General features: G+C 47.5%; 11 protein-coding genes and 2 long non-coding RNA genes across 15 annotated transcripts in view; 5 read left to right on the forward strand and 8 right to left on the reverse strand.

The window, feature by feature from the left end:
* Positions 1 to 34,142: 34,142 nt before the first annotated feature.
* MAFA (MAF bZIP transcription factor A) lies at positions 34,143 to 38,188 on the reverse strand. The gene has a single exon (XM_081918978.1). The coding sequence runs from the start codon at positions 37,461 to 37,463 to the stop codon at positions 36,489 to 36,491; it is 975 nt and encodes a 324-aa protein (XP_081775104.1). The 5' UTR covers positions 37,464 to 38,188; the 3' UTR covers positions 34,143 to 36,488.
* Positions 38,189 to 74,721: 36,533 nt separating this feature from the next.
* ZC3H3 (zinc finger CCCH-type containing 3) lies at positions 74,722 to 336,797 on the reverse strand. The gene is made up of 12 exons (XM_081918720.1): positions 336,656 to 336,797; positions 334,088 to 335,486; positions 331,875 to 332,071; positions 247,297 to 247,453; positions 171,048 to 171,241; positions 143,034 to 143,124; positions 140,902 to 141,060; positions 140,226 to 140,295; positions 131,892 to 132,023; positions 109,448 to 109,617; positions 99,579 to 99,769; positions 74,722 to 75,029 (listed from the first exon to the last, which is right to left on the reverse strand). Exons 1-12 carry the CDS (start codon positions 336,699 to 336,701, stop codon positions 74,998 to 75,000), a joined length of 2,838 nt encoding a protein of 945 aa, XP_081774846.1. The 5' UTR covers positions 336,702 to 336,797; the 3' UTR covers positions 74,722 to 74,997.
* LOC309374252 lies at positions 116,443 to 117,805 on the forward strand. The gene is made up of 2 exons (XR_014170454.1): positions 116,443 to 116,509; positions 117,015 to 117,805. It is a non-coding gene; the product is annotated as an uncharacterized lncRNA (long non-coding RNA).
* A 10,594-nt stretch (positions 336,798 to 347,391) lies between the features above and the next one.
* On the forward strand, positions 347,392 to 433,404 carry LOC309373984 (1-phosphatidylinositol 4,5-bisphosphate phosphodiesterase gamma-1-like). The gene is made up of 31 exons (XM_081918654.1): positions 347,392 to 348,522; positions 376,424 to 376,573; positions 380,695 to 380,836; positions 389,222 to 389,306; positions 390,039 to 390,119; positions 392,593 to 392,627; positions 393,334 to 393,406; positions 394,282 to 394,383; positions 396,048 to 396,166; positions 397,364 to 397,449; positions 398,753 to 398,873; positions 399,738 to 399,906; positions 401,142 to 401,261; positions 401,359 to 401,466; positions 402,360 to 402,547; positions 403,947 to 404,147; positions 405,225 to 405,344; positions 409,643 to 409,826; positions 413,207 to 413,284; positions 415,494 to 415,597; positions 416,003 to 416,099; positions 417,844 to 417,910; positions 419,881 to 420,044; positions 420,943 to 421,039; positions 422,036 to 422,260; positions 424,100 to 424,248; positions 425,384 to 425,498; positions 426,443 to 426,604; positions 427,602 to 427,690; positions 429,222 to 429,409; positions 431,476 to 433,404. The coding sequence occupies exons 1-31, from the start codon at positions 348,288 to 348,290 to the stop codon at positions 431,525 to 431,527; spliced, it is 3,906 nt and encodes a 1,301-aa protein (XP_081774780.1). The 5' UTR covers positions 347,392 to 348,287; the 3' UTR covers positions 431,528 to 433,404.
* Positions 433,405 to 438,163: 4,759 nt separating this feature from the next.
* On the reverse strand, positions 438,164 to 454,868 carry LOC309374023 (ubiquitin carboxyl-terminal hydrolase CYLD-like). The gene is made up of 15 exons (XM_081918794.1): positions 454,719 to 454,868; positions 452,130 to 452,609; positions 450,567 to 450,848; positions 449,459 to 449,534; positions 448,406 to 448,614; positions 447,467 to 447,620; positions 446,455 to 446,590; positions 446,003 to 446,113; positions 445,423 to 445,514; positions 444,539 to 444,605; positions 443,161 to 443,293; positions 442,119 to 442,227; positions 440,932 to 441,050; positions 440,198 to 440,417; positions 438,164 to 438,752 (listed from the first exon to the last, which is right to left on the reverse strand). The coding sequence occupies exons 2-15, from the start codon at positions 452,589 to 452,591 to the stop codon at positions 438,568 to 438,570; spliced, it is 2,355 nt and encodes a 784-aa protein (XP_081774920.1). The 5' UTR covers positions 452,592 to 452,609; positions 454,719 to 454,868; the 3' UTR covers positions 438,164 to 438,567.
* An 11,098-nt stretch (positions 454,869 to 465,966) lies between these two features.
* On the forward strand, positions 465,967 to 467,370 carry LOC309374355 (uncharacterized protein). The gene has a single exon (XM_081919174.1). It carries the CDS (start codon positions 466,346 to 466,348, stop codon positions 467,054 to 467,056), a length of 711 nt encoding a protein of 236 aa, XP_081775300.1. The 5' UTR covers positions 465,967 to 466,345; the 3' UTR covers positions 467,057 to 467,370.
* Positions 467,371 to 470,981: 3,611 nt separating this feature from the next.
* NAPRT (nicotinate phosphoribosyltransferase) lies at positions 470,982 to 498,093 on the reverse strand. The gene is made up of 13 exons (XM_081918858.1): positions 497,787 to 498,093; positions 490,607 to 490,734; positions 488,087 to 488,169; positions 485,966 to 486,096; positions 483,583 to 483,698; positions 482,765 to 482,958; positions 481,527 to 481,667; positions 479,581 to 479,665; positions 476,870 to 476,950; positions 475,583 to 475,685; positions 473,778 to 473,935; positions 471,906 to 472,013; positions 470,982 to 471,132 (listed from the first exon to the last, which is right to left on the reverse strand). Exons 1-13 carry the CDS (start codon positions 498,028 to 498,030, stop codon positions 471,073 to 471,075), a joined length of 1,632 nt encoding a protein of 543 aa, XP_081774984.1. The 5' UTR covers positions 498,031 to 498,093; the 3' UTR covers positions 470,982 to 471,072.
* Positions 498,094 to 504,829: 6,736 nt separating this feature from the next.
* Positions 504,830 to 526,405, reverse strand: EEF1D (eukaryotic translation elongation factor 1 delta). Its single transcript, XM_081918798.1, has 10 exons — positions 526,265 to 526,405; positions 523,771 to 525,029; positions 522,014 to 522,137; positions 517,444 to 517,515; positions 511,285 to 511,356; positions 509,539 to 509,638; positions 509,223 to 509,326; positions 507,699 to 507,971; positions 505,919 to 506,113; positions 504,830 to 504,921 (listed from the first exon to the last, which is right to left on the reverse strand). The coding sequence occupies exons 2-10, from the start codon at positions 525,027 to 525,029 to the stop codon at positions 504,883 to 504,885; spliced, it is 2,238 nt and encodes a 745-aa protein (XP_081774924.1). The 5' UTR covers positions 526,265 to 526,405; the 3' UTR covers positions 504,830 to 504,882.
* Positions 511,716 to 514,835, reverse strand: LOC309374230. Its single transcript, XR_014170426.1, has 2 exons — positions 513,816 to 514,835; positions 511,716 to 513,009 (listed from the first exon to the last, which is right to left on the reverse strand). It is a non-coding gene; the product is annotated as an uncharacterized lncRNA (long non-coding RNA).
* Positions 526,406 to 526,494: 89 nt separating the features above from the next.
* TIGD5 (tigger transposable element derived 5) overlaps positions 526,495 to 574,968 on the forward strand; it is a 76,395-nt gene continuing 27,921 nt past the window's right edge. Inside the window, exons 1-3 of one of the 2 annotated variants that reach the window (XM_081918825.1) lie at positions 526,495 to 526,593; positions 533,256 to 536,301; positions 536,336 to 536,789. In XM_081918825.1, the coding sequence (XP_081774951.1) occupies positions 533,821 to 535,728 (1,908 nt within the window). In that variant the 5' untranslated portion in view covers positions 526,495 to 526,593; positions 533,256 to 533,820 and the 3' untranslated portion in view covers positions 535,729 to 536,301; positions 536,336 to 536,789. Of the gene's footprint in view, positions 526,594 to 533,083; positions 536,302 to 536,335; positions 536,790 to 574,968 lie in introns of those variants that run through there. The other variant, XM_081918826.1, reaches the window with a different exon arrangement.
* On the reverse strand, positions 539,203 to 549,575 carry PYCR3 (pyrroline-5-carboxylate reductase 3). Of its 2 annotated transcripts, XM_081918911.1 has the most exons (7): positions 549,381 to 549,575; positions 545,258 to 545,557; positions 544,443 to 544,507; positions 543,559 to 543,738; positions 541,450 to 541,662; positions 540,781 to 540,873; positions 539,203 to 539,665 (listed from the first exon to the last, which is right to left on the reverse strand). In XM_081918911.1, exons 1-7 carry the CDS (start codon positions 549,532 to 549,534, stop codon positions 539,483 to 539,485), a joined length of 1,188 nt encoding a protein of 395 aa, XP_081775037.1. In that variant the 5' UTR covers positions 549,535 to 549,575; the 3' UTR covers positions 539,203 to 539,482. The 2 variants fall into 2 exon arrangements, with proteins under 2 accessions (XP_081775037.1, XP_081775038.1); XM_081918912.1 differs by lacking the exon at positions 545,258 to 545,557 and having other exon boundaries at positions 549,381 to 549,566.
* On the forward strand, positions 549,793 to 574,022 carry LOC309374792 (protein brambleberry-like). Its single transcript, XM_081919972.1, has 13 exons — positions 549,793 to 549,858; positions 555,861 to 556,120; positions 557,191 to 557,319; positions 558,361 to 558,546; positions 562,245 to 562,467; positions 563,432 to 563,548; positions 563,660 to 563,839; positions 565,289 to 565,495; positions 567,008 to 567,161; positions 568,883 to 568,947; positions 569,930 to 570,335; positions 571,933 to 572,142; positions 573,330 to 574,022. The coding sequence occupies exons 2-13, from the start codon at positions 555,875 to 555,877 to the stop codon at positions 573,481 to 573,483; spliced, it is 2,277 nt and encodes a 758-aa protein (XP_081776098.1). The 5' UTR covers positions 549,793 to 549,858; positions 555,861 to 555,874; the 3' UTR covers positions 573,484 to 574,022.
* The window catches only part of GFUS (GDP-L-fucose synthase), a 15,498-nt gene continuing 15,170 nt past the window's right edge, over positions 574,641 to 574,968 (reverse strand). Inside the window, exon 10 of the mRNA XM_081918984.1 lies at positions 574,641 to 574,968. This exon is cut by the window's right edge and continues 799 nt beyond it. The gene's annotated coding sequence lies outside the window, so the exon portion shown is untranslated.

A 574,968-nucleotide genomic window follows, 5' to 3' on the forward strand; every position in this document is an offset into this window, starting at 1 on the left:
ATCATTTTCATGTTGATTTGCACTGAGCTTTGCGTCTTTGCATGCCGTGTTCATTAATGTATGCATTATTATTTTTTGCACACTTTCCCAGCACAGGCAGTCTTCTACATACTTTTTTTGTTACAGAGCTGCCTGGTGAGATTCTGAGAAGGGCACAGATTCTGGAAGGATAGGTGTGTTTTGGTTCACATCCTGTTTTGGGAAGCGCAGATTTGATAAGCTTGCATGAAAATGCGAAGAGACTTTCTTTCCCCATCCCTACACAAGAGTAACCCCCATAGATTTCTCTGGCGCCAGGAGCACTGTACATGTGTCTTTGCACATGTATGGCCCAGTGTGACTTCTGATGGGCCGTAAATAAGAGATTCTCCCTGTCCACCTGGCCTGTTTGTCTCTCTGAAATATTCATCAGCATCTGATTAAGTTTTCAGGAAGGGGCTCAGCCATCCAGGTGGGACTCTTCTGCTCCAACTGCCAGGGGAGAAGTGGGGGGGGGCTGTGAGCTTCTCCTCTCTCCCCTTCCAAGTCTTGCTGTGAATGAAAAGCATGCGAGTAAACAGAACAGGGAAGAGATACTATGCCTCCCCCTTGCAACAATTTCGTAACGAAGCTTTCAGCTCCATTGTTTTACATAGAAAATCTAGAGCTGCAAAAAACCCTTTGTTGTGCCTATGAGACATCAGGAGATCAGTATGTCGGGGGCTTACTAATAATTATTACTACTTAATAGCAAATTAATAGCAGGTGGCGCTGTGGGTTAAACCACAGAGCCTAGGACTTGCCAATCAGAAGGTCGGTGGTTCGAATCCCCGTGACGGGGTGAGCTCCCGTTGCTCGGTCCCTGCTCCTGCCAACCTAGCAATTCAAAATCACGTCAAAGTGCAAGTAGATCAAGAGGTACCACTCCAGCAGGAAGGTAAACGGCGTTTCCGTCCGCTGCTCTGGTTCGCCAGAAGCGGCTTAGTCATGCTGGCCACATGACCCGGAAGCTGTACGCCGGCTCCCTCGGCCAGTAAAGCGAGATGAGCGCCACAACCCCAGAGTCGGCCACGACCGGATCTAATGGTCAGGGGTCCCTTTACCCTTTACCCTTAATAGCAGATGGGGCTCATCAACCTGGGAAGGTAGCCTATCCAGAAGGAGGAAAACAGATCATAGACTTCCAATGCCTTGTGGGATATGTTCACAAGAAGACAAGGCTTAGGAGTAAACCCTACACCAGGGTGTCCAAACTTTTTTCAAAGAGGGCCAGATTTGATGAAGTGAACATGCGTGAGGGCCGACCAAGTTGTTGAGCTTTGAAGTTGAGCTTTTTTTATGATTTTACCCCAGGCTGAGAGGGGGAACTAGACATCTAAGCAGCACAGGACCTCCAAATACTCTTGCTCAGGCTTGTACCATGGGAAGGTCACTTCAGTGATGCTAACAAAGTGGTTTGACTTCACCTCCAGGGGTACACTCCATTGTCTCTTCACTTATATTGTTGTTGTTGTTGTAATTAATTTATTATTATTATTAGTTACTATTTCAGTTTGGTCATGTGTAGAGATATATTCTCTGAGCATCATTAGTCTGTACAGTTGTACCTTGGTTTTCGAACAAAATGCATCCCGGAAGTCCGTTCGACTTCCAAAACGTTCGGAAACCAAGGCGCGGCTTCCAATTGGCTGCAGGAACATCCTGCAGCCAATCAGAAGCCACGCCAAATGTTTGGCTTCCAAGGCAAAGTTTGCAAACCGGAACAGAGAGCCAGTGTGGTGTAGTGGTTAAGAGTGGCGGACTCGTAATCTGGGGAACCGGGTTCGCTTCCCCTCTCCCCCACATGCAGCTGCTGGGCCAGTCACACGTCTCTGAAGTCTCTCAGCCCCACTCACCTCACAGTTTGTTGTGGGGGAGGAAGGGAAAGGAGAATGTTAGCCACTTTGAGACTCCTTAGGGTAGTGATAAAGCGGGATATCAAATCCAAACACCTACTTCTGGGCTTGCAACCATTGGAGTTCCAAGTTGTTCGTTAACTAAGCTGTTCGAAAACCGAGGTACAACTGCATTTGGATGCTGTTTGAGCACCTGGGTGGGGTCTGGCATCTTTAAGATCTCCTGTATCTCTTTAAGACCCTTTAGGTGCCTTTCACCTCTAAGATTCCTTCCACAGTGTCTGCTCCAGCTGCTGGCACCGTCAGCCTGAGGTTCCCCTGCACAAACCCTGTCAAAACGAATCAGAGATGGCAGGAGAGCAGAACAGCAGAAAACAGTGAGAAGCAGGAGGGGAAACCAAGGCGAAGAGACCGGGGGGGACTTGTGCCTGGACAGATTCTCTCCCCTCCACAGGGCGAGCTGCTTCTGCAAAATGTGGCCTCCTACACAACTCTGCAAAGTGCAGGTGCCCTCTGCTTGTTTGCACACCTGGTCAACTTCAGCTCAAAATGTGTTACCTCTCAGCAGTAAATGTTCTGCATTTTTTATTTTAAAAAAATATCAGTTGTGTTAAAAAAGGGTTTAGACAAATTCATGGAGGTAGTGCTATCAGTGGCTCCTAGTCAACATTATATAATTTTAGGGTGCAGACACAGTTCAGACACATACACCACAGAAAATAAAATAAAATACAAAAACAAACATTTCTTTCTTTCTTTACACATCACCCATCTAGCTGGGTTTCCCCAGCCACTCTGGGCAGCTCCCAACAGAATATTAAAGGTAAAGGGACCCCTGACCATTAGGTCCAGTCATGGCCGACTCTGGGGTTGCGGCGCTCATCTCGTGTTATTGGCCGAGGGAGCCGGCGAACAGCTTCTGGGTCATGTGGCCAGCAGGACTAAGCCGCTTCTGGCAAACCAGAGCAGCGCAAGGAAATGCCGTTTACCTTCCCGCCAAAGCGGTACCTATTTATCTACTTGCACTTTGACGTGCTTTCGAACTGCTAGGTTGGCAGGAGCAGGGACCAAGCAACGGGAGCTCACCCCGTTGCGGGGATTCGAACCGCCGACCTTCTGATCAGCAAGTCCGAGGCTCTGTGGTTTAACCCACAGCGCCACCCGCGTCCTTAACAGAATATTAAAAACACGATAAAACAGCACACATTAAAAACTTCCCTAAAACAATCCTTCCACCCTTAAAATTCAGGAAATATTCCCCGAGAAAAATTGCACTTTATTTTAGCACACAGAACAATCTCAAAAGCCATCCTGGCTCTCCCAATTACTCTTAATACTTCCCCTACAAAAGGGAATATCTTGGAGACACCATTTCCAATAGTTCTTTCACTTACAAATCCTGTCTTAAGGGCATATTTTGTGCATAAATTGGGTGGGCCTGTAACCTGCATTCAAGAACTCTAGTAGTCTCCGTCTCAAAAGTATGGCCAGACTGCCCAGGTAATGCAATCAAGTAAAAACATCAGGTATCTTGGCAGACAGCAGACAAGCCACTCTCAAATTTCTGTGGTAGACCGCCTCTTTCTGTGATACAGAGGTACCTCGGGTTACATACGCTTCAGGTTACAGACTCCGCTAACCCAGCAATATTACCTTGGGTTAAGAACTTTGCTTCAGGATGAGAACAGAAATCGTGCGGCGGTGGCATGGCAGCAGCAGGAGGCCCCATTAGCTAAAGTGGTGCTTCAGGTTAAGAATAGTTTTAGGTTAAGAACAGACCTCCAGAACGAATTAAGTTCTTAACCCGAGGTACCACTGTATATGATTCTTTTAGGGTGGTCTTTGGCTAAGGGGTTGGGCATTTTCAAAAGCCTTTAAAGGGGCTTGTACAGCTTTGTTCTGGACCTCTCACTTCCTCGCAAGGAGGTGGGGCAACAAAAATAAAGACCTGGCTTGCTTTTTCATTGCATCCTGCCTCCATCCCTTCTTCTCTGACTAATCATGGACTTAGGGGACTCAAGAGTCCCTTGGAGAGTTGGGCAGCAAAAGCCAACCCCAATTTTTCTACCAACTGCTGAGACTCACAGATGGTGAGGGTTGCGGCTGTTGTGCCTAGGGCACAACTTGTGGGCTTCTCAAAAGAGATGTCCGGCTGGCCAAAGGATGCAGGATCCAGCAGCCAGCCTCTTCATATATTACCTTACGGCCACATAGATTTCTGTAGGCAAAAGGGCGACTCAAAACCCAAATTTTTCCCAGGATTGTTACAATGCCCTTTAACAAGCCTGCCATAGTCATAGTGGCTAAATCGTGGGCATATTCATTTAAGCACGATAAAAGCAGAGATCCTGAGCCAACTCAAAAATATACTTGGATCAGGAATGAGTGGGTGTGAAGCAGTTAAGTGCAGATCCAGTGTCTGGGGCGACTGAGCTTTTATCTATTCCTAGCAGGCTCCAAGATCCAACCTCTCCATTCTGAAGGAAATCAGCCCTGAGTGCTCACTGGAAGGACAGATCCTGAAGCTGAGGCTCCAAGACTTTGGCCACCCCATGAGAAGAGAAGACTCCCTGGAAAAGACCCTGATGTTGGGAAAGATGGAGGGCCCAAGGAGAAGGGGACGATGGAGGACGAGATGGCTGGACAGTGTTCTCGAAGCGACCAGCATGAGTTTGACCAAACTGCGGGAGGCAGTGGAAGACAGGAGTGCCTGGCGTGCTCTGGTCCAGGGGGTCACAAAGAGGCGGACACGACTAAACAACAACAACAAAGCAGGCTCCATGGATCACTGGGTACTCATTGTTTAATGACTTCTGGATGAGGGCATGAACCACCTCGTAGGCATAGCCAGGATTTTTGGTTTGGGAGGGGCAGTCAAAGCTGTTGAGCTTTTGGGGGGAGGGATCATTACGGTGGGCAGGCTTTTTGGGGGGCACCCAGACTTCTGCTGCGGGGGCCCAGAACCTCATTGAATGGAGTACCTGCTGCCCCTGAACCACCTCTGAATTTTTAAAGGAAGCTGTTTCCCCTTTTTCATTTTTCTTGTTAAAGCTGAGATGTGAGGGTGAGGACAGCCCTAATTTTTAAGAAACGTCACATAGTAAAGTATACCTCTCATCTTCTTTTTTATGATGCAGCCTGCAGGAACTAGCAGTGAGATGAATGTTGCAGCAGGAAGGTTGAAAAATTGAGTGGTTCTCAGCACTGTCCACTGCTAGGATATAAAAATAGACTCTTTGGACAGTAGCCATCAAAAGTGATATTTTTTTTTTAAAGAATGGGCCACCACAGCAGCTGTCTTAGCAAAAGGACCACATGGTGCCCAGGAAGAGGACACCCCAACTTTCTTACCTGTGAGTAAAAAAAAACCCAAAGTCAGCTTCTCTCTTGGTGAACGATCCACTCCAAAATTGATGAATTATGACATGGGGCTTGCCGGGTTTCGAAAACTGGTATCGCACCACCACTCAAATCTGAGCTCTGTTTACGTCAGATATAAATTTAGAAACCTGACTCAAAAAACTCCTGCTATTTCCTACATTTATCCAAAAGGAAATCCAACAAATGGGATAGCCTAACATAAGGCAAAGGGACGTGCGTGGCACCGTGGGTTAAACCACTGAGCCTCTTGGGCTTGCCAATCAGAAGGTCGGCGGTTCGAATCCCCGCGAGGGGGTGAGCTCCCGTTGCTCGGTCCCTGCTCCTGCCAACCTAGCAGTTTGAAAGCACGTCCAAGTGCAAGTAGATAAGTAGGTACCACTCCAGTGGGAAGGTAAACGGCGTTTCCGTGCGCTGCTCTGGTTTGCCAGAAGTGGCTTAGACCTGCTGGCCACATCACCCGGAAGCTGCCCGCTGGCTCCCTTGGCCAGTAAAGTGAGATGGGCACCGCAACCCCAGAGTCGGCCACAACTGGACCTAATGGTCAGGGGTCCCTTTACCTTTAACATAAGGAAAGGTTGCTGGATCAGGCCAATGGACCCATCTTGTCCAGCATCTGTTCTCACAGGGGCCAACTAGATGCTTGTGGGAAACCAGCAAGCAGGATTCAAACACAAGAGCCCTATCTCTCCTCCTGCAGCTTCCAGCAACTGGGGTTCAGAAAGCACTGCTGCCTCCGACTATGGAGGCAGGGCATAACCATCTTGGCTAATAAGTCAGCTCCCAACAAAATATTAAAAACGCAGTGAGACCTCCAACATTAAGTCCTGCTGGATAACTCAATTGGTTAGAGCATGGTGGTGATAACGCCAAGGTTGCAGGTTCGATCACCGTACGGGACAGCTGCATATTCGTGCATTGGCGGGCGGTGAGGTCCCTTCTATCTCCACAATTCTATGCTTAAAAACTTCCCTGCACAATAGTCCTCTCTCTGTAATGACACACACCGTTTATGATTGAACCGGTGCAGCTGTCTCGGTTCTGGACATCTTCAGTACCTCTGCAGCAGGTGGCTTGCTGTGCATTTTGGAAATAATAATAATAAATTTTATTTATACTCCGCCGTCCCCAGCCAGGCTCAGGGCGGCTAAAATCAATAAAAAACATAAGGAAAAAAACAATTTAAAATACAGGTTAAAATACAATTTAAAATGCAGCCTCATTTTAAAAGTCAAAACCATAAAGGGAGGGAAACATAAGGGTCAGACTGAGTCCAAACCAAAGGCCAGGCGGAACAGCTCTGTCTTGCAGGCCCTGCAGAAAGATGTCAAGTCTCCATGCCAAACTTTTAGCATCGGAATTTCCCCAGCGGACTCCTTAAAGATGAACCTACGCTCAGCCAAAAGCCTTATCAAGCAAAGATTAGCAGACATTGAAAATCAACACAACCTCTCCAGGGGTGGGGGTGTCTGCTCTCCCAGGTATCACGGAATAACCCCACCACTTGGCCTTCCATCATACATGTCATCTCTTTCATCTGCACCACACCGACTTGCATTTATTCGTGCAAGGTTCAATGTTTTTCCATCGAACCTGTTGAGCTACAGATTTTCCAAGGGCTTGGTGTCTCCGCTATGCGAGTGTGACGGGAAAACAGTTGAATCTCTTCCTCATATAATGTTCAACTGTCCCTTACATAGCATAGCTAGGACTAAATTCCTGGGTCCTGCTTTACTGCGCTTGGTTGGCAGACCTGTTGAGTCACATGCCGCACTGCTCTTGCAGGATACAGATCCTTCTGTAACTCTGCAGGTGGCGAGATTCCTGAATGCGGTTATCTCACACACAAAAACCACCAAAAAATTACAACAACAAAAACTAATCGGACAGTCATGATGAGAGTGCATGACGGATCTCGTCTCCAGTTCTCCTTTTTCTGTGAACCGTCCCTTGGATCTTTCCGGGCCCCAAGCCGTTATTGTCACTGTTCAATGACCACCCTTGCATCGTGGTGTTCCCTTTCTGTTGTTAGATGTACCGGTTTTTATGCTTCTGTGTTTTTATGTTTGTACATATTTTATGGGCTAATAGCCGTAAATAAATAAATAAATTGAAAGATGTCAAGTCCTGCAGAGCCCTAGTCTCTTGTGACAGAGCATTCCACCAAGTCGGGGCCAGTACTGAAAAGGCCCTGGCCCTAGTTGAGACCGATCTAACCACCTTGCGACTTGGGACCTCCAAGGTGTTGTCATTTGTGGACCTTAAGGTCCTCCGCGGGGCAGACCAGGAGAGGCGGTCCCATAGGTACGTGGGTCCTAGTCCGCATAGAGAAATAAAGTAGCAGCTTTGAGTAGCCCAATGGAACAGCATGGCATGTTGATTTTATTATCAGAAACTGCAACCACTGTTACAAAAGACCCGTCCCTGCAATGGGCTTAACAGTGGTGAGAGCTCAGGGAAGAGGCAGGAAATGTATTTTCTTCTTTTTTTAAAAAAAAACAACACACACCTTAAGAAAATGAAATTAAGAAGAGAAGCCATGCTAGAGCCAGCAAATCTGGTATTTGGTTTCAAATGGCACAATCACCACCATGGCTCTAGCAAAATATACAAAAATAAAGCTCCAGAGTTTGATTTTGTGTCTTTTAAACCTCAGACATGTTCTGTTAGCAGATTGTGCTGGAGAACGCATGGTTGTAGATCAGCCTGCCATCCCAAAACTGGCACCCTCTAGGTCAGGCATAGGCAAATTCCAGCCCTCCAGATGTTTGGGACTACAATTCCCATGATGCCTGACCACTGGTCCTGTTAGCTAGGGATGATGGGAAATGTAGTCCCAAACATCTGGAGGGCTGGAATTTGCCTATGCCTGCTCTAAATGCTTTGTACAACTCCCATCAGTCCCAGACCATACCCTCCAACATTTCTCTGATGAAAATAGGGATGTCAAAGAATGGCAAACTAAATTTTGTGAATATATAAATCTGGCAAGGCTCACAGCATTCATAAGGGGACAATCGGACCAAAAATTATTAAAAGAATGGGGATGTGATAAGAGCATATGAAACAACATTGTTCTTGAGTAAGCATAACGGTATGTAATGAATGATGCTTTGCAGGGTTAAAGAAAGAGAAAAATGGTATAAAAAGTATAAAGATAGAAGTAATCTACATTAGACACAACAACTTAGAAATAGTAAAAATTTTGAGGTCTTAGAACAAAGGAAGTCAATATGTGTATATGTATGTAATGACTAGATTAGAATAAGGCTTTATTTGTAGATATGTATTTTTTCGTTTTTTGTTCTTTTCTCTTTTGTGTTTTTCTTTTCTTTTCCTTGTTTGTACTGTTTTATTTTGGATTCAATGTTTGTAAATTTTGTTGTCCTTTTTGCACTGAAAATAAAAAAATAAAAAATAAAATAGGGGCGTCCTATTCCAATAATAATAATACCCCACTCATCTGACTGGCTTGCTCCAGCCACTCTGGGCAGCCTAAAACATAATCAAACATTTAAAAACTTCCCTATATGGGGCTGCCTTCAGGTGTCTTCTAAAGCTTGTATAGTTATTTATCACCTTAGCTAGAGGGTCGCAGACACCAGGAGCATTTTCAAAGGAGCTCCGACTATCTCCTGGGAGATGGGATCATAAAGATCCTAGCTCCAAATTTTCAGAAAGGTTTCACCTATCAAATGTGTGCACCTCAACCTTCTGCCAGAGAAAAATCCCTGGGCTTTGTGGCCAGTGTGTGCGCGCGCATTATTGCAAAAAAATTTGATACCGTGTTTTAAGGGTTGGGGTACTTCAGGCTGAAAATGTGGGAAGACGTAACATTTTTGATCTTTCACAGAAAAGCCTCAACGACAGAGATAAACAGCAGGAGTCATATCAAGAGTTTGCGTTCAGAAAGAAGAGAAAGGAAAACCGAAAGAGATTAAAAGCAGACAAAGGAAGCAATCTGGTTTACAAGTCTAGCTCAGTCTTGCAATGCTGGTGGGCCAAGGAGATGTTCTGGAGCTACAACTCCCATCAGGCATGGCCAGGGATGATGGGATTTGGGGTCCAAGACTATCTGGAGGAGGACTCTCAGACTGGGGAAGGCTGGTTTAGCAGCTCCACTGAGTTAGCTTTACAAAGATCTGCTCGTAGAAAATTAAAAATAATAAAAATTCTGAACGATGTTCTGATTTTATTTAGGGGGCAGGATCAGGATCGCTATCAACTGGAACAATTCTATTTTTGCTTTAAAAATACCATATTTTTTGCACTATAAGACACACTTTTTCCCTCCTAAAAAGTAAGGGGAAATGTGTGTGTGCGAATGTATGGAGCGAATGCAGGCTGTGCAGCTATCCCAGAAGCCAGAACAGCAAGAAGGATCGCTGCTTTTACTGTGCAGCGATCCCTCTTGCTGTTCTGGCTTCTGAGATTCAGAATATTTTTTTTCTTGTTTTCCTCCTCCAAAAACTAGGTGCGTCTTGTGGTCTGGTGCGTCTTATAGAGCGAAAAATACGGTATGTATTATCATTTTACAGTTTGAAAGTCAATAATTCAGAGTAAAATTATTTCAAGTGTGTGCTGTTGGGCAGAAATCAAGCTGCAAAGATGATCAAAAACTTGAAAGAAAAATTACAAGTTGACCTAAAATTTGTAAGCCAGTTCTGGTTTCGCTCTTGATTATTAAGGAGAACATTCTATGCACAATCTTTATCGATGAAGTTAAGATCTTCGGAGCTGCTTTTTCAATTACAGCGAGTTAAGCAGGTTCTTAAATTGTATCTTAAATAGTGGAGCGTGACCTTTGGGTTTTTAATATTCAGATACATGGTGGCAGGGGATAGCCCATGAAAGACAAAAACAGGTGTTTACGATGTACATTCCTTTATGAGCGGCACTGAATAATTGCAGCAGTTGCTCTATTTCTCTCGCGCAGAGAAGGATATAAGAACCATCAGAGCTACGGCTGATGTTTTTTAAAAATCCCCTCTTTGTGGGGGACAGAAATCGACAGTACAAATCATCTCTTTAAAATATTTGGGTATGGCTGTGGAATTCTAAATGTATTAATGCCTTTGCACTATTTTTAAAAAAATATGATAGTATTCCCCATGTCAAAGATGGAGGGACGTGGGTGGCGCTGTAGGTTAAACCACAGAGCCTAGGGCTTGCCGATCAGAAGGTTGGCAGTTTGAATCTCCGCAACGGGGTGAGCTCCCGTTGCTCGGTCCCTACTCCTGCCAACCTAGGAGTTCGAAAGCACATCAGAGTGCAAGTAGATAAATAGGTACCACTCTGGTGGGAAGGTAAATGGCATTTCCGTGCGCTGCTCTGATTCGCCAGAAGCAGCTTAGTCATGCTGGCCACATGACCTGGAAGCTGTATGCCGGCTCCCATGGCCAGTAAAGTGAGATGAGCACCGCAACCCCAGAGTCGGCCACGACTGGACCTAATTTTCAGGGGTCCCTTTACCTTTATGCCAAATCTGAAATCAGCCTGACCTGAAATCAGCTGGACCCAAGCAGGCTATTCTAGTGCAGTGAGATGCAGGTCCTGCGGAATTTAATGAAGTTTACTTCCAGGTCAGAGGTCATCACCATATTCTGCAATATCCATGTTGCATCCGCACAAGCACTTCACCTTGCCAAATGGAACAACCTGCCTCTGCTGTTCTTAGTTGGGGGCAATCACTGCTTCCTGTGGCACTGAGTTCCATAGTTTAAATATGTTGCAGGAACCGCCCCCCAGTCATTCAGTTTGTACAAACACGACACACACACACACGACATACGCGACGCTTCTGTTATAAATTCATAGAAAACCAGCCGTACATTGGATCTGTACCGTTCCACTTTTATTTTTCACGATGGAGGAAGGGCTATCAAATGGGGGAGGCTTGATACAGGGTAGCTATAATCCCCCAAGCGTACCAATACGTCCGCAGTGAGCCCTACCCAGTTGGAATGCCAACCTTGATGGTCCTAGACAGAAGATCATTACACTCACAAGGGACCTGCATACGAAAGTGGATTCAGTATGGACTGAAACAAAGGACAGCGACCAGTCCTTCCCTCTGGGGGCAGGAAACAGTGAGCTCCTCTTTGTCCTCAGGAATGTACTCATGGGGAGGGGGAAAGGAGGAACCGAACAGGTGACAAGACACTCAGGTTACCACCGCAACTCCTCCCTGAACCAATCCTCTTTGTGATGTGTCAATGATGTAGTTGTGATACAGTCTTAGGGATGTAGCATGGGGGATTAGGTAAAGGTAAAGGGACCCCTGACCATTAGGTCCAGTCGTGGCCGACTCTGGGGTTGCGGCGCTCATCTTGCTTTATTGGCCGAGGGAGCCGGCGTACAGCTTCTGGGTCATGTGGCCAGCATGACTAAGCCACTTCTGGCAAACCAGAGCAGTGCACAGAAATGCTGTTTACCTTCCCGCTGGAGTGGTGCCTATTTATCTACTTGCACTTTGACGTGCTTCTGAACTGCTAGGTGGGCAGGAGCAGGGACCGAGCAATGGGAGCTCACCCCGTCGCAGGGATTCGAACTGCCGACCTTCTGATTGGCAAGTCCTGGGCTCTGTGGTTTAACCCATAGCACCACCTGCAATTAGTAGCTAATAAAAGTTGGGGTCTTCTTTTGTCCAAGGCTTCAATCTTGTTCCACCTGGTGGCAGGTGGGAGGCTGCTCGCGGCTATCCCATAAGCCAGGACAGCCAGCGGGATCGCTGCGCAGCAATCCCGCTGGCTGTCCTAGCTTCTGGGATTCAGAATATTTTTTTCCCCATTTTCCTCTTCCAAAAACTAGGTGTGTCTTAGGGTCTGGTACGTCTCATAGAGCGGAAAATACGGTACATATATACCTCGGTACTACCAAAATGTATACCTACTGTTTCACAAAAGGACTTTCGACTTTGTGTGCTCATTTACCAAAGACACGCCGCGCCAGTGGCAGCGCTTGTCAGACTCAACGACGGCGCTTGTCATTAACTCTTGAAATTAACTCTTACATCAAAATATTATTTTACGTGTTGTATTGAGCTGCTACGCGGCAGCAGGGTCAGTGCCACCCTTTGACACGACTGATGTTTCTCCTATGTAGGTGCCTAAACAATATTTATATTTAAGTGTGGTAGTGTTGTATACTTAAGCGTAATGTAAATAAATGAGCAAATAAAAAGTTTGCTTCTTTTTCCTCCCTTCTTTCGTAAACACGAGATAAGGCATAAAGCGTGGTGTCTGACATAAGCATAATAAAAGTTAATTTTGGGGCTAAACTAAATTTGGGGGTGCTGGACGGATCTTTGCACCCCGGCGGCGCATATGATAAGACAGCGATGCACCTGACGCATCAAGCTGCCACATAACCAGCCCAGCGAGCAAAGAAATCAGGTCTCCTAGATTGGCAGCCAAGTGATGTAAAGAAGCTCCATGCTCTCACACCAAACCATGGTTTGCACTATTGATTTCAGAGGGTTGGACTAGATGACCCTTGGGTGCCTTCCAACTCTACAATCCTGTGGTTCAGCCAACACACAGTGAACAAGCACAGCACAACCGGGACTTAAGAAGCAGACCAGCCTTCGCTCCGTGGCGAATGCCAGGACACACAACCAGTTCTTCCTTGCTCCTTCCAGAAACCCCCAAAATCAGAAACACAAAGCAGCTGTCGTTCCAAGAGAGCTAGACCAATCCCAGGGTCACAAAATTCAGCCACGTCGCTAAACAGGTCTGTGGCTGGCATAGGCTTGGATAGAAGACCACCCGGGAATCACAAAGACATCACCTTGAATGCCAAGAAGGTGCTATATAAAACAGTTTTCTTTCTCAAGCTCTGGGAGGAAGACCTTTCATTGCCTACAGACAGCCACCCAATCTTATACACTCCTCACCCACAATAATACAACAACCAGACATGGACACTGGTACCTGAGCCTGCAATAAACCCAGATGCCAACTTTGCTGCCACATACACCTAGACAACACCATCACTGGACCAAACAATAACAAACATACCATCTCAGGACTATTCAATTGCTCATCTTCTAACATTCTGTATGCCATCAAATGCCAACAGTGCCCTTCAGCTCTCTATATTGGACAAACAGGCCAAATCCTACGCCAAAGGATGTTGTTGTTGTTTAGTCATGTCTGACTCTTTGTGACCCCCTGGACCAGAGCACACCAGGCCCTCCTGTCTTCCACTGCCTCCCGCAGTTTGGTCCAACTCATGCTGGGAGCTTCAAGAACACTGTCCCACCATCTCGTCCTCTGTCGTCCCCTTCTCCTTGTGCCCTCCATCTTTCCCAACATCAGGGTCTTTTCCAGGGAGTCTTCTCTTCTCATGAGGTGGCCAAAGTCTTGGAGCCTCAGCTTCAGGATCTGTCCTTCCAGTGAGCACTCAGGGCTGATTTCCAGTGAGCACTCAGGGCTGTGATGATACCTATTGCAGTCGTTAAGAGTCGTCAACAGGCTCATCACAGCTATCTGCCAATCACCCATTCCCACCACCCTTCTGAGTAATACCCCTCCCCACCTTCTCGCTATATAGAAGGGTCTGGAAACTTCTGTTTCAGTGTATCTGAAGAAGTGTGCATGCACACGAAAGCTCATACCAAGAACTAACTTAGTTGGTCTTTAAGGTGCTACTGGAAGGAATTTTTTTTGTTTTGACCAAGAACTAACTTAGTTGGTCTCTAAGGTGCTACTGGAAGGATGTTTTTGATTTTTTAATTTTATTTTGTTTTGTTTCGACACAATAAACAGTGAGGCAAGAGCCACCACTTAGAACAGTCATTCCCCAACTTTCGGCCACTGCCCTCTTGGTCCACTAAACTCACCCCCAGTTCTCCCTACCCTACAAAAAAGCATTATTCAGAATAGCAGTTAGCACGCCCCACTAAGGAAAATGATAATGCAATAAAATTCAAGGCAGTTAACACTCAATTGCACATTTATTCAAAAGCCAATTAAAATTATTCAGTCCAATTAATTCCACAAAATTGATGAACTTGCTCCAGCGATGGCAGCTTTTCAAAGTCCGAGAGCCATTTTGCACCTTTCACGCCCCCTTAGGCAACCCCCCTCCCAGGGGAAGGTATGGCTCATTTGGGAACAACTGGCTTAGCCAAACCATCCCGAAGAATGGTCTCCTCCACTCCCTCTAAATGCCAGGCGTTGGCCAAGGTCAAGGGGGCTGTAGCTCGTTGGTGGGGCAGCTACTTGGCTTGCAGGGGGTCCCAGGGTCCCATTCCCAGCATCTCCCATTAGGACTGGGAAAGGCGCCCTGGGCGAAACACACAGAGAGGTGCGGCTAGTCAGCATAGACACAATACTGAGCTTGATGGACCATTGCTCCAACTCTGTACAAACTTCCTGTGTTTCTAGGTAATGGGACCCCTGACCATTAGGTCCAGTCGCAGACGACTCTCATTTCGCTTTATTGGCCGAAGGAGCCGCCGTACAGCTTCTGGGTCATGTGGCCTGCATGAGCAGCGCACAGAAACGCCGCTTACCTTCCTGCCGGAGCGGTACCTATTTATCTACTTGCACTTTGATGTGCTTTCAAACTGCTAGGTTGGCAGGAGCAGGGACTGAGCAACGGGAGCTCACCCCCAGGTGGGGATTCGAACAGCCGACCTTCTGATCGGCAAGTCCTAGGCTCTGTGCTTTAACCCACAGCGCCACCCGCATCCCTTCCCTATGTTTCTAAGAGCTGGCAAAACTGGGAGGAGGGCAGAGAGAGGAGCTGGCAGGGCTCAAGTGGCCAAGAGTGCTTATAAAAGACGGCGGGTTTTTATTTCCAGGAGCAATTTCTCCAAGAAGGAAGAAGCCTCGCTTGAAAAGAAAATCAAGCATGCACAGATCCCCGAAGACCTGCATGTATGTGTGTTATTGTATCACGTTTCATGTTTTGCATTAAAGCAGCATGACAGATGATCAGTGTTCTTATTCATAAAAGCCTTCCATTCTCCTCTACTCCCCATTTAGCACAGATCAGACAGGCCTTTCCCCTGTAGGACACAAGGAACACCCCTCAAAGGGAGGGTAAGAGACAAAACAATTGGGGAGGGGGGAGCCAGTTAAATCATCACCAGTCACTAGACATTAGTGAAGGGAAGGGGGGGGGGAGAGAGAGAGAGAGAGAGAGAGACCACTTTAAAAATACTAACCCATATTTAGTGTTGCCTCAGACAGAAACCACGGCTTTAGATTAGTATATAATAAATAATGAAGATTATAACTTACATAGCACTTCAGAGCAGTATCTGTCATTTCAAGAAAAGCACCGTGCGCATTAACAAATATCTAGGATGCCGCAGATCTGCTACAGGGAGACATTGTGCTGAAATTATGCAGCACCAGATTTTACAGAGAGAGGGAACGCAATCAATCGCTTTCGCCAAGTTTGCCAACTTGTACCGACAGGGCCAAGTCAATCAAAAATATTAGAAAGCAGAATTATTTCATTTTGGAACAGAGAGCTGAAGCGACGCAAGACCAGTGACATTTCTCTTCAGTTGATGGCCCAAAATTTATGCTTTGTGAAATTTAGTTTCTACCCATTTAGGGGAGGATGGAAATGAGGACAAAATGCCAAGATGATATAATAAAATATTATTAATTACTATTATTATTAATACAATGCCCATCTGGCCAGGTTTTCCCAGCCACTCTGGGCAGCTTCCAACAGAACACTCAAAACAGAATAAAACTTCAAAAAATGAAAAACTTCCCTAAACAGGGCTACCTTCAAGTGCCTTCTAAAAGTCAGATATAGTTGGACCATAAAGAAGGCTGATTGCCGAAGAATGGATGCTTTTGAATTCTGGTGCTGGAGGAGACTCTTGATCAAACCTACCCATTCTGAAGGAAACCAGCCCTGAGTGCTCACTGGAGGGACAGATCCTGAAGCTGAGACTCCAAGACTTTGGCCACCTCAGGAGAAGAGAAGACTCCCTGGAAAAGACCCTGATGTTGGGAAAGATGGAGGGCGCAAGGAGAAGGGGACGACAGAGGACGAGATGGTGGGACAGTGTTCTTGAAGCTACGAACATGAGTTTGACCTCAGTGTCAAACTAAACTGTGACTAAACTAAAGTGACTAAAGTGACTAAACTGCAGCAGGCAGTGGAAGACAGGAGTGCCTGGCGTGCTCTGGTCCAGGGGGTCGGACACGACTAAACAACAACAACAACAACAACGTTTGCTGTGTGTCCCTCTTTCCACAGAAGAGTTCCAAACAGCCTTGTGGAAAAGAAATGGGCTTAAACTGAGCAGTTTCCAGCAATGCATCTGGATTGTCCTAATAGGCCAAATTAGAAGCACCAGATTTTTTTCAAAAAGCAATAATACAGCACCTTTCACAAATGTATCTAAACTGTTTTGGTCAGCTTGCCAAGAAATGTAACTGCAACTCCAGGCATCAGAAAGCCAGTGGAGAAATTGCTGGACGAGAAGGGGGGGGGGATATTTTTGTTCTTCTGATTTCTTTCACTGAAAGAGATAGAAAGGAAAACGAAGAAGCATCTGGGCAGATTTGATGGTCTCACCCATGTAAAACCACAGCAGCCTTTGAGAGAAACAGGCATTTTCTGAACCTCAAGGAATAGGGCTGCATTAAACCTGCATTAAACTGTCCTCAACAAATCAACACACTGGAGGAGGGGGCGATTATTTTTGCAAATCAGATCACTCTGCCAGGAAGTGCAAAGTTAACCAGTGTTACGATGCTATCCGACATCACATGATCTCACAGTTTCTTTAAGGCTAAAATTGCAAGACTCCACAATAAAACAGCTAATATCACCGACTACTATTTTTTTTTTAATAAAAAAGGAACACTATTTCTGGAGCTCAGCCTGCTACTGAAAAGAGCTTGAGAACACAGATGGTGGGTGTCCCCTTAAAATAATAAATCTGAGGATATAAAGCAAGCAAAATCCCCTTTATATTATTTTTCAAAACACCCGGGAACGTAAAATTAGAGTCCTAGGTAATGAGGCTTCACGACTCTTTAGATGCCTTACTGCTAAAAAATAGTATTGCTCAGGGGCGGGGGGGGAATGAAATGAAAGGAATATAATGTCCGTTGCAGGGACGGGGGGCAACAAGGAGAAAAGTCACATGATCTTAAGTTAAAAAAAATAAATAGACAGGATCTAGCAAGTGTTCCTCATCACTGTTATTATTTATGAAGACCTGATTCCATGATTCATCGTACCTGGCCATCATATGCTCAATACACAGGAGAAAATAAAAGCTGGGCACCATCCTGTCTTAGCTCCATAACAGAAAATCGTAGCAAAGTTCTGGCCGGCTGGCAGATGTCAGGTGAACAATGCCAATTTTCTTGCCTGGGTCTGTCTTGTTTAATAATTCTCCTTTCCTCAAATCAAGATATTTACTAAATATGGGTTTTTATTTCATTTATTTACAACCTTGCTGCCATGGAAATTCAAGCATTTATTTGCCTTCATTGTATTAATGGCTTTAGAGCACCTCTAAGCAAACCACCTATTATGCACACACATATATATTTTTAAAAGCTTGAGATTTTAACATCTGGTCATTGGGCTCCTCCCTGAAATTGCAGGATGACTTCGGATGCGCAACACAGAAAACTCTCGTCTCAAATCTATGGAATGGAAAATTACAGCGAACTATTGCATAGGGTTGTTGGGAAGAAATATGCTATACAGGTATGAATAAAAAGGTTTATACCTATAGTAAGGGTTTATATATCAAAAGCTTATTTGCATTTCAAATACAAAGGTGAAATAATCTTGCTGCAAACATTCATAACCCAAAATTAATCCTTTTGCAAATTTTGATGTTGAATATTTACCAAACGCGAACTGAGGATTTAAGTTGCCTTCACATTGGGTCTCAATCTTTAACATGATCAGATTTTAAGTACTGGCATGCAATAGTATACAGTATTTAATAGGATCTGATGACTGACATGCAGCAGTAGTTTTACTGAGTGTACGTGAAGCAGCATTTCTGTTCCACTCACTGTGTACACTTTCTGGAAAACTGAATATTTATATTTTTTTCCCCCCAACAAGATTTCCCAGGCGAAAAAACTGCGTTTTGGCAGAGGTGTTCCATTTTGTGTTGTTGTGATAACCAGGGGTGCCAACTATAGAAGGAAGAAGGGGCTTCAACCCCCTCAATATTTTGGGGGTGGGTGGGCAAGGGGACGAGGCCCCCCCATATTGAGAGGACTGCCACACACGCACCCCCGCCAGGCAAGCGTTCAGCAAGTTGGTGGGGATAACTCATGCTATTTCTGTGCTGGTTTGTAACAGATTTTGGTGTTACTATATAATAGATGGTTGACATGTTTTGAGACAACCTTTCGTCGATTGCATCCAAACAGAAACCTCCTGCATATCTGAAAGCCTGCGAGCCAACGACACACAAACAGCAGTCCAATTTGAAATCCTGCATTCAAAACGTAAATAGCAAAAACGTTGACAGGTTTAAAACATCTGCAAACCTCCACCCCAGCTGTAATTCCTTCTTCGGAAATGTCTGGAATTGCAACCCAAAGCGATTCGCGTCCACCCTCTGCAGGAAAACTGAGCATTTCCCCTTAAAAACAGGTATGCTGCAGGCAGGATATAATCCAAAGATTATATCGCGGAGAGCGATTCTTTTTTTAAACAGTGATCCTCTCAACAGAGCCATTCTGTAACAAGACATATGATCCCAACAGACCTTGCACACACAGGAGAGCCACACGGCTCTCTCGCCTGCGACCGAAGAAATCAGACGGCATTCGAAACACCAAGTCTTTGCAAGGAAAAGAAAAAATTAAAACCTGTCTCCGACCACCTTTAGGCTAGAGGGTTTTTCTGGGACACCCCCAGCCCAGCACCCTCCTCTGGGATTGCAGCAAAGGCCAGGAAGCGAGCACATTGCACTCGGCGCATGTCATGTTTCACACCCTCCTTTCAGAACACATGTTTTCAGAGACACGTACAGGAAGAAAATAGCCCAGGAAGATGCGCAGCTGCTACTGGTGGGGAGAGTAGTTTGGCCTCCCTCGCTTGGACCTTTGAACTCTGCAGGAATGCCAAGGAATACGAGGGACTGAGCCTCTCTCTCGCCTGGTGGGACGGCCGGCCACATCCCCAAGAGAAGATTTAGCGGGTCGGGAACAGGCAAGAGGTGAAGATAAAAGGAATCGGGCAATACTGAAAGGGATCTCCTCCTAAGTGGGCAGGAGACTTGATACCTCTTGTCGACACCCTCCGCGCAGACACCAGAATACATTCAACTGTCAATGCAGTCGGCTTCTGAAGTGGCAGAATTTTACCAAGGAGGGAATGGGGGCCAAAATACAGATCGCTTAAGGTTTTAATTGAAATGTACGAGTGCCTGGCGTGCTCTGGTCCATGGGGTCACGAAGAGTCAGACACGACTACACGACTAATAATAATAATAATAATAATTTTTTATTTATACCCCGCCCATCTGGCTGGGTTTCCCCAGCCACTCTGGGCGGCTTCCAACCAAATATTAAAATACAGTAATACATCAAACATTAAAGCTTCCCTAAACAGGGCTGCCTTCAGATGTCTTCTAAAAGTTTGGTAGTTGTTCTCTTTGACATCTGGTGGGAGGGCATTCCACAGGGCAGGTGCCACCACCGAGAAGGCCCTCTGCCTGGTTCCCTGTGATTTGGCTTCTCGCAGTGAAGGAACCCCCAGAAGGCCCTCGGCGCTGGACCTCAGTGTCCGGGCTGAACAATGGGGGTGGAGACGCTCCTTCAGGTATACTGAACCGAGGCCTTTTAGGGCTTTCAAGGTCTGCACAAGCACTTTGAACTGTGCTCGGAAACGTACTGCGAGCCAATGTAGGTCTTTCAAGACCGGTGTTATGTGGTCTCGGCAGCCACTCCCAGTCGCCAGTCTAGCTGCTGCATTCTGGATTAGTTGTAGTTTCCGGGTCACCTTCAAAGGTAGCCCCACGTAGAGCGCATTGCAGTAGTCCAAGCGGGAGACAAGCAGAGCATGCACCACTCTGGCGAGGCAGACTAAACAACAACAAAACCCAAATTGCACTTTCTGAAACAATATGCACAGTGCAACACAGCAATCCCTCAACATGCACACTTATCCGATTTTGCGATGCAGCTCTCTGACCAAAAATAAAAGCAGCTTTTAGGGGGAAGGGTTCAGAAAGATGCATAGATTGGGATGCTTACGCACTGTGCCTCTGAAGCACATTCTCTCCCTTAAGGACTTCCGAGCATGGTATTTTGCCCTTCCAGATTTCCAGCAAACCTTCATGAATGACGGTGCCTAGAATTCTTTAAGGTGGGGAAATGTGCTCTCGAAGGAGCATGAAGGCACCTTAGTGAAAATAAGACAAAAAATGCATTGGATCAGAGGAAATTGCTTGCAAAAAAAAAAGTGCTCGTTTGGAGAAATTCACAAGCTGATGAGGAACACTGGACTTAAGCCTAAATGCAAAATAAATAACTGTATTTGATTCTACTCCTCTGCAATGCTACTCCACCTGCCTTCTCCCTTACATAACGCCAACATTCAGACTGCAGGCTCCTTCGAGCAAAGATCTCTCAATACGTAAAGGGTATGGCACTCTCTAAAGAGGCTTTGCAGATCCACTCCACTCCATTATACATAATGGGAATCCTTCACATCGATAGTCCGCAAAATTCCTTGCAAATAAGTACACAGTAGCAGTTATCAAACCACCACACAGAAGCGCTTGTGTTAAAGGTTGTAAGAAATCAAGTCTCAACCCCATTTTTATAAAAATGGCGCAGGTCAAACAGCCATTACAAGCAGCTCAGGGCTCACCAAAACGGTTCAACATGAGCAATCACTTCAGTCACTTGTGGTGGAAATATTTTTAGCGCTACCAGTGTGACGTTGTGTGTAATATTATCCAAGACATGTTCAACCTCTACACACCCAGGGGCCAAGGCCTTAGGGGAGCAAGTCTTGGGTCACACACTGCGGTCGGAAAAACACGATGGGGCAGCCTTTCCAAACATCACTCCTTATAGAGAGAACACGTGGCAAGGGGGGGGGGTGGAGCCCCTCTCCAGCTGCCAATACAGAAGGGAAGGCACAGAATTTTTTCCCCCGTGCATGTGCAGAGGTCCATGTACCTAGGAAGGCAGGTTGCAGAATTAAAGCACAATATTAAAAAGAATTTAAACCAACATGCACATCAAGCAAGTGTTGGAAATTAGCCAGGCATATTTTGCGATTAGAGCGGGTCCAATTCTGAGCACGTGGAGATCTCTAAAGAAAGCACAAAATGTCGCTTACAGAAGTTCTGAAATATTTTCCTTAAAACTTCAATTTGCTTAATTCTGGATTGTTTTATTTGATGTTTAAATGTGTTGTCAATCGCTGTGAGGATTTGTTCTAAATATAGAGCAGTATAGAAATGAAAAGGATAATAAATTTCACAGCAAAATAAAAAAGCACTTAGACGTTCTATTGTGGCTACTGTAACCTAGGTTTAAGGTGCCATTTGGCGATTAGATTTTATTTCTGAGTTTCCAACCCTGCTCCCAGGGTGGGCCAGATTTATGCAGATTATAAAGGGACTCTGGATACAAGTATTATGTATCATTAAGTTTCACATAACTTTTTTTTTTAAAAAAAATGGATTATTGCAATGCATATGCTTTAGTTGGATTGTTAGGTTTTTAAGCTGCATTCTTACCCGTGTAGCGGTATATACACCAATATAAAACTTTACTATTTCCACTGTCCTTTCTGATAGAATAATGCACATTTTTGGGTAATGCTTTTATAGGGCCTCTTAAACTTGACCCACCTTGAGGCCCTTCAAAGCGGGTTGTAATCCTGTCCCAATTTCACACTCTTCCCATAGAAGATTGTATTAATTGCTCAGATGAAGTCATTGCTGCTGTTTACTTGCTATCCTGTTTGATGTTATAGTGACTGGAATGCTTGCTGGTTTGTGTTAAATTGCTACTGCAATTACGGTGAGCTGCTTTGAGCTCAATATCTGCTGCTGGAAAAGGGGAATAAAAATATTAAAACAACTCAGGTGTGGATGGCTTTGCCACAGCACTGATCCAGAAAGTATTTACTCAGCTAATAGTGTCACAAATGCTTTGGCTGGAGAATCAAAATAAATGCCTTCCATTATTCGTCATTGTTGTGCCGCCCTCTCAGCTCGGCTCCCAGTGCAGGTGAACTGTTTGCACTCCCCTAAATTTGCCTCGGGATGCGGGTGGCACCGTGATCTAAACCACTGAGCCTCTTGGGCTTGCCGATCAGAAGGTCGGCAGTTTGAATCCCCGCGATGGGGTGAGCTCCCGTTGCTCTGTCCTGGCTCCTGCCAACCTAGCAGTTCGAAAGTACAGTACGTCAAAGTGCAAGTAGATAAATAGGTACCGTCCGGCGGGAAGGTAAACAGCGTTTCCGTGCACTGCTCTGGTTTGCCAGAAGCGGCTTAGTCATGCTGGCCACATGACCCGGAAGCTGTACGCTGGCTCCTTCGACCAATAAAGCGAGATGAACGCCACAACCGCAGAGCTGTCTGTGACTGGACTTAACTGTCAGGGGTCCTTTACCTTTACTTTTTCAAAATTTGCCTCAGGCAGACCTGCTGAAATTAATGGACTTAACTTAAGTCATAGTTGCCCATATCAATGGGTCTACTCTGAGTAGTGCTACCACGGAATACCGCCTTTTTAAATACGGCACTTTTAATCCTCCCATCCATGGGCAGCGCTCATCGTCCTTGCAATCATATCCACGATGGATTCGGCTGAGTGAGAAAGCCTGGCTGGTTCAAGGTCACCCCTGAGGGTTTGGGGTTTTTTTTTTTACGACCGGCAGAACATTTGAACCCAGGGTCTCCTGGGTCCTAGCCTGACACTTTAGCCCCTGCGCCAACTGCAAAGTGTGGTTTCCCGGGCCCTGCGAAAGCCAGAGGGGGACAGAAACAAACCCTTGAGCGCTGCTGCGCCAAACATCTGAGGAATGGTGTCTGCTCATAACACTGATATGTTCGGAACGAAAAGTTATCGCCTCCACCGCTTGGCACACCGTCTCCCCTTTGCTCCTCCATGTTCCCAACTAGTATATTGAGCTGCAGACAGACTTGTTGACTGGTTATGTGCACCTGCTTCCTTTTTAGAACACACACCTGTTTCTGCAGAACAGAAGCACCCAGAGCTGCTCTGTTGCAGAGATAAGATTAAGCACTGGAAATCAGAAAGCAGCTCCAAGGTTCTCACTAGGCAGACACATAATAAATAAAAATTAAGCACAATATGTTTATCCCCCAATAATATACAGTGGTACCTCAGGTTAAGTACTTAATTCATTCTGGAGGTCTGTTCTTAACCTGAAGCACCACTTTAGCTAATGGGGCCTCCTGCTGCTGCCGTGCCGCCAGAGCACGATTTCATCCTGAAGCAAAGTTCTTAACCTGAGGTACTATTTCTGGGTTAGCGGAGTCTGTAACCTGAAGCGTATGTAACCCGAGGTATCACTGTATGCCGTATTAACCGTGTATAAGATGCCCCCTTTTTGGGGGGACTCCAAATTAATAAAAAAACCCTCAGCACTACTGGTGTATAAGATGAGCCCCAATTTTAAACCTAATTTTTTTGTTAAAAAAAACACCCTGGTCTTATACACGGAAAAACACGGTATATTTTAAAAATGAGCAAGATTTAATTATTGCAACTCTAAGGCTGCCACTTTGTTTAGGATTAATTCTAAGCATACATAACCTGGAAGCAAATCCATTTGAAATCAATGGATCAATTTCCTAACACGGTTAGGCGTCAGATTAGCCATACTTTCCACCCCAGAGGATGAAAAGCCACTTTTTAGAACAACTCTGCAACGTAAAAGTTACAACTAGAAATCGTCACGTCCGTTCTGTGCCCAGCCCTCCGTGAACCTTTCACACGGCAAAATCCACAGGGTCGAGGGCTCAGAGAGGTGCCTTTTAGTCTCACGTGCGTAATAGCGCACCGTGGTTTTAAGAACCGAGGCGGCACAGAAAGAAATGTTCACGCTGCAAAGGCAACGTTGAAAAAATGAAAGGCTCCCTATGCGCTGCAACGTCTGCCAGAAATTAAAGATTGCAAATGGAGGCGTCACAGTGGGGTGACAGCAGGTCAGACATGCCAGAGTCCACAGCATATACTCCAAACATTAAGCAGGAAGGGTGTCCCATTCAGGTAGGTGAACTTACACCCATGAATGTTCCGCTGCGGAATTGGACACATTTATCGCGCTTGCAACCTAACCCTCTCCCCCAAGCTGCTCTGAGAGGCATTCAGCGTCTCAACTGCCATATAAGGGAGATTCGCCTGTTTATAAATGATCACATATTTCTATTTGGTCGGAATTCCCGGCAATGAGGATCCGTTGGAAAGGTGGTTTTTTCCTCCCAACTAAGGTTATTTTGGAAAGGTCTTCTTTCCACCACTTACTGTGGTGGTGAATTTGGAGATGAACCTTCAAACTTGCTCCTTAAATGATCTGCGGGGTTCTAATAATGAAGTTTTATTTTTGGCTTTTTATTTCGTTAAATACCGTATATGCTACCTACCCAGACAGGGACACGGGTAGCGCTGTGGGTTAAACCACAGAGCCTAGGGCTTGCCGATCAGAAGGTCGGCGGTTCGAATCCCCGCGATGGGGTGAGCTCCCATTGCCCGGTCCCTGCTCCTGCCAACCTAGCAGTTCGAAAGCACGTCAAAGTGCAAGTAGATAAAGAGGTATCACTCTGGCAGGAAAGTAAGCAGCATTTTCATGCGCTGCTCTGGTTTGCCAGAAGCGGCTTAGTCCTGCTGGCCACATGACCCGGAAGCTGTACGCTGGCTCCCTCGGCCAGATGAGCGCCGCAACCCCAGAGTCGGCCACGACTGAACCTTTACCCTTTACCTACCCAGACAAGTCTGTCCAGATGCTTAGAAAGCTAATCTTAATGTTTTAAGATTTTAACAATTTTTTGTTTTGAAGTACTGTTCTAACTTTCTTGATTTTATTGTTTTTTCTTTTCATAAACTGCTTTCAAGTCCCCTTGCCCAAACCATGCGGTGTATACATTTCATAAAATAAATAATGCAATTTTAACATGTAGGTTAATTTGACCATGGCAGCAAAAATGACAGGAAAAGCCGTGTTGGCGTCTGCTAAACTACCTCCCTCCCAGCCCATAAAATCATTTCCCCGTAGCGGCCGACCAGATACCTTTCGGAAGCCCACAATCAGCACTTAAGTACAGCAGCACTCTCCCTGACTGAGATTCCCAGCAACAGATATTTCACTGGTAGACTTCTTCTAAAGCTGGAGGTTCCACAGTCTTATCCTCCAGGAGGAAAAACTAGAAGCAAAGAGAAACCACCAAAAAGGATAAGCGACTGCAGAGACGTTTAGTGTACAACGCAACAAAACTAAACCACACATGCACAAACCACATTTTAAATGACTATGGGATGTTAGGAGTTAGAGAGATAAACTTAATTACAAGTGAAGGGCAACCCATTCATAAGTTATTAAAAGAGAATTAAGCCAATTCAGGAAGGTGTGTTATAGTTGCTTCAACGTTCTTTTTTTAAGTTGAGAATCATAATCACACGGCAAACATATAAGGCATTTAGATTTTCATGCCAGGCATCTAAGTGCAAAAACTATTTTATTTCATAGTGCCACACGAGTCAGTAACCCAAAGGCTGGTCAGCAAGAGAGATGCTGCTTTATGGCATGTTTGATACAATCACAGATTGCGTGTGTTCCCTACAGGAACACCAACATGTAAAAAGAGACAGATTTAAAAGGTGCTGGTCAGATAGCCAGAGTAGCCATTTCAAAATGGGCTTCCCAGCCCTCAAGTCTCTAGCCACTACACCACGCTGCCATCCCATAGGATCACCCCCAGGGACTGAACTGAAAGGACAGCCGCTCTTCCTGCGAATTATTCTGTGTGCCCATCAGACACACAGCACATCCATGCACCTCCATACAAACGCAACATTGCCCCAAGCTCTCATTTTGCTAGAACTGGTCCAGGTGCCTTAACTGCTGTCATCGGACATTCCCCCCAAACTGCTCTGCCACCATCACGTTGCAACGCTGATGCAAACATCTCCCTTTGCAGGGCAACACCGCAGCTTGCCTGCTCCACAGACAAGAGAAGTTGGGGGGGTGAGAAATGCAGCCAGGCGCTGGTAGGAATTCCTGCCCTTGGCTTCACGTACAGCACTCGGTGTCCACACATCACATTGTATTCTGTAGATCCAGACTCTTTGCAGTGCCAATTCCATTTGGCACACATCTGTACACACCCGTCCTGGCCACAGGACGTCAGGTCTTCAGTCTTGGAAATCCCAGAAAGCAGAGAGGGGGTAGGAATCGCTGGAGGGGTGTTTTGGGCACACCCACCCCACCCAATTTCTAGAATAAAGGAGAATAATTCGCTCTAGAAAATAGAAAACCAGAAGGGCTGAGGAATGGGAGGATATTGACCCCGGAGGAGTACGAAGGCCTGACTTCCTACATGGGTGGAAAAGCTAGGAGATGGAGAGAGAGAGACAGCAAGAAACATAGTTATATAACTGCCCCATTTATGGGACTCAAAAGAAGGTATCTTGGAACATCTTCCCACGAGAAAATGTCTGAAAATTAAGGCATCCCTTCTGACAATTCCTCATTGCTTTATCAGTACAAGTTGCTTGTATTATAAGCACCAGCTCATTCTGACTGTTGTTCAATATGGACAGTGAGCTTCTTGCGGTCTCATTCAAATCAATGTCTCCCCACAATCTTCTCCCCCCCCCCCCCCCCGGTCTGGGATTTTCTTATACCAGGGATACTTTGAAAAGGAGAGAATGTGAGGAAATCCAGATGGAGGGAGGGGGGAATTTAGAAGCAACTTGCAGTATGTTCCTAAAAGTTTATATAAATGTAAGTAAGCAAAGGCAAACACACCCACACACCCCAAGCTGCCTGGGGAATATTGCAAACAAAATGAATTTAGTTTTTCATCAAAATCAAAGCCCGGACAACAGATGATTTGAGAAAACACTGTGCCACCACTGGCCGGTACAGCAGACAAACATATTTCTGATGCTCATTCTATCTTTGGCTGAACCTAAAGTGTAAATTGGAGCGCTGCCCACTTCCACTGGGATTTTCCTCCTTTCCCCGAAGAAACAATTATGTATATTTCTCCATTCCATCTCTCTCTCAAAAAAAATTCTGGTTCAGTCTGCATCTTATTTTTTAAAGTATAAACCCTGGAAAGAAAGCTCAAATGACACACTCTCTTTAACAAGCCACCATACCACGAGATTTCTTCATTATGGCAGCAAAAGAGCATCATGTTCGTGGCAACAGACAATGCAGAGTTTGGGCTCAGTTTGCCAAATGGTCCTAACTCCATTTTTAAGATTCTGCCTGGAATTCTCTCCAGAACACTCTCATGTCAGCAGCGTTTCATAAATCAAACAATACTTTGCTTGGTTAACTTCATTAGGCAACAGCCACAGTCTCTCTTATAAACAAGCCTGAGAAATTGGCACAAATATGTATTGTTTGGGGTGCAACCTAACAAAATCTGGCCGTGAACAAGTCCCACTGAAATCAAGACAGCTAAACGCACTGAGTTAAAAATCGCTCACCGCAGCAACCTTAAGCAGAGTGATTTGGAAGCAAATTCTGTTCAAGTTAGCTGGCTTACTTGTGAGTCAGGAAGTGTGGTTAGCATCAGGCTGCATTGATTTCCATTTTCACCCCCAAAAGAGAAGAACAGTGTTTGTGTTTGGAGAACAAGCATCAAGAGCTCAGTTTAAAGAAAGACACAGGAAGGATGCAGCCTGAATGCGAGAGATGAGATCACTAGCGAGAGAGATCTGTGGACATTCAAAATCCGAACCACAAAGATTAATCCGAGAGCCAGCAGTTTTGGGAGAACCTGCGTAAAGGGAAATGGGGGTAAGGGGAGAAAAGCCTACACTGAGATCCAGCACCGAGGGCCTTCTGGCGGTTCCCTCATTGCCAGAAGTGAGGTTACAGGGAACCAGGCAGAGGGCCTTCTCGGTAGTGGCGCCCACCCTGTGGAACACCCTCCCACCAGATGTGAAGGAAATAAGCAGCTATCCTATCTCTAAAAGACATCTGAAGGCAGCCCTGCAGTGGCGTAGCGTGGGGGGTGCAGGGGGGGCCGGCCGCACCAGGCGCAACATCTGGGGGTTAGGGTTAGGGGGTGCAAATCCACGGGTTAGGGGGTGCAAATTACTTGCCTTGCCCCGGGTGCTGACAACCCACGCGACGCCACTGCAGCCCTGTTTAGGGAAGTTTTTAATATTTAACACTGTACTGTTTTTAATATTTGATTGGAAGCCGCCCATACTGGCTGGGGTATAAATAATAAATTATGGGTGGGGTATAAATAATACATTATTATTATTATTATTATTATTATTATTATTATTATTATTATACAAGTCTACTCAGAAGCAAGTCCACTGAGTTCAGCAGAGCTCACTTGCAGGCACAACGCTCAGTGGCAGCACATCTGCCTTGCATGTAGAAGGTCACAAGTTCAATCCCTGGCTTTGAAACTCCAGAGAGCAGCTGCCAGTTGGTGTAGACAATATGGAGTTCAATGGTCCGACTTAGTAAAAGGCAGCTTCCTCTGGAACCTACATCTGCATAAGGCCTGCTCTCTTCTTAGGAGGGGCTCCCCCAGGTGAAAAGGATGCAGCCGGCCTCTAACCACAAGGCGGAGCATCCAGGATGCCAGTTTTCCAATCTGGGGACGGCGCTTCCAAGGCAAGGAGATGCACAGCCACAGCTTGGAGGCAAACAGGCACTGCCTGAGAGTCAGAAGATGGCCACTTTAACGGGACAGGGGGTCGCTACAAAATGGGGGACTGGACACCCATGGCAAAGATGCAAGCGCTAAACCCAACTCAGTTGCTCAGTCTGCAGGTAGACCCTGAGCCCACCTTCCTGGCTCTTGCTAGGCTCTTACACGGTTACAGAGGGAGCCCACCTTTGCCACCCCTCCAAGCTCTTTGGAAGAAGCAGATTAAAGGGGGGAGGGCCATAGCCCAGTGGTGGAACGGATCCCTGCCTGCAGTCCTGCAGAGCTGCTGCCAGTCAGTGTGGGCAGTGCCAGGCAAGATGGCACAACGGTCTGACTCCATATATTAAGGCCGGCTTTCCTGCGTCCTTAAGAGTTAAACGCTATAATATTAACAGTTCTGGATCGATCTGTTAAACCACCGGCAAAGGGGACATCAAAGGAAAAGGCAGAGGCTCACTTTATAGATGCCACGGTGGGCTGGGACTTAAAAAAATAAAACAAAACAAACCAGGAAGGATTGGTGCTGCTAAATTTGGAAGGGCACACAGACCACAGGTTCAATCCTGGCATCTTCTAACAGAAAGAGCTGGGAGCAAAGACGCCTGAATGTTTCTGCTACTAAGAAACAGTGGCTGCAACCACACTGTGCATTTAAAGCACATCCATATGCCCCCCCCCCCCAAATAAACCTGGGAACTGTAGTTTAAGGCTTTTAAGGCTGCTGGGAATTGTAGCTCTCGGGGTGGGGGAACTATAGTTCCAATGATTCTCTGAAGAGGAAAGTGTGCTTTAAATGCACAGCGTTTGCAGCTAAGGGGGCAAAGAGCTTGCCCGATACAAAACAGCTTCCTCTGATCCTAATTGTTAAGCTTTAAAAGAAGCTGGAAAACAGGCACAAACGGTTCAATTTAATTAAAGAAACAGCAGTAAATCTTAGAAATGGAAAGCCACAAAAAGGACTGTTTAAAAAACAACACACACACTGAATGTTTATGCCCCTTATCCTCTTTCTGACTTCATATAGATGACATTTGAGGGGGGCGTACAAAACAAATTGGGGTGCCTGTTAGGATTTAAGGCACTGCCAAAGCGCCGTGCCGATTCCTGTAGACACAGGAGAAAGAGAGTCAAGACAAGGAGCACAAAGGTGATTTGTCCTTCCCCACCAGGGAAAAATCAAGGACATGGAAAGAAGCGACAGAAATGAAGGATTAAACCCTCAATGGGATTCCCAGTTGCTGATTTCAAAATTAGGAAGCAATCCCTCAATTTATACTGGAGAAAAGCTTAATTATCAGGGATTTTCAGCTTGGGAAAACAGAGGGGGATAGAGGGGATTGAACTATAAGATCTTGAATAGTGAGGATAGTATAGCAGAGAATGGTTTGCTCAGCAGGTTTTTTAAGACGGCGAAAAAGGCACCAAGAAATATACAAAAAATGCCATTGGCGCCAGATATTGCAATAGCCACTAGCATATTGGGTTTTTAAATAAAAATATTACTGAAGTAAGCTGTCAGTGGCAACAGAGCGCAACAGCAAAGATGCAAGTTTCATTTTCAAAGACAGCATCTCTCTAACTTTTAAGTGCCAGAGATGTACAAAACACAGGTGTCCCCCTTATGCCCAACTGACAACTGGCATGGAGGCAGGAACTGGATGGAATTCTAAACTAGCTGGACTAATGGGACAGAAATGCAAAGAACGGTTTTGGGACTGCAATGCCTGAAACGAGCAATGCCTTATGTTCTGTAAAGTGATTATCCTCCGTTTCAGATTGTTGCTGATTTTAACGGTCATATCATATATATGAGTTTCAGCAGCTGTAGCCCATCCTTCACCCCAATTTCAGGTTGGAAAACCCCAAAACAGAAGCACCAGCCACAACACTCTGCATGGTGGGAAAAGCTGGGTAGATTTAAAACTGCATTTGGACAGAGGAGACTTTTTTGCTCTTAGCTCACTGTCGCCTGACACCAATGTCTTTGGCTCTTGGAAATTATTGCCTGTGACTTGGCATTTCTCAAGTTGCTGTGGTCAGAAGCACCTTGCTCTATCCCAAAGCTCGCCTCTGTCCTTGTTTAGTCATTGCCTTGTCTGTTCTGGAGAATAACAAGCAGAGACTTTGCTACAGGAAAGGAAGGGATTCAAGAATGGCCTGCCTAGAGGTTTCGAAACCAAGACATGGAGAGACAGCACAAAATGAAAGAAGAGGTTCTAGGAAAGCACGAGAAATTACCAACGCACATGCACATAAAAGCCAGAATAGGTTGAGGATTCAGAAAGCGGAGAATAAGGGAAAGCGGGAAAGGGAGGGGGAGCGTTTTAATTCCTGCAGGCTAGATTCCCAATCCAAAAACCGCCACTGCTTTCCTCAGGCTGGCTAACGCTGCCCCACTTCAGACAGATGCTGTGCCAGTCTTGCAACCTCTGCTTCTCAAGTCCACATCTGGAACTGCAAACCATCATGTTAAATCACAAAAAGCAGGCGCCATTCTTATGCCGCTTTTGGGGATCAAGGTCCCGTCCCCCCCGAGACGTAGCTGCGACACATCAGGTCACATCAATATCCCAACTGAAACGCCAACAGATTTGGCATTGCAGGGAGTTGCGCACTGCGAAAACGTAAGCTTAGTGCGGAACGACCAGAGGGGAGCCTCAAATGTGGATTAAGACGCCAAGCTTGGTACTGTAACATTGTGGGGGGGAAAGATATCTATTTGTATATATATCTATGGATCTGTCAAATCACAGTTCCATGGAATTTGCCATTCAGAAAGGATAGAGGGACCACACGGAACGCCACAAATCTCTCTGGGTAACCCAGATATACTTCCAGCATAACATTTCAGCATCACAGGACAACTTCTCGTAACACTGTCCATCACGCCCTTCCTGCCAGAACGCACAGGACGAAAGCAAAATGGCGCCGAGGCCAATTGGACATGGATTTGGAAAAGCAAAGGAGCAGTAAAAGGGGGTGGGGTGAGGAGCCAAAATTTGACCAGCAAGCAATAAAACTAATGCAAGGAAGAGGAAGGACAAAGGCGAGGTGTGGCAGACACGGTTAGTACCACCTGCCAGGTGAAAACAGAGTCTAATTGCATGCCATACTCAACTAGACAAAGCTATTTTTAAAAAAAGGTGCCCAAATTCAAGTTTCCAACATTTTTCCCACTTCAAGAAAAATAATGAAAAAGCAGCGAAGAGGTTGCTGACTCTCTGCTTCTATACTCACCCTTGCTTGGTCTTCTTTGCCAACTAATGGGGGCATCAGTAAAACTGGAACACGTTCAGCCAAAGAGCGGAGGAGCTAAAATCAAACTTTTGCAGGAGTTTTGGGGAGCGGGACATTCTGCGGAGTTCAGGTCTTGGACCCCTTTTCATTGGGGCAGAGTGGGCACAACTGTCCTGGAAGAGGATGGCGGCAGTCCGGATGAATCCCGGGGCAAGCCCTCTAGGATCAGGCCCCACACTGGAAAAGATCTTTCTAGAAACCCCCATTTCAACCAAGTCACAAGAATGCTCTGATGCGGCCCCAATTGATTTCAACAAGGCTCACACAGGAGAACCTATTCCTGTTGGATTGTGGCTAAAAAAAGGCACAGGCAAGTCACCCCAAACAGAAAAAGATTTAGAGATTTAGTAAGCTTATATCATTCCCACCCCCCAAAAAATTAAATCCATCCAGGCATGCATTGTTTGAATTTGGGGGGGTTTCTTTGCTTGAAATATTTCATGCGAAAGTTTTAAATACAAATAATACATGCAGGTTAACCAGTGCAATTGCTATTTTTATTTTCTAAAAGCTTTTATTTCCAGGTTAAAATACCTACTCCCTTTTCTAACTTCCTAGGTTTAAGAAATTCACGCTGTTAAAATCAGCACATCCTCCCCACACTCCATTCTTCCAACACCCACAAGTATTTTAAAGAAGTTATATGGATTGATTTAAAAGAGAACATAAACCCCTAAGTAGCTGAAGTAGGAAATAAGCCAATTTATTACCATCTAAAATAAAAGTCAAGTGGATACACTCTGCATTTGGTTATAAAAACAGGCAGTGAGGAAAGCGGTTAAAAAGAGCCCTCCAACTGAAGCAAAATTTTCTTTTAACTGATTAACTGGGAACACAAATGAAACAATATACCCAATTTCTACTGCAATGAAACTCTTTCATTTAGAATCTTAAAAGGGGGAGGGGTGGCAGATGAGAATAATTGTTTTAAATCCAGCATGAAAAAGTCATTTCCCCAATCGGAGGGAGGAAATAACAATCTGTGGTACATTCCACAAATATACCCATTCTTATATCGTAAACCTAAAATAAGCCAAGAATTTAACACATTTTTTTAAAAGCCACATTTTGAATATACCTTCTATTATTTAAGGCTGCATGCAAATACATTTGCCAATAAGGAATTCAGAAGACAAGGTTCTTTCCTTTCTCAAAAAGCTGCTACCCAAATTGCAATAAATTTAAAAAATCAAAGATATGGGGGGAGCGGAATAATCTAGTTGTTTTAAATGGTAAGTGGTGTAATTGCAGCATAGCTCCAAGAAATCAGAATATCAAAATAAATAATGCAGGCTTTCCATTGTTGCATCTGGTCTGCCACTGTGAGAACAGAATGCTGGACTATATGGGCATTGGCCTCATTCAGCAATCTTTTCCAGCCTTCTTATTAATAGAGATTAATTTAATTTGACAGTGTGCTAACAGAACAGTTCTGGGCGGGAGGTCTTTGAATTTAGGTAAATTGAATATAATTTTTCAAATTCCTGAAGATCACAGGCTAAACGCGCACAGTCCCCACACATTCCCACTCTCTCTTGCTCACTCCGTCTCCGAACACACTTCTGATTTTCTTGCAAAGAAAATGCGAGGAAGAAAACAGGAGAGGCAATGGCCATTTCTTTTCCTACATCCAATAATCCCAAGACACAGCTCCCAGAATGTGCAAAATGCGTTCAAATAATAATTTTTTGGGGGGGGGGGACAAGACTAGAAAAGGCAGCAAGACGAAGAAATATGTCTAAAGAGATTTATTTTTGTTTCGTAGCAAATGAAAGCTAGAAGGAGGCTTTTTGCACTGATGCCTGAAACACAAAGAAGAAACAATTCATGACAAAAAAACAAAAATATATCTATATATATAAATATTCAGTTGGTTTGAGGTTGCAACAGCCTGCATGGCTCAAGAGCAGGATGTGGGGACAAAATTAAGAACCGTATCGAAGCTCTAGAGATGAAATTGGTTGTATCTGGATGCAACAGTGTTTTAAAAACCCACAGAAATTGAAATTTCATTTAAAATGCCTTGCACCTAAAAATGCACCAGGTTCCAAAATTTCACAAATTGTGCCGGGTTTTGAGAAATACCCATATGCTTTAAAGATACTTATTCCTAAGAGTCCTCTTTTTAAACAAACAACTTTTATCTTAAAAAAAATAGCCCAGCTGTGAATCAGTTAAGCCTTCACCCAAAAGCACAATTGCATTTTTATTTTTTTGTTTGTATTATTATTATCATCATTATTAGCAATAAATAAAGTGTGCATTTTATAAATCAAGGTTCAAACCGTTATTTCGTTTCCTTGGAATTTAATAAATAATTCTGGTGCATAGTATTAGTAATATTATTATTATATAGCAGCCAACAGATTGCAGTTCATATATTAACTCTATTGCCTTTCAAATTGTCTTTAAGAGTGTTTACTTTTCTTTCCCCCAATATTGTTTTAAACAGCATAGATAATTTTAAATCTCTATAAAACAAACAGCATTATTTAATCCAATTGATTACTGTATATAGTGCATTCGGCTTTGTCAACATCGTTAAATTAATTCTTATATTATTTGCATGCTATTACATACAAACTTTCATTAAGACTCGTGTTTGTTTTTTTAAAAGTTTTCTTTCTTTCTTTTTTTCCTTTTAAAGTCACCAAGCAAAGTAATGGGTCCAGAAGATAAGACTGGGCAGTGGGAGAGCAGGAGGACGAAGAAAAAGGAACTAAAGACCTACTAATATGTACAAGTGGACACCTTAAATAAGTTAAGTCTGGCTCAGTTCCCCGTTGGTTTGGTTTTTTTTTTTTAAATAAAAAACGCACACAGACAAAAATAATAATTAAGAAAAAAAGGAGGGGAATTAAAAAGGCAAGTAAACTCAACCCAGATTGCGGAGGCCGACTCCTCGCAAGGGGAAAAAAGGTCCAGCGTTATTTGAGCATCATTGTTCCATCAGGAGAGGAGGGAGGCAGAAAATATCACTTTGCAAAATCTTTTTTTTTTTTTTTAAGACTATCAGATTCTGTTTGTTTAAGATGCACCGAAAAGGAGGGGGGAGAGGGGGGAAATTCTGGACGTAAGAGGAGAAAATACAAAGTTTGGGGAGGGGCGGGGAGAACAACTGATTCATGCTTTCCCCTCATCTGTTCTCGTAAGGGACGGGGCGGGTTTGGGAGAGAGATTTTACTGAAATCCCATACATGTCCGGCATGCAGGAATGCGGAGAGAAGGGGGTCTCGAGGAGGCGGAGGAGAGCCGGTCGGGCGCCGCGGCAGGATGAGGCCCCCCTCGGGCTCTCCAAGGAAGGAAGGAAGGAAATTGGGGACCCTTCTCCAACGGCGCTGTCCTTGGTCGCCAGAATCCTATTGCTGCTTCTTCACGTCGAGGGCTATTTGGAGGGGGGGGGGCTTGGCTGCTCCGGCGCTTTCGTTTGGTTTACGTTGAGGTGGGGGAGACAGAAAAGTTGTCCTTCTTCCTCCTTGCCAAAAAAAAGGTGCCTGTCCCCCGGAGCGCGTGCGTCCGTCCGTCCGTCCCCGCGACGAAATGTACAAGTCCGCGCGCCTCCTTTGCCAGCCGACGGGGCGAACACGCCTGGGACTAACAGCGGAGGGAAGATGAGGCATCAAGAGGTGCGGGAGGGCAGGAAAAGTGGGGAGAGGGGGCTAGAGGAGGAAGGAGAGCCAGTCAGTACGAAGTCGGGGGGCGCGAGGAAAGAGAAGAATTCAAGTCGGCTTTCGTACATAGAAAAAGGTATGAACGCAGTCAGTGCAAGGAAGGTGGAGCGGGCGGGCTTGGTGGGGAGAGGGTCTTTCTCCCCACCCCACCTCCACTTCAGGTCTGGTTTCCCCTCTGTCCCGAGGTGGGGGGGTGGCGACCTGGGTCCCCCAAGAAAGAAACCGCGAGGCGGTGCGCCCCTTCGGGTATTTACAACTTCTCTCCGGAGGCGAGCGAGGAGGGCGCGGGAGAGGCGGCCAATCCACAGGGGTTCACACGCCCCCCACCCCACCGCTTTCTTCCTTGTCCTCGAGGGGTGGTGGGGCAGGGTCTCCCCCAGTCCCGTCCGCGCCGTCGCGCCCGCGGCTTCACATGAAGAAGTCGGCGGAGGGCGGCTTGCCCGGCGCGGGTCCCCCCTGGGCGGGCGACGGGTCCCTGGCGGCGGCGGCGGCGAAGGTGCGCCCGGCCAGCTTCTCGTACTTCTCCTTGTAGAGGTCCCGCTCCTTGGCGAGGCGGGAGACCTCCTGCTTGAGCTGCTCCACCTGGCCCTGCAACTGGCACTTCTCGTTCTCCAAGATGTGCCGCTGCTGGACGCGCTTGTAGCGGCACGACTGCGCGTAGCCGCGGTTCTTGAGGGTCCGCCGCTTCTGCTTGAGGCGGATCACCTCCTCCTTGCTGAAGCCGCGCAGCTGCCGGTTCAGCTCGCGCACCGACATGGACACCAGCTGGTCGTCGGAGAAGCGGTCTTCCAGGCGCAGGTGGTGGTGATGAGGGTGGTGTCCGGCCCCCGGGTGGTGGTGGTGGTGCCCCGGGTGGTGGTGGTGGTGAGGGTGGTGGTGGCCCGACGGGGCCAACTCCTCGCCGGGGAACGGCTGGCCCCCCCGGAAGCCCTCGTAGCCGCCCTGGTGGTGGTGGTGATGGTGGTGATGTCCGATGAGCGCCTCGACGGCGTCCTCGGGCGTCAGGTTCAGCGCCTCGGGGTTCAGGTGGTGCTGGTAGTTCGACATCCAGTAGAGATCTTCCAGCTGGGCCTTGCCCGACGCCCCTCCGGGGTTGCCTCCGCCGCCCCCGCCGCCGCCGCCTCCCGGGTGGGCGAGGCCCGTCGGCGGCTGCCCTCCGGGGCTGGGCGCGCAGAAGCTGGGCGACGACGGCACGGAGGAGCAGGGCGTGCTGATGGGCGTCGAGGAGAGCGAGCCCGGCGGCGGCAGGCGGTGGCAGAAGCGCTCCGCCTCGGCCGGCTCCTTCTTCACCTCGAACTTCATCAGGTCGAAGTCGTTGACGTACTCGATGGCCAGCGGGCTGGTGGGCAAGTCCGCCGCGCTCATGGCCAGCTCCGACGCCATCTCACCGCATAGAGGGCCGCCCAGGCCGCCGCCTGCCCCGGCCCCCGAGCTCCGCGCGGAGAGCTCCGCGCACCGAGGCCGCCTCGACGACGCCCGCCGCCCGGTCTCCGCTCAGGCCCCCTTCCGACGGCAGCCGGAGAGGAGAAGCAGGAAAAGTTGCTGCGTCCGATCTCAGTGGAGGAGAGTTTGCGAGGAAGGAGGGAGAGAGGGAAAGATTGGAGCGGGGTAGGCGGAGAGAGAAAGAGAAAATGGAAGAAGCAGCGGCTTTTGCTGGCGAGGGCGAAGGAGGCGTCGTCGGGGAAAGTTGCCCTCACTCCAAAAAGTCCATGGGGCCAGGAGGGGGGCGCGCCGCGGGGAGGAGGCGGTGCAGGGAGGGCGGTGGTCGTCCTGCGGGCTCCGGGCAGCCCCCCTCCAGCCTGGCCTCGGCGCTCAGCTGCAACGCCGGGCGCGCTTCCCTGCCTCGGCTCGGCTCCTTCTCCGCCGACGCTCCGGGGTCCCAGCAGCAAAGCAGCGGCAGGAGGAGGAGCAGCAGCAGCAGAGAGGCGGCTTTGTCAAGGCGCCCCCTCCCGGCACTTTTGCTTGCCCCCCCCCAGCAAGTGGGGGGCGTCCCGGAATTGCACGAGGCGCGCGTCCCCTCCTCCTGCCCGCTTTGCAGGGCGCGCGAGGGTCCCGAGCGCTGCCGCCGCCGCCGCTGCTCCTCCTGCTGCCGCCCCCTCGGCCGCCTCCCCCCCGTTGGCGAGTAACTGAAGTGCTGAATGGAGCATTCTTCCTTTTATAGGGAGCGGCGCCAGGCCCCGCCCGCCGAGGCGGGGGCAGCCACCTCCCCGCCTATAACGAGCCGGGGCTGGCGGGGCAATTTGCCTATCCCTATAGCAACCCCCGGGCCCAGCTGTCAGTCTCTGGCGGGAACAGCTGGAAGCCAAGGTGGAGAAGGGGGGAGGGAGAGGGGAGGGGGAGAGAGGGGGAAGCTCCCTCTTGTGGCCGCGCAGAGGAAAAGCAGCCCCGGGGTCCGTCTTGGGGGGACCAGCGCCCCGGGGAAGGTGGGGGGGGGAGGGAGGCGCGCCTCGGATGGCTCAGGGAGTCCGGGGACAGTTGCCAACTTCTGGCTCTGAAAGCGCAAGGGCGCCCGGGGGGAGGAGAACGGAAGCGCCTTTGCGCAGTGGAGATGGAGAAAGCGCGCATGCAAGCAACTCCGTCCGTCGGCGCTTTGTTATTGGCTTGCCCGGCTACCCCGGTAAATACGGCGCTGTGCACCCGGGCGAGCGAGTCCCTGCCCCGAGGAGCCTGCTGCACTCGTCTGCATTCGGCACGAGAGAGGATGGATGCATGGGAGCCGCGCCAGCAAATGCCATTAGGCACAAACTCATCCAAAGAGCTCGCGTCGCCCGGTCTCTTTGCCTCCTGCGAAGGAGCGCGGCAGGAAGGCGCTTCCCACAGGCCGGGTCTCTGAGCCCCGCGGTTTCGGCTCTCCAATGTCTCGCGTGGGGAAACATCCCCAGCTAGCGCCCAGGCCTTTTTAATTTGGAGCATTGAATCCATTGGAGAGGGTGGATTCAAACCAATCTTAGGGAGGGGATCTTTCTGAATTGGAGTATTTTAATTTTTATTATTTTTATCCCACCTTTCCCCCCCAAAACGGGACTCGGTGTGGCTTACAAAAAGTTAAACAGGACAGATAAAATACAAAAAGCTCAAAACATCTTGCAAAAAAGCTCGGGCGTGGACTTTCCTTCACTGAAGGTGAACAGAAAGTGGGTGGCCATCTGTCAGGAATTCTTTCACTGTGATTTCTGCATTGCAAGGGGTTGGACAAGATGGCCCTGGAGGGCCCTTCCAACTCCACAATTATATTCTTTTGCCTTGGAAGGTAGTGGACTCTCTGAAGGTTTTTAAACGCAGTTTGGATGGCTGTATGTCAGGAGTTCCTTAGCTGTGATTCCTCTGCATTGCAAGGGGTTGGACTAGAGGACCTTTGGGGAACCCTTCCAACTCTGGAATCCTATGAGTCTGTGTTGCAGCGGTGGGCGAGGGGTATGATTAGAACTGGAACCTTCCCCCTGCAAAGCAAGCCCTCTTGGCCACAGGTCTGTCCCTCTCTCTGGAAGGAGCAGAACGGCCTTGTTGGAGGAAATGAAGGCACAGCTGTTTGGGTCAGCCAAGCCTGGTCCTCTAAAGGGGCAAAGGAGGAGCCCTGGGGTTTAAATACCTCTGCCTATTTATTTTATTTTTTAAGAGATATTTATTAAGGTTTTACAAAAACAGGAATACAAAAATACATGAAAAAAGAAAAGAGAAATAAAAAAACCATACAAAAGACAAAAAGAAAATAAGAAAAAAATTAAAAACAAATCCGTTTTTCATAACTTTAAATTCATTTGCTTGTTTCTTTGACGACCTCACACCTCCCATTCTTGAATTCCCATTTACAAAATCAAATCACCAAATCCTTGCCCTCTTTCATTTATCTTAACTCTATATCTTAACATATTATTACTCTATATTTCCATCCATTATCAGTTCATTTTTGCATATTCTTAGTAGCTTTGTTGCTAATACCCCTTATTTTTAATCCAACATCATTTTAACATTCATTAATTTTACAGTGTCTCTGCAAATAGTCTTTAAATTTCTTCCAATCTTCTTCCACCAACTCTTCTCCCAGGTCTCTGCCTATTTAAATACCTCGCCCTTGGACTTTAAGGAGGCATAATACAAGCAGTCTTTAAAGTAAGTAGAGTGGTACCTCGGGTTAAGTACTTAATTCGTTCTGGAGGTCTGTACTTAACCTGAAACTGTTCTTAATCTGAAGCACCACTTTAGCTAATGGGGCCTCCCGCTTCCACCGGAGGACAATTTCTGTTCTCATCCTGAAGCAAAGTTCTTAACCCAAGGTTACTATTTCTGGGTTAGCGGAGTCTGTAACCTGAAGCGTATGTAACCCAAGGTACCACTGTATGTTTGAAACTGTTGTAAAGGTAAAGGGACCCCTGACCATTAGGTCCAGTCATGGCCGACTCTGGGGTTGCGGTGCCCATCTCGCTTTATTGGCCGAGGGAGCCGGCGTACAGCTTCTGGGTCATGTGGCCAGCATGACTAAGCTGCTTCTGGCAAACCAGAGCAGCACACGGAAACGCCGTTTACCTTCCCCACTGGAGCGGTACCTATTTATCTACTTGCACTTTGACGTGCTTTCGAACTGCTAGGTTGGCAGGAGCTGGGACCGAACAATGGGAGCTCACCCCGTCGTGGGGATTCGAACCGCCAACCTTCTTATCGGCAAGTCCTATGCTCTGTGGTTTAACCCACAGCGCCACCCGCGTCCCTGAAACTGTTGTAGACATACTGAAAATCGTTTCGCATTTTTGGAATTTAATGTTGGGCTGTTTATGACATTTGGGACTCCTTTGGGAGGAAACATGACATCCCTTCGGACTCCTTCGGGAGGAAAGCTGGGATAAGGGTCAAATCAAGCAGCAGCAGCAGCATCCGAAAACCAGGTAAGAAATAAAACCCCAGGACTGTTTTATTAAACCTGGCACCACGGCTAGCAAGCGAGAAATGCCTGGGATGTTAACTAAACCTAGGGGTGAGTCAGACGGACTTAGCCTCATGGCTAAATGATGGACAGTGAGGGGCTGAAGTGAGCCTTCCCAGGGAGGGGATTTCAAATGGGGAGTCCACCTTGGGGAAGGTCTTCTGGTCCCCAGCACCTGTTGGGAGAGTATCCAGTGAGTCTCTGTGCTGAGCTCAGATGCCTCAGCAAAGCCAAGCCACACTTTGCAAGAGTTTTAGGGCTCTCGGTTGCACAAATTGGTACCTTGATGCTCTTTCATTCCACTGCAATGTTGTGCTCGTATCATGTTTCCCCCCCCCAGCCAGCTGTTCAGCTACTGCATGTTTCCCCCCCACCCCAGGGCAAAGTAAATATTCCAAATATCATAACTAGGACTGGGTACACATTGCCAGCTTAAAACACAGCTAGAGCATGCCTTTTCTCTGGTTGGGTGGAAGCACATCCAAACACAGTACCTACGGGACCGCCTATCCTGGTATGCCCCGCAGTGGACCTTAAGGTCTACAAATAATAAGATTTTGGAGGTCCCAGGTTGCAAGGTGGTTAGATTGGTCTCAACTAGGGCCAGGGCCTTTTCAGCACTGGCCCCAACTTGGTGGAACGCTCTGTCCCAAGAGACTAGGGCCCTGTGGGACTTGACATCTTTCCGAGGGCCTGCAAGACAGAGCTGTTCCGCCTGGCCTTTGGTTTGGACTCAGTCTGACACTTATGTTTTCCCTCCCCTTATGGTTTTGATCTATGGGCTACTTTTAAAATGAGGCTGCATTTTAAATTGCATTTTAACCTGTATTTTAAATTGGGTTCCCCCCCCCCATCATGTTTTTTACTGTGATTTTATTGGTGTTCGCCGCCCTGAGCCCGGCTCTGGTCGGGGAGGGCGGGGTATGAATAAAATTTTTTATTATTATTATTATTATTATTATTATTATTATTATTATTTCATAAGTAGCGACAGGACATAGAGTTAAACTGTGGAACTCACTGCCACAGGAGGCAAGGATGGCCACCAACATGGATAGCTTTAAAAGAAAATGAGACAGATTCATGGAGGAGGTGATGGCTGTTGATGCCTACTGGCCAGGATGGGAAGAGGGCTCTCATGCTTGGATCCTGTCTGCGGGTTCCCCACAGACATTAGCTCCTATGAGAACAGGATACTGGACTAGATGGGCCACTGGCCTGATCCAGCAGGCCCTTCTTATGTTCATTTGACCGATTCAAGGTACCGTATTTTTCGCTCTATAAGACGCACCAGACCACAAGACGCACCTAGTTTTTGGAGGAGGAAAACAAGAAAGAAAATATTCTGAATCTCAGAAGCCAGAACAGCAAGAGGGATCGCTGTTCAGTGAAAGCAGCAATCCCTCTTGCTGTTCTGGCTTCTGGGATAGCTGCGCAGCCTGCATTCGCTCCATAACACGCACACACATTTCCCCTTACTTTTTAGGAGGGAAAAAGTGAGTCTTATAGAGCAAAATATACGGTAAATGTGGATTGTGGCTCACATCATGTTAGCACTGTTTCCCAAGCCAACAGTGTGCACGCCCAGCCTAGCACCTGGAAACAAGGCAACCTTTTTGGGAGACCTGATGACCATGAAGTAACAAGGCTTAGTTCAACCTGGCCCCTGAGAAATTTATATTTTGCACATTCTCCTCTGCTGATTCCCATCTGCACCCAAACATCTCGTCTGCTCACCCGTTGCCGACACCTTCAGACTTTCTCCCGCCTCCCATCACCCTGATTAATGGAATTGCATTCCTGCTACACTAAAGTCAGCCTCACAAGACACAGATGCTTCGTAAATATAAAATAAAACGGACTTCTCCGCAACCCTGGGCTTCTAGGTTATCACACAGTACTCTCTTTTTTTTTCTTTATTAAATTTTATTAGTATTTTCCACACAACAACACACAAAATATCAAAACATAACAATACACAAAAACCAACATACAAAAAAACAAATCCATATCTTACAAGTTAATAATATAAACACTAAAAAGAAAAACAAACATTGACTTCCACCAATCCCACAACACCTCCTTTACCTCTCACTGTGTCTTCCTGTTTTCCTTATCCTCTCTATCCTAGCATCCAGATATACCGTATTTTACGCTCTATAAGATGCACCAGACCACAAGACGCACCTAGTTTTTGGAGGAGGAAAACAAGAAAAAAAATATTCTGAATCTCAGAAGCCAGAACAGCAAGAGGGATCACTGCGCAGTGAAAGCAGCAATCCCTCTTGCTGTTCTGGCTTCTGGGATAGCTGCGCAGCCTGCATTTGCTCCATAAGACGCACACACATTTCCTCTTACTTTTTAGGAGGGAGAAAGTGAGTCTTATAGAGCAAAAAATACGGTAAATCCATCTTTCTTATCCCTTCACTTCACAAGGTAATTCCAGACTCGGCCAGATTTCTGTCCTCGAACCTTGACTTTTAAAGGTATTCATTTACACAGTACTCTCAATTTTCTCCCTCTCTCCAGCAAAATGGGTATAACACCACTTGGTTCATCTGCAAGGCTGGTGTAACTTTCTCTGGACACAGCCATGCCCCCTGAAAAATGGGTATAATAATGACAATGTTTATCTGCATTGAAACTGGCTTTTAAATCTCACATTCAGGGGGAAAGGACCTTTGTATGCCACAAATCTTGAGTGAGACAGATCACAGATCTGTCTTGGCTGGACCCCTGCATTTCAGACGCAGCGACACTAAAATCCTGGGAATTCAAGTCATTTTCTGTAGGGCAGCCATCGCCGTCTCCCCGCAGGAGATGGCCTAAATAAAAGGTTTGGAATGAACATTTCTTCTGCAGATGATGGGTGTGTCACTCTCACCTACTTTCTCTTTGTGTTGCTGTTATTGGCTAGAACTGCTTTCTTAAATGCCAGTCATGGCTGTGGCTTTATTCATTGGCTAGACACACAGGAAGGCGGCAGCTTTCTCGCAAAATAAATGAGGGGAACAGGGCTTGCAGATTTTGCCTCACATCGCAGGTTCCACAAGGGCTAGAAACTTGTTTTTAAATTTTAAAAAGAAAGCTGGGGAAACCCAGCCCGATGGGCAAGGTATAAATAACTAAACATATATTATTATTATAATTAAAAATATATTATTATAATTAAAATATATTATTATTAGTTATTATTATATTATTATTAAAATGTATTATTATTATTATTATTATTGTTATTGTTATTATTATTAAGGGGTAGGGTTATGGCTTATCTGAGAGGAGAAACTGCCCCCTTGAGCCCAGCATTCAAGGCCCACCCAGACTCCTGCTTGAGATTGATTCTGGCACAGGAACTTCGCTTCAGACCCCTCTCACTGAGCAGGAGGGCTGCAAACTTTGATCAGCTAATTGATTAAGTCATTTTAACACATTTTTAAACATTTGTTAATTGATCGGGAGGTGCCTTTTGAGTCAATTAGACCACACCATTTTTGTTCCTAAAGAAAAGTTAATTTGCTTTATAGAGGCTCTTGGGAGAAACTCCCAATGGGAAAAGGACCCTATAAAAAGGGGGTGTTTCCCCTTTGTCTTTCTCACAGGGGTGGGGTGTCTAAGCAAATACCTGAAGAGGGCTCTATTCTGACCCTCTACCCACCAGACCTGAGCTATAGGAGGCTGGATGTGGCTAAACATACAGTTCTGGCTGCCTCACCTCAAAAAGTAGCTGGAAAAGGTTCAGAAAAGAGTGGCCAAAATGTCCAAAGGGCCATACCCACACAGGTCAGGCAGGAGCTGAAAGAGGGTTGGGAGACAGTGTTGTGTAATGGTTAGAGCAGTGTTTCCCAACCTCTGGTCTCTAGCTGTTTTTGGACTACAATTCCCATCATCCCTGACCACTGGTCTTGCTAGCTAGGGATGATGGGAGTTGTAGTCTAAAAACAGCTGGAGACCAAAGGTTGGAAAACACTGGGTTAGAGTGTCAGACTAGGACCTGGGAGACCTGGGCTGAAGTCCTCAGCCATGAAGCTCTTACTGGGAGACCTTGGGCCAGTTGCTGTCTCTCAGCCTGGCCTACCTCACAGGGTTGTTGTTAGGAGAAAATGGAACGCGAGAACTATACACACTTTCCTTCCTAGAGGAAAGGTGGGATATAATTGTAAGAAATTATTAATAATTTTTTTGTTGTTGTTTAGTCGTGACTGACTCTTCATGACCCCATGGACCAGAGCACGCCAGGCACTCCTGTCTTCCACTGCCTCCCGCAGTTTGGTCAAACTCATGCTGGTCGCTTTGAGAACACTGTCCCACCATCTCGTCCTCTGTCGTCCCCTTTTCCTTGTGCCCTCCATCTTTCCCAACATCAGGGTCTTTTCCAGGGAGTCTTCTCTTCTCATGAGGTGGCCAAAGTCTTGGAGCCTCAGCTTCAGGATCTGTCCTTCCAGTGAGCACTCAGGGCTGATTTCCTTCAGAATGGAGAAGTTTGATCTTCTTGCAGTCCATGGGACTCTCAAGAGTCTCCTCCAGCACCAGAATTCAAAAGCATCCATTCTTTGGCGATCAGCCTTCTTTATGGCCCAGCTCTCACTACTGGGAAAACCATGGCTTTAACTATACGGACCTTTAACTATACGTGTTGGTGCTGATTTTTAAAGCCCTTAATAGCCTTGGTTCAGTAGACCTGAAGGAACGTCTCCACCCCCATTGTTCTACCCGTACACTGAGGTCCAGCTCTGAGGGCCTTCTGATGGTTCCCTCACTGCGAGAAGCAAAGTTACAGGGAACCAGGCAGAGGGCCTTCTCGGTGGTGATGCCCGCCCTGTGGAACACCCTCCCACCAGATGTCAAGGAGAAAAACAACTACCAGACTTTTAGAAGACGTCTGAAGGCAGCCCTGTTTAGAGAAGTTTTTAATATTAAGTGCTGTATTGTTTTTAACACTTGATTGGGAGCTGACCAGAGTGGTTGGGGAAACTCAGCCAGATGGGCGGGGTAATAATAATAATAATAATAATACCTACATTGGCTCCTAGTATGTTTCCGGCCACACTTCAAAGTGTTGGTATTGACCTTGAAAGCCCTAAATGGCCTCAGTCCAGTATACCTGAAGGAGCGTCTCCACCCCCATCGTTCAGACTGGACACTGAGTTCCAGCACCGAGGGCCTTCTGGCGGTTCCCTCACTGCAAAAAGTGAGGTTACAGGGAACCAGGCAGAGGGCCTTCTTGGTGGTGGCACCTGCCATGTGGAATGCTCTCCCTTCAAATGTCAAGGAAATAAACAACTATCTGACTTTTAGAAGACATCTGAAGGCAGCCCTGTTCTTTCTTTCTTTCTTTCTTTCTTTCTTTCTTTCTTTCTTTCTTTCTTTCTTTCTTTCTTTCTTTCTTTCTTTCTTTCTTTCTTTCTTTCTTCCTTCCTTCCTTCCTTCCTTCCTTCCTTCCTTCCTTCCTTCCTTCCTTCCTTCCTTCCTTCCTTCCTTCCTTCCTTCCTTCCTTTTCTTCCTTTTCTTCCTTTCTTTCTTTCCCGCCCATCTGACTGGGTTTCCCCAGCCACTCTGGGCAGCTTCCAACAAAATATAAAAATACAGTAGTCCATCAAACATTAAAAGTTTCTCTAAACAGGGCTGCCTTCAGATGTTTAGGGAAGTTTTTTATGTTTGTTGTTGTTGCCCCACCTATCTGGCTGGGCTGCCCCAGCCATTCTGGGCAGCCAGACAGGAATTAAGTAGAATAAATGTCTCACCACAGTGGGGCAGCCCACAAGCAATGACTGCTTCCAACGACTTTGAGGTTGTTGTTGTTTTATCACAGTCAGACTGTATATGGCTTTTAAATAAATGAATTGCTTAATAAATGTCTACAGCGTTCTGAAGTAGGAAGTGGATGCAAGTTAAGTTGGTTTAAGACAGCCACAGGAAAACACACCAAAAAGCCATATTTGTCCTGAAGCTACAGGATCGAGATGGATTGTGGCTGATGTTGTGTGAAGGCGGCATCAAAAACTAGCAGTGGGAGAGCAGGAATGTGAGGATAGCAGGAATATGAACATAAAGCCTCTGGCTTGACAGATTCCACATTCAGAGCTAGAAGATAGCACTTATGAAACTTATATTCCACCTTCCCCAAGGAGCCCAGCGCTGTTAACACAAGGCAATTAAACAAAAATAAAGACAGTATTTTAAACACCTAAAAATATCTAAAGGATCAGACACACCCTCATGGTTAATAATGCCATGGTTGTCTGGTGGGGTATTTTTCTGCCACCTGTGGCCTGAACGTTTTCAGATAGACCTCCTGAATGTTAATAAAGGGAGACAGATTCACCTTGGCAGGCAGGGAATTCCACAACTGGAGCCTGTCACACCTGAGCTGGGACTCCTCTGATAACATCGATTGACAGAGCAGAAGAATTTGCACTAATTTGCACAAGACACCGTTAACCTGCGGGATTCAGTGCTGCAGGACATTTTCTGGGCCACCATGTTGCATCACCCTGTTGCCTTTTGATGCAGGGGGGCATAATAGATTTTTTTTTAAAGTAAATAGATTACAGAACATTCTCAAGTTCAACAACAAGTTCAGGATCAAAAGGCACAATACAGAGGGCGCTTCTTTCGCCATTTTTGGTGCCCAAGACAAGCCGATAATTCAGTTTAAATATGGCTTGCTTCTTTTAGGGTCGCAGTGCGCCCACATGCTGATATCTGAGCACACATCTCTCTCTTTATCCTTCACTGTTGAAAAGCACAGTGGTGATTGTGATGCATCTTAATGTGTTGCAACTCCACAAATCTCCGATGTCATGTTTTTGAGCTATTCACAAATATAAAAACGCGAGCATTAAAACACAAGCATCCAAGAAGAGGAAAGTCTCGCAATGGGACGGCAAGGATAGAGGCAACCTCCAAGTTCAGGAACAGTCTACCTCCGATTCCCAGGCGCCATCCGCTCTGCCTGTTTGCTTCTGGGGGGAACATCTGTCCAGGCTCAGACATTCAGGTCTCATGTTCTTACCTTTCGATTGCCTCCATCCCCAAACCCCTGGATCCGAAAGCATCTAGCGAGTTGCAGCAGAGCCACCTTGGGGGAGAAGGCATCCCTGCTGCGGGAAGAGAGTGGCCTGCCTGCCTTTTCCTCTTTCACACTCTTCTCTCAACCCCCCCCACCCCCATCGAACAGGAGATCTGCAAAATCAAAGCACTCCCAGCTTGGATGAGCTCGGCACAGCACTTGCTGGCTCAGCAAAGGAAGAAACTCTAAGTTGGCTTCATTTAGCAGCTACAAATGGAAGACTGCAGCCAGCAGCGCTGGGGAGAAAAGCCCAAGAGGGTGTTGGGAGACGGAGGAGGGGTATTGGCTTGGCTTTGCAATGATTTCACACACACACACACACACACACACACACACACACACAAACACACATACACAGACTCCAAATAATAGCATTTGTGGCGGCACGGAAGCCCAAGGTAGTGCATAAGCTGTGTCTGTTTGGGTGTTAGTCCAGATCCTATACACTGAAGGCAACTGGCTCATTTTGCATAATTTATGCTTGGTTCAAGTAGATCTGGGGAAGACACAGATCTGCAGAGAGAGCCAAGACTCACAACTCCCTGACCGCTATAAAACTTGCTGAGACACACACACGCACAGACGCGCGCACATTCATTTCTGGCTTTCAAAAGTTCAGCTGCACTTCCTTGCCTTGTCTCCAAAGCCAGGTGGGGCTATGAACCAGCTTATTGTTTGACATGGAAGCTGAGGTTTAGGGGATCCGCTGGATTTGGCAACGGTGTGTCGCAAACTAGCTGGTCTGGCTAACAGACTGAGGATGAATCAGGGAGTCGGCCGCTCAAAGTGGTCAGGGCAACCCAGTCAGATGGGCAGCATCTTGTTGTTGTTGAGTCGTTTAGCCGTGTCCGACTCTTTGTGACCCCATGGACCAGAGCACGCCAGGCACTCCTGTCTTCCACTGCCTCCCGCAGTTTGGTCAAACTCAGGCTGGTAGCTTCGAGAACACTGTCCCACCATCTCATCCTCTGTCATCCCCTTCTCCTTGCGCCCTCCATCTTTCCTAACATCAGGGTCTTTTCCAGGGAGTCTTCTCTTCTCATGAGGCAGCCAAAGTCTTGGAGCCTCAGCTTCATGATCTGTCCTAGTGAGCACTCAGGGCTGATTTCCTTCAGAATGGAGAGGTTGGATCTTCTTGCAGTCCATGGGACTCTCAAGAGTCTCCTCCAGCACCAGAATTCCAAAGCATGTTTTTGTCCATGGGGTTTTCTTGGCAGGGATACTGGAGTGGCTTGCCGGTTCCTGCTCCAGGTGGATCACGTTTGGTCAAAACTCTCCACTATGACCTGTCCATCTTGGGTGGCCCTGCACGGCATAGTTCATAGCTTCTCTGAGTTATGCAAGCCCCTTTGCCACGGCAAGGCAGTGATCCATGAAGGGGCAGATGGGCAGCATATAAAGAACAAATGAAAATATTATTGCAATCGTAGAATTGTACAGTTGGCAGGGACCCTGAGAGGCATCTAGTCCAACCCCTTGCAACGCAGCTCTTATAGGGTCAGAAAGCTCTTCCTGATGTTGAGTCGGAATCTCCTTTCTCGTAACTTGAAGCCAAGGGTTCGGGTCCTACCCTTCGGAGCAGGAGAAACCCAGCTTGCTCCCTCTTCCATTTTGGCAGCCCTTGAGATATTTGAAGATGGCTATCATATTGCTTCTCAGCCTTCTGGGTTGCACAGCGGTGGCCCAGCTATGGAGCATGCCTCTTCTCCAGAATCGAAGGGCCGAGAAGCTTCCTCAGTCAATGAATCTCTGTTATTAGTCATGAATCAATACTCTGGCACTTTCTTGGCCGGGAGCGCAGGAGGGCCAAAGTGTAGCGAAAATGTCAGAGCCCTCAGGTTTCCACCAAGGAGAGGTAAGGCCTGAGGTGATAGGCTTGTTTTCCCCCCAGGCCCAATCCTTCCGTTCCTCGCTCCCCCTATCTTTTGGGGGTTGAGGGCCCTCTGTGGGGCCAAACACAAAATGTGTGTGTGTTTGTGTCTCTGTGTGTGTGTCTCCCTCCATGGGCTTCTCCTTTCTGTTGCTATTTTGATAAAAGCACGTCAGGGGCAGCCTCAGACCGCTTTGAGGAAATCTCTCCCTCCATTGTCACTGCGTGAGGGAGGGAGAGATTTCCTCAAAGCGGTCTGAGGCCTTTGAAATAAAACTATATGGAAATGATGTATATATGGTACAAAACACCAGTACAGATTGCAAGAATGTATAAAACTGGGTCAAATTGTTGTTGGAAATGCAAGGAAAAAGAAGGGAATTTTAACATAAGTGGTGGGATTGCAGAGAAATTTTTAAAAATTGGGAAATGATATATAATGAGTTGAAGAAAATGTTCAAATTAACATTTGTAAAAAAAGCCAGAAGCATTTTTGTTTGGGATTGTAGGAAAAGACCTGCCAAGGAAAATGAAGAATATATTTATGTGCGCAACAACGGCAGCACAAGGATGGAAGAATGAAGAAACCCGGCAAAAGAACAGTGGCAAGGGAAAATAATGGACTATGTGGAATTGGCGAAATTGATGTACAAACTGTGTGATAAGGACAACTATGACTTTAAAGAACAATGGCAACTTTTTACAAAGTACTTAAAGAAACAACAAAACACACTGGACTCCTTGGCAGGTTTTGAATAAACACACAAATTTATGGTTGTTTATAATAGATGGATAATTTAGTGATTTTTACAACATGCAGAGAATAATATGTGTTAAAAAATCAGAGAGAGGAACTGAGGGAAGTCGTAGGGGGGAGGGAGGGGGTATGTGGGGGAGATGGGAGGGGGAAATGGGGGGAAATAAAATGAAGATGATTTGTTGGAACAATTTGTTATGTGAAAATTGATAATAAAAAAACTTTTAGAAAAGAAAGAAAGAGAAAAACACAAAGCGGAAGAGTTTTAAAACCCACTTCATTCCTTGCAATACACCCCCAAAATTGTACCGAAGTGCCACCTGCTCCTCTCATATTTCACGGCACAAGTCTGGAGTGTCATGAAGTAGTGATCCTGTGAGCAAGTACCACGGGGGGGGGGGTGTACCCTCAGTGGTAACAATTAGTCCCCAAAGTGGGAGCATGCAATAGGGCTGGCTGCATCCCCCAGCATCCCCCAGCCCCTATAAATCTTCGAGTTAACCTGCGGGGGGGGGGGGAGAGAGAACATGCCGTGTTTTAGACTTACTGTTTGATGTTCTGTAGCTGGTGCCAGAGGAGAACCCCATCAAGCCCGATAACCTGTTCGGTGCCTGCGTGGGATGGATTTGTAGATTTGAAAGCGACCCCCTCCTTGACATGGAGAATGTTATAAGAATTCCAAGGTCCCAAATAAATGTTCATAAATGTACAAGGCAAACACATAAGTGCAGTGGACGCTCAGGTTGTGAATGTGAACCACGCGGGATGCACGTTCGTGACCCGCAGAGTCCACAACCTGCAGCGGTGCGTCTGCGCACACGCAGGTTGTGCTTTGGCGCTTCTGCGCATGCACGACTGCCGAAACCCGGAAGCAACCCGTTCCGGTACTTCTGAGTTTCGGCGGTCCGTAACCTGAAAAAACAGAACCTGAAGTGTATGTAACCCGAGGTATGACTGTATATCTAAATATCTTATGGACGACAAATCTAATGATATCACAGTGGCCGTGGCAAAGTTTCTTTCAGTAGTCATACGTATCAAAGATACTTAAGACCAAACAAATATCGTCTCGGTCTCCCTCTCCCAGGGGGTTGTCTGAATGAATCTGCATTTTATTCTGAATCTATGTTACAGGTTTTTGGACCGCAATCAAGATTATTATTATTATACATAAGTATATAAACCACCTGTTGAAAATAGTACGGCAGAGCGATCCTGAGGTCATTTTGACTCTCCCAAATTGACCTCAAAAATCTCTCCGCAAGGAGGGAGGAAAGGCGTATTTGTGTATTAATAGGGTGAGCCTGTGACCTGGTTCAGGAACTAAAACTATTTCCCATCACAAAAGAGTGGCCAGGCTGCCCAGGTAAAACAATCAGTGACCATTAACAAGTTTCCCGACAGGCAGGATTTCTGCTGTAGACCGTACTTTAGTTCCTGAATCCAGGAATTATTCATACACAAATACGCCCTTAAGGCAGGGTTTGTAAGTGAAAAGAAAAAGGGAAGGTTTTCCCCATTTGCCTCCCTTACTGCAGGGGAATATTTGAGGTCATTGGGAGAGTCAAAATGGCTTCAGGACTGCTCTGTGTTATGTACTGAGTTGAATAGGATCCAAAAGGCAGCAGTCTGATTGGTCCTAGAACAGTAGGGTCCAGAATGCAGCAGTCTGATTGGTCCTAGAACAATGCAGGAGTATGATTAGTCCGCAGGAGCCACCCAATCCAGCTCCAGGTGGAAGTGAATCTGCAACCTGATTGGCCTGCAGGAGAATCCCAGAATTAGCCAATCATGTGGGGCCCATTGTGTAAATAATGTATATAAAGCAGATATTTTGGGGGAACTTTCATTCCTCACTACTATGAGCTGAATAAAGAGCATGAAATCCACTCTCAACTCCGAGTATATTTCACTCTGCCAGACTATTTCAGACACATGGTTCATATATTTAGATATGTGTGCCTTTATGAATATTTATTCTATATTTGAGACCTTAAAATTCTTCTTACATGTTTTAATAACACCACCACGACTTCCCCTGCATGTGACGACAGGCTCTGGCGGATGGAGAGCACGAGACCAAGAGTGGTCTCCCAAAGCGAGAAAACAAAGTATATAGCCAAGACGCAGGGAGGACCTCCGCGCAAAAGGGCTAATTCCCTCTCCAACACACACGCCCCCAAAACCCAGTGAGGCAGCGCCGAACGCTCCGATAAGAGAGAGACTGTTAAAAATAAGACGTTTTACTCCCAAAAACAGCAGGAGAAAACTTTAACAACTCTCCACTAGCGAAGGTGGGCAGCAAGGGAGATATGAGATAAAAAGCTTTTTTAGACACAGAGTTTGGCTTGAAATAAAGAGGGGATCGCAACACAGCACAGACAATTCCTGTTATAATACCCCACAAAGAGTTTGTTAGGATCAAAGACCAAGAGTGGATCCAACGGTCAAGAAGGTGGTTTCTTCATGTGCTGTCAGGGGAGGCGAGTGATGGATGGGGCTCATCCACCTGGGCAGGTAGGTAACCCATCTAGGAGAAGGAAAACTTTGACTCTAAACCTTCTCTTTGGGAAAAGAAAAGGCTAAGGAGTAAACTCTACACAAATCCAGAATGGAGTCCCTAAGGCAGTTAACTAACACCCTAGCCTATTGCTTTCATGCACTGGAGTAATCAACTAAGCTGAGCCCATAATTCCCCCCAATTTCCAGTGTCTTTGAAGTTTCCCCGCACAGCACCCCATTTTCTGAATGGATCTACTTAGGGGGGGAATGGTTTGTTGGGTCCCCTCCCCCCATCTGCTTGCATCACGCCTCCCCTGGCAAATTGTCATCATGATTTGCACTAATTACAGGAAGCTGGAATAGCCAGTTTGCAGAGCAAGCAAGGAAGAGGAGAGGAATCTATGACACTCGGGCAGGAAGATGTACGGCCCAATGGCCTTCACGGCAATAATTATTCTGAAATCACAATACATTAATAAAAAGCTTTATGGCTCACAGTGATGGGGGTCTCCAGGAACCCAAATAGCTCATCCACATGCCATGAAGCAGAGGCGGCTTTAGGGCCGCGAGATGAGTGCTGTCACACTTTCCTCCTCGCTGCAGGGGGCGCCACCACAAGTTCATCTCGCTTTCAGGCCGAGGGAGCCAGCGTTTGTCCACAGACAGTTTTCCAGGTCATGTGGCCAGCAGGACTAAACCGCTTCTGGCACAAAGGAATGCCATGACAGAAACCAGAGCAGCACGTAAAATGCTGTTTACCTTCCCACCACAGCGGTACCTATTTATCTATTTGCACTGGTGTGCTTTTGAATTGCTAGGTTGGCAGGAGCTGGGACAGAGCAACGGGAGCTCACTCCATCACAGGGATTCAAACCGCCGACCTTCCGATCGGCAAACCCAAGAGGCTCAGTGGTCCAGACCACAGCATCACCTGTGTCAAAGGATAACTGCTTTTCATTTCACTTCTTGGTTCAGGGAAGGTGAACTGAACAGTTTTCTCCCCTGTCCTTACTGGCCATTAGATCTTCTAAGAAGGGAGCATATTATAAAATCCACAAGAAGAGACTCCTAGTGTGGGAATATTCAGGGAGGCAGGAAAGGCTATATTGTTTAATAATATCCTTCCTAATTTGTGTTAGCAAGTTCTGTGACTTAGCAGAGTTTAAACATTCCCCTTTAAACATACAGCGGTTAACTTGTTGCAAGCTCGTTTGAGCTTCTAAATATAGGATTCCTGGTAATTCCCTTTCGTCCCTCTTAAAAAGAATAGACACGGCAATCTTATTTAAAGTCAGTAAAAAGAAGTTGACTCACAGTAACATCAGTTCACAACTGGATCCCTGAAGGGAGACTTAGATTACAGGGCATCTCTAGCTGAAGAGATGTTGCTTCTGCGACAAATGGAGTCAGAGAGAGACAGTAAAAGAGGAAGTGTGCTCCCTGCCTTGCCCTTTTGTTACCTGGGCAGGTAAGGCCACGCCCACCTCTGGTCACATGCAGAGGAAGTTTGTCCCAGCCCAGAAGGAAACAGGAAGTTTTCTACTGGCTGGCACAAAGCATCCCCTTGCATGTCCACTCTAGGAATGTTTTTCACAGCCAAGATCCTCGTATGCCCCACGGAGGACCTTAAGGTCCATAGATAGCAACACCCTCGAGGTCCCGGGCCCTAAGGAAGTCAGATTAGCCTCAGCCAGAGACAGGGCCTTTTCAACACTGGCCCCGGCCTGGTGGAACGCTCTGTCTCATGAGACCAGGGACCTGTGGGATCTGATTTCTTTCTGCAGGGCCTGTAAGACAGAGTTCTTCCGCCTGGCCTTTGGCTTGGAATCAACTTGATCCCCTTCCCCTCTTTCCTTTTCCCTTTCTCCTTCTGTAATGGAACTCCTATTTAGGGACTTCCCTGGCTTTTTTCTGGCCCATGCAGGACCAGTCTGGATAGTTGGCCTTGGTGAAGACTTGACGTTTTCATCCCCCAAAAGTTTTTGATTGGAGTTTCCACTGAAAGGAGGCTGCATTTGAATGTTTTAATGTTGTATTTTAATCTTGTTTTTAAAGTTGTATTTCGATCAATTGTTTTATATTGGGTGTTAGCCACCCTGAGCCCGGTCTTGGCTGGGGAGGGCAGGGTATAAATAAAATTTATTATTATTATTATTATTAGACTGCTATGTGTTTCACGTGCCACACCTGGGACAGGTCAAGGTTCCATCGAGTCCAGCATCCTGTTCTCGCAGTGGCTGACCAGATGCAGGATCCGAGCACAAGAACCTTCTTTCCTTCTGTGGTTTCCAGTAACTGAGCTTCAGGAGCAGAGGCATCCTGGTTTCTAGCCACCAATTGCCTCTCCTTCACAAATTTGTTTAATCTTCTTTTAAAGCCACTCACATTGCTGGACCATCACTGTCTCCTGTGGGAGGGAGTTCCATAGTTTATTCACTATCTCCTCTTGGGCTGAACCCAGAGCAACCTCTGGTTGTTGGGGTATCTTTTGGGGGGCCAGATTGCAGTAAAGAGCACATTCAGACACAAGCCCCTGAGGCCCATCAGAAACATCTGGCCCCAAACACCTCCAAAAGATTTAGTTCCTCAAACCAATTTGTGCTGTTGTTGGTGTTATTTAGTCATTATTCGTTTAGTCGTGTCTGACTCTTTGTGACCCCCTGGACCAGAGCACGCCAGGCACTCCTGTCTTCCACTGCCTCCCGCAGTTTGGTCAAACTCATGCTGGTAGCTTTGATAACACTGTCCAACCATCTTGTCCTCTGTCGTCCCCTTCTCCCTGTGCCCTCCATCTTCCCCAACATCAGCTTCTTTTCCAGGGAGTCTTCTTTTGCATGAGGTAGCCAAAGTCATGGAGCCCCAGCTTCACGATCTGTCCTTCCAGTGAGCACTCAGGGTTGATTTTCTTCAGAATGGATCGGTTTGATCTTCTTGCAGTCCATGGGACTGTCAAGAGTCTCCTCCAGCACCAGAATTCAAAAGCATCAATTCATCGGCGATCAGCCTTCTTTACGGTCCAGCTCTCACTTCCATACATCACTACTGGGAAAACCATCGCTTTAACAATACGAACCTTTGTTGGCAAGGTGATGTCTCTGCTTTTTAAGATGTTGTCTAGGTTTGTCAGTGCTTTTACTTGTGCTGTACAGCAGCTTTAAGTTGGATAGAACGAAAGGCACCATAAAGACATTTTCAACAAACAAAAAAAATAGAACAGAATAAGGCAATACTTCGCAAAGCAAAACAGGGACTAGGAGATTAATCGCCCCAATAAAATAGGCAGAGATGTTTGGAAAGGCAAGAGTAGAAAAAACATCGCTCAGCTTAAACCTTAGTGTATGCGTCACATAATATCTACTTTCGAAGATCCAAAGTTCAGATTACGAGTGACATTCTCATTTGCTGCCATGAAGCCCCAGCTCCAAACCCTGGCGGAACAGTCCCAAGTCCTCCCTCCCGCTCTGGTGAAACTCCATTCAGTGTGTCAAAAAATTATGCAGCGCAAAAGGGCAGGTGGGGGGACGGACGGACGGACTCTGAGCCGTTCATCTAGGCCAGCTGTGCTGGCTGGGACTGGTGGCAGCTGCCTCCCGAAACATCTGGCGGGTGCCTTGGTTGGCCAGGGCAGAACTAGGCAGAGATTTTCCCCATACTCACGAGGTGTGAGCATCTCCTTAAAGCAATCCTTCCAGCATGTTGCTAAAAATGCAAAGGCCAATAGTTCTTTATACCGTATATATAAGGTAAAGGGACCCCTGACCATTTGGTCCAGTCGTGGCCGACTCTGAGGTTGCAGCGCTCATCACGCTTTATGGGCCGAGGGAGCCGGCATACAGCTTCCGGGTCATGTGGCCAGCATGACTAAGCCGCTTCTGGCGAACCAGAGCAGCGCACGGAAATGCCATTTACCTTCCCGCTGGAGTGGTACCTATTTATCTACTTGCACTTTGACGTGCTTTCAAACTGCTAGGTTGGCAGGAGCTGGGACCAAGCAACGGGAGCTCATCCCGTCGTGGGGATTTGAACCGCCGACCTTCTGATCAGCAAGTCCTAGGCTCTGTGGTTTAACCCACAGCGACACCCGCGTCCCTTACAGTATATATAGATAGATATATTTATGAATCTATATATTCATAACACTGAATATAACTCGGCTGGCAAAGCATAAGACTCAAGGTCGTGGGTCTGCGCCCTGTGTTGGGCAAAAGAGTCCTGCATTGCAGGGGAAGAGTATTATTATTATTATTATTATTATTATTATTATTATTTGAATTTATATACCGCCCTTGCAGTCCCTTCTCTCTCTCTCTCTCTCTCTCTCTCTCTCTCTCTCTCTCTCTCTCTCTCTCTCTCTCTCTCTCTCTCTCTCATTTGCAAATTGACTTATTACGCCATCTGACTTACAGTTTCCCCATCAGGTTTGGAAACATAGAAGGGGACGGTATACTTAATTGGGCAAGGGGTGGGGAACTCAAAAATCCCCAACCCCCAACACACACACACACACAGAGAGAGAGCTCCTGGGGATCCTCAGTCTGGAATGTCTTTTCTTGGTGCCACTGCCATGCCACAAGATTAGCAGCTCCCTTGCCCAGTACAGGAACACACGTCAGCCCCCTGCCCTCGCCCTCCCCCCCATCCATATTAACAGCTGTCTCCCTGCATGGAAATGGGACATTAAAGGATTACGGGTGGGCAGGGTTCCAGCGATCCCTCGTCACTCTTCTAGCAGGGCCAGAGAGCAAGAGGGGCTGGACCAGGGGGCAGTGGGGTGCGGTATTTTTAGACAGCATGCCTAAGATACAGTGGAGGGCTGGGAGGGGGGTGTTTCTGGGAACCAACTGCTGCTGCTGCTGGCATCTCGACACACACACACACACACACACACACACACACACACACCTCCCACTTCACCCTGAAGCCAAGGGCCAGTCATCTAAGCAGGTAGAGTGACAACCATTTGGAGCTCCCAGGACGGTACAGGGTCTTTGCGTCATGCTCTCATTTTTAGAGCCAGCGCGAAAGGAGATTCGGTTCCCCCAGGGATAACATCTTGCCAAGACAAGCGGCAAAGGAAGAGGTGGCAGAAGGGACACTTTTCCCGGAGAGGTGACTGCTGGCATTAAAATAATAATAATAAATGCATGGAAGTCAAAGTGTTTGAAACTCCCAGCGGAATCGGTCTTGGCAAGACAGAGACAGACAAAGAGAGATGATGCTTCAACTGGTAGATCACTGGTATGCTATGTCGCACAGATCCAGCCCAGAGTATGCCACACTGCAGGAGGTGCCACCAGATTGGCAATGTGCCCCCCGTGTCACAGGGAACCAGGCAGAGGGCCTTCTCGGTGGTGGCGCCCGCCCTGTGGAACACCCTCCCACCAGATGTCAAAGAGAACAACAACTACCAGACTTTTAGAAGACATCTGAAGGCAGCCCTGTTTAGGGAAGCTTTTAATATTTGATGCATTTCTTTATTTTAATATTGTGTTGGAAGCCGCCCAGAGTGGCTGGGAAAACCCAGCCAGATGGGCGGGGTAGAAATAATAAATTATTATTATATATTATTATGTGGCTGTCCTGTAAAAAAAACCTAAGGAGAGCCTTCTGGCCTGCCTAGTCCAGCAGCCTCGTCTCACGGTACCTAACCAGACGTTCCAACAGGAAACCAGCCAGCAGGATTCGAATACAAGAGCAATTCTCCCCTCCTGCAGCTTCCAGGAATCAGAAGAATTGCTGCTCCCAACCGTAAAGGCAGAGCATAGCCATTGTGGCTAGTAGCCATCGATAGCCCTCTCCCCCGTGAATTGGACCAATCCTCTTTTAACGCCATCTAGGTTGGCGGCCTGCAGCAGGGAGTTCCGTAGTTTAATTATACGGCACATGAAAGAAATGCTTCCTTTTACCTGATCTGAATCCTCTAACAATCAGCTTCGTTGGCTTTCCATGAGTTTTAAGAGAGAAGGAGAGGAAATGTTCTTTTCTTTTCTTTTCATTTTTTAAATTAATTTTCAAAAAATTATAAACAAACAAAACACACAAACAAACAAACATAAATCATAACCTTGTTAAAATTACACTTATTAACATTGTTAAGTGACTTCCTTGGTTGAATTTCCATGCATATCCTTTTAACAGCTTTCCAAATCCCAATTCTTATAAACTTAACTTAGCCCATTAACATCCTTATATCTTTTCAATTCAAAATGTTAAGCATCACTTAACTTATATAAATTAAACATGTTAAACATCACTTAACTTATATAAATTCCTAAGCCAATCTGTTACCTGCAAGCTATTTCCAATTAGTTTAGCTTAACAAATTTAGCTAAATAATCGTTACATTTTGTCCATTCTTCCTGATACTCCTCCTCCTTCTGGTTGTGGACTCTGGTTAGGTCGGCTAGCTCCGAAAAATCCATCATCTTCATCTGCCATTCTTCCACCGTTGGTAATTCTTGGGTTTTCCACTTTTTAGCTAGTAAAATTCGAGCAGTAGTTGTGGCATACAAAAATAATTTAGCATCTTTCTTGGTCAATTCCAAACCTGTTATTCCAGGAAGAAAGGCCTCTGGTTTCTTTATAAATGTATATTTCAACATTTTTTTCCAGTTAACTTTCTCCCTGCCATGCATAATTTCACAAACTTTTATCAGGTTGCCTCTTACTTACATTTTCTCTAAACTAAAAAGTCCCAAACACTGAAACCAATCTCTCTCTCTCTCTCTCTCTCTCTCTCTCTCTCTCTCTCTCTCTCTCTCTCTCTCTCTCTCTCTCTGTGTGTGTGTGTGTCTTATATAGATTTTTCAATTTCATTGTTCTGTATGGGACAATGACAATAAAGATATCGTATCGTATCGTGTGTGTCAGTGTTTCAGGAGATCACCACCATTGTTAACCAGATGCCTTTATCTTGACCCTGGTTTAGCCCTTCTCTTTATATTTCTGGAAAACATGAGTGGCTTATTGTAACAGAATTGTAATGGAAGGGATCCAAGGGTCATCTAGTCCAACCCGCTGCCATGCAAATACCTGACCTTGTATTTGATGCTCAGCAAGAGAGGCCCCATCACTGGAGACACACCACGCAGTTCTCAGGGCAAGGATGGTGTTGCAAAGTCCGGTCTCTTGCCCTAGCTTTAAAAATTACTCAATGCCATAAAGCAAGGAGCAGAAAAAGAAGGACAAACAATTCTGCAGATATGTGTGACCGCTCCTTAACATTACATGGCTGGTCAGGGAAGTGTGATACAACTGCAGCTTCTCCAGAAAACCTTTTTTGGTTTGATTTGTTGCGGAGACACTTCCCGGGCTAAGCAGCCCCTGACGGTTGCTGCTAAGTGGATGCATTTAGTCTGCTTGTGAATTTAAACTTCTCTGCGCTGTATCCGTATTGTTATGCTAAAGCTCCTTTGTGCGATGTTATGGATTCATAAAAATATGTTAAAATTTAAAAATCCAGTGTTGATCTCTAGTGGGGTTTTATATATATATATATACACACACACAAACACACACACAGTGGTACCTCGGGTTACGTACGCTTCAGGTTACATACGCTTCAGGTTACAGACTCCGCTAACCCAGAAATAGTGCTTCAGGTTAAGAACTTTGCTTCAGGATGAGAACAGAAATTGTGCTCTGGCGGTGCGGCAACAGCAGGAGGCCCCATTAGCTAAAGTGGTGCTTCAGGTTAAGAACAGTTTCAGGTTAAGAACGGACCTCCGGAACGAATTAAGTACTTAACCCGAGGTACCACTGTGTGTGTGTGTGTGTGTGTGTGTGTGTGTGTGTGTGTGTGTGTGTAAAACACACAGACACAAATCCTTGGAACCATTTGCTGTTCCAAGGCAGCAGCTTGCCTTTCGTGAACCTGAGGAGGGAACGGCAGGAGAACGGAGGCGGGTGAAAACTCCCGTTGACGGCAAGAGTGTGTTGTTGTTGTTGTTGTTGTTGTAGTTGTTGTTTGTTACCGCCTCTCTTTTCAGCCTTTACATGTGCAATTAGGCACCCTGGTATGCATTTCTAAAAAATAAAGGGATAGAGTTTCTAGTCTTCTAGTAGCTTTAGATTGAGTCAGACAGTCAGCAGAGGTTGGATGGCCATGAGATTGGATAGCTCAGTCAGTACAGCATGAGACTCTTAATCTCAAGGTCATGGGTTCGATTCTCATGTTGTGCAAAATATTCCTGCATTGGACTAGATGACCCCTGCGGTCGCTTTCAACTTTCCAATCCCATGACACTACGAGCTTGCTGGGAGCTCCATCACTTGACCTTCTCTTGGTCTCGCCACGCTGAGAGCCTTCTTGGTGGCGGCTCCTTCTGAACAACTTTGCAACCTCTTCCTAGAGAAATTAGACCTGCTCCCTCCTTGTTGTGCTTCCGCAGGCAGCTGAAGACTTCCTTGTTCCAGGAGGCCTGGTGCTGTGATCTTTTTATTGTACTGATCTGTATGTGAGCATATTGGTTATTGTCTTGTCCTTGTTTTTATTATGTATTTTGCGGTTTTATTCAGTGAACCGCACTGAGATCTTCAGATGAAAGAGAGTATGCAAATACTGTACAATCAATCAATCAATCAATCACAAGCTAAGTAAAGGTTTTTTTAATTATTGCTTTTAAAATACGTTGTTAGCCGTTTCTATTTTGCCTGAAAGCTGCCTTGAGAAGTCAGGATATTAGTAAATATAATAATAAAAAGGCAGGATATTCATAAATATAATAATGATTGACTCTGTTGGTACAGCGTGAGACTCAATCTCAGGGTTTTGGGTTCGAATCTCCTGCTTGACAAATGATGATGATGTCAAAAGATCTCAGCGCGGTTCACAAAAGGTTCCGTGAAGGGGGTTGGACTAGATGGCCCTTGTGGTCCCTTTCAACTCTACAATTCTATGACACCCCCCCCTTGCATCTCTCGGAAGGTCTCCCCCTCCCCTGAGGGTCTTCTGGGCGTCTTTCAGCCTGGGAATCTCAAGCCAAGAGGCCATCCTGCAGAACAGGGTGGAGAGAGTCGGACAGCTGAACGCAGTGACCTGACTTGGGCTGCCCGAACTTGTTTATACCCCTCCAGCACACACCCAGGACCCCCCCCCCCGGCAGCTCGAGTTTCATATCAAGAATCCTGGGGCAAGATGGGCTCCATCGGCCGCCGGCATTGCCCGCATGGTTGCTGGGGGTGGCTGGGAGGCCCAGGAAGCTTCCCAAATGTCATAGCGGCTTGTGTCTGACATTCAACACCCTCGCTGAAAAGGAAACCACCCTTAATCCTGGCCCAAGGACCCCCGGGGAATGGGGGGGATGCAGCACCCGAGTTGGGGGGCTGTGAAGCCTCGGGCCTGCGGGTGGGATCGTGTTTCAAGGGGGCAGCAGCTGGGGTGTTCCCTAAGGTGACTTCTCAGAGTCAGGAAGGTTGGGGTCAGAGGTTCCTGGCAGAGGAATTCCTTGTTTGTGTCGCTCTCCTCAGCACACACACACACACAGAGACACACCATGCACCCAAAAAGACAGAGTTGAACTTTGGCCGTAGGTACCTGACAGCCTTGAGGCTTCATCTTCCAGGACAGAAAGGTAAAGGTAAAGGACCCCTGGACGGTTAAGTCCAGGCAAAGGTGACTCTGGGGTTGCAGCGCTCATCTCGCTTTTCAGGCCGAGGGAGCCGGCGTTTGTCCGCAGACAGCTTTCTGGGTGATATGGCCAGCATGACTACATCGCTTCTGGCACAACAGGACACCGTGACGGAAACCAGCATGCACGGAAACGCCCAAGGGTCTGCTAGTCTAACCCGCTGCAATGCAAATACCTGGCCTTGTATTTGATGCTCAGCTAGAGAGGACTCCACCCACGTCCCTTGTCTTCCAGGGCAAGGAGATGCAGGCGAGGCATTTGGGTTGAGGGAATAATGCACATGGCACCAGGGTGCATTTCAGAAAGGAGTCTCTCTCTCTCTCTCTCTCTCTCTCTCTCACACACACACACACACACACCAGATAAAAGGAAAGACTTCTTCACATGGTCCTGTGGAACTCAATCCCACAGGAGGCCACCGACAAAAATGACTTCAAAGGAGGATTAGACAAAAGCTGGACATCAAGAAGGCTGATCGCCGAAGAATGGATGCTTTTGAATTATGGTGTTGGAGGAGACTCTTGAGAGTCCCATGGTCTGCAAGAAGATCAAACCTCTCCATTCTTAAGGAAATCAGCCCTGAGTGCTCACTGGAAGGACAGATCCTGAAGCGGAGGCTCCAAGACTTTGGCCACCTCATGAGAAGAGAAGACTCCCTGGAAAAGACCCTGATGTTGGGAAAGATGGAGGGCACAAGGAGAAGGGAACGACAGAGGACGAGATGGTGGGACAGTGTTCTCGAAGCTACGAACATGAGTCTGATCAAAGTGCGAGAGGCAGTGGAAGACAGGAGTGCCTGGCGTGCTCTGGTCCAGGGGGTCACGAAGAGTTGGACACAACTAAATGACTAAACAACAACAAATGATGAACTCAAGGGCATCCTGATCAAATTTGCAGATGACACCAAACTGGGAGGGGGGGCTAACACCCCAGAGGACAGGATCACACTTCAAAACAACCTTGCCAGATTAGAGAACTGGGCCAAAACAAACAAGATGAATTTCAACAGGGAGAAATGTAAAGTATTGCACTTGGGCAAAAAAAATGAGAGGCACAAATACAAGATGGGTGACACCTGGCTTGAGAGCAGTACATGTGAAAAGGATCTAGGAGTCTTGGTTGACCACAAACTTGACATGAGCCAACAGTGTGACGCGGCAGCTAAAAAAGCCAATGCAATTCTGGGCTGCATCAATAGGAGTATAGCATCTAGATCAAGGGAAGTAATAGTGCCACTGTATTCTGCTCTGGTCAGACCTCACCTGGAGTACTGTGTCCAGTTCTGGGCACCACAGTTCAAGAAGGACACTGACAAACTGGAACGTGTCCAGAGGAGGGCAACCAAAATGGTCAAAGGCCTGGAAACGATGCCTTATGAGGAACGGCTAAGGGAGCTGGGCATGTTTAGCCTGGAGAAGAGGAGGTTAAGGGGTGATATGATAGCCATGTTCAAATATATAAAAGGATGTCACATAGAGGAGGGAGAAAGGTTGTTTTCTGCTGCTCCAGAGAAGCGGACACGGAGCAATGGATCCAAACTACAAGAAAGAAGATTCCACCTAAACATTAGGAAGAACTTCCTGACAGTAAGAGCTGTTTGACAGTGGAATTTGCTGCCAGGGAGTGTGGTGGAGTCTCCTTCTTTGGAGGTCTTTAAGCAGAGGCTTGACAACCATGTGTCAGGAGTGCTCTGATGGTGTTTCCTGCTTGGCAGGGGGTTGGACTCGATGGCCCTTGTGGTCCCTTCCAACTCTATGATTCTATGAAACGCTTGCAGATTTACTAATTCAGAGGTTTTCAACCTTTTGGGGTCCTCGGCTCCCTTGACTAACTCCATTCTTTCTGCGGCACCCATGCGGGGCTCAGAAGGCCAGTTAGGCCACCCCTTGCTTGCAGAGCCGGCAGCCTGCGACCCTGAGATTAAGAGTCTCATACTCTACCGAATGAGGGTGGGTTTACTTATTTGATATGTGTTTGAAATCCACCACCTTGGCTAGGTTAAGCACACTTTTTCCTCTCTGCGCATACCGCCAGTGAATGAAGAAGGAAGTGATTGCAATTTTGGTATACTTTTTTCTTTATCATCATTTCCTTCTATGGGTTTTATGAAGCACAGCAAGTTTAAAAACCTAATAAATGAAGCAGCTCTCTCGGAGTGAAGGACTCACCTCTGCACATGGGAGATTTGGCTGCAGAGATGAAAAGGTGCGCGAAAAAGAAAAGGCTAGCACATGAATTCCCCCATTAACAGGGAGGTCTTAAGAAACCATGAAAGGGTTGCAGGGTACCTGGGATTCCGATCATCTCTTCCGGTCAAGACTTTTGTCTGGGGGGGGGGGGAAGGCCAGACTCAAAGGGGCGCATATTTCGCATACCACCAAACAGAATTGATAGCTGCAATTTCCCAAACAACGTGGGATTGCTCATCTCTATTACACCACCGAGACCAAACTTTAGTCCGGCTGTAAAACCATACAGAAATGTGAGGAATTGCCTGGCAACTGAGCTCAGCTCGCTACTTATTTAAGAGCCAGATCCCACGAGTTTTTGCGTCAGCGAGTAAGACTACAGGTGTTGGGTCTGCCAAGTCAGAACACGGAATCCATTTAGCTCAGCTCTGTTTGCATGGCGGGGGTGGGGTGTGTGCAGCGGATCTCCAAGTTTTCAGGTCAAGGTAGGGGACACAGGCTTACCTGGAGATGCTGAAGGTTGAATGAGGGACATTCTACATGCCAAGCAGGTGTTCTGCCATGGAGCTGTGCTCCTTCCCCCAAATGGCCGCAGCACAAAACTGCCACGTTCCAGACAGCCTTGCCAGTGGAGGGTCCTCTAGTGCCCCTGCCCCAGAAGCCATCCTCTGCCCCAGTTGCAGTGCCCATGCAGAAGAGACCTTGAGCAGAGTGACACCATCGGCAGAATCGAGTGATGCAGCCCTTCCTGGACCGTACCACCTCAAACAGAGCGGGAGGGGGAGTGCATGTTTCAATGCTCCTGCCAAGGACTGGTTGGGCGCAGAGGAATGGTGGAAGGAACCTGCTGGGGGGACCCTGATGGGAAGAAGGCTCAGGAGGCGGGGAGAAGAGGGAGAAGATTGAGAAGAGGAGGCAACAGGGCTTAGTGAGCAGGAAGAGCGTGTGGCAGAGAAGTCCAGGATCAGAAGCTGAGGCAGAAGGGAGGGAGAGATGAGTCCGGCTGGTGTCTCTCTCTCCTTCGGAGCCAGACAGTCGATAGCCCTGGTTTACTCCACATTGCAGCAGGCCACCAGGGAATCAGCTGAAAGGCCATCAACATGGGATAAAGCACCCCCTACCACTCTCTGGAAACCATTTGGATCCATTAAGTGGCGGGGGCGGACCATCCGAATCGGTCCCACCTCCCTGCAGAGGGTGTGCTGATCCCGTAGGTTACTGAGAGGCAAGGTCCAAGTCTGGTCCATGGTCAAAGGTGCAATGTGGAGGCAGTCTGTAGTAGCTGAAGCTGGGTGCAGGGCAGGGAGTCGGGTGAAGTCAGGAACAGGCTTGCAAGCAGGGAAACAGGGTGGGACAGGAGCTCAGACAGGAAAGCAGGACATGGTTCAGGCAAGAACTAGCAATCAACAGTGTTGCTCCCGCAACTTGGGACTGGGGCTGGCTGGCTTTTATCTGCCCCGAGGCATAGGGCGGCCCCAATCCTCAGGTGACTCGCCTCTCCTGGCCTGGAGGCGAGCACTCCTCCTGTGGGAACTTAGTTCCCTCCGCCTCTCTGCCCTGAGCCTCTGCAGCTCAGGAGAGGCTGGAGGGTTACCGGACCCAGAGGCAACCTCAGCTTCCACTGACGGGGCTGAGAGTGGAGCACCTGCAGGCAATGGGTCCTCCATCACCTCAGGAGCCAGAGCAGGCTCAGCTGGTGCCTGCACCTGAGGATCCAGCACAGGTGAGGACCCTTCAGGCTTAGGCCCCAGCCCCGGCTCAGCTGGTTCTGGAGGCAGGGAATCCTGTGCAGGCTGGGATCCCTCAGGCTCAGTATCCAAGTCCGAATCCCAGGCCATCACAGAGGGAAAGGTCACGGAGAAGTCCAGTTGCACCAGGAAGTGATCTGACCATGGCACTTCTTTAGATTTGCTTTTACTTAGCGTCAGATCACCAACATCCATAGAGGTGAACACCAGGTCCAAGGCATTACTCAAGACTTCCTCAAGGACAGCCCCATGGAGGCCATGCTTTCCACGAAGTCCCAAACGGCCCCTTGTAAGGTCGTGTCAGCGTGGATGTGATGGCCTGGGAATCCGATTCAGAGGCTGAACCGGAGGAATCCCAGCCTGCACAGGAGTCCCCGCCTCCAGGGCCAGCTGAGCCGGGGCAGGGCCTTGATTCTGAAGCAGCTGCACCTGTGCCGGATCCTCAGGAGCAGGCACCACGTGAATCCACTCTGGCTCCAGAGGTGCTTGAGGACTCAGTGCCTACAGGTGAGTCTCCCCCTGGGCCCAGTAACCCTTCAGCCTCTCCTGAACTGCAGAGACTCAGGGCAGAGAGGCGAAGGGAACTGGGTTCTCTCAGGAGGAGTGCTCACCTTAAGGCCAGGAGAGGCGGGTCTCCTGGGGGCCGGGACCGCCCCTGGCCTCAGAGAAGATAAAGGCCAGTCAGCCCGGTCCCAGGTTGCGGGAGCAACGTCGTTGTTGAGTACCTGTTCCTGCCCGGACCCAGACCTCACCCTCCAGTGTTCCTGTCCCTGCCTGGCTTCCTGCTTCAGACCTCGCCTCGCTCCTTGTGAACTGTTTCCAGGCTAGTGACCCAGGACTGGACTTTGACTACACCAACGGTAACCTTCCCCCCTGGGACCAGCACAGTGGATGTTAAAATCCCCCCAGGACAACCAAACTAGGTGTCTCCAGGAGAACATTCGCCACGACCTGAAGCAGCTCGGGCAGGGAATCCTTGGTGCAACGGGGAGGTCGGTACACCAAAAGGAACAAGCTTCCTTCCCACTGGTCTCCCTGAACCAGGAGAGGCATGAAAAGTGCGGAGAGGATGTCTTCAAGGAGCACAGTCTTTGATTTCTTAGGGAAAACCCTGGAGATGGGGAGACAGGGCCCTTAGCAACTGGTTCATGGGGGCAAGACAAGTTGCTATGCTCCTTAGGCCTGTGCAGATCGTGTTTTTGCTAATAAAGATTTAACTCCAACCAGGGTGGTAGGATTTACTGCTGGCTCGCTCCTGGCAGCTCCCTCGTACAAAAACCCAAGGCTGACACTGGAGTAGATCTTACTCCAGGGATGGGGGACTCGGGGCCTGGCAGATGTTCCTGGACTGCTAATCCCATCAGCCCCAGCCAGCTTGGGAGGTTGATGTCCAGCAAACATCGAGAGGGCTGCAGGATAAACCCCCCTGCCTTAGCCAATGAGTTTCACTTGTCCAAATCATGCTGAAGAACCATGCTTGAATTTCAGATGACTCACATGGATGTTGCAGGAAGCACATCTCAGAAGCACCTTAGCAGGACAACCTCCCCCAAAATGGTGCTATCTATTTGGTTCTGGTTGCCTCAACTCAGCAAGGATATTACAGAGCTGGGAAAGGTTCAGAAGATGCTTGCAGGTTTCTCTTTCGGGGCATCTGGATGGCCGCTGTGAGAAGAGGATGCTGGAGGGGGCCTTGGCCTCTTCTTACGTTCTTATGTCTGCCAGCTGTGGGTTTCGGAAGTCACTTCCCTTCTTAACGCGCGAGGGACCTCCGTGGGAAGCGACGTAATCTGACAGGGACCCAGCCACTCGGCCAGAGCGATTAAAGGCTCGCTCCTGATGGCCGCAAATACCAGTCCCCGGGGCTTTTGGCAGGTGCCGCATGGAAAGAATTTGAAATTCTCTCGGACTGCATGCGCCGGTGCATGGCTGGGTGGCTGAGGAATGAGGAGGACGCCTGGCGCAGAGTTATCAACAGCCCCACGGTTTGATTCTGTTCCGTCCAGTCAGGTAGCGCTTTGGGAAGCTTACTAAAAAAGACAGCGGGAGCCTGGAAAATCTTCCTTTGTGCTGTGTCCCAATCAGGGTTGTTTCCCCATAAGATCGTCCATGGTGTGTGTAATTAGGGAGGTGGGAGGAGAAGCAGGGATCTGGTAGCAGGATCTGGAAGAAGTTGTCGCCTTAGGTTCCCAGGTCAAAAGGGCAATCCGCTCTGGAAAAACTGCAAGCGATTTCTGCCGTCATGCAGGTTAAACCCCACGGGCATCTGGTCACGGGCAATTTGAAATGTGTTCTTTGAACTGCTGCGGATAAGACTTTGGGGAGGAATTCAACGTAGCGCTAAGAAGATCCCTCAGCAAAGGCATTTGTTGCCTGCCGTTTCCTATTATTATTATTATTATTATTATTATTATTATTATTAAATAATAGTGGGATTGTTGGAATGGGAGGTTATTGGTTTGTTTCTGTTCTTATTTTTATTACTTATCTTGTGTTTTTTACATTGCAAATGATAATAATAATAATAATAATAATAATAATAATAATAATAATAATAATAATAAATTTATTTATACCCTGCCTTTCCCCCTGAGGGAATTCAAGGCCGCTTACAGCTAAAACCAAGAACTGCCCAAAGCAAAGAAAAACAACTACTAAAAAACAAGTATGCATTGATAGGATTAAAATCAAACAAATGCCGTATTTTCGCTCTATAAGACGCACTTTTCCCCTCCTAAAAAGTATGGGGAAATGTGTGTGCGTCTTATGGAGAGAATGCAGGCGGAAGGCTCTGCTCAGCGCTCCCTTTAAAGAGCCGTGTGGAGCGTGTGTGCTGCTCTTTAAAGGGAGTGCAGCTCTTGGGGGAGCCTTCATCCTGCTGCCCAGGAGAGGCTGCACGCGGCTATCGCATAAGCCAGGACAGCAAGAGGCTATCCCAAAAGCCATTTCCCTCTTGCTGTTCTGGCTTCTGGGATTCAGAATTTTTTTTTTCTTGTTTTCCTCCTCCAAAAACTAGGTGCGTCCTATGGTTTCGTGCGTCTTATAGAGCGAAAAATATGCTAGTTGCGGTGAAAACAGCCCGGCACCAGTCCTTGCACTCCTACCTGCCATGCGCTTCTCTGGGAATGTAGGAGTCTCCCCACACAGCCAATCTGGGGCAAGAGAAAGAGCAGAAGGCTTTGCATGGGGTTCTAGTGGCCTAAAGTGGGAGCCCTGGGGGCTTGTTGGAATTTCCTAGGGCACAATTATTTCTTGCTGTTTCGAACTCCACCCTGCTGCCATTATCTTCCTGAGTGGGTTTTGCAAATCGGCTATTCTGAATATGGCTCCAGGAGGAGGAAGTTTCAGAGAACTGCAGAAATGATTGCCCCTGTTCTCCTCGCAGCAGAGCTGTCTGGCCAGTAATCCTGGGCTCTTGCGGGGAGCGCTAAATCACAGAGAAACAGAGAGGGGGTAATAAAAGCGGCCCAATCAAAGGGGGTGATGGTTAATGGCTCCCTCGCTGCTCCCCCCACCACCACCTGGATTGAAGTTGGGCCAGGAAGTGCCAAGCAAGGCAGATTGCAGCCCTTCTCCCTATCCATCTATTAGGTTGCTGCTTGGCAGAGATCATAGAATCATAGAGTTGGAAGAGACCACCAGGGCCATCGAGTCCAACCCCCTGCCAAGCAGGAAACACCATCCGAGCACTCCTGACATATGGCTGTCAAGCCTCTGCTTAAAGACCTCCAAAGAAGGAGACTCCACCACACTCCTTGGCAGCAAATTCCACTGTCAAACAGCTCTTACTGTCAGGAAGTTCTTCCTAATGTTTAGGTGGAATCTTCTTTCTTGTAGCTTGGATCCATTGCTCCGTGTCCGCTTCTCTGGAGCAGCAGAAAACAACCTTTCTCCCTCCTCCAGGCTGCTTCACCAGCCGGGGATGGGAGGGCGTTTCGACGCTTGCCAAAAGGGTGCCAGTTAAAGGAAGGGGTGGCCAATGTGTCCCATAGAGACAGGAGCCTCTTGGGATGGGTCCAGGCATGGCTTTTTAAAGGTACAGAGCAGGTTCACAGAATCATAGAATGAAGTTGGAAGGGACCCACAAGGGCCATCAAATCATAACTAAAGACTTTCTGACCGTCCAACCTCTGGAAGTTCTGAGGTCCTCACTTGTTTCTGAGTGTGTGTTTAGCGCATGATATCTCTCTCTCTCTCTCTCTCTCTGATATAATGAACATTACGGGACCGCCTCTCCTGGTCTGCCCCACAGAGGACCTTAAGCTCAATGAACAACCATAGTTTAGAGGTCCCGGGCCCTAAGGAAGTCAGATTATCCTCCCCCAAGGCCAGGGCCTTCTCAGTGATGGCTCCAACCTGGTGGAATGCTCTGTCCCATGAGACCAGGGCCCTTCAGGATTTAACTTCCTTCCGCAGGGCCTGTAAGACAGAGCTATTCCGCCTGGCTCCAACTTTAGCCTGATCTTTTATTCCCCTTCCTTCCCTCCCCCTCCCCTTTCTATGAAGATTCCCCGCTCTGGGATCCCACAGGTAATTATCCCCTGGTCTTCATGCTGGCCCAAGTGGGACTAATTTAGCCAGCTAGCCCTGGTGATCATCTAATGTTTATTGGATGGATTTCCCCCCTAAACTGATTTTTGATTTTATTGTTATTCATGTTTTATACCGTATTTTATGCTAGTGGTTTTTTTTTGTAGCATCAATTAAGTGTTTTAATTTTGTTGTTAGCCGCCCTGAGCCCGGTTTCCTGAACCAGGAAGGGTGGGGTATAAATAAATTATTATTATTATTATTATTATTATTATTATTATTATTATTATTATTATTTCTCCCCTCTGGTGGGTTCCAGCAAATGGTATTCAGAAGTGTTTTTGCCTCCAGCTGTGGAGCCAGAGAACAGCCACCCTGGCTACTGACCATCGATAGCCCTCTTCTCCACGAATTTCCCCTTTGAGGTTGTTGACCATCACTGCCTCTTGTGGCAGTGAGTTCCACAGGTGAACAATGTTCTACGTGAAGGGCAGACTTTCCAAAATTAAGCTTCCTTTCACGTCTATGAGTTATAGTGTTAGGAGAGAGGAAGAAAAACGTTTCTCTGTCCCCTTTCTCCGTGTGGTGTATAATTTTATAAACTTTTATCATGCTGCTCGCCTTTTCTCTAAACTAAAAAGTCACAAACGCTGCAATCTTTCTTCAGGTCAATGTTTCACGTGATCTCTCTCTCTTTGATAAAATGAACACAAGTGACTAAAAGTAGTTTTTAGTAGCAAGTGACTAAAAGGGTCAAGAAATGGTATCATTTCTGAGTTCTGTGGTTCCCACTTGCTTCTGAAGGTGCATTTAGAGCAGGGAGGGGGCAGGCGTGGCTGTCCAGATCCCGTTGGACTTCAGCCCCCAGCCAGCATGGCCAACCACCGGGCATTGTGGGAGTTGTAGTCTAGTGACACCAGGAGACCCACAGGTCCCCATTCCTGATTTAGAGACAGTGGCACAGAGCGAGGGAGCAGGGGCAGCTGCCCCAGGTGCAAAATTGTTAGGGGTGCAAAATTTCGACACCCGGTGCTGCCTCAATACAGCTGTGTGTTTTCATTGCTGGGCTCTGTTGAAAGCGGCTTCTCCATGCGAACCAGGAAGTGACCTTATCTCCGTGGCTGCAATCTCCTGGGTGACACAGACACTGTTGGGCAGCTCAATGTGTGTGTGTACTCTGTCTGTTTCCCTCCCACTCCACATCCACTCGGCCCCGGGAGCTGGTAATAATAATAATAATAATAATAATAATAATAATAATAATAATAATAATATTTATAACATGCCCATCTGGCTGGGCTTCCCCAGCTACTCTGGGCGGCTTCCAACAAAATATTACAATACCGTAATGCATCAAAAATTAAAAGCTTCCCTAAACAGGGCTGCCTTCAGATGTCTTCTAAAAGTCTGGTAGTTGTTCTCTTTGACATCTGATGGGAGGGCGTTCTACAGGGCAGGCGCCACTACCAAGAAGGCCCTCTGCCTGGTTCCCTGCAACCTCACTTCTCACAGCAAGGGAACCGCCAGAAGGCCCTCGGCGCTGGACCTCAGTGTCTGGGCTGGACGATGGGGGTGGAGACGCTCCTTCAGGTCTACTGGGCCGAGGCCATTTAGGGCTTTCAAGGTCAGCACCAACACTTTGAATTGTGCTTGGAAATGTACTGGGAGCCAATGTAGGTCTTTCAGGCCCGGTGTTATGTGGTCTCGGCGGCCGCCCCCAGTCACCAGTCTAGCTGCCGCATTCTGGATTAGTTGTAGTTTCTGGGTTACCTTCAAAGGTAGCCCCACATAGAGCGCATTGCAGCGGGACTACATACCAACCTGCGCTATGACACTGACGCAATCCAGTAGATCTCTGCTGCGACTGCAACCAACTCCAAACCATTGATGGATACAGCAATGCCACGTCACTTTTTCAGACTAAGAGGTCCTCGAAGTGCTCCATATCAGATGCGAAATCTTGTTATTTCAAGATCCGGAGACTGGAATCCTTGTGGACCAGACTTCTCTCTCTCTCTCTCTCTCTCTCTCTCTCTCTCTCTCTCTCTCTCTCTCACACACACACACACACACACACACACACACACACACACGTACACTTGTCCCAGCCAAAGATTAGCCCATCACGGCCCATTTGATAGGCAGTCTATTGCAGGTTCAAGCATGGTCTGCCCAGGCCATGAGGCGAGTCTCCTGTGCTCACCATGAGTAAAAGGTGTTTGGCCTTCCGTGAAAATCTCAGGTTGTGGTGACAGCCGGGGAGATTCCTTGCCAAGAAAAATCCCTTCCCAAGGGAAGCAAGACAGGCTTTATTGCATTGCACACTACCTGATGGAGGAGCAGACAGATTGCAGAAGAGCAGAAAGAAGCAGGAGGCATTTCAACCTAGAGGGTGCTCAAAATATTGAAGGTCCCCCCCCCCAAAAAATGGACAATGAGCCATTGCCCCGGATCTCATCAGGCACAGCACCCAGAATAGTCCAGGGAGAAGAAGGGTCATTGTGGAACCTTCGACCCCACTGTATGTTTCAGGCAAAGACCGGCTTGGTATCAGTTCATTCAAATGGCTTTATGATTCATTTGAAAAGGGAGTAGGGCCCCGATCCTCCGTCCAACTGGGTCACACATACAAAGCTGGGCTGGGAGAGGAAGGGAGGAATCTGTTTATGCACTGCAACTGCTCTCTTCCTGCACGAGATCTTTCCCCAGAATTTCCACCCAAAGAGGGAAATTGGTTGAGTATGTTGGTCTGGAGAAAGGACCCAAAAAACCCTGTGATTTCCCCCCACGCCCAGAGAAAACACAAGACTCTCTTTCACAACAAAGACCTGTATAGAACTTCACAACACACCTCTACAAATATAAATGTTTTGCTTGTGGTTGGTTTGTGGTTTTTTTTTTTTTTTGCATAATAAAAGCACCCAGGCAAGCTGGTTTTACAAATCGCTTTGAGACCCAAATCTGGCCTCCGACTATCAAATAAATGACTTTGCAAAGAATCTGGGTTCTTTCCCCTCAAAGAAAACTCTTCTCAGGAAAGAAAGAGAAACTGCCCTCTGCCCGCGTGTCTCCAAAGTCTGCAGGAACTTCGCCTCTCTCGGGACAAAGTCAGGCATGAGGTTTAAGCCCCTCAAGCAACAATCCCCAAATTGGCTTTGAAACGCCAGATCCATCTACCAGCAACCATCTCCCTTAGCTCTGCATTTTGGCACCCTTGGGAAAACCACACTGGCCACGTGGTCCAAGCTTGAGGTGGCAAAGTTTCATAGGGACTGGGGTGCAGATCTATATCTTAGGTTTCTACCTGGTCTCTCTCCCTGCTTCCAGGTGAAGCCACGCTGTGCCTGGGACCCAGGCAGACATTTCTGGATGACGCTCCCCCTGCAGTACAGGCCAGCGGAGCTGAATTAGGAGCTGGTGAAAGTCTGAAAGGGAAAAGCTCCTTTATTGGGAAAAAAATAAAATCAGAAAGCTGCGCTCCTGGGCTGTGTGGGAGACTGGGGTAGCCTTCATCTCGCAAACCCCACTTCTCACATAAAACAAGCGGGCAGTCCCTCTGGACAAATCCAGCCGAGCCTTTGCCTGTCTGTCTCGGTGCTGTGTCTTCCTGAGTTAGTCGCCAGGGTGGCTTCGAATCCCTGAGGCGTGTGTGGCCGAGGCATCATCTGCTGCGCAGGGCTCTCCTCGAAGGTGTTGCCGTCCTCACAACCTGGGCTTGATCTGCAAAGGCTTCCCTGGGAGAAAAACAAAGAAAGGAGAGAGTTGTTTGTTATCAAAAGGAAAAGAGGCCTGAACTCTTACAACCCGGCGTCAATCGTTGATATCATCCGCAGGAGCATCGCTGGCCATTTTTTTGAGTTGGGGAGTCTCGTTTGACAACAATGAGAAACTGAGCCTTCAGTGTCATCTGCCCTGTCCTGTGGAACTCTCTGCCACTGGAGATACAGCAGGCACCCTCTGTGCCAACTTTTAAACTGAAAACCTTTTGATTCCTCCAGGCCTATGCACGCAATTAAGAATGCACGCTACCACAATGAGTAAGTGATATTGGTTTTTAAACTTTTTAATTGTTTTATTGTATGTTTTAAAGTTTTTAGTGCCGCAAACCCCTTGGATATATATATATTTATGAAACAGTGGCACGGAAATATTTTCAGAAATAAACCAAAAGCGAGAAAGACACACCCCTCTTGGCATTTGGGAAATAGATCGGATCGCTTGATCTTTCTCATCCTGAAAATGCTGCCTAACCTGAGCAATGATTGCCCTGATGTTGCACCTTGCCTGTTTGCCATCCATTCCGTACGAGCCCAGTTCTCATTTGTCAAATCCTGACACACACACACACACACACACCTTTGCCACAGCTGCCAAGCCCACTGGGCTGCTAGTTCACAGTGAGGCAGGTGCGCTGATGCATCTGCAAAGCTCTTGAGAAAGCGAGGTTATCCCAGGTATCGTTCTGGCTGCCTAACCTCAAAAAAGGACACTGTACCACTGGAAAAGGTTGGGAGAAGGGCAACCAGAGGGATCAGGGAGGATGGGTGAACTGCCCTAGGAGGAAAGGGTGCAGTGTTTGGGAGAAAAGGAGAGGAAGGGTCTTAAAGGTAAAGGTAATGGGACCCCTGACCATTAGGTCCAGTCGTGGCCGACTCTGGGGTTGGGGCGCTCATCTCGCCGGCGTACAGCTTCCGGGTCATGTGGCCAGCATGACTAATCCGCTTCTGGTGAACCAGAGCAGCACACGGAAACGCCGTTTACCTTGCTGACGGAGCGGTACCTATTTATCTACTTGCCCTTTGACATGCTTTTGAACTGCTAGGTGGGCAGGAGCAGGGGACCGAGCAACGGGAGCTCACCCCGTCGCGGGGATTCGAACCACCGACCTTCTGATCGGCAAGTCCTAGGCTCTGTGGTTTAACCCACAGGTCTTAGGTTCTAATAAAAGGGGGCTTATTTTTTTAACTCAGGAAGGAAACCTGGTGCCCACTGTCATTGCCCAGAGCTATAGTGAACGGGGAACTCCATGCAGGGAACTCCATCCAGCTCAACGTTGTTTACACTGGCAGGAGAGCTCAGGGGGTAGAGCATGAGACTCTTACTCTCAGGGTCGTGGGTTCGCGTCCCATGTTGGGCAAAAGGTTCCTGCATGTAAGGGGGTTGGACTAGATGACCCTTGGGGTCCCAACTCTGCAATTCTGCGATTCTTCTCACCGGAAATCAGAGCACCTTAAGCCCTGCAGAGAAGGAGCTATTCACTTTCAAAGACTCCAGCGCTCCTGGCACATTAAACGGCAGGGTGAATTAGCAGGATGGATGCGGCGAAGGGCTCAGGTTTGCTGACAAGGTCAAGCTGCTCAGGATGACAAAATGCAAAACGCCAGAACTGGAAGAAGCAGCGTCCCGGGGAAGAGGATGGCTGGTCTTAACATGCCAGGAGAGGCAGGGAAACTTTCAGGCTGACGGAGGGGCTGCTGAGGGAAGCGACTTTGTGGGCTGAGGGCCAGACTTGGGTTCGAATCCCGGCTTAGTTATGAAACCCATTCAGCGGCCTGCAGCCTCTTTCTCTTTCTCCCTGTGCCTGACCTACCTCACTGGGCTCCTGGGAGGATAAAATGGGGGTGGAGGGAAACACATTGCCCTGAGTTCCTTGAGAAACAGCAGGATAAGAATGTAGGAACAGAAGTAAACAATACATTTAAGAATCCCGCTGAAAATACTGACTCCCGGCAAAAATTTCTCACACCTAGAATTTCAAAATGTGCTCTGTGCATTTGATGAACTGAAGGGGACAGGGAAAAACCTTCAGAATTTATTCAAAACCTTTTTAAAAAACTTTAATTTCTCAGTTGCCAGATATGTTGAGAAAACTCTTTGAGATTTGGTGGGAGGGTGTTCCACAGGGCAGGTGCCACCCCCGAGAAGGCCCTCTGCCTGGTTCCCTGTCACTTGGCTTCTTGCAGCGAGGGAACCGCCAGAAGGCCCTCAGAGCTAGACCTCAGCATCCGGGCTGAACGATGGGGGTGGAGACGCTCCTTCAGATATACTGAACTAAAAAGCCACATGCCTATCCTTTCAGACGTCAGTTGTCCAGAGCAAGTGACTAAGAGGGTTAGAAACAATATTTCTGTGGTTCTCACTTGCTTCTGAAGGTGCATTTAGAGCAGGGGGCAGCCGTGGCTGTGCAGATCCCGTTGGACTTCAGCCCACAGCCAGCATGGCCAACCGCCAGGCATTATGGAGATGTAGTCTAGTGACACCCGGAGACCCACAGGTCCCCATTCCTGGTTTAGAGACAGAATTCAGTGGCATGGGGGTGAGGGGTCCAGGGGTAGTTGCCCCAGGTGCAAAATTGTTAGGGGTAATAATAATAATAATAATAATAATAATAATAATAATAATATATTTCTACCCCGCCCATCTGGCTGAGTTTCCCCAGCACGAAAGCAACTCTTTCCTCCCCTGGTTTACAGCAAATGGTATTCAGAAGCGTTTTTGCCGCCAGCTGTGGAGCCAGAGCACAGCCATCCTGGCTAATGACCATTGAAAGCCCTTTTCTCCATAAATTTGTCCATCTAGATTGGTGGCCATCCCTGCTTCTTGTGGCAGGGAGTTCCACAGCTGAACAATGTGCTGCGTGAAAAAGGACTTTATTTCGTCTGTCCTGAACTTTCCAACATTCAGCTTCCTTCCATGTCCATGAGTTCTAGTATTAGGAGAGAGGAAGAAAAAATCTCCGTCCGGTTTTGCAAACTTCTATCATGTTGCCTTTTCTCTAAACAGAAAAGGCACAAACACTGTTTCACATGATCTCTCTCTCTCTCACATGATCTCTCTCTCTTTGACAGGCACCAGAAGCTGGGATGCACAGAGGGTGTGCAAATCATAAATGAGGAAGGGGCCCGATCTGAGGAAGGGGCGAGTGCCCAGCGTGGCCCCCTGTAGCGGCTCAGATCAGGGACTGGTGGATGTCTCTAAGGCCTGAGAAGCCGGGATGGGTGTTACATTACATTGCCTGCCAAGTTGCAAGGCTTCAGGTTTCCAAACCGGCCCCCCCTCCGCTGCCTGGAAAAGAACAAGGGACACCCATCTCCAGTGCCCCCCCCCAGCACCGAACTTAACCCAGGTGTCATGGCCCCTGATGGAATGGTGCTGCCTTTTGAGGGTCTGGGTCGGTTCCAAGAAGGATCTAGGCTTTATATTGGGAAAGGCCTTTCGTGCCGGAGATTCTTCACGTGGACCCCGCTGGGCTCCCCCGCTGAGAAACCACGGGTCCCTCCTGCAGCAGCGCCACTGAAGAAGCATGAGGAACGTGGCCAAGTCCCCTCCCCGCCTTTTAAAACTTGGTTAGACAAACTTTGGGCAGGGCTGTAAGTGGCGGTGGCATTGATGCATGGCTTTTTGAGCTAATTTATGTAAAATAAAGAGGGCTCATTTAGCACCTTTCCACCCTTAATATAACAACCATACATCAGAGGGAGGCCTGGCAGTCGCCCCCGACTTGGCCATTAGTCACCTGCGACGCCGGCTAATGCCGCAGAAAAGGAGTCAGCAGCAGGGGAGAGACCTCTGGGTGCCCACCCGTGTGGGGGCACGAGACGCACCGAGGAGGTGGCAGATCTGGCAAGGTCAAGAGGAAAGCAGGCATCCTTCTAGATCAGGCTTCCTCAACCTCAGCCCTCCAGATGTTTTGGGCCTACAACTCCCATGATCCCTAGCTAGCAGGACCAGTGGTCAGCGATGCTGGGAATTGTAGTCTCAAAACATCTGGAAGGCCAAGGTTGAGGAGACCTGTTCTAGATGGTCTTCAAGGGCTTTAAGCAAAGGCTGGACATCTCAGGGTTACTGTTGCACTGGACCCCCTCCAGCCACCCTTTCTACCGTGCATTCAGGATGATCTTTACTTCGGAGAAAAGGCAACGACAAGGTGTCATGGTATGGTATTTCTCAATCTTGGGGATAGCTGTCAACCATCCCTTATTTAACGGGAAACTCCCTTATCCCAGCGCTGTGTCCCGCTGCTGTCCCTTATTGATGATGTCCCTTAAATTTCCTGGGTTTCAAAGGAAGCAGCTCCTCTCCCTCCCTCCCTGCCGGCCAGGGAGGAGGGAGGCTCCAACTGTGTTGCTTGGCTGCGTTGCTCACCCAATAAGGAGTCTAAGAACGACTGGGGGGTGGAGCTTGCATGCCTTGTGCCAATAAAATCGGCCATGTTGCCTGGGGACTCGCCTTTGCTCAGCGCTTCCCAGCAGAGATGTGATGGTGGTTTCCCTTGCTGCATCCCCTTTGCTGGGTTGCTGCGCTGTGGGAACCACGGCTTGAGGCTTCCTTTGGCGGCTGGCTGGGCTTTCTGCCTTTGGCTCAGAGGGGCTCAGAAGTTGAACATACCTGTGCTTTAAAAAATCCCTTATTTTGGCTGCCGATCCCTTATTTTCGAGGCTGTCGGTCCCTTATTTTCAAATCTGTAAGTTGACAGCTATGATCTTGGGTCTCCGGCTGTTGTCGGACTACCACTCCCATCACCCCTAGCTAGACAGTACGAGTGGTCAGGGATGATGGGAGGTGTAGTCCAGCAACAGCCGGGAGCTAAGTCTGAGAAACTTGGTTATAAAATGATGCATAGCATGGAGGAAGAGGGGAGAAAAACTTTTGCTCCCTCTCTCGTAACATTAGGACTCATGGGCATCCAATGAAGCTGCATGTTGGAAGATTCAGGACAGATGAAAAAAGGACTTATTTGTGTAGTGCATAGTTAATCTTTGGAACTCCCTCCCACAGGGGGCAGCGATGGCCAACAACTCGGATGGCTATGAAAGGGGTTTAGACAAATTCATGGAGGATTGATGGCTATCAGCCATGATGGAGATGCTCTGCCTCTGCGGTCAGAGGTAGCAAAGCATCTGAATACAATTTGCTAGAAACTGCAGGAGAGGAGAGGGCTTGCAGGCTTCCGGTTGGCTAGTGTGAGAACAGGATGCTGGACTAGATGGGCCAATGGCCCTGATCCAGCAGGCAGATCTAAAAATATGTAGTATAAACACAGACAACTGGGAAACACTGGCCTGCGAGCGCTCCGCGCTCCAATTGGAGAACAGCCTTTACCGAAGATGTCATGGGCTTTGAAGAAACTCGAACTCAGGACGCGGGGAGAAATGTGCTAAGAGGAAGGCACGCTTGGCAAACCCACACCATGATCAACTCCCGCCCAGAAACCAATGTCCCCACTGTGGAAGGACGTGCAGATCCAGAATCGGCCTCCACAGTCACTTACGGACTCACTGTTAAAACCATGTTCATGGAAGACAATCTTATTCGGCTATGAGGGATCGCCAGAGAAGCAGCAGCAGCAGCAGCTCATGATGGTATCAGGGTGGCAAGACATGACTTTGATTTCAGTATAGTGAATCTGAGAATGCAGAGGATCCTACGGGCTGCAAAGTTCGTGTCTCCAGTGCCAGAGGAGAAAAGAAGCTAAGAAGCAGCGTTGACTGAGGGGGAAAGCTGCGTCCGTGACACTCGCCCGAGCATTGCTTGCTGGGGTGAAGAGTAAGTTTTCAGTGGGGAGAAGAGAAAGGGGTGCAGGGAGCAGGCAGGGACTGGCCAGAAAGGGGAAAGGATGGAGGTTGCCCCAGAAGTAGCACGCGGAGATGCCCTCTCCATTTTGGACCACCTCTATTAACAGTGTACCTCCAGAGGCTAACATTACAGATTAGACTTCAACAACATGATAAATATGCAACACGGTCGCTCCCGCAACTGCCCCCTGCATCGAGGAGGACCCTTAGATAAATAATAAAAAGAAGAGGGGGAGATTTACAGCTGCAAGACGAGACCGACGATATTTCCTGAGCCGTAATATTGGCAGCTTTTCGTTTATGCTCGAAGACGGTGCGGATAAAAGACGACAAGCTCGAGAGCGAGGGAGGGAACGTGCCCCCACAGGATGTGAGCGAAGGCGGCCGAGAGGGAGTTAGTTGCCATTCATGTCAGCCCCACTTTCCCCCCTGGGGGGCTGGTGGCAGAGGGCTGTTTAATCGCATTGTTTCTTCCCTCCCCTGAAGGACAGCGCTTCTCTTAAATCCAGGCGTGGAGTGGGGGGGGGGGGAGAGCGTGTGATGTTATTTATTTATTTATTTATTTACGAGGTGCTATGAAATTCTTACAGGCACACTGTAAAATCATCTGTCACTTCCCCGCCCCGGAGTCTCCCCCCCCCCCAACGACAAGAGGCCCTGATGGAACATTAAACAGCTAAAACTCTCATCTGTGTTCTGGCTGAACTTAATTATGAATTGCAAACAGAGAGGGGAGAATTTTAAAAATGTACTAAAAGGAGGCAATGCGTGCGCGAGACGAGGAGGGTGGACGCCCGGAATTTTAACCAGATTTAGATTAATTTGGTTCCGCTCCTGCCTTTGGATCACGGCTGCTTTCCCAACCCTTTGTCACACTTGCATGTTCGCACACAAAAGTACACGCACTCTTGCACGCTCGCAGGCACAAGTTGGTACAGGAGAGCGAGTGAGGATCTGTTAAATTTCTGAGGTCCCTAATAAGAACTTAAGGAAACAGAAAACCCAGGCCATTCCTGCCGTCAGCAGCACAGCACAATAACCCCAGCTCTGGACTTGCATCTTGAGACCGTAAAAGGAATGGAAGCCTCTTGAGCGGCTCTGATAAAATGTCCCCAAAGTGCCACATTTAAAGACACAGTGTGAAACAATGGTGTAAAAGTCAACAAAACTGGCTCCATATGAAAAAAAGATAGGATGTTACTCAGCCAAAGGCCTGGTGGTTAAAGAGGAACATTTTCGCCTGGTGCGTATGACATACCCTCCAACATTTCTCCAATGAAAATAGGGACATCCTATTACAAAACAGAAATCTCTATGTGGGACAAGAAGCTACAGTTAGAACTGGATATGGAACAACAGATTGGTTCAAAATTGGGAAAGGAGTACGGCAAGGCTGTATACTGTCTCCCTGCTTATTTAACTTATATGCAGAATTCATCATGCGAAAGGCTGGGCTGGATGAATCCCAAGCTGGAATTAAGATTGCTGGAAGAAATATCAACAACCTCAGATATGCAGATGACACAACCTTGATGGCAGAAAGTGAGGAGGAATTAAAGAACCTCTTAATGAGGGTGAAAGAGGAGAGCGGAAAATATGGTCTGAAGCTCAACATAAAAAAACCGAAGATCATGGCCACTGGGACCATCGCCTCCTGGCAAATAGAAGGGGAAGAAATGGAGGCAGTGAGAGATTTTACTTTCTTGGGCTCCATGATCACTGCAGATGGTGACAGCAATCACAAAATTAAAAGACACCTGCTTCTTGGGAGAAAAGCAGTGACAAACCTAGACAGCATCTTAAAAAGCAGAGACATCACCTTGCCAACAAAGGTCCGTATAGTTGAAGCCATGGTTTTCCCAGTAGTGATGTATGGAAGTGAGAGCAGAACCATCAAGAAGGCTGATCGCCGAAGAATTGATGCTTTTGAATTCTGGTGCTGGAGGAGACTCTTGAGAGTCCCATGGACTGCAAGAAGATAAAACCTCACCATTCTGAAGGAAATCAGCCCTGAGTGCTCACTGGAAGGACAGATCCTGAAGCTGAGGCTTCAAGACTTTGGCCGCCTCATGAGAAGAGAAGACTCCCTGGGAAAAACCCTGATGCTGGGAAAGATGGAGGGCCCAAGGAGAAGGGGGCAGCAGAGGACGAGATGGTGGGACAGTGTTCTCAAAGCTACAAATATGAGTCTGACCAAATTGCGGGAGGCAGTGGAAGACAGAAGTGCCTGGCGTGCTCTGGTCCAGGGGGTCATGAAGAGTCGGACACGACTAAATGACTAAACAACAACAATTACAAAACAATAATTTTACGATTCATATCCTGCCCATCTGACTGGGTTGCCCCAGCCACTCTGAGCAGCTTCCAACATATATAAAAACATCATAAAACATTAAAAACCTTCCCTATACAGGGCTGCTTTCAGATGGCTCGGGGCTTGGACGACTCCATACTCTCCATCATTTCTCGGGTGAAAATAGGGACGTCCGAATGAAAAATGGAACAATCCGATATCAAATCAGATACTGGGGCAGCTTCTGTAATTCCAGGACTGTCCCTGGAAAATAGGGGCACTTGGAAGGTCTGGTATAATGAAGGCAGCAGGTGAGCTTCCCTGGGGAGAGCATTCCACAGATGGGGAGCCACTGCAGAAAAGGCCCCGTTCTCGTGCTGCCACCCTCCGGACCTCTCGAGGAGGCGGCATATGAAGAAGGGCCTGGGATGGTGACCACAGAGTCTGGGTAGGTTCATATGGGGAGAAGAAGTCCCTGGCCTAGAGAGTCTGGCGTGGCTATTTTAGGTGTTCCCATACGTCTGGAATTTCCTGGACAGAGCTGGAATTCTGTACAGTGGACGCTCGGGTTGTGAACGTTATCTGTGCGGGATGCATGTTCGCAACCTGCAGCGGCACGTCTGCGCACGCACGGGTTGCGATTTGGCGCTTCTGTGCATGCGCGGCTGTCAAAATCCGGAAGTAACCTGTTCCGGGTTTCAGTGGTCCAGAACCCGAAAAAAACGCAACCTGAAGCAGCTGTAACCTGAGGTATGACTGTAGTTGGAAGCAGTGTCTAGGTAGAAATCGGAAGTGTTTATTTTTGTGAATTTCACGGAATCTGCATTAAAGATATGCAAAAAAATCTCAACAACTAAAAACAACAACAACTTTTGTGTCCAGATTTTTCACTTTTTGAAATATGGCAGCCCTAATTAAGATCGAGTCCCGCAAGGATGGCCAATTAGGTTGGCGAGCACAGGGACAGCACAGTCTTCTTGGTGATGGTCCCACCGTTCTGGACCTCCCTTCCTGCAGAATGGCAGATGGACCCTTTAAGCAGAGGCCTTTAAAGAGGTCGCCTTGCCTCAAAAAGGATACTGCAGAGTTGGAAAAGGTTCAGAAAAAGGCCACCGAAAAGATCAAGGGGATGGAGAGACGCCCCTAGGAGGAAAGGATACAGCATTGGGGAACCTTTTAGCTTAGAGAAAAGGCAAATAAGAGGCGACATGGTAGGAGTTTATAAAACTATTCGTGGCTTGGAGAAATGGACAGAGAAAGGTTCTTCTCCCTGTCTCAACACCAGGACTAAAGAAGCAGATGGGGTTGGAAGGACTTTGATGTAACTGTGGCATATTGAACCTGGTGCAGCGCTCTGTCCCCACAATAACCCTGCAAAGTGGACCAGCATCTTTCTGTTTGTTGCAGGTGAGGAACGGGGGCCAAGGCAGTGACTTGGTCAAGCCCCCAGTGGGGTTTTAAATGCAAGCCCCCCCCCCCAGCGTCTCTTTGGAGAACGGGAGGAGGGCCAGGAAAATCTCCCAATTTCAGCGAAGAGACCCACCGAGTATTAATGGTCTCAGAATCAATACAGGATATGCAAAAAGAGGAAGACTAATCTGAATGAGGAATCATTTTGAAATGCAACACCATCCATTATAAAACACGAGGACAGCAAATGAAGGAATATCCAGAAACCAGAAGCCTGGTGCCGCTTCAATGAACAGGCTTCGAGGTTTGCTGCCATTTATCAAAGAGTTTTGCAGATATGGGGGGGTGGGGTTCATTCTTGGGTGGCCCAATAAATATCCTGCATCGCGCTGAGCAAGAGGAAAGGACGATACCTCTGGCCTACCTCTTGGAAGGCAGCGTCCCTGCAGAAACTACAGCAAGCCCCCGCCTGCCCGCAAGCCCCTCGGTTAAAGTTCCTGGTAGATCGTTCAAATTGTGCGATCCATCTTGGTGGCAGACGACGCAGTCACTCACTTGTTCCTGCCACCCTCCGTATCTCGGGAGCGGCACAATCTATCTTCCGGGAACCAGGTATATAATTTCTAGTTAGTGAAAGCTCCGCTAAGAAGCCCCTTTTTCATTATGATGATTGAACAGCTTCGAGCAAAGGAGACTGCGAGGCTGGGAAGGAGAGCGGGAGCCACCCGAGTCGCTTCTGCTGAGCTTGTCACGCCAGCGAGAGAATTCGTGCTTCCAAGATGCTCTCGTGCTTTTCACGAAAACCAACAAACATTTTTCCTGGCCCTGAGCGGCAGGCGGACAAGCCGGGCTTAAGAATGAAAGCGCTGTCAGGTCCTAAAAGCGGAAACCAAGCTGCAGCGCTCTGCCGAAATGGTTGGCTTCTGTTCTTCAACAAACAGCTCTCCGTAAGATAGGCTTCCCCAGTGTGGCAACCCCTCAGAAGAAGAGAAGAGTTTGGATTTGATATCCTGCTTTATCACTACCCTAAGGAGTCTCAAAAGGGACGCGGGTGGCATTGTGGGTTAAACCACAGAGCCTAGGACTTGCCGATCAGAAAGTCAGTGGTTCGAATCCCTGCGACGGGGTAAGCTCCCATTGCTTGGTCCCTGCTCCTGCCAACCTAGCAGTTTGAAAGCACGTCAAAGTGCAAGTAGATAAATAGGTACCACTCCGGCGGGAAGGTAAACGGCGTTTCTGTGCGCTGCTCTGGTTTGCCAGAAGCGGCTTAGTCATGCTGGCCACATGACCTGGAAGCTGTATGCCGGCTCCCTCGGCCAATAAAGCGAGATGAGCACCCCAACCCCAGAGTCGTTCGCAACTGGACCTAATGCTCTGGGGTTCCTTTACCTTTAAGGAGTCTCAAAGCGACTCACAATCTCCTTTCCCTTCCTCCCCCACAACAAACACTCTATGAGGTGAGTGAGGCTGAGAGACTTCAGAGAAGTGTGACTGGCCCAATGTCATCCAGCAGCTGCATGTGGAGGAGCGGAGACATGAACCCGGTTCACCAGATTAGGAGTCCACCGCTCTGAACCACTACACCACACTGGCTCACAGTGTGAGCTGATGTTTACATCAACTCACAAAAACCCTGGGCAAGAGTTGCCTCACCTTGGCAAGGATATTGTAGAGTTGGAAAAGGTTTGGAAAAGAGCAACCAAAATTATTCAGGGGATTCTTCCCTATGAATAAAGGTTACTATTATTTATTAAATTTATATACCGATGGTACAGTCATACCTCGGGTTGAAGCAGTTTTGGGCTGAGCATTTTCAGGTTGCGCTCCGCGGTGACCCGGAAGTAACAGAGCGAGTTACTTCCGGGTTTTGTCGCTCGTACATGCGCTCAAAATGAAGTTACGTGCATGCGTGGAAGCAGCGAATCGCGACCTGCGCATGCGCAGACGCACGGATGTGGGTTGTGTTCGCTTTAGGATGCAAACGGGGCTCTGGAACGGATCCTGTTCGCATCCAGAGGTACCACTGTATAGAAACACGAAATACATGATGCAACAATAACAACAAAAATATCTGGGACTTTTTAGCTCAGAGACAAGGCGAGCAAGAGGAAACATGATAGAAGCTTAGAAAATTAGGCATCACATGGAGATAGTGGAAAGAGAAAAGTTATCCCGCCTCTCCCAGAACACTGGATCTTGCAGGCATCCTAGGAAGCTGAATTTTGGGGAGTCAGGACAGAAAGAAGGAAGGCCTTCTTCACACATCTCCTACAAACTTGGATGTCTTTTGTAAAAAAGTAATCTGCATGAAAAAAAATCATTACGGAACAAAAAATTATTTCAGAACACCAGTTGCTGGAAACCACAGGAGGATTTTGCTCGAATCCTGTTTGCAGGTTTCCCAAAAGAGGCATCTGTGAGGACCAGATGCTGTTTTTGTTTTCCAAAATGTCTGGAGGGTGCAAGGTGAGGGAAGCCTGATTTAGAGACATCAACTGGCGCTCTTCTTGTGGGGAATGCTTAACAGGACGCACCCAAGAGACACAGCAATCACCCAGGTCTGAGGGATATCTGAAAATGGAAAGAGAAGCTCCTCGCTGCAAGAGCTCAAATCCAGCCCCCGCTCCAAAGCAGACTGGAAGGTCAAATCCTGCCCTGCCCAAGTCTACAACCCAAACATCCCTCACAGTTCAGAAACCTAAACTGTACATTGCTCTCATTATATTTTCTCACGTTCTACACAGAATGAATCAGATACAGAAACCAACCTTCAAAAACAAAATGTGGCGTTCCTTTTTTGCTCCAGAGATTTTTTTTCTTTAAATCTTGCTTGTTTAGCTTGCCTCCAGGTGACTGAAAAATCCCTCATTTTGTCTGTTTAATTAGACAACGGTTCACCATTTGCACACAGGCTTGGGTGAAGGAGATGACTTTACGACGGTGAATTCAAAGCAAAAAAACGATTGCCCAAAGAGCTGATAAACGCACTTCTTAGAAATGCTACTAAAACGACTTATCCCTAGCTGGTAAATGCATGCCCAAATATTTCACGTTGCCTCTGGAAGATACTCACATTTAGGCCTTGATTAAACTCGGGGTGAAAGGGCGGGGGGAGAGTGCTAGCGTGTGTGAAAACAGTCACCAGGAATGTCTCCCCGCGTGGCGTTGTTGCCCAGAGATGATGCATCACTTAAAACACCTCAGAGGGCATTCTAGGTTATTCTTGGAGGTCATAGCAGGACACAGAGGAGGAGGAGGAGGAATGCAAGTTGCTGGAAACCACCGGAGGGGAGAGGGCTCTTGTGCTCAGAATTTTCTTGCAGGTTTCCCACAGTTATCTGGTTGGCCACTGTGAGAACAGGAAGCTGGACTAGATGGGCCCCTGGCCTGATCCAGTTGGGGAAGGAGAGTTTAACCTTTCCCCCTCCCATGCACAGTTTTATAATAATATAATAATAATTTATTATTTGTACCCCGCCCATCTGGCTGGGTTTCCCCAGCCACTCTGGGCGGCTTCCAACACAATATTAAAATATAGTAATGCCTCAAACATTAAAAGCTTCCCTGAACAGGGCTGCCTTCAGATGTCTTCTAAAAGTTTGGTAGTTGTTTTTCACTTTGACATCTGGTGGGAGGGCGTTCCACAGGGTGGGCGCCACCACGAAGAAGGCCCTGTGCCTGGTTCCCTGTAACTTGGCCTCTCGCAGTGAGGGAACTGCCAGAAGGCCCTTGGCGCTGGACCTCAGTGTCCGGGCAGAACGACGGGGGTGGAGACGCTCCTTCAGGTATACTGGGCCTTTGAGGCTGAGGCTGGGCTGAGGCCAAAGATGGCTATCATTTTTCCTCTCCATCTTTATCACCTCTCACGCGGGGCAAAAGGTGGTTGCTGATGAAACACAAGCCATGCTGCCTCTGTTTTGCCTCTTTGGCTTAGCCTGAAGGTGGAAAGGAAGCACCAGTTTCTCCCTGAGGCTGACGCTCCGGGGGTCCGCGCCTTGCCCCCCCTGAGTCAGGGCCTATTATTTAGGACCCAGCTCTCATAGTTGTGGCGGAGAAAGGGACCGCCAGAGGTAATCCAGCCGGTGGAATGAACGGAATCCCTCAAGCACTTTGCTGGCCACTCAGGCAGGGCGGCGGTTAGCACAAATCTCTGGTGACAGTGGGCTTGTATGCTTCACGGCCCCTCAATTCCACTTGTCAACTCGTTCACAAACACAATGGTTCCGTCTCGCGACTCACTGGCCATAAAATGCAGCAGATGAGCTCCCTGTTAGCTGACAGGATGCAGCCAAACCTGAAGCAGGCGGGGAGTGATCCATTACGGGCCACCAGGAGCGGAAACCGATAGCAGCCCCAGGAAAGGCAGCCGTGGACAGCAGCTCCAGAGAAAGGGGAAGAAGAAGAAGAAGAAGAAGAAGAAGAAGAAGAAGAAGAAGAAGAAGAAGAAGAAGAAGAAGAGGAGGAGGAGGAGGAGGAGGAGGAGGAGGAGTTTGGATTTGATATCCCGCATTATCACTACCCGAAGGAGTCTCAAAGCAGCTAACATTCTCCTTTCCCTTCCTCCCCCACAACAAACACTCTGTGAGGTAAGTGAGGCTGAGGGACTTCAGAGAAGTGTGAGTGGCCCACGGTCACCCAGCAGCTGCATGTGGAGGAGCGGAGACGCGAACCCGGTTCCCCAGATTACGAGACTACTGCTCTTAACCACTACACCATACTGGCTTGTCGGGGGTCTTCTCTGCCTCCTCTCATGCTGTTCCACCATTCTCCCTAGAGGCCAGGGGGCTCCAGCTCTGGCTGCCATGTGTCAGGAACTGTAGATCTCAGTTCTGGCCCCTCACTTCCATTTGTCTTTCTGCAAGCTCACGGCATCTTTCTGCATGCACCTGGAGGCGCAATTTGGGATCCTGGGAATCATCATGTTTGCTTGAAATCAAAAGTCAAGGTTCTAGCTCTCACACACATATTCCGCACTTGCGTGGTTTGAACACTTGGAACAGTGAACACTACTCAGAGCACTTTCTGTGAAGCCCTGCTGGATGAGATCAGTTTCCCTGGAACCCCTGCTTGAAACGGACTCCTTCTGCCTTTGGTCTTGCCCTGCCCTTCTGGCTTACAGGATTCCTGCTTAGCTACCTGACCAGAAGCCTGACAGAGCAAAGTTTCCAGAGTGAGTCCCAAACCTGCTGAGAGTGAGCGGGACGGAAGTGGGGGGGGGCACAGAGAGAGAGAGAGAGAGATGCAACTACATTGCAGCTCTGTAAATTCGCAGTTCGGGCACCAGAGACCTGCCCTCTGTTTCTGGGGGCACCTGGGCAGCCATCAGCAAATCACTCAGCCTCAGCTTCCAACCTGTAAAATGGGAATGGCATCCTCCCGCACAGGACAGCTGGTTGAGCTAATGCAAAACTCTCTTTGTAACTGAAAAGCAGCTTTTCAAATGAGAAACAGCAAGTAAGAGGACTGAGCGCCCCTCTCAACAGCAGAAAACTAAAATAATATAATATAATAAAATAAAATAAAGAAATGAAATGAAATGAAATGAAATAGTGACCAGGTCAATTCAAAAGTCACCTTCAGGGTGTTTTTTGCAGCTGGGGCCAGTACCACTTCTAATTTGCATCAGTCTTGCTGTCTGGGGATGGAGAAAGGGGCTGCTTCTATGAACCCTCTCCTCCTCCACTGCCTCCTGTGGGAGGGAGTTCCACAGTTAAACCATGTGCTACATGAAAAAGTCCTTTCTCTTCTCTGTCCTAAATCTTCCAGTCTTCCGCTTTATTTCATGCCCATGAGTTCAGGTGTTATGAGAGAGAGAGAGAGAGAGAGAGAGAGAGAGAGAGAGAGAGAGAGAGAGAGAGAGACTTTTCTCTATGCACTTTCTCCATGTCATTCGTCGGGATATAAACTTCTACAAGTTCTTGCCATGAGAGAGGAAGAACAACTTTCCTCTAACCACTTTCCCCATATCATATCCTTCTATTAGATTTCTTCTCCAAAGTGGCCTTTGCGTAGAGACAGCTCACTCAAAGGCTCAGCATCCATTCTGCTTCTCACCTTGAGACTTCTTTCGACCACCGTCCATTCTCTGTCCTCTCTGTTGTCCTGATACAACTTCACCCCACCTGCAGCCTGCCTGTGTTTTCGGTGGTGGGGAGCTGCCTTTGGGCTTAAGGGTTCCACTCCAGCCTCAAATCTCTCAGGGATTCTTTAGCTGCGATTCCTGCATTGCAGGGGGTGGACTAGATAGCTCTTGGGGTCCCTTCCAACTGCCCAGTTCTATGATTCTATGATGCATCTCAGTCCCAGCGACTCCGATGCCAAGTAAATAACTAGCCTGGGAGGGTGGTGAATTGCAGCCACTGGAACAGGAAATATTTCCAAGTCTCTCCAGTGAGATTTTAATGCCCTTTGCGTATAGGGTTGCAAAGGCTCTGCGTTGCAAGAGGAAAGAGCTTTCGAAGACCGTGCCATGATTAATCCAGAAAAAGTGAGGATCACAGGCCCGCCAAACGCGGAAGGCTTGGCAGATTTGAAAGTTGCCAACAAATCAATAAGGAGAGAGGAGATGACACAGTTAGAGGCACACAAATGAAGAGATCAGAAAGCACATTCTCAAAGAGCTCCCTGGGGAACGGGAAGGCACGGGTTGCATTCTGAACGGGAGCTGGCTAGGGAGCAAAGGGGGTGGGCAGAAAGTTTAAAAAAATTGACATGAGTCATGATAGAGCCTCCATGGGTCAGGGTAGTGTACCTTTTACTCCTGTGGGCTGACGGGACATGGATCTGGCACCAGGCCCAGCCTGCAAACTTCCCACACAGCTTCTTGCATGTCCCCCCCCCCATAAAATAATTCTGATTCTTCAGAATCGCAGCTATTTCTTCCTTTGCTGCCACATTTGTAGGCAGCAATGCTTCTGAGTACCAGTTGCTGGAAACCACAGGGAGGAAGAAGGCTCTTGTGCTCAGATCCTGTTTGCTGGCTTCCCATAATGAGCATCTGGTGAGAACCTTGTGAGAGCAGGATACTGGAATGGACGGTCCATTGGCCAGGTCCAGAAGGGCTCTTATGTTCTTTTGAAAACTAGTTCCAAGACCTACTAGTTCTGGAGGTAACCTGAATGTTTGCAAGCCATGTCTGCAAAAAGTAGCATTGCACCGGGGGTGGGGGGCGTTTTCATTGCTCTGGGTCCTTTCTTCTCCAGGAATCACAATTCCTCCTCCTGCCATGCACTTGTTGTTGTTTAGTCGTTTAGTTGTGTCCAACTCTTCATGACCCCCTGGACCAGAGCACACCAGGAACTTCTGTCTTCCACTGCCTCCCGCAGTTTGGTCAAACTCATGCTGGTAGCTTCGAGAACACTGTCCCACCATCTCGTCCTCTGTCGTCCCTTTCTCCTTGTGCCCTCCATCTTTCCCAACATCAGGGTCTTTTCCAGGGAGTCTTCTCTTCTCATGAGGTGGCCAAAGTTTTGGAGCCTCAGCTTCACGATCTGTCCTTCCAGGGAGCACTCAGGGCTGATTTCCTTCAGAATAGAGAAGTTTGATCTTCTTGCAGTCCATGGGACTCTCAAGAGTCTTCATGGATCCCCTTCATGGATCCCCTTCATGGATCATTGCCTTGCCGTGGCGAAGGGGCATGAATAACTCAAAGAAGCTATGAACTATGCCAAGCAGGGCACCCAAGATGAACAGGTCATAGTGGGGAGTTTTGACCAAACGCGATCCACCTGGAGTAGGAACCGGCAAGCCACTACAGTATCCCTGCCAAGAAAACTCCATGGACAAAGACAACAGGCATATAATACTTCATTAGGTACAAACAAAAATAATAAGTAATATGCCAGGTTTTTAAGTTCACCAGGATTCTTGTTAAGGCAAAACGTTAAATAGGAAAAGTAAGTAAGTGGCACAGCTTCTTCCACAACTGCCTGCGTCCACAGCAATTCATGTTCAGAGTTTTTAGAAAAGCCCATTAATTGCAGGGAGACCTGTGGCGTCAGGAGTCGGCTCTCGGAGGCCTCAGATGTGCCAATTCATTTCAGCGAGGCAGGAAAAGGCCCCAGTGGGCTGAGCTCTCTGCCTCCATCCTTCCGTGTGTGTTCCGACACACCCAGGCGCACCACGGCTTGCCTCCCTCCGTTTCCCAATTTCACACCACGGCCCAGTCCCCTCGTCGAGGCTCTGTCTCATCTGGCAAATCCACGCTGGCAAACCCATGCTCCATCAGGCATGCAGAAACGAGTTAATTAAAAAGCATCACAAACTACTTTCATAATTGAGTTAACAAACCTCTAATATAATTGCTTTCCTAATGCAGAGTCTATCAAGCTGCAGGTAGCGTGTGCACATTCGAGGAGCGGCGGATGTCTTGTCTGTCCGTTGTTGCCTGCCTGCCCGCCGGCCCCTCCCTGGGCAGAAACTCCCCTGTCAGAAAACGCAGATTCTGCACTTAAGCACAAATTATTTGAGGTAGCTTGTGTGGCTTTTCTCAGGGTTGCTCAGAGTAGACCAACTGAAATTAACAGACCTACTTTAGTGATTCCATTCATTTCAGACTCTTAGTTTGTGCGCTTCTTGAATCTTTCTCAAATGTAGAATCTTTTTGGCAAAGAGCAGTGCAAAAGCAGAGACGTCCCTTTGCCAACAAAGGTTCGTATAGTTAAAGCTATGGTTTTCCCAGTCGTGATGTATGGAAGTGAGAGCTGGACCATAAAGAAGGCAGATCGCCGAAGAATGGATGCTTTTGAATTATGGTGCTGGAGGAGACTCTTGAGAGTCCCATGGACTGCAAGAAGATCAAACCTCTCCATCCTTAAGGAAATCAGCCCTGAGTTTATGGGGCTGATTTATGTCCGTTTATTCTTTGGCGTAAGGTCTGGCCTGTTTGTCCAATATAGAGAGCTGAAGGACACTGTTGGCATTTGATAAATCGGACATCAGGAATCACAAGACAGAGAAACCAGTAGGAGAACACTTCAATCTCCCAGGACATTCTATACAAGATCTCAAAGTAGCTGTTTTACTACAAAGGAATTTCAGAAATAGACTGGAAAGAGAAGCTGCTGAATTGCAACTTATCACCAAACTTAAAACCATGGAGAAACCTGGTCTGAACAAAGACCTTGGATTCTTATCTCATTATACACGACAAAGCCATTTTTCACCTTTTCACCCCTTGCTTTTTCCTGTTAGACCTATTGCAGTCGTTAAGAGTCGTCAACAGGCTCATCACAGCTATCTGCCAATCACCCATTCCCACCACCCTTCTGAGTAATACCCCTCCCCACCTTCTCACTATATAGAAGGGTCTGGAAACTTCTGTTTCAGTGTATCTGAAGAAGTGTGCATGCACACGAAAGCTCATACCAAGAACTGACTTAGTTGGTCTTTAAGGTGCTACTGGAAGGAATTTTGTTTTGTTTTGACTATGGCAGACCAACACGGCTACCTATCTGTAAGCAGAGGTTGGTTGGCCATCTGTCATGGATGCTTTAGCTGAGATTCCTGCATTGCAGGGGGCTGGACTAGATTACCCTAAGGGTCCCTTCCAAGTCTACTCTTGATTCTATGATTATCGACCCAAGGAAACCCTGGGATACCCAAGAGAAGTGCTGCTCTTGCACGCTACAGGTATCCCAATGTGAAGTCGGGGATCTACAATGAGCTATTCCGAGAAGCAGGCTATTCACTGCTAGAGGCATTAAGTTTCTAGTCCTCACCGTCAATCAAAAGAGCTTGGGAGGCTCAGACCACTCCAAGTGGGGCAGAGCTTCTAAGGGGGCAAGTGGTTCAGGAATTTACCTTATTGGCCATGAAACTCTCTATTCTCCACACCGTGTTTTTCCTCCTTCATTTTTCTCTTTTTGCCTCAAAACACAATTTCAGGTGCCTGGGAAATTGCTTAGTTCTCTCTGCTGATACTTCAAATCACACTGCCTAATGCCCTTCTTCACACAGCACATGGTTAAACTATGGAACTCGCTTGCCTCCCACAGGAGGGTGTCCATTTCCCAGTCACTTTCCTTACTGCAAAACATCTGATTGGGGGGAGCAGGTATGATGTTCAGTGTACAGTGGACGCTCGGGTTGCGAACGTGATCCGTGCGGGATGCACGGCCGCAACCCTGTGTCTGCGCACACGCAGATTTCGATTCGGCACTTCTGCGCATGCGCAAAGCGCGATTTAGGGCTTCTGCGCATGCGCGACAGCCGAAACCTAGAAGTAACCCGTTCCAGTACTTCCGGGTTTCGGCGGTCCACAACCCGAAAAAACGTAACCTGAAGTGGCTGTAACCCGAGGTATGACTGTACAGTACAATTTAGCTCCACAACCAGAATCTGCTGGTATGCAATTTAATTCCACCAGCAAAATAGAGACTGCCTGGAAGTGTGTGCTGGCCAGAAACAGTTTTAGCCAAGTTTCTCTCTCCCCACAATGAAGCAACTCAGCCTCTTGATGCAAAGACCTACTCAGAACTGCTGCAGCTATTGTTTGGTTCAGGGAGCTGGCAGGTGGCAGAATAATAGATCCGCAGAATTGCAGAGTTGGAAGAGACCCCCAAGGGTCATCTAGTCCAACCCCCTGTAATGGAGGAACCACAGCTAAAGAATCCCTGACAAATGGGATTCTTATTCTGTGAACCACCCTGAGATCCTCTGCACTGGCTCCCAGTGGAGTATAGGGTCAGGTTTAAGGTGCTGGTTTTAACCCTTAAAGCCCTATAGCCTAGGACCCTCGTACCTACAGGACCGCCTCTCCTGGTATGTCCCACGGAGGACCTTACGGTCTTCAAACAAAAACATCTTGGAGGTCCCTGGCCACAGGGAGGTTAGATTGATCGCAACTAGGGCCAGGGCCTTTTCAGTACTGGCCCCTACTTGGTGGAACGCTCTGTCACAAGAGACCAGGGCCCTGCGGGACTTGACATCTTTCCGCAGTTCCTGCAAGACAGAGCTGTTCCACCAGGCCTTTAGCCAAGGCACAGCCTGACCCCCTCCTTTGGTAATCCGCACAGAACTCTAGCCCAATGGTTGCCATTAATTTGATTTTGAACGGATTTTAGAATGAATTGATTTTAGAATGCTGTGTTACTTATATTGTTGTTAGCCGCTCTGATCCCGGCTTCGGCTGGGGAGGGCGGGATATAAATAAAATTATTATTATTATTAGGCGGTATATAAATTCAATAAATAATATGGTCATCCAAAACCTCTTTCCCCATTTCCCAGGGAGTCTGTTCCACTGTCAAACAGCTCTCACTCTCAGAAAGTTGTTCCTAAGGTTTAATTGGAACCGGCTTTCTTGCAATGTGAATCCCCTGGTTCAGACTGTCCCATCTGGAGCAGCAGAAAACAAGCTTGCTCCATCTTCCATGTGACGGCCCTTGAGATATTTGAAGATGGCTGTCCTATCACCTCTCTGTCTTCCCTTCTCCAGGTTAAACATCTACAACTCCCTCAACCGTTCCTCATCAGTTTCCAGACTCTTTTATCATCTTGGCCACCCTTCTCGGAACCCTTCTTAACCCGTGTTGCCCAGACCTGTGAGTCCAGGGCGAGGCCCGCTGGCGTGATACAGGTGTGTGCATTGGCAGGGAGGGAAAAGAGGCTCTGGGCACAGTTATTCCTGCAGAAGCGGAAGCGGTAAACAAAAACTGAAGCGCTGTACCTCAATGAATTTTCCAAAGCGAAAGTGTTTTGAGCGTGCTCAGCGGAGCTGTTAAAAAAGACTGGAGCGAGCATCTTCCATTAACGTTACGACCGTGAAATATGACAATAAAATGATAGCCGTATGGCCGCAAATTTGCAGCCCGCCGAGTTGCCAGGGGTTTATCCTCACTCAAACGTGCAGAGAGCTGTAAAATGTTTACAGAAAGGGTCGTTTGCCACCATAAAATCCTCTTTTCTCTCCTAAACAAGGCTGAGCGGAGTCATTTACAAACCCCAGAATGTTCATCGGGGGAGAGGGGAACATCTGTTCTCTCCAGGAGCCTGCAGTGATCTTCTCGAACAAATTAACTAAAATGGGTGCTTTCTAATTAAATTAGCACTCGATTGGAAGGGCCGACATTGGTGCACTCGCTTACAATTAGCACGGGGAGGACCGACTGCTCCGGCGCAAACCATTTAAGTGGAAGGTGAAATATGGAAAGCCGCATTACCTGCGGACGATTAGCACCGCAGCAACGGGAGGCTTCGCTTCTGCCCTCGCCACGAGAACGCGAGAAGGCGGAGGGGTTTGCAGAGCCCCCCAGCGGGAAGGAACAGAGAGGATAAAGAAGGCTCTTGGAACGATTGCCTGTGGCCGGCCTTGCAAAGAGCTGGGAAGAGAAGGGACTCAGGGTGGCCTGCTACTAACGGAAGTGACCCAGCAAAACCAAGCACTCTCTGCAAAGGCTTAGCCATGAAGGGTCACTGGAATCGCCACCTGCAGAGGTAACCTCTCTTTCCAAATAATAATAATAATAATAATAATAATAATAATAATAATAATAATAATAATAATTTATTGTTTATACCCCACCCATCTGGCTGAGTTTCCCCAGCCACTCTGGGCGGCTCCCAATCAAGTGTTAAAAAGAGTACAGTGTTAAATATTAAAAACTTCCCTGAACAGGGCTGCCTTCAGATGTCTTTTAATGATAGGATTGCTACTTATTTCCTTCACATCTGAAGGGAGGGCGTTCCACAGGGCGGGCGCCACTACCGAGAAGGCCCTCTGCCTGCTTCCCTGTAACCTCACTTCTCGCAATGAGGGAACTGCCAGAAGGCCCTCGGTGCTGGATCTCAGTGTCCGGGCTGAACGATGGGGGTGGAGACACTCCTTCAGGTATACAGGATCATTTAAGGATTTAAAGGTCAGCACCAATACTTTGAATTGTGCTCGGAAACATACTGGGAGCCAATGCAGATCTCTCAGGACGGGTGTTGTGTGGTCCCGGAGGCCGCTCCCAGTCACCAGTCTAGCTGCTGCATTCTGGATTAATTGCAGTTTCCGGGTCACCTTCAAAGGTAGCACCACGTAGAGCGTATTGCAGTAGTCCAAGCAGGAGATAACTAGAAGCAAAAAAACCCCAAACCACTGGGGGGGGGGGGCACCTGCCTTCACGCTCAGCCTGTGAGCTCCCTAAGAACATTTAGCGGTCCCTGAAGAAAACAGAGCCCTGTTGCTGTACATCGGGGAGGGCTGTGTGGAGAGAGTCTCTTCCTTTAAATTCCTAGGAGTTTATCACAGTGAAGACCTTACTTGGAAAATCAATACAACCCAGGTGGTTAAGAAAGCCCAAGAGAGACTCCATCTCCTCAGAGTATTGCAAAAGAACGATGTCAATCAACATTTGATGATCTCCTTCTACTGGTCTGCAATAGAAAATGTCCTTTCCTACTGCATCACGGTGGACGCTGGTTTGACATCACCTGATTGGAAGTGCCTACAGAGGGTGGTGAATACAGCTCAAGATATTATGGGCTGTCCCGTGAATCCACTGGATGAAATAGCGTAAGAACGTTGCCTCAGGAGAGTGAGGAAAATTCTCAGGGATGACTCACACCCTGGCCGGCACTTTCTTGATCTCCTGCCCTTGGGCAGAAGATACGGAAGCATGATTAGTCGCACCAACAGGGTAAATAACAGCTTCTATCCGTGGGCTGTTAGGCTGCTGAGTGAAAAGACAACAACAGGGCAACGGACATTCGGGTTTGGTGTGTGCGTGCGTCAGTAAACGAGGGGAATTAAGACTAAGAGAGCTGAGTGGGGGGTGCTCCTGTAATCTCACTGCAGACAAGTTGTACAAGTGACAATAAAGTATTTCAATTTCAATTCAATTCCTACTTCAAAAACGGATTCTGGTGGCAAGGTAACCCACTTTCCCCCATCCAATTTTGCAACACACGTCACTTGCAAGAGCCTAACAAATTTTCAGAAATACATAGAGGGCTATCAATGGCTGCTAGCCAGGACGACTATGTTGTATCGCCACAGTTGGAGGCAGCGACGCTTCTGAATACCAGAAACTGCAGGAGAGGAGAGGGCTCTCGTGCTTGGATCCTGCTCGGCCACTGTGAGAACAGGACGCTGGACTAGAGGGGACGTTGGCCTGATCCAGCAGGCCATGGGAGCCAGTTGCTAGGGGCTGAGGTCCCTTCGCACCCCCCCAATAAAACATCTGAGGAGGCCGTTCCCTCCGCCCCAGTTGATGGGCGCTGCCACTCAACTGGTGTGTTTGCGCTGCGTCTTGTGATTATGTGGGGCTTGCCCAATATTTTTTTCAAGCTGGAAGCCCTGCATTTCAACGGAAACAGAATCCAGACACTCTGTGCTGGCCTGGGAGTCTGAATCAGAGGCTGAACTGGAGGAATCCCAGCCTGCACAGGAGTCCCCGCCTCCAGGGCCGGCTGAGCTGGGGCAGGGCCTTGATTCTGAAGCGCCTGCACCTGTGCCGGATCCTCAGGAGCAGGGACCAGGTGAATCCACTCTGGCTCCGGAGGTGATTGAGGACCCATTGCCTACAGGTTCGCCTCTCCCAGCCCTGTCAGGGGAAGGTGAGTCTCCCCCTGGGCCCAGTAACCCTCCAGCCTCTCCTGAGCTGCAGAGGCTCAGGGCAGAGAGGCGGAGGGAACTGGTTTCTCCCATGAGGAGTGCTCGCCTTAAGGCCAGGAGAGGCGGGTCTCCTGGGGGCCGGGACCGCCCCTGGCCTCAGAGAAGATAAAGGCCAGTCAGCCCGGTCCCAGGTTGCGGGAGCAACGTCGTTGAATCCCTGCTTTTGCCCGGATCCAGACCTGTCCTTCCAGAGTTCCCGACCACGCCCAGCTCCTCGCTTTGGACCCCGCTTGGCCCTTGGTGGACAGTCTCCAGACCCTCGACCCAGGACCAGACTCTGACCATGCCTCACGGTAACGCCCCCCCCGGGACCAGCACACACTCCTTGAACACATTTTGAACACTGACATATTGCCAGAAGACTGCTCAGACCATCAAAGTTGAGGACCAGAAGCCGCGCTTGTACCTGCGTCATCCCCACTCCGATCCCTCTCAGGCTTGCGGTCCTCCTCGCTGGGGGAGGTGGGGGGCGACTGGAGAGAGATGAAGGAGGGCAGCTTTGTTAGCCTGCTGGTCGAAGAGGGGGTCTCGGGGCTCCAGACGTCTCCCCGCTGCTCTGCACTCGAAGGCCCGGGCGTTTCTTCAGCTTCCTCTTCCCTAAAGGAGAAAAACCACGATCAATGCTCATGCAATGTGTAAAGCTGCCATGTATTTTAATATGCAATTTTATTATTTATGTGTACATATATATATATATACACACACACACACAGAGAGAGAGAGAGAGAGAGAGAGAGAGAGAGAGAGAGAAACGGGACGTGGGTGACGCTGTGGTCTAAACCATTGACCCTAGGACTTGCCGATCAGAAGGTCGGCGGTTCGAATCGCCACGACGGGGTGAGCTCCTGTAACCCGGTCCCTGCTCCTGCTAACCTAGCAGTGCAAAAGCACGTCAAAATGCAAGTAGATAAATAGGTACCGCTCCAGCGGGAAGGTAAACGGCGTTTCCGTGCCTTGCTCTGGTTCGTCAGAAGCGGCTTAGTCATGCTGGCCACATGACCCAGAAACTGTTCGCCGGCTCCCTCGGCCAGTAAAGCGAGATGAGCGCCACAACCCCAGAGTCATCCGCGACTGGACCTAATGGTCAGGAGTCCCTTTTACCTTTACCTATATGTACACACCTCTATCTATCTATCTATCTATCTATCTATCTATCTATCTATCTATCATCATCAGCTGTTGGTTTTGTTTACATTTTGAACTTTTTTTAAGGTCAACTTCTTCTTAACTTAAGAACATGAACAAGACCTGCTGGATCCCACCTAGTCCAGCCTCCTCTTCTCACGGGGCCAACCAGATGCCTCAATAGGAAACCAGCAAGCAGGATTCGAACACAAGAGCTCCCTCCCTCCCGTGGTTTCCGGCCACTGGTGTTCAGAAGCATTGCTGCCTCCATCTGTGGAGGCAGGACAGAGCCATAAAGGCAAGTAGCCATCCATAACCCTCTCCTCTATGAAACTGTCCACTCCTCTTTTAAAACCATCTAGGCTATCACTGCCTCCTGTGGCAGGGAGTTCCACAGGTTAACTATGTTCTGTATGAAGGACTTTCTTTTATCTCTCCCGAGTCTTCCAACATTCAGCTTCACTGGATGTCCCTGAGTTCTAGGGTTAGGAGAGAGACAAAAAACAAACCCCTTTTCTCTTTCCCCACTCTCCATGCTATGCACAGCATCTGAAAATACCCACCTTGGTCCCTGAGGTCTTTTTTTTGGGGGGGGGAGTCTCTCTTGGGCCCCCTCCTTGGCTCAGAAAAAAGTTTTTTATTTGAGTGTCTACTGAAATGAGGCTGCATTTTAGTGTTGTATTTTAATCTTGTTTTTAAGTTGTATTTCAATCAATTGTTTTTATAGCTGGTGCTAGCCACCCTGAGCGCCCGGTCTTGGCTGGGGAGGGCGGGGTATAAATAAATTTTATTATTATTATTAATTATTATTATTATTAGATGCAAGGTTCCTAACTACCTGAAGCAGGGCATTCAGGCTGCGGGACCAAGTCTATGGCATTCGCTCCTGATTGAGATTAGACAAGAACCCTCCTTGCTGAACTTCAGGATCATAACCAAAGAGTTTATTGTTTCAACAGGCATTTTAAGGAAGTGCTGCTTTTTGTTTGATAAACTGTTTTATTGCTTCTGTCCTGTATGGTGTATTTATCTGTGTGCCACTTACAGATGCTCGCGATTCAGCGGTACAGAAATGACTAAAGTAAATAAAAAACAGATCGTTTTTAATCTAGGCTTTATTGTCAAACATGTTATGGAAAATAAATAAAAAATGCTACTGGGAGAGACAGAATTCTGGCGCAAAGGCCGCCAGAATTAAGCAGGTAAATATTAAAATCACAGTAGGCAGAAGCTGGGAGAAATCTAGGAGCGCGTTGCCCTGGTAAAGACTACAGATCGCCCTAGACCTGGGTGAGGTTCAGAATGTCTCCCCTGCCCAGCCCATGAAAGACCACCCTTGTAGGAAGAGGACTTTCAATTTGCAAAGCACTTCAAAGCCCTATTGGTTTTTGCCTTCTCAACAACCCTGCAGGGTGGGTTTTCGTTTTAAAAGATAAAATAGGGAGACCCAGACACCAAATAGAACACACAGCATGTCCATAGTAAAGCATAGTGTGGGCTCCATATAAACTACGCCAGCCAGAATGGCTGGAGCAACCCAGTCAGATGGCCTGGATATTATTATTATTATTATTATTAATCAGCCCACGAAGGAACAGAGCACCCATCTTTGCAAATAAGCTGTGCCCCTTCCCCTGTAAAAAAAAAAAAAATCATTGCAAAACCCACTGAGGAAGATAACAACACAATAACACAATTCTAAACAGTAACAATTGTGCATTTATTGAAAATCCAGTTAAAACTGTTTAGTTTAATTCACTCCATGAAATTGACAGACGTGAACCAGGGATAGCCAGCTTTTCAAAGTCTGACAGATGGGATGGGGGTGGGGCTGCCCCCTTTGGGAACCGCTGCTCTAACCACTAAACCACGCTGCCGTGTGCTTTCACACCTCGTTTCGCAGGCTCCTCACCTAAGTGCTGGCACTTAACAGGTGCCCTCCCCTCTTCCTCCTACCCAGCCTCCCCCCCCCCCGCAAACATTGGCTCAAGGCCTGTCCCATCCCGCAGGCTCTGGTGCCTCTGAGCAAATCCGGCTAATGTGATGTTTTATCATGTTTGACGTCTCTGTTGGCAGGGTTTAATAAAGACAGAGGGAGCCTGCTATTTAAAAGCTCCTCTTGTCTGGCGGCCGCCCTCCCTCTCCCGGAAAAGGGGGGGGCTGGAACGCAGCGCCCCCCTCCTCTCTACCCTGATGAACACCCCACCCACCCCCTGGCATTCTCACCTAAAAATGAGCAAGGAGGTATTTTACACCTCATTGGCACATGGGGACGCAAGCCGGCTGGCATTCCAAGTTTATTCTGTCAGCCTGGATAAGTCTGCGACCCGATGGCATCCACTGCCCCGAGTGCTACCATACAAGGCAGGGCTGGGGGCTCTCAGAGGAGGATTCTCAAGGGACCAATATAGAGAGATGGCCCCCACTTCGCGGTCCACACCCAGCCAGGTTGCTCACTGGGGAGGGAGAGAGGATGGGGCGTCCAGAGGACCAGCTGAGCTGCCACAACCCTCTAAACTCGATGCACGTGCAGCCTGATCCTAGCTGGCTTTACTCAGGTGTAGGGGACGCGGGTGGCACTGTGGGTTAAACCACAGAGCCTAGATCAGAAGGTCAGTGGTTCGAATCCCCGCGACAGGGTGAGCTCCTGTTGCTCGGTCCCTGCTCCTGCCAACCTAGCAGTTCGAAAGCACGTCAAGATGCAAGTAGATAAATAGGTACCACTCCGGCAGGAAGGTAAACGGCGTTTCCGTGCACTGCTCTGGTTTGCCAGAAGTGGCTTAGTCATGCTGGCCACATGACCCAGAAGCTGTACGCCGGCTCCCTCGACCAATAAAGTGAGAAGAGCGCCACAACCCCAATAACAAATGAGCACCTGCTTCGTTATCACTGCACAACAAACAGGATGCTCATTATTCCCATTTTACAGTAACAGAGGCTTTTGAATTCTGGTGCTGGAGGAGACTCTTGAGAGTCCCATGGACTGCAAGAAGATCCAACCTCTCCATTCTGAAGGAAATCAGCCCTGAGTGCTCACTGGAAGGACAGATCCTGAAGCCGAGGCTCCAAGACTTTGGCCACCTCATGAGAAGAGAAGACTCCCTGGAAAAGACCCTGATGTTGGGAAAGATGGAGGGCACAAGATGGAGGGCATGAGATGGTGGGACAGTGTTCTTGAAGCTACCAGCATGAGCTTGACCAAACTGCAGGAGGCAGTGGGAGACAGGAGTGCCTGGCGTGCTCTGGTCCAGGGGGTCTTGGAGCCTCAGCTTCAGGATCTGTCCTTCCAGTGAGCACTCAGGGCTGATTTCCTTCAGAATGGATCGGTTTGATCTTCTCAAGAGTCTCCTCCAGTACCAGAATTCAAAAGCATCCATTCTTCTGCGATCAGCCTTCTTTATGGTCCAGCTATCACTTCCATACATCACTACTGGGAAAACCATGACTTTAACTATACGGGCCTTTGTCAGCAAGGTGATGTCTCTGCTTTTTAAGATGCTGTCTAGATTTGTCATTGCTTTTCTCCCAAGAAGCAGGCGTCTTTCATATATGTATTGCAACATTAATAATAAATATAATTACAGTGGTGCCCCGCAAGACGAATGCCTCGCAAGACGAAAAACCCGCAAGACGAAAGGGTTTTTCGGTTTTTGCGACGCTTCGCTAGACGATTTTCCCTATGGGCTTGCATCGCAAGACGAAAGCCCATAGGGAAATCTCGGGGACCTTTTTTTAAATGCTGGCGGTGGGGAGCAAAGCCTTCCCCCCCCTCCGGACTTCAGAAGAGGTCCAGGAAGGCCGGCGGGGGCGAAAGGCTTTGCTCCCCACCGCCAGCATTTTAAAAGCGGTCCGGGATAGCAGGGAAGCGCTTCCCGCTATCCCGGACGGCTTTTGAAGGCAGGCAGGGGGGGCAAAGACTTTTGCCCCCCCTGCCTGCCTAACCGGGGGCTTTTAAATCGCCCCGGGACTGTCCGGGGCGATTTAAAAGCCCCCGGACGGCTTTTGAAGCCTCCCCCCGCCGCCCGGCTTCGGGGCATCGTCCCGATGCCGGGCGGTGGGGCAGGAACGCCTCCCCCAGCCGCCCGGCTTCGGGGCATCGTCCCGATGCCGGGCGGTGGGGCAGGAACGCCTCCCCCCGCCGCCCGGCATCGGAGCATCGTCCCGATGCCGGGCGGTGGGGCAGGAACGCCTCCCCCAGCCGCCCGGCTTCGGGGCATCGTCCCGATGCCGGGCGGTGGGGCAGGAACGCCTCCCCCAGCCGCCCGGCTTCGGGGCATCGTCCCGATGCCGGGCGGTGGGGCAGGAACGCCTCCCCCAGCCGCCCGGCATCGGAACGATGTCCCGAAGCCGGGCGGCCGGGCGAGAAAGCCTCCCCCCGCCGCCCGGCATCGGAACGATGTCCCGAAGCCGGGCGGCCGGGCGAGAAAGCCTCCCCCCGCCGCCCGGCTTCAGAACGATGTCCCGAAGCCCGGCGGCGGGGCGGGAAAGCCTCCCCCCGAAGCCGAGCGGCGGGGCGAGAAAGCCTTTGTCCCCCCTGCCTGCCTTCCCAGGGGCTTTTAAATCGCCCCGGACAGCGGAGAAGTCCTCCGCTGTCCCGGGCGATTTTAAAATGCCGCCCGCCAGAAGAGGTCGGGGGAAGGCGTTTTCCATAGGAACGCATTAATTGATTTTCAATGCATTCCTATGGAAAACCGTGCATCGCAAGACGAAAAACTCGCAAGACGAAGAGACTTGCGGAACGAATTAATTTCGTCTTGCGAGGCACCACTGTAAGTGCAAAAAAAAGGAAGTGGGAATTACCTAGGGAGGAAGCAGGAGGAAGCGTTTAAGGACCAGCGGCAACTAGGGATGTCACTCTTGACTGCTTGGCACAGAGCTACAGAGGAGAAGCAAAAGCAGCTGCTTTCTGGACCTTTTACCTCTAAGGAGCGATGAGCCAAGCCTTTAGCAACCGCTGCATTGAGGTTTTGGGTGTGCGTAGCAGGGGGTGGAGCTGCAGATTGGGTTCTTGCATAAGTGCAAGTCTGAGGCGCAGAGACCCCTGCAAAAGGAAAATACCCAGATACGAGGCTGGAAGCGTTTGATGCGGAAGGAATGGCAGAGAGGCTCCTGCCAAACGGCTACGGACAGAATTAGCTACCTTTTCTATTCTGGGACTATATAAATATATCTGCTCTGTTCTGTGATGCGGAGGTGGGTCTCATTCGCAGCCCTGGGGTGGAGGAGGCGGCGGCACGACACAATGCGGTCATGAGGCACAGGACACCGGCTCAATGGGGCAGGCTTCAGGGACACAGGCAGGCGGCGTGACTTGCAAGCTGCAAAGCTTTTGCTGAGTTCGTTCCCTTGTTTCTGCAAGTTCTGAGCTGCCTCAAGTGCGGCTGCTGTAGAAAGATGAGCTATACACAATGAAATGAAATAAAAAACACAGGCCTTTAACCTGTTGATTATTCAGAACACTTATTTGTTGTCGTAAATTATATCAGCTGATGAAATAATTTTTGGATGATTAACTACCTGTTGTTTGACCAATTAAATTTTAACCAAATTTACTTATTGGGAAAACCTTGATATTGGTGCCTCCTAAGAGATACAAAAAGAAGTGTGTTTCAGTCAACTATATAATAAGAAGATGCCATTCCTCACTAGACGGAATTAAGATTAAGAATTCATATTTCAGAATTCATATTTCAGTCCCTGTTGCTGGTGCAGAATCAAAAGGAACTAAAAAAAATTAGTTCATGTACCCTTAGCACCATCAGTTGCCACTTATGCCCATAGATCAATCAACTACATATTTGGTTGATTAATCTGATTAACCAAATGAAAGCTTTAAGCCTTATTTCTAAACTTATTTTCTTAAGGCACCTATATACTGTAACTTTGCTGCTATTTTTATCAATTATAATTTAGCAATGATTTACTGTAATTGTTGAGAGTGATTTTTTGTATAATTATTATTCGCTAACAGATCATTGAATACTACTTTATTTTATGTAATCTGTTTAAGTCACGCCCCAGCTGCAACAAAACATGTCTCTCCCCTATCGGTCTCTACAGCCACAGCAGGTGCTGAAACTCTCCTACAGTTTGAATTCACCCCGAAAGGCTCCCTTCTCCATTGTCTCCTGAGACAGATGGATGCCGACTAAAAAATATTTTTTTATTGTGACTTATTTGCATTGGGTTGGACTGCTATAAGATGTGTGATCTCTGTTGCATACTTCGCTGCTTCCTCAGCTTGTAAACTTGCCTTGTGCAGTATACCAATTAAAAGTGAGGAGGATTCAAAATTGTTCACAATAACAGTCTTTAAGTGGAAGCTCTTTCTAACGTAGAACAAACTGTTAAGTATCTAGGAGACGAAGGTGCTGAGCCTGCCGGGCTTTCGCCTTTGTATAAAGTCCCACGACCGGCCTCGTGCACTGTGACAGCTTCTAGGGCAGCGTCATTTCCTTGGCCCAAACAATAAAGCAGCTGTTTGCTGCTTTTTCCTGCGATGGACTCACTTTGCTCAGGCTGCAGGAGCCCGGGAAAACCCTCGGGCAGATCAGGAAGGATGGAGAAAGCTCCCAGACACCTACCTGCCCAGGTGGCTAACAGCATGGTGCAGCGGTTAGAGTGTTGGGCTAAGAGCTGGGAGACCAAGTTTTGAATCCTCTCACTCAGTCCTGAAGCTCACTGCGTGGCTTGGAGCCTACCACTATCTCTCGGCCAAACCTACTTCCCAGGGTTAATGCTAAAACGAGGAGCGGGGAGCCATGCCTTGAGCTCCTTGGAGGAAAAGGTGAGGTCTAACTAGAATGTCAAGAGAAACACAAAGAAAAACGGCAGGCGAAATTAATGGACTATGCAGAATTGGACAAAATGACAGGAGGGATTTGAAACCTGCGGGACCAGAGATTTACAGAAGATTGGAAGAAGTATACAGTCATACCTCAGGTTGAAATAGCTTCAAGTTAAGTATTTTCGAGTTGCGCGTTACTTCCGAGTTTTGCCGCGCTCGCATGCTCAGACGCTCAAAATGACACGCGCATGCGCGGAAGCAGCGAAATGTGACCCACGCAGACGCGTGTTACGTTTACTTCAGGATGCGAACGGGGTCCGGAACGGATCCCATTCGTATCCAGAGGTACCACTTTATGAATTATTTGAAGAGCAACTGTAATCAACAAATCACGCTAGTAGGACCACAAGAAGTTTTGTAAGGAGAAATATACGAAGTGTTACAAAGTAGAAAAAGATAGAGATATTGGTTATGGGTTTGAAATGTAATAGGGAAAAGAAGAAATGTGTACTAAGAGATTAGACTGGAAAATTTTCAGATAGGGCAGCTGGAAGTCAAAAAAACTGAATAAGATGTAAAAGTATGTTTAATTACTGTTAAAAATGGTATGTTAAAAAACATTATCTATCATCTATCTATCTATCTATCATCTATCATCTATCTATCTATCTATCAATCATCTATCTATCCATCATCTATCTATCTATCTATCTATCTATCTATCTATCTATCTATCTATCTATCTATCTATCTATCTATCATCACTGGTGCCTACGATTCTGAGCAGAAACACATGCAGAGCTCCAGAATCAGCAAATGTGATCTCTGCTCTCAAAAACAGACTGGAAGTGCACATTAGGTAGGTTCGTCTTTGAATGCAACCTGAATTCCGTCTCCATCCCATCCCTCGCTGTGAGCAGGTGGAGGAACCAGGCTGCACGGCTAAGCCGGGGTTGCCTTGCCCACCCTGGCCAACGCAGAGTTAAAAGTGCCTCTGCTCCCAGAGTTAAGGGTGCACAGCTGGGAAGGAGGGAGCCTGCAGTGGCGATATGACAATGAGATGATCAATAGGCCCCCAAGGGCACCTGGGACAATGACCTCTAACAAGGCGCTCTCTGCGTTTATGCTGATGCCTGCTGACGCGTTCAAGTCTCCGGCACAGCCGTAAAGGTGCTGTGTCCTTCGGCGTCTGCCACTGTGCAAGGGCCTCGCTGTGCCAGGATGACACCCTCTCGTCTCCTTGTGCTGTTCCACAGACTCTACAATGGCGTTACCTACAGAGCGGCAGCTAGAGAAACAGGGAGCAGAGAAGGGGAGAGAAGGGGCAAAGCTAATTTCAGGGGGAGGAGAACTGTGTCCTACGTGATAGGTTCTGCAAGGAAAGAGAGAAAGAAGGAAGGAAGGAAGGAAGGAAGGAAGGAAGGAAGGAAGGAAGGAAGGAAGGAAGGAAGGAAGGAAGATGCATAATCTCCTTCCGAGGGTCTGAGCAAATACATCACTTGCATGCTATTGCACGCTACTGCATTGCAATCATATACCACCTTTCCCCCTCTCTAAAGTGATGTGCACGGTTTTCTACCCCTCCTCATTTAATCCTCAAAACAACCCAATAAGGTAGGCTAGGGTGAGAAGCAGTTTCATGGCTGGCTGAGGGGGATTTGAATTCCAGTCTCCCAGGTCAGAGTCTGACACTCTGCTGGCACTCCTAATAATAATAATAATAATAATAATAATAATAATAATAATAATAATTTATTTATACCCCGCCCTCCCCGGCCAGAGCCGGGCTCAGGGCGGCTAACACCAATAAAATCACAGTAAAAACATGATAGGGGGGGGAAGGGGGGCAATTTAAAATACAGGTTAAAATGAAATTTAAAATGCAGCCTCGTTTTAAAGTAGCCGATAGATCAAGACCGTAAGGGGAGGGAAACATAAGGGTCAGACTGAATCCAAACCAATGGTCAGGCAGAACAGCTCTGTCTTGCAGGCCCTGCGGAAAGACGTCAAGTCCCACAGGGCCCTAGTCTCTTGGGACAGAGCGTTCCACCAAGTCGGAGCCAGGGCTGAAAAGGGCCTGGCCCTAGTTGAGACCAATCTAACCTCCTTGAGGCTCAGGACCGCCAAAGTGTTGTCATTACCTTCAGGTCCTTCGCGGGGCATACCAGGAAAGGCGGTCTCGTAGGTACGTGGGTCCTAGGCCGCATATGAGATGAGCTGAACAGCCAGGAAATTGGGGTGTGTGTGAGAGAGAGAGGTGTCCCTTCAGCTGCTTCTTCAAGAACAGAAGGCATCCTGTAATAGGTAAGAGGCTTGTAACCAGGAGAGAGGATGGCTGTTCTCAGGCCGCTGGGCCTTCTTACCTTGAAGTCTGCTTGGGCGCTGAGCATGCACGCTGGAAGGAGGTGTCTGTGGCACTGGGCTGCCTGGCCAGGTGTTTTCTCTGTGGGTGCTGCAATTTGCACTGGGATCCCTTGGGGCAGACTCCGTGCTTGGAGAAGTCCGGACACACCAGGGTGTGCTTCTTCTTGCACTGAAAAGCAAAGCAAAGAGTTGGCGTCAACTGTGCAGGCTGGCAAAGGAGCGAGAGGCTCTGGCATCTGAAGACATGCTCAGCTATCTGGCTGGCTGGGTATACAAGCCGTCGACAGAGCACCTTTTTCATTAAATCTACTATACACTCTTGTTGGCAAGAGACATCACCTTGCCAACAAAGGTCCGTATAGTTAAAGCCATGGTTTTTCCCATACTGATGTGTGGAAGTGAGAGCTAGACCATAAAGAAGGCTGATCGCCAAAGAATGGATGCTTTTGAATTATGGTGCTGGAGGAGACTCTGGAGAGTCCCATGGACTGCAAGAAGATCAAACGTATCCATTCTTAAGGAAATCAGCCCTGAGTGCTCACTGGAAGGACAGATCGTGAAGCTGAGGCTCCAAGACTTTGGCCACCTCAGGAGAAGAGAAGACTCCCTGGAAAAGACCCTGATGTTGGGAAAGATGGAGGGCACAAGGAGAAGGGGACGACAGAGGACGAGATGGTGGGACAGTGTTCTCGATGTTACCAGCATGAGTCTGACCAAACTGCGGGAGGCAGTGGAAGACAGGAGTGCCTGGCGTGCTCTGGTCCAGGGGGTCACAAAGAGTCGGACACGACTAAACGACTAAACAACAGGAAATGAAGTCGCAAACATGTGCAATGTGTGCAGCGGACACACAATTGAGGCTGCTTTAGTGTAAAATATCATGAGGCGCTCAATTGCACACGTCAGAACAACCCACAAGGCAAGAACAGCTTAAGAAAACACGGTACGTCGCAAAAATCTCTCTACTTACAGAAACAGGAAAATTAAAGGACGGGAGACAAAGGGAGGAGCATTTTGAAAGTTCATGGTTCCCCTTCACTAGTTATATGAAAGAAAGATTTAATTTTTTTTCAGTCAGTGTGTATTCACTACCAAAACAGCAAGGAAAGTTGTGATACAATATTGATATTTCATAAATAGCTGCAAAAGGTAAAGGTAAAGGACCCCTAGATCATGAAGTCCAGTCAAATTCGACTATGGGGTGAGGCGCTCATCTTGCTTTCAGGCCGAGGGAGCCGGCGTTTGTCCACAGACAGCTTTCCGGGTCATGTGGTCAGCTTGACTAAACTGCTTCTGGTGCAACGGAACACAGTGACGGAAACGAGTGCATGAAAACGCCGTTTACCTTCCTACCATGACAGTACCTATTTATCTACTTGCACTGGTGTGCTTTCAAACTGCTAGGTTGGCAGGAGCTGGGACAGAGCAGCAGGAGCTCACTCCATCACAGGGATTCGAACCACCGACCTTCCGATCAGCAAGTCCAAGAGGCTCAGTGGTTTAGACCACAGTGCCACCACATCCCTATGCTCCACAGTTTCACTATGCTCTGCTTGTATAAACGCTTTCTTCTATCTGTCCTGCATCTTCCAACCTTTGGCATCACTGGATGTGCAATGCTGAGTTGAAATGCCCAAGCACATATACAGACCTGAGCATGAGAGTGTGCATGAATTCAGGCGTGGGGTGGGCGCACCACCTGCCTTTGCGAAGTCACCTTAACTGGACAGCCGCCCAGCTAAGCGTTGGTGTAAACTGTATATGCAATCCATGACGGCACTGCCTCCTTCTTTTTTCTTCTTTTTCAGGCTTGTATTTCATTCTGTGACCTGAGCTGACCGAACTGCTCCCACCCAAAATAGCTGCAGCCAGAACCTCTCTGAGCAGCTTCCCTCGACTGCTTGGCTCTGAGAAGGCTTGGCAAGTGGGTGCCAACGGCCCCCTGGTCGTCATCAGGCAAAGACAAACGCCTTGACATTTCATTGCGACTGCGGGGACATCTGCCGTCTGCTCTGGTCTCTGAAGTGGAAGAAGTCCGGATTAGGGGCCTAAGTCTGGACTACTGGAGTAAAAAAGGCAAAGAGCCCAGTGGCAGAAACACTTCAACAAGTCTAACACGCCGGTTGCGGTGCGAGGATCTTTTGTGGTCAAGATGAAAGATGCACAGAGTGAGAGATTCGCAGACGCTGTCGTAAGAGCCAAGCTTGTCTGCTGTGGTGCTTTTGTTCAGAGGCCAGTGGTTATTTACAGGGCCTCGCCGATTATTTATAGGGCAACCAATTGGTGCGGCGTTTTATAAAGAGAAGAAGACAGGTCCCTGCCTCAAGGAGCTTACAGTCTAGAATTGGACCTTGCCATTGACCCTTACCCAAACCCGTTAAATTCTGGGATTCGAGTCAGCTAGGCATACGCCGTTGACCTCTACCATTAGCTTAATCCTGCCCTCTTTACCTTCCAATCTGAATTATAAAAGCCTGCTGGCAAGATCTCGTTAGGGCTTTTAATTGGCAAGAGGGTTCATGAGATCGGTGGGAGCAGTTTCCTTCAACATTTGTATTCTGAGCGCCATTCTGAATAAAGATGACGGACCTCAGTGTGATATTGTCCGTTTTGGGGCAAACGTTTGGCTGCCTCTAAGGATACCGTTGCCAAACATTGAGGTTCCCATGGTGGGGATGCCAGTCTCTGGTGTTTGGGTCCCAGGCCCCATTCGGAATCAAAAGATGGACGACAAAGCATGACTTGGGCGTGACTTCACCCAGTTTTTGGCAAGATGCATTGGAAGTCACAATTTATACCATCAGTTGAAGAAATACAGTATTTTGGGTTCTACGCCACATTGCCTCAAATGCATCCCTTAAAAATAGGTGCATTGGATATTGTAGTCCATATTAATTACTACAACAAATGCAGTTTCATTGGGTGGTTAAAATGATTAAAATGAACTGCAAAGTCATAGTGTCTATGGCATGCCACATAAACGTCCCCCAAAGAATACTGGCAACTTAGAGAACTACCGTATTTTTCACTCTATAAGACGCACTTATAAGACACACTTTTTTCCTCCTAAAAAGTAAGGGGAAATGTCTGTGCGTCTTATGGAACGAATGTGTGGTCGATCGCTGGGTCCCTTTCCAGTCCCTTGCCCAGGCCTCCATTGTTGAATGTTCTGCAGACAGAGGTTGTTTGGTAGATAATCTGGAAACTGTAGAAACGGCTCCCTTTCCTTTCCTAAAGAAGCTGCAGAACTGTGAGTTGAACCCCATAAAAACAGGATTTTTCCCCTTTGCAAAGTAAGCTCAACAACTTTGAGCTGATCCTCAAAAGGGGGGGCTTTTACCCTTTGCAAAAGAAGCTGCACAACTGTGAGTTGAGCCCCCCCCCAAAACGGGGCTTTCCCCCTTTCCTCCTCTAAAAACTAGGTGCGTCTTATGGAGCGAAAAATACGGTACAGTTTCCTAGCACCATTAACAAACATTGGTTTCCGTGATTCTTTGGGGGAACTAATGCGCTTTAAACGGGCAGTTTCTGTACAAGCAGCCCTCGTACGAAAAAGTGCTCTTTCCATTGAGAGAAGTCCTACAGCTGTGGGCCATGCAACCTCTGCCCTTTTCAGTCACCCCCTCAGACACTGAAGTGTTAAGCCAAGCCCAAGCTCTGACCTTTACTGGATGGTTCAATTTAGCCAATATGCTTCAACAGGGACAGACAGACAGACAGACAGACAGAGAGAGAGGCTTTGGGTGCTCTCAGTCGGCTGCTATTTTGGAGTAAGATTCAGACGCACACTGGCGAATTCAGGTTACACAATTACAGCTGGTCTTGTGCAACAAACCCCCCCACCCCCCAAAAAAGATCAGACTTTTTGCTATAAGAAAAGAGACAGGAAAATGCATGGGAGGGATAACACTTTCTTTGATGCAACGTCGACTAACCTACCTGCAAATAAAATCAGAATAAATGCTGATTAAATAGAAGTTATTGGGTTCAATCGTCAGCAGGTAGGATTGAGAGACTCCTGTCCGACATCCTGGAGAGAGTTGTTGCAAGTCAGAGGAGACTGTACTGAGTTGGACAGAACAATGGTCGGATTCTGTGTAAGCCCAATCTCCCTTCAAACAAATCAGGGTGAAAATTCAATAAACAGGCTGACTGAAAGCATCCTTTGGGAATGGGGACAGAGAAGAGCTTTGAGTTGGAGCTCCCTCAGACGTTCCTCATAAGGCATCGTTTCCAGGCCTTTGACCATTTTGGTTGCTCTCCTCTGGACACGTTCCAGTTTGTCAGTGTCATTCTTGAACTGTGGTGCCCAGAACTGGACACAGTACTCCAGGTGAGGTCTGACCAGAGCAGAATACAGTGGCACTATTACTTCCCTTGATCTAGATGCTATACTCCTATGTCCCCCAGGGGTCCCGTCTGACTACAATTCACAGCCTAGGACCCTCGTACTTGCGGGACCACCTCTCCCGGTATGCCCCATGGAGGACCTTAAGGTCCATATATAGCAACACCCTAGAGGTCCTGGGCCCTAAGGAAGTTAGATTGGCTTCAATCAGAGCCGGGGCCTTTTCAACACCGGCTCCAGCCTGGTGGAACGCTCTGTCTCATGAGACCAGGGCCCTGCGGGATTTGATTTCTTTCTGCAGGGCCTGTAAGATAGAGTTGTTCCGCCTGGCTTTTGGCTTAGAATCAGTTTGATTCCCTCCCCCTCTTTCATTTTCCTTTCTCCTCCTGTGAAGAGGCTGCATCCTAATGTTTTAATGTATCTTAATCTTTTTAATTGTATTTTAATCAACTTGTTTTTATTATTGGTTGTTAGCCACCCTGAGCCCGGTCTTGGCTGGGGAGGGTGGGGAATGTATGTATGTATGTATGTATGTATGTATGTATGTATGTATGTATAAATAAATAAATACAAACAATTCTATGATTCTATGATTCCATGAAAGTCACACACACAGCCATGGAAGCCCCATCCATTTCCCTTCCTCTTCCATAGCCATCTCTTTCTCTCTCTCTTTCTCTGCCACGGAGCTTCCTTCTGACATTGCGCCCACCCTAACTCTCCCAATCACCTGCAGCAAGTGAGGCTGTGCAAGGGCTGGATGCGCCTGGGAGTTCTAGCGAAGAGCATCTGGAGGTCATGGGTCGAGGAAAGATGCTGCAAGCAGTATTGTGGTTAAGAACATAGAAAGAACTTGTCAACGGCCCATCGAGTCCAGCATCCTGTTCTCACAGTGGCCAACCAAATACCCGCAAGGAGAAACCCATGAGCAGGATTCGAGCACAAAAAGCATTTTCCCCTCCTGTGTTTTTCCATCAGCTGCTGCTCAGAACCATTGCTGCCTCCAGCTGTTCAAGCAGAACACAGCCATCACAGCTACTTTTGTTTTCTGTTTGTTTGCATCCAGTACGTTTCCGAGCACAATTCAAAGTGTTGGTGCTGACCTTTAAAGCCCTAAACGGCCTCAGTCCACTATATCAGAAGGAGCGTCTCCACCCCTATCATTCTGCCCGGACGCTGAGGTCCAGCTCTGAGGGCCTTCTGGCGGTTCCCTCGCTGCGAGAAGCCAAGTTACAGGGAACCAGGCAGAGGGCCTTCTCGGTGGTGGCGCCTGCCCTGTGGAACGCCCTCCCAGCAGATGTCAAGGCAATAAACAACTATTTTACTTTTAAAAGACACCTGATGGCAGCCCTGTTTAGGGAAGCTTTTAATGTCTGACGCTGTATTGTTTTTAATATTCGGTTGGAAGCCGCCCAGAGTGCTGGGAAACCCAGCCAGATGGGCGGGGTATATTATTATTATTATTATTATTATTATTATTATTATTATTATTATTATTATTATTGCATTGTGCACACATATAGAGATTTCAAATGCATTTCAAGGATCTAAATAATTCTATTGCAGCAAGATGTTTTTATAAAGGCAACACTCCCCACCCAAGAAGTGAGGGCTTTTTCCCCCAAGTGCTACACAGAGGACATCCAAGTGAGTACGTCAGACCAGAGCTAAAAATACTCCCATCCCCAAAGGACAGGGCCAAATCCTGCCGGGGCATCTCAACGGCGCTCATCCTCTTTTCCGGTCCCATTCTCTTCAAATCACAGAAAGTGCCTTTGTCCCGTTTGAGATATCTTTCTGCCTCCTCTAACACCTCAGATCTTCTCCTCTAAACACACAGACCCAGTCAAATCCTAGCACTCTCTGGCCCCCACCCCCTAAAAGATACTCCCCAGCCAATAATTGCATTAGGCTCTGTTTACCAGCTTCTTTTCAAGTCTCTACATCTATAAAGAAAACAAACCGTGTGTGTGTGTGTGTGTGTGTGTGTGTGTGTGTGTGTGTAATTAATTCCAAGGCTGTGTCCTATTCTCAAGTTTCTAATGACTTTTCCACACTGCTCTGAGCTTGGCTGAGCCTCCGCCTATGACGACATCTTTTTTGGCCTCCCTCCCCCCAGAGCAACAGCCTCCTTCTTCTGGGGAGAGGATGTCCATCACGATGGACCTGGGTCACGGGAAAGGCAAAGGGGATTGCAGCACAGCTCAGCATCCTCCGAGGCAAGGGGCGCTTCTTTGGCGTGGGAGCTGAGGGTTGCTGGTGCCCCGGAGAGGGGGTGCGCACAAAGATCTGCCCCTCCGCGCCCGGTTTTCTGTCCAGTTGCATGGTGGAAAGAGCCATGCGCTTATGTTCCGTCCCGGCTGGCTCCGTTAACACCCAACAAAACACGAGGATTCGGTTACTCCTGCACATGTCATCCGAGGTGAAGAGGAGGGCTTAGCATTGGAAGGGAGCGACCTCATTCCTTGGGTCACCCGATCCGGCCCACCTGTCGGTGCTGCTAATTTTACCGCCCCCAGCAGGACCGCAGCCAGCTAGCAGGTTGCACCATAAAAAGAAAAAAAATAGGGAATCAGGGAGGGTAGAGAGGAGAAGAAGATCCGTCAGGAAGTGCAGGTCAGAGGGCAGAAAGGAGGGTTGAGGCGTGGAGAGTTGAGCCGTCAGGACGGTGGCGGGTGAGAAGGATGGAAGATGAGCCCAGATGATTTTTGTTGTTTAGTCGTTTAGTCGTGTCCGACTCTTCGTGACCCCCTGGACCAGACCACGCCAGGCACTCCTGTCTTCCACTGCCTCCCACAGTTTGGTCAGGCTCATGTTTGTAGCTTTGAGAACACTATTCAACCATCTCGTCCTCTGTCGTCCCCTTCTCCTTGTGCCCTCCATCTTTCCCAACATCAGGGTTTTTACCCGGGAGTCCTCTCTTCTCATGAGGTGGCCAAAGTCTTGGAGCCTCAGCTTCAGGATCTGTCCTTCCAGTGAGCACTCAGGGCTGATTTCCTTAAGAATGGAGAGGTTTAATCTTTTTGCAGTCCATGGGACTCTCAAGAGGCTCCTCCAAAAGCATCCATTCTTCGGCGATCAGCCTTCTTTATGGTCCAGCTCTCACTTCCATACACCACTATTGGGAAAACCATAGCTTTAACTATACGGACCTTTGTTGGCAAGGTGATGTCAAGGAGACATCGCCTTGCCAACAGAGAGCCCAGATGCTAGGAAAGGCCAAAGGAGCTCATCCTGACCAGCATTCTGGCCTCATGGTGATGATCACAGAATTGCAGAGTTGGAAGGAACCACAAAGGTGATGCTGGCGATTTTTGTGTAAATCCCGCCTTCATCCCAGGCTGGGGCTCAAGCTGGCTTACGCACATCAAAACAGCATAGATAATAGGCCAGAAATATTTTTATTAAGCATTTTGCCAAAAGAAATAGGGAAATCGAAAAGAACATTGTTCATGTACGAAATAACGCCGGCCAGATTTTTAGTAGCAAGAAATTGGAAAAACACAACAGTACCCAACACAGAAGACTGGCAAATCCTAATGGTAGAATATCTGCAGCTAGCGAAAGCAAAAGGAAGAGTAAGAAGTCAACCAAAACAAAAAGTCTATAAGGATTGGGGACTCTTTAAAGAATATTTATAAAATTATGGAATAAAAGGAAACATCTTGGCAGAATTAGACTGATCCCTGTACTGTATAAATTTAAGTTCGTAGGGAGGTAAAAAGAAATTATATAAGAAATATGTAACTGTGCGGTATAAAGTAATGGATAGATAAAGTACAGTGAGATTAATTGGAAGTCAGTTTTAAATTTCTTCTCTATAAGTTTTACAATTTTGTTCAGTATCAGGAGTATATATGATGATAATTATATTAATCTTCTTGTATCTTATAGTGTGGTGGTTTGTTTGATTTTTCTGTTATTTGTGTGTTTGATTGTATGTTTGTTTACTTGTATGTACGTCTGTTTTCTCATAAATGTATTTATTTTAAATTAATAAAGATATATTTTTAAAAACCAGCATAGATAAAACGCAAAAGACAATTGTTAAAAAGTAATTATGCTTTACTAGAATTAAAATAATATAAACAAGCAAATCTATTAGAATGCAGGCAGCAAAAACAGAACAGCACTATTTAAATCTATTAAACAAACATGTCAGTTCCCAAAGGCCTGTTGGAACAAAAAAGAACTTCACCTGCCAGCGGAAGGACAACAAGGAAGGAGCCAGGCTGGCTTCTCTAGGGAGGGAGTTCCAACGTTTCCTGGGGGCAGCCACCAAGAAGGCCCTATGGGAGGCCTTCAATGCCGATGGTGTCATGATCTGGGAAGTGACTGCAGATTGCACAAGATCTTAAGAGGACTGATCTCTAGAGATCCTCCGAGGGCTGTTTCCTGCCCTACATGGATGTATAGCAATTCCAGGTGCGTTGCAAAGGTTGCTAACTTCAGAAACGGCCAGGAGCTTCGTTTAGTTGGGTTTGTAGCAAAATCAGAAAATGTCACCATGTTTATATGATCCGAAGCAAAACCAGAAGCCGTCTTTGGCGGCAATGCCCTCGGGTTTCACTGTCCTGGTTTCGGGCCTATCAAGAAATATCTAAAATAATTAAATCCCCTGTTCAGGCTTCCCCACAACGGTGATTCCTGAATATGTGGTTAGCATGAAAGGCTTTCACTGGCCTCCAGAGCACTTTTGTGTCACCTGCTGGGATTTTATTTCCTATGCTTTAGACATAGATGCTCAACGCCAGCTTGGGAAATATGGATGTCTTGATTTATATTGGTGTGTCACCGTTTCTCCCTCTTACCATTTGTTGTTTGCTTGCTTCGTATACGTTATGGTGTTAAGACCTGGCGACTGCACTTTGGGGTTGTTAGTCATGCTTAAAGAAAAGTTCCCTTCCCCCCTTTTCAATCACCCTGTGGCCTTGACCCCCCCACACTTTTCCATATCTAACGATGGATACTCATGCCATGCACAGAAACGTCCAGTTTTGCCAAAAGCCGTTTCACACCCAAAGCTCAATCTCTGCTGCAAACAGCTCCAGGTCTGAGAGATGTTTCTGCCAGGTGACCTCTGCAGAAGAGCCTTTGAGTCGCAGAATTAGCTCTCTGGATGGAGGTCAGGGTGTTTGAGTGGCACTTTTTTCCGGGAAGTCCCTAATGCCGGGCGCCTTTTGGGAAGCCATCAACAGGGCTGGAGGGAAGGCTTTCCCAAGGCAGTTTGGAACTGGCAGCTAGTAAACAGCCTCTCTGATGGCTTTCCCCCCTCTTGTTCCACAGATGGAAGAAGCTTTCGGAATTCCTGCTTCCTGCCATTAAAACCTGGAAGGCAACCCAGCCTAAGCATCTTTGACTCAGAGGAAGGAGAATGGGCAAATTTATCTGGTCCACGGAGCAATGGCACGGAAGGGTCCTTCCAAACTCCATTTACAAAGCAACGGTGGTATATGTGTCAAACTAGTTTTCCTGTTTTTCACATATATTCTAACATTGGAGAGCAATGCTAATGGCCAACGGCAGAGCCTATAATAGCAACTGCAAGCAGGGTTTGCTACTCGGTTTGTCTGGAGCAAGACAAAACGTGAATTCGGATTCAGACGTGGTTTAGCCTCAGGAAGCAGCAGCAGAGAGAGTCTGTTGCAGCTGCCGTCTCCAGTCCAGGAAGCCACACATTTCCTAGATCCTAGTTCAGGCAAAGTCTGAATGCACAGAAAAGCTCAAGATACACGCTGATCTACACACACGTAGTTGTTATCCCTGAGAAACGCAGAAAATAACAGGATATATTTATCCGAAAGTCTTCAAACTCACACAACCCTTTAAAAATTAGCTGATGAAGGTGAATACATTGAAACTGAGTCTCTATCTGCAAGCTGATAAATTATAAGGATCAACATTATTGTTGCGAGAAAAAGAGAAAATATTTATAACAAATTATTGTGTTATACATATCTTTATGAGTTTGAGTTTGTAATCTCTGTTAGAGTTTGTAATCTCTACTTGAGTTTGTAATTCTTGTCAGAATACATACTTTTGAATGGATTAGATTTTTGTTACTATTGACTTGTGAGTAGGGACCACTCCCACTGCTGAAATTTACGCTGGCCTGAGTTCTTGGTGTGCTTTTTTCTTGGTATATTTAATAACAAGAACGCCAACTTATTTAACGTTAAAGTCATGGTTTGGCCTGGCGCTATGTGCCCAGTGGCCTAGTGACTGAACGCGACTTCGCAGAGGGTGATTTCATGCATGTTTTAAAAACGCAGTTTTAAATATACATCAAATGGAGCTTTTAAACGCTGCCTCCAGCCGAGCCTTTTATGCTGTTTGCTCCTTGCAGCAGAGGCTGCATCTGGCGGCCTTGCCCTCCCGATTCTGCTGATGCCTCCACATATTTATAGGGCACAGCGTCCTCGTTCTATTCTTTAACGGAGGAAGAGACCCGAGAGCCGCCTGCCCAAGCGTCAACTTACAGCTATCGATCTGCAGCGGCTTTTCCTGCAGCGTATTTGCTTTGCAACCCTGACGGTGAAACTCTTGGGGGGAAACGATGCCTGATGGCGAATGAATCTCAGGCCCCGACAAGGCCTAAAAGAGGAGCTGCCGTGGCCTCTGAGAGAAATCCACAAAAGCGGGGCTGCCCCAAATCGTAAATAATTCCACAAGTCCGGTGGCAGGATCCCCCTCGATGTGACCCCAGCTGTGAAATTCTGTGGTGTAATAAACAAAAATCTGCCCTTATTCCCTTATGGGGGACACAAGAGCCCTTGTAGAGTCCTTTGTAGGTTCTCCATTGGTCGGAGAAAATAACAGAGGCCAACCAGAGAATATTGAGAAGCAAAGCAGCTAGTAAGCCTGATCTTTATGAACTGTTGCAACAGAGTGCCCCCTTCACATACAGGAAAGGAGGAGGACCCCAAACAATGGTGTGCCCACCCTTATATAGGCATTTTAAATTCCCTGCCCTGGAGCTCAAGACCACCCCTCCATACATCATACATACATCACAGAAGGGGTGTAGCTCAAGACCACCACCCCCACAAACATCATATCTACATCACAGAAAAGGTGGTCTACAACAGAAATTTGAATGCTGTTGTTTTTCCTGTCTGCCAGGCTATCTGATAGTGCCTTATCTGATTGCCTTTCCTGGTAGTCTGGCCATTTATTTGAGATGATAATTACCCAATTCTTGAGACACTCCCTCCTTCCAGAGAAAACATTTGGTCAGTTTGGGAGTCAAAATGGTTTCAGGATAGTCTTCCTGTGCTGCTCCAGACATGTGGTCCACATATCTATGTACGTGCTTGGTTGGTACATTTATGAACATCTATTATGTATATACATATAAGACCTGAATTTTTTTATTTCAATGGAATCACAGAATCATGGAAATGTAGAGTCGGAAGGGAACCCCCAAAGGCCATCTAGTCCAACCCCCTGCAATGCAGGAATCACAGCTGAAGAATCCCTGGCAGGTGGATGCCCAACCTCTGTTTGAAAATCCTCAGTGAAGAAATCTGCAGTGGCCCCTGCTTGTGGAATGCTCTCCCCAGGGAGGCTCGCCTGGCGTCTTCCTGATGGATCTCTAGGTGCCAGGCAAAAGCGTTCCTCTGAAAAACCAAACATTTGCCTGATTAAACAATCTATGGCCTTTTAAATGTGATTGTGGGAGTGTGGGTTATTTGAGGTTTTTCATTTTGCTATTATGTTATGTATTTTGCGTTTTCATTTTGTATTTTTTTGTGATCTTCAGGTGGAGGGTGACATATAAACTTAATTAATCATCATCGTCATCATCACTTTTTGAGATAAGGATAGGGAAATGAAAAGTGCGGGGAGACCTGTCTGCTTGATACGTCATCTAACCTCCCTATGAACAGATCGGAATAAATAAATAGGTCACCTGGAAGCACACAGGACAAAGAATCATTAGAGGCACTTTCTTCCCATTTGCAGGCTGTGCAAAACCCTCCATAAGGCTAAAAACAGGGGGAGTGACAACTCCATTCGACACACCACACAATCTATAGGTCTCCAGCGACATTCACAGGCCCTGCTCCCAGCACACACCCGCCCAGGAGCCGTAGAGAAAGTAGAACAAGGCAAGCGGCTTGTGAGGCAGAGAGGATCGCGCTCCATCCCCGGATGTGTTACGGCACAATGTTTATCAGGAGTCAAAACATGTTGCCCCAGAAACCAGCAACAGGCACCTCAAGCCTGGCTGATGAAGCCAGCAATCACTGCTTGCCCTCTGGCAAGGAACACCTGCATGCTCTGTAACTTGTGTCGTTCACCCGACTCCTTTAGCAGGGACGTAACACCCACGCTGGGGGCTTTCAGCCTCCGTTAATGAATTGGCAGGGTGGATCACTTAGTCCTGGGCACAGCCTTTGCCCTCGCTATCTGCTACCAGCGCCACTCCTCCCTGGCTTGTGAGCACATTCTCGGCAGGAGTTAATAACACAGGAGGGAGACCAGCAGTCAGAGGACGGCGGTGTCTGCGAAGCTGTTGCCACTGAGAAGATAATCACAGACTATTATCAAAGGGGAGGATGTTATTCCCCCCTTCTCTCTCTCTCTTTTTTTATCAAAACTTGCCCAAGCTATTAAACAGTTCCCATTTGTACTGATAAGCAACATTTACAGCATAAGTGTCTGAAAGTCACAGAAGACGCAGCGGTTATATTAAGGAAGCAGTGGGGGCCTTCATTATGCCATTACGGTGGTGGGTAAATAAGAGGTATCTCTGCAGAAATCTTTGGAGGTTAAAGCCAGAGCGGCGGGGATTGTTTGGGACTCTCGGAGAGTTTGCTAAGCCCTTTAAATCAAAAGCTTCTGTTCCGATCACTGGCCTCCGTCATGCTCGCCTCTGCTGCTGCTGCTGCTGCTTCTGCGCTGCTGTAGCTGTGGATTAATCCAGGAAAAGGCTGGTCAAATGATCAAAGCACAGAGCAAAGCAGCAGAGATCTCCTGGATGGGGGAAGCATAAGCTGCAAACAGATGGGATCCGGAAAGATCTGGAGTCTGCCTTTGGCTGGGAGAGCTGTGCGGGCAAGAGAGCAAGCTTTGCAATTACACAAAGCCCTGGTCTCCAAAGCAGGCATCTTCAGAGAATACTTCGGGGGGTTTCCTGCCTGAAGAAATGCTCTGTGTGGCGCAAAAGCAATCACCTCTTCCTGCGCAGGAGGGACGGCACGCAGCATCCTGCCGAAAACAGAAGCACGTCCAGAAACAGTCTCTACGGCCTGGGAGTTTTCTCCTCTGCCAACTCAAATGGGTCTGCAGAGAGACAGCCACCAAGCGGCCTCAGAAAACGGAGCCAACAGAAAAAAAGCAAAACACAAGACCACTGTTTATGTACTCAATTACGGCTGCAAGGATACTTGTCACCAGAAGTTGGAAATGTGAAACAACACCAACAATAATAATAGATTGGCAATCACTCATGTTAGAGTATTTTCAATTAGCAAAGCTGACCGGAAAAGTTAGGGGAGCCCCAAATCAAAAAGTATATAGAGAATGGAAATTAGTCAAGGAATATATAAGATTATATTGTAAAAATGATACTATCCTAGCAGAATTGAATGATACTTGTGTAGAATAAACAAATGGAGTAAATATCTTAGAGAAACATACAGAAAAAGCTACAAAACAAACTGTGTGATAAAATTAAGACAACAGGAAAAGTATAACGAGAATGATTGGAAGTTTCTTCCAGAAGACTTTATTGGATAAGATATGATGCTATAACTGATATTCTTTTCTTATTGTTAATTCTTTTTTGTTGCTTTTTATTTTTATTTTCTTTATATTTTTCTTTGTCATTTTTGTGTTTAACTCTGTTGTAACCATTTGTAATGTATTTGTAAGATGGTGTTGCCAATCAATAAAGATGATTTCAAAAAGAGAAAAAGAGAAAATGGAGCACGTGCTTCAAGGAACTCAGGACACTCCCACAGCCCACTGCGGCTGTTGAAGACCAGCTCCCTTGAACTGCTTTCTGTGGGCATGAGCCTAGCCTGTTCCCGAGGTTCAGAACAAGGCTGGATCCATGTTATTCCAGTCTGGGTCCAGATGTATAATGTCAAGGGCACTGGAACATCCCTATGTTTGTTTCTATCCCAGGCCAGTGAAAGTCCCTTGTAGTGTCCCAATGGGGTCCTCTGGGATATTTAGCATTAAAAGAAGTGGGGCAAACTGGATGAGGGATTAAGGAGGGCAAGACAATTGGTCCACCTATCTCACTCTTGTCTCCACTGGAAGCAGCTCTCTTCAGATTTCAGGCAGGGGACATTTTCCAACCCTATTCGAAGACGCTCTCAAAGGATCCTGGGATCCTCTGCATGCAAAGCTGGTGATCTGCTGATGATCAAGGCTGCAAGGAGATCCCAGGAAAAGCCACTAACCACTGAGTTGGTTTTAAAAGCCGTTTAAGCATTTGTTCTTAAAAATATTCAAATACAAGAGCCACGTGCGACAACTGTACATAAAACCGCCCAACAGAAACCACATGTACAATTGTCGCAAACGGTTCTTGTATTTGAATAATTGAATATTTAAGAAGTTAAAATCGGAAGTTAAATTGCAGAAAGACGTCTTCTTAATTGCCCATGTGGGCATGATGGAATAGAAAAGTTTTCGGCAGGCATTTACGAGCCGAAACAGAAGGCGGCTGCTGGAAGGTTCCCTCTATTCCATGGGGCAAATGCAGAAGAGATAGCCTGAGTCTGGAAGAACAAAGGAGAGGAATTCATCTTCTTCACGCAAGGCAGGTGATTTCTAGTCAAAGGAATCAGCGGCGGAAAAACAGGCGGTTCCGCAAGAACCCCGCACAGCACAAAATTACACCACACGGCATCAGCAAAGGTTTATTTTACCAATCCAGAGAGGCCCCGTGGAGACACTCTCAAAAGGTCCTTAACGGAAAAGGGAGAGAGCAGGCCAGGAATTCTAAACAATAACGGATCTTTTTTTTAAGTGGCTGCCTTGCATAAAGACAAAAAAGGCACACAGAAAAGAAAGGAAGGAAAAAGTGAGGGATGCAGCTTCTGAGGTGAAGTGGTGCTCATCCTGGCAGCATCAGAGGCCAGCAGGAGAAGGGAGGAGAGGCTGCCACAGCCAGGCAGCTGCCTTGGTTGCAACAGGGCAGGATCAGCTGAAGCGCCCTCGACCAGGAATTAAATGGGAAGCAAAGTTTTTATATACAGTACAGTGCTTTTTTTCTGGGGGTACGCATACCCCTAAACATTTTGTGAATCTAAGTTTGGCCTTATTGAGGGAGAGTATTTCAATATGAGGGACGCAAGTGGCGCTGTGGGTTAAACCACAGAGCCTAGGACTTGCCGATCAGAAGGTCTGCGGTTCGAATCCCCGCAATGGGGTGAGCTCCCGTTGCTCGGTCCCTGCTCCTGCCAACCTAGCAGTTTGAAAGCACGTCAAATTACAAGTAGATAAATAGGTACCGCTCCGGAGGGAAGGGAAACGGCGTTTCCGTGCGCTGCTCTGGTTCACCAGAAGCGGCTTAGTCATGCTGGTCACATGACCTGGAAGCTGTACGCCGGCTCCCTCGGCCAATAAAGCGAGATGAGTGCTGCAACCCCAGAGTCGGTTACAACTGGACCTAATGGTCAGGGGTCCCTTTACCTTTAAACAGGGCAGCCGTCAGATGTCTTCTAAACGTCAGATAGTTGTTTATTTCTTTGACATCTGAAGGGATGGCATTCCACAGGGTGGCCGCCACTACTGAGAAGGCCCTCTGCCTGGTTCCTTGTAGCCTCGATTCTCGCAGGGCCAGATGGCCCTCGGAGCTGGACCTCAGTGTCCGGGCTGAACGATGGGGGTGGAAGCACATAAAGCCGGTCTTGAAAGACCTACATTGGCTCCCAGTATGTTTCCGTGCCCAATTCAAAGTGTTGGTGCTGACCTTGAAAGCCCTAAATGGCCTCGGTCCAGTATATCTGAAGGAGCGTCTCCAGCCCATCATTCAGCCCAGACACTGAGATCCAGTGCTGAGGGCCTTCTGGTGGTTCCTTCGCTGCGAGAAGTGAGGTTACAGGGAGCCAGGCAGAGGGCCTTCTCGGTGGTGGTGCCCTCCCAGTGGAACGCCCTCCCGTCAGATGTCAAGGACAGAAACAACTACAGTCATACCTCGGGATGAATACGCTTCAGGTTGAGCATTTTCGCGTTGCGCTCCGCGGCGACCTGGAAGTAACGGAACACATCACTTCCAGGTTTCGCCGCCCACACATGCACAGGCACTCAAAATGACACCACACGCATGCACGGAAGTGGCAAAACACGACCCGCACAGTCGCGTCTTACGTTTGCTTCAGGATGCGAACGGGGCTCCGGAACGGATCCCGTTCGCATCCAGAGGTACCACTGTATCTTACTTTTAAAAGGCAGTCCCATTTAGGGAAGCTTTTAATATTTGATGAATTTATGTATTTTAATATTTTGCTGGAAGCCACCTAGTCAGATGGGCAGGGTATAAATAATAAATTATTATTATTATTATTATTATTATTATTATTATTATTATTATTATTTAGATAGCAGCTGCTGGAAACCCCAGGAGGGGAGAGTTGGCCACTGTGAAAAGAGGACGTTGGCTGAGATGGGCCACTGGGCTGGTCAAGCAGGCTGTTCTTAATCTCAGCATGACAGAAGCAAATTGCCTGTTCCACGAAGGGTGGGGAGCCCCTGGGGGATCTCTCAAGGGAACCTCTGTCCCTGGCACAGAGTCCCAGTGCCCAGAAGGCAGGATTGGCACCCTGGGTTTCTAGAACACACACGGGCAGCGCCAGGTCCGACCTCAGCTGCCTCCCCGCCTTTGCCTGCCCTTTTAAAAGCTAAAACTGCAGACAGCTGTGCCCTGCCGCATATCGGACACAAGAGTAGGAAAAGGGGAGAGAAAGAGTGGGGGGAAAGGCAGAACGAGAAGAGATTTACTCCCTTTCTAAATTATTCACAAGAAAAGGGACTGCGCATCTTTAACAAGCCATCGTTTTATGAAGCAAGGTTAACATTTTTACTTGATTCAGTAGAATATTATAAACTCTCCGGGGTCCATTTGAGGACTTTCTACTTTGTGCAAAAGGAACAGACTCAGCACTTTTTATATTATTTAGAGAATAAAATTAACCCTCGATGGCCCAGGCTGGGTATTTCCTCTCCCCAGTTAAATATGGCACGCTCAGCAATTCCACCACCCCCCCGATATAATTACGGGCTGCTATCCATCATCTGTAGGAGAATGTTTTTCTGACACTCCAGAAGTGATGCGGTAAGCACGTTCACTAATAGAATAAATATTCTAAGTATCTCTTTTATATTTTCATTTAAATTGGAATATTTTAAAATAATTGTACACGTGCTGCCTGGGTGACTTGGACCGGTGGCTGTGGAGAAAGGCTGCCCCATCGACTCTGCCTTCGGCTCGGAGGGATGGTCTCCCGCCACAAAAACCAGGGGTCCGGCTGCAAAACGCTGTTAGCAAAAGGGAATCTGCTAGCAATCTTTTGCTGCCAGAGTCCCTCCTCGCCAGGTGTTGCTCTTCCCCACCTTTGACTGATGGCCGCCTCTCGATTGGAACGTAGGTGTAGGACTTCAAAATTTATTTATTGCATCGTTGTTGTTGTTGTTGTTTAGTCGTTTCGTCGTGTCCGACTCTTTGTGACCCCCTGGACCAGAGCACGCCAGGCACTCCTGTCTTCCACTGCCTCCCGCAGTGTGGTCAGACTCATGCTGGTAGCTTCGAGAACACGGTCCCACCATCTTGTCCTCTCCTTGTGCCCTCCATCTTTCACAACATCAGGGTCTTTTCCAGGGAGTCTTCTCTTCTCATGAGGTGGCCAAAGTCTTGGAGCCTCAGCTTCAGGATCTGTCCTTCCAGTGAGCACTCAGGGCTAATTGCCTTCAGAATGGATCGGTTTGATCTTCTTGCAGTCCATGGGACTTTCCAGAGTCTCCTCCAGAACCATAATTCGAAAGCATCCATTCTTTGGCAATCAGCCTTCTTTATGGTCCAGCTCTCACTTCCATACATCACTACTGGGAAAACCATAGCTTGAACTATATAGACCTTTGTGGGCAAGGTGATGTCTCTGCTTTTTAAGATGCTGTCTAGGCTTGTCATTGCTTTTCTCCCAAGAAGCAGGCGTCTTTTAATTTCGTGACTGCTGTCACCATCTGCAGTGATCATGGAGCATCTATATCCCACTTTTATTTCCCTCCATGGAGCTCAAGATGGTGTACATCAGCGGTTCTCAACATGTGGGTCCCCAGATGTTGTTGGACTACAACTCCCATCATCCCTGAGCTCTGGCCTTGCTAGCTGGGGGTGATGGGAGTTGTAGTTCAAAAACACCTGGGGAACCACAGGTTGAGGAAGGCTGGTGTACATGGTCCCCCCCCCCATTTAATCCCCACAACCACCCTATCAGGTAGGCTAGACTGAGAGAGGCAGTGACTGGCCCCAGGTTACCTGGTGAATGGGAGGATTCGAACCCTGGCCTCTCCCAGTTCAGAGCCTGAGCCTCTAACAAAGACACCACAAGGTGCTCTCTGGAACTCCTCCTCCTAGTTGCACAAGAGTAACCCCACTGGGTTATACACAGCGGCCAACCAGATGCCCTAGCAGAAGAATTCAGAACCAGGACTGGAAGGCAACCACCCATTGCTGTCCTACCACCACCGATGAAACCTGGAGGTTCCCTCCAGCCATCATGACTAGCAGCCGTTGGGCAGACTTCTCCTCCTCCTCTGTCTTCTCTAGGCATTTGCCCAACCCCCTTCTAAAGCTAGCAACCATCACATCTGGTGGCAGAGAGTTCCACAAGCCCACAACGATAGGAAGATCTTCCTTTTGCCCAACGTACCCATCAGCTTTGCTGGATGCACCCACTTTCTGGCGCTGTCAGAGAGGGAGGGGAAACCTCCCCTGCCTTTCTTTCTCCATACCTTTCTCCACAGGTAGGGCAAGCACATCCCCTGGCCTCAAGTCACCTTTGCCTCCACGCTGGTCTATGCTGCTTCCAGTGGCTGCCATCACCTGAGACACGGAAGCCTCATGCAGGGCTGGCCCAGTACATTCTGGCAACTGAGGTGGACCACAAATTGACACACAAATGCACCCCGGCCAAGGAAGAAGGGATGAGCGATTGGGAACAAAGCAGGGGATCAAGATTGACCACTGGGATCTGCTGCCCCTGGGGATCCTGCCGCCCGAGGCAGTGGCCTCGCCTTGCCTCATGGGTGTGCCAGCCCTGGCTACGTTCCTTCACAATACTGCAGCCGTGTGGGTGTCACTGCACCGTCAGGCGAGGAATGTGAAGAATTAACTACAGTGGGACCTTGGTTCTCAAACTTAATCCGTTCCAAAACCAAAGCGTTCCCAAATCAAGGCACGCTTTCCCATAGAAAGTAATGCAAAATGGATTAATCGGTTCCAGAATTTTAAAAACAACCCCTAAAACAGCAATTTAACATGAATTTTACTATCTAATGAGACCAGTGATTCATAAAATGAAAACAATAAACAACATACTGCAGTCAATCAATCAATCAATCAATCAGTAGCTGAATTGTGTTCCACACAGTCACAAAAACAAAACGAAAAAGAGCCGCAGAAACAAAATCACAAAATAAATAGCAAAAGCAGACCTCAGCATGACACTCAGAACAGAAGTGTAACACTCAAAACGGAGCACGTTTGGCTTCTGAAAAAAGTTTGGAAACCGGAACACTTACCGATACTTTTGGGTTTGCAGTGTTTGGGTTCCAAGTTGTTTGAGTACCAAGGCATTTGAGAACCAAGGTACCACTATATTATCGAAAGTACACTCACAAGTTACTCCTAGGTGTGCACCTGTTGAGGCAGTAGTTGCAACAGAGAGACCCCTGCCCACCACGACCTCAGCTTAGGTATCTCCACCACCCGAGCTGCACGCAAGCAGAAGCAGACTTCACCTGCGTGTAACCTGCTCCTGCTCCTCCCTCTTCACCCCTCTCCTGGTCCTGGGAGACAGTAGAGCAGGAGACACGGGAGCAGCAGGAGGAGATGTGGAAGGCAGTGAGTCCCCACCAGCCTGACCTCTCTCTCCCTCCTCCTGCCCTGTTCTTCACTCTCCAATCCTGCAGCTTCTCCTGCCTCTGGCTCTTGTCTCTTGGCTGCCACACATTCCCTCAGATCGACGTTCCCTTCTTCCAAGTCAGTCTCCAACCCCTCCGTCTCCCAGTGCCCACTCCTCACTGTCCGGCCAGTCCCTGAAACGGGCGGCCCAAAAGCCACAGCTGGCCCTGCCGCCACAAAATTCCAAGGCAAAATTCTGCCTTCTTACTGCCAGGCCCATTTCTTGTTGGAAGGTTCAGGACAGATAGAAGAGAGGATTTATTTACATGTAGTTATTTAAATGTAACGCGGGTGGCGCTGTGGTCTAAACCACAGAGCCTAGGACTTGCCAATCAGAAGGTCAGCAGTTCGAATTCCCGCGACAGGGTGAGCTCCCGTTGCTCGGTCCCTGCTCCTGCCAACCTAGCAGTTCAAAAGCACGTCAAAGTGCAAGTAGATAAATAGGTACTGCTCCAGCGGGAAGGTAAACGGCGCTTCCGTGCGCTGCTCTGGTTCACCAGAAGCGGCTTAGTCATGCTGGCCACATGACCCGGAAGCTTTACGCCGGCTCCCTCGGCCAGTAAAGCAAGATGAGCGCCACAACCCCAGAGTCGGCCACAACTGGACTAATGATCAGTGGTCCCTTTACCTTTTTATTTTTTTAAGTTAAGCTATGGCACTCCCTCCCACAGGAGGCAATGGGGGCGAGCAACCTTGATGGCTTTAAAAGAGGATGGGGCAAACTCCTAGAGCCGAGGGCTGCTGAAGGCGACCGTGCTAGATGGAGCAGCCTCTCTCTCTCCAAAAATAGGAGGTATGGAGAGAGGGATTCTTTAAAGGCACTTTCCTAATGTTTGCCCCCTAAAGCCCATCGCCCAAAAGAAGCACATAAAAGGTGGGATCATCAGGTGTGTGACTGTACATCTGAGAAACGAATATTGCAGGGCTAGAAAAGTTGAATGAAAGGGCAACCCAAGAGGGCATCATGGGCATGAAGGAATTCCCCAGTGAAGAAAGGTGACAACAGCTGGGGCTTCTGAGTTTCTGGGGAAAGGTGAGCTAAGTGGGTGGGAGAACATGGCAGAGAAGTCGAGAATTATGTTTGGTGTGGAGGAACTGGATAGGAAGAAGTGGTTTTCTCTCTCTTATAAGGCAAGAGGTTAAGACCATCCAATGAATGTTGAAAGATTCAGGACAAAAGGAAAGCAGTTTTTCACACAGCACAAACTACGGAATATTGCTTAACCACAAAAACACGACAATGATTTTATTAAATGTATTAGTCGCAATTTTGCCATGGCAACTCAAAGTGACTTACAATATTATAAGCAAAAAACCAAACACATATCTATATTAAACCCAGTACTTTTTAAAGAAAAATCTAAAAACAGTTCCATTTTTTTAAAAAAAAAACAACTATATTACTGATGAGCAAGTTTCTCATCAGGAGCCCCCTTGGTTTCATTGAAATAGCAGATTCCTTACCTCTGAGGTAGCCCTGATTTTCAGAGAATTTAACATTAAGTTATCCCTGGTTGCTTCTTGCCAAACCGAGAATCACAGCACACACCACACACAGAGCCAAACTCAGCCGGCTATTTTTACTTTTTTTGATTCCCAAAATTTAAATCCCAACTTTTCCAAAGTGGCATATGCACACACACACACAGGGTGCAAATCACACTGTGTGATCCCAGCTGGATTTGAAGATGGAAACCCAGGAAGGGGTAGATGCCATTTGAGAAGTCCTGCCTACTCAGCTGTGGTACTGAACCCCAAAAGGGAGGAAAGAGAATGTGGGAGAACATTAAAAAAATCTGAAAAGGAGACATCCTTCTCAGCTGCAGACACTGGGTTTTCTGTGAGTATGGACCATGTCATGAGACAAAACAACAATCGCAAGATATATGGATTCTCAGCTGCATGAGGGTTACATCTCAATGGGATACTTGTCCAAGCCCTTGCCCCATCTTACCTTCTCTCCCAAGGGACAGTAGCCTTTGAGGAAGTCTGAACACACCTCCGCTTTCCGGGAAACATAGACATGGCTGTAGGGACAGTCACTGTTGTTGCAGATCCCTTTCAGGAAATAAGAGCACACAGGCATCTGAAAGGACAAAGTCAGGAGGGAAGATGATTTAGTGCCAGTTCCAACCCCCAAGTCTGACAGAAAACCATCCCTGCTATAAAATGAAGGCCACAGTCTCCCACGCCCACCAGATTTGATTCTGGTGTGGTTTACACATGCATCTCTTACGCTCACAACAACCCTGCGAAGCTGGCCACAAATATTCCCATTTGGCAGGATGCAACTTGCAGAGAAAGCAACTTTCTCAGGGCCACCCAGGAAGTCTCGTGAGCGAGCAGCAAATTGAGTCTTCTATTTGTTTGCGGCTTCCACACTTTGTGCAGGTCTCTTGCAAGAGCCAGGCGCACCAAACTACTTAGTCGCCTTCATCGCTGCTTCCCTGCGGTGCACATACTATGCATCTGATAACTTATAGAGTGGCACCTCTGGTTGCAAACAGGATCCGTTCCGGAGGCCTGTTCGCAACATGAGCAGAACGCAACCCGCATCTGCACATGCGTGGGTCACAATTCACTCCTTCTGTGCATGGTGTAATTTTGCACGTCTGCGCATGCATGAGTGGCAAAACCCGGAAGTAACCCTTTCCGGTAGAAGAAGAAGAGTTTGGATTTGATATCCCGCCTTTCACTCCCTTTTAAGGAGTCTCAAAGCGGCTAACATTCTCCCACAACAAACACTCTGTGAGGTGAGTGAGGCTGAGAGACTTCAGAAAAGTGTGACTGGCCCAAGGTCACCCAGCAGCTGCATGTGGAGGAGCAGAGACGCGAACCCGGTTCCCCAGATTACGAGACTACCGCTCTTAACCACTACACCACACTGGCTCTCTTCCAGATCGCCACGGGACACAACCTGAAGCAAACAGAACACGAGGTATGACTGTACAGTGCTTAATTACAGCGATCTCTAAGTAACTCCATACAAAAAAAACCCCAACAACCATTAAAACTATAACATCAGAAACAAAGAAAGTCAGTAGGCACCAGAAGTTGAACCTAAGTCCAGTGTCCAGATCAAGGGAAGTCATAATACCACTCTATTCTGCCCTGGTCAGACCCCACCTGGAATCCTGTGTCCAGTTCTGGGTGCCACAATTTAAGAAGGATGTTGACAAGCTGGAAGGTGTGCAGAGGAGGGAGACCAAGATGATCAAGGAAACCAAGCCTGATGAAGAACAGTTGAAGGAGCTGGTTGTGTTTAGCCTGGGAAAGAGGGGACTGAGAAGTGATAGGATAGGCATCTTCAAATACCTGAAGGCCTGCCACATCGAAGATGGAGTAAGCTTGTTTTTTCCTGCTCCAGAGCCGAGAACCCAAACCAATGGATTCAAATGACAAGAGAGGTGATTTCGACTAAACATCAGGAAGGACCTTCTGATGGCAAGAGCACAGCGCCTGTCTAATATTCAAGAGGGAGGGAGTTCCAAAGGCTAGGTGTCATGATACGACACCCAAACCTCACCAGACGAGAGTAGCGATGGGCCAAAGGGTACTTTGATTCCCATTTCTGGCATCTTTGAGAGAAACGCCTTTTGCGGCAGCTTGAAGCCAGATTCTGGCCATTGTTTCCTCCAGTTGGTGGGCAGGACTCCACAGAACTCATTGCTCCCGCTACCTTTGTTCACAGGTGCTGGTGATGTGAAAAAGCACATCAAAACCAATCTGTGCGCAGAGACAGATGTGGGGCCGCCTTGAGCACTCCTGCCACAAAGCACAAAACTATACCTTCTGCCAGCTGCTGGGTAATTAAAAAGGAATTACTGGCCTGCTGTGACAATCCTCCTCCTCCACCTTCAGTGGCTACTGGAGGTGGAGAGGGGCTGCAGCTCAGGGTGGCAAAGCTCTGCCTTTGCAGGGATGAAAACACTAGGACTGCTGGTCAGCCAAGGAAGCACCTGTGGCATCCTCCAGCTGTTTCGGACTACAACTCCCATCAGCCCCAGCCAGTATGGCCATGCTAGCTGGGGCAGATGGGAGTTGCCGTCCAAAACAGCTGGAGGGCACCAGAGGGCTGCTCCAGGGTGACTCTGCAGAGAATAACATTAAATAAGAATATTCCTATTTCTTAAAAGCATCTTGCTCCTGAGTGTACCTTCCAAGGCCCAGAGCCGCCACATGGCTTGTGAAATGCTCCTTCTGGGCGCTTGGCTCGCCTTACCCCCAGAGTTTCAATTCCACGCTCTCCCTCTTCCCTTCCTGGCTGACCACATGGACACAAAAACCGGCTGATTGCCCAGTGAACAGAGCCACCGCTTCTGCCAAGCAACACGGCCTTAAGTCCTGCAGGTTCAGGGATCCTCCGGCCAGTATTTACAGATGTGCAACAAGCACGGGCGACGCGATGCATGGGGGAGGGAACTTTCCCCCGAAGAACGTATTAGGGCTTTAACTGAATTAGTTCACTAGAGTGAGAAGGAGGAGGAGGGAGGGGAGAGAAAGAGGACAGGAAAATGGAAGGCTAAAAGCCACGCAAGAAGGAAAAACAAAGAGGGCTTTAAAAGCAAAGAGTTTATTTTTAATTGTCTTTTAACTGCAGACATTAAAATAAAGGACAGGGCTCTGGGGCTGCCTTCTCCTGTCGGCGGTGGCGTGACCGTAAACGATTCCCTTAATGTAGGTTTTGATATAGAGATCAAATTAGCTCTAATAAAAAGGGATAATAAAGGCAGCTCTTATGCAAAACTCAACTCCTCCCAGCTGTCACGGCTGAGCCATTACCAAGAGGAAGCGCCGTTCTCGTTTCAATTAACCTTGTTTGCACCCCGCGATGTCCGCGCAAATAACAATAACATTAATGCAAGGCGCTGCGGCCATATTAGGAAGCCCCGAAGACGCGCGTACGCCTTCCCGGAGCCGGCGGCTAATGAACCCGAAACTCGACGTGAATTTCCAAATTGCTCACAACAGAGTTTTGAAGCTCTATTAGGGAGAAAAATGCTGATTCTTGTCAAGTCCCTCAAGGGGAAAAGCTGTTGCAACAGCAGCCTGCTCCAGCCCAAGTCTTAGCCTCATGCTAACCTCTCGCATCCGCAAACTCAGCTGCGCTGGCACACGGAGAGTGGCAGGGGGCTGGCGGCCCCAGGGATGGTGAGCAGCAAACTGGGGGCCACAAGGAAGTCTGCCCGGGAGGGCCGGGCCATTTCCCCACTGTGCCCCACCCTCTAAATAAGGAAAGCTGTTCGATGCTTCGACTCTTCTTGTGACATATTCTCAGGAAACCTATCAAAACTGCTCTCTTTGCTGGGCTTCTAAGGCAGCCAGAGATAATAGTTCCTTCTCTTCTCGCTTTGCCCTTTTTGAAAAAAACAAACCAATTAATTTTGAACGTAAATGTTTGCAGATTTTCTTTTTGATTTAGTTCAGGACTCTGGCAGCCTTCAAGACGTTGTTGGACTACGTTGTTGGACTAGCTAGAGGCTGATGGGAGTTGTAGTCCAACTTGTGCAAGGGTTGCTCCAAAGTGGTGCCACAACTACAAATGGCGCTTGACCCCCGAGGAGAGCTGGCTGAGGCGGATGGGAGCTGAAGTCCAACAGCACCTGGAGGGCATCAGTTTGACGTAGGAGGACCAAAGGGCTTGCTACACAACTGTATTCCACAAACACACCCCGCGAATACAAACCTCTAACCATGTTTGTTCATACAATCCGCAGAGCAATCGGAGGCCCAAGAGGCGTTTATGAAAGTCAACCACCTCTGGAAAGCCTTGGGCCTGCCTCTGTCTCCATTCCAAGCCAGGCAACTTGGTGGGACAACAACGTCAATGGAGTAGCTGCAGGGCCAGTCCAAGACATTTTGCTGCCTGAGGCAGAGGACAAGATGCCATTCCCTGGCTCCACTCCATATACAAAACCCTCCCGAACTGGTTTTCCAAACCGAATCTGACACTGGCAATGGAGCCAGTGTCCTCGGCTGCCTCTCAGGGCAGCAGTCTAGCTTAGGGGACACATGGCAGGGCACACAGCACATAGCTCTGTCCTAGGGTTGCCATTACTTAACTGCTTTTTAGAAACTCTGCCTGGACGCTATTTCCAATGGACGAATCCCGGGAAATCCCAGATGCAGGGCAGCCCTATTCTGTCCACTGTCCCAACACCACCTCCAACATCTGCCACCCCCCTCTGTCTCAAGGCCCTGGCTAGGCACAGCACAACTTTAAAATAAATTGTCTGCTGCTTGGTTGCTCAAAAATCCCACCCTAGGGCCTTAAGGAGCAGGGTCAGTAATAAACCAATAGCCACATCATTCCATGGCATGTGTTCCCTTCCGTTTGGTTTGCACCCCTGATGCTCTTGCCAGAAAGTTCTTGCGCACCACCTGGTCTCCCTGAGGGTTTGCGAAAGAAAGGGACAGACAACAGAGGGACTTCTCAAACTCTATTCCAAGCACATTTGTTCTTGGCAGCAGCCAGGAGGTGGGGCAATCGTGTATCCAGACCAAAAAAAAATCTGTTCCTGTACTAAATTGAAGACACAGGACGAGAAAGCTGCCTTTAAAAGAAAGGGCTTGTTTGGAGACAGTGGACTCCAGCCAGGCCATTTGCAGCGAAGCCTGAGCACAGCAGAAAACCGCTTTCTTTTGCGGTAAGGATTAACTCACCAGCCCCTCTCTTTGGGTTGTGCTTTGATAAATGAGGCGGACATCACCTTTCCTGGTAATCGCCAGGTTAACAGGAAGCTACAGGAGCGGGTGCCGAAGTCCCCACTTGCCTCCGGGCAGCCGGCTACCCCTGGGCTATAAATCACGGCGGAAAGGGCTCTGAGCTCAGCAAAGGAAGGGGAGGCCGCAGCCTAGAAACTCCCCAACTCAAAATAGAAAGTAAGAAGTCCACTCCTCTCCCCCAACGCAGTTCGCTAGCATGGACTTGCTTGGGGAAAACCACACGTTGAACCACAAGTTCTGGCGGGGGGGAGGTACTGGGTGCCTTTAGTTTCCCATTCAGTACAGCACAGGGGTGGGTTACTCTGTGCTCACAAAAAAGGAGAACGAAATTCCGCCCCAGGCAACCTGCATTCTGTGCAATTTCAGAACCTAGGTAAATTAGCAAATACGCACGACTCTCCGACTTTGCTGCATTTATTCTGCAAATATTTTTCAGCGGTCGACATTATTTATTCTGGGTCGACATTATTTATTCTGGGTTTGCTAGTCACAGGGAGGGGGGTGGGGACATGGGAGCTTTGCAGCAGCTCCCCCCCCCCCTTGGCAAAAAAGCATATTTAGCTACCTCTCCGGATTCTGAGATTGAAGCATGTTTTGCTCACACAGCTTTAAGCATCTCTTCAAAAGTAATAAGGGCCAGAAACCTGCTTATCTTCTGTTAGTGAAAATGGGAGTTCTCAGGGAGCTGAAATGCTGCACCTGATACCATCTGGGAGCCGTCAGGGAGGGCGGGAGGCAGAGAGCATGAAGTCATAGTTAATGGCCTGACTGGGGCCAGCTGAAAACTTTTTTTTTGTTTCGGCCAGCCTACCCAGACATATAATTTAGCTACCTCTATCTCTTTTAAAAGCTGTATTGATTTTATCTTTGTTTGTAATGATGATGGTTCTCTGTGTATGTGTGTGTGTGTTTAACAACAATGGCTTCATATATATTTGTTCTTAATTGGACTGTGAATTTGAGCTGTGTTTTATCCAAAAAAAATTTTGTCCCTTGGTTGGAGAGCTTTTTGATCAAGCTGGTTATAAATCTACTAAATCAGTCGTTCCCAAACTTTTTGGGGGGGCTACTGCCCCCCTTGGTTCCATCCCCCAATCCCCAGTGCCCCCTGCTCTATAAAGAGCATTATTCAGAACAGCGGTTTGCACGACCCTCTAAGGAAGGTGATAACACAATAAAATTCAAAACAGTAACAATGAATGGCACATTTATTCAAAATCAAATCAAAACTATTTAGCTTAATTATGTCAACAACGTTAGTGAGCATAATCCAGCAATACCCATTTTTCAAAGCCTGATGGTCATTTACCAAAGTAATAGTAATTAACACCTCCAGCAGCCCCCTGCGGCCCCCTTGCCTCTTTGCAACCCCTGCCCTCCCAGGGGGTGCTACCTCTGGTCTAAATAAATAAATCCACACATATGAAACAGCAGCCCCCTCTCTCCCAATATGGGTCACGCTCTAGAGTGAGGATGGAACTCTCCTATCCTGAATTCTGGGTGGGATAATGAGACCTGCACCAGGAGTTGGTACTTCCAGGGGGCTGGGGAAGAGACTGGCCATCTCTGCCCTTCCAAACCTTTCCTTTTTGCTGCTGCCAGCCTCCTCTGGAGTAAAGATATGGCAGCCATCTGCATGTCATCTAGCCTGGTGAGAAGACCCCTCCCCTCTGAACTGTATGTAAGCCGGGCTTCTTGGAGAGCTGGAAGACCAGAAACTTTATTTCTGTTTTTACTCGCTTTTTATTTATGCACTTAAACCATGACTGTTTTGTTTGTGTTTTTGTAATATTGAATTTGTTCTGTTTGTTAAACTGCTGATTTTTCTCAGTTTTTTAATTTACTGGCATGCTCTGTATCTTCCATATTTGCATTCTGATGTTTTGAATGTTCTCTGCAAGCTGCTCTGGGTATGGCGCATCGTGGAACAGTGGCATCTGAGGAGTAGTTTTGGATTTAATATCCCGCTTTATCCCTACCTGAAGGAATCTCAAAGCGGCTCACATTCTCCTTTCCCTTCCTCCCCCACAACACACACTCTGTGAGGTGAGTGAGGCTGAGAGACTGCAAAGAAGTGTGACTGGCCCAAGGTCACCCAGCAGCTGCATGTGGAGGAGCGGAGACGCGAACCCGGTTCACCAGATTATGAGTCTACTGCTGTTAACCACTACACCACACTGGCTCTCAATCAATCCATCCCTCATCAAATGCAGTTGCCGTGATCTTCAGAAATGGGACCCTCTGCTTCTGCCCTGCTTGCCACGAGCCAAAACCTGCCACCCGGTGCCATCAAGCCGGTTGCCGTGGCAATCGGCACAGTACAGTATGTTGCAAGCATGTGCTTGCCAGTGACAGCCAGCCCTAAGGATGCTCTTCCACCTGTGCCTGTGGGCACCTCGGATGCGGAAGAAGGCAGCCCAAGTTGCCCTGACCTGCTTAATGTGCTAAAATACTGATGCATCACAGAATCATAGAGTTGGAAGGGACCCTGAGCATCGTCTTTTCCAGCCCCCTGCATCTCAGGAATATGCAGCTGCCTCATCCAGGGATGGAACCTGCAGCCTTGCCATCATCAGCTCCCCACGCTAGCCAACTGAGCGATCAAAGCAGCCTAAGAGACCCGCTTTGCTCTCACGATAGGAAGCAGCCCCATGGCGACCCTGAACAGCTTTTCCAAGCCAACTCCGAATGAATACTGTCAGGGTACTGCCATCGAGGGGGATGCAGTTGGCGCACAGAGCCTAGGACTTGCCGATCAGAAGGTCGGCGGTTCGAATCCTCGCGACGGGGTGAGCTCCCGTTGCTCTGTCCCTGCTCCTGCCCACCTAGCAGTTTGAAAGCACGACAAAGTGCAAGTAGATAAATAGGTACCACTCCGGCGGGAAGGTAAACAGCGTTGCCGTGCGCTGCTCTGGTTCACCAGAAGGGGCTTAGTCATGCTGGCCACATGACCCGGAAGCTGTACACCGGCTCCCTCGGCCAGTAAAGCGAGATGAGCGCAGCAACCCCAGAGTCAGCCATGACTGGACCTAATGGTCAGGGGTCCCTTTACCTTTACCTTTACTGCCATCGAAAGGGGGGAGGGGGGCAGAAGCGTACAGGAACGTTGCTCAGCAGTATCACTTTGTCAGGGAGTGGTGAGAGTGACGCTTCGGCGAAACGGAGGGGGAAAGGAAGGGCGAAGTGAGGCAAAGGCTCACAGAGGCTATGGTGAGCCCTAGCACCGCTCCCAGCCAGGTTGATAGGGAAACAGGCATGCAGCTTCCGTCGTCGCCTAGTTTTCGCAAGTGGGTCAAATGTAAAGATAGAAGGCGGAGACTTGGGGTGTAAGTTCTTATGCTGGGGGCGTAACCAGAAGAGCCAACTCCTGGAATCTGCAAGTGACTGAGACAGACATGAACTCTGGGTTCCTGCACTGAACATAGTAATAAAACCTGTAAAAGGCAGGTCAGAATCCTGGCTGTTTACTCGTGAGCAACCACCTGCATCCCTGACAAATACGTTGTTTGAAACACGTCCCCACTGCGGCCACCTCCCTCGGCCGACTAAGAGCCAAACCAACCTTGTCTTTCGAAACCTTGTGCGAAAAGGGGCAGGTCCCATCGGTCTTCTTGCATGTACCACGGAGAAACCTGTCGAGAAGATGGAGAAGAGGGAGGTCTGAGGAGCTTTGGAGGGAAGCAGATGACAGCTGAAAAATTTCGGCAGGGGGGGAATGGTGGAATTCAACCGTTACAAATATATTTCCGCTTGCCGTGCGGAACAATCCTCACACTCCAAACTCTGTGAGCTGTTTTGGCGGTTCTCCTGACCCCCTCCCCAGCCGATTTCAGGGGGTGCACAGCAGAAGGAGCAGGGTGCCCCATTGCGCGAGTGGAAGCCCTTGCGCATGGCTTCCGCTGATGTTGCGTAACGCAATTTCAGCTTCCACCAGCATGAGGCCGAGCACAGATATTTCTTTGGAAAGGCCTTTCCAAAATGGGACTGGCCCTGTCGATTTCTGCAAAGCTCCCATGGCCAACTTAGGCCAGTTTTAATTTGCTGACATGTTCGCTTAGGGCGGCGCTTGCAATCGCAGACAGCTGTGGCCAATGTGTGGGTTATACATGTGTATCTGATGCACGCTGGATGAAAATGGAGACGTGCCCCTTTTCGCCTCATTAACTTGGTTAATCCACCACCTTTGGGGACATCAGCACTGTCCCTTCCTGCGGCTTCTGGAAAGGAAGATCATTTACCGTGTGCAGACGGCCACCTTTTCCGGGTCATGGATGTAGGGGCACCTATCGCCGCGGTTGCATTTGCCAAAGCGGTTGTAGTACATGCAGTATTCCTTCTTCTTCTCCTTCTTCTGCTTGGCCTGGCGGATGATGGCCAAGCTGCGCTGGACGGCTCGGCTGCAGGGAAGGAGAGAGACAAGCAGCTCACTTCAGCCCTGGCCAGCACGGCTGAGCGGCAGGGGCTATCATTCTCAAAACCACATTTATAAATTTTTTGTAAAAGACAAACAATCTGTACAAACGGTACAAATCGTAACTGACAAATGCATGAGGGAATGCCTCAGAATTACAGCAAAATTAAGTAAAAAATAACTAAGATTTAAACAAACAACAACAACAACAACAACAACAACAATAATAGGTGTTTAGTATGATTGTTCTGTCCTCTTTTCTTCCACAATGTGCAGAGCAGAGTTCCCAAAATAGTGGCCCCTGATCTCTGCTGTCAAATCTTTTCACTGTTAAAAGTTCCATAAACTAGCATACATTTTGCTGGTACGCTTGGGAGCCTCTCTTCCCCCATTTATAATTTATACGTCAAATGCTAAAACCCTCAAAGTGGGTTATTAATTTATTAATTAAATTTACATACTGCCCTTCATCCGAAAATCGCAGGGTAGTTCACAAGACAAAAATACAGGAGATATTTCCTGAAGTCAAACCAGACCAGATAAGAAGTGTCTTTTCTAGCTATCCCTCTGTGTAGACGGGACTTTGAGCATTAGCTTTTCCAGAATGGTTTTCAGGAATGATGGAAGTGGCAGTCCAGTAGCATTTGCCAGGTACCAAAAAGACTGCAATCTATGTTCAGAATTAAAAACTGACAGTGGTCTACCCTCATTCTTGGGGGGTTCAGCTCAATTGTTGAGCTTTTTTTAGGAAGGAGAAAAGCCCCCCATTTTTAATACAGTGATACCTCAGGTTAAATGTGCTTCGGCTTGAGCGTTTACAAGTTACGCTCCGCGGTTACCCACACGCAGTCATGTCTTACATTATACTCAGGATGCGAATGGGGCTCTGGAACGGATACCGTATGCATCCAGAGGTACCACTGTAAAAAGGTTTTGGGGGGGAGTTCCGTTTGGGGGGGGTTAAAGGCAAGGGACAAATGGGTAAAGTCACTCACAAAAAGATCACTATGGATCAAAACAGCAGCACAGAGAAGCTCCGTCTTCCCTTCCAGAGATCATACAACAATGGAGGGCAGGGCAAGGGGGCGGGGCAGGAGTCCGTTTTACCGACACTAAGGAAAGGGAGCAAGAGATCAACCACGATCTACCAAAAGCTCACGGGGATCTACCAGTAGATCATGATTGACCTGTTGGGCATCCCTGCCTTAAAGTAAAGGTAAAGGGACCCCTGACCGTTAGGTCCAGTCATGACCGACTCTGAGGTTGTGGCGCTCATCTCGCTTTATTGGCCGAGGGAGCCGGCGTACAGCTTCCGGGTCATGTGGCCAGCATGACAAAGCCGCTTCTGGCGAACCAGAGCAGCGCACGGAAACGCTGTTTACGTTCCCACCGGAGTGGTACCTATTGATCTACTTGCACTTTGAGGTGCTTTTGAACTGCTAGTTGGCAGGAGCAGGGACCGAGCAACGGGAGCTCACCCCGTCACAGGGATTCGAACCGCCGATCGGCAAGTCCTAGGCTCTGTGGTTTAACCCACCCATCACTAACTGCCACCTCATCTGCCACCTCCCCTGGCAAGGAAGCAAGAGAGGAAACTGCTGCTTTTCAACCCACGATACATGCCTCAAAGTAAGCCAGGCCTGCAGCTTTCTCTCTTTCCCCACCTGATCCATTTCAACTGCTTTTTGCCCCCCACCCCACCTATATCATTGGCAAAATGCCCTCCGCCAATCAAGCCCTTGGGAGTGGGGTGGAGAAGAGAAAGAAGGGACGTCATAACAGCCCATCACGTCTCTCAGTCACTCGGTCAGACTACAACCTTTCGAGATGGCATAGAAGAGTTTCAGGGGCTTAGCAAAATGACCTGAGAGCTTCCAGAGCTTCCAGGATTAACAGGACACTTGCTCTGTTCACATTCTGGGGACTAGCGTCTCTCCTCTAGAGGGAAGGTATACAGACCTTGCGATGTAGCGGCTGGTGGTTGACCTGTTCAGATAACTGGATGGGGAATAGCCAGGGGAGCCATGGGCGGAATCCAGCCTCGCCGTTCCTGGAGAGAAGGAGAAAGACATGAGATGCTAATTAGCACTCGTGCAGATATTACAAAAGTTGCAAAAAGGAGCTTGATCTTCTACTGAATTGCAGGCAGGGGGAAGCCATGCAAAGTTCCCGGCAGGGTAAATAAGCGCATCCTGGGTGGGCCGAGGTGTTGCCGCCGCCTCGCCAGCAGCAGGAAACGGCCAGGTGCCTGGCTGGGGATCAGAATAAATAAGGCCAGGGACTCAGGAAGCATTGCAGAAAGGCACAGGCTTGCCAGCGACGTGCCATTCCCATGTCACAACATTTGGCAAGGACCCACTTGTATGGCAACAGCGGAGGAACTAAGAGGGCTTGTTTTGTCTTCTATTTATGTTTCCTTATTCAAGGCCTTTGTCTCCTGCCTCCAAGGGACACGGGTGACGCTGTGGGTTAAACCACAGAGCCTAGGACTTGCAGATCAGAAGGTCAGCGGTTCAAATCCCTGCGATGGGGTGAGCTCCTGTTGCTCTGTCCCAGCTCCTGCCCACCTAGCAGTTCAAAAGCACGTCAAAGTGCAAGTAGATAAATAGGTACCGCTCCAGCGGGAAGTTGAGCGGCGTTTCCCTGCGCTGCTCTGGTTCGCCAGAAGCGGCTTAGTCATGCTGGCCACGTGACCCGGAAGCTGTACACCGGCTCCCTCGGCCAGTAAAGCGAGATGAGCGCCGCAACCCCAGAGTCGGCCACGACTGGACCTAATGGTCAGGGGTCCCTTTACATTTACCTCCTGCCTTCAGCAAACTGCCTTGAGACAAAGGGACAAAGGATACTGCGAAGCTGGAAAAGGTTCAGAAAAGGGCAACCCCAATGATCTAGGGGGTGAAGAAACCCTGTTATGAAGAAAGCTCACAGCGTTTGGGGCTTTTCCCTTTAGAGAAAAGGCAAGCGAGAGGCAACGTGGATAGAAGTTTATGATATTATTCACGGCATGGAGAGAGAGCGGGTGGAGAAAAGTTTTCCTCCCTCTCTCGTAACGCAGGAACCCTTGGACGTGGGACGAAGCTGGGCATGGGAAGATGCAGGACAGAGAAAAGGAAGGACTTTTTCACACTGCACATAGTTAACCAATGGAACAGGTGGCAGCGAGGGGTGACTTTAAAAGAGAACTGGACAAAGGCATGGAGGGGAGGGTTATGGTTGCTCTGCTTTGCCCCAATAATCCCGTTCTCATGGGGACTAACCAGAGGCCTGTGGGAAATAATAATAATAATAATTTTTTTATTTATACCCCGCCCTTCCCGGTTCAAAAACCGGGCTCAGGGCGGCTAACAACAAATTTAAAACAATTGTAAAAGCAGCATAAAATACAGTATAAAAACATGAATAACAATAAAATTCAAAGTTCAGAAATCAATTTAGGGGAAATAAGCATTAGATAATCCCCAGGGCTAGCTGGTTGAATTGGTCCCACTTGGGCCAGTGAGGAGACCAGGGGAGAATTAGCTGTGGGGTCTCAGAGCGGGTGATCTTCATAAAAGGGGAGGGGGAGGGAAGGAAGGGTAATAAAAGATCAGGCTAAGTTCTAATTGAAAGCCAGGCGGAATAGTTTTGTCTTACAGGCCCGATAGAAGGAGGTTAAATCCTGAAGGGCCCTAGTCTCGTGGGACAGAGCATCCCACCAGGTCGGAGCCATCACTGAGAAGGCCCTGGCCCTGGTGGAGGATAGTCTGACTTCCTTGGGGCCCGGGACCTCTAAACTATGGTTGTTCATTGAGCTTAAGGTCCTCTATAGGGCAGACCAGGAGAGGCGGTCCTGTCCCGTAGGATTTGAGCACAAGAGCCTTCTCCCCTCCTGTGGCTGCCCCCAACTGGCATTCAGAAGCATAGCTGCCTCCCCCTGTGTCGGCCAAGTGTGGCCATTGTGGCTAGTGGCCCAGAACAACTCTCTCCTCCATGACTTGGTCTAATCCAAGGTTTTAGGGAGATGGTGCAAGGGATCTTCAACATGCAGAAAATTTGGGTCTATGAGAAGGCATGCTCTGAGAAAGCTGGGAGCTGAACTGAAAGGCCTGGTTTCCGGAAAAGAATTTCATGCCACTGTTACTTATTTACATTGTGGCTCCCCCACAAAAACATGATGGGGAGTTCCTCCTGCATCGCTCAGCCCTGCACCATCAGCCGAGACGTGTGCCTGAGCGTGGCAGGTGGGGAAGAGCGTCATTCCGTCTTTCACCTGCCAACCCGAGTGTGTTCCCGAGTGAGTGAGTGGAATTTGATAGCGTGTCAATGAGCACTCTCTTCACCCAGGCTGTCACGCAGCCGGCTGGTGACGACACAGGCCCATCTGTTCCATGTGCAAACAAAATTGCTGGCGCAGCCGCATTCCCGGAGCATCGCTGCCGATCAGAGGCATCAACCAAGCCCAACCGTGGGGCAAACTCCTCTCCCCCACCACCACCAAGACAGGCAGTCACTGCAAAACATCTGGACGGTCCCTCACAGGATGGGACCCTTTGCTATGGACTGGACTGAGCTCTGTTGCCTTGCGCATCTTCTTATTCTGGGATGCGTCAAAGCATTTTCTCCCCATCACCATCAGCACCACCATCACAAGATTTTCTCACAGTGGGGATTTCGGCAAGACCAGCCAGGGATCTTTTACAAGTTTCGGTTGTTAAAAAGTGCTCATAAACTAGCCTGCTCGGGAAGAAGCACTAAAGCAAAAGATAAAATGGGAAGCTGGGAAAAGATGCTAAAAAGTTCCAAGCAGACTGTCAGATGCTGTTGCGGTTGCTCGAGAGTAACCAGGCAGGACTCTGACCTGTCTTTTACAGGCTTTATTTTGGTGCAAACTATTAACAATGAGTGAGAGTGAGAGTTGGACCGTAAAGAAGGCTGATAGCTGAAGAATGGATGCTTTTGAATTCTGGTGCTGGAGGAGATTCTTGAGAGTCCCATGGACTGCAAGAAGATCAAACCGATCCATTCTGAAGGAAATCAGCCCTGAGTGCTCACTGGAAGGACAGATCCTGAAGCTGAGGCTCCAAGACTTTGGCCACCTCAGGAGAAGAGAAGACTCCTTGGAAAAGACCCTGATGTTGGGAAAGATGGATGGCACAAGGAGAAGGGGACGACAGAGGATGAGATGGTTGAATAGTGTACTCGAAGCTACCAGCATGAGTGTGACCAAACTGCGGGAGGCAGTGGAAGACAGGAGGGCCTGGCCTGCTCTGGTCCAGGGGGTCACGAAGAGTCGGACACGACTAAAGAACTAAACAACAACAAGGCTTCCTCAACCTTGGCCCTCTAGATGTTTTGAGACTACAATTCCCATCATCCCTGCTAGCGAGGGATCATGGGAGTTGTAGGCCAAAAACATCTGGAGGGCTGAGGCTGAGGAAGCCTGGTCTGAAGCCATGAAGCGCCACGATTCACAGCGGCCCTCCAGACCCCTGTCCCCTCATCCCAAGCAAAGGAAAGAAAACCCGTCCTGAGCTGGAGGGCGGGAAACTCTGTTCCAGCAGATAAGCGCAGAAGCCTTTCCAGCTACTGCATCTTGAGAAAGAGAGAGAAAACGAAAGTCATTCCCTCCCTCTTGTCCGGCTTAGAGAAATGAATGGCTAGAATTTTTAACTAATGAAATAGAAACCGATAGATCAATAGCTGGAAGCCAAACAACTTCATAGCTGGGCTTTCATTTCATAAAAACGGCCTAATTTATTTATCTCTGCTGGAAGTGTTCGCAAAGCTGCGTTCAAACTGTTTAAGGAGCCCTCTTGCCTGCTGTGGACCTGCCTTGGGGCCGCAGGAACTTAATAAATACAGTGGTACCTTGGGTTACATACGCTTCAGGTTACATACGCTTCAGGTTACAGACTCCACTAACCCAGAAATAGTGCTTCAGGTTAAGAACTTTGCTTCAGGATAAGAACAGAATTCGTGCTCCGGCGGCGCGGCGGCAGCAGGAGGCCCCATTAGCTAAAGTGGTGCTTCAGGTTAAGAACAGTTTCAGGTTAAGAACGACCTCCGGAATGAATTAAGTACTTAACCCGAGGTACCACTGTAAATAAAATTATGATAACTACTCCCAGGGAGCAAGCCCTAGCAGAACGGAAGGGGTTTGGCCCAAGATCCTAGGAAGCATGTCCCTTTCAATGGGGGCTGAATCAAGGCCTTTTATCAGTGTGTGATTACAATATTAAGCAGGGGCTCGGGTTCAAGAGGTAGAATCACAGAATTGTAGAGTTGGAAGGGACCCCGTGGGTCATCTAGTCCAACCCCTACAATGCAGGAGTCTCAGCTAAAGCATCCATGGCAGGCTCCACATCTACACAAAAAAACACATGTACCCAAGCCCTTGGAACCACTCTGTAGTTAGCAGGCAATGGGGACAGAGAGAGAATCTCCAGTACTCCAGGAGAACGCCGAATGTGAAAAGAACTTTCAACAGTGGAAAACATTGGGCGAAACCAATTGTTTAAAAAAACAATTAAGCAGTGTGTGTGTGTGTGTGTGTGTGTGTGTGTGTGTGTGTGTGAAGATTTAGATAGATATAGGTACAGATATAGAGATAGGATTGTCATCTGTCATGTATGATCTACTTGATTGTTTTTAACACTCGATTGGGAGCAACCCAGAGTGGCTGGGGAAACTCAGTTACAGATAGGTAGCCGTGTTGGTCTGCCATAGTCAAAACAAAAAAAATTCCTTCCAGTAGCACCTTAAAGACCAACTAAGTTAGTTCTTGGTATGAGCTTTCGTGTGCATGCACACATGCGTATCTGAAGAAGTGTGCATGCACACGAAAGCTCATACCAAGAACTAACGTAGTTGGTCTTTAAGGTGCTACTGGAAGGAATTTTTTTTGTTTTGGGGAAACTCAATCAGATGGGCAGGGTATAAATAACAAATTATTATAATATTATTATTATTGATATTCCTGCATTGCAGGGGGTTGGACTAGATGGCTCTTGGGGTCTCTTCCAACTCTATGATTCTGTGACACTAAAAAATCTATTAAAATCATACAAATAACTACAATAAAAAGAGCACGACACCCAGTTCCCCAAAGTCTGTAGGAACAGTTGCTGCTAATAACACATATAGTAATAAAATTATTATTATTATTATTATTATTATTATTATTATTATTATTATTCAGCGTGGCTTACATGCTTAGCAACCCTTTCAATCCACCCCAACCCCAGACACCACCATTCCAACCTCAGCAAGACGGTCTGCTGTTGAACTTTGCCTTGTCCAAAGGTCACCCGGTGCATTTCTGCGCAGGCTCTTTGCTCACGGGGGAAATGGGCTGCAACACTGGCATGGTGATGTAACGGCAAACAAGGCAGCATCGTGCGTGGAGAGGTCAAGGCACAGCAAACATGGCAGAGCCCAGCTTAGGCTAGCCAGAGTCTTCAGGACCTTGGACAGAGCACAGAGTTCTGGGATGGATGGAGAGCTACAGCCAGAAGCACAGATTACCTTGGGAGCCAGTCTTCCAAACTGGAGTCCTCTGGCAAAGCAACATCCTTTGGCCCAGAAGGTCTTGGAGGGCCTTGTGGCGTTCATATGGAGCCCCTGGTCGTCTCACGGACTATTGACCTTTACACCACTAATCCGTTGCCACCAACCAAGTCCTCCCCAGTAAATCACTTAGTCTCAGTCAGGTTCTTAAGTTAACAATGAAGGTTGTAACTTACTGCAAACACAAATAAACTTTAAATGTACGGAGAAATCTGAGGGCTCCCTTGGACAAAAAAACAAGGACACCAGTCAGGAATACCAGAGCAAAACAGCAGCCAGTAGGCTTGGTCTTTATTGAAGACTGTCGCGACAGGACTCCCACCTGCCACCAGGTGGAACAAGATGGAAGCCCAGAACAAAAGAAGACCCCAACTTTTATTAGTTACTAATCCCCCAAACTACACCCCTAAAACTACATCACAACTACATCATTGATACATCACAAAAAGGAGGGGTTGAGGGAGGAGTTGTGTTGGTAATCTGAGTGTCCTGTCACCTGGCTGGTTCCCCCTTTCCCCCTCCCCATGAGTACTTTCCAGGTGACAAAGGGGGGTTTGCAGTTTCCTGCCCCCAGAGGGAAGAGCTGATCATTGTCCTTTGTTCCAGTCCATGCTGAATCCACTCCTATATGCAAGTTCTTTCTGACCTTGATGGTCTTCTGTCTAGGACCATCAGGGTTGGCATAGCAAGTGGGCAGGGCTCCTGTGTACGTGCTGGTACGCTCAAGGGATTATGGCTGCCCTGTATCAAATATTCCCCATTTTGTAGTCCTTCCTTCATGGAGTAAAATAAAAGTGGAACGGTGCAGATCTGATGTACGGTTGATTTTCTATGAATTTATAACAGAAGCGCCGTGTATGTCGTGTGTGAGTGTGTCGAGTTTGTACAAACTGAATGATTGGGGGGTGGGTTTCCTGGAACAATTTGAAACGCTGTTACCCCTTACCCTCTTAGTCTTATTTTATTCTGTCTCTAACTCTTCTCCCTCGCCTCACACAAGAACCAACTGCACTAACTGTCTCTCTATTTCCATCTGTTTGCAACTATTTTCCCAACCAACCAGCCAACTAAGCAAACCTCCGGCTAAGGCCTTTTATAAACAGGTAGGCGCCGCCTCTGGCTTTTCTATTGGTCTACCTATTAACTCTTTCTCTCCTCCTGTACAGACATTTTCAAACGAATGGGCAAACACCACATGCCTCTTTCCCACCTGTGCCCTTTCGGATAGGTCAAGTTCAAGCATCAGGGCAAAAGCCAAGTGCAACATTAATCCAAGGGTATGCAAGGTGGGTCCCTCCAGGCGTTGTGCCCTGAAACCTCCATGAGCCACAACCAGCATGCCTAATAGTCTGGGATGATGGGAGTTGTAGTCCAAAAAATCCAGATGGCACCACATCGGCAACCGCTGCATCATTCCATCTTCCGCCCCCAAAGAAACGGAATTCTGCAACCTTCAAAATCCTGCAAACTTGCACGCCTCTTCCTTTACCTATTTTAGTCTTCTGCGACCAACTGCAGGGGGAAGTATTATGTAACACTGATCACAAGAAATCCACACACATTGGAACCTAGTTTTGCCTTCCAAAGGGCTAGAAAGTCGCTTTAAAAATAAAATATATAAATATAAAATCTGCCATGCCCTAGGACATTGGGGGGAATTCAACGCTTTGGTTATACAACCGTATTGGCGAACTGAATTATCTCTCCTCTCCTTCTCCAATACACTGTTTTGGGGTTCTCTTCACCCTCCAGAGCCGATTAGGAGGCAGTGCCAGGGGAGGGGAGAAGCTGCGGCCAGTGTACCAGTTTGCTGAATCCGACCTGCTGAAGTAGCTGTGATTCCTGCATTGCAAGGGGTTGGACTAGATGACCGTCGGGATCCCTTCTTAGTCCACAATTTTACAGTTCTATGAATTCAAGAAAATGTCCCGCTCAGATCAGAACAGGTTACAGCAGCCCACAGAGAAGGGTCCCTGTTCTCAAAGGAATCAGAAACTAAAGTAGGGAAGAGAAGCAGAACTGAAAATCTGCTAGTATATCTAATTAATAATCCCTGCTCTTCCAGATATTCTTACTTATAAACAAAATGTGCATTGTTTTATCCTTATCACATGCCTGCCCACCCCTGGAGCTCCATCCAGAATTATTTTTCCATAACTGTAAAGCAACATTTAGCCAACATTTCTAATCTCTTGTTTTTGAATTGCCATACCGCTGGCTTTTATTGTTCTTGGGTTTAGCATTCCGCTGCTCTTATTGTGTTTTTATTATTCTTGCAAGGCACGGCACAGTTTGTTTGTTTTCAAAGGGCAAAAGAAAAAGGCCTCTCAATCACCCACAGCACAGACAGACTCTCTTTCGCCACGGCTGCAAGTTGCACCCCCGGCTCTCCCCACCTGCAAGAAAACTATTTGCATCTTGTACGGGATGCTAAGCGAAGGCACGGCCTCTCACATGCCCCAGATATCAGTTGCCTGGTGAGCTTTATTTGTGTTGCAATGAAGCATGGGGACCCAGCGGGGTCAAGGGTCAAAAGGGGCATGGAAAACTACGATGCCTCTGACACCCAGTGGCTGTGAAGGCAATTTATGTCCAACAGATATCTTAAAAAACAAGCCCGTTATGCAAAAAAAAACCAACCACATTCTTGTCCTCAGAGAACTGAAACACACAACGCTTAGGGGCTGTGGCAGTACGGAGGGTGGTTTGAGGCTCGGCTAAGCGGACTTGGCTGGAAGGGAACGAAATGCCTCAATGACTGCACACACACACACACACACACACACACACACACACACACAGCTCTGTGAATTCATTCCAAGGACTGAAGAGGGAAAGTAGTTAGGCTTGAAGAAGATCTGCTATTAATCATCGCCATAATCATGCATTTAATGAACACGACAGTTCCCTCTCCCTCTGGAGGGACGCGGAGGTTCTCGCAGCAACAACCGCTTTGCGACGCACTCGCCAGAGGATGCTGAGAGGCTGCCAGAGCGGGACGCCAGTGGCGATGCATCAAGGCGCAGCGCGACACCCTTTCCGTGGGCTGCAGCAAGAGCCTTTCGAGACAAGGCGCTGAGATGCAAACTGGGTGTCCTTAAAATAGGGGGATTTCCTCGACGCGCCGTTCCCATCCAGAGCCCTTGTTGGCTATGCAAGGCATGGGTGGGATGTTCAGGATCGGGGCCTGGGAAAAGGATGTGTAGGTAGATGTGGAGGAGGCCAAGGCAGTTGACCGGAAACATGTCCTTTCAGCCTGGGATCCTCAGCAACCCTGGAAACCCAATGGGTGCAAGGCAGGTTGCAAAAATGCTTATTATAGGCCAGGCCAACCACTAGTGCTGATTTTTCAGGGATCCAGCAAGTGCTGTGTCTCTACCCAACATGACCGAGCAGGAATAACCACATGCCTTCCTCCTGCGGCTTAAGATGCCTCACTCAGCCTCCAAATCTACCTCTGATCTGCCCTTCCTAGGCGTGCTTGGAGTTCCAGCAACAACAAGATGGCCCTCAGCAGCAGATACAGCCCTTAGGAGATGCTTCCCTATCCTATCCTATCCTATCCTATCCTATCCTATCCTATCCTATCCTATCCTAGAATGAATTAACATATTAACACACACCAGCATTTAGGCATACACTTTAACTGAAATATATTTCCTGGCTTTTTTATATATAAAGGTGGGACTCTTGACATAAGCAGAACCCTAAGTATAGAATGGAACGAACTGTCTAGGGTACTCTAAAGCAAATGCTTTTGAGGTTATCATAAAAGCATGAGAAGAGCTTGGCTGCTGGATCAGACCAAGAACCCATCTTGTCCAGCATCCTGTTCTTGCAGCATCTGACGAGATGCCTCAAAGCAGGACCTGAAATTGCAGGGCTGGGAGGCAACGAGAGGGCCAGAGAGATTTCTGTGAGATTTCAGGGCAAGACGGGCGGAATCCAGAATTCAATTATTCTCTGTCCAGCTTGAACCCTCCTTCTCCATGTGGCAACATTCAGACATTCAGAGTTTCTCCAGTCCCCACAAAGGACGCTTTTTGTCTCTAGATGACAGCTTCGAAGAAATCTCCATAGGTGAAGGCATGGCCTGTGAACACATTTACACCCCGGCTGCAAGATCCTTTAACACAACCATCGAGAAGGAATGGGAACGTGTCAACTTGAGTCATTACCACTGTTTACTAAATGAACTCATCCATGCGCCATGCGCCTCTAGTGACTATAACACCCGTTGCTGGAGCTGAAAGTTGATGAGAGCTCTGATAGGTCCTTCTGAATATTCAGTTCCGTCTGCAAAAGGATTGATCTGAATCGATGCCCTCCAAAAAGACATTTCTGAAAACTTCGGCTTTGCATTAACCCTTGAACTGAGTCGCCCTCTCAACCAAAGACAAGTTGACAAAAGGTGCAAAGCAACATCTTTGTTTGCGTAGGTCCACTGGGAACGGGCAAATTGTGGGGACTCTGTTAGGGGCGGAAAACCTCCTGCAATTCAGCCATATATTTTTTTTCTGAGTAAAACGTGGAATACTTTCAGAATGTGCCAGAGCTTCTCAATCGGGTTAGAATGTCATTCAGAGAAACAACAGGCAGCCTCTCTTGAGGGTGTTTTGATTGGGCTGCATCTCGGCATCAGGGACTAGATGATCTGATCATGCCATACACAGATCTATGTCAGAAACCCCAATCCCAGGTCACAACAGCCTGTGTTTGAAAGGAGGTCAAGCCAGGACATCATGCAGAGATGCAACAGGAAGCCTCCTCCATGGGACCAGTTCAGGTTCACTGGAGGTTTTTGTCAATAAACTGATTCTATGAGGCACAGGGAAGCAGTTCTCTTGTGAGCTTTGTTGTCCCCCAAAGGCGGCTTTGGGATCATAGCTGCACGATTTGCAACTGCAAAGAAACATCCCCATGTGTCTGGATTACACATTCTAAATTTAGAGATTATTTCTAAAATGCACCTAATTTTTATTTCATGTCATAGGATTGCTAGAGTGCCCAGGGCAGAGTATCATTTTACAGTTCTTAAAACCCCTGAAGGCAAATGGAGACAAACCACTCCTCTTACCACACACAGGCTTTTGCAACTGAAAACTACATGGTATTTTTTAAAAAAACGATCTTTGCATTTTTAAAGTTTTGTTTGTCTGATATTTGTTTTGTTACCCTTTGCTATTGGGGCTTCTTCATATTCCAAAACGGCCTAGGCTGAGATTAGACTCCACGTAGAACGAAGTGTGTCCATTGGGAAGATGTGATGCACAGAGCCAGATTTTCTGCAACCTCCTACATGATGATACCACGGATGGGGGCAACACACAAGCAGCTTTGCAACCTGGAAATGCTCCTGGATGCAGCTTTGCTGCTGGATTCACAGACAGGGGCACTAACCTCGGAGCTCTTTTTATCCACACTTATTTGTCACAGAAGCAGCGCCCCTTCTTGGAGAGCAGGGAGCTGGCCACAGTCATAGAAGCTTTCATTTCCGCAGTGCACTGCGATGTGTGCAAATATCCTTCAGGGCTGCCTGGGAATTACAGCTAAAGCAAAACAAGAACCTTGCATGGAGTCAGGCCATCTAGCTCACCATTGTCTTATACCAGGCTTCCCCAACCGGGTGCCCTACGAATGTTTTGGACTACAACTCCCATCAAGCCCTGGCTGGGGCTAATGGGAAAGCGCAGTTGAAAGTGTCTGGAAGGGTAGCAGATTGGGGAAGGCTGTTCTGTTTCATGTGGACAGGCTCTGCCCCTCTGCTCCGCAGGCTCCCTTTGCCAGGTTGGACCAGAGGCCCTTTCCATTAATTCACCTGCTCAATAAAAAGCAGAGGCCCTTTCCTGCACCTGCCAGAGATGCCGCCTCCCCTCTGCTTCATGCGGCCGTCTTGGCGCAATTTGTTCCGCTAAACCTGTTTAACGCGTGACCTCGGCACCTAGGAAAGGTATTCTTTTAACCATGAAAATTCCTTTAATAGGCCGCATTAGCATCTTGCATCTGCAAAGGCAGCCTTATGGCAAGCGCTGCCTTCTCTCTTCCCCCCCCCCCCCGCCTCCAGCAGCCCCACTTTCCATTTCATAGGCCCGTGGCTTTAGTGCTGAACAAAACATTTGTGAGGCTGGCACCAAGGAAATTTATTTCTTTAATTATTACCCATTTAAGCAGGTCCAGCCATTTCCAGGCGGATCAGCACGAGCTGCTGCTGGGGGCTCATTTATTTTAACTCATCCAGAGGCTCAAGTACTCCTTCCTTGCCGGAAGGGAAAGGCTAAATAGAAGCTCCCATTCCAAGAACAACAACAACACACCCATTTTCTGTTGCTTTCTTAGTTTCCAAAGGCCGCTTTTAAAGGCTCAGGTGAAAGAACATAGGACTGGGCGCGACATAAACACACACACACACACACACACACTGGAAATCTGCAGTCAAAAATTTGGGTGGGTAATTCTGGATGCAGGTGTGTAATTCAGGCTCCCTCTCCCCCCATTCACCCACCACCTTTATAAGCCACCGGCCCACAACCCAGAGGGGTTCCTTTCAGAAGCAGCTTCAGGGATTGAACCGCATCCAGCAGGCAGGGAGTTTCAACTTTATTTTCACGGCACTGCGGCCTCCCCCTATGAGTACCCCACAAATTGCCTGAGACTTGGCACCGGGGGCAACAATTTGAAATCAGAAAGTCGGCCGCCCAGCTGGGCAGGCGGAATTTAATCGCTCCGCTTCCCAGATTGTGGCCATAACCTTGTTGACTACAAAGGAGCGAGGTTACAGTGGCGAGCTTGGGTTCTGCAAGAAAGCTACCCAAAGTCTCCTGGTTAATGCATTATATTACTCTGAGGGTTTGGCACGTCAGAGGAGCCTGCCTGAAGTAAGCGGCTGCTTCATATATCAGAATTTCCTGCACAGAGATTAATCTCCATGTAAACGGAAGGTTAGATTGTGGGAACATGACACATGTGGAACCTTTCTGTCGCAGATGCACAGGCAAATCAGCACTCCCAAGCCACATAACTGCTCCGGGGTGTGTCGAATGAAGACACAGTTCATAGCTCACGTTTGGTCACTCAAGGATTCATCTCCATATAAGAAACTGAAACCTGCAAAGCAGCCCCTCAGAATGGGATTGCTGCTACAGGATATGCTTGGTGCTTTTATAGGAAATAATAATAATTCAGTAATTTATTATTTATACCCCGCCCATCTGGCTGAGTTTCCCCAGCCACTCTGGGCGGCTCCCAATTAAGTGTTAAAAACAATACAGCATTAAACATTAAAAACTTCCCTAAACAGGGCTGCCTTCAGATGTCTTTTAAAGATAAGATAGCTGCTTATTTCCTTGACATCTGCTGGGAGGGCGTTCCACAGGGTGGGCGCCACTACTGAGAAGGCCCTCTGCCTGGTACCCTGTAACTTGGCTTCTTGCAGTGAGGGAACCACCAGAAGGCCGTCAGAGTTGGACCTCAGTGTCCAGGCTGAACGATGGGGGTTGAGACGCTCCTTCAGATATACTGGACCAAGGTGGTTTAGGGCTTTAAAGGTCAGCACCAACACTTTCAATTATGCTCAGAAACGTACTGGGAGCCAATGCAGATCTCTCAGGACGGGTGTTGTGTGGTCCCGGAGGCCGCTCCCAGTCAACAGTCTAGCTGCCACATTCTGGATTAATTGCAGTTTCTGAGTCACCTTCAAAGCTAGCCCCACGTAGAGCGCATTGCAGTAGTCCAAGTGGGAGATAACCAGAGCATGTACCACTTTAGTGAGACAGTCTGCGGACAGGTAGGGTCTCAGCCTGCATACCAGGTGGAGCTGGTAGACAGCCGCCCTGGACACAGAATTAACCTGCGCCTCAATGGACAGCTGTGAGTCCAAAATGACTCCCAGGCTGCACACCTGGTCCTTCAGGGGCACAGTTACCCCATTCAGGACCAGGGAAAGCCGAAGTCCTGCAGCCTCTCTGCCCAGAAGGGCATTTCAGACCAGTTTGCTCTCTCTCCATAAATGAAGGAGTCAACCCTCTATCATCGAGCTCTGCAGGTGGATAGGAAGATAAGCCCCTAATCAGAATCCATTTCTGTGCGTAGCCAGTGTGCCCTACACATTCTTTAATGTGATTGAGCTGTGCACTGTGGACGGTCCCGGGAGCAGGAGACTGGCAAGAGAACCACTGGCCAGCCCTGCCTTAGGAGTCCGGTGACCACAAAGGGAGCCCTCGCCATTCTTGCCCACCAGTCATCAGCTGGTGCCCTGCCAGCCATTGCTCAGCAGTCTGCACAGGTCAGCGTGGAGCCTGCTCAGCACAATTCACATTAATTGGACCAAAACTCTTCTGGGGCCGACACTCCGCAAACACAGAGGCCAACCTCAGCAGAAAACATCTGCAGGGGGATGCACAGCCGTTCGACAGCTCTCACATATATAAACCGTTTGTTTTAAACACGGCTTTTTGCTCTCCCCCGAAAGGTATTTCACAAGGAAGTTCAAATGTGATCTCAGAGCTACAGGGCGTGCACTGCAACGCTTGCATCCCAGCTGCAAAGGGATGGGAAAGGAAGTTGTCATAGGTGCAAAAAATTCAGTAATCTGGGCGAGGACACACTTTGAAAAAGTGCAGCCTTTGCCAACCTGGTGCCCTCCAGATGTTTTGCATTGTGATTCCCATTAGCCCCAGATAGAACAGCCACATGATGCTAGAGCCAAGGGGAGCATGTTCATGCTGGTTGATGGTTGAGTTGTGGTCCAAAACATTTGGAGACAACCAACGTAGCAAAGGTGCAGGGTGTCCAGCCAACACAGTCACCTCACCTCTTTCTTATAATGCCAGCACTTACACATCCTTTTTTAAGGGGGGCGGGTTCAAATCTCGCTGTAGACTTTTTGTTACAATCCCCACAACACGTTTGTAGGGTAAAGGTAAAGGGACCCCTGACCGTTAGGTCCAGTCGCGGCCGACTCTGGGGTTGCGGCGCTCATCTCGCTTTACTGGCCGAGGAAGCCGGCGTACAGCTTCCGGGTCATGTGGCCAGCATGACTAAGCCGCTTCTGGCGAACCAGAGCAGCGCACGGAAACACCGTTTACCTTCCCGCCGGAGTGGTACCTATTTATCTACTTGCACTTTGACGTGCTTTCGAACTGCTAGGTTGGCAGGAGCAGGGACCGAGCAACGGGAGCTCACCCCTTCGCAGGGATTCAAACTGCTGACCTTCTGATTGGCAAGTCTTAGGCTCTGTGGTTTAACCCACAGCGCCACGCATGTCAATATTATTATTATTATTATTATTATTATTATTATTATTATTATTATTACAGATGATGCAGGGGGGAGAGCTGTGGAAGAGAATGACTTATCTAAGACTAGCTGGTGAGTTCATGACCACAGTTAGGGGTAAAAACAAAAAAAAATTCCTTCCAGTAGCACCTTAAAGACCAACTAAGTCAGTTCTTGGTATGAGCTTTCGTGTGCATGCACACTTCTTCAGATACTTCAGATACAGTATCAAGAGACAGTGATGGTCATTAACCTAAATGAACAAATTCATGGAGAAGATGACTATCAACGGTCACTAGCCAGGATGGCTCTGCTCTGTCTTCACAGTTGGAGACAGCAATGGTTCTGAATCCCAGTTGCTGGAAAACACAGCAAGAGGGGAGAGGGGTCTCGTGCTGGAAACCTGCTTGCAGTTTTCAGGCAGGCACCAGGTTAGTCACTGTAAAGACAGGATGCAAGACGAGATGGGTCATTGGCCTGATCCAGGAGGCCCTTCTTCTGCTCATCCATTCAGTGGTTCCCTCAGCCTCAGTTCCTGGTAGGATGCAACGCCTCCTCCTTGGATGAAGCTTCATCAGAGACACAAAACCCCAAGAAGGGGCCTGAGGACATTCAGCAGAGAACAGGTTGCTCATGTGATCCCCCTGCAGTGACAAAAGGAGGCGGGTGGGCTGGGGGAGCGCTTTTGGCTGCTCCGCAAAACGTAGAAACGGCATTCCCGTGACATTCAGCCCTTCTAAAATTAGTTGGTAAGCAAGCAGCCGAGTGCGCATTTTCTTCCAAGCGCTTTTCGTCCTTCCTGGCAGCGATGACGGCCCTTGACAGCTTGGCGCCTGGTCAGCCGCCCCCGCACTCGGCTCTCCTGACTGTGCAAGGGGGTTTCCCCAGCCACCTTGGGAATCCTGCTGATCAGCACACACGTCCCTGGGGAACTCTCTGGCATTGAACGCTGAAGGATCCCGGTGCGCTTAAAAGCGCATGATGTTCATAAGAACATAAGAAGAGGCTGCTGGACCAGGCCAAAGGCCCATCTGGTCCAGCACCCTGTTCTCACAGTGGCCAAGTGAGGTGCTTGTAGGAAACCCCCAGACAGGATTCCTGTACAAAATGCCTCTCCACTCCTCTGGTTTGCAGAAACTGAAATTTAGAAGCATTGCCGGGGATAAGGGGAGATATGGTACAAAAAGTGACTAAGGAGTGGGCTATCTTTAAGGAATACATCAAAAATTATGTGGAAAAAGTCGAATTTCTGACAGATACTGAGTGAATCCAGAAAATGGTTAGAGTGAAAGGAGAGTAAAGTTAAGATAAAAGAAGAGATTAAAGAAATAATGAAATGTGTTTAAGCTAGTTGGAAAAATGAAGTAGCATAACAAGAACGGCTGGAAGTCAAGTCACTTGGTGGGTGTCTGTATGGGGTAGGTGTGTAGGTATGTTGATATGTAGGTATGTTGACCCCTGACTGTTAGGTCCAGTCATGGCCGACTCTGGGGTTGCGCCGCTCATCTTGCTTTACTGGCCAAGGGAGCCGGCGTACAGCTTCTGGGTCATGTGGCCAGCATGACTAAGCCACTTCTGGCGAACCAGAGCAGCGCACGGAAACGCCGTTTACCTTCCCGCCGGAGTGGTACCTATTTATCTACTTGCACTTTGACGTGCTTTCGAACTGCTAGGTTGGCAGGAGAAGGGACTGAGCAACGGGAGATGAGCCCGTCGCGGGGATTGGAACCGCCGACCTTCTGATCGGCAAGCCCTAGGCTCTGTGGTTTAACCCACAGCACCACCCGTGTCCCTATCAGTTGGATTACTTGCACTTAAATGTCTAAATATCTGCATGCAATGAGGATTGGACTGTCCCAAGAATTGCAAGGAGGGAGAGAATTGACCACTGTTCGCTCACTCGCCCATCTCAACACCTGTGTTTTGCACACTCACCCAACGAAGCCACTATCCTACCAGCATACATGAATACTCATATGTGGGGGAAAGCCGAATCAGGCACAGGATACAATCCAGAACCAACCGCTCACATACAAACAGGTCCATGTCTTTACATCAGCCATCCCCAATATGGGCTGGTATTCAACAAAGTTTTACTCAGAGTAGAGCCACTGCAGTCTCCCCTCATTCTCGCTGCAACCTTGCGAGGTAGGCTTGGCTAAGAAAAAGTGCACATCCAGCACGTTTTGTGGACTGAGCAGGGATTTGACCCTGAATTCTCTCATGGCCAACACTCCTACCAGCTTCAAGCTCCAATCAGTTCCTTGGTTTTATCCTTTCTGCTATTCACGTCATTTTGCATTTTTATTTTCCCCCTTTTCACGACCAAGTGAAAGCAAAATAGCCCCAGAAATATAAAAGCCCCCAGGAAGGGGAAGATCGTAATATCTACAGACTCTGCTCCGGAGGGAAGCTGGAGGGTGCCTAGAAACGCCACTTGAGGGCCTCTTCAATTCCATCACAGCGCCAAGAGTGTGTTAAGCACAACTAGAGACGGCTCTTTAATAGATTGAGGTCAGGCTCGCTTTCCGGACAATGTCAGCCCTTAATTTTGTTCCTGCTGCTTTCAATCTTGCACTCAGGGCTGCCTTCCCCCATCACTCTGCCCTCCATGAAACTCCTCTGTGGAATTTGCTTTTTTGAAAGAGCGAGGGGTTTTTGCCACCACCAAAGACCTTGCCTATTTCCTCGACTGTCTGTAACTCGTGTATATGGCACGGAACCAGGCAAAACTCCTTATTATAGCAGCCGGTTAAATATCTCGCACCTTTGCTGAGTGGAAGAATGCAAGAAGAGCCTTTCTGTTCCAGACCTATTTAGTCCAGCATTGCATGTCCCACAGTGGACGCCCAGGTGCCTCTCGGAAGCCCACAAACAGGACCCCAGTGTAACAGCCCTCTCCTCACCTGCAGTTCCAAGCAGCTGGCGTACGGAGGTATACTGCCTCCGACAGAGGACGGCAGTGGGGAAGGGTCATTGCTCACTGGCAGAGGGAACTGCCTTGCATGCAGACGACCCCAGGTTCAGTCCCAGCCATCTCCAGTAGAGCTGGAACGTCTCCAGCCTGAAACCCACGGGCTTCTATCAGCCATTATCTTCCAGCCTAATCTACCTTGCAGGGGTGTCGCAAGAGTAAAAAACAATAACCCCATGTAAGATCCTCTGAGCTGCTCGGATGAATGGTCAAATATGTACCTATGCATTTAAAAATGTTTTTAACCTACAGTTCCAAAGACCAAAGCAGGCGATAATACCATAATGCATTTAAACTACAGTGGACGCTCGGGTTGCGAACGTGATCCATGTGGGAGGCATGTTTGCAATCCGCGGTGCTGCGTCTGCACACACGCAGGTCCTGATACGGTGCTTCTGCGCATGCGCAAAGTGTGATTTAGTGCTTCTGCGAATGCGCCAAAACCCGGAAGTTTCCCATTCCAGTACTTCCAGGTTCGGTGTGGTACGCATCCCGAAAACACGTAACCTAAAGCGTCTGTAACCCGAGGTATGACTGTATACCGACTGATATTCCTTGTCCCTTTAGGTGTGCCATTTCAGGGGGTGGAACTTATTCCCCCCAAATTTCTTCAGTGAAGGGTCTTAGAAATATGTTTCTGGTGAACTTAAAACTGCTTTTTTGTGATTGGACAACATTTAGCTTGGGAAGACTATGTTTGATGAAGAAGCACATAAACCGCTTTTATCCTTCTGAAAATGTCAGGTATTGACAAACAAACAAACAAAATTGGCAATAATTTCTAAAGATTTCTATGCAATATTTTATACATTTAACACCAAGCAAAACTAATTTTATTAATTTAAGTGAAACAGCTTTTGAAATCCCAAGTCATGATACAACGTTTGAGCACCCCTTGTTTTTTGGAATTTGAATGTTGCAACACATTATGTTCCACCTGCCCTTGGCTATGTGTGCAATTTATAAATAGGTCATATAAAGAAGGTTTACATCTTAAAGAAATGGGACCCAGAGGTCAGCTTGCCTGTTACAGAATTGGTTATTCATGCAAAAACTCAACCCTTATACATACAAAGTAATTTTAAAGAAGAAAGTCCCTTTGACTGCATTATATTAGTAGTAGTAGCATCTTGCCCTTCTTTCCAAAGGAAGCCAGGCCAGAAAAAAACATCCACATTTATAAAAGCATCCCAGAACAGTCAAAGCATTATAAAAACAGCTGCAATTGAAAACATGATTTCTTCCAGCAATCTCTGGCTTGCCAGGAGCAGCTTTTTTTCTTTTTGCCTGGGTAGACAGGTAAAGGTAAAGGGACCCCTGACCATTAGGTCGAGTCGGTTGACTCTGAGGTTGTGGCGCTCATCTCGCTTTACTGGCCGAGGGAGCCGGCGTACAGCTTCCGGGTCATGTGGCCAGCAGGACAAAGCCGCTTCTGGCAAAACCAGAGCAGTGCACGGAAACAACGTTTACCTTTCCGCAGGAGCGGTACCTATTTATCTACTTGCACTTTGACGTGCTTTCGAACTGCTAGGTTGGCAGGAGCAGGGACCGAGCAACAGGAGCTCACCCCATCACGGGGATTTGAACCGCCAACCTTCTGATTGGCAAGTCCTAGGTTTAACCTACAGCGCCACCCGCGTCCCAAGTCGGTAGACAGGGATGCTTTCAAATTACTCCTGATAGGAGACAGACACGCCTCACTAGGGAGGGCATTCCATAAGCACGTGCAGAGTTCTTTCCTCTTCCCGCTGAGCCACACAGCTGGGAGAAGGGCCTTTGAGGTGCCCTTCTCATTCCCAGGTGAAACGTCTCATTTCAGGCCTTGCTCTCGCAAGTAGGGGGTGAGCAGGTCAAACTGGACTGCTTCAGGTCGCTAGGGGAGAGGGGGCTCATAGGATAGGACGTTCCTCCACAGAACAAAAGCTCCCACCAGGAGCTGGCCCCTTTCTCCCTGACCTCCCCGTTTCCTACATGCGAGGATCCTTTACTGTATGGCACAGCCTCCCGTCATGGGAGCCCTCGCCTGCACCAGGCTGACCGCGTCACCTCCTGTTTGCGAGAACAAGGCCTTAGAGATTAAGCACTGATCTGATCCGTCTCATCTAATTCTGGGCATTTCCCCAAGCCTCTTTTGCACATAACAATCTAATCAAATTTTGGAAGTGGAGCAAGGTGGCGAGGCGAGGCGCGGAGGCCAATCTGCCTGGCGGCGAGACGCATCTGAGCTCCGGGCACGTAGTGAATAAAACCCACTCCGCTCAGGTCCACCGGCCAAAAGGCAAATACCCAGGGCTCTCCAAGCTTGCGATAACGAGCTTGTGGCTTGTGGACAAGCTAGAGGAAAACTACTGGTTTCCCTCTCGCTTACAGAGATGGATGACTTGCTTGATCACTTCTGGCAGCCTCGTGATTGGCCACTGATAGTGCAAAGGGCTTGGCGTTAGAGGCAGCCCTGGGACCAAAAAAAATCCTTAACTTGTGCCAGTGGCGACAAAGCAGGTGTTGGGTCTGGGTGATGAAAGTGAATCAGGTCGGCCTCAGCTGCCCGTAAGGGAACCACACACACACACACACCCAGCAGGAGGAGGACAAAGCAAAGCCAGTTAAATAATTAACAGCCACATTTGTCATTTCCAGGGAGGATTCAAAGGCGGGTGAAGTTGATGGAATTGAAGGAATACAGCCTTGTGTGCACGCAGAGGGGCCAGGCACCTGCCTGGTTCAGCTCATTTAACATTCAAAAGCGCTTGATGTTCAATATCCGGCTTCTGTCTCAACTGGGGAAAGATCTGAACCGCTGTGTTCCAGATGCAAAGATTTAGCACCCACATCTGGTGTTGTTTTGAGTTATGCCCCTTCTGCAGCCTACATTGGACCTCCTAAGGTAGAAACAAGATTTACCAACTATTGAAGAATGGCAGATGAAGATGATGGACTATACGGAACTTGCCAAACTGACCGGGAGACTCCGAGACCAGAGAGAAGGGACGGTGGAAGAAGACTGGAAGAAGTTTAGGGAATATTTGAAAAAAAAACATGTTAATGTTTAAATCTCAGAATAGCTTTGGAAGAGGATATAGGCTGTAGGGTTAGAAGTAGAAGATAGGGTATTTTAAAATAGTATTATTTGTAAGTGATAAAATGTGAAGTCATTTTAAGTGTGATTAAAAAAAAAGATGGTTAAAAATTATGATATATGTAAGCTGCTAAAGATGAAGTAAAATGAAAATCAGATAGGTGGGACTTGGGGAAGCCCACTTAACAATATTTAGAAAAATAAGGATATGAGAAGAATTTGTTTGTATTGTTTGTCATTTCTGTTTGTGTTTTTTATTTGTGTTATAAAATGAATAAGTTTTTTTGGAAAAAATAAATACATTGGACCTCCTAAGGTGCATGACGTGGGGTCCCTCTGGCTGGTGGCATGAAGCCACGGGCTCCATCCATCTCCTCATCTTGGCATCATTATTCTGCTGGCGCTCCCCTTCCCTTAGGGCTGCTAGGGATGGGGCACGACTGGGAGAAGCAAAGGCATGAGATGGTGCGTCCCAGGTTCACCGGGGCGCTGCTCAATGCGCCCAGAGTTGGAGCCCCTGGGTCAGGGGCTGTGGTGCTTAAAAGCACATCAAAGCAGCCCGCCCACCTGGTGAAAGAGAGGAGCGCTTGAGTGTTTCACCCTGGCTCTAAATCGGAGTCGTGACAGAGGGAGACAAAATATTGACCCAATAAATCCAGAAGGAGAGCGCCATTGCCAGGCGGAATTATAACCAGCCCCAGTTAAATGCCAAGCAATTAAGCTGTCAAGTCTTTCTCCCATCTCTTTGCTAGCCCCAAAACACTCAGGAGACAAAAGGAACTTCTAAAGTGAATGTGGTCCTGCAGATCAAGCAAGCACGTGGCGATGCAATGAACTAAGCACATAAATACTGCCAGGGCACTCGGCACCACAAATGTGCACACTCAAACACAAACACATGTGGTTCTAGTTTGGAAGCCTTATAATTCCAGGCCATCAGATGCGGAAAGGCTCCAGAAAGCTAGCTGGAGCTCATCACTTAAGAACACTGTAGAAATGTCCCAGGTTAGACCCCTAACACCTCCAGCTAAATTGATAGAATCATAGAGTTGGAAGGGGCCCCGTGGGTCATCTAGTCTAACCCCAAGCAATGCAAGAAAATCAGCTAAAGCATCCATGATAGATGGCCACTCTGCTTAAAAAGCTCCAAAGAAGGAGAGTCCACAACCTCTCATGGGAGACCGTTCCACTGCCGAACAGCTCTTACTGCCAGAAAGTTTTTCCAAAAGTTTAGTTGGAATCTCCTTTAATGTAACTTGAAGTCACTGGTTCGAGTCCTACCCACCAGAGCAGGAAAAAACAAGCATGCTTCCTCATCCATGTGACAGGCCTTGAGATATTTGAAGATGGCTGTCATAGCTTAAAAAGCAGAGACATCACCTTGCCAACAAAGGTCCGTATAGTTCAAGCTCTGGTTTTCCCAGTAGTGATGTATGGAAGTGAGAGCTGGACCATAAAGAAGGCTGATCGCCAAAGAATGGATGCTTTGGAATTATGGTGCTGGAGGAGATGCTTGAGAGTCCCATGGACTGCAAGAAGATCAAACCTCTCCATTCTGAAGGAAATCAGCCCTGAGTGCTCACTGGAAGGACAGATCCTGAAGCTGAGGCTCCAAGACTTTGGCCACCTCGTGAGAAGAGAAGACTCCCTGGAAAAGACCCTGATGTTGGGAAAGATGGAGGGCACAAGGAGAAGGGGACGACAGAGGACGAGATGGTTGGATAGTGTTCTCAAAGCTACCAGCATGAGTTTGACCAAACTGCGGGAGGCAGAGGAAGACAGGAGTACCTGGCGTGCTCTGGTCCAGGGGTCACGAAGAGTCGGGGATGACTAAATGACTAAACAACAATAAACAACATCATATCTCCTCCCGGTCTCCTTTTTCCCCAGGCTAAATATACCCAGCTCCTTCAACCAAGCACCTAGGAAAACAGAAAGCTGCCTTATACCAAATCAGATCATTGGTCCATTTAGCCCATCTAGCCCAGTACTGCTTAACACTGAGGTTTTTCCCCAGACCTACCTGGAGATGCCGGGAATTGAACTTGGGAACTGTTGCACGCAGAGCAAATACTCTACCACTGAGCTACACCCTTTCTCCCAAAGCAACAAGGCTGGGAAAGGTCCCATTCCACCCCTGTCTGACAGCTGCTTCCACTCAGAGCAGGCAGCACTAGGCTAAATGGAGCCAGGGGTTCGACTCAGCGTAACACCTCAGCTTCACGAACAGAAGAAATTTCTGACAGCAAGAGTTGTTTGACTCCTTCTACAGACTCCTTCAGAGGAGAATGGACTCTCCTTCCTTGGAGGTTTCTAAGCAGAGGTTAAAGGTAAAGGTAAAGGGACCCCTGACCATTAGGTCCAGTCGTGACCGACTCTGGGGTTGTGGCGCTCATCTCGCTTTACTGGCTGAAGGAGCCAGCGTACCGTTTCTGGGTCATGTGGCCAGCAGGACTAAGCCGCTTCTGGCAAACCAGAGCAGTGCACAAAAACACCATTTACCTTCCTGCCGGAGCGGTACCTATTTATCTACTTGCACTTTGACGTGCTTTTGAACTGCTAGGTTGGCAGGAGCAGGGACCGAGCAACGGGAGCTCACCCCGTCGCGGGGATTTGAACCACCAACCTTCTGATCGGCAAGTCCAAGGTTCTGTGGTTTAACCCACAGCACCACCCGCATCCCTCAAGCAGAGGGTTAGGTGCTCATAAATCTGTCAGGGATGCTTCAGATGTGATTTCTGTATTGAAATGGGTTGGATCAAATGACCGTTTGGGTCCTTTTCAACTCCATGATTCCATGGACGCCTCGGCTGTCAATGCCGGGCCTGGAAAAATTGCACAGATGTATGCTGAAAATAAGGGACGCAGGTGGCACTGTGGGTTAAAACACAGAGCCTAGGACCTGCTGATCAGAAGGTCAGCAGTTCGAATCCTCACGACGGGGTGAGCTCCCGTTTCTCGGTCCCTGCTCCTGCCAACCTAGCAGTTCAAAAGCATGTCAAAGTGCAAGTAGATAAATAGGTCCCGCTCCGGCGGGAAGGTAAACGGCGTTTCCGTGTGCTGCTCTGGTTCGCCAGAAGCGCCTTAGTCCTGCTGGCCACATGACCCGGAAGCTGTACGCCGGCTCCCTCGGCCAATAAGGCGAGATGAGTGCCGCAACCCCAGAGTTGGTCACAACTGGACCTAATGGTCAGGGGTCCCTTTACCTTTATGCTGAAAATAGGCAATACCTGTAAGATGGTGACAGGGGGATACTAGCAGAGGAGGAAAATGGGCTCCTTAGAGATGCATTTTTTTCCAGGCTGCTGAGTCACCAGGCCGTAATTTGAGATGGTCCTCCCTTCCTCCCTCGAGCCCCCACCCGCCTGCTTGCTAAGAGGAAAGGAGCCAGGTAGGATAAACAAGAGATGGAAGCTGGAGCGCACCTGGGGACTGCTGATTATGGTGTAATCAGATTTGAAATGCTTCTGCAGAGCTCCTGGAAAAGGCACCCCAATTTCACAGCCACGCAGGCCAAGGTGAAGGGAAATCTTTGGGATCGATTGGCGTCCAAATTAAGTATGGGGCGGGGGGGGGGGAATCGATCTCCATCTAATTCCGCCACTGCCCCCCACCCCACCCTGAAAAGCAACCCAGGTGGAAATAAACTTTTTAAATAAAAAAAACACTGAAACGTTTAATAGGGACAGGAACGGCCAAAGCGGAAGATGATAATAAAGAAGAGGATTAGCAAAGATGCAACAATCCAGTCTGCAGAAGGACTGGGCAGGGCAGGGAGAAGGGAGGCGGGGGGGGGGCAGAAAGGGGGGAGAGAAAGCACCCCCCTTACAAAGAGGGAGCTGTTCCTGAGCTCCTCTTCAGCGGCCCTGTGCTCCTCTCCACCGCTGCCCCCCCCCCTCACTGCATCCCCCTACCACCACCTTGGCAGATAAAAAGCGTGAGAGAGGAAATTGAGAGTGGGAAATCAGGGCTGAGCTGGGGGGGGGGGGGAGCAGAGAGAACTGCTTAGGGCACCTCATCTCAGCAGGTGAGGGGGGGAGAGATTTAGCTTAAACCGTGGATTAACTCACTGGGTGCTGCGGATGGGGGGGGGGACATTTTTTAAGTGTGCCGATAATAGCAGAGTGGGCAATTCAGGAGCTGCACGGGGGGGGGGGGGGTGAGCAGGGAGAGAGTTTGCAGAGTTGATGAAACACGCTTTCTGGGGAATCGGTCTCCCCGGAGCCTTAAGAAGAAAGCTGGAGGAGGAACCTTGAGTTGGGAACCTTGAGTAGAGTATTTTTAACCTGTATTTTAAATTGTATTCTCTCCCCCCCCCCCATTATGTTTTTTTATTGTAATTTTACTGGTGTTAGCTGCCCTGAGCCTGGCTCTGGCCAGGGAGGGTGGGGTATAAATAAAAAATTATTATTATTATGAATATAAGATAATTAGGAAATTCTAGGAAGTAATAAATTAGGCCTGGGGATTTAAAAAAAGAAGAATTGTTATAGTGAACAGTATGGATTGGAACATACAGCAAAGATAAGAAGTTTGTAATTGAAAGAAGGTCTTTGTGTTATAAATATGAAGTTGGAAACTGTTAAATATGTGATACAATGAAATTCAGATTGAGAGGTGTCGAGGAAGTCATTTAGCAATGTAATATAACCAGAATACAAGAAGAAACAATTCTTTTTGTGTGTGTGTGTTTTGTTGTTGTTGTTGTGTTAAGTGTAATGTTTTTCTTTTGTGTTAATGTCTATGTTCTATAAGAGAAAATTAATATTTGGGGGGGGGGAATTGTTGTTGTTGTTGTTGTTGTTGTTATTATTATCGACATGAACAACAAGACTCCTGTCCAGGCTGAGAAGAAAGCTGCACTTCCCATAATACTCAGTGGCCTCTTTCATGTTGCTGCTTTTGTGTAGGAGTGTAGGACTGTTCAGAAGAAGCGTTTTCCATGAAAGAGACCCCCTTAACTCTGCCAGCAGGACACTGTAACTTATTAGCACGAAGCTCCAAACAGGCAGGCCCTGAGCAATGGACCTCAGTTCTTCTAACGCAAGAAGAGCCTGGTGGATCAGGCCAAGGGCCCCTCAAGTCCAACACCCTGTCCTCGCAGCTGCCAACCAGATGCCCTGGGGGAAACCCGCAAATAGGACCAGAGAGGGCTACCGAAGGAGCTGCCATCCGCTTGCCCTTTTGCCTGACCCATCCCCATATAACGGGACCCGAAGGGGTGTGTTAGCTTGTAAGATCAGCATCTTCACTTGCTTAGCCATGAGTAGAACCTGCTGTGCCTTCCAACCTAGGCATTGCACTGATCTGAACATTAAAGGTTTGGGAAGAAAATGTACTCAGGTGTTTGACATCTTTGTCCCGTAAGGGCCAGGACATGGATGGGCCTTCACAAAATAACGTTTGGGGCGGAGGGTTAAAATTGCATCCATTTTTTAAATATATCATTGGTTCAATATATGGAGGAGTTAACGTTGTTCACACTCGACCTGAGCCTTGGCCAACAAATTTCTGTCCAGATAAAAAAAGATCTAAATATTGCTTTTAAAACATGCATAGACCTGAGCTCTGGAGAACTTCCAGGGGAAGAGGCAGCCATAAAGGAGAGGCCATTATCAAGGCCATCTCTCTGTGATGTCTGAACTTAGGAACTGGCAGCAGAGTTTTAGACGTCTGGGAAATGCTAGAGAGGTATTAACAGATAACTACCAACCTGGTTATTGAATTGGATTTATAGCACTCCTCACTCCCGAGTACAATATACCTGGGTTTTTATGGATGGATTTTTAAGAGTGTGGTGCATTCCACACAGTGCTAGGGAAAGGATGGGACACCGACAGAGAAATGTTTGAATAAATGCTATGGTCTGTTTCCTTGTTCTTGAACTTAAAAGGGAAAAGCTAACATATGAACTAGATCTCTGTTTTGCTGTTAGCTATTTTTCACGTCGGAGTTGAGAGCTGGACCATAAAGAAGGCTGATCCCCGAAGAATGGATGCTTTTGAATTCTGGTGCTGGAGGAGACTCTTGAGAGTCCCATGGACAGCAAGAAGATCAAACCTCTCCATTCTGAAGGAAACCAGCCCTGAGTGCTCACTGGAAGGACAGATCCTGAAGCTGAGGCTCCAAGACTTTGGCCACCTCATGAGAAGAGAAGACTCCCTGGAAAAGACCCTGATGTTGGGAAAGATGGAGGGCACAAGGAGAAGGGTATGGCAGAGGACAAGATGGTGGGACAGTGTTCTCGAAGCGACCAGCATGAGTTTGACCAAACGGCGGGAGGCAGTGGAAGACAGGAGGGCCTGGCGTGCTCTGGTCCAGGGGGTCACAAAAAGATGGACACGACTAAACAACTAAACAACAACAAACAACAAAAATTTTCACGTCCTACCTGCCACTGTTTAAAAGGGAGATTTTAAAATAATTGGAGTTCCTGAATTGCATTTATTCCAATAAGATTCCCAAACAGATGCTCAAGGTAAAGTAGATCTGAGTCTTTAAGTTGTTACTCCATTTGTAAACTTTCCAGTTTGGAGATTTTCTTCTGAGTTCTCGAAAATAAGCCAATGTTCCTTGCAAGAACTTAGACCTGAGATATTGAGCCACTCAGGATTAGTGAAGTTTCTCTTTGTGGGCTTGCAAAGAAGTCAATATTTTATAAGGGGCTGTGACTTAATCCAGGATGGGGTAACCAGTGTGGTCCCTACTGGATGTTGCTGGGACTCTAACTCTCATCAGTCCCAGCCAGCATGGCCAGTGGCCAGGGATGTGGATGGGAGTTGTAGTCTGAAAACATCCAGAGAGCAACATCTCAGCTACTCCTGATTGAGGAGATCAAATCCCACAAGGCTAACTTTAATTAGCAGCGGATGAGCTAAGCTATCTTGCCAAGTAGTTTGCACTGACCTAGCAAACCTCAGCTCTGAGACGGTTGAACCTGATAACAAAAAAGACCGTTATGGAAACCCAAGCCACACTTAGCAGAACAAAGATACTCGGGAGCTGGGACGATGTTACAGTGTCAGCTGCCTCCCACTCCAACTGGGAGCAGCTCTGCGCTCACATGTGCCAGTATCCAAGACCAGGAAGCGGTCCCATAGCCTACCTGCTCTGGCGTGGCTCCTGCTAGCAACGTCACCGCTCCTGGCTGGAGAGCTGGACGTTTTGGCAAGCTTGTTAGCGGACACCCTGTACATGACTCCTCCGATGCAGCGCAGATCTTTGTTCCTCCAGTGGTGCTGCAAAGCCTGGAACTTGCTCCCTGTGGGAGAGTGGCGGGTGCTATTCAGTACCAGAGACCTGCAAAGACAAAAGAATACACTCAAGGTAAGCAGCTGGGACCTTTGCTCACAGCCTGCCGTGTTCTTTTAGGACTATCCAACAGGGTTATCCAACAGAAACAAGAGTTTAAATGCTAGCAGGGTTGTTATTCCAATGTGCTGTTCTGAAAAGTGGTCTGCCTGACCTGTCCCTGGCTTTTCCTTCCACTTGCCTCAAACAACTGAAGCAGAAAAATATCCAAGGTTTACTCCAGACTCACCCAAGCCTCTGCAATGAGCATGCATTCTGCGACATAAGCAAATTCAGCAGCGCTTTGCTTGCGGTGCTTGATTCGTTCTGCTTCCAGGAGCCAGGCTTCCAAGAGAGGTAGAACTTTTCTAGACCAGCAATGTCCACTTGGACCAGCAGCAGCTCCCAAAGGCCTCTGCAGCCCTCGCCCGCCACTGTATGCCTAAGTCCCTTCAAAGCACTTCACACTCTCTCTCTGCAAACATTTCAATGACTGCGCAAGTTAAGTCAGTATTACCACCAGACTGCACGTAGGGGAAGGGGATGGGATGTGGAGCAGAGCATCTCTACTTATATTTTTCCACTGGAACTTCTGCATTACCTAAGTTGATTAGGAGCAAGGAATTGCTAACTGCAAATAATTATCTGGCAATCAGTTTCCAAGTTTTTAGGATCACTCAATACAAGTAAAATAAGCACGCTAAACTAGATCATTCTCTAGGGCATTGGGAAATTCTCCAATGAAAACAATTTTCTGGTGCAAAATTACCCCAATTTGTATCAGGGAAATTCTTCAGAAATCTTCAATTCAACCTTTTCTGGAAAACCCACATCCCAGGGAAAGGAGCAGTTACAGATGAGAGACGAGGGCTTGTTAAAGTCCATGGCAGAAGCAAGAGGATTAGACAAATCGTTGGATGATAAAACTATCAGTGGCTACAAGTCATGATGGCTATGTTCTCCATCCTATCGGAGGCAGAATCACAAGTGGAAAGAGCACTGTCGCACTCAGATCCTGCTTGCAAGCTTCCACTGTGGACTAGAAACTTGTTTTCTTCTTTTAACATGAAATTTCCTTGCCAAATTCTGGGTCCTCCAGGCAGCTCTGCCAAGACGCAGCTTGCTGCATGGGCTGATTCTGCATCTGTAACTATTCCCACTCGCATTCGGAGTTCTGCACATCCACCATTAGGCCAGCAGCCATTCCAACCAAATCAAATCTGCTCCAGTATCAGCTGCCTTAACTATTTAGCGCTAATCCAAACAGTAATTTGTTTATGCAAATGAGAGATCTAATTTTGAATTAGCACAAAACTATGGCTCATAATGCTATTAGCGGAAACTATATAAACCGCGGCATTGACTGAAGAATGGGTGTAAATTAGGGAGCTGCTCTCCTATCAGCAGAAAGCAAAAGTTGGAGGAGCATTACCTTCAAATGAAGGCAAGCGCGGCAGGCAAAAAGGGGGAATTGCAAAATGTAATCATTACATTTATTAGTGCTTAGCATGACAAGTTTATTCTAATATGGCTGTTGCCATTGGCTACCGGCCTTGATGTATTGTGCCTGAGAGTTCCCACAGATGGGGCAAGAAGAAAGTTGGTCCCTTAACCGGTTTGCGCAAAGCAATCAAGGAAGGAGGAGGAAGAAGACTTGGGTGAACAAATGCAGCTTTAAGCATCTCTGCTGTACAGCTTGATCAAAAGGCTATTCCGTGAAACATCGCCACGGGGGGGACGGGACAGGGGGCGTGTATTTATATCAAAGCGCTTATCTGACCTAGGGAAAAAGGACTCTGCGTGGATTCAGGTGTAGCAAAAATCTGATTGCAGGGACACAGTGAAACTATTCCTATTTCCCCCCGGGCATTTAAAATTGGGCTGTCGCAAGGGATGCCACTGTTGCTCCTGTATGCTTCGCTGTGAACTGAGGTCCTACACACCCTTGTGGTAGAAAAGAGATTGTAGCATGTATTAGTCCGTAAAAAGCAAGCCACCAGCAAGGTCTCCCCCAACGTATTTCTAGGAGTCAATCTTTAGTGCATGGCTAAATGGTTCTGAGGTGTTTGGAACAAGGGTCTTCCTTTGGCATTTAAAGCCCTAAATGGTGTGATTGGCAGCCAGTGCAGCTGGACCAGGATCGGTGTAATATGCTCAAACCGACTTGAGCAACCTAGCCACTGAGTTCTGCACCGGCTGAAGTTTCCGAACTGCCCTCAGAGGCAGCCCCACATATAATGCATTGCAGTAACCTAACTTAGAGGTTACCAGAGCACAGGCGACAGAAGTTAGGCTTTCTCTGTCCAGATAGGGGCATAGCTGGGCCACCTGCAAAAGCTGATGGAAGGCACTCCGGGCCACTGAGGCCACCTGAGCCTTGAGTGACAGCAAAGGATCCAGAAGGACCCCCAAGCTGTGAACCTACTCCTTCAGAGGAAGTGTTACCCTACCAAGAGCAGGCAACCTCTCCAACAAAAAAGGAATGGCAAGTGTCAGGGAATTGACATCAGAGCGAGAGGCGGAGGCAGGGCTCCAGAGCGATGCCGGAGAGGGGACCAGCAGGGGGGAAGGAATTCAGCGTAACACCAGTAGAGAAGAGAGGGAGATGGAGGAATTGGGAGACTGGTCTCCAAGACCCTGCATCAGAGACCAGTGGAGAGAGTGCTGACACACCCCTGCCTTCCCCTTACTTGCGCAGACGAGTTCCGCGCAGGGAAAGTAGGAGGAGACTTGGCATCAAACAGCTCTTATGCTGGAAGAGGTTCAAGAAACGCCCACTGACGGATTCTGCAAGCGACTGACCGGCCACGGAGTGTGGGCTGTCAGCCAAGGCATGTTGAACCAGGCAATCGGACACAACTAGCAGGCAACTTACGCACAAGTAACCCCTTACAACCATTACAGCAAGACAAACTGTTAGAGTATATTGAACTGGCTAGATTAACAAAGGCAATTAGAGATCACCCTAGACAAGAGTTTCAAAAAGCATGGGGGAAATGAAGAGAATACTTCACAAAACAGTGCCCTAAAATACATACCTGGACTTGTTCCGATTAATGTCTGCAGGAGACTTTGTGGATATTTAAGTTATAATTAGAAAAATCTTAATAATTATTCATAAAGGAAACAGCTTATAAGAAGTAAATAAGGAGGCCAGATACAGGATAAAAGAAGTCTTTTATTTGGTTGTTTGTATTGTTGTATGTTTTGCTCATTGTATGTTATGTTCACGTTTAATGAGGGTGGGTTTCTGTATTGGGAGGGGTGGGGAGTTTATGCTATGTTGTAAATAAAATTTCCAATAAAAAATTATTAAATACAGGAAGAGCAGGCCACCTCCCATCCATCTGGTCTAAGGAACTGGTCTTATTCAACATCTTTATCAATGACTTGGATGATGGACTCAAGGGCATCCTGATCAAATTTGCAGATGACACCAAACTGGGAGGGGTGGCTAACACCCCAGAGGACAGGATCACACTTCAAAACGACCTTGACAGATTAGAGAACTGGGCCAAAACAAACAAGATGAATTTTAACAGGGAGAAATGTAAAGTAATGCACTTGGGCAAAAAAAATGAGAGGCACAAATACAAGATGGGTGACACCTGGCTTGAGAGCAGTACATGTGAAAAGGATCTAGGAGTCTTGGTTGACCACAAACTGGACATGAGCCAACAGTGTGACGCGGCAGCTAAAAAAGCCAATGCAATTCTGGGCTGCATCAATAGGAGTATAGCATCTAGATCAAGGGAAGTAATAGTGCCACTGTATTCTGCTCTGGTCAGACCTCACCTGGAGTACTGTGTCCAGTTCTGGGCACCACAGTTCAAGAAGGACACTGACAAACTGGAACGTGTCCAGAGGAGGGCAACCCAAATGGTCAAAGGCCTGGAAACGATGCCTTATGAGGAACGGCTAAGGGAGCTGGGCATGTTTAGCCTGGAGAAGAGGAGGTTAAGGGGTGATATGATAGCCATGTTCAAATATATAAAAGGATGTCACATAGAGGAGGGAGAAAGGATGTTTTCTGCTGCTCCAGAGAAGTGGACACGGAGCAATGGATCCAAACTACAAGAAAGAAGATTCCACCTAAACATTAGGAAGAACTTCCTGACAGTAAGAGCTGTTTGACAGTGGAATTTGCTGCCAAGGAGTGTGGTGGAGTCTCCTTCTTTGGAGGTCTTTAAGCAGAGGCTTGACAACCATATGTCAGGAGTGCTCTGATGCTGTTTCCTGCTTGGCACGGGGTTGGACTCGATGGCCCTTGTGGTCTCTTCCAACTCTATGATTCTATGATTCTAACTGCCCCCTAACAATGCCTCCGTGTTCTCTGGACTGAGCTTCTGGTTCTGGTTCTCATCCAGTCCATTATCGGGGCAAGACGTCGGTCCAGCTCTTCCACTGCCTCACCTGCAGATGTAAAGGACAAGCAGAGCTGTGTGTCATCAGCAATATTGCTGACAACGTCCTCCAAAGCTCCGGATAACCCCACTCAGCGGTTTCATGTGGATGTTAAACAGCATGGGGAGAAAACTGAACCCTGAGGAACCCCACACCGAAGTCTCCACGAGGTTGAAGAGCGTCCCCCTCTGGAAATGAGCATCTGAGTAGGACCAGAAGCACCGCAAATATTTTATAAGTTTATTAAATTCATTTATAAGTAAATAACTTTCCAGCATTCGTTTGGAGGAGGGAAAGCATGATTAGACAAAATGGATTGGCAGCTACAGTTGCAACTAGTAAATTGTTTTTCGGGAAACTGCTATGAGTTGTGTTGAGTGCCTTAAGACCTGTGCTATTTTTGGAACTCTATGCGTTATTTTAATCTTAATTGACTTTGTTGAAAACCATCCTTGTGGCTCCAGGAAAGGACAGTATATTTTTGTGTTTAGTCATTTAGTCGTGTCCGACTCTTCATGACCCCATGGACCAGAGCACGCCAGGCACTCCTGTCTTCCACTGCCTCCCGCAGTTTGGTCAAACTCATGCTGGTAGCTTCGAGAACACTGTCCCACCATCTCGTCCTCTGTCCCTTCTCCTTGTGCCCTCAATCTTTTCCAGCATCAGGGTCTTTTCCAGGGAGTCTTCTCTTCTCATGATATGGCCAAAGTCTTGGAGCCTCAGCTTCAGGATCTGTCCTTCCAGTGAGCACTCAGGGCTGATTTCCTTCAGAATGGAGAGGTTTGGTCTTCTTGCAGTCCATGGGACTCTCAAGAGTCTCCTCCAGCGCCAGAATTCAGAAGCACCAATTCTTCGGCGATCAGCCTTCTTTATGGTCCAGCTCTCACTTCCATACAGTATATAGGACAGTACAGTGGTACCTCGGGTTACATACGCTTCAGGTTACAGACACTTCAGGTATAGTACCTCAGGTTAAGAACTTTGCTTCAGGATGAGAACAGAAATCATGCTCCGGCGGCAGCGGGAGGCCCCATTAACTAAAGTGGTGCTTCAGGTTAAGAACAGTCTCAGGTTAAGAATGGACCTCCAGAACGAATTAAGTTCTTAACCCAAGGTTCCACTGTATATAGATCACCCAAACAAGCGAAACAAAGGTTAGGCACCCACCCTCTCCCGCCCAAGGCGCGTCCATCCCCTTTCTGCCTCTCGTGCCCCATTCCTTTGCAGATTAGATGTCTTGTGCTCCAACTGCACTCTGCTTCTGTTTGCGTTAGAGACTGCTGAGCTTTACTACTTCGGCCTCTAATCCAGACACCTGCGCTCAGCGGTTTTCCTAAACATTTCCGAATGAAGACTCATTAACGCCAGCCACCCCGAGGTGGTTGCTGCAACCGCTTCTCCTTGCTTAGCGCACGCTGAAAGGTAAAAAGGCTGCCTGTTCTGCTGAAAGCTCCATCTGGTAGGGCTCCAACACACCACAGCTGTGATTAAAACTGAACAAGGCAGGGAAGCCGCTCTTTTTTTATATCGGGAGCTGCCGCTGCAGGCATGAAAACCAAACCACAGGTTAGCAAGAGATCAAACAGCAAGCGAGAAACATCGAGGAAACAGATCGCATCCTGGCCAAAACAAAAAGCGGCTATATTCCATTCTGACCATGGTCTAACTGGTGTGGAAATAAATGTGACTGCCATATTGTAGAGGTGCCCAAGCACTCTCAGTGATGATGGGGTTTTTCTGGGTCAGAGAAAGGGTCCACTTAGCCCTGTTTTCCGCTACAGCCAACCAGGTGCTGCCGAGACCACATAACACCGGTCCTGAAACACCTACATTGGCTCCCAGTATGTTTCTGAGCACAATTCAAAGTGTTGGTGTTGACCTTTAAAGCCCTAAATGGCCTTGGCTCAGTATACCTGAAGGAGCGTCTCCACCCCCATCATTCTGCCTAGACACCGAGGTCCAGCTCCGAAGGCCTTCTGGCAGATCCCTTACTGCGAGAAGAGAGGCTACAAGGAACCAGGCAGAGGGCCTTCTTGGTAGTGGCGCCTGCCCTGTGGAACGCCCTCCCATCAGATGTCAAAGAAATAAACAACTATCTGACATTTAGAAGGCATCTGAAGGCAGCCCTGTTTAAGGAAGTTTTAAATGACTGATGTTTTAATGTATTTTTAATCTTTTGTTGGAAGCTGCCCAGAGTGGCTGGATAAACCCAGCCAGATGGGTGGGGTATAAATAATAAACTATTATTATTATTAAAAGGTAAAGGTACAACTGACCGTTAGGTCCAGGCGCAGACAACTCTGGGGTTGCGTGCTCATCTCGCTCTATAGGCCGAGGGAGCCAGCGTTTGTCATGTGTCATGTGGCCAACGCCGTTTACCTTCCTGCCGGAGTGGTACCTATTTATCTACTAGTACTTGACGTGCTTTTGAACTGCTAGGTTGGCAGGAGCTGGGACTGAATAACGGGAGCTCACCCCGTCGCAGGGATTCAAACTGCTGACCTTCAGACTTGCAAGCCCTAGGCTCTATGGTTTAGACCACAGTGCCACCCGCGTCCCTATTATTATTATTATTATTATTATTATTATTATTATTAAGCCCCCAAGTACTGCATAAATGCAACAAACATTCCCTTTAGGATGGTTCCTCCTAAAGGGAGGAAATGCCTTAGCTCAATAGTAAATCATCTGCATTGCAAGCCAAAGGTCTCAGGTTCAATCCCTGATCTCCAGGTATGAATAGAATCATAGAATCATAGAATGTGTAGAGCTGGAAGAGACCTTGAGGGTCATCTAGTCCAAAACAATGCAAGGCAGAAATCTTTTTCCCAACGTGGGGCTCAAACACATGACCCTGAGATTGAGAGTCTCATGCTCTACTGACTGAGCCACAGAGAGAGACTCCTTTCTGAAATCCTGGACAGCAGCTCATATGTTTGCTCTCTGTCATCCCCTGCCATTTGCCCCCACAGAGCCAGAATTCAGAGGCCATAGCAGCTGGCAGAGACTGATTTTCTCTCTCTAAATGCTGGACTATTATTAACTTGTCGGTCACTTTTTTGAAAAATAAATTATGCTAAGTGACAATCGAAAACCACAATAGACTCTTTGGGGTGCTGAGACGAGTACTGTGACATTTAAAAGGTTGTGTTGGTATTTTATGTTTCTAAAATGAGTAAACCGGAGTCCACCGCCAGCGCAAAAATAAATAAATGCTTATCAAAAAGACCTGCCGTGCCTTCTGATCCCATACTTGGCTGTTACTGCTTTAAGCCAGAAGAGGGTGGACTCACTTGATCAGTACACAGAAGGCTGTACTTATTTCAGAGAGGAGCAAAATGTTGTTTAACTGCTACTGGTCTTGCGATTCCTAGATTACCTGCTTTTTGTGGCAAATGCTCACAGTTTGAAGAACAATCCTACCCAACCCCCATTTTTCCTAGGGGTGTTGTTGGTGCTTTTTTTTTTGCTTTGACTGGGGAGCACAGGATATAAATAAAATTATTATTATTATTATTATTATTATTATTATTATTATTATTTGGGGGGGCGTCTGTCCTGGAGACCACCGTCTACCCCAGTGGTATCCAAACTGTTTTCAAATAGGGTCAGATTTGATGAAGTGAAGGGCCATGGGGGCCAAGAAATTGTTGACATTTTTTAAGGATTTTACCCCAAAGATGTTGAGCTTTTCTTAGGGTTGGAGTTGTTGAGCTTCTTTTAAGATTGAAGTTGGGGAGGTTCTTTAGGAATTTACCCCAAGAAATAAACTGCCACAGGGACTTGATTAAATTGACCGGTGGGCCAGATTAGGCCCCTGAAACGGACTTTGGATATGCCTGGTCCACCCCCTGCTACCCCCAAGCACAGATCTAGCACTAGCAGATTTCCAAAATGGGGTATTACAGAACTGGAGCAAGGACGGGAAATGAATTCCCCTGAGAGGCTCCACAATCTGGCCTCCGAACTATGCCACTCTGGAGTTAGCATAGCTAATCCCTCGCCAAGCAGAAATTCATAGGTGGGGAAATTTTAAAAAAATTAAGAACCATTGGGGTGGGAAGACCTCCTACCACCTCCTGCCCTGACTAACCAGTAGGGCTTTGGAAGCTGAATCATAGAACCCCTGCAATGAAGGAACCTTTTTGCCCAACATTGGGCTCAAACCCACATCCCTGAGATTAAAAGTCTCATGCTCCACAGACTGAGATATACCAGCAGCGGGTCGCCTGGCCCTGTTAGGCTTGCTGAGCCAGTTATGGGCCTCTACCGGGAGAAGTCTTGGGATGCCAGCGAACCCTGCCAGGGAGTTGCCCACAGCCAAATTGAACTGCCAAGAGCTAAACTGGAAGGCGTTTCCCCAGCTGTTAGAAATTGGGATTGTTCGCATGACACCCACCGTGAAACACGCCTTTTAACATCTATTTATTGGAAACATCTGTCCTTGCGTATCTCTGAGCCAGACTTTCTCAACCCTGGGTCCCCAGATGTTGCTGGACTACAACTCCCATCATCCCTAGCTAGCGGGGCCAGTGGTCAGGGATGAAGGGAGTTGTAATCCAACAACATCTGGGGACCCAAGGTTGAGTCTTGGCTGAGAATATTGGTGATAGCTGTGGATGAGGTCTCCACTATTCGGTTTTAAATTGGATAACGTATATTTTTTTCCTGTACTTACAATTTATGGTAAGCTGCACTTCCAAGCCCCAAAGGGAGCCACCCAAGTACAGTGGTACCTCGGGTTAAGAACTTAATTCATTCCGGAGGTCCGTTCTTAACCTAAAACTGTTCTTAACCTGAGATACCACTTCAGCTAATGGGGCCTCCTGCTGCCGCCCAACCACCGCTGCACGATTTCTGTTCTCATCCTAAGAAAGGTCTTAACCCGAGGTACTATTTCTGGGTTAGCGGAGTCTATAACCTGAAGCATATGTAACCTGAAGCGTCTGTAACCAAGGTACCACTGTAACTTACAAAATGATTTTCAATAATACGAATAATGAACAACATAAGACCACATAAAACAGGAAGTCAGCAGCATTAGCAACAAAAGAAAACATTGACACCAAACAGCTGCACAGCCCAAATTCTGCAAAAAAACAATCCAACCCCATCTCCTTGCATAGCCAGGCTTCCACCACTCACTGAATGCCAGCCAGTCCCCCTGCTTTTAAAGAGGGGGTGGGAGTGGAAAAGGGTCTCGGAGGTTAATCTTGAGAGCACAAGTAGGCATGTGAGGAGCAAGGTGCTCCTGCGCCCAGATCACTTCGGGTTTTAAAAGGTAAACATCACAGCACTTGGAACTCTGCCTAGAAACAAATAGGTAGCCAGCGCAAACGGAACAATGTCAGAGCAGCCTGCTCCAGGGAGAAGCTTTGCTGCTGCATTTTGGTACCTTCTGAAAGTTCCCAAGTACTTCCCAGAGACAGCCCTGGTAACGACTGTGTTACAGCATTTTATCCAGGTCGTTACCGCAGCAGGAATGACTGTGGCCAATTTTATTTATTTTTTATGTTAAGAACAGCAACTGGTATTCAGAAATACTGCTTTCTCCAGCTGTGGAAGCTAATAGGCCTTGTTAGCCTTACCCTCAATGAATTTGCCTAATCGTTTTGTATAGTCATGTAAGTCGGTGGCCATCACTGCTTCCTGTGGTGGAGAGTTCCATAGGTTAACTATGTTCTGTGTAAAGTAGTGCTTTCTGTTGTTGTTTTTTTGAAATGAATAATACTTTATTTAGAATTCAACAATAACAAAGGAAAAACCCACAGTAGCTGCTACATCAATTCATTACAATTAACCCATTTTAACAATATATAAATAGTAACAGAAAAATTACTCAACATCACTTTTAACTTACTGAAGTTTTCATATTACACTTTTATCTCTTTATCTCTTTCTTAACATATCAAAAAGAGAAAGATCAAGAAAGGAGACACAAAAAAGAAAAGAGAAGAAGAAGAAGAAAAGGTGGGAGTGAGAGGAAGGGGAGAAAGAAAAAAAGGAAAAACAAAACAAAACAAACACATTTGGCTTCCGATTAGACTCATTGTATTATTATTTCTACAATTTTTTTCACACCCACAACAAATATAATGTTTTTTGATATCTGACGAAAACAACGAAAGAAATACAATAACTTGGAACTGCGTGTAAGAAGTGCTTTCTGAATTGCCGAACATTCAGCTTCACTGGGTGCCCGCAAGTTCCAGTAAAAGGAGCTTGCTCAGTCACCCCTCCTATCCCAAAGGAGCGAACACCTGTTTGCATCATGAGTTCTCGATTAACCAATTTCCCTTAGCACTGGCCTTGAGAGCCTGATGAGGAACATCTGCTCTCAGATTCATTATTCCAAATATCTAGCGGCTTCTAACATAAACTAACAAATTAGGCTTAGGGGAGACTGTTTCTCCACAGGACCTGCCCCTGTTTTTTGTGGGGTTTTCTTAAACCTGCGCTACAGCTGCCCAGAATTGTGGTCAAGGCATTTTTGCTTTCTCTTTCGGAGGAAGAACATGTGCAGTCCTGCCAGCACAGTCCACGCAGAGCCCGAGCTGCGTGAAGTCTCCGCCGTATTATTATCGGACATCTATCACGTTGGAAAAACCACGCTAAGAGAAGCCTCTTGCAAACGGTGCTTATTTTTCTCCTGCGTTAGCAGCAAATGGAGTGCCTTGCCTGGAGCTGAAGTGGAAACGGTCGCCACAGGTAATTGTCAACTGGATTCTCACCCACAGAGACATGCGCGCACCGCAGCCGCTTCCTTCAAGCTGGAACTGAGCGTTTAAAACACATTAATCTGAGTGGCGAACACCCGTGGTCCCCAGCCAGGTTTTCCTGGCTAGTAACCGGGTTAACGCGGCAGATTGACAATCGCTGAAAGAGCTCTTTATATGTGCAACTGACAACAACCACATCTAGGCGGACAAGTGGAAGGAGGGTTGTATGATGAAGGGGAAACAGTTCTAGTTGCCGTAAGAGTGCTCTCTTCTCAAAACTCAGCGTGCAAAGAATTGCAGGAAACGACAGCTCAGAAATCCTTGGTTTTTTTCCCCTAGTCCACTGTTCACACAGAGCTCTCAGTCAAACCGCGGCTTGGCACAAATGCGTCAGCTGCCAGGGATTCGCTCCTCTGCAGTGGTTTTTGCTGCTGCGTCACACTGAGCTAAGCTATGGCTTGGTTTAGTGTGACGTGTGAACCAGGCCACTGTGGTAGAATCATAGAATCCTAGAGTTGGAAGAGACCACAAGGGCCATCGAGTCCACCCCCCTGCCAAGCAGGAAACACCATCAGAGCACTCCTGACATATGGTTGTCAAGCCTCTGCTTAAAGACCTCCAAAGAAGGAGACTCCACCACACTCCTTGGCAGCAAATTCCACTGTCAAACAGCTCTTACTGTCAGGAAGTTCTTCCTAATGTTTAGGTGGACTCTTCTTTCTTGTAGTTTGGATCCATTGCTCCGTGTCCGCTTCTCTGGAGCAGCAGAAAACAACCTTTTCCCCTCCTCTATGTGACATCCTTTTATATATTTGAACATGGCTATCATATCACCCCTTAACCTCCTCTTCTCCAGGCTAAACATGCCCAGCTCCCTTAGCCATTCCTCATAAGGCATCGTTTCCAGGCCTTTGACCATTTTGGTTGCCCTCCTCTGGACACGTTCCAGTTTGTCAGTGTCCTTCTTGAACTGTGGTGCCCAGAACTGGACACAGTACTCCAGGTGAGGTCTGACCAGAGCAGAATACAGTGGCACTATTACTTCCCTTGATCTAGATGCTATACTCCTATTGATGCAGCCCAGAATTGCATTGGCTTTTTTAGCTGCCGCGTCACACTGTTGGCTCATGTCAAGTTTGTGGTCAACCAAGACTCCTGGATCCTTTTCACACGTACTGCTCTCAAGCCAGGTGTCACCCATCTTGTATTTGTGCCTCTCATTTTTTTTATCCAAGTGCAATACTTTACATTTCTCCCTGTTAAAATTCATCTTGTTTGTTTTGGCCCAGTTCTCTAATCTGTCAAGGTCGTTTTGAAGTGTGATCCTGTCCTCTGGGGTGTTAGCCACCCCTCCCAGTTTGAGAGAACAGAAAATGTCTAGGCAAGATGTATCCCGGCTCTGCTGAGACAGGCCAGCTCCATCAGGTCTCCCCTCCCCTCAATGCGGATCTGAGGGCACCCATCCCAGGAGTGGGAGACAACTGAGAAGCAGCAATTCCTCCATGGGAACTTTCTGCCCCTGAACTGCTCCAGCTGGTCAGCAAAAGAAAAATTGTCTAGAAACTGGGGCGCCATTTTTTAGGTTGTAAGTCTGCAGGTTGGGTCTGGTCTTGTCTTGACTGCGTGTAAGCTGCTCTGGGAGATCTGAGGGTGAAAAGCAGTGTACAAATGCTCTAAATAAAATCATAGAATTGTAGAGTTGGAAGGGACCTTGAGGGTCATCTAGTCTAACCCCCTGCAATGCAGGAATCTCAACTAAGGCATCCATGACAGATAGCCAGAATTCTGGCGTCCAGTGCTTCACCCAGTCAATTCCTTAGGGCTTCTAGTGATGGCTTTCCTCTGCCATGCAAATAAAATAAAAAATCCAACCTTTGCATTAAGAGTAAGGCGCAGTAAAAGGTAAAGGTCAAGGGACCCCTGACCGTTAGGTCCAGTTGCAGACAACTCTGGGGTTGCGGTGCTCATCTCGATTTATTGGCCGAGGGAGCCGGTGTACATCTTCCGGGTCAAGTGGCCAGCATGACTAAGCCACTTCTGGTGAACCAGAGCAGCACACAGAAACGCCATTTACCTTCCCGCCGGAGCGGTACCTATTTATCTACTTGCACTTCATGCTTTCGAACTGCTAGGTTGGCAGGAGCAGGGACCGAGGAACGGGAGCTCACCCCGTCGCGGGGATTCGAACCGCCGACCTTCTGATCGGCAAGTCCTAGGCTCTGTGGTTTAACCCACAGCACCACCTGCGTCCCTTATGTACAGTAGTACCTCATTTCCGGTAACCCAGAAATATTACCTCGGGTTAAGAAATTTGCTTCAGGATGAGAAAAGAAATTGCGCGGCGGCGGCTGCAGCGGGAGGCCTTTAAGGCACAGTAGATTTGTGCAAATTATTCTGAGCACTGAAACTGAGGGCAGTTTAGCATATAGTCTGGACTTTCTCCCAGCACTCCTTTTAACAGAAGCACCTGGGCTGATATCTCGACAGATGAGGCACTGGTTGGCTTTATAAGCACAAAGTGAGTCATTTAGGGAAATGTACCATAGTGGACGTGTCTGCCATAAAACAGAAGCCCGTCCGTTTCTGACCCTAAGGGAGCTCATTATTTCCCTCTGGCTGAATACAAAATGTGCAGTCCGGGGTCTTGGTTTTCCCCTCGGCTACCCCACAGAGCAATTTCTTCCTGTAATGCAAGAAGTCCTGACAAGTTCCAGTGGCCTTATTCAAAAAAAAAAGGAGAGAGAGAGAGAGAAAAGAGGGAGGGAGGAACAAACCCACACTAAACACACACCCAAGAGGTGTAAGTGATCCGCAGAAACTGATCCCTTTCGACGCCACTGTCTCTTCCTGTACCAAGGAGGAGGAAATAAGTGCTGATGAATGCTAACTATTGCATGAAAATCATGGGAGTTAGAAGGATAAATATTTAATGCCTGCAAAGCAGGTACCCACAAGGAGGGAAAAGTCGCAACTAGGAGCAGCTGCCAGGGAAGGTGGGCCGGAACGCCAGGCAAAAGCGCCAGGGTCACGGGGCGAAATCACTGGCTCAGCCTCAACTTCCCATCTGCAACATAAAACCAAGAGTTTGCCAGGATGGATAAGTGAATGAAATGCTCCTGCCCTGAGTCACCTTGCAAAGGTAAATTAAGCTAAGCAATTCGCATTATTGTTCTGTTTCTCGTTTCCCAGAAGGGCGGCTCGGTTTTAAAAAGCTGGACCGCCCAGGTCTGCCTTTGCATGAAAAACAGCTTCGGAGTTCTCCTGCAAGTTGGGCAAGCATCCTGCTGCCTCCTTGTTTCATGCAAAAAAATTGACCATATTATGCAAACTGATTAAGACTAATCATTACACATCAAGGGTCTGGGAATTAAAAAACAATGCACCTGAAGACGAATGCCGTTATAGTCAAAAGTATACACGCAACATGTTTTACTCAACGTATTATGTAAAAGTGCTGCTCAGCATGTTTTGCATCACACACTCCATTCATATTTGTGATTCTGGATCGAGGAGTTGAGCCTTTGGAACTTGCTTTATTAAACGAAGTTTGGGGTGAGTTGTTTTTTATTTGTTTGTTTGCTTGCTTGCTTGCAAAGAAGGCTAAATCAGCAAGAAGTATAGGTGATGGAAAGGGGAAAACATTAGACACAAGCCCCTGAAATTCATTTCTATAAAGCAGAAGTTTTCCTCCAAGGACTGCACTCCCTTGGAGGTAATCTACTGAAGTTGCATGCTGGCAGTGAGCACAACCACAACCACTCCCCCCTCACTTGCTCTCTTAAGATCATAGTCAACATCAGCACTACCGGTCCTTCCTCTGCTGGGTCTGTCGCCCTGATCCCTGGGCCCATAACCATTGTTAGGCGCATCCTACTCATGTGTAAGACCCTGGTAGAGACACATGCCCGACTGGCATGCTCTCTCCCTCCTGGTCAGTCGTTCGGGAGCTTCAAAAGCTTTCTCCAGCCCAAACATCACAGCTACTAACATCAGCACACTTAGGGATCCGCAGAGTATTTGCAGTTTGCGTAACAGAACCAATAGCACAGCATTTTGGCTAATCTACTTTATTTACATATAACACACTCAGAGCATTCTGCTTTCGCTCCTTCCTCAGACAGCAAAGAGAAAGAACAAAGGACAATAGTCCCACTTCATGGAACACAGTAACACAAACATCTTGTCTCCATCACTTCCCACTCTGTGGAGTCAAAACATATATCGTCACGTGATAGACAACAATCCCATGACTGCAGACACGGGAAATGAATCTCCAACACTCCCTCCTCTCTCTCTCACCCCCCTCTCTCTCTTTTTGTGTGTGTGTCACACACCCTGCACAAGGTAGCTGAGAAGCCATGGTTGGTTCGCCTGGGCTGTCAAACTCTTCCTCAACTCAGATGGAACAAATGGATGTTTCAGATTTTCCTGGAGCTTTTTGCTACCTGCACAAAGAACGCCAACGGGACAATCAGGAAGCAACTGATGGTGAGATCCTAGGGGCTACCCATTTAAGGCTTTCCTCTCTTCAGGAGCCAGACGGAGGCGCCATGGGGATGTATGGCTGGTTCTCGAATGTAGCCAGAGCGGTTGCTCTCCGGGCGTGCTCTGGTTCAGGGGGTCACGAAGAGTCGGACATGACTAAACAACAACAATGGTTGTCAATTAGTTGCCTGGAATACCATCTGGTGGAAAGGTTGGGCGGGCAGAAGCAGGGTACAAATGCCTCACAAGATCTCACTCCTAAAATGCCGACTTATTTATTTATCTATGGCATTTGCCTGCCACCCCATAGCATAAAGTTCTCTGGCCAACAAACAACCATCTTAGAATGCTGAAATGCAGCAAAGATGAGAAAAGCCACCAGACTCTGCCTCCAAAGTAAGGAGGAAGCTGTGAGTCAGGGAGCACAGGTAGATGGGAGCATCTCTTCACCACACAGATTCTGTCATAAGTTCCAAGGCCCATAAGAACGTATGAAGAGCCAGCAGGATCAGGCCCACGGCCCATCTAGTCCAGCATCCTGTTCTCACAGGGGCCAACCAGGTGTCCCCACAGGAAACCCGCAAGCAGGATTTGAGCGCAAGAGCAACTCTCTCCTCCCTTGGTTTCCAGAAACTGTGACTCCAAGCAACTCTGTTTTCAGTAGCATGGCTGCCTCGAATTCTGGATGTAGGCATCCATTCCTGGCTAGCAGCCATCCATAGCTCTCTCCTCCTCCATGATTTTGTTTCATCCTCCATCCAAGTTGGTGGCCATCGCTGCCTCCAGTGGCAGGGAGTTCCATAGTTTATTCTTTGCATGAAGGACTTTCCATTACCTGAATCTTCCAAAGTTCAGCTAAACTGGACACCCATCAGTTCAACCTCTTTACCCCAGCTGTTGATAGTTAAAAGATTTGGGGGGGGGGGGGAGAGACACCCATCACTTCTGTTTCTAACTTTTCTGGAGTTGTTTCTCTTGTTTTTTTTAACAAATGCATATAACCTGTGTGTGTTTTTTTAAAAAAATTTACTACACTACTGTAACCTGCCCTGGGACCTTGGCATGAGGGATGGGTAAGGAAAGTAGGTGGCAGGAAAGTACTGGTATTAGGCACAAAATCTGAGTGGGACACTGAGAAAGCGGACATTTGGTTTCCAAGAAAGGCTGAAAGGAAGTGAGACCCCAGAGCTGTCAATCTAAGGCGCTTCCTTGCCCTTCAGCTGCTTTTTAAGGAAGGCCAGGCTGACACTGCATAATAATGAAGGCATTATTTAAAGACTATATGCTATTATTAGGAAAAATATGCCTAGACACTACCTTCGTTTTGTCTTGGTTGCAGTTTCACCACAAAGTGTGCAAACCTCAAGCTAAAGGTAAGCCAAACCTCCCTACAGAAATTGAGGAGTAACTTATTTTTCACATTTAGCTATTTCAAAGAGCTAAGTGCACAAATACATATTCGTGCATGCACACAGAAAGCATACACCCCCTCCAAAACTCGTTTAACATCACATTTTATCCGTAATTTGAACGTATATATTTTACGTAAACTGCTTAGAGGTTTTGTCGATTAAGTGATATATAAATCCTGCTACATGAACCAATAAAATAAATCTTTGATCTCGGCAGCCATTTGAACCCCTGCAAGAAAAACAGGACATGGAAAGCAGAAATCTGCCCATCTTCAGGAACACAGATGGGTCCGGGAGGGAGGGAACTTTTCCAGGTGGAAGAAGCTGAGGTTCTAGCTATCTGTGAATCTGGAGCCCCGAAACCAGGTCCTGTGGCCTGAGAAACGCTCCTTTCTGGAAGAGTCAAAGTCAGCTAAGGGGGCAAACTCCCGAACAGACCTGTAATCTGCTCCAATAACCTTTAGAGCTGTTTCCCCTGATGGAGACGGCAAGACGGGAGGCGAAAGGCGCCAGGAAGTTTCAGTACTGCTTCAGCAGTTTTCGTTCTCCCTCCCTCTCTTTCCAGCCTCCTTGCAAAGAAGAAAGGGGGGGGGACACACAGCCCAGGCTGGTGCAGCAGAGATCAGGGGATCATCGAGCAGGAAGGCTGCAGGCGCCCTCAGCCGGGATCACCACCACGCCAGGGAGCAAGGAGGCCCAATGAACGGCGGCCCCATCCTAAGGCAGGAAAGAAATCTCCAAACGTCCTACGTATGTGACAGCGCGAGCCGGCCAATGGCGGGCTCAGAAATGGTACTGTGCCACTCACCGAGTGAATTAAAATCCACGCCAATCATTACTCTATCAGGCACTCCACTCTTTTTATCATCTAAGCACCCTGTGCGGCAGACAAGCGTGAAAGAGAATGAATCCATGCTATCAACGCAGTCGCAAAACGCTTCATCATGGCCTTTTATCTTGCTTTGCCTTCCGAGTGTCGCTGTTTGGGCGCCGGGGAGAAAGACGTCTCACCGGCTGGTTTCAGATCATTGCCAAGGAGCATTCATCCTTAGGGCAGACTGGCAAGCAAGACACAGGGTACATGGTCCGCTGTGGGCACAGAAGGGTTTGCAGTGTGGGCAATTAATCATGCATCACGATAGACGTGTGATGGCGTAATGATTAGAGTGTTGGACCTAGGAGACCAGGGTTCAAATCCTCCCTTGGATGTGAAGCTCACTGCCTCTCCGCTTAACATACCTCACAGGGTTCTGGGGATTAAATGATGAGGGGAAGGACCATGCGTGCCACCTTGATCTCCTTGGAAGAAAAAGTGCCAAAATGGACTTATGCGTTGTTCACGCAAGCAGCAAACCACATGGCTGGGCCCCTTCTAAACACAGCCACCTAGAAAATGTTTTCCATGTGGTTTGGCCAATTTCAACCACATAATTGGCCAAACCCGGTGAAGGTAAAGGTAAAGGGACCCTGACAATTAGGTCCAGTTGTGGCCGACTCTGGGCTTGTGGCGCTCATCTCGCTTTATTGGCCGAGGGAGCCGGCGTACAACTTCCGGGTCATGGGGCCAGCAGGACTAAGCTGCTTCTGGCGAACCGGAGCAGCGCACGGAAACGGCGTTTACCTTCCCGCCAGAGCAGTACCTATTTATCTACTTGCACTTTGATGTGCTTTCGAACTGCTAGGTTGGCAGGAGCAGGGACCAAGCAATGGGAGCTCACTCTGTCGCGGGGATTCGAACCGCCGACCTTCTGACGGGCAAGTCCTAGGCTCTGTGGTTTAACCCACAGCACTACCCGCGTCCCGGTGAAACCTCACAGTAAACTTGCTGCAATACTCTCAGGACTGCTTTAGAAGAAACCACCCAGGGGAGTCACTGCTTGCTTGTGTGAACTGGGCCTCCGTTAACCACCGTTCTTGCTGGCTCTCGGAAAGAGGTTACGGGGTAGCCGTCCCCAGTACGAAACGTAAAACTAGAGGGGACGGTGCAATTGCAAAACGGAGCTAAAACAAAAGCCAAGCCGTCGCGAGGAGAGGTGCTGCGCTGGATTGATTCTTCAGGAGAAAGCAAAGGTAATTCCAGCATACCTTTCTGCCGATGGAAGGAGCAGCTTCAGAATAATTGGCTGCGGAAGATCATTCATGCTCCGCACTCAATAGGACGGTGGCAATGGGAGGGGGGCAGAGGAGGAAGGACTCCCATGCCTGGCTGAGCACAAAGCGTTTCCCCACAAAAGGGAGGGGGGAAGGGGAGGGGGCGGCTGGGGCTTCATTGTCCCCATCACATCCTCATAAAGGCCTTGTTATCCTCTTAGGGTGACTCTAAAGATCAGAGCCCAATTGACGGGGCTCCTGAGCAGTTATCTAGCAGCAGCAGTGGCACTCATCTGGCCTTACCTGTGACTGCTGAGCCCGACATTCAACTCTGAGCAAAGGTAGGGGGCAGAAGGGGAGGGGGAAAGGACACCCTCTAAAATAGGAGGGCAGGGGGTGCCTCGAAAAAACAGCTTGTAGCTTTTCATTCTCCGCGGTGTCACAGCACTCCACCAAATTGTTACCCTAATGGAAAGGACGGCCTTCGGAAATGAACTGTATTGAGAAGAGAGGATAAAATTAATGAGATAATAGCCAGGCCAAGGACCTGAAGAATACGTCTGCCCTCAACACGAGGGGCTTGTAATTCCTTTTCTACAACACAAACCCTCCGATCTAAAGACTTCTCCCATCCGTCCAGCAAGCCTGCTCCGACAGGAAATTTCATTAATGCTGGAAAATAGGAAAGGTATTAAGCGTGGATAATGAAGGCCAGCAAGTGAACAGTGCCTTAAGATAGTCTTCTTTCTAGCCTTTGTAATGGGAGGCATGAACTTTCCCTTCAAATCCATTTCTAATCCATTTGAAATACTACAGCAAATTATCTTCCCTTCAGCCCGAAAGCGGCCAGCCAATTTACTCCGAATAGAAGTGACAATGCAACAGAATTTATCGCCATAACCTTGACTACACAAGGTTGAGAGTTGGCTTTCCCTCACCCCCAAAATGGGGACAGAAAGCAAATTTCAAATGATTTTTTTTAAAAGGGGGTGGGTGGGAGAAAAAAGGCTAGGGAAATCGAGGCACACCGTAGAAACGTGCCTTTAAAAAATAATAATAACAAGCCAAGTGCCACCGTCAAGAGTCAGCGGCAAGAACATGGGGCTGGAGCGTCCACACATGTCACTGGGCGAATTCAAGGCTTTCATTCTCCCAGAAACATTTCTGGTGTCTTGAAAGACAGATTGTGATAACGACTCCAGCTGGACCCTTTCCTCTTAAATCCACAGAGGGATTCAAGCCACAGCACTTGAACAGCATCGCCAAGCCACCCTCTCTGGCTCCCAAGTGAAAGGGCCGATTCGCCTTTCTCTGTTCCCAGCACTGGAGCGCAACTTGCACCTCTCTCTCTCTCTCTCTCTCTCTCTCTCTCTCTCTCTCTCTCTCTCTCTCTCTCCTTCTTTTTGCCACAGTGGAAGGGAACAGAAAATTCAAAACTGAACAAAGGAAGCACTTTTTGCACAAGATATGGCAGCGCACTGTGAACCTCTCTGGAAGGCAAAAAAGAAGAGAGAAATGATGGAGGGTTTCACTTTTGCTGCAACAGCTGAGATTCAGGGTTAAACATTTAGGGACACATTCAGAGTTTTTACTAAATCTCTGCTTCAGTCTTTGCTTTTAAATCTCTCTCTCCACGTTTGTTGCGAGAGTCAAACCTCGGTTGCCAAATGTAATCCATTCCAGAAGACCGTTCAACTTCCGAAACGTTTGACAACCGAAAACTGAAAGCAGAAGCCTCAATACAATAGAGAAACTCAAAACAGAAGCCGCGTAGCACATTCGGCTTCTGAAAATCGTTCGAAAACCAGAGCAGTTACTTCTGGGTCTTTGGCGTTCAGGAGCCAAAACGTTCAAAAATGGAGCCGTTTGAGAACCGAGGTTCGACTGTATGATGTTCTGGTGGAGAACCTGAACACACATTAACTTTAAAACTCCCAAAACAGACAAAGAAAGGTCCTCCCACAGGGGCTTCCAGTGCTTAGCAAGCAAGGAGGTTAGATCGGTCTCAACTAGGGCCAGGGCCTTTTCAGCACTGGCCCCGACTTGGTGGAACACTCTGTCACAAGAGACCAGGGCCCTGCAGGACTTGACATCTTTCCGCAGGGCCTGCAAGACAGAGCTGTTCCGCCTGGCCTTTGGTTTGGACTCAGTATGACCCTTATGTTTCCCTCCCCTTTTGGTTTTGATCTATGGGCTACTATTAAAATGAGGCTGCATTTTAAATTGTATTTTAACCCGTATTTTAAATTGGTCCCCCCCATTATGTTTTTATTGTAATTGTACTGGTGTTAGCTGCCCTGAGCCCAGCTCTGGCCAGGGAGGGGGGGTATAAATATTATTATTATTATTATTATTATTATTATTATTATTATTATTATTATTATTCCAGACACACTCAGTTCCTTACTACCCAGAGGCAAAGACAATACTGTTTGCAGAGTTTAAGACTTTGGTCCACAGAATGTGGGTTTGGTGAGTGCAGAACTGAACCTGTTTACCTAAAGTTCTGGGAAAGCCTTACTGGAGAGAGCACCCGCCTCATTTAAGGTCAGGCCGGCCGCTGGGTACCAAACCTACCACCCTTTCAAGGGACTAAGCCAGCCAGCTCTGTGGCTGGCTGAGCTCCAGCCATCGCTAGGCACAAGCAAGATAAGCCAGACTTTCTCAGCTGCCAGAGCAGCCCCTCGTGCCGGCATTTGGCTCGCTTTTGAGAACAGATGCTCAATAAGGAGTTTGGAGGAGCTTCCCTCAGAAGACTCAGAATTAACTGCACATCCCCTTCCAGGGGAACGTGAAATGGAGCTGCGTTAAGAGACTGGAGAGCAGCTCCTCAGCAACATCTCCGTTTCTACAATTCCCCCGGAACACCGCATAACAGGTTGAGTCTATTCAGCACTCACCTCTCCAACAACCCAGCACTTCAGCACAAAGTTGTCCCCTGGCAGCCATTTGACTAATGACTCCCCCCGCCCTTGAAGGGGAACATACGCTTCTCATTCCCAGGCTATTCGGCAGAGATCCACAGCCGCTTCCAAGCAGCATTTTCGCCTCTCCCCGGTGGGGAGCAACCGTGGGACGCCCCCCGCCAGCTTTAAACATTTCTCACAGCCACCTGCAATTCTCAGTGGACACAGGTTTCACTCTCAGGTTCTAGTTATTGACGGCCCGGTGTCTGACTAGTCGGAGGTGATGGGGAAATGAGACGTCTGCCTCTCTCAAACAACCAGCTTGCCTCAAGCCAGGAACTTGAAAGAAGGATGCTTTCTGCTAATTGGTTGCAAGAAATGCAGGCGACAAAGCAAAGCCTCCGCTAGTGACTCGGTGGCTGCAACAGCTTCTAGTCATGATGGCTGTATATTATTTCATTGCTTTGTTTTATTTACAGTATTTATCAACCACTTAGGGAACAATCCAAACCCAAGATCCACAGGGATGAAGTGTGGCAGGACTAAATCTGGGAGGGGGCAGATGTTGCTTTTTAGTCGTGTCCGCTTCTTCGTGACCCCCTGGACCAGAGCACGTCAGGCACTCCTGTCTTCCACTGCCTCCCACAGTTTGGTCAAACTCATGCTGGTCTCTTCGAGAACACTGTCCCACCATCTCGTCCTCTGCCGTCCCCTTCTCCTGGTGCCCTCCATCTTTCCCAACATCAGGGTCTTTCCCAGGGAGTCTTCTCTTCTCATGAGGTGGCCAGAGTCTGGGAGCCTCAGCTTCAGGATCTGTCCTTCCAGTGAGCACTCAGGGCTGATTTCCTTAAGAATGGATCGGCTTGATCTTCTTGCAGTCCATGGGACTCTCAAGTGTCTCCTCCAACACCATAATTCAAAAGCATCAATTCTTCGGCGATCGGCCTTCTTTATGGTCCAGCTCTCACTTCCATACATCACTACTGGGAAAACCATAGCTTGAACTATACGGACCATTGCTGGCAAGTTGATGTCTCTGCTTTATAAGATGCTTTTTAAGAGGGGACTCTGTTCAGCTCAGCCATGTGAGCTTCTTGCACCACTGGAAAAAGTGGTATAAGTTTTAAAACTCTGTTTTAAAGGGTTGTTTCCCCTTTGCCGGACTTTGGCCGGCTCAGCCAGCAGACCCTCGCTCCTGATTAGGATGTGGATCTGACGCATGTCCTGCTGGCTTCCAGCAGTTAGGATTGCTCTCTTTATATTTATACTGAACTAAGTGAGAAATTGATGCTTTCATCTAGAGTCAGGTCACCTGTGTGTCCAATGGGCACAGGCTCCCTAGTCCAGCTGCCAGAGATCATTTTCAACTTAAACGCCAAAGGTGCCCTGGGACAACAGTCTCCACTCTCCAAGAGGTTCACTGTTTGACAGTGGAAGACTCCCTCGGGATGTTGTGGATTCTCTCCATCCTTGAAAGTTTTTAAGCAAGGGTTGGGTGATGGCCTGGGACTCGGGCTCAGACTCGGAACCAGGGGAGACTCAGTCTGCACCGGATCCTCTGCCTCAGGCATCATCTGAACCAAGTCTGGGGCCTGATCCTGGAGAGTCCCAGTCTGCACAGGTTCCCCTGCAACAAGCACCAGCTGGGTCGAGTCAGGGGCCTGAGCCTGCCCTGGCTCCAGATGTGGGGATGACCTTGTTGCCTCCAGCTGGGCCATCGCTTACAGCTGCTCCACTACCAGTTGGGTCAGGGGAGGCTGAGGCAGCCCCTGGGTCTAGTAACCCACCGACGTCTCCCAAGCTGCAGAGACTCAGATCTGAGAGAAGGAGAGACCTGAGTACTCGCAGGGGGAGTGCTCGCCTTCGGGCGAAACAGGGAGGTGAGTTGCCGGGGGATCAGGACCAGCCATTACCCTGAGAAAGATAAAAGGCTGTCGGACCCCGCCCCAGATTGTGGGAGCAACGTTGCTGTATGCTAGATCCTGCCTGAGATCCTGTACCTGTCCTTGCCTGGTTTCCTGCCTCGTGTCCTGCCTTGTCCCTGTCGGACTGACTCCCAGTGGAACCTTCGGATTCTGGACCAGTCCTGGACCACGTTTCATGGGTTACCCCCAGGCCCAGCACAGGTTGGATGGCCATCTGTTTTAGATGCTTCGGCTGAGATTCCTGCCTTGCAGGGGGGTGGGACTAGATGACCCTCGGGACCCCTTCCGACTCTATGATTCTCTGTTCAAGGCCAGCTTACCCCTCCCTTTGGCCAGCCACTAAGTAAGATGAGCCAGGGAAAAGAGCTTCACCTGAGGCGGTGAGGCTGCTTACACTATCACTTATTGGTCAATAATAGCCAAAGTGCAAGAGGGAGTTTAATGGCTTGGGCAGCAAAAACAAAACGAGAAGGAGCAAATAACCTTTAATGTCCCATGACATGTTCCAGCCTCTAACTACTCCATTACTTTTTAGCCTCTTCGTTTCCAGAGGCCTGCGCAAGAGGGGCCAGGTGTCAACAGACTTTTCTACAACCCTTGCAATCTCCTGTTTATTACTGCCCAAGGCAGCATCGCATGCAGATTGAACGGCGGCATTTGGGGAATTTACAATTCGATTCCCGGTTACCTGTGCATGCCGGGCAGGCGCCACGTTCGACACAGAGACTTTATTAAAAAGGGGGGCAAGATGAAATATCGGGGGCAGCAACACATGGCCCATCAACCCAGGACTCTGCGGGAGCAGGGGTGGGGAGGTGCGAGTTGTTTCGACCTCTCGTGATTTATGGAAAAAATTGAGGAATGCAGCGGCGATGGTTCCTTAAGAGTTTAAGGGTGCAAAAGCAGCCCAGCTGGATTCAGCAGCCTTCGGCCTCCAACACTAGCCTGCCGGCGGCCTCTGCTGATATTTCCTTTCATGTTATACAGGGCAGGGGGAGTTAGTACCACTCTCTGCTGAGAGAACTCAACTGAGTTCAAAAACATTGCATAAATCCTCAAATAATAGTCTGTAACTCACCCGCTCACAGGTGAATTTGTCCTCCATGAATCTTCCCAGCCCTTTTTAAAGCCCCCTCCAAACACATGAATTCCACGCTTTAGGAAATACAGGCAGCAAACACAACTGAGTTCAAAAACATTGCATAAATCCTCAAACAATAGAGTCCAGCTCCTCCCTAAAGGTAAAGGGACCCCCTGACCATTAGGTCCGCCGCTTCTGGCGAACCAGAGCAGTGCACAGAAATGCCGTTTACCTTCCCGCCGGAGCGGTACCTATTGATCTACTTGCACTTTGACGTGCTTTCGAACTGCTAGGGGGATAGGAGCAGGGACCGAGCAAAGGGAGCTCACCCCATCGCGGGGATTCGAACCACCGACCTTCTGATCGGCAAGCCCTAGGCTTTGTGCTTTAACCCACAGCGCCACTCGCGTCCCTTCAGCTCCTCCCTACACCCCACAAAAAGAGTTTGTCAGTCTCTCCCCTGGGTGACCCCTGCTCCACCTCCACTAGACTCTGGGACTCCATGCTACTGACCGCAAGGTCCAACCTGTGTCCTAAGATGAGCGAGCCAGGGCCAAGAACTGCCACCCAAGCCGGTTATTTTCCAGAACAATAATATATTGAGTGAGAGCTTAATTATTTTGGGGACAAACCAAGAGAGTTTCTCTGCTAATTTGAAAGCGTTGTTAATGTCAAGCTGCTTAATTGCAATCGCCTTCTCCTAATATAGCCTGGATTGGTTAACTAAACTGCAGTGACAAGGGAAACAATTTACTGATTGAGCCGAATGCCACACAAGGAAGGAAATAAAACGACAGACGTTCCTAGGATGGTCCAAGAACACCCACTCCAGACAGCTCACCACTATTCCAGAATTTCCTCCCCACTCTCTACTCTGTGGCAAAGGCCGTATTGTAATAGCACCTTCCAGGAACAAGGCAATAGCCTTTTAGGGTTGCCAAATGTCGTCTTTTTCCAGGATGCGTCCTCTTTTCTGTGGGTATGTAAAATGAGTCGTCATAGCGATCCAAAGTTAAAAGTGGAAGTTGGCAAATGTGTGCTCTTTTTTGCACTTCAAAATATGGCAGCTATACGGGAGCAAGGAAAGTATTTTAATACTTTGTTGGAAGCTGCCCAGAGCGGCTGGGGAAACCCAGTCAGATGAGCGGGGTATAAATAATAAATTATTGTTAAATTATTATTATTATTAACCTAGTCCTTTGGATTTAAAGTTATTTCCACTGCAAACTGGCTTTCCTCTCATTGGGACAATCAGTGGTACATGCTCCCCACAGATCCTCTCCTTGGCATACCACAGATGAACAAGGATGAACATTTCAAGTGCCCTTCCAACCAAAGAAACCCGTATCATCAGGAGTGGTGCACACAAACCGGAACCAGGGTATGTATTGCAGGGGTCAGGCTAGATGACCCCTGGGTTCCTCCCAACTCTAAAATCCTATGATTTCAGTATAACAGCAGAAGGGCTGTAGCTCAGTGCCTTTGCCCCCAGGCTCAGTCGCCAACATCTCCAAGTAGCTCTGAAGGGAGAAGCCTGGTGCCTGAAACCCTGGGGAGCTGCTGCCAGTCCGTGTAGACAGTACTGAGCCAGATGGACCAATGGCCCGATTCAATGTACAGCAGCGTCCTTCGTTCCTGTTAACACTTTGACAATGTCGACAACGGCGGCAAGAGTCTTAGTAGCACAAGGATGGAAGAATGAGGAAATCCCGACTAAAGAACTATGGCAAGAGAAATTGATGGACTACGCAGAATTGGCAAAATTGACACAAAAACTACGTGACAAGGATAACTGTGATTTTAAAGATGAATGGGAACCCTTTGCAAAGTACTTAGAGAAGCAACAAAATGAACTGGACTCCTTGGCAGATTTTGAATAAACATTTACAAACTTTTTATTGGTAACATTTAGATAGATATGTTAAGGATCTGTACAGGTTTGTAACATGCAGAAAATAACATATGTTGATAAACCAGAGAGAGGAGCTGAGGGAAGTCTGGGGGAGGGGGGTCAGGTATTTGGGGGAGGGGAAAAATAAGGGGGGATTTAAGGATGATATGTTTTTTGATAAAATGTTATGTTGAAATTACTAATAAAAAATATTTTTAAAAAACATTTTGACAACCAAGCTGGCCAGGAAACATGGCAGCAGAACAACACAAGGACCAAATGATCCCAAGCTGAGGGAAACGGCTGGGGAAAACATTGCCTTCTTCTCCTGTTTTCGCCACATACATTCTTAAGGGTATCTTCAACAACCATTTTAGGACTGCCAGATGAAAATGGCAGCAAAGGAGAGAGCAATTCTGTAGGTCCTGTGCCATGTTCTGGAGTTCCAGCTTTTGGAAAAGTTGAGAGAGAAGCTCTTGAGGCTGCAATGTTCCGGACGAAGGAGCCTGCTGGATCAAGGCAGTGGCCCCTTGTGACCAGCATCCTCTCCTCACAGTGGCCAACCAGATGCCCGTGAGAAAATAGAAAGCAGGATTTGAGCACAAGAGCAGCACTCGCCCCTCCTGTGGTTCCCAGAAACGGGCATTCAGAAACACTGCTGCCTCCAACTGTGGGGGCATGTGATTAATCTTCTTTTAAAAGCAATCCACTGGCTTTTAATGTGGGTTGGTGGCCATCACTCTCCAGTGGGAGAGAGTTCCATAGATTAATTATGTATTAGAATAAGGACCTTCCCTTAATGGAGACCATTTGTAAAGAGTCTGTGGATGCAAGCATAAAGAGGTAAAAAGAGCTCCGTCTAGGTTTGCAACCATTAAAGGTAAAGGGACCCCTGACCATTAGGTCCAGTCGCAGACGACTCTGGGGTTGCGGCACTCATATCGCTTTATTGGCCAAGGGAGCCGGCGTACAGCTTCCGGGTCATGTGGCCAGCATGACTAAGCCACTTCTGGCGAACCAGAGCAGCGCACGGAAACACCGTTTACCTTCCCGCTGGAGCGGTACCTATTTATCTACTTGCACTTTGACGTGCTTTCAAACTGCTAGGTGGGCAGGAGCAGGGACCGAGCAACAGGAGCGCACCCCGTCGCAGGGATTTGAGCCGGCAACCTTCTGATCAGCAAGTCCTAGGCTCTGTGGTTTAACCCACAGTGCCACCCGCATCCCTTGCAACCATTAGGAGAGGCCAGATTTTGGAAATTCCAACCACACACAGCTGCGCCAACAGGGATTACAAACCATTTAAAGGTTAAGCTGCTGAATTCATGAAGGGAATTTTCACTGTTTTTCTGGAGAAGCGTTTCAGGACACAACCCTGAGACCCACTCCTCTGATCAAACTTTGGAGAGCCCCACACAGCGTGGGGCGCAAGGTTATTTGCCTATTCACTGGAATCGAAAAGCGTCAACACGGTGCTTGACAGAGCTGCCTGTTCATGCAGAGGATCCAGGTTGAAATGCCTACGTGGCTGGGAAGCTGACAAATAAAATTTTCCTTTTTTTAAAATAGATATTTATTAAAGTTTCAAAAATTATATAAAAACAAAACAACAGTACAAACAAACACAAACAAAAAACAAGTATAATTTCATTCCCTTATTTTCTTATACCTTACTTCCCTGACTTCCTCATACCTCCCCTTTCTGTATTCCAATTTCTAATTATTAATTCAGCAAATCCTCTCCCTTATTTTTTCATTTGGTTTTTAACCTTTCTTTTCTATTTACTTAAACCATTACAGCTGGGAACCACATAATTTCTAAACCAACGTCATTCTAACATTCATTAATTTTGCAATGTTTCCTAAGATAGTCCTTAAATTTCTTCCAATCTTCTTCCACTGTCTCTCTTCCCTGGTCTCGGATTTTGTCAGTCATTTCTGCCAGTCCCATATAGTCTATCACCTTCATCTGCCATTCTTCCAAGGTGGGTAGATCTTGTGTCTAATTTCCCATTGGCCTGGCCTGCCTAAAAAACAGCACTTGGATGGATAAATGAGATTGCGAGAAGTCAAGTCCTTTGCACAAGGGCTTAGAAGCCTTTCCCCATAACCCCACATTGATCTTGGTGAGGAAGAAAATACATTTTGCACATGCTCAGATATCAGGGCCAAGTCACAAAAATGGATGGTGCAATTTAAGAGAGCCTAGAGAAATCTCCTTCTGCTCATTCAGCATAAAAAAGCACTTCTCCAAAAAAAAAGATCATTTCAAGACTGCAAGAGCCCCTAATCAGAATTGCATATTTGGGGTTTCTATGGCATCCTATGGTGGAACAGTCGTCCCTCGCCGCTGCCGCTCCTCCTCCCAAATGAATCTGCACACATGCCGTCTTCTTTTTGGCTTTAATTCCAAATCCTCGGGTGAGCAAAGTATCCTTTTGCAGAGCTAGCAGTGCCCAGAGTGCCGCAGCATTAATGCTGCTGCTCTCGGCAGGGGGCCATTCGCAGCTGTAATTAACAGCTCCCGGGGGGTGGGGGGGTTCTGAAAGCAGGAAGCCCCTGTTCTCAACGAGAGGCAACTCCGCCATCACTCAAGGGAGAGCAGCCTCTCTTTCCTCTCCTCTGCTTCTGCAAGAGCTTCCTCAGGACCTTGTGCAGGACGTTGGGACAAGGGTGCTGCTTGTATTGCCATCTCAGCTCCACGCCCCTGGAGCACTGAGTTGTGCTTGCCCTTGTAACGCACCTGTCCAGGCATGGCTCCATGCTATCTTCCCACCCTTAAGACCTCACACCAGCTCACTGTAGCAAAGCATCTCAAATTCAAGCTTCTAAGTCCTCTCTTTTAGACTCCATCTCCTCAGAGTATTGCGGAAGAGCGATGTCAATCAACATTTAATGATCAACATTTTGGACACTGACAAACTGGAACGTGTCCAGAGGAGGGCAACCAAAATGGTCAAAGGCCTGGAAACGATGCCTTATGAGGAAGGGCTAAGGGAGCTGGGCATGTTTAGCCTGGAGAAGAGGAGGTTAAGGGGTGATATGATAGCCATGTTCAAATATATAAAAGGATGTCACATAGAGGAGGGAGAAAGGTTGTTTTCTGCTGCTCCAGAGAAGCGGACACGGAGCAATGGATCCAAACTACAAGAAAGAAGATTCCACCTAAACATTAGGAAGAACTTCCTGACAGTAAGAGCTGTTTGACAGTGGAATTTGCTGCCAAGGAGTGTGGTGGAGTCTCCTTCTTTGGAGGTCTTTAAGCAGAGGCTTGACAACCATATGTCAGGAGTGCTCTGATGGTGTTTCCTGCTTGGCAGGGGGTTGGACTCAATGGCACTTGTGGTCTCTTCCAACTCTATGATTCTATGATCTCCTTCTCTTGTTGTTGTTGAGTCGTTTAGTCGTGTCCGACTCTTAGTGACCCCCTGGACCAGAGCACGGCAGGCACTCCTGTCTTCCACTGCCTCCCGCAGTTTGGTCAAACTCATGCTGGTAGCTTCGAGAACACTGTCCAACCATCTCATCCTCCATCGTCCCCTTCTCCTTGTGCCCTCCATCTTTCCCAGGGAGTCTTCTCTTCTCATGAGGTGACCAAAGTATTGGAGCCTCAGCTTCAGGATCTGTCCTTCCAGTGAGCACTCAGGGCTGATTTCCTTCAGAATGGAGAGGTTTGATCTTCTTGCAGTCCACGGGACTCTCAAGAGTCTCCTCCAGCACCAGAGCAGATCTCCTTCTACCGGTCAACAATAGAAAGTGTCCTTTCATACTGCATCACAGTGTGGGATGCTGGTTTGACATCAACTGATAGGAAGTGCCTACAGAGGGTGGTGAATACAGCACAAGATATTATGGGCTGTCCCATGAATCCGCTGGATGAAATAGCGGAAGAACGTTGCCTCAGGAGAGAGATTCTCAGGGATGATTCACACCCTAGCCGGCACTCTCTTGATCTCCTGCCCTCGGGCAGAAGATATAGAAGCAGGATTAGTCGCACCAACAGGGTAAAGAACAGCTTCTATCTGTGGGCTGTTAGGCTGCTGAATGAAAAGACAACAACAGGGCAACTGACTTTTGCGTTTGTTGGGTGTGCGTCAGTAAACGAGGGGAATTAAGACTAAGAGAGCTGAGTGGGGGGTGCTCCTGTAATCTCACTGTATACAAGCTGTACAAGTGACAATAAAGTATTTCAATTTAGATCTTTCTGACCCTGACCAACACCCCTGCTCACCCCGTAAGATTTCCTTTATCTTTTACACAGATTTTTACAAATTTTCTAAAATTTCAATATGTATTTCTCTTTAAATTTTGACTCCCCGCCCCCTTACTTCCATCATGTTTTTATTCCCACCTTATACCTCTTGCTTCTAAAAGTCATCGCTCATTTTTCTGGGCTGAGCTCAGAGTGGGGCTGACCAACCAGAGTTCCTACCACCGAAGAAGCAACAGGACTTGCCTGCCCCTTTACGTGTAAGAGCTGAGAGCCAAGGGTTACTAACCCCCTTTTCCTTCTCAAAGGGCCCCCCTCTCAGAAAACTAGATGCTGATGGAGGAAGCAATTTTAACCTTGATTTGGGCCACTGTGATTCACTGAGTCGAAGAGAGGGAGGGAGGAGGGAGAAGGTACAGGAGGGGGTGTGGAAGGAAGATTTAAGGGGGACATGTTCCTCAGATTTCATTATCTGAGCCTGGTCCTGGCTGGCTACTTAAAGCCACGTTCAGGCAGCTCCATCCCAGCATCTCCCGTCATGTGTAAAAATGATTCAGAGGCGCCCACCCAGGGCCAGGGGATTGGCTCGGCCACACGGATGGCGTTGCCGGCATTACAAAAGGATATCACGCCGTTATTAAAGGGTCGGGGCTGTTTTATGTGCTCACATCTATTCAATTGGTATTTCGATCAATGAACGCGTTACAAGCTTTCCCTTTAAGAGCCCTAATAAACAACAAGATGGAAAGTAAAATTCTCCATAAAATGACACTTTTAAAAATCCATTTCAGCCAGAGCTATCGGTACTTTGCAAAGCAGGCTGAAAACCAACAAAAAGAGGGGTGGGGGTGGGGAAGGACGGGGAGGAAAGAGATTGCTCTCCCCCTAAAGTTTAAAAGTTCAGACGATAACTCGGCACGGCTTCCGTAGGTTCCATCAGACAGAGGCCCCTTAAGAGCGGCAGTTCGCAAACTCTTCCTCTCCAGTTTTGGGGCGCAGGGCTGAGATAGAGGGGGCACAAAGGGAAGGTTCTTGTATCTTTCAGAATCCCCCTGCCCTGCCCCACAGGGCCAAGGGAACAAGCCTCCCTTCTTGGAGACCATCCCAGGAGGAGCAGGGTCTGGATCCATCTCTCTTCCGCAGTGGGAGGGGAGCTCAGTTTGTCCATTGCTGTCCACCCTCCCAATCCCAACAAAAAGACTCAGCTTCTCGGCATGGGAGGAGAAGGAGTGGCATCTGGTTGGTCCCTCTTCTGATGTTCTTACAATCTGATTCCCAGCAGCTTCTCGAGAGTCCCCTCTGCCTGTTGTTTCTGAGAAGCAAATCTCTGGCACACCCTTGAAACCAGAGGAAGGCCAAGCAGGATTTCAGAGGGGTGTGTATGTGGACATTCAGAGGTGCAAAGGAATTCTACCTTATCTGGAGCCAGACTATTGGTCCGTCTCACTCAGTACCGTCAACCACAGCCTTCCTCAATGGCCAGGCTGTCTGGGATCGATGGGACTTGTAGTATAAAACATCTAGAAGGTACCTGGTTGAGGTAGGCTGGTCTACAATGACTGGAAAGGGTGGTGTCTTATGTGATTCTGCCATTCTCTGTGTCCAGCAGAGGTAGAATCAATTACGTAAACACAAGCAAATACATGCACCCTTGTTCACACAGCAGAATTTCAGCTTTTCTCGGCAGCCTGGAAGCGTTCCTTCTTAAGGGTCGTTAGGCCGATTTAAGGGCTTCGTGAGAAGAACACAATGAATTCAGATGACAATCAATCAATTAAGTAAAGTCTTTCCCCACAGCTGAGGTACCAATAATGGAAATTCTACTGCATTACCTGGTCAGTCAGCCGCTGAAGACTCACTCCACTAAGTGAGCACAATATACACAGAATATTAAAAGTTCAGGTAGAGGGAGAGGAATCTGATCCCGGCAAGTCCTCCCAAAGGACATGGAGTGCGCATTCAGAGCCAAAGTGAATTAGCTGCCAATGTTTCCCTCTCCTGCTCTTGCACATTTTCAGCAGGGCCTCTGCAAATGTGCCCACTGAGTCCCTGGGAATTTTGAATTAACAGCACCATAAAATTGGGCAGAAGCCGCGTCTGCGACAGCGTTAGTCACTGAGCTGGCAATCAGCAATGAGCGGGGCCATTGAAACTGGGACTGTGAGGGAGGCACCCAAGGGAGCGTGGCCCAGAAAGCGCTCCTCCGCCTGGAAGGATGAGCCGTCAGCTGAAAGGGACTGTGAATCCATCACGGAGGCCTCCAGAGAGGGGGCCCCTGGGGAGGCCTTGCAGATCTGCATCATTTGTGGTTCCGGGCTGCATGGCATCACACACACCACACTGAATCCAATGAGCATAAGGTCTTTGCCAGCAACACACACACACACACACACACACACACACACACACACAATCATCTTTGTGCAGTCTGCTGTCAACAAAGGCAGACAATGCTGCTAATGTCTGTCTAGACAGACAGGCAGTTCGAAAGGAAAAACTGAACTGCTGGCACTTGCTAAGAGCAGTCCTCTCTACAGTGCGACGCAGGACCACGCAACCGTCCAGCCCCATGTGAATGCACTCCCGAAAGTGTCACTGCAAGAAGAAGAGTTTGGATTTGATATCCCGCTTTATCACTACCCGAAGGAGTCTCAAAGCGGCTAACATTCTCCTTTCCCTTCCTCCCCCACAACAAACACTCTGTGAGGTGAGGCTGAGAGACTTCAAAGAAGTGTGACTGGACCAAGTCACCCAGCAGCTGCATGTGGAGGAGCGGGGAAGCGAACCCGGTTCCCCAGATTACGAGACTACCGCTCTTAACCACTACACCACACTGGAAGGACCCATTCCCAGTGACCGAGGTGGTCACTGAACCAGACAGCCTGGGACTGGACAGTTTTGTTCAGCTTGAGGCCTATGCTGAAGGCTGGCCGCTCCTCCAGCTGGAGCTCAGTGTGGCCGACCAACACACAGCCATGCGCACAGATGCACGTTTGCTTATAAAGCTACTTCTGTGCTGCTATGGGGAGAAACAAGAGCATAGGGTGGGGAAACGGGAAGAGGGGAGTCTTCTCACATTGGAAAAGTGGCCCACTTCAATCCTTATAATCTAAGACCTCTTCCTAATGGCAAGAAAATGTTTGTTGCTTAAACCTTGAGCAGGAGTCAATATAAGAGACATTTGGTGACATCTGTGAGCAGCTTGGAAGGTCCGTGTGTATGTGTGTGTGTTTTGTGTTTATCTACCTATCTATCTGGGATGCAGGTGGCGCTGTGGGTTAAACCACAGAGCCTAGGACTTGCTGATTAGAAGGTTGCGGTTCAAATCCCCGCGACGGGGTGAGCTCCTGTTGCTCGGTCCCGGCTCCTGCCAACCTAGCAGTTTGAAAGCACGTCAAAATGCAAGTAGATAAATAGGTACCACTCTGGCGGGAAGGTAAACGGTGTTTCCGTGCGCTGCTCTGGTTTGCCAGAAGTGGCTTAGTCATGCTGGCCACATGATCCGGAAGCTGTATGCCGGCTCCCTCGGCCTATAGAGTGAGATGAGCGCCACAACCCCAGAGTCGGCCACGACTGGACCTAATGGTCAGGGGTCCCTTTTACCTTTTTATCTATCATCTATCTATCTATCTATCTATCTATCTATCTATCTATCTATCTATCTATCATCTATCTATCTATCTATCTATCTATCTATCTATCTATCTATCATCTATCTATCTATCTATCTATCTATCTATCTATCTATCTATCTATCATCTATCTATCATCTATCTATCATCTGTCTCCAGGCATGAGAAGAAAGGACACAAATGGCGTGTGGGGTTGAAAGGAGCATCTATCTATTAACGTTATAAACACTAAAAGAAGTCTTCGTTTTCTGTACTTCAGAGCAGCCAAATTAAGGCTTAGCCGTGGGGAAGTGGCTGGGGTTAAACAACTGAAGACATTTTCTCTCTCAAAAGGATGACCTCGCCCACCAGGTGGTGCCTGGCATCCATCACAGACATGAAGACTGAGATGCAAATTCATTTCAGGGACAAAAAAACATTCCAGTGTTTTTTCAGCTTATGATTCATGGCTAATATAACCCTCCACGCAGAAGGCAAGAGGTCTCCCCAGTCCACTCCTAGGCAGGTATGGACTGCTTAATCCCCAATGATGAGGGGGGGACAGATACCACTGTGAATGGGGGCTTCTAGGCTCCCTGTGGACACCTGCAAACCCTCTGCAACTAGCACGGGAAGTCCATATCCGAGTCAAGAAACCCAACGGCAATGTTGCAGCACGTTTTGCAAAGTTTTTCTGCTCCCCATAGGGTTGCCATATGTCCGGATTTCCCAGGACATATCCGGAATACTGCAGTTGAAAGCAGTGCCTAGACAGAAATTGGGAAAATTTCCAGGGAAATCCAGACATATGGCAGCCCATGTTGGCAGTGCCATTTTTGCAATTTTCTCACAAAACTAGCTCAAAAACAGCAACTCTGGGCAAAACAACAACAACAACAACAACAACAACATTTTCACTGTTTGAAATATGGCAACCGTAGCTTCCCATAGCCCAGTGGTGGTCAAACTTGGCCCTCCAGCTGTTTTGGGACTACAATTCCCATCATCCCTGACCACTGGTCCTAGGGGTGATGGGAGTTGTAGTCCCAAAATAGCTGGAGGACCATGTTTGGCCACCACTGCCATAGCCAAAGGTGGAGGAAGAAAGGGGAACCCAGGACAGCAAAGCTGCACCCTCCTGATCAATGGAAACCCTGTTCAGTCTCTCTCTCCTCCCAACTGGAGCTCACCAAAGTCCCAGCATCTGCTTCCTTACAACAAGAAAGGTTCTAAAACAAAGCGGGGGAAGATAAGTAATGCCAGTCACTAATGCCAATTAAATGTTTATTGAAGATCTTAATGGAATGATTTATTGTTGTATTACTGCACTTTTTATTGTGAACCCCTTTTGATGGATGGTGGATGATTTAAATTTCTTCACCATCCTGCATCCGAGGATCGCAGGGAGGTTTACAATATAAAAATATAAAAATACAAAAATACGTGGCACGGTAACCAACAACAACAACCTCCCCACAGTCAGATTGTTTAATTGGCCAAAGGCCTGGGAGAAGAGAAGTGTTTTTGCTGGCGCTTAAAGATGTGTAACGAAGGTGCCAGGTGAGCCTCCCTGGTGAGAGCATTCCGCAAATGGGGAGCCACTGCAGAGAAGGCCCTGTACTTGTGTTGCCACCCTCTGGACCTCTCATGGATGAGGCACACCAAGAAGGGCTTCTAGTGATGATTGTGGGGTCCAGGTCAATTCAAATGGGGAGAGGCGGTCCTTGAGGTCTTGCGGTCCTGGACTGTTGAAGGCTTTATAGGTCAAGACCAGAACTATTTTTTGGTCAAAACAAGAATTGGGCCTAGTAACTAACCAGTAGCCAGTGAGGCTGGGTCAGGATTGGCGTTATACGGTCAGATCGTCTTGCCCCAGTGAGCAACCTGATTGCCAAATTCTGAACCAACTGAAGTTTCCAAACTGTCTTCAGAGGCAGAAATCAAACCTAGTCACAGATGGAAAAGTGGCATTAAAATTATTGGTAGTAATAATACTTCTTTAGATTATCAATTTGCATTGTTCATTCTGAAAACTGAATTTTGGACTTTTTTAAGAAGTCTGGAGAGGACAAGGGCAACCAAGGGAAATAATGGACACACAGAACCCTATACAGCAGGACTAAAACCGATTGCAAATGTTGAAAATGTATTATGGGCTATTAGCTTTCGGACCAGAACATTTAACTTCTTATTTACATCCCAACTCTTGCCTCAAAGGGTTAACCCCATGCCTATTTAAACAGCCCTTACTCTTCCTCACAGAAAAATTCACTGACGTGGGTTCACATTATCCTTATTTTACTGAAGAGCAGAGAGAAGGTGAATAAATTACTTGTTCCAGGCCTTAGCTGGGATTTGAACAATGATTCATGCTTTGGTGGATTCCAGAAAATCTTTGCACAAGCTGTCACTTATTCCCACATCAACTGCAGCAACAAGTACTTCTGTGCTGTTCACACAATGCCTTCACTTGTGGGTTAAATCGAGACGAAGAATTTCTATCTCACTGCATGCACCCATTAGTTTACCAGGGCTAGAATTTATCTGGGCTACCTAGGGCTCTCTCTCTCTCTCTCTCTCTCTCTCTCTCTCTCTCTCTCTCTCTCTCTCTGTGTGTGTGTGTGTGTGTGTGTGAATGGTTCCCATATAAGTTCCAACTGCCACGGACTGTGATTCTTGCATCGCATTACCATTCAACCCCCACCTTACGACCTTCTCCTTTACACACCTTCTAACTGAGATTTCACGTCATGCACAAAGCTGCCTCGAGTCCGCAAAAGTTTACTCCGTAATAAATTTGGGAGTCTTTGTAAATACAGCAAGAAACCACTCCTGGTTGTTTTTGCTTTTCAGCGGGGACTGAAGCAAGTGCAGCTCTTTGCTTTGCAAAGCAAGGGGAACCCAGCGACTGTCCTGATCTGAAACAGCCTCCCTTCCTTTGCAAAGGCTGCTCTAGCTAATTCTGCCCCAGAAGCAGCCGCACGGTCTCTTTCTAGCATTTGCGAGGGGGGAGGAGGAGGGAAAAGCTTTTCAGCCACCTGCCTGGTCGCCTGCAATAAGGAGAGAGTAGCCCCTAGGGGACCAGAAAGGGAACTGCTTGTAATCTGGACAGGGGCTGGCTCCTCTTCCTCCCTCTCCCTTCCTTCAAAGCAGCTGAAATGACTAAATGAGAGTTCTGCGTGGGCCGGTAAATGAGAACACAAACAGCAGAGTGCTGGACCTTGCTAAAGTTTCCACACTGTCTAGCATCCAGAGAGTGCTTGTGTCTGCGAGAAATTACTATGGGCTAATAACATGGGTGACGCTGTTTGCAAAGATGTGTATATCCCACCTTCCAAAATACTCTGTTCACCAGGGCTAACAACTGCAGGTGGTAAACTGCTACTGACAACCACATGGGAATGCCACCACATTAATTCTCTTGCACTACTCTGTGAGCCAACACAGCTCTTAACTGAGTGTGCACCAGCCGAAAAAAGAAGAAAAACGAAGTGAAAAGTATTGTGACAAGTGCCTTCCATTCTGAATGCTGCTGGAATCAATACCACATTATTAGGAACGGCACAGCCTGAGCCCTAGTTGCTCCTACTCCTCTGTCGACCGAGCGGGTGATCCAGAGAATGGATCTTCCTCCTCGGCTCACCTAAGTCCTTCAGGATCAAACCAGCTTGTTTCAGCCACCCCTGAACGCAGTCGGGTGGGCAAGGAGGAGGGAGCGTGGAGACAGAGAGATGGCGATAATTTATACTCTCCAGCCTATAGTTTATGGCTTTCTTAATTCGGCTCCTGCTACTATTAATGTAGTTAATGTTGAGATTATATCTATTTTCTGGCGTCAGACGGTGATTTATTCAAGCCATTTTTCCGGTGCCGGCTCCCACGCTGTTAAATCAAGTGACTTGCCAATTAACTGCTGACTGGGGGAAGTGGATGCAATCTTAACAGATATCTAACCGCAAATTAAACTGAGCTTGGGGGAGGAGGTTCTCGCACTTTGTGCGGAGCGGTGGGGCTAAGGAGACAAACCTTGCTGACTTCAGAGATTGAGAGGCGGAGGGTGCAGAACACCCACCCAAACCCGCAAAACGAAAAGGAAATAACTTGGAAAGGGTGGGGTGGGGGGTTGAAGGAAGCTGGTGCCCACAGACACCCGAGAAGCCAATACGTGAGTCCTCTTCCGTCGCCATGGCAAGGCCTCTTTCCCGCAGGCTCCCACAAAGGCTGCTGCACCCCCACAGTTGTCACTAGAGGGTCAAGACGGGCCGACTCCTTTGCACGTCCCAGCTGGGTGCGACGGTGACGCCATCTCTCGGCCGACAGATGCTGCTGCTCTGGGTCTGACAGCTCATTTCCATTCCAAGCACCTGTCGGCAAATCAGTCCATCTCGTCTCTTTGGCAGCAGGTGACACAGCACGGCCTGCTTCAGAAACTTTGCTCACGCCGTCGCCGCTGCCCCAGGGCCTTCTGGGCAAGTCATCTGGGAGAGATCATCAGGGGGTTTGGGCTGGGTGTTCATCAGTATGCGGATGATACCCAGCTCTACCTCTCTTTCAAATCGGAACAAGTGACGGCGGTGAAGGTCCTGGAGGCGGTTGGAGGATGGATGGCGGCTAACAGATTGAGGTTGAATCCTGACAAAACAGAAGTATTGTTTCTGGGGGACAGGGGGCAGGCAGGTGTGGGGGACTCCCTGGTCCTCAATGGGGTAACTGTGCCCCTGAAGGACCAGATGTGCAGCCTGGGAGTCATTCTGGACTCACAGCTGTCCATGGAGGCCCAGGTCAATTCTGTGTCCAGGGCAGCTGTTTACCAGCTCCATCTGATACGCAGGATGAGATCCTACCTGCCCGCAGACTGTCTCGCCAGAGTGGTGCATGCTCTAATTATCTCTTGCTTGGACTACTGCAATGCGCTCTACGTGGGGCTACCTTTGAAGGTGACCCGGAAACTACAACCAATCCAGAATGCGGCAGCTAGACTGGTGACTGGGAGCAGCCGCCGAGACCACATAACACCGGTCTTGAAAGATCTACACTAGCTCCCAGTACGTTTCCGAGCACAATTCAAAGTGTTGGTGCTGACCTTTAAAGCCCTAAACGGCCTCGGTCCAGTATAGCTGAAGGAGCGTCTCCAGCCCCATCATTCTGCCCGGACACTGAGGTCCAGCGCCGAGGGCCTTCTGGCGGTTCCCTCGCTACAAGCAGCCAAGTTACAGGGAACCAGGCAGAGGGCCTTCTCGGTGGTGGTCCCCGCCCTGTGGAACACCCTCCCAGCAGCTGTCAAAGAGAAAAATAACTACTAAACTCTTAGAAGACGTCTGAAGGTGGCCCTGTTTAGGGAAGATTTTAATTTTTAATAGATTATTGTATTTTAGTGTTCTGTTGGAAGGCGCCCAGAGTGGCTGGGGAAGCCCAGCCAGATGGGTGGGGTATAAATAAATAAATAAATAAATAATAATAATAATAATTATTATTATTATTATTATTATTATTATTATTATTATTATTACTACTACTACTACTACTACAACTATATCCCTGGTGGATGACAGACTGACGGGTTGCGTGCCAAAGCCCTTTGGCGCGTGTTTGGGGCAAAGAGAAGTGCACAGTTCAGCCTTCGCCATCCTGGTGCCCTCTCCCATCAGCCCCTGCCAGCTTGGCCATGTGAGGCCAGAGCTTATGGAAGGGGTCATGCAAAACCTCTTGAGGGCACCAGGTTGGCATATTGATGAAGGATGAGTCTCTATCTCTCCCCAGGGTATTGCTGCCTCCTGCAACTCTCTGAGTGGACTCTTTGAGGGCACCTCCAAAGCTCACATAAGAAAAAGCCATTATGAAATTCCCCAAGCTGAGAATACAGGCTGCCTTCCCCCCCATGGGCTTATTTTTAAACCAAAAAAATGCAAAATATCTCCTGCATGTCCCAGTGCCTGACGCTGCTCTTAATAGGAAACGAGGGCAGCCTGCGGCTCTGCTGGATAGATTAGCACCTTAACGGCATGAGGCTGAGACCGCCTACGGAAGAGGCGTGGGGTCTCAGGCACGGCCCTTATGGGGAGATGCTCAGGCCCGAGCAAGGGGGACAGGGAGGTGGGGCAGAATCCACAAGGCGCTTTCCAAGAACATGGAAAGATACCCTCAGCCTGACCACAGATGGCTCCTCAGAGAAGGAGGAATGTTCTAAAATTGGGCTTGAAAGGAGCGGGGGCACAACGCATGCCAAGCTAATCTGTGTCTGCGTCCTTATACTGCATTTGCCCTGGCTGATCTTTGGCGAAAGGCATTATTTTTAACTCCATTCCAGCACAGCCTTCCAATGCTGACAGAAGCAAAGAGAACACTGTTCTTCAGAGGGGAGCGGGGTGATTGTTGGGCTAGAGCAGTGGTTCTCAACCTGTGGGTCCCCAGATGTTGTTGGACTACAACTCCCATCATCCTTGAGCCCTGGTCTTGCTCACCAACACTGGCCCACCCTGGTAAGCTCCTCAACAGCTCTTTCGTGCAGGATTAAAAGATCTATACAGTCATACCTCGGGTTACAGATGCTTCAGGTTACGCGATTTCGGGTTGTGCACCGCACTGAACCTGGAAGTACTGAAATGGTTACTTCCGGGTTTTGGCATTTGAGCATGTGCATAAGCCCTAAATTGGGCTTTGCGCATGCACAGAAGCACCGAATCGCGACCCGCACGTTGCAAACGCTGCGGGTTGCAAACATGCCTCCCACACAGATCATGTTCGCAACCCGAGCGTCCACTGTATATGAACAAGGAATGGTCAACATTAGTCAATGTGGAAAGTGGGGCCTTCAGATGCAAAGCTGGGGAATGACTGTTGTTTACAAGTTCCTTAAACTTCCCAGATCAGTGTTTTTGCTGATGCTCGCAGGAGCAGCAGGAGCAGCAGCTAACCCTGTGGGAGGCTCTGATTTGTAGGTGACCTCCATGTAGTGGTCAACCCTGAATTCCAATGAGCTGATAAGCATGACCAATAAAAGAGAGAGCCGCAGTTTGGGTGAGATTAGGGGGCAGCCCGTTGAAATATACCACTAGTCTAATATTCTATTGATCACCTTAAAGGAAGTTTACTACTGTCCTTAAAACAAGAGCTAAAGCACTATTTAAAACAGTGTTTAACTACATAAGCCAACTAAGAAAAATTAGCAACTGAAGTCCGCTTTGGGGAAATTCTCCGCAAATCACCATGGGTCAAGGTGTGGGGCATTGGGCCCAGGAGGCCAGAAGTCAATCCCCATTGGTCTCAAGATTCCTTGGCTCAGCCTCAGTTTCCCATGTGAAAAATGGCAATGACCCACTTCACATCTTGAGGGTTTCAATGATGAACAATACTAAAATGCTGTGCACTTCACAGCACTTTGAGGTCACAAATGTGCAGAATCTGGACGGGCCTGAGCCTCGCAGTCTCCACTGGTCCATGGAAAGGTATCATGCAGACTCTACCAGAGGGGGGTTGTCTGTTTTCAGACACAGAATTCCATCTAGAAGAAAGCACCATCAACCCATCAGCAAGCTGTCCTAGATCAGTTCCACGTCCAACAGAGGCATTTCAAGTAGCAACCCAGACAATGACAAGAGAAGAGGGGGAAAGTGATGCTGTCACACACCTGGCCTTACATAGAGACCCAACACCTGTCTGGTAGGTGTGGGGCAGGTGCAAGGGCTAGCTGGGTCCTGAGGAATCTGGGGATCCTGGGGGATCTGAAGCTCCATTTGGCACCATGCAGATGACCAAATCCAAGGCAGAAGGAGCTCTGTGTCAAACAGGGACGCCGCAGGATTGAGGACCCTAAGCCATCTGACCAGAGTGACTTCTAGGGCCTCCATGGAGATGTCCCATCAACAAGACCTCTAATGTTCACCCACTTTCCTAAAATGAACGTCTAACGAAGGTGAAAATGCAAAAGAGTGCTAGATTGGAAGCGATAGTAGGAGACGCCTTAACTCAGACATAGGCAAACTCAGCCCTCCAGATGTTTCGGGACTACAATTCCCTAGAATCAAATCCCTGCCTGACCTGGCCTGGCCTGGCTTCTTCATCAGCTCCAACCAGGAGTTTTGGCTTCATGTTTTTGCCTCTGTCTGGTTTTGCCCTGAAGACAGAAAGTTTGTGCCAGCTACAGAGGATCCTAAAGTATATTTCACATCAAGAGACATCCAACGCTCCCATCTAGTTTCTATTTTATTAAACAGATTTCTAACCCTCTTTCCTTCAAAATAACCCAAGAGCAGGGTAAATAAATATTATTATTAATAATAATAATAAAAAACATGAGTTATATAAAACAACTACATTGTTCAGACAAACCCAATTCTTCTCCCAAACCATTTCAACACATCAAAACAGTTGGCAAGAGCCACCATCTCATAATAATAATAATAATAATAATAATAATAATAATAATAATAATAATAATAAATTTTGTTTATATCCTGCCCTCCCCGGCCAAAACCGGGCTCGGAGAGGCTAACATCAAATATATAACATATAACCATAAAATCAAGCTATCAATTAAAAGACATCCTAAAATCAAATCTGAATCAAAGTGAAACCCAATCAGATGGCAACCCGCAAATTAGGAATGGGGACCTTAAATGCTCACCAGGCCTAACTGTTTATACTGATCTTATATGAGCAAGTCACCAAATTACAAAATGACAAACTTTCTCTGCAACATGTTCAGGTAAGATAACAAAGACCCATTTCAAATTTATCTGCCAATATTCCAGAGGAGGTATGAACGGGCTTTTTCGAATGCAGGGGGCCAACTGAGGAAGTCGTGAGCAACTTCTAGACTCAGCAATTGAAACAAGTTAGTGAATAAGTATTTCCCAGCATTTGTGGCTCTGGGGATTGCGGTCCCACCTAATCTGCATAGCTCTGGGCATTAAAATCCTGTACAGCGTACAACTGTATCTTTTTCTCAAGAGATTTTTTTAAATAAAAAAATGAAGGTTTGGAAGGAACAACCACCCAAAGCCACTGGGGAGAAGCCAGCTCTTGGAACAGCTTCTGCTCATCCAAAGAGAGGCAGTGCAGAGCAGTCAAGAGATGCTTGACTTAGCAATGAAACCAAAAAGTGGGAGACTCCCATCGCAGGGAGGCCAGTTGACTTGTAGAGCAGCCCCACTGCTCTCAGGATTTATGAGTAAGAGGCACTTAATTCTCTATTCACAATCCGGCCGTTGGAATGCAAGCGAGCCCGGCCTGTTATGTCCAGTAAGCTTGAAATATCTCAGGAAAAGACTATTCAGAACTTTTTTATCATTGCTGTCTCTGCAGCCAACCTAGATCGTTTTAAAAAGGATTAGATAAATTCATGGAGGAGACAGCTACCAGCGGCTACTAGCCTTGATGGCTATTACCCAGTATGACTGTTCTCTGTCTCCATAGGCTCCCAGTAGGTTTCCGAGCACAATTCAAAGTGTTGGTATTGACCTTTAAAGCCCTAAACGGCCTTGGCCTAGTAGACCTGAAGGAGCGTCTCCACCCCCATCGTTCTGCCCGGACACCAGGGTCCCTCTCCCAAGGGCCTTCTGGCAGTTCCCTCCCTGCGAGAAGTGAGGTTACAGGGAACCAGGCAGAGGGCCTTCTCGGTGGTGGCACCCACCTCCTGTCAGATGTCAAGGAGCTTCACAATCTTCCAATATACCTGAAGGAGCGTCTCCACCCCCATTGTTCTACCCGGATACGGAGGTCCAGCGCCAAGGGCCTTCTGGCAGTTCCCTCACTGCGAGAAGCAAAGCTACAGGGAACCAGGCAGCGGGCCTTCTCGGTGGTGGCACCAGCCCTGTGGAACACCCTCCCATCAGATGTCAAAGAGATAAACAACTACCTGACATTTAGAAGACATCTGAAGGCAGTCCTGTTCAGGGAAGTTTTTAATGTGTGACATTTTGATGTATTTTTAATCCTTGTTGGAAGCCGCCCAGAGTGGCTGGGAAAACCCAGCCAGATGGGCGGGGTACAAATAATAAATTATTATTATTATTATTATTATTATTATTATTATTATTATTATAGCTGGAGGCAGCAATGTCTCTGAATACCAACTGCTGGAAACAGGGAAGGGAAGAGCACTCTTGTACTCAAGTTCTTCTCCCTGGTTTCTCACAGGCATCTGCTTGGTCACTTTGAGAACAGGATAGGCCCCTGGCCTGATCCAGCAGGCTATTGTTAGGTTCTCGTGTTTTGAACGATTTAGGGTACACACTGGTTGGGTTAGGGTTAGGGTTAGGGGGACAGAAATGCATTCATCCTTGCCGCAGCTCTTGACTTATCTGGGTCTGAGAGTTGGAGAACACAGAAGAAACAGAGATATTGGCAATGCAGCAAGTAGAAGACCTCATGCAACAAGACACTGCTTGGATGCAAATTGGCAACTCTGCTGGCAGGGCCTAAAAGACAGAGCGGCACACACATACGCCAAGAAGAAGGTGGCAAGGTGTTTCCAAATTTATGACCCATCCGCAATGCTCCACACCCCCTCGCAATTTCACGGAACCAACAGCAACTGATCCCGTTGAAGCTGCTCCACAATCTAGAGGCACTCCAAGGAGTTGATTGAATTGGTTTCACGCCGAGATTTGTCACACGCGAAAACCTGATCACCGGCATGTGGCCCGCTGCTGGTAGGAACATTGTCGCTAAAGGTGTCATCATGCCAGTGCTAATTACGCCAGTCAGGCGTCTCTTCCCCCAACACGCAGAATTGCTTTTTGAAGCTGCTCGCTCGCATGCCCACCCCCTCCATCCCCGCCCACCTGCAAAAGGGACCCTTGAGATCAGGGTCCGACAGGAGGAAGAGGAGGAGAGGCCTGGTTTCTGTGGCGTTTAACTCTGCCTCGGCAAGCTGTCTCGTTTATCTATCATGCCTCCTCCTCTGCCATAGAAAGAGTGTGAGAAAGAAGCCTACAGATCTCCAAATAAATAAATAAAGCCTTTGAAAGTGGTGCCAAATTAAGAGCCGCTGCCGAGCTGTCAAGCTCCCGCTAGCTGCGTCTCTGCAGCACCTTGCGTGCAAAAACCGTGGCTGGGCCCATTTATTAGAATGATGAAAGCCGAGGGATCTAAAAATTGCACTCCTTCCTTAATGAGCAGCCGAAGGGATCGGTAAGCATAATTTCAGAGGCTAGTAATATTTTATATAATCGCCGAGTGGTTTAAATTGAAAACCCCCAACTGAATCAATATTTACTGCATTGAAACGAAATGAATAGTAATAAGTCACTAAGCTCCCTGTCCTGTTTCATAAAATAAAAAATTATAAAAATGAGCACAGGCGCAAGGAGACCATCACATTAACTTTTACAGCACTTGGGGAGTCGTAACCGACTATTCTCATAAAATAAAATTTCAAAAAACCTGCCCAAGCAAGCTGAGGTTCAGCAATACAAGAGTGTGTGAGTGAGAGACAGAGAGCCGGAACACGCAGGAGAAACGGAAAAGCAGGTAAGAACATTTTTTTTAAGGGTAAAAAAAACCCCACAAGATCTGGTAGTTCCCCTGCGGCACCAGAAACCACCAGAGTCGAGTCGCTGGCGGCAAGGACTCATGTGCCCCAAATACTCTTGGGGAGTCTGTTGCTTGCTTTGAGTCTTCCTGTAGCCACAACCGCTATGTGCCACCTCCATGGTCAAGAGTGGAGAGTTGCTCTTGTACTTGGGCTCTGCTTGCAAACATCCCATAGGCACCAGGTTGGCCGTTGTGAGAACAAGATGCTGAACTAGATAAGCCACTGGCCTGACACAGCTGCAGGGCTCTTCTGATGCTGGTATCTCCAGGCCACGTGGAACACCACCCCAGCTCTCACCTCAATGTTCACTGCACCATAGACCACATGGGCCTTTGACTCCTAACTCTACGGTCTGGTGCACTGACTCATTCAAGCGCTGCTTAGCCTCCAAGCCCAACCGCTTGGCACAAACTCCAAATGCTCAGTGCTAGACTGCTACCCAGTGGCGTAGCGTGGGTTGTCAACACCCGGGGCAAGGCAAGTAATTTGCGCCTGGTAACCCATGGATTTGCGCCCCCTAACCCTAACCCCCAGATGTTGCGCCCGGTGCAGCCGGCCCCCCTGCACCCCCCACACTACGCCACTGCTGCTACCTGCCTGTATTTGTGGCTACATGAAAACCAGCTGTAGACTGACTGCCCCCCAAAATCAATACCCTTAGCACTGTGGGTGCCTCGACTCTCAGCAGGTCCTCAACACCCATTTTCATAGGAAGTTGCAGGTGCTAAGTGTCTCAAGCAGGGTCTCACAGAGCAGACAGTGAATCACACACGTAGAGAAGCCTGTCAGCGGATGAGGAAAGGCTCTAGATCAGCGCTGGAACTTTTATACCTTGCACGCATTAAAGTTCAATATTTGGTTAAAGGATCTGAGGCAGCCCTCTGAGTTCCTGGTGAATCACTGCCAGCTGGAGTGCGCTGTCTTTTGCCAACCTGGTGACCCCCTGGTGTTTTGAACCAAAACTCCCATTGGCCTATATGACCATTTTATAGATGGCTATTACCCATGATATGGGACGCGGGTGGCGCTGTGGGTTAAACCACAGAGCCTAGGACTTGCCGATCAGAAGGTCAGCGGTTCGAATCCCCACGACGGGGTGAGCTCCCGTTGCTCGGTCCCTGCTCTTGCCAACCTAGCGGTTCGAAATAACGTCAAAGCGCAAGTAGATAAATAGGTACCGCTCTGGCGGGAAGGTAAGCGGCATTTCCGTGCGCTGCTCTGGTTTGCCAGAAGCGGCTTAGTCCTGCTGACCACATGACCCAGAAGCTGTATGCCGGCTCCCTTGGCCACTAAAGCGAGATGAGCGCCGCAACCCCAGAGTCGGCCACGACTGGACCTAATGGTCAGGGGCCCCTTTACCTTTATTACCCACGATGGCTGTGCTCTGGCTCCACTGTCAGAATCAGCAATGCTCCTGAATACCAGTTGCGGGAAATAGAGAGAGGGGAGTGTGCTCTTGGGTTCGAATCCTGCTTGCGGGTTTCCCATGTGAGAAGATGATGCTGCTGGACTGGGTGGGCGATTGGCCTGATCCAGCCCGCTCTTCTTATGTTCTTATGGCCTTATGATGACCAGGGCTAACTGGAGTCGCACTGCAAAACACCTGGAGGGCACCAGGTTGGTGAGGCTGGAATAGACAGTACGGGGCTAAGTGCAACAGTCTGGCTCAGTATAAACCAGTGAGCTGTGTTGTTCCTTTGCATCCCCTTGCACAGACTGCACAACCATCCCTATCTCGACCCCCTGCATTAACGCTGACACAGAAGGAGTTCCGTCAACCGGTGCTAGTCTTGACGCAAAGAGCCCAAGCAACAGACTTGGTGGCAAAATACGAGATCAAGAGAGAGAAGCTTAAGGCTTTGCACCTTCCCCTTCGGATCTGTGGGAAGCAGAGGCACCCACTAAAATACCAAAGCCTTCTGTGTGCTTTTAAGAGGGCAAGATGAATATAAATGCACAACTCAAATACAACACTCTGGAGCACAAAAGCCCATCTAACTATTATTGCCACCCAACACAATTCCTTTGTGCATATGAGGCTTTGAAATGGTCGTACACAAATTGTTCAGCTGGTAAATTTAACTACACATCTCCTCACACACGTTTTAGGGAATACAGCCAGCTTTTTTAAGATGCTAAAATAGTAAATGAGCCACAGTGTAACTTGAAAAACATTTTGCTCTCCGGTGCTTTAGACTTCTCACAATGCTATTTCATTAGCACTACCGTGCCAGCTGGTGAATATTCATAATACTATATGCAACACTTTTCTACACAAGGTGTTTGTTTGTTTTTACAACTTTTATTTCATTTGTTTTCACAACAACCTTGCATGGCAGGCTTGTTAATGCAATATGGGGAGGGGGAGAGAATGAGCAATTACAATAGGCCACTTTCTTGCTTAGACCTCCTGAGTAAGAAGATTCAAATGCAGCCACAGGAATGCAATGAGCTGCTTGCAAACATCAGAGCCTCTGAGCAGAACTGCCAGTGTATTGAAGGGTTTTGTGGAGGGAATAATGAGTTTCTCAGTCCAGGCCCATGCTCAGGTCAAGTCCATATCAACCATCTCGAGCCCTACGATCGGCAGCTGAAGACTCGGGGAACGCCCAGTTGGCATTGACAGGGCTATTTTGGGGTACTCCCCTGTTTGTGAAATGCCCTTCCTTGGGAGCTGCAGCCGTTTGTGTCATTATTAACTTTGGGGGTGAATTGGAAAACCTTCCTTTTTACCCAGGCAATGGGTGGCTGAAGTACAATGTTCTTGCAAACCCTGTGATCACTGAATGGAATAATGTTTCTAGTGTATCTGTTTTTAGAATGCTTAAAAAGACAATGTTGTGGATGTATTTGCCATCCCAGTGGAGTACAGGGTCAGGTTTAAGGTGCTGGTTTTGACCTTTAAAGCCCTATGCGGCCTAGGACCCACATACCTAAGGGACCACCTCTCCTGGTATGCTCTGCGGAGGACCTTAAGGTCCACAAATGACAACATTTTGGAGGTCCCAGGTCACAAGGTGGTTAGATTGGTCTCAACTAGGGCCAGGGCCTTTTCAGTACTGGCCCCGACTTGGTGGAACGCTCTGTCACAAGAGACTAGGGCCCTGCATGACTTGACATCTTTCTGCAGGGCCTGCAAGACAGAGCTGTTCCGCCTGGCCTTTGGTTTGGACTCAGTCTGACCCTTATGTTGCCCTCCCCCTTATGGTTTTGATCTATGGGCTGTTATTAAAATGAGGCTGCATTTTAAATTGTATTTTTAACCTTTATTTTAAAAAGTTTTTTTTTCTCCTTTCTATTATGTTTTTATTGTAATTTTACTGGTGTTAGCCGCCCTAAGCCCGGCTCTGGCTGGGGAGGGCGGGGTATAAATAAAAATGTATTATTATTATTATTATTATTATTATTATTATTATTATTATTATTATTATTATTATTATCCTGGGCTCCTTTGAGAAGGAATGAACTCCAGCCTCTTCCCATTGGCTCTCCAAGGATGGAAAGATGTCACTGTACTTCAGAAGAGGCTTTGGGGAAGGAACATACTTAGCTTGAGGAGTTTGTAGAGGACCCTCCAAGTCACCAGCTCCAAACCAGTGTTTGAAACGCCCATTGTTCTAGACGCATTTTGCAACAAGGAATTTCATTAGTGCAAGCAGTTTCTGAGCAGTACTGCTCCAAAAATTCAGGTTAAAGCTGCTGAGTGGAAGAAAAGGAGGAACTTTTTCTGCCTCCCCACATCCAGCTCCTCTCTGAAGACTGGAGAAGAGACCCTCTTTAGGAATATTAGGGGGCAGGCAGGAGAAGGACTACACCATGTGAGAAGTGAACATAATATTTTGCCTGCAGTTCATTCATTTTCAGCTTTGTATTCTTGCTAGTTGTTGTTTTTTTAAGTGCCTAGACATTCCGTTGTTGCGCCCATTACCTAGGTTTAAGGTGCCATTTAGCTCCTAGCTTTCACATCTCAATTTCTAACACTGCTTCAAAGAGAAAATGCATGACAAAACAGCCAACGTCCCTTCTAAATCTACAAGTCTGTGATTCTATACACCAGCAAACCAGCTCTAGCCAAGGAGGTTGAGCTGCCATTTGGGCAGACCTTCAGCTTCCAAGGCATTAAGGGACACGCAGAGAGGTCAATGCTTCCCCCTGCCGGCCCTGCTTACAAAAGGCTAAGGAGCTTTGCTAGCACAGCCCTGAAAACCCGTTTGGCCAGGAACAACACCCTAAATTTATACTTTCATACGTTTTGCGCAAGCTGTTAGACCAAGAACCTTCGAAAACCTTTGACTGCTTTTCCGGACAAGCCAAAAGAGCTTGTGCCAGATTCCACAATTTGCTTGCCCTCTGCCGCTCTCAGAGTTTAGCAGCTGTGACCTTTGCGACCCCCCTGCCTCCACCTCTGACACCCCCTTTCGGAAAAGCCTGCAGGACGGCACAAAAAGCAGATGCTGCTGTGGTCAGCTAAGCAACCCAGGACTTTCCAGCCAGCCATACAGAGCAGCAAAGGCAGTGGAGGAGGCACAAGCCACAGATGTTCTCGAAATGGATGGTGCTCCCATGATAGCCGACTGCAAGGGGGCCGGGTACCAGCTGACTAAAGTTAGGCTACTAGCCAAATGGAAATGGAAACAGCTTGCCAGGTTTGGGCTCGACTGTCAATGGAGCTAAAAAACTGCTGAATCGGTGAACAGACCACCATTCCATTCTCGCCGTCTCAGCAGACTTGTTCATGGGATCGCTATTTACTTCAAGGAGTTCTGGCCATCTAACAACAGGAGCAGTTCATTTCTGCAGTATTTTACACCTAAAGGATAAGGCAACACAGTTGGCAATCAAACCCAGTGGGATGCTGGGTATTTATGTGCCCTGGTCCAATTTCCTTGGGGTGATTTGGAAAAAGGACTTTTTGCTCACGATCTCACAGCTCCAATTTAAATTATGCAGAATCACACGGGGCCACATTTATCATTATTCATTTACTCACGCCTCAATTTACTCCTGTTCTTGTTGACCACACTCAAAATTATCACGATTGTGATATTTATTTATATCCTGCCATTTCCCCAGACTCAAGGTGGAATACAGAAATTGAAACAAAGCAGTTAGAATGCAAAAAGCTAAAAAAAAAAGCATACAGAGGACAATCATTAAAAAGTAATTAAACACTAATAAAAGTTAAACAGTATTTAAAAACTAATCTATTAAAATATAGATAATAAACACGATAAAAACTGCACAGCACTATTGAAAGCTGCTTGCTTACAAAGTAGTCAGTTCCCAAAGGCCTGTTGGAATAAGGGTCTTCAACAAGGAGGGAGCCAGTCTAGCTTCTCTGGGGAGGGAGTTCTAAAGTCTGGGAGCAGCCAGCACTGAGAAGGCCCTGTCCCATGTCCCCGCCAAGCATGCCCAAGAGGGGGGGACCAAGAGAAGGCCCTCCCCACAAAACCTCAGAGCCTAGGTAGGTTTTCATGGAAGAATGAGGTCCTTCAGGTAGCCTGGGCTTAAGCCGTACATAAAAAGTAAGCTGCTTGAGGGCAGAGATCTGTTGTTATTGCCTCGGTTATTCCATATGACAGTAAGCACATGGATGTAATAAGTAGAAGTTGGGCCCTGTGAACGTCCCAGGAGCAAGTGCTGAAGCTAAGCAGGTGCAAACCTGATCTTTTTCTTGGATGGGAGACCCATGTAGCAGCAGAATATAAGGAGTTGTTGTTTTTATCCCACACACACTAAAAAAAGAGCAGAGAGCAGCAGATTGAAGGGCACACATGTACCTGCAGATCAGTTTCTGTAACTCATTAAAAAAAATAATTGATTTCCTAACCCCATCCCACACGCCTGGTTAAAATTGTCATTCAAATAACAAAAAAAAGGCTGTCCAAAACAGGTAGGTAGCCCTGCCAAAAAGCAGAGTTCCTGCACCCACAGCCAAGCTCAAACTTCATTTCTCGTGCCCTGCCTGCCTATGCAAGCATTTCTCACGCAAGGAAGAAACAGGTGGATCCATCCTTCAGACCGGGAAAGAACGACGTGTTTGTCTTAGCCTGGAAAGGGAAGAATTAATCAATTTAAAATTAAGCCCGAACATTTGCCAAGCCGAGTGACCTTCCTGCCCCGGGAAGCGGGTTCGATTCTCTCGCCGAGCCTTGAGACCCGGCCTGTCAGTCATCCGTAACGCGCTGGCAGTCGAGCCAGACGCAGCCCAGATGCCAGCAACAGTTGGAGGGGCCTCAGCACAGCAGAGCCTGGCCGGGGGCTGGAGAGGGGCTTCTTGGTCAAGCTGGAAGCAGTGGCTAATCAGGAGCGGCCACAGGGTCACTTATGGAGGGCACAGGGCTGCCACTCAGCAGGCAAAGCTTGCTCTCGCCACCTTCCATGCCAGCGGTCCGCGCAAGCCACCCCTTGGACCGACGGGGCAGAAAAGACTGGCAGCAAAAGCAACTCACAAAGCCTCCGTTTCTTCTCGTGAACTTCCGAAACGGAGGGAGGCGTCGGAAACATAACGATGGCACGGCTGGCAGCGGGGAGGGAAATTCATTCATTTTGCTCTCCTTGAGAAAGAATTGAAACACTGAAGGGAGGAGGTTATTGGAAAGAGAACAATCCAGACACACGGCTGAGTATATCTGGCATGAATCCAAAGATCGCACTCTGTGAGCAGGAAGGCAGTTTCACTCATGTAGCAGAGAGATGGGGAACAGGGAGGTCAATGCAGCCTCTGGACATCTCTGTCCGTTCCTTGGCCCCATAGCCCCTCTGCAGCCAGGAGTCTTCCCAGCCCTGCTTGCACCTTTCTGTTAGGATACTGATGTTCCGTTCCACCCTAAGAGGAACAGATATGTGGAGTTGTTGTATGTCACATGTCTGTTTACTTCCAGCACAGTCTGCTGGGAACTTCCGTTGTATATTGCTTTTGCTGTGCGGCTGTTTGCTTGGACACGAAGGGAAGCAGACATGCTGTAAATATGCTTGCATATGCCTCTGTCCGCCTCCTCCATTGTAAAGAGTTCTTATCTCTGTTGGCTTGCGTGCTTAAGCTTCTGGGGCTTGAGTCGCAGTTTTGATGCTGTTCCGAGAACCAGAGTTCGCCCGTCTGCCGGCCGGTGGCTGGAGCCATCTGGGGACCTGCCAAATGCCCCTGTCTCCCTGGCAGCATCTCAACACTTTCTTGGGTGTTTCTGCCCAGTTTGGACATGTCCTTGGACTCTGACCATGTTGGTGTCATGTGAACTGTGGCTCCAATTCCACCAGGCTTGGGCTCGTGTCTTGAGGAGCACATCTGCCAAGGCTGGATGTTCTGTGATAAGAGTGCCGGCGAGGTCAGGTATATGACTTGCTGAGCCACTCACCCTCCCAATGGTTCAGGAAACATGCCTACGTGCAGAGACGGGTATAATCGTCTCTAGGGCACTGTTTGCATCATGCCAATGTCCCGTTGCATCTGTCCTGATGCCTTATCCATGCTCTGTCCTGTTTGCTGTCAGGGTCTGAATCTGTGAGAGTCAGGGGAAGAGACTGTGGAACCTTAGCTAGCGCGGAGATTGTGTTAGCAGATCTCTCTGAACATATGAATCTTTACTGCAGAGACCCAAAGAACTGTATATACAGCAGTGCTGGTTGTTGATGTTCTTGTTCTTGTTGTTATACATTGCCCTTCACCATAAGATCTCAGGGCCGTTCACTTTAGCTTTGTCTTGTGTCTGGAGACAATAAACACTTCATTATTCTGAGCCGTGTAGGAGAGGAGTTTTCCTCTTAACCAGAGACTCTGGAAGAAGCTGTTCTGCTGGGAGCAGGAAACCTTCAAAGACTCTGCTAGGGTTCTGCATCCTCCGCTCCTATATCACACTGGCTGAAGTGTGGAGAACTACAGACTGACTTCCACAAGTACTAACAGGCTACTCCTTCTATTGAAAGCTGTGTATGTGCAGAAGGCAACCAACTGTAGAAAAGATAACATTTGAACTTGTTTCTTCTCACTTTTGCCTCTGGTCCTTCCCCTCACTGTCACAAAGGGACTTGGATTAACTTCCCTTTCTGTGGCTACTCGGATCCTCAAAAAACCAACTATAGAGGGCTGGTGGATCTTCCAGGGTGGCTTTCTGGTAGAAGGTAGTTGGTAGGTAAAGGTAAGGTAAAGGACCCCCGGACAGTTAAGTCCAGTCAAAGGCGACTATGGGGTTGCAGCACTCATCTCGCTTTCAGGCCGATGGAGCAGGTGTTTGTCCACAGACAGCTTTCCGGGTCATGTGGCCACAGGACTAAACCACTTCTGGCACACAAAACACCGGGACAGAAACCAGAGCACACGGAAACACCGTTTACCTTCCCACCGCAATGGTACCTGTTTATCTACTTGCACTGGCATGCTTTTGAACAGCTAGGTTGGGAGCTGGGACGGAGCAAAGGGAGCTCATTGCGAGGATTCAAACTGCCAACCTTTCAATCAGCAAGCCCAAGAGGCTCAAGTAGTTGGTATGGAATGACTAGCAAACATAATCACACAATACACCAAGAGGAAATGGCACCTTCCATACAAAATGGGTCTATTTTACCAATTGAAAGCAAACCAAACATCTTTACCAAAGACGTTTCTGAGCCCAGTTTCCACCTAAACTCCAACTGGGTTATTTTTTCCAAAGTGAAATAAAAGTGAGCATTATAAGGTAAACCACACCACTGAAATAACTTTATGAGGGCCCCCCTAAAGGTGTTTCAAAACAGGCCCTGTCTCTTAAGGGTCTCCGTAGCACCTCGCAAGAGATTTCACTGCCGTACGAATAAACGCTGTCACAGATTCCGGCGGTTTCAAGGAAGTGTTTTATGGAGAGCCCAAAAGAGAAGCAGACAGAAGGATGGAGTCCTGTGAAGTGACCATTTATAAATGTAAAGAGCTGAAGACAGAGTTGAGCCAACAGACAGCTGCAAAAGATCTGTGAGGAAAGACGAACATTTATTCAAATTAAGTTAGATTTCCCTATATATCTGGGACGCAGAATATGAGTCAACATGGTAAAAATGAGACAACAGTGTATGGATGGGCCTGACAGCCACCAGCCAGGAGAGGCTGATGGGGAACATAAAAATAGAGGGATACCAGCCTGACAAAATTGCCTTATTTCTTCTGGGAGCAGCACGCCCATGTCACAGACAAATGAGAGGAGGCTTTTATGTACTGTCCCACCAGGACAGCCAAGCACAGATCTTTTTTCTGGTAGCCACAAAGGCTCCTGGGAAATTCCCAGAGCACAGAGGGAAACTTTGCTGTTTCCTCTGGTTTCCTGGGGCGAGTGCCGAGAGCACAAGAACATATATATTAAAAAAACAACCTGCCTTATGACAAGCCAGGCCATTGGTCTATCTGTTTATTTATTTTCTATTTACAGTCATACCTCGGGTTAAATGCGCTTCATGTTGGGCGCGTTCGAGTTGCGCTCCGCGGCAACCCGGAAGTAACGGACGTGTTACTTCTGGGTTTCGCCGCTCGCGCATGTGCAGACACTCAAAATGATGTCACGCGCATGGGCAGAAGCAGCGAAAAGCGACGTGCGCATGCGCAGACATGCCGTCGCTAGTTACATTTGCTTCTGGATGCGAATGGGGCTCCGGAACGGATCCTGTTCGCATCTAGAGGTACCACTGTATTGCATTTATATCCCACCTCTTTTTCTCCAAAGTGATGTGCCTGGTTCTCCCCTTCCTCACTTCATCCCTACAGCACCCCTGCAAGGTAGGAGGCTACGCCAAGATGCAGTCACTCAGGTGTTAAGCTCTGTGATGGGAAGGGTTGTGGCTCGGGTGGAGCACGGGCTTGGAGTGCAGAAGGTCCCAGATTCAAACCCAAAAGGCACCAACCTAGGTGGTCTTTAAAAGAAGACTGGAGGAGAGGGCTATCGAGGGCTACTAGCCATAATGACTACGCTCTGACTCCAGAGTTGGAGGCAGCAATGCTTCTGAATATGAATGCATGCTCTAGTTATCTCCCGCTTGGACTACTGCAATGCGCTCTATGTGGGGCTACCTTTGAACATGACCCGGAAACTACAACTAATCCAGAATGCGGCAGCTAGACTGGTGACTGGGAGCGGGTGCCGAGACTATATAACACCGGTCCTGAAAGACCTACATTGGCTCCCAGTATGTTTTCAAGCACAATTCAAAGTGTTGGTGCTGACCTTTAAAGCCCTAAACGGCCTCAGTCCAGTATCCCTGAAGGAGCGTCTCCACCCCCATCGTTCTGCCCGGACACTGAGGTCCAGCGCCGAGGGCCTTCTGGCGGTTCCCTCACTGCGAGAAGTGAGGTTACAGAGAACCAGACAGAGGGCCTTCTCGGTAGTGGCGCCCGCCCTGTGGAACGCCCTCCCACCAGATGTCAGAGAGAAAAACAACCACCAGACTTTTAGAAGACATCTGAAGGCAGACCTGTTCAGGGAAGCTTTTAATGTTTAACAGACCACTGTATTTTAATACTTTGTTGGAAGCTGCCCAGAGTGGCTGGGGAAACCCAGCCAGATGGGTGGGGTATAAATTGATGATGATGATGATGATGACGACGATGAATAGCAGCTGCTGGAAGCCACAGGAGGGGAGAGGGCTCTTGCTGTCAAATCCTGCTTGCTGGTTTCTGACAAGCACCTGGGTGGCCACTGTGAGAACAGGATGCTGGACTAGATGGGCCATGGGCCTGATCCTGCAGGCTCTGCTTACGTTCTTATCTCCAGGTGGGTTGGGAAAAGACTCCATGCTTCCAACCTTGGGAGAGTGGCTGACTTGGCCATCCCTGGTTTTTTGGCCCCACAAAGGGCATTGTCAAGATTCAGGCCTTGCCTCACTGACCCAAGGGGAAGCGATACCGCAAAGGATCAGAAATGTCTGGCGAAAGAGGAGAACAAATCAATTTCGTTCAACACTTCTTGCAAAAAAAAAAAAGTAGTTTTAGTTACGCACAGAGAGGTTGAAATTTGCTTCAGGTGAAGAATTTCACTGAACCCAAGAAGCTCAGTCTCTTCTGCCATCGCCATCTGAAGCGAGCAACCCCAGAAGTAGAGATTTTTAAATGAAAAAACCGGAGCACCAACTGGAAACCTCTCTCTAGTTATTTCCTTTCCTTTCATCTCGGGACTCTCTGCAGCCTCGCTCGTGAAATAAGGTCAGAGCGTGCCAAAGGGACTAAGCGAGGGCTGCAGAGGGAGTTTGCACAGAGACGAAAGCCCCCTCCGAGGGGGCTGGAGAGGCGGAACTAAAGGGAAGTGAGAACTTTCCCTTACACAAGAGGTGGTGCGCTGGGTCGAATAAAGCACTTGCAGAAACACAGTTCCACCCAAAGCTCCAGAAACCCAGGCGACGCTCAGCGCTGCACTTCAAGGTTTGAGGAGCCGCACGCTTGCTTTATATAATCATCTCATAATCCCCCAAGCAAGAAGGCAGGCGGCCCCGCGGGCTCTCTCTGCCTTGTTCACAACACGAGTTTGAGCTTGGGTGCTCGGCGTTAGGAGCCTAAATCCATATTTAAAGCGGCTGAACCAGGGAGGAGGGGGCAGTCAGAAATAGGGGAGTGGGAGAGTGAAGGAGGGGGCTGGTTTTCAGGGGTGCAGGAAGCCTCCAGATGGCATAGCTCAATAGGAGGAGAAAACTCAGCTCATCCAGCGATTTATTTCTGAGCATTCGCATTTAAACGTTGGATTCAGGCCCCAAAAGGAGAAAGCGTTCTCATGCAAGGGGTGCTTCCAAAGGCCAGGAAGGAAGGCGACCTCAAGGAACAGCTGAGCTTCTCCAAGGAACCTCCCAGGGTCCCTCTGTCCCTTCTGTTACCTTTCCCGCCCCAACCTAGCCACAGTGATCCATACGATGGTCACCTCCAGGCTTGACTACTGTAATTCGCTCTACGCGGGGCTGCCCTTGAAGCTGCCCCAGAAACTCCAGCGGGTGTAGAATGCTGCAGCGAGGCTCCTCACGGGGTCTCTGCCATGGGAGCATATTCACTCAGTGCTTTTCCAGCTGCACTGGCTGCCGGTGGAGTACAGGGTCATATTGAAGGTGCTGGTTTTGACCTTTAAAGCCCTTCACGGTCTAGGACCCTCGTACCTACGGGACCGCCTCTCCCGGTATGCCCCACAGAGGACCTAAAGGTCCATAAATAGCAACACCCTAGAGCTCCCGGGCCCCAAGGAAGTTAGATTAGCCTCAACCAGAGCCAGGGCCTTTTCAACACTGGCTCCGGCCTGGTGGAACGCTCTGTCTCATGAGACCAGGGCCCTGCGGGATCTGAATTATTTCCGCAGGGCCTGTAAGACAGAGTTGTTCCTCCTGGCCTTTGGCTTGGAGTCCATTTGATTCCCTCCCCCTCTTTCTTTTTCCTTTCTCCTCCTGTGATGAGGTTGCATTTTAATTTTGTATTTTAATCTTGTTTTTTAAGTTGCATTTCAATCAACTGGTTTTTTTATTGGTTGTTAGCTGCTCTGAGCCCGGCCTTGGCTGGGGAGGGCGGGGTATAAATAAAATTTATTATTATTATTATTATTATTATTATTATTATTATTATTATTCCCTTTATCTGACCATCGCCACTGTTCAGGCATCTTTCTGTGCTCCGTGCTCCACTCCCACCCCCCCACCCCACCCCATCAGTTTCAGCTCCTGCATTTCTTCACAATACGGAGGCCATGTGCCGGCCAAGGCAAGAGGTGTGACGGGCTCGCTCACGTGGGCGGCAACGAACAAGAGGAACATCTTCAAATCCAACCTAGTGAATGGTTTCCTCTGTAGCAAAGGGTTGGGATTCAAATCAGCCTCTGTTCCTCTTCTGAGAAATGAGAGTGCTGACCCAGCCACCTAGTCCAAGCCCCGGCAATGTATGAATCACAGCACTCTCCACCATGAATTTGTCAAGTCCTCTTCCAAATGGAGGGGTTTTCTTTTTTCCCCCGGCGAGGGTGGGGAGAAGAGAGAAGACTCACACCCCTCGCTGACCCGAAGGCACTCGCGAAGGCCTTCTGCGCACGCTCCCTTCCGCCTGTGATCTGCACCGGGGGAAGGAAGCATGCGGAAAGAGCAGCCCAAGATTAACACAAAATACCCTGTCAACTAAATAACCCATAATTGCTTCCCCAGGTTTGAAAGTGACAGTTTTATTTTTAATAGGATCAATTCAAAAATCTACTACTCCATTAACCAAAATTAAAAAAAGAAAATCCCATTATTCTTAAGTATTTTCATATGCATTTAAAGCTGGTCGTTAACCTCTGAGTCCCAGTTTTATTTTGTTTTCATTAGTTCCTCCAAAGTAGAGCTCAATTACTGTAGCTGCTCCCTGAAGGGCACAGAAACCTGGGCAGTTGCATATCTCTCTCTCTCTCTCTCTCTCTCTCTCTCTCTCTCTCTCTCTCTCTCTCTCTGTGGACACTACCCTCTTGCGTGTCCAGTGCCTGCTGGGTCCCATCCACTTTGGAATAATATGCACAATTGTTTCCATAGTTTAACTATGCACTGCTATGGAACTCCCTCTCAAAGGAGGCAGTGATGCCATCAAACTAAAAAGGGGATTGGACAATGGCTTCTGAATCCAGCTCCATCTGGTACACAGGATGAGACCCTCCCTGCCCGCAGATTGACTCGCCAGAGTGGTGCATGCTCTGGTTATCTCCTGCTTGGACTACTGCAATGCACTCTACGTGGGGCTACCTTTGAAGGTAACTCGGAAACTGCAATTAATCCAGAATGCGGCAGCTAGACTGGTGACTGGGAGCAGCCGCCGAGACCACATAGCACCGGTCTTGAAAGACCTACATTGACTCCCAGTACGTTTCCGGGCACAATTCAAAGTGTTGGTGCTGACCTTTAAAGCCCTAAACGGCCTTGGCCCAGTATACCTGAAGGAGTGTCTCCACCCCCATTATCTAACCTGGACACTGAGGTCCAGTGCTGAGGGCCTTCTGGTGGTTCCCCCACTGCGAAAAGCAAGGTTACAGCGAACCAGTCAGAGGGCCTTCTCGGTGGTGGCACCTGCCCTGTGGAATGCCCTCCCAGCAGAAGTCAAGGCAATAAACAACTTTTTTACTTTTAAAAGACGCTTTGTTTAGGGAAGTTTTTAATGTCTGACGCTGTATTGTTTTTGATATTTGGCTGGAAGCCGCCCAGAGTGGCTGGGGAGACCCAGTCAGATGGGCAGGGTATAAATAATAAATTAAATTAAATTAAATTAAATTAAATTAAATTAAATCCCAGTTGCTGGAAAGCAGAGAAGGGGAGAGATGCTCTTGTGCTCAACTCCTGCTTGCAGGTTTCCCACAGGCATCTGGTTGGCTGCTGTGAGAGCAGGATGCCGGTCCAGGTGGGCCGTTGGCCTGATTCCGTGGGCTCTTGCATCCTTAAGGAGGCAGCAGTGGCATTCTTGACAAAAGGTAAGAGCAGCTCCCCTCTGCACTGGGCTTGGTGCTTGAGACGGTGCAATCAGCCACTGTGGCTCAGAGGAGCTGGAAGCTTCTACTCTTCCTGGTTCTCAGCCAGGTCCTGATCCAGGCAGACACTCACGTGCACACACATCCCCTCTTGAGCAAGCAGCCAGATACAAGCACCTGCCTGGTTTGCTGCCTCCTTCTGCTCCTTGGAGAACTGGCCAGGAATTCAGGCAGCCGGCCCCCAGTCCTGGGGAGGGATATATTGGCTAACTTTTTCAGCAGAGGGCCAGTCCACTGTCCCTCAGACCTGGACTGTATTTTGGGGGGGGGGGGATGAACAAATTCCTATGCCCCACAAATAACCCAGAGATGCATTTTACAGTCATATCTCTGGTTACAGCCGCTTCAGGTTGCGGTTTTTTGGGTTATGGACCACCGAAACCCGGAAATACCGGAACGGGTTACTTTCGGGTTTCAGCGGTCGCGCATGCGCAGAAGTGCTAAATCGCGCTTTGCACATGTGCAGAAGTGCCGAATCACAACACACATGTGTGCAAACGCGCAGACGCTGGTTGTGAACACTGTGGGTTGCGAATGTGCATCCCGCACGGATCACATTCGCAACCTGAGCGTCCACTGTATATAAAAGGACACATTCTACTCATGTAAAAACACGCTGATTCCTGGACCGTCCGCGGGCCGGATTTAGAAGTGATTGGGCCAGATCCGGCCCCTGGGCCTTAGTTTGCCTACCCATGTATTGGCGGTATGGAGGTGTGCTTGGGGTAAGGGTCCTACTCCTTGTCTGAGGATCTGTGCAGGATTGGGCCCTGACTCAAAGCAATACGACAGGAGCAGAAGGAGGAAAAGGCCAGGAAGGAGGACATGCGAGGGCAGAATGAGCATGGGCAGAATGGTCCAAACCCCAGCTCCTGCCATGTGCCCAATTCTGGGGCTTGCGCTGTCCCACAATCCTGATTCCGCATTGCACCTAAGCTCAGGTCTTGGCAGAGCATGAGGATAAGTCAAGACCAGCCCCCAGATGCCAGCTCCAGTTGGGAAAAGCAGATTGAACATTATAAACTGTCTTTCGTTGCTGCAGGAGGGAGGAGAGCGCGCTGAGCATTCAAAAGATTAATCCACAGCTTTGGCAAAAGAGCTGCTACATTATTTTATTTTTATTATTAAGAAGCCTCCAACTACTAGCTAACAGAAAATGGATTATGTTAGGCCAGATGTCAGGACTTCTTAGAAACAATATGGGGTTGTGTGTCTCTCACCATCCTCATTAAAAAGATTAAGAAGTACTTCCTCTAAGAAGGGGGAGAAAACACACATTTTAAAGAACTACAGCCACTGTTTTCCCCTTGTCTGTAATATTTCCAATCCCAGCAGATGAATTTCACTTTAATGAGATGTCATTTTTAGAGAATGGTTTTAACATCCCTTCAAAAAAGTCTTATTCCTAAACCTTTATAAAGCATGTCAAGATTATTAAAACAAAATTTACCAGAGACAAATATATATATATTTTTTAAAAATTAAAAAAAAAAGTTCTGAAAACCAGCCATTTTGCAGAATCCATGACACAGCTGTTTTTTCAAATGTGATGGAAAAGGCTTTCCGAGTTATCTGCTTAAACACAAGGTTTCTGTTTACTTCTCACTTTCTTATCAAATGAATTTGGAAAGAAAAGGAAAATGACAGGAACTTTAAGGACATTAGTCACATTTCAGCGCCCCTTCAGATTAGCGTGCCAGAAGCTGAAAAGAGTGAGAACACACACACACACACACACAGAGAGAGAGAGAGAGAGAGAGAGAGAGAGAGAGAGAGAGAGAGAGAGAGAGAGAGATGGTGCACATTTAGAGCTCTGGCAAAATACACAATTTTGGATTCCAAGGGCAGGCGACAAACAGTTTCACAAGGTCTTCCGAGAGCCACTGGACATGAATTGAGAAAGAGGCAGGCATTCAGAGGTTCCCAGCCAAGTTCTTCCAGCGCCCACTGCAGGGTCCCACACCTAAAGCTGGTTCTCTGCCGCCAGGATGCCCGGCGAGACCACAAGAAAGGAAAGCACTTTGCCGCTTGCTCTCTCCAAACGCCAGCGCTCACTGCTGCCTCACCCCCACCCCCGGTGAAATATAGATCGCCACGTCTCCGTGATGCATTGCACGCTGGAATCACGCAGTCTCAGCACTTGCTGGCTAGCTGGGACCCCAAAACCCGGCTCTCCTGCTCATAAATCCCAGCGTGATTTAACAGGCCTCACCCCTCGCCAGGCTCTGCGTCAGGGTTCCAGTTTCCCCTTGCAATAGCAAAGTGTCGGCAGAATGGAGAAGGGCTGTGTAGCTCTTTCTTCCAGGACGAGGGAAAGGCCTCTTGGATACCACACCATCCTTTCCAGCTGTGCTATGGTGCAAAACCATCCTTTCCAGCTGTGCTATGGCACCTTGTCGTCTACAACGTCATTCTCTACAACATTATTAAGATATATCTACAACTCCACTAGCATCTCTCGGTATTGTGAATAACACCAAATTTACCTTTTGTTGGTATCTGCATAAACTTATTTAAAAGACTGAGTTAAGCATTTGAAAAATCTATCGAAACCAAACATTATAAGTTCATTTTAGGCTGGGTAGTTCTCAAGTCTCTGTGGCTTTGTTTAATGTTTTGTATTTTTCTCAGAAAGTTGCTAAAGTATGTATAATTATTGTTCTGTGTATATTAATTGCCGGGATGTGGGTGGCGCTGTGGGTTAAACCACAGGGCCTAGGACTTGCCGATCAGAAGGTCGGCAATTCGAATCCCTGCAACGGGGTGAGCTCCGGTTGCTCGGTCCCTGCTCCTGCCAACCTAGCAGTTCAAAAGCACCTCAAAGTGCAAGTAGATCAATAGGTACCGCTCCGGTGGGAAGGTAAACGGCATTTCCGTGCGCTGCTCTGGTTCGCCAGAAGCGGCTTAGTCCTGCTGGCCACATGACCCGGAAGCTGTATGCCGGCTCCCTTGGCCAATAAAGCGAGATGAGCGCATCAACCCCCGAGTCGGCCACAACTGGACCTAATGGTCAAGGGTCCCCTTTACCTTTTATATTAATCGCCAACGTGTTGCATGTCGCACTACTTCTATCAGCAGCACAGGTTGCGTTTTTGTAGTGAATTTTTGACTGGCACAGGGTGCCCGACAAATGAAAAATAAAAGGTGTGGGGAAGCTCTGGTCCTAGTGCATTCCTGCCCCCTTGCCCAAGTGAAATATATACATGGTACAATAAAAGCAATTAGCCTATATGGAAAGGAGCCACTTCCTCTGTGTAAATAGTTTTTTTGGCCACGCTTATAGGAGCCATCGTCTCCAGTCATTTGATTTATTAGTAAATGTAGATAGTAGCATGTAGGCACAACTTTAAATTCAATCTACACTCAATGTATATCATGGTTAGTTATTAATGTTAGGAGTAAAGATGCTTTAAAATGATTTGAAAACTATTCAACTATTAAAATGGGTTTTTTTTAAATCCCCAAGACACACTTCCAGAATTGTCTTAACAAAACAATTTGGCTTGGAAATTGGGGCATTCAGCTGGTGAATTTAGAACTCGTTGCCAAGAAGCAGTGGCCAGCTGGGGAAAAACAACACTGGCAGCTTTTGTCGTTTCAGAAAATACCTGTAAATTCCAAAACTGGGGCGGGCCAGAGCTTATAGGATGAAAGTAAGAGGACCGCTCTTTTCCAAACAAGTTTCGGAACTCCTCGTACTTAAGAGAAGCTGTCACCTCCGTTCAGCATCCTCAAAAAGGCGTCTTCATCGAGATGTCACAAGGCATAATAGCAATTGGTTTTATCAACCAGTTAAAAAGGCAGATATTTAATCAGCTGGAAGATATTTAATCAAGACGAACACACGAGGAATGCTGGGCCTCGCCAACTGTCAACTCACAAAAGTACTTTTAGACGTGCAGACCAGGAGGGAACAAGCAGGATTGGCAAAAGCTGTTGGCTTCCAGGGAGGAAAACACTCGCAAGCAGCCTCCTCCAGCCTTGAAGCATGAAACTGGTGCAATAATCGGGGTAGATGTCCTTCCCTCGGCTAAGCTGAGCAGCAGGACTGTGAGCCTCACTCACAAACGGAACACCTGCTGGCACTCCGACACACATCTAGCCTGAAATGCAGTGTTATAAACTGAGACATGAAAGCTAGGAGCTAAATGACACCCTAAATCTAGGTTATGGGGGCAACAACGGAATGTCTAGGAGTGCTTTTTTTGTAACAAGAATACAAAGCTGAAAATGAATGAACTGCAGGCAAAATATTATGTTGATTTTTCACATGGTCTAGTCCTTCCCCTGCCTAAAGGTAAAGGGACCCCTGACCATTATGTTCATTTGTGGCCGACTCTGGAGTTGCGGCGCTCATCTCGCTTTATTGGCCGAGGGAGCCGGCGTACAGCTTCTGGGTCACGTGGCCAGCATGACTAAGCCGCTTCTGGCGAACAGAGCAGCGCACGGAAACGCCGTTTACCTTCCCGCCGGAGTGGTACCTATTTATCTACTTGCACTTTGACGTGCTTTCAAATTGCTAGGTTGGCAGGAGCAGGGACTGAGCAATGGGAGCTCACCCCGTCGCGGGGATTCGAACCGCGACCTTCTGATCGGCAAGTTCTCGGCTCTGTGGTTTAACCCACAGCGCCACCCGTGTCCCTCTCTTCCCCTGCCTACCCCCTAATATTCCTAAAGAGGGTCTCTTCTCCAGTCTTCAGAGAGGAGCTGGAAGTAGGAAGGCAGAAAAAGGTCCTCCTTTCCTTACACTCTGCAGTTTTAATCTGAAATCTTAGGTGTAGAACTGAGCCCAGACTTCAGAAACTGCTCGCGCTAATGAAATTCCCGGTCGCAAAATGCCCCTGGAACAATGGGAGTTTCAAACACTGCTGAAATGTCCAAGGGCAGACTTCTCCATCCATCCGCTTGGAAACCGAGACACACAGCTCATTATTCAAGATGCATATTCCAGCCTTCAGCGCAAATCTTCTCTCTCCATCGCCTCCCATTGCACCCACTAATCCTCTAAACCTGGCACGCTCCCTCCGCAGCCAAATATTGCTGTTCGCCACCATGCTAACAAAACAATACCAATTTCACTCCACTGTAGGACTCAGCCAGCAGCCTGAGAGATGCACCCAGTCTAGCAGCTGCTCCCAACGCCTTCTTCTTTGCCGACATTTTACAGGGCTTTTCCTTCTTTGGTTTGTTTGTTTCTTAAAATTTATATACCACTTGCTTTAAAGAAACATCCATCAAAGTGGTTTATAAAAAAAAAGGATAAATCAAATAAAACCGAGAAAAATTCAAAATCATACTTTAAAACATAGAAAAGTTAAAATACTAAAACAGATTAAAACTACCTCTGAGCATCTGGGTAGGCTTGTCTAAACAAGAATGCTTTTTAGCAGGAGCCGAAAAGGGTACAGTGAAGGCACCTGCTTGATCTCAAGAGGCAGAGAGTTCCAAAGTTCAGATCCTGGCTGCCACACTTTTCCAGCCAAGCCCCCAAAGCAATTGACTGCCACAAATAAAATGAAATTGAAGCAGCAAATTATGAAGAGCAACAACAGGTGGGGAAGTCTGCCTGTCTGTCTGTCTTTCTTTCTTTGCAAATTAGTGAAGGAGCTAGGCGGGCCTCCCAAGGGAGAGAACTCCAGGGTCTGGGTGCCACAACTGAGAAGGCTCCGTCCCACGTACTCCACTGCTCCACAGAAACTGGGGGGACACAGATCTTCAATGGTGAGCCAAGGCAGGCAGTCACTCTGGTACCAGACATAAATGTGTACAGAATGGAGAGAAAGTGGATACAGTTTCTTTCACTTGCTCGTTCACTCTCCCCTTCTCTCTCATAGTACTAGAACTCAGGAGCAAACAACAACACCTAACGTGGGAAGATTCAGGACAGAAAAAGGAAGCACTTCTTCCCACAGAACACAGTTGAACCATGGAATTTGCGGAGGAAAAGGCTTCTGGCCATGATATTGCTGCTGCTGCTGCTGCTCTTATTATAAGTGTTTGGGAAGAGCGCTCCCTCCTCCAGCCAATTCCATCGGGCCTAGGGGGCGGGACCTGCACTCACCCCCACAGCTTAAGAGGCGAGAGAGAGGCCTCTGGGACATTGCTCCAGGACCCTCCCTGCCCACAGACTGTCTCGCCAGAGTGGTGCATGCTCTAGTTATCTCCCGCTTGGACTACTGCAATGCACTCTATGTGGGGCTACCTTTGAAGGTGACCAGGAAACTGCAATTAATCCAGAATGCAGCAGCTAGACTGGTGACTAGGAGCGGCCGCCGGGACCACATAACGCTGGTCCTGAGAGATCTGCAATGGCTCCCAGGACATTTCCGAGCACAATTTCCGAGCACAAGTGTTGGTGCTGACCTTGAAAGCCCTAAACGGCCTCAGTCCAGTATACCTGAAGGAGCGTCTCAACCCCCATCGTTCAGCCCGGACACTGAGATCCAGCTCCGAGGGCCTTCTGGCGGTTCCCTCATTGCGAGATGTGAGGTTACAGGGAACCAGACAGAGGGCCTTCTCGGTGGTGGCGCCCGCCCTGTGGAACGCCCTCCCTTCAGATGTGAAGGAAATAAGCAGCCATCTTATCTTTAAAAGACATCTGAAGGCAGCCCTGTTTAGGGAAGTTTTTAATATTTAATGCTGTATTGTTTTTAACACTCGATCGGGAGCCGCCCAGAGTGGCTGGGGAAACTCAGCCAGATGGGCGGGGTATAAATAAATTATTATTATTATTATTATTATTATTATTATTATTATTATTATTATATCTGTTCAGTATTCCTAATGCCAGAGGCAGGATGGGGAATAGGAGTGGAGAGGGAGTTGTTGAGCTCAGGACCAGCTTGCCGGCTTCCCAAGAACATCTCGTTAGCCATTGCGCTGGAGCAGAAAAGCCTTTGGTCTGATTCAGCTACAGGGCTTGTTTTATGTTAATAAAGCGGCAGCGTGGCGTGGCACCCAAAAACTTCCTTAAACCCAGTAATTCAAGTGCTGGCTCTCCTCACACAATCCTGGGCAGGTGCTGAAGTGCTGAACTGCAGCCCAGGACACCTGTCACCTTCTCTTCCTTTACCAAATATTGCTTAAACAGGGGGGGACAAATCTAAGTTATTAGAACAATAACGAACACTTTATTTTAATACCTTCAGCAATTTCCTAATGGGTTTTGCAGGAACAAAATATTTAACTTTATTGAAGTAAATATGAGTCTCAACCTAAATATTGCTTCAGCTGCCCGGATAAAAGCACAAATTAAAACCAGAGTGGGAGGAGAAGAATCTCGGAGTCTAATTTTGGTACCTTTAATTGCCACTGGCCGGCCTTTCGGGGGAGATGGGGAAGAAAAGGAGGCCTGTCTCTCCACGACAGCTTAAGATAAACTGACCTTTTAAAACAATACGGTCTCGATACTTCCGAAAAACACAATCTGCACACACAGACACACACCTCTCATTCCCTGGCTTCCCTGGAGGAACTTAAAACAGGGATTGGAGAAGTGTCAGCAGAAAGGAGGAAAAGCAGAAAGGGAAAGCTCCCAGGGAAAACTCCATTTTTCTGCCAAGATCCAGATGAGCACAGGGCCAATGATGGGAAAAATCTGCCTTCGCAACACTCACCCCCCCTCCCTCCGGGAAAGGAACGGAGAGGGAGCGATCCGTGCATCCGCCCGGGCCATTACCAGAGAAGCATGAAGGCAGCGTGTTCCCAACATGTCTTTTTCCGTCACAGCGAACAACAGTCAACAATGAAGAGAACTGCCAAAATCAAAACAGTACTTAACTTTTGGGGCAGCCTAGCGCTTGTTCTCTCTGCGAGAGCGCCTGAAACCAGCTCCCGAAACCAGGACACGTCTGCAAAACTACAGGGACTCCTCTAGGTAACAAAAGCCGTGGCGTTAAGCCCACCAGGGAAGTCAAATGGTGTGGGTGAGAGTGATACGATACGATAATCTTTATTGTCATTGTCCCATACAGAACAGCAAAATCGAAAAATCTACATAAGACATTCAAAAACCAACAAGCCTGCTATCCCAGCTATCCCAGCCTGGTTAGCCCCCTAAAAATTCTGATACCCCATAATTAAATACAATATACTCCCACAGAAACTACCTTACACTGCATTTAAAACCAAAATTGCATTTGGATAGAAACTGTTTCTCAGGTGGCGAGTCCTAGTCTTTATAACCCTGTACCTTCTTCCAGAAGGCAGAAGCTGAAAGAGATCGTTTCCGGGATGCGCACTATCCTGCGCTATCTCTTCCGCTTTCTTATGGCACCTGGAAGCACAGATTTGATCCAAGGTGGGACGAGGGCACCCAATTATTCTCTCCGCAGTCTTTACAACCCTGGACAGCATTGGTTTTTCCCTGATGCCTCAACATGTGACAGGAAGGGCTGACCCAGATGGGGTTCAGCAGTCCCCCTTGCAAAACTTGGACACCAACACCAGCTCAAAGGCCAGTGGACAAGGAGTGCTTGTACTGAGTTGCATAGACACAAAAGCTGGGGGGGGAGAGGAGGTTTCATTCTGGTGCCTGAGAACTGGCAGTGGCATAGCGTGGGGGGTGCAGGGGGGGCCGGCCGCACCGGGCGCAACATCTGGGGGTTAGGGGGCGCAAATCCACGGGTTAGGGGGCGCAAATTACTTGCCTTGCCCTGGGTGCTGACAACCCACGCTACGCCACTGAAAACTGGGGACATTTTTGCAAAGGGGGATTTCCTAGAAGGGGCAAATAGGACTCGAGGGGTGCAGCCTTAGGATGGGACCCAGGTTTAAATGCTGACTTGGCCTAATAATAATAATTAAACAGGGCTGCCTTCAGATGTCTTCTAAAAGTCTGGTAGTTGTTTTTCTCTTTTACACCTGGAGGGCATTCCACAGGGCAGGTGCCACTACCGAGAAGGCCCTCTGCCTGGTTCCCTGTAACTTGGCTTCTTGCAGCGAGGGAATCGCCAGAAGGCCCTCGGAGCTGGACCTCAGTGTCCAGGCAGAATGATGGGGGTGGAGATGCTCTTTCAGGTATACTGGACCGAGGTCATTTATGGTTTTAAAGGTCAGCACTAACACTTTGAATTGTGCTTGGAAACATACTGCGCGCCAGTGTAGATCTTTCAAGAACGGTGTTATGTGGTCCCCTCCCGGCAGCCGCTCCAAGTCACCGGTCTAGCTTCTGGATTAGTTGTAGTTTCCGGGTCACCTTTAAAGGTAGCCCCATGTAGAGCGCATTGCAGTAGTCCAAGCGAGAGATAACTAGAGCATGCACCACTCTGGCGAGACAGTCTGCGGGCAGGGAGGGTCTCATCCTGCATACCAGATGGAGCTGGTAAACAGCTGCCCTGGACACAGAATTGACCTGTGCTTCAATGGACAGCTGCGAGTCCAAAATGACTCCCAGGCTACGCACTGCCCCAAGGTCACAAACTTCCTGCCAGAGTGAACTGCTTGAGGACCCAGCTCCCAAGCTGCTCTGTGAAACTGCTATGTATAGCTAAGCTGGCATTGCCACTTTTTTTTTTTTTTTAAAGGAGGGCTCTAAAATTGGTACTTCCATACCCCATTGTGCTTCACATACAATCAATGCACAGCTTATTGTACTTATCCTAGTTACAGGTAGGTAGCCGTGTTGGTCTGCTGTAGTCGAAACGAAATAAAAAAATTTCCTTCCAGTAGCACCTTAGAGACTAACTAAGTTTGTTATTGGTATGAGCTTTCGTGTGCATGCACACTTCTTCAGATACCTAGTTAAGTACAAGATACCTTGTACTTATCCTAGTTAACCTGTTGAGGATCGCGGCAGATAAAGCCATCAGCGATTCCACTCCTGCCAGTTTCATTAGGCAGCTGCTCCCCTCTCATAAGCTTCTCTGGAATGCCTTAATTGTACCATTCAGTTGCGTCCATTGTTCAGGAAACCTTGGAAGATCACAATGACTTTCCGGAGCACTCTGGCTGCGCTCGGGTTTCATCCTCAAATGGAAGAACGGTCATGAGACCACAGGCCGTGATCATTCATCTACCCACCGGCACAGGCAGTTCACTGAAGCAGCACCAATCGAAAATCACCCCCCAGGATTTGGTCCCAAGTGATTTCTCCAGGGCTCCAGAGAGAGCCGCGGCTGGTGGAGGCCAGGAAGCCCCACTCTTTTCCAGCCCCACAACAGAACGTAAAAGGTGGGGAGGGGGAGGAACTCCCCGAAGAGATAAAGGGGGAGGAGTGAGAAAGAAGCACAATCAATAAATCTCAACCTCATTGGAGCTCTTATTAAGTAAATTAATTTAAGTTAATTTAACTCGATCATGACTCCCGATCACAGTGATTTAGTGAGGGGGGAAATTGCATTAGGAAAGGCGCGCACACCAGATAGAAGAACGGAAGAAAATTAGATCCACTTAGCAATGTGAATTAATATGGAAATAGCAGGTGTAAATTTAACCTTATCAAGAGAGTGAAAATTATCTTCATAAATTTGTAGAAATAGCCCCCGAGCTGCTTATAAATCTATTTAAAACAAAAATATTACAAAAGTGCAGTAAAATTAATTTAAAATATACTCCCATCTATCGCCTGCAGAAAAGTCAGTGGCAGGGCGAAGTTTAATGCAATCTAGCAATAAGGGGAGAAAGCAAGAAATCACCAAGGGGTTTAGCACTGGGGGTGGAGGGGGGCAGGAGAGAGAAGGCTGAGGATCCCCCTCTCTTTTCCCCCCATCCCTCTGCCCCGGCATTTGTCTTTTGCCTCTAAACAATTACTTTATGGGAGAAGGAACCTCTCCCGACATAGGCATAACACCCCAGCCAATGTGAAACAGAACAAAGCAAAATTAGACCCTGTGAAGAGCCTCACTGCGAGGGGAGGAAAACCACGTCAGCTTCACTCACATAAATTGCACAGAGTCTCAGTCCTCATCACTCAGACAACCCTGAAGTGGGTTTGGGGGACGCCATATTCCTGCTGCCTACATGTGAAAAGGCTGTGCAAGAGGTAAAACACAAAGAGACTTTGCAAGCTGCAGCCATAGAGACCATAGCTGTCAACTTTTCCCTTTTCTTGCGAGGAATCCTATTTGGAATAAGGGGATTTCCCTTTAAAAAAGGGAAACGTTGACAGCTATGCATAGAGACATCCTGAGCACCAACAGGACTAAGGTGGGATCGCAGAACCTGGTACTTTTGCTGCAGGTAATATTCCACATCAAGCACAAGCAACATGCATTTTTACAATCAGGAAATACAGGCCGAGGGAGGAACTTTGATGAACTGATTGTAGCCGTGAGACTTAAAACCAGATATCCCAGATCACAGAGTCCACTGAGTTCAAAAGTGACAGCAGAAAAGGGTCAGGATCTGGAGCAAACATTAGTCTTTTTCAAGCATTCAAAGCCATGCAGTAGCTTCTATGAGAACAAGGGGAGTGTGTTGCACACTTTGGCTCCTCTCCAAGGATGTTCACATGTTGAGGGCACACCTGCAGTAGGGTAGCTGACTAAGACTGCAAAGGTCAAGGATAGCATATTTTGTGCTTCCCAGATGTTTTAGACCACAACTCCTGCCGCTGTCCAGGTGAGCTGGAAGCGGAAGCACTAAGGCAAAAATTAACCTTTAAAAATCGACCTTTAAAGCCCTAAACGGCCTCGGTCCAGTATACCTGAAGGAGCGTCTCCACCTCCATCGTTCAGCCCGGACACTGAGGTCCAGCTCCAAGGGCCTTCTGGCGCTTCCCTCCCTGCGAGAAGCAAAGCTACAGGGAACCAGGTAGAGAGAGGGCCTTCTCGGTGGTGGCGCCCATCCACCCATCCCCAGGCAAGGGAACCAGAAGCTGCTGCCAACCCTTGACTTGCCGGTCACGGATTGGTATCCGTTCTGCCCCTGCTCCATTGTGGGCATCAGCTGCTTCCGTGGCACTCCTGCTCTTGTTGCCCGTGGCGTGTCCTCAACAAGCACCTTTGCGCGGAGCAAAACCGAACGGCTAGTCCACGCTTCAAAGCAGCCGGCACAGGGTGCACCAAAACAAGACAATAATAACAGGAACAGAACCCTCTCCATGCTTCATTTCAAAAAAGTATATCTGAAGGAACGTCTCCACTCCCATCGTTCTGCCCGGACACTGAGGTCCAGCGCCGAGGGCCTTCTGGCAGTTCCCTCACTGCGAGAAGCCAAGTTAACCAGGCAGAGGGCCTTCTCAGTAGTGGCACCCGCCCTGTGGAACGCCCTCCCACCAGATGTCAAAGAGAAAAATAACTACCGAACTTTTAGAAGACATCTGAAGGCAACCCTCTTTAGGGAAGCTTTTAATGTTTAATACGTTATTGTATTTTAGTGTTCTGTTGGAAGCTGCCCAGAGTGGCTGGGGAAACCCAGCCAGATGGGCGGGGTATAAATAATATATTATTATTATTATTATTATTATTATTATTATTATTATTATTATTAACCTGCAAGGAGTGTCCTTTTTCTTCCCTCCCAACAACTTGTTGCGTTGGCAAGTCCTACTTGGGCGGGAAGAGAAACCTATCACAGAACTCCTGCCCTTCCGTTTACAGTCTCTGCCCATCCAAGAAGCACTTTTGTCCGGATCTCTCACTGAGGATCTGTGGCCTTCCTACACAAGGTGCAAAAAAGGGGGAGGCGAGGGAGAGGGAAAACACGCAAACCTATTTCCTCCGATAAATGGGCAGCATTTGCAGCGGAGGAGGTAAGTGAGGAAGAATGGTCATTTCAGCAAGACACCCGTGGCACGTGAAGAGAGAGGAAACGGTTTCGATCAAGATATGCTTCTTTCAACGGACTTAAATAAAGCATGGAGAGTCAATCAATAGTGCTGGCAGAGGCAGAGAGAGAGAGAGAGAGAGAGAGAGAGAGAGAGAGAGAGAGAGAGAATGGACACACCAAACCTTAGGGTAGATGCAAAGGAACATAGGAATCTGACTTGCGCTGAGTCAGCCCATCTATCTCAGTACTGCCTACACTGACTGGCAGCAGCTCTCCAGGACTCTCTCAGCCCTTTCTGGAGATGTCAGGGGTTGAGTCTGGGCTCATGCTACACAATGCCCACGTGAAGAACGGCTTCCACCCCCAGGAGACTGTCCGAAAAAGGCTGGCTGCATCCCCGGTGATGGACTCCTCCGTGACGCCCGCAGGACATTTACCCAGGGAGCAAGGACATAACAAGGATATAGACAAGAGGTGCAGCTGCTAAACAGAATCTGGGACAGGTACCCATGTGATGAAAGAAGAAGCTGCTCTATAGATATAACAGTCGGTCCCCATGATGCTGCAAATCTGCAGGGCCCTTTGGGAAGAGGTGGGGTAAAAATAAAAAGACGGATGACAAAGGAATGACACAACTCTTAGAGCCAGATCAGCTGGAATGTGCCTGTGTGCTTTGCAAAAGGAATATCTGTTCACGCATTCTTGGGAATATCCATTAAGCCAGGGGTGTCAATCACATGGTCAGGGATCTCACCAGGCCCTGCCAAGGACATGCCTATCCAATGCCAGGTTTACGGGCAGATGATCAGTCCGCCTAAATGCAACGTTGCTGCAACCAACAGCACCGTCAGGCTTAAAATAAGAATAAAGTAGGGCTTTGTGACTTGGCTTTAGCAGTCCGTACGTTTCCTCCTCCAGAAGAATTCAGAGTTGCAGAGTTTACCCTCCAACGGAAAACCAGTTCTTGTTTTACAATAAGCACGAATGATCTTCAGTCTTTCCCCCTTCATAAACAGAATCTGTACTTTACATAAAGCTATTCTTAAGCGGGCTGGGTGGGATAATCAATTGTTTTAGGAAGGTAAATGCTGTACTCCAATTTTAAATTCGTGAAATAGCAATTGTTTTGATCCTGTCAAGTGTTACTAAATTGCTGGTGACAGAAGTTCCCAGATAAAGCATCTGGTTCTTAATTTTTAAACTGTTTTCAAACTGTAACAAATACTGTATAATCAGCTTTTAAAAAACGGGAATATCAGCATTTTCTTTTATTTCACCAAGTAATTGAGGAAGTTTATTCTATTTGATTTTAAAATTCATTCTCTCCCCCCACCCCCTTTTCAAGCCAGCTGCCACACTCATTTGCAAAACTTTATAATATAGTTGAGCACCTTAAACTAATTGCTTGCGAATTGCAACTGGTCATCCGCTGAAGGGATCTTAACAGAGGGAGATTTGGCAGGGATGACAACCTCTACAGAGCATGGGGAGAAAGAGGCAACTTATTCAGGCTGGAAATGGAAAAGCTGGAAGGGGGAAACAGAAAAGTGAATAAAAGCAAATGCTAGCAGAGGAATAATGAAATCCTATAAATTCCTCCATGCAGCCTATTCCCAAGAAACCGAGGGAGACCTACCTATGAGAACAAGCACATTGGATTGGGCTGAAAGTACGTTTTCTAACACTGGGAAGAAAACTTATATGCCACATAATCTGAAGAATTCCCTAAAGCACAATAAGGTGGTTACAAAAATAAAAATCTATACATGCATCGTGATGACCAAATATTGATCAGATACTGATGTGAAGGCTGAGATGACCACCAAACCCAAAGAATTCATTGATAAGGCAGGATCATATATCAAAAGCAACAAATTTTGTTGCCATGGTTTAGGTTTTGTTACCTGTTTAGGGAAGTTCTTAATGTTTGATGCTTTATCATGTTTTTTACTATTCTGCTGGGAGCCGCCCAGAGTGTCTAGGGAAACCCAGCCAGATGGGCAGGGTGTAAATAATAAAATTATTATTACTATTATCATCATCATGGCATCCCTCCTCTAGCCCAAGCTGTCCAGAAAGAGACCAACGGAATCAGCAGTTGTTTGACAGGTGCTGAAGAACCACACTAATGGCCCCATGGCTTTAGGTATCTCCTAGGTCAGGAGTCAGCAAACGTTTTCAGCAGGGGGCCGGTCCACTGTCCCTCAGACCTTGTGGGGGGCCAGAGTATATTTTAGAGAGAGAAAATGAACAAATTCCTATGCCCCACAAAAAAAATTAATTATTATTATTTATTATTATTATTATTATTTAGACCCCAGCCACTCTGGGCGGCTTCCAATAAAATATTAAAATACAATAGACCGTCAAACATTAAAAGCTTCCCCAAACAGGGCTGCCTTCAGATGTCTTCTAAAAGTCTGGTAGTTGTTGTTCTCTTTGACATCCAGCGGGAGGGCTGAAAAAGTTTGCTGACCCCTGCAATAGACCATCAAACATTTCCATCACTCATAAGAACAATGTGATGCGGCCTTTTTTAGCTGATCAGCCGTTGCGAACAGATGCCCACTACAACACAGTACCAAGGCTGGAACAATGGTCAAAGCTGTGTCAAAAATTCTACCTGGATGTTGAGAGCCTTCTGGACTTCCAGCTGTGAGCAGGGCTGCCAAAAGACGCTGCAGAGGCCGAAGGAGCAGAAGTTGCCGCCTTCTTCACAATCCTGTAGCGAGTGTTCACCACTTTATTGGCTGTGGGGCTTGCAAGAAGGAAACTGGAGCCTGGGATTTAAAGAGAGAGGAGGAAGAAATTAACGCAGGCCTGAAGAAATATGTAGAACAAGACTGGGGTAGTAGAAAAAAAGGATCAACTCTTTGCTGAAATGCATAGATACAAATCCTTATCCACACATACATACAAAATGGAGCGCTGTTTAATAAAACAGAGCTCATGGTTATAATATCCCTCAATAGGTTACAAATTTTACTTTCCCCAAGTGCAAAATGGTCAGAACTGTGAACCCAGGAAGAGCATTACAGGATCAGGCAGTTCTTGCGGCAGCTGAAAGCAAAAATGTTCCCATTTTCCTTCAAGTACTACAAGATAGAGCAGGAATTTAAAAACCACATTAGAAACATTAGAAAATATTCTCCGGTTAATCTATCTCAGATTTTAAATCTGGTAACAAACATTGTGAAAGGGTTTTGGAGAATGGACAGCAAAAGAACAAGGAGGGAACCAACTTTTTCCCTCCACCAGTGGTTTTGATCACAAAGATGCAATCGTACAAACCCTGCATAAACTGAACTGATGGTTGTCTTACACTGAGTAAGACCACAGGCCTATCTAACTCAGTATAGTCTAGACTCTAGACCACCCTTCATGGACCTGGTGTCCTCCAGATATTCTGGACAACTCCCATCAGCCCAGCCAGCAAGGATGGGCCTTGTAAACCAAAAATATCTGGAGGGCAGCGGGTTGGCAAAGGTTGGTCGAGACGCCAAGCTCTCAGGCAGAAGCCTTTTCCTAGACCTGCCATTTAAGCTGTGCCAGACTTCCCGAAGCTGGTACACACCAGCTGTTTTGAACTACAACTCCCACTAGGCTGGGGAAGACGGATATATAGGCTGAACATTTGGAAGAGCATCTTAACAGCTCAAACAATGCAGCAGGGAAGCAAGCTTCCAGAGGAGGCTGCTTCATTTCTCTCCATGGGAGCGTTCAAAGAAAAGGTTGAACAGGTTTCTATCAGAGGGAGGCTTCAAGCGGGCACTGGACTAGAAAACCCGTGAAGTTCTCTCTGTGTGCTCACCAGGAGCAGATTGTGAAACCTACAGAACGCTGCCCCGTGTCTCTCCATCCTAACCCGCCTTCTATAATCAAGCCTTCAGCAACCTCCGAGGGCTGCTTCTCATCTAAGTCCTTTGTTGCCTGAACTTGAAAAAATTAGCAGAAAGATGCGCCTGCTTCTCTGGAGCTCCAGGCACAGACCTCAGTGGCGTTTTGCCAGCAACTGCTGCCTTCCCCCTAACCAAGCACAACACAGTCAACTTCTGCCAAAGAGAAGCACCCAAACCCAGCTCCATCATACCTACAATGACAACAGACCCACTCAGCACCACCTCTCACATCTAAGCCCCGTGTCTTTCGATCCCCAAGTGCCACAATATCCCTGAGCTACATAGCCCCTTGCCCTACCTCTCTGCTCCCCGATCAGATGAACAGCTTTTGTTCTTCCCTTGTAGCATGTGGCTTGGCTCACTTGCTTGAGTCATCTAGAGCAACCGGCTCGGTCCTGCAGGCATTTCACTCTGGCACTGTGGCCAGCCTCCCCTGGTCTCTGGGGTGCAGAACATCCAATTGTGTGGGCTTGTCTGTGATTGTGTGGGCCTTCTCCTTAATGGGGAGCAGGGAATGATGACCTTCTGGCCTCCTCCAAGGATTCCACACTTATAAAACATTGGGGAGCAGTGGGTGCCTAGCCTGCCAGCCTTGAATATTACAAAGGATTGCTATTTGTGCCGTTGAGTGTCTTTGGACACATTTTGCAGTCATTTAGAAAGAACACCTTTATCCGCGACATCTACACTCCCAAACAGATTTATGTATTTAATCATTTCTACTTTCACAATATTTTGCAATGTGATATACACACCATTTTTTCTGCTGAATGCCCCATGCAATTAACAGCTATATGTTTGATTCTGTTTCTTCCCCTTCTTGATAGCCAGCAATTTTTTTCCACAGCTTTAAGGAATGCATCTAATTGCCTGACTTTTATAACATACAGCTATAACTGCCCAGATAATTAAAGCTGACACTACATGCTGAGACGAAGTCTGCTGGTTTTATAACTGATTTGAAGAGATGACTCTTCCCCCACCCACCCCCTCCTTTGGGAATCCTCTAATTAAAATTATTGCAAGGTGGAAAGTGGAAAAAAGGAGGCCCATATATATCTATATCTTTTTTTTCTGAATGTCTTCTGCCTGCCTTGGGAAATGCAACCTTAATATTCCCTACTAGCTAAGTTAGGCAACTTCTAAAAGGCAATCTATCAGGAGCAGCACCAAATGAAAGTCCACAGGCGATTGCTATGGGATGGTCCCCTTCTCTAGAGAAGGGGCCAAAATTTTGCCCAGAGGCAGGTAGCAGACACCACGAGCCTGGTAACACACATTTTCAGGCCTAGTTAAGTAGAACTGTTGTTGTTGTTTAGTCATGTCCGACTCTTCGTGACCCCGTGGATCAGAGCACGCCAGGCACTCCTGTCTTCCACTCCTCCCGCAGTTTGGTCAGACTCATGCTGGTAGCTCCGAGAACACTGTCCAACCATCTCATCCTCTGTCGTCCCCTTCTCCTTCTGCCCTCCATCTTTCCCAACATCAGGGTCTTTTCCAGGGAGTCTTCTCTTCTCATTAGGTGGCCAAAGTCTTGGAGCCTCAGCTTCAGGATCTGTCCTTCCAGTGAGCACTCAGGGCTGATTTCCTTCAGAATGGAGAGGTTGGATCTTCTTGCAGTCCATGGGACTCTCAAGAGTAGAATTAGCTCCTCTCAAACCAGGAGGAATCATCCCTTCTGCATTACCACCAAACCAGGTTCTCTAACAACTCAGCAGGATGACCTGTCTGCTTCACAAACCTTCACTGCTAGGAAGCATCCTTCTACCATTGGTCCATCTTGCTCAGTATTGTCTACACCTGACTGGCAGCAATGGCTCTCTGGGTCTTCAGACAAGGAGTCTTTTTTCAAAGCCCTACCTGAGAGACACAGGGATTGAACCCAGGACCTTCCTGCATGCGAAGCGGATGCTCCCCCCCCCCCCGAGCGATGGTGGTGGCCCTTTGCCAATGAGTTGTGTGAATCAAGAGTCACTCAAGGCAAGTCGCACCCAGAGCGGCAAAGCCATCTCCTGGACAGAAAAGAAGCAAAGAGAGGCACAGTAGAACCTCCGTGTTCAGATGCAGTGCACCTCTTTCTGACAGATGCCGTGGACAAGCAAGAGAAGACTACTGAAGTATGTGACTGCTCTCTGCTGGAGACAAATGCTGGATTAGAGGGGTCTTCAGTCTGAACCTACAAGGGAACTCTTATGTTGTGATCAAGAAGGGACTGACAGAGGAAGAGTGAAGGGAGATAGCAAATATAGATGATCAGGCTATTTTTGCTTCTAGAGTGGGTCTAAAACAGCCTGAAGGATTAAGGTGGGTTTGGGGATGGAAAATTGGAAGGTGGCTGATGTAGACAGAAATGGTCTGCTGGAGCTTGGCTCAAAGCTGCCATTCAGCAGTTTCACAGTGGTCTCCAAAAAGTTCATCCCATTCACACCCAGTGAAAAGACCCAAGTCCTACTTAGCTCTGCCACTTCCTTCCCAGTGCTGGCAAGTTATTGCTGCTTCTCTCCTCAAGCCTTGTGACAAAGTCACACTCAAATGAGACCCAGTGAAATCAATGGGCATGATGAACATTGGCTTCATCGGGACTACATGGAGCATGACTTGGTTGAGATACCACCCACTGCTTTCCGGGCCAAAATTCTACCATGATACTTCAGTGTAGTGACAAAAGTCTACTAATAGCTGCATTTGTGGCATGTTTGCATATCGCCTTGAGAAATATGTAGAACGCAATAATAAATTAATAAGTAACAGCTACTTGGCTCCCAAGAAAAGAGAATACATTATCAAATGGAGGCTTGCAACCTTGAGCACTAGCAAAAATGTGAACAAAAGCTGGCTCTGAAAGGATTGTATTTTTGCGGTGGGGGTGCATGTTTTTGTTTGTTATTGTGGTCTGTATTTTTGTGTTTTTATATTGTAAACTGCCCTGTGATCTTTGGATGAAGGGCAGTATAGAAATGTAATAAGTAATAATGATAAATGGACAACAACATTGCAATAGTACACACACACACCAGTTTGCATGGATTGGATAATTCCACATCGCAAACCACTTAAGAGATTTTCGTACAATCAAGCGATGTGTGTGTTGCAATTGTGTGTGCACGCACCTCTCTAAATAAATAAATAAAATAGAATTTTTGGACTCCCATCGACAAAGCTCCAAGCTATGCCAGCATATCCGCTTTCCAGGGGTTCCTCACAAGAAGACCTATAGCTATAATTTTACTAAGCCATTGCCAGTAAGGACTAATAAAAGAAGAGTTGCTATAAAGTATATTAAGAGACAAAAAAGGGTACATTAAGGTAATGTTAAGTCTCATAATTCCCACAAAAGGCAGGAAGTTAAAGCTGTAAGTCTGGGCTTAAAAGACCTTCTGTTGCCTTGTAATAAAACACACACTAGCTGAGGGAAAAGGTATATTAATCAACCTTCTGCAATATCTGTCCTCTGTTAATTAAGGATTGTTTGCAAGTGCTGCTGCTCTAACCTACTGCAAGAATGAAAACCAGCTCTCAGAGTAACCTCGGCTGGCAAGAGAGAGTAAACCTGCCCACTCCTGAAGAAAGCAGTGAATTTTTATTTTATTTTGCCACTCCATCCCTCGGGCTCATGGTAGCTTACAATCCAAAAGCATCATATAATGTGATGATGTGAAGCAAACATGAAGGTGAATCTTGACAGGAGGATGGGCAAGTGCTGCTGATTGACAGGCCATGCTGTTAACTGGGAGGATGTTTTTGGACTCCCGTGTGCTCCAGCCCCTTCCCTTGCTCTTCAGGTCCACAGCCAGAGTGCGGAGAGGGATGCATCTCTTGTGAAGATCCGGACACAAAAATCGACGTTTTGGAGCGATTTTTAAGGGAAATTGCCAAAAACGACACTCCAACGATTTCTGCCTGGACACTGTTTCTGACATCCGAATCCTGGCTATGTCTGGGAAATTCCGGATGTATTGCAACCCTAGCGTTGTGCTCCATGAAGGCAGCCCCTTCAAACCACTGAGAAGCGAAATAGCTTCTCTACAGCTGTTATGGCTTCTCCTATCAGAACCCCACTCTAGAACTGCCCTGCCTTCTGTTCTCCCGTGCACCATTCAAAGTATGGGGCATGATCTTAAAAGGTTCTGGACTTGAGACACAGCCTCCTCCAAGGTGTCCAGTTGCAATTTCAGTGGTAAGCAAAGAACCCTTCTAGTTTTATCATCACACTGCGAAGGAGAGCTATCCTCCAGATCTGAAATTCCCTCCCTTTGGAGATTCACCAAAGTTTCAGCCTGAACATCCTTTGGACATGTTGTTGAGGATCTTTTTAGCTTTGCGCTACTTTCAGAATCAGTCTGGCTTTTTGATGGCTGCAACTGAAAGTGGCAGTGTGGGCTGCAGAAGAGCAAACTCATTACTAGATTAAAGGTAAAGGTGAAGGACCCCTGGGTGGTTAAGTCCAGTCAAAGGTGACTATGGGGTGCAGCGCACATCTCGCTTTTCAGGCCCAGGGAGCCGACGTTTGTCCGCAGACAGGTTTTCCGGGTCATGTGGCCAGCATGACTAAACCACTTCTGGCACAACAGGACACTGTGATGAGTGCCAGAGTGCAATGAAGCACCATTTACCTTCCCGCTGCAGTGGTACCTATTTATCTACTTGCACTGGTATGCTTTTGGACTGCTAGGTTGGCAGAAGCTGGGACAGAGCAACAGGAGCTCACCACCATTGAGCAGATTCAAACTACCAAGCTTCCGATCGGCAAGCCCAAGAGCTCAGTGGTTTAGACTACAGCGCCACCCATGTCCCCAAAAACTCATTACTGTACTAGAGTGACATCAGCTGCAGACTTGCAGGATTCCCAGAGCTCAATCAGTAAAGTAAATTATTTCAGCAAAATAATAACAAAAATAGGTTATTAGTTATCTTGAACCTCCAGTTAGATGTCTAAGAAAAGAAAAGCACAAAGGGAAAGCTGAAAAACTGAGCCAAGAACTTAGACCAGGTCTTGCCAACTTGGTGCCCTCCAGCTGTTTTGGACAGCCAAATGGCTAGAGGGCACCACGTTGCCAAAGGCTGGCTCACAGCAATGCCAGGAATGCTACCAGCGCTGTGTGCCTCTTTGAACAGTGACCAATTCTCGTTCCTACTTCCCCATCCTTATTTGCTTTGAGAAATTCCCTGGCACTAACTCACTCCACAAAACACACCAGTCACATTCCTCCTGTCAGTCTCCAGGGCATCCCTTCTACAGATCAGCTTCCAATTTAGCTGTCACTCACCAAGCAGCCCATTTTGCTAAAGAACTTCATTCCAGCACTCACAAAAGCATCAGGGCAGCCTTTCTCCAGCCCCCTTCTATGCCATCTAGTATTTCGGCAAATCCTGTGCAAAGGGCTTAATTTAGCAACATTTCAGCTGCAGCTCAACGAGCCCATCATTTTATTCTTCCTGGGGAAAACCTTCAAAGGAAAGCCTTCTCTCAGTGCTCCTTGCAACATGTCTGCAAGACAAGTTAGATTTATTTAATTTATAATGTGCACCACACTTTTGTGGAAGGCAAACTGAAGTGACCTACTATCTATCTTGCACGCGCACTCTCTCTATATATAAAGGTAAAGGTAAAGGTACCCCTGCCCGTATGGGCCAGTCTTGCCAGACTCTAGGGTAGTGCGCTCATCTCACTCTAGAGGCCGGGAGCCAGCGCTGTTCGCAGACACTTCCGGGTCACGTGGCCAGCGTGACAAGCTGTATCTGGCAAGCCAGCGCAGCACACGGAATGCTGTTTACCTTCCCGCTGGTAAGCGGTCCCTATTTATCTACTTGCACCCGGAGGTGCTTTTGAACTGCTAGGTTGGCAGGTGCTGGGACCGAACGACGGGAGCGCACCCCACCGCGGGGATTCGAACCGCCGACCATGCGATCGGCAATTCCTAGGCGCTGAGGTTTTACCCACAGCGCCACCCGCGTCCCTTCTCTATATATACACATATATAATATTTTAAACTCCTTGTAACACATCACACCAATAAAACAAACAGTCAAAAGTAACACGAAACGGCAGCAACCAAGATACCACAAAATATACTGACGTTGAAGACAGAGAGTAGACAGCAAGAGAAATGTGATAGAATGTCCACACATAAAATACACCAAGCATGTCAAATCCGTGATTAGATACACATAAAGTAGTTATTTGAAATGAAACAAATGGGCCAACAGTCATCTGCACATGACTGGAAGAGCACAGGTGAGTCCTCAGTTTCAGCCCCACATCCCAGGCTCTCCTATACTAAAGTTCTCTTGATGGGTCTTCTTTGGAAAGCCTACAGAGCAGACAAGCCCATTGCCCTGCTGGGCAGATAACTGTAGAGGGACCATGGAGTCTCCTTCCTTGGAGATTAGAAGCCAGGAAGACACTCACCTGCTCACCTTGTAGAGGACGAGGAAGGGGAGCAGCTCCCCCCACAAGCAGCAGTGACCCCGAAGAGCCATTGGATCTGGGCATCCTTGCCCCAGGACTGTAGGTCACACACAGGATGCTAGAGTTTGGGGCATGATCTTAGGCCATTCCTCATCTCCCAAGGGCCAACCAGCCACAACCTTGAAACCCACTGCCAAAGTGTCCAGCCAGTTGCGCACAAGGCTACTTGGGAAGAGAGGAGATGGCATGAAAGTGCCCTGGCTTAGAGGCTCCATGTCTGAGCTGCTTCATGGTTGAAGCAACATGTTTTCCCCAAGTTCCAGCCTCCTTGACCTGGGGAAACAGGTAACCAGGTACCACTCCAGGGCAGTTTTTTCAGAACTCTCCTTGCGTAAGAAGCGTGGATGGATCAGGCCAATCGCCATCTAGTTCAGCACCCTGATTCCTATAGTGGCCTACCAGATACAGAGGAGAAGCCCATGGCAAGTCACAAAGGCAAGACGCTAGCAAGATGCTAGCCATTCATACATCTCTCCTCTGCCACTCCCAGGAATTTGTCTTATCTCCCTTTTAATGCTGCCTGTGCTACTCGCTGTCACAACATCTTTTATCAGTGAGCTTCATGTGTTAATTGTTATACATTATGTGAAAAAGTGCTTGTTTTTATACACTCTGAGCCTAACGTCCATCAATTTCATAAGGTAACCCCAGTATCAAGGGTTGTGGTATCATTTCTCTCTCATATTTTTCCCTCTTGAGTCATCTTTCCCCCTCTAAGCTAAACAGCAGGCCCTTGGCAGCCAACCTGAGTACACTTCAGAGGACTCATATGGTCAACTTCAGAAGGTACTTGCAGGCTGAGAATTGAGTGAAGTGAGACAGACAGACAGACAGACAGACAGACAGACAGACAGACGATGATGATAGATGATGATAGATAGATGATAGATAGATAGATTGATAGATGATAGATAGATGATAGATAGATAGATGATAGATAGATAGATAGATAGATGATAGATGATAGATAGATAGATAGATAGATAGATAGATAGATAGATAGATAGATGATAGATAGATAGATAGAGATAGATAGATATAGATAGATGATAGATAGATAGATAGATAGATAGATAGATAGATGATAGATAGATAGAGATAGATAGATGATAGATAGATAGATGATAGATAGATAGATAGATAGATAGATAGATAGATAGATAGATATAGATAGATGATAGATAGATAGATAGATAGATGATAGATAGATAGATAGATAGATAGATAGATAGATAGATAGATAGATGATAGATAGATAGATAGATGATAGATAGATAGATAGATAGATAGATAGATAGATAGATAGATAGATGATAGATAGATAGATAGATGATAGATAGATAGATAGATAGATAGATAGATAGATAGATAGATAGATAAGGGTTACCAGATGTCCCCGTTTCCCGGGGACAGTCCCCGGATTTACAAATCAGTCCCCTGACAAAATCCATCTATTTAGTAAGAAGTTGAAAAGTGTCCCCGGATTCATTGCAAAAAAATCTGGTAACCTTAAGATAGATAGATATCCCTATTTTTAACATGGTGTCATCAGCCAATTTATTCACCCTGAGGCCCTGGGACATGGTGGGGTAAGAGGACCATGAGTAACATCAGAAGGAATCACGTTCTTCAGGGATGCTTTATGGCTGATTTGCCCAATGGGTAATGGTGAAAAACAGCGGGGGAACCCTCTTCTAGCAATGCCTCTCTCTCCTTCCCTGCCCAACACTCCAAGCAGCTCCCCTTTTGCACCTCTCCAAGTGGCCATGAGCTCTCTCTCTCTCTCTCTCTCTCTCTCACTCTCTCCGGACCTCGGAAAAATTACTGGTTTGAGGCACCACTGAGCATCTTTTCTGGCTCCCTCCACCCATTTCCCCAGCCCTTCAGCTTCTGGCCTTTGAGCAAGCGCTGCTAGTTGCTGCTAATCCATCAGAACCCCAATCAAACACTTCCTCACTCCGTACACCCCTGGGCAGATGTGGAAGCTCCAACCCAGACAGACATAAGCAGAGATCCCACATGATTGAGGTCTTTCAGCCTCCCCTCCTGAAAACAGGCAGGCGAGTGCCTGGTGAAAACTCTATTTGCCAGCGGTAATTGGATGTTGCATTCATCCTGGAGCTCCTCCTCCGACAGAGTCCGGGCATGAGCCCTCAGCATTAACTGCCTTCTGAAAGGGGCTCTCCGAAGCATCTCGGTTTTCTATTATTACTTGCTAGCTGAGGGGTTTTGTGTAGATAATCATGTTATTTAGATAGGATGTTGGTTTAATTCCCTTCATTACAGGCTCCCAGGGTTGTAATTTTTTTTCTCCGCATGATGTATTCCCCGTGGCACATTTCACTCAAATCAAACACTTTACGCTTTTATTACAAACAATGCCCCGGCGTCCCGCGTTATCAGCCCGGCACACACATGCACGCTCCTTGCAGAGATCCGGAGGTCAGTTCTAATGACTAATCGATCTCATTAGCTTTCCTAATTAAAAACTTTACTACCGCAATGGAAGACAAACTACAAAGAAACTGCTTGCATCATATTTGAATGGGATATGAGCACCATTTATCAGCCCACAGCTCGTGGCCTGCACACACCCAGAGTCCCCGGCGCATTGCTGAGAGGGTGCTTTCACGGCCAGACATGCTTCCTCCCTTGAACAATTTCCTGCCAACCTTGCCGAAGGAGGAGAGGGGAGGCGGGGAGGCCAGTGGGGAAGGATCGGAGACCTTCCCGTATACTTTCCACGAGGGGTTTCAGCAGGCGAGCTCATCGTATCAGCATGCAAACGAAGGTGATGGTTACGCGGAAGCAAAGAGCACAGGACTCTATTGCAGTGGGTCTCAGAATTAATGAGCAACCTTTTCCACCCATCCCCAGGCAAGGGAACCAGAAGCTGCTGCCAACCCTTGACTTGCCGGTCACGGATTGGTATCCGTTCTGCCCCTGCTCCATTGTGGGCATCAGCTGCTTCCGTGGCACTCCTGCTCTTGTTGCCCGTGGCGTGTCCTCAACAAGCACCTTTGCGCGGAGCAAAACCGAACGGCTGGTCAACGCTTCAAAGCAGCCAGCACAGGGTGCACCAAAACAAGACAATAATAACAGGAACAGAACCCTCTCCATGCTTCATTTCAAAAAAGTATATCTGAAGGAACGTCTCCACTCCCATCGTTCTGCCCAGACACTGAGGTCCAGCGCTGAGGGCCTTCTGGCAGTTCCCTCACTGCGAGAAGCCAAGTTAACCAGGCAGAGGGCCTTCTCAGTAGTGGCACCCGCCCTGTGGAACGCTCTCCCACCAGATGTCAAAGAGAACAACAACTACCAGACTTTTAGACGACATCTGAAGGCAGCCCTGTTTAGGGAAGCTTTTAATGCTTAATAGACTATTGTATTTTAATACAGTGGTACCTCGGGTTACATACGCTTCAGGTTATAGACTCTGCTAATCCAGAAATAGTACCTCAGGTTAAGAACTTTGCTTCAGGATGAGAACAGAAATCATGCTCCGGTGGCACGGCAACAGCAGGAGGCCCCATTAGCTAAAGTGGTGCTTCAGGTTAAGAACAGTTTCAGGTTAAGAACGGACCTCCGGAACAAATTAAGAACTTAACCCAAGGTACCATTGTATTGTGTTGGAAGCCGCCCAGAGTGACTGGGGAAACCCAGCCAGATGGGCAGGGCATATTATATTATTATTATTATTATTATTATTATTATTATTATTATTATTATTATTATATAAAAAGAGACAGAGAGAGAGTTTGAGACCAGTAGCAAGAGACTGAAGTTCACCTGGAAGTCGCTAATCTCAGAAAAGGTGGGGACTGGTAGCAAGGGAGAACTCTGAACATCAAGTGACTCCCTTGGTCCATCAGGTTTAGTAATGTCTTCTCTGACTAGAAAAAACACACTCTCCAAGACCCTGAGGCAAAAGCTGCTTCTCCATCACAGATATCCTTCTAGCTGGAGATGCACAGGACTGCTGGATCCTTCCCACTTTGCAACCCCCAGACCTAAGCCCCTAACACTGGAAAGAAGTCACCACAGTTTGGGGGAGAGGTCCCAATTCAAAGCAAGCCCAATTGCTGTGTTCTAAAAGGGTGTCCCTTTTCAGAACAGTTACTGCTGTTCCCAAGAACAATAGCTGAGTCAAGCAAGCCCCAGAATCACCTACATTCCTCATTCGGTGCTGGCTCCCCTGGGATGTTCAACATCACAGCCAGATATTCCAATGATAATTAAACCAGATTTAATGCTGAACCAGCAAACGGACTGCAACAAAAGCTATTCCAGCATGGGAGTCCTGAAGGGCAATGATCAAGAAGAGGAAGTATTCGTTTTTAAATGATTCACCCAATATGTATTATATTGAGATGCCCTCCCTTGTATAGAAGATTTTCGTGATGCACCCAGAGTGCTTCCGTCTTGGGTACGCATTGTTGCCACCATATCAGGTGAGCCAAGAAGGGATTCAAGGCTAGCCACATGGCTTCCTTTTCAAGTTTCCCATCTTCTTTAATCCTCCATTGGGGTAAATGTTCCAGCGCTCCCTTGTGAGATGGCTGCTTCAGGAAGGCATTGCACAGTCCACCAGACCGCATCATTAGGCTGTTTTCCAGCTTCCGTTCTCCGGCTTCATTCTCCCCCATGCTGCCATACCTCATTATCTCCACAGCCGCAGAGGAGCTATCCTGACACGCAGCAGGTATGGCAGAATGGGGAGCTCCACGCGCTGAGCTCATCTCCTCTCCGTGGGCTTCCATCTCAATGACAAGCTCATTTCTCCGGAGGTCCAACAGTGGTGGCAGCACATAACCAGCATCTCAAGGTTCAAGCCATACCACTGACCACAGCTGGAATGAATTAGCTAGCCGTCCTGAGCCCCTATTGTGAATTCAACTTCTCCAGGGGCGGAGGAAGTTTTGGGGAAGGAAGGCAAAAAGTTGACAGCAGAACCAAGCCACAGAGGGAAATGAAACAGCAACCTTTCACTCTTTTTCTCAGGATAAGCTTATGCTATCAATACATAAGGGACGTGGGTGGCGCTGTGGGTTAAACCACAAAGCCTAGGACTTGCCGATCAGAACGTCAACGGTTCGAATCCCCGTGACGGGGTGAGCTCCCGTCGCTCAGTCCCTGCTCCTGCCAACCTAGCAGTTCGAAAGCACGTCAAAGTGCAAGTAGATGGATAGGTACAGCTCTGGCGGGAAGGTAAACAGTGTTTCCGTGTGCTGCTCTGGTTGGCCAGAAGTAGCTTAGTCATGCTGGCCACATGACCCAGAAGCTGTATGCCGGCTCCCTCGGCCAATAAAGTGAGATGAGCACCGCAACCCCAGAGTCGTCCGCAACTGGACCTAATGGTCAGGGGCCCCTTTGTTGTTGTTTAGTCGTTAAGTCGTGTCCGACTCTTTGTGGCCCCATGGGCCAGAGCACGCCAGGCACTCCTGTCTTCCACTGCTTCCCGCAGTTTGGTCAAATTCATGCTGGTAGTTTTGAGAACACTGTCCCACCATCTCGTCCTCTGTCGTTCCCTTCTCCTTGTGCCTTCATTCTTTCCCAACATCAGGGTCTTTTCCAGGGAGTCTTCTCTTCTCCTGAGGTGGCCAAAGTCCCTTTACCTTTTATTAATACATAAGATTGTCCCCCCCCCCGAGACCTTGAGTCTTAGAGAATGTGAGTTTATATGTGCATGACGGGAACAAAGCTCAGTGCCAGAGCACATGCTCTCCACGCTGAAGACCAAAGATTCAGTCCTGGCTTAGACTCTCCAGTTAGGATGGTGGGCTAGAAATTATGTCCCCCACCCAGGACCTTGGAGAATTGCTACCAGTCAGAATCAAGAGGAGCCCTGCAGCTGGATGAGACCAAAGGCCACCTAGCATAGCATCCTGTCCTCACAGTGGCCCATCAGGTGCCCATCGGAAACCAGCAGGCAGGATCTGACCTCAACAGACATCCCCCCACTTGTGCTCTCCGGGAACTGGCATTCGGAAGCATGCCACCTCCAACACTGGAGGCATGCTTAATAGGACTGTTAAGGAATATTAATGCTGCTGCTTCTTCACAAATCTCAAAGGATCAAAACGCTTATCAGAAATGTAATGTTTGCTCCTACGAATTTAGCCACTAGGGATGTGAAGCAGAATAGTTTAGGGGGGCGCCTCACATATTAATCTTTCCTCTCTTCTTCTGGGCATTACTGTGAAAGGTTATTGAAATAAAGCTGCACAGCAATTCAATTCAATTCAAAATACTAGTTCAACATGTGCTATGACTATCCCACCACATAACAGGGTTTTTATTTTATTTTTAAGGACAGGAGAGCCTCCCCTTTTACTTGGACCTATTTTCCTCTTCCCCCGGCTCCTATGCTAAGGGTAGGACTGAATTGCCCAGCTGAATCGTTATAACCAGGAGAGGGAAATTTAATCACTGTATGCTGCAAGCCGGAGACCTGCTAAATATTAAAAAGCCTGCTGGCAGACCACAGTTTGAACAGTCCCCTCCCTCCTTCCTCTCAACAGGCACTTCACCCCACAGGCTTGCAGGCCTTCGGAATTTGCAGTCTTGTAAAAAAAAAGAAATCATCTCTCATAAGGGTTCTCAACCCATTTCCCCAGATACGCAACAAATTGAATAAGAGACTACATTGCACGGTGGATAACACAGTGGAAAATTGTTATTTATACCAATTTTTGCATAAAATGAGGCACCCTGGAGAGAGGGATTGAGGGCGTTGCCAATTCTTCGGCTTGCAAACGCAAGGTTACTCCAGGCACGGCTGCTGAACTGTAATCCTGGGAGAAATGTAGGAGGAAGCAGAGGTGTGCCGGGCATACAAAAGGTGGCAGAGAGTTACATCTTTTTTTTTTTTTTTTTAATAAAAATTTTTATTAAGATTTTTTACAGATACATATTTAACAAACAGAATAGGTTTTATAACATCCTTTCATTCTATTGCGGACTCCCTCACGTCTCCCGCTTCCACTTTCATCATTAAAAACGAATTTTTCCAAGCAAATTATCATCTTGTTTATGCTCTTAAGTGCAATATTTAGGTTAAACTCAAATAAAAAATTATAATTTAATGGTAGACAGTTATTTCTGCTCTGGCTTCCTTGTTAGGATTCAACCAAATTACAGTACTTTTGTAAATAAATCTTAAATTTCTTCCAGTCTTCTTCAACCCTCTCCTCTCCCAGGTCGCGGATTCTGCCAGTCATCTCAGCCAGTTGCATATAGTCCATCAGCTGCATCTGCCATTCTTCCAGTGTGGGTAGATCTTGGGTTTTCCAGCTCTTAGCAATAAGTATCCTTGCCGCCGTTGTAGCGTACATAAAAAATGTTCTGTCCTTCTTTAACACGTTCTGGCCGACCATGCCCAGAAGGAAGGCCTCTGGTTTCTTGGTGAAGGTATACTTAAATACCTTTTTTAACTCATTGTATATCATTTCCCAAAAGGCCTTCACTTTAGGGCAGGTCCACCAGAGGTGAAAGAATGTTCCTTCATTTTCCTTACATTTCCAACATTTGTTATCAGACGAATGGTATATTTTAGCCAATTTCACTGGGGTCATGTACCATCTATATATCATTTTCATTACATTTTCCTTCAGAGCATTACATGCTGTGAAGTTCAGCCCGGTGGTCCATAACCTTTCCCAGTCCTCAAACATAATGTTGTGCCCAATATCCTGGGCCCACTTTATCATAGCCGATTTAACCAATTCGTCTTGTGTGTTCCATTTCAGCAGCAAGTTATACATTTTTGAAAGTACCTTGGTCTTAGGTTCTAGCAGTTCTGTCTCCAGTTTCGATTTCTCCACCTGGAATCCTAACTTTTTATCAATCTTAAACACTTCCTTAATCTGAGCATAGTGTAACCAGTCTCGCACTTTGTCTTTCATTTTCTCTAAACTCTGCAATTTCCAATTGTCTCCATCCCTTTCTAGTATTTCCCAATATTTTGGCCAATTGGCCTCCATATTGGGTCTTTTTCGGGCCTTAGCCTCCAAAGGTGACAGCCACCTCGGTGTTTTGTTTTCTAATAAGTCTTTGTATCTTGTCCAGACATTAAATATTGCTTTTCTGACAATATGGTTCTTAAAGACCTTGTTGATCTTAACCTTGTCGTACCATAAATATGCATGCCATCCAAATGCATTGTTAAAACCTTCCAAATCCAGCACATCCGTGTCCTCCAGAAGTAGCCAGTCTTTTAGCCAGCAGAAAGCTGCGGCTTCATAGTACAACTTTAAGTCTGGCAGGGCAAAGCCCCCTCTTTCTTTTGCGTCCGTTAATATCTTAAACTTAATTCTGGGCTTTTTGCCCTGCCAGACAAATTTGGAGATATCTTTCTGCCACTTCCGGAAGCACTCCGTTTTATCTACAATCTGCAATGTCTGAAACAAAAATAACATTTTTGGCAATACATTCATCTTAATAGCAGCTATTCGACCTAACAATGAAAGTTTCAATTTTGACCAGCTATCCAAGTCTCTCTTAATTTCAGACCAACATTTTTCATAATTATCTTTAAACAGACTCAAATTCTTTGCTGTTATGTTTACCCCTAGGTATTTAACTTTCTTAACCACAGTTAACTCTGTCTCTCTCTGAAACCGTTCCGACTCAATATCTGTCAAGTTTTTTCCCAACACCTTGGTTTTTTGCTTATTTAGTTTAAATCCCGCCACCCGACCAAAATCTTGGATTAGTTGTAGTACTCTTTTCGTACTAGATTCTGGCTCCTGTAATGTCAGAACTAAGTCATCTGCAAACGCTTTAAGCTTGTATTGTTTCGCTCCGACCTGTATCCCTTCCACCAACCTGTCCCCTCTAATCGTGTTCAAGAGCACCTCCAGGACCGAGATAAATAATAACGGGGAAATCGGACAGCCTTGTCGTGTTCCTTTTTCAATTTTAAACTCTTCTGTAACCACATTGTTAACTATCAGTTTAGCCTTTTGTTCTGAATATATTGCATCAATCCCATTCTCAAACCCCCGGCCCACTCCCATTTCTTTTAAATTCCCTTTCATAAACTTCCAGGATATGTTATCAAAGGCCTTCTCCGCGTCTATAAAAATTAAAACAGCTTTAGTATTTATGTCTGTTTGTAAAAGCTCCAATATATCTATAATGTTCCTTGTATTGGCAGACATATGTCTACCTGGGAGAAAGCCTGCCTGGTCTTTATGGATTACTTTGTTTAAAACCCTCTTGAATCTACTTGCCAAAACGTCTGCAAATATTTTGTAATCCACATTTAAAAGGGAGATGGGACGGTAGTTCTTAAGCTGTGTCTTTTCAGTTTCCGATTTTGGTATCAATGTGATGAAAGCTTCTTTCCACGATTCTGGCGCCTTCTTCCCCTCTAAAATTTCATTGCTGACCTCCATCAGTGGTTGTATCAAATAGTCTTTCAATGTCTTATAGTACTTGGAGGTCAGCCCATCTGGTCCTGGTGATTTGCCCTGTTTCATGTTTTGGATGGCCTGCTCAATCTCTTGTCGTGTTATTTTGCCATTCAGAATTGATCTATTTTCTTCTGACAACTTTGCCAGTCCATTTGTCTTTAAAAATTGTTTAATCGCTGCTTCATCTTGTGGCCCTTGAGTGTATAATTTTTTGAAATATCTCTGGAAACACTTTCTAATCTCTCCGGGGTTCTGGATACATCTTCCTTCAATCTCTAAGTTTGTCACTGTGTTTAACTTTTGTCTCCTCTTCAACTGCCAAGCTAGCAGTTTTCCACATTTATTAGCCGACTCAAAAGTTTTTTGTTTCATTAGTTTGATTTTCCATTCTATTTCCTGATTTATCAGTTTACAATATTGTGCTTGGTAAAGTTTGATTTCTCTCAGAATCGGCTGGGACTTCGGATTAAGTCTTAACTTCTTCTCCAACTCCTTGATTTTTTCCAAAATTTTATCTTTCCTTTCGTTTTGTTTCCTTTTCTTTACTGTGTTCTGTTGTATCAGGAACCCCCTCATCACGGCCTTACTTGCGTCCCAGATAGTTCTTTTTTCCACTGTGGTGTTCATATTGATCTCAAAATAATCCTTTAGGGCTTTTTGGGCCTTCTTAGTAATCTCCTGATCTCTAAACAGGCCATCATTCATCTTCCATCTGAAGGAACCGGTTGGAATCAATGTCATGTCCATTCTCAGTGCGTTATGGTCGGAGCATGTCTTTGGGCAGATTTCCACCTTTCTGATCTTAGGTGCCAGACCTCTAGTTATCCATATCTGGTCGATTCTTGTCCAAGTCAGTTGGGCTTCAGAGAAAAATGTTCCTTCCCTTCCCAAGGGGTTTCTCACTCTCCAAATATCAATCCAGTCCATATTGTCTGTCATTTCAAAGAAGGTCTTTGGTAGTCTCCCATCTTTAGAAATTTTTTGGCTCTGTGACTTATCCATGTTGGTTGATACAACTCCATTCATATCTCCCATCATAATGATGTTGTTGTAGTCCAGATAGTCCAGCATAGTCTCATGCAACTTCTTATAGAATTCCGATTTTCCTTCATTTGGAGCATAAATTCCTAATATCAGTATTTTTTCCCCTTGATGTTGTATTTCTATCGCCAAAATTCTTCCATGCTCATCTTTAAACAGAAATTTAGGTGAAAGGCTCTCAGAGAGTTACATCTCACTCACTGAGTAAGACGGTGAAGCGGCCAAGCTTGCTGAGTGGTTAAAACAAAAAGAGGGATTGTGAAGAGCTCCAAAAGGAGCTCTCCAAACTGAGCAAATGGACCATAAAACGGCAAATGGAGTTCAATGCAAACAAGTGCAAAGTGATGTCTCCCATAGGCATCTGGTTGGCCACTGAGAGAACAGGATGCTGAACGAGATGGGCAACTGGCCTGATCCAGCAGGCTCTCCTTAGATTCTTAAGTGTAATTAAGAGTTCTGTATCAGTTCCAGTTGCCAATTTATATTCTGTAACCAGCAGAAGGCAGTCTGATAATGCACAAAGGCTCAAGTGAAAATGAAACACAATAAAATTCCATGTTATCAAAGAAGTTTGGAGCAACACCCATTGGAGTTCCCAAACTGCTGTCCAACCAGGTACCATCCTAGATTTTATTCTATCTTTAACACACACCCTGACGTTTTATTTTTACTTCAAGCTATTACAGAGTTAAGGTCCGTATAGTTAAAGCTCTGGTTTTCCCAGTAGTGATGTATGGAAGTGAGAGCTGGACCATAAAGAAGGCTGATCGCCGAAGAATGGATGCTTTTGAATTATGGTGCTGGAAGAGACTCTTGAGAGTCCCATGGACTGCAAGAAGATCAAACCTCTCCATTCTGAAGGAAATCAGCCCTGAGTGCTCCCTGGAAGGACAGATCCTGAAGCTGAGGCTCCAAGACTTTGGCCACCTCATGAGAAGAGAAGACTCCCTGGAAAAGACCCTGATGTTGGGAAAGATGGAGGGCACAAGGAGAAGGGGACGACAGAGGATGAGATGGTTGGACAGTGTTCTCAAAGCTACCAGCATGAGCTTGACCAAACTGCGGGAGGCAGTAGAAGACAGGAGGGCCTGGTGTGCTCTGGTCCAGGGGGGTCACGAAGAGGCGGACACGACTAAACAACTAAACAACAACAACATTACAGAGTTGGTGAATGTTGGTGGGATGCATCCCATTTCTGAAATCAGTTCCAAGTATCAGTCTGCTGTGGCACGTTCAGCAGAGCAGTATCAGAGGAAGAAGCAGAGGGGAATCAAGACTGATTGCTGAATAAGCCAGGGAATCTCTCTCTCCTGCTGTGACCAGCTCCCCTCCGCCCTGGACGCCCAGAACAAGAGGACATAGCAAAGAGAGACAAGACGAAGGAGCCTTAGGCTGCTAGGGAAGGAATCAGGGGAGGAGTCTTAGAGAGCAGAGGAACTTCAGTGCTCAAAACTGCCTCATTGGGGAAAGACCTACTGGGAAGAGTTGCTGTGACCAGTAGGTCCGCGACTGGACCTAATGATCAGGGGTCCTTTTAAATTTACCGCATAGATATGACCCAGAGTCACCCATGGAACCGAGTTTGGGGATTTTCTTCATGAACTAGTTTGAGTCGGGGGATGGTCTGCCCCTACACATCTGTACACAGAATCTGGCGACCATCCGGGTCGTCTTATGATCTTTGCCTAACAGGAAAAGATCAAATTTTTGCTTTTGCGGGAGGTCAGCGAGCCTCACCAGCAGGGGATCAATGGTCTTACTATGTACCTCTTTATAAAAGGGACATCTAAATAACAAGTGCTCTGAGCTTCCTATCTCCCCCAATGAACAGGCGCAAAGTCTCTGAGCATATGGGACTTTTTTAAAGGCTCCTTCCAGGACCGGCAAGGGCAGAGCCGAGCTTCTGGTGAGTGTAAAGGCCCTTCCAGCATTTTTAGATACGAGAAAGAAGAGATATGCTGCCGGTGCAGCTATATACCTCTCGATTTTTCCAATTTTATAGCCGGGGCACCTTGAGCAGTCCTGTTGTCTCTCAGTGTCTATGATTCTTTGCGTGACCTTAGCTTTTGCCTGGTCCAACCCCAGATGGGCACCATTGAAAAAGGCACTGTTGGGCACACGGACACCAACAAATTCTGAGTTTGCAACCCTACAGATTTTGAACTGTCCTGGCTACTTGACCTGCGCAAGTGCCCTTTCTTCCAATATCAGCACATTTGTCATCTTTTCTGGTATCTGCAGGAACCAGCACCCTGCTTTCCACCCAACCTAAATATGTGTTCTTTTTGGCCTGGGACATATGCAGCTGAAGAAGAGTCCTGCACAAATCTTCCTCCCAGCATTTTCTATCCTGCTTGGTTTGAATGAAGAGATTGTCTCGTTTCCCCCTACGTCTTACCCTTGGGCAGACCTTAAATCTGCTGGAAGCTTGTCAGTGCTCCCAGGCACCTCCAGACAATCCTCCGTACTTGACACTGCAGGTTAAGTCAGTTAACACCTGAAAAGTATCTCTGCCGTATTGCTCAGCCCCAACAGCTCTTGTTCTGATTTCCCCAGTTGGCTCAGGTCCCCAGCGCTAAAAAGAAAAGAGGCAGGATTACTCTAATACTGTTACCAATTTCAGTGTGAAAGCAGACCCGAGTATTATGGGGTGATTAGTACAGAGGCTGCTCAATATGTTCCCACAGAATGGCACAGCGAGAGGTTAATTATATTGCTACCGGAATCGGCTTCTGAGAAGGCCTTTCCTTTGGTTTAAGAGGGGAATTTAATTTTCACTCTTATTCAGTCCTGGGCTCTTTGGAAAGAGAAAAAGAGATCTACTTATGCCAGAATTTAAGCAGCACTTTATGATCACAAGCCACAGTTTAATAGGCAATAAATCCATGCAATCAAACACACTTCACCTGCGACCCCCACCCCCCAAAAGCCAGTTGGCTGCTCCAATGGAGGACATCAGAACAATGAGTGTTGAAACTTTTAAACGTCTTTATTGGGCTCCAAGTGCATTCCAACGTTTGCCTCTCAAGGCAATCTGCTTCAGCTGGAGGCATTGAAGGGGAATTAGTGCCAAATCAGCTCTGCTAAGTCTGTGTGCTGAAAGGACTTCCAAATAGTAGCGAGCAATGCTTATCAAGGATCCTAATGCAGCAGAGACACAGGTTCTGGCTCCGGCAAGATCCAAGAGAATTTTCCTTGTTCTTAAACCCTTGGAATCCATTCAAGCAAGATAAGGAGCACACAGAACCACTTGGCCACAAAGGATCTCATTTGTGTTTTAAAAAAAACCAAATTAGACATATTTAAGAAGTATTTTAATCCAGTACCTTAAACAAGGACTTTTAGCTCAGGAGGGATTTGCAATGCCAGTTCTTTAGCAGCAGTAATCTTGGTTTAGGTTTACATTTGTTAAAATTTGTACATCACTACTTTGGCTGGATGTAGAACATAAGGTCCAAGGAAATGCGCATGTCCTGGTTTGCACATAATAGTAAGCCATGGCTTATTCAAACTATGGTGTGAGCCCAGCCCAGTGACATAATTATGGTTTTTTTACTTCCAACAAACCACAATCCAAAGCCATGGTTTGCTGTTGGCTTACGAACCTTGGTTCATTTTAAGTCTGGTCTGGTGTTACATAACAACCCAGCACTAACCATGGTTTGTTTGGCCACCCCACCCTAGATGCTCACCAAGCTACAATGGCAACAGGCAAGAGCAGCTGGAAAACAAAACAAACTTTGGAGAAACAAGCCATGGTTTGTTTGTCTGTGGGACAACTTGTGGTTTGTAAAGCTAAGTCACAGAGTGTGAACCACGCCTATATTTGGGTTCTGCCATGCTACTAGACAATCTTGAGCATGGCCTTTTCCTCCCTTTTTTAGTGTTTCCTCTCCATAATGATGTTATATTAATATCTACCAATTAAATGGCACCTTTGTGCATCTGATAAAGAGGGCTTTGGCCCATGAAAGCTTACAAAATATATTTGTTGGTCTTTAAGATGCCACAAGATCCTCGGCTGTTTACACTAGGTTGCAACATATTCCATTTATGTGCCACATTTGCTTTTACAGAATGATCCTTTGATTGTTTGTACTAAGCTCACTAAGATATTTAAGAATTATCTCCTTTTCTGTAATGTCAACGAGAGAGCTTTTTTTTAAAAAATACGCTAGAATTCATGCCTTATTCTATATCACTAATAAAGTCCATCTTCCTGAAATAAAAGCACCATGTTTTCAAAGTATTTATTGCCAAGTTTAAGCAAAATAATCACATTTTCTTAGCTGCAGGGCACATGCTAAGCAATAGCCCATCTCAGAAACCACTTCAATTAGGGGCTTTCTTGTACAGAACAAATTGGATGAAGGCATGGGACTAAAGTGGAACAAGGAAATGAATGGAGCAGCCAGCTGCAGAGAATGTCAGTAGAGATGATGCTCTATTCCCAAACACCGTGGCAATTTGAATTTTACCTTCTCACTCATTCAAGAGCCATTCTAAAATAGAGCAAAGAACTTTGCTACAGATAGACCCCTCATAAATCCTGCTATATAAGTGTTTGCCTCCCCACACCTGAAATTTTGAACAGATATCTAATTAATTGTTCCTCACCTTTGTTCTCACAACCCTTCGCCAAGTTTTATTCCCATTTTAGACACCGAGCAATTTGCCCCAGATCTCATAGTTGAGTCCTTGGCTGCGAAATTGTGAAGCCCACTCTTTGCATGCGGAAGGTCCTAGAATCAATTCCCAGATTTTAGGTGGAGAAGATCCTTCTCTACTCTGAAACCCTGAAAAGCTATTGCCAATCAGAGCAAAGAATACTGGCCAAGATGGACCAATTGTGTGAAGTGTTGGGAGCACCTGGCTTTCTTCCATACCCTTTTGAACTAATCCAGCCTTCCCCAAATGGAGCCCTCCAGATTTTGGGACAACTCCCATCAGTCCCAGTTGAATCATACCATCTGCGCCTAGATTTCCACAGCAAAGGCATTGGAAGAAAAAACCTCAAGTAGCAGTCCTGTGAATGTGGGCCCTCTTATCTTCGAGACGGACCACAACAGGAGTGCTGGCATCCTCTGACATTTGGAAAAAGCTTTACAAAGTTGTGCTCTGTGTCATCAGGGCAGAGGGGTGGAAGGGAGAACCCTGTGTTCCTGTTTTAAATTATAGTTCCTGAACGATATATCCCTATTTGAGAGAGATAAAACTTTATTCACATTAGCCAATGGCCATAGCAACAGTAAAACATTACAGTATACGCGGAAAAGGAAATTTGATATTAAAGCATAATGTAAAGTCCTGAATCAGCAGTCAGTTAGTGGCCCTTATTCTGATTGCCCCTGCTACGAACCTAGCAACCTTTGCTGTTATCTGCTCATTTTGATCTGATAAAAGAAAGGACATTGTGGCAGTGGTTGAGCGCCCAGGGATGGTTAGTATGAGTGGGGCGATGATCTTGTTCCTCAGGTCTTTGTAGAGAGTACAGGACAGGAGGACGTGTGCCACTGTTTCAGTGCTACCGTCTCCCCAGGGGCAAAGACGTTTCTCAGGTGGGATCTTTTGGAATCGACCCTCAAGTACCGCAGATGGCAAAACATCCAGTCTTGAAAGTGTAAAAGCACGTCTGTATTTTGGGATAATAAGTTTGTGCAGATATGGGGCCAGAGAATCAAAATGGAGAGGTGGCAACTGAACATACCAAGGGCAGAATTTCCTTAATATCCCTATTTACCTGTTGCCTGACCCAGGGCTTTGAGGACAAGACTAGAAATGGACATCAACACATTTCTGCTCTCCAGTGCAGTTCTCAGGCAGGCTATTAGCTGTGGTCAGAAGCAGCAGAAACCCCAAAGCCCCTTCCCCCAACCTCTGGGTATTTCCGACTGAAACCACTTCTCACCGCTTCTCACACACCACACAAATCAAACTGAGTGAACCCATGCCATTAATAGGGAGAGGTCAATTTTATTTATTTCGTACCACCATTCAATCATGGTCCCAGGGATAGGGAACAATACAGGTTCTGGGGAAAGGCAGGTTGTGGTAGCAATAATTCACCATCTCTCATCCCCCGCAGGCATCAGAGTGACTTAACGCCATATAATGGACCGGGGTAGGCTGACACATCCAAAATCCCTGGATGCCACGACCTGAGGAGAAATGCATGCTCTAAATCAGCTTGTTATTAAATAACTTGCACTCTTTATTATCGGGCAGGGCCAAAGGGACATTTGCCAACAAAGGGAAATGACCCATGATCTTTGCTAGTTCAAGACTGCACAATCGGTGACCCACTGGGCCTGGATTCGGCCAACGTATCGCACGGCCTTGTGCACACTCACAGAACCAAGGGTCCGTTGGACGGCTGGGCTTAGTGCAGCCTTCACCAACCCAGCACCCTCCAGATGCTTCGGACCCCAGTGCCTATCAGTCGGGGGTTTGGAGTCCATAATATTTGGAGGGCACCCCGGGTTAGAGCCACCCCTGCTTCAAAACCTATGAGCCCCTCCCCCCGGATTCAAGAAGCAAGGGCAATTTAATTTAACCCTGTGAAATGTTTCCACCTACCGCATGCTTTCCTTAATAAATTATCTCCATTAAATTACAGAACATAACAGAGATATTTATTGTGGCCATCGAGCAGGTTTTGTTCCGCTCACCCAATCAATTCAATACTCGCGCCGCGGTTAGCATAAGGCTAGCTGGCTGGAACAGACCTTGAGGGTAGTGCGCAGAATTTTATGAAAGTAGTAATTTACCGATTACACCCAAGAACACTCATAGCAGTGGCAATGATTAAAGTTTCTTAATGCAGAAACTACGAAAGCCCATGACAGCTGGGGAGTGGGGGATGGGGGAAAACACCGTTCCTTTCTCAGCTCAAAATCCCTTTCCTCTCGCTAAGGGTCTCTAGGTCGCTTTTCTTTTTTCATTTCCCAGACACTGACTCTCTGCCCGACATCATCCAGGCCTCTTCTTGAATGGCACTGCATCCCCCTTTCTCTGCAAACTCAAGCAAAACCTCCTCTCTCCCATCTCCTTGGCCCTCAACTTTTCCATTATGTTAGAAACGCTTTAGGTATCTTTTTAAAGGACCACTATCAACTTTTTAAAAATCCAGCATACAATATAGTAATACATTTTACAGGTAACCTATAAGGATATTAGGGACGCGGGTGGCGCTGTGGGTTAAACCACAGAGCCTAGGACTTGCCGATCAGAAGGTCGGGGGTTCGAATCCCCACGACGGAGTGAGCTCCCGTTGCTCGGTCCCTGCTCCTGCCAACCTAGCAGTTCGAAAGCACATCAAAGTGCAAGTAGATAAACACACATAGTATGTTGTCTGTGTTGCATGTGTTTTATTGCATGTGTTTTCATATGCTGTTTTCAATCCCTTTCCTAGTCCGTTGGACTCCATTTGCTTCTTTGTATTGTTTGTTGCTTCACTTTTTGGCTATAGCCTGAACTTAAAAAAAAAAAAAAGGTAAAGGACCGCTGACAGTTAAGTCCAGTCGCGAATGAGATCGCGATAGAGATACAGATAAATATGTGAGTTTTAATTCTATCAATGTTTAATTTTTTTATGCCTGTTTCTTTTCTATGTTTTTAGCTGCCCTTATTTTTATCCAAAAGCCAAGCTGAATCCCTGTCAGGGAAAAGGGTGGGATATAAAAAATATACAACAACAACAACAGGCCATTGCCAGAGGCGGCAATCTCACTGGCACTGGAAGGAAGAAGCAGGAGGGAGCCATAGAAGACAGCTCCCTGTGGCCAAAAGAATCATAGAATCCTAGAGTTGGAAGAGACCACAAGGGCCATCGAGTCCACCCCCCTGCCAAGCAGGAAACACCATCAGAGCACTCCTGACATATGGTTGTCAAGCCTCTGCTTCAAGACCTCCAAAGAAGGAGACTCCACCACACTCCTTGGCAGCAAATTCCACTGTCAAACAGCTCTTACTGTCAGGAAGTTCTTCCTAATGTTTAGGTGGAATCTTCTTTCTTGTAGTTTGGATCCATTGCTCCGTGTCCGCTTCTCTGGAGCAGCAGAAAACAACCTTTCTCCCTCCTCTATGTGACATCCTTTTATATATTTGAACATGGCTATCATATCACCCCTTAACCTCCTCTTCTCCAGGCTAAACATGCCCAGCTCCCTTAGCCCTTCCTCATAAGGCATCGTTTCCAGGCCTTTGACCATTTTGGTTGCCCTCCTCTGGACACGTTCCAGTTTGTCAGTGTCCTTCTTGAACTGTGGTGCCCAGAACTGGACATAATACTCCAGGTGAGGTCTGGCCAGAGCAGAATACAGTGGCACTATTACCTCCCTTGATCTAGATGCTATACTCCTATTGATGCAGCCCAGAATTGCATTGGCTTTTTTAGCTGCCGCGTCACACTGTTGGCTCATGTCAAGTTTGTGGTCAACCAAGACTCCTAGATCCTTTTCACATGTACTGCTCTCAAGCCAGGTGTCACCCATCTTGTATTTGTGCCTCTCTCTTTTTTTTTTTTTTTTTTTTTTTTTTTTTTTGCCCAAGTGCAATACTTTACATTTCTCCCTGTTAAAAGAGATGGGTCTCATCCACAGACCTTGCCTTGGCTGGTCCTGGAAAGCAGACCCAGACACAGCAGTCAGCTTCATTAACTAAAGGCTTGATATTATCAGTTGGGAGGGGGAAGACGCTTGCTAGGTGGGGGGAGCGAGACCGTGCATATCAGGTTGAGGTTGTATACATCATTTGCAGCTTGGGCTAAGAATCAGTCATCAGCCAGCCAGCCAGCCAGCCAGCCTCGGAGATCCATAATGCAAAAACGAAGCAATACAACAGAAGCCAGCGCATTTCAAGCCATCAATATAAGGAATCGCAGCTGTAATCCAGGCTAATGGAATAACACTCAGGAGCGGAATGCAAAAGAACATTATTATGGTGCTTTAGCATTTGGACTATTACAGGGAGAGCAAGATCGTTAGACACTGACAGAGCTCTGGGCAGCGTGGCGTGGCAGCCCCTCACCCACCCCAGCAAAAACCCACAGCCCCTCTCAGTGCCAGTGTGCAGGGCAATATTGCCAAGAGGAAAAGAGGTGGAGGGCAGCTTCTGAGTCAAAGAGGGCAAGAAGATCAGGAGGAAGAGACTGCCACTCTTGGGGAACAGTTTGAAAAGAAGAAGACATCAAGATAGTGGAGATAAAAGAGGGAGGCAGTGAGACAGGGAAAGGTGGAGACTTAAGGCGCCCAGCTTTACGGGGCAGCCATGTTCTTCTCCACAAGGAATAATCTCCCTTTCAAAAATAGCAATGGAAACTCTGATTCTATGAGATGTCAAATTCCATCCCATGCGGAAGATCCCACCGGTTCTCAGAATGCACCCCTCGCACCCCTGGCCGCAAAAAAACCTCTTTGTTATTGTTGTCGTTCTAAAGCCGCAAGGCAAGAGGGGAGCCAAGATCCGTCCGTCAGTCTCTTAGACCCACCTATCCGTCTTTCTGATCAATCCGCCCATCTGTTTAATCTATTCAACCTCCCTCTGCACTTTCCTTCCCCCATCTGTCTGGGCCCTGTCTATGTGTAGAGCACAATCTCGGCATCTGTCTGTGGAATCTGTCATTTCAAATTTGTCTGCCACCGGAACTCTTAACACAACACGCAGCTCTGGCATTATGGCAAGTTAATGATGTGCAACAGGACACATGTTCGCGCGGACGGTAGGAAGATCGAGGGCTCTGGCGCTTACAGAGGCTCCCTTTGAATTATTTGTTCTTCATTATTAATATCCAGTGGACCAAAGATTAAATAAAAGACGAAAGGTTTTAGGGTGTTTCTTTTCGGAAAGAAAATAAAAAAGCAGCCCTCAAAACCAAGCACTGCCTACCCAGACAATGCCAATATCTACTAATCCTAACTTTAACCTTAAGTCTGGCCTTGTAGCAAAGAGGCCTGTTGAAACAGAACAAGCAGGCCCCGTTCTTAAAACACAAAGAGGAAGAAGGATGGACAAATGTGGAGGCAGCAAGACACAAACACACCCCTGATAGTGCACTCGGTCACCTGCAAGGAGTTGCCCCGGATGGCAGCAGGTGAGGGGCACCATGTCCTGCCAGCTTCTGCAATAACCTTCCCCAGGAACGGCATCTGAACTCATTCATGGCGGCGGCAGTAGCCTCTCCCAAGCAACCTTCAAGGACCAAGATGACACCATGGCATCTTTCCAGAAAGCTACAAGGGCCCACCTCAACTGCCTCTCCCCAGAAAGGGGCCTGGGCAGAATGGGAAGCAAGCAGAGCAATGACTGCAACTGAACCAATTGACTGCAGATTGGCCACAGCGGACCAGGAAAATGAAGAAGGCGAACAATAAAACAGTGTCGTCCAATCTCCTTTTTGCCCAGGACTATTCACGCTGCATGCCGACCCCCCCCCCCAGCGCCAGCAAATCAGATTCTGTCTTCCAAGAAAGGTGTGTGAATCAACAAAACCTTTGTAGAAGTTGGCACGGCCAGGTCTGCTTGCTTCTTTATGAAAGGGATGCTTTGGATTTTGCAGAAATTCTCAACGAGATGGGCTGTGGTGAAGGAGGCAAAGAATGGGTGGGAAAGAAAGAAAGAAAGAAAGAAAGAAAGAAAGAAAGAAAGAAAGAAAGAAAGAAAGAAAGAGGGCCCAGAAGAACCATTCACATTAGCCAGGTAACCTCACCTGGGAGATGATTACTTGCTTTCTGAGGGTCGGAGGAAAGGTGAGAAACGAAGCCAGGGAGGTTCTTGTGAATCCAGATGTTCGGTGCTTAACTCCGCACATGCAAAATTGAAAAGCCCATTAATTCCCAGAACATCCACTGCCAGCATTTTTATATGGTTTGACTGCTTCCTCCCGATGCCGGCTCTCTTGAAATGTGTGCCAAGGCAAGAGGTGGGCCCCTAAACGGCTCCCCTAAACACATCTATAAATAACCCTCTGGCCACACAAGCACTCTTTCCCCGTTGGGGATTTCCCCCCCTTCTTCACGGTATTAAATTAGGCATGTAAATCTCACCTCTGCTACTGAAGATTCACGGTGTATGGCTTCGAGGCCTCAGAAGGCTAATGCTGATTTAATACCCAGAGATCTTTACTGATGATTGGTGGCCCATTACGCTCCCATCGTCAGCACATTACACAGCACAGAGAGCGCACTCCTGCTTCCACCTTGGCTTTTAAGCACATCTTGCAACCCACAATGTATGTCCAATGCAGGCAAGCGGGCCTCGCCGAGTTCGACCCAGAACTTTGCTGCTGCAAGAAGCCGTGGTGCCCACCGCCAGGGGGCTGTACTACGCTGAACATTCAGAACGTCCCAATCAAGTGCAATAGCTCTCGTCCTACATTGCCTAATACAGACATGCCGGACTGAATCCAACCACCACACTTAGAGCCACAGGAGCAAAACCATGGGGCTGGCATGCTCACTCGGTCTCTTCTCTGCATGAATCGCACCTCAACTGACTGTGGTGCATGGGACACTTCTGGAGTAACGGTTGCCTTCAAAGTGGAACTTGCAACCCGGTTAGCGAAGACTTTGTCACCATTTCCTGATTTTTCCCTACGATTTACAACCCCTGGCTGCAGATTTCCCCAAGACAGCTCACACGTAAATGACCAAATAATAAGAAAATATTTGAAACGAAGGGACCTGCACAAAGGTGTATAAAATAAGGTGCGGAGAACCCAGGAGTTTTGAACCTGGCTCTCACATGCCCAGGCCCAGCACCCTCTCTGCAAAACAGCACCCCTCTGCTCTGAAAGGTGCCTGGCAAAAACACAAGGGTGCAGTTTGCATTTTTACTGGGGATACAGAGCATTTCACGCCTGCAAACTCTCTGAATTTTAGCTGAGGGTGTGTGCGTGCATGCACAAGCACAATAACCCTGTAAGGCAGGCACCTTTACTATTTTCACATACCAGGGTAAAGGTAAACGGACCCCTGACCATTAGGTCCAGTCGTGGCCAACTCTGGGGTTGCGGCGCTCATCTCACTTTACTGGCCGAGGGAGCCGGCGTACAGCTTCCGGGTCATGTGGCCAGCATGACTAAGCCGCTTCTTGTGAACCAGAGCAGCGCATGGAAACGCCGTTTACCTTCCCGCCGGAGTGGTACCTATTTATCTACTTGCACTTTGACATGCTTTCAAACTGCTAGGTTGGCAGAAGCAGGGACCGAGCAACAGGAGCTCACCCCGTCGCGGGGAATTGAAGCACCGACCTTCTGATTGGCAAGTCCTAGGCTCTGTGGTTTAACCCACAGCACCACCCGTGTCCCTACATACCAGGGAGAGGGAGCCATAAGCCCAGGTCCCAAATACAGCCCTCTCTATCTTATTCTCAGGGCACCTACACTCTCAGCAGGGCTACCTCTTATTGCCCTGCTTTGAACCCTCAGCTGGAATGTCTCCTTGAACTCTGATAATGCCCCGCCCATTTTTGCCTCTGGCCCCGCCCACCACTGTCATATCCCGCCCGTCACTGAAGGTTGCCCCAGAGGGGAATGCAACCCTCTGGCTGAAAATATCCCCCCACCCCTGCCATAAAGAGATAGAAAATACAGGGCCAATAGCACTTTTAACTTGCGATCGTCAGGATTGGAACCCAGAACTCCCTGGCCCCATTTCACACCTGCGTGCTAACAACTGAACCAGAAAAAGCTCCCTCCTGTCCTCCTAGGCGTACATGGCCTCTGGCCTGAAGTGGGCGATTTGGTTCTGCCAGGAGATCGCAGGCGGACGAGGAGCAGCCATGCGCCTCTTCCGTTCTCCGCGGAGAATGCCAGAGAGGTGGCTGCAGTCTGTGTGCGCGTTTCCTTGCTCAAGCCCCAGTTAAAGAGAGCAAATGGGTCCCCAGCGTATTGGGCCTTGTTCAAACACAACCCCCTATGATAACGAAGGGGTTTTCTGCCAAACGCTGCTCCCCCTCCTCCAAACGCCCCGCACCTTCAGCGGATGATTATTAATGCATTTCCAGGAGTCCAGTCCATTTCTCTAAATGAGAACCGCCGTGGCAGTCCAAGCAAGAATGAAACGTGATAAATGCGCCCCCTCCCCACCCCGCTCGCTCGGCAGGAGCCGCCAGGGGTTCTCATTCTAACAAGCTTCAGATGTAAGATGACTGGAATAACAAAGTATGAATTTTTATGAGTCTAATAAATCACTCCACTTTTCCTGCTCTTCATCGTTTTCAGCACTTCAAGCATTTGGGGGGGGGGGAATCCGGGGCTGTAATCAAATGGCCTTGTGGATCACACGCAGGAGGAGGAAGGCTGGCCAGCTGGCGGGTGGGGGTGGAGAGGAGCCAGAAGCCCCTCTTTCCTCAGGGCTCAGGAAAGGTCTGCACTTGGCTCGGGGCAAAGCAATTCTCTCCAGCTAATGAGAGGACGCGGGTGGCGCTGTGGGTTAAACCACAGAGCCTAGGACTTGCCAATCAGAAGGTCGGTGGTTCGATTCACCGCGATAGGGTGAGCTCCTGTTGCTCGGTCCCTGCTCCTGCCAACCTAGCAGTTTGAAAGCACGTCAGAGTGCAAGTAGATAAATAGGTACCACTCCGACGGGAAGGTAAACGGCGTTTCCATGCGCTGTTCTGGTTTGCCAGAAGCGGCATAGTCATGTACGCCGGCTCCCTCGGCCAGTAAAGCGAGATGAGTGCCGTAACCCCAGAGTCAGCCACGACTGGACCTAACGGTCAGGGGTCCCTTTACCTTTACCTTTAATGATAGGAAATGCAAAAGCCGTGGGGCTATTTTCCTCCCATCCCCTCATTCGCATCACAAGGCAGCTGGCTGGGGCAAATCACAGGCACACACTTCCAAATGCGAAGTGAAAGTTGTTGGAAACCACAGAAAGGGAAAGTGTTGCTCTGGCGCCCTGATCCTGCTTGTGGGTTTCTCGCAGGCATTTGGTTGGCTACTATGAGAAGACGATGCTGTCCCATGGTTCAGGACATTTCATGTCACCCATGTGGAACTGGAACAGAGCATGACTCTTGGGGAGTTTTTAACACTTAATGGTTTATTGTCTTTTTTACATTATGCTGGAAGCCGCCCAGAGTGGCTGGGGGTGGGGGGTGGGCAACCCTTTTAGATAGGCGGGGTATAAATAAAAATTATCATCATCATAAAAAGATAAGAAGAGTCCTACAGCTGGATCAGGGGCGCTAGAGTCTGAATGTTGGAAGGTTTGGGACAGATTTTTTAGCAACCTGATTTGAGCCGCACATAGTTAAAATATGGAGCTTATTTCCTTATTTAACAATCTGGTGGACTAGATGGGCTAGTGGCCTGGCCCGCAGGGCACTTGTTATGTTCTTATGAAAAGTTTCCCAACAGGGTAAGCCAACAGCACATACGTCACATGCGGCTTTTCTGTGTGTCTGTTTTTATACAGTGACACAGTGGCAAATTCTGACTTGCAGGCACTCTGCACAAGAACACCGAGCCTCACCTCCTCTAAAAAAACATGGCAAACACCGCAATCTTTTGGACAATGTGGACATTGTGGCTGGAATACAAAGTCAGCTTTTCTCTCCCACTTCCACTTGCTCACTATTGTGTGACATTTTGATTGGTCGTAGGAAGGTGTAATAGTTATATTTGGTTGCTCGTGCGTAAGTTGCCGCCACTCCTGGCTAGGTGGCCTGGTTAAACCTTTCCTGGCTGGACAGCCCCTCACTTCGTGGCTGTTCAGTCGCTGGCAGAATCCGACAGTGGGCATTTCTTAAACCTTTTCCAACATAAAAGTTGTTTGACGCCCAGTCTCCTCCTACTCTCCCTGCGCGGAAGTCTTCTGCGCAGGGAGGGCGTGGGTAGCGGAGGACCTGTGCTCTCCCCGCTGGTGTCCAGTGATGAGTCTCTGAGCCTGCTCTCTGCTTCTCCCATTGGCCCCCCTCCATCCCTGGTGTTGCGCTGATTTTCTTCCCCAACAGGAGACCTGCCTCTCTCCCTACTTGGCCCCTCTCCAGCATCGTCGTGGAGCCTCGCCTCCTCCTCTCGTTCCCATTACAGTTCCCTGACAGAAGGTTTCCAGGAGTCAGCAAACTTTTTCAGCCGTGGGCCAGTCCACTGTCTCTCAGACCTTGTGGGGGGCTGGACTATTTTTTTGGGGGGGGATGAACGAATTCCTATGCTCCACAAATAGCCCAGAGAGGCATTTTAAATAAAAGGACACATTCTACTCATGTAAAAACAGGCTGATTTCTGGACCATCCGCGGGCCAGATTGAGAAGGTGATTGAGCCGCATGCTGCCCCCGGGCCTTAGGTTGCCTACCTATGGTTTAACCCTTAGCCACACATGCTAAAGTAACCCACCTCTGCTTAGCTGGGTTTTGTTCCAAGATCTGCTTATTTGGCAACACAGAGCATTTGCAAATAGCATCCCCAGGAGAGAACGGTCCCTGCTGTGAAATATGAGGTGGTACTTTGGTCCCAACCATCCCTGCTCCACTACACCATCTGCTGCTGCCAGTCCGTGGAGGCAATGCTGAGCTGGATGGGGCCAATGGTCTCGCTTGCTATAAGGCAGCTTCCTCTGTTCCTCTTGCTCTCCTTCATCGGAAGTCTCTTGGGGATGTTCCAGCCCCGAATTCCCATACAGATTCCACTATGGTCCAATAAAGTCACGGGATGGACAAATTCTTATCTGCCCCCATCCCAAGCTTCCAAGCAGCACCAAGCATAGGGTGAGGCAGAGATTTCTCTCCTGGGACGGCCCATGGGCCCTCTGGGAGTCTTTGCAAGATTCCCATCTCCTGAAGAGAGGCTTGACAGTCATGTCCCTCCCCACAATCGCTCAGTGGCAAAGCACATCATTGGCATGCAAAATCGTTATCTTTCTAATTGATCGAAGAGATGGGGAAACACTTCTTCCTGGCCCCGGTGCCTTAAAGAGCCGCTGCTGCCAACTTCATAGGCACAGGTCCAGCGCCGAGGGCCTTCTGGCGGTTCCCTCGCTGCGAGAAGCCAAGTTACAGGGAACCAGGCAGAGGGCCTTCTTGGTAGTGGCACCCGCCCTGTGGAACGCCCTCCCACCAGATGTCAAAGAGATAAACAACTACCTGACATTTAGAAGACTTATGAAGGCAGCCCTGTTTAGGGACGCTTTCAATGTTTAATAGGTTATTGTATTTTAGTGTTCTGTTGGAAGCCACCCAGAGTGGCTGGGGAAACCCAGCCAGGTGGGCGGGGTATAAATAAATTTATTATTATTATTATTACAGTGGTACCTCGGGTTGCAGACGCTTCAGGTTACAGACTCCGCTAACCCAGAAATAGTACCTCAGGTTAAGAACTTTACCTCAGGATGAGAACAGAAATCGCGCAGCGGCAGCAGGAGACCCAATTAGCTAAAGTGGTGCTTCAGGTTAAGAACAGTTTCAGGTTAAGAACGGACCTCCGGAACAAATTAAGTTCTTAACCCGAGGTACCACTGTATTATTATTATTATTATTATTATTATTATTATTATTATTATTATTATTATTATTACTAGTCTGAGGAAGGAAGCTAGGTCTATACCCCCCTGACAAGCCCAGGCGGATCAGCCTGGGAGTTAGAGGGGTAAAGGAGAGTTACAAAAAGAACAGAACTTAAGTGCACCCCAAATATGCTAGTAGCAAGTTCGCTGCCAGCAAATGAATAAAGCTGGAAAACCCTGATGTGCTGATGCAGCAATGAGCATCCTACAAACTGAAGCATTCTAGACATTAAAATTACCTAATGTATTACTTCCTCCACTCAAAATGTCACCAGCTCATTCAGCTGTGTGCGAGTCACACTTTGTGGTCAATGGTTAACCTGGGAAGTTGCTTGCCCAGAAGGAATTGTTACTTGCCCCAAGAGGCTAAGTGCAAGGCTGCTTTAAAGATATTTACTGAGACACACCATAACATTTAAAATCTGGAAGAGAGTGTGTAGGATGGCACATCTGATCAATGGACCATGTCACTGTTGCCCACTTCAGATAATGCGAAGAAAATCCCATATAACAGATGAGAAATAAATAATCTGCCCCTTGGAAGCTTTGCTAGTAACCCCTAATGAGAGATCAAATTAATCCTGAAAGTGCTTTCCATGTTCAGGGCCTGCTCACATTCTGTGCCAAGAAAGTCAAAGTCCTGTGCCAAGAAATCTTGAATAAATCACACAAATCAATAATATTCATGCTTGTTCCCCTGTTTTGCATAAACTTTTTTCTCCATTTGCGTGCCTCGTTCTGAACTTGGTATCTGAGTTTTCGAAGGATCAGAGTACTATAGGAGAAAGAACAGTGCGAGGACAGGAAAGGGCTGATGAACATGCAAGGGCTGCTACAAATAAAAGACCGACAAGAGAGGAAACGGAAGCCACAGAACATTTAACACCTGAACTGAGGAAGCTTTCCCCATGCGCCTCAGCCAGGTTTTCATGTGATACTTTTGCAAAACCATCAAACACACTTTGCAGAGCTTTAAGGAGAGTAACAGGAGCAGAGAAGACAGGCTCCTGCCCACAAAGACTGGACACATTTTGATCATGCAGGGATACGAAAAGGAAAAAAGCAAGAGGCAAAAGTAAAAAGGGATGAATTAGAGCCAAGATGCTCAAGTACCCATTGCTCCCGAGGTGGCTGGAAGTCCACAATTACAGAAGGCAAGACTGCCTGGGGTCTCATGCTTTGCCGAAAACATCATTCCAGCTCGGGCTATTTCCCTATCGGGAGTGCAGTTTTGAGTTGATCAACCTGGCCGGGTTTTGGACACCCCTAAATTGGTTCCTTAAATCCATCCAATGCGTTTTTCATGCGCAACCACTTTTCATTTGCTTCTCCAGCACAGCACTGAATCAGGGAGGGAATTCATCTTTGACAAACATTTACCGATTATCAAATCACAACTGCAGCCACAGACAGGGGCAATAAGTCACTTTAAGCAGCCGCCCGAACCGCAGTCTGAAGAGTTTGGGCAGCTCTGCGATGACAAATAACTCCTGTCAACACCGCATGTTCCCTTGCGCGCGGGATCCTTGTTCTCCCTTGTTCCACGCTACCTGGTGTTTAATGACAGCGCTGTCAGACGAAGACAGAGCCCTCTGCGTCTGTGGACTGTCAACGCCCTATTAGAGAGAAGATTGAGACCCTACTCTTCTTAAACTCACTCAAGCAACACAACCTGCTAGTTTTTATAATTATTGTTCGAGAGCCATCGATCGCGGGCTGACACCTAACCTATCTGTATGAAATGGGAGTAGTTTGCTGGGTGACAGTTGCTATAGATTATGGAAGGTGGGGGTCGTCCCCCCCCCACCCCTTCCCACTACGCTGCAAAGACTAAACTGAAAAGGAAGCCAAAAATGGTATGAGTGAGAGTACTTATATTCATTCTCTCTCTCTCTCTCTCTCTCTCTCTCTCTCTCTCTCTCTCTCTCTCTCTCACACACACACACACACACACACACACACCCTAAGACACACAGTGCCCCAAGCTTCTTGCACACAAGCCAGAAATCATAAAAGCAGAGTCATGCGCATGTTACGATTTCCCAAGAGGGCAAACTCCCGTAAGCCAGTCCCCTAACATGGAAGAGCTGATTTACACCTAACTAAATTTAGCCTTTGTTGAAGAAGTAACATACCAGACTCTGTGTGCTGTGGCAGTGAAAGGTGCCAGGAACTGTGAGAAAATGCATTTTCGAGTACAATAATTCAGCTTAAACAACGTGATTGTATAACGTTTTATTACTTACAGTTGCCCATAACTGCTTGCAACTATAATCAGCCCACCGCAAATATATATAAAAAGAGATCTCCGCAGACAAGAGAGGAAAAAGCATGAAATGGACGGAAATTGCACTGACTCTGCCCCTGGACGGCTTGCAGTGCTCAAAACCCACCCAGAAGCCTTGAGGAGGAATAGCCTGAAGGCCTCTCCAGAGGGAAGGGAAGGTTGCCAGCTGCTGAGCCCAGGTGGCTCAGATCCTTTGGGACGGGAGACTGGGAACCCTCCAACATCAGCCCTCCAACCACCCCAAGGCTGTCTGCTCCCCAAGAGGTTGCCAGGCGAGGAGGCAACTGGGCACACAATGGAGCCACAGGACACTGCTGCTGCTGCTGCTGCAAGCCAGAGCAATGATCTTTCAAATCCTTTGCACCCTCTGCACAAGAGAAGGGATACGAGCGGCTGCCAGGTCTGATCAGACATGATATGAATTTGTTTCAGAGCTTTGTCGAAGCCACATTGTCCCCGTCCCCTTCCTCCTGCAGGCTGCCCACAACACTGCCCCTTGCTCTGCCAACCCACTGGTCCTGCCCTGCAAACCTTTATAATAATAATAATAATTTATTATTTATACCCCGCCCATCTGGCTGGGCCTCCCCAGCCACTCTGGGCGGCTTCCATAGAAACCAAAAATACAGTAAAATATCACACGTTAAAAACTTCCCTGAACAGGGCTGCCTTAAGATGTCTTCTGAATGTCAGGTAGTTGTTTATCGCTTTGACATCTGCTGGAAGGGCATTCCACAGGGCGGGCGCCACTACCGAGAAGGCCCTCTGCCTGGTTCCCTGTAGCTTTGCTTCTCGCAATGAGGGAACCGCCAGAAGGCCCTCAGCGCTGGACCTCAGTGTCCGGGCAGAATGATGGGCGTGGAGACGTTCCTTCAGGTATACTGGACCGAGGCCATTTAGGGCTTTAAAGGTCAGCACCAACACTTTGAATTGTGCTCGGAAACGTACTGGGAGCCAATGTAGGTCTTTCAAGACCGGTGTTATATGGTCTCGGCGGCTGCTCCCAGTCACCAGTCTAGGTGCCGCATTCTGGATTAGTTGTAGTTTCCGAGTCACCTTCAAAGGTAGCCCCACGTAGAGCGCATTGCAGTAGTCCAAGTGGGAGATAACCAGAGCATGCACCACTCTGGCGAGACAATCCGAAGGCAGATAGGGTCTCAGCCTACGTACCAGATGGAGCTGGTAGACAGCTTCCCTGGACACAGATTTGACCTGTGCCTCCATGGACAGCTGTGAGTCCAAAATGACTCCCAAGCTGCGCACCTGGTCCTTCAGGGGCACAGTTACCCCATTCAGGACCAGGGAATCCTCAACACCTGCCCGCCTCCTGTCCCCCCAAAACAGTACTTCTGTCTTGTCAGGATTCAACTTCAATCTGTTAGCTGCCATCCATCCTCCAACCGCCTTTATTCTTTCTTGTCTCTTGGCAATCAACATCCAGGCAAAAACTCTGGTCCAGGACAAATGTAAGACTTAAAACTATCAGGGCTTTGTTGGTTTGCAAAGATGGGTGGGTCAGAGCTGGACGAGATCTTGAGAGTAATGCAGGAAGAGAGAGTTGGGAAGAAGTCAATACAAAAACTCGGGACCACTCAGAGATATCAATGGAAAAACACTCACAAAAGGAAGCAGAGTTGTCTGCGATATGCCTTCCTGCCCCACATAAACCTGCACCTGTGCCACATTCAACACCTGAGGCCAGAATCCATGTGCTGCAACCTTCAGAGGTGTACTTGGTGGTGACGCAAGAGTGAGTCACAAAACGCACCTGGCGCCTAGCTAATTCTGAACACTGCTCAGGTCCTATGGGCTCCCGACTGGTTACTGTGAAAACAGGATGCTGGACTAAGATGGTCTTTGACCCAATCCTCCAGCAGCAGCAGCAGCAGCAGGGCTCCTCTTACATTCTGTTACCCAGTGTTCCAATTTTGCAGGGACGGTCCTGGAATATCTAAAGCCATCACAGCTTCTGCCTTTATCCTAGGCTGACCCAATTTCTCCTGGTCAGCGGACGGGGTCTGCGGAAGCAGTTCCTGGGGCGCCACTGGCATTGGGAAGGAGGCATGAGAGCGCCTTCCCGCTCCTTCCCCACCTACAGGGCGCTTTTCCGAGTCCTTCTGGACTACAACTCCCATCAATCCCCGGGAGACGGGCCAGAACACGTGTGATCACAAAGGAGTCTCAGCCAGCACTGGCCTGGTGGGGCTTCCATAACACACACGCATGAAAGAGGTCCGTGGCAGCACTAAGATGCCCGCCCAGAGTTTTCCCACATGGCTGCCATAGTACAAACACACTCTAGGAAGCTTTGGGTTGTCACGACAGCGGCGGTTTTTTCCAGCTCCACTAGGAGTTTGAGAGTTGGTGTCCTGGGGCCCTGGACGCTACCAACCCTGACACAAACACACACACACACACACACCAGGAAGATGAGTTTTACCTGTAGAACATCAACAAGTTCATCATGGACCAGAACTGAGTTGTGAGTATGTACGTGACAACAGCAGCAAGAGTCTTGATAGCACAAGGATGGAAGAATGAGGAAACCCCGACAAAAGAACAGCAGCAAGAGAAGTTGATTATGCAGAACTGACGAAATTGACACACAACCTAGAGACAAGGACAACTGTGACTTTAAAGTAGAATGGGAACTTTTTACAAACTACCGTACTTAAAAAAACGAACAAAATGAATTGGACTCCTTGGCAGGTTTTGAATAAACATACACAAATTTACTGACTGTTAATATAATAGACAATTTAAGGATCTTTACAATTTTACAATATGCAGAGGACAACATGTGCTGAAAAATCAGAGAGAGGAACTGAGGGAAGTCTGGGGGGGAGCGAGGGTTCTTTTTTGGTGAGGGGGGAGGGGGAAAATTGGGGGGGAATGATGAAAATGATATGTTATATTGCAATCATTAATAAAAAAAATTTTTTTTTAAAAAAAACTGAGTTGTCAGTGGGGTCCTTGTGGGGCAAAGGAGGCCTGGGGGGCACAGGAGCTTTGGAGGGAGGGGGTTGATGGGGGGATTTGAGGAGTCGAGGCAGCAGTCAGCACAAGGCGGCACAGCAGGAGAATGTGGAGGGGAGGTGAAGTGGACGCAGAGAGGTAGTCTTAATTCATTTTCATTTATTATTGTTATTACTGCTAAACAGTGGTACCTCGGGTTAAGTACTTAATTTGTTCCGGAGGTCCGTTCTTAACCTGAAACTGTTCTTAACCTGAAGCACCACTTTAGCTAATGGGGCCTCCTGCTGCTGCCGCGCCGCCGGAGAACGATTTCTGTTCTCATCCTGAGGCAAAGTTCTTAACCCAAGGTACTATTTCTGGGTTAGCGGAGTCTGTAACCTGAAGCGTCTGTAACCCGAGGTAAGGTAAAAGGTAAAGGGACCCCTGACCATTAGGTTCAGTCGTGACCGACTCTGGGGTTGCGGCGCTCATCTCGCTTTATTGGCCGAGGGAGCCGGCGTACAGCTTCCGGGTCATGTGGCCAGCATGACTAAGCCGCTTCTGGCGAACTAGAACAGCGCACGGAAACGCCGTTCACCTTCCCGCCAGAGCGGTACCTATTTATCTACTTGCACTCTGACATGCTTTTGAACTGCTAGGTTGGTAGAAGCAGGGACCAAGCAACGGGAGCTCACCCCGTCGTGGGGATTCGAACCGCGACCTTCTGATTGGCAGGCCCTAGGCTCTGTGGTTTAGCCCACAGCGCCACCCATATCCCTCGGGTTAAGTACCTAATTCATTCCAGAGGTCCGCTCTTAATCTGAAACTGTTCTTAACCTGAAGCACCACTTTAGCTAATGGGGCCTCCTGCTGCTGCTGCACCGTCGGAGCACAATTTCTGTTCTCATCCTGAATCAAAGTTCTCAACCCGAGGTACTATTTCTGGGTTAGCGGAGTCTGTAACCTGAAGTGTCTGTAACCAGAAGTGTATGTAACCCAAGGTACCACTGTATATTTATTTGCACCCCGTCTTTTTCCGCCCTGGCTGCTTACAGCTAAGAACAGCTTGAAAACGTAAGAAGGCAGAGAGACGCTCCAACATTCCTCAGATAAAAACGCCCCTAGATTTTCAGCTGAGATATGTTTGGAGGGCATCCGTTCTTAGCCATCAAAGGTGGAGATGCAGACGTACGGGAGGGGAAAGTCAAATGACTTGGGAAGATGTCACCAAACCGGTGTCCCCAGCCTCCGACACCATCCAAACAGGCGGGAGAGAGGGAAAAGTCTGACAGGTAGCATTGTTCTACCCGACAAGTCAATAATCCAACCTCTCCGCCGCCATCGGAAGCGCTTTGCTTTTTGTTCTTAAATCTTCAAAGTCCAATCCGCTCGCTCTCACATCGCTTCGCCCCCCAAACTCACTCACACTCTCTCTCTCTCCCAACACTCCCGTCCAACCAAAAAGAGTCTTGCTTTTTCCAGCGCTGAAACTTACAGCGGCTTTGCGCTTCCTGTTACCTGGAAAACATCTAATTTTCTAAACCGCGATTGACAGGCAAGCAGATCGGTTTCCCTTGTACCTTCTCCCTGGGATTACCAAAATGATGTCTGGAGGAGGGGGGCGGGCGGGGAGGCAGGAGAGAGACTCCCTTATCCAGACGTCCAGTTTGACAAGCAATTCTCGACAAGCGCTTGGCAAATATTTGATAAATTCTCATTTTCCCTTCTAGGCTGTCAGGTAATCTTTTTATTGACAGCGTTACAGGAGTATTTCTGTAGTCACTGGGAAAGGGTTCACACTCAGGCTTGTTATTAAACCAAACATAGTAGTGTTTCTTTCTTTTTTTCTTTTTTTAAAGAGAATTTCCTAATAGAGAGGAAAGCGACAAAGCTGGACACCAGAAACGGTTTCCGCTTCTGTAATTCGACAAAATCGCACCCAAACATCTGGTTTGGGTCTCTTACTTGAGAAGGACCGCAGCTTTTTTCACCGCTGGTTCTTAGACAATTCTTCCTCTTCTTCCTCCTCCTCCTCCTCCTCCTCTTCTTCTTCTTCACATCCTACTATCACCTTCCAGGGTTCAGACAAACTGGTACCTTCTAACCCTAATTTCACTTTACGCTGATTTATCATAAATGTGACTGGGGGGGCACCCTTAGCTCCTCAAATTTTTCTAAGCTTCTCTCCCCCCATGCGCTGCTCTCTTTTGAGAGAGAGAGAGAAAGAGAAAGAAGATGGGTGTTCATATGCAAACCATATTCTCCTACCACGTTCTCTTTTATCCTAAATAAGATGCATTATACATGCAGCCAATAAAGGCATTCAGCGTCTACCACTGACTGCTGGCTCTCCTGCAACAGTAAGACTCCCCTTCGTGTGGGGCAAAAAAAATATTATTGTTTAGAACCTTTCCCATCTGCTATGTTGTTATGAAATTGTTTGGAAATGCATCCCTGTTTGTTGGAAGCCACTTTGAGCATGACTTGTGGGAAAGCAGCATACAGTGGTACCTCGGGTTACATACGCTTCAAGTTACAGACGCTTCAGGTTACAGACTCCGCTAACCCAGAAATATTATCTCAGGTTAAGAACTTTGCTTCAGGATGAGAACAGAAATCGTGCTCCAGCGGCGCGGCAGCAGCAGGAGGCCCCATTAGCTAAAATGGTGCTTCAGGTTAAGAACAGTTTCAGGTTAAGAACGGACCTTCAGAACGAATTAAGTACTTAACCCGAGGTAAAAAGGAATCCTGACCATTAGGTCCAGTCGTGACCGACTCTGGGGTTGCGCACTCATCTCGCTCTATAGGCGAGGGAGCCGGTGTTTGTCCGCAGACAGCTTCCAGGTCATGTGGCCAGCAGGACTAAGCGGCTTCTGGCAAACCAGAGCAGCACATGGAAACGCCATTTACCTTCCTGACATGCTTTCGAACTGCTAGGTTGGCAGGAGCAGGGACTGAGCAATGGGAGCTCACCCCGTCGCAGGGATTCGAACTGCCAACCTTCTGATCGGCAAGTCCTAGGCTCTGTGGTTTAACCCACAGCGCCACCCTCATCCCTTAACCTGAGGTACCACTGTACAAATAAAATGAATGAACGAATGAATCTCACAAGCTCATTATTAACAAGACCAGGGTGCCAGCTGCAAATACAGTATTAGGAAGCTTAACAGTTTCACAGTTGGCCATTTTGTCTACTAAACACCAGTAAAATGAACATGCTAAATTGGCTCACTCTGCAGGACATCAGAAAATTCTCCTGCATAAGCGGATTTTTCTTTTCTGGGTGGCAGTCAGCTAAGTTTTACTCAAAGCATACCTACTGGAATTAATGGGCCTATCTCAGGACCCTGCTATATAGTTGCAAAGAAAACATTGTACATGTGTTGTAAAGTGCATTATACAAATCTGACACTAGATGGCGATGGTGAGCTATGGCAAATTCAATATATTTTTCAAAACCTTTTTTAAAAAGCATTTTCACAATTTTTTTTATGTATGTCTAGATTCCACCTTGGTCATGAGAGGCAGGGAGTGGCTCAAGGTCCCACCTAGTGAGCTTCATGGCTGAGTGGGGATTTGAACCCTGGTCTCCCAAAGAGCCTAATCCAGCACTTTGACCTCTGCACCACACTGGCTCTTTCCAGCCCATTCTCACAGAAGTGTCACCACCATTCCCCAAACTCGGATTAGGAAGCTTCTGGCCCCTGAAGCCAAGTATGGTTCCCTAATACTAGAGTATTTAAGATTTCCCTATTCATATTTCATTGCATCTGAATATAAATTGAAGGGATCAGAGCTGGTTCTTCATCCTGTGTATGTGTCATCCACCTGTGCCCCACCTAAAAAACCCTATTTTGTTTATGTGTAGTAGCCGCTTTTTCCTTTGGCTCTTTGCACCATAATAATAATAATAATAATAATAATTATTATTATTATTATTATTATTATTATTATTATTATTATTTATACCCCGCCCTCCCCAGCCAAGGCCGGGCTCAGGGCGGCTAACAAGCAATAATAAAAACAAGTTGAATGAATACAACTTAAAAACAAGATTAAAATACAACATTAAAATATTGAAACATTGAAAGCATACATGTGTGCACAGCAGAAGGAAATGCAGCAAATTTGGCCAGGACCTCAGCAACCACTGCAAGCAGCATGGAAGAACGAAGGGCCGAGGCAGGACCAGCCAGAGACTCAGGAGCACATATATCGCAGCACAGAGTGAGCAGGATCTTTCAAAAATGCACAAACTTAGCTGTTTGGTGATAAGGCCAGCCACCGTCACATCTAACGGAGGCCAAGATGAGAGTTGTTGTGCAGGGGCACAGGACTTAGCAACAAAGGATGCAAGAGCATCTCTGGCCCTTCTTGCTTGCACACATACAATCCATCTCGCAATACAGTTGTTTGGGACACAGTGGCTGCGCACGAGGCAAAGTGGAACAGATTTCCAAACATTTCATGCTCAGGGAGCTCCTCCAGCATGTGCTCGGCATGTAAGCCTCCAAAACCGCTTCCAAAAACAGCTGCTGCACTCCTTAATTGGTCTCCATGGGCGACGGGTGTTCGTGATTTCAGCTCCAATGCCTGCCTGCTTGGGTTGAGGTTCCCTTCTCCCAGCTTTGGTCCCTCTCTCCCTCCCGCCCTTCCCTCCATCTCCACACTTAATGGAAGCCTGGCTGGGGGAGCACAACCTTTTGTCAATGTCAGTGGCTCCGGAAGTTCAGTTAAAAAGCAGTTAGCCAGCTGTACTTATTAGCTACTTGTGGAAATTAGCAAAGTACCAGAAGGGGAGGGAATCGCCTGCCAGCCTTCGCCCGCTCTTTGACAATGGACACATTGGGCAGATTGCAAGAGTCTTGAACTTTGCGCTACAAAGCCTCTTAATATTCTGTAGCTAGAAAACCAAATTCTGCAATCAAAGGAAATCTGCAGGCAGATTCTTAATTTGCATTGTCAGGGAGAAGCTGCAGGGTTTCGATTTTGCCTTCCAGTTGGGGGGGTGGTATAATGATAAAAGGGAAGATGGTAGAAGCTTTCTGTCAGCTGCATATGCGTGAATTGCAATCTTAAACTGGCAGACATAAACATACATCTTCTTCTTCTTCTTTGGAGAACACTCGTAGCCGAGTAAGATTGTCTTCCATAAACATGGTTTTAACAATGACCCCGTAAGTGACTGTGGAGGCCGATTCTGGACCCACACGTCCTTCCACAGTGGGGACATTGGTTCCCGGGTGGGAGTTGATCCTGGTGAGGGTTTGCCAAGCATGCCTTCCTCTTGGCACATTTCTCCCTTGCGTCCTGAGTTTGAGTGTCTTCAAAGTCCATGACATCTTTGATAAAGGCTGTTTTCCAATTGGAGCACTCGTAGGCCAGTGTTTCTCAATTGTTGGTGTTTATACTACATTTTTTAAGATTTGCCTTGAGACAGTCTTTAAACCTCTTTTGTTGACCACCAGCATTACACTTTCCATTTTTAAGTTCAGAATAGAGTAGTTGCTTTGGAGGACGATCATCAGGCATCCACACATACATACATAGAGGGGTGTTTGAAGGCACTTGTTCTGTTGATGCAAGGATTTACACTTGTGCAATGGAATTTCCCCCTTTCCTCCCCCCCCAAAAAAAACAATATATATTTCACTCTCTAAATCTGCTCTGGAGGGTCAGGGAAAACCACAGATTTAGAGAGCATGAGGTTCTACAGGCATGAATCTTTGCACTGAAGGAGCAAGTTATTTAACCCTACACTGGATAAAAACCCTAGTGGCTTCTGAGGGGGCATAGAGAAGAGTGAGGTCAGTGGGAAAGAAAATGCAAAAAGAACAGGGATGACTGCTGTACATAAACACAAAATAGTTACAGAGGCAGGCTAACATGGCAGCCTCTCTGGAAATTGGGAGGGATGGTCAGAGGGAGGAGTGGTGAATCCCAGGCACCATGTCAGACTCCAGAAATCATATTCTGACAGTCCACCTTCAGAGAAAACACCAGCTGTGAGCAAAGAGTACAGGGATGGCAAGGAAGAGAAAGGCGAAGGGAGGTTTATAATACATTGGCCAGGTCGTTTGCTGTTATTGCTGCTCCAGGACATAAAACAAGCCACGCTGAGAAATCCCCAGCACCTTCAAATTCAATGGAAGAATCTGACAGAGCTTTCTTACAACTCCTTTCTCGTGACTCTGGTCTGGAGTTTCAGTAACTTTTCAAAAGCACGCTTGAGGTTGGAAAGTCTCCTATGATGCATGCGAGAATTGGTTCCAGCACAACGATAATGGAAGATTTATGAATCCAGCTGCCTTCTTGAGTATATGATCGGTGAAGCAACATGCATGATTGCAAGAAACGTTTGGAGCAAATATGTGTGTTTTGGATGGTGGTTTTCAAAATGAGCTCTACCCGTGCCTATTGACAGATGCACTGTTATGACTCGCTGTTCCTTACAACTGCACCATTGCATACTTATGGATTGTTTTAATTAGGGTCGAACAGCCTGTGTTTTTGGTTAATTAGTAGTTCAGTTGTACCTATGTAGCTGCTTAATTCATTATTCAGAAATTCTCATTGCCAAAATGCATGTGATGTTAGTCATAGAGCTCCACTCCTAAGTGCAGGGGGCAGAGTTTATGAGAGGGGAGGGGGCTGCTGATCTGGATTAGGAACTTAGATGGGGGTGGGGTATAGGAATCATCCTCTCGCTGCAGGGCTGATTCATATTGGACACCCCACACCTGCCAAAATAAATGAATGAAACCGTTGGTTTTTTTAGCAATATAAAGCATAGGTTCCGGGGTGTGTGTACAAATAGAGATTGAGCCTGCAGCAGGGGGCAAAGTGTTAAAGCCCCCCTACACCCCCACTCACAAGGCTCCCAGTTTGGATTTGAGGAGGGGCATCGCTGACTTTCTGTTAAAAAGAGCAACCATTCTGCTCTTCGGCACAGAACTAATGCTATGTAGAGTTTGGCCTTTGTTTTTGGACCATTGGAGCCTCATGTTTTAGGTTTCAAGTCTGCAGCAGCAGCCGGGCCACCTTTCGCCACAGATGAAAACAGAAGTTGGGGAAAGAAGCATAGCTCCTTCTTACCGATTCAGTGGGGTGGGAGGAGGGGGAGATAGATGTTTCATCTGGAGAACGGGAAAGGGGTCCTCTTCTCCTTCATGGGCCTGTTCCTAACTCCCAGAAGTGTCGGCAAGCATCTCCTAATGCATCACATGCACACATCGCCCCCCGCCCAAGACAAGGGTGGAATATGGTGGGGGGAGAGAAGTGACAGAAGCATTGCTTGAGGAAGGGAGAGAGAAAGAAGATCGGGGTGTTTTGCAACTCATCAAGAGACACCTTCCTTTTCTAGCCCTCCTGCCCCAACACACTCCCCCCCAACCCGCTTTCATGCAGCAGGATACTGCCAAAGAGAGGTGCCCCACGGCGTCGCAAGACCCGCGGGAACAGACATCAGCGGAGCACAAGGTGGAGAGCAGAGCCTCTTGGGACCAGCAATCCCCCCAAAGGCTGCAGGGAGAAGGGGAAGGGGGACGCCAACAAGTGCGAAGCGCTCTCCGGCGCCATCAAAGAGGGCCTCCGTTGGGAACAGAGTCACTGTCCTGCTCAGAACTTAGCGTAGTTCCTCCCAAATTTTCAGTTATTTTTCCCCTCCGAGACAAGAAGACACGATTTGTCACATTTAGACAGGCTGAAAAAGGGGGGGGGGAGGTAGCAATTGAAAGCCCAGTGTTTTTTAATTCTATATGATGTTTCGCTGTTGCAACCCTTATCGTTTTCCAATGAATTTTCGCCGCAGATTGATTGCGGGAGGAGGCGAGGGAACGGCAAGATTAACGAAGACAAAACCAAGTCTTCTAATAGCTTTCAAATGGACTGTGCAAGAGGCGGCCACTGCAGCCGCACCCAGATTTCACACGCACAGCTGTAAAAAAAGCAACAACAACCCCACAGCCACACAAGGATTCTTCCCATCTCACAACCCATGCCAGGTTCAGCTTCCTAACATCTGCCAACAGCCACACATTTTCCGCCAGACTCTAAGTGACGGCTCATTTTCTGCTAACAATTCGCAGCCCCCATATAGGAAGGACAAGTCACTTGGCTGGAAAGTTACCGGCCTGCATAACTTACTCACAAGTGTTATTTGGGGGGAGGGAAGAGAACCGGGAGGGGGATTCACAGTGATTTTGAAAGAAAATTGGGACGCAACATTACCAAGGCCATGCAAACTCGAAAGGTCCCCTCTCTGTGCCTGTAGCTCAGTGGCAGAGAATTTGCCTTGCACCCAGAGGATCCTGGGTTCAATTCTCAACGGCTGGGAGAGACTCCCTGCCTGGAACCCTGGAGAGACTCTGCCAGTCCGTGTAGACAGTACTAAGCCCAATGGACCAACAGTCTGACTCAGCATAAGGCATCTGCCTCTGCTCTGCCATCAGTAAGATAAACCACTGTCCCTGCCGCAGGTTCTCAGCTGCGCTGCACTAGGCTACTTCGCAGGATCCTGAGAACGGCCGGGCGAGAGTATAAATCCAGCCCTTCCTCGCTGATTAGTGCAGCTGATTTTGGACATAAAACAACAATACAATTGAACTGGGGTCTATTTAAAATAATAAAGCGCCTTTGATTTTTCATATTCATAAAAAGTGGAACAATATGGCAGCCCAGGAGAGTGCATATCAATAAAATCCAAGCAGAATATCAATATTTAGCTACATGGAAATTTATAACAATCCAGGGAGCCATTTCTAATGTACTGGCGGGTAATTTGCACTGCGTACAGTATTAAACAATAGAAATGTGCGCCATTGACAATAACTTTAGCAACATTCCAATACGTTTCGTGGAATTAATAAAAAGTAATAATTGTTGGGCGAGCACAACTTCCCTTGTCCTTAAAGGCACCTCAGATATAACCGGCTCACATAGAGGCACGAAACCACGGGAGGGACCATTAAGAAAGGCTGGGCCTGTTCCGAGAGAGGCAACAACTCTTTACACAACTCGTGCAAATGACAAGGACACCGCAACCAGTGCTATTTTTCCAGAAAAAGAGGTGCCGGAACTCACCATGAACACCTCCCTTGTTCTCTTATAAGGGCAATGGCGCACACCTGAGAGGCGCCAGAACTGAATTCTGGCGAGTTTCGGCTGTAAAAAAAAGCCCTGGCTGTAACCCACAACCTAGTAGCTAAGCAGGAACTGCCAACTTTTCAACTGGAACCTCAACAGTGACTAACATTCTTTGGATTCTACAGAGGGGATCTCAAGAGTCGAAGCTTATGATCCATGTCTTCCTCTCTGCATTGCCTAAGGCTATCAGGTCACTTTATAGAAGAGGCAACATTCAAACCAGGTGTGATGGCCTGGGACTTGGGCTCGGGCTCGGAACCAGAGGGGTCTCAGTCTGCACTGGATCCTTTGCCTCCGGCATCACCTGAACCAAGTCTGGGGCCTGATCCTGAAGAGTCCCAGTCTGCACAGGTTCCCCTGTGCAACAAACACCAGAGTCAGGGGCCTGAGCTTGCCCTGGCTCCAGATGCGGGGATGACCTTGTTGCCTCCAGCTGGGCCATCACTCACAGCTGCTCCACTACCGGTTGGGTCAGGGGAGGCTGAGGCGGCCTCTGGGTCTAGTCACCCACCGACGTCTCCCAAGCTGCAGAGACTAAGGTCTCAGAAAGGGCGAGACCTGAGTACTTGCAGGAGGAGTGCTCCCCTTTGGGCGAAACAGGGAAGTGAGTCACCGGGGGGTCAGGACCAGCCGTTACCCCAACAAAGATAAAAGGCTGTCGGACCCCACCCCAGGTTGCGGGAGCAACATTGCTGTATGCCAGAAATGCTGTACCTGTCCTTGCCTAGTTTCCTGCCTCGTGTCCTGCCTTGACCCTGTCGGACTGACTCCTAGCGGAATCTTCAGATTCTGGACCGGACCTGGACCACGGTTCTCGGGTTACCCCCGGGCCCAGCACACCAGGAACTTATTTTCTTACATCCACAACCCACCTTCATTCCATCCAGGAACCCAAAGCGGTAGGTGTCTAGATCTCAGGAGATCTTCCCCTGACCAGACCCAGATCTGCTTAACGTCTGCAACATGGTAGTCCCAGAAACCTTCAGGCCACACCCTTGGGCTCCCCCAGCTCTCAACTATCACTTTTAGCCACTAGTCCACTCCTGATGGGAAGAACTAAAAAAGTACAGCAATCCTGAACCAGCTGAAGGCATTCTCCACTGGTTTAACACAGGAATCTGACATAACTTTTCTTCCTCCAAGAGCAATGGGTCAGACCCACTCTCTGCAACCTGGCACCCTCCTGGTGTTTTGGCTGGGTGGGGCTGATGGGATTTGTAGCCCTAAATGCCGGCAGGGCACCCGCCAGGTTAGCAAAGGTTGCCCCAACGGGTTGCAGAATAAAAAGAATGGTGTTTTCACGCTGCGGCATGGCTCCCAGGCTGTGAGCCCAGCTACGCTGCCAGCAACTTCCCGAAACTATCCTGTGCATCTGCGGAGCCACAAGTGGGAGAGCAGCTGGCATGTTTTTCATGCAGTCCCATAAACTCCCGAAGCGTAGAACTAATCGTAATCTTAGGCATCCGTTCTTGCCAGGAGGAGTTACATGCTGGAACATTAGCGTGTCATGTCCTGAGCACTTCCAAAATTGTGGAAGCCCTGGATGCAGGAAGCTGGGGCTTAGCAGAGATGCAGCCCATTATTGATGGTTGACCCCTGGCTGACACATTTTACTCCTTTTCTCCTGCCACAAAGCCCTTCTCCTCCTGGGCACCCCCTAAAGACCCCTGGCCAGCACACAATTAACAACAGAGGCATCGCTGTTTAAATTCTGGACAAAACAAGGGTGTTTTCTAGGAAGCTCTTTTGCAAACTATAAAAATCACACAGCCCTTAAATTCTAGGCACTCATGGCGGCATTTATTTCCATTTAGAACATGCACTCTTGACCGCAAGGCCTTGTAGGGCAAGGAACAACCGTTTATAAACGCACAAAATACTGCAAGATAAAAAGACGAAAAAGGAGGGAGAGGAAAACAGCCATTAAATGTATGTTCAAGTACAGAGCTGAAAAGCACCCCACCTTGAAAGGCCAGTGGTACAGATAGAGACAATTGCTCAACGCAACTGTTGTTTGTGCCAAAATAGCATGGAGTTTCCCAGCATCAAAGCAGAAAGAAGCCACTGAGTTTCAAAGGCTTTTTCGCAGGATTCAGCTCACAGCATCAACTTCCCCTTTGCAGAGTAGCTGAGTAAACACACACACAACACAACACAAACGGAGGGGCTAAGATCTGGTTTTAAATCCTTCCTTTTCACCGATAGATCCTATACGTTCAATGCCTACCCTTTTCATCTAGCAAATAATCTAGACGACAACTGTAGCACGGATTATACTAGTTACAGGTAGGTAGCTGTGTTGGTTTGCCGTAGTCAAAACAAATAAAAATATTCCTTCCAGTAGCACCTTAGAGACCAACTTAGTTATTTGTATGAGCTTTCGTGTGCATGCACACTTCTTCAGATACAGGGATTATACTGTTGCTCTTCCCTTTTCCTTCTCTACTCCCTCACATCGAGAACGGGGTGAAAAGCGAATGTATCGGCTATGCCATGCACTCCCCATGTGGAAAAGGAAAAACTGACTGCACAGAAAGGGAAACCTGTTCTTTAACCCAGAAACTATGCTGTGCCCCTTTCTGACAACTTCGAACCATGGTTTTGAGCACCACGAAAAAGCCACAGGCCTCCCTCTTCATCCCCATGCAGCTTTCTGCCCCTTTACCTGCCTGGCGCTACCCATAAATAGCTCCAACTTCAGAACCAGCAGATGAAGGTTAGCAGCTGTGTCCCATTCAGATGCACTCTCCGGCCCCAGTTCCAGGTACAGCAGGTTTGCCGAGTTTCCCAAGGGGTCCAAAAGATGGAGAAAGGACCTTCCTCCATTCACAGACCTTTCTTCACCCTCCGTCCTCTTAGATGCCGACAGATGCTAAGACACTTGCATGCATCACGGACCAGGTGGGCCTTTGGCCTGATCCAGGAGGCTTCTCTGACACACGTGAAAAACAGAGGAACACTTCTATATCATCAACGCAAACTGTAACAAGAACCCAGTCACATCTCAAAACACCTACCAGATTGGGCAAGGCTGGTTTACACGATTTCAACGTGCCCTTTCAACCCAGATGTCCTCAAGTCCCACTGATGTCAGAAATCCCTGAAGGCCCTCTTTCTCTCAACACAGGATCACATGTTATTGAAGTTATAATTTCTCTTTTTCTAAAGTGCTTTTGAACGTCATCACAGCCCATCAGCCTCTTGTGTGATAAAGGCAAGAGGACGGTTCATGCCTGGCACCTACATCTAGACAGGAGTGAGAAATGCACGTGGCACTTCTTCCAAAGCCACCCCAACAATTTCGAGCTCCTGGTGAGGTTCCCTCCACCTATTAGAGAGCTCAAGGGGATGACAGATTACTGACTCCTCAGATTAATTGCTCTCCAAAGTGAGACGGTCATGTTTGGCGCCCGACGTCAGCACATCCCATCAATCTCGCCAGCAGAGAACTACTGTCAGAGAAGATAATCCCCTCCCAGCTCGCCTCCCGAGGCAGGCAGTTCATTTCCACTTCATTACTTCACAATGTAGTGAACCGGTGAGTGTCTTCGTTACCAGCTCTGCTACACACCAGCATTGCGTTCTTCGCTATACCAACAGCTGTGCTGTACTCAAGCACTGCGTTGCCACAGGGGTGCCCACCCTCTCCTCCACCCAGAGTCCTACTGGCACCACAGCAAAGGCAGAGGGGAAGGCCTCGGATAACAGGCAGGGGGGCTGTTACAACTTTGGATTTCTTAGCCGAGGAACTTCAGCCCAGCGGCATACAAAAAGGAGAAATATCCCTTTCCCTCTCTCGCTCCCCCAAGCCACGTTCCCTTGGAAGATTCAAGGGTTACCATCCCTCTAAAGGAATTCTCCAGCACTACTAATGTTTTCATTCCCAGTGAGTTGAACCCAAGTGGCAAGCCAGTTCATTCTTTTTCAAAGGACATCTCTTGCATCCAGATTGGTTTGCTTCTGATCTTGTTTTATTATGTATTCTGTGTTTTCATTTTGTATTTTTGTGAACCGCACTGTGGTCTTCGGATGAAGGGCAGAATAGTAGTAGTAGTACAGTGGTACCTCTGGATGCGAACGGGATCCGTTCCGGAGCCCCGTTTGCATCCTGAAGCAAACGCAACCCGCGTCCACGCATCTGTGTGTGCCGCAATTCACCACTTCCGCGCATGCATGTGACATCATTTTGAGCGTCTGCACATGCGGCGAAACCCGGAAGTAACGCGCTCTGTTACTTCCAGGTCGTCACAGAGCGCAACCCGAAAATATTCATCCCGAAGCTACTTCAACCCGAGGTATGACTGTATTCAAGATGCAACTTGAATTCTGCAGGTGGCCCCTTGAATTCTGCAGGTAAGAACAAGGGACGGCAACAAGTGTGGCATAAAAATACTCACATACTGAGCAGGAACAAGGTCTTAAAAAGAGCAGGAACAGCCTGACACTTGCTAGAGTGAGCACAGAGGGAACCCAACGTGCATCTGTGTTAGGCGGGGGGGCATACTTTCTTTCTGTTTCTCAGGGAGAGGAGAGCTGATCTGTCATGGGAAGGAGAGAAGTAGCTAGAAGGGATGGCACTCACCCGAGAATCCAAGAGTCTGCAAAGGCCTACAAATGTTGGTCACCCCCTAAGTGACTAGTCTAGAGCATGCTTTTGCATAGCAGTTTCTAGGAATTGCAAGTGGAAAGAGTGTGCAGGCTTCACAGAGACATCTGTTGTTGTTTAGTCGTTTAGTCGTGTCCGACTCTTCGTGACCCCCTGGACCAGAGCACGCCAGGCACTCCTGTCTTTCACTGCCTCCTGCAGTTTGGTCAAACTCATGCTGATCGCTTCGAGAACACTGTCCAACCATCTCGTCCTCTGCCGTCCCCTTCTCCTTGTGCTCTCCATCTTTCCCAGCATCAGGGTCTTTTCCAGGGAGTCTTCTCTTCTCATGAGATGGCCAAAGTCTTGGAGCCTCAGCTTCAGGATCTGTCCTTCCAGTGAGCACTCAGGGCTGATTTCCTTAAGAATGGATCGGTTTGTTCTTCTTGCAGACCATGGGACTCTCAAGAGTCTCCTCCAGCACCAGAATTCAAAAACAGAGAGACATCTAGTTGGGCACTATGAAAACAGGATGTTGGACTGGATAGGCCTTGTGGACTGATCCAGGGTGGTCTTTCTTGCGTTAATTCCCTTCTCAGGGTCTCCAACAGTGAGAAACGCGAACCCTCACCAGAAAGTGGTATTCAGAGGCATAATGCTTCTGACAGTGGGGTTAGAACACAGCCACAGGTTAGCAGGCTCTCAGGCTCAGATACCTCCATCCTTCAATCGGTGGTGTGGGGCTAAAAAACTTCATGTGGAAAATGTTCCATTTCAATTCCCAATTGCAATGCACACATCTTAGGCAACCCTGGCAGCCTCAAAGGTTTTTTTTTAAAAAAACCAAACTAACTAAAAACTAATCTTAAAATTAGATTATTCTGTAGGACATCACAAAAAATTCTGTGCAACCTGAACATTTTCCAATGCAAATTACCGCATGGAAATCCAAAATTTTCCAGAACACCCAAATTAATGTCTGCAATATGGAGGATAACAGCCAACATACCGTGAAGCTCTGGTATAAGGAAAAGGTTAGATAACGCATGTGAAGCACCGTGAACACCTAAAAGCACTACAGAAATGTGAACTATTGCTATTTTTATTAACAGCAGCCTCAAAGTTTAGTTTTCATGTAAGTATTAACAGTCATTTTTTGCTTTTTTCACACCAAATAAAAGAGAATTGAATGAACTCTCATTTGCAAGACTTTAAAAAACCAAAAGGACTACGTATCAAACCCAGTAGCAAGACAGTGCACTTCCCTAAATGGAAAATGCACCTGTGAACCCAAGGCCAACTGATAAGACATTTACCTTTCTGTTCCTGGAAGCAAAGCTCCTGCCCTCCGAGTGCCATACAGTAAGCCTGCAAATTACCCAAAGGGTTACGTTCCAAGGATTGTGCCTATTGCCAAAATCACAGAATCATACAATTGTAGAGTTGGAAGTGACACCAAGGGCCATCTAGTCCAACCCCCTGCAGCTAAAATCACGTATAGCCAAAACACATTTAGTTCAGTGGCAGGTGTGATTGTCAAAGTCCTTTTCCCCCAGATGCCTACCTGCTTTCTGATTTTTTAGAAATTGTTGCCAAGTGTGTAAATTTGAATTGTAGTGGGGGGTGCCTTTGGCTCTTCATTCTTTCCAGCAACTATGGAGAACTTCTTCAGCGACTCTCCTCAAAATGCCTGTGCCACCCAATATTAACTGGGTGTTGAGCAGAAAGGGCAGAGTCTTCTCAGTGGTGCTGCCCCATTTATGGAATTGCTCCACACAGAGAGCCTTCCAACACCAACAATGTTGCACATTTGATGCCTTGCAAATGCGTTTTTAATTCACCCGGGTTTCTTTATGTGTTGTTTAGCATGCTTTGGTTTATTAAATTTCATTTCTGATGTCTGCCTGTTTCATCTTGTTGTTTTAACTGCCCTGGAAGCTGGCGCAGAAATCTTGCAGAAGAAATAGAAACAAAAGCAAACAGGTGAGCTGAATGACATTTGGAATCCCTAATCCAAAATGCCACACAGGGGCCTGGGATCTTCGGAGTCTACAGCTGCAAGCTGTTTCCAATGAAACTTCTATCAAGATTACCAGCTCTGAGGAAGCCAATGTTCTTGGCTGACTGCATTTTGCTTTTTGGATATTAATGTTCAGCCTTCAGTGGAGCTAATTCCTACCACTTTCTGATGAACCACCTTTTCCTCAGTTGTGAGCAGGCAAGCAAACCCTCAGTTTGCGAGGCTCAGAGGAAAGTCTTTGAGCAGAAAGACAGGTCCAGGACGCCCCCTACAGGACAGGCTCACAGATGCAGCTTTGATCCCTTTGGAGTCCACCTTAGAATATACCTGAGAGTGCCAACACACAGAGAGAGGTACGTACGATCCAGGAGTTGTTAATCCCACCAGCAAGAGAGAGGGGCAAAAACAATCCGTGTCATTTCCCCTTGAACGGCCTGTTACCCCTGCTGCACATCTCAAAAAGGATGTCTTCCTACAAAACTCAACTATTCTAGCAGTGAAGGCTGTGCTGACCGATTCTCTCTCTCCCTCCCCCCCCCCCCACAATACCCAACTTTTCCAAGTCTGAAAATATTATAATCTGAGAGATTGCACAGACATCATGATAAGAAGGCTGCTTGGTCCTGTGCTGTGTGGTTAACAGCAGGCAGACGTGTTTCTAAAAGCAATTTTTAAAAGCACAGTTCTGAGCCAAAGCCCTTTGAGACAATAAAGGGCTTTGTATTATGTATGGCGGCTGAAGAAGCGGTCCTTAATGGAATAGTTGTCTTTGACCAGCTATCCTGAGAGAGGGGAGAGGAGGGAGGATGCGGCAGGCCCTAGTTTAAAATAAAATTAATCATCATCATCATCATCATCATAATTCTAAGATTTATACCATCAGACCTACATGGGGCAGATCACTTTGAAGACTTGGGATGGGATTCACCTAACCAGCACCATCAGTGAAAACTGTGTGCAAGGACTTCCTCTTCTATAACAGGACTTTATTCCTCCTGTTCCTGCACGCACTCCATACACCCCAAAATTGGATAGAGGGTTGAAGGAAACGCCCCCCCCCCCAGCACAGCTTGCCTAGGAGGAGCATCACAGAGTGACACTGAATCCCACCCAAAGTTATGGAAAGGTGGGATTAACTGCCAGCCGCACTTAATCGCAGGCATCCTGGTGCATTAGTTTCTTAACCAACTGTAGCTAATCGGGCTCCTGTTGCTTCCGGAGGCCCTTTTGTCTTTGGCGTCCCCCCAGGGAGGAAGGGGAAATATTGGTCCGCTTCCCCACAAGCTGCAGCCTGTCAGAATCCTCCATGCTGAGCTAGGAGAGATCTCACAGATGGGCTCAGCCTGATAACAGCAGTGGCCTGGCGTTTCACAAGGTCCAGGGCGAAGCAGCTGGAGCTGCAAAAAGAGTTTTGTTTTATTTGCCTGTGAAGCCCAGAGTGAGAGGTGCAGTGGGAGACTCTGCCACACGCTTGGCCTCCAAGACAATAACCCTTTGACATACCGACTCCAGAGCCCTGTTTGCTCCCTTTGGCTCAAAGCGAAACTACTTCTGCTCTCACCTAGCATAAACTTCAAAGCTTAAACTTTCATAAATAGTTGTTTTAGGTGCACTTGCCAACAAAAGCTCAATCGGAACCCGGAGCTGAAGGCTTGAAGGCGAAGTTAAAGCAATATCTCCCTGCTTGGCCACGTGGCACAATGTTACTATGCAGGACTTTAGAAAGTAAAAAAGAAAAGGCCAGATTATTCTTCGCCTTCAAGAACAGCTCTGCGAGGCTCTGAAGCCGTGCTTCCCAAACTTGGGTCTCCAGCTGTTTTTGAACTACAATTCCCATCATCCCTGACCGCTGGTCCTGCTAGCTAGGGATGGTGGGAATTGTGGTCCAAAACCAGCTGGAGACCCAAGTTTCGGAAACACTGCTCTAAAGCTTGAACGCTCTGCAATAAACGCGCTTTTAAATCTTTTCTACAGGCAACAGGAAGTTCTCCCATCTTTGGGAGATGAATTCTGTTGGGAGATGAATTGTTGATTTGGCACAGACTGTATATGAACTCCTAAACAATCTATAAGGAAATGTGGAAATTACCAGTCATGTGCAGGAGGAAAATGTCAATGGGCTAAATTAGTTTTGTGCAGATATTTTGGCAGTCTTTCTGAGGTAGGATGATTCAGAAGCCCCATTCACACAAATGGCATGCATATAGGAATACTCGCCATTGCAGAGGGCTGGGTGAGGACTACATTGATTTATAAGGTCACACCTGCATGCACCCTAAGCTTCGGAGCAGCTATCGGGGCAGGGGGATATTTCCATGCAAATAGACAGGTGTTCAGCGGCACATGTTTGAGCTTGCACTCCATCTCAAATACAAGCCCAATTAATACCTATATACACTGTTGTGCTGAAGAATGTCAAAATGGAAGCACGCAGCCCAGCAAACCTGCTACCAACAGGTCATGCACAGAAACCGCTTCAAAACTGGATGGAATTCGATTTCATGACCACACTAGACAGCATCTCTCAGGATCTGCACAAGAATTACAGGTGTGCGTTTTTCTACAAAAATGTATTTGCCTCCCCCAACACACACAAACAATTTAGTTGTGATACTGTGTTTATGAAGCACCTTATTGCTGGAGCATTAAAGGTATTTTGTTGAAATTTAAATCCCTGCTTTCCTAGCCACGTGCACCTACGAAGCGCATCTGGAGGAAGCAGTTGTTTTTGGCTGCAGAAACTCAAGCCCAGCACAGTAGCCCAGCCAACTAAGGCAGGCGGGTCAGCTATGTTGCTCCAGACACCAGTCCATTTCCAGAACAACCTTCCAGGTTGAGCGAGCTGCCCCGGGCCCCACAACCAGCCCGCATGCCGCAGCCGGTGCTTTTCTAATTTATGGTGACTACATGTGGCCAGAGATCTAATTTGTGAATTCCAACCATTTGAAGCAAACCTTAAAATTGGAATGGCATGCGTGTGCCGAACAAGAAACTCCCCAAGGCTGCCCTGAGCTGGCTGAACAGAGGGAGACGTGCCTGTCGTGGCTCAGATGCCAAGGCGGATGCTTCTGCGGGTGATCCGAGAGCGCAAGTGCTCTTCACCACCAAAGGGAGACGCAAAGATAGCTCTTGAGAACCAGAATAAACCTGCAGCTAAGGTTTCCTCCCCGGCCTTCCCTCTCCCATCCCAATCGCCCTCTCCGCAAGCCTCCAAACACACATACACACACACCTGCCTTGCATTTTTGTCTTGTTACACTGAAATGGAAAGTTTGGAGGGCAAATTGGAGAGGGATAGGGTTACCCTGGGAGACCAGGAAGGCAAGCAATAGCCTGCTCACAGCTGCTCCTCTCTTCACTTTCACACAGGCGGCTAATTGGTAATTTTCATCACTCTCTTCGAGGGGATTTGCTGTTTTATATATATCAACACCGAGTTGCTGGTGGAAGAGACACACAAGCAGCCCCGGGAGATGAGAGGTGGGCCACGGTCAGCCAGGCATATGAAGAGCAGGCGCTGTGCACCCCAGAAGGATTAGGACCAGCGTCAGGAAGGAGCGGCATGCCCCAGAGGACAGGCAGCAAGCAAAAGGGGGCTGATCTTGCCCCGAGGGCACCATTAACACAGGGCTGACAGGCTGCATTTGGCTAGGCAGGCTGCAAGTTATGCAAAGTTAAGGCAGCCATTGCCAAAATACACCACTGTGGATGCCTCCACCCTCTCAATCCACGCTTCCAGATAAACACAACAAGCCTAACTGAAATAAGAAACGCTCTGCAATTTCTGTTTGGGTCGTGATGAGGAATTGTGGGGAGGGCTTGAATACTTTATACATCCCATCTGAAAAGGTAGGGGGACATAGCTGTCAAATTTTCCCTTTTCTTGCGAGGAATCCTATTTGGAATAAGGGAATTTCCCTTAAAAACAGGGAACAGTTGACAGCTATGTATGGGGGGGGGGGAGGCAGAGAGCAGGAGACAGAAACTTTCGCTTGCTGTTCCAAGGGGCAGACGCCCCACTCAGTATCTGAACACAGCAAGTTCCTTCGATGTCAACAGAAAATGTCCCATTCGTCCTAAGAGCAGTCATTCAACAGAGAGAGACTACTGAACACTTGCCTGGTCAAATTCAGCAAGGCAACCCAAACACCTACAAAACTATAATGCACACTTCCCACCCTTGGGGTTTTTCGCTTCTATTTATATGCGCTCAATTCCTGGAGTTAGTGGGCTCTGCAGACCAGATGCCTGGAGGAAGGGGTGGAGGGGAGGAAGCAGTGCTGAATGATTTAAGGCACCCTCTGCCCCTGGCGGACCCGTCCCACGGCTGCCAAGAGCGTCACCTGTTGGTATTCTGGAGCATGAGAAAACACCCAGGAATGAGCAGAATCCCGGGAGCCAAGGCCCCCTCGCTACCAACTGCAGTAAGAAAGAACCTGCTAATGACTCCTCACTTGGTACAGGGATTAGATCATCGCTCAAATTGTATTCCCAAGGAATGGAGCGGCCACATTCCCAGGAAACGTAACACTCTTTCCAGGGAGCCAAGGGCCAGGGAGGCCCAGGCAGCAGGCACAGCAGGCAGCGGAGGCAAGGGGGAAGGAGGCGCATGCCCAGCAGTGGCCCGGAAGCCCTCGCAGCTGCTGGGTTGCTTTGGCTCTCGCACCCGACACAGCAGGAGCAGAGAAGGGGCAGGCGCACCATCGAAACAGGGCTTCTCAACAGAGCCAGCTGGGGAGGGAGGCTGGCAGGCTGGCTGTTATTCATTCACTATTTATTCAATTTATACACATCTGTACCTTGGAAGTCGAACGGAATTCGTCCCGGAAGTCCGTTTGACTTCCAAAACGTTTGGAAACCAAAGTGTGGCTTCTGATTGGCTACAGGAAGCTCCTGCAGCCAATCAGAAGCCGCAGAAGCCCCATCAGACATTCGGGTTCCAAATAACGTTCGCAAACCGGAAGACTCACTTCTGGGTTTGCGGCGTTTATGAGCCAAAACGTCCGAGTACCAAAGTGTTCGGGATCCAAGGTACGACTGTGCCACCCTTTATCAAAAGGTCCCAGGGTTATGTACAGCATTAAAAACACATTACAGAGCACCAGTAATGAAAACATAATGAAAAGCATGCTAATAAAATGATAACAACAGCCTCCCCCCCCCCCCCCGCTTTAACAGGCCATAGATTATTCCATGGCCAAAGGCCTGGGTAAAGAGGAATGTTTATGCCTGGCTCCTAAAGACATGTAACGATGGCGCCAGGCGAGCATCTCTGAGGCATGCTCGCACCATTTTCCGGCATGCCTCTTTTCCCTTTCCTTTTAGGTGGGGCAGTTGGGCTGCGTTATGCCACATCCACGCAGCAGCCATTTTGTGACTGGCACCCACAGCGCTCTCCCGGGATTCAATATGCGCCCACTGGCCCAAAAACGTTTGCAGCCTCTGCTGCAACCCAATACGTGCATGGTGCAACCTGCCATTTAGACACCCATAAAAGATGGGCTAACTCCATACTCTCCATACTTCCTTCCTGACAAAGGTCTCTTTTCAACTTGACTTGGATTGGTTTTGAAAAGAATGTTAAGCGCTTGTGGTATCCCCTCATTTTCTCTACGTTGCCTTTTTCCTGAAAGACACACACGGTCACGACTAAGACCAAAGTTTGTCCTTCAACTTTATATAGTGAGCTTCACTGAGAAATAAGCAGTGGGGCAGCAGTTCTGGCAGCAGCAGAGAAGAAAGTCCAATTATTCCTCGTCTTCCCTGTTGACGCTACCCTTCCCTTTGGGTGCTGATAAAAAGCCGACGGCGAACATGCAGCAAAGGATTCTTGGCTGCTCAGAGTGTGTCCCCCATCAGCCTCTGTGCCCCGACCATGTTTTGTAGGGCAAGAGCCTCTAGGACAGACACAGAGATGTTCCCGTCCAGTAAATATTTCAGACCAAAACCAATTACCCTTCCGAGTAGCATCTGAGCAACAACAACTCCAATCTGCCAGGTAAGCAACTTTCCCTAAACTCAGAGAGAGGAACGGAAGCAAAAGAGCTTTTAAAAGGGCGGCTGAGAAAACCACTTTGGAATCATCCAACCCAGAAGAAAATCAGAAGAATTCAGCTGGCAGAGAGATGGCCAGGCCGGGTTGGGGGTTGGGGGGGTGGAAGTGGCGGGTGGGAAGGTGCACTCTGGTCCGCAACACTGAAAGCTTGTGTGTTCTAGGGCACTGGTTTTCAACTGGTGGGTCTGGAACCGCTCACTAGTGGCCGCGGCTGGTGCAAGGAGGGTTGCAACAGAAGCCCCACCACCATGCAAATGTATGGGAAAAGATTAAGAATAGTTTGACAATCCCCATCCCTTTGTTTCTTCCTAGTTCCCTGAAGTCTGGACACACAAAGCTTCTCAGACCACACAGACTCTCTCTCTCATCCCTGCACCCCAAGACTGTTTTAACTGCTAATAAAAGCTGATTAACTGATTAAGCTGGTTAACTGATAATGAAAGCTGCAGATTCTGCGTGCAAGCCGTTCTGCGAGTCAGCTGCAGCCCTAGAACTGAACCTTTGCAGTCTAGGCAACGGTGCAATTCTACACCCAGATTCAGAAGGGAGCCCCACTGAGTTCAACCCGGGTGAGAGGGTTTTCGGTTTCAGGCTGAATCTTGCTAACGGAGCCCGTCTAATGCAAAATGGCCCTGTTTATCCCATTTCTAATCACAACGTTTGCGAGGCTTCAGTAAAACCACCTCCCAGCTATAATGACCTATGAACCTGTGTGCACAGAGAACTCCAGGCCGTGGCACTGCAAAGGAAGGAGGGAAGGAGGGTATTTTGCAAGCTCCAGAAAAGATGTTGCCTACCCTGTGTAAGTGCTGCTATTACTCGCCTGATGACCATCTTCTCCTGCAAAGGATCAATGCCCATTCTGGCCTGAATGGATGACTAATGTGGCACTTTTGCTTTTTCTTTGAAATATTCATAGCAGGAGAGTGGCTGAGTTACTTAATGGAGCAGAGGAGTCTTCCAAGTACAAAGGAGGGCTTGTCAATAAATTTTTTTTTAAAGAAAAAAGAAAAGAAAACCTAAATAACACTTTCCACTGCTATGGGAGATTTCATATTTGTCATTGAGAGCCCCCAACCAAAAGCAAGGCAGCCTAGAAACAGCTTGGGCCTTCATTAGTGCAATTAGAAACCGGACAGCTTTCTAACAAGTGGCTGAACCAGGTGCTAGCTCACCTGCGATTAAGAGGGTCTACCGGTCCAGTTGGCAGACCCCACCATGCCTGAACTCTGTCAGTCTCCAATTGAGAACTCCTCTCACAATAATAATAATAATAATAATGATAATGATAATAATAATGATGATAATAATAATAATAATAATAATAATAATAATAATAATAATAATAATATTCATTTATACCCTACCCATCTGGCTGGGTTTCCCTGCTACTCTGGGCGGCTCCCACCAGAATAGTAAAAACACGATAAAACATCAAACATTAAAAACTTCCCTAAACAGGGCTGCCTTCAGATGTCTTCTAAAAGTCAGATAGTTGTTTATTTCCTTGACATCTTATGGGAGGGTGTTCCACAGGACAGGTGCCACTACTGAGAAGGCCCTCTGCCTGGTTCCCTGTAACCTCGCTTCTTACAGTGAGGGAACTGCCAAAAGGCCATCGGAAGAGGACCTCAGTGTCCGGGCTGAACAATGGGGCTGGAGACGCTCCTTCAGGTATACTGAGCCTGAGTTGGGCTTCAAAGGTCAGCACCAACACTTTGAATTGGGCTCGGAAACATACCGGAAGCCAATGAAGATCCTTTAGGACCCGTGTTATATGGTCCCAGTCGCCACTCCCGGTCACCAGTCTAGCAGCCGCATTCTGGATTAGTTGTAGTTTCCGAGTCACCTTCAAAGGTAGCCCCACGCACAGCACATTTACAGTACAGTGGTACCTCCAGTTACGAACTTAATTCGTTCCGGAGGTCTGTTCTTAACCCGAAACTGTTCTTAACATGAGGCACGCTTTCGCTAATGGGGGCCTCCTGCTACCGCCGCACCGGACAGGGGCAAAGTTTGCAACTGGGAGCATCTACTTCCGGGTTAGCGGAGCTTATTACCCGAAGTGTTTGTAAGGAGGACAGTACGGAACCCGAGTTTCCACTGTAATCCAAGCAAGCAGGATTTTTTTTAAAAAAGGTACATGTAACTCCTTCTAGGCCGTCAAACAAGGCTAAACGGTCTGCTGGTCACTATGGCCGAAGAGCCAGCCCTGCTGCTCTAGTGATGCTTGCACTATGTCGCCCTTCGCACATGTCTTCATCTGTTCATCACTATCTTGCTCCAGATTTCCTAAGCACTCACCTACATTCCTTGCAGATGTAGCCCAGGTTATAGGTTCCACTTTCCCAATAATGACACCCATGCCCCAGACCCTGGTAAGAAAATACTCAACACTTAACTTCACACATTCAGCATGCACACAGCTCACCCAAAGTGTCAGTCTCTGTGTTTGAGGGACTCTAAGCTGCATAAACCGAATTTATTAGCAATGAACAGTATTGGGACACTAGAACATGGGAAGTTGCTTTGTACTGAGCCAGGCATTTGGTCCATCTTGCTCAGGGCTGCCTACACTGACTGGCAGCAGCTCTCCAGGGTTTCAGTCAGGAGGCTCTCCTGGAGCACGCAGGGACTTGAGCTTGGGACCTTCTGCACAGGCTGGGAGAGCACTGCTGTTGGGTTGGCACTGGGACACAATGGCAAGCCTCTGGCACAATTGCTGGACTGGATGGGCCTTTGGCATGATCCCGCAGGACTGCTGTGATGCTCTTTTGACAATCTGATGAAGACGACAAGCCAGTTGTTCTCTGAAATGCCACATCACCCTGTTTTCGTTGCAACAGGAAATTTAACAGAGGTGAGCATAGCCATGAATTAACTGCCCATCAACAGACTGAACACATTTTCACTGGGCAGTCGAAGAGTTTTGTGAAAGAGGAGTTGTGCTGCCGTTCCCCCGCCCATCCGCCCTGATCACCTTGCTCATCACGGGCTTCGAGGCAAGCACCCACAAGGCCGCTTCCAGAGGACTTGCCCGCTGAGAAAACAAGCAACACGTTGGGCGATGCGGCGAAGGGCAGCGAGAGAAGCCTTGCGCTAAATAGCCGCGCTCCTTGTCTTGTTTACTCCTCGCAGCCTTGCTAAGCCATCGTCTCTGGCTGCATTTGGGTCACAGGACGGGGAGAGGCTCAGAAGCGCGACTCGCTTGCTACTCAAGTAGCTGGAGATGCAAAGAGACACGCGGAGAAAGAGGCTAATAGGACATGGCAGCTGAGTTTCCAAAAGTGCTGGTTGCAGGGGTTTTGATTGGGTTTCCCCTCCCCCCATGCAGATTGGGAAAGGCTGGGTGCTTTAAAATAAATAAATAAATAGAGGCAAAGTTATCAAGTAAAACAGAACAAGGTCAAGCAGGGATTCATATGACAAGTGGCATGAGTCGCAGGCCAGCCAGGGTAGAAATCTGATGGTTTCAGCCCTGCCACAGGCTTCCATGGTATGCATGCAAATCTTTTGCACGCCATAGTGTTGCAGAAATAGTACTGGTGGCATTCATTTGCCACTTTTCACAAAAAAGATGCCCAAAAGAGACATACAGATTCATGAAACACCAACAGCCTGGCAAACGTGAGAAACTGAATATAGGACAACCACAAAACAAGCTATGCCCAAATGATCAGCTATAAAGGAAATGACTTTTATATGCCTGTTGTTTTCGTCCATGGAGTTTTCTTGGCAGGGATACTGGAGTAGCTTGACAGCAGTCACAAAATTAAAAGACGCCTGCTTCTTGGGAGAAAAGCAATGACAAACCTAGACGGCATCTTAAAAAGCAGAGACATCACCTTGCCAACAAAGGTCAGTATAGTTAAAGCTCTGGTTTTCCCAGTAGCGATGTATGGAAGTGAGAGTTGGACCATAAAGAAGGCTGATCGCCGAAGAATGGATGCTTTTGAATTATGGTGCTGGAGGAGACACTTGAGACTCCCATGGACTGCAAGAAGATCAAACCTCTCCACTCTGAAGGAAATCAGCCCTGAGTGCTCACTGGAAGGACAGATCATGAAGCTGAGGCTCCAAGACTTTGGCCACCTCATGAGAAGAGAAGACTCCCTGGAAAAGACCCTGATGTTGGGAAAGATGGAGGGCACAAGGAGAAGGGGACGATGGAGGACGAGATGGTGGGACAGTGTTCTTGAAGCAACCAACATGAGTTTGACCAAACTGCAGGAGGCAGTGGAAGACAAGAGTGTCTGCCGTGCTCTGGTCCAGGAGGTCACGGAGAGTCGGGCATGACTAAACGACTAAACAACAACAAAGCATGATTCACTGGGTTGTGGGGAATCAGCTGGAGCCATATTAGGCTGCACACACAGACACACAAAAGCAGCTATGGCGTCTCCCACAAAGTTCTACACTTTTAGACTACAACTCCCATCAGCCACAGGAGGTACCGCTGCCTGTGGAGCCCCAGCTGAAGAAGCGCACTGCTTTTCAGGCTCAATGTGAACATGTTAAAGGAGGCTGTCCCTTCAAGTAAGTAGCGGTAGGAAATGGAGAGAGGAAAAAGGAGAGGAAACTCAACAGGTACCTTTGCTTTCATCCTGGTCCCGGGACCACAGCTTAAGAAGCGCTGGACTGGCAGGGTAAACAGATTCACAAGGACAAAGCCCCACAATATGTGGTCTGTCCCTCTCCAATTTCTGTGCTTCTTGCTGTTAACCCAGCCAGACCTGGGAGGGATCACAGTGGAAACAGAAAAGACCAAGGGCAGTTGCATCTCTCTCTCTCTCTCTCTCTCTCTCTCTCTCTCTCTCTCTCTCTCTCTCTCTCTCTCTCTCGTGCCATGAAACAGAGCATAAAACAAGCTGCACACACACTTCCAAAAGAAAGAGGCCTGAACGCAGTGGCCTGGGAATTTACTGCCTGTCACAAGTGGGAGTTTAACATCTTGATTTCACGCTGATATTCTTCATTACTTTTTACAGCCAGATCTCTCTTGTTTATGTGGCCATTGCGGCATTTAGGCACCGGCTAACGCACCTTCGCTCAAAAACGTCTCCAGACAGTGGAGTGAAGAAGAGGAACTGCTCTGCCCCCTAGCCAAGGGTGGCCACTGCAGACACAGCCCCAAGGGGAGAGGCACGCCAGCCTTCCCACACATCCACAAACAGCCCCCTAAGGCTTCCTCAGCGAAGCAGGTACCTATCCCACCTGTCCCCTTATCTTCCATGGTGCTTCCTCATTGCTCTCCAGCTCCTGATGACTGACAGGAGCCCCAATACAGATGCACCCGCATGAGCACAGACAAAATAGCACTTTTCTTTTAAAAAACAACGACAGAGAGGTAGAAGAAATTAAAGGACACTGGAGGACCAAATCGGTGCAAAGCAGGTCTGGTGCAAAAACGGTGATGGTGGGGAAGAGGAGAGATGCAGCCAGGCTCGAACCAGATGGGATGGTTCTTGGTGGGTTTTTTAAATGCACACATAGAGAGAAAAGATTGCACGCCTGCTCCGGGTAGCGAGAGAAACATCCGCGTCTTTCTTGCATCCGACTGGCTCTCCACAATGAGCAAAGTTAATAGAAATATCTATCTTTGGTGGTGCAGGAGGCATTTGCATGACAATGGGCCGTGCTGCTCTATTGTTGGGTGGGTTTTATACAGCCGTAGGCCACAGGTGCAATTTGCTCTTTGTTGCACTTGGAGGCATGGGATTGGATTGGGCTGGCTGGGCGTTTAAAAGCAGCACACGCTCAGAAACCTCTGCGCACCACGACTACACTGGCACTTGGGTGGCGACAGAGCATGGTCGTACCACACCAGGGATGGGCAAACAGGCCCAGGGTCCAAGTGCAGACCTCCAGGACTCTCTCCAGACACACACACCTCAGCGCCTCTGCTTCACAGCCTTCACAAATGTTTCTGCCTGGCTGGAATATATCCTTGGACTCTGAGAATGACTTCCGCTTGCCTGGGCGGAGAATAGAGAGCAGCTTGTCTGACTGTGCGTAGAAGCTGACCAACTGTACGCTGGTAGAACTGGGATTCGTTGCTCTGCCCACAATTGCATGTGGCCCTTAGAAGGTTGCCCAGAAGGGAATGTGGCCCTCGACCCCTGCCCTACTCAGGAGGACACAGGGAGGGAGGGGGGAAACAGTGTAGGAAGCAGCTGGGGAAGGACACAAGAGCTGCTTCACGTTAGGTGCTTCCAGGGGGAGAACACAGGCTTGCCCAGTGTTCGAAATTCGCCAGGGGCATTTTGCAGCTGGCTATCGGCCACGTGTGAACCAAGTGAAGATTCCCAGGCACCATGTCTGGAGGTGCATGCCTGGGGATCCTTGAATCTTGACTGTTTTCACACACTAGCAACGCATCCTGTAGAAATCTATCTGTGATATTTTATCTGCACAATCAGAACGAATTTCAGAATCCAAAAAGTCATATTGAAAATTACGAATTTTGATGTGTCTGGCCTACAAGTGGCAACCAGGCATTCCATCTTGGCGACCATAACCCTAGTTTATGGAATCACTTGGAGACTGGCTCATATATCTGAGTTTCTAACACTGCCCCTGTTCAATTCAGAAGAAGAAGAAGAAGAAGAAGAAGAAGAAGAAGAAGAAGAGAAGAGTTGGATTTGATATCCCGCTTTATCACTACCCGAAGGAGTCTCAAAGCGGCTAACAGTCTCCTTTCCCTTCCTCCCCCACAACAAACACTCTGTGAGGCGAGTGGGGCTGAGAGACTTCAGAGACGTGTGACTAGCCCAATGTCACCCAGCAGCTGCATGTGGAGGAGTGGGGAAGCGAACCCGGTTCACCAGATTATGAGTCTACCGCTCTTAACCACTACACCACACTGGCTCTCCAGGAAAAGGTGCATGGCTTCCTTTAGCCAAGTATCAAAGTCAGGGGAGAATCCTCAGGTGCATCTTGTGGGCATTACACACAGACACACGTGTGTGTGTGTGTGTGTGTGTGTGTATGCAGCATACTCAACAGTAACGACCAGAATGTATTGCAATAGGCTTACAACACGAATGACTAAAGCTGGGTATCACCCAGTAGTGTAGAGAGGAGAGGAGAGGCACACCAGGATATAATGATCTATGAATGTTCTCTGGATCCGGTGAAAGGCTCGTCTAGTCCAGCCTCCCGTTCTCACACTGGCCAGCCAGATGCCCCAATGAGAAACCAGCAAGCAGGACGCAAAGCACAAGAGCCCTCTCCCCTCTTGCTGGAAGTTTTGCTTCTGCACATGACTTTGGCAAACCACTCTAAGCTGAAGCACTCCTTCCTCACCCACCCTAGAATGTTTAGTTCACATTGAGTTCATGAAACATCGTACCCTGACCTGTTCTTAATGCATGGTTGACCACATCTACGGAATGCGATAGTTATGTTCTTTTACGTTTTGCTGTATCAATCACTAGTAATAGTTTAATAAGGAGGTTTTCATACCTGTCCAATTCTGTGTTCCCTTTCCCAACCTTTAATCTATTGATTAATGCCCATATGCAACCTTTGCATTGTATTTGTGTTAACCAATCAGCAACAAGCACATATGTGGCAATGCTGTAATATTCAATAAAAGGGACTCCCCGAGATATGCTCGAGGGATGCCTTCCATATGACACTTGTCATTCGTCTGTCGTTTATTTCAACCCAACAGCCTCCAACCGTGGTGGCAGAGTACAGGCCTCAATGGCTAGTAGCCATCCATAGCCCTCTCTTCCTCCATGACTTGGTCCAGTTCTCTTTCAAAGCCATCTAAGTTGGTGGCCATCACTGCCTCCTCTGAAGTTGTGGCTGCAAAATGTGGGGTGGGAGGGAGGTTGTCTCTGTTGTCTCCCTTCTTTCAGCAGACATGCACTCAGAGCACAGCTGTCAACTTTTCCCTTTTCTTGCGAGGAATCCTATTCGGAATAAGGGAATTTTATTTTTAAAAAGGGGGACAGTTGACAGCTATGACTCAGAGAGGCAAATACACAGTTTGTGTTAACGATCGGGAGTACACGTTGCAAAGCTATTGCACATGCAGCTATTGCAAATTTATTAAGTGAAACGGTTGTCTATGAACTGGAAGCTGCAGAAAGAATGTGAAGCTCATTCAGTTCAACCTCAAACGGGAGGCAGCTGGACGTACGCTGCACCCCTGGGTTGCCGCCTTTCAAAGGCGAACTGCCCTAGACTAAGCGGAGCCTCCAGGAACGCTTCCATGTCCACCCAACGTTGCATATTCCCTCCATCCAATCCGCAGCACTGGATGAATTTAGAATAACTTTTGCCTAATTTGTGGACTGTTCTGCTCTCTCTGCTCGCCACTTTTACAGTGTTGACACATGAACCCCCCAGTCATGCGGGGCAAGATTAAAACATAGTCAAGTCAAAAAAAAAAAACACACACAACCAAATCTATGTGTGTACTTCTGCCATTTTGGAAATAAATATACTATGGCCCATTACCACGTTTTTAAAAAGTCAAAAACCATTGATTATTCGGGAATAATTAATTAGCGCAGCTCTAACAATACATAAAATGGCTAGCCTCTGACTCTTCTGATAATTTATGCAAGATTAAAGTATCGCTGTCGTTGCCTTTTTTTTCCCCCACTGCCTAATTCAGCGTTTTCTTTTTTACTTAGGAAAGCAGGACTCTGGGATTTAACTGCTCTAATGCCCTTTTACGGTGTTTGGGGTAGTAAAATGCAAGAGACAGTGCAACACCAGGGAGGGAATGATGGATCACAGCCGCCGCCACCCTTACACACCAGGAGGAAGAGGGGGGGATAAATGGTAAAACACCCCAGTTAATGTTTGGAGGGAAGTGTAAATCCTCCGCTCTCAGTGATGCCCCCAATAGCTCACCAGCCCAACCATGTCTCACATGCTTGATTTCCTTTGCTGATAACACAGCTCGTTTCACATAAAACATGGGGGTATTGCTTCCACCCTAATATCTTCCTAAACAGCTGCATTACATGGGAGCCATTTTAGAGCCTGTCACTAAATTAAGATCACCAATCAATGGTGAAATCCAGCCAAGGGAAAATTATGTTCGCAGCCAGACCGGGGAAGAGCCCCACGCTAGGTTAGCTGCTTTGATCAGGAAAACTCAGGTTTTGTAAGGCTGCGGATAGGCACTGGTTCATGTGATAGGGATGGGAGAACGGTCTCGCCATCCCTACGTGAAGGGTATTCCGTTAAAGGAATCCAGGGACTCAGCTTGGTTTGGTCAACCCCTGAGAGGGGGTTGTGCCAATGCCTGAGTCCAGGGGAGCATCTGGGGAGGGAACAGAGTCTGTTCCCGGGCTTTTCACCTACCTCAGGTGTTCGCCCTTGGCTGACCTATGCTGGTGCCCTAGGTCAGTGCTACCTGCAAAGGTGCAGGGAGCTAGTCAAACCAGAGCCTATGCAACCGCTCACTTTTCTGTAATCAATAAAGTTGTGGCCTAAATTCTGCCAAAACTAAAATTTGAGTCAAATGTGTGTTTATTTAGGGGGGAGGTCTCTGGGTCTGAACACGCAAATAACTATTGCCAAACTGCAATTCGGACGCCAAGAGACAAACTTGCACAAAACTTTTCTCTTGCTGAATTCTGCTCCCTGATCCAGGTCACATCCCTGCGGAAGGGGTCTTGAATCCTCCACGCCAAAAAAGCAGGCCCAAAACAAGCAATTATCTTAAGTTCTGCAACTGGAATAAACTCCGGACGTATGTGTTTTGATCCCACACAACTTCTGAGGATCCTGCAGAATATGTTCCCCCAGAATCCAGTTGGCATAAAGAGGGACAGGAGGGGAAGAGTTAGAATCATAGAATCATAGAGTTGGAAGAGACCACAAGGGCCATCGAGTCCATCAGAGCACTCCTGACATATGGTTGTCAAGCCTCTGCTTAAAGACCTCCAAAGAAGGAGACTCCACCACACTCCTTGGCAGCAAATTCCACTGTTGAACAGCTCTTACTGTCAGGAAGTTCTTCTTAATGTTTAGGTGGAATCTTCTTTCTTGTAGTTTGGATCCATTGCTCCGTGTCCGCTTCTCTGGAGCAGCAGAAAACAACCTTTCTCCCTCCTCTATGTGACATCCTTTTATATATTTGAACATGGCTATCATATCACCCTGACCAGAGCAGAATACAGTGGCACTATTACTTCCCTTGATCTAGATGCTATACTCCTATTGATGCAGCCCAGAATTGCATTGGCTTTTTTAGCTGCCGGTTAATGTAGAGGGGGTGGCAGAAAATTGCACTGAGTTGCCGAGAGAAACAGGAGACAACAGAGTGAGAACCCAGCATGAAATATTCATATACCGCTTTGGACTTTTGCATCGCAACAATTAATAACTTTTTTTTGTTTACTATTATCCAAAGTAATAATTATTACTGTTGCAGGAAGCAACAGTCACAGCCCTTGCTGCTTCTATGCTTTTGGATAGGAGCTTCCAACTTATCTTTTGAGCCTCTCTGTAAAAACACCAGGACCCAGAATGCTGACTACAGAGACCACTTCTACTTTTAAGTGGGTGGGAATGTGGAGCAGCCCAGTCACTGGTTATGAAACTCCTTCCCAAGGGAGGTCAGACAGGCCCCATCTCGGATGAATTTTAGGCAGACCTCAACAATATTTTTAATCCTTTAGGCTTTCAATTGCTGTAATTTTAGCCATTTTGGTTATTGGCTTTAATTCTACAGCCACAGAAGCATAGAATTGCAGAGTTGGACAGCATTCAATTTTATTTTATTGCAAACCACCTTAGGGGTTTTTGTTAAAGCTGAAAGACAGCAAAAATGTACAATGATGCAAATCGTATGGGAACCTTGCATGTAAGCAAAGTTGGGGTTCAAGAGGAGGAGCTCTCTGCTCAATTTAGTCACAATGCCATGGAAAGCTGTTGACATGATGGAAGCTACGAAATAATGAAACAAGAAGAGGAGATTGGCTCTCCACAGTGAGAAAGTGGGGATTGACATCTGCACCCACCCATCCCAAACTTTGAAGCTCCAAGTTCTTCAAAAGACACTCGACTGTTCAGAGATGCTGGAAAAGGTGTTTGATTAAGGTAGTCTCGAGGGAGAGAATAGGCAAGAGAATGGCATTGCCGGGAAAACACAAATATGCAGACTGGAGTGACAAGGGGTCCCTGGTGCAGAAGGCTGGCCAAGGTGTAGGAAACAGATTCCCAGAACTGTGGAGTTGGAAGGGGCCCCCAAAGTCATCTAGTCCAACCCACTTCAATGCAGGAATCGTGGCCCACGGATTTGAGACCATCCGCTTAGCTTTGCAAGCGTGCTAGCCATTTTGTCGCTGCACCGCTAGGAGGACAAACGCCATCCAAGAGATTTATGGAAGAGCAACAGAAACAAAGAAGAGGAAAACATGAGTTAAAATCAAGTTAATTTAGATGTTTAAAATAGAAGGCAAAACCCACCCTGTATTTGGGAATTGCCCAGAACCCAGGGAAAGGAAGGAGGCGAAAGGATCCCTTAGCAGAGTTTTCCGAAAACATCCTTCCGAAAGAGCCTCTCAAGCACGTTGGAACGGTCCCCGTAAAGTGCCAAGGGAACCCAACACGATCCCCGTAAGAGGCAGCGGCTGGGGATCATGGCCAAGTATGTGAACTTTCGCAGCTTTGAAAAGCGAGGGGGTCCAAGCAGCTCTCTTACAGCATCGCTCCTCCAGGAAGAGTGTAATGATCTCTAAGCAAAGGCAACCTGTTTCTGAGAGCCACGGCTAGTAGCGATTTCAGGAGTTCCACTTTTCCGAGGGCAGCATGGCGGTGGGTTAGCAAACTCCACGGGGCAGCTAGAAGGTATCCAGGCAGGCAAGAGTAAAAACAGGCCGCTAAGAATAGAGACATGTGTGATACCAAGCCAAGTGTTGTACCCGATACAACAGACTTTCCCATAACGGACAGAAAGGTGGGGAATAAGCATAGAAGCTGCCTTACACTGAGTAGGACCACTGGCCCAGTACTGTCTACACTGGCTGGCAGCAGCTCCCCTGAATTTCAGGCCTGGGAGAGCTCACTTAATCTCCGGGTCGCGGGTTTGAACCCCACATTGGGCCAACGATTCCTGCATTCCAGGGGGTTGGACTGGAAGGTTCCTTCCAACTCAACAGTTCTACGATTCTACCTGGAGAACAAGGTCAACAAGCACAAAGAAAAATAAAGGTTTTTAAAACAATCCAAATTAAGTAAGTCTAACCACACAGCCATATTTATTTATTTATTTTTTTAAATAATATTTATTAAAGTTTTCAAGAATACAGAAAGAAAAGATTAGGATACATTCAAGGCCTTATTTTCAAACGTCCGCTTTCCAGGGCTCCCTCCTTCCCCCACCCCTACCGTATTCCCCTATCATATTATTGGTTCCACAAGCTCTCAATTTTAATTAAAACTTAATTTGTTATATACCATTCTTCAAATTTAAATTTAAATTTATACAATCCTCATCAGTACCCTTAATAAAAAACAAAAATTCTCTCCCTAGGACCCACCGCCTTTCCATTCCACAATTTCCCCCTTTTTTTTTTAATAATAAAGACACCCCACACAGTAGAAATATAAGAAATAAGAAATAAGAAATATAATAGATGAAAGAAAACCAATTCAAAAAAATAGTTAACAAGCCTTTGGATTCTAGTTCTCCCCCCCCCCCCCTGTCCCCGGTCTAATTTCCCCCTGACCACCAATCCATGTTGTCTGCCTGGAATTCTTAAAGTCCATAAATCACATTTTTCCCCCCCCATCTCCTTGCTGGCTTTTCCTTTTTATAATTATTTTTACACCATACATAACCTGAATACAAATTTATAATTATTTTTTAAAATTATTTTTAAACCATTAAACTTCGAATCTTTAATAAAACTCCCCCCATTGTTCTTTCCAAATTGTAGTCCAGTTTCCTCTTGTTCCGCTGCTAAAACGTTCTAGTTCAGAAATTTAATAAGTCTGCAGGATTATTGTTATTCAGGAATAAAAACTTGCGTTCAGTCCCTTTCTTTCTTCAATAGAAAATTCTATTGTCTCCTTTAGTTAAACATCCTGTAGACACAATATTGTTTCCGTTTTGCAGTTTTCCCAGACGATAACCAGTCCTGTAAAATTCCAATGGTATTTTTCCACTTACGACCTTCTTTGTAGTGTCCCGAAACTCCTCTAGGGGGATTGTTATAACTTTGTTTTCTCTAGTCCAAAAGTCCGATTGTTGTCCATATTTTCGCCATTTTGTATCCAATCTTTAACGGATTGTAACAAATTATAACAAAATTAACCAGCAAGGTCCTCATAATAAAGTCCTCTTTGAATTTCCAACTTTGACAGTTACTTTGACAGCTGTCAAAAATCACCTTCGCTTTTCGCCAGGCTCTCTCCTCAATACTCTTTCCTCAATCACCCCAGTTCCCGGGGGGGGGGGTTGCATTTCCTTCTCCCTCAATTCTTCCTCCAGCACAATTCTTATGATTTCCCATCGTGGAATTCTTAATTTTTGTCAGCAATACAATTCTTTTTGGACCTTGGTCTCCCAGTCCTTGTTTTGAAAAATTTACAATAGGGAGGGGGACTGACTTCCTTTTTAGATCCCCCCCCCGCTCGTATCAAATCCAAAAAAATTTTTTTTCTCCTTTTAAACCCGGTTTCCAAATTACTCACGGGTTATTATTGAAAGTCCGAATTCTCAATGGAAGAAGTCAGCGCTCTCCGCCGGATGGCATGCGGCTTCGCTCGGCAGGGATAGCGGTGGACTCAAAGCACCACGCTTCTCCCCGGCACCCGATCCGTAGCCTTTAAAAAGGCTCCTTCACGAGTTGGGAGGGCGCTAGCGGTGCCAGCCGAGTCTCCATGTCCATGGTAGGACCCAGCCCCTGCCGAGCAGGCTCCCTCCGGAGCTCGGAGGGAGTCCGCCATTCGGCGATGGCGCCAACCCGGAAGTCCCACACAGCCATATTTAAATGCCTCAGCCTCTCTCACACACCAGGATGTTTTTGTATGTATTTTAATTTGATTTCCTTCTCGCCTCCAACCTCCTTGGGAACTCGATTCTAGGCTGCCATACAAGTGCCTAATATATATTTTTTAAATGAGTATCTGTGTCTTGTTGCTGTTTTTTATATTTAAAAATAGATTCCAGTTATGTTTGCACAGCACTAGTATGTTTTATGTATGGCAACTGCAATTTTTGGCAGCTGCCAAAAGCTGATCTAGCTTTAGCCATGCACAAAAAAATCATATTTACCTATGACTAATTGAACCAGAATGTGAGAGGAGCATCCCACTGAAAATAATGCCCTGCTAACTCAAGCAACATCCACATTTGGTTATTTTAAATTGTTTTCAATGCTATAGCCTCCCCTGGGACCTTAGGGTGAAGGGCAGGTAAAAAATAAATTATTATTACCATTATTTATAATAATTGCTATTATGTGCACTGAACTGACACCCTGAGATTTTTTGATCCAGCAAAATTTTTCGCAGGCGGATTCTCTCTGTCTGCATCAAGGCAATGGGAATCCTACCAGAAAAAAATGACCAACACTTCCTTGCTCCACGAAGACTAGCCATGAAAGTTTGCAGGTGAAAAACCTTTGCAGAATCAGGTCAAGACAACCGGAGGTCAGAAGTGAAATTCTGAAAATGAGGCCAAATAAACCCCCACCGTGAACATCTTTTAATATACTCAGTATGGAATTGAGACTTGCTTTCCCATTTCTGTTTGAGACCGATTAGCCAGCCACGCACAGGAAAATAACATCTTCGTTTTGCACAGACGCGCTCCCAACAGCAAGCTTGGGATTCTCGTTGTTTCAAGATATTATCTCGGCAATCTCAGCGTTTTCACTCCCTCATCTTCTGTCATTAGAAACTTGAGCATGAAACTGTAATTAACCTAAGCAATCCTCATTTACTGCAGATCTTGAAAGGGGTGGGAGGGGGGAGGGATACTTGTGAAATTAACAATAGCGTGACACAGGCGGAGCACAATCCGTCGTCTCCTCCGCCAGCCCCACGGAATCGAAGGCATGACATGCAACTTGCAGCCGTGCTCCGGCAAACTTCCACTCTCTGTTATCTTGCATGTTCCTGCTGGCTTGCACCTTCATATTTCCCCTTTCCAAAGGACATGTCCCTGTAGCAAAGGAATCGTGGATCTATCTGATTCCCCAAACACGAGCTTTCTGTGCTTATCCGTTTTTTTGGAACTCTTAAGCATCTAATAATCCGCTCCAATAAAGGCTTACACGAATCCCAAATTATGGGCTTCACATACCCACCCACCCAACTGGGACATCATGAGGCTTTAGTGCAAGGCAGAAAAAAAACAGCATACATGCTGTATCACTGTATTTTTAAGTGCATGTGTACACTTAGCAGAAGGGGAGACACACAACCACCTAGTCTGTCTGTGCAGTCTAAGGGGAGGAACAGAAAAATGTTTAAATTACCGCTGGTTCAGCTGAAATCGGGAGCATTGTTTGTTTGGGATTCTAGTGCACCAAATCGTAGGCATCTGAGTTTGACTGGGAGAGGGAAAGCTCACAGAACCAGTTACCAAAATCGTGACCGCCCTGTCATACGAGTTCCCAATCAGACGGCCCAGTGGCAAGTTGGAAAATAACCTGGGCTCCTCAAAGCTCTGACACAATATCCGGATATTGGATTTAGCAATGCGACTGAGTTGGAAAGTTGGAAAGATGACCTGCAGTTCTCACGCAGAGTTACTCGAGATGCGCAGGACGGTAGGAGCATGGAGAGCTGGGAGGGAAAGCCAACTCCCTGCTCCACACGGATCCTTCCATGTGCAAAAGTTATCCATCAAGGCAGAAGCTGGGTATTTTGCAGTTCCCTGGCACCAAGTGCTCTGGAAGCCGAGGAGACTGCTATTGCCTTTTAAATATTACACTATCAACAGCCTGCATCCTTCCACGCATGAACGAAGGCACGTCAGTTGTGCCTTGCGGGGGACATTACAAAGGAGGGACACACAGAAAAACACACGGCTCTTCTGGCACCTTTGTAATATTCTGCAATTCCCCACGGGCAGAGAGAGGCAGGCCACACTGCTGAACAATGCAGTTTTGAATTCAATTAAAGTGATTATCTGTTGTGCCAAATAAATTGTGTACAGCATATATCCTGTAGCACTTTACACCTTCGGGCTCATTATTTCCTAACTGTTTCCTCCTGTTTATGCGCTTTCAAATTAAATCGCTGATAATATGCGCCAAAATAAAAAATGAGCACACCTTGTCCGAAGAAAATTGATTCTCCTTTTCTCCTGAAGCGGGCGATTGCCAGGTTTTATATACTTGGTTCCTGGCGATCATTAGTAATTCAATTTTCTTTTTATTAGCCCCCTTATCTGCTGAGCAATATAGTGGCAGAGCTGACCTCTTTCGCACGGGTAAATGTTTAAAATCTTTTCCCTGATTAATTTTGCCAGTTAAGGAAAAGAGGAGAAATGGCCCGGCTCTTAGCCATCACAATGAATATAGCTTAATGTTGATTGTGATGGAATTTCTAATGCCAAGGAAATTGATTGAACGCAGCAATTATGCCGCAATACTAACTCAAGGGAAATGGGATAGTTTTCTCCTGGCCATAGTCTTTTGGTTATTTAAAACAATCCAATTTGCAAGGATAATTATATATTAGTGTTTTATCTGCCACTTGAAATGAACATGGGAGTTTTGATACTGGCCCAGCATTAGCAGGTTATTGCTGCAAATTACTTGATATCTGCTTTCTTTCACATAAAGAGGAAATTAGGCAATCAATTACCAGAAAAAGGTGGACGAGGGAGAATGCAAGGGGCAAGACTGCCCTCTACAGGTCAGAGGGGAGGAGGCGTCACGTGAGCACTTGCCGGAATGAGGACGGTCCTGTCCTGATTCTGTGGCTGTCAGTCAAAGAGTCTGGACGGGCACCAATCACAAAGGGGGGGGTCACACCCCCACGGGCACCCTCTGGAAAACACCGCAAGCAGCTGCCTGCACGCACAAGCAAGCGAGCCTTTGCTAGCAAGCGACGCTAGAGAGATGGAAAGTTGGGAGACAGAGGTGGCGGCAGCACCAATGTGTTTGCTTTATAAACCCTCAAAAGAATCACGCCTGGGTCTTGTACCGAACACCCAAAGCTCCAGCAGATGTCAGCAGAGTCGACACAAGCGATCGGAGAAGCAGGGGGAATGTCACAGCATTGATTTTACTGGGGTGAGGAAAGGTTCACAACGCCCGGCCGCTCGAACATGACCCCCCCTCCATGCTGCTGCCCACTTGTTTCATTAAGGAACAAGACTCCCCCAGGGGCCCAGACCCTCGGCTGCCAGCGGCAGCGCCCCCTCCCCTCCAGCACCAAGCACCAGGCAGGATGAGGCCCTACATCAGCCAGGCAAGCTGCCCCAATAAATGGTCTGCCTCGAGGTTTGTGTGCCACTCCAGATGTGACTCTCGTGCATACAAAGAAGAGTAACGTATAATATATATAAATAAATAAATAAATTTTATTTATACCCCGCCCTCCCCAGCCAAGACCGGGCTCAGGGCAGCTAACACCAGGTATTAAAAGCAATTGATTGAAATACAGCTTAAAAAACAAGATTAAAATACAACATTAAAATGCAGCCTCATTTCAGCAGAAACTCAAAAACTTTTTGGGGGACGAAAACGTCAAGTCTTCACCAAGGCTAAACTATCCAGACTGGTCCTAAATAGGCCAGAAAAAAGCCAGGGAAGTCGCCAAATAGGAGTTACAACATAGAAGGAGAAAGGGAAAAAGAAAGAGGGGGAGGGGATCAAGTTGATTCCAAGCCAAAGGCCAAGCAGAACAACTCTGTCTTACAGGCCCTGCGGAAAGAATTCAGATCCCGCAGGGCCCTGGTCTCATGAGGCAGAGCGTTCCACCAGGCTGGGGCCAGTGTTGAAAAGGCCCTGGCTCTGGTTGAGGCTAATCTGACTTCCTTAGGGCCCGGGACCTCGAGGGTGTTGCTATTTATGGACCTTAAGGTCCTCCGTGGGGCATACCAGGAGAGGCATAAAAGTGTCTTATAAGGATGCTGGATCTTGAGCATAGGTTTCCAGGCAACCTCCTTAGAGCACATGCCCTATTTGCAATTTGCAAGCATGAAGAGCAAGATCTCAGATTCGTCGGAGACCTGAACAGTTATCATCAGCCTGACCACAGAACTGAAGGATAATAATCTGTTAAGAATCCACCTCGACAAACCGTTCTGCAACTCCAAGCAGGGGTGGGGAGGTGGGCTTCTGCCCATTCTAAAATGGCAAAATATATTGTTGTCAATAGTCTATCCTGCTATTGGACACCCGCCACTTGGCCAACCGCCCGAAAAGACAGAAGGTGATTCACAGAAGCCAGATCATGCCAGCCTCCCACTGCCCCAAAAGTCACATCCAAGTATCTAGACAAGCCCAGATGAAGGCTCAGTGAATTGGTTCACACCATGTTACACCAGAGGTTTGGGATGGCCTGGACCAGAAGCTGGCTTGCATCTGCATCCATGTAGACAGTGCGAAACGTGAAATGGAGCTCCACTGATCACCCATTTTGCCCAAAGCCACCCACACAGTTTTGCACACTCTTGAAGCCACCATAAATCCAAATGCTCCCCTTCAACACACTGAATTTATCAACACAAAGGTCTGGCAAACAACTTGCACATACACAGAGGTCACACAACATTTTTGTTTGTTCCTGTTTCGTCCAAAGCAAAAAAAAAACCTGTGGCGACCAGTTAGGGAAGAAGTCGTGATATTAAACTACAGCTTAAAGTTGGTTTGATATCCTGATTTGTTCCAGTGCTGGCAACCAAGGCTTCCTGTTTGGGACCATAAAAAAGAAAACTATGGTGCGATGGGTTGGGACGCAGGTGGCGCTGTGGGTAAAACCTCAGCGCCTAGGACTTGCCGATCGTCAGGTCGGCGGTTCGAATCCCCACGGCGGGGTGCGCTCCCGTCGTTCGGTCCCAGCGCCTGCCAACCTAGCAGTTCGAAAGCACCTCCGGGTGCAAGTAGATAAATAGGGACCGCTTACCAGCGGGAAGGTAAACGGCGTTCCGTGTGCTGCGCTGGCTCGCCAGATGCAGCTTATCACGCCGGCCACGTGACCCGGAAGTGTCTGCAGACAGCGCTGGCCCCCGGCCTCTTAAGCGAGATGGGCGTGCAACCCTAGAGTCTGGCAAAACTGGCCCGTACGGGCAGGGGTACCTTTACCTTTACCTTTACCTATGGTGCGATAATAATCTGAGATTAAGTGACTTGCTAGACAAAAATGTCCCCAAGCAACTTGCAAAATATTTATAAGCATAAGCAAAAATACATTCTAATATACCGTATTTTTCCGTCTATAAGACGCCCCCTATTTTGGGGGACTCAGATTTAAGAAAATGGGGGAAGACACTATCCGTGTATAAAATGCCCCCTAATTTTGGACATTATTTTTGAGGGGGGGAACCTAGTCTTATACACGGAAAAATGTGGTAAATACTTTTACAGAAAATGCATGCAAGTCATTAAAAATCCACAAACCAACACCACTAACCATACAAGCATCAAAAATCTTCACAGGCCCAACTAACATAAAACAACATAGTAATGAGGGGAAAGGTAAGTTTTTACCAGATGCTGAAAATATGTCAATGAAGGATCCAGAAGGACTTCACTGGGTAGAGCTTTGTGCAAAAGGGGTGCCACAACTGAAAAGACTTATCCTCTGAGCCTTCCAAAAGGAGGATCCTGGAGAATCATGGAATTGTAGAGTTGGGAGGGACCCCAAGGGTCATCTAGTCCAGCCCCCTGCAATGCAGGAATCTCAGCTAAAGCTTCCATGACAGATGGCCATCCAACCTCTGCTTAAAACCTCCAAGGAAAGAGAGTCCACAGCCTCCTTTCTTGGAGCTTGAAGCCATTGGTTCGAGTCCTACCCTCCGGAGCAGGAGAAAACAAGCTTGCTCCATCTTCCATGGAAAAGCCCTTGAGATAGTTGAAGATATCTATCATATCTCCTCTCTTCCGAGCTAAACATACCCAGTTCCTTCAACCATTCCTCATAAGGCTTGGCTTCTAGACCCTTGATCACCTTGTTTGCTCTTCCAGCTTGTCAACATCCTTCTTAGACTGTGATGCCCAGAACTGGACACAGTCTTCCAGGTGTGGTCTGACCAAGGAAGAATAGAGTGGTACTGTTACTTCCCTTGATCTGGACACTAGACTTCTGTTGATGCAGCCTAGAACAGCATTCACATTTTTTGCTGCTGCATCACACTGCTGGCTCATGTTAAGCTTGAGTCCCAAGAAGAGTCCCAAGAGCATACCTTTCACTTTCTGATTTGAGTTACTCTTTTTGCAAACAGAGTAGTGACAGGGTTGCATGCACAGGCAAAAGTCCCAATCATATATTGGTTTACTAACCCAATATACAAACATCGGAATGAGTGCTTCCCACCCTGTGGGTCTTGAAGCCTGTGCAGGTGGGTCATGGGTTATAAGCAAAACCCAAAATAATTACTTCTTGCAATCCCTAATGGTTGAGATTAATACCTCTTGCAGATTTTTGTTTCGTTGGCATATTTTAATGCTGTGCTGACACTCACAGCTGAACATAAGAAAGGGTCGAGACTTACATTTCAACCCTTGGGAACTGCTTGTTGGCAGCAGAGAAGAACTAAGGCAGGAGTAGGCAAACTAAGGCCCGGGGGCTGGATCCAGCCCAATCGCCTTCTCAATCCGGCCCACAGACAGTCTGGGAATCAGCGTGTTTTTACATGAGTAGAATGTGTACTTTTATTTTAAATGCATCTCTGGGTTATTTGTGGGGCATAGGAATTCCTTCCTTTCCCCCCCAAAAAATATAGTCTAGCCCCCCACAAGGTCTGAGGGACAGTGGACTGGCCCTCTGCTGAAAAAGTTTGCTGACCCCGGAACTAAGGTCTGAAATTCATGTAGATTTGGACTTGCGGATTGCCATACCCAAAAAGTTGGGAGCCACTGGTCTGAATGAAGCCAGCAGCTCATCGAGTTAGGGAGCAGTCAGGACTGATTCCAACATTCTTTGTAACATCCGGATCCTATGTGAGCCTGCTCAGAAGTAAGTCCCGCTGAGTTCAATTTGACTGACTCAAAGATGTTTAGAACTGCTGCCTAAAAAGTCAGAAGTCACACATGTCAAAGACTCAAAAGTATGGAGGAAAGGAGTGTGGGAAGTTTATTCTTGAAAAGAAGTCACACATAATAGTTACCGGTGCAGCAGCCTCTTTTCAGAACTGTGAAACTGCCAGAAGATTACAAGTGTTCCGCACTTGGCCAACCCTCAAGAAACAGCTACAAAAACCACCCAGTTGCCAAGAAATTCCAGGATGACACTTCCCAAAATACTCCCTGGTTAAGAGTCTGCCTCTTTAGTGTACTTAGTTGGTGATAAATCAACATGTATACAGGTGGAGTGACAGTGGCGAGAAAGTGAACAACAAAGAGTGATGCGCTACAAAAAGCAGTCACTTCTTCCTAAAAGCAAAACTACTCTAGTTTTTTCTTAACTTTGCCAAACACATTAAAGAGTGCATAACTACCTTGAATTGCTCAGGGATGTTAGGCTTGGCTTTACAACATTTACTTGGATTAATTCCATACGAGGAACTGAGCATCCTGGAGACACCAGAACAATTTCTAGAACCCTTTAACAAGCAAACAAGGCACTCGGGCATTTGTGTGCAACGCTTCGGTGTTTTTTAATCTACAAAATAATAATGCCCCGCCTTCACTTTTTATAAATAAGCGTACATGATTACTTCACATCAACCTGGCACTCAAGATGGTGACTGAGCCCAGAGGGACTCCTAACCCAAAGCACTACCAGGTAGCAGGAGGTTGTTTTTTGCATTGCATTATCCTGCCCATACCATCTAGGAAGTTCAGAAATCAGTAAAATACAATCTAGCCCCATTCCCTCCCACAGCACCCCAACCCCCAGCCGGTATTAGAAATTGAGATGTGTTAAGCTACAAGCCAAATGGCTCTTTAAACCAGGACCACAGTCACTAAAACGAAATGTTTAGCTGCCATTTTGGGGGCAGTCGGCTCAAAAGTCATGCCAAAGGCACAGAATGCTCAAAGAAATGGAACGAGATACGGTTCAGTTGGGCTGGAAAAGCAAATCGGTGGCTTACACTGCCGGCTTTCCAGGAAAAAATCACACAGAGGCCATGGCCAAGCCACATGAAGAAGAAGAGTTTGAATTTGATACCCTGCTTTATCACTACCCGAAGGAGTCTCAGAGCGGCTAACATTCTCTTTTCCCTTCCTCCCCCACAACAAACACTCTGTGAGTGAGTGGGGCTGAGAGACTTCAGAGAAGTGTGACTAGCCTAAGGCATAGCTGTCATCTTTTCCCTTTTCTTGCGAGGAATCCTATTCGGAATAAGGGAATTTCCCTTAAAAATGGGAAACGTTGACAGCTATGGCCCAAGGTCACCCAGCAGCTGCATGTGGAGGAGCGGAGACTCGAACCCGGTTCGCCAGATTACGAGTCTACTGCTCTTAACCACTACACCACACGTAAGATACGTAAGCACACGTGACCAATATGTGCAACCACAATCCAGTTTTTAAATCTTTGTTAGGGAAAGGAGTCTCGCAGCCAGGTCTCCAACTCTTCCAGCAGAGTTGGCCAAAGCAAGAGAGAGAATCTCAACCAACACCAGGCTTCTCCGAACCAGACCAACAGGAGTTCCCAAGACAAGGCGCTGGCATATTAAAAAGCACAACAGTAAACCAAGAAACAGATTTCCAAGCTTGTTCTTACCTTCTTTGGCCAAAAGGTGGGTCCGGGATGCCGGCAGCCGGCGTAGCCTGTGCTTGCCAATCTGCACCAGGCCTTTGGATCCGGCTTTCCTGGCAGTGGGCGATCCCCTTCCCCGAGGAGAGTTCCTTTTCCTGAGACAATAGCGGCTTCTCAGAAGCACGGTAGGGAAGGACGGGCTCCTCTTATCAGTCGGGGAGCTGGAAGGACAACAGAAGCAGTCACTGTGGTGTAGTCCTCAAGCACATCACACTCAGACCATGAGCAGATTCATAGGGAAGTCTCACATGGTGGGGGGGAGCTCTCAGCCAAAACCCCTTTTATGCTATCAGGGCTCCAGGCAGCTGCAGGAATGATTCAACCCAGCAGCCTCATAGAGAAAGGTGACTCAGATACACTCACAGATGAATGGAGCTTCATCCACCTTCCAGATCCTTCTTACAAAAAGCAAATCCAATGAAAGTTATATGTTCTGCATATTTATACTGCTCAGTAGTACAGTGTATAGTATAGTAATATAGAATTGATGCTTTTGAATTATGGTGCTGGAGGAAACTCTTGAGAGTCCCTTGGACTGCAAGAAGATCAAACCTCTCCATTCTTAAGGAAATCAGCCCTGAGTGCTCACTGGAAGGACAGATCCTGAAGCTGAGGCTCCAATACTTTGGCCACCTCATGAGAAGAGAAGACTCCCTGGAAAAGACCTGATGTTGGGAAAGATCACAAGGAGAAGGGGACGACAGAGGATGAGATGGTGGGACAGTGTTCTCGAAGCTACCAGCATGAGTTTGACCAAACTGCGGGAGGCAGCGGAAGACAGGAGTGCCTGGCGTGCTCTGGTCCATGGGGTCACAAAGAGTCGGACACAACTAAACAACAACAACAGCAGCATAGTGTTCATTACGAAGTGGTGCTGGTAAAATAATCACAGGTACCAGCCCATCTTTCCAACACTGCACTAGAAAGTGGTGAAGGGGGACCAATAATCCAAAAACTCATGTTCTGTAGTTGCAATAAGTTGCAGCAGCAGACTGAATGTTACTTGGTTTTTGTGTAAGAAATTGTGCAAAATCTGATCTACATGTTTAGCCCTGCAAACTAGAATCAAAGAACATCGGGGTGTGCGGTGGAATACATGGAAGCAGAGGGTTAGGGACTAGGGACCACAAGAAAGAAATACGAAATACACAAGGGTAGATATTTGAAGGCAACCACCATAAAACCTCACACAGGCGAATCGCATGTCTTAATGTTCCATGCACACCGACAGCACACCAGGGAATAGCTTAGGCTACAATTCTTCAACCTGGCATGCTAGCTTTCTAGAGGAAGGATGTTTCTGATGTGCGGAATTATGCACTCATGCACTCCTAATATCTGCATTCTGAAATGGTACGTGCCCTTATGTGTTCTTGTACCTAAGACTCTGGACTTCAGGCCAGGGGGGAAAAATAACCAGATACCGTATTTTTCGCTCTATAAGATGCACCAGACCACAAGACGCACCTAGTTTTTGGAGGAGGAAAACAAGAAAAAAAATATTCTGAATCTCAGAAGCCAGAACAGCAAGAGGGATTGCTGCACAGTGAAAGCAGCGATCCCTCATGCTGTTCTGGCTTCTGGGATAGCTGCGCAGCCTGTATTCGCTCCATAAGACGCACACACATTTCCCCTTACTTTTTAGGAGGGAAAAAGTGAGTCTTATAGGGCAAAAAATATGGTACTATATGTACTTGTAGAAATTAGAATCTAGCAGGTGAAAAAAACTGGGAAGCATTTTCCCAGCTAGAGTGGATCCCACAGTTGTCATGAATTTGCTCGCTGCTTTACCTACCCAGACACGTCTAGTGCCCCAAACATACAACCCACCTGATCTCTCATCCCCAGGCCCCGACAGAGCTCATTCCACACTGCAATGCAAAAACAAGTGTTTTCATGTGCCCCAGCAGCTGCATTGGAGTGGTAAGCATTACTGTAGGGCAGGCACATTCAACTCCCAAGAGACTGCGATCTACTCACATTATAAAAATACTACCCATTGTTACTGACAGGCAAAGTTGTTGAGCCTTTTTTGTGGGGGGGCGGAGGCAGAGATCACTAAGCATCATCTGCCATAGACACCCCGCGATCTACTGGTAGATCACGATCCACCTGTTGGACATGCCTGCTCCAGGAGAAAGTCTTGGGAATTTCTCCCAACGCAACCAGTAACTTACCAGGCGTTTCCCTTCCTCTTGATGATTTTGGTCCGGCTCTTCAATTTGTAACTAAAAGACCCACTATTCCCAGAGGGTGATCTGGGGCTACCGTGACCAAGAGGCCCACGTCTCACAGTCTGAAGGGAAGCGCCAGCTCCCACAGAAGGAGAAACTCCAAGCCCAACACATTCCTTACGCCGCCACGTGAACGCAGAGGTGGATGGAGACGGAGACAGCGGGAGACTGGAGGCCTTCCACTTGTACAGGCTGGAAGAAATCCCCAGCTTGGACTGCGGGTTGGATTTCTTTTGCTTTGCTCCCGATTCCCCCTTCGGGAGTAACTTGGGACTTCTCTCTGCACCCACAGCAAACTTGCGTGCATTTTCAGAGGCTCTGGGGGCAGCCCATTTTTTCACAGTACGGGGCGATTTGCTCGGATTGGCCACCCACGTGTAGTTGTTCTTCCTGAACTTTGGAGACTTGATGGAGGCCGGCGAGGTAGGAGCTCCATGAAGAGCAGGTGCTGAATGTTTGTCCTTGGAGAGGCTCGTCCCAACAGCTGAAGGAACTTCCCAAGTCGAAGCAGCAGCAGACTTCTCAGCAAGCCTCAGCGCGCTGGGCTTCTCCGTCACTGCAGGCGTTTGCTGCGAACTACGCAGGGCTGGAACCTCTGGTGCTGGTTCCTTCCTCACCAACAGACCACTCGCTTTATGATCAGGCAATGTCAGGGGCTGCTGCTGAGGCTCAGATTTCAACGTAACGGCGCTCTCACTGATAGTCCTGCACAAGTCCGGGGCCGATTCCGATTCACCCTGAACAGAAGGCTCCTTCCAACACTCGGCAGGCATGTCAACCTTCTCCTTAGCAAAGGCCTTGCAAGGCAGCGAGTGAGGCAAGGTGGAGGCGCTCAGTGCTTTAGTCTTTTTCGAGCCAGCACCCGAAGGCCAAGCAGTCCTGCTCACGCATCCTCTAGACACAGCTGGGCCTTCTGTCGCTTCCGCAGAGCTCAGATGGGATCCTGGGGCAGCAGTGCTGGCCGCTGCCGAGCCAGCCTGCACCCCAACGACGATATTTCCGTCTGCACTGAGGCTTACGCTTCTTCCCGAGAGCGCGGCCTGTGGCTCAGCTGCCTCAGGGCTTGCGTGGCTCAGGCTGGTCCGAGAGGCACTAGCAGAAATGCTGGTTCCAGAACAAAGTGCCGGCCGAGGCGGGACATTGACTAGAGAATATTTCTTTCTCCAGGCGTTCGGAGCACTCTGGCGAGGCTGAAAATCTCTCTGGCTTTGCTGGGAATATCTAGCAGAGAAAGCACCCTGGCTGCTAAAGGCAGGCAGCCTGGGATTCTGCCACTGAGGCGCTGGGGCAGGTGGGGCAATTGGTGTATTCCCATGGATGTTTTTATGGTTGTTGATGAGACCTAGAAGGAGAGAAGGAAAAGATTCCATTAGTTATGCCTTCAAGCATCCCTCCAGCAGTACCTTGAAGGATCTGCAACACGATTTTATTTCCAAACCAAGACATGTCCCGCATAGATCGGCATCATGCATGTTTCGGCAGGATGTAGCCCTACCTGTAAGAAGTCATATTCCATCCCACCCGAATGAACAGAACATATGAAGCCCCATTACAATACCCAAAAAAAATAATCGACGACCAAACCCAAATACATTTAAACCTACCTGCCCCGCGACGGGGTGAGCTCCCATTGCTCGGTCCCTGCTCCTGCCCACCTAGCAGTTCGAAAGCACGTCAAAGTACAAGTAGATAAATAGGTACCGTTCCGGTGGGAAGGTAAATGGGGTTTCCATCCGCTGCTCTGGTTCGCCAGAAGCGGCTTAGTCCTGCTGGCCACATGACCCGGAAGCTGTACGCCGGCTCCCTTGGCCAATAAAGCGAGATGAGCGCTGCAACCCCAGAGTCAGTCATGACTGGACCTAATGGTCAGGGGTCCCTTTACCTTTACTTAAGCCTCTTGGGGCAGGGACCGGAGTTGAACCGCCCTGAGACCTCTGGGTATAGGGCAGTATACAGTGGTACCTCGGGTTAAGTACTTAATTCATTCTGGAGGTCCGTTCTTAACCTGAAACTGTTCTTAACCTGAAGCACCACTTTAGCTAATGGGGCCTCCTGCTGCTGCTGCGCCGCCGGAGCACGATTTCTGTTCTTATCCTGAAGCAAAGTTCTTAAACTGAAGCACTATTTCAGGGTTAGCGGAGTCTGTAACCTGAAGCGTATGTAACCTGAAGCATAAGTAACCCGAGGTACCACTGTGATACTATTGTTGGAGCAATGATAATAATATCAATGTGTTGTATTGAAGAAGAAGAGTGCAATAACAACAACAACAACAACAACAACAACAACAACAACAACAACAACAACAATAATAATAATAATAATAGAGTAAGCCCCTTGGGGCAGGGGCAGGAGTTGAACCGCCCTGAGACCTCGGGGTATAGGGCGGTATATATATTCAAATAATAATAATAATAATAATAATAATAATAATAATAATAATAATAGAGTAAGCCCCTCGCCCCCCTCCCCTCGGGCCCAACCCCCCCCCCGGACGCCTGGGTCCCTCACCTTGCAGCAGGCGAATCTGGCGCCTCAGCTGCTCCTTCTCCTCCATCCCCGGCTCTTCCGGCTCTTCCCGCTGCTGCCTCAGCCGGCAATTCCTCGCCTACCTGCCCCGGACGTCACTGCTGCGCGCCGCCTCCAGGCCCACAGCTCCGTCCGCTTCCGTGTACGTCATCGCCCCGCGCGCCCGGCGGTTTTCTTTCTTGCCCTTCCAGGAGATATGCGTGCGGCCACACACTTCCGGTTTCCACTCGAGCGCGGCTACGAAATGCGGGGACGCGCAAAAAGCGCGGCGCCGAACGGGACCGCCGATGCTTCTATACCTACGCAGGGCACTCGGGATTGGTCGCTGCCGCCACTCACTCACCCATCATCCCCGCCTCAGGCCCTGCCGATTGAGAACCGGAAGTGTCCTAAGGCGATTCATTAAGTTCTGCGGCGCTCAGGCTTTGGATTTGACTGACCTCTGTGTGATTTGCGTGGCTGCGCTTTCCACGCTTTGCCTAAGGGTCGCAGGCAGCCGGTCTTTCCTGGCAGGGTCCTGCTGTCAACACGGGTCGGCCAGGTGCCTCCAGGGAAACCCACAAGGATTTCCAGAACCACAGAATTGTAGAGTTGGAAGGGCCCTCCCAGGGTCATCTAGTCCAACCCCCTGCAGTACAGTAAGGCAGAGACTAGCACTTTATTGTGTGAGTGTCTGGAGGCGGTTGGAGGATGGATGGCGTAGCGTGGGGGGTGCAGGGGGAGCCGGCCGCACCGGGCGCAACATCTGGGGGTTAGGGGGCGCAAATCCACGGGTTAGGGGGCGCAAATTACTTGCCTTGCCCCGGGTGCTGACAACCCACGCTACGCCACTGGCTCCCGTTGCTCGGTCCCTGCTCCTGCCAACCTAGCAGTTCGAAAACACGTCAAAGTGCAAGTAGATAAAGAGGTACCGCTCTGGCAGGAAGGTAAACGGTGTTTCCATGCTTTGCTCTGGTTCACCAGAAGTGGCTTGGTCCTGCTGGCCACATGACCCGGAAGCTGTACGCCAGCTCCCTTGGCCAATAAAGCGAGATGAGCGCCGCAACCCCAGAGTCGGCCACGACTGGACCTAACAGTCAGGGGTCCCTTTACCCCTTTGCCACTGATGGCGGCTAACAGATTGAGGTTGAATCCTGACAGGACAGAAATACTGTTCTTGGGGGACAGGAGGTGGGCGGGTGTGGAGGACTCCCTGGTCCTGAATGGGGCAACTGTGCCCCTGAAGGACCAGGTGCGCAGCCTGAGAGTCCTTTTGGAGGCACAGGTGAATTCTGTGTCCAGGGCAGTTGTTTATCAGCTCCATCTGTTACTCAGGCTGAGACCCTCCCTGCCCGCAGACGGTCTCGCCAGAGTGGTGCATGCTCTGGTTATCTCCCGCTTGGACTACTGCAATGCGCTCTATGTGGGGCTACCTTTGATGGTGACCCGGAAACTACAACTAATCCAGAATGTGGTAGCTAAACTGGTGACTGGGAGTGGCCGCCAGGACCACATAACATCGGTCGGTCCTGAAAGACCTACACTGGCTCCCAATAGGTTTCCGAGCACAATTCAAAGTGCTGGTGCTGACCTTGAAAACCCTAAACGGCCTCGGCCCAGTATACCTGAAGGAGCGTCTCCACCCCCATTGTTCTGCCCAGACACTGAGGTCCAGCGCTGAGGGCCTTCTGGTGGTTCCCTCATTGCGAGAAGTTACAGGGAACCAGGCGGAGGGCCTTCTCGGTAGTGGCACCCGCCCTGTGGAACGCCAGGAGTCCCAGACATTAAACGAAGCTGAGATGCTGCTGGATTCTGGGCAGATAAGTCCTTCTTCACCCAGCACACTGTTAACCTGTGGAACTCTCTGCCACAGGAGGCAGCGATGGACACCGAATTTGGATGGCTTTGAAAGAGTGCTGGGCAAATCCATGGAGGGCTATTGGTGGCTACTAGCCACATCGGCTATGCCATTCGTGTTTGTTTTTATCTGTAGGCTCTATTTTACATAAGATGAATATTATTGTTGCGGGTTTCGAGAGAGGTCAACCTGGATCTGGCATCTCCAAACTCCAGATGTTTTGGGGACTATAATTCCCATCATCCCTGACAGTGGGTCCTGTTAGCTAGGGGTGATGGGAGTTGTGGTCCCAAAACATCTGGAGGGCCGAGTTTGGGGGTGCCTGATCTGGATGGTGCCCTGAGTACCTTCCAGTTCTTGAGCTCCTGTAGCCAGTGAGGGTGAGACTCTTAATAGAGGAGGTTGCTGAACTACCGTATTTTTCGCTCTATAAGACGCACCAGACCACAAGACGCACCTAGTTTTTGGAGGAGGAAAACAAGAAAAAAAATATTCTGAATCTCAGAAGCCAGAACAACAAGAGGGATCGCTGCACAGTGAAATCAGCGATCCCTCTTGCTGTTCTGGCTTCTGGGATAGCTGCGCAGCCTGCATTCGCTCCATAAGACGCACACACATTCCCCCTTACTTTTTAGGAGGGGGAAAGTGAGTCTTATAGAGCAAAAAATACGCTAGTTTGATGAGCTCTTTGTAAGACTTGGCCACTTGTATCCTCAACAGCATCACAAAAGAATGAGTTGGGCTGCAAGAGCTGCGACTGAGTGATGGTGACCTCCAGGCTAAGAGGTGGGCCTTTCCTGCACCCCCTTTCCTAGCTGCTAGGTAGGAAAACAATAGCCAGTATGGGATCACAGAATCGAAGAGTTGGAAGGGAACCTGGAGGGTCATCTAGTCCGACCCCCAGTAATGCCGGAATCTCATCTAAAGCATCCATGACAGATGACCATCCAGCCTCTGCTTAACAACCTCCAAGGAAGGAGACTCCACCACCTTCTATCCCATGGTCAAACAGCTCTTACTGTCAAAAAGGTTTTCCGTATGTCAGTCAGAATCTCTGTTCTCATAACTTGAATCACCGGTCCGAGTCCTACCCTCCAGAGCTGGAGAAAACAAGCTTGCACCCTCTTCCATGAGATATTTGCAGATGTCTATTCTATCTCCTGTTGTCTTTGTCCATGGAGTTTTCTTGGCAGGGACACTGGAGTGGCTTGCTGGTTCCTGCTCCAGGTTGGACAGTGTTCTTGAGTGCTCACTGGAAGGACAGATCCTGAAGCTGAGGCTCCAAGACTTTGGCCACCTCATGAGAAGAGAAGACTCCCTGGAAAAGACCCTGATGCTGGGAAAGATGGAGGGCACAAGGAGAAGGGGACGACAGAGGACGAGATGGTGGGACAGTGTTATTGAAGCTTCCAGCGTGAGTTTGACCAAACTGCGGGAAGCAGTGGAAGACAGGAGTGCCTGGCGTGCTCTGGTCCATGGGGGTCACGAAGAGTCAGACACGACTAAACAACTGAACAACAACAATCCTCTCTCCTCTCAGTCTCTTTTCCAAGCTAAACATACCCAGATCCTTCAACCGTTCCTCATCAGGCTTGGTTTGATCAGAGCTGGAAATAGACTGGAACCTGTGGCGTAGCGTGGGGGGTGCCCGGCTGCACTGGGGGCAACATCTGGGGGTTAGGGTTAGGGGGCGCAAATCCATGGGTTAGGGGGCGCAAATCCATGGGTTAGGGGGCGCAAATTACTTGCCTTGCCCCGGGTGCTGACAACCCACGCTACGCCACTGCCTCCCCCACACATCTTATGCTTGGGTTGTATATGCGTGCGAACAAAACCATATACCCAAAGACGCCACAATCCTCTCCGCTGACCTTCGATCCAAACTGGATAAGTGCTTGGAAGCCCTGGATTCTTTTGCTGCTCTGATATTGGGGTGACGTGTAACCCTTTTTTAAAAAAAAAACCAACACATTCTCCTTCCATCATTTCATCCTTAACTAGCACCCCCTGAGAAACATTCATCTCTTTGGGTTTGTGTTAAAACTCCATTACCTTCCAAAGGTTTCACTGACACCTTCTGCCACTCACGACGCCCCTTGTTTTGTGAGTCTACCTTGCGGGGGGGGGGGAGCGCTTTTCAAAAAAGCAAGCAGCGTCTTTTGACACTGCGTTAGCAGGAGGGCCTGCGTGCCAGAACATACCCTAGGGAAGGTGGCATGTTTAAGGAAAATTAAATTGCCTAATTCAGCTTGCAAATAAGCAGGGCGCTAATCCTCCTAATGAGTCCAGCCTCGCCCAGAACGATGAATCTTGCAACAAGCATGTGCTAGGACCCAATTAGCTGGCTCACACATCTGAAATCGGAGCCTCATCAGTCGAGGTTCAGGCTGTGGGAGTCTCTCGGTGGCTTATGAGAAATTTGCTGAGAAAAGCAAAAGAAATAAAGAAATTTAAAAAAAAAATGTTCAAGTTGGTGAAAAGCTGAGCCAGCAGGTTGTGGAGACCTGAGAGGGGAGGGAGTGGCGGCGGTTAGAGAAGATGGTTGGCACCAGGCAGGCAGCTGCAAACAGAATCCAGGTCTGTTTGTTTGTTTTGAAGGATATTTGGGAGGGGTTTTGTGGGGAAAAATACCTCGAATCCCAGAGATACCCAGACAGGTGTTCTGCTCATGTGAGTGCCTGGAGGCAGTTAGAGGATGGATGGTGGCTAACAGATTGAGGTTGAATCCTGACAAGAGAGAAGCACTGTTTTTTGGGGAAAGGAGGTGGGTGGGTGTGGAGGACTCCCTGGTCCTGAATGGAGTAACTGTGCCCCTGAAGGACCAGGTGCGCAGCCTGAGAGTCATTTTGGACTCACAGATGTCCATGGAGGCTCAGGTCAATTCTGTGTCCAGGGCAGTTGTTTACCAGCTCCATCTGGTACGCAGCATGAGACCCTCCCTGCCTGCGGACTGTCTCGCCAGAGTGGTGCATGCCCTGGTTATCTCCCGCTTGGACTACTGCAATGCGCTCTACGTGGGGCTACCTTTGAAGGTGACCCGGAAACTACAACCAATCCAGAATGCGGCAGCTAGACTGGTGACTGGGAGCGGCCAGCGAGACCATATAACACCGGTCTTGAAAGACCTACATTGGCTCCCAGTACGTTTCCGAGCACAATTCAAAGTGTTGGTGCTGACCTTTAAAGCCCTAAACAGCCTTGGTCCGGTATATCTGAAAGAGCATCTCCACCCCCATCATTCTGCCTGGACACTGAGATCCAGCTCCGAGGGCCTTCTGGCGGTTCCCTCGCTGTGAGAAGCCAAGTTACAGGGAACCAGGGAGAGGCCCTTCTTGGTAGTGGCACCCGCCCTGTGGAACGCCCTCCCACTAAATGTCAAAGAGAAGAACAACTACCAGATTTTTAGAAGACATCTGAAGGCAGCCCTGTTTAGGGAAGCTTTTAATGTTTGATGCATTACTGTATTTTAATATTTTGTTGGAAGCCGCCCAGAGTGGCTGGGGAAACCCAGCCAGATGGGCGGGGTATAAATAAAAATTATATTCTATTCTATTCTGCTACTGCTTCTCTGTGGGAGCCTTTGGATTGAATCTTGAATTGCTCTTGTGAGAGTCCGTCTAGGTCAGGGCAGCCCAAGACATTTGGGCATTTTCATACCCTCCAACATTTCTCCAGTGAAAATGGTGGCATCCTGTTCTCCATCAGGAAGCATTGATCTCCCACACTCCTAGAAGACATGTACACATCTAGATCTGTCTCCTTGAGCCATTGACAAGCTCTCAGCCTGACCTACCTCGCAGGATTGTTGTGAAGAAAAAATGTGCAGGGGAAGGAATCATTTACAGGAATTCTAACAATTAGGGTTGCCCTATTTTGAAGAGCGGAAAAGAGGACACATTTGCCAACCTCTACTTTTAACTATGGGACGCTGGTGGCGCTGTGGGTTAAACCACAGAGCCTAGGACTTGCTGATCAGAAGGTCGGTAGCTCAAATCCCCGCAACGGGGTGGGCTCCTGTTGCTCGGTCCCTGCTCCTGCCAGCCTAGCAGTTCAAAAGCAAGTCAAAGTGCAAGGAGATAAATAGGTACCGCTCCGGTGGGAAGGTAAACGGCTTTTCCGTGCACTGCTCTGGTTTGCCAGAAGCGGCTTAGTCATGCTGGCCACATGACCCAGAAGCTGTATGCCGGCTCCCTTGGCCAATAAAGTGAGATGAGCGCTGCAACCCCAGAATCGGTCACGACTGGACCTAATGGTCAGGGGTCCCTTTACCTTTACCTTACTTTTAACTATGGATCACTGTGATGACTCGTGTCTTGAGAAAAGAGGACATGGCAACCCTGATTTTAGCTGTGAGCTGCCTTGAGTTCCTGTCTGGGAAAAAGATGGGATATAATATGATGATGATGATAGAAATGGTGAGAATAATCAGGAACATACCAGAGAGTAAATCCAATTGAACTCAGTGGGATTTAGTTCCGAGTAAAAATGCAGAGGATAGCACTGTAGGACTGCAACTTACATGGGAGTAAGCTCCATTGACTGCAGTGGGGCTTACCCCTGAGTAGACACTGTGAGGCTCCATTAACAAGAAAGGAATAAACCCTCCACGCATTTCCTAAGAAATGGCTGTCTGCTGTAGCATTGCAATTAAATCGTTTAAATTGTTGACGTTTTCCTCCAAAATTATAGGAAGGTCTTCGTATGCCAGATCCACCATTTCCTTCATTGGGTGCTAAGTATTTTATTTTCAGTATAAACAGGAACTCTGTTTTTGTACCTAGACACACATCACTTTTAACTGCTCTCCAAGATGTAGAGGGGAGGAAAAAGGAAAAGCAGGACATTTCCAGGATCAAATCATAAATTGGGATGGCTTCTGTAATTCCAGGACTGTCCCTAGAAAATAGGGACACTTGGAGAGTATACAGCTGAGGCAGACCCCAAAATGATGCCCCCCCACCAGGAAAGAAGGGGGGGGAGGGAGGATTTTACATCAGGAGCAAGGGGGTGAAATAAAAAATTTAAGGTCATATATATATATATATATATATATATATATGTACCAACCAAGAACATACATAGGTGTGTATGCCTGGAGCAGCACAGGAGGACCGCACTGAAACCATTTTCACTTCCAAATTGACCAAATGTTTTCTCTGCAAGGAGGGAGGAGGTGGGGGAGCCTCCCCATTGTCTTTTCGCTCACAAATCCTGTCTTAAGGGTACATCTGTGTATGAATAGGATGACTGGCCAGGCTCCCCAGGGTATCCAATCAAGTGACCATTAAACAGGTAACCTGCCAGACAGGAGGTAAACAATGCACTCAAATTTCTGTTGTAGACCGCCCTTTCTGTGATGTAGGTATGATGTGTCTGGGGGGTGGTCTTGGACTCCAGGGTGGGCAATTTAAAATGTCTATATAAGGGCAGGCACACCTGGGTTCTGGGTCCTCCTCCTTCTCCTGCATGTGAGGGGAGCACCCTGTTGCAACAGATCAATAAAGATCAGGCTTACTAGCTGCTTTGCTTCTCAATATTCTCTGGTTGGCCTCTGTTCTTTTCTCCGGCCGATGGAGAACCTGCAAAGGATTCTACAAGGGCTCTTGTGTCCCCCATAAGGGAATAAGGGCAGATTTACGTTTATTACAGGGGGAAGAAAGATTGGCATCGGGATCTGCTGCCCTGGTGGATCTTGCCGCCTGAGGCAGCTGCCTCACCTTGTCTCCTGGGTGAGCTGGCCCTGGTCTGCGTGCAGGCGGAAGAGGACTAGTTCAGAGGGCGAGAAGCCCCGGGCCCCAGGCTGAATGCGGACTCCAGGCTTCTCTGCCTGGCCCCTGGGACTCTTAGGAGCACAGCCACCCTTTTGCTGAGCCACATCCCTATTGGAAAAAGCATGTCTTGGGGGGCTACAAATTGCAGATCTTTGCCTGGGCACAACTGGCAGCCTGGGGCACAAAGGAAGTTCCAGTTGCTGCCCTTGCTGCTCTCGTTATCCATAGGTCTTCACTTGCCCAGCCACCAACTCTCACCCTAGTCCTCACAGGGCTGTTGTGAGGATGAGATGGGCAGTATGGTGTAGTGGTTAAGAGCGGTAGACTCGTAATCTGGTGAACCGGGTTCACTTCCCCGCTCCTCCACATGCAGCTGCTGGGTGACCTTGGGCCAGTCACACTTCTCTGAAGTCTCTCAGCCTCACTCACCTCACAAAGTGTTTGTTGTGGGGGAGGAAGGGAAAGGAGAATGTTAGCCGCTTTGAGACTCCTTCGGGTAGTGATAAAGCGGGGTATCAAATCCAAACTCTTCTTCTCTTCTTATAGGAACCACCTGCCCGCAGCTCCTTAGAGGGCTGATACGGAGACTGAAATATACTCGGAGTCAAGCGTGGATTTTGTGCTCTTTATTCAGCTCAGAGTAGTGAGGAATGGAAGTTCCCCCGAAATGTCTCTTTTATATACATTATTTACACAATGGGCCCCACATGATTGGCTAATTCTGGGATTCTCCTGCAGGCCAATCCGGTTGCAGATTCACTTCTACCCGGAGTTGGATTGGGTGGCTCCTGCGGACCAATCAGACTGCTGCATTCTGGATCCTATTTTTCTAGGACCAATCAGACAGCTGCATTCTGGATCCTATTCAACTCAGTACATAACAGAGATAAAGGTAATAAATATATGAATATCACCAACATTCATTGCCTGGTAGGCCTGATGATTTTTTGCAGGGCCATCCTGGTGGAATAATAATAATAATAATAATTAATAATAATAATAATATGCCACCCATGTGACTGGGTTGCCCCAGCCACTCTGGGTGGCTTTCAATAAACTGAAACCTCAAACACAGCAAAACATCACACATTTAAAACTTCCCTCTGCAAGGCTTCTAAAAGTCAGGTAGTTGTTGCGATCTTCCAGATAACGCTCTCTACCAGTAAAACTTTTCCAGAAAAGTGAACAGCTTGGGGGCGGGTGGAAAAATTCTCTGTTTTTAGAAAAGGGAGAGAGAGAGAGAGAGAGAGAGAGAGAGAGAGAGAGAGAGAGAGAGAGAGAGAGAGAGATGGTTCCCAAGGGCAAATGAAGTTTGAAATTGAATTTTTTGCTGATGCCAGTGTTCGCAGAGGAGCCTGTGCCCAAGGGAAGGAGCATCACTTGGCTTACAAGGTGGGGGCTCCTTTTCCAGGAGAAGCTGCCGCCTGCAGTCCCAAAGGAAAGACTCCTTTCATTTGTCAAATGTGCATCACATTTTCCTGGTGGGATTATCATTTGGGGAAGGAGGGCAGGGACAGCAGGTTCGAGTTAGCGGTTGCCCCCAGGCTAGAATCTCTGGCGCACTGTGGCAAATGCGCTGGAGACCTCCACGTCTTCACGACTGCTGGGCTGAAAAGAGAGCACGCTGCTCTCTTCTCCCCCCTGCCCCCCGCAGCCTGGAAAATCACAGCTGCCAGGACTACCTCTCCTCCATAAGGGTAAAGGGACCCCTGACCATTAGGTCCAGTCGTGGCCGACTCTGGGGTGACGGCGCTCATCTCGCTTTACTGGCCGAGGGAGCCGGCATACAGCTTCTGGGTCATGTGGCCAGCATGACAAAGCCGCTTCTGGTGAACCAGAGCAGCACACAGAAACGCCGTTTACTTTCCTGCTGGAGTGGTACCTATTTATCTATTTGTACTTTGACGTGCTTTCGAACTGCTAGGTTGGCAGGAGCAGGGACCGAGCAACGGGAGCTCACCCCGTCGCGGGGATTCGAACCACCAACCTTCTGATGGGCAAGTCCTAGGCTCTGTGGTTTCATCCACAGCGCTACCCGTGTCACTTTCCTCTATACCAATTAAAAATCCTTCTTTTGACCTGCAAAGCCTTATAGGCACATAGGAAGCTTCCTTCTACTGACTCAGACCAAGGACCCACTCCCACCATGTATGATAGCATGTACCTATAATTTGGCTTCAATTGGTGGAACTGGCACTTGCAGGTGGCACACAATACCCGTTCCACATGTTGATCTTTTAGTGTGGCAGCACCTAAACTTTGGAACTCCCTGCCCATTGGTCTTAAGCAGGCCCCTTCGCTCTTTTCAATGCCTCCTAAAAACATTTTTGTTTAGACGAGCCTACCCAGATGTCTAGAAAGTTTATTCAATATTTAATCTGATTTTTATCTGTTATTTTAAATTTTCTAAAGTCTTAAATTATTGTTGTTTATTTTTCTTATTGATCATTTAATTGCTTTATCTTTTTGGTAAGCCATTTTCAAGTTTGTTCATTGTTGTTTTGTTTTACAATGAAACAGTGTATGAATTTTATGTAATCAATAAAGGTGCAGAAGGAGCACCTTCTGTGCTCCTCTGCCATTTTATTTTTTAAAAAAAATGATATTATTTTGGTTTTTAAGATTAGCTGCCCAGTAACAGACTTCTGGGTGACCCGCAAAGATAAAACGATAAGGCACAATTTTAGAAATTTTATTTCCAAGCCATTTTAAGAATGCAGGTTTATAAAAGCCTGGGAGAACAACAAAAAAAAGACTTTTACTTGGAGCAGAAAAAGGGCAACTAAAATAAATAACAACAGCAGCAACTTAAAGTAAGGTTCAGGCGCCTCTCTCTCTGGGGAGCCCTTTTGACAACCGAGTGTCCTCCAGCTGTTTGGACTACAAGTCCCATCAGCTGGCGCAGGGGCCGATGGGATTTGTAGTGCTAAACATCTGTGCTGCGCATCTGGACCCACCTTGGTCTGTTACCGCAACCCCTCCCTTCCGCTCTCCTGCCATGCCCTCTTTCCGCCTCTAGGTGTCGCCCTCCTCCACCTTTCCAGCCTTCCTCCCCCCCCCCGCACTTTCCTATTTTGCTTTCTGTAAGATCCAGGATTTATTTATTTTTTTCCCCCCTCCTAAATTCCTTTCTGGTCTCTTTCCGGCCATGTGCGATTGCAGTTTCCTCTGGGCGTCCATTTCAGCAGCAGGCTGCAATTAATCAGCGGAGAAATAAGGCGAGGAGGAGAAGGGAGAGCGAGGAAAGGGAGCAGGAGAAGAGGACCAGAAAGGGGACAAGAAGGGGTCCACCCCCATAGACCACCCTGCCAAGGCTCCCCGAGCGCGTTTCCCTTCCTGGGTGTGGGGCAGAGGAGCGTTTGCAGAGGAGCCTCCTGGCCTTTGGGATCTGGGGATTCAGCTTCCTGGAGAAAAGATCTCTGCACCCCACAGAAGACCCTGGGCAGATGTGAGTGGATGGGGTGGCCGGGGGCTGCCACCCGGGTCCCTGGGGCAGGAGGGGCGCTGCCTGCCTGGGTGCGCCACCCTCTTCCTCCATCCCTGCAAAGCCCACCTCGGGTGGGGCTTGCCCGGGGCTTCTGCCCAGAGAGGGCACCAAAGTCTCACCCCCTCTCCAGCCCCAAAGCTATGGCGAGATTTCCCCCACCTCCATTCCTCTCTGGGCCAGAATTCCAGCTGGGCTGGATCGCTCTGAGCCGGGCTTGAACCTCGCAGCCGGAGAAGCCTCTTCCATCAGCTTTCGGGGGGACACCTCCCTTTTCAGCCCCCCAAATCTGGTTTTCCATGCCTTGAAGCTTCCAGAAGGAGACACCGGATCGAAGGAGATCCCGTCACAGCTTAGAGACAGAGAAATAGAAAGAGGTTTCTAATATATATGCAGTTGCCAGCAAGGAATATTATATATCTCAGCGGGATTTTAGCAGCGTCTTGAGCGCCCCTCCGCTAAAAAAGGGGGAGAGGATTTTCTGTGGCTTTGCATGCCACCAAAGGCCATGCAGTGAGAAGGATGTCTCTGTCCAGGCTGAACAGTTTCCTCAATGGCTTCCTGGAGGACCCCTCTGAGACGGAGGCGGCCGGAGCAGGGAACATGTCCGGGGTCCTCAAGCGCTTGGAGACGGGCACCGTCCTCACCCTCTTCTACCAGAAGAAATCCCAGAGGCCTGAGCGGAGGAACTTCCAAGTCCGCTTGAAAAGCAGGCAGGTGGTCTGGAGCCGCACCCCAGAGAAGGTGGAAGGAGATGGTGAGTTGGCCGGGGACCTGCTGTGGTTTGGGGCGCTATGGTTTGGGGCGGTGGGGGGGGAGGGGAGGTGGGGTGGACCGAGAACGTGGGGTCTGGTGCAAGATACTGGAGAAGGCTCCACGGGTTTGTGCCGAGAGGGAACTAGTGTGGAGTTTGCTCAAATGTGCTCTGCGCCGGGCCGCACTCTGACCCACTGGCCCAGGTTAGCAAGTGGAGGATGCCGTGTTAGAAACTCAGATGGATTGGCTAGGTGCCAACGGCCTCCTTAAACCAGGGTTACAGTCGTTAAAACAGAATGCCTGGTTGCTAATTTGGGGCCAGGCAGCTTTTTCAATACGACTTTTGGGTTCCTGATTGTGTAGATAAAATATTTAATGGGTATAATTCTGCAGGGTGTGGTATTTGTGTGTGAAAACAGTCCAAGGACCCCCAGGCATGCACCTCCAGATGGTGGAGACATCAGGAGCCATCCTGTTGCCTGGGCATCGTCACTTAGTCGCATTTGGCCCCTAGACAGGTGCAGAATGCTCCTGGCGAATTTCTAACCCTGTGAGGATCTTGGCAACCCCAGTCTTAGCAGCCACGTATCCTTCCGATGTTGCACATGTGTCCTTGGGGAAACCTGGCCACCAGGACTGGCACACCAGGGAGTTGTGAGGGCGCTGGCAGTGGGCAAAGAAGTGTTATTGAGTTGGCCGAACCTTATGGCATCTGATGACATTGGTGAGGCTGTTCTGGAAGCTGTTATTATGAAGACCATGGTAGGTTGAGTGGAGATGTTTCTGGCTTCTTCTGGCTTCTGTGGTTGCCTTAGTTCAGCCTTTCTCAACCTGTGGGTCCCCAGATGTTGTTGAACTAAAACTCCCATCACCCCTAGCTAGCAAGGCCAGAGCTCAGGGATGATGGGAGTTGTAGTCCAACAACATCTGGGGACCCACAGGTTGAGAACCACTGCCTTAGTTTATTGGGAGATGGAACCATGATTGTTTACCCCGTTCAGCCCAAATCCTGACAGTGCTGTTCGTTTTGTAGACTTTCTCCAGAAGGAGCAGAGTGCGAGTGTGTGTTTGTGTAATGCAATTTTATACATAAAAACTCAGGCACCTAGTCAACTCCAGGTATCCCTTGTTGTTTCTGATGCCCCATCAGGTCGCTTGAGACCAGAGCACCTTCCGCCAGCATTGGCTGGTGGCTCAGTTACGACCCTATCGGTTGACCCGGCTGCAGTAGTCTACGCTGTGGTAGCCCCAAGATTGGACTACTGCAGTGGGCTTTATGTGGGGCTGCTTTTGAAGACTGTTTGGAAACTTCAGCTAGCTAGTGCAGAACGTGGCCAACCAACTGCTGGGGAGCTGATTATATAAAGACCAGTCCTGGCACAGTTGCCCTGGCTGCTGGTACATATCTGAGCCCAGTTCAAGTTGTTGGTTTTGACCAATATATCCCTGTATGGTTCAGGACCCCAATATTGTTGGAGCACCGCTTTTGGCTGGCATCTACTTGGGCCCTACAGTTGAGTCCCTTTCACAGGCGTTCCCTTTGATGCTCTCACCTCAGTAAGGCCTGCTAGGTGCCATCACTAACATGCTTTTGGGAACCAGGTGTAAAAATACCTGTTCTCCCAGATATTTGATGGATTGTGTTGATTTTGCTGTCTCTGCTGCTGTTTTATCTGGTCCGTTTTGTAGGTTGTTGTGATATACTGTTCATTCGTGTTTATTCCTATCATGAGCCTCACAGTGTTGTCAAGATCGGGCAGACTGTGGCGCAGGAGAAGGAAAGTTAGGGAATGGGGGAACCTGGGAGCAGCTGTCTCCCCTTTCTATCCTGACTTCAGTCACTTTTGGAAGGGGAATAGAGATGCCAGCTCTCCCGCCTGACCTGGAGACAGCAATGCTGACACTCTTGGAATCCCCACAAGAGTAGAGATTCTTGTCCCACCTCATCTGTAAAAGCCGGTGTGAGAGACAGGGAAACTCATTGGGACATCTTCATTGCTTCCGTCCGATTCTGAACTTCTTGCCCTCTCTAGAACTCCTGAATTGTGACTTATTGCCCAGACTGTACCATTACTAGCCTGAGTAAAGACCTCTCTCTTACTCACAAGTAAAAGCCTTTCTTTACATATTTGGGCGGGAGTCAGGGCAGTGCTCTTCACATCTTGTTTTTGTTTTTTTCCAAAAAAAAATACAGTATTCATTTTGTAACACAAATAAAGAACACAAACAGAAAAACAAACAATACAAACAGATTCTTGTCTTACCCTTATTTTTCTAAACATTGTTAAGTGGGCTTCCCCAAGTCCCATCTTTCTGATTTTCATTTTACCTCATCTTTAGCAGTTTACATATCTCATAATTTCTAACCACCTTTTTTAAAATCACACATACTTTAACTATAAAAAACTTCACATTTTATCACTTACAAATAATACTATTTTAAAACACACTATCTTCTAACCCTACAGCGTATATCCACTTCCAAAGCTATTCTAAGATTTAAATATTAACATATTTTTTCAAATATTCCTTAATTGTGCTCTTCACATTTTGTAAGACACTTCGAGGGTCCATATGTAGCAAGTGATTATTCAAGTGAAATAATAATGGTGATTATGATGATACCCCACAAAAATGCAAAGCAAAAAAAATGTGTGAAAATAAAAAAGTCAGTGCTGCAGTTAAAAAAATGGCAGCACAAACCACCTTTTGCCAACCTGGTTCTATTCAGCGGTTTGGGACCAGGGGAGACCTGTAGCCAATCAGTTCCTCTTCTTGGAACACGACTCCCCTTTATTTCATACAGTTTCTGGATCCACCATTATCTTTCTGGAAATATTCCCTTACCTGATCCATGAGGATAAAGGTAAGGGACCCCTGGACGGTTAAGTCCAGTCAAAGGCAACTATGGAGTTCCAGCACTCATCTCGCTTTTCAGGCCAAGGGAGCCAGTGTTTGTATTCAGACAGCCTTTCCAGGTCCTGTGGCTAGCAGGACTAAACCACTTCTGGCGCATGGAACACGTGACAGAAACCAGAGTGCACAGAAACGCCGTTTACCTTCCCGCTGCAGCGGTACCTATTTATCTACATGCACTAGTGTGCTTTGGAACTGCTAGGTTGGCAGGAGCTGGGACAGAGCCACGGGAGCTCACCCCGTCACGGGGGTTCGAACCGCCGACCTTCTGATCAGCAAGCCCAAGAGGCTCAGTGGTTTAGACCACAGCGCCACCCATGAAATCATCTGATCTCTGTACACCTTCCTCTTTATTTGCATGTTACCCAGTTTTGGTCTCCCAGACATTGCAGCTCATCACCTGAGTCTCCTATTAATTTCCACCCAGGTCCCACTTAAAGTCTTCCCCCTGGCATCTGGCTGGCCAGCTGTGGGAACAGGATGTCGGACTAGATGGGCCATTGGCCTGGTCCAATATTAGCCGTATCTTTGCAAACCCAAGCCAAGTAGGTAGGAGCGGACCCCCTCCCCAATTGGGGGACAATTGGGATGTCTCACAGATGCTATTCCAGCACAGGATGTTGTGCTTTGCTCACAACATCTGGCCCTAATGCCTCCTTTTGTACTTGCAGATGTGCTCTCGCTTTCCTGCCTCAAAAATTCCTCAGCTTCCTTATCTCAGCTTCCTTATCTCCCACAAATCAAAGAACAGACTCTCCAGTTCCTTAGAATGAGCTTTAAGGGAAAACCCTGCCCATCTGTTGACTTCCAGGACATTGGTTGAGATCAAGAACGTCCTAACGGCTCAAGGGGAAGGTTGGGCCACAGAAGGGCAGCGCAGCCTCTGCGAGGGGAGAGAAACTGGAGGGCTAAGAACAACGGAGGAGGGGGTTGAATCATAGAATAATAGAGCTGGAAGGGACCCTGAGGGTCATCTAGTCCAGCCCCCTGCAATGCAGGAATCTCAGCTAAAGCATCCATGACAGATGACCATCCAACCTCTGCTTAAAGACCTCTAAGGAAGGAGAAGCCACAGCCTCTCGTGGGAGTCTGTTTCACCATCAAAGAGCTCTTGCTCTCAGAAAGTTATTCCTGATTTATTTTTTTAATATATATTTTATTTTTTACCAAACACAAAAAGACAAATAGTGAAACCCCCCAAGCGGCTGATACATTGGGTATACAATATTCAATAATAACATATTCAAATTAACCCTATGTACACTTCTATATACCTTAACACTCCTCCTTCCACAAGGTTTATTTAACTTTTAACATTTTAATCGCTCCAAATTGTTCAAACCTACTCAAGGTTAGTGAGGTCAGTGAGAAAGAGGAGGATTGGTTTGAGCAGATATTGAATTATTTGAGTTATTCCTGATGCTGAGTCGGAATCGCCTTTCTTGGAGCTTGAAGCCATGGGTTCGAGTCCTACCCTCCAGAGCAGGAGAAAACAAGCTTGCTCCATCTTCCATGTGACAGCCCTTGAGATATCTGAAGATGGCTATCCTGTCTTCTCTCAGCCTCCTCTTTTCCAGGCTAAATATACTCGGCTCCTTCAACCGTTCCTCATCAGGCTTGGCTTACAGACCCTTGGTCCATAGCTGTCAACTGTCCCTTATTTGGCGGGAAAGTCCCTTATCCCAGTGCCATGTCCCGCTGCTGTCCCTTATTGATGATGTCCCTTAAATTTCCCAGGTTTCAAAGGAAGCATCTCCTCTCCCTCCCTCCCTGCCGGCCAGGGAGGAGGGAGGCTCCAGCTGTGTTGCTTGGCTGCATTGCTCACCCAATAAGGAGTCTAAGAACAACTGGGGGGTGGAGCTTGCCTGCCTTGTGCCGATCCAATCGGCCATGTTGCCTGGGGACTCGCCTTTGCTCAGCGCTTTCCAGCAGAGAGGTGACGGTGGTTTTCCTTGCTGCATCCCCTTTGCCGGGTTGCTGCGCTGTGGGAACCACCGCTTGAGGCTTCGTTTGGCTGCTGGCTGGGCTTTCTGCCCTTGGGTCGGAGGGGCTCAGAAGTTGAACATACCTGTGCCCTGAAAATCCCTTATTTTGGCTGTTGATCCCTTATTTTCGAGGCTGCTGGTCCCTTATTTTCAAATCTGTAAGTTGACAGCTATGCCTTGGTCATCTTGGTTGCCCTCCTATGTACACCTTCTAGATTGTCAACATCCTTTGCCTAGAACAGGACACAGGACTGCAGCCCCACTGGCAAGCGAAGTGATAGAAGCAAGGGCAAGGACCGCAGCTCAGTGTTAGAGCAGCTGCTTTGCATACAGAAGTCCCAGCTGCAGTCCACAGCATCTCCAGGGAGGGCCAGGAATGTCCCTAGGTGGAAACCCTGGAGAACAGCTGCCGGTCAGTGCACAGAGAGGGTAGCCAATGCGCTGCCCTCCAGATGTTTCAGACCACAGTGCCCATTGGACCCCTGCCAAAATGACCAATGGTCAGGGATGATGGGAGTTGTCGTCCTATTGGCTACTCTGGCATGGGCAAAGCTGAGCTAGACAGACCAATGGTCAGACTCTGTCGGAGGCAGTTTGTAATAATAATAATTTATTATTTATACCCCACCCATCTGGCTGGGTTTCCCTGGCTACTCTGGGCGGCTCCCAGCAAAATATCAAAATACAATAATTCATCAAATATTAAAAGCTTCCCTAAACAGGGCTGCCTTCAGATGTCTTCTAAAAGTCAGATAGCTGTTTATTTCTTTGACATCTGCTGGGAGGGCATTCCACAGGGCGGGTGCCACCACCGAGAAGGCCCTCTGTCTGGATTCCTGTAACCTCACTTCTTGCAGGGAGGGAACCGCCAGAAGGCCCTCGGAGCTGGACCTCAGTGTCAGGGCTGAACAATGGGGGTGGAGACGCTTCTTCAGGTATGCAGGACCGAGGCCATTTAGGGCTTTAAAGGTCAGCGCCAACACTTTGAATTGTGCCTAGAAACGTACTGGGAGCCAATGCAGATCTCTCAGGACCGGTGTTACGCGGTCCCGGCGGCCACTCCCAGTCACCAGTCTAGCTGCCGCATTCTGGATTAATTGCAGTTTCAGGGTCACCTTCAAAGATAGCCCCACGTAGAGCACATTGCATTAGTCCAAGCGGGAGATAACTAGAGCATCCTTCTGCCTTTCCCCCTCACAGCACTCTTCTCTGCCTAAGAGGCCCATCAAGAGAGGGAGGGCAGGGCTGACCTTTGCTTTGGTGCGGTTGAGAGGATTAAAAGCTGCCCCATACAAGTGGGGAACAGGGAGGGGACCAGCCCTACAACAGGGAGGTCAGATCAAAATGACAAGCGGCAAATCGGACTTCCCAGAGAACTGATATAATCCCCGGCGGAGAGGGAGCGAGGGAAGGGAAGCAGCTAGGGTGCAGGGCAAACTCTTCAAGGCCAAATCTAGTCCCTTTGCAATAGAGGCTCCATTTGGGGGAGTCCATATGGGGGGGACCCCATTTGGCTCACCAGGAGTCAAACTCCTGCAAGGCAAAGTGGGGTGCAGGGTGGAGGCCCTGTGCTATAAAGGAAGAGAGGGGTCGTTTCGGTGAACGATTTGTTTTCTTCCAAGTGGGCTCCCTCGCCCTTCTTGGGAATGTGATCTACTAGATCTACGTGGCATAAACATGCAGATCAGAAAGGCCTGGTTTGAAAAGGGCTTGCAGCCGAGGAGTGGGTGGGAAGGCAGAACGGAGGAGGTCCACAAATGCCTTTTGGAAATCCTCAAAACAAAAAAAAATTCCTTCCAGTAGCACCTTAAAGACCAACTAAGTTAGTTCTTGGTATGAGCTTTCGTGTGCATGCACACTTCTTCAGATACACTGAAACAGAAGTCACCAGACCCTTCTATATAGTGAGAAGGTGGGGAGGGTGGTGGGAATGGGTGATTGGCAGATAGCTGTGATGAGCCTGTTGACGACTCTTAACGACAATAGGTCGTTTTGTTTTGGAAATCCTGTTCTTCTCACAAGGCCTTTGTCAAAGGGTACAGCTGACCTGCTGTTCTGGGTGGCCAGGAGAGACTGCAATTTGGAAAGCCACACTGTGCCTTTAAGTGGGAGGAAAGGGGGAGGGCACAGGTTGGCATAACATTTGTTTTTGTTGTTTAGTTGTGACCCCCTGGACCAGAGCACGCCAGGCCCTCCTCTCTTCCACTGCCTCCTGCAGTTTGGTCAACCTCATGCTGGTAGCTTCGAGAACACTGTCCCACCATCTCGTCCTCTGTCGTCCCCTTCTCCTTGTGCCCTCCATCTTTCCCAACATCAGGGTCTTTTCCAGGGACTCTTCTCTTCTCATGAGGTGGCCAAAGTCTTGGAGCCTCAGCTTCAGGATCTGTCCTTCCAGGGAGCACTCAGGGCTGATTTCCTTCAGAATGGAGAGGTTTGATCTTCTTGCAGTCCATGGGACTCTCCAGAGTCTCCTCCAGCACCAGAATTCAAAAGCATCCATTCTTTGGCGATCAGCCTTCTTGATGGTCCAGCTCTCACTTCCATACATCACTACTGGGAAAACCATAGCTTTAACTATACAGACCTTTGTTGGTGAGGTGAAGTCTCCGCTGCATAACATTTACATATGCTAAATTTCAACAAAGAGGTGCAAATTTAGAAATAAAGACCGCAACTTAAAATAAGGACACAGTTCAGCTCACCCTGGTAGGAGGAAGACTGTGACTAGGTGACCCGTTGACATGCTCAGTTTATAGAGAATTTTTTAAAAACTTTACAGATGTGGTAGTCAGGATTTGAAAGGGGTTTGAAAAGGAGAGGGAAAGCAGAAAATGCATTCCTCTCCTCTCAGTGTGTAAGTGAGGTCGCTACTGTAAATTCTGGGATGGCAAGCAAAACGCCACTCAAAACTTTCCGCAAGCCAAGCTTGCCTTGACCTGTTCCTAATGGTGCCATTTCAACAGCTCTGTAGCCAGTCAGGTCTCTCCTTCCCCTATCCTGCCACTAAAACGATGAGGTGCGGCGTTCATCTCACTTTTCAGGCTGAGGCAGCTGGTGTTTGTCCACAGACAGCTTTCCGGGTCATGTGGCCAGCAGGACTAAACCATTTCTGGCACAACAGAACACCGTGATGGAAGCCAGAGGGCATGGAAACACCATTTACCTTCCCACCGCAGTGGTACCTCTTTATCTACTTTCACTGGTGTGCTTTCGAACTGCTAGGTTGGCAGGAGCAGGGACCGAGCAACGGGAGCTCACCCCATCGCGGGGATTCGAACTGCCAACTTTGTGATTGGCAAGCCCACAGCAGTACCCGCGTCCCTACTAAAAGGATAGGCAGGGGTCCGCAACTGAAGTGGGCTACGTGGTTCCCAAACTGTAGGTCTTGGTGGTAAAACAAAAAGAGAAGCAATTAGTTCAGGGAAGTTTTTAATGTGTGACATTTTAATGTATTTTTAATCTTTGTTGGTGCTGACCTTTAAAGCCCTAAACGGCCTGGGTTCTGTCTGCCTGAAGGAGCATCTCCACCCCCATCGTTTTGCCCGGACACTGAGGTCCAGCTCTGAGGGCCTTCTGGCGGTTCCCTCATTGCGAGAAGTGAGGTTGCAGGGAACCAGACAGAGGGCCTTCTCGGTGGTGGCACCTGCCCTGTGGAACGCCCTCCCTTCAGATGTGAAGAAAATAAGCAGCTATCTTATCTTTAAAAGACATCTGAAGGCAGCCCTGTTTAGGGAAGTTTTTAATATTTAATGCTGTATTGTTTTAACACTCGATTGGGAGCTACCCAGAGTGGCTGGGGAAACTCAGCCAGATGGATGGGGTATTAATAATAATAATAATTTGTTATTGTTGTTGTTGTTAGGATCTCTAGGTTGCCAAGTCCTTTCTGGCCTGACGCTCCTGTGCTTTAAACTGGCGAGGATGCCCTGCAAGGGACAGGGAACTACCCGCTGGCTTGCTTTTTCACGCTGGTGTTTTCCGAATGAGAAACCTCATTCAGTTAGTCCTCAGCAGTGCCTGCAGACCCCAGCACTCTCAGGCATCTGCCTTCAGGGTAAGCAAGCCTGAGAGGTTTTTTAAGGGCCACCTGTCATGGGTGCTTCAGTTGAGTTTCCTGGGGGTTGGGCTAGAGGACCTTTGGGTTCCCTTCCAACTCTGCGATTCCAGGATTCTATGGTTCTTCCCTCTTCCCCCTGCCCCTCCCGAGACCTGACGATGGCGTGGCTTCCGCGTGGGATGAAACACTGTGGTTGCGGTGGAATGCTGCCGCCGCAGGCATCCGAACGCCCGGGGTCAGAGTTCCAGGAAAAGCAATCTGTGCCGGCCCCTTGCAGCTTGCGCTGCGGTCCCTCCTAATGCAGAACGGAAGCTCCCTCTTGCTGCTTCCAACGCTGCTAAAAGCTTTGGGGTCGTGCCCTTCTGCAGCGCTTGGTCGGACGCCACATCCGCGAGGGAAGCGGCTGTGTGTGCTCTCTGCCTCTGAAACACCCTTCTTGCAGCCGGGGGTTGGTGTGGGGTGACTCACTCCCCGTTAAGGCTCTTTGCACCAGGAGTCCCTTTGCCAAATCCTCTCCGAGCTGAGAGTGGCCCCACGTCCCACTCCCTCCTGCCCCAGCTCCTTGCGAGTGAGCAAGGGGCGGAGGGAGAGAGCGTGATCCTGCCAGAAATATATTAAATAACCCAGGGCAAGCGTGCTTTGGAGGGGGTTTGTGGTCTCGTCCGGCTCTGCAGCCATTCACGGCCGGGTGAGATTCCTCCCTTAGCGCAGGCTCTCTGCAAATATGTCGGGGGGAACTGGAGAACAGAGAGCTCCTTTGGTTAAAGGCCAGCCTGGGGACAAATTTGCTGTTAGTAGGTATCAGCTGGAGATTAACAGACTTGTGTTTGTGCTCAAGGAAGGCTTCCATATCTATCTGAATTATTCCTGCACACCTCCATTGCCAACAGCACCTTGAATTGTCTTAACCCAGCTGTGATTCCTGCATGTTTCTTCTTTTTTTTACGTTTCCCTTTTCCACTCAGTCTTCTGATTCCCAAGCATCAAACCATAGCTGTCAACCTTCCCTTTTTTTGCGAGAAATTCCCGTATTCCAGCGCCGTTTCCCGCTGCTTCCCGCTGCTATCCCGGATTGTTAGATATCCCGTAGAGTCTAGACTGTCCCCGGGACAGGTGAGGCTGCTGATCCCTTATTTTCGAGGCTGCTGATCCCTTATTTTCAAATCTGAAAGTTGACAGCTATGCATCAAACACAGCAACCTGTGTTTTTCAGTGATAATAACCCTTTAAATCTCCCAGAATATCATGTGCAGATCTGAATAATTGCACAACAAAAACACCCATCTATTGCTGCTGCTGCTGCTTCCTCTTCTTCTTCTTCTTCTTCTTCTTCTTCTTCTTCTTCTTCTTCTTCTTCTCCTTCTCCTTCTCCTTCTCCTTCTCCTTCTCCTTCTCCTTCTCCTTCTCCTTCTTCCTCTTCTCCTTGGCTAATCTGCCCCGCAAGGCCAAGGAGCCTCAGTTGCATTCATGTTTTCTGTTCGGCCTCCTTCCCTGCCTATTGGCTCAGCCCTGCCCAGAGGCCGCCGGCTCCCTGCGTGTTGGACAAAGGAGAACTTTATTTGTGGCTAGATAAATAAACGTTGGTTTTTGGCAGCTGCCAGCCCCTCGGGTGCTGGGAGGGCACAGGGCTATTCAAAGATTAGCTGTGTGACTGGCAAATCCCTTCTGGGCTCCGGCGGGGATTTCCTCTTTAAAAGGACATCAAATGGACCCCAACGTGGAAGGGAGATCCTTTGCCCCAAGGCAAGCAGGAGGCCCGGGGCCTCCTGGGTCATGGCCCCCTGATGTCTTTAACCTCCTTTGCTGAAACTGAAGCTGTGGGTGGATGATAGCTTTTCCAGAAAGCTGGGTTTTCATTATGCATGCCTGTAGGGAGTGTATTCTCCTTGTATTGGACAACTCTATCAGGAACCACCAAGCTTGGCAAGAGTTCCAAAAGGAAAAACAAAACATTTACCACTCTCAACTGGAGCTACTGAAAAAACAGAAAAACAAGAAACTCTCTATTAAAGGTATCTGAAGAAGTGTGCATGCACACGAAAGCTCATACCAAGAACTGACTTAGTTGGTCTTTAAGGTGCTACTGGAAGGAATTTTTTTTTTGTTTTGACTATGGCAGACCAACACGGCTACCTATCTGTAGGGAGTGTGTTGTTGTTGTTGTTTACTTGTTTAGTTGTGTCCGACTCTTCGTGACCCCCTGGACCAGAGCACGCCAGGCCCTCCTGTCTTCCACTGCCTCCCGCAGTTTGGTCAAACTCATGCTGGTAGCTTCGAGAACCCTGTCCAACCATCTCATCCTCTGTTGTCCCCTTCTCCTTGTGCCCTCCATCTTTCCCAACATCAGGGTCTTTTCCAGGGAGTCTTCTCTTCTCATGAGGTGGCCAAAGTCTTGGAGCCTCAGCTTCAGGATCTGTCCTTCCAGTGAGCACTCAGGGCTGATTTCCTTCAGAATAGAGAAGTTTGATCTTCTTGCAGTCCATGGGACTCTCAAGAGTCTCCTCCAGCACCATACTTCAAAAGCATCCATTCTTCGGCGATCAGCCTTCTTTATGGTCCAGCTCTCAATTCCATACATCACTACTGGGTGTAGGTCTGTGAAAGCAGTCAAGATCGAAGCATGCCACCTTGAGCTCTTGGGAGAAAAGGTGGGGTTTAAATGTAAAAATTAACAATCTCTTGCAGCAGCAAAACCCCATTGTTTGAGCATGGTGGATGTTCCCTGTGGGCTGTGACGTCTTCATCGCCACCCAGCAAAAAACAGCAACAGCAATGCAATTTTCTTGAGTCTTCCTTCGTAAGAAAGAACCCTTCCAAAACAGCTGTGCCCCAAGATATTTTGGGCGCAAGCTCTGCAGTGCCATCTCTCGAAAGGAATGCACAAGAGCCCTCCTGTTTGAGCGGGAGAAGTTCCCAGCGGGTTGCGCTGCCGGTGTGTTTGGCTACGCACATCTAGCCGTGAGAAGGGCAAACATGGAAAACGGGACAAAAATGGTAGGTAGCCCCTGTGAGACTTTCAGGGATCTCATCTGAGGCTACTTTGGAGAGATCTCATCTGAGGCTACTTTGGAGAGAATGTTAAGGAACCAGGGTCGTTCTGGCATATGCGTAGGGCTTGTGAAAAAGTTGTTGTCAGGGGCTCAGGAGCAGAGGCACAGGAGAGGGAGGAAATGGAGAGCGAGGGGGAGGAATCCGAGGGGAGCGTAGGCGATGACAGTGGTCCGAGGGATTCCCTGAGTCTCTCCAGCGAATCGGAAGATTCACAGAAGGGGGCGCCTATGGCCAGGGCAAGGGGGGTGCCAAGGGGGACACCCCAGAAGGAAGGGGCCAGAGGGGACTCAGAGAGAAGCAGTTGGAAATCAGGACCAGCTTCCCCACCAGAGCGCAGTGGGGGGGAGGAGTCCCAGGTATCGGGACCAGGGTGTTCACCACCAGCGAGAGGAGATGAGTCAGGATTGACCACGCCTCCATCGGAGAGCGCGGAAACGGTCAAGAGGAAGGTTGCCCACTGGGCGCGCGCGCCAAGTTCAAATGTACAGGCGAGCGGCACAGCAGGTAGCCCGGATAGGGAACCAGGTCCTAAAGCCCGCCGAAAGGAGGGACAAGAGTCAGGGGGGTCAGCGTCAGAGGAGTCCAGGAAGGAGGAGACCCCGGGGGGCAGACGGACCCAGAGGAGGAAAGAACAACGGAAGAGGTGGAGTAAGGCCAGGGTCTTAAACTGGTGTATAGGGGGCGGAGACTCAGACGGAGCTTCGCCGGTCTAGGTTCTAGACGTAGAGCTGCACGCTGCGGCTTGTAAATGGAAACTGAACTTCAATAAAGACTTTTGTACATTACAACCGGCTAGTATTGGTCCTCTGTGAGCTGGGACCTGGAGGCAGCTCTGGCAGTTGTGGACCTTGGCCTTTGCAGAAATTGCTAAAATGGAGCAATGGAGATTGTCATTTCAAACCTCCTGCTGGGCATCTTCTTGTAGCTGGTTGCTCAACACTGGGAGGACCCAAAGGGAGCCATGTTATCTAACTGGCACAAGACACCTTGACGAGTCACTTTGGTGGAAAAAATCACAACCGTCGACTTCCAGCTAAAGGAACAAAGTGTGGATATTCTTTCATGGGAGACTGGCACCATTTCATTCTTTATGCAAGCAAAGGGGATATACAGGGACATCTCCCGGCAGAATGCAACCCTTTCTGGCTGCTATGAAATTCATAGATTTGAATTTTAATGCTTCCTAATGGATTGAACTGACAGATTCGTGGGTTTCTTGGGATGGCAGTCTCTAGTCTTCTTAAGCCCTGTTTGGTGGTGGAGCGGACTGCCTCTGAAATTGGTGGCCTCTCCTTCCTTGGAGGTTTCTCAGCAGAGCTTGGATCGCCACCTGTCAGCTGTGCTTTAGTATTGCTGGAGGGTGGAATGGATGACCTTTAGGGAACCCTATGATTCCATGACTCCTCTATGGGAGGAGGAGCAGGGGGCTGCTTTGTATTACTAAAACCCAGTCGTTAAAGAATTATACAGTGGTACCTTAGTTCTCAAATGCCTTGGCACTCAAACAACTTGGAACCCAAACACTACAAACCTGGAAGTATGTGTTCCGGTTTTTGAACCTTTTTCAGAAGCCAAACGTGCTCCATTTTGAGTGTAATGCTCCCGATTTGAGTACCATACTTCTGTTTTGAGTGTTACGCTGAGGTCCGTTTTTGCTATTTATTTTGCGTTTTTGTTTTTCTGGCTCTTTTTTTTAAAGTTTTTGTGACTGTGTGGAACCCAGTTCAGCTACTGATGGATTGATTGTGTGACTGCAGTACATCGCTTATTGCTTTTGTTTTATGGTTCAACGCTCTCATTTGATAGTGAAACTCATGTTCAATTGCTGTTTTAGGGGTTGTTTTCAAAAGTCTGTACAGATTAATCTGTTTTGCATTACTTTCCGTGGGAAAGCATGTCTTGGTTTTGGAACGCTTTGGTTTTGGAACGGACATCCGGAACGGATTGAGTTTGAGAACCAAGGTGCCACTGTAAAAGGAAAGAGAAAAGGGATGAGACGAAAGCGCACCCGATCCAAGGGCAGAAAAGGCTGCCTTCCGCTGAGTCAGGCCCCTCATCCGCCTTGCAGACGATAGCGTCCGCTCCGAGAGTTTCAGACAAGAGTCTTTCCTGACTGTACCAGATACGCCAGGAAGTGTGCCGGTGTCTTTCTGTGTTGCTGTCAGTTCACAGGGTCTGCACAGCCACAGCACCGGAAACTTGCCTACGTGGATGTTTCTGTGGACGGTAAAAATAATTTTGAAAATGATGAAAAAGTGATGAAGATATGGCCATTTGTTTACAATTTCGTTGACTAGACCAGGAATATTACTTACACCCGAGGAGTACATCTAGCTCAATGAAGATCAAATTTGGTGGAAACCATGTTTTTTAAATAAATAGTGGCTTATGAGCAATAGCTGCTTTCTCGCAAGCATACATCTTTTTAAGAGTAGAATAAGAAGACAGAGAAGTTTTAATTATAATTATAAATAATAGTCAAAGCTGTCTATTTAAAAATAGATTTTTATTTTATTTTTTATATAAATATTTATTAGAGTTTTTAGAAAAAAGAATACAGTGATAATAAACATTATTGCTTTGTTTTAACAAAATTTCATAATATCCTTGAACTTCCTCACGTCTCCCGCTCCCACTTACATCGTTAATAAGTTTTTGTCAAGCAAATTATCATCTTATTTCCAAATCTGTAACCACTTACTTAGATACAATAAAATAATTCTCCTGCAAATTTGTTTCTCTTAATCTCTCTTATCATCAATTCCTGATCTATTTTAGTGATGGCCAATTATTTATAACCAAGCATCCTTCTTAACATTCCACTAGATCACAATATTTCTGTAAGTAAGTCTTGAATTTCTTCCAATCTTCTTCAATCCTTTCTTCTCCCAGGTCTCGGATTCTGCCAGTCATCTCCGCCAGTTGCATATAGTCCATCAGTTGCATCTGCCATTCTTCCAGTGTCGGTAGATCTTGAGTTTTCCAGTTCTTAGCGAGTAGTATCCTTGCTGCTGTTGTTGCATACATGAAAAATGTTCTATCTTTCTTTAACACCTTCTGGTCGACAATGCCCAGAAGAAAGGCCTCTGGTTTCTTAGTAAAGGTATACTTAAATACCTTTTTCAGCTCATTATATATCATTTCCCAAAAGGCCTTCACTTTGGGGCAAGTCCACCAGAGGTGGAAGAATGTTCCTTCATTTTCTTTACATTTCCAGCATTTGTTATCAGACGAATGGTATATTTTGGCAAGTTTAACTGGGGTCATGTACCATCTGTATATCATTTTCATTACATTTTCTTTCAAAGCATTACATGCAGTAAAATTCAACCCAGTGGTCCACAACCTTTCCCAGTCCTCAAACATAATGTTGTGCCCAATATCCTGTGCCCATTTTATCATAGCCGACTTAACCATTTCGTCTTGTGTATTCCATTTCAGCAGCAAGTTATACATTCTTGAAAGTACCTTAGTCTTAGGTTCTAACAGTTCTGTTTCCAACTTCGATTTCTCCACCTGGAATCCTAACTTTTTGTCACTTTTAAAAATTTCCTTAATCTGAGCGTAGTGTAACCAGTCTCGCACTTTGTCCTTCATTTTCTCCATACTCTGCAATTTCCAATTATCTCCATCTTTTTCTAACAGTTCCCAATATTTTGGCCAGTAGGCTTCCATATTGGGTCTTTTCCAGGCCTTAGCTTCCAAAGGTGAGAGCCACCTTGGAGTTTTGTTTTCCAATAAGTCTTTGTATTTTATCCAGACATTAAACACTGCTTTTCTGACAATATGGTTCTTAAAGGCCTTGTTGATCTTAACTTTGTCATACCACAAATATGCATGCCAACCAAAAGCATTGTTATAACCTTCCAGATCTAACACATCAGTGTCTTCGAGAAGTAGCCAATCTTTTAGCCAGCAGAAAGCTGCGGCTTCATAGTACAACCTTAAGTCTGGCAGGGCAAAGCCCCCTCTTTCCTTTGCATCTGTTATTTAAAAATAGATTTTTAAATACATTATGGAACTGTTAAAAATTGTATAATACATTTTAAAATGAATAATGTATTTATTGTAAAATGTATTTAAAATTATAATACATTATTTAAAAATTATGTTATATCCTTACTTATTTATAAGACTTCAGTTATCCCCAGGGATGCGGGTAGCGCTGTGGGTTAAACCACAAAGCCTAGGACTTGCCGATCAGAAGGTCAGTGGTTCGAATCCCTGTGACGGGGTGAGCTCCTGTTGCTTGGTCCCTGCTCCTGCCAACCTAGCAGTTCAAAAGCAAGTCAGAGTGCAAGTAGATAAATAGGTAGCACTCTGGCGGGAAGGTAAACGGCGTTTCCGTGCGCTGCTCTGGTTCGCCAGAAGCAGCTTAGTCCTGCTGGCCACATGACCCGGAAGCTGTACGCCGGCTCCCACAGCCAATAAAGCGAGATGAGCGCCGCAACCCCAGAGTCGGCCACGACTGGACATAATGGTCAGGGGTCCCTTTACCTTTATCCACAGGGTAAAAAAAGGGGGGCACATTATCTACCTGGCCAGGGCCTCTGCCTGGCTCTGCAAGGTCCTGTGTGGACCCACACGGACGGTGGCATGTAGCCATGACCCCCGTATTCGGTTTCTCCCCACCCTCCTTTCCCAGCTGGTCCGCCAGCCTCTTAATTCTCTTTCCTGCCCTCTACCTGCTGCGATCTGTCGGAGCCCAGCTGCAGAAGGAATTTGTTGCTGGAAATCCCGGGAACTGGCTGGTTTCCTGCCTATTTGTACGGGACAATAACTTCGAGTCTGCTAACATCGCTCTGGTTGCCCTCCCCACCCCAACGCCCCTGTGTGGCGGCGTTTCGGTGACTTTGGTTGGGAGAACTTAATTTGTAGTGAGATGACAGTTGCGAGAAAGGAGCTTCTGACCTAAGGGTCACCCAATTCAAACCCCCTGCGATGCAGGAATGTCTATCCATCAATCTACTAGTTCTCAGCTGTGCAGGATAGACTTGCGCGCAGGAGAACTTTCCACGGGGTTGTAACTTTTGATGCTTGTTTTACCCACCCATGAAAGTTCACTGAGAGATAAAGAGCATTTCGACTGTGTTGAGGAATGTAGCTTTCTGCTGAAAATGAAGGCAAGGTTTCACCTTTGCCAGGAATTGAATTCCCCTCCCCCTTTTTATACTGCTAATATGTCAAAGACAGCATCTTAAAAAGCAGAGACATCACCTTGCCAACAAAGGTCCGTATAGTTCAAGCTATGGTTTTCCCAGTAGTGATGTATGGAAGCGAGAGCTGGACCATCAAGAAGGCTGATCGCCGAAGAATGGATGCTTTTGAATTCTGGTGCTGGAGGAGACTCTGGAGAGTCCCATGGACTGCAAGAAGATCAAACCTCTCCATTCCGAAGGAAATCAGCCCTGAATACTCACTGGAAGGACAGATCCTGAAGCTGAGGCTCCAATACTTTGGCCACCTCATGAGAAGAGAAGACTCCCTGGAAAAGACCCTGATGTTGGGGAAAATGGAGGGCACAAGGAGAAGGGAATGACAGAGGACGAGATGGTGGGACATTGGTCTCGAAGCTACCAACATAAGTTTGACCAAACTGCGGGAGGCAGTGGAAGACAGGAGGGCCTGGCGTGCTCTGGTCCAGGGGGTCACGAAGAGTCGGACACGACTAAACAACTAAACAACAACAACAACAACAACAACAACAAATATGTCAAAAGTGTAAGATTCCACATTCCGCAATTTGAAATTTTGTTTTGAACAGTTTGGCGAGGCGAGATGGTTACGCACTATGCAGAATATGTTGGTTAAAATATTCGTAGGCATTGCAGCTCATTCTGAATACAAACCTGTATTCTTACATTTGGAATAAAGTTGTATTATTTTGGGGATTAGCACTGAAAAGTATTTTTAAAAGCCATCAGAATCCCTTGCATGCCCCCCCCCAGTATATTGGAAGGGTGCTTTGAAGAAAGTTATTTTGGAGTTAATGATGGATCTTCTAACTGCAGCCAAAATTATGATTTTTGTCCATTGGAAGAAGTTATTCTCGGCCCTTGGTGGAATGTGATGGCTACCTTAGTGAAATTAATACTTTAAGGTCATCAGCTGGCTGAAAACGACCTTGGTGAACATATCCACTATATATTTAATGTGGTATCATTCCACTTTAAATAGCCATGTTGTTGTTGTTGTTTAGTCGTTTAGTCGTGTCCGACTCTTTGTGACCCCATGGACCAGAGAACGCCAGGCACCTCTGTCCTCCACTGCCTCCCGCAGTTTGGTCAAACTCATGCTGGTAACCTCGAAAACACTATCCAACCATCTCGTCCTCTGCCGTCCCCTTCTCCTTGTGCCCTCCATCTTTCCCAACATCAGGGTCTTCTCCAGGGAGTCTTCTCTTCTCATGAGGTGGCCAAAGTCTTGGAGCCTCAGCTTCAGGATCTATCCTTCCAGTGAGCGCTCAGGGTTGATTTCCTTCAGTATGGAGAGGTTGGATCTTCTTGCAGTCCATGGGACTCTCAAGTGTCTCCTCCAGCACCAGAATTCAAAAGCATCAATTCTTTAGCGATCAGCCTTCTTTATGGTCCAGCTCTCACTTCCATACATCATAAATAGCCATAGCTCCCCCCAAAGAATTCTGGGAGCTGTAGTTTGTTAAGGGTGTTAAGAGCTGTTAGGAGACCCCTATTCCCTGTCACAGAACTACAATTCACAGAGTGGTTTAACGGTCAGTCCTCTTCCCAGGTAAGCCTGGGAATTGTAGCTCTGTGAGGGGAATAGGGACCTCAGCACCCTTAACAAACTACAGTTCCCAGAATTCCTTGGGGGGAGCCATGATTGTTTTAAAGTGGTGTGATTCTGCTCTAAACGTATAGGGACCCTAGTCCTTAGCTGCAAAGTTTTGGAGTCAATATTTGCAGGGCAACATTAGACCTTCTGTATTATATAATAGATCCTGCAGAGGGTGTGTGTGTGTGTGTGTGTTGTTTTTAAAGTCGCACAAGTCAGAATTCTTTCACAGGGCGAGATTCCAGAGAATGGAATTGCAAGAAGCCTGCATTTAGCTTAACAGAGAAGACAGTCTGACTTGTATGCATTGATACATGATGAAATAAACATGTCTGCAATGAGATCATCAATTTACATAATTAGAAAACTTATCCTCCGCCCACCCAGTGCTTTTGCATTGCTCAGTGAAGCTTATAATTTTTTTTAAGAGCACACACAATCCCATCAGCGACATAAAACATAAACTTGGAAACAGGCTTGGCATACATCTGCGTCTGAATTTATGCAATCTTTGACTACGTCCCAATTAGCAAGATCAGGGAAGGAGTGGAAGAGACAATACAACTAAGTTTCAATTATTTTCCTCACTGGTTTTTCAGGGCTGTAGCCACATTCAGAGTAGACCCATTGAACTCAATGGGCCTAAGCTAGTCATGCCCATCAGTTTCAATGAGTTTACTCTGAGTGTGATGACTGTTGGATACAGCGCATGGCGTCCATTTCTGCACTCATAGACAACAAGGAGTCTTGTGATACTTCAGAAACTAACCAAGTTATTGTTACGGGTCTTTTGTGAGCATTGCAATTCTGTAGCCACAAAACCCGAGAGGTACAATCCTGCGCAAAGCTTAAGTATATGTACAAGAAAAGTGGCACATTTGTGATTTGGCGGAGTTGTTATTGATAACAGGAAATGACTAGAAATTCGCACACATGGTGGAAAATAGGAAACTGCCTCTTTTTGAGCCAGACTATTGTTCCACCTAGCTCAATATTGTCTACACTGACTGGCAGCTCTCCAGGGTTTCAGTCAGGGAACATTCTCTACAGCTGAACTGCTTAAAAACCTCCGAGGAAGGAGAGTCTACCACAGGCTTCCTCAACCTCGGCCCTCCAGATGTTTTGGGACTACAATTCCCATCATCCCTGACCACTGGTCCTGCTAGCTAGGGATCATGGGAGTTGTAGTCCCAAAACAGCTGGAGGGCCAGAGGTTGAGGAAGCCTGGTCCACCATCTCTCAAGGGAGTCTGTTCCGCTGTTAAAGGACTCTTTCCGTCAGAAAGTTATTCCTGATGTTTAGCTGAAATCTCCTTTTTTTGTGTGTGCCTTTTTAGTGGGGCTGGGGGGCAGAGGGTGGTCAACTGCTGGGCACCTGGGAGAGTCCAAAGTCGCCCCCAGAAGGTGGTGCCCACAGACCTCTGGCTCCTGCAGAAAGCTCAACCCTCCGTGCCGTCTCCTAGTCCAAGACCGCAGAGCCGGAAACCACCCCATAATAACGCCCCTGGCTGCGGCTGCTTCAAAGAGCATAATGAGAGTCGTGCTGGAAAGGTGGGCAGGCTTTGCGTTTAAATGGCCCCTTGTCGGTAGACAGCTGTAATTTGAACGGATGAGATCAAACTACTCTTGAGGCGGAGGACAGCCAGGATAAGGAAAACCAAACAGGCTGGAGGTTAAGGCGAGAATTTTGGGGCTTTGTCAATTCGGCCGCAGGCTGCCCTCTGTCTCCTTTGCGGATGCACGCAGGGCACCTCACTTTTAAACAGGTTTGAGGTGGGTTGAAGTGTCATAGCTGCTACCCCCTCCAAAAATGTATATACTGTATAAACCCCATGGAATTGTTTTGTTTTTGTTTTTGAGATGGTTGAGAATTATTTGCTGCACAGCCCCTAAGCCAGCTGCTGTGGGAGCAAACGTACAAAGATCCACACGGATACAGAGTTTGAAACAGCCGTGTGCCAAGAGTCTCCCTCGTGGTGCAGCGCTGGAAACAATCGCTGCTTAACGTGACCCAGGTCTCTGGGTGTGATGGTTTCTGGAAACTTGTGTCAGACTCCGGAAATCCCCAAAAGTGCACTCGGTCCTATTTATAACACGGGAGGAAACGAAATAGCCTTGTTTCTGGGGGCGTAAGTGGCCTTGCAGTGATGTTCCCAAATGTGATGGAGGGAATAAGACAGGAGTTGTTGACCCCATGGCTTATTTTTAGGGGGACGCGGGTTGCGCTCTGGTCTAAACTACAGAGCCTAGGGCTTGTTGATCGGAAGGTCAGCGGTTCGAATCCCCACGACAGGGTGAGCTCCCGTTGTTCGGTCCCTGCTCTTGCCCACCTAGCAGTTCGAAAGGACGTCAAAGTGCAAGTAGATAAATAGGTACTGCTCTGGCGGGAAGGTAAACAGTGTTTCCATGCGCTGCTCTGGTTCACCAGAAGCAGCTTAGTCATGCTGGCCACATGACCCGGAAGCTGTTTGCGGACAAACACCAGCTCCCTCGGCTAATAAAGTGAGTTGAGCACTGCAACCCCAGAGTTGTCCGCGACTGGACCCAATGGTCAGGGGTACCTTTACTATACCACTTTAAACGACACAGGTGGCGCTGTGGGTTAAACCACAGAGCCTAGGGCCTGCCGATCAGAAGGTTGGCGGTTTGAATCCCCGCGACGGGGTGAGCTCCTGTTGCTCAGTCCCAGCTCCTGCCAACCTAGCAGTTCGAAAGCATGTCAAAGTGCAAGTAGATAAATAGGTACCACTCCGGTGGGAAGGTAAACGGCATTTCCGTGCACTGCTCTGGTTCGCCAGAAGCGACTTAGTCTTGCTGGCCACATGACCTGGAAGCTGTACGCCGGCTTCCTCGGCCAGGAACGTGAGATGAGTGCCGCAACCCCAGAGTCGTCCGCGACTGGACTTAACGGTCAGGGGTCCCTTTACCTTTTTTTTACCCCCAACTTCTTAAACTGCAATACATCTTGATGTGGTCCTGTGTACAAATCCCAACTTTTCCTTCCCTTTTTTCTTACATTCTTATATTCTGTTTGTGAGCAAGAGAGTGCCCGTACTGATTGTGTTGTTCCCAGAGAACAGGAGATAGGGGAGTTTGGCAAGGGCGACACACTTTTGCCAGAGTCATTTGGCCCCATAAAATATATCCCCTGTGGGGTTATTTGTGGGGAGAAACAGGCGGAAGCAGGCATGGATGCGCAGAGGAGATAGGAAAAGGGATGCCGACAGGGAACAGATAAGGCAGAAAAGGGGAAACAGATGGAAATAGAGACAGAGGCCCATTTCAAAAGGTGATCTGGAACAACTTTTGCATGCTTTGCTGATCATTACTGGTGCATAAAGTAGGAAAATGTTGAGAGAATAACCAGAAATCAGAGGCTCCGTCTTGTTAGTACGACTGTGAGATGTAAGATACCGGGCAGCCATCTCTGGGGATCCTCGCTAGTTATGTGTGCCAAATTTGTGCCAAAATTACAAAAGATTGCCAGGGGTATTTTCTGTCCTTTTTGCCAACAGGCAAATCATTTAAAGATGTGAAGAGGCAGAAGTTGCGTTCAGATTATTGGAGATGTCTGAACGGTGATGTCTCTGAGTTGCATCCATGAACAGTTATTAGGTTTTGCATTAAAAATATTAATCGAATGGCAGAGATTTATTTTGTTTACAACTTCTCAAGAAAACCTAAAGACTGGTCACAAAGGTTTATGCTTAATAAGAAAGGGTTTCGCAGATGTATACTGTCACGAATAGTGGTGTATGTACAGGAATACAGGTTTTTGTAAAAAAAAAAAGGGGGGGTGTCTGGGAAAATTAAAAAGGACAGCACCAACAATAGCATCAGTGATGAATTTGGGGTGGGACATTCCAGATGAGCAGGTCTGTTGAAAACTACCAGGCGCTGAGGGGAAAACTGAACCGCCTCACAACTGGGATTGGCAGGAGACGTCGCGTTAGCAGGAGAGGTTTTCTCAGGAGGAACATCGAGGAAGGAGAAAGCCAAGGATGGTCAAGCTGTAAGGAGGAAGGAAATGCTACTTTGCGGTGGCCGGAGAGTTACGATGAAAATAGCCAAGGTCTATTTTCATAATTGCAAAAATAAATCCTCTCCAGTCTTGGTGTAGTTTGCTGGCATTGGTTTCAGGACTTGACTTTCTGAGAAATGCTCAGAACAATGGGGTCTACAGTAGGTGGAAACTGTGATGGGGAAAGTTGGGAAGGAGTTTGCGGCATGCGGAACAGTTTGCTAGGCTTTTAGACTGGAGAGTCGGGGGCAGCGTTCAAATTTCATAGAATCATAGAATCATAGAGTTGGAAGAGACCACAAGGGCCATCGAGTCCAACCCCCTGCCAAGCAGGAAACACCATCAGAGCACTCCTGACGTATGGTTGTCAAGCCTCTGCTTAAAGACCTCCAAAGAAGGAGACTCTACCACACTCCTTGGCAGCAAATTCCACTGTCGAACAGCTCTTACTGTCAGGAAGTTCTTCCTAATGTTTAGGTGGAATCTTCTTTCTTTTAGTTTGGATCCATTGCTCCGTGTCCGCTTCTCTGGAGCAGCAGAAAACAACCTTTCTCCCTCCTCTATGTGACATCCTTTTATATATTTGAACATGGCTATCATATCACCCCTTAACCTCCTCTTCTCCAGGCTAAACATGCCCAGCTCCCTTAGCCGTTGGTTTCCCTTAGCCGAATTTGCTGGTTTATTTGTTCCATGAAATGTATGTTGTAAAGCAGGGGACAGCAACCTAAGGCCCATATGCCACAAGCGGCCCACGGGGGTCATTTAACCAGCCCATGAGCCGCCCCCAAACCGAGCTGCCCACTTGGCGAGTCCCTGTGCGCTGTGCTAAACTGGTGCAGCACAGCGTGGGGACTCGCTTCTTTGACGCCGGAAATCACGTCTGCACAGACACAGATGGCAGAAATCATGGGCTGATGCACGATCCGGCCCACAGACGGATCTCCGCTGGAGTGAACCGGCCCAGGCAAGGTAAACCTTGCAAAAATAACAACCGTAATGTAAGGCTTTCGAAAAGTTAAAGCAGCAGTAGAGTAATAACGTATTAAAAGCGCAGCAACTTTCTGTAAACTGAAGTCCTTGTGTCCAGACCCAGAGACCCCAGAAGGAGGAGTGGTCAGTAGGTGACAGTGACGTCACCTGTCTGGTGTGAATAGGCAGGGAGTTCCAAAGTGAAATATCGAGTTCTTACAGAAGTGGAACGGGCATTGGATGGCACCTGTAACAGCACCACTTCTCCCCATCAAAGCCATCTGGTGGGCATATTTAGAGCAAGGTGATCTCACAGGTGAACCGTTCCCAAGTTGCTAAGTTGTTTTATCTGCTAATAGTAACACCTTGAACTTGGCATCAAAGCAAATGGGCAACCATTGCAGATCTCTATAGTTTTTAACCTGCACTGTTGTTTTTTCCACGTTCTTTAAAAGTTGTTATTAAAAATGGCTGGTGGTGATGGATGGGTATCAAGAAGCCTGGGACAGCCAGAGGAATTGTGGGCCATCGGGCATCCCTTCCGCAAGGCAGGGCCAGACCAAGGCAACTTTGCTACCCAAGGCAGAACGTCAAAAGATGGGCTGTTCCCAAGTCACGGTGCACTGTGTCAGTGTCAGAAACTAAGATATATAAGCTTGGTACCAATTGGCTCCTTAAACCAAGGTTACAGTGGCCCAAATAGAACGTCTAGTGCCCATTTGGATATTTTCTGATTTTTATGGTTTACCATACATTGTAATTGGAGTGCTATTTTGTATCATGCAGCTTTTCGGACTGATGAAGCATGTAGCGAAACCTGTAATATATCCTGAGAACAGGTCTCCTTTTGCCCAACTCAAGACCTATTGAGGAACATCTCATCCAGTTCAATCTTTGAAATACATCTTTGAAAAACTTTTTCACATTCTCCAGTGTGGCGAATCCTTGCCATTGTGGTGGCATGGGGTTGCTGTTCTGTGATTGGACTTACGCTACTTGTTGAACGGTTCATTTATCCAGTCTGTATAACATTTATTGCACATGTCACTTGTTAGGATACAGTTGTACATTTATCCATTCCATGTTTACAGTATCTCCAGGCTTTGTTTTGTACATGGCACCTTAGTATGTTTGTTGCTTGAATGGTTGCAAGTCTATTTCTATTCTAGTTATTATTCTGGTACAGTGGTACCTCGGGTTAAGTACTTAATTCGTTCTGGAGGTCTGTTCTTTACCTGAAACTATTATTAACCTGAAACACCACTTTAGCTAATGGGGCCTCCTTTTACCGCCACGCCGCCGAAGCCCGATTTCTGTTCTTATCCTGAAGCAAAGTTCTTAACCTGAAGTACTATTTCTGGGTTAGTGGAGTGTGTAACCTAAAGCGTATGTAACCTGAGGTACCACTGTAAATTTGGTTTTATACTTATAAGCCAGTTTGTGGTGGTGTTGTTTTGTTGTATAGTTCAGATGACAACCTTGAGCTGGGTTAAGAGCTTTGAGAACTGAAACCGCATATCTATTGGCCTGTTCTGTCCTTTTTTGTTAAGGGTGATGCGGACCATTCATAATGTAGGAATATTCTTCACATCCGTGGGCAGGGCAGTGGGGTTTGGGGTAAGCAAAGACAAGCTTCAGCTATTTGCTATAACCTCGTTCCCTGCTCCAGCTCAGCCTGCACAGAAAAGGCATTTTGGTTCTAGAAATTCATTCCGATTGCGCAGATAAAATATGTCTGATAGAATTCTACAGGACGGGGTATTGGTGTGTGAAAACAGCCCAGATCCAAAGATGCTCAGGGATGCACCTCCAGATAGCAGAGACTTCAGGAACCATCCTTGCACCCAGGCATCTTCACTTGGTTGCGGGTTCAAAATGCTCCTGGCGCCTGGCTAATTTCGAACACTGCGCAGTATCTGTCGGGGGACTGCCATCTAAACCAGGGAGGGAGGCAGGTGGGGCGTTGGGATACAGAGAGCCCCCAAAACTCCTGAGGAGCAGCTCCGCTTCCAGCGGTGGGAAAAGCCACACCTCCAGTGGGGAAGAGAGGGAAGGAGCCAGCCAAGTGGGGAAAGGGGTCGAGGATGCTGCTGAGAGCCCAAGCGCCTCACCTCGCCAGGTTGGCCAGGAGGGATGCACACCAGTTCCGTCGCTCAGCCTGCGCAGGGGGGTGAAATGTAAGGAGGGGAGGCGGCGGCTTGGGGTGCCGAAGTTCTTATGTTGGGGGAGAAACCAGAAGGGGCCACTCCCGAATTCTGCAAGTGACTAAGATGGACATGAGCTTTGTGGTTCTGCACTGTAAATAGTTTGCACATAGCTATCAACTTTCAGATTTGAAAATAAGGGATCATCAGCCTCGAAAATAAGGGATCAGCAGCCTCACCTGTCCTGGGGACAGTCTACGGGATATCTAACAATCCGGGATAGCAGCGGGAAGCAGCGGGAAACAGCGCTCGAATAAGGGAATTTCCCGCAAAAAAAGGGAAGGTGGACAGCTATGTGTTTGCACCAATAAAACCTGTAAAAGACAGGTCAGAGGCCTGCCTGGTTACTCACGAGCAACCACCCCCAGCACCTGACAGTATCCAAGGCATGACAAGCCATTTTGTCACTCGAGGCCCAAAATCCTCTCCCTGGGAGTAAAAATATCGCAATAATAATGGATGTTTTGAAGAAGTAACCCTTTGACACCCAAGGCAGCTGTCTCCCTCTGCCCAACGACAGAGCCGGCCCTGTCCTTAGGAGGACACCCTACTGAGCTCCCCGGTCTTGGCGTCCCTTCTCATTCCCAGCCCACTGTCCTGACTTCCCCTCCGTCTCCAGATTTCTCTCGAGGGGGGCCACTTAGTAAGAGAGATTCCCAGGCCCGGGCTAAATGCAAACGGGTGATGGCCTGGAGTTTCTTGACTGCATCCCGGCGTTTCCAGGGCAACCGGGCCCTGCATGAGGCTGGCCATGTGGAAGCGGTTTGAGAAAAGGAGAGGGGCCCCGGGAACAAAGGCTGTTTCACTCCCAGACTGGAGGCCTGCGTGGCGGGTTACGTGTTTCGAGGGAGACGGTCTGCACATTTGGCTGAGAGGCGACTGCTAAGTACTAGGCACGAATACGAATCAGCCCGGGGGCAGGCGGACTCTGTGCAGATATTCAACAGGGACATCCCTCCCTCCCTTCTCGCCTTCGTTGCTTCATCTCTAAGCTGGGGAGAGCTGCACCTGTTGAATTCTGCCTGTGATGAATTGAAAGGTTCGAAGCCTCGACCAAGAAACTCTTTCAGTGAGAAATGCAACGTTCTCTCTTGGCTGTAAACAACATGAGGGTTAGTGTTAAATTTATTAATTGAATCCGTATAATCTAGATTAATTCATTCCACATAAATACCACCCTGGGAATCTTATAAATTGCCTCTTAATATGAAAGGAATGAGATGGCAGTGGGAACTTCAAGTTAATTAATGCAGAATATTATTATGATTGTTGTTGTTGTTGTTGTTTATTAACCTGACCTTCACCAGAACAGCCCACGGCAAGTGACAGCAATATAAAATACAGCATTAAAAACTATTTAAAACAATTTCAAATCACTTCCCATGAGGTATCTCAATGCAATTTGTAATGCAATGAAAACCTACAGAGAAAAAAGTGCACATATAAAAAAACAGTTAAAGCATTTGCATATATAAAGGCAAGCTTGAAAATTATATATAAATAACAATGATTTTGAACAATAGCAACAACACAAATATATAAAATCAGTTCTAATCCAATGCAGATGTCAACAAGGATGAAATGCATGAATCACAGGCAGTGGTCGTTGCAATTCCCAGTGTCAGGGGATCAAATCTATTACACACATTGCTGAACCTGATTGCAATCACGCATATAGTGATTGCAATACTTAATGAAATGATTTCTCTCTGGGTTACTGTTATTTACCTTATTTCATATACCGAATTTAATTTTCAAAAATCTATTTAAAAAAAAAAAAGAAGGGAGAATCTGGAAACAGTGAGGTGAAGTGGGTGTTTTTGAGCAAGCCTAAACCTACCAGGACTTTGGAAAAAACATTGAAACATGTTCCTCTCTTTCTTCCCCTCTCTCTTTAACTTGCAGTGGACATTAGGGAAATTAAGGAGATCCGCCCAGGGAAGAATTCCCGGGATTTTGAACGATACCCGGAAGATGCCCGGAAACTGGATTCGGCTTTGTGCTTCGTTGTCTTATACGGAATTGACTTCAGGCTGAAGACCTTGAGCTTGGCTGGTCAGTGGGGGCAATGGGGAGGAGGCTGGGGGAGAGGGGAGGGTGAATATTTACAGCCCTTGCCAGGGAGGGAGGTGATTCTTGCCACCTTTTCAGTCCCTTCCAAGCCTACGATTCTATAAAGACACCAAGTCCATTTCATTGACTAGAAAGTTGAGGCCTGGGAGAGGAGGAAGGTGCTTTTCTGACCCCTTTCCTGGTCCATTGGCCTGCATACGCAAGCAGAGACCGCCTCTTTTTACCTGGAAATTCGCTTGCAACCTGTTCCCTCCCTCCCTGGGTCGCCATTAATAGCAGAAGAATGAGATTTGGAAACCGAGCTGTTTCCATTTGCAGCGTCTACTTTCTATTAAGCAAACCGAGACTGTCTGTGGTTACACCTCGCTCGGATTAGCATAGATGGCAGATTACTTTCTCCTAATTAGGCAGCGCTCTGAGATAATCGCCCGAGTTTCTCGCAGGAGCAACCGACGCATGGCAGCAGGAGTTGTGGCGAGAGGAGGGTTCTCATCGCCTGATTTCCAGCCTGTTGCTCTTTGCCAGAGCCAATCCTATGCTCCTGGTGGTTTTTGTGGCACCCTGCCTACCTTGCTGCTGCCTGGACCTCCAAATGAGCAGCAGCAACAGGACCGTCCCAGTGCTGGATTTATGTACAGTGGACGCTCGGGTTGCGAACGTGATCCGTGCGGGATACACGTTCGCAACCTGCAGCATTCGCAACCTGCGTCTGCACATGTGCGGGTTGCGATTCGGTGCTTCTGCGCATGCTCAAAGCATGATTTAGCACTTGGCACATGGGTGACTGCCGAAACCCGGAAGTAACCCATTCCAGTACTTCCGGGTTTCGGCAGTCCTTAACCCGAAAAGACGCAACCTGAAGCGGCTGTAACCCAAGGTATGACTGTATAAGCTAACCAAGCTATAGCGTAGGGCATGGGTAGGCAAACTAAGGCCCAGGGGCTGGATCCGGCCCAATCGCCTTCTCAATCCGGCCCGCGGACGGTCCAGGAATCAGCATGTTTTTACAGGAGTAGAATGTGTCCTTTTATTTAAAATGCATCTCTGGGTTATTTGTGGGGCATAGGAATTCGTTCATTCCCCCCCCCAAAAAAAATATAGTCCTGCCCCCCCCCCCAACAAGGTCTGAGGTACAGTGGACCGGCCCCCTGCTGAAAAGGTTTGCTGACCTCTGGGGGCCCAAAAAAAATTTAAAGGGGAAAAAACCTGAATGTACATTTCCAAAATATAAGATAAAAAAACATATAAAATAAAATGTACATACAGCAACAGTGTTTTGCGTTGTGTAGGCTCCTAGGATGTAAGTCTGCTCCCTAAAATTTCACTGGTTTGCTCATTTCAATATATAGGGGGCCTACATTTTGCAGGGACTGGTTGCAGGGCAACATGTGCAAGTGGCTTTAGATACTATTAGGTCCATAAATTACCATATAGCACCCCCAAAGCCGGCCCTCCAGATGTTCTCCGCTTGGCTTGATGCTGTTTCTGGAATCGAAAGGGTGATGTTCTCAGCCTGTTTTGTCTGCCTCTGGCCTCCGGCCAGGACAAATAAGCATCGTATGACTAACGCAACGCCTATGGGGTGTGGCGCACCTGCCTTCCGCTCTGCTTTTACGGCAGGATTCAACTCTCCCTGTAATTTTCCCACCAGAAAACATCCCTATTTCCCTTTGTGCGAATCCACGCTCCAGTTTCCCTAAAGGGGAACTTCCGTATCGGGTGTCACTGGTACGGTACAAGGCTTTGCATAGCAATGGACGTGGGAACAGAGAAAGCTGCCATACCCTGAGCCCAGACCATTGGGTCCATCCAGGTCAATATTGTCTACTCTGACAGGCAGCTGCTCCCCAGGGTTTCAGACAGGAGTCTTTGCCCCCAAGCCTAACCAGAGCTTCTGGGGAATTTCTAGTTACCCAAATATATCACACGCACAAAATATCAAAACAGCAGCCTATAGGCTGGGGCTATAATAAAATTAATAAATGAAGTTGACGGGCTATGCCAAAATGGCTAAAATGACCGGAAGAGTCAGAAATCAGGAAGACCAAACATTTTAATAAGGAATGGGGAAAATACATAACTTATCTTAAGGACCATTGTAAACAGTTAAAATCGTTAGTAGGATTGGAATATCACTTGTAGTTTAAGGGTGAATTCTAGATATCATGGAAGAAGTAAAGGATTTGGGTTGTCATAAAAAATGCAAGAGGGAATGATTACTAATCTGAAGGCAGCCCTGTTTAGGGAAGCTTTTAATTTTTGATGTATTACTGTATTTTAATATTTTGTTGGAAGCCGCCCAGAGTGGCTGGGGAAGCCCAGGCAGATGGGCAGGGTATAAATAAATTATTATTATTATTATTATTATTATTATTATTATTATTATTATTATTATTATTATTATTATTATTTGACCCACAAATGGGAAGATGGAGGTCCAGGAGATTCCTCGGAATCTTGTTTTTATGATTTATGTTTGATATATTTCTGTAAATTTTTAATTTGAAAAACCAAATAATTTTAAAAATAAAATAAATGCAGCCAAGTGATGTTAACAGCCAGCAAAAGCTTGAGAAAATATCTGATTTTTTTAGCCGGCACTGAAACGGCACCATGCAATCATAGAATTGTCGAGTCGGATGGGACCGCGAGGCTCATCTTTTCCAACCCCCAGCCATGCAGGAATCTCAGCTAGAGAGATTTCACACATACACACTTGCACTAAATAAATAAATGCGCATATCAGGAAGCGCAGTGCAGTGGTTAGAGAGTGTCAGACTAGGACCTGGGAGACCAGAGTTCGAATTCCCACTCAGCCATGAAGCTCTTTGGGTGACTTTAGGGACCAGTCGCAGCCTCTCAGCCTATCTTACCTTGTGGGGCTTTTGTGGGGATTAAATGAGGAAGAGGGAATCTTGTGCACCAAGCTCCTTGGAGAAAAAGGTAGAATATAAATCCAATAAACAAAGAAGTGCAAGTAAAGCATACGGAAGGGAGGGTGTTTGTCTTGGCGCTCTCTCATCCAGAGCTGTTTTCAGTCTCCCAGTCACTTGTCTGCAATGTTCCAACCAGAAACGTTTCTCCAGGCAAAAAGAGACAGGTTAATCTGGGCTGCAGGGAATCTGTCAGCAAACTTTTTCAGCAGGGGGCCAGTCCACTGTCCCTCAGTACTTGGGGGGGGGGCAGACCATATTTTGGAAAAAAAATAAAAATGAACAAATTCCTATGCCCCACAAATAACCCAGAGAAGCTGTCCAGGGTTGCAAAGACTGCGGAGAGAATAATTGGGTGCACTCGTCCCACCTTGGATCAAATCTATGCTTCCAGCTGTCATAAGGAACCTGCAGAGATAGCACAGGATAGTGCGCACCCCGGAAATGATCTCTTTCAGCTTCTGCCTTCTGGAAGAAGGTACAGGGTTATAAAGACCAGGACTAGCCGCCTGAGAAACAGTTTCTACCCAAATGCATTTTGGTTTTAAACGCAGTGTAAGGTAGTCTTTGTGGGAGTATATTGTATTTAATTATGGGGTATCAGAGTTTTTAGGGGGCTAACCAGGCTGGGATAGCTTGGGATAGCAGGCTTGTTGGGTTTTGAATGTCTTACGTAGATTTTTCAATTTCGTTGTTCTGTATAGGACAATGACAATAAAGATTATCATATTGTAAATAAAAGCACACATTCTGCTCATGTAAAAACACCTGGCTGGCCCCACAAATAACCCAGAGATGCATTTTAAATAAAAGGACACATTCTACTCATGTAAGGGCACGCTGATTCCTGGACCATCCACGGGCCAGATTTAGATGGCAATTGGGCCGGATCCAGCCCCAGGGCCTTAGTTTGCCTACCTATATGCCAGTCCCTCTTGCCATCTTCCTTGTCAGAGTCTTCTACTTCGTGAAGACACATCCCTAGGGGTCCATCGACTACATTGAAAGCTGGAGGGGTTAAATGTTCTTTGCGGCAAGCAGAGCCTCTTACTCGGTTCCTGGCTAGATCCCGATGGGGATATAGGCGGCGGTTTGGACCTTTTCTTTGAGCTGAAGTACAGGCAGCAAGGTCTCCCCTCCATCTTCGTTCTCTGCCGTTCTCTTTTCCAGCCTTTTGCGAAGAAGATGTCAACCTCTGGGTGGCCGGCTTGAATTGGCTGCTGACGGACACGCAGCGGTCACAGACGCCGCTCCACATCGAAAGGTGGCTGAGGAAGCAGTTCGACTCGATGGACAGGTCGAGAGAAGGCAGGTGAGTGAGGAGCGCCGTTCTCTCCGGAATGGCTGCAAATCGGGGCCTCCTCTCCAATTGTGCGCCATCGCAAGATCGCAAACGCTTCCTTCGTAGCCCAGTTTGCGCCTGGGCTTGCGTCGCTCCTCTTGTCCTGGAACCAGTTTGCAAACTGGTGTCCACAGCAGCAAACGGCTGTACTTAGTTATGGGATGTTAACATAACAAAAGGTATTATTTGATAAGGATTATGGTGTGAAATTATCGTAATATATTCAAAGAGAGGTTCCCTCTGGTGAGAAGCACCTTTTTTTTACATAAAGCACGATTGGTGTTGTTTAGGCATTTAGTTGTGTCCAACTCTTCGTGACCCCCTGGACCAGAGCATGCCAGGCACTCCTGTCTTCCACTGCCTCCCGCAGTTTGGTCAAACTCATGCTGGTCGCTTCGAGAACACTGTCCCACCATCTCGTCCTCTGTCGTCCCCTTCTCCTTGTGCCCTCCATCTTTCCCAACATCAGGGTCTTTTCCAGGGAGTCTTCTCTTCTCATGAGGTGACCCAAGTCTTGGAGCCTCAGCTTCAGGATCTGTCCTTCCAGTGAGCGCTCAGGGCTGATTTCCTTCAGAATGGAGAGGTTTGATCTTCTTGCAGTCCATGGGACTCTCAAGAGTCTCCTCCAGCACCAGAATTTAAAAGTATCCATTCTTCGGCGATTAGCCTTCTTGATGGTCCAGCTCTCACTTCCATACATCACTCCTGGGAAAACCATAGCTTGAATTATACGGACCTTTGTTGGCAAGGTGATGTCTCTGCACGATTCGTTTCTTTCAAACATTTGACGGTTATTTTAGTGCTGGACAAAATGGGTTTTAAAGGGTAAAGGGAGTGATTTTTGGCATTATAGCTGTTTGTAACAGACGCTGGAACTTGAATCCAAGACTCCAGCAGCCTGTTCCAAGCAGGACCTCTGGGATAGCTCAGTCAGTAGAGCATGAGGCTGTTATCTCAGGGTCGTGGGTTCGAGTTCCACGTTGGGCAAAAGATTCCTGCATTGCAGAGGGTTGGATTAGATGACCCTCATGGTCCCTTCCAGCTCCACAATTCCAGCTCCACAAATCTATGACCCAGGTCCACAGTGCCATGCTTTCATGCATAGGGAACGAAGGAACCGGCCCAATAATTTAACAGTTCAAACTATGTGTGGCCAAACCACTTTGGGGTTTTCCTTAGGAGACTGACGGCCCGACTGCAGTCTGGGGATTAGTGCGTCTGCATAATGACCTTCTGTGCAGGGTTGGCTGCTTGATGAAATAGCTTCTTGGATTTGCCCAACTCTCATCTTTGAGTGGCCAGCAAATTATTATTATTATTATTATTATTATTATTATTATTATTATTATTATTAATACCCCACCCATCTGGCTGGGTTTCCCCAGCCGCTTTGGGCAGCTTCCAACAGAATATGAAAATACAATAACCTGCAAGGTTTCCAACATAGTATTAAAATACAATGGTCTGTTAATCATTAAAAGCTTCCCTAAAGAGGTCTGCCTTCAGATGTCTTCTAAAAGTCTGGTAGTTGTTTATCTCTTTGACATCTGAGGGAAGGGCGTTCCACAGGGCGGGTGCCACCACCGAGAAGGCCCTCTGCCTGGTTCCCTGGAACTTGGCTTCTCACAATGAGGGAACTGCCAGAAGGCCCTCGGAGCTTGACCTCAGTGTCCAGGTAGAACAATGGGGGTGGAGACGCTCCTTCAGGTATACTGGACTGAGGCCGTTTAGGGCTTTAAAGGTCAACACCAACACTTTGAATTGTGCTCGGAAATGTACTGGGAGCCAGTGTAGGTCTTTCAAGACCAGTGTTATGTGGTCTCAGCGGCCGCTCCCAGTCACCAGTCTAGCTGCCGCGTTCTGGATTAGTTGCAGTTTCTGGGTCACCTTCAAAGGTAGCCCCACATAGAGCGCATTGCAGTAGTCCAACCGGGAAATAACCAGAGCATGCACCACTCTGGTGAGGCAGTCCGCTGGCAGGGAGAGTCTCATCCTGCGTACCAGATGGAGCTGGTCAGCAGTTGCCCTGGACACAGATTTGACCTGCGCCTCCATGGACAGCTGTGAGTCCAAACTGACTCCCAGGCTGCGCACCTGGTCCTTCAAGGGCACAGTTGCCCCATTCAGGACCAGGGAGTCCTCCACACCTGCCCACCTCCTGTCCCCCAGAAACAGTACTTCTGTCTTGTCAGGATTCAACCTCAATCCTGCCTCGAAACAAGAGCCGCCTCTTTTCTGGGGCACGAGAAATGAAGCTTGCCGAATTATCCATGGGGGTGAACAGAGGGAAAAGTCCCAAAGGCCGGCAAGCGAAAGAACATCTCAGCTCGACACCCGTGGAACTCACTGACACAAGATGGTCGCTGACCTAAATACCATTCCGGAAAGGATTAGGCAAGAGGCTGGGCACGTCGGGCCTTTGTCCACTGTGCCGTGTGATGGCAGTCTCTCGCAGGAATCTCTCGCTCTCCCGCTTCCTATTTCATCCAGGGAAGGATTTGAAGTCGTTGACACAAGCGTGACTCTTCCGTGAAAGAAAGGCCAAGTTGGGAGGAGAGCTGAGGGAGGAAAAGCAAGAGAGGCCGAGCACCCGAGGCTTTTTTCGTAGTAGGAGGTGGGGGCTCTGGCCTGACAGCCCTCCCCCAGTATGCCAGCGATCTGTAAACAGGATGCCGAAGAGGAAAAGATGGGAGTTCATGCAGGAAGAGATGGGCGTGGAAGCGCAGTAAGGAGAAAGCAGAGAGCCAAAGGAATTGTTTTCCCCACAGCTGTATATGCCACACAGAGCTGTCATTAGCCGTCTTCAGGAACTGTCTGCAATCAATAATAATAATAATAATAATTTGGGGGGGTGCAGGTGGCGCTGTGGGTTAAACCACAGAGCCTAGGACTTGCCGATCAGAAGGTCGGCGGTTCAAATCCCCGCAATGGGGTGAGCTCAAGTTGCTCGGTCCCTGTTCCTGCCAACCTAGCAGTTCGAAAGCACGTCAGTGCAAGTAGATAAATAGGTACCACTCCGGCGGGAAGGTAAACGGCGTTTCCGTGCGCTGCTCTGGTTCGCCAGAAGCGAGTTAGTCATGCTGGCCACATGACCTGGAAGCTGTACGCCGGCTCCCTTGGCCAATAAAGCGAGATGAACGCCGCAACCCCAAAGTCGGTCACGACTGGACCTAATGGTCAGGGGTCCCTTTACCTTTACCTTTAATAATAATTTATTGTTTATACCCTGCCCATCCGGCTGGGTTTCCCCAGCCACTCTGGGCGGCTTCCAACAAAGTATTAAAATACAGTGGTCCATTAAACATTAAAAGCTTCCCTAAAGAGGGCTGCCTTCAGATGTCTTCTAAAACATTATTTTGTGAGGAATGGTGTTTTCAGCCTTCTTGTTATTTCCCACTGGATTAATTTTGAATTCGCTTTAATCCCGCTTGCATTCTTTCAATCAGTTGCTCATTTTAACCCCGGAGGGATTGGTCCAAGGTGCAACTGTCGCAATTACACTTGGATTATTCTATCAAAGCATCCATTTAGTCTCCCCAGTCTTGTATTAATCATATGCTTAATTTAATCCCAGTGGAATTTAATTTAAAAAAAGAAAACTAAAAACCAACAACCTCGGTTTAATCCAATTTGGATTTCAAAATACGCCTAATCTCGTGTTATTTCATACTTTTTAAGATCGGTAGTGTTCCTTCACAGAACAAGCCTTTCCAGCAAGCTCTTGAGATTGCAGCAACCATTTTTAATCCGCAATTTATGCTGAAATTCCATGTTGGACTTAAATGCGCATCAGGTAAACAGGCTGATTGGGCTGGAATCCCTCTGATAAAACTCAACAGCCCTTACAACAACCCTGAGAGGTAGACTAGGCCCAGAGGCAGCGACTGACTCCAAGCTTCGTGGCTGGCTGAGTGGAGGATTCGAACCCTGCTCTCCCAGGTCCGAGTCTGCCGCTCTAACCATTACGCCACGCTGCCTCGCAAGGGTTGCGCAAGGGATCTGTCACACCTGGAGGGGAAGGAACACGATGGCTACTACCATCTCCGGCTTAGCATTTTGGCTGTTTCCGCAGTCCTGTTTCGTTCTCCCCTCACAGGCCTGTCACCTGCAGAGCTACCTGTGCAAGCTGGATGAGAGGAAGGGACCGAGGAAGGGCTTTAACCGCCCTCTTCCTGGGACACCAGCACAGCAAACCTGGCCTGCAATGCACAGAGCAGCTGGTTTAAGTTAGCAGAGGTGGAGTCACCGGGAGGGAGCTATTGAGCCAAGGCTTCACCCTGCTGCCACCTGCCGCCCGAGATGGGGAGCAGCAGGTGAGCTCCAGCCCCGATGGGACCCTGGCAGTGCCATGCCTAATAGGATTGCAGCCAAGATGGGCGAGGCTGTGACCCTCCTTGCAATGGACTGCCTTGTGGGTTTCCTTTTTTTTTGCATTTTATTTATTTATTAACATTCATATATATATGAATGTTAATAAATTAAAAACCTTTTAATGAGGGTGAAAGAGGAGAGCGCAAAATATGGTCTGAAGCTCAACATCAAAAAAACTAAGATCATGGCCACTGGTCCCATCACCTCCTGGCAAATAGAAGGGGAAGAAATGGAGGCAGTGAGAGATTTTACTTTCTTGGGCTCCATGATCACTGCAGATGGTGACAGCAGCCATGAAATTAAAAGACGCCTGCTCCTTGGGAGAAAAGCAATGACAAACCTAGACAGCATCTTAAAAAGAAGAGACATCACCTTGCCAACAAAGGTCCGTATAGTTCAAGCTATGGTTTTCCCAGTCGTGATGTATGGAAGTGAGAGCTGGACCATAAAGAAGGCTGATCGCCGAATAATTGATGCTTTTGAATTATGGTGCTGGAGGAAGAGAGGACGGGGAGCTCACCCCGTTGTGGGGATTTGAACCCCCGACCTTCTGATCGGCAAGCCCAAGGCTCTGTGGTTTAACCCATAGCGCTTACAATTCTGTGTTCTGGGAAAGAAGATCATAAGGTACGGGTGGGTAGGTTCACGGGGGAGAATTCAGTCTGGTACTCTGGACCCAAGCCATTTAAGGATTCAGAAGTCAAGCCCAGCGCTTTGAATTGGGCCTCAGAGACACCTGATTTGCTTGCAAAACGCCCCAGATTCAATCTCCAGGAAGGGCTGGGAATTTCCCCTTCCCTAAGACCCTGAAGAGGGGATGCGGGTGGTGCTGTGGTCTAAACCACAGAGCCTAGGGCTTGCCGATCAGAAGGTTGGCGGTTCGAATCCCCACGACGGGTTGAGCTCCCATTGCTCAGTCCCTGCTCCTGCCAACCTAGCAGTTCAAAAGCACCTCAAAGTGCAAGTAGATAAATAGGTACCACTCCGGCGGTAAGGTAAACAGCGTTTCCGGGTGCTGCTCTGGTTCGCCAGAAGCGGCTTAGTCATGCTGGCCACATGACCCGGAGCTGTACGCCGGTTCCCTCGGCCAGTAAAGCGAGATGAGCGCTGCAACCCCAGAGTCGGCCACAACTGGACCTAATGGTCAGATGTCCCTTTACCTTTAAGACCCTGGAGAGTCCCTCTTGGACAGCATGAACAATGCAGGGCTAGACAGAGCCCCAGCGGTTTGCCTCGCCCCGAGAGCGCTTCCTGCGTTTCTCATGCTTCAAAATTGACATCATGTCTGCTGGCTGACCACCGTTAACAGCCTTGGCAGCCATATTCCACGGTGGCTGCAACATCTGAGAACTCTTGCTCATTTATTTATGTTCTAATTTATTTATTTCCATTTATGAATCATTTCCTATAAAGCCACTCTCCCAAGCCAGCCTTGTCTCAGGCCGTTTAAAAGCAATCTAGCCTGGATGTGACTAAGCGCCTGGCGTGTGAATTACTTGGGGCCAGATCACTTGCCTCGAGGAGAGATCCCAGCCGGCACGTCCGCTGAGGCTGGGAGGGGAGAAGGAGCTCTTGGGGTCACCAGTTGGACAGGGAGGAGCAGCTGGATCCAAGACTATGTGCAAAACTGTGATCCTGCATCTTCGGGGGGGGAGGACAGCCCCAAAATGATGGTGTGCTCACCCCAGAAGGAATAATAATCTGCGGCAACCATACGCTGACGGCTGGCTCACGTTCCCGCTTCTTAAATAGCAGCTCCCTGGTGCTGCAGGCCTCTGGTTTGCTTTGCAAGATTTAGTATCTCCTTCATGCTGCCCCCTTGATACTTGCATGAAAACAGTGTTTACCGTATTTTTTCGCTCCATAAGACGCACCAGACCATAAGACACACCCAGTTTTTGGAGGAGGAAAACAAGAAAAAAAATATTATGAATCCCAGAAGCCAGAACAGCAAGAGGGAAATGGCTTCTAACATAGCCTCTTGCTGTTCTGGCTTCTGGGATAGCCACGCGAAGCCTCTTGAGGGCGGGGGGAGCCTTCCTCCCGCTGTCCTCAAGAGGCTTTGTGCAGCTAAGCCAGAAGCCAGGACAACAAGAGGGATTGCTGCGCAGCGATCCCTCTTGCTGTCCTGGCTTATGGGATAGCCGTGCACAGCCTCTCCCGGGCAGCTGTCCTGGCTTCCCCTTTCCCTTCTCCCTCCTCGGGGAAAAGCCCCCAAGAGCCGCACACACGCTCCACGCGGCTCTTTAAAGGGAGCGCTGAGCAGAGCCTCCCTCCTGCATTCGCTCCATAAGACGCACACACATTTCCCCTTACTTTTTAGGAGGGGGGAAAGTGTGTCTTATAGACCGAAAAATACGGTAGCTTTTTGTAGCTGGAGTCAGTCCAAGCCCTCCCAGGCCAGGTGGGAAAAACCAGCAAGTTAGGGAGCAGGTCTTCCGGAACTCGCAGCTAAGGTGGTTTCTGCCCCTGAGCTGTCGGCCCTTGCCAGCCTTGCGGATGTGCTCTGGCAGCCACAGCGCCTCCCCTTGGTCTCCCCTCTACCCACAAAGCAGCTGATGGCAGGCTGTCACCCTAGTGCAAGCATGTCCAACTCTACAGACACTGCAATCTACTCCCAGTATAATGAAGCTGGCAGTGATCTACCCATTGTCATTGCCCATAGTTGCTAATCTTTTTGGGGAAAGGGTCAACCAGAGATGTTGAGCTTTTTTAGTGGGGAATGACCAAAGTTATTGGGCTTTTGGGGGTAATGATTGCATAACATCGATCACCAACCAGTCCACAGCCCTCCCTCCTTTCCCCAATCGGACGCCGACAAAGAGAGAACCAGCTTTCAAAGCAGGAAAGGAGGCAGCGGAGGTAAATAGCGCCGGGGGAAGGCGCGTCGCAATCGCTCAAGAGAAACTCGGCTATCATTTTTATAACTCCCGCGATCCACCTGTATCACCCCGGCAATCTCTGGCCACCCGGTAGCGGTATTTAACTCCAACTAAGCCAAAATGTATAAAGCTAAGCCAATTATGTATGAGAAGTGCAAAATGATAGAAGGAACATTCTTTCCTATGTGGTGGCCTTACAAAAGAAAAAAGAAGAATCTAAGGGCTATTGGGAAATTATATATTAAAGAGATTAAAAAGATGTTTAAGTTGATGATTCCCAAGAAACCTGAAGCTTTTCTTTTAGGAATTATAGATAATGATGTTCCAAAAGAGATGGTTACCTTATTTATGTATACAATGACAGGAGCACAAATGTTGTATGCCCAAAGATAGGAAGGAGACTTTCCAGCAAGAGAAGATTGGCTTTTGAAAATGATGGAGTACGTGGAACTGTCAAGATTGACAGCAAAATTTAGAGACCCAAATGGTGAAAAATACCCTGAGGACTAGAGACCTTTTATTGATTATTTAAAGAACTATTATAGCGAGAGGAAAACGCAAGCAGGAAAACGCAAGCAGGACTTGAAATATGAGCTACAGTGTGAATTATTAAGACAAATGGGTTAATTTGAATGTATAGGCGAAATAATGCAGCATTTAAGAGTAAATATGGAAACCATGGAAGGAGAGGAAGGGAAGTCAATTGATAAAGTAACTTAAGGTCTATGTTACACACACACACACACACACACACACACACACACACACACATACTGTATTTTGCCATCTATAAGACGCCCCCTATTTTGGGGGATTCTGGTTTGAGAAAATGGGGGGAGATACTATCTGTGTATAAGACGAGCCCAGATTTTGAAATTTATTTTAGAGTAAAAAAGAGTCATATACACAGAAAAGTATGGTGTGTGTGTGTGTGTGTATAATTTTTTTTAAAAAAAAATGGGGGTACCATTTTGGGCTTGTAGTGGAAGGGTGAGTAGATCCTAACGGTCCAGAAAAGAATTGGGGGGGGGGGGCTTTGTTCCCTGTGTCTCTGTCACATGCAATGGAGACTCCTGACTCCATGTTCCTCTCTCTGTTGCAGCATCACCCCCAAGGATCTGAAGGCCATGCTGCCCCAGGTCAACTACCGCGTGCCTAACATGAGATTCCTCCGGGACAAGCTTCTGGTAAGGAAACCCCTCTCCTCGTTTTTCCTTCTCACGCTGGACCTCAGAAGAGGAAATCTCTCGGCAAGGGGGGGGGGTCTGCTAAAAAGGAAGCTGACGGAGAAAGTCAGGGCTGCTTGGGGATATTCCAAACCACAATGACAGGAGCTCACCTGGAATCGGGAAAGGCTAAGAGGATGCCAGCATGCCTAATGAGCCGAGTCGAGGAAGCTTTTAGGCAGAAGACGACTTCCTTCTGAAAACGGAAGTCTGGTTTAAATAAGGAGAGCAAAAAGGGAACACAAACTTTGGTAAAAAGTAATTGCACTGGGCTTGTGTCTTCCAAGAAGGCAGGGCAATCAGCACTCACAGTGTTGGGATCGGGGCCAGTAACATAGGGTCCTATTCCTCCCTGGCTGACTGTGCATTTAGCCAACCTAAAACTACCAGACTTTTAGAAGACATCTGTAGGCAGCCCTGTTTAAGGAAGCTTTTAATGTTTGATGTATTACGGTATTTTACTATTTTGTTGGAAGCCGCCCAGAGTGGCTGGGGAAGCCCAGCCAGATGTGCGGGGTATAAATATTATTATTATTATTATTATTATTATTATTATTATTATTATTATTATTATAAAAGGCTCCAGCATTACATTACCTGAGATGCAAGGACTGGTGGGGTTGGGGGCCTGATCCGTGCTCAGTCAATGCAAGCTTCATTAACCCTTTCCCTTTTTGTCCTCTGCCCACGCAGGAGGTCGAAGTCCGGAATGAAATCACCTTCAGCCACTTTGCACACTTCTATAAAAACCTGATGTTTGATGCTCAGAAATCGGTAAGGACATTTGGGGCGCTCTGTTTTGAGTTCTGTTGAGCTGCTGTAGAGTTTTTATTGACCAGCTTTAAAAAGAGAGAGAGTAAAAGTTCTTTTTTTGTTTGGTTCCTATCTTGTGATAGTTGCAGGGTTTTCTCACACTTTTTAGAAAGCCAGCCTGAGAATAACAACAACAACAACAATAATAATAATACAGTAGTACAGGATCCTTTCCAGAGCTCCAGTTGGATCCCAAGGTTTTCGCAACCGGAGGGACCACTTCTGCGCATGCATGTGCGGTAATAACCCGGAAATATACTTCCAGGTTTGCTGCTTACGTATCCTGAAGTTTACGTAACTGGAGGGATACATAACTGGAGGTACTTTATATTGATATTTAATAAAATTGATATGTAATAATGATATTTATTTATACATACATACATGCATACATACATACCCCTGCCCATCTGGCTGGGTTTCCCCAGCCACTCTGGAAGGCTCCCAACCAAATATTAAAAACATAATACAGCATTAAACATTAAAAACTTCCCTAAACAGGGCTGCCTTCAGATATCTTCTTAAAGTCAGATAGTTGTTTATTTCCTTGACATCTGACGGGAGAGGCAGATGGCCTTCTCGGTGGTGGTGCCCGCCCTGTGGAACGCCCTCCCAGTGCAAGAAAGAGCACACTCCTCTTTGTCCAGTAGAGTCAGGCATTGCTCTCTTGAAGGGGTGTCACTTACCGTAAGTGACCAAATGCCAAGAAAGGATCCTTTCCCCCTAAAGTCCTCATAGCACCCTCAGCCTCAGAGATGCGGCTGGTATGTGTATCGTTTTCTTCGCCAAACTTGGCCAAAACATCTCCCTTTCACACCTCCAGCGATGGTTTCTCGTTAACTGGGATGCTGCTTAAAAATCTGTCCTTTAAGCGTTAACCGACCGTTGGTCCTCAGTCTTGGTTAAAGTTTGCTGCCCTCTCCTCTTTTTATGCATTGTCTGAATTTGAAATGGCAAAAAAATAAAACGTATAAATATTTGCAGCCTTAATGGCGGCAGAAGGTAATGGAATATACAGAAATAGCCAAATTAACAGGGAAAATTAGACGACAGGGAGAGGAAACATTTCAAAAAGAATGGGAAAAATTTATGTCGTATATAGGAAAGATAAGATGAAATAGTGAAACTAGGAGAATTGGAAATAAACCTCATAACGGGAAAGATTAAGAAAAGTGAGGGATAATGAAAATAATAAGAAGCAAAATGTATAAGGAGATTAATATCTCCTGGGCTAACACCCCAGAGGACAGGATCACACTTCAAAACAACCTTGACAGATTAGAGAACTGGGCCAAAACAAACAAGATGAATTTTAACAGGGAGAAATGTAAAGTAATGCACTTGGGCAAAAAAAGGAGAGGCACAAATACAAGATGGGTGACACCTGGCTTGAGAGCAGTACATGTGAAAAGGATCTAGGAGTCTTGGTTGACCACAAACTTGACATGAGCCAACAGTGTGACGCGGCAGCTAAAAAAGCCAATGCAATTCTGGGCTGCATCAATAGGAGTATAGTATCTAGATCAAGGGAAGTAATAGTGCCACTGTATTCTGCTCTGGTCAGACCTCACCTGGAGTACTGTGTCCAGTTCTGGGCACCACAGTTCAAGAAGGACACTGACAAACTGGAACGTGTCCAGAGGAGGGCAACCGAAATGGTCAAAGGCCTGGAAACGATGCCTTATGAGGAACGGCTAAGGGAGCTGGGCATGTTTAGCCTGGAGAAGAGGAGGTTAAGGGGTGATATGATAGCCATGTTCAAATATATAAAAGGATGTCACATAGAGGAGGGAGAAAGGATGTTTTCTGCTGCTCCAGAGAAGCGGACACAGAGCAATGGATCCAAACTACAAGAAAGAAGATTCCACCTAAACATTAGGAAGAACTTCCTGACAGTAAGAGCTGTTTGACAGTGGAATTTGCTGCTGCCAAGGAGTGTGGTGGAGTCTCCTTCTTTGGAGGTCTTTAAGCAGAGGCTTGACAACCATATGTCAGGAGTGCTCTGATGGTGTTTCCTGCTTGGCAGGGGGTTGGACTCGATGGCCCTTGTGGTCTCTTCCAACTCTAGGATTCTATGATTCTATGAATATAACTAACAGTAGTTGTAAGTGAATACAGACAACAAGAATGGTGTAAACAGGAGGATTTGTTTGTTTATGGATATGCAATGGACAGATATGAAAAATGAATAACAATTTACAAAATGGATGGAAATAATGCGATAAAATTATATGTGATATAAAAAACAAGAAGAAGGAAGGAGGGAAGTCAGCGCTTAGGAGCAAGTATAAATGTAAAATGCAACACATTATGTGTATGTGGAGTATGTAACCGGAAAACTAATAAAGATTATTTGAAGAAGAAAAAGACATTTGTAGCCTTGCCCATGTCCTGATTGCATTGCTGATCGCTGTGTCTCTTCTTTACGTTTCAGATCATTGAGCAGCTGGAGCTGTCCTTCCCCTTACGGTAAGTAGGAACCTCCCTGAGGCTGGGATCGCTCATTTCCTGTCCCTTGGCCTGAGTCTCCATGTGTTCATTGAAACAAAAAAAGCAGCACAGATCAGGAAGGGTGTTGGCAGGTTTGAATAGCTGCCTCCCTTCTCGCCAGCCTGGTGCCCGCTAGATTTTCTGGACTACAACTCCCATCAAACACAGCATCGTAGGTCCATGCTGCCTGGGGCTGGTGGGAGTTGTCAAACACCCCAATCTTCTGGGGGCACCGGGTTGGAGAAGGCTGTTAGAAAGAAGCTGGAAAGGTGATAACAGCTTCTTTGAAACACCAGATTTGGATAAAACCTTCCAGCCCAGGATCCACTTTCCCAAAGTGGTTAACCCAGAAAGATGGGTGTGACAGCAGCACTCTCCTTGTGGGTCCCAGTAAGCGGTATTTGGTGGTATAGTGCTTCTGCACAAGGAGGTTCTATATATGACCAAGAGTAAGCTAACCTCAAGGGATTTGTCTAATTTTCTGGAAAGCCATCTCAGATAAATGCATGGGTTGCAAAGGCAGGCCAAAGGAACTGGGTATAATGTCCTGGGTCCCTCTGCTCCAGTTTTCTTGCCTTCTGAACAGGCTCAGACGTCACAAAATGTCCTGTGCATGGGTTTTTTTGTGGCTGGGTTCATGGGGTTTTTGTGGCCACTCTCTTTCTCTCTTCGACTCTCTCCCTAGCAACGTGGACCGGCCAGAACTCTGCCAGATCACGGTGTACGACTTCCAGAAGTTCCTGCAATACGACCAGAAGGTATTTGCAAAGAGAGGAGCGCTTAGTTAATTCTGCGGTGGAAGGTTGGGCTTGGGAGAGCCTCTCCTGCTCAGAGTAGCACGACAGAGAAAGATCCGCTTGTCCCATGAAAGTAACGCATTAACCAGTTTTCCTTGGTAACTGACAGCTGGCAGGTAGGACATTGGAGACCTTTTCGGAGCTGGCCGTAAATCAACCAACCGCTTGGTGCTCTTGCACTGTGAAAGCAGCTAACATCATGGCAAAGCTGGCTGGAATTATTATTATTATTATTATTATTATTATTATTATTATTATTATTATTATTAATACCCCGCCCTCTCTGTTGCTTTGCAATGAAGGTTGGATTTCTCCAATTAAAGCAATCACAGGATTCGTTTTCAGCCTGGAGAGATTTCACCCAGGGTCTGTTTGTGATGAGCTCTGATGTCGTTCATACTTACCTTTTTAATTATTATTTTTTATAGTTTTTTATTGACATATATTCAAAGACGTACGGAAATACAGTACATACCCATTGCAAAGTATCTTTTAAAATAATATACTGAAATTAAGCAGCTACTTAATATAAGAAAGAGCAAGGGCAGAAAGGAGAATAAGAAATAACTAACGAGAGAGAAGGGGCCAGAAAGAGAAAGAGAGAAGAGAAAAAGGGATTAAATAGAGATAAAAGGCTATCCTTTCCAGCTCTGTCCTGCAGCCAGATAACAGCCAACCATTCTATCTTCTATAAACTAGTATATTTTTCAGTCTTCAGATCCAGGTTTTACAAGTTCGTTTTCTCTTTCACGCAAAAATCATTACTGAACATTTGTTAATTTTTTACAGACTTACTTACTTACTTACAACGCTCCCCTCCTTACCTTTCTCTCCAGGAGCTGTGGGCAAGTGACATTGCCAAAGTCCGGGAGTTCATGTGCAACTACCTCCGGGATCCCTTCAGCGACATGGCGGAGCCCTTCTTCCAGCTGGACGAGGTGGGTGGCACCCTCCCCGCCTCACCCTGTGGGGCACCAGAAGTCAGCTCTCCATAGAGCACGCCCTGCCAGCTTCCATTCTGTAGACGCAATCACAGAAAGCACACTTCAGTGTCTTCCAATTAACTCCAAGGCATTGCAGCTTGGATCTCGAGTTTCCATGAGCTGAGATCTGCTCACAAGAGAACCCCATGGAAAGGAGCAACAACTTTAACCGACCTGCTCTTCTCCTAGCAACCCTCTGTGCCCCTGTAAAGGGTTGTGGGACTATGAGGAAGATGGCATAGGGGGCTGCAGGGAGACTTGGCAAACATTCCCCTCCCCATAACCTCGAGTGGGAGGCAGTGTCCATTTTGAGCAGAAGGAGCCAACTCCTGGAATTTAGCAGCCTAATTGAAATTTCACTCATGTGTTCACCAGGCATATGACCCCGGTTCTGAAAGACCAAATTGGCTCCCAGTATGTTTCCGAGCACAATTCAAAGTGTTGGTGCTGACCTTGAAAGCCCTAAATGGCCTCGGTCCAGTATACCTGAAGGAGCGTCTCCACCCCCATTGTTCAGCCCGGACACTGAGGTCCAGCGCCGAGGGTCTTCTGGTGGTTTCCTCCCTGCGAGAAATGAGGTTACAGGAATCTAGGCAGAGGGCCTTCTCGGTGGTGGTGGCGCCCGCCCTGTGGAATGCCCTCCCATCAGATGTCAAGGAAATAAACAACTATCTGACATTTAGAAGACATCTGAAGGCAGCTGTAGTAAACGAAAATCTGCCCTTATTCCCTTATGGGGGACACAAGAGCCCTTTGAAGGTTCTGCATTGGTCAGAGAAAATAACAGAGGCCAACCAGAGAATATTGAGAAGCAAAGCAGCTAGTAAGCCTGATCTTTATTGAACTGTTGCAACAGCGTGCCCACTTCACACGCAGGAAAAGAGGAGGACCCCGAACCAAGGTGTGCCTGCCCGTATATAGACATTTTACATTGCCAACCCAGGAGTCCAAGACCACCCCCAGAAACATCATACCTACATCACAGAAAGGGCAGTCTACAACAGAAATTTGAGTGCGTTGTTTACCTCCTGTCTGGCAGGTTACCTGTTAATGGTCACTTGATTGGATACTCTGGGGAGCCTGTCCAGTCTTTTGTAGTGATAAATACTTAGTTCCTGAGCCAGGTCACAGCCTCACCCTATTCATACACAGACACTTAAGACAGGATTTGTGAATGAAAAGACAATGGGGAGGCTTTTCCATTTTCCTTGATCTTGCAGAGAAATCATTTGGTCAGTTTGGGAATCCAAAATGGTTCCACGGCTGTTTTCCTGTGCTGCTTCAGACATGTGGTTTATATATTTATGTACGTGTTTGCTTGGTACATTTATGAACATTTATTATATATATATAAGGCCTTAATTTTTTTATTTCACAACCCTGTTTAGAGAAGTTTTTAATGTCTGATGTTTTATCTCTTTATTATTGTTATTATTATTATCATTAATTGGGAGAAGCAATTAATTAATTAATAGTGGAAAAAAGGACTCATGTAAATGAGGACCCTGCAGCTGACTCCAGCCAGACCACATTTGCGGTGCTCACCTAATTCTGCGAGTCTTTATCCCATTCCCCAGCTGACCTCTAACTGGTTCCTCTCTCCCCTCGGCTCCCCACAGTTCCTGACGTTCCTCTTCTCCAAAGAAAACATGGTCATGGACTCCAGGTTCGACCGAGTGGTGCCGGAAGAAATGAACTACCCTTTGACTCAGTACTGGATCTCGTCCTCCCATAACACGTAAGAGCATTCCTGGGCAACACGGGTCCTTTGCTCAGAGGGCAGCCTCTGTTGTGTTGAAGCATGGCTGCTGGGTCGAAGCAGCAGAACTTCTGAACCCCGGCCCAGCCACAATGGCACAGCTGGCAGGGCCCCTGTGTCTTACGAGGGAACCATAGAATCACAGAATTGTAGAGCTGCAAGGGATCCCCAAGGGGAATCTAGTCCAGCCCCCTGCAATGCAGGAATCACAGCTTTAAGAAAATCCCTGATAGATCGACACCCAACCTCTGTTTTAAAACCTCCGGCGAAAGAGAGTCCACATTCTGAGGGTGTTCATTCCACTGTTGCACATCTCTTATCCTGATGTCTAGCCAGAATCTCTACCCTTTTCCTTTGACAGCTGTCCATGGAGGCACAGGTCTATTCTGTGTCCAGGGCAGCTGTCTACCAGCTCCATCTGCTATGCAGGATGAGACCCTCCCTGCCCGCAGACTGTCTCGCCAGAGTGGTGCATGCTCTGGTTATCTCCCACTTGGACTACTGCAACGTGCTCTGCGTGGGGCTACCTTTGAAGGTGACTCAGAAACTGCAATTAATCCAGAATGTGGCAACTAGACTGGTGACTGGGAGCGGCCGCTGGGACCATATAACACCAGTCCTGAAAGACCTACATTGGCTCCCAGTACGTTTCCAAGCACAATTCAAAGTGTTGGTACTGACCTTGAAAGCCCTAAACGGCCCAGTATCCCTGAAGGAGCGTCTCCACCCCCATCATTCTGCCCAGATGCTGAGGTCCAGCTCTGAGGGCCTTCTGGCAGTTCCCTCACTGCGAGAAGTGAGGTTACAGGGAACCAATACAGAACAACAAACCCCTGTGTTGCAAACTTAACACAACAAACAATACAAGCAACACGCAGACCAGTATACTAGATAGCACTGTAATTCTTATTGCATAATATACATGATTTAGTAACAAAAACAAAATGTGTGCACTTGTAAATTCTCTAATATATTTGAAATCAATTGAACACACGTCTGTCAATCTTTGAAAGTCCGCAGAAGTATAAGAAGACTATGGTGGAAACAGTCAGATTATCCGGGATCCCTGTCCGTTGTTATTCACCTACTACTTTGGCACCATGAATGCCTAAAAAAAGCTTTACCGCTTAGCCCACAGGATAGCATCTATTACTTAGGTGTCTCTGCCTCTTACAGGTATCTCACCGGGGACCAGTTCTCCAGCGAATCCTCTCTGGAAGCCTACTCCCGCTGCCTCCGAATGGGGTGCCGCTGCATAGAACGTGAGTCTGACTTTCAGGGATCTTTGCCCGGTTTGGCTTCCGGGTGCCAACTGCTGGAAACCACAAGCTGGGACAGTTGCTCTTGGGTTCGAATCCTGATTGTGGGTTTCCAATTCTGGGCACTTGGTTGGCCACTGCAAGAACAGGATGCTGGACTCGGCAAGCCGGTGGCCTGATCCCGCAAGCTCTTCTTAGGTTCTTAATTTGTTATTTATTTGGAGGATTTGTATTCCACGTTTCGGCCAAATGGGCTCCCAGAGCGCCTTGCATAGAGTCAATTAAAACAAGACAATTTGCACATCTCAGCCAGTGTCTCATAGCACTTGCTTTTCCAGGCAGTGGGCAAAGAGGGATTTTGCAAACCAGTCCTGGTCTGTGGCTTTCTGTGCCGTGTTATCTTTCCATCTCATAGCTCAGAAGCAGGCAGACTGGGATTAAACTGAAACCTGCTACAGCCTAGGGAGTTAGGCTGTTAAGTGAGAGTTCTCCTGAGCATGCACAGAGTTCTTTTCTGTAAGCACTGGCCAACCTCAGCTCAATCTCTCATATCTGATAGTAAAGGGCAGAGATTCCAGCAGGATTCAGATGTGCCTTTCTGCTCTTTGTGCTCCCCCAAAAGGAGAAAGACAAACAGATGCCTTCATTTGTGTGTGTGTGTGTGTGCGCGCATTTGTGTGAGTGTGTGCCTGTAGCAAAGGGCCGGGCAATCTATACATCAGTATTATGGTTGTTACCTGATTGAAAAAATCTTGGCCAATGAATTGCGTGAATTGGGAAGCCGATCAAATAATTAACTGATAGTTCCGCATATGACTATAAACCAGCCTTCTCCAACCTGGTGCCCACCAGAAATTTTGGACTACAGTGATGAGAATTGTAATCGAGGTGATATTTAAAGGCAATATTAAGTTTAGAAATGCATTAACAATATAAATTTAAACGAAAGATTGGCAGAGAAACTGAGGGAAGTCAAAAAATCGAGGAATGTGTGATAAAATGTGAATTGATTGTATAAAAATGTTTTGAAAATGAATAAAAATATTTTTTTTAAAAAAAGAGAGAGAATTGTAGTCCAAAACCAGGTTGAAGGAGGCCGGTATCCATAAAAATTCTGCAGCAAGAAGCACGGAAAGGGGGAAGCTTCTTTTAAGATGACTCTGGGCACTTGCCGTTTTTAATAAGCACCGGTGTTAAAGACAAATATATATAAAACCTTCCTGGTTGATAAAAAAGAAATTCCATCTTAATGAAAAGGGCAATTAATCTAATAACTAATTCAGTACCAAACCCTCTCCACCCACAGTGGACTGCTGGGACGGTCCAGACGACCTGCCAATCATCTACCACGGCCATACGCTCACTTCCAAAATCAAATTCTTGGACGTTCTGCACACCATCAAGGAACACGCTTTTGTCACCTCTGAGTAAGTGATTCTCCCCCTCCTCTCAGCCCTTTCCTCTGCCTTCTCTTTCCTAAGAGAAGGGAGTGTTTGGTGCCTGTTACCCATGATTCTAAGAGGGACACGGGTGGCGCTGTGGGTTAAACCACAGAGCCTAGGACTTGTCGATCAGAAGGTTGGCAGTTCGAATCCCCGCGACAGGGTGAGCTCCCGTTGCTCGGTCCCTGTTCCTGCCCACCTAGCAGTTCGAAAGCACCTCAAAGTGCAAGTAGATAAATAGGTATCGCTCCGGCGGGAAGGTAAACGGCGTTTCCGTGCACTGCTCTGGTTCGCCAGAAGCGGCTTAGTCATGCTGGCCACTTGACCAGGAAACTGTACGCCGGCTCCCTCGGCCCATAGAGTGAGATGAGCGCTGCAACCCCAGAGTCAGCCACGACTGGACCTAATGGTCAGGGGTCCCTTTACCTTTACCCTTACCCACGACTCTGGGAAAATTTGCTTGTGCAAAGCTATTTCCTGGGATCTCCGGGAAAATTGGAATCAGTGATGAAACCTCGGAGGCTATTTTTCACTGATCTAAAGGCGTATCTCGAGAGAAGCTTCCTGTGTTGTGTTGCTTGTGTAGGAGTGTGGAAACTCAGCAATACAGGTGTCTCAGAAATGCAGGTGTTTTCCTCTTGCGCTGTGCAATCGGAGCAATTGCATGGTGTGTGTTCGGCATACGAACATGTGAAACCTCTCGATGTTGCCTCAGGCTGTCGGATTGGAGCAGGGGCCTGTCCTCTCGCCCTCTGTGTCACACAAGGTTCGGGGACAGGGCTGTGCCGATGATGGCACGCTCAGGTGTCTCAAGGTGCACCTGGGTCAGGCCAGCTGCCTTTCGCCTAGGTTCCCCGTCATCCTCTCCATCGAGGACCATTGCAGCATCGTACAGCAGAGGAACATGGCCGCGCACTTCAAGAAGGTCTTTGGGGACATGCTGCTTACCAAACCGGTGGACATCAACGCGGACCAGCTGCCCTCACCTGCCCAGCTCAAGAAGAAGATCCTCATCAAGGTAGCGGGACTCTTACCTGCACTTTATTCCGAGCTGAACTCTTAGTTCAGGGGTCAGCAAACTTTTTCAGCAGGAGGCCAGTCCACTGACCCTCAGTGGGGAGCCAGACTATATTTTGAAGAGAAAAAAATGAAACAAATTCCTATGCCCCACAAATAACCCAGAGATGCATTTTAAATAAAAGGACACATTCTACTCATGTAAAAACACCCACTACCGAGAAGGCCCTCTGTCTAGTTCCCTGTAACCTCACTTCTCGCAATGAGGGAACCGCCAGAAGGCCTTCGGCGCTGGACCTCAGTGTCCGGGCAGAACGATGGAGGTGGAGACGCTCCTTCAGGTATACAGGACCAAGGCCATATAGGGCCGTTTAGGGCTTTAAAGGTCAGCACCAACACTTTGAATTGTGCTTGGAAACGTACTGGGAGCCAATGCAGATCTCTCAGGACCGGTGTTATGTGGTCCCGGCGGCCGCTCCCAATCACCAGTCTAGCTGCCGGATTCTGGATTAATTGCAGTTTCCGGGTCACCTTCAAAGGTAGCCCCACGTAGAGTGCATTGCAGTAGTCCAAGCGGGAGATAACTAGAGCATGCACCACTCTGGCGAGACAGTCTGTGGGCAGGGAGGGTCTCATCCTGCGTACCTGATGGAGGTGGTAGACAGCTGCACTGGACACAGAATTGACCTGTGCCTCCACGGACAGAATGACTCCCAGGCTGCGCACCTGGTCCTTCAGGGGCACAGTTACCCCATAGAGGACCAGGGAATCCCCCACACCCACCATCCCCTGTCCCCCAAAAAACAGTACTTCTGTCTTGTCAGGATTCAGCCTCAATCTGTTAGCCGCCATCCATCCTCCAACCGCCTCCAGAAACTCACACAGGACCTTCACCACCTTCACTGGTTCGGATTTAAAAGAGAGCTAGAGCCTTTGGCATCCTTTTGAATATCCAGGCCAGCCTTTGCCAACCTGGTGCCCTCCATATGATTCGGACTAGAGCGGCGCTCAGCCCCAGCCAACATCTGGAGCCCTAAATCATCTGGAAGGCACCAGGTTGCTGAAGGCCAGTCTAGTAATAATTCAGCTGGTAGAACATGAGGTTCTTAATCTCAGGGTTGCGGGTTCAAGCATCGCTTTGGGCAAAAGATTCCTGCAATGCAAGGGGTTGGACTAGATGATCCTTGGGGTGTCCTTTCAACTCTACAATTCTGTGATTCTGTCATTTGCTTCCAGCACAAGAAGCTGGTCGAAGGGAACCTCTACGAAGAAGTCTCCTTGGCCAGCTACTCCGAGAACGACATCAGCAACTCCATCAAGAACGGCATCCTTTATCTCGAGGACCCCATTGACCACGTGAGGCCCTTGCTTTCTCCCGCGGCTCAGGGGGTCCCTTGCCTTGTGTCCCACCCCCTCCGTTGCTCTGACAATCTTTCCCCCTCCGTTTCTGCAGACGTGGAGCCCGCACTACTTTGTTCTGACCAGCAACAAGATCTATTACTCCGAGGAGACCTCCCGCTACCAGTCCAACGAGGACGAGGAAGAGACGGAGCAGAAAGAGGTGCGTTTCTGGAGTGCTGCAGAGGCGCTTGGCTGGGAAGAAAGCAGAGGGGGCGCTCCCATTTTAACTGTGGCAGGGAGTTCCACAGTTTATGCATTTCTTTGTGTCCTGAACCTCCCAACGTTCAGCTTCGTTGCCCGTGAGTTCTAGTGAGCCTGAGCTTGGGGCAACCCAGCCAAATGGGCATGGTAATAATCATCATCATCATCATCATCATCATCATCATCATCATCATCTCCACCTCTATTGTTCTGCCCGGACACTGAGGTCCAGCTCCGAGAGCCTTCTGGCGGTTCCCTCACTGCGAGAAGTGAAACTACAGGCAGAGGGCCTTCTTGGTGGTGGCACCCACCCTGTGGCACGCCCTCCCACCAACGGGAACAACAACTATCCGACTTTTAGATGAAGGCAGCTCTCTGTTTAGGGAAGCTTTTAATGTTTGATGCATTACTGTATTTTAATATTGTGGTTGAAGCTGCCCAGAGTGGCTGGGGAAGCCCAGCCAGATGGGTGGGGTAGAAATAAATTATTATTATTATTATTATTATTATTATTATTATTATTATTATTATTATTATTATTATTATACTATAGGGCTCTTCTTAGTTTTTTATCCTGACCGTCACAGTCAGCTCCTGTTTCATACAGGTGACACAAATTCTCCTGCCTCCACCCCCAATGTTTGTTGATATGCATGCCTTTCCCCCCCCCCCCGAAGATGCTTCAGCAAAGTTTGAAAAGGACATGGGGATATTAAACCTGCTGTGGCTTTTTCTTGCTTCCCATTCTCCCACCCCTTTGCCACTGAACCCCCTCTTTCTTTTCTTCCCCCCTCCCACCACCTCCCCTCGACTTTCCTTTTCCCCCCCTCCTGCCGCCTTTGGGCTTTTTAGGAGTTTAACAACAACGAGCTCCACTTCAGCGAGAAATGGTTCCACGGCAAGCTGGGCGGGGGCCGCGACGGGCGGCAGATCGCAGAGAAGCTGCTCCACGAGTATTGCACCGAGACAGGCGGCAAAGACGGCACTTTCCTGGTGCGGGAGAGCGAGACCTTTGTGGGCGACTACACCCTCTCCTTCTGGTAGGTCGTGTCGCGAGGAAGAGCTCAACCCCAACCTCTCTCAGGGTGTGAGGATGCTTAATCTGGCCAGACATATTGAAAAGGAATGGCCTGTTCTGGTCTTGTTATTTCCACTTTCTACCCTTCTCTCTCCCCATTATTATTATTATTATTATTATTATTATTTAAAAGAAGCCATCCTTAATTTCTTCCCTTCTCCTCTGAAATGAGATAGTGACGTTTTAACTGCGAAAACAAAACACATCCCGGCAAAACCAGAGAACTCTTTTCTTGATTGTGCAACATGTTGGAACAGGTGCAGATTGGAAGCAAAACTTGTATATTTGGCTGAATAAAGTTTAAATTATCGTGAGAAAAGAAAAGGAATCACCCAAACAAAAGGCTAATAATAATAATTTTTAATTAATCCCCCCCCCAAAAAAAATCTGGATGGTTTTCCCTAGCCACTCTGGGCAGCTCCCAGCAGAATATTAAAAACATGATAAAACATCAAATATTAAAAGCTTCCCTAAACAGGGCTGCCTTCACATGTCTTCTAAAAGTCAGGTAGTTGTTTATTTCCTTGACGGGAGGGCATTCCACAAGAAGGGCGCCACCACCGAGAAGGCCCTCTGCCTGGTTCCCTGTAACTTGGTCTCTCGCAATGACACCCCCTCCCACAGTTTAAAAAGCCATAGGTTTATTAATTAGCCGAAGGCAAATTGGTTGTTTGTTTGTAAGTTGTTTTGCGTTGCCCAGGACAAGCTAAAGTGACTAATTTAATAAAGAAAATGAATGAAGAATCCCATTTTTATATTTTTTTTAACCAACAACCAAAACACAAACAGTGAAAACAAACAGTGAGAACCCCCAGGCGGCTGATATATACATAATCAATAATAACATATTCAAATCAACCATATGTACAATTCTGTATACCTTAACACTCTTCCCTCCACAAGGTTTATTTAACTTTTAACATTTTAATTGCCCCAAATTGTTCAAACCTGCCCAAATAATTCAATATTTTCTCAAACCAATCCTCCTCCTTCTCACTGACCTTAAACCCTTTCATTTTATGTCTCAGTTAGATATTCTAAGATTATAATATTTTTCTTTTTCCCCCTCCATTGGTTCACCCCTGGCTCTTCTGCATTTTCCCAATTACTCACTTATAACCTGTCTGGCTGCAATTACCATCAGTTTTACCCATTTACATTCCTCTTTTGTTTCTAACTCGGTGCTACTCAGGCTAATAAGAGCCATTAATTAAGATATTTCCACTTTCCTACCCACAATTCCCCATATTTCTATACCAATCTGTTTCCAGAATTCATTAACTAACAGACAATCCCACCACATATGAAGAATCCTGTGGCAGAGAGTTCCGTAGTTTAACTTCTCACCCTTCCTTCCGCAGGCGTTCCGGCCGTGTCCAGCACTGCCGCATTCACTCCCGTCAGGAAGCCGGCGCCACGAAGTTCTACCTGACGGACAACCTGGTCTTCGACAGCCTCTACAGCCTCATCTGCCACTACCGTGAGGTGCCCCTGCGCTGCAACGAGTTCGAGATGCGCCTGACGGACCCCGTGCCCCAGCCCAACGCCCACGAGAGCAAGGAGTGAGAAGCCTCGTCCCTCCTTCCCTCTTCCTCTCCTCTAACCCCGGAGACACGGGTCAACAGCCCGGCTTTGGGCAGAATTTGCTGTGGGCGTTGGGCGAAGGTTTTTTAGGTGGACGCAGGGCCAGGGAGCAGAAGGCTGCAAGTTCAGTCCCTGCTGGCATCTGCCTGAAATTCTAGAGGGCTGCTGCCAACCAGTGTTGGCAGAACTGAGCTAGATGGGCCAACGGTTGGTATAAGTCCCGTGTGCCTCTGAGCATGTGCAGAGAGCATTGCTTACACCACTGTGTGGTGCATGGGTAGGCAAAATAAGGCCCGGGGCTGGATCCGGCCCAATCGTCTTCTAAATCCAGCCCACAGACATTCCGGGAATCAGCGTGTTTTTACATGAGTAGAATGTGTCCTTTTATTTAAAATGCATCTCTGGGTTATTTGTGGGGCATAGGAATTCATTCATTCCCCCCCCCCAATACTAGTCCGGCCCCCCACATGGACTGAGGGACAGTGGACCGGACCCTTCCTGAAAAAGTTTGCTGACCCCTGAACTAAGGCATGGGTAGGCAACCTAAGGCCTGGGGGCCAGATCTGGCCCAATTGCCTTCTAAATCCAGCCCATGGACAGTCTGGGAATCAGCATGTTTTCACATGAGCAGAATGTGTCCTTTTATTTAAAATGCACCTCTGGGTTATTTGTGGGGCATAGGAATTTGTTCATCCCCCCCAAAAAAATAGTCTGGCCCCCCACAAGGTCTGAGGGACAGTGGACCGGCCCCCTGCTGAAAAAGTTTGCTGACCCCTGGTGTAGTGATACCCAGGCTCCATGCATCTCGGCTTACAGACCCACCCCCCAATAATATTTTCTGAAAAAGATAAAGCTGTGTGAAAATTAAAAACGAGTTAAAATCTTTACTTGGGTTCCCTCTCCTTTTAAATTTGGGGGTGTTCCGAAAGGGGAGCAAAGGGGGGACCCAGCTGAGGACTGCCTCGCAGCCCCCTTGCTTCACCTGGCTTCCAGAGCAACCGATCAGGATCACACCTGGCGGAGGCTGTACTGATGGAGTCTTCTGTCCCTGCCAGGTGGTACCACGCCAACCTCACCCGCCTGCAGGCGGAACACATGCTGATGAGAGTCCCGCGAGATGGAGCCTTCCTGGTGCGCAAGCGCGGCGAGCCCAACTCCTACGCCATCTCCTTCCGGTGAGCCTCTCCTCCGTCCCCCGGATGCAGCGAGGGGGGGCGCGTGCCCAGAAACCCGCAGGAGAAAGTGCGCGCATGTGTGTCCCAAAATGAGCATGGTGTTACGTTTTGGGTCTGGGAGCTACTGAGGCTAAAAAGTGTCAGGGAAAGGGGTACTATACTGCGAAATAAGCTTGAAAACCTCCTGGCTTTGAAGACTGCGTTTACTCTTTTCTTAAAAAAATGATATTTATTAAATTTTCCATTTTAACAATCCAATAAAACCACATTATAAAACATGTCATTTTTAGAACAATATCTTGACATATAATCTTCAAAATACTTCCCCTCCATTCTTAACTTTTGATTTGATTGGTATCTTATAACTGAAGTTAATTTTGCCAATTCAATACACTCACTTAATTTACAAATCCACTCTTCCTTTGTTGGTATGGCCTGAGATTTCCATTTAGTAGCAATCACTGGCGCTGTGGGTTAAAGCACAGAGCCTAGGGCTTGCCGATCAGAAGGTCGGAAGTTCGAATCCCCTCGACGGAGTGAGCTCCCGTTGCTCGTTCCCTGCTCCTGCCGACCTAGCAGTTCAAAAGCACGTCAAAGTGCAAATAGATAAATAGGTGGCGGGAAGGTAAATGGCGTTTCCGTGCACTGCTCTGGTTCACCAGAAGCATCTTAGTCCTGCTGGCCACATGACCCGGAAGCTGTACGCCGGCTCCCTCAGCCAATAAAGCGAGATGAGCGCCGCAACCCCAGAGTCGGTCACGACTGGACCTAATGGTCAGGGGTCCCTTTACCTTTACCTTTACTAGCAATCACTACCCTTTTGCCCAATCACTGTTGTTGCATATAAAGAGATTGTGGGGGTGTTTTTTTCACATGTGGTATGTCTTTGCCCACCAACCCTAACAGATAAGCTTCGGGGTTTTTTATCGGGTTTTTTTTGAGCATTTTCTTAAGTTCCTCATGTATTATTCCCCAAAACTTCTTTATTTCCTTGCAACCCCAACCTTGGTGGGGTTTTTTTATGGCATCTTGTACTCCTTCCAGCAACTCCTGCAGCCAAGATGGTTCCAAACATCTTGCTCTGCTTTCCTTTGGACCAAGAGGGGGTCTCGTCATCGGGGCAGCCCAGGACCTCTATCCCTACTGCCCAGGCTTGCACCCCGGGGAGGCCACTTCCATGTTGCTAACGCTGCAAAAACAATACAGGGAGCAGCAGTTACGAGTTGCGTGGCGAGTTCCCACCTCCCCCCATAGAAATAAAGAGACAGGACGTAAGAATTCAGGTTAATGGGTCGAATTAGGCCACAACATTATTGATTACAGGAGTTGAGCGGTATTGGCTTAGGCATTGGTCCTACAACTTGGGGAGATTTCACCCCTCCCATACCCAAGAATCTCCTGATGATCTCCTGATGATCTCTGCTGACTCTCCAGAGAGGAGGAGGCGTGTCCTGCTATCTACTTATTCTGCCTCAGCACCACATCTCTGTGTGTGTGAGTGTGAGAGTCAGTCAGTCAGAGTATCGGAGAGAGAGAGAGTGTTAGAAATCCTAGAGATAAGGTTGCTGCTAAGAGCAGCTGCAGACTCTCAGTGTAGCATTGGTTTATGCTTAGAATATTCAGCTCTGTATATAGTTTTGTATCATAGTTGTAGTTACAGAATAAAAGGAAGATATTTTACAGAGCTGCTCTCCGAGTGGTTTATACTCTGCAAGACTCTGCAAAACTCTTCTGCGCAACGACTGTATTATTGAGACAGTGAATCCAGTGCTCTCAGCTCTAAGCTGTGAGTCCACAGCACTGTGACCTGTTCCTGTGCAGAAGGTGGTCTCTGGCAGTGCTACCCAGCTCGCCTAGCCCAGTCGGGGTTGAGGTGCATGAGTCCAGTTGGTGCACTGGCTCGTGGGCGATGCTGACATAACTAACCGGCCTGGCCGGTGAGGGTTAACCACCAGTGGGAGGAGTCCTCCCCCGGGGTCACCGTGTGGGGGCGTGGCCAGGGCCCACCCCTCCATAGGCTTAGGGCGAGGCCACGCCCCCCGGAATCCTTTACCGGACTACCCTTTATTTGGGAGAAGGTGATGCCACTCCTTCTCCCCCTTCATCTGCATAACAATAGACTGTACCCCGACCAATGCCTACCGCCAATACTGAGGAGTTGCGCCGGATTGCTACGAGGTAGGCGAAAACCAAATGGCTGGAGCCAATCTGCCAGATGGAAAAATTCCTACCAGGCCCCTTGATGGCGACCAACCTAAGTTCATAGCAACGTCAGAGAACCTAGCCTAACGGGTGGGAGGGAAGGGGAAACCAGGTCAGCTGCGGCGCGGGAAAGAGGGCGGTCCTCAGACCTAAGTAGGTGAGGCCACGCCCCCCGCACCAGTCGATTGGCTGGTGCAGGGTATGACGCAGCCAAGGATTCCCTGCTATTGCGTGGGGCTGGAGCTAGCCCCTGCGAGTGTGGGGAGGGGCGTGAAGCCTGCAACCCCATCTCCTCTTTAGCTTGGAAGTGGATTTGCCGGCCTCTGCAACCACAGCAGGCGCCGTGATTCTCCAACAGTTTGGCTTCACCCTTGGAGGTGCACTCCATTGCCTGTTGAGACAGACGGACGCCAGCAGCGAGTGACGATTGGCCTGGGAATGTAGGGGCGGTGTCCGAAGCATGCTGCAGGACCAAGTGGGGTGTCTCATGTTTGTGGAAAGAAATCCCCTGTTGTGGTTCTGGACAGTCAAGAGTTAACACTCCAGGAGCGTTCTGATTCACTGGGTGCATTGCCCACATGACCCAGGCATTTTTCCTTTGATCTGTGCTCTGTGGGGGCTGAGCTCTCTCTGGAGAGCAGTCTGTCTGAGAATGTGAGCAAGGTTGTTGTTGTTTAGTCGTGTCCGACTCTTTGTGACCCCCTGGACCAGAGCACACCAGGCACTCCTGTCTTCCACTGCCTCCTGCAGTTTGGTCAAACTCATGCTGGTAGCTTCGAGAACACTGTCCCACCATCTCGTCCTCTGTCGTCCCCTTCTCCTTGTGCCCTCCATCTTTCCCAACATCAGGGTCTTTTCCAGGGAGTCTTCTCTTCTCATGAGGTGGCCAAAGTCTTGGAGCCTCAGCTTCAGGATCTGTCCTTCCAGTGAGCACTCAGGGCTGATTTCCTTCAGAATGGATCGGTTGGATCTTCTTGCAGTCAATGGGACTCTCAAGAGTCTCCTCCAGCACCAGAATTCAAAAGCATCCATTCTTCATCGATCAGCCTTCTTTATGGTCCAGCTCTCACTTCCATACATCACTACTGGGAAAACCATGGCTTTAACTATACGGACCTTTGTTGGCAAGGTGATGTCTCTGTTTTTTAAGATGCTGTCTAGGTTTGTCACTGCTTTTCTCCCAAGGAGCAGGCGTCTTTTAATTTTGTGACTGCTGTCACCATCTGCAGTGATCATGGAGCCCAAGAAAGTAAAATCTCCCACTGCCTCCATTTCTTCCCCTTCTATTTGCCAGGAGGTGATGGGACCAGTGGCCATGATCTTCGTTTTTTTGATATTGAGCTTCAGACCATATTTTGCGCTCTCCTCTTTCACCCTCATTAAAAGGTTCTTTAATTCCTCCTCACTGGTAGTTTCGTTTTTTGTTAGAGGCAGAAAGCTGCAAGCATGCAGCTAGACTCTAGGTTTTTCTTTTCTGTTTTGAATGCTTCTAAATAAAGAGGTATAGATTAGAAGCACTGGTGTTGAGCTGAGTTATTGGAGACACCACGTTGACACAGACAAGCCATTTTACGCTGCGTGTGAACTCTGCTATTATCCGGCAACTGAGAAGAGTGGCAGCACGCTAGTGGAAGCGTGTGGGCGCCACTGGAGTTTGTCGGAGTGGCAATAAATTCAGATTTATTGCAGGGCCATTGCAGCAGACTCAGTGGGTCAAAGGATTTACGACCCACAAACTTTAACATCCCCTCCCCGAAAAGGAAGTCCTTTTCCGTTCCTGCTCCAGACACTGATCTTGCCGAGATCCCTGCATTACAACAGAGTTGGACAAGATGAACCTTGGGATCCCTTCCGATTCTGTGATACCCCACTGCCCCTTTTCAGACAGACGGTCGCCAGAAATTGCCCCAAACGCACCCCGTGCAGCGTTTCGGAGCCCGGCTGCTGAGCTCCTCCTCCTGTTTAGAACCCCTTTCTGTATTTTGATGCTCACTCGCTTTCCTCTGCATTTGAAACCTGCTGCTCTCCATCCTGAGTTTTGTGGGTTGTGGAACCACCCCAACATCTCTGTTTTTTCTGGGCTCCTCTAACTGCAGGGCGGAAGGCAAGATCAAGCACTGCCGGATCCAGCAGGAGGGTCGTCTTTTCATGCTGGGCAGCTCGGCGGAGTTCGAGAGCCTCCTCGACTTGGTCAGCTACTACGAGAAACACCCGCTGTACCGCAAGATGAAGCTGCGCTACCCAATCAACGAGGAGACGCTGGAGAAGATGGGCACGGCGGTGAGGGGGCGCTGCCCTGGCTGGCAACCTCTAAGGCCGGCGTCAACCCCAATCAGGTGCCTTTCAGGTGTTTTGGACTACAACTCCCATCAGCCCTTGGGAGTTGTAGTCCAATACACAGGAAAGGCACCTGGTTGGGGGCAAAAGGTACTTTAGAAGTTCTGGATAATGGAGCCCTTTGGGGGATGAGCAGATCTCAATGGTCGCCTGGGCTAAGGGCATCTCGCATTTCCACATGGGGAAGATTTGCCTGTAACAAACAAAAATCTGCCCTTATTCCCTTATGGGGAACACAAGAGCCCATATAGAGTCCTTTGCAGGTTCTCCATCGGTCGGAGAAAATAACAGAGGCCAACCAGAGAATATTGAAAAGCAAAGCAGCTAGTAAGCCTGATCTTTATTGATCTGTTGCAACAGGGTGACCCCTTCACATGCAGGAAAGGACCCAGAACAAAGGTGTGCCTGCCCTTATACAGACATTTTAAACTGCCCACCCTGCAGTCCAAGACCACCCCCAGAAACATCATACATACATCACAGAAGGGGTGTAGCCCAAGACCACCCCCCAGATACATCATACCTACATCACAGAAAAGGCGGTCTACAACAGAAATCTGAGTGCGTTGTTTATCTCCTGTCTGGCAGGTTACCTGTTTGATGGTCACTTGATTGGATACCCTGGGGAGCCTGGCCAGTCTTTTGTAATGATAAATACTTAGTTCCTGAGCCAGGTCACAGGCACACCCTATTCAAACACAGACATACCTTTAAGACAGGATTTGGGAAGGAAAGGACAATGGGGGAGGCTTTTCCATTTTCCTTCAACCTTGCAGAGAAATATTTGAGGTCAATTTGGGAGGGACAAAATGGTTTCAGGACTTTTTCTGTGGGGTTTCAGACATGTGGTTTATATATATCCATGTACGTGCTTGGTTGGTACATTTATGAACATTATATATATATATATATATATATATATATTTGCTTTCGTAGATTTTCACGGGTACAGGAATGCAGGTTTTGGTGTCCTCGGGTGTCTTCCCGTGTAAAAGTTGGGGTGTCTAGGCGACGTTTCGACGAGGTCTCACTCGTCATCTTCAGGCTGGTGCTTTCGGCTTCTTGTTACTGGAACAGAGCAGGATCTCAGTGTTTGAGTTCCTATAAATACTGTTGAGGGGGTGTGGTGTATAGCCTCCAATGTTCTGGGCAGAGAGGAAGTTCCCAGGCTAGTGTGCCTTTTCTTCTTTTGTTCCTTAATTACTTGAGGGATATCTTGAGTGATTTCTTGAGTGATATCCTGAGTACCACTTAGGTGGGTCATTACATGGAACACTTTGAAACCAATGCTTTAGACAAGTCAGAACACAAACCCAAACTTTGGCTCAGATATGTTGACGACACCTTTGTAATTTGGCCACACGGGAAGGAAAAACTGGATAGCTTCCTCACACATCTCAACAGCCTACACCCCAAAATACAATTCACTATGGAAATAGAAGCCAACAACCAACTTCCCTTCCTTGACGTCCTAATCTACAAAAAACCTGATGGCTCCCTAGGACACACTATCTACCGGAAAAAAACACACACCAACCGCTACTTACATGCACAATCACACCACCACCCTGCACAAATAAACTCCGTAGCCAAGACTCTCATCTCCAGAACCAAACGCCTGGCTGACAAAGACCACTTGACAACTGAGTTACAGAATCTCTCAAATGTGTTAATTGCCAATGGATACCAGCAAAACAGGGTTACGAAGCTAATCCAAAAAGAAACACCCCCCAAAAACCAAGACACAGAAGAAAACAATGGCATGGCCCTCCTTCCTTATATCAAGGGCACTACAGATAAAATTAGCAAAATCCTCCATAAACACAACATCAAAACAGCCTTTTGCACCAACCAAAAAATAGCCAATATCCTCAGAAACCCCAAGGATAAAATCCAGTTGGAAAACCAAGGGGTCTATGAAATACCCTGCAAAGTCTGCCCAGCCACGTACATTGGACAAACAAACAGACGAATAAATGCACGTATCGCAGAACACAAGAATGCCGTCAAAAAAGAAGAAAAAACTTCCTCTCTTTTCCAACACATGAAAGAAACAGGACACGAAATTAATTTTGCAGATTCCAAATTGCTCTTTAACATGGAACATCACCACAAGAGAATAATCATGGAAGCCATCGAGATAGAGAAACACCCTCACAACATGAACAAGCGTGACGACACATCCCGCTTGCCAGACATCTGGAAATTAGCCCTCCCCACAAAAACTGACACCAGATCCAGAGGCACACAGAACGCCATCACCAATCAACCACACCAGACCCAAACCCAGACCCTCTCCACAGATAAATTACAGACACCATCCAGTAGCCAAACCATGGTGGCACCTCCGGATGCTGCACCCCCCTGCAATCCCTACACAGATCTGGCTGACACAGGCCACAAAACCACAGCTCGCCCCTATACACGAAGCCAAGCCAGAGCACAACTAAGTGCAGTACAGCCATCTTCTCAGAAAAACTCTTCACAAAGTTCAAGAGGTCAAGACACAAAGACTTTAGCAACTAATCCACACCCAATGACCCACCTAAGTGGTACTCAGGATATCACTCAAGAAATCACTCAAGATATCCCTCAAGTAATTAAGGAACAAAAGAAGAAAAGGCACACTAGCCTGGGAACTTCCTCTCTGCCCAGAACATTGGAGGCTATACACCACACCCCCTCAACAGTATTTATAGGAACTCAAACACTGAGATCCTGCTCTGTTCCAGTAACAAGAAGCCGAAAGCACCAGCCTGAAGATGACGAGTGAGACCTCGTCGAAACGTCGCCTAGACACCCCAACTTTTACACGGGAAGACACCCGAGGACACCAAAACCTGCATATATATATATATATATAGATATATAGATAGATAGATGATAGATAGATAGATAGATATAGATATAGATATAGATATATGATCTTAATTTTTTTATATCATGCCCCTCTTGTTTTCTTCTACTGTCACCCCAAAACACGGGGAATATTCAGGGTGGGCAGGAGGGGGAGTGTGCCAAATTTCCTGAGTTTTCCTTCCATGCAGCAACAGGGGTTTTTCTCTGGTAGGACACCCCCGGGAGATGTTCTCCATGCCCAGCTATCGGGTACCTTCAAGGCAAAGAGGCTTCCTTCTGCCTGACTGCCCTGATGGAAATTTCTGGAGCTTTTGGTGACTTCTCAGTGGGAGAGGGGGGGAGCCAAGGCAGCTGCCAGCCGGGAGCAGAGAGGAGTTGGACCAGATAATGGTTTCGGTCTCTTCCAACTCCACAATTCTGTGATTCAGTGCTGGCTGAGACAGTGGGCCTCCTCTTCCCTACAGGAGTTGGACTATGGAGCTCTGTACGAGGTGCGGACCCCTCACTTCTACGTAGAAGCCAACAAGATGCCCACAGCCCGGGTAAGTGAGCAAGAAGAGCCCCTGGGATGCTCTCTGCTCTTGGCTTGTTTCTAATTCTGAATATCTCCATATCCCTCCTTTGCGTCCACACAACCAGAAACAAATTTGGGGACTTCCCTGGCTTTTTTCTGGCCCACGGAGGACCAGTCTGGATAGTTGGCCTTGGTGAAGACTTGACGTTTTCATCCCCAAAAAGTTTTTGATTTGAGTTTCTACTGAAATGAGGCTGCATTTTAATGTTGTGCTTTAATCTTGTTTTTAAGTTGTATTTTAATCAATTGTTTTTATACCTGGTGTTAGCTGCCCTGAGCCCGGTCTTGGCTGGGGAAGGCAGGGTATAAATAAAATTTATTATTATTATTAATAATAATAATAATAATAATAATAATAATAATAATAATAATAATAATAATAATAATAATTAGGGAAACACAGACGGAGGCTGCACATAAAATCAGTTAAAATGAAAAAGACATTCCCTGTATTTCCTGAACCGAAAAGACACATTTCTCAGCAGCTTTTGCAGCTTTTGACCTGGATTTTTCTGTTGGCACAGAGTATTTATTCTCACAACTCTCTAGTCCTCATGGTCTCAGTGGAATAATAATCCTGGATTGGACAAGCGTTAGGGCAGTCACAAAGTATACTCTGGGCAACACGAAATTATTTGTGGCTGATAAATTACAGAGGGGAACTCACCAATTCCAAACAACATGTTTGCAAGCTTTGCTCTGCAGTCATAAAACCAAAATCTCATCTAAAGCACACATATAACATTTTACTTGCTATTTATGTTATTAGTTAAGTTTACTTGTTTCCGTCACAGGGCATAACATAAATAAACCACTGCAGTAAAGCTCCATCTACTTATGAAATTAAGACATGCACATTTCCAGCACTGTCAGTGATTTAAGACACAATCCAGAACGTGATTCTGGAAGCTGTGTGCAAACCTTAGACAAAAGGTGTGTCCCGCAGCCGCCGTTTTCCTTGTGGTTTCTAGATCACCAGGATCAAGTGAAAGGCGAGCGCTGATATCAGCTGGAATCTAAGCATTGCCAAGGCTTTCCACAAAGAAAGCTTGAGATTTGCTCCAGGGCTCAAATTCTGCCATTCATTCCCTGACACATCAGAGCTCCAATGTTAGCAAACTGTGTCTGGACCACAGAAAGTTGCAGGGGACTGAATCTCCTGGTCCCAGATAAGCGCTGGATAGGACTGCAAGTAGTTAAGGGAGACATGAGACTTCTGGATACTGCCCAATTCCTCGCCCTTCCTTTGTGAATCCTTTCCCTTGGCCCAGATCTCCCGTTAGCCTAGCAAAAGATGCACTCCAATATATTTTAAAACCCCAACACTGGAAGTAAAATAAATAGTGCAGAACACACAAGGATTGGGCGGACATAATCCGCACAGGCTTGTTTGCAGTTTGCAGACGGTGAGCTCTTAATTTTGAGACTACTGCTTTTAGCACAAATGTGGTAATAACCTCTCTTGTCTGCATTTTTTTTTAAGATAATCTTTATTGATTTTATGATTACATACTATACATACAGGGATGCGGGTGGTGCTGTGGGTTAAACCACAGAGCCTAGGGCTTGCCAATCAGAAGGTTGGTGGTTTGAATCCCCGCGACGGGGTGAGCTCCCGTTGCTCGGTCCCTGCTCCTGCCAACCTAGCAGTTCAAAAGCACATCAAAGTGCAAGTAGATAAACAGGTACTACTCCGGCGGGAAGGTAAACGGCATTTCTGTGCGCTGCTCTGAGCACCACAACCCTAGAGTCGGTCACGACTGGACCTAATGGTCAGGGGTCCCTTTACCTTTACCTTTACTATACATACACACATTACATTTACATTCACTCCTGAGTAGTACATTTACTACTTCCCTCCTTTCTCCTTCTGGCTTTTTTATGTCGTCTCAAAGTTTTTCGCATTGTCTTTATCGATTTTGTATATTGTTGTCCTTCTTTCAACTTTATCCATACAGTGTCTATACACAAATAAATCTCTCTGTATATACACATCTTGTTGTTTGTCTATATTCATTTGCAGATACAATTAGTTACCCTGATTGTATTTTACATTTTAATTCCTATTGTCATTTAACATCCAGTAAAGTTTCTTTTAATTTCCCATCGTGAGGTTTAGTTCCATTCTACTGATTTCACTATTTCGCCTTATCCCTCTCTTCTTGTCTGCATCTTAGTGCACAGTGAAGGCCTTGTATGACTACAAAGCCCAGCGGGAAGACGAACTGTCGTTCTGCAAACAAGCCATTATTCATAATGTTGACAAGCAGGATGGAGGATGGTGAGTCCTGGAGTTCAGGGCTTTTTTTTCTAGAAAAAGAAGCGCTGGAACTTTTGCTGATGACCCTCAAAGTCCCTTACAACTCTACAATTCTATGATTTTATGCTGCTCCCTCATTCCCGACTGGCGGATCCCATCATGGAATCTCCCCCAGCCTCGTGTAAGAGGAGGCAGGGAAAGGAGAGAGAAATCTCCCCCTTCCTGTCTCCCCTGCTTTTTCTGGCACACTTTTTCTGCATGGTGTTGACAAGATGGGTGTGTGTCTCTCTCTGTGTGTGTGAGTGTGATGGTGCCTTTCTTAACCGCTCTCTTTCTGTTTCCCCATCTCCCCGGCTCTCCCCTCGCCGGCCCCCCCCAGTGCCCCCCAAGTCAGTCTGCTTGCCTTGTTCCTGTTACCCTCTCTAGGTGGCGAGGAGACTACGGCGGCAAGAAGCAGCTCTGGTTCCCCGCCAACTACGTGGAGGAGATCATGAACACCTCTGTGCCGGAGCAGGATGAAGCCGTGAGTTCGGGCCCCTCTGAATGAACCCTTTCTCTGCTGCCATTTTTGACACCCTCCTACTGGTACTGAGAGGGAGACGCCTCTGTTTACTTCCTCCCTCCCTCCTTCTCTCCATCCCAGTGTGGTGTAGTGGTTAAGAGCGGTGGACTCGTAATCTGGTGAACCGGGTTCGCTTCCCCGCTCCTCCACATGCAGCTGCTGGGTGACCTTCGGCCAGTCACACTTCTCGGAGGTCTCTCAGCCCCACTCACCTCACAGAGTGTTTGTTGTGGGGGAGGAAGGGAAAGGAGAATGTTGGCCGCTCTGAGACTCCGGGTACCGATAAAGCGGGATATCAAATCCAAACTCTCCTTCCTTCCTTCCTTCCTTCCTTCCTCCCTCCCTCCCTCCCTCCCTCCCTCCCTGCCTCCCTCCCTCTTTCCCTTCCTTCCTTCCTTCCTTCCTTCCTCCTGAGCTCCCCCAGTTCCCATCTGCACAGACCCACTCCCAGATTATTATTATTATTATTATTATTATTATTATTATTATTATTATTATTTATTCAATTTATACACTGCAATGTACCTGGAGGTCTCAGGGCTGTTCACAAACAGGACCACAACATATAAAATCAAACTAAAAAAAACCCCAATAAAAAACCCCAAAAGAGCCGCATTCTAAAAGCGTATAGGATGTGAAACAGATCAACCAAAGGCCTGGTTAAAAAGGAACATTTTGCCTGGTGCCTAAAGGTGTATAATGAAGGCGCCAGACAAACTTCCCTAGGGAGAGCATTCCACAAACAGGGAGCCACTGCAGAGAAGGCCCCGTTCTCGTGTTGCCACCCTCCGGACCTCTCAAGGAGGAGGCACACGAAGAAGGGCCTCAGAAGATGATCTCAGGGTCCGGGTAGGCTCATATGGAAAGAGGCGCTCCTTGAGGTATTGCAGTTCTGAGCCGTTTAAGGCTTTATAGGTCAAAACTAGCACGTTGAACTGGGCCCAGAAACTCATTGCTAGCCAGTGCAGTGGGACCAGGATTGGTGTAATGAAGCCGCTTGTGTTCTATAGGGGGCATCCCAGCCGTGCCTACATCTCATTGCTGGGAGGGGGCCACTTGAATGGGGAGAACCCCACGTGACGGTAAACTGTGCCATTTTAGGGGAGGAAACCTAATTTTTGCAAATTTCTTCAGCCGGGGGGGGGGGGTCTTAAAAATATGTTTTTGCAATTTTACACATGTTTTATTTACCAAGCAAAACTAAATTACATAAACTTAACCAAAATATCTTTTGAATTCCCAGGCCATGTTGCAACTTTTGAGCACCCCTTATTTGGGGAAATTGAAAGCGGGGATAATCTGACACACCTTAAAATTGCGGCTGGTTTCGTGGAGTATGAGACTTATCAACGGCTCCTAGCCCCCTGTTTAAGATGCGAGGCTAATGAGTTTCTTGATCCACTGTTACGCTGCTAGAATCTGCAGCTAGAGCTCTAATCAATTGAACTGATGGATCAATTGAGGTCTGCAGTCTGTGTTTGTACAATGCCCATTGATTGTGGGGACGGGTGGTTAAAAGTGAAATGAATGTGGTTCATTTATGTGTTACTTTTGTGTCTGGGGAGCGTAGCAAGAGAAAGGTAGGGATTGAGACCTCGAGGTATCGCAGACCCCCTGTCTTTTGTTGGTTAACCGGCACAGCTTTAAAAACAAGAACAACAAATGAAATCCTGATTTCTCCCCTCTCTCTTTTTCTGTTGTTCAGTCTGTGGAGAACAGCCCTCTGGGCAACTTCCTGAAAGGTTTTGTTGATGTCCCTTCCTGCCATGTAGGTAAGTGTCTGAAGAAGCAGGGACTGGAAAAAGGAGGGGTTATCAATGCACCCCCTCCTTGGGGGAGAAGGACTGAGTTTGAATCCAAACAGGACAGTATCCTGGAATACAACCTTCCCTGGGCGTGAATCCTAGCGCTGCTTGTTTGTGGTGGCGCTGTGGTCTAAACCACTGAGCCTCTTGGGCTTGCCGATCAGAAGGTCGGTGGTTCGAATCCCCGCGACGGGGTGAGCTCCCGTTGCTCTGTCCCAACTCCTGCCAACCTAGCAGTTCGAAAGCACACCAGCGCAAGTAGATAAATAGGTACCGCTGCAGCAGGAAGGTAAACGGCGTTTTTGTGCGCTCTGGTTTCTGTCATGGTGTTCCGTTGTGCCAGAAGTGGTTTAGTCCTGCCAGCCACATGTCCCAGAAAGCTGTCTGTGGACAAACGCCTCCTCCCTCGGCCTGAAAGCCAGATGAGCAAAGCAACCCCAGAGTCGCCTTTGACTGGACGTAACCATCCATGAGGGGGATGCGGGTGGCGCTGTGGGTTAAACAACAGAGCCTAGGACTTGCCAATCAGAAGGTCGGTGGTTTGAATCCCCTCGACGGGGTGAGCTCTCGTTGCTCCCTGCTCTTGCCAACCTAGAAGTTCAAAAGCACATCAAAGTGCAAGTAGATAAATAGGTACCACTCTGGCGGGAAGGTAAACGGCGTTTCTGTGCACTGCTCTGGTTCGCCAGAAGCGGCTTAGTCATTCTGGCCACATGACCCGGAAGCTGTACACTGGCTCCCTCGGCCAATAAAGCAAGATGAGCGCCACAACCCCAAAGTCGGCCACGACTGGACCTAATGGTCAGGGGTCCCTTTACCTTTTAACTGCCCAGGGGTCCTTTACCTTAACCTTTTACCTGCATTTTATAAAATTTGCCTCCCACTTGATTTTAGAAAACCTCAAAGCAGTTTGCCAAAGGAATAAGGCCCTGAGGTTATTAGTGAAGGGAATTTAAACATGCAAAAGGATTGCTTGAGAAATTAATCTGCTAGGAGCAGATGAGGGCAAAAAACCTGTTCCCTCCTCCCAGTTGCGCTTGGAAGCTGCCATTTGGAGACCCTGGAGCAAATGTGGAGGTTGGTGAAGTGAAGGACATGAGCATAGCTGCCAACGTTTCCCTTTTTATAAGGGAAATTCCCTTATTCCGAATAGGATTCCTTGCAAGAAAAGGGAAAAGCTGACAGCTATGGACATGAGGCAGGAGTTGGTAATGCAGGTGAGCTGTGTACAAGCAAGCTGCCGGCCAGCTCTGCTGAGGCTCTTTTTATTAGCACAATATGCAAAACCAGTCAGATACATTTTGGACCGTGAGCTTTACACATCTTCCAATCCCGAGACCGTGGGGTGGTACAAGGTTATGTTGGCACCTGTTTCCACCATGTCATTTTCCCTTTGGACAATGTATGACAAAAGAGACAAAAGTCACAGACAGACCACTAAGAGAGCAAAGATTAGACAGAGGGCATGATGTTCAGAAAGCTGTGGCTTTGTCTAGGGGGGGGGAGTGTGCTCCACAACCCAGCGATCATTCCTACAGGTTGGGTTGTTCGGCTTCCGCCATCTCCCCAGGATGAGCCCGGCTTTGCCCATCTCAACGGCAAGCCAAATTGGCTGCGTTTGCTCAGAAACTGGAAGGCGTACCAGTCAAACTGAACTGGGACTGGGGAGCCTCGGTAGGAATGTTACAGGAAATTATGGTGGGTTTTGTGGGGTTTATCGGGGCAACAAAGAGGGAGCCTGTTCATGCAGGCAGCATCTTCTTCAGTGACTGGCTTCCATAGAATCGTGGAATTGTAGAATTGGAAAGGGACCATCTGGTCCAGCCCCCCTGCAACGGGAGAGCAGGAACTGTCGCTTGCCCTGCGTGCTCCTCCGCGGAGCATTCCTGCGTTGAGAGCCTCTTCCAGTAAAGCCAACCCCTCTGATGTCCTTGTAGTTATCTCCAAAGACGGGAGGAGCTCCAAACCATTTGTCTTCACCATCCATTCCCAGCAGATGACCCACCCATCCCAGTCGCTGGACGTGGCGACAGACACGCAAGAGGAGCTCAACGACTGGGTGGCCAAGATCCGGGAGGCCACGCAGAATGCAGATGCCAGGGTGAGTCTTCCAAGAACTTGTTTTCCTCTGCCCTCTCCAACGCTTTTTCCTTTTGTGCCATGGTTTTGAAAGCCTGAAGACATTGCAAGCCTGACGGGGGGTTGTTTTTTGCTGATCCACAAGCCACTCTAGAAACCTTTCCAGAGTCAATAATAATAATAATAATAATAATAATAATAATAATAATAATAATAATAATGTATTATTTCTACCCCGCCTATCTGGCTGGGTTTCTTGGTGGCTTCCAACAAAAGGTTAAAAATACAGTAAAACATCAGTCGTTAAAAACTTCCCTAATCAGGGCTAAATGATTGCAATGAGTGAACAGTTCCCAGAATCTTGTGTTGGGGCCATGATAATAATAATAATAATAATAATAATAATAATAATAATAATATGCTGCCCATTGACTGGGTTGCCCCAGCCACACTGGGTGGCTTCCAACAAAATATTAAAACACAAACCCACAAACGTTAAGAACTTTGCTATTCAGGGCTGCCTTCAGATGTCTTCTAAAAGTCAGATAGTTGTTTATTTCCTTGACATCTGATGGGAGGGCGTTCCACAGGGCAGGTGCCACCACCAAGAAGGCCCTCTGCCTGGTTCCCTATAATACCAGTTTTTGCAGTGAACAACAACAACAAAAATTTTAGCAGGTGCATGCCTGATATCAACAGGTTTCAAAGTGTGGGTGCTGCCCCACAAATGTGGAATGGGTGTTTTGCGACATTTATAACAGTACCAGTTCTGCCAAACGTTATAGATCAGTTGTACAGTACTGTTGTCAGCCGGCTCGCTCTATTTCATGAAAGTAATTATTCATATGGGTGGATCAAAACGAACAGATGCTCCGTGGAGTTTTTTCTGACCTTTTCTGCCCTTTGTGTATCCTGTGCAGATGCAGGAGGGGAAGATCATGGAGCGGAGGAAGAAGATTGCCCTCGAGCTCTCCGAGCTGGTCGTTTACTGCCGCCCGGTGCCTTTTGACGAAGAGAGTGAGTCCTCTCCATCTCCCATCCAGTCCCACGTGCAAATAGGGGGCAGACAGGCCCCGGGGGAATCTCTTGACCCATCAAACTCCTGTCTCTGGGTACCTGCTTCCTTCCCTGCCTGGTGCTGAGATGTCCCTCAAGACCATCTTGGCCTTTGAGCCAAGAGGAGTCCAACAGGTGCCCAAAAGTGGCTTGAAACTCCCCAATATCTGGTCTTTCATTCATTCATTCATTCGAGGGAGGAATCTAAGGTAATATTCAGGCTATCTGCCCATCTACTTTTCCAAGCGCAATTCAAAGTGTTGGTGCTGACCATTAAAGCCCTAAACGGCATCGGTCCAGTATACCTGAAGGAGCGTCTCCACCTCCATCATTCAGCCCGGACTCTGAGGTCCAGCGCCGAGGGCCTTCTGGCGGTTCCCTTGCTGCGAGAAGCCAAGTTACAGGGAACCAGGGCCTTCTCGGTAGTGGTGCCTGCCCTGTGGAACTCCCTCCCACCAGATGTCGAAGAGAAAAATAACTACCAGACTTTAGAAGACATCTGAAGGCAGCCCTGTTTAGGGAAGCTTTTCATGTTGAATAGGTTATTGTATTTTAGTGTTTTGTTGGAAGCCGCCCAGAGTGGCTGGGGAAACTCAGCCAGATGGGCGGGATATAAACAATAAATTATTATTATTATTATTATTATTATTATTATTATTATTATTAGCCACGTGTAGCCTCTCCCAGGCAGGGGATGAAGGCTCCCGCTGCCCGGGAGAGGCTGCGCGCAGCTATTCCATAAACCAGGGCAGCAAGGGGGATCACTGCGCAGCAATCCCTCTTGCTGTCCTGGCTTCTGGGATTCAGAAATTTTTTCTTCTTGTTTTCCTCTTCCCCAAACTAGGTGTGTCTTATGGTCTGGTGCGTCTTATAGGGCGGAAAATACTGTATTTTTCTTTCAAAAGAGAGTGTTTCCTAAACCCCGCTTGGACGGGGGAATCTGTTCTTTCTTTCCAGAGATCGGCACGGAGAAAGCCTGTTACAGAGACATGTCTTCCTTCCCGGAGACCAAGGCGGAGAAGTATGCCAACCGTGGAAAGGGCAAGAAGTTCCTTCAGTACAACCGCCGTCAGCTAAGCCGCATCTACCCCAAGGGGCAGCGCCTGGACTCCTCCAACTATGACCCGCTGCCCATGTGGATCTGCGGCAGCCAGCTGGTGGCCCTCAACTTCCAGACCCCCGGTAGGTCAGCCCCCTTTCCTTACAGCAGCTGCGATCAGTGGCTGATCTCTCTCTTTTTTCCTTTTCCCTTTAATTGCAAGCTTTATTGACATTTAGAAAAACAACAGTTGCCAAGCACCAGAAAGAAGAGGAATATCAAGAAGATTGGACGAAATTTAAGGACAATTTGAATAAATATTGTAATGTAAATAATTAGAAGTCACTTGAAAGTACCAAACAGGCCTAGGAATAAACTGGGATTTAATGAAATAAATGGGGCCTAGAGCACTAAGAAAAGTGAATAAGATAGATAATAACTGGAAATATTTTGTCTAGGAATGATATTGGAAAGCTGTTACATGCAGATACAATGAAATTCAGAAGGGAGGGACTTGAAGAAGTCAATAAAAAATGTAAACAAAATTGGGTCTTTAAGAGATATGGGATTAAGAATACTTTTTCTTATTGTTGTGGTCTTGGTTCAGTTTTTTGTTTTTGTTTTTAGTATTGTATTTTTTTCCTATGGTATTTTTGTTTTGTTTTTCTTTTTTGTTATGTTTTATTTGTTATAATTGTGAAAAACTCAATAATTTTTTTTGAAAAAAACAAAACAATTGCCAACCACAAAGTGTTGTCTTCCAGGACAAATGCACGTACGGATATTAAGTTTGCTGTCATCCACACAGTATCAAAACTTGGAAGCTTTTAATGCTTAACATTATAGGCAATTGTTAAGCGTGTAAGGGCAAAAGAAGTAATTATAATTTTGTTTATTTTTTTAAGATGAACCCCAATTTTTATTTTTATTTTTATTTTTAATAACATCTTTATTGATTTAAAGTACAATCATACAATAAAGGTAAGTACAACAGAGTTAAGCACAAAAAAGAAAGAAAGAAGAAAGAAAGAAAAAGGACAAAAAAGAGTTTAACAGTAGCAAGAAAATGTCAATTAAAAAATAAAAACCAAATATTTATACAACATCAAATCAAATAGTATACGGAGAATGGAAATTATATAATATGAAGTATATGAAATCACATAAACAGAAAACTTATGAATCTCTGAAAGTCACAAAATATGCATTCTTAATGGATTCTCCTGAAAACATAAAGCCAAATAAACGTAAGTCTTTGAAAGTCTTTGAAGACTATACAAGTCTCTGAAAGAAGCAATGGGTCAGATTCTCATCTGGTGAAAACAGTCTGTAAAGCTTTGTTTATGGCGTCTAACGCTGCTGAAGTAGTGTGAAGAAGTGTGCATGCACATGAAAGCTCATACCAAGAACTAACTTAGTTGGTCTTTAAGGTGCTACTGGAAGGAATTTTTTTTTTTGTTTTGACTATGGCAGACCAACACGGCTACCTATCTGTAGCTGCTGAAGTAGTTCGCAAACCGACGTTGTGAACAGTGATCCCGGATATACCCACTGTTCCGTGGAATTCTTCTTCAGCAGAGCAGAACGATACAGAAATGCTTCATAAACCCATCTATATGGGGAATGAGAAAGTATAACAACATTGCTATGGATCAGTGGTCATAAAGTTATGTACAGTTATACCTTGGGTTGAAGTAGCTTCAAGTTAAGTATTTTTGGGTTTCGCTCTGCGGCAACCCGAAAGTAGCGGAGCGCGTTACTTCTGGGTTTCGCCGCATGCGCAGATGCTCAGAATGACATCACGCGCATGCGCAGAAGCGGTGAAACGCAACGCGCAGACGCACAGTCGCGTGTTACCTTTGCTTCAGGATGCGAACGGGGCTCCGGAACGGATCTTGTTCGTATCCAGAGGTACCACTGTAGTCACTGCCTACTGACTATTCTTTGCAACACAGGGGTTAAATTGTTCCCTTTCCTTCCAGACAAGCCTATGCAGCTGAACCAGTCGCTCTTCATGCTGGGGGGCCGCAGCGGATACGTGCTGCAGCCGGACATCATGCGGGACGAGCTCTTTGACCCCTTCGACAAGAGCAGCCTGAAGCACGTGGAGCCAATCACCGTTCAGCTGCAGGCAAGTGAGAAGAGGAGGAGGAAGAGGAGGAGGGGGAGACTGGGGCGACCCAGCTTCAGCTCCCGTCCGGTGCTTTTCAGCGGGGGAAACTGTGCCGTTCCTTTTCCTATGCACTGTTTTTGGGGGACAGGAGGCGGCAGGTGTGGAGGACTCCCTGGTCCTGAATGGGATAACTGCCCCTGAAGGACCAGGTGTGCAGCCTGGGAGTCATTTTGGGCGCACAGCTGTCCATGGAGCCACAGGTCAATTCTGTGTCCAGGGCAGCAGTTTATCAGCTCCATCTGGTATGCAGGATGAGACCCTCACTGCCCACAGACTGTCTCACCAGAGTGGTGCATGCTCTGGTTATCTCCCGCTTGGAATACTGCAATGTGCTCTATGTGGGGCTACCTTTGAAGGTGACTCGGAAACTACAACTAATTCAGAATGCGGCAGCTAGACTGGTGGCTGGAAGTAGCTGCTGAAACCACACAATACCAGTCCTGAAAGACCTACTTTGGCTCCCAGTATGTTTCCAAGCACACTTCAAATGTTGGTGTTGACCTTTAAAGCCCTAAACGGCCTTGGCCATGTATCCCTGAAGGAGCATCTCCACCCCCATCATTCAGCCCGGACACTGACGTCCAGTGGCGAGGGCCTTCTGGTGGTTCCCTCACTGCGAGAAGCATATAGGGAACCAGGCAGAGGGCCTTTTCAGTAGTGGCACCCCCCTGTGGAACACCCTCCCACCTGATGTCAAAGAGAAAAACAACTACCAGACTTTTTGAGGACATCTGAAGGCAGCCCTCTTTAGGGAAGCTTTTAATGTTTGATGTATTACTGTATTTTAATATTGTGTTGGAAGCCGCCCAGAGTGGCTGGGGAAACCCAACCAGATGGGTGGGGTATAAATAACAAAGTATTATTATTATTATTTGCATTTGCATTTGCTTCCGAATGCCACTAGCTGGCAACCGCAGGAGGGGAGAATGCGGCTCTCGCACTCGGGTCCAGCTCGCGGGTTTCAGGTTGGCCAACGTGAGAACGGGATGCTGGACTAGATGGGCCCCTTTGGCCTGATCCAGCGGGCCCCTCTTAACGTTCTGACATCTTACCCTTTCCACCTAGCTCAATGGCCCCCTTCTCCTCCCCACAGATCCTGGGGGCCCGGCACCTCCCCAAGAACGGACGCAGCATCGTTTGCCCCTTCGTGGAGGTGGAGGTCTGTGGCTCCGAGTTCGACAACAGCAAAAACAAGACGGATGTCGTAGGTGAGAAGCTGCGGTTGAAAGACAGACAGACGAGACAGACAGATTACTGGCCTTTCTCTTCCTGCAAAGCAAAACTAGAGCTCCAGGCCAGATCGCTCTCACAACGGGGGCTTCCCCCCTCCCACCTGATCATAGGATGTGTATCTTCTGAGTCATTTCCTACAGTCTCGTGGCTTTGCATAGTTCCTAGTTTCCCAGAGGTGGGGTCAGCAATTTGTGTTCGTGACAGTTTGAACGACTCATTCATTTAAGGTTATAGCAAATTCAGGTTAAAAACCTCCAAGCCTGCTACCTTCCAGGGGAGTTTGTTCCCCTGTCAAACTGCTCTTGCCGTCAGAATGTTCTCCCTCATGTTGAGTCAGAATCGTCTTTCTTGTAAGTTGAAGCCATGGGTTCGAGTCCTGCCCTCCAGAGCATAAGAAAACATGCTTGCTCCATTTTCCATATGACATCCCATCATATATAAAGACCAGGACTAGCCACCTGAGAAACAGTTTCTACGCAAATGCGATTCTGGTTCTAAACGCAGCATAAGGAGTCTCTATAGTATATTATTGTATTTTAAAATGGGGTTTCAGAGTTTTTAGGGGTTTTTGAATGTTTTATGTAGTTTTTCAATTTCATTGTTCTGTATAGTACAATGATAATAAAGATATTGTATATTGTATATCGTATATATTGGAAGATGGCTATCCATGTCTCGTCTCAGTCTCCTCTTTTCCAGACTAAACCTACCTAGCTCCTTCAACCGTTCCTCATAAGGCTTGGCTTCTAGACCCTCTTATCGTCTTGGCCGCCCTCCTCTGCACACCTTCCAGCTTGTCGATATCCTCTTTACATTGTGTTGCCCAGAATTGGACACAGGACTCCAGGTGGAGTTCAGAGGTCTTTTCTTACTCCCAATCTCCTTGTTTCATTTTGATTTTCTCCTCCTCTGCTCCCAGCTGACAACGGCCTCAATGCGGTTTGGCTCCTCAAGCAGTTTGTCTTTGACATCAACAACCCCGAGTTTGCCTTTCTGCGCTTTGTGGTCTATGAGGAGGACATGTTCAGCGACCCGAACTTCTTGGCTCAAGCCACCTTCCCTGTCAAGGGCCTCAAAACAGGTATGTGCTGGATCTCTGACAGACACACACACACACACACACACACACAAAAACACAAACACACACACACTGCTTCCTTTCCCACACTGATTCATGGCTCTCTCTCCCCATGATCCAACAGGGTCCAGTCTCCTTTAAAAAAAATAATACTACATTTTCAGTTTTTGTAATCACGATATCCATACATGCATCAATAAATTCAAACCTCGCTCTTACCAGAGCATCAACCTCCTCCCACCCCTCTTCCTGACTTCCGTATATATTTACTTTAATCTTAGCATTTCTATAACCACTTTTTTCTCTTCTCTCTTGTTTCTATATTTCTCCTTGTTAAATGTAAATCAGTTCCTTATGTTGTCATTACAAAACATTTCAGCTCAAAGCTACAAACGTTTTCAGACGTTTACAATATTCTTTCGTATAGCATATAAATTTGCTCCAGTCCTTTTGAAACAGTTCGTCACGCTGATTCTGGATCTTCCCTGTCAGCTTTGCTAACTCAGCGTATTCCACCATCTTACTCCGCCATTCTTCCAATGTTGGAATCTCCTCTGATTTTCGTTTCTATTCTCTGCCCCAGTCCCACTGGCCACGGGTGCCGTGGAAATTATGTAGTGGCCCAGTGGGTCTTCCTTGACAGTTGATATTTGTATATTAACAGTATTATTATTGTTGTTGTTGTCGTTGTTGTTATGAGAGAAGAAAAGGTTATGGCAGGGTTCCCCAAACTCAGGCCTCCAGCCATTTTGGGACTACAATTCCCATCATCCCTGACCGCCCATCCTGGTGATGGGAGTTGCAGTCCAAAAACAGCTGGACAACCCAAGTTTGGGGAAACTCTGGGCTAAGGAGTAAACTCTGCACAAATCCAGAGAGAAGTCCCTAAGAGGGTTGAAAGGTGTCTTCTATGCCTCCTTCCGGCAGCGCCTGCAGACCCGCTGGTGCCAAATTTATTGCTCCTCTTTCACTTGCATTCAACTGTGGTCTCTGCCTGCAGGATACAGGTCGGTGCCCCTCAAGAACAGCTACAGCGAGGACCTCGAACTCGCTTCCTTGCTGATCCACATTGAAATTGTCAATGCCAAGGTAAGCAAGATGCTTGCGGTATCTGATTGGCTGCTTCGCCCTCCACTGGCAGATGGGCATCTAAGGCCCCATGCAATGGGTTGCCCATGGTTAAAAGCAAGAGTCTGTCATTCTGCGTGCACCCTCTTGGCTTTGACCTTAGCATCAAAATACTTAGAGAAAGAAGCTGCGTTTACTGACAAAATGTGGTTGTGGTTCTCTCAGGGTGCCTAGTTAAAATGCATTTAAGAAGTGTCATAATTTTTCCTTTACTGTTTTATCTTTTGGGGGGTGGGTTGTGTGTTAGATTTTTGTTAAATTTTCTGTTTTACAATTTAGAATATTCATTTTAACAACCTTAAAATGTAAATGACTTCCCTTCTCTTTCCACGGTTCATTTTGCACATCACAAATCCCGGCATATTTTACATAGACTAAACCATTCAGCAATCCATTATTGCATCCATCAAAACTTGTTTACGCTGTTGAATTTATCTTAATGCTGCCGACATTTTCATGTGTACCCAATTTTCCATCATGTATTCAGTAAACATTTTACAATCTTCTTTAAACATACGCTCTTCTTGTTCTCTTATTCTATATGTTAGGTCCGCAAGCTGCACATATTCCATCAGTTTAAGTTGCCATTCTTCTTTAGCGGGGACCTCACTCATTTTCCATTTTGGGGCTAGCAGAACACGGGCCACAGTAGTTGCATACATAAATAACTTTTTAAAACCTGTTTTATCTTTTGTAAACTGCTCTGAGGTTTTCCACAATCAAGTAGACACATTTTTGTCTACTTGGTGAAGCCATGGTCCAATATGAAAAATACAAATATTTAGGTTACAAAACTGTAAAAATAAAGAAAAAATAAGTTTGCAAAACAATAATTACCATGTGGTTAGGGCAGATCAAAGTGTCAGTGTCCACTTATCCCCAGGGTAAATACGACATATCGGCAAAAGTCGGAAATTGCAAGATAACTATAGCATGTACACGAAAATCAATTTCAGATTTGAAATCAGCATTGAAAGAACATATAAGAACAGTTGAAAAATCTCATGCAAAAGAAAATGGGGGAAAAATTTTTCCCGAGTATACTGTGTATCCCAAGGGAATACATTTTTTTACATACCTCCAACTGTACATAGATATACATGTCATTTTCAATCCTATATATGTTATGTTCAATGCTATATAAGTCACTTACATTTATACTCATTTTGTACTACTTTGGCTATGTGTTTAATATAATATTGAATTCTTGCACTGTGAAAAACAAAGATTATGGTGAAAAGTGAAAAACATGAATTGTAAAAAAAAAACTAGAGCTTACAGAACAAAACCAACTTCAGATATGAAATCAGCACGTCGAAATTAGGTTAGAACAACTGCAGGTGTCAATGCAACAAAAATTTTGTTCCCCAGTGTAATAGTCCAACCCCCTGCAATAAACTCAATCTGGTGCCTTGGAAGCTGCAAGGCAAGGCAGTCACCTCCCTCTAGGGCTCAGGGCTTTGCCACCCACAGCCGTTCCTCTGTGTTGCAGGAAGAAGACGACGAGAACCTCTACTCCTCCATCCAGCAATTACGCGACCGCGCCAACGAACTCTCCAACCAAGTGTCCGGCTTTGAGCACAGCAGCAGCAACAGCGACGCTCGCTACCAGCAGCGGCTGGACGAGCTGCGAGCGGCTCAGGAGCGCCTCATGGAGCTGACGGAAGTGCGCAACAGGAAGTGAGTGGGCGCCACTGGGCTCTCCCTTCTGGAGGAGTCTTGCGAGGTTCTCCCTCTGCCCTACAACCCTGCCATGTAGGCTGAGCTGAGAGTTGGTGATTGGCCCCAAGAGCACGGCCCTGTGGGGATCTGAACCCAGGACTCCTGGGTCCCAATCCAGCACTCTGTAACCGCAATGCCACCTGCTCTGTTTAAGTTCTTGAGGAGAAAGCTGGCTGAAATGTATAGGTGCTGGGACAAATTGTGTTGGAAATGCAATATGAAGGAAGGGAACTTCCTACACATGTGGTGGTCCTGTGCTAGGGTTAAGGCCTTCTGGGACATTATTTACAATGAATTAAAAAAAATACTAGAATATAACTTTAGTAAAAAAACCAGAGGCATTTCTATTAGGGCTAATTGATGAATAAATTAATAAAAAAGATGTAAATTTATTAATGTATGCCACAACGGCAGTGAGAATCCTCTTGGCTCAAAGGTGGAACCAGCAAAAGATCCCTACATTGGAAGATTGGAGAATAAAAATGGTATTTGTGGAGTTGGCAAAGCTGACGGGGAGAATTAGGACTGGAGCAAATTTAGTTATTACTTGAAAGAAAATTGTATTCATTTAAAAACGTTTGTAGCGTTAACGTGAAACGTTTTGTAATGTGAAATTATGATGCTGATTTATAAATAAGAATGTGATTTTTTAAGGTGATTATAAGATAAGTGATTATAGGAATGCGAAAGATATGTTATGGGCTATAGGGATGTCAGAAAGAGAGGTAGAAGGAAGTCAAAGCTCACTTTGAGCAAATAAGATGTGTATATGTGGATTGAATTAAAATAAAATATGTAAAAACTCAATAAAAATTATGATTAAAAAAAAAAGTTCTTGAGAAGCCCCTAGGCCCAATCAGACGCCAATTATTCTCAACAACAACAATCTTTATTACAGTCCAGAGACCCAACAAATCTTTACAAAGCAATGCGCAATTCATATAGCCTACCTCCAGGTTAAACAAGCATTTTGTTCAGAATATAGGGATCATTGGTTCTTGCAACCACTGATAAAAAACTTTTCCACTGCTAATGTTCTAGCATTTGTCCGGTCTTCCAATAGGAACCTGACATAGTGAGCCTCTGATTTTCCCGGGAAAGATACCAGCAAGGGGAATATCAGTTCAGCCCTGGCTTGCTCATATTTTGCACAGTGCAACAAAATATGTTTTATGGAATCGATGTCTTGAGCACACGAGCAAAGTCTGTCCTGGTAGGGAACTCCTCTCAACCTGCCATCCAACACTGCAGAAGGAAAGACGTTTAGCCTGGCTTTGGTGAAAAGCCTTCGATAGTTTGGTACTGTCAGGTTTTTAATGTAAGATGTTAACTTAAAGACATGCCCATATTGTACTCCTACTGCCAGCGGACTAGAGACTGCGCGTGATTGCAAGTCACTGTGTGCATTATCCCATAATCTTTGCTTTAACATCTTTAGGGCGCCTTCATAACCCAGGTAATACAGTTGGGGGGGGCGTGACAGACCAATAGAGGTGGCTTTTTTAGCCTTGGTTTTCTGCCATTTGCTGACAAATTCCTCATTGGTCAGGTGTTGGTACAAACCCTTCCCTAGATCAAACACTTAAACCCTGAGCCAATGTTTTAGGGCAGCCCACCACGCTTTAGTTGAAATTGGGCATTCACCAGCTTCTAACAGAAGTACAGTGGTGCCTCGCAAGACGAAATTAATTCGTTCCGCGAGTTGCTTCGTCTTGCGATTTTTTCGTCTTGCGGAGCGCGGATTCCCTAGGTATTAACGGATTTAAGGAAGCAAACCCGCAAGACGTTTTCGTCTTGCGAAGCAAGCCCATAGGGAAAATCGTCTTGCGAAGCAACTCAAGAAACGAAAAACCCTTTCGTTTTGCGCGTTTTTCCTCTAGCGAGGCATTCGTCTTGCGAGGTACCACTGTACAGAGTTGGGGACACAGTTGGGTACCTGCAGCAGAGATCATAGAAATTTTGCCTGAAAGCCGTCTAGCTTTGGCAGGTCCCCATTATCATTCTCTTTGTTTTCCCCAATGCAGGTTGATGGAGAAGAAGAAGCGAGACCGGCAGCTGGCCAACAAGCGGAACTGAAGCAAGGCCAGCGTCCCTGGCTCGCCCGTGCCGCTGGGGGGCCTGGAGGCAGCCTCTCCCTTCTCCCCACCAAGCCCCAAAATGGCCTTTCCCACCAGCCACTGCCTAGACAGTCCTCTGCTGCCCCAAGTCCCAGCTGGCTGGTTTCCTGGTGCCGGGGGAGCAGAGGCTGATTCGGCCACAGCAAGAGCGCCCCCCCCAGGCGTGATGGGAAGCAGGAATCCGAGCGGACTGACCGCCTGCGGCGATGGAGACCCCCCAAGTTCCCGCAGGCCCCATTACGGACGTCGGACGTTTGCCTTGTCGAAAAGTTTGCTTGAGCTTAATTTTAACCCGTAGCGGAGGAGCTGGGCTTTTTATTACTTTTAATTTAATCATTCCACCCCACCCCCTGCTTAATCCTGGCCATTTTATGGTCGCAACTTGGAAGAAGTCTCTGGTGTCACTTTGCAGGACAGTTCCCACACCTAACCCCCCGGACATTGCAAACCTGCAGAGGCCGAAAAGCTGGAGTAGTAGGAATTCGGGACAGAGGAAATTACGGCTGGATGCAGAGGACTTGCAAAGGGAAGCTGAGAAAAATAGACACCCCCCCCCCCCCGGTGAGCTGATAGACATCAAAGGTTACTAAGCGAGAGGATCAGTTGGTGGGGGCAGGAACAAGATGCACCCTCCCCCCCCCCAGAGAGGCATATTGAGTCTGCTATGAATACAGGTGTGCCTCACAGCCAGCGAGCGCCCCCTCCATCCTTAAGCACAAAAGTTCTCTGACCGCAAACCTCGCTGTCACGATGGCTGCACTCTGTCTCGGAGGCAGCGGTGCTCCTGAGTACTGGAAGCCACAAAGAGGGGAGAGTACAGGTCTTGCGTTCGAATCCTGCTTGCGGGTTTCAAACAAGGGGCATCTACCTGTGAGAACGGGATGGCTGGACCAGATGGGCCGTTGGCCTGATCTTGCAGGCTCTCCTGGAATAGATCTCGTTTATTTTGAGGGGGCTTATTCCCATTAAGCGTGTTCAGGATACGGCAGCCGTGGTATATTTATTTATTTATTGCTAGGAGGCAGAAAGTTCCCTTGCTCCTGCTGCCTTTCAGTCGGGAATATCACCCAGCGCTTCGTGTTGCTGCAGAGAGTAGGTTCTGTCCTGCTGTATCTCGGACACCAGGAAGGGAGTTGGCCCAGGGAATGCGGCCGTCGATCGTGGCTTTGCACCATCTGGCCTTGATAGCCTGGCTGCCTTATTAGTGTCTTCAAATGGAAGTAGAGAAAGGGCCTGCAGGCGTTGGGGGGAAGCAAGCCCTGAGAAATGTCATTTGTTAAAGGAGGAACCTCTGAATTCACCACCATTTTCACTTTAGCTGTCGGCAGACTCCTGTAATTTCTTTCGCTGGGGGCTTAGCACACCACAGGACAAGCCATGGTAGGAACAGGCATGTGGTAGGAGACCCCACCCCTACCTCTAGCTGTCTCTTTTACATGCATACTGGCCAGAGAGAGAGAGGGAAGCTATGGAGCACATCAGTAAATCATAGTACAGGTACTGCTCCACATTTTTGGTGGTGCATTGAATTGAAAACATCCCTTCCTCTGTTCGGAAGGAGTCCCCAAACCAGAGCTTTCCAAACTTTGCATGTCGGTGGCACACTTTTTAGACATGCATCATTTTGCGACACAGTAATTCACTTTTTCAGCAAGCCTAAACTAACCCCTTTCCAGCACCGGGAGCAGTCGTGCGACATCTATACCTATGTTTAGGGAAGTTTTTAATGTTTGAAGTTTTATTCCTTTTTTTAGTCCTCTGCTGGGAGCCGCCCAGAGTGGCTGGGGAGACCCGGCCAGATGGGCGGGGTATAAATAATAAAATTATTGTTATTATCATTACACACAGCAGCCGGCACACTAACGTGTCGCGACACACCATTTGGAAAGCTCTGCCATAAACTTTTGCATTTTGAGAATCTGTTTTTCAGAGGAAATGTCCAATGTCTTGCCCCTGGACCCTTAGCAGGAAGGCAAGCCAAGGTGTCACTGTTCGCCTTAGCAAGTTCTTCCTTCTTTCCCAGGGAAAGAATCCCAGGGATTCTGCAGTAGAATCACGTACACCGATGAAGCAAACCCCAACAGCTGTGTCCTTCCTACTGATTGCAGAATTTGGGCCATTTTAGCAGCATAACCCAGGGCCAGATGCTTGGGGGGGGGGAATTCTGCCAAAAGTCTACACACACTGGAATTGAGCCCACAAGCGACACCCCCAAATTATTGTGGCTTAGAGCGGCAGCTCCCAACTCACAGGCTTCATAGGAACACAGAAAGTTCCCGCTGCTACTATGAGGCCTGTTTGAGTGATGAGGTTGGTCTTAGGAGAGGTTCTGGCGAAGTTTGATTGATGGGGAAAGTTTGCCTGTATGCAGAAATGAAAAGCTTTGCACAGAAAGTCCAAATGTACAGGAAGCGAAACATGTCCAAATTGGCAGAGTTAAGTTTGCGAAAAGGGCTGAAGCCACAGGGAAATCACTGCTACCCAAACCGGGTTGAGAGGAGTGGGACACATTTGCAAGAATCCTCCTGCAAACCCACTCGCTCCAGTGATGTTTGTGCAGGAAAGTTGTGGCCTGGAGGGAAGAGGGAAGGTGAAGGTGGCTGTGAGGAAGCTGGCAAGGAAAGCTAAGAAGAGACCAGGAAGATCCCAAGTACCAGATTTATTGATGGGGTGGGTAGTTGCATTCTGCCAAACTCTTGCTGTATGAGATATCTTGGCAGCCCGTTCCTTTGCTGTGGTGTGAGGGATGTCCTGAGCTCTTTAAAAAGGGTCTGGTGGAGAGGCGGGGGCATTTTAGGACCTCGCAGGACCATACAGAAATGACCGCCACGATGCACTGATAGGGCCTGGAGGTGCGGGGTGCAAAAAAAGTAGTTTAGAGAGAAGAGCAGAATTGTCTTCCTTCAGATAAGTGGGTGCCAGAGCCAGAGAGAAGCAGCTGTGAGGAACTCTGCACAAGCCACACCCCAGAATATTTTGTCACAAGCAGGCTGAGGATTCCAACTTTGGCTGTTTAAAGAGAAAACGGAACATGCATTCCAAAGCAAGGATAAGCGTTGACATGCTGGGGAAATCTCGGCTGCTAGAAAAGGGCTGGAGGCGAAATGCAGCAAGCCAGAGACTTAATGCGGCTTCACCTTGCAGATTTACCCTGCTGGTGTTGCGAAGGGCGGTGGTTCCATGCCTGGAATGCTTGCTCCGTCTTCCTCCCCTTCCTGGCTCCTTCCTTCCATGGGCACAGTTCAGAGCTATGGCAGAAGGTCCTTTAAAAGAGCATTAGGCAAATTCATGGAGGGCTATGGATAGCTGCTAGCCACAATGGATCTGGTCTGCCTCTGCGGTCAGAGGCAGAAATGCTTCCGAAGACCAGTTTCTGCGATCTCACAGGAGGGGAGAGAGCTCTTGTGATTGAATCCTGCTCATTTGTTTGGCCACTATGAGAACAGGATGCTGTGCTAGGTGAGACCTTGGCCTGATCCAGAAGGGAAATGCTTGTGTTCTCTCATCCGGGCCACCAAACTAGCATTGCTTTAACGCCCTTCTTCACTCACTTTGGCCAGCGAGGGGCAGGGAGAGAGATGTTGTACCACAACGACCACATTTTAAACCCTGTTGCCTCAAAGCAGGCCATAGGTTCTGCCCCCTGCAGGGGACCAAACTTGAATCCCTTTGCATAGCCCTGCCTTGAAAGCAAAGGTGTGGTGCTTCCTATTTGTGCGTAACCTCCCCTATGGAATCATAGTCCAGCCCCCTGCAACGTAGGAACCTTTTGCGCAGTGAAAGGGGCTCAAAAAAGAATGGCTAGTGCTGTAAGTTTGCAAGATGACACCTTGGGCAGCTGGCTGGCTGGGCCTCTGCAGTAGCTGCTGATAAAGGGAACTTGGGTTAACTGCGATACTGACCCTTTGCATGTTCACATCATCAAAAGCAGATTCTTCCGACTAATTTCAAAACCTAGTGTCAGTGGTTGTCTCTTTTGTAATTTACACGGGGCTTGAGGGAGGGCACAAGCAAGCCTCGCCTTGGCCAGAGTTCCAGTTTACCTACCATCCATGCCTTTGAACCTGAAGACTTCCTAGCTCTTCAGTACCACGGTTGCTGGACGGGCTGCAGACCACATGGGGCGATGGAGGAAAAGGCCTGAGGGAGCACTACTCGGTCTCAGAGTGCAGGTAGAATCCACCTCCCAGGTAGAAGAACCCAACCCGAAGCTTCTTTTGCGGGAGGGTTGCTTACGCAGGGTGGGGAGATTCGCCCTGAGCAAGAGGGGAGGGCACAACAAGCACAAGAGTCAGCAAATACAGCAACACTGTTGTTGCAAGGAGACGTCCCTTCCAGTGCCACTCTGGGGAGGGACCCCATGTACCCTTTGTATGAAAATAAAATCTATTTAGCCAGTATTTATACAGAAAAGTGCTTTGCCTGTCTGGCTTCTTTCCTCTTCCTGTCAAGGGTGCGGTTGTGCTTTCAACTTCACAAACATCCACTTGGTTGCCGAAGCCTCAGGATTCTTGCACTGGCAAAAACACCTGGCCTCATTCGGCCTACAAATTTGTGACAATCTGACACAAGTCAGTCATTGGCTCCATCGCTTGTTTTACCTGTCTCATTCTCTCGCTTACACACACAGGTGACTAACCTCCCTTTCCACAAGCTGAGGAGCCAATTTTTCTGTCCCTCCCATCAGTTCACCGATTTGGGCAGTGGCAAAATGGTGGGGAAAGGAACGCATAGACACAAAACGTGCGTAAAGCTGCACATCCTGTTGGGGATGGTCCTTCTCAAATTGCCAGAATGATCCTTTGATGAGGATTGAAGAGGCGATAAATCCCCACAAGGGATAAGCATCAAATCTTCTGCTTTTAGCCCTACACAAAATTGGGGTATGTGTAAATAAACTTCCACGCCACTGTTTTCTCCCATCGACATCTTTTAGAACAAGGGTGGGGAACGAGGAATTGTTGGACTACAACTCCCATCATCCCTGCCCATTAGCATTCTGGCTGGTGCTAGGAGCAGCTGGAGGGCCTCAGCTTCCTGATCCCTGTGTTGCATTCGTGAAACATGGGCAACACAGAAGACATTCAGCTGTGGAACATTTTCCTTGGTGACTCTTGCATATAGACATTTCTTGGGAAATAAAGCAAACACAGCCAAGTCAGAAAAGAAGGCTCTATTGGAGAACGTATTTTACAAAGAGATTGACATCATTAAATACAAAAATGTCCACTTTGAGATTTTTTTAAGGCAGGGCGGGGGCAGTTGGATACAGCTGGTGATATAAGTTCTAGAATTAGAGGAAAGAAGAATGCCAGCACAGATTCCAAGAATTTAAATAATGCAAGCACAATCTTTGCAGCTGGTCTCTCAAGCTAGGCCTCAATGAAGCGAAGGGGCTGTTACAAGGTGAATCCCGGCTATCACCAAATAAACACGAATAACTTTGGTAAATTAATTTCCTGCTAATATCTAATTTCCTGCTTGTAGAAGCCCAAGCAGACACCAAAACCTCTTGGATTTCTGTGTCAGACAAGCTTCTTTCCCCAATAAGGCAATGTCCTACTGGAAAGTGCTGTACAGTAATACTTTATAATTTTAGGCTGCAGAACAGGACATCTCAGCAGAGGTGATTTAGAAATACAAAGTAGGGAGAGTGGTTTAAAAGGGCTAGGCAGGTCACACAGACGCTGTCAACATGTAAGGCACTTAGTCCTCTCCCTACCCAAAATCTTATTGCACAGTATTTTAGTAGACAGAAAATGCCAACTGTTCTGTAAAATTCACATAGAATACAGAATCTCTGTGCGTTTTCTGCAAGAGAATTATTTTTTCTTTTCTTTCAGTAGCTCAATATACTTGGGAGAATGTCTGAAACACCAAACCCAAACTATTTAGAGATGGAAACCAAGAAGAAATGTCAACTTGGGGGTGGGATGGGGAGAGAGTGGGGAAGGGGGGTCATTCTAACCCACGGGAGATGAACTGTCAAGATACCATCATGGAATCTGAAAGGGGGAAGAGGAAGTCCAAAGGATCGTGTTTCTAGGAAACATCACAGGAAATCTGGCCAACAAAGGCCAGTTTGCATAAGGAAGCAGGAGTCCTTGAACAGGAGGAAGAAAAATTTAACCACTTACTCTCTTAGCTCTGCACTGCTCTACAAGAACGGCTCATGCAGGAGACTTAATAACAGTGCTGTTGAATTCACAGTAAGGCAAGCCAGGCCATTCCCCAGGAGTCACCAGACTGCCTGGGCACCTGCTGTTCTGGATGGGTGTATATAGTCCACAGTCCTGGCAGCCACACTTCCTTGTGAAAGTTGTAATGGCTGAAAAAGCAGAAGGCGTGAGAGCCATCTCCACACACTTGGGTCATTTTCTCCCAAAACCAAAGGTATTTATCCAAAGTGCTTGTCCTGCCTGAGGCACGTCAACATCGAGATGCTTCAGTTTGAAGCTTCAATTACCATCTAAAACAAATTACACAAATTTAAAAGTGCAAGTCAAGCGCACAGGGCTGCCACGGATGGCAAAGGACGGCACCAGCGACCAAGTGTGCAGAGGAGGGGCAGTCTGCTATTCCCTAGGGATTCTGTCTGAGACATTCAATTCCCACCTCTCCCACCAAGGGGAAGGAATGATCAGAATAAGAGTACTGGATTTTTGGAACCCAGATGAGGTGAAACCCTGAGACAGGCCACTTCCTGGTGCACAGACCAGAGTGTCTTTGTGCAAGCCCAGCCTTGAGCTTCTGCGTTTTCCTGAGTTGTAGCCCTTACCAAAAGGAGTGTGGGAACTGAGAGGGGAGGTTGCTCCACCAATACTAGTCCCACATTTATGACAAGTCCAGATTCGCAGGTTTGAATCACCTGCCCTAGGCAAAGTAGTTTCACTCATTCCATTCTCCAGAGGCGATTCTGTAAACAGCGTGAGAGACAGCGCAGTGGAAGAGCTTCAGAGCCCCTTCCTCTCTGTTCCACTGCAAGAAGCAACCCACTGCTCACTTATAGAGTGCCATTTTCTTGCTTTGGTACATGTACATGTAAGCATCACAGAAGAGGCGCTTAGCTACTCCTTCCATGTCCCGGGGCTGCTGCATGGCCAAGGTGGCTACAGGCATCTCCAGGTACTTGGCAACCTCTGGGCACAGAGTCACAGTGGGAATGTTGAAGCCGTCCTCATCACCTGCGGGAAAGAGAGGAAGATGTTAGTTTCTGTTTATGCCACTGTGCAGTGCTTAGAGTCACAAGACTGTTTTGCATTCCAGAGATTCCAGGCTGTTGGAAGCCTCACAGAAGACAGGAGACGGATGTGATGTTACTGATTCCCTGTTCCTTTGTTTCAGTTGCTCTCTGCTTTCACAGAGAGAGCATGCATTTTTCTTTTCTGTCTTCGTAGTTAGAAATAAAACCTAGCAATGTAGCTCATATTTTCTTGTCCTTCCCTGCATGCTGGATACTTTGCGTAATGAGGAAACATGCTTGGAGCCTCATCAAAGGCTCAGGTCGTTAATCACATCGGAAGAGATTCCGAAGGACTCGACCGGAGGATGAGCTTTTCCAGCTCGGTCGTAGCGAAGATTCTGACAGAAGAGAGGGTCCTTTGGTTAGGTGAACCCTCTTGGGTGCATTTGGAACGACCCCCTGCCTTGTGCAGCCAGGACTGATCAACCTCTGAAACTGCACAGACACACAACTGGGATGGGGTATCATTCGTGAGATATCACTGCCCTTCAAGAAATGAAAGAGGAGCACTTTGTTGATTCAGGAAGCGAGGATTTATTTGTGTCATGGACTGGTTGGGTACAGATGAAGAGCGGGAGGAACCAGCTGGGGAACCCCAAGGGAAGAAGGCTCAGAGCCCTGGGAGTGGTGATGGGACGGTGATGAGTGATCAGAGGGAGAAGACTGGGAGGAGGAGGTGTCAGAAGCTGAAGGGGTAACTGGGCTTAGTGAGCAGGGACAGGGGCATAAGAGGGCTGTGGGGAGGCGAGGACTTTTAGTCTTGGCAACTGATTTCATGCAGTAGGACCTACAGGGCATGAGCTGCTGTGCTCATTAGGCCTGAAACTCAGCCAAGTCTGTGAAGATCATGTTTTGCTAAAAAAAAGTTAACTCCAGCTTCGAACTGTGTGACTTACTGGCCGTCTCTGTTGCATTATACCAAACCGAACTCTTCCTACTGTGTTCTATGCTCACAGAACTGCTTTTGTGTAGCTACGCAATTTTGACATCATAATGCAGATACAGGGAACTTGTGGGCCTCCAGCTGTTGATAGACTCCAACTCCCATCATCCCTAACGATTTGCCCCACTAGCTGAGGCTGATAGGAGCTGGGCCATCCAACAATATTTGAAGGGTCACAGGTTCCCCATCCTTGATATAAACAAGGTGTGGGGAACCTTTGGTTCTCCGGATGTTGCTAAACTACAACTCTCATTAGCCTCAAGCATGTTCAATGGCCAGGGAAGATGGGAATTGTAGTCCCAGACCCCTGCATGTCACATGCATTAAATGAGCCAATCCCTTCCTTCCCCAACATCAAAACAACATCCCTAAATGCATTTGTGGCTTTTTCGGGTTGCGGGGGGAGGCCTGCATGCACCTCTTGAAATAGCACACAAACTTACCATGCCTATCTGCCATGCTGTCAAAGAACATCCAATTCTCCTTCTCTGGTCCGTATTTCACAAAGGAGACATAGTGACTGGTTTCAATGCAGAGAACAGCAAAGAGCTCCAGTTTCTCCCGAGGCACCCGGAAGCTGCCCAGGCGGCTGGCCCTGCAGAACTCCTCGGGGATGTGCAGCTTTGTCAGCTGATGGGCTTTGCGCTGGTAATGAGAGTGAGCCTGCAAACAGCCACAAGACAGTAAAGCTAAAGGGGTGGCGAGGGCTCATGTGGAATGGAGCACCTGCTGCCATCAGGGGGTCTGTGCTTTTAAAGAAAGGAAGTCCACAAGTCAAGGAACTGTGGCCTAGCATCCCTTTTGCTCTCAGAAAACCCACATCCACCCTAACCAAGGCATGCAGAAACACCTGCAGAACCCACAGAACAAAGGGAATGTTCACAGTGAAGAAAAATGATTAAAGTTCTCTGATTCTATGAAAACATTTTAAACAAATAAATACTGCTACCAAATTTGGAGAGGGCCCTCAGGGGCAACTAGAATGCTTTTGGGGAGCCAAGTAAGGCCCACAGGCTGTTGGTTAACCACCCTCTGGTATATACCAAGTCCGTCAGTGCGTTCTTCTAAAGAAAAGGGCTCCTTCACTCCTTTCCTGAAGTCTCAAGAGGAGCAGGCATGAATCTGGGGCCTTAGACGTGAAACTTCTTCCCACTATGGTACAAATGAAAAGGGGTACCTGAGTGCAGCAAGAATCGCAGTACTGCTTCAATCCGGTGTCTGCAAACATCTTGTCTTTGAAGCACGCCGAGCATTCCTGAGTGGCCACAGCTCCACACACAAAACACTCCCTGGGACCTACAGTGGGAGACCATAGATCACACCTTGAACCTTTCAGAGCCTGCCTACAGCTCAGGATGCACTTTCTACTGAGAAATGAATTGGGCCCGAAAATGGCTAAGCGATCTTTAGTGTGGTTCCCCTGGCCAGCTTCCAAGCCACAATGGTATATTGTTGCTTAGATCACACAGATATCCTTGCTAATAGCAGCCTCTAGGCCTGAATCAGGCTCAGGGAGAAAGAAGCACAGCAGGATCTTTCCTGACAAACAAGCTGAACCACCTACAAAATACTTAAGAACGCTCCTTGTACTTATTCTCACAACTGCCCGATGATGAAAGTTAGGCTGAGGGAGAAAGATTTGCCAGGGAGCTTCACGAATGGACCGGCATGAGAACCTCTCACTGTTTAATTCCAGGACGTTCCCAATGAACCCTGGGTTAGTTATAGAGGCCACAGCAATGAATCCATTGAACTGCCATCAGTCTCACACAGTGCTATTGCAGCGTGTCACTCCAAGGAAGTAGTAGTAATAATAATAATAATAATAATAATAATAATAATAATAATAATGATTTATTATTTGTACCCCGCCCATCTGGCTGGGTTTCCCCAGCCACTCTGGGCGGCTTCCAACAAAGATGAAAGATACACTAAAATGTCACATATTAAAAACTTCCCTGAACAGGGCTGCCTTCAGATGTCTTCTGAATGTCAGGTAGATGTTTATCGCTTTGACATCTGGTGGGAGGGCGTTCCACAGGGCGGGCGCCACTACCGAGAAGGCCCTCTGCCTGGTTCCTTGTAACTTGGCCTCTCGCAGTGAGGGAACCGCCAGAAGGCCCTCGGAGCTGGACCTCAGTGTCCGGGCAGAACGATGGGGGTGGAGACGCTCCTTGAGGTCTACTGGGCCTTTGAGGCCGTTTAGGGCTTTAAAGGTCAGCACCAACACTTTGAATTGTGCTTGGAAACGTACTGGGAGCCAATGTAGGTCTTTCAAGAAGTGGATGACAAATCTAGGTAAAGGGAACTAGAATATGTTTGCGTCCACATCCCCACCCCTACCATATGATGCCCATAACTTACTATCCAGCAGCAGGTCAGTAATGTCCAGCTCCAAGGAGGGGATGATTTTGCTGAACATTTTGTATTCCTTCCCAAAACGGGGCATTTGGAGAATAAAGCAGGAGGGAATCTAGGCAGAGGGAGAAATGGAAGCCACATCATCGGGACCTGCTCTGCAGCCAGAAGTTTCCAAGCAATCACACAATGCAGAATCTGGGTTGGGCCGATGGTGAGGGAAGGGCAGTCTATCTGCTTATAGCCACATAGCAAACTGATCTGCAATGGGAAGCCCAGCAGTTTCCTGCATCTCAGAGCTGAGTAGAAGAGGGCACCGCTGCCGAGCAAGTTTCCCTCACCTCTACATGGAAAGTTGTGCCTGCTCAAAGTTCAATACAATTCTTGGCAAAGGCGGTGAGGGAACTGCTGGTATTCCTGGATGAGACCAAGTACAGTGGTACCTTGGGTTACATATGCTTCAGGTTACATATGCTTCAGGTTACAGACTCCACTAACCACTACATAGTACCTCGGGTTAAGAACTTTGCTTCAGGATGAGAACAGAAATTGTGCTCTGGCGGCGCGGCGGCAGCAGGAGGCCCCATTAGCTAAAGTGGTGCTTCAGGTTAAGAACAGTTTCAGGTTAAGAATGGACCTCCAGAACGAATTAAGTACTTAACCCGAGGTGCCACTGTAGCTAGACCAGGGTTTCCCAAACTTGGGTGTTTTTTGGACTACAACTCCCATCATCCCTGACCACTGGTCCTCCCAGTTAGGGATAATGGGAGGTTTAGTCCAACAAAAGCCAGAGACCCAAGTTTGGGAAACCCTGGTCTAGATGTCCTACAATGTGGGTTCAGGTTCAGAACTGAACCAGCCTTGGTCGCCCTGATGGATGACCATGAAACAGACAGGGGGAGTGTGTCCCTGTTGATTGAGCTCAATATCTCAGCAGCTTTTGACACATTAACCAAGATATCCTCCTGAAGAGGCTCAGGTCATGCTCTACAGGGTCAGAATGTTCAGACACAGAGAAGCAGCAACCAAAAGGGCCACAATGACTCACCTCCACCAGCTTGAGATCAGATGAGAGAAAGGAATGCTCTACCAGCTGCTGCACGTTGGGCACCACCAAGTCCTCCTGCTTGTCCATGAATATCTGGTAGCAGTAGCACTCCTGCTCCTTGAGCCTTCCAGATCTGAAAGTGATGGGCAGGTGACTCCTCTGCGGCTATCTCAGAGTGGAACCCCACTCCCCACAAAAGGAATTATTAGAGCAATGGCAGCTGTTTCAATGGTGCAATGGGAAAATGAATTTCTTAGGCTTCTCCCCATTCCCTCTGAGGAGCATTATGGGGCGCAGGGGGTGCGGCTGGGTGGAAGCCAGGCTCCCCCATTCTGAGCCACTGCAGGCATACAAACTCTTAACAAACTGCTTTTGAGTTACGGTCAGCTAGAGACCTGGAGAACTTGGGTTTGCCTCCACCAACACCTGAGGCTCTCTAGACTTCAAAACAAACTTGTAGAGCTGAATACTAATTCCCTAGCCAAATAAAAATAGTTAGCAATGGTGCCCTTCCCTGCAATTTTCCTCTGGCACAGGGGTGGTTAACCCTTGGGTCATCCAGTTGCTGCTGAACTACAAATCCACGACAATTAGCAGTGCTGGATGGGGCTGGAGATAGTCTAGACTATCTAGGCGGCAGCTAGACTGGTGACTGGGAGCGGCCGGCGGGACCACATAACACCGGTCTTAAAAGACCTACATTGGCTCCCAGTACGTTTCCGAGCACAATTCAAAGTATTGGTGCTGACCTTTAAAGCCCTAAACTGCCTTAGTCCTGTATACCTGAAGGAGCGTCTCCACCCCCATCGTTCTACCCAGACACTGAGGTCCAGCTCCGAGGGCCTTCTGGCGGTTCCCTCCCTGCGAGAAGCAAAGTTACAGGGAACCAGGCAGAGGGCCTTCTCGGTGGTGGCACCCACCCTGTGGAATGCCCTCCCACCAGATGTCAAAGAGAACAACAACTACCAGACTTTTAGAAGACATCTGAAGGCAGCCCTGTTCAGGGAAGCTTTTAATGTTTGATGTATTAGAGTATTTTAATATTTTGGGGGGGAAGCCGCCCAGAGTGGCTGGGGAAGCCCACCCAGATGGGCGGGGTACAAATAATAAATTATTATTATTATTATATTATATTATTATCTCAAGGGCCACAAGTCAGTCCTGCTCCACCAGGCCTAAGGCACTGCCCCTTTCCTCCTTCTCCACTTCTCCCCTGACCACAGAGAGGTATTTTGACAGCTTCCCATTACCACTTTAAGTCACCAGCCACCCAGATCAACTCCCTCTGAGGCATAAGATCCTTTGAAATCTGATTATTTCTTCCTAGTCCCAGAAACACGCAGCCCATATTTCTCAGCTCTTCGGGGTGAAAACTTACTGCAGCTTCAGAAGCGGTTCTATCCCAAGGATGTGATGCATGATGAGATTAAGAAACTCCTCAGGGTCTAAAAGGGCAAAGTAAACACCACATCAGACACGCTGCTCCCTTCTTCTCCAGCTGCTGACAGACACGGGCAAATCTTTTGTATAAATAAGAGCATAAGCGGAGTCTGATGGGTCAGGCTGGGGGCCCATTCAGTGCAGAGTCCTCTTCCCACAGTGGCCAACCAGAGGCCTCTTCTGGGAAGCCCGCAATTAGGATTTGAGCACAAGAGCATTTTCTTCTCCAGTGGTTTCCAGCAGCTGCTATTCGGAGGCTTTCTACCTCCGACAGTGGAAGAAGAAACGAAGGAGAGACGCCGCGGGCGGGGTGGGTGTATAGGTAACTAGCCCCCTCCATCACTTAAGAACAGAGCAAGAACACACAGAAAACGGAGCCAAAAAGCAGGGGAGCAGGGAACTTGTGTCTTCTTTCATTGCAGGATACAGGACTCCCCACTGTCCCGCAACCAATGGCGGCCAGGAGTATTGGCTTGACACAGCAGATACCAGCTCTCATGCTATGCCACACCAAACTGGCCAGGTAGCTCTTTAACTTTTGTCAAAAGCTTTAAGGGAAGGAGGACCACGCCCACCCAGGGTCTTTGATTGTAGTCTTGCGAAAAATCCAATTTGGGATTTCTAGCAATTCCATCTTTATCCTGCCCTCTCCGACAAGAAACCCATGAGGTAGATTAGGCCGGCTGAGAGAGACAGTGATCTATTGCAGTCTCCTCCACCAGTCAGGTTTGTGGCTGAGCAGGGATCTGATACTGGAATAGCTTAATGGACATCAAAGTGCACCAGAGAATGAGACCCCAAAGGGAGGGGGAAATTAATCACCTTTCTCAGAAGTGGCAAAGCTGGAACATTCTCCCTTCTCAGTCAATTGGTGTCGAAGGTCCATCACATTTCTAGCAGCAACAAATCCTTTCCTGAGAAGAGGAGGGAATTGTGTCATCTCTTCAAGAAACTGACAAGGTATTAAACCCTGGTCTGCATAAATGCATGACACATCCCCAAAATCCCAAATGCCAAGGGGACACTGCTGATTAATAACTAAAATTAATATAGATTTGCTTATTTTGCAGAATTTATTCTGCTTCACAATGGGGGAAGAAACAAGGAACTCCTCAGAAACCCAAGTTGCATCTTCTGAAATCCATTGAGTCCACCCTGTTCAGCTTCTTCGATTTCACCAGGCTCCAAAGCTTACTGCAGAGCTATGGGAACTAGAAACTTTGCAGAGGGTTTTGTTGGTTTTTCTATAGAAGGGGAACCTCTCTGCTTTGAGAATGCAGAATTCAGCATGTGACACTGAAAGCTGCACCTGCAAAAATTGCAGATAGACAAAGAGGCAAATAATAGAGCTGAGTTGTGGACTGCTCCCGTTGGTCAGGAGGACACCCCTTTAGCTACTCACTGCCTGAGAGGGTTGACTATCTTGTCCCGGAGGATGTTCTGAACGTGCCCATCAGGTGGGAGGGAGGGTTTGAAGAGCATGGAATCCAACACAGAGGTGCAGGAGAAGAGGCTGTGGTGAGAGAGGACGCACTTGGTAACTTTGCTAGGTTGGCAGCAACACTCCAGAGTAGGGGATTAAAACAAAAACGAAAAACTGACATGGAGACAGAGAGAAATTGAAGCAACAGCATGAGCGGCAGAGAATAGATTTTTCCCATCAAGCTGAATTTGATAGTGCAGTTCACATACCCTACAAAGACCCTCAGCCATGAGAAGAGAAACGTGATTATTCAGGACCTAAGCACAGTCCCTGAAGGTGCACAAAGGGGGCTATTTCCCATAAACTAAACGGACCTAATGTGGTTTCCACTTGTATGGGGGTTTGGAAAGGAAGCAAGCAGACCCACCTACCTGAAAAGTGCAGCATCCATGTAGCAAGAATTGCAGTGGCCCTGGATCCCCTTCATCCGCCCTTCCAGGACATTCACGGCCACATCATCCCTGAGAGGGGGCGAGTTGCTTAGGACAGCAGGAGCATCCAGTCCACCTGAAACAGACGGATACTTCCTCTTTCAAAAAACACCTCTAATGTTCTGCTCCTGAAAATATGCCTCTCTTCTTTTAGCTTAGACATGATGCAACAAACCATGATGAGAAGGGCAACATAAAGAGCGGGGGGGAACTGGTTGAAAGCTGCAAATGGACCACTTGATCCTCACCACCAATTGGCCAATTGGTGTCAAAGAAGGATAGAACTTTCTTTATGTATGCTACAGCAGCAGCAAGAATACTCATCGCAAAGCATTGGAAGACACAAGACCTACCCACTCTGGAAGAATGGCAGATGCAAGTAATGGACTACATAGAGTTGGTGGAAATGACTGGCAGAATCCGAGACCAGGGAGAAGAGTTGGTGGAAGAAGATTGGAGGAAATTTAAAATTTATTTACAGAAACATTGTAAAAAAATTTGAATATTAATGACATTGAAATGAACTGAAGGGGTTCTAGCAACAAGGTAAAACATAAGATTGGCTTGATAATAGATAAATTAATTGGATATGAATTTGCTGAGCTAATTTTCAAAAGGGATACAAAAAAGGGAGATGTGAGGAAGTCAGGAAAATAAGTGAATCAAAGAGGAAGAATTAAAAAGAGGGATTTTGTGTTGTTTTTTTATGTGTTCTTTCTTTTCTTTTTTGTTTTTCTTTTTTCTAAGTTAAACTTCTGAATTTTTTGTACTTTGTAACCTCATATTTTTGTGTATGTGTTTTTTCCTTTTTCTGTTTGTTGTTATTCTTAAGACTTAATAAAATATCATTTAAAAAAAATAATAAAGAGCGGGGGGGGGAACTGGTCGAAAGCTGCAAATAGACCACTTGATCCTCACCGCGGTGTATCTTCAGTGGAGGAAGGGAACTTACTCAGCTCTGTGGACTCTGGGGCAGTGTGGCTGATGGACTGGAAGCGCATGTCCGGCTGGCACGACTCCAGCCTCACAAAGAGGCCACGCTTTGGGGGGCAAGTGAAGTAGCGCACCCCCTGCAACTCGCCATCAGAAACGCCCTTATCTTCATCCTGTGTGGGAGGGTGAAATCTCTCAGTCAGACAGGCAAGCATCCTGGTCAGAATCTCCCCTAGCAGTCTCACGGACAAGGAAAAGGAACAAGAGGGAATTCCAGGGGATTCCACATGGGAAGCTGTGCCTGTACCATCCTCTCTGTTCTTCCTATCAGAGACAAGAACTCCTCAAACCCCTCTTGGACCCTGCAGGTGAGTTACCAACACCTCTCAATCTGTGGTACTAAAGGCTGACGAAAAGACTGAGAGTCAAACCGTCGCAATTAAATTACCCACCTCAAGACTCTTGGCTATTGTAGTCCATTTCTTAAGAGGGGGAAGCAGGCTTTCATTTCCAGTAGTCCTGTCAACTGCATGTCCATTTACCCATTGCATAGCCCAACCCTTTGATACAGTTCTTGATCCTACTAACATGAATCTTTAAAAATGTAGTATAAACACTGACAACTGGGAAACACCAGCCTGCAAATGCTCCAACTGGAGAACAGCCTTTACCAAAGGTGTCATGGGCTTTGAAGACACTCGAACTCAGGACGCAAGGGAGAAACGTGCCAAGAGGAAGGAATGCTTGGCAAACCCTCACCAGGATCAACTCCCGCCCAGAAACCTATGTCCCCACTGTGGAAGGACGTGTGGATCCAGAATTGGCCTCCACAGTCCCTAACGGACTCACTGTTAAAACCTTGTTCATGGAAGACAATCTTACTCAGCTACGAGGGACTGCCAAAGAAGAAGCTATAGATGTCAAATACCATGAATGGATGCATGGATGGAACTCTCACCAGCTCAACTCCTGCCATTTTCTGCCGATTTTCAGGCAGACAGCCAATCCAACAGATTGTTCCCGTGACTGAGTTCCCCTTGTCCAGGTTGATCCGTACCACTGAGTTCACGTCAAGGGAGGGTGACTTGCTTTCCAGATCCTCTGCACTCTCACTTCTCTTGCGCTTAGGCTGGTCCTGGAGCCCACTATCAGCATCCACTTCAAAGCCTGAAAGGCAACACATATGTATTATGCCAGACAGACTTTTGTAATTAACATTTTGATGCTGTTTTATTACTTTGCTGTTGAAGACACTGGGTGGGAGCTGGAGAGTAGGAATTTATGAGTGACATAGCCATTTTGCAGGTCTGGCTGCTTAGTACAGTGGTGCCTCGCAAGAAGAAATTAATCCGTTCCACGAGTCTCTTCGTCTTGCGGTTTTTTCGTCTTGCGAAGCAAGCCCATAGGGAAATTCGTATTGCGGAACGACTCAAAGAACGGAAAACTCTTTCGTCTTGCGCGTTTTTCGTCTTGCGAGGCATTCGTCTTGCGAGGTACCACTGTATTCTCTTTAGCAACCTAAGACCTGATTTGGGTTAGGAAGTTAGGCTAACCCTCACTTACACTCTGCCATGCACTTGACTTTCTGTTACTAAAGGAATTGCTATAGGGTGCCTAGGTATGTTTGCCTCTGCATTCTACCCATCAGTGTTGAAATGCACCTTTGCTTCAGCAGAATATTTTCCTGGTTGATGCAGGGCCATCAGAAGGCCTGGGTTCCTTCCAAATAACAAGTGCCTTCTCATTTTCACTTCTCCCTCCGTGCATTCTTCAGCTAGGCGCTCAAGAATGCTTGGTGCCTCAATGTTTTAAGAGGAGTGCAACACAGAAAAATATACCCTATGCATCTTATAATTTGATGAAAAGGCACACTACAAAGGTGGTTGGTGTGCATGTTATTGTTTTCGGTAGCAGCCTTATAGACTCCAGCCCCAATGCTACAGTAGAACCAATAAGATTTCTGGTCCTCCAGAAATGGAGAAGCAAAGCTACCACAGAACTCCTGAGTCACCTGGGGAAAGCAGCTCCTCTTTAACCACAGAGTCCATGGGGATAACGCGAAAAACATCTTCTGATCCTTCTTCCTCCTATAAACCAAAATAGAATGTGGGTGTATGTTTTAATCTGTTTTTAGCTTATTCCTGATTTTATGCTTTGAAAGATTTACAAAGTTGTTTTATGGGTTTTCTTACTGATAATTTATTGATTTATTCTCCCTGTAAACAGCTTTGAGTTTTGGTTTTTTTTAAACAATCAAGCAGTGTATTAATTTATGAAATAAATGAAGTAGAAAATTTAAGGATGTACCAGGAAGTTTTACATACAAAGTATGTGAGCTACTACTAAGCTACATATTCACCATGGATATCACTGGCTTTGTTCACACCAAGCCATGGTTTGTTTAACAAACCACAAGCTGTCACACAGACAACCACAGCTTGTTTCTTCAAAGCTTAGATTGTTTTCTAGCTGCTTCTTTGGTGAGCATCTTGGGTAGCGTTAAGCGCATGTGCAGAAGTGGCAAAACGTGACCTGCGCATGCGCAGACGTGCTGTCACATCTTACGTTCTCTTCAGGATGCGAACGGGGCTCCGGAACAGATCCCATTCACATCCCGAGGTACCACTGTACTGCAGTTGTTATATAAAGGATTATTATTATGACTGGAATGTAATGGAAATTAATAAGATTTTGGAGGCAGAAATAAAGCAAATAATCAAGCCATCAATTCTAGCATGCAGGGGGGCATCTTATCTAAATTATTTAAGTCAGCATTTGAACAATTGGTATTAATAACTGTATTATAAATTGTTATTGTTATAATGAAGCTATTATTGGATTGTAATTGAAAACAAATAAAAAATATTATCATAATATAGCAACCCATGGCTTAGTGTTATGTGCAGACCCGGCCATTTTATCCATCTGCCCAGATAAGGACAAGCAAGCATTTATCAGTTTCAACTGGCAGAGGAGACCTGTTGCATTATTTCCCTTCCTTGCTCTTTTTGGCGCAACCCCAAAATGGGGGCATCTTCATTCTCTATTTTCAGGACATTACTGTCTCAATGAATGCCTCCTCCGGAAGGATTTAATCAGAATGGTGATGACTTTCTTACCGGACACATTTTAACCATCCAGGTGTTTTCCTCCTTGAATACATCCATTGCTATTCCTCGCATGAAGGCATCATCCAAATAGAAGCCGATTGTATCCCCCGCTTTCACTGGAGATGCCCCAACTGCGCCCGGATTTCCCTCTTGCTTCGCCATGCCCTTCTCTGGTGCTGATACAAACTGCAGTTTGTTACATGGGAGGAAAAGGCCACAGTCCTTTTTACACTTGAAGTATTCTGTCCCATTGTAGGTACCATCACAGCGGCCTTTGCCTTCACCGTCACCCTGGAGAAGCAGCAGATAGGTTATGTTATCAGGATGTTAACAAAGAGAGGACACATGAGAATAGCCCATTTCTGCTACAAGTATGTGAGTATCATGTAGGAACCAAAGTATACCCTTCAGAGGAGCAGAACAGCTTCCCATCCCTCAGAAAAACTGCACTGTAGTTGCAATTAATCCAGAATGCGGCAGCTAGACTGGTGACTGGGAGTTGCCGCCGGGACCACATAACACCAGTTCTGAGAGATCTGCATTGGCTCCCAGTACGTTTCCGAGCACAATTCAAAGTGTTGGTGCTGAGCTTTAAAGCCCTAAACGGCCTCAGTCCTGTATACCTGAAGGAGCATCTCCACCCCCATCATTCAGCCCGGACACTGAGATCCAGCACCGAGGGTCTTCTGGTGGTTCCCTCCCTGTGAGAAATGAGGTTACAGGGAACCAGACAGAGGGCCTTCTTGGTAGTGGCGCCCGCCCTGTGGAACACCCTCCCTTCAGATGTGAAGGAAATAAGCAGCTATCTTCTCTTTAAAAGACATCTGCAGGCAGACCTGTTTAGGGAAGTTTTTAATATTTAATGCTGTATTGCTTTTAACACTTGATTGGAAGCTGCCCAGAGTGGCTGGGGAAACTCAGCCAGATAGGCAGGGTATATATACATTTATTATTATTATTATTATTATTATTATTATTATTATTATTAATCATAAAGCCTAAAACCATACAGGTAGCATGCGGCTGAATAAAATTCAGGAATTGCCCCATTAAAACTTACTAAATTTACTTCTAGCTTTCCATTTCCATTGCCCCAAAGGAGCACACTTTTCATGTACTGCTTAACTCAAAACTTCCATCACGTGACTTCTGTTTAATGTGGCTGCATTAATTCTATCTTACTCCCTTCACGGTAACCAAAAGAGATTGGCAAGAAACAGACTAAAATGAGCATGTTATTATGGCTTAGCCAGAAAATAATGTATTTTTCCTTCTTTGAAACCATGCAGCCTGCTGAAAGGTTTTGCGGATCTCAAAAGCTTGTGTGAGACATTTTGAACTGGCTGGCCCAAGAAAGCATTTAATGCTTCTCCTTCTTTCATGTGAGCTAGGCAAAGCACTTGGCTCTTCTAAACAAGAGACTCAGACCTAACATGCAAGGCAATGTACTTTTCTCTTATGGATTACTGAGAAAGTATTTATATAGCCTATTTAAGCGTTCAAAGGCTAAATTTAATTACAGACCAGACCGTAAAAATTCAGGACAATTACAACCTCCATAAATGGCCTCACCTGCAGCTCTACACCAAAGTAAACCGGGCTGAGCCCAGATGGTAAAGGGCTCCTATGAACCTTCCCAATGTAGCAGATGGTACCAGAGAAAGTCTGATGGTCTAGTTCCACAAAGACTTGCTGTCCCTGTTTGGCATTCATGGCTGCATCCAGAACATGCCTGTTCAGAAAACAGTTCAACCGTTCATGAATGTTGCTGATGGCTGAAAGATAATCAGCCATCTTGTCAGGCAAAGGCTGCAGAATTTCAGCATCCAAAGTGACCACGGATCCATCCTGCTCCATGACAACCCTCAAGAAGCGAGTGGGTGACAATCTAATGCACCGCAAGTAAGTCTGTTCGTTCAGGTAACACATACTCCCAGCAGGAAAAAATTTGCTGCCATAAGGGTGGTTTTCAGTCAGGATGTAATACATGTTCTTATCCCCATGGGAAGGCTGGTACATAGGTACAGTACTCATCTTCACATTCCTTCAGTCCTAAAAATAAATTACACAATCATGTCATAGGGGAACTCAATAAACCTACTTTAGTCATTGAATAGAAGAAACAAATAATCTTAGGAATGCTTGCAGGTAATTCCTGGACAATGAGAATCAGGAAGTGGGAAGACTCCCCATCATATTTAACATTTAACTCAACCATTTATTTATTTAGAACAGGAGTGCTGAGAATTCTCTGGCAGATGCAAGAAATTAGCAGCAACCAACAAACCCCAATAAGCAATACCGCAGTCAAAACGTCATCAGTGACAAGTATACCTCCCCCAGCCCCCGGAGCACTTGAACTACAAGTCCCACCAGCCCCAGCACCTAGGGGTTGCCCTACAACTCCCACCAGTCAGAAGAACCCAGCAAGCTTGGACTACAACTGCCACCAGCTCCAGCACCTAAAAGTTGCCCTACAATTCACCAGTCAGCAGCACCCAGCGAGTTTGGACTACAACTCCCAGCAGCCAGCAGCACCTATCCAGGTTGGACTACAACTTCCACCAACCAGCAGCACCCAGCGAGTTTGGACTGCTATTCCTACCAGTCAGCAGCACCCATCCAGGTTGGACTACAAGGCCGTGTGGATCCAGAATTGGCCTCCACAGTCGTTTACGGACTCATTGTTAAAACCGTGTTTATGGAAGACAATCTTAACTCAGCTACGAGTGATAGCCAAAGAAGAAGAAGAAGAACTCCCACCAGCCAGCAGCACCCAGCGGGGTTGGACTACAACTCCCACCTGCCCCAGCACCTAGAGGTTGCCCTACAACTCCCACCAGTCAGCAGAACCCAGCAAGCTTGGACTACAACTCCCACCAGCTCCAGCACCTAAAAGTTGCCCTACAATTCACCAGTCAGCAGCACCCAGCGAGTTTGGACTACAACGCCCACCAGCCCCAGCACCTAGAGGTTGCCCTACAATTCCCACCACTCAGCAGCACCCATCAAGGTTGTCCTACAACTCCCACCAGCCTCAGCACCTAAACGTTGCCCTACAATTCCCACCAGTCAGCAGCACCCAGAGAGTTTGGACTACAATTCCCACCAGCCAGCAGAACCCAGCGAGTTTGGACTACAACTCCCACCAGCCAGCAGAACCCAGCGAGTTTGGACTACAACTCCCACCTGCCTCAGCACCTAAAAGTTGCCTACAACTCCCACCCGTCAGCAGCACCCAGCGAGTTTGGACTACAAGTCCCATCAGCCCCAGCACCTAGGGGTTGCCCTACAATTCCCACCAGTCAGCAGAACCCAGCGAGTTTGGACTACAAGTCCCATCAGCCCCAGCACCTAGGGGTTGCCCTACAATTCCCACCAGCCAGCAGAACCCAGCGAGTTTGGACTACAATTCCCACCACTCAGCAGCACCCATCAAGGTTGTCCTACAACTCCCACCAGCCTCAGCACCTAAAAGTTGCCCAACAATTCCCACCAGTCAGCAGCACCCAGCGAGTTTGGACTACAAGTCCCATCAGCCCCAGCACCTAGGGGTTGCCCTACAATTCCCACCAGTCAGCAGAACCCAGCGAGTTTGGACTACAACTCCCACCAGCCAGCAGCACCCAGCAAGCTTGGACTACAACTCCCACCAGCCAGCAGCACCCAGCAAGCTTGGACTACAACTCCCACCTGCCTCAGCACCTAAAAGTTGCCTACAACTCCCACCCGTCAGCAGCACCCAGCGGGGTTGGACTACAACTCCCACCAGCCAGCAGCACCCAGCAAGCTTGGACTACAACTCCCACCAGCCAGCAGCACCCAGCAAGCTTGGACTACAACTCCCACCAGCCAGCAGAACCCAGCGAGTTTGGACTACAACTCCCACCCGTCAGCAGCACCCAGGGGGGTTGCCCTACAACTCCCACCCGCTCCCAGTCGCCGTGCAGCCCCTTGACGGGCCCCAGGTTGGCCAAGGCCGCGCTCGGAGGTCCGGCGGAGGCCCCTCTCCCCGCGGAGCCCCCCCCCTCCGGCCTCTGCCCTCCCTCGCAGGGCTGTTGTGAGGGTGGACGGGGGGGGAGGAGCCTCGCCGGAGGAAACCTGCCAGGGAAAGGGCAGCCCTGCGGGAGAGAAGGGCGGGGGCGCCGCGGGGTCCCTCACCTGCTCGCTCCGCTCGGCGACGGGCCCAGCCGGCGCCGAAGCCGTTCCGGTTTCGCTCTGAGGAAAGGCCATAGAGCGCAGGGGGCGGGGCGGCCAGAGCGTCCACAGGAGGCCGTCGCCCACTCTTTTCCCTCAGGTCAATCCGCAGCCAGGGCCGCCTCAGCCGCCAATCGGAATGAAGGGGTGGGCGGCACAGGAGCGGGGCTTGGCCAATCAAGAAAGAGGAGGAGGAGTCGGAACGAGGAAGCTCAAGACGGAATCCGGACTTGGCCAATGGGGAAACTCCGGTAGCGGCCGGGCAAATAAACCCACACGCAGGCACCAGCGCGTTGTGCGCATGCGTAAGCCTTCACGTCAGGAGGTTTGGGCCGCGTTCTGCGGGCGCTTCCCCCGCCAAGGATTCTGGGAGTTGTAGTTTGCTGAGGCTGTTTAGCAGGCAGCCTAAGGATAGGGGAACTGGGGGTGCTACCTTTGTCAGACTGGGGAAACCCAGCCAGATGGGCGGGGTATAAATAATAAAATTATTATTACTATATGTGCCCCTTCCTGGCATGCCCTTCTCAAAGTGCTTTTGCCTCCCACTGGGATGATGTTTTTTATTAATAATAATAATAATAATAATAATAATAATAATAATAATAATTTATTATTTATACCCCGCCCATCTGGCTGGGCCTCCCCAGCCACTCTGGGCGGCTTCCATAGAAACCCAAAATACAGTAAAATATCACACGTTAAAAACTTCCCTGAACAGGGCTGCCTTAAGATGTCTTCTGAATGTCAGGTAGTTGTTTATCTCTTTGACATCTGTTGGAAGGGCATTCCACAGGGCGGGCGCCACTACCGAGAAGGCCCTCTGCCTGGTTCCCTGTAGCCTCACTTCTCGCAATGAGGGAACCGCCAAAAGGCCCTCAGTGCTGGACCTCAGTGTCCGGGTCAAACGATGGGGGTGGAGACGCTCCCCCGTTTAGGGCTTTAAAGGTCAGCACCAACACTTTGAATTGTGCTCGGAAACGTACTGGGAGCCAATGTAGGTCTTTCAAGACTGGTGTTATATGGTCTCGGCAGCTGCTCCCAGTCACCAGTCTAGCTGCCGCATTCTGGATTAGTTGTAGTTTCCAAGTCACCTTCAAATTTATCCCCACATAGAGCACATTGCAGTAGTCCAAGCGGGAGATAACCAGAGAATGCACCACTCTGGCGAGACAGTCCGCAGGCAGATATTAAATTGCTTAAAACCTTCTTGAATAGCCAGTTGCTTTAATTAATGCTTTGCATTGCTTTTAAGTGTTTCTGTGTTGGTGCACGCTCCCTGATGTTTTGCAACAGGGCGATATATAAACCTTAACTTGGGTATAACTGTAAACTGTTTATTATTGTCGCTATTATTGGTTTTGTGAGAAGTTTCTTACGTGGACTTACAATGAGACAAGGAGACACCGAGATAAGGTCTATTACTTCCCTTTTATTATACGCGTTTGCAAAGGCGGGCTCCTCGTCCCAGGGTGGTACGAAGAGCCCCGAACAATGGACGGGCAAGAGTTTTTATCCCTATTGCTGCCGCCCCTCATTCGAGGCTTGGCTTACAATCTGGCTCATCATCAAAGACATGGTACTAATACATCATCCATTCTACACTCTCTAAACCTAAACTTATTTAGAGACTCTTTCTACTTCCTTATCTTGTTGACCTGGCTCCCCTGCACCCAATGCTGGAATTTACAATAGCCCACCGCAGGAATTTACAACTGAGTTCGAGGCACACCTTGTTTACTCCTTCTCACAATCCCCCCCTCTTTTTGTATCTTGTCTCGAACTCACATAATAATTCTTGGGCTGCTATTTCTGCTTCCTCATCTGATGTAGGTACTGAGGCATATTGCATCTTCATGAAATATGTGGATACCTTCCGTTCTGCTAGGAGGGACAAAGAATTATTGATGGTTCTAACAAAGATTGGCAGAACGCATGGAAGTAGTACGCATCCTGCCGCAATTAACCCAATTAGGGCCACTATGGCCTGCAGACCAGGTAATTTAGGGAACCATGAACCAAACATATCCTTAAGGTTGCCAATACACATGAGCCGACCCAATTTAAAGGTAACCTATTGTAAGCATAGCTCCCACAAGCCCAGTAAAACCCATCGGGGGTTTTCCATTCTAGCATTCTGTTCTCCGGGTCTAGGAGAAAGCTCATATTGGTAATATTTCCGAGGGGAGAGGGCCAAGTTTTATTATTATTCCCTTGACTCCACCACTGTTTGTCCTCCCATTGTCCTATACAAGGGAGTGTCCCCACATGCGTTCCATTTATTCGGCTGGTGTTCCTGGTGAAGCATTCTGTCCCAACTAGGTGATTAGAGATTTGCCATACCTCGTTACCCAAATGCTTATAAGTGTAATTGTTTTGTGTTTTATATACCTCCGTATAGTTTACTTCATGAGCCACCCATGGCCACTGATCCCCCATATTTGTTCCTCCACATACAAAACAATTTTTCACCGTTAATTCCTTGGCTATAGTCTCAGCTAAACTTAGGAACATATTATGGGCTTTAGGGGGTAGGGGAAGGGTATTTAAATGCTGTACTTCTTCCTCAAAATCTTCGAATACTGATATGGGTTGTCTTGTTACCTTAGTTGTGTGTATTTGTATGATGAGATATCCATAAGGATCTTTTCCAGTCCCATCAATGCCTATACCTATGTGCACAAATTTAGGCGAAGTAGAAGGTCTCTCGCTCGCCCATAGACATACTGGGTTGCATTTTCCTGTGGCGCAGTCGGTGGAGGCAGCTCCCCTAGTGAGATTTATTCCCTCAGGGCCTCTATAGGTGGGCTGTTTATTAACTCCCTCTGAGTACCAATAATTATATACCCCGGCCCCAGCCCCCACGTTGCTTCCTTTTATTCTCTGGAAAAGGTACTTTCTTTCCTGTAAATATGATTGTTCCCAACCACGATTTCCACACCAGACCCCTGCCCCTCCATTTGGGCCCTGTCCTTTATCTATTGCGATACAAGCATCAAAACAGACCATAATCCTGCCCTCTCCCCTTGTTGTATTATGTGCTACATAACCCTGTCGGTTTTGGGCCAAGGAAAACATACTTCTCCCCTCACCAGCTTGATTAGCGGTTCCGCCCTTATATCCGTAAACATATATACTGGAAGTTATGGGTCCCACCGCCAGGGGTTCATAGCATTCCGTCTTGTTTCCTTTTACCCTACATCTATAATATTGAGTTTGGTTGTGAACACAAGGATCTAACTGTTGAACACATTCTGGCGCTATATTATAATACATTAGGGTCTGTGTGATTTTATTGCCTGTTCGGGTTGTCTGGATGCATTCGGTGCACTGGGGTTCCGATTGGGTTGCCCATGAAGTGGCCCATCCTATTAATACTATTCCTAATACTTGCCAGTTACCTTTCATGTGTGGGGTTCAAATAGATTAAAGCTTGCCTCACCGTTGGGGTTTCTGCTAATTGGCACGTTACCTCCCCTCCTAATTTCACTTCACAATATTGGAGTATAACGTCCTCTATAAAGATGATGCTGCACCTTTCAGTACAATGCACACACTGCACACACCCTTCGCAATGTTGACAGCAACAGCACTCGAAAAAACACACACAGGTACAAAACAAACACATCACAGTCTAGGTGCGCCCTTCTGGATCCCGGTTCCTGATTTGGTAAGCGTAACTTTCAGCGGATTATTTGGACTAGTCACTGCTGTCCAATTTTCAGGTGGAGCTCTTTTCACCCGGTGGTAATGGGTCCATCCATGCTCTCTGGTCCGTACTGCTGATTCGGTTGTGAGCAGGACCTGGTATGGGCCTTCCCAACTCGGGCTGAGTTTCTCCGTCCGCCAAGCCTTTATCAGGACCAGGTCTCCGGGCTGAAAGGTGTGCTGTTGCTCCAGGAGCGGGGGCCGCTGTGCTAGTATGCCTTGTCTGTGGAAAGATAACAGAGACTGGGACAGTGACTGCAAATATTTCCTGATAAACTGATCCCTGAACTCGATTTGAGGGTTTCCTAATACTACCAAATATGGGTGACCCATCATCATCTCAAAAGGGGACAGACCAGTGTCTTTTCGGGGAGCCACCCTCATCCTTAATAGTGCCAAAGGGAGATTTTTCGTCCAAGGCAGCCCATTTTCAAGATATAACTTAGTCAAATGTTTTTTTATTTCCCCATTCGCCCGTTCCACCTTTCCACTGCTCTCAGGGTGCCAGGGCGTGTGGAAACTCCACATAATCCCCACAGCTCTCATTACCTCCTGCATTGCTTTTTGGGTGAAATGAGTTCCCCTATCAGAGTCTATGACTTCTATTATTCCATACCGAGGAAGAATGTGTTCCAGAATGGCTTTGCTAACCACCTGAGCTGTGGCCCTACGGCTAGGGAAGGCCTCAATCCAACCTGTCAAATGATCTTTAAATATCAACAAATACTTCTGCCCCCCCCCTTTCTGGCAGTTCGGTAAAATCTACTTGTACTCTCTGGAAGGGCCATACCGCTAGAGGCCGCCCACCCCTTTCAGTTTTCCTTGCCCGGGCTTTGTTAACCTTTTGACATATCAGACACTTCCATGCGATGGCGTGCGCCATCGGCCACATGTCTCTACTCCAATACACTGACTTTGCCAAATTCACCATTCCCTCCGTGCCTAAATGACTTCCTTCATGTATTTTCTCCAATATATTTAACATAGTTGATTTTGGAAGGACCATTTGCTTTTCTGGAGTCTCCCAACTTTCTCCTTTTCTTTCCCATCCCTCCTTTTCCATGTATTCTTTCTCCTTTTGAGTGAACACTAAATCTTTTACATCCTGCGGGTCAATCACAGGTACTTGCAGGACACATTGTTTAAATATTTCCTTCCTTGGTTCCCCCTCCGCCGCTTCTCGCGCTCGGAGATCAGCCCATGCATTTCCCTGTTCCTCCGAACTGTGTCCTTTGGTGTGGGCGAGGATGTGCACAATGCCTATCTTCCGAGGTCCCATCAGGGATTCTAGTAGCCGCTCAAGTAAAGCAACGTGTTCAATTTGTTTCCCATCCGCCTTTATGAAGCCCCTTTCTCTCCAGGTCCGACCGAAAGTATGCACCACTCCCCATGCATATCTTGAGTCAGTCCAGATTGTCACATCTAACCCGGTTGCCAATTCCAGGGCTCGGGTTAGCGCCATTACTTCACATTTCTGGGCTGACCACGTGCTAGGGAGGGCCCCACTCTCTATCGTCTCCCGTCTTCCTTGACCACTGCGTATCCCGACCTTCTTTTTCCTTCCCTCACATAACTAGATCCATCTACGAACCATCTTTCCCCTTCCGTTAGAGGTACCTCGCTTAGATCTTCCCTAACTTTGGCCATTAATTCTATATCTTTAAGGCAATCATGCTCCTCTAGTTCCCATTCTTGCCGCTCCCCTCTTAGGAATTCCGCTGGATTCAAATTTCTATCTGTCCCTATGGTTATATCATTTCCAGTTCTGAGTATCCCTTCATATTGCACTAGGCGCCTGTCCGTCATCCAGGTGGGTGCAGCACCTGTCAGTACTGCGCCTATCTGATGAGGGCTGTGCACTATCAGTGCTCCTCCAAAGGTCAATTTCCTGCTTTCCAATACTAATTCGGCCGCTGCAGCCACCGCTTGAATGCACGCCGGCCATCCTCTAACCACTGGTTCTAAGGTTGCGCTTAGATAAGCTACTGGCTGATATCGCCCCCCTCTTTTCTGAGCCAGGACTCCTACTGCCGTCTGAGCAGCCACTGTCACATACAAGTGGAACGGCTGCTGTAGATTTGGCAGGGCCAGAGCCGGACTAGTTATTAAAGTTTTCTTAATTTCTTCCCACCTGGCCTTATCTTCCTCGTCCCATTGCACCTCCTCTTGTTTTCCTGTCAGTTTCCTATTCAAAAACTGAGTCAACTTTGAATACTGATCTATCCACAATCTGCAATATCCCAATAATCCTAACATTCTTCTTACATCAGTTTTATCTTTAGGTGGTCGTAGTTCCATGATCCCTTTTACTCTATCTGGGTCTAATTGCCTTATCATCCCAAGCCAACAAAACCTGTCCCAAAGGACTATTTGGATCTATGGGGTCTTTGGTCCCATTACTGGGGCCCCTTCTACATGTACTCTGACTCTTTCCCATACTCTATTATGTCTCTTTTTCGTTCACTCACACAATCACGCGGAATCGCCTGGCCGTTTCCCTCGCGGGAGAACGGAACCGCAAGCTAATCCTCCCGCCGGGGTCCCAGGCCCCCCGGTCCACACTCACGCGTCCGTTTGGAACCTCTCTTTCATACAGAGACCACACACCAACAACACCCAATATTCCCCTTCCCAGGGATATATTACCAAGATACTCACCCCCTTCAGTCTAGTGCCTCCTTCTCGGTGGCTGGTAAACTGGCAGGCGTCCCTGCAGGGCGAGGCAGTCCCCGACTGCGGCGGTCCCAGACCACCAGTCTTTCAGAATATCTTAAGTCGGTTCTCCGTCCTTCCAGCTCCCGGAACCTGTCACCGCGGGCCCTGAGCAACAGATCTCTCCGAAAGTCGGAGTGCCGGCTGATCCGTTCCCCAGCCCCCGCCGAGCAGGTCGTCGAGAGCCCCACGTTGTTGGGCGCCAAAAATTGTGAGAAGTTTCTTACGTGGACTTACAATGAGACAAGGAGACACCGAGATAAGGTCTATTACTTCCCTTTTATTATACGCGTTTGCAAAGGCGGGCTCCTCGTCCCAGGGTGGTACGAAGAGCCCCGAACAATGGACGGGCAAGAGTTTTTATCCCTATTGCTGCCGCCCCTCATTCGAGGCTTGGCTTACAATCTGGCTCATCATCAAAGACATGGTACTAATACATCATCCATTCTACACTCTCTAAACCTAAACTTATTTAGAGACTCTTTCTACTTCCTTATCTTGTTGACCTGGCTCCCCTGCACCCAATGCTGGAATTTACAATAGCCCACCGCAGGAATTTACAACTGAGTTCGAGGCACACCTTGTTTACTCCTTCTCACAGTTTCTATTGATTTATTGCTTTGTTTGTTGCTTATATAGGATATTTTGTTTTTTAATGTTTGATGCTTTGTTGTGTTTTTATGTATGTTGTAAGCCACCCAGAGTGGCTGGGGAAACCCAGCAAGATGGATGGGATATATTTTTTTAAAATTATTATCATTATTTCTTTTTTTAAAAAACGCTTCTTGCATACTCGGATGATGTTTGCGTGTGGTGATGCGCAGAAACATTTCTTTTCCATGACACTAATGTAGACTACAGAACAAAGTCGCTGCTCCACCCAATTTCCTTCCGGCCCTCCCTGCCATTGGCATACGGCCCCAGGAAAGTTGCTGATGAGGTAAAGAGACCCAACAGCAGAAAAGTCACCACCCCTTGCAAAGAATTAGGTAGCAAAAAAATGTGCTTTTTCCCTTCCCCCTACCTGCCGCTTGGGGGCACCAGAGCCTCCTAACAGCTTTCCTTAATCATTGTTAATTTCTCTATAAAACGCAATTGTGAAATGCCAAGTGCCTTTTGCACCATAGGCTACCAGGACACCCTGTCAAAATTTCCCCTGGGGCAGTTTCCTTCACACTCCCAGCATATTCAGAGTGAAAATCAGGGACAACAGACGCAGCTCAGTTCCAGCTAAAGTACTTTGCAAGCTCTGCAATCAGGATGCGAGCAGAATCAAGGCCAGTGAGAGAAATATTCATGCAGTGCTTTACATTAAGCCAGAATCCACAACTCACTTAGGAATCTGTCCTCTGTTCCAGAACTCCACAGCCCTGGAATCTCAACACTCGCAATGAATATTTGATTACCTCTAAGCACGTGCAGAGGCCACCCAAAAGATAGGGGCGGTCTAGAAGTACCCTAAGTTATCTGAAGGCACCCTGGTGCAAGGACTAACGGCTTCATAATAATGTATAAAACACTGAGAATTTGCAAGGGGGATACACTAGGAAAGGGCTTTCTATTTTAAGAGAAATGTAGCTGTGCCCCCTTCCTTCTCCCCTCCCCACGGTCTATCCTTTCAGGCCCCCTAAGCAGTTAATCTGGTGTACTGCCAATTCTCAGTCAGCACCCACACATTCAGAAATTCTGAAAACGACCCAAGTGAAGACAAGCAAATACTTTCAAGGGGAAAACAATGCAAGTTTATTTCCTGATGGGTTCTCCAAAGTACAATATTAAGGAAACGACAATCATAATGGAACTGCGCAATAAACAACAACCCATGACTTGTGGGATGTATAAAAGGTACCCCAAAAGAGATGACCTACATGGGAGATGAAGCCCTGGGAACAGGATGGCAGCAAAGTTCCCAAGCCCCAAAGCTTGCAGCTGGAACAGCTGGAATCGCCATGTCCTTTGAAGCCCCATGCTTTGCACTGTCCGCCCTCCCTCACTTCTGCCCTGGATATGCCTACTCATCTTCACTTCCCTCTTGGTCATCCTTGTCCCCGGTATCTCTCGCCTCCCGCTCTCCACTTCCTCCTTCTTGGTCATCCTTTTCCAGAGCAGCCTTCTCCTGCCCTTCTCCCCCCTGGGAGGCCCTGGTGACAGGGATGTTTGTCACCTTGGGAGCAGTCGGGGCCTTGCGCGGGACCTGGAAGCAGAGCTTCCCATCGTGGGTCAAGGTGCAGGTCACGGCGTCGAGATCGGCATCTTCCGGCAGGAGAACTTCCCTGAGGACCTCTCTGTGATCATGGAAAAGAAGGTCGTCTTCCGACCTGGTCTTCTTCTTGTGCTTCCCGGACACCGTCAGCTTCCTCCCGTCCATCTTCACGGTCAGCTCGTCCGCCAAAAACCCGGCCATGTCCAGGCAGAGCTGGTACGTGATTCTGTTCTCCTGGAAGCTGACTTTGGGGACAAGGTTTGGGCTGCCCTGCCCTTCCTGGCCTGGGGCTGCCCAGGAGATGTGGGGATAGCTACCCGCAGGCAAGACCCTCGGCCTCCCCATCTCATCCACCTGGGGCTGCGCAAAGAGATTCTGGGGATAGCTACCCGCAGGCCAGACCCTCGGCCTCCCCATCTCATCCACCTGGGGCTGCGCAGAGAGGTTCTGTGGAGCCTCCAGCCACCTGTAGCCGCTTCTTGGATCTCTGCTGTAAAGCTGCGGGGAGATGAGGTTGGAGCCAGGATAACCCCCGTACTGCAACCCTCCGGATCTCGAGAAGCTTAGCATAGCTCAGCAGGACGGTCTCTTTCTCTCTCTCTCTGGGCTCCGGGTGCCTGCAGTGTCTCTCTCTCTCCCTCTCTCTGGGCTCCAGGTGCCTGTAGTGTCTCTTTCCGTTCCAGCGTCTGTCTCTGACAAGCTGCAGTGCCTCCTTTTATCCTCTGCAGTGGCCTTCCAGACATTTCTGGAGCCTTCTGTTGTTCCTGGCGCTGGCGAGATGACCTTGACTCACAAATATGTGCCAAGAGATAGAAACACCATCCAGAAACTACCAACACACATTCATCAGCCGCCGGCCTCTCCCAAAAGCTCCTGGCTATTCCTGCCCTCACCTGGAGAACATTCCTTCTTTCAATTTTCTGCTGGTTGTTTGCATGCTTTTGGGGTGCCCCAAGATCGTATTATAAAGTGGTTGCGTTCTATCTTGTAAACCAAGCACTGGTAGTTGTCGTTTCTTTCTGTTTTCCAGTACATTTCTCATCAAGAAAAAAACTTGGAGCGGCACACACAATTTTTTATTCTGAATGGGTGGCCCAGATAAAAAGTTTAAAAAGCAGTGCTATAGCCTGAAAACCCTTATTTCAATGTATTTCAATTAATCCATTGTGATTTTATGTAAATTTTGTTATTTTTACTACTGTTAGCTGCTCTGAGCCTGGCTTCGGCTGGGGAGAGCGGTATATTAATAATAATAATAATAATAATAATTTCCTCTTGCCTGATAACAAGCAAATGCCCGAGAGAATGAGCCCATCCAAAAGGGCTACTTGATCGTATGATGGAAGTTTCGTGGGCAGTTTCTGCTTTTAACTGGAAATAAAACGGTGCTTTTTTTGCACATGGTGGGGTCTCTTGCGGCCTCGTGAATATTTGAATAGGCAGGGCCATGGACAGCATGTATATTCTAACACCTTAGAAACTAGAATATTCAGCTCTTGGCTAAAGATTTAGGACACCCCTCCCCCACCCCCAAACATGCGTCCAAAATATCCAACAAACTTTCAGGGTCAATTGCAAGAGGTCTTTCCCTTTCTGAGCAGAGGCCTCCCATTCGGCAGGACGTAGGAACAAGTTTCTCTGACGGGATCAAATTCATGCCGTTCTATAGGCTGCAATCCTTATCGCACACTTACTTACTTAGCAAACAGGGTTTATATGCCACTTAAAGTGTACGTTAAAATTACCAACAAAATCGGGGGTGAAAAGGCAACTTAATCTGTTTCCCCCTAAAATAGAAATAAAATCGCGAGTTTGAAAAATAAGGATTTTGTAAGACAGTGTCGCCTGTTAAAATGCATGTCAAATTCACTCATTAATGGGACTTCCCGCTGAGTAACAGGGTCGTTCTACCGAAATCCTAAACGAAGACTAGGATTGATTTTTGCAAAAATTAAAATAAAATCCAATCTCCCCTAATACAGTGAGGAGTAGCCTTTCTTGATAATTTGCAGTCTACAGCTGCACATACAAGCATCACCAACGCTCTCCACTTGCACTTAAAGCAGTTGTGCAGAAGTCTCCGGGCTTCATGGCACCCCTAATATCTGTTGTGAGGTGCTTTGGGCACTCTGTAGTGTGGAAAAGTGGCAAACACGGTAAGTACAGTACATTAAGCTAAAAGGAGGCAACATCTTCCAGTGGCTGCTGCAAAGCTACGTTTGGGGGAGAAAACCCAAGCGTTTCCAGGAATACTAAATGTGTTGCCTGCAGATGTAATCCCAATCATTTCTTTAGGTGCTGGCCCTGCCTCCTGCTCTCCTGAAGATAACTGCAAGTGGACATGCATAGCAAAAACGTGGACGCAGTTCACTTTTTTAAAAAATGCAAAAACCCTGAAATACCTTCAATGCAGCTGTAAGCAGCCTTCTCTCACGTTATTGCAAGGGGAAAATGCTTTTTGCAAAATACCGATGTCAGCACAATTTATATTTTAAAAAGTGATGTTGCATTTATTATTTGCAACAATTGCCTGGGCGAGCGGGCGGGCTGTCTATATGCACTTTACTTGCACCCACGTCTAGCCCCCTTTGAAAACGGCTGCTTTTCTTTGCAGAAGGGCGCACCACGGACAAGCGTGCTGCCAAAGTCCCAAACACTTAAACGGGGCACGCGACGTCAAGGGGCTCTACTTTGGCTACACAATAGCAGCACCGCCGCTTGCAAAGCGAGGTTGCAGGACGGCGCGCAAAGCTCAGGCGCTGCAGACCCGACGGCGAGCGCGCCCGTTTTGCAAGGAGAGCCCGGGGCAGCCAAGCAGCTTCGCCCACCTCCTCGCTCCGGGCCGCGGCTGGCAGCTGCCTGGGCTCCTCCCCCCGTCGAGAAGGCGCCAAAAGCCCGGGGAGAGTCCCGTCGGGGCGGGCAGGCGAAGCAAGGGAGCTGTTTTGCCCCGAGGTTCGCCCGACGGCCGCGCATGGCGAGCTTCTCCCGGGACTGCCGCCCCCGGCGCGCCCTGGCGCGCACGTCGGGCCGGGACTCCTGCGTCCAGTACGTGCCGGTGGGTATGCCCCCTCGGAGCCTGCTGGACCAGCTGGTGGTGGACATGCAGAACCACTTAGAGGAGATGGAGAAGATGCGCGTGGTGCTGGTGGACGCGTACCCGTGCCTGGCCACGCGGCGCGAAGGCCGACGGCGGAGGAGCCGCGGCAGGAAACTCGACAGGCGCTGCCTGGACGACGACGAGGACGAGGACGACGGCACCAGCGACTACCTGTACTCCCTGGACGTGACCGGCTTCGAGCCCGAGGAGCTGTCGGTGAAGGTGGAAGGCAGGAAGCTGACGGTGAGCGCCAAGCACGACAAGAAAACCGAGGGGACGGACGGCTGCGTCTCGCACGAGTTCCGCGAGGTGCGCAAGGAGGTCTTGCTGCCCGGAGACGCCAACATCGAGGCGCTGGCTTGCAACTTCTCCTCCGAGTTGGGGTGTCTCAGCATCGAGGCGCCGCGCCTGGTCCCCAAGTCCGTCGGGGAGAGGACCATCCCCATCACTATCCTCAAGGCTTCCGACGCCCCCGGGACGGCGAAAGAGAGCCTGCCGCCGGCGGAGAAGGAAGAGAAGGAGGAGGAGAAAAAATCCAAATCCAAATCGCGTTCTTCCAGCCCGGAGAAAGGAGCTGCCGTCTGAAAAAGTGGCCCGACAGTTCCTCGCGCGGATGCTGTGAAAGCGTTTTGCGCCTCTCTGGGGTCTCTGTTTAAGGAGCGGTTCTGCTTTTGTTCATTTCAAGTGCGTTGTTGTTTGTGCTTGTTGGTGAAAAGTAACTGCACAGAAGTACAAGGAAAAGATGATCTGGAGGGCCTTCTGGCAACCGTTGTTGCATGTTGACTTTTGAAACCTTTATTCCTGCTTGCCGACGCTTTTGAAAAATGTGAACCCAAAGAGTTGAGCATTTATTGGCGTGTTTGTTGGCTTGTTTCAATAAATTAGACTTCTTCTATCTGGTTTCTCGTTTGGTGTTTTTAATTTTATTTTAGGGGGGAATTGCATTAAAAGCTTGAAAAAGCTGGCTGGAGTTGAAAGAGGGTCACTTTTTAAAGATTTCAGAATAAATCCCAGGGGCAGGGGAGGGGTGTATCTGCTTGAGTGGCTGTGACTGGGTTATTTGGGATCAAAACTTAAGTGTCTAGTCCCATAAAGGAATAGGATAGAATAGGAATAGCCTGCTAGCATAGCCCAGGGGTACAATTTCTGCCTGGCATGCTGGATCTTTATCTTCCCCCCCCCTCCAACTTTGACAGGTGAGTGGGACCACCCACCTGTCGATCATCTGGCAGCCCACCTGGTTCAGCCCTTGGCATAGGTATCAGCTGTGCATATTGAACCTGCCCATCAAGGTGCTCTCACCCGATTCCACTCCCCAAAATGGAACTTAAATGTATATTTGGTTCACCCAGCAATTGTGGGAACTGCTTTCATGTGAAGTTCAGATGACCTAGGAGACAGGGGTTAACATCCAATGAAGTCCACTTAGGTGACCTTGAGAGACAGCCACTAATTTGGGGCCTAGCTGACTTCACATCTATGGTGAGGACAAAATGAGAACTATGCGTGCCATATTCCTTTGGGGAAAGGTACGCAACGCAAGCGTCATTCCGCCAAACTCATTCCAAGTACGGCTTGTTCTTTGGAAATACGGTCACACGTCTTTTGATGTTAAAGTCGCCCTGCTGGTTTTTGGAAAAGGCAATGCCTTTATTTGCAAATGGTGGGTGAAAGGCAGAACAAAGTTTTGAAACTTTGCAGGTCAAACCACTCGCCCCAACGCTGCTTCCAAAAGATGGGAGCTTTCCCTGGTTTCTCCCAGCATTTTGAAACTCGCATTTCAGTGCCGTGGTAAAGAGCCAGCAAAGATGCTTAAATCAGGTTGCGGGGAACCTTTGGAACCCTAGATATTTCTGAACTCCCATCTCTTGCCGCTTGCAATGTTTGCTGGGGATGATGGGAGTTGTAGTTTGGCAATATTTGGAGGCTCAAAGCTTCCCCACCCCTAATGACTAAACTCACGGTTTCCCCAACAGCTGGGGGTGCAAATCTGCTATTTCTCCATCTTGCCAGGGCAGAACCTAATCCATAGCAAAAACCATAAATTCCTAATCCATATTGCAACAGACAAGACAGACACACATGTCTAGAATAAGGATTGCACAATTTATTTCTCTTGCGTACAGAAATTTATATGCATTTATTTGAAAGCGATGCAGTTTCCCCTAAAAACTGGTGCAATTTGATCGTTAAGCCACACGCAAAAATTAAGAGGAGCGTACATGCAGTCCAGTATGTTCTCATGCAGGTATAAAAGCCAGGATTGCTAACATTCAAGGCACTGTTAAATCTGTCTATGCCACAATAGGTTAGTCCTGTTTGGATGCTCCTGTTTAGAATCACAGCTGACCTCTGTCACCGAACTCGGGTGGTTGGTGGCGGCAGCAATGGAGTCAAAATAGGACCCGCGAGGAACGAGAGGGGTGTATCTTAATGCAAGATTTGCAGTAGTACATTGGTGGGCAGGGGGTCACAAACACATAAACCCAGCCCCGTAAGGACCGAGCATGTTCAGTGGGTGCCATGGAATGTCAAATGTCCATTGGGAAAGGAAAACTGGTGTCAGGGACAGATTGCAGGGCAGGTTCGAGAGTAAACCGTACGTGGAACGAGTGCCCCTGCGGCTTGATGGAGGTAGAAACTGTCTCTCATGTCTTGTTACGCTGCCGTTTCTCCGGGGATATACGCTCGGTATTTATCCCTCCTGTTATACAAAAATCTCCAAACGGGTCCGAACTTCAATGTCTAAAACTCCTGGTAGAGGACAAGGATCTAGAGATCACGCTCAGGGTGGCCAAATTCTGTGCGACTACCCTAAAACTTAGGGAACAAGCTGTACTACCAAAACGATTAAGGTTTTAAATGACAACTTTAGGTTATATTTTAGTGATCAAGATTTAATATATATTTTAAACTGCCGCTATATCTGTATGGTCTCTGTTATACCCAACTGCAATTCAACGAATTCCTCTTGTGTTTTATGATTTTCCTGATATTGTAAGTGAGCCGGAACTGGTCTGTGACCGTAATAATAAAATTCAATTCAGGTGTCAGGGACTGGCTGGAGGCAGAGGAGTAGGGGGGAGCACCTGCTGGGGACCCCCCCCAAGGGAAACCCTGGAGGAGGAAGGCTGAGAGCCAGGGCTTTGGTGGCGAGACACAGGAGAGGCCAGAGATGATGAATGCCAAGGGGGCGACTGGCTTTAGTGAGCAGGAAGAGCCTGTGACAGAGAGCAGTTCAGACTCCAAGGCTGAAGCAGAGGAGATGGCAGAAAAATCCAGGGAGTCAGTCTCCTTTTTTCCCCTGGTCTCCAACAAGGCACAGAATGAGGGCAGAACAGAGGCCAGAGGTGCAGAAACGAAGTTTGAGGCTGCTTGGAAAACATCTGGGAGAGGGAGGAGGCTTAGAGAGGGTGGAAGACAGGAACAACTGCTCCAGAGGGGCAGGGCCACCTGGGAAGGTTTGCTGAGACTACACTACATTTTGTTGCAGTTCCGACCTGTTTTCACCCCAGAGTGCTAAATATTGAGAGGTGGGAGAGGGCTTGCCAACCCAGTGGGGAAAATCCTCACTGGAAAGCCCATGCCCCTATTTTCCTGGACCACTATTTTTGCCATTTGTTTTCCTGCTCCAGTTTCAAGGCAAATATCACTTTACCTGCACATGCTGTAGTCTTTTGGGTGCTTCCAGGGCAACCTGCTTTATGGAGAATTCATCCTGATTTCTTTGCAGGTTAGACGAGGCAACATTGGCTATTGAATAAGCATCCCCCCTCATTTGTTCGTGGGTGACCTGGAGTCAAAGCAAACGTTGCCCCACAACTTTCTCAGTAAAAGGTAATGGGACCCCTGACCATTAGGTCCAGTCGTGACCGACTCTGGGGTTGGGGCGCTCGTCTCGCTTTACTGGCCGAGGGAACTGGCCTACAGCTTCCGGGTCATGTGGCCAGCAGGACTAAGCCGCTTCTGGCGAACCAGAGCAGCGCACAGAAACGCCGTTTACCTTCCCGCCCGAGCGGTACCTATTTATCTACTTGCACTGGTGTGCTTTCGAAGTGCTAGGTTGGCAGGAGCAGGGACTGAGCAACGGGAGCTCACCCCGTCGCGGGGATTCGAACCTTCTGATCGGCAAGTCCTAGGCTCTGTGGTTTAACCCACAGCGCCACCCGTGTGGATCTCTACTATTGCAAAAAGTCCAGTCTTTTTTTTGCCGGGGGGGGGGGTGAGGTTTGCTGTGTAAGGCCTCCTAACCAACTTGGGCAACCCAAATCTGCCAGCAGGTGATTTGAGTCCACTGGAAAATAGCAACCAGCCTGCAAGCGCCCTGAACTGAATTCTACCTGCTGAAACCTGTCCTGCAGGTGCTCCTCAAGCTCTCCATTCATGAGGTTTGGATCCCAGTCCCCCCCCCCCCAATTCCCACACTGGCAGTGTGCAATACATTCCTAGACAGATCCGTTGAGCGCAAAGGGGCACTTTCAGTTCTTAAGGCACAGGAAAGGTACGGCGGCGGCGGCGGCTGGGAGCAGGATCCGAGGCACGGCTCAGAGGGGGTGCTGCCGCCACCCCCCACTTCTGGGCATGGGAAAAGGCTTTGCGGGTCAATGGATGCCTCTCTGGAGATCGAGGAGAAGCTGGTGGAGCTTCTCTGTCACAGCCACCTGAGAGCAGAAGTTGAGAAAGAGGGATCACAGAATTGTAGGAGACGGAAGGAAACCCCAAGGACCAGCTAGGCCAGGGGTCAGCAAACTTTTTCAGCAGGAGGCCGGTCCACCGTCCCTTAGACCTTGTGTGAGGGTCGGACTATATTTTGAAAAAATAATAATGAACAAATTCCTATGCCCCACAAATAACCCAGAGAGGCATTTTAAATAAAAGCACACATTCTATTCATAATAAATAATAAAAATAAATTTTATTTATACCCTGCCCTCCCCAGCCAAGGCCGGGATCAGGGCAGCTAAGCACTGGTCCCACTAGCTAGGGATGATGGGATTTGTAGTCCACAAACAGCTGGAGACCCAAGTCTGGGAAACCCTGGTTTAAGAGGATGCAGTGACCCCCATTGTTCAGCCCAGACACTAAGGTCCAGCTCCGAGGGCCTTCTGGTCGTTCCCTCATTGCGAGAAGTGAGGTTACAGGGAACCAGGCAGAGGGCCTTCTCAGTAGTGGCACCTGCCCTGTGGAACGCCCTCCCTTCAGATGTGAAGGAAATAAGCAGCTATCTTATCTTTAAAAGACATCTGAAGGCAGCCCTGTTCAGGGAAGTTTTTAATATTTAATGCTGTATTGTTTTTAACACTTGATTGGGAGCCGCCCAGAGTGGCTGGGGAAACTCAGCCAGATGGGCGGGGTATAAATTATTATAAATTAGTCTTATTCTTATTAGTCACATTAAGAGATTCTGAATCAGCATCGTTAGGCCCTCTTGTACCTTGTAGGTCTCCGCGTCCTTCAGTCTCTTGTGCGCAGGGTTGAGTTTGTTCAGTGAGGCCTGCGCATGGTCCCTGATCTCCACAAGGCTGGGGAGTGGCTGGCAGACCTTCAGGGTGGGAAAGGCAGAAGGAAAGCATTTCAAAATGTTGTAGAATCAGGAATAAAATCCTAAAAGCAGACCAAAATCCCATCTAATTCAGGAGCTGGGAACTGTCTTCCAACCAGAGGCGATCCCAAGACATCTTGGCTGTCTGAGGCAAAGAACAATATGTTGCTGGGGACAGAGAATGACAGAATTATAGAGTTGGAAGGGACCCCGAGGGTCATCTAGTCCAACCCCCTGAAATGCAGGAATCTTAGCAAAGGCATCCTGGACCGATGACCATCCAACCTCTGCTTAAAAACCTCCAGAGAAGGAGAGTCCAACACCTCGTACTGCCAGAAAGATCTTCCTGATTTTTAGTTACAATCTCCTTTCTTTATATTGGGGTTCAATACCCAATATCCTGATGGGACGCGGGTGGCACTGTGGGTTAAACCACAGAGCCTAGGACTTGCCGATCAGAAGGTCGGCGGTTCGAATCACCTCGACCGAGCTCCCGTTGCTCGGTCCCTGCTCCTGCCAACCTAGCAGTTCAAAAGCACGTCAAAGTGCAAGTAGATAAATAGGTACCACTCCAGCGGGAAGGTAAACGGCGTTTCCGTGCGCTGCTCTGGTTCTCCAGAAGCGGCTTGGTCATGCTGGCCACATGACCCGGAAGCTGTACGCAGGCTCCCTCGGCCAATAAAGCGAGATGAGCGCCGCAACCCCAGAGTCGGCCACGACTGGACCTAATGGTCAGGGGTCCCTTTACCTTTACCTTACCCATTATCCTTATAGTCAATAATGCAATCATCAGTCAATCAGGAGGTTTATCTAGCCTTGCAATGGATGCATGGTACTTAACCCTGCTTAGGAAGACAGGCAGGTGCCATTCAGGGTAAAAGGACACAGCAATTTTTTTATATTTTAAGCATCCGCAAATAGCAGCTGTTCTGCCCGGTTTAGTCACATGGCACAACAATGCCTGATAGACAGAGAAACTGCTTTCCTCCTCCAGCTCTCTGCACCCAAACTGACCACCCAAATGAGAACTGGGATCTTCAAGGAGCCCTGAAATATTTTACTTCTCTCTCATTTGGGCTCTGACCCCACCCTGGCCAGAAGACACAAGGCTCTACGCTGCAGGATGTCATAAATTATTATTGTTGTTTATTGAATTTATATACCGCCCTATACCCAGGGGTCTCAGCGCGGTTCACAGAGAAAAATCAAAATATAAAGCCACAAAATACATAATAAAAACAGCAACCCAACAGCCCGCCCCTCACAAAAAAAAACAAATTGAAAAGGGCATCAAATCAACGTTTATGCCTGGTGCCTAAAGGTGTTTAATGAAGGTGCCAGGGGAACATCCCTGGGGAGAGCATTCCACAAACAGGGAGCCACTGCAGAGAAGGCCCCGTTTTCGTGTTGTCACCTTCCGGATCACTCAAGGAGGAGGCACACGAAGAAGGGCCTCAGAAGATGATCTCAGGGTCTGGGTAGGTTCATATGGGAAGAGGCGGTCCTTGAGGTATTGCGGGGTCCTGAGCCGTTTAAGGCTTTACAGGTCAAAACCAGCACTTTGAATTGGGCCTGGAAACTAATTGGCAGCCTGTGCATTGGTGTAATATGCTTAAACTGTCTTGCTCTGGTGAGCTTCCTGGCCGCTGAATTCTGCACCGGCTGAAGTTTGTGAACCATCTTCAGAGGCAGCCCTAAATGCAAACCAACATCGGCCCACATGAAGTCTTGCAAAGAAAGGACCACAGGGGTCTTCCTCCCCACCTGCCCATCTTTGAGGTAGACACGGTTCAGCATTTCGACTGCTGAAGGAGTCACTTTTCCAGCTTCCTGGGTTGTTCCCACCAGCCAGAAGTCCACCTCCTGCCCGGCCCTTGGAGGAGGTTCGTTTTCCAAAGTCATGAGATCCATGCATGGGAAGCCTGCAAGCAAAAGAAGGGCAGGATCGTGACCAAAAGAGAGGAATGACAGGCCAGGTATAGAACCACAGAATTGTAGAGTTGGAAGGAACCCTCAAGGGTTATCAATAATAATAATAATAATAATAATAATAATAATAATAATAATAATAATAATTTATTATTTATACCCCGCCCATCTGGCTGGGTTTCCCCAGCCACTCTGGGCGGCTTCCAACAGAACACTAAAATACAATAACCTATTAAACATTAAAAGCTTCCCTAAACAGGGCTGCCTTCAGATGTCTTCTAAAAGTTTGGTAGTTGTTCTTCTCTTTGACATCTGGTGGGAGGGCGTTCCACAGGGTGAGTGCCACCACCGAGAAGGCCCTCTGCCTGGTTCCCTGTAACTTGGCTTCTCGGAGTGAGGGAACCGCCAGAAGGCCCTCAGCGCTGGACCAAAGTGTCCAGGCAGAACAATGGAGATGGAGACGCTCCTTCAGGTATACTGGACCAAGGCCGTTTAGGGCTTTCAAGGTCAGCACCAACACTTTGAATTGTGCTCGGAAACGTACTGGGAGCCAGCATAGGTCTTTCAAGACCGGTGTTATATGGTCTCGGCGGCTGCTCCCAGTCACCAGTCTAGCTGCTGCATTCTGAATTAATTGCAGTTTCCGGGTCACCTTCAAAGGTAGCCCCATGTAGAGCGCGTTGCAGTAGTCCAAGCGAGGATTACTAGAGCATGCACCACTCTGGCTAGTCCAACCCCGGCAATAGAGGAATCACAGCTAAAGACTCCCTGGCAGATGGTCCCCCAAGTCCACAGCTAAATGGCTCTTGGCCCCAGAAAGTTCTTCCGAATGTTTAGTCGGAATCTCCTTTCTTGTCACCTGAACCCATGGGTTCGAATCCTACCTTTCAGAGCAGGAGAAAACAAGCTTGTTCCATCCTCCATGCGGCATCCTTTTGGATAGCTGAAGAAGGCCTATCCGATCTCCTCTCAGTCTCCTCTTCTCCAGGATAAACATACCCAAATCCCTCAACCGTTCCTCATAAGGTTTTTAAAGCAGAGGTTGGGTGGCCAACTGTCATGGATGTTTAGCTGAGATTCCTACACAGCACGGGGTTGGGCTAGATGACCCGCGGGTCCCTTCCAACTCAATTCTACGATTCTTTGATTTCCAGCCAAACAAAAATACTTGAGGAAGGGACATGGATGGAGAACTATTTGCCCTCTAGACCTGAGGACTTCTGTTAGACCTCTGGGCCTAACACCTCTTTGGTGTTACACCACCTCCCCTTTTATGAAGATCACCCGCTCTGAGACCCCACAGCTAATTCTCCCCTGACCTCCTCGTTGGCCCAAGTAGGACCAATTCAGCCAGCTAGCCCTGGGGATTATCTAATGCTTATTTACCCTAAATTGATTTCTGAATTTTGAATTTTATTGTTATTCATGTTTTTATAATGTATTTTATGCTGCTTTTACAATTAAGTGTTTTAAATTTGTTGTTAGCTGCCCTGAGCCAGGTATAAATAAAAAAAATTATTATTATTATTATTATTATTGTTATTATTATTATTATTATTATTAGACAGAGAGCAATGGACTCTGAGAACAGAAGGCACCTCCTTCTTCCTATGTTCGAAAATCAGTCCCCCAAATCTTACCTGCAGCATCCCAGAGCCTGTAGACTCGCTTGCTTCCAGGTAAGGTTGTCTTCTCTTTGTCTTCCGTCACCTTCAGTCTCGGGGAACCATTCACCTCCACCAGCTACGGACAGAGGGACAGGCAGTTGTTCATGGAAGCAACCTGGTGTTTGTTTAGGATAATGGCAATACCGATGGAGGGAAGTATGGGGACACAGGACGGGGGCAGCCAGGCAAATGCAACGCGGGTTTATGTGGGCTACCCTATTAAATACGGTGATCAGGCGGAATCTCTTTCAAGGAATCAAATCTACTTGTTCTTAGCAGCTCCTGGAGCTTTAAAGCGATCCGGTGCTGATGGTGGGGATTAAGGAGCAGAGTGAGGTGGCAGGCAGGCAGGTAAATTTGGTGGGTGGGGTGGGTAGGAACCCAAGGCTCCTAGAATGAGGGTGAAAGAGGAGAGCGCAAAATATGGTCTGAAGCTCAACATAAAAAAAAACAACGAAGCTCATGGCCACTGGTCCCATTACCTCCTGGCAAATAGAAGGGGAAGAAATGGAGGCAGTGAGAGATTTTACCTTCTTGGGCTCCATGATCACTGCAGATGGTGACAGCAGTCACAAAATTAAAAGACGCCTGCTTCTTGGGAGAAAAGCAATGACAAACCTAGACAGCATCTTAAAAAGCAGAGACATCACCTTGCCAACAAAGGTCCGTATAGTTAAAGCTATGGTTCTCCCAGTAGTGATGTATGGAAGTGAGAGCTGGACCATAAAGAAGGCTGATCGACGAAGAATCGATGCTTTTGAATTCTGGTGCTGGAGGAGACTCTTGAGAGTCCCATGGACTGCAAAAAGATGAAACCTCACCATTCTTAAGGAAATCAGCCCTGAGTGCTCACTGGAAGGACAGATCCTGAAGCTGAGGCTCCAATACTTTGGCCACCTCATGAGAAGAGAAGACTCCCTGGAAAAGACCCTGATGTTGGGAAAGATGGAGGGCACAAGGAGAAGGGGACGACAGAGGACGAGATGGTGGGACAGTGTTCTCAAAGCTACCAGCATGAGTTTGACCAAACTGTGGGAGGCAGTGGAGGACAGAAGTGCCTGGCGTGCTCTGGTCCATGGGGTCACGAAGAGTCGGACACGACTAAACGACTAAACAACAACATCATCATCACACCAGCAGGCTCATCAAGGTTACTCTCTTTCCCCCTCTGTCAATCATTAGAGAATAGATTTGACCTGAACTGCAGAGCCCAAGAGATTCTGGTCCTGCAAGAGCATCTTTGGGGAAGAACTGGCTTACCTTGTAGACGCAGCCCAGGGACGGCTGAAGTGTACACGTCACCAGGTGAGTGCCCACGCCAATCATGTCTACTTCATTCCCCTGGCAAGAGGACACAGCAAAAGAGAACAATTGAGTTGTCCGCCCTCGGCTAATGGGCATCGCAGGCGCTTCTCTGCGTCCCACACAGCAGCCAGCCGCCTCGGGAACATGCCAAAACTCTCAGAAACTCAAAAGGAGGTCAGTTTCAACGCCTTCTCCTGCCACGAAAAAGAGCTGGCAGAGTAAAAGTTAGAACAGCTTGCTCTAAATAGACCAGAGGCCCTCAGCCTACTTGGCCAAGTCATAATTGCTACTTTGGGAAAATAATTAGGTTTTGGAAGATGGCTCAGAAGCATATGGAATGAAGAAACAAATACCGTATTTTTTGCTCTATAAGACTCACTTTCTCCCTCCTAAAAAGTAAGGGGAAATGTGTGTGCGTCTTATGGAGCGAATGCAGGCTGCGCAGCTATCCCAGAAGCCAGAACAGCAAGAGGGATCGTATAGAGCGAAAAATACGGTGAATAAAAGCATCTCAACCTCAGCCTTCCCCCGATCATCTGCAATACGGGGAGAATCGTATTTATTTATGTTTTAGACCACTTTATATTATAAAAAGAATCACAGAGCAGCTCGCGAAACACTGTAAAGCAACATGCTGTTTAGAAAGCTGGTATGTGTTTTAATATTTTTTCAGACTATCGCTATTTTCACTTTTCAAAAGCCTTGCATTATTTTCAGTTTTTCTCATTGGTAAATGCTTCGTTTTACCGCTCTGAGTTTTGCTCGTGGTTTACAATCAAGCTGATGGTGTTGTTTTGCTGAGTGTGGAGACGTTGTGCCAAAGGGGAGTTTGTGTGGACAGACAGAGCTGTGGACCGACAGTTTACGTGCTGCGACGAAGGAGTTTTGGAAGCAAGAAGACCCTCTCCTGGGCTCAAGGGAGAGAAACACATTGCACGGGACTTAGTATACATGCAGGATGCTGCTTTTAATAGCTGCCATCCTGCAAGCGTCCTGCCCACCTAGCAGTTCAAAAGCACATCAAAGTGCAAGTAGATAAATAGGTAGCACTCCGGCGGGAAGGTAAATGGCGTTTCCGTGCACTGCTCTGGTTTGCCAGAAGCGGCTTAGTCATGCTGGCCACATCACCCGGAAGCTGTACGCCGGCTCCCTGGGCCAGTAAAGCGAGATGAGCACCGCAACTCCAGAGTCGGCCATGACTGGACCTAACGGTCAGGGGTCCCCTTTACCTTTATCCTTTAAGCGAAGAGCCATCTTCAAAGTCTTCCGTGTGGAATCTACTTAATCGCTAGGCCTCTGAGGGTGAAACCGCTGCATCACCCTGCATGACTCAGAAAAATGACAATTTTCGTCTTGCTGGCTGAGGGATGGCCCAGAAAGGACAACAGCTACTACTGCAATGCGCTCTATGTGGGGCTACCTTTGAAGGTGACCCGGAAACTACAACTAATCCAGAATGCGGCAGCTAGACTGGTGACTGGGAGCGGCCGCCGGGACCACATAACACCAGTCCTGAAAGACCTACATTGGCTCCCAGTACGTTTCCGAGCACATTCAAAGTGTTGGTGCTGACCTTTAAAGTCCTAAACGGCCTCAAAGGCCCAGTAGACCTGAAGGAGCGTCTCCACTCCCATCGTTCAGCCTGGACACTGAGGTCCAGCTCCAAGGGCCTTCTGGCTGTTCCCTCACTGCGAGAAGCAAAGCTACAGGGAACCAGGCAGAGGGCCTTCTTGGTGGTGGCGCCCACCCAGTGGAATGCTCTCCTATCAGAAGTCAAGGAAATAAACAACTATCTGACATTTAGAAGATATCTGAAGCCAGCCCTGTTTAGGGAAGTTTTTAATGTTTGAAGTTTTATTCTGTTTTTAATGTTCTGTTGAAAGCCGCCCAGAGTGGCTGGGAGAAAAATAATGAATTATTGTTGTTGTTGTTGTTGTTGGAAATCAGTAACTTTGCCCCAACTACCCACCCCAATTTCCAAGACAGTGAAGCCAAAGGGAGAAGATGTACATCTGACTGTGTTTTTATATTTTGCTGGAAGATGCCCAGAGTGGCTGGGGCAACCCAGTCAGATGGGCAGGAGACAAGTATTATAATATTCCCAATAACATTCCGATAGGCATGGGGACCTGGAATATCTAAGTTCCTGATAGTGTCCAGTTTACCTCGGCCCAGAATACCTGAAGGAGCCTCTCCACCCCCATCGTTCAGCCCAGACACTGAGGTCCAGCTCCGAGGGCCTTCTCAGTGGTGGCGCCCGCCCTGTGGAACGCCCTCCCACCAGATGTCAAGGAAATAAACAACTATTTGACTTTTAGAAGACATCTGAAAGCAGCCCAGTTAAGGGAAGTTTTCAATGTTTGATGCTTTATTGTACTTTTAATATTTTGTCGGAAGCTGCCCAGAGTGGCTGGGGAAACCCAGTTAGATAGGTGGGGTATAAATAATAAATGATTATTAAATTAATAATACTGAATGTCTGTGAGCTCTTTTCCTTACCTGGCCAGGCCAAACTTTTACAGGGCTTCCTTGGAGCGCCGAATAATTTGAGCTATGCTGCTGCAGGTAATTATTGCTATTACCTGCTGCAATTATTTGCTCGCCGAGCCTCAGAGAGTCTCCCCTTCCCACGCACCGAACTTGAGCAAGAGCAAGCATGTCCTCACCTCCTGAGAGAGCTCCTGAAGGTTCTCTTCGCTGACGTCGTTGCTCACGGCAATGGGGACCGCTTCGAACCAGGGGACCAGAAAGCTGGATGGCAAGACAAGCAAAAAAGCAGTGTAAGGACATCACAAGCAGGGTGGATAAAAATCTAATATTTTTAATTTAAAAAAAACAACCCAATTTTTAAAATTTAAATCGGATTTTTTTATTTAAATTGGATTTTTAAAATAAAATGCTTTAGGAGGAAAAATATTTCTAAAGATTTTCTATTTAAGTTACATTAGAGTCCAAAGGCTATTCATCAGGAAATACGGATTTGTTTTAAGTTTTTCATGTGTGCTAAAACTCTGACTGAGGTTTTTTTAAAAAATGTTTAACCACATCAGTTAACGAACATATGCTATAATGTTATTGTTTTAGTTAAATATATTGTTTCAATTGTTATTAAGGAAATGATTGTTTTTCTCCTTCCAATAAAGTACAGCAGAAAAGTTGTCCAAATATAAACAGTTAACTTATTAAACCCCACAATAATTTCATAATTATCTGCCTATGTATTTCTTATAGTATAACCAAATCAGCAATTTTCGATATGGCTGTAAAAACTACTCTGAAAATTTATTATTCCAAAAAGAAACCTTCATCTGGTTGTAAATATTAAGATTATACCAGCAAGAACAAATCTTTCTGTTAAAAAAAAAAGATTTAAATCAAGTCTTACTGACTAGTGATTTAAATCATGATTTAAATGGATTTGATTTAAATCATGGTCTTCCCAGCCCTGCTAACTGTTGAAGCGATGATTATTCCAACATCAACTTCGTTGGACTGGTCATGTTGTGTGGATGCCTGATGATGTCTTCGAAAGCAACTACTCTATTCCAAACTTAAAAATGGAAAGTGTAATGCTGGTGGTCAACAAAAGAGGTTTAAAGACTGTCTCAAGGCAAAGGTCCAGCGCCGAGGGCTTTCTGGCGGATCCCTCACAGCGAGAAGCCAAATTACAGGGAACCAGGCAGAGGGCCTTCTCAGTAGTGGCGCCTGCCCTGTGGAACGCCATGCCAGGAGATGTCAAAGAGAAGAACAACTACCAGACTTTTAGAAGACACCTGAAGGCAGCCCTGTTTAGGGAAACCTTTAATGTTTAACAGACCACTGTATTTTAATATTTTGTTGGAAGCTGCCCAGAGTGGCTTGGGAAGCCCAGCCAGATAGGAGGGGTATAAATAATAAATTATTACATCATTATTATTATTATTATTATTATTATTATTATTATTATTATTATCATCATCATCATCATCTAAAAAAAGTAGTATAAACACCGACAACTGGGAAACACTGGCCTGCGAACGCTCCAGTTGGAGAACAGCCTTTACCAAAGGTGTCGTGGGCTTTGAAGACACTCGAACTCAGGACGCAAAGGAGAAACATGCTAAGAGGAAGGCATGCTTGGAAAATCCACACCATGATCAACTCTCACCAAGAAACCTATGTCCCCACTGTAGAAGGACGTGTGGATCTGGAATTGGCCTCCACAGCCACGGACTCATTGTTAGAACCGTGTTTATGGAAGACAATCTTACTCAGCAACAAGTGATTGCCAAAGAAGACCTGGAGATGCCGGGCATTGAACCCCAGACCATATGCAAGAAAGCCGACACTCTACCCCTCAGCTGTGGCCCTTCTCCCAAGGGCCTAGGGGGCAAGGGAGAGAGGAGGGCTGAATTTGGAGCAATGGCCTTCTGTTCTCTACCCCTCGCCTGAGCACTGGCGGTGAAACAGGCCACTGAGGAACATGAGAAGCACAAGAAATCTAGAGATGGACCTGAGTTTGGCTGGAATCAGGAATCAGGCCTTGATCAGCAGCCATCAGCTCCACAGTAACGTCTCTGCCTGGACAGGTCAAATCTGGGGGGGACGTGAGGGGAAACAGCCACACACTCACTGCTTGCTGCAGGTGCGAAACACTCGCCGTATCTCCACCGACTGCTTGGCCAGGTCCCCGCTGTCCAGGCGGACGCCAATGACTCGGTAGCCCAGCTCGTCCAGCGCCAGGGCGACGGCACAGAAGTTCGGGATTCCGCTCCTGTGGGCAGGGAAGGGGTTGCAAGAAACCGTAAGGGGGATGGAAGATTGGCAAATCCTAATGGTAGAATATCCGCAGCTAGCGAAAGCGACAGGAAGGGTAAGAGGACAACCGAAAGAAAAAGTCTAAAGAGGTACCTCGGGTTAAGTACTTAATTCGTTCCGGAGGTCCGTTCTTAACCTGTAACTGTTCTTAACCTGAAGCACCACTTTAGCTAATGGGGCCCCCTGCTGCCGCGGGAGCACGATTTCTGTTCTTATCCTGAAACAAAGTTCTTAACCTGAAGCAATATTTCTGGGTTAGCTGAGTGTGTAACCTGAAGCGTATGTAATCCGAGGTACCACTGTATAAGGATTGGGGAATCTTTAAAGAATATTTAGAAAACTATGGAATAAAAAGGAAACAGGCAGAATTAGACTGATCCCTGTATTGTATAAGTTCGCAGGGAGCTGGACCATCAAGAAGGCTGATCGCCAAAGAATGGATGCTTTTGAATTCTGGTGCTGGAGGAGACTCTTGAGAGTCCCATGGACTGCAAGAAGATCAAACCTCTCCATTCTGAAGGAAATCAGCCCTGAGTGCTCACTGGAAGGACAGATCCTGAAGCTGAGGATCCAAGACTTTGGCCACCTCATGAGCAGAGAAGACTCCCTGGAAAAGACCCTGATGTTGGGAAAGATGGAGGGCGCAAGGAGAAGGGGACGACAGAGGACGAGATGGTGGGACAGTGTTCTCAAAGCTACCAGCATGAAGCATGGTGGAAGACAGGACTGCCTGGCGTGCTCCAGCCCAGGGGGTCACGAAGAGTCGGACACGACTAAATGACTAAACAACAACAAAGCAAAGACCAACGTAACCTCAGATCGTAAGCACTTGGCCTCAGAATAGTGTGGTACAGTGGTTAGAGTGCCAGACCTGAGAAGAGACCAGGGTTCGAATTCCCACCCGGCCACAAAGCTCAGGCCTCTTGTCCTATCCTACCTCACAGGGTTGCTATGAGGATAAAACGAATAGGGAGGCAAGAGACCTTGTAGAATCAAGGTGGGGTGTGAATGCAGTGAAGAATAACGAATTTAAGTTTGGAGCGCAGAGCTTACTTCATCACGCAGAAGGTGTCCAAAAGACCCTGGAAGTTTTGTGGGAAGGTGATGGCGTAGGAGACGAAGGCAGCCAGCTCCCCACGGTTCACTGTCTCCAGCGGGATTTGCAGCAGTTGGCAAACCCGGCTCAGCCATGTCTCCACTAAGGACAGAAAATCCACAGGCTCCTTTCCGTGTCGTGGGATCAGGGTCTGCAGAGAGGAAGAGAGGAGCTATCAGAATCCAGGCCCGGTCACCATCTTGGGATTCTGGACCGACCACCCAGCGATCTCATTGGTGCATTTATTCCATACAACGTAATTGTTTTAAAAAAGCAAAAACCCCAGGTTTACGAAGAGGAGCAAACGGTAGATTGAGAAGCAAAAGCAGAAGCAACTCTTTCGAGAAGATAAAATCAACAATAATTAAAGGCTAAAAAGATGAGTTGAGAAATAAGACCAAGGGTACATATTGATATAGGAATGTATTAGACAAAATGTAAAGAAATATACAATAATAAGAGTACATTCAATTGTAAAAAAGGAATATACAACGGGATAGACAGGAAGTCCAAAGTGTTGGTACAGATATGACTTTGGAATAGTTTTTTGTCCTTGTTTTTCCCCCTCTTCGTTTTTGTTATCTTTAGGTATATAAAGTTTGAACATAATTTTTGTATACATGTTGAAAATAATATTATACTGTGAGATTCTTTACTGATGTAACATAAGAACATTAATAAGTAAATAAAATTGCTAAAAAAAGAGGGAAAGGCTAAAAGGTGAAAACATTCTACACGCCTCTGAAACCTGTCCCCCCCCCAAAAAAATACTAACCCGCGGGTTCACCTCAGCCAGCGAGGTGAAGGACAAGATGTAAGAATGCGCTACAGTTCCCCGCACTGGAATCCCATAGAGCTTCCCGGCCAGGACGTTGCTGGTAAAATCGAACCCTGGGAGAGAAGGGACTCGTGTCAGGATTTTTGGGGAGGGCTGCATGGTTCCCAGGACCCATTTCCACCAGGCCTTCAGCAGGAACCAAATTGGAAGTGAGCTTCCACGTGTAAGCATGGGCTATCATGCGTGTGGGGGACTCCCTGGTCCTGAATGGGGTAACTGTGCCCCTGAAGGACCAGGTGCGCAGCCTGGGAGTCATTTTGGACTCACAGCTGTCCATGGAGGTGCAGGTCAAATCTGTGTCCAGGGCAGCTGTCTACCAACTCCATCTGGTATGCAGGATGAGACCCTCCCTGCCCGCAGACTGTCTCCCCAGAGTGGTGCATGCTCTAGTTATCTCCCGCTTGGACTACTGCAATGCGCTCTACGTGGGGCTACCTTTGAAGGTGACTCGGAAACTACAACTAATCCAGAATGCGGCAGCTAGACTGGTGACTGGGACCATATAACACCAGTCTTGAAAGACCTACATTGTTTGTTGGGGATCGAAACCGGAAAAGGGGGGGGCTGGGATTTTGGGAATCCAAAGGGTGTACAATTATATTTTGTTTCTTTTTGCTCTGTTTCATTACCAGTATAAAAACTGGGAAATTCGTGGAAGGGAACTTGGGTCGACTTTAGAAAAGGGTTTAAAGAATGAGCATTGACGTACAAATAGAGGTTTATAAGTTAAAATTGGTTAATTAAAATGAATTAAATATAATAAGGCAAAATTTGGGGACAAGAACTTGCTGAGCTAATAATTGGAACTGGAATACAAGAAGGGGAGGTGTGGGTAAGTCAGGGAAGGATGTTATTGAAAATAAGGAATGTAAATGCTATGTGTTTTTTAATTCTTCTTTTGTTTTTGTTTTTTTCCTTGTTTTTTGAAAATTTCAATAAATATATATTTTTTTTAAAAAAAGAAGAAAGACCTACATTGGCTCCCAGTACATTTTTGATCACCATTCCTGTACTGTTTTTAACACTTGATTGGGAGCCGCCCAGAGTGGCTGGGGAAACTCAGCCAGATGGGCGGGGTATGTATGTATGTATGTATGTATGTATGTATGTATAAATAAAAAAATAAAAAAATTCAAAGTGTTGGTGCTGACCATTAAAGCCCTAAACGGCCTCGGTCCAGTATACCTGAAGGAGCATCTCCACCCCATCGTTCTGCCTGGACACTGAGGTCCAGCTCTGAGGGCCTTCTGGCGGTTCCCTCCCTGCGAGAAGCCAAGTTACAGGGAACCAGGCAGAGGGCCTTCTTGGTGGTGGCACCCACCCTGTGGAATGCCCTCCCACCAGATGTCAAGGAGATAAATAACTACCTGATTTTTAGAAGACATCTGAAGGCAGCCCTGTTTAGGGAAGCTTTTAATGTTTGATGCTGCATTGTTTTTAACACTCGATTGGGAGCTGCCCAGAGTGGCTGGGGAAACTCAGCCAGATGGGAGGGGTATAAATAAATTATTATTTTTATTATTATTATTTTTTATTATCATCTCTCTCTTAGCTGAAATCACACAAGTTGACTGCGATCGCAATGTACTGTTTTCAGCCATGTTAAGCAGTAGAAAGAAAGGAGGAAGGAAAAGTCTTCATAAGAGGTGCAGCTGTCGTGTCTTGAGGTACGGCTTGAAGACTTTGGGGTTTTAGTCTCCTTTTTCAGGGTTGTTTATTTAATACAGACATATAAAATTTTGAGAATATATCTGCAAAAAGTCAGCAAGATGCACAAAACAAAGAAGAAGAAAAACCTAATTGTCACCGTAACTGTGAATGAGTGATGTTATTTTCAGGGTTTTAAGGGGGAAAGATTAAAATCTCAAGAAGAGCAGCTAAAACTAAGGGACCAGTCTATTTTCGGCTCAGCTCAAGGGCTTCTGCAATAAGCCCTGCCCCGAATCCATCAGACCCCATAACCAAACCCAACCAGCCTCCCCCTTCCTGCTGCAGGTTTCCACCTCAAATCTCCAAGCATCACTCCTTCCCTTACAGTAGGGACGGAGACCCCGCAGCCTTTCTGACGTTTCTGGACTACAAATCCCATCATCCTTGACCACTGGCCACCTAAGTTGGAGCTGATGGGAACTGGAGTCCAGCAACACCTAGAAGTCTCCAGGTGTTTCCCAAACCTAGCTTACGAGCTCTTTGGATCCTTGCGATGTCGTTATGGGCAGAGACCAAACCCCAAAAGGAAGTCTCTGGTGACAGCAGCAAGGGCAAGGCAGGTGGTGCCGCCTAGTGGCCAGCGAAGGGCGAGTCACGAGTCAGAACCTACCCCCAACATACGAATATTTGGAGGCAGAGAGGCCCCCGTCCGGTCCCTGCGCACGGCGCAGCCCCATCTCCATGAGTTTCTTGTCCGGGCCTGCTATGAGCCGGAATCGGGCAGCATTCGTAGCGACGAGGCTGCAAGGAGGAAAAATCAGGTTGAATATTAACTGATCCTTTTATTGCCTTCCAACACAGCAGAGGGTTTCCTTAATGCACTGCTGGGATTTTTCAAGGAACAATTCCTTCTTTGCTCTCGGATGCAAGTGCACATTAGAAAGAACATCTGCATCTGGGTCCCCAGATGTTGTTGGACTACAACTCCCATCATCCCTGAGCTATGGCCTGGCTAGCTAGGGGTGATGGGAGTTGTAGTTCAACATCATCTGGGACGCACAGGTTGAGAAAGGCTGGTCTAGAGAGAGCAGGACTCCCCAACGTGGTGCCCTCTTGGATGCCTGCCGGAACACGACCCCCATCATTCCTGACCCACTGGCCCTGCTGGCTGGAGTGATGGGTACTGGAGTCCAATAACATCTGCATGGCTGAGGGGCACCAGGTGAAAGGGGGGAAACCTCCAAGAGGGAAAGCATGGCCGGGATATGTGTTCAATCCAGAAAACCTGGATTTTCCTAAAGTTCAGATGGACTAATGTTTGAATGCGCTCTGTTCTCCACACAGTCCCACAAAATCCTCCATGCATCTCTTGATAGACATTTGTGTCCAATTATGACACCTCCGGGGACGCGGGTGGTGCTGTGGGTTAAACCACAGAGCCTAGGACTTGCCGATCGGAAGGTCGGCAGTTCGAATCCCCGTGACAGGGTGAGCTCCCGTTGCTCGGTCCCAGCTCCTGACAACCTAGCAGTTCGAAAGCACGTCAAAGTGCACGTAGATAAATAGGTACCACTCCAGCGGGAAGCTAAACGGCGTTTCCATGCGCTGCTCTGGTTCGCCAGAAGCGGCTTAGTCATGCTGGCCACATGACCCAGAAGCTGCACGCCGGCTCCCTCGGTCAATGAAGCGAGATGAGCGCCGCAACCCCAGAGTCGGCCACGACTGGACCTAATAGTCAGGGGTCCGTTTACCTTTATGACATCTCGAGTCTTTTCGAAAATGCACCGCCCCCCAGGCCTAACGGAAGCCTGCTTCACCGGTTGCAAACCCCCCCACAGAATTCACAATGGTGCTGCAAACACAGCAATTTTTTAAATGTGCAGAAGCGTCGAGCGTTGCCCCCTCTGCTCCAAAGGGCTCGTTTGTCTTCCGCAACCTGGAATCTGGCCACCTGCCAAGCAGCCTCTGGGAGAATCTCCCGGCCACCCCATACCCCCAAGTCTAGAGTCCACAGGGGCGATGTGCACCGATTATAGTCTCAGCGCGACAGATCTGTCAGGAGTTTGGACTACACTCGAGTAGGACTTTAGCAGAGACAAACGCCCGACTGGCATGTTCTCTCCCTCCTGGTGGATTGTTCGGGAGCTTCACAAGCTTTCTTCAGCCCAAACATCACAGCGACCGATGCCCACAGACATTAGCACACTTAGGGACCCGCAGAGTTTGCGCATCATGCCTGACAGACCTCAGCAACTCAGCATTTGGGCTAATCTACTTTATTTACATCTAAACACACACGGAGCACTGCAACATGGCTCCCTCTCTCTCTAGCATCAGACAGCAAAGAGAAAAAGTCCCACTTCACAGAACACAGTAACACAAACATCCTGTCTCCTTCATTTCCCACTCTGTGGAGTCAAAACATATACAGTGGTACCTCAGGTTAAGTACTTAATTCGTTCTGGAGGTCCGTTCTTAACCTGAAGCACCACTTTAGCTAATGGGGCCTTTTGCTGCCACCGGGCTGCCGGAGCACGATTTCTGTTCTCATCCTGAAGCAAAGTTCTTAACCCGAGGTACTATTTCTGGGTTAGCGGAGTGTGTAACCTGAAGCGAATGTAACCTGAAGCGAATGTAACCCGAGGTACCACTGTACTGTCATGTGAAAGACAACAATCCCATGACTGCAATCACAGAGCCAGGAATTCTAACAAGATCTTGCCATCAATGTTAACCAAAACACAGAGGCTGGAAGAAAAGTGGTCCTCCGGCCGCACGCTCACATCCTCACCTGGCGTAGTTCACCAAACACAGCAGGGTGGTCTCTAGAAGCTGTATCACCAGCAAGGGACCCTTCACCTGCAGCACCGGCACCTGCAGGAAGGAATTCAGAAACACACTTGTACCACAGGACTCTTTTGCAACCAATCAGGACCTGTCATTTTTTGCTACAGTATTAGAGAACTCCATCATCACCCCCTACAGGCCTGTCTCTTCTGCATCTGAAGGCTCCTTCAGGTGACGTTTTAAAAGGAAGCACCTTATGTTAAAAGTACTTAGGTTCCAAAGGGCAGAAATGCATACTTTTCCTCCCTGCAACTTTGCAGCAAAAAATATTAATTGATATATAATCCCTCGTAAGCTCAAAGAAAGCCAGAATGCTTCGAGTGTCAGACTAGGAACTGGGAGACAAATTCCCCACTCGGCCAGCTATGAAGCTCACCTTGGGAGTCAATCGCTGCCTCTCAGACTAGCCTAACTCACAAGGTTGTTGTGAGGAGTAAATGGGAGGTGGGGGAGAACCTTGAGATCCTTGGAGAAAAAAGTGGCATATAAATGTAAGAAATATTAACAATAATACAGTCATACCTCATGTTAGGGACGCGGGTGGCACTGTGGGTTAAACCCCAGAGCCTAGGACTTGCAGATCAGAAGGTCGGCGGTTTGAATCCCCGCGACAGGATGAGCTCCTGTTGCTCGGTCCCTGATCCTGCCCACCCAGCAGTTTGAAAGCACGTCAAAGTGCAAGTAGATAAATAGGTACCGCTCCGGCGGGAAGGTAAACGGCGTTTCCGTGCGCTGCTCTGGTTCGCCAGAAGCGGCTTAGTCATGCTGGCCACATGACCCGGAAGCTGTACGCCGGCTCCCTCGGCCAATAAAGCGAAATGAGCGCCACAACCCCAGAGTCAGCCACGACTGGACCTAATGGTCAGGGGTCCCTTTACCTCATGTTACGTTTGCTTTCTTGTTATGTTCTTTCAGGTTACGTCCTGCAGCAACCTGGAAGTACCAGAAAGGGTTACTTCCAGGTTTCACCGCTCGCGCATGCGCACAAGCACCAAATCGCACCGCGCACCTGCACCTAAATAGCACTTCAGGTTGCGCTCTTTTCATGTTGCTAACGGGCCTCCAGAACGGATCCCGTTCGCAACCAGAGGTACCACTGTAATAATAATAATAATAATAATAATAATAATAATAATAAATACAGTGGTACCTCGGGTTAAGTACTTAATTCGTTCCAGAGGTCTGTTCTTAAACTAAACTGTTCTTAACCTGAAGCACTACTTTAGCTAATGGGGCCTCCTGCTGCCACCGTGCCGCCAGAGCACAATTTCTGTTCTTATCCTGAAGCAAAGTTCTTAACTTGAAGCACTATTTCTGGGTTAGCAGAGTCTGTAACCTGAAGCGTATGTAAACTGAGGTACCACTGTACTACGCAATTGTCAGGGGTTCAGGAGCAGAGACACAGGAGAGGGAGCAAATGGAGAGCGAGGAGGAGGAATCCGAGGGGGGAGTAGGCAGTGACAGTGGTCAGAGAGATTCCACGAGTCTCACCAGCGAATCGGAAGACTCACAGAAGGGAGCGCCCATGGCCAGGGCGAGGGGGGTGCCAAAGGGGAAGCCCCAGAAGGAAGGGGCCAGCGGGGACTCCTTGAGCAGCAGCTGGAAATCAGGACCAGCTTCCCCACCAGAGCACAGTAGGGGGGAGGAGTCCCAGGAATCGGGAACAGTGTTCTCGCCACCAGCGAGAGGAGATGAGTCAGGGTTGACCACGGCCACATCGGAGAGCGGGGGAACGGTCAGGAGGAAGGTTACCGGCTAGGCGCGCGCGCCAAGTTCAAATGTACAGGCGAGCGGCACAGCAGGTAGCCCGGATGAGGAGCCAGGTCCTAAAGCCCGCCAAAAGGAGGGACAAGAGTCAGGGGGGTCAGCGTCAGAGGAGTCCAGGAAGGAGGAGACCCCAGGGGGCAGAAGGACCCAGAGGAGGAAAGAACAGCGCAGGAGGTGGAGCCGGGCCAGGATCTTAAACTGGTGCGGAAGGGGTAGTGATTCAGAGGGGACTTCGCCGATCTGAAGTCAAGACGTAGGGCTGCACGCTCTGGGGTTTGAAATGGAAACTAAACTTCAATAAAGACTTTTGTACATTAAATCAACTGGGCGTTGGTCCTCTGTGAGCTGGGACCTGGAGGCAGTCCTGACAGCAATTTGCAATGTTATAAAAATATCCTTTAAAAAAAAAACAACACTATTTAAAGCAACACAAATCAATTAGAAAAGATGTTCTGAAATACGAATGCAAACAGAAACAATTAGTACATGGATTACTATAACCACCACAAGCTGACTAAAATAGACAAATTCAGCAAAGACGATTGGTCCCACCCGCCAGATGTGCAAACATGCATTTCCTATCAGGAATCCTTTGTGAGTTTGTGTGTGAGATGCGAGAGGTTCTCGATGTGTGGCCCCAAATGCCTTTGTCCGATCAACACCTCGCAGGTAGAAACTACACCTTGAAAACACCCACCCTGGCGAAGACAACGGATCCCTCTGGAGCGGAGGAGACGGAAACTTCGGATGCATCAACCGTGCGCAGGTAATCAAAGAAAGCTTTCTCCGTGGTAGCTGGAAAGACAGATTCGAGATACTCGATGTCTGGAAAGGAAGGATTCACACCAAGAAACAGTGAGCGACAGGGGAAGTTTCCAAGGGACAGTTTGAAGGAAAAGGGACGATGCCCAGAAAAGCTGAAAGCGTTTTTAAAAAACCAAAACTAAACACCCTTTCGGCTTTCCCAGCTGCTATTTTCTTTAAAACGGTGTTAGCAGAAGCAGATTTTTATATCGAGCATCACGTACAGTGGTGCCCCACAAGACGAATGCCTTGCAAGACGGAAAACCCGCTAGACGAAAGGGTTTTCCGTTTTGGAGGTGCTTCGCAAAACCAATTTCCTATGGGCTTGCTTCGCAAGACGAAAATGTCTTGCTAGTTCCTGCGGGGTTTTTTTCCTCCCCGCCCCTTTTTCCCAAGCTGCTAAGCCGCTTATCAGCTGATCCTCTAAGCCGCTTAACAGCTGATCCGCTAAGCCGCTTATCAGCTGATCCGCTAAGCCGCTTATCAGCTGATCCTCTAAGCCACTTAACAGCTGATCTGCTAAGCCGCTTATCAGCTGATCCGCTAAGCCGCTTATCAGCTGATCCGCTAAGCAGCTGATCCGCTAAGCCGCTAAGCAGTTTATCAGCTGATCCACTAAGCCACTAATCAGCTGATCTGCTAAGCCGCTAATAGCGCTAATTTGCTAAGCCGCTAATGGGCTTGCTTCGCAAGACGAAAAAACCGCAAGACGAAGAGACTAGCGGAACGGATTCTTTGCATCTTGCGAGGCACCACTGTAATCAGTCGCTTTAAGGCAGCAACTCTATGCAACAGAAGCTGGAGAAAACTCACGCCAGATTCAAACCCTGATCAGGAGCAAGGAGTTGGTCCAAGCCTATCAGAGGGGTGAAAAACCTGAGCCTTTAAAATCCACTGACACTACCTTTTTCTCCAGGTAGCATTTGACTGAGCTGAAGAGTTAGGATACAGCTTAGGACCTCCTTGCCCAATCCTGTCACACCACCCATACAGTCGTACCTTGGTTTTCGAACAGCCTAGTTCTCAAGCGTTTTGGCTCCCGAACGCCGCAAACCTGGAAGTGACTGCTCCGGTTTGCGAACTATTTTTGGAAGCCGAACATCCGTTGGGGCTTCCGATTGAAGCTTCCAACAGCCAATCAGAAGCCGCACTTTGGTTTCCGAATGCTTTGGAAGTCGAATGGACTTCCAGAATGGATTCCGTTCAACTTCCAAGGTACAAATGTATATAAATTGCTAGCTTTTCACTGGGTGAAGGTGTTCCTATTCTCTTAGGCATGTGGGTGTTGATATGGTTGGGGTTTTAGAGGTGATGGTTTTGGCGTTTGCCTTTTGGTTGGGTGGTGCTGTGGATTAAACCACAGAGCCTAAGACTTGCCGATCAGAAGGTCAGCAGTTCGAATCCCCGCGACGGGGTGAGCTCCCATTGCTCGGTCCCGGCTCTTGCCAACCTAGCAGTTCGAAAGCACGTCAAAGTGCAAGTAGATAAATAGGTACCACTCTGGCGGGAAGGTAAACGGCGTTTCTGTGTGCTGCTCTGGTTCGCCAGAAGCGGCTTAGTCATGCTGGCCACATGACCCGGAAGCTGTACGCCGGCTCCCTCAGCCAATAAAGCGAGATGAGCGCCGCAACCCCAGAGTTGGCCACGACTGGACCTAACAGTCAGGGGTCCCTTTACCTTTACCTCGTATTTTTGCATTATAGACCTATTGCTAATTCTCTTCTGAGATTCTGTTACAGCAAAGAGCAGCAAAATGAACAAGCACATATACAGGGGGACAAGTGTTTTGGAGGCCCTTCTTGTCCTGTTTGGAAAAGCACTATAGCGAAATGAAATCGCGGGCAGCATTAGAGATGGGAGCAGAGGGAGAAAAATGAAGAAGTAATTGTATTAGAGAGATTTCTGTAATAGATAAGAGTCTGATATATGACCCTGGAGGTATGGGTCAGAAGTCAGTTTACAAAGCAACGTTGTTGTTAATGTTATTGTTATTATTATTAGTTTTCAATTACAATGATCCAATAATAGCCTCATTATAACAATGCCAAATTATAACACAATTACTAATACCAATCATACAGAGGCCAAATTATAAAATTTAGGTGGGCCCCCATGTACTAGTATTGATGGTTTGACAATTTACTTTATTCCTGCATTCCAAAATCTTATTACATAATTTCAATTACACTCCAGTCAAAATAACAATCCCTTATACAGCAACTGCAATATTAACAACTCCCATTCGTATTGACACATTAAATGATTTCAGCAATGTAATTATTTGATCTGAAGTCAAATTGTGAAATTTTAGAAATTTAATAAAAATTATAATACCTAAAACCATGGGGATGAGTGCTCTCAGACGCACAAAAAAAGCTACAATAACACACACACACCCTAAATACTTTCAGAAGGTCTGTGTTTACCAGGCCTTCATTGTTTTGTTTTTTAATCTGTTCTGTTTGCAGAACCCAACCTCATTATTTCTACTCATCCTTGGCCCTGGGCTTTGTTAACATCGTCCAGTCAACAACAGCCCAAACCACAAAGGGAAGAAACTCCTGCTGGGATGTGATGCAACCGGCAGAAGGACAAATCCCAGCTGAATCACAATGATGAAGATTCGGGGGAATCAGGGCAGGCAGAAGAAAGCACTGCTTGCAGCACAAACTGCGGAACTCCCTGCCACAGGAGGCAGGGAGGGCCAGCAACCTACCGTATTTTTCGCTCCATAAAACACACTTTTTTCCTCCTAAAAAGGGGAAATGTCTGTGCGTCTTATGTGTGGTCGATCGCTGGCTCCCTTTCTAGCCCCTTGCCCAGGCCTCAGTTGTTGAATGTTCTGCAGACGGAGGCTGTTTGCACCCCCAGCGACGTGTAACTGGCTGATTAGATAATCTGTCTGGAAACTGCAGAAACAGCTCCCTTTCCTTTCCTAAAGAAGCTGCAGAACTGTGAGTTGAACCCCATAAAAACAGGACTTTTCCCCCTTTGCAAAGTAAGCTCAACAACTTTGAGCTGATCCTCAAAAAGGGGGGCTTTTCCCCTTTGCAAAAGAAGCTGCACAACTGTGAGCTGATCCTCAAAAACACTTTCCCCCCTTCCTCCTCTAAAAACTAGGTGCATCTTATAGTCAGGTGTGTCTTACGGGGCGGAAAATACGGTACATGGCTTGAAAAGAGGACTGGAAAAATTCACGGAGGAGAGGGCTATGGATGGCTGCTTAGCCAGGATGGCTACGCTCTACCTCCACAATTGGAGGCAGTGATGCTTCTGTATACCTGTTGCTGGAAACTGCAGGAGAGGAGAGATGCTCGTGAGCTCGGGTACCGCTTGCAGGTTTCCTGCCGGCCACTGTGAGAACAGGATGCTGGACTAGACGGGCCGCTGGCCTGAATCAGCTGGCCCTTCTGATGTGCTTATGAACCAGGAAGACGTCTCTGTGTAACGTGGAGGAGCCACATGGGGGCATGTATCCCACCTGTCCCTCCCTCTCTTCCTTAGAGGACCCTCGTACCTACGGGACCACCTGTCCCGTGGGTCTGCCCCTCGGAGGACCTTAAGGTCCATAAATAGAAACACCCTAGAGGTCCTGGGCCCTAAGGAAGTCAGATTAGCCTCATCCAGAGCCAGGGCCTTTTCAACACTGGCCCCACCTGGTGGAACGCTCTGTCTCATGAGACCAGGGCCCTGCAGGATCTGATTTCTTTCTGCAGGGCCTGTAAGACAGAGTTCTTCCGCCTGGCCTTTGGCTTGGAATCAACTTGATCCCCTTCCCCTCTTTCCTTTTTCCTTTCTCCTTCTGTGATGGAACTCCTATTTGGGGACTTCCCTGGCTTTTCTGGCCCACATAGGACCAGTCTGGATAGTTGGCCTTGGTGAAGACTTGATGTTTTCATCCCCCCAAAAAAGTTTTTGATTTGAGTTCCTACTGAAATAAGGCTGCATTTTAATGTTGTGTTTTAATCTTGTTTTTAAGTTGTATTTCAAAAAATTGTTTTATACTGGTGTTAGCCACCCTGAGCCCGGTCTTGGCTGGGGAGGGCGGGGTATAAATAAAATGTAATAATAATAACAATAACAACAACAACAACAGTGAGCCGGCCCGCTGGTAGAAAAGTTTGCTGACCCCAGCTCTAGAGCCACAGAATGACAACAGGGACTCCGGTACCAGGCTACACGGTATGAACAAGTAGTAGTAGTAGTAGCAATAATAATAATAATAATAATAATAATAATAATAATAATAATAATAATGATGTATGCCCCATAATAATAATGTATGCCCCGCCCATATGACTGGGCTTTCCCAGCCACTCTGGGCAGCTTCCAACAAAATATTAAAATACACTAATGCCTCAAACATTAAAAGCTTCCCTAAACAGGGCTGCCTTCAGAACAAGAACTTGGCATGACAGAGTCACTGGTGAAACAACATCCGTGCAGGGGGTGCATTGAGGGGGTTGGACTAGATGACCCCGTGGGTCCCTTCCAACTCTAAGATTCTATGATTGAACAACAACAATTTCATTATTTTATTATATAAACCCACCCCATCTGCCTGGGTTTCCCACACACATAAAAACATAACAAAACATCCAATATTAAAAACAAAAATATGAGGAGGGGTTTTTGGTGCGTGGCTGGCTGGCAGGAAGGACCATAAACAAACAGAAAAGATATATAAAGCATATACGTAATAAATGAGTATGGTTGGTTGGGGGAGAAAATCTGTTTAAGATAATACACAGAAAATTCTGTTGAACTGATACTGGACTAAGTCTGTAAGCAAAGCCTGAGAGACCACTTTCAAAGAGAGATAATTTTCTGGTGTTTTTAGATGAATGGGTTATCAGGATTTTAACTCGTTCCACAAGGCTGTGACAGAGGTGGAGAATTGGTTAGGTGTCACAGGAGATAAAGGCATAATTATGTACACACACAAACAGCCTTTGCTGCGTAGCTGGACTCATTCCTGTTTCCCACGCCCAAATTTCAGCCAAGCACAGCCTCTTCTTCTCCTCTTCTCTTTTGCTGCCTCCATTCCCAGTTCCACGTTATGGAAACTTACAGGGAGCGGGTTTTTTCTCCCCTGCTGATCAAAGGTTAGCAGGGAAAGGTGCCAGAAGCCCTCGGGAAACCCAGAGACATCAGGAAATATCTGCAAAGCCCAGGGAAATGGCTTTATACTCTGGCGAAGTAAATGTTTCACTTAGCACATGGTCTGGCGTCTGCCAAATGGGAAAATGTCAGGCCACACTTGAAAAAGAGATGGAGAGGAAAACACACGAGGGATCAGGGCCACAGTGGTCACATGCTCTGCTTCCACAGTGGGAAGCAGAAATAATTCTGAGTGCCTGTTGCTGGAAACCACAGGAAATGAGTTTTCCTCTTGTGCTCAAATCCTATTTGCGGGTTTCCCATAACGGCATCTGGTTGGCCACTATGAGAGCAGAATGCTGGACTGGATGGGCCATTGGCCTGATCCTGCAGGCTCTTATGTCCTCCATCCACTTCCACTTCCCCCTCCCCAATTCCTCTGTCATTTTTCTCGAGTCAAATTTTAGATTGTATCTTCCTCAGGGCAGGGACTTCCCATCGTGCACCAGGCACTAAATAAATACCTCCACCTAAAGATAAAGGTATGGGACGCAGGTGGCGCTGTGGTCTAAACCACAGAGCCTAGGACTTGTCGATCAGAAGGTCGGCGGTTCGATTCCCCGCAACTTGCTTGAGAGCCAGTGTGGTGTAGTGGTTAAGAGTGGTAGTCTTGTAATCCGGGGAACCGGGTTCGAGTCTCCGCTCCTCCACATGCAACTGCTGGGTGACCTTGGGCCAGTAACACTTCTCTGAAGTCTCTCAGCCCCACTCACCTCACAGAGTGTTTGTTGTGGGGGAGGAAGGGAAAGGAGAATGTTAGCCGCTTTGAGACTCCTTAAAGGGAGTGAAAGGCGGGATATCAAATCCAAACTCTTCTTCTTCTTCCAAACTCTTCCCAGCTCCTGCCAACCTAGCAGTTCGAAAGCAGGGGTCCCTTTACCTGACAGTTAAGTCCAGTCGCGGACGACTCTGGGCTTGCGGCGCTCATCTCACTTTACTGCCCTAGGGAGCCAACGTTTGTCTGCAGACAGCTTCCGGGTCATGTGGCCAGCATGACTAAGCCGCTTCTGGAGAACCAGAGCAGTGCACAGAAACACCATTTACCTTCCCGCCGAAGCGGTACCTATTTATCTACTTGCACTGGCATGCTTTTGAACTGACCTCTTTTGCAAAATCAGCTCCTGCATGTGCTGTGAAAACATGCAGACTTTTGAGTTACATGGGGTTCTTAACTCCTATGGGAAAAGGGAGTCCATTACCCAGCTATGTCAGAGCAGAAGTAGACCCCGCAAGGTTGCTCTCAACACAGCTGAGAATTAGCTCCCCTTTCACTTGGCAGGACAAATCCTGCAACCCAGGAAGTCAGACCAGCCCCATGAGAGCCATACGCTCAACACACAAGCCAGTTGCTCCACAAAGCAGTTTAACCACCTTCTTCGAACCTCACAAATTAGGAAGGTTACCTAATTCGGAGCGCAACCCGAAAATATTTAAGCTGAAGCGTATTCATCCCGAGGCATGACTGTATTCTGTTGGAAGCTGCCCAGAGTGGCTGGGAAAACCCAGCCAGATGGGCGGGGTATAAATAATAAATTATTCCAGTTACAGATAGGTAGCCGCATTGGTCTGCCATAGTCAAAACAAAACAAAATTCCTTCCAGTAGCACCTTAAAGACCAAGTTAGTTCTTGGTCTGAGCTTTCGTGTGCATGTATCTGAAGAAGTGTGCATGCACACGAAAGCTCATACCAAGAACTAACTTAGTTGGTCTTTAAGGTGCTACTGGAAGGAATTTTTTTTGTTTGAATAAATTATTATTATTTCTTCCCCGCCTCCTCCCCATCGATCAGTTCAGCTGGGCGGCTGCCTGGAGCGCGGAGCCTCTGGCCATGTGCAGAGTGCTTCCCTGGGAAGCAGACCCGCGCCCCCTGCACCCTTGCAAAGTTTTTGCGCGCCCCTCCACCCCGCGCTCACCTGCCGGGGAGAATCGGAAGGCGCGCAGGAAGGCGAGGCACTCGGCCAAGCCGGCGCTGAGCGCGAAGGCGCCCTGGAAGGGGCATCGGCGGAAGAAGAGCTCGAAGGCGGCCGCTTCGCGGTGCCGCCCGCCCCGCCAGTAGCCGTACGCCATGGTGAACTGGTACAGGTCGGTGAGCAGCGCCAGAGACCCGCGGCGCCACGGCGGAGGCGCCTCCGCGCCGGGGGGACCCGGCTCGCCCATGGCACCCAGACGCGCCCTCCGCTGCGCCCTGTGCGCCCTCGAAGGCGCGCCGAGGACACCAGGCTCCGGAGTCCCGCGGCGGCGCCCTGCTGCCCCACGTGCCAAGGGGGCAGCCCTGGGCGGGGCGGCAGGAGGGCAGGCACCGCCTCCCCCCTAAGGCGCCTGGGAGATGTAGGCCGAGGGCAAGCAGCTGGAGCGCGCACGCCAGACTTGGAAAGGGATCGCGGTGCGTTGTGTCCCCTCTCCATCCCCTTGCGGGTCCGCAGAGGAGGAGTAGCGCGAGCCATCCACAAGCCCACCCAGTGCCGGATTTACGTATAAGCTAACCAAGCTATAGCTTAGGGCCCCACTCCCTTGCATCCCCCCCCAAAAAAGGGAAAAAAAACACGGTGTACATTTCCAAAATATAAGATAAAAAACAAATAGAATAAAGCCTACAGACAGCAACAGTGTTTTGCGTTGTGTAGGCTCCTGGGATGTAAGTCATGGGCCCCGCCTGCTCCCTAAAATATCACTGGTTTGCTCCTTTCTATATATAGGGTGCCTACATTCTGCTTGGACTCGTCGCATGGCAACGTGCAAATGGCTTGAGATACCTATGAGGTCCATAAATTAGCATACAGTGGTACCTCGGGACGCGAACGGGATCCGTTCCAGAGCCCCGTTTGCATCCTGAATAGAACGTAAGATGCGACGGCACATTTGCACGTGTGCGGGTCGTGTTTTGCTGCTTCCACGCATGCGCATGATGTCATTTTGAGCGTCTGCGCATGCGCGAGTGGCGAACCCCAGGAGTAACGCACACCATCGCTTCTCGGCCTTTTGGCTAAGATCAAGTGTAGGAAGTAACGCACTCCGTTACTTCCAGGTTGCCACGGAGCGTAACCCGAAAATGCTCAACCTGAAGCACATTCAGCCTGAGGTATGACTGTATATTCAGCACAAAAAACAGCAACAATTTGTTGTTGACAAAGGACAGCCGGACATATAAAGAGCCCCATTACCTCCAATAGCTGAGGGCCTCCTCAAACCTAAATCCGGCCCTGACCCCACCCCATTCCTCTTTTTTTATCTTAAGCATTCAGTAGGCGTAGCCAAGGTAGAGCAGCTGCCCCATCAATAAAAATACTTAACTGATGTTCTGACCCCCCCCCCCAACATAAATCCTGGCTATGCCCATGGTTGATAACGCAGGTTCAACCCCCCGCATGGGGGAACGGGATATTGCTGCATTGCAAGGGGTTGGACCAGATTTGTGTTTCCCAAACTTGGTTCTCCAGCTGTCTTTGGACTACAACTCCCATCATCCCTTGCTAGCAAGACCAGTGTCCAGGGATGATGGGAATTGTAGTCCACAAACAGCTGGAGACCCAAGTTTGGGAAACACTGGATAGATGATCCTCAGGGTTACTTCCAACTTGATTCTAGGAATGATATAAGCTGAGGTTGAATATGTTTCTTCTCTTTATTTATATTATTATTATTATTATTATTATTATTATTATTATTATTATTATTATTATCATCATCATCATTATTGGAGTGGATGGTGGTGGAAATGAGAAACTTGCCTGCTTCCACCTTTCTGTGTTTTGCACTTGGAGAAATGCCTGCTACTCCAATGGGACGCGCAGGGCAGGATCGCGCCAAGTGACAACTGCAGCAGAGAAGACCTTGCTCACCCAATACATGAAGGAGTTTTAGACCGTGGACTTACAAGTGGGGGCGCTTTAAATGGCCGTGTATGGGTCTCCCTGAGTGCCTGTGCATTTGCTACAGTTGTGGGAGATGCTAGAGGACTAAAAAAGCCCTGTGGATGGATCAGGCCAGCGACACATCCCCGGGAAGCTTGCAAGCAGAACTCTCCCCATTTAAAGAGTCCCAGCAGCAGCAGCAGCAGCTAGGGGCAAGCTGCTTCCTTGCAACAGTGGAGGCACAGTAGAACCAAGTAGAAGGCCTTCTCGGTAGTGGAACGCCCTCCCATCAGGTGTCAGGGAAATAAACAACTACCCGACTTTTAGAAGACATCTGAAGGCAGCCCTTTTAATGTTTGATCGTGTTTTTAATATTCTGTTGGGAGCCGCCCAGAGTGGCTGGGGAAACCCCGCCAGATGGGCAAGGTATAAATAATAAAATTATTACAGTGGTACCTTGGTTTACGAACATAATCCATTCTTAAACACAGGCAGGCTTTCCCTAATGGGCCCTCCCGCCGCCAGTGCCCTTCCACTGTTCGGCTTCTGTTTGTAGACCGAGGTAAAGTTCGCTAACTGAAACACTACTTCTGGTTTTGCGGAGTTCGCACACCGAATAGTTTGTAATCAGGGCTGTTCTTAAACTGAGGTACCACTGTATTATGGCTATTATCTGCTGATAGACTTACATCTCCTTGAATTTGTCCAGTACAGTGGTACCTCAGGTTACATATGCTTCAGGTTACATACACTTCAGGTTACAGACTCCGCTAACCCAGAAATAGTGCTTCAGGTTAGGAACTTTGCTTCAGGATGAGAACAGAAATCGTGCTCCGGCAACGCGGCGGCAGCAGGAGGCCCCATTAGCCAAAGTGGTGCTTCAGGTTAAGAATGGACCTCCGGAACAAATTAAGTACTTAACCCGAGGTACCACTGTACTCCTTTAAAGCCATCCAAGTTGATGGCCATCACTTGCAGAAGTGAATCCGTAGCTTAACTATGTGCTCTGAGTAGCACGCAGTTCACATATAGAAACAGGAAAAGCTTATATTGAACCCGACCCCGGGGTCCATCAGGGTATTATCTACACTGACCAGCTGTGGCTTTCCAGAATTTCAGGCAGGAAGTTCTTCCCATCTCTGCTACCTGGAGATTCCAGCAACCAACTGTGTCCAGTTCTGGGCACCACAGTTCAAGAAGGACACTGACAAACTGGAACGTGTCCAGAGGAGGGCAACCAAAATGGTCAAAGGCCTGGAAACAATGCCATATGAGGAACGGCTAAGGGAGCTGGGCATGTTTAGCCTGGAGAAGAGGAGGTTAAGGGGTGATATGATAGCCATGTTCAAATATATAAAAGGATGTCACATAGAGGAGGGAGAAAGGTTGTTTTCTGCTGCTCCAGAGAAGCGGACACGGAGCAATGGATCCAAACTACAAGAAAGAAGATTCCACCTAAACATTTGGAAGAACTTCCTAACAGTAAGAGCTGTTCGACAGTGAAATTTGCTGCCAAGGAGTGTGGTGGAGTCTCCTTCTTTGGAGGTCTTTAAGCAGAGGCTTGACAACTATATGTCAGGAGTGCTCTGATGGTGTTTCCTGCTTGGCAGGGGGTTGGACTCGATGGCCCTTGTGGTCTCTTCCAACTCTATGATTCTATGATTCAAACCAAAGATCTCTTGCAGGCACAGCAGATGCTCAGGCACTGATCAGTGATGGTTGGGCCAATGAGGTGACTTTTACCTTTGAACAGTAGGATGCAATCCAACCATGATTGTTTACTGCCCACCAGTTTCCTCTCCACCACTGATTTTTTTTTTTAACCATAGGATTTAACAGCAGCCATTTATTACGCAGCGTGAGTACTAAAGCAGTCCCTCCTGTTTGAACACCCCAACACCGAAGCATTAAGAATCAAAGCTCCATTAACAATTTCATGATCCCATAAGAAACTAAGCTGGCTTTAAAAAGTAATCCAATGACTACGTTACATTTTGACCAATGCTAGCAAGAGGACATGGAGAAATCTCTCACCCCAAGGCTGAGAGATGCACCAGTTCATGTTGAGGCACCAGGTTCTAGTATCCTAAGTGGGCTACAGAAACAGAGCCAACCTGTGTTGAGAACCCAGGAGGTGCAGCATTCAGAGCTAAAATAGTGTGATTTCCTTAACTATACTGAGGTGTGAGCATTGCACCTGCTTCTTTGCTCACGTTGAGGTGCGTTTGCTTAATTAAGGGGATGCAACGCGGCCAGTGGAAATTACCGAATGTTCACATTCTTAATTCCTCCTCTCCGATTTCAAAGCAAAGATGGAATTTCACCTTTTCTTCCTGCTAGTATCAGGCTTGGTCGTAGCTGTTTCATTAGTGGGATTATTACTATCTTAAGGTAAAGGTACCCCTGCCCGTACGGGCCAGTCTTGCCAGACTCTAGGGTTGTGCGCTCATCTCACTCTATAGGCCAGGAGCCAGCGCTGTCCGCAGACACTTCCGGGTCACGTGGCCAGCGTGACAAGCTGCATCTGGCGAGCCAGCGCAGCACATGGAATGCTGTTTACCTTCCCGCTGGTAAGCGGTCCCTATTTATCTACTTGCACCCGGAGGTGCTTTCAAACTGCTAGGTTGGCAGGCGCTGGAACCGAACGACGGGAGCGCACCCCGCTGCGGGGATTCAAACCGCCGACCATGCGATCGGCAAGTCCTAGGTGCTGAGGTTTTACCCACAGCGCCACCCACGTCCCATATTACCATCTTAAGAACATGTAAAACCTGTCTGGCCTTACAGCCCGTTCAGCAGGGTCTCACCAAACCAAACACAGCAGCAGCTTAGGTTTCAAAGCAAAGGCAGTTTAGAACCTTCCCTGCAGAAACAGCAGTAGGATTTGTTGATGGGATGAATAAGCCGATGCCAGCTGCTTCCTTGGTTCCCTGACATCATTAATCTATTCATGTAGAGCTGACTCTGCAGACATTAATGCACCACATATCTGATCCCATGCAATGCCCATCCTGGAAGTGTGCTGATGAGACAAGTTCTGTGCAGAAGCGGAACATGTCCTTGTTGAGAATTCCGTTCCACCATAAGGAACAGGCATGTGGAATTGTTGCATGTCACATGTCTGTTTACATTCCAGCACAGCTTGCTGGGAACTTCCGTTGTGTGTATAGCTTTTGCTTATGCTGTTTGCTTTGGACACGAAGGAGATCAGACATGTTTCCTTTTGTCCTGATCTACGCTGAATAAACCTGCTTGTAAATATGCTCACACAGCCTCTCATGCCACTTCTGTCTGCGCAGCGTTCTCTCTGCTGAATAGCATGCAGCATCTTCTAAAGCCTGTGTCGCAGATTTCTGCTGCACCAAGGAACGGAGTTCGCCTGGCACACTGGCCGGTCTGGGGACCTGCCAATTGCCCCCGTTCCCTTGGATGCATGCTTAGTCCTTACAAGAGCGAGCTTTCCCCTCCAACACCCCAATAAGGCAGCAGAGCACACAATGGCTTAAAGCAAACTAGCCTACTGCAACATGAAATTTAGGGTAGGGGTATGGGGCAGATTCCATAACAGTGCCCTCCCCTGGTTTGAAGTTGGCTTGTTTTGAAACTGCTCAGAGTTCTTCGAAGTCATAGAAACAAAGAGTTGGAATGGACCCCCGGGGGGTCATTTAGTCCAACCCCCTGCAACACAGGAATCTCAGCTAAAGAATTCATGACAGATGTCTATCCAACCTCTGCTTGAAAACGTCCAAAGGAGTCCACCCCCTCTCGTGAGAATCTGTTCCACTGTAGAACTGCTCTTACTGTCAGAACGTTCTGCCCTATAGTTGGGTTGGAATCTCCTTCCTTGTAACTGAATCCACTGGATCAAGGCCTACCTTCTGGAGCAGGAGAAAACAAGCTTGCTCCACCCTCCATAGGACAGCCCTTTAGATATCTGAAGATGCCCATCATACCTGGTTCAAGCAGCCAGGACCGTGAAACCAAGACATTGCAGCTCTTCCACTGCCTGCATTAGAAGAGGTTGGCGGGGTTACTTTGCTCATCCCCACTTGGGCAGGTTGTGCAGACATTTAAGTTAGCCTGACATGTAAACAGGACCTACAGCCCAAGCCAAGTTCTTCCAATCAGTAGAAAAGCATGGGAGCTACCTTGGTGTGCAGCCCAACATTCCCTTTCCAGTTTAACTCCACCCTAAGGAGGATTTTGTGCAACTGTTAACCTCATACAGAGGATCTCCCCCTTCTGGACAAACTGTCTCCTTGCACTTATGTTCCTTCTCGCTCAAGAACTAACCGATGTTTAAAGCTAAGGCAGGCATAGACAAACTCGCCCTCCAGATGTTTTGGGACTACAACTCCTATCATCCCTAGCTAACAGGACCAGTGGTCAGGGATGATGGGAATTGTAGTCCCAAAACAGCTGGAGGGTCGAGTTTGGGGATGCCTGGGCTTGAACCTTTCCCATTAATATTAGATAACACTTCCTTCAACCTTCTTGTAGGTTTCATTTTCCCTACCACTGACCACTGTCGTAGCAACCCCCGAGAAATGGCTCCAATTTGTCTACATCGCTCTTAAAATGCATTGCCTGGAACTATATATATATTTTTTGCAGTCACAAACTGCAGACGTATGTTCAGCTTGCAACTTATTACCACTTCCAAAATCCTTTTCACCTGTACAACTGCTGTCAGGTACCTCCCATCTTATTCTGTGCATTTGATTGTGGGTGTGGGTGTGTGGTTGCACATGCACACACACACTAAATGCAGAAATTTCCATTCTATCCGGAAGCAAATGAACTGTGTCCTCTATAATAAGAGAATGCAAACCACCCCTACATTACCCAGCTATTGTCCATGTGGCCGGGGAGGTGTGCACAGACAATGCTGCAGGAACATCTTCAGTACAAGGTCATCTGAAATGAACTTTATTTGCACAAGAAACGTAACTGGACCAGCGCCTTTCTCTCCAGGCGGTGCACATTTAAGTTCAACCAACTCCAAAACAAGAGAGGCGCCCTGGAGGAGGAGAGCTGAAAAAGGCTGGTCCCTCTGATCAGCAGCAACTCCTACAACAGAAATGAAAGATGCCCTCACACAGCACTGCTCTCCAACTCTTGACCTTTTATTAGCTTTAGAAAGTGTAAAGGTTTGCCGTTAGATCTTGTTGAAAGCAGCTATGTCAACACTCTGCACCTGGAAGACATAAGGGAGAAAAATGAAGTGAGAAGAGTTTTTGCATTGTCAGGCCAAAAATAAATAAATCCCAAGACTGGCCTAAGCGAAGGGGCTTTGTGTGCAAACCACAGACTCTGCAATCTGATCCAGGCATCATTTGAAAACCCTAACCCTCATGATAATTAAGAAGGAGGTGTGATGTGTGTTGAAGGCATGGAAACCTAATGGGACTCAAGCACAGCTGCTGGTTTAAGAGGGACTCAGCTTCAATGACCTATGCAGATCGCATTCTGGTACATAAGCAGCTACACAGAATAAGAGTCAGTGTGGTGTAGTGGTTCAGAGCGGTGGACTCGTAATCTGGGGAACCGGGTTTGCTTCCCCACTCCTCCACATGCACCTGCTGGGTGACCTTGGGCTAGTCACACTTCTCTGACGTCTCTCAGCCTCGGGAGGAAGGGAAGGGAGATTGGGAGCCGCTTTGAGACTAAAAGAATCTGTCTGTCTAATTTCTGCGAGAAGTTTTATACAAGTTCTACTAATGTGACTACACTAGGTCTTAGTCAAACGCTTTGCATCAGCGTTTTTAAGGTTAAGGTTAAAAACCCACGGGGATGCATGCCTGTTGTACCCTTGAGAGCACAAGACAATAACCTCTTAGCAGGCAAATGCTCAATTACCAATACTACTTTCACCAACACATGGTCCCCTCCAGATGTTTTGGATCACAGCCACCATCAGTCCGAAACATATGAAGGGTATATACCAGGTTGGCCAAGTGAAAATGGCAGACTTGCCCCTGGGACGAAGCAAGCAGTGGAAGGTATAAGAGCTGAGAGAACACACCAGCAAGGCCTAAGCTCAATGCACAAATATAAGCCTCTGGCACTGCCAACAGTCTCAACACAAGCTTTTAAAGTCTGGGGCTGAATGGCTATCCATCTCTACAATACAGACTTACATCACTGTGGGCTGGGCAACTGGGCCAGAGAAATAGCCCTCTGTGGGAACTTACGTAATCTTCAAACTTGGTGATCTCCTCCTCCAGTATATCTGTCCCAACCTTGTCATCTTCCACCACACACTGGATCTGGAGTTTATTGATGCCATAACCCACTGGGACCAGTTTGGAGGCTCCCCAAACCAGACCATCCATCTGAACAGATCTGACACATTCCTCCATCTTGGCCATGTCCGTCTCATCGTCCCACTGAAGGAGGGAAAGGAGAGGGGGAAATGGGAGTTAGAAACGCAATCAGTAAGGAAAATGCAGGAGCCAAGGGAGTACAGTTGACACAAGGCAGTGCAAGGTTGCTTGCAGGAATAAAAGACTTCCCAGAGATTATCCAAAAGTAAATCTGTGAAATGGAGAAGCCGTACACGACTGTAGATTAGTTTACCAGCATTGGTGAGAAATAAAATCTAGTTAGCAATTTTATGAAACTTTAGATCTTCCCTTTCACCTGTTTTCAAGCTACTCCACCGAGCTCTTTTTTTGCCAAATGTAACATACCTCCAAACCTTTCCTTAAACATGTGCCAATCAAGTGTCTGCCATGAACAGTAGAGACTGTAATTAATAATAATAATAATAATAATAATAATAATAATAATAATAATAATAATAATATAATACTCCGCCCATCTGGCTGGGTTTCCCCAGCCACTCTGGGCTGCTTCCAACAAAATATTAAAATACAGTGGTCTGTTAAACATTAAAAGCTTCCCTAAACTTGTACAATCAAGTTCCAGCCCAAATTCAATTCAATGGAGAGTACAGTGATGATTGGGCTGCAAGGTTCACTTGGGAAGTTTGCAGTGCAAAAATTATTAGATAATAGCCATTTCAATACGTTACGCTACAGCAAGAAGATGACCTCTTGAGTTGGTACCTTCTACAGTGTAGAAGGCATCTCTGCCTTGTGGAGGTACCCTGATGCTAAAACAGATGGAACGGCTTGTAAAAACACTGGGTGCTATTTTGATCCTGTTCTTTCTCCAAAGAATCTTAGGGCAGCTAACAGGGCAATCTTGCCCCGCTCTTCTCATCCGCACCTGCCTTCTTGTGAAGTGGGTTAGCTCAAGAGATGGAGACTGGCTCAAAGTTGTAACAAGTCTTGTGACTGGGATTTGAAGGTGAAACTACAGCACACCAACTCCCTCATATCAGCATGTTTCTGTCTAGTGGTTCCTCTATTTTTGTATTTGAGTATCTGACATACCCATGACACGGGTTCTAAGCATTACACAGAAAGACAAAAGAGAGTTGAGAACCCAATTACTGCTGCAATAAGTTTTTGCTACGTATTCATCCTATGCTTGGTATTAAGGAATCTGTGAGCTAAGTGCCCTGAATCTGATACAAACCCAGGAGTTTTTTGTTTGTCAGAAAAGTCTAAGGGTACGCCAAATTTGGACAAACACTAGGAACCCAATTAAGCAATGCCGATTAACCATGGCCCAGTACTCCAAGGCAGCGCTACATCAGTCTTGAGAGCTCATTATTTGTTTCGTCCAAACTTCAGGACACTCAGTTCTGCATCTACAATCAAGTGCTGAGAACATGGAATGCTCATGGCTCTCCTCATATTTGTTCCAGCACCCCAGAAGACAGCAGAGACAGGGTGAGAGACAGAGAGAAAAAGGACAGAGACAACACACTCAGAGCTTCAGGGCTAAGGTGGAGAGTTCTTTATGAACACCCAATTCACACAAGATACACTTTACCAGTTGAGTGGAGCACCTGAAGTTATCCCCATGACACTAACTCACTGGAAAAGGGTAAAAAGAGCTTACTGGCTTGACATCTAAGAGGATGGAAGACTTGGCAATCAGGCCAGGTTTCTTGGACTTCTTCTCTGCATACTGCTTGAGCCGCTCTTCCCGAACTCTGGCAGCTTCCTGGTCTTCCTCCTCCTCGTCACTACCAAACAGGTCGATGTCGTCATCGTCCTCATCTGCAGCCGCTGCCGCAGAGGTCTCTGCTTTCCTTGTAGACGAAGCAGAAGGCAGCTCAACTTTCCTTGATAAATGGGTCAGCGGTTCCACCTTCTTCATGGGAGTGACATGCTTCAAAGAGACACCAAAATAAATCTTGCATCAAGGGAAAGCGAAAAGCAAATGCAAAAAGGGAGGGGAGGTAATCACTAGGAGCGGAGGAACTCTGGTCACAGGCAAAGGATGGAGAGATGTGTGAGAGGGTGGGTTTTCGGTGCTAGCCAATAAGCAAGAACAAATTTGACCCATGGGGCACAATCCATCATGTTACCCTGAGGGAGCCCCATTGAAATTAATAATAATAAATTATTATTATTATTATTATTATTATTATTATTATTATTATTATTATTATTATTATTATTATTATTACTCTGCCCTTCTGGCTGGGTTTCCCCAGCCACTCTGGGTGGCTTTCAACAGAATATTAAAATACAATAGTCTATTAAACTATTAAACTTCTCTAAACAGGGCTGCCTTCAGATGTCTTCTAAAAGTCAGGCAGTTGTTTTTCTCTTTGACATCTGGTGGGAGGGCGTTCCACAGGGTGGGTGCCACTACAGAGAAGGCCCTCTGCCTGGTTCCCTGTGACTTGGCTTCTCACAATGAGGGAACCGCCAGAAGGCCCTCGGTGCTGGACCTCAGTGTCCGGGCTGAACAATGGGGGTGGAGATGCTCCTTCAGGTCTACTGGGCTGAGGCCATTTAGGGCTTTAAAGGTCAGCACCAACACTTTGAATTGTGCTTGGAAACGTACAAAGATGAGTAGAAACACCAAAATGGATTGTGATTCGTGACAATTACGGGGAGAGGCCTGGCTGGCAACCATGAGAAAAGGATGCTGAACTAAATGGGTCTTTGGGATAATTCAGCAGGGATCTTCTAATGTAGACAGTAACTTATCACAGCCCAAGCCAGTACAAGAGGTAAACTTAAAATGGAAGTTTTTACTTAGTCACTCCCACAACACAGATTAAGGGAATAGCTTTCAAAGTAAAACACATTTTCTGGGAAACCCTGGCACTCCTTAATGAGAAGGTTGTTAACAGCTGAAGATGAAGTGCCCACCGTTGCCAATTTCCTCCTGCAAGAAAGCTCTCCAATAACAAACAAATGACGTTACCCCACAGATAAGGAACTTGTTCCACCTTTCTACCACACAAAGGTTTGGCTGAGACTATGTACTTCTCCATGGGGCTTAAATAAAAACACCCTGCAGAGGTTTCCCCAACCCCACTGCCGCCACTCCCCAAAAACCCCACAGCGTTCCTGTCCACAACTGGATGAAATATACAATGGCATGTTCCTTTAGAAATGGTTTTACCTGTGTTGGTGGTGGCGGTGAAGGGTGATGAGAGGTAGATGATTTTTCCAGAAGACTCAGGCGGTTCTCAAGTCTGGAGATGGCAAGCTGAAGGTCTGTAACCACTGGAGAATGGGAGGGGGGTAGAGAACACTGAATGAATGGGATCAAAATTGACAGCATGGGGCATTTTGCTTTCCTTCCTGCCAGTTACTGTATTAGCATCAGAAGAATGCTGACGGAAGTCAAAACACACAGACTCCTCCTTCTGAACAAGAGAACGTGAAGATTTTACTTGCACGTCAGTTGCAAGTCATAATCTGGTTTCGCCACTCACCACAACGAAGGTTTTGATTCTCTGCCTCCAGGGTCGCGATCCTGGTGACCAGCTCACTTTGGTCCCCAGCCGGTCCTGCTGCAGAGGTGCTGCTCACACTCTGAAAAAAGAGACAGACAGCATGGAGAAGGGTGAGGCCGTCGGTTGCCGACACATCAGACAAGAGAGACGCTCTATCGTAACAGAGCCATAGCGACAGGAGAGAAATGGATGGGGGAAGCCTTGAAGAGAGCAACAGGGACCAAGGTTTTTCACACAGAAGGTGCAAGACAAATAGCACATGGCCTGAGCCCCACGATGGAAACTGTGGTGTACACAGTTCCTCAACTCCTGAATATGTGCTCCTGTGGGGCTTTTAGGCAATTCAAAACTAAACATAGCTGTCAAATAGTCCCTGCTATGCGTATCTTAAATACGATAATATTTGCATGGCATGTGTATGAATGGCATGTGTATGAATGTCTCAAAAGGGGGAAATGTGTATGGCATGCACCTCTTTTTAAGGGGGAGGGAACCCTGCCAAACATGATCAATATTCTGTTCTTAAGATCACACCATCATGCAAGGCAAATAATGTGAATACCTATCCTACTCAGGGATGGGAGACCTTTTTTAAAAAAAAAAACAAAACAAGACTGGGAGAGATGGCTCCAGTTCTTCTCAAGAGAACTTGGCCAGGATCCAAGGCGTCGTGAGCCTAAAAGGACTGGAGGCACTTTCCTGTCCTAAACTGTTGGTGTTTTGCAAGCAGTCCTCCACGCTGCATGGACAACTGTGTTTGAAACGGGGAGTTTCAAAAGCAAACTGGAACATCGAACAAGCAACTGATAAGCATCAGAAATCATAGGGGGTTTCTACAAGCCGCTTGTGAGAGCTTCAGCCAGTTCCTTGCACCATAGAATCTTATGACAGGGATCTAATCCCGGCTATGGCAGCTTATAGCTAAGGGTTCTAGAAATGTGGGTTAGGGAATACTATTTTCAGTTATTCTGCTGCTTATGTAGTATAGATGTTTCTAAAAATTAGATCTAACTTAAAAATTAGAATATAGCTTTATAGCCAAGGGTTTCTCTTTCCCCCCTTGAGAAGCCATTCCTGAAGGATAACTGTGGATATTTGCCACAAGCACAACTACCGTATTTTTCGCTCTATAACACGCACCTGACCATAACATGCACATCGTTTTTAGAGGAGGAAAACAAGGGAAAAAACATTCTGAATGAAACAGTGGATGTATCATTTTTGTGCTTCATGCTGTGGCCACAGACATGTGATCTGATGGTGAATTTGGGGTGACCCAATGCAAAGATCCTGAGGATCCCTGTGGATCCATGTTTTGTAACCACGTTTTTGCACCATTGCAGCCCCAGGCAACAGTGGGTGTGTGATTTTTGGGGGGCAGGCTGTAGCCATGGACATGCTATGTGCTCTGATGGTGAATTTGGGCTGACCCAATGCAAAGATCCTGAGGATCCCTGTGGATCCATGTTTTGTAACCATGTTTTTGCACCATTGCAGCCCCAGGCAACAGTGGGTGCGTGATTTTTGGGGGGCAGGCTGTAGCCATGGACATGTATAACTAGACCATTATGTATAACTAGACCATTAAACGGCACTGAATTTGCAAAGCAGCACAATGACAGGATGGGGAAGAGGCAGAGGAAGGGCCTTACGCAGGAGCAAGGACTGACCCTGGCAGACAAACAAACAGGTTGTTGTGCTCCCCCCGCCCCCAAAGCGACTTACAGTCGCACGACCTGACTGCTTCTTGCGACGTGCTGGAGGGGCTTCGTGGGGGTTTTGCAAAACTGTCTTGAGCTGGAAAGGGCAAGAGTATTTTATGGTAAAAAAATAAATACACGGTTTACTCTGGTCACTCATGCAGATGTGGGCAGCTAAGCAGAGCAGTCAAACCCACATGCAGGAAAGCATGCCTAGGTAAGAAAAGTTAAATAAAATCAATATTCTGAGAGTAAGACAGTAACCTGGGATGCATTTTTTAAAAATGAGTTTAAGCTTCAAAGTTCTGTTCTTTTCAAATAGGGTCAGGGCACAGATTTGGTCTTGTCTGTCTAACCAGAGATAGCAAATCCTACCATTCCAGCCCAAAACAAGCTGCTCACACTGTCAACTTGTCCCGACATGGAAATGGCAGAAATGGCTTAGCAGAGAAAGTTCTGTGTTAAATAGTTAAGGCAACTTGCAATTTAGCCATTGGCACGGCAACTGGAATGCCATTAGGCTTAGCAGAACAGCGGGATTATTTCAGACACAAACACGTGAAAACAATCCATATACATTTTAAGTCCCTAGGTAACCTCAGCCAGGAGGTAAGAGAACTATTCAAGAAACTGAAAGTGGAAGTAGGTGGAGAATTATTGTGATGGAGGGAGGAAAGGTGATGGGGGAAAATCCCCAGAGGTTATTTATGGGGAATGATGCTGTATAACTTGTTCATAGATGATTTGGAGTCTGAGGCGAGCAGCGTGTAGTCACATTTGCAAGTGACTGTTTTCGCAACCTGTTTATACCATAGATTCCTAGAATGATTCTTAAATTTTGCACCATTGGCACCATCTCCATGTATGCCACAACTCCTCCTACCTTTGTCAGATGTTGCATATTATGACAATGGGGAAGGGCCAAAGGTCAGTGGTAGAATACATGCTTTAAATGAAGAAGGTTCCAGATTCAACCTCCCGCAACTCCAGATAGGACTGGGAAGGTCTCCTATCTGAAATCCTGGAGAGCTGCAGTCAGGATGGAACAATGTTCTGACTTGATATATGGCAGCTTTCTATTTCCCAAATGAAAATGTCCTCTCTTTTCGGCATAAAATTTTTATTTGTGGTTCTGTTGCAGGTTTTTTTTAATCCAGTTTTGCCTGGCAACTTGCCTCTCCATCTCTTAGTACTGCCATAGCTCTGCATTTTGTATCTGCCATTCCTTGAATTATTAAAATACATTGATCATCAGCTCCATTTGTAGCCTGGTTATTTTTTTATTTTTAAACATGCTGTAAACCGACCCTCCTAATCAAAATGAGTTCATGTTACACTTAGCACTAGGCCCAAGTCACCATAATTTGTTTATTCCTCTAAAAGAAAACCAACTTAGGAAGCTTGGTGTGCTGTAGCTGGAACGTTTGGGACAGCACAATTAAATCAATTCAGAGAACAAGTTGTGGAAGAACAAGTTTTGGAAGCCCATCAGGATAATCAGTCCTTCCCTTTAATGAGCAGGGGAAGAATGGCAAATTGCTTTAAAAATAAGAGTGTTACAGCAGCCAGAGAAATCAAATGCACATCAAAGAAAAACACACCCACAAAACTCTTACGCTGTGCTCACAAACCACCACCACAAATCCCCTTCTCTTCCCCTGGAGAAGCCGACAGTACTGATCTAGGCAATTTTGACAGCCTTGGTCAATCTGGTACCCTCCACATTTGGTGGTAGCCTGGCAACCAAAGCCTAACAATGGAGATTAGTTCAAGGAAATGCAAAAGAAACAGGATGGGAAATCCTTTTTAAAATTGTCAAATATTTAGTGGTCTATAAATCTTCCAAACAAATGCTTTAATAGGAACCCCACAGCTTTAATGAGCTAAAGGACCTACAATTACCAAGTGGTTTTTTTTAAAGCAGGGATGACTAACTGTTTCAGATCTTGAATTCTACCATATGCAATTTAGGCCAAACTATCTCCTAGAGCAGGGCTTTTTTCCAGCCGGAACTTGCTTAGTTCCAGCATCTCTCGGGTGGGCGTCATTGCCATTCTAAGGGAATGAGGGAGGTGTTCATGGTGAGTTCTGGCATCTTTTTTTCCAGAAAAACAGCACTGCCTAGACCAATTATCTTGACCCACTTCAGTCCGGGTTAAGGCCAGGGACTAGGGCTGAAATGATCTACTGAAGATCTTTCACCGCCAGATTAACACACATACTTGCCAGCAGGCTTTTATAGGACTCCTCTGGTGCCTGGACAAGACTGTTTGTCCAGCCTTTCTCAACCTGTGGGTCCCCAGATGTTGTTGAACTACAACTCCCATCACTTCTAGCTAGCAAGACCAGAGCTCAGGGATGATGGGAGTTGTAGTCCAACAACATCTGGGGACCCACAGGCCGCTTCCTAACTTTGTTTGTTCCTGCTTCCTAACTTTGTAACTGGAAACTGTTTTATAATTTTACGTTTTGACTATTGCCTGCCCTGGTTTCACTATGGAATGATGAGACAGAATAAAATATTGCAAATAAAAATGAGCCTGAACTAGCCTGAACCTTTTTTTATTAGCCTAAGGGGCTAGCAATTTGTGTCTCCATGCTGGCTGCAGTGAATCACTGTAGAAATAGAGGGTGGTTTCCCCTTAGCAGGCTTAGAGAGAGAAAAAGAGGGGGGGAGAGAATGAATACTGCCTCCTCCCAAACAAGCCAGTGGAGGGAAGACAGAGAGAAGGGGGAGAGTTCCCCTTTGTTTTCTGCAGTCAGCATGGAAACCAAGCAGAACGGAGAGATCCATTCCTTCTGCACCAGCTTACTCACTCACCTGAGTGGGACTCCTAACCCCCTATAGGCACCAGGCAAGTTGTTAAATACAAGGCTGTCGTATTATCCAAGTTTTAAGAGTACTGAATCCAGTACATATAGTTTGGGGCTGAATTTAAGAGGCGTGGAAACAGGCAAGAAGATGCCCAAGGGCAGGCATAGGCAAACCCGGCCCGCCAGATGTTTTGGGACTACAACTCCCATGATCCCTAGCTAACAGGACCAGTGGTCAGGGATGATGGGAACTGTAGTCCCAAAACACCTGGAGGGCCGAGTTTGCCTGTGCCTGCCCAAGGGAGTCACTTTTTGTTCTCTCTTCTTTGCTTCAGCCATGTGAAGTCAAAGATTGTCAAATCAAACCCACTGTGAGGGACCCCACCTGTTCATCAACTTAAGACACGTACCCATTTAATACGCCACACATGCAGAAAATAAGAAGTGCTGCAGCTGAACAGAACAAAGCAAAAAATAGCCGTTATTTGAAACAGAGAGACCATGGAAATGCAAAATGGAAAGAGGTGCTGCGTCTTGACGCAAATGGCTTTTTATTTTGCTCATGCCACGTGTCTACTTGCCAAGCAACCAAGTGTTATCCAGAGCCATCCAGGCATAATTCAAAGTCAAAACTGCCCTGGGCTCCTTCGGCAGGAAGGGCAGGATGCAACTTCAGTCAATAAATAAAACCCTTCACTGGCTCAAATTAACACGCCCAAGATTAATTGTTAATGCAAGCATGAAATCAAGCAAGAAAGATGCCCTTTTCGGAAACAGGAAGAAACCCCGACGAAAGAAGAATGGAGAATGAAGTTGATGGAACACGCAGAATTAGACAAGCTAACGGGGAGAATTCGGAACCGGCGAGACCAGAGATTTACCGAGGACTGGAATAAATTTACAGAGTATATTAAGAATATATGTGAAGGTCAATTAACGTTTGTAGGTTTTCAAGAAGCTCTGTGATAATAATGGAAAGAAATATTGTTTTATAATAACTGTTAAGATTAATTTGGTTAAAAACAAAACAATATAGATGCAAGAAATGTGAATAACTGTGAAAACATGAAAATTTCCAGATAGACTGAAGGAAGTCTGAAAGTGGAAAGATTAGAATTGGATGTATAATTCAAATGGAATGTTTTTTTTATTGTTAAATTTGAAAATTTTATAAATAATTTTTTTTAAAAAAAAAAGAAAGAAAGATGCCCTTTTGTTTTCAAAAGGAAGCCATACAAATGAATGGAAGTTCCCAGCTAAATGCAAGAAGATGAGGCAAATTTATTTTGTCTTTTTTGTAAGTCTCCAAGGTGTGTCCTTGAAAGTGAAGGATCTTTTTGCAGCACCCCAAACCCCACATTCTTCTGCTTCTCACCTAACACTCGCGAGTCACTTCAGCTCATTCCTCTGCTGCAGCCTCTCTCAACCTGAGACTATTCACTTATTTTGGACTACAACTTCCATCAGCCCCAGGCAGTACAGCTTCATTTTCTCAATTTGCTGTGGCTAATAGAAAGCAGAAACACATGCCACACAGGGCCACCAACGACTGCTTTACTATATGCCCTCTCCTGGCTTCTTCAGAAAAATCTAATCTTTTTTAAGATCCACAAGCTAAAACAGAAGACATATCCTAATGACTACTGCCTGAAAGCACTAGAGTCAACGAGGCTCAGAAAAATATATACAAAGGGAAAGAGGAGCTTTTTCTGTCCACCTATGAGAGCTTTTTTCATTTTCCCAACAAAGACTGGAAATCTGGGGGGGCAAACTTATGCTGAGTTATAGATGATGCATTTTATGTACTTAAAGCAGCAAAGTAAATTTTGGTTTAATATGCAATACATATTCTGCATCAAAATTTCCAGGGGGAGGAACCACATTTCCGCCCCCCACTATGGCTTCAAATTTTCTGGAAACTGTAAATCTACACTATGCACTCTAGCTATACTCCATAGCCGAGGTCACAGTTAACACAGACAATTACAGTGGTGCCTCGCAAGACGAAAATAATCCGTTTCGCGAGTCTCTTCGTCTAGCGGTTTTTTCGTCTTGCGAAGCAGCCCTATTAGCGGCTTAGCGCTATTAGCGGCTATTAAAAGCTTAGCAGCTTAGAAAAAGGGGGGGGGGTGAAAAAAATCGCAAGACTCGCAAGACGTTTTCATCTTGCGAAGCAAGCCCATAGGGAAATTCGTCTTGCGAAGTGCATCGAAAAACGGAAAACCCTTTCGTCTAGCGGGTTTTTTGTCTTGCGAGGCATTTGTCTTGCGGGGCACCACTGTACTTCAACAGCTGAGTGGGGAGAAAGCATGAATGGGGACTTTACTTTGCACTCATCTAAGAATGTGGGTGAGGGCTACTTTATTTCTAAAAAAAGTTGCCTGGGGAAGAATCTGGGACATTGGTTGCCTGCTTTACTGAACAAGATTCTCCTTATGGGAAACTATAGAGGACATGCACACTAAACACCAAACTGAGGTTTGCCTTCCTGATGCAAACTGCATAGGATCCACTTCTATTGCTGAAGCTAAGGAATTTGGAGAGCCTGGGAACCTGTGCAAATGACTCCAAGCTCCCCAGGAGGAACAGCAACGTGACTGCTAAAGAAAGCCAACTGCCTTTGTTTAGGTGAACCCAGGCTAAGCTACTGCAGCAGCATTCAGAGTTAAAATTCACTGCCAAACCAGCTCACCGGAGGCAGAATGTGCAAATACAATCTCTCTGCATCTATCTTAATGGAAACTGGGTCAAGAAATTCACTGTTCAGCTCATAAATGCCCCTGCTGACAGGTCAACTGCTGTCCCTAAAGTGCTACGTTAGTGTGAAGCTAAGCACAGAACAGAAACAGAGGAAGGTGCATGCAATTTATTTTGCTAGATCAGATGGGGGGGAATGCATGCTTGAATTACCCCCCACGTTATAAGCTCCCAACCACCAATGTATGTCAAGAAGCTAGAGTAGAACTGACATACAAGCACATATCACAAGGCTGCAACCTGCCATCTGTCGTCTGAAATGGCAGCCTAGCAAAAGCTGCGCCCTATGACCGCTCCCAAGCGCATGCTCTGGTTCTGAATTATGAGCTGATGGAATGCCACACAGCAATTCCACTTTGGGTTAGTCTGCAGATGCAATCTGGCTAGAGCAAGCAGGATATGTCACAAATGGGATGCCATGATATGACAGAGCTCATTCCGCCTCATCCATCCCCCTCTGACTTATGGTAAGAAAAGCAACACACGCACAGGCTCTTGGGGGGGGCGGAAATCAATCACAGTAGGAGAGGGGGAGTTATATCTGTGAGATATGCCATAGCTAGGAAAAATGAATGCAGTTAGCCAGCTGGTGAGAGAGCGCCCAGGTACTCACTCCGGCCAGCGACTTCTGGATATTCTCCCTGGCTCTGGCAATGTCGCGTAGGATCGTGCTGGCTCCGTTCTCCTGCAAACAGTGCAGAAAGAACCAAGTGTTTGGTTTTTTGTTTGGTTTTTTTTTTGTTCTTTTTAAAAAGGCACAAACAGATACAGGAGAAATTACTGAGGGTGGATCACATGAAAGAAGGGAAAGTGTTTTTACTGTGTACGAGAGCAGTCAGCCATTGAAAATTAGTGAGAGTAAAAATCCATCCACGGAATAAACAACTATGTTGTCAGCAGCTATATAGCCAGAGTGTCTTCTGGAATAGCTGCAGGATAGGATCCAGGCAGAAGCCACCGGGACGCTCCAACTTCCACCAACTTTTGCATCAGAGAAGCGGGTGTAGCTACTCATGACACAGCCATACCCAAGTCAGTGTCTGGGTCAGTGACCCTATTCTCCATAGAAAGTGCACATGCAGACTTTGAATTGACAAAAGTGTTTTTTTATACTGCTGCTACCCACCCTATGCAAATAGAGTGGGTTTATAGACACAATCAATTTCTTACATCAAAGGCAGGGCAGTCGCATATCCTGAACTGAGACTTGCATTCTTTGGTCTAGATCAGTGTTTCTCAAACTTGGGTCTCCAGCTGTTGTTGGACTACAACTCCCATGATCCCTAGCTTGCAGGACCAGTGGTCAGGGTTGACGGGAGTTGTTGGAGACCCACGTTTGAGAAACACTGGCCTAGATTATGAAATTTGTATATACTTGGTTTTGAACAAGATTCTGCTCTTAAGCACCAGGCTTTCAAAAAACCTGGCATCTCCCCAACCACATCAAGAATGATGCTGACAGAATTGGAAACATGGTGGAGATGGCAAGCATACCTGGGCTAGATGTATAACATGATAAGGAAGCCATGAGATGGGGGGCAGAGTTGGGCCAAGCACTGATGCCACAGCTGCTGCCAAACCAGATCCCCTCTCATCTGAGGTTTTCTCCAGGTCATGTGTTAGGAAGCACCTCTCAACCATTGTGACTGGAAACTTTTTAGGTGAATTTTTTCAGGGTACCAAATTCTGTGTGGGGTATTCCAATCTACACATCAGAGCCTTGAACATAAGTTTCCTCATGCTGACCTGATGCTGGGTTTAACTTTAATCTAGACTGTATCTTCTGGCATAACAACTGCTGTTAAATCATGAAAGCTGTGCTGTTCTAATGGTGGCAATCACGCTGCCTAGGCCATGCATCTGACGCCCTCCACACAAACTAAGCTGAGATTAGTATGCATCAGATCCTACGTGAACATTTCCCCAAACCTTTGACACCTGTGGCACAGGTTTAAACAAAAAAAATGGACATAAACTTCAGTCTTATACCCAAAAAACAGAATCACAGAATCAAATAACTGTCAAGTTATTTGCAATGCAGGAAGACGTGTAGTTTCTCAACCAGTTCTTTAGAACTGTGGGACAGCCAAGTCTATGCTGTTTTCCCATATTGCACCCACCTGCCTGTCCATTCAGTTAGGGTTCAGGGATGGGAAAGAACTTTCTGGCCAACGTTGGGTGTTCTAGGAAACCCCTGTGTCTAGTGATAGTGCAAGTTGCGTCAAAGAATCTGTGTTTGGAATGGTGAATACTGAAGGCACACTTCAGTCTCTCTTGTGGCATACACTGCTGGGCAGCCCCTGGTGTGTTAAAAAAAACCCCAAAAGAAAACAGGGCCCTGGAAAGCACCAGTCTAATCCTTCCTGGCAAGAGCCAACATCCTTCTAAACTGCCACGTTCTCTACTTACTTCGCCAAATCTTTTTTAGACATTACATGTAGAGGCCATCACACTGTCATGTTCTCAAGATGTAGGAAAGTCAGCCTATTTAAAGAAGACGCTTATCAATTTCATTGCCCTAATGAATGTCGGTCTCATTTGCTTCAAGTTCCTTACTAACCAGCTTGGAGAATAAGCCCTGGGAGACTGAATACTTAGAAGCTGCTGCTTCTAGGTATGGGGCAAACTTCACTTGATCTCCTGCTTACCAGAGGAAAGAGAGCCCTCTGCTTCACTCACAGCCTGCCCCTATGAGAGCCTGTACCATGTGCACAATTGCTCACAGGTGAGCATTTCTAGTTCCTACAATAATGTAACTACTGAAGGCAGTACAAATGTAGCTGAACAAATGCAGCATCTACCATCCAGGGAATTATTTTTTAAAAGCCCTGCAGATTTCAACCATCTTTCAGTTTTGCATTTTTACATATTTGTGGGGGCCCAGTCACTACATTTAGTGTTTCTACCCTAACCTGGACAAATTTGCAGAAATTCAGCTGACACTGCTACAAGTCTTTGTGCTGCTGCCGAGTCAGAACTTTAATATCGTTTTGGTCTAATCTGGAGACTTTCACTCTATTACCCTTAGGGAGGGGTCTATATAAACTTTTCTATTACCCTTAGGGAGGGGCCTATATAAACTGGCAAGAAAAGAGAGGGGAAATGTCTTGCATGTACAGACACAGTGGGTTTTAGATGAGCTTCCACAGATAAAAGAAGTTGCAGGTTGTGAGGAAGAGGGGAGTATGCCGGTGTCCAACAAATGCTGTTCATAACAGCCGGCAAACATTCGTAAGAAAGAACATGTAAGAATTTCCTGCACCTTCTCCCTTCCTTACAAGCCATCTTCTATAACAGAGTCAACAGCAACCTCTATGGAACCTGTTCATAGTCACAAAACTTTGCTCCCTGCTAGACAGCTGTTTTCTTGCAGCCTAGAAAACCTTATCAACACTACTGAATCCTGCCTCTCATCTCCATTATTCAATGCCAAGGAGGCAATGCTGTTCCTACTCTGTCCTTTCAGAGTAACCTGGATTATTGGGAAACAGCTTAAATCAGTCAGTGGCTGCATTCAGATGGAACACTAAAGCATGGTTTAGCACAGGAGTGGGAAACCTCTGGTCCCCACGCCAAATCTAGACCACCAGACCTCCCCATTTGGCCTGCAAGATCATTTCCCTGAAATCACACTCACCTGCCCCACACCAAACATCCTATGTGACATCAGGTATGGGGCAGACAGGCACAGCCGGATTCCATTCCCCTCTCACCAGCTGATGTGCGGAGTGTTCAGTCCTGTTTAGTCTGGGTGCACAAAAGAGAACTGTAGATCTGGGCCACCAGGCCAAAAATGTCCCCCATCCCTGGCTTAGCAATATGGGAATGTGTCATAACAGGCCTTTCCAGCCCTTCACCTACAAAGGAGGAAATCTGAAGAATTCGTCTTCTTTATGTAACAAACTACAGACGGTTAAACTGGGATTATCAAACCACGATCAGATCCTGGTTTGCCACTATTTGGACAAGCCAGTTGTATATATTTGGGGGTGGGGGGAGGACAGAATTGTGCTTTGTCACAAAGCACAACTGGAAGAGTAAAGTTTTATCCCCTTGCACACAAAGGAAGTGGGGAGAGAAGGAGAACATGAGAGACCAAACCTCACCACGGTGAAGCCTCATATCGTTAAGTTAAGTCATACTTTAGCACTGCACCCGAATGCAGCTAACATGGCTTCATTTTCCTTTTCCAATAGCTCAAAAGTTTATTTTAATGCACATTGTTCTACCCTAGCCTGAGAGCCAGTGTGGTGTAGTGGTTAAGAGCGGTAGTCTCTAATCTGGGGAACCGGGTTCGCGTCTCCGCTCCTCCACATGCAGCTGCTGGGTGACCTTGGGCCAGTCACACTTCTATGAAGTCTCTCAGCCCCACTCACCTCACAGAGTGTCTGTTGTGGGGGAGGAAGGGAAAGGAGAATGTTAGCCGCTTTGAGACTCCTTAAAGGGAGTGAAAGGCGGGATATCAAATCCAAACTCTTCTTCTTCTTCTTCACTCTCAAGGACAAACATTTAGAAGGGCAAAGAATGCAAGGTTCGAGGGGCAAGGGGTAATGAATGTGGAATGGAGCTAAGCTGGAAATTACCTGCTTGGCAATCACTACCTCTTGTAGTACTCAAACTAGAGCACCTGTACAGTAGCTGAGGAGCTCTTCTTCCCTGGAAACGCACCAGGGAAAGGAGATCTTGCCCCCTCAAGGCAGTGCATCCCACTGGGAAATAACATGTTTTGGATTCACTTGTACCATAGAGTAGGGTGGGGTGGGGAGGTAACTGTTCTGCAACCAAAGGCAAAAGCCCACTACTTGACACGGAGATGATAGGCAGGAAGAGAATTTTAAGACATCTGGTGCTCCAAGAGTAATGTGAGAGGCACTCTACGTAGGGCATTGTTTCACAGATCCTACAGCTACCAAGCAGTATATCAGTCACTTGGTGGTGGTCAGGAGCTAGCAGGAGGTGGCTGTTGCCCTCAAGCCCCGTTTATAGGCTTCCCACAGACATCTGATTAGCAGGAGGCTAGGCAAAGGCTAGGAAAGCTCATCTGGTGTTCAGTAGGTGGTGAGATTGTTAATGGAAATGACTTCATACAGGTATGCAGAGAGCCCCCGCCATATTGCTACCTGCTCCAGAAGGATTGTGCCATGCAAGCTGCCTGTTTCCCCTGGACAGTACTTGCATCTTACCTGCTGGCAGGAGGGGCTAGCAGCCGGACCGTTCTTCTGTTCATAGTATCTCTTCTCAGCATCATCATATTTGAACTTGTCAAACCAGATCTTTTCATGCATGAGGAAGCTGGCGGCCATGTTTCTGAAAAGAGGGGGAGACTAAATAAATACCTAGAAATATTTCAGCTCAACGGTTAGGGCCAGCTTAGTCAAACATCATCTCCCTCTTCCATCCCACTGGGCCACATCCCACTGATCCTCCCTACCCGAGATGGGAAGGCTTGTGTAAATGGGACCAATTAGGAACCTACTGCTCTGTCACTTGGTTGCCTGTTCAGTCCTTTTGACATTGCAAGATAAGCAAGCATCCTTTAAAAAACCAGTTCAACTACCCTGAGACAAGACACGTGAAAATCCACACAGTCCAACCAACAGCTAAGAATATTTTTTCTCAATATGCTCATGTTCAAACAACCCTTTCCTGACATTGCCTTTCTAGGAGGGCTAGGCAGAGTTCCTTTGCCCAGACAGGAGGGTAGCTATGACACCAGCTCTATGGACACCTGAATAAGCCACCAAAATGATTCTAGGTAAATGATTTTAAGTAGCACTTCAACTCTTATGGGCAAAAAAAGAGGGAGTGTTATGGAGACACATTAACCAATGTCCACCAATGGACACAGCATAGACCTGCTTAAAATAATGCAAAGCCAAGCACCAGGGCAAAGTTTACTAAAGAGTAAAACATCCCATCCCTTTTGTGGAGGCCTTCCTTCTAGTACACAGTGATTTGGTAAACTGGCCAAAAGAGAAGCACAACATTAGTGTCTAGATGGGAAATGGGGGCTTTCATAAACAGAGGTGAGAATTTTGCACGTGGCAGTGGAATTCAAAACTAAGGGAGGTTCACTGCATGGCAGGAGAGACTACCTGGTTACTATCAGGCAGGGTGACACAGAAAAGGATCACAGGATAGAAGATTTTAAGTCAAGAGGGAAAGGGGAGAACCTGACAGGAAACAAACTGCAGGGAAACGCAGAGCCAACAAAAAGAAGAACCTTTCAGAGGTATCTGTTTGGTTCATTCCATTCACATAAACGTCCCAAACTTTCCAGATCAGTCGAAAACCACCAAAGCCATAGCCACCACTCAGCATACCTTCAAGTGACAACAATTCTTTGCTAAGAAGCACTTTAGGGTATAGTTCCAGCTTAATACGGCCAGGGTTTGAGACAGCCAGAAAGGGTCAGATACAGTATCTGGGAAGGTCATATTTCTAAAAAAGCTTTTCCATATCTGACAAAAGCAAAAGCTCCCACAAATTAGGCACATGAGAAATAGATGTGACCTGTGCATATAAAATTATGTAGAACTTCTTAATGCTCTACATATATATATGTAATCAAGCAAATTGCTCTTCTGATGCATGTTAGTTGGGAGGTTTTTGCATGAGGAGCAGGGTGCTAATCCCCTAAAAGTAATAATAACACAGAGATAGTAAATCCTGTTTCAGATGCCTCCCCTGAACAAGTTAACAGGCTCTGCAAAAGTAGTGGGAATAATTTATAAGCTTAAATAGTACAGAGCAGCACTACCAGCAATTGAGGAGGACAAATCATAAAACCATTCCCTTCCTCCTTCTAACTTATTATGGCCTGCTTACATCTTTCTACAGTGGGATACAACACATTTCAACGTTTTACATACAGAAGCTCTTCCACACTATCTTGGCCCATTAGGTTTGGGAATGTTACCCCAGAACAAGCGTTTCCTACTTAGCATGAGACTCTGGTGTGCTTGAAGCGAGAGCAGCTGGCTGCGATGGCTTTGCTAACATCGTTTCGGGCATTCCGGCGCTCTCCTGCTTGCTTGCCAGCTTTGAGGCTTTGGAGATGTAGTACTGCGCCTCAGCACTGTCGTAGGTGGGTTTGCTGAGCCACGCAGACTCGCTGTCCTTGTGCATGAAATACCAGGTGGCTGGTGAGAGTACAGAATCTGGAGGTGCCGTTGCAGAGATGTTGTTGTTCCCCCTCTTGCCTGCTGCTGCCTGCTTCCCTGCGATACGGCCCTTTTTGTCCTTCCGGCTCCTCTTGGAAGACTCTGGGCGCCCACACTCCTGCAACCTCACCTTTCCCGGAGGGTGCCCGTCAAACATGTTTGTGTAAAAGCATCTCTCTGCGTCATCGTAGATAGGCTTTTCCAGCCACACCTCCGAGATCAGCGCCTGCAAACTCGACACCTGAGGCTTGCCGTTCACCGGCTGGATCAAAGTATCAGGCAGATTTGGGGACGCACCGGTATCCACAATGATATCCGCAGGCTGGGCTGGTGTTGAAGGAGTAGGCAGTGCAGTCACATAGCCTTCGTCTGGTGTTAGCCCACTACCGCTGTGCAATGGTGTGGATGAGAGGTCCAGGGTCTGTGGTAGAGCCACCAACTGGGATTTTTCGACAAACAGCTTCTCAGCGTCGTCAAAGTTGAACTTGTTGACCCAAACATCCTGGATGATGTGGTGGCAGGCCATCAGGCTGCCATGCGCACAGTGCAAAGCAGCCAGGTTTCTCTGTGGCCTCGTATCTCCTTGGAAGACCTCTGCCTCTGACCAGGGCACCAGCGCAGACTGCTCAGCGGCCGGGAGCCCCTCAGAAGCCTCCTGCAACAACATTTCGGCAAGCTTCTTCCTGTAAGCTGATTCCGCCCGGTCAAAGAGAGGTTTGTCAAACCAGACACGGTCAGCCAGTAACCCGGCCAGGACAAAGTCCACTTTGGGGTCTAAAGGCTTGCGTTTGGGGGAGCACTTCCTTTTCTTTTGCTTCTTCCTGCTTCCTGCCCTCCACAGGTTTCCCTTCACCTCTTCCTCCACAGGGTCCTCCTCATGGCAGAAGCCGTTCACCGCCACCACCTCTTGACAGGCCCCGGCAGCGGAAGCTGCTAAGGTTGCTTCTCGCTCATAGTGAAGCCTCTCTGCTTCATCATACTTGTGCTTGTCCACCCAGACTTTTTCCGCTGGATAAAGCAGCTTCCTTGTCCTCATCTTCCAAACGGGGAGGCAGCATTAAGAAACAAGCACAGTAATATAGTTGCAAGGGGGAAAAAACCTAAGACATACTAATGGCATGCAGTTTCAAATGCAGCATAAATTTAGTTCTGTATCTTGGGATGCAGACCAGAACCAGTAAGAGCAATGAAATGATCTGCTTTGCACCCTCTGTCTTCCATTGCACATCATGTTCACTGGAATATACAGTGGTACCTCAGTTTTTTAAAGTCTCGGAAGTCGAACGTTTCAGCTTTCGAACGCCAAAAGCCCAGAATGAACTGCTTCGGTTTTTGAAAGCTTTTCAGAAGCCAAATATGCCACGCGGCTTCCGTATTGAGTTTTCCAGATGTAAATGCTTCCAGAAATTCATGCTTCAGTTTTTGAATGTTTCGGAAGTTGAACAGTCTTCCAGAACAGATTACGTTCAAAAACCGAGGTACCACCACATAGGACATCATCACACACAATGGCAGAGGCAAAGTAGATCACGTAATTGACGTATTTTGGATTGGAATTTGTGGGTTAGGCAGTATTAGCCCTCCCAGAGCCAACAAAGGGCTTTTCAAAGTTCACAGACTGTCTAGCAGATCAACAGATTTTGGCCAAGTCATTCAAAATTAGCCAATCAATTTCACTGTTCATTTGTAGGCTGGGATCAACATACGCATTGTGGACGGTCTTTACTCATGAGGCTCAAATGATAAAACTTATTATCTAAACCAAACTTATCAGTCACATTGCTATATATCCAAGTAGCATCAGTTATTAAAATGTAAATGAGCACTGTTTAGGACTTCATACTCCTTTTGCAAGAGGATGTCAGAATATGAATAAATTAATCAGTAGCAACTGTCCAACAACTCCAAAGGGAGTAACTGACCTCAGATTTAGAATATCAGAGTGTGCAGCTGATGGTCATAATCCAATCTACATCTCATGAAAGCCCTACTGAGGTTTAGTTTGGTTCAAAGCAGTGATTGGTGTGATTTGTGCCCATATTTATGCTATTAATGAAATCCAAACTTTTACCATGTGGTTTAAAATCTATGCTCTTGGTACAGTATTAAATATTTGGTCTATCACAGTGGACAATTTTGTGAATGTGCAATTCTTGTGTAAGTGAATTAACTTGAAAGACACCTCAGAACTGGACACCCCCAAAAACAAGATCATTTTAAAAATGAGCTTTCTATTTCTTGAAAAGCATTTTAATAAATTTCCCTACTTACTATTGGTGACTTGAAATGGAATGCTCGTTCTAAAAAAAATGGAAAATTTTGCTTCTTAAAAGTCCAGCCCTGACCCCATTGAAAACAAGTTCATATCAAGATGTTGAAAAGCTGGGAGCTGTATGGACTTGGTCAAGGGAGTCTGTTTTGTGTAAAATCTCTAGGGCATTGTGACTAGTGAACGGCAATGACATCACAATGCCATCTCAGGGGATGAATAGTAGTGACTGATGGGAGTAAACCTCTTGCCTCTCCTTGCACATGGCCTCCCAGTGCATATAATGAATGTCGAAACAGGTACACTGCACATTTCCAGCACATCGCACAAAGTAGGTCCCATATTTACAGTAACCTCAGAATCCTAGTTTTAATGTATTTTTAACGTTGCATAAAAAGGGAATTAGCCAGTTGTCCCATACATGGCAGAAGCTGCATGAAACCCTGGCTGCAGTCGCACATCAGCGTAAGCCATAGTTAGTGGTTTATTGTCAAGGTGGAGATAGTTTCCATTTTGTTGCTCCATTAGTACTAGCAGGAGAGACCATGATTCCTTGCTCAGCATTACGTCCAAACCAGGGATTGTGGTCTGTGTCACTCAAACAAGCCATGGCCAAGAAACAAAATGCACATCTTAGGATTCACATAGCAGATTTTTTATTTTATTTTGGGGGGAGAGTGAGGAGAGTGAAATAAACCATGATCCCTCATCCGGACACCGTGCTAAGCCAGAAATTGTGGTTTGCTTTTCCAGTTTGTATTATGGGAGGAGCAAAGTGGGAACAGTGCTTGCACTCGTGGTAACTCTTCCACGACCTTTTGATATAGCCAATAGTGCTAAGTAAAAGGGATAAGGGATTTGGGGAGAATTTGGAATATTGAAGCTTTCCCTAGAAATAGAAGCAGCATCCAATAGCGTAAAAGAGTGAGCTACAGTTTTGGGTCAGGGGAAAGAGCTGGAGAAGGGAAAAAACAAGGATTTTAACAAAAGGCTGACAAAAGACACAAGGAATAGATAGGATTCTTCCACAGCCACAAATTACTTGAATTAAATTTTGAGAAAAGAGCCATATTTTGAGAAGGAACAGTTAGTGGGGGGCGGGCAGGGAGAAGAGTTTAATTTTATTATTCTCCAGTTGCCTTAAGTGTCAAAGAGCACATAACAGAAGCAATGACCCTTCCATCCTAAGGTCAAAATCAGGTGACTTACAAAATGCTAAATATTGGGGCTATCACTTTGGAAAATTTTATGAGAGGAGCTATTAGCTAAAAGGATTCAGCAGCAGTAAATATATTTGTTAAATTATTACAGTTATGACTTGGATTATCTCAAAAGGGATACACACTTTGAGACATGGGCATGATTTTACTACATGAACTGCATAGACAATTTTGTTTGAAAACCCAAATCCTTAGAAAGGGTGCTTACATGGTATTTCCCCTAAATGTTCCATCGTATTCTGGGATTAGCAGAATTAGAGCCAATTGCTTTAAGCCAGTGAGCGAAGCTGCTGTTTCAAAAAGGAGGCAATATTTTACAGTAGGTGGGGTTATTTAAATGCCTATTTTAAGTTTAATATAATTAATTACTATTATTTTTTGTTTGAGAGATGCTAAGATTACGGTTATAAAAGTTTAATAGCATGGGCCTTACCCTCTCCTCTGATCCTACCGGTTGCGATAGGAATGCCTCCAGATCTGTACTGTACATGACACCTAGTGTGAGCGGTAATTATATCTATTGCAAGGTTAATCAGCAGTCACTACACAGTTGTGGAAATCGCAATAGAGATATGTCAAGCATGAATACCTTCTGGCAGCCTGAAAAAGCTTTCTTGGTTAAGCTGGCTTTCAACAGCCATAGTAAAGCTAATGTGGATTTATTTTAAATTTTAATGTGGTATTCTGTTAATCACTTATTTTTTCAGGAGTTGCTACCAAGCTTTTGTAAAAGAGCTGGGTAAAATCTAAAACCAATATAGGTAAAGGTAAAGGGATCCCTGACCATTAGGTCCAGTCGTGACCGACTCTGGGGTTGCGGCGCTCATCTCGCTTTATTGGCCGAGGGAGCCAGTGTACAGCTTCCGGGTCATGTGGCCAGCATGACTAAGCCGCTTCTGGCGAACCAGAGCAGCGCACGGAAACGCCATTTACCTTCCCACCGGAGCGGTACCTATTTATCTACTTGCACTTTGAGGTGCTTTTGAATTGCTAGTTTGGCAGGAGCAGGGACCGAGCAACGGGAGCTCACCCCGTCGCGGGGATTCGAACTGCCGACCTTCTGATCAGCAAGTCCTAGACTCTGTGGTTTAACCCACAGCGCCACCTGCGTCCCAAAAAACCAATATACAATTGTCTAACAGGCAATACACCTCAGATTATCAGTGGCAGAGGACGTATTTTCCATTAGGAGGCTGTAGATGATGGAAGACAGTAGTAATTTTGCATTCCTGCTGTTTTTGTTGAAATAAGATGCTATCCACTCCTCCACAAAAGCCTCAGCATCAAAATGAAAGACACGAGTACGATATAAATACTTAATGCCACAATTGCTATTAAATACTTTAAAAGCCAAGCCTAGTAGATCTGCCTTACTGGGCATCACTTTTCGTTCGAGTAAATCAAGCAAACAAAGGAGCAAGAATATTGTGAGCAAGTACTTACTTTTTTAGTTCCTAGGATAGCATTAAGGAAGAAAGACAGAAAACAGGAAGGTTAAGATGGTTTTGTTTCCAGAAACATACTAGCCACAGCACAATCCTACAAGACAAGTAGAAGCTGCTTATGGCATTGTGCAGAAGTGGAAACATCTGAAACACAGCACAACAAAAAAGGGTTTGACTCTTGAAAAACCTGCTCCACTCCCAAAGGGTAGCTCTCTCCCCTGTATGTAACACGAAAGTTCCACCCTCTACGGCAGAAGGCTAGCATAATAGAGAATCCCTCAGAAGCCCACATAATGAAAAGGAAAATGTATTATGACTGTTGTTGTTTAGCCGTTTAGTCATGTCTGACTCTTCGTGATCCCCTGGACCAGAGCACGGCAGGTCCTCCTGTCTTCCACTGCCTCCCGCAGTTTGGTCAAACTCATGCTGGTAGCTTCGAGAACACTGTCCAACCATCTCGTCCTCTGTCGTCCCCTTCTCCTTGTGCCCTCCATCTTTCCCAACATCAGGGTCTTTTCCAGGGAATCCTCTCTTCTCATAAGGTGGCCAAAGTCTTGGAGCCTCAGCTTCAGGATCTGTCCTTCCAGTGAGCACTCAGGGCTGATTTCCTTAAGAATGGATGCGTTTGATCTTCTTGCAGTCCATGGGACTCTCAAGAGTCTCCTCCAGCACCAGAATTCAAAAGCATCAATTCTTCGGCAATCAGCTATTATTATTTAAATCTATTACCTGCCCTTCACCAGCAAGGTCCCAGCGGAAGTTACAGATGCTGAAAAATCAGTATTAAAACAGTTAAAACTAATTACTATTGCAGGAATAGTGTGGATCCTGAAAGCACACTTCTCAGGTGTCAAAGACTGTTAGATGTATAATGAAGGTGCTACACACACACCTCTGTAGGGAAGGATTTCCACAACTTAGGGGCTACCACAGAGAATGCCCTGGTCCGGACCAACCTCCCTGCTCTGATCTTCCGAGGGTGGTGAAACTACGAAATCCTCAAGTAAAGATTTGCACATTAGCTTAAAAAATAATGACTACCTTAGTTTTGATGGGGGGGGGGACATTTGAGAAAATATGTAACCAGGTCTTGAGGCACTTGGGTTTTTCCCAATCCTGGTTAAAGATATTCCGTCACAGTGTCAGGTTAGAGATGCCCGTCCTTTTTCTGAACCAGAACCCTCAACACAACAGTAAGGGTAGGAACCTTAAAAAAAAGCCCTGCTGGATTAGGCCAAAGGCCCATATAGTCCAGCATTCTGTTTTAAGGGCCACTTAAAATAAAAACTCAAAAGTGAGGGGGGGAGGAGAGAGAACAAGGACAGAGGAAATACTGCTATAAAAAGAAAAGGGAAATCCAACAGCAAACATTTAATGCAGGGAAGAAAAAAATATGTATGATCCACAAGCAGTTAAGATAGCATACAGTAGTTAACAACATTGAATTAAAAATGGAACAGTGGTTAGAATGCAGGAAATGCAAAGATAGAACTGTCACAGGCAGAGATACTCAGGAATGCTGCAGTGCTTTATAGCTACAGCAGATGTTGTAGCCAATCATGTTTCTAAGACCGGGCAATAACAAACCAAAACCCAGAAACAATCCCTCACATTTATTATTAAGAAGTAAATGCAGACATATTTCTTTAGCTGTATGAAGAAGCTGGGCTAGAGAAGGTTGGTGAAAGAATTCAATCACTGGGTGGCAGAGATCTGCAGAGAGCACTGTGTGAAATAAAGTTTCCTCTTGAGAACGCCTCAGACTCCATCACAAACGGGTTCACTTGCGAGTAGAAAGGATCACATCTGTGGCAAGAGACCACCTAGTAAGAAAATGCAGTTCTTTGTATATGCATCCACAAGCTTCTTTGTGTACAGCTTTACATATTTCCTGGAGGAAGGTTGCATTGGCTCACAGCTGCTTGGAAACAAGCTCAGGAATTATTCAAGTTCATGAAAGACAGGACTACCATGGGCTAACAGAAGGAATGGCAAAAACAGAAGACTATGCCTGAAAACGTTTCAACAACCAAATGGTGACAAAAGGAAGTGATCACCTGCATGCCCCGCTTGGAAGCATTTCAAAAGCATCCGTAAGGCCACTGTCTGAGGCAAAAATGCCAGAATAAGCAGCCTTTGGGTATGATTCAGCAAAGCAGTTCTTCCGAACCCATAAGGTAGGTCAGCATAAGAGAGGCAGTCAGGTGGTCAGTCTGCATGGCATAGGTAAAGGTAAAGGTACCCCTGCCCGTCTGGGCCAGTCTTGACAGACTCTGGGGTTGTGCGCCCATCTCACTTAAGAGGCCAGGGGCCAGCGCTGTCCGGAGACACTTACGGGTCACATGGCCAGTGTGACATCGCTGCTCTGGCGAGCCAGAGCTGCACACGGAAACGCCGTTTACCTTCCCGCTGGTAAGCGGTCCCTATTTATCTACTTGCACCCGGAGGTGCTTTCGAACTGCTAGGTTGGCAGGCGCTGGGACCGAGCAGCGGGAGCGCACCCCGCCGCAGGGATTTGAACCGCCGACCTTTCAATCGGCAAGTCCTAGGCACTGAGTGGCGAAAACCAGCTTTAAATACTAGCAGCCAAAATGGCTCAAAGCAGCATACATGGCTCTCCTTCCCCTCATTTCATCCAGACAGCAGTCCCATGAGGTAGGCAAGGATGAGAGATGGTGACTCACGCAACAAGACCAGCCAATGAGATTCACAGCTGTTTGAGAATTTGAACCCAAGTCTTCCTAGACACTATAACCAATGTGCTACAGCAATGCTATAGAAGAGACCAGTTATCACCCCAACTTTGGACCAAGAGACAATCACTTGCCTAAGGCAGCCTACAATGTTAAATCATAGTCAAGATTTGGATCAGCAACCTCTCAGATTTATTCTCTGGGCCAATTACAACCCAACTCACGACCACATCAATGGGAAAGGAAAGACTGGGGTGAGTGGAAGAGCACCCCAAGTTCCTCAGAGAGAAAAAGTGGAGTAAAAAAAAATTCATAAATAACCTAGTGCTAGAGCAGCACCCCTCTTCTTAAAGTTGCATTTTTCACCTTGTCACATATTACTATGGTTTTTTTATAGCAACATCTATGTGTATGGTGCCTTAGAAACAAGTTAGACAGGTCCCTGCCCTAAAAGGGCTTACAGTCTAAAACAGAACGCAAATGGCAGCATTTTTGTGTACCCATTTACAGGTGTTTAAATAACCTTCTACAAATACAGCTAGATTAATAAATACTGTACGCCACTATTTCAATTCCATATGAGTTCAATGACTTTTAAGCAACTAACTTTCACGTTTTTTCACTTTAGCTTATCGAATGTTATCCATGCTGTCTTAATTTGTGTAAGATGCCTTGATACCTGGTTTTTTGGGGGGAGAGAAAGGGTGGGATATAAAGAAAGAAAGAAATAACAACAATAATTTTCTAGCCAGGAAAGAAAGGAAGAGGAAGGCAAGGGAGGTGGACCAGGCGATCCCTAAGGAATCTCCTCCCGATTCTGCAATCCTACCTATAAAAGGGGCTTTTTTCCTAACCCGCCTCCTGCTTCCATTCATGTGGGGGGGTGGGAGTAAATAATAATAAAAAAACCACAATAATTTTCTTACCAGGAAAATGACACAAAAACCCTGAAGCAAAGGGGGGGTCAGACTAGATGGCCCTCTGGGTTCCCATTCCACCTGGAAGGGGCGCCCTCCTCTCTCCCCCTCCCTCCTGTTTCCCTATTTGGGGGGGGGGGGGGAGAGAAGAGAAATAGAGCAGAGGCTGCAACCGGCGGTCCAAAGTCAGGCCCCCGCGGTGCATGATGGGACGTGGGGGGGGGACACGGTTTCAGGTCAAGCCCATTTTCAAAGTATCAGGGCCCCCCCCTACTTTTTTGCCGGTAAAGCGTCGCCTAGCAACCCCTTCTCAACTCCCCCCCCCGTGAGAAGAAATGGTCTCTACTCACGCAATAACCGTTAGGTGAGAGGAGGGAAACGGTACTTTTTTTGCGGGGGGGGACGACGACCCGAGAGGAATCCGAACCAGCAGCTGCTCCGCACCGCGCGGTCTCCGCCTGAGGAAAGAGAGAAGGCACGCGCCGCGCGGGGGGTTCTGGGAACGCGGCTGTTCGGGGCGCGCCATTCCCGCTTGGAAATGGGGGGGAGGGAATGGGTGCAATGAAAGGAAAAGGAGGAAGTTGGAGAGCCGCGGAGCAAATGGAGTAGTGAATGGGTTTGTTTGTTTTTTTTGAGTGGGGGTTAATAATCTTACTAACGGCCATCAATGTGCAGGTGAAGTTAATCCTTTTTCTTTTCTTTTCTTCCCCCCTACCAGAGGTGTCGTCAATGGAATAGCCCGGTCCAGTGAAAGTGGGGGGGGGATGAAAAGGCAAAACAGGATGACGGCAGCGTGAGGCTGAACTTTTAGCTTCTTTTTAGAAAGAACATTTCTGTTTGGTTTTTTTAAGGCAACACATCCGGTGAAAGAGACTTGCGGATTTTAGAAGGCGGAAATCCCAGTTTCTTTCACTGGACGGTCCCCCCCTCCCCGGCTTCGACAGGTTGGAACGATCCAAAAGAGAGCATGAGAGAGTCCAACAGACGGCAAAACATGGGGGAGAGCAGCAGAGGAGAGGAAGATTCCATGGAGAGAAGGGGGGGGACGGAAAGGGAGCTGTCCCGCGGCGCATGCGCCTTCTCGGCCGGCCTGCCCTATCGGAAGGCGAGAGAGGCAGAGACGACAAAGGCGGCCGCTCCGCCCCTCCCTCGCTTTTCAGCTCTCCCCGGATATAACGCGCCCCGCTTTTCCCGCGGCCTGGTTTTATACCCCCCCCCCACAATAAGCTTCCTTCTCGCTTGTTTGGGGCACTTCCTCAGAGGGGCTTTGACGGGAGCCCGCCATGGCAGGGGGGCAAGGTGCCCTCCTCCCTGCAGTGGAAGGGATCGGGGCCCCAGGCAGCCCTGAGGGGGACCAGGCCTCCCCCATGAAACAGCCACCAGCTCCAGGTGGGCCTGCAGGCTCCTCGCTCCCGCACTGCGGCAAGCCTGACGACGACCTTGCGAGGCGGGCCCCCCGTGCCGCCCCGTCTTCCCCGCTGCCGGCGTCCAAGATGGCTTTCCGCCGGGCCTACTCCATCAAGGACAAGCTGCAGGCCATCGAGCGCGTGAAGAGGGGCGAGCGGCAGGCCTCAGTGTGCCGGGATTTCGGGGTCCCCGGCGGCACCCTCCGCGGCTGGCTGAAGGACGAAAGCAAGCTGCGCTGGTTCCTGGACCAGTTGGGGGGCGAGGTGGGCACGCACCGCAAGAAGATGCGCCTGGCCAACGAGGAGGAGATCGACCGCGCCGTCTACACGTGGTTCCTCGCCTTGCGCCAGCACGGCGTACCGCTTTCCGGACCGGCCATCCAGGCCCAGGCCGAAGCCTTTGCCCGGCACATCTACGGGCCCGAGTGCACCTTCAAGGCCAGCCACGGGTGGTTCTGGCGGTGGCAGAAGCGGCACGGCATTTCCAGCCAACGCGAGGGGGGCGGCTTAGGTGCAGCAGGTGACACGCCTGCCCTCCAAGCTGAAGCGGACACCGCTTCCCCCTGCTCGGCCTTCTCCGGCCATACCCGTCCGCCCACGGCTGCTGCGCCACCAGATGAAGGCGGCTACAGCGACGACCAAATCTACAACGCTAACATCACCGGGCTTTATTGGAAGCTGCTGCCAGGCCAGGCCCGACTGCCGCAGCCTCTCCCATCGTGGCCGGGAGACGGGGTCACGGTCCTACTCGCCGCAAATCTAACCGGCTCCCACAAGCTGAAGCCGCTGGTGGTGGGAGGCCTGCGGGACCCTCCTTGCCTCCGGTGCCGCAAGAGGGAGACGCTCCCGGCTTGCTACCGCTACAGCCCCCGGGCCCGGCTGGGCTGCTCCCTGCTGCGGATTTGGTTCTTCGATGATTTCGTGCCTAGCGTGAAGCGCTTTTTGCGCTGCAGCTGCCTCCAGCAGAAAGCCGTCCTTCTGCTCAGCTGCCCCTATGCGCACCCCGAGGAGTCGCCCCAACTTCAAACTCCGGACGGGTCCATCCGAGCGCTCTTCCTTTCCAAGGCGGCAGGAGGGTCTTTCGGAGGCAGAGGCCGGATTTTGCCGCCACTGGAACAGGGCGTTGTGTCGGCTTTCAAGCTGCTGTACAAGCGGGAGTTGTTGCGCTTGGCCGTGGCGTGCCTAGCGAGAGGAGCAGCTGTGGGGGAGTCCGAAAAACCTGGCGGAGAGCTGGACTTTGGCCGCTCTTTTCTCCTGGAGGATATGCTCTGCCTAGCTGGCCTGTCTTGGGATCTCATCCCGGCTGGATCCATTGAGAAATGTTGGCTCCTTGGCCTGCGTGCGGCCTTTGAGCCCCACTCTGGAGGCGAAGAGGAGGAGTCGGGAGAGGCCTTTGCAGGTGTGGACAACCTGGACTTTGCTGACCTCGTACACCTGGCTGCCCTTACCTGCAAGTGCCTGGCTCCAGAGGAAGTGGCCGATTGGCTCCACTTAGATGATGTTATTCCGGACACAGAGGAAGGGGAAGGCAAGGAGGAAGAAGAAACAGTTGGGACAAGAGTTGGAGGTGGCGGGAGTGATGGAATGGGAGATACTCCGCTGCCCACTGCCCAGGAAGCAATACAAGGCCTGCAGAAGGCCTTGCGCTGGCTGGAGAGCCAGGATCCCCAGGAAGTTGGGACGCTGAAGGTGGTCCAGCTCCGGTCCTTCATCAGCATGGCACAAAGGCTGCAGAAGGCAGCTGAACCAGACTCATGGCAAGGCGGCTCAGAGCAAAACAGCTAACCAGATTATTGCACTCACCTACATATCTGGTGGAAGTGTTTAATCTTTATGCAGCAATAGGGAATGGTGTCGTGTGCCCACTGGGAGGTGCAAATACGGCACAATCAGGGCAGAACAGGATAGTTCCTTCCCCCTCCCTATGAGCACTGGGGTGAGGCTGTTAAAGGGGCTCGACTCCCCAAATTCTGGGGGTTGGAAAAAAGTGGCTATTAACAGCAGAGAGGCAGTAGGGGTACCTCTGCTCCCTAAACCGTTTGCTCAGGGTGCAATTCCTGCCTGTTCCCTATGGTGGAACCACATGGACTTCCTTCTTACTTAGAATTTATACATGGCGGAGGTTTCCTTTCGAACACACTCTACGCAGGGTAAAATTACTTGTCCTGTCCAGCAGACAGGTTGAAAAAGTTGTCCCAAGGTGGAGACAATCTCGCTGCAAGTTCAAAGAGGTTTGGGGGGGACGGGTGCTCCCTGCAAAAGGGGTGGGGAGTTTGCAGTGGTTTTCCAGTGTCAAACAAAAGATTGAGGTTTGAGTTGGCCATGTAGGCGTACTTGAATAGAAAATGAGTTGGCCATGTAGTTGTACTTGAATAGAAAAGGGAATGCACAGAAGTACAGGAGAGGGCTCTAGAATTCAAATGTTACCTAAAAAGCAGAGTTGTGTATGAAAGGAGCAGAGCTGTGCAATGGGAAGAGCGCCTAGGCAGGAGTATAGTACTCCCTGATTTTCTGCCACCCACAGCGTCAGAACTATTTGGTAACTCCCCTCACCCAACCACCTTCTTTGTAAGCTTATCACACTTGTTGAAAGGGCTGCTTGCTATTCCCCTCCATAGGTCCTCCTCAGTTTCTTGCTGAATCTCCTCTTTTTAAAAACAACCATGCCTTTCCAAGCAGCACACTGGATCAGGACTGGTGAGATACTCAGGAAGCTTTGGGTGACGTACAGAGAGATGAGGTGGCACTAACCCTCCATGAGTTAGGAGTTACTTGGATGCTTCGAAAATAAGAGACCCACCCTGCCCTCCAGCCAAAGAATTAATTTAATAAAGTGAAATGGTACAGCTACTGGTCTCTCACTTGTGAACAGACTTGAATTGGACTTCAGAGACTTGAATTTTCACATCATGTATGTGTGTGTTTGGAGCTTTTTTGGGGTTAATGCTGTCCTATTACAGAACTGAAAAAAACCCCAAAATGATTCCTGAACATGCTCAATTGGTTCCTCAAGAAGCAGACTCTTTTCCATTTCAGAGTACAGTGGTACCTCGGGTTACATACGCTTCAGGTTACAGACTCTGCTAACCCAGAAATAGTACCTCGGGTTAAGAACTTTACTTCAGGATAAGAACAGAAATCGCACGGCGGCGGCAGAGGGAGGCCCCATTAGCTAAAGTGGTGCTTCAGGTTAAGAACAGTTTCTGGTTAAGAACAGACCTCCAGAACAAATTAAGTTCTTAACCCGAGATACCTCTTTATGGCAATTATTGGGAAATAGAAGCCTTTTATTCAGTTTACAGTGGTACCTCTGGTTGCAAACGGGATCCGTTCCAGAGCCCAGTTCACAACCTGAGCAGAGCGCAACGCGGGTCACAATTCGCCGCTTCTGCGCATATGTGTGACATCATTTTGAGTGTCTGTGCATGCGTGAGCAACGAAACCCGGAAGTAACCCTTTCCGGTACTTCTGGGTTGCCGCGGGACACAGCCTGAAAATGCTCAACCTGAAGCAAACGCAACACGAGGTATGACTGTATTGTTTTCCCAGTTCTGTGATAAGAGATCAGCGGTGGGATCCAGTTGTTTTAATGTAATGGATTTATGCCTGTTCTTTTGCACCCTGGCTGCAATAAGACAGTGGCACCCCAATGGCACATGCACTTGCCTGGGCCCGATTGGAACCTACGAAAGGAAAAGTCCCGTCTCCCTTGCACTGTGTGAGCAATGTACAATTTGGGTCCCTGTGCAGTGTTAGACCCGCATAGGACAGCTCTAGCTCAGTGGCAGAGCACATTTAGAAAGTCTCAGGCCCCATTCCCAGCCAACCCCAGGAAGAGGTGGGAAAGAACTCTGAAACGGTGCTGCTTTGTCAGCGTAAATATTGATTCAATATACCGTATTTTTTGCTCTATAAGATGCATCTGGCCGTTAAGACGCACCTAGTTTTTAGAGGATCAGCTCACAGTTGTGCAGCTTCTTTTGCAAAGGGGGAAAGCCCATTTTTTTAAGGATCAGCTCAAAGTTGTTGAGCTTACTTGTAAAGGGGAAAAATCCTGTTTTTATGGTGTTCAACTCACAGTTCTGCAGCTTCTTTAGGAAAGGAAAGGGAGCCGTTTCTACAGTTTCCAGACAGATAATCTAATCAACAAGTCACATGTTGCTGGGGAAACAAACAGCCTCCATCTGCAGAACATTCAACAATGGAGGCCTGGGCAAGGGGGTGGAAGGGGAGCCAGCGATCGATCACACATTTGCTCCATAAGACGCACAGACGTTTCCCCTTACTTTTTAGGAGGAAAAAAGTGTGTCTTATGGAGCGAAAAATACAGTACTGCAGCTTCTATGCTCCTAAGCTTCAGTGCACTACCGATGGGAGGCAGAGATGATTCTGAATCCCAGTTTGCTGGAAGCCACAGGAAGGGAGAGGGCTCTTTGTGCTCAGATCCTGCTTACGGGCTTCCCAACAGAGGAGGAATTTGGTTGGCCACTGTGAGAACGGGGTGCTGGACTAGATGGGCTGCTGGATAGATCCAGCAGGCTTTCCTTACGTTCTTATTTAACCAGCCAGCCTTTGGTTTGTCTGCAATTGAAGTTTACTCGGCCAGATGTCTTCCTTTGCTACTTCCATCAACACCATTCTCTGTACCAGAAGTGCAGCTTCTTTTAAAGCAGCCTTTTTCAACCTGTGAGTCCCCAGATGATGTTGAACTACAACTCCCATCACCCCTAGCTAGCAAGGCCAGAGCTCAGGGATGATGGGAGTTGTAGTCCAACAACATCTGGGGGCCCACAGGTTGAGAACCACTGTTTTAAAGCGAGGTGCAGTGCGAAAACAGGGACGCGGGTGGCGCTGTGGTCTAAACCACTAAGCCTAGAGCTTGCCGATCAGAAGGTCAGCGGTTCGAATCCCCGTGACGGGGTGAGCTCCCATTGCTCGGTCCCTGCTCCTGCCAACCTAGCAGTTCGAAAGCACGTCAAAGTGCAAGCAAATAAATAGGTACCACTCCGGCGGGAAGGTAAACAGCGTTTCCGTGCGCTGCTCTGGTTTTGCCAGAAGCGGCTTCGTCATGCTGGCCACATGACCTGGAAGCTGTCTGCGGACAAAGCGAGATGAGCGCCGCAACCTCAGAGTGATTCACGACTGGACTTCACTGTCAGGGATCCTTTACCATTTACAGTGCAAAAGGCTCGTTTCTGCTAGTGCTTGTACGCTCAGGTAACTTTGGTACATAATAAGGACAGAAGAGAAGCTAACATGTCGATAGGAAGCATAGAGTTGGGTGTGTTTAATAATATTGAGGGCTCAGAGAGAGATGATGATTGTCACTGGTGTGGATTCTTCCTTTGCTGTTGAGTCACGCAGCGGGGGGGGGGGGGGGGAGAGAAAATCCCATGAGTGTCAATCTTCCAAAGAAGAAACAGACTGCCATTGCTCCAGGCCATCTGCCCCAGAATTCTTCCAGGTGGTTCTCTATCCTGATCCCACGCATAAGATGTGGGGGCCTCCATCGCCAAGGCCACCACATGCCCACCCCCTCCTATCGCTTGCCCAGTGTCTGAGCGCGGCAGGTGGCTGCCTCCACAGCGTTCATGACAGTAGAGCGAAGAGCACCCTTTTCCAGCTCATGCAGGGCGTGGATGGTTGTTCCCCCTGGGGTGCAAACCGCACTTCTCAGAACCGCTGGGTGCTCCCCTGTTTCGAGGATCATTCTTCCTGCTCCCTGGAAGAAAAGACAACAAATACAGTTTCAGATATGACGATTGCGGGTAGGGGTGGGGAATGGATGGCGCATTGGCTTTCCACGCAAGGAACCAAAGTTCAGATCACTGCTCAATCACAAACAATGTTAGAAACTCAGATAGATAATCTAATTGCCAAATGGCAGCTTAAACCTAGGTTACAGTCGCCACAATGGAATGTCTTTGCTCTGGGTCCCCGTCCCCCTGCAATAGAGTTTTGTTGGAAGCCGCCCAGAGTGGCTGGGGAAACCCAGCCAGATGTGGGGTATAAATAATAAATTATTATTATAATTATTATTATTATTTTCATTTCTATACTGCTTTATACAGTCATACCTCATGTTACGTCCGCTTCATGTTACGTTCTTTCAGGTTATGTCCCACAGCAACCCAGAAGTACTGGAAAGGGTTACTTCCGGGTTTTGCCACTCACGCATGCAGACGTGCAAAATGATGTCACGCGCATGCGGAGAAGCGGCGGATCACAACCTGCGTGTGCACGGACACGCTGCTGCGAGTTGCGTTCTTTTCATGTTGCGAACGGGCCTCCGGAACAGATCCCGTTTGCAACCAGAGGTACCACTGTATTTTAAATAGCAAATCTCAAAGCAGTTTACAACAATGAAAACATCAAACTAAAAAGAATCCAGAAGAAATTCAAGCTTCGAGGAAAGAATGATAGATCCTTAGCTCGGTCTGTAGAGCATGTGACTCTTAACCCCAGGGTTGTGGGGTCAAGATTTGGGTTAGGCAAAAGATCCCTGTGTTGCAGGATGATTGCAGGGTCTGGGTTGGTTCCTATAGAGAGAGTCGGTCCTTGAGGTATTGCAACCCTGAGCGGTTTAACCAGCACTTTGAACTGGGCCCATAACCTACAGTAATTGGCAGCCTGTGCAGTTGGGCTGCAAACCATCTTGCCCCAGTGAGCAACCTGGCTGCTGAATTTTGCACCAACTGAAGTTTCCGAACTCTCTTGAGAGGCATCCCTACATATAACACATTGCAATCATTTAAACCTAGAGGTTACAAAGGGAGATTATGGAGGGATGGGATGGTGGAGAGACGGAGGAGGTTGGCAAGAATCACAGCTCCTTACCAAGAGGGTCTGAGCAGCAATCTTCTGGGCCATAGGCCCCGGCATCCCCATCTTTACGGCTCCTTCCGCCAGTGCTTCAGCAAACATGTATGCCTGAGGTGATGGGGAGAGAATAAAGAAGAGGAAACAGTTACCAGACCTTCTAATTAGATTAGAATAATCACTTTCTGGAGTCCAAAGGCTTTATTCATGCAGGAACTATTTACGGCATGAGGAGATGAGAGAGCAAAAGTAGCGGGCATCTTGGTCTCAACAATTAGGGAGACAAAAGTAAACAAAATGCCTCCGCTTTTAGGGGTAGAGTTAACTTAGACAAAGCAGAGATTTGTCTAGCAAGTGTTCTTGACGTTGCTAGACAAACAGTGCCCTCGTGGATTAAACTAACACATGCATTAACTTGAAGCTCAAGGCAAGGGTTAGCTAACCTGTGCTTGGCTAATTGAATATGATGTTGGACTCCAACTTTCATCATCCCCACTGGCATGCCAAAGCACTAAGATGATGGGGAGCTGTACCCACAACGCCTGAAGGTCCAGTGGGCAGCCCTGCACAATAGGGGACCCCGAATGCAGAAAGGCCAAGGCAAGAACTGCAGAATATGTGTTTAAGCCCAATGCCATGCCTACTATTTAAGAGGCCACTTGCAGACCCAACAAAAAAGCAGCTCACATAGGCAACTCCGCTGCCGCTCAGCCCTGTGTGGATGTCGATGTAGGATTCAGGGCCCTCTTCACACAGCCCACTGTGAGACAGCAGCCTCTTCAGCAGGGCCACATCCTCTTCCTCCGCGCAGGTGCCCCGAGCCAGAACGATGGCGCCCGACTGGATCACGCAGGGAAGGTTAGGCATGATCCGCAGCACTTTGGTCCCAGCCGGAAGCAGCTGTAGAACCCCAGAAAAGCAGAAGGAGGAATGTGCATTTAGTGTTGCAATCAGGAATGCTTTACCTAACATTTAGCCACTACCCACAAGGACTGAGCTTAAGCTTCAACATTCTGCAGGGATTCCTTGCATTCGGAACAGGTTTTTTAACGAGATGTTGTTTAAACTGAGTGGATAATATGATTGCCACCTAGACGTTATGGGGAATTTAAGGCAGTGGTTTCCAAATGTTTTAAGGCCACCACACCCTTGGTTCCATAAACTCACCCCCGGTGCCCACTATCCTATTAAAAACATTCAGGCCAGCAGCCAGCATGACCATAGCTGTCAAATTACAGATTCGAAAATAAGGGACCAGCAGCCTCGAAAATAAGGGATCAGCAGCCAAAATAAGGGATTTTCCAGGCAGAGGTATGTTCAGCTTCTGAGCCCCTCCGACCCAAGGGCAGAAAGCCCAGCCAGCAGCCAAAGCAAGCCTCAAGCAGTTGTTCCCACAGCGCAGCAACCCAGCAAACGGGATGCAGCAAGGAAAACCACCGTCACCTCTCCGCTGGGAAGCGCTGAGCAAAGGCGAGTCCCCAGGCAATGCGGTCGATTTGATCGGCACAAGGCATGCAAGCTCCATCCCCCCGTCGTTCTTAGACTCCTTATTGGGTGAGCAACGCAGCCAAGCAACACAGTTGGAGCCTCCCTCCTCCCTGGCCAGCTGGCAGGGAGGGAGGGAGAGGAGCTGCTTCCTTTGAAACCCGGGAAATTTAAGGGACATTATCAATAAGGGACACGGCGCTGGGATAAGGGACTGTCCCACGAAATAAGGGACGCTTGACAGCTATGAGCATGACCCACTAAGATAATGTTAGAAGCATAGAATTGTAGAGTTGGGAGGGACCACAAGGGTCATCTAGTCCAGCCCCCTTTAATGCAGGAATCTTTTGCCCAACATGGGTCTCAAACCCACAACCCGTGAGATTTAAGAGCCTTATGCTCTACCGACTGAGCTCTCTAAAACTGAAAACCATAATTGCTCATTTATTCGAAATCCAATTAAAACTGTTTGGTTTAATTAATTGAACGAAACAGATGAACTTAGTCCAGCGATGCCAGCTTTTCAAAGCCTGATAGTCATTTCCCCCTGCCACTCCTTGCCTCTTAGCACCCCCCAAGTAATCCCAATACCCTCCCAGGGGGCAATACCGCTCACTTTGGGAACCACTGATCTGAGGGTTGTGTCCGAACAAGTTTTACTCTGAGCGAACCCATTGAAATTAAATAGATAAACCTTTGCAGTATGAATTTCCTTTTTAACCAACATGTATTCTCTCATACTTCTTGATGGATTTTTTCCCCTTACATGTTGCAAACCGCCTCAATATGTTTATTTTTATTTTTTTATGAAAGTGCAGATTACAACTAAGTAAAGTAAATAATGGGCCCAGGTTAGTCTTGCGCCTTCATTTCAGCGGGTCTATTCTGAGTAGGACTAGCACTGGCCTTCTCTGCTAACAGAGATTCTGTTTCAACTGCAGGTACCAAGGATTTGACATGATTGTGTGCAAAACCTGAGATGTTCCAGTGAGCTGCAGCCTCACCTGCACATACCAGGTAGTGGCAGCAATAATAATAATAATAACAATAGTAATAATTTATTATTTATACCCTGCCCATCTGGCTGGGTTTCCTCAGCCACCCTGGGCAGCTTCCAACAAAATATTAAAATACTGTGGTCTGTTAAACATTAAAAGCTTCTCTAAATTTGTACAATCGAGTTCCAGCCCAAAGCAAATTCAATGGAGAGTACAGTGATGATTGGGCTGCAAGGTTCACTAACGCCCTACTTCACCATGCTGGGTGTGCCTATGGAGATGGGCCCGTGGGCCTGCTCCTCCAAGAACTCACCTCTTCTAAGGCCTGCAGTGTGACTCCAGCTGCCATGGAGACGACGACGTGTTTTTTGGTGACCGCAGATGCGATCTCTCGCAGAACCGTGGGGAGCACATGGGGCTTGGTAGCCAGGAATACGATGGTGCAGTTCTCCAGAATCTCCAGGTTAGAGTGCGTCGTCTTGCACTCAAAAGTCTTTATTCAAAAGAGAGATCACAAGGTAAGAACATGAAAACTTCATGCCCTGCAGGTGGATCAGACCATACGCCTATCCACTCAGTATCCTGTTTCTGGTCGAGCACGTGGCTCTAGGAAAGCCACAACTGCGACGAGTCCAACAGCACACACAGCTGCCCCACTCATGTACTCTGGCTAACTGGTGTTTAGACACTCAGTGATGTGGGGCAGAATATTCCCCAGTGCTTAATTTTCCCATGGATCAACAGATCTGAATTGCTCATTTTTAAATGTAACTTTTATTGAATTTTCAAATTTTTGCAAGCTGACTTCAAATTAAATTGCAACGTATTGATGTCCCACCCACACCTCCAGAATGGTTTTGTTCATACCCTTTTCTACTGCATTATAGATCAAACACTTGTCTATTACAGAAATCCCTCTAATACATTTACTTTGTCATTTTACTTCCACTGCTGCCATCTCAAATCCTGCCCACAACTTCATTTGACTATACTGTAGTGCTTTTCCAAAGAGTCCAAAAAAGGCTTCCCTCCTTTCTAGAAGAATTTCATCATTTCAATCTCTTAATATTGCTGTCAGTTTGCCATTTCAACATCGTCCATTACTTTTAAAAGCCATTCCTCCTTTGTTAGAATTAATTCCCCTTTCCAAGCCATCCAAGTTGATTCAGGTCCTGTTGACTTTTGGCTTTCACTTACCTGGAACTTGTCCAGGTTCCTGTTGGATGGAGCACTAGCAAAGATGTTCACTGCCTGGACTTCTCCTGCGAGAGATGGAGAGAAAGAAAGCTTGGCTGAATGTACGGCACCTTATGCCTTGCCCAAACACGAGCCCAGCAGAAGAAAGACCACTCTGTTTTTGCAAGCTGTCTTGCAAAAAAAAGGACAAGGCAACAAGTTCAACCTCATCATATCTAATTAATAGACAGAATGGACTCATCTGCAGCTCACAAAACTCTCTGGAAAAACACTCGTTCCCCACTATTGACAAAGGAAAGTTTTGACCATCAGCAGATTCCAGAGGGCACAACTGAAAAACCCCTGACATCTTCACCTCTTTGGAAAAAAAGGAAACCCCCTTAGAGGATTTCCCTTCTGCAATCTCAAGGAATTTGGGCTCCAAGTGGTTCAGGGCAGGGGATGCACAACCTGTTGCCTTCCAGGTGTGCAGGACTCTACCCGCCATCTTCCCTAACCATTGGAACGGCAAGGAGTTGGGAGCCCAACAGCATATAGAAGACATCTGGAAGTAGCCCTGTTTAAGGAAGTTTTTAATGTTTTGCTGTGGTTTCATAATTTGTTGGGAGCCACCCAGAGTGGCTGGCAATCCAGTCAAATGGGCAGCATATAAATATATTATTATTATTAATCCAAACCCTACTTCCCTGGCTTAGATGATGAAGATTAATGTATCTGTGAAAGTGTGTCCACACTATGCTAGCTAACTAAAACACTGTAGTAGTTCATCTTTTGCAAAAGGAACTCTCCAGACCCCTAAGAATATCAGCATTTACCGTCTGGTCTCCAACTTTCCGTTTTTGAACAAGATGCTTGGGTGTGTGGTGATGACCCTACTCCAGGACTTCCTGGGAGAGGGAGATTATCTTCAGCCATTTTACTCTGGTTTCCAACCTGGTTTGGGGACTGAAACTGCCTCGGTCGCCCTGGTGGATGATTGATGCTGGACGCTGGACCCGGACAGAATGTCCCTGTTCTTTCCGATGGCGTCCTGAGCCACTTTCGGTGCCATCGGCCCTGCTGTCCTTCCTGGGATGGGGTTTCTGGGTGCCGTAATAAAGAGACTCCGGCTTTTCCTGGAGGGCAGATTCCAGAAGGTAGTTCCGAGGGGCAGCCCCTGCTTCGCACTTTTGTTTTCAGGTGTCCCAAAAAAAATTCCACCTTGCCCTCTACCTACCCAACATCGACATGAAACCCACACAGAAAGAGAATCTAGAGTTTTGGAGTTCACAGTCACCAATATGCAGATGCCACACAGCTCTGGATCTCCTTCCCATCTCGGTCCAGGGAAGCTGTAAATGTCCTGAACCACCGCGTGAATAATAAATAATAATAATAATAATAATTTATTATTTATACCCCACCCATCTGGCTGAGTTTCCCCAACCACTCTGGGTGGCTCCCAATCGAGTGTTAAAAACAATACAGCATTAAATATTAAAAACTTCCCTAAACAGGGGTGCCTTCAGATGTCTTTTAAAGATAAGATAGCTGCTTATTTCCTACACATCTGAAGGGAGGGCGTTCCACAGGACGGGTGCCACCACCAAGAAGGCCCTGGACTGGATGCAGATGAACAAGCTGAAACTCAGACTGCACAAGGCAGGTGTGCTCTCGCCAGGGGATGAACCAGCCCGGCGATAGGGTTACACTCCCCCTGAAAGATGGGGCTTGCCGTTTTGGTGTGTTCCTGGACACAGCTCTGCCTCTGTTGGTCAGATGGCAGCTGTGGTCAGGAGTGCCTTGCTGCAGCAACCAATTGTGGAAGGCTCCCGGAGTGGTCAGGGACACGGGTGGCACTGTGGGTTAAACCACAGAGCCTAGGACTTGCCGATCAGAAGGTCGGCCGTTCGAATCCCCATGACGGGGTGAGCTCCTGTTGCTCGGTACCAGCTCCTGCCAACCTAGCAGTTCGAAAGCATGTCAAAGTGAAAGTAGATAAATAGGTATCGCTCCGGCAGGAAGGTAAACGGCGTTTCCGTGCGCTGCTCTGGTTCGCCAGAAGCGGCTTAGTCCTGCTGGCCACATGACCCAGAAGCTGTACGCCAGCTCCCTCGGCCAATAAAGCGAGATGAGGGCTGCAACCCCAGAGTCAGCCATGACTGGACCTAATGGTCAGGGGTCCCTCTACCTTTAATGAGTCTGTATGGGAGTACTGTATATTGTATTTAAAAATGGGGTATCAGAGTTTTTAGGGGCTAACCAGGTTGGGATAGCTGGGATAGGAGGCTTGTTGGGTTTTGAATGTCTTATGTACCGTACTTTTCGCTCTATACGACGCACCAGACCACAAGTTTTTGGAGGAGGAAAACAAGAAAAAAAATATTCTCAATCTCAGAAGCCAGAACAGCAAGAGGGATCGCTGTGCAGTGAAAGCAGCAATCCCTCTTGCTGTTCTGGCTTCTGGGATAGCTGCGCAGCCTGCATTTGCTCCATAAGACGCACACACATTCCCCCTTACTTTTTAGGAGGGAAAAAGTGAGTCTTATAGAGCAAAAAATACGGTAGATTTTTCAATTTCGTTGTTCTGTATGTGACAATGACAATAAAGATTATTGTATCGTATCGTAAACAAACTCTATATGGGACTCCCCCTGGAGTATGTTTGGAAATTTTGGAAACCCCTCCTGGCACATAATGCCTTTCAAGACCATGTTTCTGCCTGGCTCTACCAGCTGCTGGTCATTTTCCATGTGCAATTAGATGTCGTGCTTATCATCTTGCCTGTGCAACCGGCATGCTGTTAGCCAAGTTTCCCCTGCACAACGTTCTAGGCAATTTGGCACTTCCATGGGACAGGATTTAGTTGGGGGTTTGTGCACAGGGTATTACGTGCTACAAGGAACAAGGAAGGGAATCATCAAAGATAGATGAGTATCTTTCCATGAGCCGGAGTAATTTTCCACGATGGATGTAAAGCAATAAAAAGCTCAGTTACACTCAGTGACAAAACTTTCCCCCACCTCCCATTCTGGGACACAATTTGCAATACACTTACTCTGAAGTAAGCCCCACCTATTTTGCAGCCCAGAACTAGATAACTGAAAGATGTCACTGAGCTACTGTTTATAAAACACACAATTCTGTACTGCTTAATACACATGGAGGTGGTTGTGGTTACTCAAGTTTTGTCATGTCTGAAGGCCTTGGAAAAATTCTTCTACTTGGAGGTATTTCACAGGACAAAGTTTGGCCTAAGGGGGGGACGACTCCACTTACCCCTTCTAGGGGAAAAAACCCTCCTCTGAGCCCGTAACTGAAATGGGCTTTTGGTATTTTAGGGTCAGTTTAGTTATATTTTATATTAGTTATATTTTACCTTTCACTTTTAAGTCCCATTCTACTTGCAATCTTGTAGCACTTTCTCAGAGTAAGCCCCATTAGACTCAATGGAATTTAAGCACACATAGACTTACACTGTGCTATAAAATTAAATGAGCTTGCTAACAATGCTATTAAGCTGCAGCTGGGCTAGGCTTTGAAAACTCTATTCCATGCAAAAACAGAAGTCCTGTAGCACACAGACTGGAAAATCTGTACATAGGGAGATTTCTTAGATTGTTTAGGGAAGCTTTTAATGTTTGATATTTTATTGCGTTTTTTAATATTCTGTAGGAAGCCGCCCAGAGTGGCTGGAGAGGCCTGGCCAGATGGGCGGGGTATAAGTAATATATCATTATTATCAATATTTTACCCATCTAATGCAACATTATCTGACTTAGGGTGTGAGGAACCTTTGGCCCACCTGGCATCGTGGAACTATAATTCCCATCACTCCTGGCTTTTGGCTATGCTGGCAGGGGCTGATGGGAACTGTAGTTCGGCACCATCTGCAAAACCAAAGTTCCAGCACACCTGAATTAGCTTGGCAGCAGAGACCTCACCATCTTCTAAGCAACAAACTTTTTCAGCAGTGGGCTGGTCCACTGCCCCTCAGACCTTGTGGGGGGCTGGGCTATATTTTTTTGGGGGGGGGGAAATGAATGATTTCCTATGCCCCACAAATAACCCAGAGATGCATTTTAAATAAAAGGACACATTCTACTCATGTAAATAAAGCTGATTCCCAGATCCTCTGCAGGCCAGATTGAGAAGGCGATTGTAAAATTAATGAATGCTAGAATGACGTTGGTTTAGAAACTATGTGGTTTCCAGCTGTAATGGTTAAAGTAAATAGAAAAGAAAGGTTAAAATCTAGATGGAAAATAAGGGTGAGGATTTGCTGAATTAATAACCAGAAATTGGAATACAGAAAGGGGAGGTATGAGGAAGTCGGGGAAGTAAGGTACAAGAAAATAAGAATGAAATTATACCTGTTTTTTGTTTGTGTTTGTTTGTATTGTTGTTATGTTTTGTTTTTAATATAATTTTTGAAACTTTAATATCTATTTAAAAAAAAAAGATTGAGAAGGCGATTGGGCCGGATCCGGACCCCGGGCCTTAGTTTGCCTACCCATCTTCTAAAAACAAGGTACCTGCTGTCGCAATGCCTCTCCCCAACAGATACAGAGACTGCCATACCCAAAGGCAGTTCAGCCAGGGGGTGGGTCTTTCCCAGCCTCATAGAAACACAGAACTGCAGATTTTGAAGCGTCTCCCCACCCCAGGGGCACCTAGCCGAGCGCCCTGCAAATATTCTAACCAGAAATCATATTTAGTCTGTCTTTCAACCTACGCCCTTTGCACCGCGCAACAACAGATCCGCCACCTTTGTAAATCACTTACAGCAGGTTTACTCAAAAGCAAGCCTCATTTGTAATCCGATGGCGTTCCTTTTTCCTACAAGGGGTTTTTAAGATCTCAGCCCCTTGCTGATTTGGGCTTTTTCTAGAATTTTGTCCATGCAGGAGATTTCCCCTTCCCCCCCAACACACCTTGCCTCTCCCTACCTGCCCTTACCTGCCAGCAGGATCGCCTGGGCCACAGCGCTGGCCATGCGCCCCGCCCCGATGAAGCCCACACGCAGCTCCCGCAGCTTCTCCATCTCCGCAACCTGCCACGGACCGGCCGGATTGACTCCCTTTTTAACCTCCTCCTGAACAGCTGAACTCATAATACCCACGTGGCCCGGCCCAGACTCCGCCCACCGCTCGAGCCAGGGAGCCAATCAAGCCGCGCGGTTCCTCCCCGCGCGGTGAGCGCGAATGAATCCCACGCCGCCATTCAGAACGCGGCCATTCATCTTTCGCCTCCGCTCTCCTGATTGGCCGCCGCTGGATTCCAAGCGGGGCGTGGGAGGGCCGGCGCGGCTGCGGATTGGCTGGGCCGGCTCTGACGTCACCGTTAGAAGTGTTCTTAAGAATGGATTTGGTGGTGCTTTTGCCGGGAAACTTTCGAAATGCGCGTTTGGGGGAATCCGGAGACGCAGGCGAGGCAGGTGGGGAGATGCTTGGTTAAGGTTTTGTTTTGTTTCGTTTTTTATTGACTTAAGAAAATTGGACAGACAGCAAAACGAAGAAGCCTAAATTAACATTGCCTTCTACCGATAAGAAATAATGATTGTCCTTGTCTATCTTCTCTTTGGAGATTCTTCCACCTTCTAAAAGGGACTGGAAGGTGCTTAAAGGATACTTGCAAAACCACATTGAGAAATCAGAATAAACAAGTTCCGTTTTAAATACTGGAATACTAAATAAGATGGATAACAATGTGTAATAGAAAAAGAAGCAGGAAATTAGGTTAAAGGTGTGTGAAAGAAAGTAATAGAAGTGGAAAGAAATTGCAATTGAGTAGATTGGAAGTCTAGCACAAAGGTGGGGCGAGGGGTGGTGGATAGTGATGGGAAAAGGAATTATCTCTGGGATTGAGGGTAGGTATGTTTGAACATTTTTAAGGATTGTATGAAATGTATGCTTGTATATTTGCAATATGTGTGCATTAATGCTAAATTATTTTAACAATAACTTTTCAAAAATTAAAAATAATAATTATTATTATTACCATAATGAAAATACTAAAAATACATTTACTTCCCTTTGGAACTTTTATTCTGGTTACAATATATTACTATTCTATAAGAATCTATTATACCCTTTGCTGTTCCATATATTATTTTATTTCCCAAATTCAACCTAACCCTCCCCTCCTCCCTACTGCTTCCTGTGTGAGATCTTCCCATCGTATTTTTTTTATAGTTGCTTAAACAAAATAGAATAACTTGGAAACTGTTGAAAACTGTTGAATTATAATTACTTCTTTTGTCCTTACATGCTTAACAATTGCCTATTAAGAGTTCTGCTTTAACACCATATTTCTTCCTGTATTCCCCTATGCATTCCCATTCTGTATAGAATTTTTGATTGGAGCAGCCCAGGGGTATTTTATTTTATTTTATTGCATTCATATTCCTCCTCCTTCCTCCAAGGATTTCAAGGGGCCATGCATGCTTCTCCCCCTTCTCCTTTTAATAATGACAACAGCCCTGTGAGGTAGGGTAGGCCAGTGAGGCCCAAAGACACACCCAGTGAGCTTCAGGATGGCTGAGTAGGCATTTGAACCCTGGTTTCTCAGGTTCTATTCTGACACACTAACCACTATGCCACACTGCTGCTGACTAGGGGGGTGTAACACCTTGCTGGGAGTGGTCAACATTCTTCTGTCTCCCAAATTACATGGGATTTTTAGCGTTTTGGTGTCCAGCTTTAGCTCATTGCTTCTATTTCCCCCCTTAATTTTGTTATTAATTTCAACATAACAATATATTAAAACATATCATATTCATTATTTTCCCCCATTTCCCCACCCCATCAAACCCACCCTCCCCCCGCTGAGACTTCCCTCAACTCCTCTCTCTGATTTCTCAACCCATGTCGCTCTCTGCATATTATAAAATTATTTCCATCCTTATATTATCTATCTACCATGTTACCAGTCACTAAATTTGTGTATGTTTATTCAAAACCTGCCAAGGAGTCCAATTCATTTTGTTGTCTTTTTAAATACTTTGTAAAAAGTTCCCATTCTTCTCTGAAGTCACAGTTGTCCTTGTCTCACAGTTTGTATGTCAGTTTAGCCAATTCTGCATAGTTCATCAATTTCTCTTGCCACTCTTCTTTTGTCGGGGTTTCTTCGTTCTTCCATCCTTGTGCTATCAAGACCCTTGCCGCTGTTGTAGCATACATGAATAAATAGCTCATTGCTTCTAGAGCTGCTACTGGTTCCCTGGAAATATCTAGATGCCAAGCCTTAAAATCATAAGGCAGCATGAGAGTCGTCTAGTCCAACGTGCTGCAATGCAGGAATCTTGACATGGTTTTTGAAGGTGGTAGGCACTCCAAACCCTCTGCAGTTTACCTGGTATGGGTCTTTTAAAAATAAAATAAAATCATAATCTCATTTTCTAAAGCATTTCCTGGTTGATGGACAGGAAACTGCCTTATGGGACTATTGGTCAGTCTGTATCGTCCACACTGGTTGGCAGCAGTTCCCCAGGGATTTCAGGTGGGGTATTTGTGTGTGTGCATTGCCAGTCCTCCTTGGACATGCCAGGGATTAAAACTGGCACCTTCTGAGTCCTTTCCCAGCTATTTCTGCTCAAAGTGTTGACCTGAAACCTTCCAGGATGCCTTATTGTTGTTTAGTCGTGTCCAAATCTTCGTGACCCCCTGGACCAGAGCATGACAGGCCCTCCTGTCTTCCACTGCCTCCCGCAGTTTGGTCAAACTCATGCTGGTAGCTTCCAGAACACTGTCCCACCATCTCATCCTCTCTTGTCCCCTTCTCCTTGTGCCCTCCATCTTTCCCAACATCAGGGTCTTTTCCAGGGAGTCTTCTCTTCTCATGAGGTGGCCAAAGTCTTGGAGCCTCAGCTTCAGGATCTGTCCTTCCAGTGGCACTCAGGGCTGATTTCCTTCAGAATGGATCGGTTGGATCATCTTGCAGTCCATGGGACTCTCAAGAGTCTCCTCCAGCACCAGAATTCCAAAGCATCAATTCTTTGGCGATCAGCCTTCTTTATGGTCCAGCTCTCACTTCCATACATCACTACTGGGAAAACCATAACTTTAACTATACAGACCTTTGTCGGCAAGGTGATGTCTCTGCCTTTTAAGATGCTGTCTAGGTTTGTCATCGCTTTTCTCCCAAGAAGCAGGTGTCTTTTAATTTCGTGACTGCTGTCACCATCTGCAGTGATCTTGGAACCCAAGAAAGTAAAATCTCTCACTGCCTCCATTTCTTCCCCTTCTTGCCATCTCATTTTTGACCACATCCAGCTTACCAAGGTTCATGGTTCTTCTGGGATGCCTTACTGCATGTGGTAATATGTCTCGCTGTGCCCCTAGCAGGAAGAGCATGCAGCCTGGTCTCTGTTTCTGCAGCAAAGGTGAAACTATTCATTCTTATTCCTATAAAAATTGCTTTAACTGCTTACCTAAAGAAAACCGGCAGCGAAAGCTCCAGACATGCTTGCGCATGCTGTTGGGCAGTGCTTTCCCCCTCTAAATATATATATATTTAGGGGTACTCTCCTTTTCCTACTCATATTGAATTTCTGCCCCTCAATGAGGCCAAATTTAGATTCACAAAATGTTTAGGGGTGTGCGTACCCCTGCGTTCCCCCTAGGGAAAAAAGCACTGCTGTTGGGTACGTTGCTAGCAAAATGAAACCTCCATGTTCTCGGGCAGTCTATCTTGGAATGCCAGATGCTGCAGTAGGAAAGAATATACCCTAGACAATTGGCTATATTGCTTTCATGCTCTGCTTAGGGAACCCAGAGAAAGATGTCTTGCCTTGTTTCTGACTCCGTATTGTCTACTCTGAGTCTAGAGTTTTTGACAAGAGTTTATTCCACCTCTCCTCTCCTGGGAGATGCTGGGGCGTGAACCAGGGACCGTCTGAATACAGAGCAGTTGCTCTATGGTGGCCAAACTTGCCCCTCCAGCTGTTTTGGGACTACAATTCCCATCTTCCCTGGCCACTGGTCCTGTTAGCTGTGGAATGATGGGAGTTGTAGTCCCAAAACAGCTGGAGGGCCAAGTTTGGCAACCACTGCAGTCACTGCTGAACTATAACCCTTCCCTATACTGGGGGAAGAGAGACAGCCTGTGATTGACCACTGTGGGAAAATCACATGCTGGATCCAACGAGCCTCAAAGTCTCATCCCGAAGGGCTACTTGTATGGTGTTTTTTCCAGGGCTGCCTTTGCAGGAATATAACCCAGACAATTGGCTATCTTGGTCTATTGTGGAGCCAGATAGAATAATCTTTGGAAAACAATAGCTTTCAACAGGGCAGCAGTGCTATTGAAGTGCTATTAATTGCCTTTATGGGACACCCCCCCCTCCTTCTCCCAAGGCTTGTTGAGCAACAGGGAATGTGAATTTTCCCCTTTCCCCTTAATTTTGGACAAAGGACCCAGCTGGAGATAATGTCTCCCTCTGCACTTTCCCCCTAAAGTTTTCCCCTTAGCAGCAGAAGTTTATAGTCTGGTTCCCCACCATCACCCCCCAATGTCTGCGTATTTTTCTAGGTGGCATCCTGGCTGCAGACCGGATGGTTTCTTTGACTTATTAGTAATTCGCTGCAAAAGACTCTCTAAGCCACTTACAAAAAATTAACAGCCAAAAGCACAGCATAAAAGGAAAGAGAATACATTGCAATGTGAAAGCATTAATAGGGTGTGTCATTTTAGGGGGGCGAAACTTTTTGCAAATTTATTCAGTGGGGGGGGGCTTAAAATTTGTTTTTGGGTGTGAGAAATTCAAATCTGCTATTTTTGTGATGCAACATTTAGCTTGCTACGTCTAGGTTTGATGAAGAAGCGCATAAACTGCTTTCGGAAAACAAAAGCATTTTGATTTTGCCTTCTGAAAATGTCACGCAATGCTAAATAATAATAATATACGTACAAGATAACTGCAAGTACTTGGCAATCATTTTTTATTTCTATGTGTTTTTTTACATACATTTTACTTGCCAAGCAAAACTAAATTATATTGATTTAATTAAAAAAAAGACACACGTTTTGAATTCCCCAGTCAGGTTACTGCTTCTTTGCACCCCTCATTTTTGGTAATTTGAAAGCTGGAAAATTCAACATGCCCAGCTCAGTCGGTAAAAGCATGAGGCTCATAATGTCAGAGTTATGTGAGTTTGAGTTCCACTTTGGACAAAAAGATTCATCCATTGCAGGGCTGTTGTACTTGTCAGCATCGCCCATGAGCCAGTGCCACGATCTGGACTCATGCACTTCAGCCCCGACTGGGCTAGGCGAGCTGGGTAGCACTTCCAGAGACCACCTTCTGCACAGGAACAGGTCAAAGTGCTGTGGACTCACAGCTTAGAGTTGTGAGCACCGGATTCACTCCAACAAGAAGACAGTCGTTGCACAGCAGAGTACAGCAGAGTATAGCAGAGCATAAACGACTCGGAGAGCAGCTCTGTAGAATATCTTCTTTTATTCTGTCTACAACTATAATACACAACTATGTACAGAGCTAAATGAGGTGTAAATGAAAATGCTGAACTGCACTGAGTGTCTGCAGCTGCTATTAGCAGCAACCTTATCTATACACACGATCTCTCTCTAACACTCAGTCTCTCTCTCTCTTTGATGTGAGGCTGGAGTGGAATATATAGAGAGAGGAAACCTCCCCCTCCTCCCTGGAGAATCAGCAGAAAACATCAGCAAGTTCTTGGATATGGGAGGGGTGAAATCTCATCACTAGATGGGTTCTTTCCAGCTCTAAAACTCTGATTACAGTGACCCACATAGAGACCTAGCAAAACTTTTAGCAGCAGAAAACGGCAACAAACCACAACATACATAGAATCATAGAACTGCAGGATAATAAACTGCTTCTATATGCAATAAAGGCAGCAAGAGTACTATTGGCACAGAAATGGAAAGAAGAAGAATTACTGACAAAGAACAATGGCAGACAAAATGAATAGACTATGCAGAATTAGACAAGATGACAGGAAGGATTCGAAACCTGTGGGAACAGAGATTTTCAGAGGACTGGAGTAAAGATGTGAACTATATCTGAAAAGCAATTGTAATCAACAGATTACGCTGGTAGGATTGCAAGTAGTTTTGTAAGGAAGACTATGTGAAATATTGCAGAGAAAAGTATGAAGAGAACTATTAGTGAAGGACAATTAAAAGTAATAGTGAAATTAATGAAATGCAGATTAAGTGATTAATAATAATAATATTGAAATAATAATAATAGAGTTTGAAAAATCTTCAGATGTGGTTGATGGAGGTCCAAAACATTGAATAAGATGAGAAAATAGGTTGCATTTTAAAAAAAATTTCATGTAAAAATTAATAAAAATATATTTTTAAAAAAAATAATTATAGAACTGCAGAGCTGGAAGGGACCCAAGGGTCATCTAGTCCAACCCTCTGCAATTCCTTGTCTCTCCCTTGCAGGACACCCTCTGAAGATGCTGCTTCTTGATCGCTGGGCCTTCTGCCTTTCGCTTCTCCTGCTCCTGGTTGCGTCATCCTCTGGGTTTTTCGGCTGGCTCACTCGAAGTGGAACCCCAGAAAAAGCCCCTGTGTCCCCCGCACCCCCTCCAGACCCAGCTCAGCTGCCCCATGTGCCTTTTGAGATGACCACGGCAGATGAGAGGTTCTTAGCTGAGGCCCGACGGCTGGATCTCTCGCCCCTGGACTCCTGCCACCATAAGGTCCGCCTGCAGTTTAAACATCTTCTCCCTGCAGTTGCGGGCCATTTGCATGCCGTCATGGAGGTTTGCCCCGGAGTTTTCCGCTCTGCATTCTACAACGGATCGTAGAATTGTAGAGTCGGAAGGGGACCCTGAGGATCATCTAGGCCAACCCCCAGCAATGCAGGAACACACAGCTGCCCCATACAGGGATCGAACCTGCGACCTTCGCATTATCGGCACCATGCTCCAAACAACTGAGCTATCCAAGCCCCAATAATAATACAGTGGACGCTCGGGTTGCAAACGTGATCCGTGCGGGATGCACATTCGCAACCCGCAGCGTTCGCAACCCGTGTCTGCGCATGCACAGGTTGTTATTCAGTGCTTCTGCGCGTGCACAAAGTGCAATTTAGCGCGTCTGCGCATGCGCAACCACCAAAACCTGGAAGTAACCCGTTCCGGTACTTCTGGGTTTCGGCAGTCCACAACCCGAAAAAACACAAGCTGAAGCGTCTGTAACCCGAGGTATGATTTGTTGTTGTTGTTGTTGTTTATTATATTTATACCCCACCCATCTGGCTGGGTTTCCCCAGCCACTCTGGGCAGGGTCCAACAGGATATTAAAAGCACAATAAAAGGTCAAACATTAAAAACTTCCCTAAACAGGGCTGCCTTCAGATGTCTTCTAAGAGTCAGATAGTTGTTTATTTCCTTGACATCTGATGGGAAAGTGTTCCACCGGGAGGGCGCCACCACCAAGAAGGCCCTCTGCCTGGTTCCTCCTTACCTCACTTCTCGCAGTGAGGGAACCGCCCAAAGGCCCTCGGAGCTGGACCTCAGTGTCCGGGCTGAACGTTGGGGGTGGCGACGCTCCTCCAGGTACAATTCCAAAGAATGATAGAAGCTTCCTTTTTCTATAGCAGTGCTCACGAAGCATGTGTAGACTTAGAACAAAATAAGATCTTTGCATTGCCCCTACAATACCAACTTTAAATTCCCTTTTGCACTAAAGTGCTGTAGCAAAACAGGAGATAACGCCCACCTTTCTGCCCGGTTATTTCCCTTCCCTCTCTCATCTTTATTGCTAGGTGGTTGCACAGCTTCGGTCGTCTTGCACGGACCTGACAGAAGAGGAGCTGGCCAAGCTGGGCGTCTCCCTGTTCAACTGCCAGGCCAGCGTCGAAGGACGTGGGACTTACCTGTGCACTGCCGACATGGTACCTAATCCGGTTTGGGAACCTACCTAGAATCTTAATGTAATAAACGTAAATCTGCCCTTATTCCCTTATGGGGGACACGAGCCCTCATAGAGTCCTTTGCAGGTTCTCTATCGGTTGGAGAAAATAACAGAGGCCAACCAGAGAATATTGAGAAGCAAAGCAGCTAGTAAGCCTGATCTTTATTGAACTGTTGCAACAGGGTTCCCCCTTCACATGCAGGAAAGGAGGAAGACCCAGAACCAATATGTGCCCGTCCTTATATAGACATTTTAAATTGCCTGCCCTGGAGTCCAAGACCACCCCCAGACACTTCATACCTACATCACAGAAAGGGCGGTCTACAACAGAAATCTGAGTGTGTTGTTTACCTCCTGTCTGGCAGGTTACCTGTTAATGGTCACTTGATTGGATACCCTGGGGAGCCTGGCCAGTCTTTCGTAGTGACAAATACTTAGTTCCTGAGCCAGGGCACAGGCTCACCCTATTCATGCACAGGCCCTTAAGACAGGTTTTGTGAATGAAAAGACAATGGGGAGGCTTTTCCATTTTCCTTTGACCTTGCAGAGAAAACATTTGGTCCGTTTGGGAGCCAAAATGGCTCCAGGGCTGCCCTCCTGTGCTGCCGCAGACATGTGGCCCATACATTTATGTACGTGTTTGCCTGGCACACCCATGAACATTTATTTTATACACACACACACACACACACACACACACACACATAAGCCTTAATTTTTTTATTTCATTACGAAGCAGCACCTGCCTACAAAAAGTAGGAACCTGCCTACAAAAACAGCTGCTGGAGAAGTGGGCAGAAGCCGTAGCTCCTTTCACAGAGCGAAGCCAGTTGCATTTCCTTGTTTTAATGACCTGGTTCAGACAGCAAGGGTGAAGCTGATGCCCTGTTATGTAAATAAAAAATAAAATTAACCGATCTAAACAGAGTTGCATGAATTCCGGGGTCTCGGATGAGCTGTAGGGTTCCCGCAATGATTCCTTTAATCGCGATCTGCCCCTCCCTTTCTGTTCTCCCAACAGACTCTAGCAGAATGCACGGCAGGGATGGATCCGGACACCTGGAACGCCTACCACATCGTGAGCAACCGAGCCCGGGCTGTCTGTTACGCCACCCGTCAGATGCAGTTCAAGCGCCGAGCGGAGCACACCGTCAACGCCTTGGTCTCCACTGCCGTCAGCCAGCTGGAAGCGATGAAAATGCTTAAGGCTTGTACTACTTTGGATTTGATATATATATATATATAAATTAGGATCTTCCTTGGGGGGCTGGAGGACTATCTGTGGCTCAGGGCCCTCGTATTTACAGGTCCGCCTCTCCTGGTCTGCCCCGTAGAGGACCTTAAGGTCCATGAATAATCATAGTTCAGAGGTCCCGGGCCCTAAGGAAGTCAGATTATCCTCCACCAGGGCCAGGGCCTTCTCAGTGGTGGCTCCGACCTGGTGGAATGCTCTGTTCCAGGAGACCAGGGCCCTGCAGGATTTAACCTCCTTCTGTCGGGCCTGTAAGACAGAGCTATTCCGCCTGGCCTTTAATTTGAATTCAGCCTGATCTTTTATTTCCCTTCTCCCCTCTCCCCTTTTATGAAGATCACCCGCTCTGAGACCCCACAGCTAATTCTCCCCTGATCTCCTCGCTGGCCCATGTAGGATCAATTCAGCCAGCTAGCCTTGGGGATTATCTAATGCTTATTTCCCCTAAATTGATTTTTGAATTTTATTGTTATTCGTGTTTTTATACTGTATTTTATGCTGCTTTTATAATTAAGTGTTTTAAATTTGTTGTTAGCCGCCCTGAGCCCGGTTTTTGAACCGGGAAGGGTGGGGTACAGTAGTGCCTCAGGTTACATACGCTTCAGGTTACAGACGCTTCAGGTTACAGACTCTGCTAACCCAGAAATAGTACCTCGGGTTGAGAACTTTGCTTCAGGATGAGAACAGAAATCGTGCTCCGGCAGCACAGCGGCAGCAGGAGGCCCCATTAGCTAAAGTGGTGCTTCAAGTTAAGAACAGTTTCAGGTTAAGAACGGACCTCCGGAACAAATTAAGTACTTAACCCGAGGTACCACTGTATAAATAAAATTTATTTTTATTATTATTAATTATCTGGAGCAGATTTGGGAGGGAAACAGGGTCTGTGGGGTAGAGAAAGGAAAAGTCCCTTTGCAATTTGGAAAAGGCTTGGCAGAAATTGTGACATGAAGCTGGGGGGGAGAATTTCTGCTTTCTCCTGCCCTGTGTTTGGGAAGCAGGGTTCATTCCATCAGCTTTGCTGAACGACCCTCCCCATCGAGCACATTCTGCCCCTGAACTGTGTCAGCTGGTCATTATACTCACTGTTGGGATACTGCCAGGGAGATAAAGTCCATCATGACTCCACGTCGTCTCCGGACGTCCATCGATCTCCCGTAGCCACGCAGTATCAGCAATTAGTGACACGAGCTCCAGAAATAGCTTGCCACATTCCTGGGCTGATGCACACTCTATCAGCAGAATTCACACAGCGAAAGATGCACAGCAGGAGAGCATATTTACAAGTTTATTCAGCGTTGGTCAGAACAAAGAAAAAACATGACTGCCTGCTTGCGTGTTCAGGCACACAGTGAAACAAAAGCAATAGAAAACATAAACATCCTGTGAACAGGAAATACGCAGACTCTGTGACTCACATAGCCTGCTCCCTTTTAAGGTGGAACGGAAATATCCTAACACAACAGTTTAAGAATTGGTGCCCAGGAAACCCTGGAGAGCTGCTGCCAGTCCGTGCAGACAATATTGAGCCAGGTGGAGCAATGTATGAATGAATTTTATTATTTCGGTCACAGACCAGTTCCAGCCCGCATACAATATCAAGGAAGTCATCAAACACGATAGGGATACATTTGAATTTGCAATTAGGTATAACAGGGACAATACAGATATAGCAACAGTTAAAAATATATATAAATTAAAACTTAGTCACTAACATATATCCTAAAATTATCATTTAAGGCCTTAATCATTATGATAGCACAGGTTGTTCCCTGAGTTTTATGGCAATTGCACAGAATTTGGCTACCCTTAACGTGATCTCAGGATCCTTGTCCTCTACCAGGGATTTTAGACATTGACGTTTGGATTCATTTGGAGATTTTTGCATAGCAGGGGTAATAAACACCGAGCGTATATCCCTGTAGAAACGGCAGCGTAACAAGGCATGAGAGACAGTTTCTACCTCCATCAAGCCGCAGGGGCAGACTCGTTCCGCGTACGGTTTACCCTCAAATCTGCCGTGCAATAAGGCAGATGGCAGCATGTTGAATCTAGCGAGGGCAAATGTCCGAGCAATGTATGGATTCTGTCGTTGGGCAGCTTTATCTATTCTTCCGTTTGGCTGCCCTCGCTTCTGACACTCCTTATTCTGCGACTTTCAACCAGCAGAATGCTGCTGATTCATAGTAAAGTGCCAGACTTTAAACTTTACTATGAATCAGCAGCATTCTGCTGGTTGAAAGATTGGCTGCTTCTTGAGAATACAGACATTTTGGATTTAGAAGGTTTTAACAATGTTTTTGGATGGCATGCATACTTATGGTACGACAAGGCACATAAAGCATTTAAATACCATATTGTCAGGAAAGCATTGTTTAATGTTTGGATAAGATATAAAGATTTATTGGAAAATAAAACCCCAAGGTGGTTGTCACCAATGGAAGCAAAAGCTCAGAAAAAGCTCAATATGGAGGCCAAATGGCCAAAATATTGGGAAATTTTGGAACAAGAAAGAGACAGATTGAAATTGCAGAGTTTTGAGAAATTAAAAAACAAAGTGCAAGATTGGCTTCATTATTACCAGATAATGGAGGCATACAATTTGGACAAGAAGATTGGCTTCCAGGTGGAAAGAAATAGAGTTGTTAGAACCTAAAACTAAGATTTTGTCAAGGATGTATAACTTGCTGTTGAAGTGGAACACTCAGAATGAAACGGTGAAATCTGCTATGATTAAATGGGCACAAGATGTTGGACATAACATTATGTTTGCTGACTGGGAACAGTTATGGACCACAGGTATGAAGTTTACGGCATGTAATGCCTTAAGAGAGAATATTATGAAAATGATTTACAGGTGGTACATGACCCCAGTCAAGCTTGCAAAAATGTATCATTTGCCCGATAATAAATGCTGGAAATGTAAAGAAAATGAAGGTACATTCTTTCACCTTTGGTGGACGTGCCCAAGGATTAAGGCTTTCTGGGAAATGATATATAATGAAATGAAAAAGGTATTTAAATATACCTTCCTGAAGAAACCAGAGGCCTTTCTCCTGGGCATGGTCGGCCAATTGGTGTCAAAGAAGGATAGAACTTTCTTTATGTATGCAACAACAGCAGCAAGAATACCTATTGCGAAGTACTGGAAGACACAGGATCTACCCACTCTGGAAGAATGGCAGATGAAGGTGAGATAGACTATATGGGACTGGCAGAAATGACCGTCAGAATCCGAGACCAGGGAGAAGAGGCAGCGGAAGAAGATTGGAAGAAATTTAAAGACTATCTACAGAAATATTACAAAATTAATAAATGTTAGAATGATGTCGGATAGAAATCAAGTGGTTTTCAGCTGTAATGTTTTAAGAGAATACGGAAAAAAGGTTTAGAAGTAGGTTAAAAAATATTGATAAGGATTTGCTGAACTAACAATTGAATTGGAATACAAAAAAGGGAGGTATGAGGAGGTCTGGGAAATAAGTTAATGAAAAATAAGTTACTGAAATTTTGTGTTTTTAAGTATTTTCTGTTTTGTATTTTTATATTTTTCTTTTTTCTTTTTGATTTTCTTTTTATTGTATTAATATTGAAAACTTTAATAAATATCTTATAAAATATATATATATATATTCTGCGACTTCTCTCCCCTGCAGAGTGGGCAGGAGGAGCTGAAGGAGCTGACGTCGGAATCGCTGCAGAAAGTGGCCACCAGCCAGGAGGCGATCCTGGCCCAGCAGGACAAGTTGCAAGGCAGCCAAATGCAGATGGAGGAATCCATCCATGACAACCTGGACCAACTGGTTCGAGAGAAGGCTCTGATAGCCAGCGGGCAGCAGCAGGTGGCAGAACTGATCGAGGGCATCACAAAGAGGATGGGTAAGCGAGGGAGAAGGGCCAAAGTGGTGGGGAGGTTCTTGTTAAGTATAATAGATTTAACTGACACAGAAATGTATTACTAACTGCAATATCAGTGGGCCCAAAAAATTCTGCAGAGCCTTGTGTCCTCCAAGGCTAGCTCTCATCGTCTCAGGGGAGCGGGTTAGAGTGCCAAATCCTGCCTTGGGAGTTCATGTTTTGACCCTATAGAAAGGAGCTTTGGGGGGGGGGTTAATCTCCAGACCTTATTTACCCATCACTGAAACAAATGGGGCATGTTTGGCTTTCAGCAGTTCTCAACCTGTGGGTCCCCAGATGTTCTGCAAGGCCAGAGCTCAGGGATGATGGGAGTTGTAGTCCAAAAAAAATAAATTATTTCATCTCCTTCAATGCACATGTCTTGAGGCAATGCAAGAAATGCAATGAAAATGGCTACTGAAAAGCTGAAAACACAGAAGATAAGACCGACTAACTTTAAAAGCTGTACGCACAGCAGAGACCCTGGGAAGACTTGGCAGAACAGAAATGTCTTAATTTCTGCAGAGTTGGAAGAGACACAAAGGGCCATCTAGACCCCTGATAAGGTTTCAGGGAAGAGCAGATAGGGGACGCTGGTCATATCGCGACGTAAACTGTGGTTTGTTGGGTATCGCAGCAGAAATTCCAAAAAGCAAGGGCTGCCCATGTTCCTCTCTGTTATGTACCGAAGTTCTCACCCTGGGCCAGCAGGGGGATACCGTAGATAGTTTTCACTCAGGTCCACATATGCAAATAAGGAATTGAAAGTGACTTTCAGTGATTGGATAGTTACAGAAAGTTGTTACTGTTGCTTTGTAGTTGAGCTCTATATAAGCAGGTTGGTTGAACCCTTCAGTTCAGTTCTGTTCTGGCCTGTGAATAAACAAGAGCTGTCTGAACAATTGCTGTGTCGTCTGATATGTTCAACCTAACACTCTCCTTGCAGAAAACGTCAGCCGTCACCTAGATCAGCAGGACCTGGAGCTGCAAGAAGGTCACAGGGCCATCCTTGAGGACCTGTCCCAGGTGCAGAGGCGAGCTCAAGAAGTCTACTCCAAGACAGGTTGGTGGTGGGAGGTGGCGTTCAAACCCTTCTGGCCACGGAGCCAAGATTGCCTCTCCGCTTGCACTCTGAACTCGGTCGTTTCTCTTCCCCCTCCGCCCTCCATCCCAGAGACCAACCTGGGCTTGTTTGCGGCCTACCAGAACCAGACGGCCTTGTATTACGAGGAGTTGATGCAGAAGCTGCAGAAGATCAACCAGAGTCTGGGAGTGTTGCTGAACGCCATGGACCAGATACAAGCGAGTGTGGACGGGCAGCTGCAACACATTCGGAGGTTCATCAGCTGGGCAGGTAAGACTGTTTTGGGAGGGCAGAGGCAGGAGGTTGAATCGAGCAAAGTTGATTCAACGCCTTCCGATAGTGCAAGGAAACTCCCCTCTCTTTTCTCCGCCCCAAATCTGATCTCGGCGGAACTCCAAAGATGATTTGGGGCTTGCGGGAGAAAAGGGGTCAGGTTATCATTTTGATTTCCGTATCATCAGTTCCCTGGCAACCCCTGATCTGCACAGCTTCAAATGCTGTCCAGGGTTGTAAAGACTGTGGAAAGAATAATTGGGTGCCCTCTTCCCACCTTGGATCAAATCTACGCTTCCAGGTGCCGTAAGAAAGCTGCAGAGATAGCGCAGGATAGTGCGCACCCCGGAAATGATCTCTTTCAGCTTCTGCCTTCTGGAAGAAGGTCCAGGGTTATAAAGACTAGGACTAGCCACCTGAGAAACAGTTTCTAACCAAATGCGATTTTGGTTTTAAACACAGTGTAAGGTAGTCTCTAGGGATGCGGGTGGCGCTGTGGGTTAAATCACAGAGCCTAGGGACTCCTGATCAGAAGGTCGGCAGTTCAAATCCCTGCGACGGGGTGAGCTCCTGTTGCTAGGTCCCTGCTCCTGCCAATCTAGCAGTTCAAAAGCACGTCAAAGTGCAAGTAGATAAATTGGTAACGCTCTGGCGGGAAGATAAACGGCATTTCCATGCTCTGCTCTGGTTCGCCAGAAGTGGCTTAGTTATGCTGGCCACGTGACCCGGAAGATCTACGCCAGCTCCGTTGGGCAGTAAAGCGAGATGAGCACCGCAACCCCAGAGTCAGCCACGACTGGACCTAATGGTCAGGGGTCCCTTTACCTTTAAGATAGTCTCTATGGGAGTATATTGTATTTAATTATAGGGTATCAGAGTTTTTAGGGGGCTACCCAGGCTGGGATAGCCAGGATAGCAGGCTTGTTGGTTTTTGAATGTCTGATGTAGATTTTGTCAATTTCATTGTTCTGTATGGGAAAATGACAATAAAGACTATTGTATCGGTAAAGGTAAAGGGACCCCTGACCATTAGGTCCAGTCGTGGCCGACTCTGGGGTTACGGCGCTCATCTCGATTTACTGGCTGAGGGAGCCGGCGTACAGCTTCCGGGTCATGTGGCCAGCATGACTAAGCCCCTTCTGGCGAACCAGAGCAGCGCACGGAAACACTGTTTACCTTCCCGCCGGAGCGGTACCTATTTATCTACTTGCACTTTGACGTGCTTTCAAACTGCTAGGTTGGCAGGAGCAGTGACCGAGCAACGGGAGCTCACCCCGTCGCGGGGATTCGAACTTCCAACCTTCTGATCAGCAAGTCCTAGGCTCTGAGGTTTAACCCATAGCGCCATTGCAAATGCAAAGCTTTAAACAATGCAGAATCACAACATCTTAGCAAATAAGCGAAATACGGGAATTAGAGCATTTTGTGCCCACCTCTGTCTCGCAGGGTTCAGCCTCAGCTCCATCTATACCTGTGTCCTACACGGCAGCTATTTCCTCTTGGCAGCCCTCATCATGACCTTCCTGCAGATTCCCGGGCTCCCGCGTGCCGTGATGCTGGTCCTCGTCGTGGCCAACGCCCTCTCTGAGCTGAACCAGGCTGTCTCCCTGGGCTTCAAGTCGCTCACCTGCCTCTTAATCTTGACTGTCGCAGGCAAGCATGGAGTCTATGCAACCCAGCATATCGGTGTCTATCATGTTGTCTTTTTGTTTTTAAGTCTTACATTATTGTCAGTTCTTCTTATTAATGTTATTATTTCCCTTACACACTGCTTGATTATTAAAAACAAACCTTAGGGCAGTTGATTTTATTGTTTTATCTTTTTTTCCCTAAACAGCTTGGAGGTGATTCTTCGCAATTAAGGTGTGCCTAAATTTTATGAAATAAAAAAGATTTGCAGAACGACAAAAAATGTACTGGGAGGGAAAACTGGAGGGGGGGGGACAGAAACGGTGTAGTTGAGTGGCCAGGGGATTCCAGGAGTTTCAGGTCCAACACATACTACTATTACTACTATACTATTATTTTAAATATACCCTGCCCATTTGGCTGGGTTGCCCCAGCCCCTCTGTTGTGGCTTCCAACACATAATAATAATAATAATAATAATAATAATAATAATAATAATAATAATAATAATAATGTTGTTGTTGTTTAGTCGTTTAGTCATGTCCGACTCTTCGTGACCCCGTGGACCAGAGCACACCAGGCCCCCCTGTGTTCCACTGCCTCCCGCAGTTTGGTCAGACTCATGCTGGTCGCTTCGAGAACACTGTCCCACCATCACGTCCTCTGTCGTCCCCTTCTCCTTGTGCCCTCCATCTTTCCCAGCATCAGGGTCTTTTCCAGGGAGTCTTCTCTTCTCATGAGGTGGCCAAAGTCTTGGAGCCTCAGCTTCACGATCTGTCCTTCCAGTGAGCACTCAGGGCTGATTTCCTTCAGAATGGAACGGTTGGATCTTCTTGCAGTCCATGGGACTCTCAAGAGTCTCCTCCAGCACCATAATTCGAAAGCATCAATTCTTCGGCGATCAGCCTTCTGTATGGTCCAGCTCTCACTTCCATACATCACTACTGGGAAAACAATGGCTTTAACTATACGAACCTTTGTTGGCAAGGTGATGTCTCTGCTTTTTAGGATGCTGTCTAGGTTTGCCATCGCCTTTCTCCCAAGGAGAAGGCGTCTTTTAATTTCGTGACTGCTGCCACCATCTGCAGTGATCATGGAACCCAAGAAAGTAAAATCTCTCACTTATTATATTATTATTATTATAATAAACATCAAACATTAATAGAAACAATCAGATCCTATATAAAAAGTCACAATACCTTTAAAAAACTTATACCAAATAAAGCACGATGCAATAATGCATTAGAATCCAATAGTAAACACTAACATGAAACATCAGCAAGTTATAATTAGACAGTTTACACTTATCAATTACAACAAAGAATTACTCATCTATAATTGGTGAAAATAGCAACAAATCACAGTACAAGAAGATTGAGATATTCTGCCTCTTAAGAGAAAACCAGCTGATTTTCAGTTTTACCAGCACACCAAGTGAAGCAGTTCATGTTCTATTTACCTGGCGCTGAGCCCACGGTGTAGATGAGCTGGAAAGGATGGCAAGTGATATTGATGTGCGCTTTCTCTGCCCTTTAGGCAATGGGCTCCTAGGCACCCTCTGCCTCTGTGCCATGAAAGGAAGGAGATGGAAGCCCACCTTGCTGCGTCTGAGGCAGGGGGCACAAGTGGGCATCCAGGAAGCACAGGTGGAAGGCTCCAGCCGCTGCCGGCTCACCTCCACGCCCGACAGGTAGGAAGGCGTGGCCAGGAACAGGCGATGCTGCTGCATATTGAAAGGTTGGATTAAACAGAGCTTGGGTGGCCGTCTGCCATGGATGCTTGAGCTGAGATTCTTGTGTTGCAGGGGGTTGGACTAGATGACCCCAAGGGGTCCCTCCCAGCTCTAAGATTCCGTGAAACTCTGGTAAAGAAACTGAAGGTACATTCTTTCACCTTTGGTGGACGTGCCCAAGGATCAAGGCTTTCTGGGAAATGATCTATAATGAAATGAAAAAGGTATTTAAATATACCTTTTTAAAAAAATAATATTTATTTAAAAAAAAATTAAACAGTAAAAAACATACAGAGTAACATATAATTTTCCAGTATCCACATTTCATTCTCCTCATTGGACTTCCTCGCGACTCTCGTTCCTGCATTCCAAACTCTTAAATTTTACCAGCAAATTATTAACTTGTTTCAATTCTTATAGTACAATTTTCCAATATTAAATCTCAAATTTAAAAAAATTTAGACCATAATTCTAAAGACTTAGTTTTAACTTAATATTTATCCAAAATTTGTCTTTTCTTTTAATAGCATTTAGATTCTTATTCCTTTTGACTAGTTTGTTGGTACCATGTTGTTGCTAATCTTACACCTTTCTTAACATTCATACAATTTGCAATGTTTTTGTAGATAGTCCTTAAATTTCTTCCAGTCCTCCTCCACCAGTTCTTCTCCCAGGTCTCGGATTCTGCCAGTCATTTCCGCCAGTTCCATATAGTCCATCAGTCGCATCTGCCAGTCTTCCAGTGTGGGCAAATCTTGGGTTTTCCAGTATTTAGCAATAAGTATCCTTGCTGCTGTTGTAGCATACATAAAAAAAGTTCAATCTTTCTTTTGCACCCTCTGGCTGACAATGCCCAGAATATACCTTTCTGAAGAAACCAGGGGCCTTCCTTCTGGGCATGGTCGGCCAATTGGTGTTAAAGAAGGATAGAACTTTTTTTATGTACGCTACAACAGCAGCAAGAATACTTATCGCAAAGTATTGGAAGACACAAGATCTACCCACTTTGGAAGAATGGCAGACGAAGGTGATGGACTATATGGGATTGGCAGAAATGACTGGCAGAATCCGAGACCAGGGAGAAGAGTTGGTGGAAGAAGATTGGAATAAATTTAAAGACTACCTACAGAAGTATTGCAAAATTAATGAATGTTAGACTGATGTTGGATAGAAATTAAGTGGTTTCCAGCTGTAATGCTTTAAGAGAATATGGAAAAAGGGTTATAAACAGGTAAAAATCTAATGGTAAGGATTTGCTGAACCAACAATTTGAAGTGGAATACAAAAAAGGGAGGTATGAGGTGGTCCGGGAAAAAAGCTAAAGGAAAATTAGCAATGGAAAATCTGTGTGTTTTTAACTATTTTTATTTTGTGTTTTTTGTTTTTTCATTTTTATTGTAATACTTTAAGAAATCTTAATAAATATCCTATTAAAAAAAAAAGATTCCATGAAACTCTGGAATACGCAGATTCTCCGGGCAGAAGAGGGCTGGGGCTCAATGATGGAACAGCTGAATGCCTTTAGAAGGCTCAGTCTCCATCGTCTCCGAGTAGGGCTGGGCAGTACCCCTGCCTGAAACTCTGGAGAGATATTACTGAGTTAGATGGACCAATGGGCAGACTCAAGATAAAGCAGCGAGAACATGATTGATTGGCCTCTCCTCTCCTCCTCTCTGCAGTGAAGATGAGGTTGGTCTCCTGAAAAGGGAACTGGAGAAGCTGGAAGACTTGAGCTACGCGACAGGTGAGCAATCTTCAGGTGTGCATGGCAGCGGCTTTAGGGAGCCAAGAACAAAGGGTTGGGGGTGATGATTTGCATTCACTGTCCAGAAAGCAGCTCTTCTGCCAACTGCGTGGATCAGGAAACATTTTAGAGAAGAATCCGGTTTGTAGCAAAAAAAAATTTTTTTCTTACCGCAAAGACTGTAGGAATATATCCTGTTGTCATCTGAATGTGCTTTTAATATTCTGTTGGGAGCCTCCCAGAGTGGCTGGGGTATAAATAATAAATTCATTATTATTATTAATTATATTTTATTTTCCTGGGACATGAATTCTATATAATGACTTCTCTAGCCCCAACCCCTGAGGGGTTTTTTTTCCCTGGCTAAGCAGGTATTTAAACTCTTCCCCATCTCAATGTGTCACATTGAGCATCATGTGTTCCAGTTGTATATAAAGAACTTATCAACTCCCTGTTTATTGATATCATTTTGGTGCCTGCTAAAAGCATTTTTGTTTAGACATGCCCACCCAGGCATTTAGAAAGCTGATGTGAGTTTTAATCCATTTTTGTTCTATTGTTGTTTCTGAAGGTCTTGTGTTATTGCCATTCATTTTTCCTACTGATAATTTTATTTTTTTGCAAACTGCTTTGAGGAGTTTGACAATCAAGCGGTGCATAAATCTTATGAAATGACTTAAAATAACTGAATGAAATGCATTTCCATTCTGGATTCTGAAGCTTTAAACTCGCAGCGCAGAAATGGGTGCTTTCCCTTCCACCTCCATGTGGACTAGAGGCTTCGCGCTTTAACCTTTGAAGCAGTACTCAGCTGTGTTAGATGGATAATTTATTACGGTCGGAGAGCAGCCTATAAAACACACTCGGGGGTACAGTCGCAGAAGGGAAACAAACAATTAAAACAATGTACAACAATAAATTTAAAATTTATAAACGCGATAAGCGTATAGACACTTAAAACTTTGTGTGTTAAGTTTGCTAGCTTTTGCTGGGAAGCTGGGTTTGGTTCCCCCCCCCTCTTCTGAACAGAGAATACACTGGTCCTTGGAATTCTGTTGTAAATGGCAAAGGTATGTCTCCACCATTAGCCCAATATTTGCCAATCTTTGTGTCGCAGGTGACTCTCACCTGGCGAGAGACTCTCCAAGGAAGGGCGACAGCATCTTTCTGGAGGAAGGCACAGCGCATGCTGTGGTGGGCTGGAAGCCTCAGCGAAGCTATTCCCCTCACCCTATGAGCCTTCGGCGCCAGAGTCTGACCCGTTCCAGCAGGCATGAGGTATTGGGGAAGACTGCTCAGGTGTCCTGTGCTGAACAGGGGGAGGGAAGAAGTCTGCCTTGGGTGTGTAGTGTTTGGAGATGTTTCCGGTTTGAAAAACTCACCAACCCTTGAACTTCTGTGGAGTTCCACTTCAAACCCTACTCTGTCCCACTGTTTTTGGGGACACGAGCAGCTGAGGGTAACAATCACAACCTCTTGTGGCAGTGAGTTCCATAGTCCATGTTGGTGCTACATGAATAATAATAATAATAATAATAATAATAATAATAATAATAATTTATTTATACCCCACCCATCTGGCTGGCTTTCCCCAGCCACTCTGGGCGGCTTCCAACAAAACACTAAAATACAATAACCTATTAAACATTGAAAGCTTCTCTAAACAGGGCTGCCTTCAGATGTCAGAAGTTTGGTAGTTATTTTTCTCTTTGACATCTGGTGGGAGGGCATTCCACAGGGCGGGTGCCACTACTAAGAAGGCCCTCTGCCTGGTTCCCTGTAACTTGGCTTCTCACAGGGAGGGAACCACCAGAAGACCCTCAGAGGAGGACCTTGACGCTCCTTCAAGTATACAGTTTGGAGGCTGTTGTGAATCTTCAATCGTTAAGCAAACTGCAGTTGTTGTTGCTGTCGTCGTCATTCATTCTATTTATATGCTTTATGCAAAGATCCTAGGGTGGTGTACAACATTAAGAACTTATTTTACCCAGCATCATAATAGTAATAAAATAATAATACAGGGCATAATAACAAAGTATTCAGAACAACACCCACACACCTTTAAGAGGCCGTAGATCATTGGATAGCCAAAGGCCTGGGTAAAGAGGAATATTTTTTCCTGTTACTTTTTCCTGGGGACAGCACCCCACAGATGGGGAGGCACCACAGAAAAGGCCTGTTGTGAGAGAGGTAGAAAAACCACGTCTTCCGTGACGGAGAAAGCCATTTCCTGTCTGTCCCTGCGCATTCGCATTAATATCCCACTTTTCCTCCATGGAGCTCAAGGTGTGCTGTGCATCGTTCCCCTGCTCCCCATTTTACACCCCCAATATCCCTATGAGGTAGGTTAGGCTGAGAGTTGAGTGACCCAAGTAAGCTTCGTGGCTGAGTGGAGGATTTGAACCCACATCTCCTACTCCCAACACTCTAACCTGGTTCTTCTGCCAGAGATTCTGGAGAGCTGTATGCAGTCAGAGAAACATCGCCGGGCTTAGTAATACAGTGGTACCTCGGGTTACATCCGCTTCCGGTTACAGACTCCGCTAACCCAGAAATAGTACCTTGGGTTAAGAACTTTGCTTCAGGATGAGAACAGAAATTGTGCTCCGATGGCGCGGCAGCAGCGGGAGGCCCCATTAGCTAAAGTGGTGCTTCAGATTAAGAACAGTTTCAGGTTAAGTACGGACCTCCGGAACGAATTAAGTACTTAACCTGAGGTACCACTGTATAGTCTGACTTGGTGTAGCCTCCTATGTTCTCCTTTGCAATTTCCCACTCTCCCCAAACACTCCCATTAATTTGGCCCTAGCCTTGGAGTATTTGGGTCGCCTGGTCAGATGAGTAATTATTATTATTATTATTATTATTATTATTATTATTATTATTATTATTTATATCCCGCCCTCCCCAGCCAAAACCAGGCTCAGAGTAGATGATTCCCCAATGCAAATCTTGCATTTTAAAAAAATAATCTGTCCACAAAAGAGTTACGCACAAGTTAGGAGCTTCAGTGCCTGATATCTGCACATGCACGAGTTTGCCCTTTTTCTTGGCCATAAGGCACCCACCCTCCCCAAGTCTTTTCTCTTCCCAACAGGCCACTTTGGAGAAATTCCCCCACCACCGCCTGGACTCAGCCTTCAACTTTCCCATCTCAAGGACCAGTTCCCCAAACGAGTCCATGGCCAGCGATGCGTAAGTAACAAAACCCGACGTGCCTTTTTCTCAGCAGACCGATGCAATCGACGAGATCTCTTTCGGGCGTGATGTCTAAATGGAGCCTCCACTCTCTGGGGCAGGCTACCTCTGAGTATCACACACTGCAGCGTAGCACGAGAATGTGTGGATGTCCAATGAACCTGAAAGTTGGGAAGTTTCAGGATGGATAAAGGGAAGCACTTCACCACACAGATCAGAGTTAAACTGTGGAACTCCCTGCCACAGTAGGCAGCGTATGGCCACCAATCTGGATGGCTTTAAAAAATTAGACAAATTCATGAAGGAGGAGATGGCTATGGATGGTTCCTAGCAATTATGGCTCTGCCTTGCCTCCACGGTCAGAGGCAGTAATTATTATTATTATTTTTATTTATACCCCGCCCATCTGGCTGGGCTTCTCCAGCCACTCTGGGCGGCTTCCAACCAAATATTAAAATACAGTAATACATCAAACATTAAATAGGGCTGCTTTCGGATGTCTTCTAAAAGTTTGGTAGTTGTTCTTCTCTTTGACATCTGGTGGGAGGGCGTTCCACAGGGCGGGCACCACTACCCAGAAGGCCCTCTGCCTGGTTCCCTGTAACTTGGCTTCTCACAGCGAGGGAATTGCCAGAAGGCCCTCAGCGCTGGACCTCAGTGTCCGGGCTGAACGATGGGGACGGAGACGCTCCTTCAGGTATACAGGACCGAGGCCGTTTAGAGCTTTCAAGGTCAGCACCAACACTTTGAATTGTGCTTGGAAACGTACTGGGAGCCAATGTAGGTCCTTCAAGAACGGTGTTATGTGGTCTCGGCAGTCGCTCCTAGTCACCAGTCTAGCTGCCACATTCTGGATTAGTTGTAGTTTCTGGGTCACCTTCAAAGGTAGCCCCACGTAGAGCACATTGCAGTAGTCCAAGCGGGAGATAACCAGAGCATGCACCACTCTGGCGAGACAGTCTGAGGACAGGGAGGGTCTCATCCTGCATACCAGATGGAGCTGGTAAACAGCTGCCCTGGACACAGAATTGACCCGTGCCTCCATGGACAGCTGTGAGTCCAAAATGACTCCCAGGCTGCGCACCTCTGAATCACAGTTGCAGGAAACCACATTAATTATCAGATGGTTTCTCTAACTGCCCTGTTTATCACCCATCTTTCTCTCTGATATATATTCATTCCAGGTCCAACTGCTCCCTGAATCCACGCCCACCCTGCCAAGCAGTCACCAGGACAGGACATCAGTGCAGGAAGAAGGCCGTACCGGGCCACGTCTTCTGCCACGTCCATGCTTCTGGTCAGTCCTCCTACACCAGCCAATCGGGTGCCTGCTTTTAAGGTTCCCAACGGATGGATGCTGAGACTCAGCAGAGATGCTGCTTGTGGGCTCGCTGCTCGGGTACCAGCCTTCCTGGTGCTCAATTTTTGACGAGAGAGGGCCTTCTTCTTAAAATTACACTTGTTTGCACTTCTGAAGCTGAACGAACGATAATCTGAAGTCCCTCTGGATCTGACTCAACTTGCCTAAGAGAAAACTGGCGTCTGAAGCCCTGCAGATTAAGAGCACAAACTCCTTCTGTTCTGACTCGTTGGCCTGTGTTGGGTTTAAGGAGTGTGGCTGGAAGGCAAAGCATTTTAGGGCCATAGCCACCGCAACTCTTTCCACAAAGGCAGATCTAATTGTGCGTGTTGTCCATCTCTTAGTTCCCACGATGGTCGTGCTGAACCCCTAAGAACAATTTTGTCTCCTGCCTCAATCGCAGGTGCTTCTGCAAGGACTTTGAGTGCAAAGGTGTCGCAGACAATCCATGTTTCTGCACCAATTTATTTTATGTGAAAGTTGCCAGGTTTACGTTTAATAAATGTTTTGACCAATAGCCGCTGCCTTTTTCTTCCCTTCTGTACCAATACAGTGGACGCTCGGGTTGCGAACGTGATCCGTGCGGGAGGCACGTTCGCAACCCGCAGCGTCGTGTCTGCGCACGTGCGGGTTGCGATTTGGCGCTTCTGCGCATGCGCCAAAACCCGGAAGTAACCTGTTCCGGTACTTCTGGGTTCAGCGCATTGCGCAACCCGAAAAGTCTGTAAGCCGAGGTATGGCTGTACCTGCCTAGCCAAAGTGGGCATCCTTTCATGGTTAGGTGGGAATTCTGCAAAACCTGCCATCAACGAAGCTGGTGCCACGGACGTAGGAATGAGAATGGACCACACGACTGGGAAGAACAACCAGTTAAAGGGGAAACTAATGGCTGTCTGCTAAAGTGAAAAATTCCAGGAAGGGTAGTTCAGGTTGCTGAGACTTGTTAGGAGCTATAACTCTCAGAATTCCCTGGGGAAGAGGAATTGTGTGAAACAAGAGTGTTTCCAGGATGCCAAACTTGCTGCTAGACTCATTTTATTTAAGATATGCCGGGGTTGTGTGAAGACAGAACTAAGGGGAGTGGAATAAAAACAGATTTGGGTAGGAAATACGGGCTAGAGGAAGGCCACAGGCATAAGAAATAACTGATTTATTGTCACGTTTTATTACAGTGGTGTTCTTTTTCTGACAGGTCAAAATGAGATGAGCTAAAGAAATATTTAAAATGGCTACCAAATGGAGGACTCCGGCTGGCTGGCTCCTCTGGTAGCCCAGCCTTCTCCAACTTAGCCCTCTGGCTGTTTGGGGACACAGCTCCCATCAATGCCCCCCCCCCAGCCAGCGCTGCAGTTGTTACCTCGGAATAACAGCGCCTGCCCTTGGCATCTGGTTTGCTGCAACGAGTTCCTATACTCCACATCTCTTTTCCATAAGTCCTTCAGAAATAAAATAATTGGAGGTTA

This window comes from Podarcis melisellensis (genome assembly GCF_964234715.1).
Source record: "Podarcis melisellensis genome assembly, chromosome: 7".
Taxonomy (NCBI): Eukaryota; Metazoa; Chordata; class Lepidosauria; order Squamata; family Lacertidae; genus Podarcis; species Podarcis melisellensis.

What these genes read in the sequence shown, in the direction of transcription:
- MAFA (XM_081918978.1), bottom strand. Translation starts at nt 37,463, where the DNA reads ATGGCGTCGGAGCTGGCCATGAGCGCGGCGGACTTGCCCACCAGCCCG.
- LOC309374023 (XM_081918794.1), bottom strand. Translation starts at nt 452,591, where the DNA reads ATGAGTACTGTACCTATGTACCAGCCTTCCCATGGGGATAAGAACATG. An exon ending in ACTTTGGTGTAGAGCTGCAG is followed by an intron (nt 450,849 to 452,129) that starts GTGAGGCCATTT and finishes CTGCTTCTCCAG; the next exon opens with GGTGACGGTGAAGGCAAAGG. An exon ending in CAGCATGGCAGATAGGCATG is followed by an intron (nt 438,753 to 440,197) that starts GTAAGTTTGTGT and finishes TCTTTCCCGCAG; the next exon opens with GTGATGAGGACGGCTTCAAC.
- PYCR3 (XM_081918911.1), bottom strand. Translation starts at nt 549,534, where the DNA reads ATGAGTTCAGCTGTTCAGGAGGAGGTTAAAAAGGGAGTCAATCCGGCC. An exon ending in GGAAAGTTGGAGACCAGACG is followed by an intron (nt 544,508 to 545,257) that starts GTAAATGCTGAT and finishes CATCTCTCGCAG; the next exon opens with GAGAAGTCCAGGCAGTGAAC. An exon ending in GGAACCTGGACAAGTTCCAG is followed by an intron (nt 543,739 to 544,442) that starts GTAAGTGAAAGC and finishes TTTTGAATAAAG; the next exon opens with ACTTTTGAGTGCAAGACGAC.
- EEF1D (XM_081918798.1), bottom strand. Translation starts at nt 525,029, where the DNA reads ATGAGGACAAGGAAGCTGCTTTATCCAGCGGAAAAAGTCTGGGTGGAC. An exon ending in ACACCAGAGTCTCATGCTAA is followed by an intron (nt 522,138 to 523,770) that starts GTAGGAAACGCT and finishes CCCTCTTTTCAG; the next exon opens with AAACATGGCCGCCAGCTTCC. An exon ending in TCCAGAAGTCGCTGGCCGGA is followed by an intron (nt 511,357 to 517,443) that starts GTGAGTACCTGG and finishes TGCCCTTTCCAG; the next exon opens with CTCAAGACAGTTTTGCAAAA.
- LOC309373984 (XM_081918654.1), top strand. Translation starts at nt 348,288, where the DNA reads ATGTCTCTGTCCAGGCTGAACAGTTTCCTCAATGGCTTCCTGGAGGAC. An exon ending in AAGAGACGGAGCAGAAAGAG is followed by an intron (nt 401,467 to 402,359) that starts GTGCGTTTCTGG and finishes TGGGCTTTTTAG; the next exon opens with GAGTTTAACAACAACGAGCT. An exon ending in TGTCAAGGGCCTCAAAACAG is followed by an intron (nt 426,605 to 427,601) that starts GTATGTGCTGGA and finishes CTCTGCCTGCAG; the next exon opens with GATACAGGTCGGTGCCCCTC.
- NAPRT (XM_081918858.1), bottom strand. Translation starts at nt 498,030, where the DNA reads ATGGGCGAGCCGGGTCCCCCCGGCGCGGAGGCGCCTCCGCCGTGGCGC. An exon ending in GATCCGTTGTCTTCGCCAGG is followed by an intron (nt 488,170 to 490,606) that starts GTGGGTGTTTTC and finishes TCCTTCCTGCAG; the next exon opens with GTGCCGGTGCTGCAGGTGAA. An exon ending in TGTTTGGTGAACTACGCCAG is followed by an intron (nt 486,097 to 488,086) that starts GTGAGGATGTGA and finishes TCCTCCTTGCAG; the next exon opens with CCTCGTCGCTACGAATGCTG.
- LOC309374792 (XM_081919972.1), top strand. Translation starts at nt 555,875, where the DNA reads ATGCTGCTTCTTGATCGCTGGGCCTTCTGCCTTTCGCTTCTCCTGCTC. An exon ending in GGGCATCACAAAGAGGATGG is followed by an intron (nt 562,468 to 563,431) that starts GTAAGCGAGGGA and finishes CTCTCCTTGCAG; the next exon opens with AAAACGTCAGCCGTCACCTA. An exon ending in CTCACCTCCACGCCCGACAG is followed by an intron (nt 567,162 to 568,882) that starts GTAGGAAGGCGT and finishes TCCTCTCTGCAG; the next exon opens with TGAAGATGAGGTTGGTCTCC.
- LOC309374355 (XM_081919174.1), top strand. Translation starts at nt 466,346, where the DNA reads ATGGCGAGCTTCTCCCGGGACTGCCGCCCCCGGCGCGCCCTGGCGCGC.
- ZC3H3 (XM_081918720.1), bottom strand. Translation starts at nt 336,701, where the DNA reads ATGGAGGAGAAGGAGCAGCTGAGGCGCCAGATTCGCCTGCTGCAAG. An exon ending in ACCAGCCGCTACATCGCAAG is followed by an intron (nt 141,061 to 143,033) that starts GTCTGTATACCT and finishes CCTTCCCTGCAG; the next exon opens with CCGAGCCGTCCAGCGCAGCT. An exon ending in TCGGAGTGGGGATGACGCAG is followed by an intron (nt 75,030 to 99,578) that starts GTACAAGCGCGG and finishes TTTTTCTCCCAG; the next exon opens with GGAAGCCTTTGCAGATCAAG.